General features: G+C 40.8%; 1 protein-coding gene across 2 annotated transcripts; it reads left to right on the top strand.

Moving 5' to 3' along the window:
* The first annotated feature begins 178,262 nt into the window (after window positions 1–178,262).
* EYA1 (EYA transcriptional coactivator and phosphatase 1) lies at window positions 178,263–479,851 on the top strand. Of its 2 annotated transcripts, none has more exons than XM_036264086.1 (18): window positions 178,263–178,361; window positions 323,755–323,804; window positions 325,298–325,425; window positions 347,142–347,219; window positions 358,129–358,198; window positions 358,510–358,655; window positions 363,005–363,142; window positions 376,051–376,133; window positions 376,525–376,711; window positions 403,286–403,425; window positions 404,717–404,800; window positions 425,125–425,214; window positions 452,981–453,039; window positions 453,150–453,310; window positions 454,269–454,383; window positions 454,664–454,785; window positions 463,594–463,694; window positions 479,392–479,549. In XM_036264086.1, exons 1-18 carry the CDS (start codon window positions 178,329–178,331, stop codon window positions 479,470–479,472), a joined length of 1,866 nt encoding a protein of 621 aa, XP_036119979.1. In that variant the 5' UTR covers window positions 178,263–178,328; the 3' UTR covers window positions 479,473–479,549. The 2 variants fall into 2 exon arrangements, with proteins under 2 accessions (XP_036119979.1, XP_036119980.1); XM_036264087.1 differs by lacking the exon at window positions 178,263–178,361 and adding an exon at window positions 318,127–318,620 and having other exon boundaries at window positions 358,513–358,655; window positions 363,020–363,142; window positions 479,392–479,851.
* Window positions 479,852–576,716: the final 96,865 nt, after the last annotated feature.

Genomic DNA, 576,716 nt, shown 5'->3' with positions numbered 1-576,716 from the left:
AACCTGATCAAAATAGGAAATTCAATGTTCTGCAAAACGATAGCACAGCGAGTACTCCAAATACAACTCAACCCTGCTCTCTATGGACGATCTTAATTTTGGAAATTTTTCCAAAGAATTGGTAAGATATTTGTCATGCATTACATCACATATCTGTGCTGCCATCTGAAAAGCACATAATAAAGGGGAAAGTGACAATCTGAGAAACAAATCTGTGTTAATGGCTTCTAATATTCTGTTATGCCTCCCGCTCTTTTCATTACAAATGAACAGATGCTTCGCTTTAACTCCAAGTAGACTCACAGGTGCTATGGGAGACTTTTCAGTGGGGGGCTTGCTACGCCGCTCACGGCATGGCCTGCCGACTCCACTGTCCCTCTGTCCAATGCATCACCCTAATACAGAGTCCCTTCCTAGGTTTTTGCTTCTGTACTTTTCAGCCTCACCTGACAGCAACGAGCCAGCTACTCTTTGTGATTCTTCTCATAGTGTTTCTGCTGGTTCTCATCTCTTTTCTCTGCCTCATTCACCGCTGAATGTTTTCCTTGGGGTACCTACTGAGTTACAAACAGCGGTCTAGGCACTGGGATTTCAATAAGAGCAGTACAAAACACCTGCTCTTATAGGGCTTCTGTAGAGTGGTGGGTCGTAGGACAGGCACTAAACAAGGAAGAGGGTGCAGGTGGGTGTGTGAGGGTGTTGTGCTGTCTATCACTCGCACCTGCCAATCATCTATCCTTGACCTTCTGATTGTCCGTCTCTATGCTCCAATACTTGAGAAGTTCATTTGCTCCACAGTTCCTCCCTAAGGCTGATTTCTAAATTTATGTCTCTATCCATTCCTTTCTACTTTTTGTTTTAGCATTACTGTCAGGGGTGATTTTATTCTCCTGGTTGGTTTCATCTAAAGTAGACCTTACTATAGTTTCCCCATAGGGAATTCCAGTGCATCCTGAGAACACTATTTCAAGGAAGTTATTGTGCCTACACTTGTGTGTACTTGGATATTAGAACAGGCTGAATATCCGGGGAAATTTACTGCACGTGTTAGTTTCATTCCGTGTTTGCCATTGTGTAGACTCTGAGCAGTCACCGAATACCATTTCAGCTACCAGCCGCTTCACTTTAATTCTTCTTTACTACTAAACAGCCAGGGAAGAAATTTCCCAGAGCACTTCCCAGTAAATTTATTAATCCCCAACCAGGCAAATTTAAGAAATAAATACCATGTAGCTTTGAAGCTGTTATAAATTTCAGCTTTCAGTGCATCAGCCTCTTGCAATCAGCCTGAGGCTAGACGCTTGGGCGTGACCCGCTGCTCACAGTGGCTGTGTTGAATCATTTCCAGATCTGGAAGTGCTGGGCCTCTGGGAACGGCTCTGACGGAATGGACAAAACTGTCGTGAGTCAAAGGTGAAGCCATTTTGTTTCCTTTTAAGGATGGAGATCATAGGGTAATTTATTTCTTTATTTACTGGGTATGCGTGTGGAAATTCACACTTCTGCTTCAATCCAGCACTTTGCCATTTGGAGGATGGCCTAGAAGGAAGAGCTACAGTGACCTGATTCTATGTCTCTGTCACCCTCTCGTGACCCTGCTCTAGTTTGGCTCTAAAGGAGTGTGGAGGACTCCACGTGGCCTCTGATCGCAGTCCTACAGGTCAAGGCCGGACCATGGAACTGTGCAGAGTCCTAAAGCGTGTTTCTTCCTATGTGATCATTTCAAAAGATCAAATTGAGAAAAAGACAAGTGTCAGCTGTGAAATGAACGCCCCTTTGGGGGGCCAGGGATTCCGCTGTGTGACTGCAATTAGAGGTAATGGGGATCGTGAGGGCTCTTGCTGCGCTTCTCCGCAGCGTAGGTGTTATTTTTGCAATTAAAGCCCGATGTGTGCCTCTATAGGGTTGTATTTAATTGGCAAACATGGTATGACATATGTCAAATTTCATCAATTCTCAGACCTTTTTATAAAAAAACTGCTTTGAATTTGCTGATGTTTAACATTTATACCCCAGCGCTCCATTCCGAACACCTTGGCAAATGGCTTCCCTGTCAGTGGTCCGTGGCCTTACAATTAGATTTATGAATGATGCCTGTTAAGTAACAGCTTAGGAATAGTCAGGCAATTTCGGAATTTTTTTTACTCCCCCCACCCGCTTTTTTTTTTTTTACTGATGCCAAAAGTTACATGCATACAAGTCTCGCCAGAATGAAAGCTATAACTGTACTGGAACACATCTGGAAGTGGGATTCATTCAAACATTATTTTTACTCATTATTAACATTTCTACTTGCACATTATCCCTGACTACTTATTCAAAGTGACACTTGACTAAACCTTGGTTACCTTAGGGAGAAGAAAAGGTTGGTGGGTATAATAGCACCTCCATACCCCTCTTGCAGAGCACCAACAGTCCAGGGGTTTGTGTTTGCAAATGTACAGTGGGCCCCACGCTTCCTTGAGCCCACGAGGGGGCGCTAGTTTGACACCTGTCTGGATGCAGGGCTGATTTGGGGCAAGCTTGCCAAAGAGAGTCTAGAGTCAAAGCTATGAAAAGAACTCCCACCATTTAGAAAGTACCACAGGAATAAACTATATAAAAATCTTTTGCAGTATCTAAATATTCATCACCACTAGAGAGAAGGAGTGGGTTTCACCAGCCGTGTGGGGTAGCTCTGCCGCTCAGGCCCACTGTTATATCTCTGGCCCTTCCCTTTGACTCAAGGGAAAGGAGGCCGTTCCCCTTTTAAAAGACTAGCCTCTCTCTCCAGAGGGGCCATGTTTTCATGCCCATCTCTCTTCCTCTACCAGCATCTTCAGTCTCTTTCTCTGTGAATCCTTTGCCCTTGTATCTTACACTCCTAAATCTATCCCCATCTCTAAAAAGGTCATCTTTCAAACCTAAACCCCGTCTACCAACTACCTTAGTCTTTTCTTATCACTACCAGACCTCTTACAGAGTCATTATTTAACTGTCACTATATTGTCAACCTAAGAAAGGTTAAAGTAGTTGCTAGATGGGGTCACACTTTTGCGAAAATGGCTCATTTCTTGAACAGCAACTGTGTTTGCCATCAGCTGCTCCCAGAAAGTTTCCTTTCCTTTCCCTTCCATCACTACCTATTTTTGGTCTTCTTTCTACTTCTGGGAGGTCTTCCCTAGTTTTCACTCTTGTAATCTTTTTCCTTTTAGCCCCACTAGCTCAAAAAAGCTTGATTTTATTTTCTGTTTACTGTTATTCTGCTCACTTTTGAAAAATGCACATGCAGTGGAAGTAACTCTTCTCGGCATACAGGTGTACAGGTGTAGACACACAGTTGTGTAACAACCACTACAGTCGACATACAGTAAGGTTCCATCACTTCCCCAGACTTCTGCAAGTTGTCCCTTTGTAATTAACTCCTTCGCCCACTCTACAGCCCTGGCGAACACTGAGCTGTTTTCTGTTCCTCCAAATTTGCCTTTTCCAGACTGTCATTAAATAGAGTCATACAGTAAGTAGGTCTTGAGTCTGACTTCTTTCACTTAGCACAGCATGTTCATCTACCGTGCTTCATCAACAATTTTTTTTCTACTGCTGAGTAGTACTCCATTTACCAGTTGAAGGGTATTTGGAGTCATTCCAGTTATTTGTGTGTGTGATTATAAAGACACCATAAACATTTGTTTAAAAGCTTTGTGTATAGTCCAGCTGGTGTGGCTCAGTGGTTGAGTTAGACCCATGCACCAAGAGGTCGCCAGTTTGATTCCCGGTCAGGACACATGCCCAGGTTGTGGGCCTGATCCCCAGTGAGGGGCATGCAGGAGGCAGCCAGTCAATGTTCTCTTGCATCAATGTTTCTCTCTCTCACTTCCTCTCTCTGTAAAATCAATAAAGAAAAAAAAATTTTTTAAAGCTTTTTGTGTATACATGTTTTCATTTCACTTCCTCATGGTATTGCTGAATCACATGGTAAGTAAATGTTTATAAGAAACTTCCAAAGTCTTTTCCAAAAGAGTTGTACTACTTTGCATTCCCATCAGCAATGTAGGGATGAACGTTCCAGTGTGCTTTGTCACTTGGTGTGGTCAGTCTTTTTTATTTTAGTCATTCTAATAGGTTTCTAACAGTATTCCATAGTGGTTTACTTAGTGTTTCTCTTTTCATGTGCTTTTGGGCCAACCTATTATCTTATTTGGTGAAATGTCAGTTCAAATCTTTGGCTCATTTTAAAAAATTAAATTGTTTATTTTCTTATTGTTGAGTTTTGAGATTTCTTTATATGTACTGGCTAAAAAGTCCTTTGTTGAACATGTGCTTTGCAAACATTTTCTTCCAGTCTGTGGCTTTTATTTTTATTCTTTTAAGAGAATCTTTTACAAAAGTTTTTAATTTTGAACAAGTTGGACATAAATTTTTTCTAGGTTGTGTTTTTGGTGGCATTTCTAAGAAATCTTTGCCAAGCCAAGGCAACACAGATATTCCTTTATGTTTTCACTTAGTGATAGAGGCAGCACCCTGCCCCCGCAGTCAGAGCAGCACCCCTTTCCCATGTGTTTGTGTTATTTTAGATTCTATGTGCCATTTGGTGTGATTTGGTAGGTTATTTGGGGGGTCTGGGAATGCTTTGAAATTTTTCCATATAAATTAATGGTAAGTGCTTCTTTTAAAATTAAATGTATTTAATCCTCACCTGAGGATTTTTTTTTAAATTGATTTGAGAAAGAGAGAAAGAGAGGAACATTGATGTGAGAGCGAAACATCGATTGGTTGTCTCCCATATGCACCCCGACCAGGGATCAAATCCACAACCTAGGTATGTGCCCTGACTGGGAATCGAACCCTCAACCTTTGGTGTACAGATGACACTCCAACCAACTGAGCCAACCAGGCAGGGCAGTAAGTGCTTCTTTGCTTGACACTTTCAGCTCGTAAAAGGTTTCATAGGAGCACTCTACTTTCAGAGAGTAGGGGAAACCTGTATTTTGTTAGATGTTTTTTCCCCTAAATATTTTGTTTCTTGGTGCTATTGTAAGTGGTAATGCTTTCTAGGTTTCTTTTTGAGGCTTATTCCTTCAAACTACGGAACATCTTCCCACACCTCCTGTGGTGACCGCCCTCTTCGCCTCTGCTGATACCTGGGTACTTGAAGTCTGTCAGCGGCTGCAGCGCCTCCAGTCCGCGTTCTTGGCGTGTTATCCTCAGCCAGCTTCCGACACCACAGTTTTCCTGCCGTCACTCAGATTCAAAACCCTCTGTATACACCCTCTGCAGAGTTGTATGCAAGACCGCATTACAAACACTTTCTCCTACTTTGTGACAGAAACTTCTGAGTGATCTGGATTCACCTGCTCATTAAATATCTTTTTTGCGTTCTGGAAGTGAGGATGTAAGGGAGGATAGGAAGCAACAGTGGTGTAATAGCTAAACAGTAACAGCAACAAGAATAAAAACGGAGAGTCTTGAAAAATGCTCTATACTGGGCCCAGTAGCTCCGAGGAAGACTTGAATATCATTTCCAAATAAAAATAGAATCTCCATGGCATGGAATATTGATTCTACTCCAAGCTATGTGCTCAGCATGTGACGTGCATCATCTCATTCACCTTCAGGAGCCTCTGAGAATGGGGTAGGTCCCCCACCACCCCCATTTCACTAATGACCAAACTGAGACTTAGAAAACTTAAGCTTAAGGTCACTCAACTAGGAAGTGGCAGAGTCGGACCTCAGCTCACCGCCTGACTCCAGGGCCCGGGTCCGACTCCGCCCTGGTGCTGTGTGGCCGCCATCAGGTGGCAGGTGTTCACCAGTGAGGGCAACGGTCGGCGAATGATTAGCCGTCCCAGAGACTGAGCCTTCGGCTCTTTTGGAACATTCCAGTGGTACCGATCCATATTCAAAGAATTATTCTTCGTACACCTTTCGCTCCCCCCCTTCCCTCCCTGCGCTGGAGCTCGGCAGAGGCTGGGCGGGCGGCAGGCAAGGGCTGGGCTAAGGGGAGCCGTGCTTCTCGGGCGTCAGTGGGGAGCCCTTCAGACTCTAAGGTCGAGCGTTTCTACAAACTGGGACACTGGTTTTCTGACGACTGTGGAGCACATTTGGGGAAATGACCGTGACATTTGTCAGGACCGCTGAGAAAGCCATTGCAAGCCTGGAATACCCTTCACAACACCGGTGCGGTGTGTGAAACGGAGGCGGGGCTCGGAAACGACTGTAGGAAGACGGACTGACATTGTGAGTGTCATAAATGTACACAGACGTGGGGTAGATCTGTTCCCGAGCGCACGGGGCAGCTATACATTACTCCTCAGTTCTACAGGAAGAGTTGGTGACATACAGTAAAATCATGAATCTATCTGCTCAGATGAGTGTAAAAACCAGCTAGGAACTTGACAAATGCAATTTAAATCAGGTTTGAGAAACAGAAATTTTAGTAACTGTCATCAGGGAGGAGGGAACATTAAACATGAAGAAAATTTTATTTTGTTCTGATAGGAAAACATTAATACCTTCCCCCAAGAGGAAATTCTTCTCCATCTTATTCACACATCATGAAAAAATAGTTTAATTTTTTTTGTACTATATATATGACTTTAGATGTCCTCTTATTCAGAATATTTGATCAAACAATTTACCATTTACCAAAAAAGGAGAAAACTTTATCTGCCCATAAAATACAAACTAAACTTGTTTTTCTTTATTGTTAGGAAAGGATCACTTTTTTTTTCTCTTTTTTTTTTTTTTTCTTTTTTTGCAGATGCTATGTACTCTTAAAAAAATGTATTAAGACATAGAAAGTAAGAGCACTGGAAATCAGTTTGTAATGCACATTTATCTCCACTTTTTAGTTCCATTAAGTCTATAGATTTGCTCAGAAAACTGTATCGAGTTATTCCTATTTGATAGACAGTCTACCTGAGAGACGGCCTTGTTCATGGGGCCATTTGTCTGATCGGATATCAAATGGCTTGTTGATTATTCTGACTTCAAAGGCTACCGGCCCTGAGACCTTCAAGGTGGTCTGTAATGCCCCGAGTGTTGAGGCCACCTGTCTGTGCTTCCAAATTAAAGAGAATCTGTTGGGAAATGAAGGGTAAACTTCCTCTCCTCCAGATTCGGCTGATTAACCTTGAGCAATTTTACTTTTTTAATACCAGTTATAGGGGGAAAACATCACCAAGACAACTCTAGTTCTCTTTATTGTTGGGATAGGTGCATCGCTTGTCCAAAAGACGTAAATATCCATTTGCAGGGTTGCAGAATTTTAGGAAAACTTATAGCAAAGTGTAAAAAAATCTTCTATGTTTTCAGTTTCTGGAAATATTTTTGTGCTATACTTATACTAATGGAAAGTAATCATCTGAGTGCTAAGATATATTTTGAAGAGAAAAAAAAGTATAAATACTTGTCAGTCACCCTTTTGCTTCACAAAACTCTAGTTAAAGTATACATCTATCTTTTTTTAACCCTTGTTTTTCAGATGATAGTGCTTCCCAAATATAAAATGTAGGTTACTATGGCAGCTGATAATATCTTATAAAACTTCTTTATTTGACCTGACTCATGTTATAAAATATAAGCCTAGGGGTAAACTCTTAAATTCTGTGCTTTTAAACCCTGTTAATAAAATTTAAAAATTAAATGCAATGGAAGCGATAGAAAGGTAACAAGCCCATAATGGGTTAAAGTCACTTATATGGTGAGTTTGAGCATTTCATATTAACTCTTATCTGGATATTTCTCGATTTATCAATCTCTCATACAAATTTGTGTGGAAACTTCATTTTCTTAAGTATATGTAGCTCCTAGATAAGCCTAATGACAAAAATCACCGAGGTTTGGGCACTTTATTTTCAGGCTTTGGGAAGAAAAGAAGAAAAACGTTCCTAGTTACTGGTCTCTGAACCAGTTGTCGGAGTCAGCGGAGAGACGTAAACATTCAGAACAACTCTCACTACCATTTCGAGATTCAGCCTCAGCAGCACAGAATCATATCTTCTTAACAAATCACAGCCAAGCTGGAGCTGAACAGAGATGGGCACTGCTGGACATCCGAAGCCGATGCCCTCACCCACTGCGATCTCGGACGGCTCTCTCCTTCTAACAAGCTTAGAAGAAACAGCCACGGAACGTTTCCGGAGGCCAACACTGAGGGTGGCTCTATGGCTTTATGCTTATCATTAGAGATTTTTTTTTAAACCTTTTTATTTTGAAATAATTTTAGACTTGGAGAAAGCTGTAAAAATAGTCCAGAATTTCCATACACTTGCAACAAGCTTTCTGTAGCTCTCCCTAACATTAATCTTTTGCAGAACCACGGTGCAGTTATCAAAACTGGGAATGAATGTTGGTACCGTGCTATTAACTAGCCCACAGACTTCATTCAGATCTCGCTGGATTCACCATCATGTTCTTTTTCTGTTCCCAGATCCTCTCCAGAATCCCACACTATGTTAGTTACACCTTTTCATCTCCTCTATGCAACTTTTAGTATAAAATCTTAGAGCAGTTCCCACAGGGACATCTTTCCCCTCATTGATGTGTTTTAACTTTGGTTCACTTTAATCATCATCGTTTAGAGAACTTTTCTGGGAAAAATCTTAAATCATTTTCTTTGTAGTATATCCTCAACCCTCGTCTCAGTTTTGAAGGAAGTGAACATCACAAACAATTACAGTGATTTAAATTAGTACATGTGGTTGGGTACCACATAGTTCTCAGGCAAGTACTTGTCACTGAGCCGGGAGGTACCACAGGGAAAGACGGCTACACAACATGTGAGCCCCGAGTTCTGAAGTGTCCAGTCCAGTAGTGACGTTAAGACACATCCAAAGGTCATTGTTGGTAAAAAAGTGAATCAGTAGTAAAGTTCAGAGTCTCAGCTTTCTAACTCCAGCTCAGTAGAGAACATGAGGCTTATTTTTTAGTTTGTTGTGTTAAGAATTTCAGAGAGAGAGTTTTAGAGGATTTCATTCTTTAAGATGCTACAATTACAAATTCATTAAATGTTCATTGTATTTTATAGCTATTAGTTTTCCATTACCTCATTACCAATTTTACTAATTAAAACATTTCATTTGGAATAAAAACAAACATTATTGAATTATTATTCTTTGAAGTTATTGAATAGATATTGTAGCTTTGTTTAAAAGGCTATAAATTGGATAAAACTTAAATGTTCAATAAGCTATGATTGGTTAAGTGTATTGTGGTATATAAATATGCACTGATAATATTACAGAAGAATATTAATGACTTGAGAAAGATTCATTGTATGTTGTTAGGAGAATATAGTTCCCCAAAGACTGTGTACAGTATGAGTCTAGTTTGTTAAGGGAAATGAAAAGAAAAGAAACAAGGTATGTATGAAAAAAATAACTGAAAGTGCATTTAAAATGTTAATCTCTTGATAATGGGATTTGAGGTAGAGTTTATTTTCCTTTTTGTGTTTTTCTCTGTTACAAATATTTCAGCAATAAGTTCATATTTCTTTTTGTTTGAGGAAAATATTATTAAAAATTATGAACTGAAAAAGCATATTACTCTTAGTATATGCTATACCTCTAGCTTATAACCTTAGAAGTAAGAGATTTTTTTTTCTTATTTTGGAAGCATGAAATAATTGGAATAATAGGTAGTATCTTTAGGTTTTCAGATGTTAAATTAATATATCTGGAAAGGGGACTAGGCAATAGATTTTTAATGTACAAGCATGCATTTTAAAAAATGTTTTTATTGATTTTAGACAGAGAGAAAGGGAGATGGAGAGAGAAACATTGATGGAGAGAGGCTGCCTCCTGCACACTTCCTACTGGGGTTCAAGCCTCCAACCCTGACATGTGCCTGCCTGGGAATCGAACCGGCAACCTTTATTACATTTCATGTGTGCTACAGAAAATGGAAAACAAATAGTGTAGCTGAAGTTTGTCTTGTACTTGCAGAGTGGAATAAGTCTTGTATTTTACAGGAGATATGCGAACCTGGTCTGCCCACGAGGGGTCTAACCACCCTGGCTGCAATCCCTGTCTCAGAAATTCATAACATTGGAAACAGCATCTGGATGCAAAACAAAAACATCCCCTGTGAGGGACAGAACCTGAACTCTGGGACTACAGTCACACAGGGGTTGTAGGATTGAAGGGAAGGAGGCATCCTCCCATCGCAGGTCCACTTTGCCCTGGATTCCGTCCCCTCTGGCTTCTTAAAGATGCAGCTCCCCCATTTCCCCCTCACTCCTACATCCCAATTCTCTTCTTCTCTACTGGAGAACTTCCCTCAGAATGCAAAATTCTCTAGTGTCTCGACTTTAAAATAGAACAAAACAAAATAAAACCACAATCCTTTGGTTCTCAGCCCCCCTTTTTTAGCGATTACCCTGTTACTCTGCTCCTCTCCAAAGTCAGACGTAAGGAGGAGCCCTTCACCTGCTCTCTGCACTCCTCAGCTTCCGTTGTCTGCGGTTCGCCGGTCACCTTCCACCCCAACAGCTGCTGAAACTGCTCTTTTCCAGGTCACTGGTGGCCTCCATTTGCCAAATTCAATGGACACATCTTTGTCCTCAACTTCCTCAGCCTCTCAAGCATCGGACAAGTGGACTCGCACGACCCCCAAGGGCTCTCCGCCGGGGCCACCCTACCATCTCCTCCCGGTTTCCTGCCGAAATCGGGGCCTCTGCTCCGCTCCCTCTCACCAGACTGAACCTCACACTCTGGGGCTTTTCAGGGTTCGCTCCTCAACCGGTTTCTGTTATTGCTGAATCACCTTCTCCCTGGGCAACCTCTTTCCACTCACAGTTTCAATTTCGAACTAGCTGATAACTCCCAAATTTGGACCTTCTGCCCATATCATTTCTCTGGATTGGATTTTGTTTTTATTCACACACTTGCTTAACACTGTTATTTAGCTATCTTACGGGCATTTCAAATGTAACATTTCCCAAGTGGACTTGTGATTTCCTGATCTGTCGCTCCATGGTCTCCGCGACCCGCTGTGGCCCCGTTCTGATTGCTCCTGTTCCATCAGTTATCCACTCCAGGGCAGTGGTCCTCAACCTTCCTGATGCCGAGACCCTTTAATGCAGTTCCTCATGTTGTGGTGACCCCCAGCCATAAAACTATTTTTGTTGCTACTTCATAACTGTAATTTCGCTACTGTTATATCTTAGGCATCCCCTGAAAAGGGTCGTTCAACCCCCAAAGGGGTCGCAACCCACAGGTTGAGAACCTCTGGTCTAGAGAGTTTATTTCCAAATATTTCTCAAACCCAGCAACACCCACCCAATATCAATTTTTCCCTTCTTCCTTACAACAACGTTCTGATTTTGTAGCGGGTGGCAATGTGCTCATCCGGAAAGCTACATTTTTCGGCCTTTCCGGCAGACTGGGGTCACCATTCCTGGTAAGTAGAATGTAAATAGAGCTGGGTGAGCCCTGGCTGGTTTGGCTCAGCGGTTAGAGCGTCGGCCTGCGGTCTGGAGAGACCCGGGTTCGGTTCCCGCTAAGGGCATGTACCTCGGTTGCGGTTTGTCCCCGGCCCTGGTTGGGTCGTGTGTGTGGCAGCCACTCGATGTGTTTCTTCACGTCGATGTTTCTCTCTCTCTCTCTCTCTCCTTCCCACTCTATCTGAACAAAATATCAAAAAAAAGTCCTCGGATGAGGAGCTGGGTGGGATTTCCAGTGAAGATCTTTACAAAGACTCTCATGTTTTGGGAGTCTGTTTGCTCTGCCTCTCTTCCTGCCTAGGGTGAAGGCATACGCCAGGGCTGCATCTGCATGTTGGAATTACGAGTTTATCTTAAAGGTGGAGGCACAGTCTAGGGAAGCTAGAAGTCAGAGCTGAAGGAAGGAGTTGTCATTCCAGCTCTGGAATATTCAGTATGAACGAGAGAATTAAATCCTGTATCAAATAACTATTATTCTACATCTCCGTTACTTAGAGTCGCTGGGACTAACAGGAGGGATCCTTCCACATCTCCACTGCATCATCTTCTTCCAAGCCTATCTCTCCTCTTGATTAATCTTTAAACACACACACAAAACTAAATGGAAGAATTTCAGGGACATCCCTGCTTAAAATCCTTTTTGATAGATTCTCAGTAAGCTTAAAATGAAATAAAGGTTCTTTTATATGGCATGATGGAGCTCCTGTTTAATTTCTCCACATCATCTCTTATCACTTGTTCTTATCTTTACTCCCTTCCAGGAAGAAGCCTTATTTGAATGTACCCCAGGGCCTTTGCATGTGCTGTTTTGATTACCTAGAAACATCTCTTCTCTAGTTATTCTCCTCCTCACCTCACTTCCCCTATTCCAAAGACTAGTTCTTTGTCTTTCTTTAATGTCCAGGTTAAATGTCACCTCTCTGATCATTCTGCCTAAATTTGATCATCCCCTCATACTCCATTTTTTCCACTTATTGCCGCCTTTTTGTTTCTATCATCTTACTTACCACAGTTTATCATAGTTTGTTTGTAACATGTTCTTTGCCTCTCTCTCTCAGGGAGGCTGTCAGATTTATTCACTACATTCGTTCTCTGTTTACAAGTAACTAACAGAAACACCTAGTATTGGTTGGTTTACAACCTTGGCTGGACATTAAAATCATCTGGAGAGATGTTTTAGAAATAATGTCCAGGCCCTATTTCCTAGTCAGATTGAAGTGGCAGGTGTTGGGATCCAGGATCAGTTGTTTCAGAAGCTGTCTAGGTGATTGGATGCACAGCCAGGTGTGACAGCCACTGCCTTAGGCCAGTGCTGCTGGAAGGGACAGCCCTTGCCTGCACCCTTAAGTCACTGTGCGAGCTCTTAAAGCAACGCTAGTAGATGTGCCCACCACCAAGATTCTGACTTATTTGGTCTGGGATGGGGGTTCTGAATATAAAACCTTCCCAAGTGATTCAAATGTCTTCCAGGATAGGAATCATTTATATTAGTGCTCAATATCTGTCTGTTGCCTAAATGAACACTTTACAATTAATTTAAGCATAACAGTATATAAAAATTATGCGATAGAGTGTTTTCATATTGATTTCTATTCCTCCCCAGTAGAAATTGGTTGAATCACTTTGCTGCAATCATCTCTGTTCTAGATGAAGCTCTCTATTCCAGAGTTTTCTTAATACCCTCCCCACTGCCATTGTCTCCTCTTATTTATGTCACTAACTATTCTTGGTCACTCTAAGACATTGGAGATTCTTGCTTCCTTAAATCAAGACCCTTGTAACTATTCCCTGATAATTCTGTTTTGTGTCTGCGACTATACCGAGTTCACACTTTAAATTCAAGTCAGTTATATCTCCACTTGCAATTTTTCCTCCCCCAGCCCACCCCTCAAACAGCACCTTGTACAAAGCGGGTCATAGGAAGGTACAGCTAGGGTTTGTTAAATGAAATGAGATTATCAGTTGTATTTTAAAAGGGTTTCCATTCTCCAAGCTTCTCAAAATGCCCTGTGCTCTCTTTGTTTACTTGGGTCCGTAGCCTTTTCTTCCAGAAGGCTTTGTTCTGAGCCGTGCTGGCCTGGGTTGGGAGGAGGGGTAAAAAGATCAACTCCCAAGTTGACGCTACACCGAAAAGTCTCGTGCTTTCTGCATTTCATGATGCTCTGCTGTATCCATTGGAATATTTTATTCAAGCATGACTTCTATTGCAAGAAACGCTAAAAATAAAAAAAAAAACTAAACAAAACAAAAAATGCATTTAAAGGAGTGTATGTACTGCCATGGAACATTCTGAGGACTTCTGAGAAATACAAGGTAGAGTAAGTCTTGTTACAAAATGCCAGCCCCCAGCTGGGACAGTGCCTTCTATTGGGAGGAACAAAACCAATCAGGACCCGAATGCTTTGCAAGTTATCAAGCATGGCACAAATGATCATTGGCATCAAAATTCAAACTATTACCAAAAAGAAGATGAAAAGGCATCCTGTTTACCCTCAACAAACTTCTCATCCGACTTGCAAAGTATTGCGGCAGCCAGACCACAGTGCCAGGAGGGCGCCGGCTCCGGAGGTCAAGGGCTTTGTCCACTGTCTAGGCACCCTGACGGCGAGAATGGTGAGCGCTCAATAAATGTGCTAAATATTGAATTTAGGAACTACAATTAATTTAATTGCAATGGAGCAAAAAAAAAAAATAAACAGGTGCAAGATTTTAAAAGTAAGTTATGATAGACAAACTGGGAGCAAGAGCTTATTGTCAGGTGAGGGTTCTGGGAGCTGAAGGTCTGGATGAGAGCAGACTCCCTCTTTTCCTGTGTGTGCCATTGTTCCAGAGACATGGCTCCGACGTGGGACAAGGACATAATTCATCCCCCTGCATAAGGGACCAAGAGGAAATATGACCCAGGCACATTATTAATTGCTTTGTTTGTGGGCTCCTAACCATGTAATTGTTTTAACGATTAGCAGGTGGGTAAGAGTTCCAGGTTTTCAGGACTTCAAACTATTGTGAGTGAGGAGATTAGTGAGTGTGAGCGACTCAGGAGAGGGTTCAGGTTGAGACCCCAAGAAAGTTCCTTTACAAACAAATGAGAGAGGGGGCTTACTGGTAAGTGAAAAGTGTGGAAAAGCGGCATTGGGTGCAACTCAAGCAAGTCGAAAGTGAGAATTCCTTGCTGGAAAGGCTTATCTTCTTGCGCTCCAAGGTCAGCCGGAGCGCAGACTGTCACAGGTGCTGCGGATCTAATCCCTGTGCACACCATGTCCAGCTGTGGAATGCACACCTGAGACGCACAACTCAGGCCTTGCTGAGACCTGGAGAGAACCAGCTTTGCCTGGGTCTGCTGCCCCAGGCCACGGTCTCTCGTTCCAATGAAGAATTGACTCCTGCTCCTACTGTGTGCATCTCTGTTGCTGTTTCTTTCCTCTAGAACCCGAGGCTAATTGCATATTTTCCCCTTCCTCTAAGGTGTCAGCAATGAGTTTTCCCAAACATGGGATTCGCCAGTTTCAGGGTGAAGGGAGTAGGGTGCCCTTTAGACTGTATTATCATGGTTTTCCTATCACAGTTCTGTCAATTGAGTATGGACACTGTTGGATGACCATGTAAAAGCTACACAACGGTAACGAGTGGCAATCGCTGTTTCCCATGCTCAGTGGTCAGCTTCTGATGGAAGTGTCCACTCGCTCTCTCTCTCTCTAGTAGCCTCAAGTGCTAACCTTCATGCTTCAAAATCCTTCTGGATTTCACACCTCCATGGGACCATGCCATAAAGATAGACATTGGCTCAGAACAACTCCTGGTTCATGAACATCTGCAATCTTACTGCACTCTCTGGCAGACGGAATCCACTGCAGTCTTCTCCCCGGCGGTTAGGCTATTCCTGGATCACAGGTATTTTACTCAGGAGACTCTGGTCTGAGCAGAGGAGGCGAAGGGGGCCCTGGTTGACGCAAGGAGTGATGTACCCGTCTCAGAACCCAACAACCAGTAAATCAGACACGAGAAAATTTGAAAGCTCATGCACTCCTCTCCCAACTCGGCATCTTTTCTTGCTAATACAATTCTCAGTAGATTCCGGAAGCCACGAGAGAAAGCTCTGATAGACATTCTGGGCAGCCGTGGCACTGAGGTGAGCGCGCCCAGCCTGACCCCTGGTCTCTGCATAGCGAACATCTAAGGAGCATTGACGCTGAGCCAGGCAGTGCTCCACGTAGGAACTCACTGACCCCTCACTCCAACGTCTGCTGCACCAGCTGGGGGAATGGAGCTGAGAGGTTAATTAACCTGCTCAAGGCCTCACAGGTAATAAGCAGCAGAGCTGGTATCTGAACCAAGACCACCGGGCTCTAAGATCTAGGCTCTAACTGCCATACCACCTGCCATCTTATTGACAGAACATGGAGCAAGATCCCCTAGTAGTGTGACTGAGTCCTCAACAGATTTCCCATGCCCCAGGCAGTGTCCCTAGGACAGAATGTTTGCCCCCCGCTGTGTATGGAAATCTCCTCAGACCAGATTAACTGAATCCCATGTTTGTTTGTTTATAGTAGGCAATGCTATGTATAGCAGTCCTGTTCTGTGTTCTTTTCCAAGGCTCCAGAAGCTAACCACTCTGCAATGTTCAACAGTGCAACTCCCCATCCCTACCTTTTTGAGTCGCAAAAGTCTTGTTATGTTGCAGGGCTATTGTGTCTCCATGAGTCCCAGCTTTCACTCAACAGGCTGTCTACTGGAGGGACAAATAGTCGATTTCCAAGACTCTCTCATTCTCCATCTGTCTGTCTGTCTGTCTGTCTATCTATCTATCTATCTATCTATCTATCTACCTACCTACCTACCTACCTACCTATCTATCTGCATATTGGAATTTAGAAAACACTAGACTAAGGTGTCACAGGTCATCTCATGTAATTCTCATGACAGCCCCACGAAGTAGGTACTCTCTTTGAACCCACATTAGAGAGAAACAGAGGTCAGGGGGTCCCATAACTAGCCCACAGCGATGCTAACATTGGCTTTGGGATTCCACTGCTGTCTAACTCTGCCACAGTGTTGCTGCTTCATTGTCAGCAGAGCGACCAGCTAGTGGCTGTGATCCGTGTGTGCAACACTGAGCAGAGGTCTGCAGGCCTCCCTTTGGAAACATAGTACAGTGTTTACAAAAGCTTTTTAGTAAAATTAATCCATTGCAATCAATCTCACCAAGGAAAGTGTCAATTCCAAAGGAATCAACCCTGGTTTCCATTTTTATTTGCTACTCACTGATTAATTGCTTATCATTTTCAAAAGAGGAACAATAATATCTGCCTCCTAGGCTTACTGTGAGGATGATTTGCAATCAGCATTGTTATGTACCCGTCACAGTGCCTGGTGCTCATGGGATGCCCTCAGTACATGTGAGCATGAAATACAGCATAGTCATTATCATGAATGACCATGCAAAATAGCTGCAAAATAAGTGATGACATCTTACGTGAAAATTCATACTTTCAAAATCTGAAGCACCTTTAGATATTATACTTTTTAGTTGATTTATGAATAAGAAAATAACCATGAAATATTTTCCGTGTCTAAATTCCACTCCAATGTTGGGCCCAAGCGGCTCCATCATCTCTACCCTTTCCCTATTTGTGTACAAATAGAGGATTCTTTCAGTGAATCATGTACGTTTTAAAGAGCCATTTAGATCCACAATCTCCTTTTTTTTATTCCTCACCCGAGGATATATTTTTATTTATCATCAGATAGAGTAGGAGAAAGAGAAACATCGATGTGAGAGGGACACACCAATCGGTTGCCTCCCGCACGACCCCATCAGGGCCAGAGACTGAACCACAACCGAGGTATGTGTCGTTGACCAGAATCGAACCCGCGACTCATTGGTCTGCGGGCCAAGGCTTTGACTGTTAAGCCAAACCGGCCAGGGCTAGGTCCACAATTTAAAACATTAAATTTGTGAGAGTCTGCTCCATAACTGTGCCTTCTGACTTCCGTACAATCTTTTCTCCCTGTCAGTAAGGGCCAGCGAGTGGGTCTCAGAATGCATGTTAGGACGAGCACGGCGCAGGACAGCTTGCGGGGAGAGGAGGCTTCCAGTACCAGGCGGGCCGAGGGCGGCAAAACAAACACGTCGTGGGGGAGGAGGACAGGGGAGCAGTGAGGAATGCCGATTAGATGTGACCCAAAGAGAATAAAACCCAACTGAAATAGGCTAAACACATAAATTGCTATTAAATCACGGCTTTTATTTTTCCTGCCTTTGCCCTTCTAACGTTTGGTTCGTCAGTAAATGAAAGGAATCATTTGAAGTAAGGGCCTGGAGAAGGCAGGCCTCTGACCTCTAGCTCGACCACAGAGATCAAAGGCAGGCCCCATATGTGTGAGATATTATCTTTTCCAGGCAAGTGGGCGTGATGTTTTGTGATGCAGTAGTGTGGAAACAGACTAATAGCCAGGTTAGTGGCCGCTGGGAGGGACATGATTGACGTGGGACTGAGCCCGGGAAGGGGAGAATCGGGAGGCGCAGCTCCCTTCTGATGCGTTTTGTTTTTGTTCTAGTTCTCACAAATCCTGTAGCTTTTTTTTTTTTTTTTTTTGGTTAATGATGCTACTTGTGACTTTAGTCCAAACTGCATTTTCATATTTGCAATAGGCACTTAGCCCTGCAAATGTGTTCCTTATTGTGTAACCTCCCTGATTTTTCAATGTAATTAGTTCACTTTATTTTGCAGGACAAGGCTCTTGAATACAGGCTTTTCATGTTGATAAATTATTCGACTAAACCTTTACTAGTGCAAATTACATTTAAATGGCTTTAGTTAAATCTCAACATGAAAACAGGTAGGACTATTTACCAGCTACAAAGGCTTTCATGACATGGGGAAACTATGTTCCTGTATTGTTTCCCTCCCCGGAACACACACACACACACACACACACACACACACAGAAGTAAGCCCGGGGCAGCTCCCCTGTCCTTCTGGGTCCAGCGCTGTGTTGACAGGAGGACCTGTTGTCAGTCCCAGGGAGTCGCCACTCAGCTCAGAAGCTTTCTGGCGTCTTGGCCTACACGCTGTCCTTCATCAGGCTGATCATTAACGTTCCTCAAAAAGAGAGCAAAACAGAATTGAGGTGAGATGGATTTCAGCCCATGTGGTTGAACTTGACCTTTAAGTCATTTTTTCTCATGCACTCTCGGTAATAGCTCCACGGGTAAGCCAGAGATTTCCACTGGCCCAGGTAGTGTTACTGCCTTCCCAGCCTCCTTTGATTTTTCCTCCTCCTTTCTCTCCTCTCTCCTCACTCTTGCTCTCTGTCTCTTTCCAACTCCTTTGCCCCAGCACTTTACTGAATAGGTGCAGCTAGCATTTCATGGAGGAAACCAGCCAACTAACAGAACCCAGCTTTCCTTGACTAGTATGCTCATCAAGCTTCCTATTCCTACTTGTTGGTTTATTCTTGTCCCGATTTTTGCAGCACATCTGTACACACCCTCACACACACACACACACAAAATGCACACTTACCAATACACACACTAACATGCACGGCAGTGCATACACTAACAAATGTACAGTGACACCCCCCCAACACTCATACTCTCAGTTATATGAACACAAACAACATACTAACACATGCACATATCAGCACCAATGCACTATCACACTAATACACACATGCTAATATATGCTAACACACTAACACATAGTAACACATGGAAACACACTAACATACACACACCAGCACTAATACATGAACACAAATATACATACTCTACATATACTAACACATAGTGACACACAGCAGCTCACTAACACACACACTAATACATATATCAACATACGCACACACGCAGAAAAGTCCCTCTGAACCTGGGAACGCGTTTCTTCACTATGCAGCTGGTCATCCGCGGGAGTAGATTCAGACGCCAGGCAGCTGATGAGGCCGTCCATGATCCACTGATAACTGAGCCAGAGTTCCTGTCCCTCTCTTTGTGAGTAAGTTACTATCAAAACCTTCTTGAAGCCAAACACCTTTTCCAGAAGCGTGAAAACAGAGCCCGTGTTTCAGCTAAAATACAGGACTGGAAAGGGTGGGCTTTCTCCTTCCAGGGCCCCAGGAGCAGGAGAGTGTGCCCGGGGGGCCGTGCTTTGCGGAAGAACCGATGTGAGCTCTGAGCCAGTCATTAGGAGCCAAGTAGGAGATTATTCCGCTAACATATAGTTATAATGTTGAGGTGCCACCAGCAAGTGGACAACTTGCATTAGAGTGTTGCCTACATCAGTGGATTTACATTAGCAATTTTTAAACGCTTTAGAGTGAACTGTACGGAGTAAGTTAATACAGCTTCTATTATCATAGTGAAAAAAAAAAAAAAAAGAAAGAAAAAGGCGATCGGGTGTTTACCCTGCCCCCTAGTGTCTGTCTAGACGATTTTAGACAAAAGAAACTCATTTGCTCTTGGAGGTGTTGAGTGAAGAGTCGCTTGGGGTTATTGAGAGATGGAAGTCAAAGAGCTTGAAGCAAAGGCTTGTGCTTCCCAGGGTCTCAGGACAGGGTTGTGCTGCGTGGAAACCACCTTCGGAAAAATTGTGCAGACTGGGAGTGGGGGGCTCAGTGGCTAAAATCAAAGAAAGTTAATTTTCCTCTAAGTTTTTCACATTATCTCTTTTCTTCAACAGAGTATAAAATAAAACTTTATTATTTTAATACACTTACAGTTTATCTTTCCTAAATAAGGAAATTACACAAATACACTTTTCATTACTAAGTCACTTAAACAATAATATTTGATTCAAAATTACTAACCCACAGCCTTATTTCAATAATATCCCTGGGAGCCATGCGGTGGGCTCCAGGGCGGATGTTTTACAAGGCCACCTTATAATAAGGGCCATTTTTCTACTTCTGAAACTAAATTCCTGCGGACTCCAAGGGTGACCTGTGCTCGTCAAAGCATTGTGCCAAAAAAATCAGCTGTGCGTTTCCAAGACAATTTTTTAATGGTTACTGCCATTCCATCTAGGGCACAGATAGTTCTTAGAACAGTTAATTCAAAACTTTTATTTGTAATAAAAGGCAATTTGAGAAGAAATTGATTATTAGTTAATAAAATATAAAGAATGTTTTACTTGGCAAAAATTAGCTAGTAAAAATGCAAACCCCGTTTTAATGACCTTGTCAGCTCACGTCTTTGACTTTTATGCAGCTTTTGCTGGGATCCCTCCTTCATGGTTCTATTGGATGGAGACAAGCTTCTGTCACAGAAACCGCAGAGCTTCATTTATTCACTTGCCTCCTTTCCCGACGAACAGTGACTTCCTGAGGAGAGGGGACGGTTGTCCTTTATGTCCTCAGCACCTAGCATAGTGTCTCGGGCAAAGCGGAAACTCAGTAAACACTTCCTCAGGTGTATTTTATTTCATTTCAGAAAAAATGGGGGTGAAATCAGTTGATTGGATTCCTAGTGATCTATAGGTTTATTTTTAACCACTGTGTACCAATTCCTACAGCTACAGAACTTGGAAACCTTAGAAAGAAATGATGTATACTGATTTACAATTGTGATTTGATATAGTGACGTAATTGATGAACTCATTGATTGCTAATTGGCATTAAAATAGTTCTATGATACTCTCATTTGGAATAGTGCTCCCCAAGTGGAGCGATGCAAAAAAGATGCCTCCAAAGGTGTGCTAACCTTGACCCATTGAGGAGTATCTGTGTGTGTGTGTGTGTGTGTGGGGGGGTGTTATCACAATGATTATTCTATTTATTTTTATCTTATTCTTTTAACTTCTGATTGGTATATTTTTGTAATAGGATATATATATTATATCCTATTATGGTTTAGAGAATTGGACTAAATGACACAATTTTTGGCATTTCTTGTGTTTAAGATGAATCAAAGAATACAAACACTCATTTATCTAACTAACACGTATGAGAACCTTCCATATGCTGGTTCAGAATACTAGGCATATACATACAAAGATGAATAAGACATATCTGTCTCTCTCAAAGGGCTTGCCCTAATAGAAGAGATGAGACTCCAAGTTATACAAATAAATGCCACTGCTCCCGCGCAGGCTCTGTCGGTTCCTCTTTTCTCTCCTTGGACTACTACGATGCTCACTGTCCTAACTGATTTAATGCAGTTAGGAATGGACTTGGTTGCATGTAACAATATTTAACTAACAGAAGCTTAAACAAATATGACGTGTTTTTCACACGTCTGGAGTTAGGCCCTTGCTAGTTTGAGTCAGCTGAGCCCTGGTATCGTCAGGCACCGAGGTTGTTCCCTCTTTATGTTGGCTTCTTGTGCTTGTACTTGTTGCCTCCATCTCCACATATCAACTTTCATCCCAGGTAGGAAGGTAAAAGAAGGACAACTAGAGACTCTGCCTAATTTTATCTGGAAAGCAAAAGCTTCTGCAGAACCTCGCTCAGCAGACATTGCCTTGCAAAGCTTGGTCACAACCACCTGTAACTGCAAGGGAGGGTACGCAGCACGCATCTGGCTTTCTGCTTTCTAAACTGGATTAGGAAAACAAATGGTGGTGCTGAGAGAGCCAGTCCATAGTATCAGCCACAGGCACTGAGAAAAGGTTGCTTAACATTTGAGATGCTGGTGGGAGCTGACTTTCTTTCCTACTAACCCAAAAGCTCCTTGAGACAGGATATGGCTTTCTTTCTCTCGCAATTAATATTTGTTGATTGAATGCATCAATAAATAAGTTTAATTACATTAGGACAGAATAAAAGTAGATACCTTCTAGCTTGCTAAATCCGGTTTCCAATATTCTGAAGGTTAGTTTACAGGCCTCATGAAGGAAGGTTTCCTGTGTTAAACTTGAGTTCCATAGAACCTGACTCCTACGTACAGTGATAGGTGCTCAGTTAAGACTCGCCGGATGCTGAGCAAATGAATAAAGTGAACTAGCTGACCACGGGGCAATCCTTTATTTCAGCATAAAGGAGGCCACTAATGACATCTGAAATTTTTAGGACAAAATGCTGCAGCTTGATCCTAGATAGATTAAATCAATAGATGCTAAACTTTTGAAAACCTTTTCATTTCATAAACTTAGCACCAACTTCAGTCTGTTTCTGGTTTAATAGTATGCATTTTCTGTCAAAGTCTCAATTTATAATCCCTGACCCCAGGTTTTAAAAGTCCCCATCGGATGCTGTATGAACTGCTAATCCTGCGTTATCACTCATACTCATGATAAAGATGCTATAATTGTTTCCTTTAATGAAGAAGCCCTGAAGGTGTTTCACTAACAAAGCAAGCAGGTCACGTGGTGGAGCGCAGAGCAGATTTACAATGAAGAAATAAAGGATCTCTATTGAAAACACTCTTGCGTTGTCGGACCCGTGCTCATTATTCAGTGTGGAGACTGAGGGCAGCGGGGAGGTCACAGGCCTTCGTGCTGGACCTCCCCTCGTGACTGCCCCTCAATCATTTCATTTCACTGAGAACAGATCTGTCCTCTGGACTTTGGAGAGGACACATTGTCCTTAATAAGTTAGTTCAAGGCTGGAAAAGCCCAATTTCAAACAATTACCCTTCCTTCCCACGCAGGCCCCACTTGCTGCACGTTGTTCATTTGATTGCTCCGGGCGCGGGAGAGTTGGGAAACAGCCCCCTGCGGACTCGGGGGGAAGGGTTTCGCCTGCAGGGTGCTGCTGCTTTCCTTGCTCTTAAAGCTGAAGCGCTCTAGTCCACTTAGCATGTTTATTAAGACTTAATTTTCAACCCCTCACTGGTCCTTCAGAGGGATATTCCCCAAGTCCGCTTCGAGTTTTCTCTGACTATTTGCAGTAGCAGAGCCAGAGCTGGGCACACTTCTTTCTGTCTGAGCAGGCATTTGACATCGTCCTTGTGTGACTCATCCAACAAAATTTTGGAATCTCAGGTTTGGCTTTAAATTGTTAATCTTCTCGGCACCCTGAATTTATTCAGATCTAGCAAAGATGTATCTAATGTGTGTTATTTTCGTCATTGTATTTTTCATTTCATGCTTTGGCCTTATTATGTTATTATAGTTTTTATGTTTTATTACCATATCAATTTAAAAAGGTCACTTTATATTTTTATTCCCTTTAGCAATATGTATAGAAGATAACCCCAGATTCAAGATATGCTTAATGAAAAACTTCAGATCTTTCTCCTCAGTCATTCATATAATTTGCTTGTTTCTTCATTCAACTATCTGAGCCAATTATATGCTAGTTAATTAAATTAATTAAGAGCCAGTTATATGCTGATCACTATGCTGGGTACTAGAAATAAAATTGTTACCCTCATAGAGCTTTCAGACTATTACAAGAAGAGACATTAATCAAATAACCGCATAAGTAAGTGTAAAATTGCAACTTTGACAAGAACAGTGACCCAACAGGGAGATTTGGCCTCCTCCAGGGGATCAAGGAAGGCTTTCCGGAGAAAGCCATGCTTAAGTCAGGATCTGAGGAGTGCCCAGCCCGAGTGGCTCAATTATTTGAGCATCGTCCTGTGCACTGAAAGGTTGCTGGTTGGATTCCTGGTCAGGGCACATACCCAGATTGTGTCCCGATTGGCAAGCTGACAGATGTTTCTCTCTCTCATTGATGACCCTGTCTCTCTGTCTTGGTCTCTGTCTGTCTCTCTCTCTCTCTCTCTCTAAGCATGTCCTTCAGTGAGGATTTAAAAAAAAAAGATCTGCCCAGCTGGTGTGGCTCAGTGGTTGAGTGTCAACCCATGCACCAAGAGGTCATCAGTTCGATTCCCAGTCAGGGCACTTGCCCAGGTTGTGGGCCAAATCCCTAGTGGGGGGCGTGCAGGAGGCGGCCAATCGATGTTCTCTCTCATCGATGTTTCTATCTCTCCCTTCCTCTCCCTTCCTCTCTCTCTAAAATCAATAAAGAAAAAAAAATATATATCTATAAAGATCTGAGGGGAGAGGAGGAGTTAACCAAGTGAAGAGTGGAGGTAAGAACATTCTTCCACCCCCCAGGTCATTCCTTCACTTGAGAAACATTTCTTGAGAGCCTGTTCATACGCCAGAGACAGTGTTGACACTGGAAATGCAGATACAGCCGCAGGAGCCCTACTTTCACGACGCGTCCAGTCCAGCGGGGAAGACAGACATTAAACACATCACACGCCCAGGAATGGTTTAAATTCCAATGAAGACGAGGGCTACGAAGGAGAAGCTACAGGGCAGCTGTGAAATCAGTTAGGATCTGTGTGTGGCTCTGCTGAGAAGGCAGCCTGCAAACATTATTTAAAAATGGCACCTGTGTGGCAGAGCAGCCTTTGCCTGCTCTCTCCTCTGACACTCTCCGATGGGGGCAGATTTGCTTCTGCCCATTTTCTCAGAGAGAAGAGCTTTGTAGGTGTGAAAATACTTCAAAATTAGTTGGTCTCAGGTACTTTTTTGAGTTTACTAATGAGTACGCTGAGCGAGGGAGTGGGGAATCTTCCCCTTAGCCATGGGCTGGCTTTTCTTTCTGTCCTAGGCAGATATTTGCACAGCCTGACAGATTTCATCTTGGCGATTGTAGACCCTACTGTCTGCGACTGCAAATGGGTTTTGTTTTGATCCCTTTTGCTACTTATCTAGTAATGAAAGGTAAAGGCTTTTCCTTTGCTTCTAAATCATGCACAGTGCTGGTTCTTTCCTGTCTCTATCCAATGTCTTTTCAAAGGCACTGGCCATTTTTAACCTAGATTTTATCAAATGATTTCCTACACAAAGCAGTTTCCTGTTCCTTTAAGAAAGCATCATTTGGCCTCAGTTCATGCTTTTAAGGAAGATACTTTATTTCTAAAAAAGTTTGTTTTTCTTTTTCTATATAACTAAGTAGAAGCGCTGGTATTTGTCCCACTTTTTTAATTTCCTACACAGGCATGCTTCCCGTTTTCTTTAACTTTGCTTTTATACATCTTGGCTATCTCTTCAGACTTATCCTTGAGCAATCAATGCCAACTTTCTCCTTTGGGGCATACATATTTACATTTAAGTTTCATTGTTTGTTTGGGTTTTTTGAGGGGGTCCTAAATAATTTTTATTTAAGTGATTATATTTTTCAGTTCTAAAATTGCCATTTGATTCTTCTTTACATCTTCTATTTCTTTGCTGAGACTTTCATTTGTTTCAAGCATATTCATGATTGCTCCTTTAGGCTTTTTTACAATGGCTGGTATAAAATCCTTGTCAGAAAATCCAACATTGTGTCAGCTCAGTGTTGGTGCTTGTTGATTGTCTCTCTTCATTTAATATCTCAAAAGGCTGAGATTTTCTAAATTATTGGTTTGATAAGTGATTTTGATTATATTCTGGATATTTGGGGTGTTATTTAACCTTAGGAGACTCTGGACCTTATTTATCCTGTTTCAGCCGGTCTCCACTAGACACCATGCTAGTGAAAACGGGGGCTCCACCTCATTGGCACTGGGTGGGGTGGGGGTTGGCTCCCCACAGGCCTTGCTTACAGGGTGGGGATCTGTAGACTGTCAGGTGCAGCAGGAATTGTAGAAGAGGTCTGCACTGATGAGCTGCCTTTCTTCCTTCCTGCTCTCTTTGAGGCTTCTTCAACTCTACCTGTTGGTGTTCCTGGGTTTAAGGCTTCTCCGGGACCAAGGATTATTAGCAGATATGTACCTGAAGGTCAAGTGCTACTGCATACATGACAGGCAGAGCCTAGTTTTCTTCTTTGTAGGCCTGGTGCACATGGAATGATGACAGTCTGGCATCTATATACCTCCATGAAGTCATGGTTCCCCGCTGCATGAGTGCACCTTGAGTGAGCTGCAATATTTCATCATAAGAGGGTTCCAAATCTGTTGACACCTCTCTCTGGAGAGGCCAACTGAAGCTGTGGGCTGGCAATGTGTGGGTGTTTGTTTTTGTTGTTGTATTTATCCTCATCCGAGGACATTTTTCCATTTTTTGTTCAGATAGAGTGGGAGGGAGGGAGAGAGAGAGAGAGAGAAAAACATCGACGTGAAAGGACACATCGAGTGGTCACCACCCACGTGACCCAACCAGGACCGGTGACAAACTGCAACCGAGGTATATGCCCTTAGCAGGAACTGAACCCGGGTCTCTCTGGACTGAAGGCCAACGCTCTAACCACTGAGCAAAACCGGCCAGGGCATTGTGTGGATGTTTGAAAGACACCAGCTCCACACAGGATACCCATCTCTGGTGTCAGTTGATTCATAGACATATTTGAGGTTTATTTTGCTGCTGTTGTCATAGAAATTGTTTTTTATTTTTATTTTTTGTATTTTTCATGTGTCCTCAGTGTTGAGTAATAATTATTGCTGTTTTTAATGTTAAGCACTTAAAAACATTTTTGTGGTGTTTTTGCCATATGTTATGTGTATATATTTTAACTTGATAAATGTAGGTAACCTGTATGGTTGAAATAAATTTTCTTACATTTATCTCTCTTTTATAGGTTTGTTTTTAAAATTAGATTTTTACATCCTCTTCGCACATTTTTACAAAACCAGAGTAAGGAATTTTTTAATTAATTCATTTATAATCTATTCTTGAAAATGATCTCCAGCAGGAAGCAAGGCTAATTTTTGGGGGGTACTTGCTCACTCCCACATTTGCTCCCGAACCCGTGCACACACACAGATATTCGAAGGTCCATTGGGCACAAACTATGTGCTAGACAGTTGGAACACCAAAAAGAATTGTGTAGCTAACTTTATGAGCTTGCAGCATCCTTGGTAGGTTGGAGGGTGGAGGAAGAATCGAGCCAGATTCTATACATTTTCTTTATATTAATTCATTTCCAGTATTGAAAACTTTATTATTAACAAGTTGATTACCTTAAAAACAAACATAAAGAACTCCTCTTGCTTGGAGACTTCTAGCAAGTAACACAAAATAGGATTTTTCTTATTGCTTTTGTTCATTTTTACTGTAGGTCTTACAGCACATTGTAATCCCCAAAACAAGTAAACAGTGTTGAGTGGAGAGAGAGAGAATGAATGAGAACGGGATCTTTATATTTTTGTGGAAATGGTTAGCTATTCACTAAAGGTTCCTGCTGGTCTTCATAGTGTGGAGTGGCTGGAAAGTAGCTGCCCAATCAGGGACTACATTTCCCAGCATTCTTTGCATCTAGGTCAGACTACATGACTAAGTTCTGACAAACAGCATGTAGGTGAATGGGACCTGTGCCCCAAACACCTCCATTCTCTTCCTTCCTTGGTGAATATCATACCTTAGGGCTACTTTGGGAATCACATGTTGAGGGTGGTGAAATTACAGGCCTGAAGAAACCTGGGTCCCTGAATGACCACTTGGGATACAACCACCTGGCCAGGAAAACCCACCTGGACTGTGATAAGAGAGAAAAAAAGCTTTAATTTAATAAGCCATTGAAAGATTAGGGTGTATCTCTACAACAGTTAGTGTTAGCTTTGTAAATAGACAGTCCTTATGACACTGCAAACAATGAGGCAACAAGAGAAAGTATGGCCTGGCACAACATTGGACATGAGCCACCTGACCCCTCTGGTAATGTGTGCATGAAACTTATATTCCTCTTCTGCTGCTCTGAACTATTTGGGCAGTGGGGAAAGAGCCTTCCACATGTAGAGGAGACTGAAGCTATAAATTCAGTGTAGAGCATTAGTATAATATTGTCTCACATTTGAAGTAAGTCAGTGAACTTGAAGCTCTTTAAAGTTTTGCAGTATAGATCATGACATGATGATCATTATTAAGAATGGTCCACAGGATGTCTGTGAATGAATTGTTCAACTCTGTCTCTCTAATTCAAATGAGTAGTAAAGAGCTTTTACTTAAAGGCATTCATCTTGTTTTTTTTTTTTTAAAGCAAGAGGCACCATTGCTTCAAGTAGACACTTTTTATAAGAAAGACCTGGCAAATGGATCTTTTTTTTCATGATATTAAACCCACCTGCTTCACAAAATACAAACTTCACACAACATATTTTATGGTACATTTCTCCCCAAATTTTATACACTGGCTACATCGTAACTGGAACAAATACGTTTGCATGAGGCCGCTCTCCACCACCCACTCTGTGTATAGCTGGAAAAGTCATAAACAGTCCTTGGACCCTGCAACGTGATCTTTCAATCTGCAATAGCTGATGACAATTTTCTGCCTGATTGGAAGAATAATGTCTTAAAGGAAATTTCAGAGCCAGCCTTGGATAAACTTTGCTGTTGGTGACATCTGCCTTATTACCAATAAAAATGATGTATTGTGTAACAGCAAATTACTCAGCAAACAATTCCCAGAGATCACCTTGCTATGGAGTGTGAAACAGAACTACTCCCTTTCCTGAACGTCAGGAGTTTTCAGAGGAGAAATGACCTACTGACAGTTACTCGACGGGAAATGCCCCTCTTCAAGCAGATATATGATGTTGAACTTGACACACTTGGTACCCATGGAAAAAGTAAAATAAAACCATCAGTTTAGTTCTTGCAAAACTTAGTAGAATACACACACACACACACATATTCATATATATTCTATAGTGAATATAGATATGCAGTGAACATATATAATATACACACTTCTGAAAAAATCCTGTGCAATCAACAAAGCCTGTTTCTAAAGGGCACCATCTCAGCAACTGTGTTTCTTGAATAAATATTATAACTGCAAACTGGCTAAAAATATCCTAATAAGGAAAAAGTTGAGATGAAGAAGTCCCCGAACTAACTGGGATCTCACTGCCCAAACATTGTCAGAATAAAATAAAAGCAAAACAAAAACGAATTACACATTTAAAAAATTTCTTGTCTTATTGATTTTGATAGGGTTGGGCATCATTGCTAAATAAATTAATCCTGGGCAGATATATTAATTGTTATAAGACCCACATTGAAGCGATTGAGAGTTGCCAGCTCAGTACCTTACCAAATGTATGAAAACTATTCACCAAAGGAAGGAATTTGAGTGGCTTAATTGTACCCTGACACTTGTTTCTTGTTCATAATGGGAGTACTTTACACTTGTCCACCTAAATTTTTTAGTTTAATGAATTTAGAGAGTAGCATGTTCTTTCACAAACCTTGGAATGCACTATTAGGAGTGTGTTAAAGAAAGTCTTCACATAGCCTAAAAGGACACTGGCCCTTTAACTTTTAACACACTTCCCCAATTAAGCATTTTAGGCTCCAGACTTTAACAGCTGTCTGCAGCTGTTGAAAAGTGATTTATCATTGTCAGAGTTCGTGACCAAAACATTAAAAGAATTTTTTTTTTTAATGTTTGGCACGGTAACTTTCATCTATAGCCATTTATCCTCTTTAATGCGTTCTTATTCACAGTAGCAATAAAAATGTAAGAAAAATATTTTACTGAATAATTTTTCATTTTATTTTTCTCACACAGAATACTCAAATGATTTGGGAAATCTTTTGTGTAAGAGAATATTGCTCTGAAAAATATTTGTTTTGTTTTATGGAGAAAAGTTTGGACTTTTGCTTAAAAGCCTTTTGATGAAAATCTGATTTTATTCATGTATGGAAAATTCTTTTAAATTCTAAAATGCTCAAGGAAATCCAAAACCATTTCCCTGTTTTTGAAATAATGAAAGAATATTTTTTTCTTTTTAAACTACTGTTAAAAAGCCTTCCACATCAAACATTTAGTGTTTTCATAGTGTTATACTTTGTTTTTAAAATAAGCCTTTTTTTTTTTTTTTTTAACCTTAAAAATTGCAAGTGGAAGGAACTTGGAAAGATTTATAACCTCAGGTTTATCTTCTACTAAGGACCATTTGCCCAGTCATCTTAGAGAAACTCAACTGAATGGATGGTTTTTAAATTTCACTTCTTACTTTCTTCTCTTTTCTATAACCATTTGCCTACACTTATTTGGGGTCCCATACTACTCCGTTTCTTATTCAGCTATTTAATCAACAAGCAATTCCTGAGTGCCCACTGTATGCCAGCCCATGTGCCCAAAGGCAGAAATGCATCCTAAGGCAGGAGCTCATGCGCCACAGAGCATTCATTAAACAGCTTCTTTATCCTCGAGGACTGAACCACATTTTCTCATATCAGAGGGCCAACATAGACACTGATCACAAAACCTTTTCATTGTTTACTTTTCCAAAGTTCTGTGAAACAAAAATTTTCCATTTTACTCTGGAAGAGATTTTAACCTTGAATCTAAAATCCATTTACATCCTTCCCAACTTTTAGTACAGAGACTTTAATATCTCCTTCAAAGGATCCTCCCCTGCACCCCATTTCTGTCATGGGCTATGAAATAATCGCCAAGCCCTTAAATCAAAGCAGTAAAAGAAGAACCAGCAGGAATTAATGAAAATGTCTAATTCCTCACCTGGCCCTCGGCTGCCTTCCCCGTGGTGCCACCAGCGTGGGCACACGTGTGCCTGGCACTGAGCGACTAGAGAAAGGAAACAAGAAGTAAAACTCGAATAAAAAGCCTCCATGAAGCTTGCACTGAACGATGGGCGAGGACTGGGACATAGAAGGAAAACGAAGACTGTGTTTATAACCACTTGTCGCTTTACTGAAAAACAGCAGCTAACTCAATTGGACATGACAACTCCTGCTTGACAACTTGCCTTAAGTGACCCGTCTTCTGAGCGCAGCAGTGGCTTCTCGGAGGAGTAAGAGACGGGGCAGAAAGCGCAGCCTTGGCGAAGTGTGCCCTGTCCGCTCCCCTCCCCGAAGAAAGGCAGTTGGCCTTTGCAGTGTTTTGGCCATAGATCTGTCCTCCTAAAGATCATTTGCTTGAGCAACTTCCTGTTTTAAAGACACTCCCTGGGACGTTAGTGGCCCTGAATTATAGAAGAGACAAAAACTCCTAAGACTGTTAAAGCTGTAGACTCCAGATTGACTGTGATCTGGAAACTCCTCGGGAAACAGAAGGAGCATTAAGAGAGGCTAAAAGAAACTCTGATATTAACTCTTAGTTTTCTTCTTCTGTTTCCCAACTTAGGGTCTGCACCACAGGCATTGGCTTTATTGAGGAGCCAGAATTAGGACTCAAGATTGATATATTACAATATATCCAATGTTTTTATAGGCTAACATGAAATCACTTGGTCATGCCCCCTTCTGCATAGAGACGGGGATACCTAGGACACCTTCTTCATTGTTTATTACCATTGTCTACACACCAGTGGCCAACAATTAATTGATGTGAGGTGCGGTGGGTTAGGCTGGGAGGAAAAGAAATCTTATTAATTTGCCTGGGGAGGTCTCATTATTTTAAAAAGTTCTCTGTAAGAACTACCACAGGAAATGTAGTAAATTTTCTCTGTAACCTTTTCTAAGGACCAGCTAACTATATGTCAAACAAACTGTTCTCCCTTTTTTTAAGGAAAGGAATTTGAACATCAATATCCTCAAAAAGAACCCTTCTTAAAAAACAGCATCTCAAGAGTGACTATATATTTTTGAAATTATAAGTAAATTGCTAACAAATGCATATGTGAACTTTGATTTACTAAGTTCGGTTTTTTAATATCATTTTGTAGGAAGAAAGTGTTTGTAGTTTAATTTCTAAATCAGGGGTTTGTTTTATACTTCTATTTTTCTAAAGGTTTACTGCCTTTGACCAACTCTGTAAAGCCAAAATTACCTATGTAGCTGAAGACAAGTACATGAGAAAAAAAAAGAAGCTCTGAAATTTATGAGTAGAAAGATTTCTTTTGAAAGAAGGTGACTAGCCCAGCCGGTGTGGCTCAGTGTTTGAGTGTCAATCCATGTATCAAGAAGTTGCTGATTTGATTCCCGGTCAGGGCACATGCCCAGGTTGTGGGCCAAATCCCCAGTGGGGAGCATGCTGGAGGTGGGCAATCTATGTTCTCTCTCATCAATGTTTCTCTTTCCTGTTCCCTTCCTCTCTCTCTAAAAATCGATAAAGGAAAAAAATATTTTTTTAAAGAAAAAAAGGGGGGGGGGACTAAAAGTCTTGGTAAGACAATAAGAATCTGAAGGGTAATTTAGTCCCAGAAACCAAAATTCTAAAATCCTTTAATTATATCACAAGAGGTAGCCTTTGTTCAGAAAGAATTCATAAATATATATGAGTATTCTGTGTATTGTAAAACATCCTGTAGATATGAGTTATTGCTGTTATTACAGGTCCTGGTGAGGGAGCAGCGTCTCCTAAGGAGAAGAATCAACGCACAATCAGAGATAGTGAGAAGTGGCAAACAAAGGATGAGATGCGGGATCCCCGCTAGACAGAGGAAAACAAACTTACAGTAAGTGTTGTTGCGAAAGCTCAACAAAGGCTTCTCATGAATGGTGACGCCGATGTCATTCCAGATGGTAAAAACAAACCAACGATAGGTGTCGTAAACATTTCACAGGGTTAATGGGAAGTGATCTGTTAAACACAACTTAGAAACATCTCTCTCAGGGTAACACACAGACCAGAAGTTTTGTACCCCAACTTTAATTGATTGCTAAAGCTCCAGGTTAAGAGAGATTCTGAGGCTGCATTTTCGCTCATCAGGAGAGAGAGCCAAGATCAAGCGATGATGCCTCGGCAGCGAAGAGGAACTGGCACAGGACTCCGGACCTGACTGGGGAAAAGGAGTCACAGCGAACTGAGAGCGGGTTTGAGCTCCACCAAATGAGCACGGGCATTCTCTGCCTCCTTTTCCAGAATATGGATGGGCAAGTGAGGGATTGAGGAGATGTGTGGAATTGGTGAGAAAATACATTTCTGCCTAGAACCATAAAATCAGGAAAAGTTCACCTGATTGATGATGGTGTCAAAGTCAGATATTCAATATAGTATCAAAAAATGGCGATAGGATCAGCTGCTGACAGACAGCTTTCCCTACAGAAGGAGGGGGTCTGTAGCACAGTCTCCATCTGACCTGCAGATGTGCGTTCGTTCTCTCCTTCCACCCTGCTGACTGCTGCCATCACCCAGGGCTGACCTTCTGCACCGCCTAAGTGCTTCTCTTGCCTTGTGACTTCCAGGGAGCTTCAGCCAGTCCAGCCAAGGGGAGCCGAGGAAAGGAGAAGAAAGACAGACATCAGTTCTCTCTCTGCTAGGCCACAGGTTGGCAGTGACTGGATGTCTTTACTGAAGGCTACGTCTCCTGTTTGGGAGTTTTCTTTTCCAGCTCCAGCTCCACCTGGATTCCAATGAGCCTCCCCCGCCCCTTCCTCCTTCAGCCCAGCAATTGAACAGCTTCCCACTCTTGCTGACTACCGGGAGCTCATTGTGCCTGTTAGTTTCCACATTTTATGCATCGTTTCTTTATTAAACTCTCCTCAGTTACCCATTGAAATGTAATTTCTTTTGTTCTCCCAAGGTTGATAAAGGAGCCCGAAGATACACTCTCCATGGTTAGGGCTGTAATAGCTGTAGGAATTGGGGAGCTTTAAGACTCCCTTCCACATTTCCCAGTGATATTGACAATTAATGTTATCACAACTAAGTGTAAAGATTCTAGAAATGATCCCTGGCCAGTGTGGCTCATTCGGTTGGGCAATGTCTCTTGCACTGAAAGGTTGCCAGTTTGATTCCCAGTCCAAGAACATGCACGGATTGTGGGCTCAACCCCTGGTAGGGGGTGAGCAGGCAGCAGCTGATCAATGTGAATTCACATCGATGTTTCTCTCCCTCTCCCTTCCTCTCTCTTTGAGAATCAATAAAGAAAAAAATCTTTTAAAAAAGATTCTAGAATCACACACATTTTATTCTAGAAATGAAGTTTCAATATCCTCTCCCTTTCAACAGGATGACACCCCTAGCCCCTAACCACACACACATGCACACAGACACACATGAACATGCACACACATACACACATGCACACATTCACCTGCACACACATGCATGTGCACACACACCCACACACACACACACACACGGCAGCTCATTCTATATAAAAATCTGGATTTGTGCTGCATAGCAATGTCTGCACACAGGCAACATCATCTGCCTTCCCTGCCAATGTTCTTGAGCCAGTGAACTCAGGTTAAAATTTTCATCAGAGGCAAACCTGAAGGAGAAGGGAAGTCATAGCATATGCAACTTAAATAAATTGTTAACACAACAACATAGTCAGTGGAATTTGTCTGTTGCTCCAAATTGGCATGTAGGACCCCAAATTAAGACCAAAAAGGTGTCCAAGTACCCACATTCTACAGGAGGATACAGGTATCACCAGAGACCTCTGCCAGCTTTATCACCCAGCAGCCTGGTGTTGACCATAGCCCCTCTGAACCCCAGGATATATAAGCACAAGACTAGAAATTGAAGAGAAAGAAAGGTCGAAGGGAAAACTTGTTGGAATCACCCATTGTTGCCTTGCAAGGGGAGTGCTGGCCTTTTCTTACCCATCTTTGGCCAAGACCAAGCCAAGTCTCTGCCATCAAATAGCTTATATTCTGAGAGGACAGAGTTTTACATAAACGAACAAAGAAGGGTATAGAAGTGAGGTTATCGAAGGGCATGAACAGGCCAACTGGCAAGCGGTGGTGAGCAGTAGAACATAAAATACAAGCAAGAGAGATGTATTGTGAGCCTGTTTTTCCAAAGCTATTTCTTTCCCCTTGTTAAAGAAAACCTTTAGCAAGGCATGAGCAGTATGCATGTTGAATGTTTTGTTCCCCTTCTTTCATTCAGTTCAATTCTGTATTGAACAAGATCTGGATTATTCATCTCGCCACCCTCTGGTTTAAGCAAACAAAAACGTGGACGCCCTGGTACAATAGGAAGCTCCGTCTCATAACACACTACTTGAGTATAATGACTCCTTTCCTCTGAGACCTGGTTTTGAAACCCACCCAAACTCACTCAGAGGAAACTCATTTTGACTGTAATGACTACATGTGTAATGAGATTAGGCTGACAGAATCCTGCTTTTTTTCCCCTTTTCCTTATGGACTAAAATAGATCAGATTTAAAAGCCTTTTCCAATCTGAGACTAAAACAGGAATAATAACTTTTGAACCAGTGGTGGTTTACAAGTGTACAGAGCTGGCAGTTTTATTTTCTCCACACAAAGACTGCTTTTATTACCGACAGTATGCCCTCGCTCGGGAGTATCAGTTCTAGTGTCTAAATCTCCAGGTAGAGGCATTTCCTCGTCCAGGAGTCTAACAAGCATGCCAGAAAACCACACGGAGCGAAATGCTGCGTGCCCACGCCAGCCTGGGATCATCATCTTGTTAATTTCCTGGTGTTCATGTGTATTTTGTTAACGCTTCGATTCAGTGGTTTCTGCATATTTTACGCTTTACCATATATATCAGAATAATGGTACACGGGTGGCATTTGCAGGCAGGAGGGGAAAGACTTGTCACAAACAGGTCTCTAGGTTTCCAAAAATGAGCCCTGAAAGAATTCTTCCTAAATAACAAACTTTGGTGGCACTCTGTCATTCTGGGCAGAAATGTGAAAGTTTCTGCTTTCTTAAAGTCCTGCAGGGTCCTATTTAATGTATTATACATACTCTCTCTCTAATTACTTGAACATATTCTCTGAACTCCTTTGAAATATATGTCTGCATAATTCATTTTACCTTTAATCATGTATTGTCTTGCATTGTTACTTAATAGTTTCATGTCTGTAAGTTCTGTTGTCTCAGAATAGAAAACTTGCATCATCGAGGACTGGAAAAAGTCCTATCTTTCCATCACTGCCCTCTCTCCCTGCCCCCTCCCAGTGACCAGTACATTCCCCTATACAAAACTATTACAAAAAAAAATACAGTAAAAATCATCTATAGCACCATTATTAGTAGCAATAATAATTAGCAATTATTAGTCCATGTGCTGAACTGGGTAGCTTGCATCCCCAAAATCTCCTTATATTCTTACAAACCTTGCATATGTTTTAACCACATATTAAATTTGTAATAAAATATTTCAAACATTCAAAAATAGCACAATAAAAGACCATGTACCACCATCATCGAGGTAGTTAAAACCTCTGTTATGGACATTTTAATAGATACTGATGCAGAGGCTCAGAGAGGGGAAAGGAACTTGCAAAGACTTCACAGTTAGTAAGGAGCCACTTCTAACTGAAGTGTAGGCTACATAGAAATGACAAAATGTAGCCAGGTAGATAATGGTAGCACGGTTCCTGAAAGGGTTAAAGCAATTTTCAGAATTACCTAATGTATGGACAGGAAATCACTTATGAGTTGTGAAACACTGGCACGATATTTAGGAGAACTTATTCCACAATCACCCCAGAGGGCCTCACTGATCACCCACTCCTTCCTCTTCCTTCTTATCTCATGGTTTGGTGATTTTTATAGCATGTTTTCCTTATTTTCCATGAAACATTTATGAGATCCTACCACTTTAAAATGTTGCCCTAACTCCAGAAGGCAAATGTAGACTTGCCACAAGTGAAAAGCTAGTTTGATTTTATCAATGCTTCAGATTCATAAACGTCAAAAGAGCTGCAGTTCTTTCTTGGACAAATGTTGGACTTTGGGGGGAAATTATCTTAAGAATTACGATATCTTCAACCTATAACATTCAATTGGAAAATACTATGAAAAGGATCTTTCTAGTGAGAGTTTTCATAGCCTTCCCTCTGACGGTGACTGGAAATACCACAGAATAATTAGGATAAAAATTATTTCAATATTTTTGGGCTTCACTGGAAAATGTAATGAAGAAAAACAACAACCCACAATAGTTCGAACACTTGGGACCTCACACGCATTTTAGATACTCATCAGAGAAGTATGTCTTGTTAAGGAAAATGTTTGCATTTTCACGGCAATTCTTTTAAACCTGTATCACTGTTATAAAGTTAAAAGATCAAAATTCTGGTTACTGTTATTCCAAAAGTGTCTTCTGAAATTCCTTCCTGATATTTTCACTGGTTGGAAGTCTGCTCCAGAAGTAGGAGTAACCAATATTCAGTCAAAAGGACTTATTGTCCCAATAGACTCTCTATCCTGTACTTAGCATATGCTGACTTTCTTTAACTCATTCTTAAAGCATTCTCTCATTAAAGCGATATCTGTTGAACACCCGCCATGCATCATGCATTGTATCAAAATTTAAGTGGAATACACAGAAGAGTAGCCACAAATTAAGGCACTGCCTAGGAAAGATAAGGCATGTACCTACAAGCTACAAGCCAAGAAACAGAGTTAAGTACCACAAGAGAGGTACAGATGAAGTTTTATAGAAGATCAGAGGAAAGAGAACTTTTTCCTAAAAGAAAAGAGAAATCTTTCTGGAAAAAGTAGGATTGAACCTGGGGCTGGAAACAATGATAGTGTTTGAATTTGTGGATCTGGGAGGGCATTGCAACCAAGAGGAAAATAGGAATACGTGTGCAGAGGAGAAAATGTGGAGCGTGTACCAGGACTCGAAGGAGAACACGTCAGGGCCAGTGAAGTGGATGGGGACGATGATCATAGGCCATCCCACCAATCCTAGACAAGGACACACTCCTTCTTACAAACTCAAATGTCACACCAAGGAGTCCACACCTTGCTCCTTTATATTTAGGGGTTGTACTTGCTTCAGAGAAATCACTGAGGGGTGTACAAGCTTAATAAGAACAGAGAAAGATGACACAGGCAATGTGTTAGGAGGCTGTTGTCTTTATTTCAGATAAATGGTAATGAACACAAACTCTTCCAATGTGTTAGAGAAAATAGCAAGGGGTGGGGTTAAGCTAGAAGTAGAACAGAAGGAGGCTACGTAACACCTTGGAAAAGAGTGGCTGTGACCGGGAGGGAGTTAGGTAAGAAAGGTTGGTTAAGCATTAAAGACACCTTGGGTGTTTTAAAACAGCATGGCTGAAGGATGATATTACCACCCATGGAAGTTTAAAATACTGGACATAAGCAGATTTGAAAGGAAATATAATGAGAATTATTCCAAACAATGAATTTCAAAACTTGGCATAATGCCTAGTCCTAGTAGGAGTGACAGACCACTAGAGGTTCCTCCCCCCACCACTACGGTCTCTCCTCCTTCTATGACCATAGAGTTCAGTAGGCAGAGGACAGGGACATCCAGCTAAGGACTAAGCCTTCCTTATAAGCTCGATGTGGTGACATGACTAATCCAGGCAATGACATGTGAGCTGGAGTGATGTAGAGCACTCTGAGGCTTGATCTTAAAACATTGGGCACAGAGTCTTCCATTTTCTTTTTCTTTTTTTCACAACCTGACAAGAAAATGACCTGGCTCTGGCCATACACATGTAGACAACACCTTGGCGGGGTAGAGCCGTAAGTTGGAAGGGCCCTGGATCTCTGAATAACTTTGTACAATAATTCTACAAATGGTGCTCTGCCATGTTGTGGAATAAGAGAAAAATAAACTCCATTATTAAAGTTACTGTATTTGGATAGCAACTTAACTCTCATCTGCATCATAGGCACTTAATAAATATGTATCAAATGAATGGTTGAATAAACGTATTAATGAATAAGCTTTAGACAAGTTAGAACACTAAAATAAATGCATGTCCAGACTGTGGAAAATGTTTAAAGTTAAAGCAAAAGATACCTGTATGCCTGTATGGATTAATGGTTGAGACCAAATGAGATTACCAAAAAATAATGATAATGTTAATGATGATGGAAGAAAGGAAGGAAGGAAGGAAGGAAGGAAGGAAGGAAGGAAGGAAGGAAGGAAGGAAGGAAGGAAGGAAGGAAGGAAGGAGAAAAGAAAGAAAGAAAAAGAGAGAGAAGTGATAGAAAATGACCCCAGAGACAGCAATGGAGAAGCGAAGACAGATCCTTGCAGACTATATTTATGTGGGGAATGGTCGGTGGGAGAAGAGAGGGAGAAGGCAGGTCAGAGAAGTAAGCGAACCAAGAGAACTAAGTGAGAGTCATGTACGCCAAAGTAAGTGAGTTTGGAGCGGGATGTTTCAAGAAATTAGGAGGATGGGGTCAGTGGTCTGAGTAGGCGCTGAGCAACTGTGGTGGACAATCATCTTTCCAGAAGTTTGGCCATGGCCAGAAAGAGAAACAAGGAAAACATGGGATAGTTCAAGGGAATAGCAGGATGGAGAGAAAGTTGGGTTTGGGTAAGAAAACAATAGCCTGTTGGCAGGCAGAGTGGAAGGGACTTTTGAAGAGGGTGATATTCACAAATGCTAGTGGGGATGGGCTGGTGGTCAGGTAATTGATTCAGCAGTGCTTCGGGATAGGAACAAGGGATTAGGTAGAAGGATTAGAATGGAATAAGAGGAAAGAGGTGATGTGGGGGAGAAGTTGGATGAAGATGCAGGGAAATTCTGAGAACAGGAAAGCCAGGAAGTAAGGAGGGAAGCTGAGGGAGTTTGGTCTCTGACATTCCTCTTTTTATCCACCCACAAGAACAAGGCTTACTACAGTATTCCCTGCAGTGCTCCATAATGCTCTTGGCAAGCTGACATCAAGCTTATGTCTATGGCCACAAAGCAGTTTGATTGCTATATCAAGACAGAAAAATAACACTGATTTTTGTGTGCTGCTACCCTATCAAAATAAAGATAAAATGTTTTACCAAACTTGTTTTTTTCTCTTTCCTCCAACATTAAGATTAGATGTTTACTTCTATATTTTCCCTTTGACTGTTATCTTAGCATTAGGTAGTAATGAGAGATCATGTCATTTTGGGTTCAGTTTCTTTTGATTGCTTGTAAAATATAATTTAGTTGACAGTTACAATGGTTTTCCTTTAACTTGACAAGTTATTAGACATTTATGTTATCATCATCATCATCATCATCATCATCATCTTCAGACCAGTCCTATCTTTCTTAGCAGCATTGTTAGTTGAGAGCACTAGTTGGACCCAGAGGAATGTATGCACATATTTTTACCTAAGAACCTTTATACTATTAAATAATAATGAATTATCAAGTGGGTGCTAAAGTAGAAACTGAAAGAGAAAATGTACTTTTGTGTATCATATTTTCAAATCTTTGAACAGCATGTAACCTAGCCATGATATTTATACATTATAAAACCTGGATGGGGAGATGGTCATTTCATTTTTAACAGTTTTACAATGAATGAATGAATTGAATTGAACATAGAAGATTGTTTTCGGTGTAGTTAATAATTCAAAGTGCAGTATATTGTCCTGGCCAGTTTGGCTCAGCAGTTAGAGTGCCTCCCACAGAGCAGAGAAACCCTGGTTGGGTTCTCGCTAAGGACATGCACCTCGGTTGCGGTTTGACCCTGACTCTGGTTGGGGTTGTGGGGGTGGCAACCAATCGATGTGTCCCTCTCACATTGATGTTTCTCTCTCTCTTCCTCCCTCTCTCCCTCCCACTCTATCTGAAGATAAATGCAAAAATGTCCTCGGGTGAGGATAAAAATACAAACAAAACAAAAACAAAGAGAGAGAGACAGAGAGAGAGAGAGAGAGAGAGACCTCCATGTGAGAGAGACACGTGGATTGCTTGCCTCCTTCATGGTCCTGCAACCCAGGTACATGCCCTTGACTGGGAATCAAACTGTGACCCTTCAGTCTGCAGACCAATGCTCTAACCACTGACCCAAACTGGCCAGGACCATATGTGACACCAGGGCTGAAGGTCAACAAGGCCTTTGCAGATATAATGAAGTTGAGGCCATACTAGTTTACTTTGGCTCCAACTCCAACATGAATTGTGTCCCTATAAGAACAGGGAAGTTTGGACAGAGACACAGAGGAAAAGGTCATGTGAGAATGGAAGCAAAGATTGAGGGGATGCAGCTGTAGGCCAAGGATTGCCTGCAACCAAAGAAGCTGGAAGAGACAGGAAGACTCCTCGCAAATCTGCAGAGAGCATGGCCCTGATGAGACCTTGATTTTAGACTTCTGATCTCCAGGATCACAAGAGAACACATTTCTGTTACTTGAAGCCACCAAGTTCATTGTAATTGTTACAACAGCCCCAGGCAACTAATATAGGAAGTAAAATAACTGTGACTTAATCTTCGTTTAGATATGAATGGAGAGGGAGGACTTTGAACATGGGGGAGTGAATGGATGGTAATGGAACCCACGAAGCAAGAGCATAAAGCAAGGATCAGCAAACTACAGCTGTCAGTCAAAATTTGCCTGCCTGTACATTGTTGTTAATAAAGACTTATTCAACACAGCCACACCCATTTGTTTGCATATTGTCTACATGCATTTTTCTGCTACAAAGGCAGAATTGAGTAGTTGTACCAGAGACTGCATGGCTCGCAAAGCCTAAAATATTTACTATCTGGGCCTTTGCAGAAGATGTTGCCAACTGCTTGGCATAGAGGAAGAAGAAAAGGTTTAGGGCTCTGACGAGTTCAAAGGCTCTACAGGAAAACTGGGTGAATATGGTATGGCTTCCGCTGGACATAAACCCAGAGAAATATTTTAGTAAGTCCTACATTGATTAGACCTATTGTTTAAAAAGGAAACTATAAAATTAGAACTGTGATGCTAACATTATTCAGTCACTGCCCCAGATGGGCGATGATATTAGCTTCATTCAAGGTAGAGGGCGGGGATGAACCACGACGCATCTCCTCCAAAAGCAAACTAAGCCCAGCAGGTCCTTCTGGGACGATTTAAGTTCTGCCACATTTTCTTCCATCAAAGGCAACCGTTGTGGAGCCTCATTACTGCCTACAGGAAAAAGGCATTCCATGACCTTGGATTCCGGTCTGAGGATAGTTTTCTAAACTGTGAAGTGGACATTCACTCCTAAGTCTGTGAACACACTGAGATTTCTCATCCCTGGTACTTCGGCATAAAGCAGTGCTTCTCGGCTCCCCCTGCTGTGTCCCCAAGATCACATAGACACTATGTCAGGAGCCTGGCCAGACGTGACGCACGACAAGGTCAGAATTGCTGCAAAATTTGGTTTTTCATCTTTAAAGTCCATTTACATTTTGGGTTCTATTCTGTAATGTTTTTAAAATATGGAATCATATTTTTAAAAATAAAAACTGATGTCCAAAGATGATCCCACATGTAAAAATTATGGCTACAGGTACATTTTAACATTACCAAGTCATCTTAAGAAGGTTTGAGTGCATTGGGAATATGTTTTGCTGCACAATGCTAGAAAAATGTGTATTACTCATTATTCAAGAAAAAATAGAAAGACTGGAATTACAGATCCAACTACAAGTTGACGAAAGTATTAAAAATCAGGAAGTTGTACAGTTACTTCCAAGGCCTTGTCTTTAAATTCATAGTGATCAAATATTGTATCTGGATTACCCCAGCCTCTCTGCTGAGTCTTTGGCAAAGGGCTTCTGACTACAAAACCAAATGCAAATATGCTCAGTCTGCACTGACTATCCAAATCATGCTGTGCCATTATTACTGGGCATTTTAATATTAAAATAAACTCTGGCTCATCTCTGATTTCAAACCAAATCACAAGACTATTCCAGGTTCTGAGATTCTGTATCTGACATTTCCTATGGAGACATAGTTAGTAAAGAAACTTCCTGAGAAGTTAAAGCTGTCCCCCGATGATAAGAATGGGTGACTGTCCATAAAACATTTCATTTGTGGGTAAAGAGCATTGGCTGCAGGTGACCACTGCATTATGTCGGTATCTGGGATTTCTTAGCTTAAAAGCAAAGATTGGAAGCACTCTTGCTTTGTCAAATGCATGTTCTTTGCCACGAGTGAATTAAGCAAGCTTGACCGAGACTCCACATGCTTTGCAGAATGAATTGTGCTCTGATAAATCAGCTATTGTGGTTCCCAGTGCTTCCCCTTCCATTTCAGACTTAAGGTACTAAAATGAAATTACAGCCAGGCATTCACAACACAGATTTTCAGGTGCCATTGTTTTTGACAAACGTCATTTGGATTTTAGGAATTTGTGGATAGAATCTTGTCCGGGTTATCACCATCATACCTCATTTTTCTGCAGCAAATAATTAGCCAGTTAAGAATATCACTGACCTAAACATACAGTAAGAACAGTTCTAAGAGATGGACTACAGCTCTCTCCACGCGCAGGGAAGGAAGAATCTGCTTTGCAGAGATGTGCCTCAGTAGGTACCTTGGCTAACTCAGTCCAGGTTGATGACCGTGTTCATGACAAGAACATTTTACGAGGTCGCTCTCTTCACTAACTTTGCCCATTTCTATTACAAACAAGAGCTTTTGCTAAGAACTCTGGGGCTAGAATAAAGGTTTCTACTACTGTGTTTGAAATAAAATCCTTTGCTGTAATTTTCCCTTGGGAAAATAACTTTCTACCTAAAGGAGCTTACAGAAGAAGTGAGGTTCACTCTGAGTAAGGGAAAGATAAAATAGCATAATTCTCACAACAACAAAAAGCTTTGGGAAACAAGAAAGACCCTCCCTGGAGAAGCCCACTGCAGTCATTGAAGCTGGACTCAAAAGAGGCAGCAGTCTGACCTCGGGAACATTCTAGACCTGGGAAAAGTGAAGTAGAATTCTAGGGCCCTGAGATTCCAGGATTCCTCACAGAGCACCAGAGTGGCCCCCGGACATGCTGGGTAAAATGCTTGTTAAGTGAATAAATGACTTAAGTCAAGAGACCATCTTATCCATCATGAAACATGATGGGGGTTTTGATGTTTGTGATGATGTGTGTTAGGGATATATAAGATTGAGAACTTCCCAGAAGCAAACCAGAACTAACCAGTGTGAGAAATGTGTAGAAAAGTACCTGTATTAGTAACGTAACTTACCTAATCTCGACAAACAAGATTTTACAGAAAGATAAATTGAGACACCACCTGCCCCAAGTTCATTTATTCACCAGTTACTTACTGAATGCTTATTATATAACCACGGCAAGGCCCTTCCCTCACAGAGCTTACATCTTAGCTGGTGGAAACTGTCAGAAAACAAGTATATAAATAACGTGTCCAATAGTGATAAGTCCTTGGAAGAAGAATGAAGGAGGAGAAGGGAGTGGAGAATTGAGAGAAGGGGAAGAGTGATCAAGGAAAAGCTTTACTGGTGACACTGGAGCAGACACGAGGAATGTAAGTATCCTCCCCAAAGCAGTGAAAGAGTGGCTGACCTAGGGTATTTGTGTGTTTGTCTGACTTGTCTATTTTTTCCAATTCCAGATTTGTAAACCTTGGGGTGAGCTGCTAATTGTTGAATTTCTATTTCCTGAACATCCTTGATTGTCTTGCAACAGTTCATTTGGGCCCTTGAGATCTAATCATCTCCAAAGGGAGCCAATTCCTGGGCTTCATGGAGTCTGTTTCAGAGCACAGAGGAGCATCCAAGTACCAGCACACTGGTCTATGATTCAGGCCAGCCTGTGGAATTCAGCATCATTCTAGCCATTCTGCTTTGGAACTTCCGTTGGAATGTTCCCATTGGAAACAGAAGATGACAATAGCAGTGACAGCCTTTTGTCACAGTAAATTTTTATTTAAATGGTATAAAATAAGGCTTTGGCCAGCCCCTCATTGGAAAGCTTTTGTACAACAATCTGCTGAAGCTTTTAGATGGACTGATATCATGCTTTCCTCCCGTAAGTAAGAGGGAAGAGTCGTCCGTTGATATGATGACAATGGAATCTTCATTCCAGGAGAGTTAGCACTGTCAGGGATAACTAGCAACTGGACTAATCATTTTTGGGGACAAGTAATAATTATCATTCAATCAAACCCACTAAATCTGACATATAGTTCAATAATAGACAACAATTCTATTCAACGTGTTAATGGAGTAGTTACTCTGGGATGGATTTGGAGGCCACTTCTAGTGGGTACATCAGGGTCCTGTGCAAAATGAGTAGTCACTAAACTTCTCACTTGAGAAGCAGAGGCTTGCTAATGCCTAGCTAAAAATCTCTCTAAATAAGGTTATTTCTTTCATGCTTTAAACCACAGAAACTTGGGGCTTCGATGAGGTAGTCATTTAAGCATTGGAAGAATGCAAAGCTTCTATTTGAAGAAGTCTTGTAACTCTACTTCTTGTAAGAAGTCTAGCAAGTCTTGACTGCCAGCAGTTATGAGGTAAAAGAATTAACCTTCATAAATATTTATATATATAAACAGGGCTGGAATGGAACTCAGAAATTGCAGATTTAAAATATCAGATTTTGTGGTAAGGAACAATTTAGGTAGGATTTTCCCCGTAATTTATGTATGTAGTTAATATCCAACTTACCAGCTGGTTGTGTTTCAAAATTATATTTGTAAGTTGATACAAAGTCAGAGTGCATTTCCAAAGACAACGGTGTTATAATGATGTTAATAAATGGAAATTAGTGTATTTAATATTTATTTAATCCCTATTGATATTGGTTAGTTTGTTTTTTCTATATCAAGACAAATCATTTTTATTAGAAATTTTGTAAAAGTTTATAATATATGTTATTTCAGGTTTTGTATCAAATAATGAGTTACTAAAAGGCTCTGGGTCAAATTGCCAGAAGAATAATCCTACCTGCTAGTTACCAACAACATGAGCTTGGGCAAATACTTACCTTGTGTACCTCAGTTTATTCAACTATATAATAGTAGGAAATAATAATAATCTGATTTAGAGATTTTAAGTTTTAAATGGCATAGGCCCAGGGCCTGGTATATGTAAACAGCTCATAAATGACTAAAATTGGCCGGAGTAGGATCTCATCATAAACTAAAGCATTTTCTCTTCATCCTATTGTGATAGCTCAGTGAGAAATTAGAATCAGGAGGGATTTCCTGTGTCTCTTTTGTGGGCCAGTGTAAAGGCCTAGTTATCAACTTGTTTTGTTTTTGGCAAAACAACCTTTTTGTGAGAAGAGAACAAGTAACTGAGAGGATCTGAGAATGTGGGTCCCTCTCCTCCCCTTTCCTCCTGTAGCAACCATGGCAACTATCAGGAGGAAAAGGTGGATAGCCTGAGCAATAGCTGGAGGGTCCTCCAGTCCCTTTAAATCACATGAGATTGGATGAAAGGCCACATTTCCCGTGTGCCTAGTAGAAAGCTTTCTTCTGAGGTGAATTTCTTTGCATCTGTCCCCAATTTTCTTATTATCTACTACTTCCTCAACTCATGAGCATCTTGATGGTTCCTAGTTTCTATAGATGAGCCCTCATTCTCCCCACCTGCCTCAGGTGAACATCTGTATCTACTGCAACCACTACAACCACCACCACCATCACCACCACTACCACCGTCACCATCATCACCACTATCACCACAGCATCCCCATCACCACCATCATCATCACCACCATCACTCCATCCCCATCACCACCACCACTACTATCATCACCACAATCACACATTATCCCCATCACCACCACCACCATCATCACCATCATCACCACTCCATCACCATCACCACCATCATCACACACTATCCCCATCATCACCATCACCACCATCACCATCACTAGCACCATCACCACCATCACCACCACCATCTCCCTACTGTCACCATCACCACCACCACCATCATCATCACCATCATCACCATCATTACCATCATCAATACCACCACCATCACCACCATCACCACCACCATCTCCCTACTGTCACCATCACCACCACCACCACCATCATTACCATCATCAATTCCACCATCATCACCACCACCACCACCATGACCACCCCCTTTTTTATTCAGCCCAGTTGTAGATCCAGGCATAGTGAGAGGACAGAGGGGATGAGAGGGTGGTAGAGGAGGAGAAGTGATGGTGAGGGCAATGGGTGGTGGAGCAGGTACGCATATGGAGGCGAGACTGATTTAGTGCTTGTTTCCCATTCCAGACTCTTGTCTATTCTTCTCACCTTATTCATAAGAACCTTTTCAGTCCTTTGGAGCATACATCTGTCCTCTGATCCTATCTCCCTCAGAAACCATAATGATAGCATCTGAGCAGAGAGAAAACACAATGGCTTGAGAAATCCATCTCAGCCTGGCCTGGGTGGATTTGTAAGAAGTTGGTGTTGGAGAGACTAATGATAAAATAAGTAAATAATACTATATATCATACACATGAAATATATTTTAAATAAAAATAAAATATATGTAATATAATGTATATTATATATAATAATATATGTAATATATATTATAGAATAAAAATGAAATATATATACGGTATAGAGTAGTTTTAGTTATAGCTGATTATAATTTTCTAGAACAAAACAGAAGTCCCATTGAGTGTATATTGCTTTACCTCCAAAAAAATGACAGAAATCCTTGATAAAGTATATTATATGTGTCACAAGTATTATTGAGAGAAAAAGGGAGAACCTGGTTTAAAGCAACAACACTGGATGGCTATTGGTTTTGGTGAGGTGTAAGGCTAAGGGGAATGTTTGTTCTTATACCCCCTCTGTGAATTATAAGAATAAGAAACCAGTAAGTTGGAGAGATGAAAACAATCACCTGGTGAGTCAGCTCCTGTCTTTGCGGTTATAAAGCAGAGTTTTTAAAGCTCTGTCTTTAGATAGAATTAGGGAGAGCGATTGGACAGGGACAGGGGAGGGGTTTATTTTAGGAAAGAGGAGCCCGAATGGTGTTGGCTACTTCTTTTCGGCCCTTCTTCACTGGGGGGCTGTAGACCCAATTTGTGTTTTAAGGATCTGATTCTCCTTATTCGTAGAACAGATCATCTGTAATGTCTGGATGTCCGGAAAGAACACATCACCAATGGCCAGGTTTGACTGGATGGGACAAAAATCTCTAAGCAGAGATGTCTATTTTTAATTTCTAAATTTAGTTTAGGACTTCAGCCCTCACTACCCCTAGCATCCCTGCCTGCACCACAGACAGACCGACCCCTTCGGAAACCTGCCGCTAAGTTAATCACTGGGTGGCACCCAAGAGCCAGAAAAAAGATGGATCGAATTGCAGACACTCTCTAATACACATATTTTAACAATTTCCTCCATCCTCAGTGAAATTATGCTAATATTTTAGTTGAGTTTCCTCAAGTCTGGAACTCAAATTAAGTCTGTCTGTTTCATTTTTATGATAGTGCTTGAAATCACTTGCAGACAAGGGTTGTTGGGCCATGAGATTTATAGTGGCAATGCCACAAAGGTCAAACACATCCTGAGGAAGGGGAAAGCAATCTGTAGAACCAGTGTTTTCACTGCAATAAACTTTATAGCAGCATTAAGGGAATAGTTACAAATCAGTCGGATGGTGTTGATTTCATTGAGAATAAGTATATTTACACTCGTAAGCTTTCTCTCAATAATATTCTGAATGTTTTACACAATGGGGTTAGTGAAGGTTGGGTCTGGGTATATTTCACAAGTGACAAAATTTGTTTTTCTTTTTTCCACCCATCCTTCTACTTGGTACTTTCTCAAAATGGATTTCTAATGACTCTGTTGGGGCTGAGGAAAATTTCAGCAATTTTCTGAGATTTCCAACAAAGTTGAAGATGCTGCAGAAAAAAGTAAAAGGATTGTTTGTGGCTATGTATGTGATTACAGATGAGATAAAGCTAAACAAACAAAATGTCCCTCATACTAAAAAGTGCTCCTTTAGGTAATTAGTGATTGGTTCTCACTGCCGCTAATTTTGTATCATTAGAACATCTCACTGAATGTTCAATCTCTACCTTTAAGGGGGAAATACCACTAGCCCAACCTATATAAAACCTATGCAAATTATGTTTATGCTCAGCACAAACTTTATCTTAAATATAGGTTCCTTCTGTAATTCTACATCACAGCACCTGATTTCCTTCATGAAAATAAGTACTATCACTTGTTATAGTTAACTGTAAAACGACTACATAATTATACTATTGTTTGTATTAATTGGGCAATGACTATGTAATTATCTTCCCTGTTGTTTATTTTCATATTTGTTGTCTCCCTTGCCCACTAGACTGTAACTCCCACCAGGGCGAGGTCTCTGTCTAGTCCCACAGCCTATTACTGTGCCTGGCACTTTGTCCTCAAAAACATTTATCGAATAAATGAATGAATATCGCTACACGCTCAGGATTCTTCCACACAGGGAAAATGCTTTCTCAGTCTCGATAGTCAACACAAAGTAACTATTTTCTAACTCTCTTAGATAGTGTCCTAGAACCTTTCATTTCTGTCTTGTGTTTTTATCCTCAAAGAGCTGGCCTGGCTCTAGCAGACGTGAGGGAAAGGGAAGAAGTAGATCTTTTTGCCCATGTTTTAGAAATGAGACAGCTGGGGCTCCGGCCTATAAATCTGGTAAGAATAATTTGTTGACAAGAAACCATAAAGCATGCCCCGCAGCAGGACTCTCTGGGCCCGCACAGCTGCCGGTGTACACACTGAAAACCTGCGGGGGTCTCGTGTTCCCCACAGTCGCCCTGTATATGTGTATTTGTGCTTAAATATCCTTCGATCTTGGTTATAATATAATTTAGTTCAACCATTTTAAGGTCATATAAACTTTTGCCACTTAAATAAGTGCCCATAAAATAACATACTAAGTGGTTTTTACTATGTCTACTATAAGACCATTTGTATGTTTTCTCTTTTAAAAACAATTTTCTTATTTTTTAATTATAAAATTAAAACATACCATTGCATTAAAAATATAGAAAAGCACTGAAGAAAAAAAATTAAAACTGCCCAAATTCTTACCATCCAAAATCAAGCATGCTTGGGTTTTGATGCGTTTCCAGGCAGGTGAGTGTCTGTTTCACCTGGAGGAGATGGTGTCACATTTGCATTTCTCTTCATGGGGAGATTTCATTGGTTTTTCAAAAACTCAAATGCCAAACAAAATGATTAGAAGATAAAACAAATTAGAATCTGGTGAGAGTGAGTGGCTGATTCCTAACTTTTGCAAAACATTTGCGTGTGTATGAATGGGTACACTGTGCGTATATGTGGGTGCATATTGTTTGTGTAGAGTGTACACTGTAGGAGATGGTCAGCTGTGTTTAAGATGAAAGAAACAAAGGTGTTTGGAATACTTTTATATATCTAATACTAGGAAATGTTCTAACACTAATTTGCTGTGTGTCTGGATACAATATTTAACATCTCATCACCTTCTGCACCTAAAAACTAGAATGCTGGAAAAGGGAGTGTTCACAGATGTGCTCTTATAGGTGGTACTGAAATAAAATGCTCTGGCCCAGCCAGTGTGGCTCAGTGGTTGAGTGTCAACCCATGCACCAAGAGGTCACCAGTTTGATTCCCAGTCAGGATACCTGCCCAGGGTGTGGGCCCGATCCCCAGTGTGGGGCATGCAGGAGGCGGCCAATCGATGTTCTCTCTCATCAATGTTTCTATCTCTCTCTCCCTCTCCTTTCCTCTCCCTCTAAAATCAATAAAGAAAAAAATAAAATAAAATAAAATAAAACGCTCTGGCCTGGCCCTTCAATTGTAAGCTCCCGAGAGCAGGCTCATCTTGTGTTCACACCCGTGAGACAGCAGCAGACAGCACACTCATTGTGAAAACGGAGTCTCAGAGCGTACGTGATTCTGCAATCTGATCTTCATACATTATCACTGAAACTCTTTCGGGTTTCTTGCTTTGATATGGGTGGAAAATGATGACTAATACAGATGCAAGTGGGGACATTTGTGACGTGTCCTAGGTGCTGTTTCAACAAGCACCAGAAGTTCTTGGTGCTGTTCATTGTATAAGGCACCAAGGATACGAAGAGGAACACACTGTGTCCCACATGCTGGTGGGGGAGATGGAAACGGGTCACAGCTAAGTGTGTCCAGTGTGGCACCTCCTTGGTGGTATGAACAAAGTTAAGTGATGGAGAAAAGGAGTAGTCTGGCCTATTGGAGATCTGAGAGGGAGGGAGGTTGGGAAAAGCTTTTCTGTGGCTGACGTGGAGCCAGTGTTGGAGAATGGGTGGGAGGGCTTGTCGAGTGGCCGAGTGGAGGAGGGCAGAGAGAACACCACCAGCCAAAGCCCTGAGAAAACTCCAAGTAGTCAGGGCTGCGAGAGCACAGCTCTGAAGGGTCGTGAGCAGCCACCCATGGATGGGAAATGGTTGACCAACTTGGCCAGCAGAGTGAATAAAAAGTATCCTGCCTCATGTTAGAAAGAAGTCAAGATATTTCAAAATTAATATAGCCATCGTTCTGCTTTTTCTTAAAGAAAAGCAGAGGGTCGCCCAGACAAGATGGTTCAGTGGTCGAGCATCAACCCACGCACCAAGAGGTCTCCGGTTCGATTCCCAGTCAGGACACATGCCCAGGTTGTGGGCCTGATCCCCAGTGAGGGGCATGCAGGAGGCAGCCAATCAATGTTCTCTCTCATCAATGCTTCTGGCTCTCTCCCTTCCTCTTTCTCTTTAATATCAATAAAGAAAAAAAAAATTTTTTTTTAAAGAAAAGCAGAGGATCGAGTAACATTGGGTCCTCCTTCCTGCAGGGCAGCAATAGATGGAGCTGACCAGCAGCCACGCCTTAGACAGGGCCTTCTCCCGTTCTCATCATTCAAAACAACATGCATGTATTCATCTCCCCGCAGCGCTTCATCCAGGTGTGTTCCCTGAGGAGCACGCTGGCATGCGAATCTGTGCCCCTGTGGGGGGGGGGGGCAGGCAGAGGCCGATGGGGAGAGAGTCAGATTTGAACTCTGTTCTGTGGTCAGTGTAGCTTCATCAAAGCTGTCCAAATGAGGATGACATGGACAAAAGTCATTCCCAACAAATGAATGGCACCCTCTCCATAAACTGGCCAAACTGGCTATTACTTGACCTCCTTAAATGTGAGCAGACGCTTGCTGAACACAACTGTGTGCACACAACAGACTGGGCGCTGGACATATTTTGGGTTGTGCTTGGGGTATTTGCAGGGCTAACGGGCAGGAAGGGCACCTACCACACATGGAAAAATCTCAGTATAGTTTATCCAAATCATCCAATGCTTGTTATCATTTCAGTATGGGAAGAAAAGTTCTGATGAATATCTCTGAGGGATAAATATTTTAATGGTTTCCAAAATGAAGTAAAACATAAAAATATGTCCTAAGATCATTTAAAATGTAATGGTACTCTGCAGATCATTTTTTAAAATTATTATTATTTTTTTTACCTTGATTCTTGTACTTTCGTTTAAGTCTTTGGGGAAAAATAATCTCTTTCTGTAAATTGCCATGTTATAGTTTGCTTTAAATTGCTTGGATTTGGATCAGGCTCTAGGCTTCAAAAATGGGAAGGAATAGAAACTAAGAGAGAGGATGGTGTGTATTTGGTTTTCTGCTGTTTGTTTTTTCAATTGCAGTTTACATTCAGTGTTAGTTTGCATTAGTTTCAGGTGTGCCGCGTAGTGGTTAGACAGTCATATACTTTACGAAGTGGTCCCTTCAATATTTCAAGTACCCCAGATCTTTTTCTAAGCTACAAAGAGCACAGTAATTTATTTTGTTCCCAGAATATTAGGGTAATTTCCTCAATTTTCTGACCTAATGTGACCTCAAATAGACATTGTTTACAATAACATGTAGAGAAACATAAGGATAAAGCCCACAGGTGAAAAAAAAAATGCAGAATTTAGAAAAACAAGAATCAATGGCCCCGTGTTCACCGTTGGTGTGTTATTAGCACTGTATGTAACTCCTGAGTCCCAGACCTAGCTCTGCTCTGGGAAAGTCAGCTAAACTTGGCTGCTTCTCCTTCAACGTGAAGACACTATGCTTAAAATATACCCTCCAGTGTCCCTCAAGCTGCAGCTCTTTTCCTGGAACCTCAGACCAGTGGGATGAAAGGACCCACAATGCGTGTGCTTCAAGCAAAGGAAAGATTTTCTCTGTCGTTAGGGCTCTGCAGAGTCAAGTGGAAGGTACGAACACTGCAAAACAAAGCTGGCGAGTTCTCGAGGTCATTTAGTAAAGTTTACCTATTTGCCCAGCAAACAGGTGCTGACCGAGCAATGTAACACTACCCGTATCCAAAGGCAATGTCAAAATATAAGGCATTTAAGCAATGGAATGTTTATGGCCAGGCTCATACCCTGTTTCTGTAAAATAAACCTATTAGAATTATTAAATGGCTAGACATTCCAATTAGAAGTCCCAATACTCAAATACTTGACTTTTAAAAGGTAATGGAAATGGATAACACCAAGTAACTTCGGGAGAAATATCTAGTGCCAGTTATATGTTGACTTCTACAAAAATGTGTAAGAAATATAGCTTTGGTTTTGTCCCAGAATGAAATACAGTACGTTGAAAACTTCTCCAGCCGACTTCAAGAGCTTCCATAAATTCTCCCATTGTGTCTCTCTTATTGGACTGTCAACAGTAATAACACTTCAGATTCCAGATGGATTCTCCCCTTGTAGAATGTCTCAGTTCAGTAGTTTCCCCAATTATAGATGAAGTGTCAATGAAATCAGGAAGGCAGTTTTCAGAAAATCAATAAAGAAGAAGTCTTCATTATTTTAGTAATACTGCTTTGTGAAAAGCAATGTAATTTTAAATCTGTAAAACAAACAAAACAAAACTTGTGGAGAGACAGCAGCCTGCATTTTTTGTGGGAAATATTTTCTGAAGATGTGAGAGAGAAAGGAAGTCATTTTATCAGTAACTACAAACCCTTTACTAAAAATTGTCATTTATTAATTTATTTTCAGATATAGGTGTTTAGTTCTTGTCCACATTGTGTCTTGCATGTACTTTATTCTGATACAGAGTTTTGCACAACTCAATTATATATGAATAAAGGTTATTTCAACTGGTTTACTGATTTTTTTCTAATACAAAGCATGCTTTTTTATTTTGTTTTTGAAGTACTAAAATCATAATAAATTTATTTTCTTCTGCCCTATGGTCTTTGCTTTCACCCAACCCAAAAAGAGCAATCTTACACTCCAGCGATTTAATGCATGAAATGCATAGCATAGATTATCAGAATTCCCAAATTCTAAACGTGTAGGTGATTTCTATTGGATAAGTGAATTCATTTCCTATTTACCTACGTGTGTCTTATGAACTATTAGTTTACTCATTCGTTAGTTTGCTTTTCCTCAAAACTCTGACTTATCTTTCACCCAATCTAGAATTCATTCCTAATTTCTCTTTTTTTTGTCTTTTCTGTATAATTTGTCACTAAGACTATTAATTCTTCCACTCAGATTTGACCCATATTCTCTATTTTTTCTTCTATTTCCCTAGTCCCCCATCACTATCATCAACATTTATTGCCCAATACTTCTCGAGCACTCTCTGTAGAATATCTCATGGACCACAGTGCCATCCTGACTTTAACTCCAATCTTGCTTTACTCTCTTCCAACCCATTGTTCATACCACAAGCTTTTATTTTTCCCAAAGCTTGTTCCGCTTCTTTTTTAAAAAAAATATGTTTTATTGATTTTTTTAGAGAGAGAAAATGGGAGAGGGAGAGAGAAATAGAAACATCAATGAGAGAGAAGCATCGATTGGCTGCCTACTGCACACCCCCTACTGGGGATTGAGTTCACAACCCAGGCACATACTCTAACCGGGAATTGAACCAGTAACCTCTTAGTCCATGGGTTGACGCTCAACCACTGAGCCACACCAGCTGGACAGGTCTCACTTCTTATGGATCCATCCCAAAATGCAAAATTGTTCTTGTATTCATTTATTCAGCACATGTTAATACCACTGTCTTGGCAGAGACTTCCATAGTTGAATTCAATATAATGTCATGTGTTCTTTCTTTCTTTCTTTCTTTCTTTCTTTCTTTCTTTTCTTTCTTTCTTTCTTTCTTTCTTTCTTTCTTTCTTTCTTTCTTTCTTTCATCTCTTCCTCCCAAAAGAATTTAAGATTGCTTATATAAAAATGAAATAAAAAGTAATTAAGTAAAATGGAATTTATCCCCAAAATATATTTTTGTAAGTCTCTACACATTTGATAAAGTTAGAGAACAGATTTGAGTCTGAGATTTTTAGTGTCCAAATAGAAAGCCAAGAAGAAAGATATGTTTATTTACAGAATTTACAATATGTGTCAGATTAAACTTAGATAATCAAAATCTGTTGCGCAGGAGAAGTACAACCCTTTTCCTCTGAGATCAGAAAGAAATACATTCTGTAGGTCCTTATCAAGGGAACATATGTATTACAATAAACAATGCCCTCGACACACCCTTATAAAGCAGCTGGTTTCATAGGGCTATTTCCAGGAAATTACTTCAGCATTAGAGAATTGTGCAACACCAAGTGGAGACTCAGTAAAAGCATTTCTAAGAGCACAGTAAACTATGTAAGTTTTCCAAACTTATTGCATGCACATTATAACACTGATAATAATAGCAATGACAATTACAGCTGTTTGAGCATTTATTATATATCAAGTGAAATGCACATCACTTTGTTATTTTATTGTTAATCCTTACAATGACCTCTTGAGGTAGACACAATCCATTTCACAAGTGAAATTTAAAATGTTTGAGGAGCTCAGTCATGAGGATTCAGTAAGTGTCAGTCCAGAAATGAAACACTACCACACTTTAGAACCCTCCTGCTGCTCAGTTAGCCCTCTCTCCCTTACGGGGCCCATTACCCTGACTTCTGGCCTTATGCCTTAGTCTGCCTATTGTAAAGTTAGTGTAAAAAAAATCATACAGAAGGTATTATTTGGCTTCTGGTGTCTTTCACTCAATATTGTTTGTGAAATCCATTCATATTGTGTGTAGTTGTAATTTTTTCGCTCTCAGTGTTGTGTAACTTTTTATTATTGTGAATATGCCACATTTATTTACGTATGTACTGTCAATGGACATTTTTGTCATTTCCAGTTGTTTATGCACAGTGTTGCTGTAAGTCTTCTCATGCCAAGCTCTCAGAGCTCAGGTGTACACATTGTCGTGGTATATTCACCACTTCGGAGCGCGGTCGTTGCATCAGAGACGTGTCTTCAGGCTCTAGCAGGTAAAGCTGTTTCCCTCTGGGGCCGCCCTCTCATCCTTCTTCGTCTGCAGCAGAAATACAGCTCAAATCAATCAAAGTCTTTTCTTAATGAAAAGATCACAACAAAGTAATGAACTTTCCATTTTTCAATCAAATAATAACACACGATAACTAAATTTTCTTTGAAAAAGTTTAGTACCCCAAAGAAGTCAGGGTGTGACATTTTCTACTTTAATCATAGGGTGTGCTGAGTGAGCTCCTGCTTGCCTATTGCTGGGGGCAGGAAGCCCTCTCAGGCTCCTTGACACCCCTATCAGACCAGAGCACTAACATGTCTTTGAACTTGAATTTTAGGTGCCTTGAAATAATGTAATCTTAGTTACCTATAACACATACATGACTTCATTTTACAACCCCAACTGTCAGCACTCACGATTCTGAGTGGAAGTCTCTGTGTTCTCAGATTCATGTGTGTGCCACCAGAGCTGTTGCTGCCTCAGTACACAGATACAGAACGGGAATTGATGCCTGTATCAGTCTACTTGGCAGAGCGCACGGAATTGACCAGGAACATCGCTGACCATTGTCCCACACTCTTCCCCAGCACTTTAAGAAGAGATTTTCCAGTTCAACAGAGATCTGTTCAAGTTTCTTCACCAAGGTCCATGTAGCTCTGCCAGTTTTCCATGGCAGGATTTCAATTCTAGGTTTTTATTCGCTTCGAAGATCCTGTAAGTAAGGTCATGAAGACTTTTCCGGCGCACGTGGACAAGCGCCTCTCATGGAGCGTTAGCACCTCGGCTCAGCCCAGCTGCTCCCACTCCCACGGCAGTGCTGGTCTGAGCTTGAGGCTCTCGGACGCAGAGAACTTTGCATGGTAGTGAGATGTTCAGACATTCGGTTTTAAAGTAATTCAGATGGATTTTAACTGATGGAAAAACAGAAGTATCACTTAGGACATGGTAACGAAGGCAGGCCCAACTCAAAATGTGCCCAAAGAATTTGTGCTTGCGCACCTCCTGCCGTTTTCAACAAAACAGCATGAAATGAATGTTAACCTGCATTTTATTGGGTTCATGGGTTTGAACTGAATTTATAAACACATCCTTGTTTGTAGATGTGTCATAGCTATTGAACACAGCATTTATGTCCACATATTTGGAAAGTATAACAATTATATGGCTAAAAACTTGGTGTGTTAGCAATGCTTTCCTTGAAACCAGATCTTCACATTTCTTACGTTGGAAAATGCGGCTCTAACAGATAAGTAATGAGAAGAGCTCATGTTTGTTGGGAACTCTACTTGCGTTATATGTGTAATCCTCACAAGCACCCTGGAGTATTCCTGGGAGTATTCCTCCCCATTAGGGCACTCTCTACAGTAGGCCCTGTCTCAGGCCCAGGCTGCAGGTTAGCAAAATGGAGTTAGACAAGGCAGGCCATAACGCACCGGCGGCTGCCCTGAGAGCCCCCCGCCCCATCATGACTGGACACCAGGGCTGGAGGCGTTAGCATGCATCACGGGGTGGCGGGGGAGGGCAAGTTTCTCCTAGGAGTGTAGACAAGGTGGTCATTACTCAGAGAGCCACCCGGTCTCAGTCTGGGCAGCAGTAGAGTGCTGGCACGTCACTTAGGCCTGGGCCCAGCTGTGTGGTTTTAGGGTCCATCCTGGGGGTCACCTGCTCTTGCTGCCTACCGTCCACCCTCTTGGCCTTGGAGGATGGTTACTCTCACTGTCCCAATCAGCTGCATTCTGAACCATTTTGAGGATTGCTATTGTTCTTGAGACACGAGCTGTGCACTTGGTAGTCACAGCAGGACAAGAAGAGATGTCCCGTCAAACCGCCATGTGAACCCCCAGCTACAGCACAGCCTTGAAACGTGCTTGTCTTGCACAAGGGTGAGATCAAGCAGGCAGTGGACAGCAAAAGAAAAAAAAAGAATTCAAAGTATGTTTAAGCAGCCTGGCCGGTGTGGCTCAGTGGTTGAGCGTCGGCCCATGCACCAAGAGGTCAGCAGTTTGATTCCCGGTCAGGACACATGCCCAGGTTGTGGGCCCGATCCCCAGTGGGGGGCATGCAGGAGGCAGCCAGTCAATGTTCTCTCTCATTGATGTTTCTATCTCTCTCTCCATTTCCCATCCTCTCTTTCGAAAAATCAATAAAGAAAAAAAAATTTAAATAAAAAAAGTATGTTTAAGCAGACACATCTGCCTCCCTGTGAGGGAAGAGCTGATGTTTCAAGGGAAACAAGAGGTGGAGGGTTTAGTTAAACCTCTTCTCTGCCCTGGCCGGTTTTGCTCAGTGGTTAGAGCGTCGGCCTGCGGTCCGGAGAGACCCGGGTTCGGTTCCCGCTAAGGGCATGTACCTCGGCTGCAGTTTGTCCCCGGCCCTGGTCGGTTGTGCGGGTGGCAGCCACTCGATGTGTCCCTTCACGTCGATGTTTCTCTCTCTCTCTCTGTTTCTCTCTCTCCCTCCCACTCTACCTGAACAAAAAATGGAAAAATATCCTCGGGTGAGGATAAAAAAACAACAACAAAACAAAACAAAACAACCTCTTCTCTGCTCAGCTGCGGCCTCCGTCTCTGGGTAGTGGAGGCCGGGCGAGCTCCCGCTCAGAGACTAGATCTAACCTGCTGCCTTAATGTGAAAGAAGAACGAACAGTAAGTACTGTGACTGCTTTTCTCACGAACAATGAAATGTTACAAGGTGCCTTAAGGTGATAATTCAATTAACTGTGTAGAATAAGTTCTCAACAGTGAGTAGAAATAAACACTGGAGGAGAAGCCAAGGAAGATCCAAAACAGCTACTCTAAAAGCAAACAAAACTTGTCGAGTTTAATGACTCGTCATTGAAAACTGAAACTAGTATTATTTTAACAATGATTCTGAATGCTTCTGTCATGAAATGAGATTTCCATGCTCTAGTAATTCTGCCATGATTATTTTCCTCTGAGTCTTCTCCAATTTGTACTATTTTCTCTGTTAAAATGTATTATGAAATATTTTAAAATAAAGGAAATAAATGTAATATGTATGTGTTCATGTATAATGAAAGAAGAGAGACAGAGACATGTGTGTATCCACAACCCAGCTTAAGAAAAACCACTTTGCCTGTAACACTTGAAACTCTTTGTTTAAACCACAGCAAATTTCTCCTACTTCCTTTTATCATATATATATATTAAATTCAACTCAACTATGTTTATATCAGTGTAGGAGACAGATGAAATGCTTACTGTATAATTATGAATAACTTTATAATAGGGATATAGTCAACAATTATCTATATACTTATCTACCCCTAAAATAAATGATCCATAAAAAGAAAAAGCTTGTGTAATATACATTAACTCATCCTTGGCAAGCAAGTACATACCAATGACTCAAAATTTTGTGTTCTTGATTTTTTTATATACTAAATATAATGCGGCAGTATAGTGTATGTGATACTTTGGTGATAAATATAAATGAAATCTATATTGTGTATCATTTCCTGCTTGAAACTGAAACACAGACTGTGAAGTTACTAATTAAATAGCCAGAAGATTAAAAATAGTATCCACTTTGGATCTACTTAAGCTTGTCATATTCAGTACACACAACAGAACAGAACAGCTTAGCAATGTAAACTCTTCTTTACTCAATTGATCTCGTCCAAATAGCTACTTTGGATGAGGTCTGTGCTATGCAATTTCTATTTAAAAGAGATGCCCAGACTTAACAGCACATATTATGAGCATCTTGGATCCTTCAAAAGGATAAAACACAGCCAATGGACATTTTAAATAAATAGTGGCCTGTTGGTTGATCTTCATAGCAGCATGCAGAATATTTATTATAAACTGGGGATCTTTCACATTTCTGTTGTTTAATCTTATTTGATCTTAATTCTTTTAAACAGCAAAGTAACATTGAAATATATAGCTTATGTCTGAAAGAACATCATTTTTTTCTGATGTTGAAATACATTGTTCATTTAGAATTCTTTTACAACAAGCAGGTGGTCAAGGAAAAGTACCCAATAAGATTAATGATGCTGATATTAAACTATGCATGAAAATCAGAATTATAAACATGCTATTCTTAACAGATCTTAACAGATAAAGATTTTACTGCACACTGTAACCTCTTTCTTTTTCCTAAGCCCAGCCACTAAGTATGCCCAGAATAGTAATTGCTTAGCTAGTAAAAGCAATATTGCTGAAATCAAACCTAAGAGCATGCTGTTAGGTCACGCATATCTTTTTTGTTGTTGTTAATCCTTACCCGAGGATATTTTTTCACTGATTTTTAGATAGAGTGGGAGGGAGGAAGAGAGGGAGGGAGATAGAGAGAGAGAGAGAGAGGGAAACATCGATGTGAGAGAAACATAGCAATTGGTTGCCTCCACCATGACCCCAACCAGGGCTGGAGATTGAACCTGCAACCGAGGTATATGTCCTTGACCAGGAATTGAACAAGCGACCCTTTGGTCTGCAGGCCATCGCTCTAACCACTGAGCCAAATGGGCCATGGCATATCATGCATATCTTGAACAAGTTAAAATATTTGTAGATTTATCTTTAGCCTCTTGTGATTCTTCCCACTTGTGGTTACATGGTACCTTCCTCTGTGCTCAGCACGGCCACCCTTCACTGCCCTGGACAACCAGATCTGGAGTGAAAACCACTTTTTGAAGGATGGCTGTGTGAGAAACTATCCAATCATTAATTGAAGATATTTGTAGTGTCCAAAGCAATACGATGCATGGCATCAGGAAATCAGAATGTAAACAAGAGAACTCCTGTCTAAAGGAGTCCAGGGGGGCAAAAGTTGCCAAACCTGTGCTAGTGCAGGAAAGAACACGGGACAAGGTTCCAGGGGTGGAGGCAAGTGCAGGGAGAGGACCGTGCTTCTGAGGAAGTGAAGTTGTCTCAAGTGAAGAAATGCGTGAGCTCTTTCTTGCGAGACTAGGTAGGAAGAGTGGTGCTTACAGCCAAGGGGAGGAAGGACAAGAGACTTGGAGATAGTGGGCACTGCACATGGAATGGCACAGAGGCATAATAGAGCTTGTCTGTGCAGCGTACTGCTAGTGCTTGGTGTGGCTGAATGCAAGGTGCCAGGAAGAAGCTGGTGGGAGCTGCGTCGTGGAGGTCGACAGGGAACTGTGTACACCACTGCAGCAAACTTACATATTTATTGTATTCCATCACTTCTAAGATGCATATGCTTTCACATTTTAACATCCCTGAGATAAGGATGTATCTTTCACGTGGTGGCTTCCGGAAGTCACTATTGCTTGGGATATTATTATTGCCAGCATATGTACAGCTTGGTCATAGCTGCTCCAGGTTCAGTGGAGTTACGTGCAACATGTTGGGATAATGCCATTAATGTCTTTAAAAAGATTACACATAACTCAGTGTTGAAACAGAAAAGGAATATTGTTTTATGTAGAAAGGCACCCAATCAGCAACTGGGCTTACATTTGATATTAGAGAAGCAAATACATCTAAGAAGATTCTTTTAATAAACAGAGTAAGAAATCTAAGTCATAAATGCAGTATGCCATAGTTGAGTTGTATTTTTTTCTTTCATAGTAGCACATAAAGTAATGATGCATCTTATTGTCAACAGTATGGGATGTTTAATGAAGCATCAATTATTAGTAATTAAATGTAGAAATACTCTGTGCCTATGTCTGTTTTATTCATTTGGGGGGGGGGGTGTTTGTTTGTTTTGCTAGAATAAACTCTCATAAAATATGAAAAGGTAGATTACTCCTCTCTCCTTAAAAAATAGGCAGTTGGGTCTTGTGTAGTTGATTTTGGGACTCTGAGCCCTGTGGAAAGATATTAGGAAGTAGGGTTGGCATTCTGATGAGGTGGATATCCCTGAGGATAACACACACACACTTCACCACACACACACACACACACACACACACACACACTCACATCTTGACTCTATGGCTTCACGGTAGATGGGATCAGTGGAATTTCTAGAGGAAAGGCAAATGGAAGGGTGGAAGGTCCTCATGAAAGCCAGAGTCTTATTTCCAGGTCACCTCCAGCTTTGTAAACAGGTCAGACTTCCTACAGGGGTAGAGGCACATGTCCATGTGGAGGCTGGGTCCAAGCCCCAAGGCCACATAGACTTCCCTGGAGGCCAAGTTTGATATAGAACAAATGGAGTTACCAGTCCTTGAATGGACTGTGCTGACCTAGACAATGAGCGTCTTCAGCATGACCAGGAAAACTGACCTTCAGAGGCATCTTTCTCTATGTGCCCTAAACTGTGTAAGTCCTGGAATCCTATTACAATGTAAGGTGGGAGGCATGAGCCATGAAGTATAGAAAGTTATGGACATTAGATTTCTCAACAACCTTGGTCCTGGGGACTCAGAGATTGGTATGAGTTGATTTAAAAAAGAAATAACTGTGACATCTTATTAAACTTAAATGTATTTTCTGTATCATCAGGCCAAAGAATTTGAAAGCAGAGAGGAACCATTGATTGGGCTTCAAATTAGGATAACGATTAATTGGATCTGTAACATCTCCAATACTGTTCTAATAACAATCAAGGCAATGGAAGTAGAGAAAGGCAGAGATGGGGTGTCACCATTCAAGTAGGATGTGTGTTTTGCAAATAGACATTGGAGAGTTAAGCATCTGGAACAGATCAGTATAAGGAGGGGATGTTTTAAGTTAGAAAGTCCTCAAGGAATCCCAGAATCACAATATGGAGGCAGCTGATTACTCTAATGATATGTAAATCTACACTTTATGCAAGGTCTTACTTTGTCTAATAAAGCTAAAAGTTATTGACTGAAGCATACTGTTTTTTCCTGGATTGTGTCACATTTGTATTTTTCTACTGTGCACATGGCCATTTATTATAGGATATTTGTAATAGCAAACACTAGAAACAAAATCAAATATTCATTAATAGCGGGTTGGTTGATCCGGCTGGTGTGGCTCAGTGGTTGAGCATCAAGAGGTCACTGGTTTGATTCCCGGTCAGGACACATGCCCAGGTTCTGGGCCCGATCCCCAGTGGGAGACATGCAGGAGGCGGCCAATCGATGTTCTCTCTCGTCAATGTTTCTCTCTCTCTCCCCTTCTTACTTTTTCTCTCTCTAAAATGAAAAAAATAGGGGGTTGGTTGGACATCAAAATATATCCTCAGAATAAAACACTACATAGCTGTAAAGAGTGAGGATGTGGGAGATATAAGCCTACAGTACTACGGAGTAGATGTTCTATTTAATAAAAAGAGCACAATGGGGGAATATATGTAGTGTACACCTACTCATCAAGAAAGTGAGGAATTGTGGCAGGCCAAAGAATGCCTCCCACCCCCAAAAACATTCAGGTCCGAATCCCTGGAACCTGAAATATGCTGCCTTACATGACAAAAGCAACTTTCTAGATATGATTAAAGACTTTGAGATTGGAGATTGCCCTGAATTATTCAGGGAAGTCCAATGTAATCTCAAGGGTCAAGATGGATACAGGAGAAGGAATTTGGAGGAGATGTGACTACAGAAGAATGGTCAGAGGGAGGCAAAACTGCTGACTTTGAAGATGGAGGAAGAAGGCCACTAGGCAAGGAACATGGTCCTCTAATAGCCATCCTTGCTGCAAGAAGTAAGAAAATGGATTTTGCTATGGACCCTCCAGAGAGGCATCCAGCTCTCTGGCATTGAGTTTTGCTCAGAGAGAGTTATATCAGACTTCTAACTGTAGATACTACACTTGTGTTGTTAAAGCCACTGAGTTTATAGTAATTGTTATGGTAGGCTAACAGAGAAAAGAAAACATAAAATTAAAAGAATGGTTATATATAGGGGGAGGGAGGAAATAGGATAGAGTTCTCAGGTATAGAAACTAGACTCGTTTTATAGATTTAGCATGGATCATGTACATATTATATATAATTATAAAAAAGAAAGTAGAAAATCAATCTATATAAATGAAATGAAGCAAATTTGTTGTTGCATAATCACACACAGGTCACTTAAAAACACAGTTATTTGGCTATACTTTCTTATATGATATATCCTAAGAACAAAAGTTTTTTAACTGCAAGAAAAAAATCTTACACTATTTTCACTAATCATATGATTGATAGTAAATCTTTTATTATGATTCTGAGAATATTATGGATATATCGAGGATAAAGCAAGTGAGAGATACTTGATATTCTAATTCTATCATTCTGAATTATTAGAACTCAGATTCTGAGCATGGGGAAGGAGATTCAGATTTAAGATCAAAGAGGTAAACAAAAATCGGGCACTATTCAATTTAAATTAGGAAGTATCAATTTAAACTGATGAATTCTATTTAAAACAAAAATTTTTCCTACCTTTATTTGCTAAAAGACCTAGAAATAATGCCCAATCCATTAGCCATTAGTAGTCTACAGATTATTAACCTTCAAATACAATTTCCCACTAACAGGAACCAGAGCTCCTTGGAGATTTCAAAAAATTTCAGTTCTTGGAAAGAAATGTACATGATGAATCTGGATCAATTTATCATGCTACATTGCAATGAAGCTATAAAAGAAGACTAAAGTCATGTCAAAGAACACAGGAATAATTCAAAGAGTCACCCACAGGTCAAAAATGGGTGAGGGTTAAAAGGGTAATAATTGTGATCAGATTGAAACATTTCAAGTACATTTAAATATGAGTTCATAAAGATAAACTAATTGGCCATTATTGAATGATTCTCAAGGATCAGCTCTTTATTTTGAATACCAGTCGTTCCTATGTGTGTGCACACATAATAACTTGTGTAAGCTCTCGTAGCGAGTCCAAAATGAAACTGAAATTCAAATCCCAATCTGATGCTCACTCCCTACTCTTGACATTGACTATACTATCCTGTCTCTAAACATGAATGAGAAAATGTCCTCTCAATGTCCGTCAATTCATTCCACCTCACCAACCTATCAGCTACACACTCCAAAAGAAACGATGCCTTCCCTGGTGGAATTTACACTCTTAACTTGCTGAGGACACAGGGTAGGATCTATGGCTCTGTGCCTGACCACCCACAACTGCTAAAAATCAGGTGATGTCTTCAGAGAGAAAATATGTTTTAGACCCCAGAGGATCCCCAACTTTGGATGTACTGATCTTTTAATAACCCTAGCTAGACAAGTGTGGGGATCAGGACATAACAGGGTCGGTGTCTGCAGCTAGTATCAGGATTCAAAACTCTACTAAGTTAATTCCACTAAATATATTGAAGTAGGAGATCAAGAGGGAGGCTGGGGAAGGTTTAGAGTCTGCAGCAATAAGTAGAAAACTGTAGGCTTTTGAATCAGAATGTTGTGGTCAAAGTGGGCCGAGAGCATAAGCTGGGGGCAGCTGAAGACAGGGCGCTGTTATCAGAGAGAAGCCAGAAGAGGAGGAGCCTGACTCCCAGAGGGAGGGGTATACCCTCTGATTTCCTCTTTCCACGTTTGCACATAGTTGGGCCCAGCAGGGTGTGGGCCACAGAGGCCTGATACAGCCAGTGGGACAGTCAGAGAGTAGGATCGACATATTTCTGATCTCGGCAGAGGCAAAAGCTCCAGACTTCCTCCGAAGCCTTTTTGAAATCCTGGATCATTGGTGAAGGAACAGTGGGGACGAGCTGCTAACTATAAACCTCCACCTGTGAGCAAGTAAAAGCGGCATCCGTAGGCCAGATAAACAGGGAAAACTTGTCTAAGTACCTCGCCTGTCCTATGTAAGAACAAAAATATCTGACTCACAGATTTAAGAATTAATAGGCAGTAATACAGATACTTGCTCTCCATGACATCCACATGTTTGGCATGGGGTAGACCAAACATCTGAACAATAAGAAAAAACTTGACCTCCCTCCTGGTTGTTCTGGTCTTTTGGAAAATACAAGCTCACTAAATCACATAGTCCAGAAGCGGGAAGCCAAGTAATATATGATGAACAATGAATCAAAAAACAGACCAGATTGCCTACAGGAAGAGAAAGAGGTCCTTGCTACCCAAAGTGTGTTCAGCAGTGCGGGTCTCACCTGGGAGGGTGTTGGACAAGCAGACTCTCAGGCCCATCGCCAGCCCTACGGACTCAGGACTCATTCTGACCAACTCTGGAGCGTTCAGCCTCGTTACCACCACCATCACAGCCATACCATGTACTTAGCACTTACATTTGCTAACACCGGTCTTCATGTGAATTATCTCATGCAACTATGTAAAGAAAACACTCTTATAATGCCCATTTTAGAAATAAAATAACTGACAACAAATGTTTAAACCTGAAAAGTCACATGGCTTGTAACTGGTAGAGTTGGGATTCAAACTCCGGTCCTTAGAACCCCAAAGTATGAGTCTGAATGAGTCAGAAATGGTCATACACATGAGCAGAAACCCCATTGGCAGCATTATGTTTGCTTATAAAATATGAATATATTACAGACAACGGAGGAAAGTAGGGAGAGAGATTCACTATCACCACCAAAGAATTTTCCAAGCGAGCTAGGAGCAGACATAAAACAGTGAAGGGAAGCAGAAAGGGCCAAGCACAAGAGCTGCTAGAAGTCTTTCTTCACTGATTATTCCAACATTAAAAGATTCCATGTTCCGCAGAAATATTTATTGGAGAGAAAAACAAAATTAACATTTTATGTTTCATCTGCTTTGTCAAATACATAATTACCCTTAGTCTGGCAAAGATTTTCCCTGTTGTCCTAAATGAAAACTGACTAAATGCGACATAAGTTTAGAATTAATCCCTACTGTAGTGAGGGTTTGTTACCAAGCAGCTGTTTCTTATTCTCATTTCTTGAGGATCATGAGCTGATTATGACAGACTTATTAAATGTCTTCGGGAGGCTATCTGTGAAGCTGTCTTTGGCTGTTTGTGAATAGTTCCTGAGTTTTATCACAAAATTTCTGCCCGATTCTCTTGATCTAGGGGTGGTTCATATTAAGTAACTGAGAGATAATAATCAGAAAGAAATGGCATGCCTCAAAATCTGAACCGGGGCTATTTTAATCAGTGTATTTTAATTTAAATTACTTTTAACTTATTTTTCAAAGGGAGGTTTCTAGCGTTTATAATTCTTTCCCTTTAAAATAGTACTTTGAAGTGTGCACAAGACACAGCCAGTGCCTACATCTGCATGATGCAATCGCAGGTTAAAACAAGAGGACCTTCTGTCAGCATGACTTCCTGTCAGCATCCACATCATCCAAGTGTCCCAAACTGTGCTACCCACCAGCACAGGCTCACCTGCAGAGGTCTCTTCAAGCATCCCTCCAGGCAATTTCTTCCTCTGGTTCCCAAACCTCTTCGTTTTTTTCCAACTCTCTGTTAGCAGCCTTTCACTTTAAATTCTTTCTTGTTCTCTACCCTCTGCTGAGGACGTACTTGAAACTCTTCCTACTTTACCCAAGGAGTTCCCCACACATGACTGGTGTTTACTCCTCATCTTCCTGCCACTGCACCATGACAGTCTTTTTCCTAAATGGGGTGAAGGAACGTATTTGGTTCCTAGAGACCACTATGGCATTTCAGTAGCTTCATTCTACTTGAGCTGACCACATACCAAGTTGGTCCGAGACCTTTGTCCCCAACTCAGTGCATTGCACATGGTTACCAACCTTTTCTAGTATGGTGGTCCCACAGAGGTGAACTAGCCCAACGGGAAATGGCAATCGTTTGCTCCAATGAGTACCTTATAGGTTTAAAGGCTTTCATAATGCAGGGGTGATTTCACCTAATCGTATGCTCTGACCACTGCGGCCTGTTGAGCTAGAACAGACCTGGAAACTCAATTGGTTTCAGGCAGGTGGTGAATCTCTAATTTGTTTACTTATTTGCAAGTTACTTTTTAAAAATGTTATGAGGTATAGTTTACATACAGTAGAATGCACAGCTCTTAAGTTTACATTTTGAATAATTTTAGTAACTAATACACCCCATGCAAATTATATACCATCATCCAAGTCAAGATGTAGAGCCCTAGCCAGGTGGTTCATTTGGTCGGAGCATTGTCCCATACACCAAAATGTTGTGGGTTTGATTCCCAGTCTGGCCACATACCTAGGTTACAGGTTTGATCCCTGGTCAGGGCACGTGCAGGAGGCAACTGTACTTGTTTCTCTCTCTCGTTCATTGATGTCTCTCTCTCGCTCTCTCCCTTCCTCTCTGACTAAAAATCAATAAAAATATATCCTCGAGTGAAGACCAAGAAAAGATATAGAATTGTTCCATCATCCTATAAAGTTCCCTTTTGTACTCTTGAGCCAAGCCCCCAGCTCAGAGATAAATGTTATTCCTATTTCTATATAAATGGAGGCATGCAAAATGTACTCATTTGGGTTCCTTTTATTCAATACAATATTTTTGAGATTCTTCCATGTTTGTGTTTACCATAAGTTTATTCTTTTTCACTGCTGATTAGTATTCCATGTGTGAATACACCATAATTTTTTTACCCATTCAACTATTGATGGATACCTGGGCTGTTTTCAATTTTTTATTATTATAAATAAAGCTGCTGTTCCCATTCATATAGAAGTCTCCTGTGGATATTCATTTTTATTTCTCCTGGCCCTACAAATAGAATTGTTGAATTATTTGGTTATCTTTGTTAAAATCTGCCAAAGTGCTTTCCAAAGTTATTTTACAATTTTTTACTTCAACGAGAAAGGTTTGAGAGTCCTGGTTGTTCCTTTGTCTTGCTGATATTTGGTAGCGTTGTTAGTCTTTTAAAATTTCAGCCATTCTAATGGATGTGTAGTGTTATATCATATGATTTTAATTTGAATTCTCGTCATAAACAATGATTTCTTGTGACATTTATATTCTTATGTTGTGAAGTGTTTGTTCAGATAATTATTTTAGAGCTAAGTTTAGTATCTCATATCACCAAGCGGGCAGATTTCCTTCCGGAAGCCAGAACACTAGAAGCTGACAGACATTGCGCTAAGAGCTCCTCTGCTTGAACATCGAGAGGCTATTCAACACTACCAGCAAACAGATATTTCTTTACGGGCAACAAACAAAAATCTCTTTTAGGTTCTGGGGATATGCAGGGGCTGTGAGGACCACATGATCGTTCTCTGCTTCGGGCAACTACGATCATCATTGTCAACCTTGTTCTCTGTAGTGCCTTTGCCTTCCTGGGGCTTGTAGTCGAGCAGAAAAGTCAGAAACGGAACAGATGGTTACAAGGATAAGAAATATTTTAAAAGCAACAGAAGTGGAGAATAATTGCAGTTCCCATGGCAAGGGAAACACACTCTGGATTGATGGCAACAAGGCGAAGGGGTCAGAAACTGCTTCTTTGAGGAAGGTACATTTCAAATGAGCCCTGAAGGATGAGCGGGAGGCAATAGGAAGAGGAAATGTGTTCTATTCCGATTGCCAAAAGGATTAGTGATGTGCACTCCAGGTGGAAATACCTGTGTCTACATTTTGTACTATGCAGTGGCCCCAGGCAGCTTGCTACTATGGCCCATTCAAAAAACTGAGTAGGGCCTTCAGGGATCTCTAGGGGTCCTGAAATGGTAACAATATCCTGCTTGTTATGCAACCATGTGAGACCACTTGCAGCTCCCTCAAAGACGATTGCATTTCCCTTCCATCTCTAATATCCTTGATATTCTTGATTTTCACCTCTTATCTATCTCTTCACATCAAGAAAATAGCAGGCTGGTGATGGTGATGGAAGATATCTTCTGGTCTGGGTCCCTCCTTTTACCAGTAACTGCCAGCAAATTTATTAATATGATCTTCAACTTGCACTGAGTACTGAGTACAGAGCCACAACTTTCAAATTTTCTCCAAGATCTAGAAGTCTCAATAGAAATATTTTCAACTGCACACTCACCATCACCATGGGGTGTCAGTGAAACAGAATAGCAGGCTCTTAAAATCAATTTATATTGCTAAACACTCTGCCAACAGCCCAGTAAGTCTCAGTGTAGAGTTGTGGTACATTCTCACACTGCCGTCCTCTGAATAGCACACCCTATACCACTGCCATTACTGTTTCTACTCTTAGAACTTACTTGATTCCTTCATCCACTGATATCCTGGATAGGAGTCAGGACTTAGTAGGTTATGGAACTCCAACCAGATTTCAAGGATGCCTTCCAGTGTATCAGGGACCATAACGATGAGTAACTAGTAATAAGGGGGGCGAGATTGAGCAGGAGACACATATGGCTCTTCCCCTGGAATATACATAGTACTTTCTGGAACTGGAAGCTAAAAGAGTAACACTTCGGGACTTTGAAGTTGGTAAAGTTGATCAAGCTAATAACTGTTTATGCGATTTTACCCCCTCTGCTATTTTACCTGTTCTGTATGACTTATGGGAACTTAACTTGCCCTCTTAACTATACTATAGCTACGTGACCAGGGGATCCACCACACAGAGCTGAGTACCTTGTATAGGAGATGTTGGAATCTCATATGTAATCCATGGTGACGGCCACGGTCCAAGGAGGAGCAATGCAATTTGTTGCTCGGTTATAGAATACCCATGAGCAGATTAAGGCTGTCTATCAGGGAAACATGGGAAACATCTAATGTAGACTTACATTCTCATTTCTCTTGCCTGCAGTTGAGGAACAACCTCATCAGCCCTCTATCTATTCTTGGCTCCCAGTCCAAGCCTATATCAGTTGGCTTGACAAGGTTCAAGAACATGTTTAAAGAGAGATTTAAAGAAATCATGAACCATTCAGAGAATAGAAAGAATAAGACAGCTAATCGTCAATAAACTAAATGACTAAGCATTTTCTAACATTGAAGAAAGGTAGAAGTCCTTAGATTGAAAGGATACATTGATTAAAAAGCATAATAAAGAATAAAATATCATGCCCAGCTGGTGTGGCTCAGTGGTTGGGTGTTGACTCATGCATCAAGAGGTTACCAGTTGGATTCCCAGCCAGGGCACATGCCCAGGTTGTGAGCTCAATTCCCAGTGGGGGGCATGCAAGAGGCAGCCAATCGATGGTCTCGCTCCTTGATGTTTCTATCTCTCTCTCCTTCTCCCTTCCTCTGTCTCTAAAATCAATAAAGAAAAAACAATAAAAAAAAGAAAAATGTAAAAGCTACTAGAGAGAAGAGGTGAATATTATACAGAAGAACAATAATAATACTAGTAGCATTTTGTCAACCTAAAATAGAATTATATACAACTGAAGTATATTTCAGGTAGGAGAGACTGTTATCCATAGACCCTCAATGAAATAACTCCTAAAAGATGCACTTTTGCCAGAATAAAAATGAAGTCAAATACAAGAACTAATAGTGAGAAAAAAAGGTGTAAGTCTAAGTACTGATTGTAGAAAAATAATGGTCATACCCATTAGGATAATAAAAATAGGATAACTTTGAAACCAGTAGAGAGGAATAAAAGGACATCACAAATATTCAAATAATCCAATAGAAGGCAGAAAAGTAATAAAAACAAAGAAAGAGAAAAATCAACCAAAGCCATGGTATGGAGAAAATACAAATAAGATAAGTGGAATAAATCTAAATATATTAGCAATCCCATTGACTATAGATGGATTCTTTTCATTTGACACAAGGCAATGGACTCACAGATGGAATTGTTAAAAAAATACTGCTGTATTCTGTTTGTTTGTTTTTAAAGAGACTAAAACATAAGGACCAAAAGAGAAAGAATGAAATAATTAAGACTTATATCTTGGTGTGAATTATTACTTTAACTTACCCAATAACACTCTGCCTTTAAATCAGGTAACATAGCTACATTGCTTTCTTTTGGTCAGGATCTTTCTGTGTTCTCACATTTTAGATATGTCTCTGTAAAGAGATATATGGTCGTCTTTAAACATGGAAAATAGAGAACCTACTTCAAAAGCATTAATGCTTATGAGCCAGAAGGAACTTCTAGTGAAAATTAAAAAACGTGTAAAGCATGAGAAAATTACTTCACTTCGTTACTTTGAGGGAAGGGGAAAGGAGGGTGGGAAGAGATTAATCAAAGAACATATATGCGTAACCAATGGACACAGACAATAGTAGGTGAAGGGCAGGATGGGAGGCGGGAGCATGTGAAGGGGGTCAATGCGGGGAGGCATCTGTAATACTCTCAACAACAAAGATAATTTAAAAAAATCAAGTGTCATTAAATATCTGAAGAAAGCATGAATTATTCAACAAATGACAATAGAAAAACTGAATTGCCATATGGGGGGAAAAAACCAAGTCACATCTCTTTCTGACACGGAATAGAGAGACACAGGCAGGAGCCCTCGGAACTGGCCACCGGCGAAGAGTTGGCAGCGCACAGGCTGCATTCCTTAACAGTTAGTGAGCAATCATCCTCGGGAGCCATTGACAACAACTCTAGGAATTCAAAGGCAAAGCTGAGGGGCTATCTAGAATATCTATCCCCAGCCACCCCTCATTTAAAACAGTTCTATTTTGATATCAGGAAGCTAAGATTTCCTCTTCGCTGGTTGTTATCATCTCTCTGAATTTGTTTTTCCTGAGTGTTTTATATCCCCTCACAAGCATGGCCTTAGGCCTCTTTGTTTACTTCTCCAGGAAGATCCAGATTCTGACAGAATCTCTCTCCTTGATTTCTTCAGAACTGTGGACAATGTACGCATTAAACAATCAATAAGCTTCTGGGGTAGGGGTAGGTAGTCTGGACAGGAACAGTGAGAGGGACATTTTTTATTTGCTTTTGTATCCTATTTTTTTCTTTCATCTTTTAATGCAAGTATGTCTGTGTATCATTTGTGTAAAAACATGTTTTTGAAAATACCAAAATAAATCAACAAAAAAAAATATGGTCTTGAGGTCAGGAAGAATGAAGTTCAAATTCTTGGTTTGTGACAAGGACTGGTTATTGAACCTGTCCAACTCTAGGTTTCTTTATCTGTAAAAATAGAAGTAATACTTCCACGGACAGATTTAGATTTTGCAGGGCCTATAGCTTTTAAATGTTTGGAGGTCTTTTTACCAAGAAAAAGAATATGAAATATGAATATAAAATTAGGAATTACAGCAAACATTGACTTAGAATGAGAAAACCAAACAAATTATACATTAAAAACAACAACAGTGTGGTCCAGTGGTTGAGCATCGACCCATGCACCAAGAGGTCAATGATTCGATTCCCAGTCAGGACATATGCCCAGCTTGTGGGCCCGATCCCCAGTGGGGGGCATGCAGGAGGCAGCCAATCGATGTTCTCTCTCATTGATGTTTCTATCTCTCTCTCCCTCTCCCTCCCTATCTCTCTAAAATCAATAAAAGGGAATTTAAAAAAAAACAAAAACAAAAAACAACAACACTTGCATTAAAAAAAAACACCAACAACAATAATTGACAAATAGGACAAACATCAGTAGACCTGTGACCTGCGCCCATTACTGGGACGCCTTTCGGGGCCTTGAAGCGGTCCAGGCAGAGGGCTTGAGACCTGAACTTCGTCAGCTTCAGGGTGGAAATGCCAGGCAAAGGAGGCTTATAAAGGTGCAATCGCCTAGTTGTTCATCCCACAGATTCCTCCTCTTCCCTGTGCCAGACCGAGGGCTTGAGGGTAAAATGGTGACAGGGAGTCGCAAGAGGATTGAATTGAAGGGTGTGGAAGTGCCTCACGCAGCCGAGTCTCTACTAAATGAACACGTGACCGCTGAATTGGAGTATGGCTTCCTGAAAGCCGACACCTCTGGGTAAGGTGAGCTTGAGCTAATCTGCGTGTGAAATCGGGCGCACGCACGAGAATAGAGATGGAAACTTAGGTCTGAGAAAGTGTTTGTCAGCCAAACAAGACCTTAACTGCTCTGGAAAAATCTTGCCACCCAGTGTAAAAGAACACAATGTAAGCCTCTTGTTGAATTGCTTACCAGGTGAATCCTGTTCCTGTGCTAAGACCCTGCCATATGCATTCTGTCCTCTGTGGATTCTTCCCCAAGTGACATTTCCCCATTAAGTCAACAGGACCAGATAAATACACATGGCATTCCAAGTATGATTCTTTTTTTTTTTAATCCTCACCCGAGGACATTTTTCCATTTTTTGTTCAGGTAGAGTGGGAGGGAGAGAGAGGAACAGAGAGAGAGAGAGAAACATCGATGTGAAAGGAACACATCGAGTGGCTGCCACCCGCACGACCAACCAGGGCCGGGGACAAACTGCAACCGAGGTACGCGCCCTTAGCACGAACCGAACCCGGGTCTCTCAGGACCGCAGGCCGATGCTCTAACCGCTGAGCCAAACTGGCCAGGGCCCAAGTATGATTCTTATACAGATATGTTTTTGTGTTCCTGCTTGACTGATATAGTTTTGATCTTATATATTTGTGAGAATAGATCAATTTAGAATGATCTTTATTTATATGTATTTTTTTCAGTCAGATTTTTTTTTTTTCATTCTTTTTCCTCTTCATCTTTATTGGGAAAGTAAATCATTTTCTTGCTAGTGAATAGCTTTTTTTTTTTTTTAAATATAAACTCAGAATACATAAAACATCAATGAGAATTAAAACAAAGAACACAGACTTTTGTTGGTAATCCATGCCCAGGAAGAGTAAGTGACTCCAGGAACACATAAATCTTTCCTGGAGAATTAGCAATCAAAGCAGTCAGATATAATTTTGACTCAAAGACCCGAATCCTGAGCAGCCCTATATTATAATCCCTCTGTTTTAGAGAGCTGAGCTCCCACGTAAGCAGAAAGTACGAATCCGCAGCATCTCTTGGCAAATGGTGAGCTCGTCCCTCAGGACAGATTTCCAGCCCAGTGACTGGGGTCCAGATAAAGATGGGTGAAAATGTCCGTTAAAATAAGACATTTTGATTCTACAGTAAGAAAAACATCAAAATGCTCAAAAACAAAATTTTTGAACAAAATTCAACGAAATATCAAAGAATATTTAAATGGTAAGAATTTTTTCTCATCGTGCAGACAAAATAATGAAATATTACCTGAGCCTTTCTGTATTGCTCTAATATCAGGCACATTGAATAAACATTAACATTTTAATCTAGGAAATGTCACTGATAAAGATCTAAGCAGGATCTAGTATTCTGGATCAAGAAGAACAGACTTTATACGTATGAAAACGAAGTCCCCTTTAAAGGCTACTTGAGAAAAACTAAACAAGTGATAGCATTTATCATTTTAGGTATAAAAATCACTGCAAAAGGATTTTACTTATGCACAGTATTATTAGCTAGCACTGTGATTCTGCTTGGTGCAGGCCAGCACATGTAGCAGGTGTAGGCTAAGAGCTCTTAAAATAATCATTTCACAAGTCAAACAACTCAAGTATTTATTGTTTTAACACAACTGAGCGAGTGGTTTGTTTGTTGAAATGACTAGTTAATTTTGCCATATTAAGATAATCAAACCCACTCTTGTCATTTAATAATAAAAATGACGACTAGTACATATTTACTATGTGTCAAATACTGTAGGTACTAGGCTAGCGATATCCACTATTTGTGTAATCAACACAACTATTGGGAGTATTGTTGCACAGCTATTGGGAGTATTGTTGCACAGCTATTGGGAGTATTGCTGCACAACTATTGGGAGTATCGTTGCACAGCTATTGGGAGTATTGTGCAAGGTCAGCGAGGTGGCCGGTGGCAGAGGCAGGGCTCTCTCCAGCTCAGCTGTGCTCCCCACAGGATGGCCCTTCAGAGTTACTGCCCGTGGAGGCAAGGGGACCAGGCTGTACCCTCCCATCAGCCAGTTATTGGCTGTGATCCACCCTCTGAGAATGAGAATAATCTTGGGTGGGCAGTTTCCTGTGGCTGGGAGCATTGCCTAGTCAGGGACACAGCTGTGAGACATCAGCCCCCAATATTCACATCAGCTGGGATGCGTCTTTGGCACCCCCCCCCCCAAGACAGGATCTTTGTGGAGAACCAGGGCCTCAACCATTGTTCACCTCTTGTACTGCTTGGATGCACTTTCTTCTTATAGTAAGTTGTGTGTGTTTTTTCCACTTGGGGACAGGCTCTCCAGAATTCTGGTTGGGCTCATTTCCTGGGAAACTTGGGGTTAAAAGGATGAACGATAGCCACCTCAGAAGTTCTCATTAAAGCTGTAACTAATCCTCACTGTTCCCCCATCACCTTGGCAAGCCCCTCAGCTAAACTAGGCAGTTGGCTAGGGGTGAGGGTGGGGAGGGCATGATCCAGGCTCACATCCCTGAGGGGTCTGAGCCCCTGGTTCCCAAGTGCTGTGGTGACTGCTCGTTGTTCAACATTAAAACTCAGCGCAGAAGTGTCAAGAACTTGAACACATAGCAACTGAAAAAATCCAAAATGAAATAGAAAGAAGAAATGAATTTTTAACATGAACAGAGCATCGGTGAGAAAGTGTGGGACACTTGAAACTGCCATGTAATTGGATTGGGGATCTTCACCTGTGAAAGGAAGCAGCTGGACATGGGCCTGAGCCGAGGAAGTCTAGCTGCGGTGCAGACCCGGCAAAGCCTTGGGCCATCGCTCAGGAAACACTGGGTTGAATATGCCTGACTATGCCCATCAGTGTTCTGAGTGACCTTCATAACCTCATACAGCTCAGTCACGGGATCCAGGCTGCCCCAGGAAGGGCATGAGCCTGGCTAAGGGATCTCCCTGCAGCAGAGAGAGCACCCTCCAAGAGCCACCTGGAGGCACATCTCTGGGTCAACCTCAAAGTGCATGGGCTTGGGAGCCAGGCTGCTCTGGTTCTGATCCTGGTTCCGCCACTTCAGGTAAGGCCCTAATTTCTCTGTTCTTTGGTCTCCCCAAGTATATGATGGAGTTGGTAACAATGGGACCTACCTCATGAGGTTTTGTGAAGATTTAATGAGTTGGTGTAAAGCATTTAGAACCTTGCCTGGCCCAGTGTAAGTATTTTCTTGATATTTGCTAATATTGCTCTAATTATCTCATTTAACATTCCCATTAACATTAAAATAGAGGTATTTTTGTCTCCATTTCACAAATCAGTAAACTGATACTTCAAAAGGTCAAGTAACTTACTGAAGATCACCACCCAGATAGGATCAATCCAAAAGTAGGTCTGTTTGTGCCCAAAGGCCCCTGTATGAGGAAGTGAACTTTTTGTTGTGACTGTTACTTGTTTGTTGGCTCTGAATGATCTCAGTAGACAGTGAATATTTTGAATTCTGTGTGAGTGTAAAACCCAGTGCTATGTCCAGCCCAGAGTGAGCACGTAGGAAACGCTTGCTGAGGGGAAGGATGAACAGCCGTAGCTTCCTTTGCTTCTAGAGACCAGTCTTCTGCTGCCTTGTTCTGTCCTTGGACTGAGTTCTCTCTTTGTTGTTTTAATTGTTGAAGGGCTGTACATTTGACACATAACCCACACACATAAAATCGTGAGGTCAAGTTAGAGGAGGGGCAGACATTTCTGGAGCCTAGTTCTCTGTCTCCCTGAAGAACTCCAAGCATGTAATATAATGAAATCAATGTGTGTGTTTTTTAGCCATAAGTGTGTCCCAATTCCTTTTTTAAAAATTTTAATTCAGCCCTGGCCGATTTGGCTCAGTGGTTAGTCCCGGGTTCGGTTCCCGCTAAGGGCACGTACCTCGGTTGCAGTTTGTCCCGCGCACCGGTTGGGGTCATGTGGGTAACAACCACTCAATGTGTCTCTCTCAAGTCGATGTTTTTTTTTCTGTCTCTTCTTCCCTCTCTCCCTCCTGCTCTATCTGAAGATAAATGCAAAAATGTCCTCGGGTGAGGAAAAAAAAAAATTTAATTCAATATGTGTCATGAGAAGGCGATTTATTATTTATTTTAATATACCATGTTTATTTGCAATAACTGAGTAAAAGATTGAAGGGATTCAACAGTAGGTACTAGTTCCCATCTTAGCCCACAGTCAATCATGACTAAAAAGAATAGGTAAAAACTTCAGGTGTGCTAAATGCAAACTGAATATTTCATAAACAACACACCTAACATAAAATATTTTAGCAAGATTGTAGCATAGTGTGCAGTGAAGTATTTGAATAAGCTAACGCATTGGCACAACTTTGGTGGTAGCAGTCAAGTTTGTTCTATGTCACTCATTAATGTTTTCATTAATAAATTCATCAGGGGTTAATGGGAGTCTCATGTGAGTAATCAAGACCAGGGTTTTCTTTCCTGGCTGCCTCACTGATCAATCTTAACTTTTAAGCAGCAATCAGATTTCTTGGAAAAACAAAGTCCAAAAATATGGTCTGGTTGAGTGAAACATTGTAGCAGACATCTGTGACTATTGCCTATCCCCTTCAGATACAGCACCAAGGTTTCCCCTTGAAATACCCATCCCCTAGTCTTAGTTTATGTGGTTTGAGTGGAACTGTTTCCATGGTTGGGATGTGATTGAGACAAGTTTCAAATAAAACATTGGGAACCAGCTGGAACCAAGTGGACTCCATAGCAGGGTTTTGTTGGCCTGTTAAAAAGAAAGACTCTCTCTTCCTGCTGGGGTTGATGCGTGGGTCAGTGATGGGTAGTTATTGCTGGAGCCGGGTGCCGTCCTAAGGAAGCTCCCTTCCAGGGGTTGTGGAGTCATCGTCTATATTACCTTATCACTGTGAGTTGAATTCTCTATCACATACAATTGAAAGAGTCTCAATATTAATAGCTATTACCTAATGAAAGCATCGGCTTCCATTATGTTTTTAAGTATTTGCATCTTCGCTAGTAGCACCTACATTTTCTAAGTACTTAGGGTTATTTTCCAAACAGTTCATAAGACCAATTGGGAAGTGATATATATTCTGTGGCTCTGCTAGGGAAATTTGGGGTTTGGGATTTACATCCCAATTTATGCTTTCTTATTTGTTTCTGTGTTTTTGTTGCAATAATTGAACTACACTCAGCTAACTTGATAAACTTAATCAAGTAACAAAGAAATAAAAGTGACTAATACTGAACTCAAACATGTAAACAATAGGGAATCACATAGAGAAAGGAGAAATCATTGTACTCGGAAATGGAGTACAGACTTCTGATACTGTGAGTAAACAATAAATTTCTGGCTACTAAGACCAAAAGAGAATTAGAATGGACTTCATAATTTCCACTATCTGTTGAAAGGAAGCTTGCCAGTTATTCAGAAGAGATAAACTTATTAATCTTTTTTTTTTTTTAAGTTTTACTTAGAACCAAAAGTCTGGGCTTTTGTTAGAGAAGTCTCCTTTTGTTTGCTTTGCTTCTCTTTTTTTCCCCATTCTTCATGAGACTTGGTAGCTACTTTAGTAAAATACTGTGATAACATTTTCATGGCTTGCCTAATGCCTAATGATTACAGAAGAAGAGATAGAAACCAGCTGGTTTAACATTCAACCAGGCTAAGACTGAAGCAATGTATCTTATCAGACAATTGAAACCACGTGCTCTAGCTCAGACCTCCTGCTCAAAGGTCAAGGAGGTAATGTGCAAATTCGGGATGCTTCACAGAGTCTTTTAAAAGGACTTCTGGGTGGTAAAGCTTGGCTGAAATGACTTCTTCATGTTCTCTGGAAACTCAAACCCAGTATTTTTGCACAGAGTCTGGGCAAAAGTGGTTGAATTTGACCTTGTTACTTCAAAGCCTCTATTTCACTCTTAAAGATAAAGGAAAACATCACTGCCTCAACACAAACGGACCACTGGCTCCAAGCAATCACTTGAAGGCACTTAAACAGTCAAAAGCCATTAATATTATCACAAAGTTGTACCCCTCTTCTTGGGATCCTGGAAGGTACGACTCAGTTTCCTGTGCTGGTATCTGTGTTTAGCTCCATTTCCTTCCCATCTTCAGTCTCAAGTCTCTTGTCCTTAAATTAAGTACTCCATCAAACAGTTTATGGGACTCAGTCCCTTTATCATTCTTCCGGAAACCTGTACCCTCTGTGTCAAAAATCCAGAAATAGATAAATTAAAGCCACCAGGTCAAGAAATAGTATGTAGTAAGAGTTTATTGTGTGTATAAGAACAGTTCTCCAACTGGGAGCTCTCAAATTTAAAATTGATGTAAAGCTCAGGGGCATGATGTCACAGGGTAGTTATACAGTGAAAATGAGGAACTCTTTTAATCTCTACAGTGATTGGCTATGAGAATCCCCAGATGGCAGGGCATTGGTTAAAAGGATTATACCAATTTTAGGAAGATCCGGTTTTATTTTTTATGATTATCAAAGGCATTTACAAGAAATAACCTAAATTAAGTTTTGCTTCTGTTCATGAGATAAGCTAGATTTACGCTTCTCTGGTCAGGAGAGCACTGTGTAGGGGCCAAGAACACAGACCGGATTCTTACATCTTGAATTCAGATCCCACTCCACCCCTTACGAGATGTGTGATCTTGACTTAACCATTCTGCCCCTCAGTTTCCCCATCAAATGGAGACAGTGGTAATGAGTGCTGCTCCTAGGGTTGTGATGTGGGTCAGCATGTTACTATGTAAGTGCTTAGAACGGGTGCTGGCCCATAAGTGCCGATGTTTATGCGGTTAGCATGGGGCCTGTTCTCTCCTCAGCTGTGCTGTGCGGCCTCTGACAGTCCCCTCCAGGGAGCACGGAAATGCGAACCCTCAGGGGCGGGCTAGCAGTGAAAGCAGGGAGAAGCATGGACGGCTCCTGGGGGAGCACCTCTACGGCAGGATTTGGCACAGAGCTAGCTTACCTTACAACGAAGTGGGGAGGCCTCCTTTAGCGCAACCCTGCCTCTCCTTGAGCAAACTGCACCCAGCAAATGCTGCCAGGTGAGCTCTGAGACTCCTGCGAGACTCCTGGAGAACCTGTGCTCCTCATTTCAAACCACATCAGTACCACACCTCTGAAGATTCGATACCAAAAACATGCAAATCAATCATGCCACAGACTCATCTCTGGTAGATATTTCACACAAACCACAATTTATTCCAAGGCTTTTAAGCCATCTGCTCATCCTCGCAACTTCTCCATCAGAAAACTGAGCTGAGTTAACTAAGGGCCCGTCTCTTCCCACTCACCCCTCAACTGCATGCTCTGTGCATGCAACATGGATAAACCTTATACTTATATCTCAGACTAATCTTCCTTCCTCTTTCCTTCCTTCTTTTCCTTATTCTTTCTTTCTTCCTTTTCTGAACAGTTCCAGAGAGGATGTCTATTCTGCCTCCTTTGATAAGACCATTGGCAGGAGGATGTGGGAGAGGGGGCACTTTCATTTGAATCAATGTAACATTTACAAAGGGCAGCCGAGGAAATCACAAATGCACATGTTCTTTGACCTAGCACTTTGACTTTCAGGAGTTTATCCTGCAGATTAACTCCCAGGACCTAAATGGAAGAAGTACAAAATTATTTAATGCAACATTATAATAGCCAATGATTGGAAACAATCAATCTACATGTTCATCGATAGTTGACAGAACATCAACCCAGTTGATAGCTGTACAACCTCATAAAGAATAAGAAAGTTCTTTATGTATTGATGTGAATTATTTCCCAAGATACACACACACACACACACACACAGGCATGCACATGCACACGCACACACATGCACACACTCATGGACACAGACATGCTACCAGCTAAAATGCTTTATAAGGGAGGGAACTGCATGGTTTGGGAACTTGGTAAAATGGAGGCTTTTCACTGTTCAAATTAAGTTCAGCTGCATTTTACAGAAAAATCAAAATAATAGCAAGGGCTTAACCAAATGAGAGCAGTGTGTTTTCCTCTCACATGAAAGAAGTCCAGAGGCGATCACTCCAGTGCTGAAGCTGGAGCTCCATAAAGCGAGAGGCACCCAGACTCTTCGGGCCCTCCCGCACCCTCTCCGAGTGCGGCCTGTGTCCTCAAGGCCTCACCAGTTAGGTCCCCTTCTAGGAAGCAGGATGGAGGAAGGGAGAAGACCCTCCCTTTCCAGGAGGCCTCCTGGAATTCCCTCCCAACACTCCTGTAACAGAAAACTGACCGGACCTGAAGTAGGTGGCGACACCTTTTTCGAGGGGATTCTGGGAAATATAGATTTTTTTTTTTGGTTGAAGTAAGGACTAAAGCAAGAATGTATCCCGGGAAGCTATCTTGCCCTTTTGTATCATGGAAAAAATTACCTATTTAAAAACTAAATGAAAAAATCACATTTAAAATGGTTTTTTAAAAAAGTTGACAAAGTGATACATAGGTCAGACCGCCTATTTTTGAGGGTTTATCCCCCTGAAGAGCTGCCCTTTCCCCCAGTCCCTGACTGTCCCAGGTGGACCCCAGGCTCCTCCAGAATTTCTTACCCTCTCTCTTTTTTTTAATTTATTTTTTTATTTTATTTTTATTTTGTGTGTTATGTGCCCCTAGCAGGAACCGAACCCGGGACTCTGGTCCTCAGGCCAATGCTCAACCCCTGGGCCAAACTGGCCAGGGTTCTCACCCTCTCTTGAAGCCACCGCCCCCTAGTGGCCACCTCAGTGTCCCAGGATCCAGGAAGCACCTATCAGATGTTTGCAAAGTTTCCATAAGGTCATTTATTCACATCCTTTCCCAAAGGTCATTTGCAGACTCAAACTTCAACACATAAGGTAAATTCAGAATCATTGTTTTTAGAGTATTTTAAAATGTTGTCTTGATTTTTTGATGAAAGCAAATTTGTTGCCACATAACTAAATATCCCTCATTACCTGTCTTAAACTAGTTTTTTGTTTTGCTATAATAAGAAATCAAGAGTTTTAATTTCAACTTCTATTGAATATGCTTAGTGCCAATAAATACTTAAGGAAAAATATAGTTAGCTTGATCTTGGTATCCCACATGCTACAAAAGATTAATTGATGCTATTTTAACATGTATTTATTAACATACACAGTCTACATTCAATGTAGAAGTGTATTTAATCTCCTTTACAGTAATATGCCATTTATTAAACACTTATTTAATACTTTATAAATAATTTTATAATTGAAACCAAGTACTTCTGCCATTCTTGAGGAGTTGCAGTCATTAAAACAGTGAATTAATTTTTAAAATCTCCTAGTCGCCATACATTTTTTTAATGTACAGCCAGTGTTAATGGTGAATAATAAACACTAAGAGCCACTCTATCCAGTAATGATGATGATGGTCAGAGGACCGTGGGCTTCGCAGATGGAATCATCATAGGTATTTAGGCCTGGTAGTCACTGTTCATATTTCCTAACTATTCACATAGCAGGCCTGTTTAGCAGCTTGCACGTAATACCTGGTCTCTTATATCCTAGAAGCAATCTAGAGCACTTTGGTGATTCATCAGCTCTAAACAGATGAGTCCTGTTGGAAGAAATCCCTTAAGATCTGCTCCTCAGCTCTCCACCTCAGAGAGGCTTCCACTGCACTCCCCAAGAGGGGGCAATTGTGAGATCCTGGTAAATCTCAGCGGGGTTCTTTGCCTCGAAAGCAGAAGGCAGACTCCCCCCGACACACACCTCACACTTACACACCCCTGAGTCAGGGCCTGCTCTGGTCCTGGGCTGTCTCCTGCGGCCATTGCTGCCCGGTGTCCGTGGCATCCCCATTGTCCAATAGTCCTGACGGCAGACTACACTTTGTGGCTGGAATCTACTGGGGGACTCCACAGGGAGTCCTGACACCTGTCCCCTTCATGTCGAGTTTTACCATTTTAGTAACTGACAACACCATTCAGAAACCTGGGGAGTCACTTTTCACTCTTTTTCTCGCTCCCACTACTTTCAAACCATGAGTAGTCCTATCCACTCTACCTTCCAAACACACCCACGTGTGCCCCCTTTCCTCCGCTCTGCACCTCTAGCTCCTCTCACCAGGTAACCACAACAGCCTCCTAACCGGTCATCCTGGAGGAACCGTGCTCCCCTCCAAGCCCGTCTTCCCGCAGCAGCAAGAGTGACCCTGCAGCATGTAGGTCGACCCATGTCGCTCCCCTGCTGAAATGTCTCCAGCGCCTTCCAGTTCAGTGAAGAAGACAATCCAAGCCCCTTTCCATGTCCTGCAAGTTTTCTGTGCTCCAGCTCCAGCCCCGTCACCTTCCTAACCTCATCTCATCAGCTCCCCTCTTGAGAAGCAAGCTCCCAGCTTTGGGGCCTTTGCTCGGCCCCGTCCAGATGCTCTGTGTCCCAGATGTTCCTCCCTCCCCCCTACATGGGGCTGCAGCCTTCTCCCGTGCATCCAGCTGAAGTACCTTCATGGCTTGAATGACTTAAGCAAGAAGGCTTAAAGAGGAGCCTTCTTGGACTATTTTATTTATCCTCCCTTCAATTGTTTCCCCATTTTACGTTATCAACAAACACTATATATTGTCTTCCTAGTGCATTACCAATCTGTTGTTATTATTATTTTATTATTGGCTGACCCCAAAGCAAAGCAGTCCTTTTGTTTTGTTCATCGCTCTATCCCCGAAGCAGTACTTTCCCTGGCACACAGTAGCAACCTTAGAAATAGTTGCTGTTTGAATAACTGAATTGACAAGCAAGGCTGCTGTCCATCTATCTATCTGTGCAGTAAAGCACTTCATTTGATATTATCCAACTCTGGCAATTTGGTAAAAAACGAAACAAAACAAAAAACAACTTTTTTTTTAACCACGGAAGATATAACGAAACACCAGAGATAGCTCAACAGAAGCAATAGCAAAAGCCGGAAGATATGAGAGTCACTGACAAGGACATCACCACCTTATGGATCGATATTTTAAAAACAAAAGCAGGTCCCACATCTTTCGCCATCATTTTTGTCGTTACGATACAGACCATCACATTAGCAAACACCGTGTCGGGCTCGCGATCGCCTGGGGTTTTTGAACTTGTTCACTCTGCCCAGGCTGCTCTCCTCACTCAGGAAATGCTCACGCGTGGCTTTCTCTGCCCACCCCGCTGACCCCGCTGTTCCTCACCTCCACCACGGAAACACACGTCTTATTTTTGCCCATGACCCTTGTTACAACCTGATATACTATGTGCATATTGATTTGTTCATTCTCTGTAATATCTCAGGAGTTTTTGCTTGTTTTGCTCACTATTGTATCCCCGGCCTCCTAAAACAGTGCCATGTATCATGTTGGGGGGCCATCGATACAGGTAAATAGGTAGTGCTGTATTGCCGGAAGGAGGAATTGGCTCATTTTCCAAAAGTCTTCAGTTCTGTCTACGTTGACATTGTCTGCATTGTGTCAATGTAAACAAAAGGGTGCAACCAGACCGGTGACAAGGGACTGTGTTCCAGCCCTCAGCTCAGGCTGCGCACCTGCTGAGCTCCGGGGGCCACTCCATGAGACTCACCTGGGGCCAGACAGTCACACACCTGTGCAGCCTGTGCAGGGCCCCTGAGACGAGTGAATTCCTGTTGTTCTTGAGGGGAGGAAAGGGGAAGGAGAAAAAGAGAAAGGAAAGAAAAAGGAAGACAGAATAAAGTGGTAAAAGAAGTGGAACAAGAGACAGAAAAGGAGATCAGGAGCAGAGTGAACAGGAGGAAGAAGGCGAGCTGGAGAAGGAAGGGGGGAAGAGGAGCTGGAGGAGTGAGGTCCTGGCCCACACCGCATTCCCGCGCTCCCAGCCTGTTCATCCAGGACCCCACAGTGATCCCCCCACTGCAAATTCTGTATAAATCTTGTAAGTCAGCCAGTTACGTAGGCCACTCACAGCTTCAGCTCCTTTGATACTAATATATGTACATATGCATAAATTGTCTGCATTAATTTTAAATAGACCGCTTCCCTCCCACTGAATTTTATTTCTTTATTCCTTTATGGAGTGCCCACTCTTGATGTTTTAGGATGAGCATGCCTGGAGCAGTCTAAACAATAAATTGAGAGAGTAGAAGCAGGAAGACCGACTAAGAGATCACCAGGGTGATAGTCGTGGCCGGTCTGACGGCGACTGAAGCCTGGGTGACAGCTATAGCTACGACAATGGGCATGCAATATATAACCAAGTGATGTGGGTGAAGAAATAGCAAGCTCTTATAATGACTCGATGCAAAGAGAAGGAATAACATAGGACCCCAAGGTTAGGGACTGGACACAGCGGGCTACTGTTATAAAACTGATGTTGGAACAGGAGATTCTGTGCAGAAGTAATTGGATGGAAGATGGAAAATTAGTTTTCACACGTTTGGAGAAAAGTCATCCTCTGGAATTTACACTGAGTCCCACTGAATGAAAAGATGTATTAATAAAACAGCATACTATAAAGGTATCTGCATAATAAATTCCTCTCATTTTTATCCTTAATTATGTGAGGATAACTCAATTATGTAAGAAGAAAAAAACTTTGATTTAGACTGTATCAGTTTTCAATTCCTCTTTCCTAATGAGGTTATACAGGCAAAATAGCAAAAATACAAAAATTTGAACATAATTAGGAAAGGAAATTTTTAAACTAAACTTCGCCAGTTTCCCGAGATGTTTGAAGAAGGAAAAGAATGAAGTTGCACATGTTTTCTTTGGCTCATCGCCCAAAACATTGTACTCCAGGCTTCATAAGAAATCAGAGTAGGGGAAAACCTGGCAAAAGCAAAAATAAGACAGGGATTGAGAAATTTTTCAGTAGATACAGCTTGGTTAGACATAAAAAAACTGAGGGAAAAAAAAGTAGCATTTTATAAGAACTATAATAGTAATAAAAACTTGAAACCTCATTTATAAGAAACAGGTAAAGAAATGTAAAGACTTGAGTCATGAGGAGATAGAAAACTATAACCCTTTATCACTTTTCTGTTAGTAAATCTTAAACCAGCTCTTCCACTTACGTGTAACCATGTGACATGGGACAATAAGAGTATCAACCTCAAAGGTGGTTGTGGAAATTTAGTGAGATAATTGAAGACCTTCACACAGTGTCTGCCACCTAGCTTACTTCCAAGAAACTCTACTTCCATCTTACCCTAGAATACTATTCCTTTGACATGAAAATCTGGCTACTTCCTAGGAAGAAAGGAGGAGGTGCATCTGGTAAAAGAAATACTTTCATTTTTTTGAGGTGAGTATAGAGCAAGAAAAGAAAAGGACCCAGTTCACCCTTCCTCCCCCACAGAATCAATCCCCCTGTCAGGTCAATATTTGCAGTCTTCTCTCCCTGGTCTGTAAAAGAGAATGCGTTCAGAGACATTCCCTTTTGATTGGCTGAAGGCTGAAACCGATGAGGATGCAAACAGGGTAGATCACTCGACAGACCGTTCTGAGCTTGCAAATACTTGGCAGGCGAGCCTATCTGAGAGGGATCGCGGGGAGGGGCTGGGTACAGAGGACAGATTAGAGAGATTGGCGGTGATGCAATGAGGCATAGAATTTAGGGGAAAGGGGAAAATTGCAAACTGGATTTTTAGAAATCGTTGCTGTGTCCCATGCTATGCAACCCTCTCGGTTTCCTTAAAGAACATTAAAAGGCACACATTACTTAGGCATTTGAAAATTAGATGTATTTCTTAAGAATGTGTCACTGTGCAGAGAGGAATCTTAAGGGAGGAGAAGAGGATGCCAAAAACATGTGTGTTATGTTAGTTTTTGGTGCTATATTAGCTTTTTCTGTATCTTTGTTGTTCAATCTTTCCTAAGTGTTGTTATTGAAAAATTTGTTTTCAGAGGTGTTAATAGGTGACAACAAAGGAAAGCTGTGGTTAGATAAGTGTAGGAAGTCTCATGCCCTAGACCTCATTATTTCTCTTAGCATATTAAAGGTACACAGATGTCCTAGGAAAAAAACTCCGTGACACTTGTTACTATCCTGTAGTGTCCCATGGGATACTGATTTGGAAAATGTGCTAAAAATATTAACGAGATTAAAAGTAGCTACATCAGAGGATACTGCCTGGCACCATCTAAAATTTGAAGCCTTTTTTTTAGTGGAAGGGGTAATATATTTTTTAAAAAACACCTTGGCAAAGATTATGGACTCAAAGATGTCACAGTAAACCAGGTAAAAATGACTTGGACAAATTTCAAAACAACTGTTGTGTTGAAGCCTAGGAAACAATAGAGGATTGCTTGGTTTCGATGGAAAAGTTGATATGATCTGTGACTCTCTCAGAGTAACCCTATAGGCAATGGTCAGGTTTGTTTCATTTCACTTGGTAACAATGTTTTCTCAAATGTACCTTTTAAAAATTGGTGGTAGTGCAGACAACTCCGTGGGTCAGCATTCTGTCACAGGTGGCAACGTTTAATAAATATCGCTTGTTGATATTGTTTCAAAGGAATTTTTTTATTTTGAATTTTCTGTGATGAGCAAGATCTTGTACGTTTCTGAGGAGTTACCCCAAATGAACCTATAAATCCAAATGTTTACATGTCACCTAAATGCATATATGTAGAAGACAAAGGAAGGGGGAAAGGAAGAATAATGACCTTAGGGTTGCAGACAACATTTAAGATCATTTAAATCAATGGCTCCTGTTTATTTTCCTTCGGGACTGTGGGCTCTATCAGATTTCATCACACCACACACCTGCATCTTCTTGGTGTGTTTACTTTCCGCCCCTTGACTGCAGTCAATAAACAGTACTCAGGAGGAATAACAACAGAGATGGGCTGGTGGAGAAACCCAGCAAGAAGAAATCCATACTTTATTCTTAAAACTTAATTTGAGTCAATACAAAATTTTATTATCTTAATTTTGGGTAGTTAGTTGGAATTTCATATTAACTTTACAACAAAAAATAATAATAAATACATTTGAGAGGGTGCTTCTTGATGATTCTTTTTGCAACTAATCACTGGTGGTTTGCTTTTTAAAAATAAAGGGACACCATATTTATCCATTTCAGGAAGTTTATATCTGTCACCATGTCATTTCTCGACAATCTCTTAACCAGGTGAATTCTTGTTTATTCTTTGAGGTGCCAGTATGCCTCTGAGTGGTTGTTTAGAGGAATTACCTCTTACGACCATGTTGTCATGCGGTTGAAGAGGCTTCAGTGGGTTTAAATTTGTACACTCCTCTCCGAATGCCTTCTTCAGGGGAAAACGCACATCAAGCTAACAAGTAATTTTTAGTGACGCCATTCGGCCCAAAGCAAGCGTCTGAATACTTCTGGGCATAGTCACTGTGCATTCTGGAATGTACTAGTTTCTGCTTTTCACAGACAGTATTAAAACCAGGTTGAGGCCACATCCATGAACGAGTTATATGCTTCTAAAACTGAGAGCCTGAAGCGACTGAGAAAAGCCATAGTCTCGGTACCTTGCAGGTGCCTGGTACACAGTTGTCAAGCAGTGGACTTTTGCTGAATTGATTTGATACTGAATTATATAAAATCATCACATATAGCAGATTATAGGATCAGGATTTCTTAGAACTGGAAACGTAATAGCCATGACCTCAACTGGTCCTCTTGTTTTAACAGTGGGACAGTGAGCAGTGAGCAAGATGGAACTATGAATTCAGGATTTAAAAGCCTTGGCATGCAGATACTCACTTGCTTTCTCAAGTGCATAGACTCTTGGAATCTCAGAGCAGGACAGGTCTGAAATTCGAGGCGGCCTGTGATGCGTGAATGCGCTTTGCCAACATGCTCTTCGAATCTTCTTCTACAAGCTCGTGAGCATGGGGAGCTGAAGGCTGTTTCGCCTCTGATGCAGGCCATTCGATTTCCTAATGGCTAAATGTTGCCCTTATAGTGAGTCAAATCTACCTTCTAACAACTTCCATTCATAGTCTTTGTTCTGTTACTGAAATAAAGCTAAAAAGTAAAATCTTTCTTGTATGTGTCAGCCTTTCAAATATGTGGGAACCTTGACGGTTTCAGTTCCACAGAACGAGCATTCGTTGAGTTCCTAACGTGTGCTGGACACGACTCGGAGCTGGAACCTTACAAACGAAAGGCTGAGTGTCCACATTTCCTTCCAAAGGATGGACCAAAAAGTCTTATCTGTTTTAAATGTCTATTAAATCCAGTGAAGCTGTTCCTGATGACAAAACCTGTGAAATGCAGTTGTGATTTGTGTTGGTAGAAAGAGCTCACTCAGTACCAAGTGGAATCAACCTTGGCCGAAAAGCTTCACCACTGACAAAAATTTCTGGTCTTGTCTGGCTGGTGTGGCTCAGTGGTTGAGCAGCGACCCATGCACCAAGAGGTCACCAGTTCGATTCCTGGTCAGGGCACATGCCCAGGTTGTGGGCCCGATCCCCATTAGGGGGCATGCAGGAAGTAGCCCATCAATGTTCTCTCTCATCAATGTTTCTATCTCTCTCTCCCTCTCACTTCCCCTCTCTAAAATTAATTTAAAAAAAAACAAACAAAGCAAAGTACTGGTCTTCCTGAATAGAAATCAAGAAAATTCACTTATGACACATTATCTGACTTATCCTACATTTTCACAATTCCAAAATTGAGGATTGACTTAATTTTTGGATAAAAAGGATATATGTTCATTACAAAAAAACCTACCCAGGCACTTCATAGTCAAACTTCTAGAAATTAATGATAAAGACAAATCTTTAAAGTAGTCAGAGGGGTAACCAATGGACATAGACAACAATGCTGGGGATGGAATGGGAAGAGGGGATCGGGAGGAGGGTGTCGATGGGGGAAAAAGGAGAAACATCTGTAACAAAAATAAATTAATAAAAACAAACAAACAAATAAATAAAGTAGTCAGAGGGAACAATTACTATTTGAATGACTATGGATTTCTCACCTGAGGACATGGAAGCCAGAAGCCGGTGGGAAAATGTTTTCACAGTGCTGAAAGAAATGTGCACCCAGAATTCTATGTCCAGCAGAAAAATATCCTTCAGGAATGAAAACAAGATCGATATTCTCAGATAAATGAAAACCGAGAGAATGTATCACCAGCAGATCTTCCCTGAATTAATGCCAAAGGGAATCCTTTAGGCTAAAGAAAGAAGCATGTAACATTAGGAAAAAAGAAAGAACAACGGAAATGTTAACATCTGTGTAAATATGACAGACTATCTTTCTCCCTAAAAGGTCTTTAAAATATGTGTGACTATTGATAGCAAAAATGATAACATCGCCTGGTGGAGTTCTCACTGCAAATACATGTAACACTTGTGGCAACAACGACATGGAGACTGAGTTTACCTATGGGTCTGTTTTAACAACTGTATCAGGCACTGTAGTGACTTTTCTCCTGCTACCACTGAGTGAAGTCGACCAGAGCGGGTACAGAGAAAACTAAGTGTCCTCGCACAAACCAGTTATAACACAAGGAAATGAGAGACACATAACAGACTGTCTATTCATGGGTGGTGTTTCCTGAGACAATCGTTGCACATTCTCTGTCTATGTACTAATTCATAAAGATGGCACCACATTACATATTTTAAGGTAATCTTGTCAGTGTTTAAAAATACTAAACAATCAGAATGTCCGCCATCAACAAATCATCAAACAAGTGTTGGCGAGGGTGTGGAGAAAAGGGGACCCTAGTACACTGCTGGTGGGAATGCAGACTGGTGCAGCCGCTATGGAAAACAATATGGTGTTACCTCAAAAACTTAAAAATTGAACTTCCATTTGACCCAGTGATCCCACTTCTAGGAATATACTCTAAGAAGCCTGAAACACCACTCAGAAAGAATATATGTACCCCCATGTTTGTAGCAGCACTATTTACAATAGCTAAGATCTGGAAACAACCCAGATGTCCATCAGTAGACAAATGGATAAAAAAGCTGTGGTACATATACATGATGGAGTACTATGCAGCTGTAAGAAAGAAAGATCTGTTATCCTTTGAGACGACATGGAGGGACCTGGAGAGTATTATCCTAAGCGAAACAAGCCAAACAGAGAAAGACAAGTATCATATGATCTCACTTATTCGTGGAATATAATGAACATAACAGTCTGAGGAATGGGGTAGTCCCAGAGACGTGGAAGTGGGGTAGAGACTGACAATCCCCAGAAGAGGGGGTGGTAGGTGAGAGATATACCACAGAACTTATATATATGTATGCATGAACAAAGGACATGGACAACAAAGCTGGGGACAGGGTGGGGAGGAAGGGGGAGGGTGGAATCAGTGGGGGAAAAAGAAGAAACATCTGTAACAAAAATAAATTAATTAATAAAAAAGAAAAGAAAAAATACTAAACAATTAAAAGGAGAAACAATAATGAATGCAATATTAAACATGTTCACATGATCATTAAATATAGAAAGATTGAAAATAGTCCATACATGTAACAGGAAAGAATTTGATAAATTGATGTACTATGGTTCATTGGAATATAATGCAGACAGTAACAAAGATTTAGATTACATGTATTTATCACAGAAAAATACTTAAGTAATATATAAAAAATATACATAATATACATAATTATATGTGTGCACACGTATACCAGCATATTATCTGTGACAGTCTCAATGTGGTACAATTCCAGTTGGTTTTTATTTTTATTTTTTTCCCCTTATCTGTATTTTGTCTTTTTTTTTTTTCTATAATAAACTCATATTACTCTTGCAATCAAATGAGGGGAAGTTTGTATGGAAACTCACATCTGAAAATATTTTAGCATTCACAGTGTTTTATAGCAGGGAACAGCACACAAAGTCAAAGCCATAGGGAGCTGGTTTTAAAGCATCTCTTCCACTTTGACCTACTAGGCTGGTGGAGCTTGGTGACGCGTGGACGTGGCATGAAATGTGGTTCTGGGGTCTGGAGAGGTTACACCAACACTCACTTAGAGGTCTGTTGGGTTCGGTCTGTTGCAACAGCCTATGCTTATCAACAGACTGTATTTTCAGAGACCATCCATCTCCTCCAGAAACAATTTCCTTGGAGGCACATGTAGATGCAACACAATCCAGTGTCTTTATTGGGGGAAGGAAAGTGGCTACAGCAACAGGAAAGCAGGTTAATGCTACATCATGAATCAAGCCACCAAAGGGGGAGGGGGGGCGCTTTCTTGCACTTGCAAATGTGACCACATCATACATAGTTTGGGCCACCAAGGAACAAGGAAGGATCTGTTGGCTCGTTCTTGTTTCTGAGACCCAGCAAACAGGGCTGGATCCCGGGGGCTCTGACACAGTGATGGTCCTTATGTGAATAACCTCTATAACCCAGAGCCGATGATTTACCTCCTCTGAGCCTCAGCTTTCCGAGTGGCAAAATGCTTGTGATGAATTCCAACGCTCTCCTCTGGCTCTGAAATGCTACGGTGTTCTAATTTAAGGAAATTCGAATAATACTAACTGAGCACCTCCTACATGCTTCAGAGGGTACAGCTGAGTAAGATGCAGTTTCTTCCCTCAGGAAGCTGATAGTCTGACAGGACATACAGACAATTAAGGCAAATTGACAGTGGGAGCAGAGCAGAACATATACAGTGCTCTGGAATCGGAAACAGCATCAGTAAGAGCGCTAAACCTCTTTTCCTGGGCCACCTTCTTTAGCCATTTTCAGTGGGTTGGCTATGTAGCTCTCTAAAATGTTTTTAATCCCCAAACTAAAACTTTAACAAGCCAATAAAAATATGAATCTCTTCTGTTGCAAACACTAAAGGAATTCACTCCAATAAAATAGAATAAAATCCCAATAATTCAGACCAAGGAAGGTAAAAATTGAGATTTAATGCAAAGTATATTATACGATATGGGCATTATGTGATTTTAATAAACTCTAGTGTCACTTTTAAGAGTACAGTCGTCCCTCGCCTCTTCGCTCTTTGACTTCCGCGGCTTCACTCTATCGCATTTTTTTCAAATATATTCATTAAAAAGTTGATCGAGACAGTGAAAATGATACAGTGTGCGCTCGGTTGTCTGAATCAATTATTCATCCCTGTATTACAATTAAATTAAAATTTCTGTACATATGGACTGTAGGCCAATGTATTCGAGCACCCCAGAAATCTTTCAACGTCAGGTGCAACGGCTAGAATCTGGAACAGATTAACTGCAATAAACAAGGGACAACTGTATACAGAAACATTGCCTGGAAATCTTTACAAAATGACTTCTATAATACATACAATTCGAAAGGCCCATCTATATGTCTAGTCCAAACTTCTCATGGTACAGATGGGTAAGCTCATATAAATTGCTTATTTGAGGCCCCAAAGAGATTTATTTAAAATGACATAGCAAATGTTTGTAAATGGTTTTTGTTGTTGTTGTTTTTTATCCTCACCCGAGGACATTTTTCCATTTTTTGTTCAGATAGAGTGGGAGGGAAAGAGAGGAAGAGAGAGAGAGAGAGAGAGAGAGAGAGAGAGAGAGAAACATCGATGTGAAAGGGACACATCAAGCAGCTGCCTCCCCCATGACCCAACCAGGGCCGGGGACAAACTGCAACGGAGGCACATGCCCTGAGGGGGAACCGAACCCAGGTCTCTCTGGACGGCAGGCTGATGCTCTAACCGCTGAGCGAAACCAGCCAGAGCTATAAATGGTTTTTTGATTAACTTGAAATTTCTGGAAAATTCTTTGTTCTTTGATGTTCTCCACATCTTTTTACAATCTTGTTTACTCTATTAATTTGAACTTTATGTATACGAGAAAGGTTTGGTAGCAAAAGTAAGCTTTTATCTATTCATTGCCCTTTCCATTCATTTTGCTTCAACCAGGTGAATTGTAGTTTATATTGTTTTTTTTTTATCCTCACCCGAGGACATTTTTTGATATTTTGTTCAGATAGAGTGGGAGGGAGAGAGAGAGAGAAGCATTGACGTGAAAGGGACACATTGAGGGTTGCCACCCACACGACCCAACCAGGGCTGGGGACAAACTGCAACCGAGGCACGTGCCCTTAGCGGGAACCGAACCCGGGTCTCTCTGTACCGCAGGCCGACGCTCCAACCGCTGAGCCAAACCGGCCAGGGCTATATTGTTAAGTGAAGTGCATTCAAAGGAGAAAGTCAGCAAATGCTCGCTGCACTGGTGGTGTGTTTCCAGGGCCCCATCTTCTGCCTTAGCACACTAGGTACCTGGTTAGCAAACATGATTGAAAAGTATTCTTAAGGCATTCTGATACCCAAAGTAGCTCCCCTCCTGAACTGCTAAGGCCAAATATCATCATTGTGAATTCAACCCTCTGGAATATAACACACCAGATGTTATGTGTGAGAAGTAACATACTAAGACTTCTTCTATTAGATTAAATCATGTAAAACTGCTTTGGTATGTCAAAAAATTGGCTATTTTATATGTTTGAACCTATGTTTCACAGAATTAACTAATTAGATATCAACCATCCTCTTCAATGGCAGATAATAGGACTCTGAAGGGAAGACACACAGAAGAGTTATATATTGACAGCAAAAGAAGTTATAAATAAGACAGTATATGACGGGGTGGGTGGGGGGGGGGTGTTGACAGCAGCGGTGGGTGGAGCATCAGAAGGGGAAAGAATGACAAGTAGACAGACTTGGTCTATAGTTTCCTCAATGCCAGCTGTGTTTAGAGGTGCAAAAGAAGTAAGAGACATGATCCCTACTCCAGTTAGCAAGAAAAGAGCATACAAAACAGCTAGTGAGTCATACCAGCCCATAAAAATCAAGAGCTAGACTGTTATCAGATCACACCTCTTATAATAATTACAAAGAGAGGATCACTCTGCGTGGTCAGGTAAGACTCTAAAGAGGTAATATCTTCAACTGAGTAAGTAGGAAGTGCACTAATCTCAGAGCAGATTTTGCCCAAAAAGAAAGTTGGCAGCTTCCAATGTAGATACAAAAAGAGGTCTTGTCTTCTAAAGATCTCTACTCCCCCTCCCTTCTCCTCCTTGCTTGGGGGAGCCTGACATTTCATCATTTGTGATTGAATTCCATGTGAATTAATTTACTAATTCTTTGCCCTTGGATGCAGCAGGGAAAACAGGGTGGCTAGAGAGAGGGAAAACTCCCCACAAAACACCGCTTAGAAAATCCACCCTCACGTTTTCTGCCACTGAACTAAAAAGCTCATGGAAACCAGAAGGTGGAAGAAAGATCCATCTCTTAGGTTTGTGAATTCAATTTCAGTTTTACTTGCTGGAAAATAGATAGAATGCAGCAGGGCCAAGTCCTCAGCATCAGTATGTTAAGGTTAAGTGTGCAAATGTTTTTAAGAATAGATAGAGTACCCAAGAAGCTTAAGAGAGAAGAAATTCATGCATTCGGCTTCAGTACAGGTGGTGAGATTGAGCACCCAGAAAAAGGCAGAGATATTCTTAGAAGAGTTCGCAGAGATATCCTTAGAAGAGTTCACAGATGCTTCTACAATAAAGACAACTTTGCCTATATTTCTGAGACCCGGTGACTTATTTAGAGCAGGTATTTTTAAAGTTAACTGCACTCGTTTTGAGCATTTGAGATCTTTGGATTTCTTAGGGTTATTTTTGGTTTTTGTTCTAATTATATAAACCGAACTCTCTTTGGGATGTGTTTTTACTAAGAATCAGGTGTGAATATTGTAAAATAATATTTTGGCAATAAAAAATTTCTTTTAAAATGACATCACAACAGAAATCCAATAAGCGGCGCCAAGGTTCTCTCTTGCTCTGGCTCCTAACCTTGCCACTCAGGACAACTTTTATTTTTCCTTCTGCCTACCCCAGCATTCATGTTTTGTAAGACAGCCATTGTTTTTCAATAATGTTCATTCCAATCATGTTCCCATTACTTTTCCATTTTAGTTGTATTCCAGATTTTTAACCGTCTATTTTAGGAAAGGTTTGCAATATTATAAAATTATATATTTAACCATGGAAATTCTGAAGCTAGAAAACAACACCTGCTAACGTTGGTGTAGATCTGACTGTCCCTCTGGACTCGTGTCCCGGACTCACGGTGTCTTCAACATTCATGTCATGTCCGGAAGAACCATCAGAGGTTTTGATCAGGGAGAACTAACATTTTTTTTTCCTCCTTCCTCTTTCTCTTTCTCTTAGTGTCTTCAGTGTTTCTGGTCAGTGCCTCCCTGACTCTAACCCATTTGTGTGTACTTTCATGGTCTAGTTTATCTCGTTTTCACAGAAATTAGTGAATCTTCCCTATGCCAGATGAGAAATGTAACTGAAAGTAACTACTTTTCCTTCCGCATCTTTGCACCAATTTTGGTATTTATATTTTGATGTTAGTTCTGCACCCATTTGTCAATATAATTTTAAGTACAGACCTAAACTTGCAGGTCTTGACACCCAGTCTGTAGCAGAAGGCCTTGAACTCCCATCACAGAAGCTGAAGAAACCATTTCTGCTGCGATTCCCGCCTTGCTTCCTCCAGCTCCACCTTCCAACCCTTGCCACTCCTAGCATTGCCTTTTCCAAAGCCCTTTAGCCTTTGTTTTTTTTAACAGATCTTTTTTTTTTTTTATCCTCACCCGAGGACATTTTTCCATTTTTTTGCACAGATAGAGTGGGAGGGAGAGAGAGGAAGAGAGAGAGAGAGAGAAACATCGATGTGAAAGAGACACATCGAGTGGCTGCCACCCGCACGACCAACCAGGGCCGGGGACAAACTGCAACCGAGGTACATGCCCTTAGCGGGAACCGAACCCGGGTCTCTCTGGACCGCAGGCCGATGCTCTAACCACTGAGCCAAACCGGCCAGGGCTTAACAGATCTTATAATTGTTCTCCCTAGATGAATTAATGGAACAGGAGTCTCAGATTCAGGGGAAGCGTCTGTCTAGCATTGAAAATAAATGTACCCTGTATCACAATTCTCGTCTGTTCGTGACTATAGGATAATAACTAAAGTTAAAATCCTGTCCTAACAAAGTTGCCTCGTTCACAACTCACCTCCTGATCCACGGGTATTTAGTCTCATGGAATGTAGCCACTGCTGGCCTGTTATTTTTCTGGATCACAGAAGTACATCTGAAACAGAGTTCCAGACACTTATAACCAGAATGATCTCAAAAGAAACTTAACTAGCAATCAGAAATGAAATACACCAAATATTAGGTGAGAAGTTTCCTAAGGAAAATGTAATTCTTTAGGTCAACATGTGCTGAAGGATAGCGTACCTTTATAGGTAGGGCCCTGGCAGAAATGTCCTTGATAATGATGCAGACTTCGCTGCAGACTCAACTGGACCAGTTGCAAATCCTCTCATCACACCTCCTGACCTTCCTCTGAAAAGAAAGAAGCTACCATTTTTTTCACCTTTGTGTTCTCTCCTTTTCTGTTCTATTTGTCTTGTATCTTGTCAGTTTTTTCTGTCTTCTCTCTCCTCTTCTCCTCCAGGGTCGATGGTGATTCCTTTGCCCAGCCAGTCTCTTGTGAACATCTTCCCATTCATGTCTTTTTTAAAAATCCAATTTATTTAAACTAAAAAAATGCACAATTCACCATTTCTCTTACTCACCTCCCCCCTAACCCCCTGCATCTGGTGACCACCAAACTGTTGTTTGTATCTATGAGCTTGCTATGTATATATGATAGATCATATGATATTGATCTTTCTCTGTCTGACTGATTTCACTTAGCGTAATGTCCTCAAGGTCTATCCATGCTGTTGCAAATTGCAAGATTTCATTCTTGGTATGACTAATATTCTATTGCATGTATGGATGTACCACATCTTCTTTATCTATTCATCCATTGATAGACACTTGGGTTGTTTCCATATCTTGACTATTGTAATTAATACTGCAATGAACATGGGGGTGTCGATATCTTTTTGAGTTAATGTTTTTGTTTTCTTTGGATAAATACCCAGAAGTGGAATTGCTGAATCATATGGCAGTTCTATTTTAAAAATATGAGGAACCTTCATGCTGATTTCCAGAGTGGCTGCACCAATTTACATTCCCACCAACAATTCCCAAGAGATTTCTTTTCTCCACATCCTTATCCTTGCTTGTTATCTCTAGTCTTTTTTGTGATAGCCCTTCTGAAAGGTGTGAGGTGATACCTCATTGTGGTATTGATTTGCATTTCTCTGATGATTAATGATGTTTAGCATCTTTTCATATACTGTTGGCCATCTTTATGTCTTTTTTTTGGAGCATCAGCCCATGGTCCAGAGAGACCCCGGTTCGGTTCCCGCTAAGGGCACATACCTCGGTTGCAGTTTGTCCCCGGCCCTGGTTGGTCGTGCGGGAGGCAGCCACTCGATGTGTCCCTTCACATCGATATTTCTCTCTCTCTCTCTCCCTCCTGCTCTATCTGAACAAAAAAAATGGAAAAATGTCCTCGGGTGAGGATAAAAAACAAACAAATAAACTGTTTATTAAGATCTTCTGCCTAGTTTTTTATCAGATTATTTGGTTTGTATAGTTGAGTTGTAAGAGTTCTTTATATATTTTGGATATTAGCCTCCTATCAGGTATATAATTTGCAAATCTTTTCTTCCATTCAGTAGGTTGCCTCTTCAGTCTATTAATAGTTTCTTTAGCTGTGCAGAGCTTTTTAGTTTAATGTAGTCATACTTGTTCATTTTTGTTTTGGTTTCTTTTGCTTTTGATGTCAGATTCAAAAAATCATCACCAAAACCTATGTCTAAGAGCTTATCTTTAACATTTTATTGTGAAAATTTTTAAATATGTACAAAGTAATAACAATAGTGTAATGAACTCCCACATGTTCATCTCCAGCTTCAACAACTACCAATGAGCCTCTCTTCTTATATTATCTCTTGCTTCACCCATTCTTCACTCTTTATTAGATTATTATTACTATTTTCCATTACTTTAAGTTGTTAAAGTTCATAAGATGTGGCTTTTCATACTAGTTTTTTTCTCCCTGAGAAGTAATATAATCTAGCAAAAAGTAAATAAAAAAAAAAAATGTTTGTTTATTTTTTGTTAGCCTTGGTAGACTACTTACAAATGGATATACAAATTCTTGGACATTATGTAATAGTCATAAATCTCCCCGTGACTACCATCCTTATCTCCTGAGTTCCTAGTTCCTGCTCATAGTCCCATGAAAAGCTCCTTTCCCCAAAGTGGATGTAAGATCCTTCCAGCTGAAAAGCATCAGGATGCAGATGACAGACGAAACATCTCAGCAAGATGAGACAGGAGAGGAGAGGTAATGCTAATTAACGGAAGGATTTGACTGCCAGGTTTAGGATCCTGAAAAGCGATGGAAAAGCCGTTCATTGAAAAAAAAAGGGGGGGGGGTTGGGGGCAGGATTCAGTGAGATCTAGTCATTTTTTTCTGGAATTTCTCCACCAGTTTTTTTTTTTTTTTTCCATTTTTTTTGTTGTTGTTCAGGTAGAGAGGGAGGAAGGGAGAGAGAGAGAGAGAGAGAGAGAGAGAGAGAGTGAGAGTGAGAGAGAGACACATCGATGTGAAAGGGACACATCGAGTGGCTGCCACCCGCACAACCAACCAGGGCCAGGGACAAACTGCAAGCGAGGTACGTGCCCTTAGCGGGAACCGAACCCGGGTGTCTCCGGACCGCAGGCCGACGCTCTAACCGCTGAACCAAACCAGCCAGGGCTCCACCAGTTTTTTTGCATGTTTGCTCTTTCATCCGCAGTCATAAATCCTTCTTAGATTCAGTGTCAACCTTGCATACCAAATGTGTCGCCTGCTCTTGTTTGCCTCATGTTTAACTTTAAGCAGATTCTCCTGGCTTCCTGTCATGTCACCACAAAGCCAGAATTATTTTATTATTGTAAATCTCCTTGTCAATATCAAGTGTCACTGTGACATGTGAATGTGGTGTGGGAGACAGAGATCTGTTGGAATCTAAATGAGATCCCAGCAGATCTCAACAAATCCACTCCAGGAAGCGGCTCTCCCAGGCCGGCTTAGCAAAGGGAGAGTAGGGGCCCACTGTGGCCAGTCTGACCGGGGACGTCTCACCGCCGCACCTTGGTCTCTCCCTGCCTGTCCTCTCTGTTGCCTCAGTCTTCTCGCTGCCTAGGATTTTCCTGCTGCCCTAGGCTTTTGAGAACTTAATACAACCACACACTCCATGTTTGCCATGGTCTTTGGATGGGTCACCTTGGCGAGGCTCCAGGCTCATTATTCACTCAGACACTACTTTAGCTGTTACTGTGTGGTGTTTTACAGATGTGGTTAAAGCCCATAATCAGTTGACTTTAAGTAAGAGAGATTGTCTGGCCGGTGTGGCTCAGTGGTTGAGCGTCGACCCATGCACTAAGAGGTTGCCGGTTCGATTTCCGGTCAGGATACATGCCCAGGTTGGAGGCCCCAGTGCAGGGCATGCTGGAAGCAGCTAATTGATGTTCTCTCCCATCGATGTTTCTATCTCTCTCTCCCTCTCACTTTCTCTCTCTCAAAAAAGTCAGTAGAAGAAAAAAAAATTAATAAATAAGGGAGATTATCTTAAACAATCCAGTGGGCCTGATTCAGTAGCTGAAAGGCTTTGAGAGCAGAGCTGATGCAGAAGTGTCACCGTTGGACAGCAGCTGCAGCCGGTGCAGAGCTCCAGCCCCCCCTTTCTCACAGCCTAGCCCATGGACTTCAGACTTACCAAGCCAGCCTTTGCAGTCCTCTGCCTTGCAATGAGCTCATATATTATCTCCCACTGGTTCTGCTTCTCTGGTGGAATGCTGACACACTGATCCAAATTTTGCCTCAAATCGTTTTAATTCCTGGAGCTGAGCTAAGACTTGTGTGTAAAAGTCATAGGGCAGCTTCATAATCCAGAGGCAGGATGGCAATCTGTCAGAGGAGCTGTAAGAGCCAATGACTCTACAATATGGACCCCAGGTGGATTTATGGTCTGGATGATAGCAAGCTCTGCTACCAACTACATAAGGAAAAATTGCAGAGACAGAAGAGAAAAGACTTCTCACTCACAGTCCATGTGCTCGGGAGAAGCGTTCTTGCAGAGACAGCTGATAGGGTGAGAAACCCAAGTCCCTTGAGCTGTCCCCTGCCTAATAACTCCCGCTAGTGAAAACAGAGCCAGAGGACCTCCGTTTCCACAGGGTGCTTTTCTGAACAGGGAGGCCATGCAGAGTTGGCTCTCAGGAGGTTTGGGATCCTCATATTTCCAGATCTAACCCTGGGATTTCGGAGAGAAATGAGAATTCGAGTCAGGGAGGACAGGAAAGCAATGTCGATTGGTTAGCATTAACACTTGCCTAGGAGAAATACTTTTAGGTCCTTGAAATAAAAGGTTTTAAATACAGACTCGAGAGCCACCTAGAGCAGGAGCTTTAGCAAGCTTCCCAAGCTCTTCCAGGTTCAGCTCTCCAGTTTGTAAATGGAGATAGTACCGATGTCAGGCTCTAAAGCAAACAAAGTGGGTTAAGTTCTGGGCACGTGGAAATGACGTTTCCTAAACCTTAGCCCCCTTCCATGTGAACAGACCCACAGGGAAAATAAAACCCTGCAGGAGCTCCACAACGAAGACTTCCAATGTCGTATCCTGTTCCCTTACTCCTCTAGATGTCTTAGCTAATGTTTTGATGACTGAATTCATATTATATTCTTCCCCTTTGTAGACAAAAATCATTTTACTTTCTGTGTTGCTGCAAAGTCCCTAGATTCTGGTTGCTCAGGAAGCATCATTTATACCAAATAAATGCTTGCCATGATGCTGCAATACATTTTTGAAAAAGAGAAACATAAGACTTTCCCTGTCTCCTGAGTCAGTGACAGAATCAGAAATAGATTCTAAAATGGCTGCTCCATTGTCCTATGTTTTTCTAGCTAAAAGGGGCCTTTCTTTTAGTACCTCTATGTGTAATTAAGTGTTCAGTGCTTCAATCATGCATTTTCTCTCTGCTTGTCTTTTTTTGTTGATGGCCAAGGGCATTAACTCCTTCCTTCCTTAGGCAGTGGAGCCTTGGGGAAAAACTCGAAGAGAAACTCTATAACCCTGGGAATATACCACAAAGATGTAACCAAGGAGACTTTTATTGGCTAATGATAGAAAGAGTTACCCAGCAGGTTTGAAACAGAAGATGGACCTCTAATCTTGGGGATACATCAAATACAAAAGTTACATTTCCAAATTCCTGGAAATATCACATTTCCTCGTGATTTTTTGCCGCTTTCTCTTCCATGGAGATTGTTTTCACCTATTTCTTAAAATGAGTTTGCTTTTCCCTGAGGACTCTCATGAAATTACAGTATTGTTTCTCAATACGTTCTTGGAGCAGGAGGCTGAGAAGAGCAATACACTATATTCCAACTCAAGTCACATGGAACCCTCAATATGTGATATGAAATTCTTATTTGCTGTGTTCTCCAGTGCAAAGGGGCTTAATCTCCATCTCGGAGCACATTCAGAAGTGTGTTGAGATCACGCCAGAGAGGAGCACGCACATTCAGCCGAAGTGAATTGGCCCATTGTTGAGAGGCGGCTGAACTAGGGGGTGAGTCAGCAGAGGAAGAGTTTTGACAGGTTATGTTGATTCCAACGGTCTCCATGCTGACGGTTTTGTCCAAAGCAAAAAGGGGAAAATTGAAAATCTGTTCAGAGTGGATTGCTGTAGGAAAGCTTTTCTCTCTTGTTGAGGTTTCTGGAATTAAGTCTTTGCTTCTGTTAAGCAGTGTAGCCTGTCGGTGCTGGAGGCAGAACAAAACCTTCTTTCCACAGTGAAACCAAAATCCCAGCTGTAGAAATGGATGTGGTCCCAGTTGCTAAGACTCTTTCTGACCAGCCAGAAGAGAATGTCTCTTCCCTGCTACAACTCTGTGGCTTTTCCTTACCTTCTTTCTCTTCTCTGGCTAGTCCATCCTCCTTGAAAAGAGGATCAGTGATTAAATCCCTTAAATTATGCACTGCTGTCCCAGCATAGACTCAACATGTAAGGTAACAGATGGGACCAGATGATAAAACTAAGTGGAGTTTTTGTTCTCTCATTTTCCCTTCGCCTAGAGCCTTCGAAGAGACTGTGGCTAGGAAACACATCCATTTAACGAGACATCTGGAAATGGGTGGTTAAGTTCAAGTAGCCACGGAAACAAACCAGTTGCCCTTGGCACGGAGGAGCAGCTCAAACACGTTAAATGCAACCCCAAAGACACTCCCGGACTGGACTGAACATGAATAGCCCTGCTGTCCCCCATGGCCTTGACTGCTCTACTAGGGGCTTCTTTGGATTTGCAAGCATTGTGTCTGTAAATCCATGATAAATATCAAAATATATATACATACAGTGTGTAATTTAGGTTTTCATCATTGCCCTTTTCTATATTTACTACATTTTCTACAATGTGTCTTCGACTATAATCAGAAAAGAGAAACCCACTATAAATATTTGTCCTTGATATTGACAAGTGTACTCATCTTCACTTGAGCTCTCAGGAACTTACCTGGTTCATGTGCTCATTGGCTGTCTGCTGTGTGCTGGGCATCAAGCACCGCCCTAGAGGATTGTTTGTTTGTCTGTTTTGTTTTAAGAGTCAATGCCTTAGGTAAAAGGGACAGTAGTTAGAAACATATTGATGGTGAGAAGGGTGAAAATAGATCCAGAAATCACTCAAATGTCCCTAAATTGGAAAATGAGTATGTCACCAAAGGTAAGTGGAATATTATGAAGGTAAATAAAGTAGAATTAAGGCAACAAAGATAAGCAAGTTGTTATGTAATTTTAAATTATATTTAGTGAAAAAAAAATAACAACAAAGTAAATTGAAGATGTAATCAAGAACTCCCAGCAAACAAAAGCCCAGGCCCAGATGGCTTCACGGGGGAGTTTTACGGAACATTCAAAGATATGATACCCATTCTCCTCAAACTATTCCAAAAACTCCAAGAAGATGGAACACTTCCCAACTTTCAAAATCAGATAAAGACACTACAAAGAAAGGAAACTACAGGCCAATATCCCTGATGAACACAGATGCCAAAATCCTTAACAAAATATTAGCAAATCGAATCCAGCAATACATCAAAAAAATTATTCATCATGACCAAGTGGGTTTCATCCCAGGCATGCAAGGATGGTACAATATATGCAAATCAATAAATGTGATACACCACATAAATAAAAGGAAAGATAAAAGCCATATAATCATATCAATAGATGCTGAAAAAGCATTCGACAAAATCCAGCACCCATTTTTGATAAAAACACTCAGCAATGTGGGAATAGAGGGATCATATCTCAACATAATAAAGGCCATATATCAAAAACCTACAGCCAACATCATACTCAATGGGCAAAAACTAAAAGCATTCCCCTTAAGAATGAGAATAAGACAGGGATGCCTACTTTCACCACTCTTATTTAACATAGTACTGGAAGTCTTAGCCACAGCAATTAGACATGAAGAAAAAATAAAGGGGATCCAAATTGGAAAGGAGGAGGTAAAACTGTCATTAGTTGCAGATGACATGATATTGTACATAGAAAACCCAAAAGACTCCATCAAAAATCTACTAGATTTAATAAATGAATTTGGCAAAGTAGCAGGATACAAAATTAACATCAAGAAAAAATGAGAAACTAAAATAAATAACACAAACTTACTTAAACTATAAAAAACTATTTCTGCACATTAGACAAGAAAGGAAATGTTTGAAAGGAAGGAAACAATGTTTGTTGCTCATAGGATTTTTATGTCTATAAATTAGATCATATTAATAACTTTTACAAAATAAATACCAGTTCATGGAGCTCTGTTTAGAATGGGCAGTCTAGGTGGGGACCATAAAAATATAGTAGCTCTGAAACCTACTAGGAGAGCCATTAGGTGTGCAGTTCCTTGGGCCTGGCCTCGAACAGCAAATAGCAAAATTTGGTACCATTCCTACGGTGTTTCTATTTCTATTTAGAGTGCAAAATGGTTTTCTCAACAGGATGTGAACAAGGATACTAGACTGAACACACTTGCTCTGTTGAAAAATAGGCCATGAAAATTAAAAGGGGACATGTGTTAGGAAATGAAAATGAAAAAGTATTTAGAGTATTTTTAGAAAAAGTAACAGAAAACCCAACTAAGAGTTACTTAAGAAATAAAGGCATTAAATTAGCTCCTTTGGGGCAGCAACTTGATAATGTCACCAAGGTACCGCTCTCTTTCTGTCCTATCTGCCTTACTGTCTTCAACATTTTAGCTTTTTGCTTTATGATCCTAAAGTGGCTGCTGCTGCTCCACTCATTATGGCCTTATTCCAGCATCCCAAGCAGAAAGAAAGGGTCAAGGGTAGAAAGCTATTCTCAGTGAAGTTGGACATTTTAGTCCCAACAGACTCTCCATTATATCTCATTGATGAAACTGAATGTCATGCCCATACCTAGGCGGGCTAGGGGGCATAGATGGCCACAATGCATTTATACCAGTGTTTGAACCTTAATCTCCTCATCAGTTAAATGGAAATAAAAAAATTTGTTAAAGAATAGTCGCTTTAAAAGGTAAAATCATGATTCTTGTACATATATAAAATAAAAGCATGTTAAAGATGTCTCTTAACTAATTAATGAGGAAAGCAGCTGTTATAATTGACACAAGGGAGAATGCAAATTCATACATACATATATGTCACTGCAAATGCTAAAAATGAATTTGCTAGTAGATGCAAAACTGATTGGTAGGAATTAATCAATTGCATCTCCACCAGGCAAAATTAATTTGCATTTCTATTGACAAGATCATTTGCATTGTATCAATTTCTTATGGCTCACAGAGTTGTAAAATAACTCAGACAATACAAGATGCAGATAACCCTGACAGATGTGCTAGGCAGATGTGCTGGAACTCTGAAATTTTCTACCTACAGCATCCATCACTTTGAGAAAGAATGGATGCAATCAAATGCATAAAGGCAATTTTGGACAGTAATTGGATACCTGAGTATGAAACCAAATATCTTCTGATTTATAAGAGCTTGGCTCTTCAGAGTAAAAGGTTTTCTCTGAACTCCAACCACTTTCTTTAAATATCAAGAAAGAGTCTTTACTCCTAACCAGAGAGAAGAGCATACTGGAAGTGATGCTGTTTGCTCACTCTTTCCAAGTCTAACAGGACGAAGCTGCAGGTAAAGGGAGAAGAAACCCAGATTTCGACTGAGTGTATTCCTTGTCACCCTCTGGGTTTTGACCTTGGGAATGGCAAGAGATGCTCCAAGATGGAGTCCAGATTAGGATGCTGAGAGCAGAAGAGACTTTGGTCCTGCTTCCCACTTAGAGTTCTGGAAGGAGGCAGCCTCACAGTATTTCCTGTTCCTGTATGGGTGGTTGTGGTAAAGAAAACATGGCAGCATGGACTGTTTAGGGTGAGAGAGAGCCCAATACAACAACCTCCACCCCCTGTACTCTAGCCCTGGCTTGAGGGAGCTCCCCGGCGTGTTTGTCCTTGCAGAGTTGGGATGTGCTCAGTGCTGGGTGAGAAGAGGTGCACAGTATTCAGGCCTCCCAGCCAGGGCTGAGGGCTCAGACAGCAGGAGATGCTGGCCCCATCTAAGGGCAGATGAACCAGATACAGCCATTGCAGATGCTGCAGGACAGAGGCCAGAGCCAGAGGCCACATGGGAGAAGACATTCAACAGAGACCAGGGGAACAGAGGCAGCACTCTTACATCCAGGCAACCTACCATGCACTCCGACAACCTCCCATGCACTCCAACAACCTCCCATGCACTCCGACAACCTCCCATGCACTCCGACAACCTCCCATGCACTCTGACAACCTCCCATGCACTCCGACAACCTCCCATGCACCCAGACAACCTCCCATGCACTCCGACAACCTCCCATGCACTCTGACAACCTCCCATGCACTCCGACAACCTCCCATGCACTCCGACAACCTCCCCTGCACCCAGACAACCTTCCCTGCACCCAGACAACCTCCCCTGAACCTGCACCCAGACAACCTCCCCTGCACCTGCACCCAGACAACCTCCCCTGCACCTGCACCCAGACAACCTTCCCTGCACCCAGACAACCTCCCCTCTACCAGACAACCTCATGAGGCTAGTAGTAAGGAGCAACTCCTTGAGAGAGGAGAAAAAGTTCAATACAAAGTTTGACCTGTTCAATGACTGAGTGTGAACCCTGAATTGATTATTTACCCTAAAGTGTCTATACTCCAAACTACAAGACTGAATTGACCTGACCTGGACAGCTTCGGTCATTCCTAGGATGGCATTAGGTACTAGGCACAGGATGGTACACATGAGAAGAGCCATTGTCGGTGTTTTACAGAAATGCTAGAGAACACGCCCGTCCTCCACAACACCTCCTTAGCATTTTGCAAGCACCTCTCCTAAAAGCATTCTCACTTTATTTCCTATGTTATAGTTACTTATTTATAAAAGTACTTCTCTCTCACTAGATTCTCACAAGGCCTATGTTTTATGCATCTTTATGTAGCCCTTACCCTACATATAGTAGGTGTCTGATAAATATTTACTGAACTGAGTCATTTTGTTTCTAAATTAAAGTTTCAATACTTTTTCTAAGGATAAATGTACTTCTCACTCTGTCACAATTTCAGAGCTAAAGTGTATTCATGATCTTTAATTTTATTTCTCTCATGTATTTTCTAATTGCAAAATCATTAAAGTGTGTGTGCATACACATCATACAGACACATACATATGCGTCTATGCACATATGTACATAGTGATGATAACAGTACATGGCTCAAAAATGTCTTGGTAGTTTCAGTACTGGCCAGTGCTGTCACCATACAGGACACGGTCATGGTCTTTGCTGGGCTCCTCGGGCAGCAGTGAGCGAGCATCCATGCCTCTCCTGGGTAGACGTGTGCCTGGCTGTCTTGTCCCCACCTGGCCGCGTCCAGGTTGCTGCCAGCCACACACACTGAACTTCCACTGAGCTGTCAAAGTAGTTTTATCATGCATGGCTAGATCATTTTTCCCCTTGACGCGTTAAAATTAACTCATCATTGCATAGTCGCTGAATTGTGCTTTTCAATAGACATTACCTTTTGCTAACAGTCTTGTTTTTGCCTGCCTGAAATTGCAGTGTCGGGCAGACAGGTGCATGGACACAGGACTGCAGGAGCGCACAGATCTCAGGGTTGCAGAGCGGCTGCTTGGCCCATGCTCCCATCTGACCCAAAAGACAAGTTCATGAGTACCTGCTAGGAAGAGGACCCGCTGGCCACGCCCACCCAGCACCTGAAGTTGCTGTGAGAAGGCAGAGCATGGCAGCAAGGGCTGTCCCTCTCCTCTGATATCTTCCCACTCCTGGTGACTTCGGCCTCCCTGCTGATTCTGTGTGCTGACTCGGCGTCCTCGCTCCATTTGCTGACACGGTCTCTCCTCTTTCAAACTGTTCTTCGGGATACCTGACTGCATCCTGAGTAGCATTATCCTGCTCCATGAGACTTGTCCTCCCCTTGCTGACGGTCTCGGTGCAGAGGTGAGTACCATGCTGGCTTCCCTTTGACTCTCTCCCTGGATGCTAATGAGATTCTAGAAGTGCTGGCTCTGTTATCTAGCATGCTAATTGTCTACATGCTTGAAGATGTCAGCCAGGAGAAGATTCTGTGACTCATTGTGTCACCTCTGCCCCACAACCAATTCTAATGACACCTTTAAGCATTCACTCAAGAATGTGGCCCTGGCCAGGGTTGCTCAGTGGTTGGAGCTTCAGCCTGCACACTGAAGGGTCGCAGGTTCGAGTCCTGGTCAAAGGCACATACCTGGGTTGCAGGTTCGATCCCCAGCCCAAGTTGGGGTATGTGCAGAAAGCAATCAATCAATGTGTCTCTCTTATATCAATGTATGTGTCTCTTTCTCTCCCTCTCCCCCTTCCTCCCTCCCTTCCAATCGCTCTAAAAATCAATGGAAAAAAAATCCTCAGGTGAGGCTTAACCAAAAAAGAAAAAGAAAAAAAGAATGTGTTCACTCACAAGTAGAATCTAATGAACAAAAAAAACTAACAAAATAGAAACAGACTCATAGATAGAGAATAGATGGCAGCCGTCAGAGGGAGGGAGGTTGTGGGGCTGGGTGAGAAAGATGAAGGGTAAGGGAAAAACCTTATAGACGGACAACAGTACAGTGATTACCAGAGGGGGAGGGGGGTGCGAGGAGGTAGAAGAGGGTTCAGGGGGATCAATGGTGATGGGAGGGAGACTTGACTTGGGGTGGTGAACATACAATACAATATACAGATGATGTATTACAGAATTGTACACCTGAAACCTATATAATTTTATTAACCAGTGTCACCCCAATAAATTCAATAAAAAATGTGCTTAAATATGCCTGTTCAAATAGCCAGAGGTATTGCCAAGTTTGGGTAGACTATTTATAACACCTGTTAGTGGATTTTTTTACTCTACATGGCTAAAATATGAACTTTTTTGACGACTGAAAATGTTTGAGTCTTTGTAATCCAATATACGGGGTCTTCATGAAATCTTCCTGACTTGTAAACTACGACTGCTTGAGTTTAAAATACACAATCGAGCTGATGTTTAAACAGCATTCAGAACAGAGTTATTAAAGTTTGGGGCCATGTTATACAACTTTGTACAACATATTCTTGGTTCAGGCTCTATTACGAAAGGTGGCTACCATACATGGGGAGGTGAGCTGGTCCCCTTGGCCCTCCGTGAGAAGAAATTCACTGCTCATGACCAGGATGACACAAATGATTTCTATCCTACCTGTAATCTAAATTATTCTAGTTCAAATGTCTTAAACAACACCTGGACTTTATAAAAACTATCTGCTATAGATGAATTCCAAATTGTTTAGCAATACAATCATAATGGCTTATGTCATTTTCTAAGAAATTTTCTTTTGAATTTAAATTACTGTTTGATGCTTCCCAAAGTTGATTTGTGGGTAGGGAGCTAGTCTGAGAGAAATCTGCTTTTATTTTTGAGTGATCACAACATGAAAGAAACATATTTTTACCTTCTTTGCCTTTTTTTTTTTTCTTTCAAAGCACTCAAAAACATCTAAACCTTAGAACATCAGGCAGTTCTTATAGGTATTACTCGATGAGAAAAGCAAATTGGAAAAAGTTCTCCAAAATCTGATGAAAATGCCAGACTACTTATATGAAATAGAAGGCTTCATTGGCTAAAACAATAAAGATTTTGGCCCAGTTTATTCCTGTAAATGAAAAAGTTCACCAACGGTTGCTCCCCAGATGCAAATACAAAAACAGTCTGTCAATTCAGATAACTGGTCAATTTGGACTTAAAAAAAAAATGAAGCAGAACATTGATTGAAATGGTTTTGGACAAATTCTTTTTAATGTTTCTCTGGCTTTGTCTGGGCTCAACAGGTCAAGAATCTACAGGCAACCAGTAACTTATCTAGGTAATACATATTACCTTGAACTACAGTTTTTCGGTTCCAGGCGTATGGACTCAGGAGAGGTTCTAGCAAAATAGTTAATACAGAGAATACAGAGAAGTGTGCCAGGTGATGTGTTTGATGCCAGTTATTTTCTTTTGGATACTTTACTCCAGTTTTAACAAATTCATATAAAATAGATTTTGAAATAAATAAGATAATAGGAAATAGTTCTGGCTAATTAATTTTCATAAAGGTCTTTTTTTTTTTTTTTTTTTTGGTGTTGCCTTTGTTCATACAACAGAGTCTCTATTTTTTGTTTAGGATCGTTCAGGGTATCGTGGTTATACTTAGTTTGAGTTCTTCCCCGCCCCCTCTTGTTATTCTCCCCAAGGACATTTTTGCATTTATCCTCAGATAGAGTGGGAGAGAAAGAGGGAGGAAAAAGAGAGAGAAACATCGATATGAGAAAGACATTTCAATTGGTTGCCACTCACATGACCTTAACCGGGGCTGGGCACAAACTGCAACCGAGGTACATGCCCTTAGTGGGAATCAAAACCGGGACTTTCTCGACCCTGGGCTGACGCTCTAACCAACCTCTGAGCCAAAACAGCCAGGGCTCTTTCCTTTTTTAAAAATTTTTATTTTTTTATTACAGTTTGCATTCAATACTTTTTTGTATTAGTTTCAGGTGCACAGCCCAGTACATAGACAATCTCATAGGTTACAAAGTGTTTCCTCCGATAATTCAAGTGCCCACCGGCACCACAGATGGTTACCACAAAGTTGTTAACTGTATTCCTGTGCTTTACCTTCTCTTTCAGACAGCATATGCGTGTTTGAAATGTGGGGGATTGGGCTGAATGGGGACGAGCCGAACGCTGGGAGTTGTGATTTGGTTTTGTTTTTCCATATTCTGTGGTATAAGTTTCTTTCCATCTTGTTCTCTTCTTTCTTTTAAAAACGAGTCATCTTGTACAAACAATTATATGTGCTTCTCAAAAAACGATTTGCTCTAATATTGTTAGTTCATCTTGGTACCTCAATTTAATGGGTAGCATAATCAGTTTTACCAATATTTTGATCAACTTGACATTATATTCAACCTATCAAAGCAGGCTATTAAGACTTTGAGCTGAAAGTACACACAATGCGGAGAAGCCTTGCACTAGACTTGTGCTGCTTAATGTTCACCCAGCTGCAATAGGACACAGAAAATGTGTTGTCATCATAAATAAGTTTTTATTAATTTGGCCTAAAATACTGATTCCAAAAGAGTTTAAGACAACATGGGCAGCATGATAATGATACAGTCTTCTGATTAGAGATCAAACTATCATTCCATCTGGGAAACTACCCATTGGGACAGAAGACAACCAACCTACCACCTAGCAGAGGGCGGCAGACCTGAGACTGACGTACCCAGTGTTTCTTTCAACACCATTCATCTGGGAAACACTGACAACCTGCTGAGTGGCAGACAGGTGCTGGGTACTGGGAATATAAGGTGAAATAAGACATCATTCCTACCTTCCAGAACTTACAGTGGTACTGCAGGAAGAAAGGGTAAATGGGTAAATAAATGCAGGTAAATGGGTAAATCATTACTGAATATGGTAGCTCCAGAGTTAGGCACATTGACTTGGTGAGGACACACATTCTCACACACATACACATACAATCTACCTGGCCTACCTCTAATTCTAAGCATTTTGCACACATTAGCTATAGTGTTCTTCAAAATGCAAATCCTATTGTAGCATCACTATCATTCACCTCTGATTAAAATTCTTCTATGGTTTTCTACTTCTTTGAGGATAAAGACAAAGCTCCTTAACGCAGTAGCTTATAAGACCCAGCTCTGGCGCCCCCTGCAGTCCTCTGCCCTCTGTGCGTTCCACCTTGCAGGCTTATGACCTTTCTGTGCTGCTTTATTGAGACATAATTTATATACCATAAAAATCACTCTTCACCTGTTTTAAGTAAACAGTTCAAAATTATCTAGTATGTTTACAGTTATACAACCATCACCACAATCTAAGTTTAAAACAATTCTATCATCCTATAAGGTCATTTATAGTCATTCTTCATTCCCAGTCCCCAGCCCCAGGCGACCACTAATTTACTTTCTGTATTTATAGATGTGCCTTTTTCTGAACCTTTCATATAAATATAACCATACAATATGTATCATTTGGTGACTGGCTTCTTTCACTGAGGTTCATCCATGTGGTACACATATATCTGTTTTTTTGTTTTTTGTTTTTTTTTTATGGTAGAATAGTATTTTAATGTATAGATAGACCTGGTTTTGTTCATCCATTCCTTAGTTGATAGACATTTAGGTTGTTTCTATTTTGGGAATATTGTGAATGATGCTACTGTGAATACTCATGTACAAGTCCTTGTGTGGATATATATTTTCACTGCTCCTGGGTAGGTACCTAGGAGTGGAATGGCTGAGTCATATGATATGTCTATGTTTAATTATTTTTTTTAATCCTCACCTGAGGATATTTTTCAATTTATCTTCAGATAGAGTAGGAGGGAGAGAGAGAGAAACATCGATGTGAGAGGAACACATCGACTAGTTGCTTCCTGTGTAACCCTGACCAGGGCTGGGGACCAACTGCAACTGAGGTATGTGCCCTTGGGCAGAATTGAACCCAAGACTCATTGGTCCACATGCCGGCGCTCTACTGCTGACCCAAGCTGGCCAGGGCTATGTTTAACTCTTTATAAAAAAAAATATTTCCAAAGTTGCTCCATAATTCCCAGCATTTCGTATATTCATGCCAGCAATGTTTCCCATCCTTGTCATCTCTGTTTCCGCCATCCTGTGGGTGTGAAGTGGTGTCTCATCGTGGTTTTGATCTGCCTTTCCTAATGAAGTGCAACATCCTTTCACATGTGTTCTGGGACATTTTATATTTTTTCTGGATAAATATCTATTTCAATCATCTGTGCGTTTTCACTTGGGCTATCTTTTCGTTATTGAGTTGTAAGAGTTGCTGACACAGTATTCTGGATAAAAGTCACTGATCAGATTTGTGATTTGAGAATATTTTCTTTCATTCTTGGGCTGTCTTTTCACTTCCTTGATGGTGTCTTTTGAAGTGCAAAATATTTTAATTTTTATGAAGACCAATATAGTTTTTTCTTTTATTCTGTGTGCTTTTGATGTTGTGAAGAAGTCACTGCTTAAGTCAACGCCAGCTTATTTTGATCCCCAACTCCTGCTCCCCCGCCGCAGCCGCCCCAGCCACAACCTTTTCCGTGCTAGTTCCTCGGCCGGGGACACTCCATTGATCCTTCCTCCTCAATGGTCAATTAAGCCATCCTCCAACCTCAGCACTAACACTACCTCTTCAGACAAGTCTTCCCTGCTCTTCGATAGGCCGGATCCCAGGGCAGGAAGCAAGGCGTGGGAACCGCTCCTCCATAGTGCCGACTGGGGGACAGGCTCCACTTTCTGGGCGACGAGGTCATCAAGAGCCGTCTCTCCCGCTACCCTCGAAGCTCCTCGAAAACTCACCTGCATCTACTTTTCTTTACCATCATAACCCCCACACCTGTGCCCCAGAAAGGGTTCACTGCGCAAGTGTCGTTTGCATTGGATCCTGAAGGACAGGCTAGGAGTTGACAGGCAAAGAGGCAGAACGGGGAACTGCAGGCAGAGAGGAGGGGGAGTTAGGAACTGGGGAAGGGCTTAGGCGTGCAGTTCACGTGTGCCCGCATGTGCGCGTGCGCACAGGTCTATGCACCTGCAGGGAAAGGCAGGAGGGGCGGGGTAGGAAGGGGCGGGGAGGGGAGGGGAGTTTGGATGCATGCAGGAGAGGATGTATGTAGCCTACAGACTATATAAAGAGGTACCTTCTGTCCCTTACCCCAGCATCTTAGGGTACACCGATGGAGTGTGTTGTACCTCCCAGGAGCTAGGCTTAGGAAAAGCAATGTCAGAGAGGAAATCCCAAAAGGAGACATTCCTAATGATGGAAGTCAAACGCCACAGCCCCTGTTTGGGTTGGAAAGGCTCTCTGCATCATCTAGATAACAACCTACAGGGAACACGGTGCATCCCCAGATAGGAACAAGAATACTCATGTGTTATTGACTCATCATTAGTTCAGTGTTCAAGTCCACAAACAATGCAATTTACAAATGGCAAACTCAGACACATTTCAACATGGGAACAAAATTCCTTCAGCCCATCTAATGAAGACCTACAGTGACAGGAAGAAAGTTGAGCTCTGATAGCAGAACTCTGCAGAAACTAAATTAATCGTCCAAAAGAGATTGTCAAATGACAGCCTGTGGAATAATTTTGGGAATCACATAGTTTCACTACTGTTTTGGATTTTTTTTTAATCATGTTAAAAAAAGTTGTGAAGTTGATAGTTTCACTAAAAAGAAAAAGACTGATTGTGTTTGCAAATTTTTTAATCCTTTCCGTTTACATTCTGGCAAAAATTTCTTAGGTTTACCTTTGTAAATTGGATCTTTTTGGCTCATTGCAATGATTTATTTATGTTTTTGTTGTTTCTATTGGCATTTTTAAGGATTGGATTTTTAAGGTATTTAACATAAAATAAACCCACACACTGATAAGTTTGGAGCCCAGCAAAAATTTGAAAACCACATGTTCACAATGAAAAAAGGAGAACCTTAAAATTCACAGATCCAAGCTAAGCTTAGGATGATGTCAGAAATGTTGCAGAAATGTCTGTGTTCACGAGTTTGTGTGTGTTGGTTTGCCTTCTTTCACTTATGTGATGGAAAATCCCAAAAGCTACAAAATGAGGTCATATGGAGAAATGAACACCTCAACAGTAAAGTTTTCCATCTAGTCTTTAAATATCTTTCTAGTTATTATTCTAGTTGCCTATCTTCTTCGGCACTTAATGATGATATTTTGTTTCCTAAAAAATAAGTACCAAACTCAACCTTTTCTCAGATTTTGACAGCTAATTCAGGTGGCGTGAAACAGAGACTCTGCTGGTAATATCTGTGTAACAAAGTTTATCTCCGTTTTCTTCTGATTTCTGTTGCTCTTGAGCTGAGTTATTTGTTCCATTTTTGTTTAAGATAAATATTTTTGTCTTTGCAGGTTTGCATTTTTAAAATAATAATGCTCTCTAGACATTTTTCCAGGCCTAGCAGTTCATAAATTGTAGGCCAGCATTTTTATCCTTAATGTATGGTAAAAATAAGTCTGTGTTGATATCTTGGTCATGATTTAAAGCTACTATCTTTTATTTTTAATATTGTTGAAAAATGATTTCCTTTCTTTGCTGTCATTCCAGTTTTTTCACTCACGTGGAATTTAAAGGCAGGGCATGCATTTTCCATTCTGACCACTGGAGGGAATCAGACTTTAGAAATGGCAGGCATTTTAGATCTTTATTTCAACAGATAGGAGAATAAATATTTATTTGTTGACAAAATGGTTCTCATGTCACCTAGGCATCAAGAAGATCACAGAGGCTCAGTTCTGAGATAAATTACTCTTTTATATACTTTATATCCAGGTGGAAAAGAGGAATTGCTGATGAATGGGAGTCCTGGGAGGGACTAATTGAGGGCCCCGCATACAATTTATGATCAGCACTCTTGGACTTCAGAATGATTAATACCGTCAATTCTCACTGGAATAAGAGCTGTTTTAGCCCAGGAGAGGACTGTATATTACTGTTTATAGAAGCAGATAACATCAAAGTAACCCATGGCTTGTGTTAAGCAAATACAAAATTCTGGGTCAACGCAAATTAATCCTAAAGGAGTAACGGAAAGTTCTTAATGACTGTGAGATCTATACATTATCACTTTTCATTCAAGTGGTGGAAAATGGTAATACTATTGATGAGATTTGCAACTGGCCTCCTTCACCGCATTGTGCTAACAGCTGCATCATAACATATTCTCCAATAAAGGGCCTTATTATCTATACATCTGTAGTTTGTTAATGAAGTGTAGAAGTCTATGCAATTTTAAAATTACATTCGGGAGCTTCTGAACCATTTTAATATTATGTTTCACAACAAAAATGCGGCACATCACATTATACTTTATATATTCTTACACTCTAAGTGGCTGTGTGGATGGATGAATTAAAGACTGTTCTCTTATCTACATTATACAAAACAGATGTTATTTCAGGGGCATATCATAAAGAATTTTTTTCCCAAGTGATGGTACTCAGTGAATAGTTTTATATTCCTTTGGTTTTAGGAAAGTGGGAACTTTATAAACACAAGAAAAGATTAACTTTAATATTTAAATGTCTTATGTACACATTTCAAGTAACATCTTGAGAATTTTGAGTACAATTCAAAGAACTAGGATAAAGTGAGTCTCTCAGCAAACATTTTTATATTATTGTACTTGAATTTATTTTTAATTTTTCAATTACAGTTGATCAACAAACATTTTTATATTTCTCTTTCTATACAGTGGTATTTGCTTTAACACATTTTAATGCCCCAATTTTTTATTATCTCTTTGCCCCATTTGGATTATGTCACTGTATCCATCCTATTAATTATTTTCAAATGAATTACAGAATGCCAACTCTCTTCAGATAAGCACAGTCATGAACTTAAATTTATTAAAATCAGCTTCAGATCCTTTCCCTGACATAAACTATATTAAGTAACATTTCCTTTTCCCCCCCTATTGCTTCCAGCCTTTTACCAATTTCAAAAAGGTAGGAATCTAATTGACTTGAATTTCACATCCTTTTCCTTCTTGTGCAGATTTTGCTAAAAGTTGAAATAGATAGTTGGCAGCCTGGATAATTTGCTAATTACTTAATCCAATCTCTAATAGATTAAGTTGATTTCCTTTGGAAAACACTCATAGGAAAAATAAATTAGTCATTGAAATTACTCTGCGGTGAAAATATATTATTTAAATATTTAAAAATCATTTCACATAAATCAGTGGCTTGAACTCAGATTCCTAAGATTAGCATTTAACCATAGGTTTTATTATACAATTTAGGGAAGAAAGATTCTCTTAGTCTACATGATACCAAGAGAAATTATATTATCTTGATAAAGGCTTCTTATGACATTTTTACTATTCAGTGTTTGCTGACTTGTGTGTGTTTCGACAAGTCATGTAAAATTAGGACTCACTTTGTACTGCTTAGTCATGAAATAGTCAAGACTTAACTGTTCCAGGTTTGAGCATCCCAACAGCAGTCCCTAACCTCCTGGCTGCTCACACTTAAAACGGCTGTATGCTATTACAGAACCATGAATATATGCCATTTCCGATGTGATTTTCATAGAGACTTAAGTCACAATATAAAAGATTTCATCGCATTATATTTTTACATCCTTTCTCCCATTGGCCATGTTCTGAATGTCACAATCCCAATCCTTGTAAATGGTTTTAATGATTGGCCAACAACTAATTGGCTTGGACCACCAATCCAACCCATTCAATGACATCTTTCTGACAAAGTGTTATTTTTTTACATGAATATACTCTTTGGTCATGTACCATTTTATATTTGTCAAAGCTATTTTACTTTCTTTGGACTTTTGAAATGGTACGAGCCAAATCGGGATGATAGAACCCCATTTACCAGATGAAACACCTGAGTCGCAAAGGTTCAAAGTCAAGCCCAAGTCACTGAGACTAAGATCAAACAGCAAGTTACTGTGCTTCATGAGCCGTGAAGGCACAATGATACCTACTCAGGGATTCTTTTTTATAAGCCAGTTGTTCAAATGACTTGCTCAGTTTGAGTGAAGCAATTTCAAAATTGCCCTGTTTGGGTAACAGATTATTTCAACATATCTGTAAACATCATTCATATTAGGTGAGTGAATCAACCATGGGAATTCTTACCTGGCTACGATCACAGAGCTAGGAACCCATGATGAGGATGCCCCCACGGAAGTAATCTGCATGCCTCGGGCCACCAGGATGACTTTCTGTGTTCTGTTTCATTGCTATTTTATATGCAGGGAAGAAAGGGATTCATTTCAATATCTGATTTAAAAAAAAAAAAAAAAAAAAAAAAACTTTATAAACCTCGTATTTCTTTACATTTTAACCTACTGTGTAAATTTCTAAATCAATATCTTCAACTAATAGCACTTTACCTTCAATTGTGACATGATAATTATTCAACTTTCTGCACGTGCTTTTCCCATTAGTACTTCCCCTCACAAATGAATACCTTATATTTTTCTATCACTTATAAGGGGCAATAAAAACACTCCCCTTGACTGAAATAGTGTAGGATGCTGGCATGCTGTTTATTAAAATGGAGGTTATTCGACCTCTCGTTAGAATATGCAACTATTACTTTTCTTGGGTCCATATCAGTCATTTTAAAAAGTACTAGCCACTTGGGCTACCCTAACCATTGAGAGTTTATAGCGACTGTAAATCTATTAAGTCACAATTTGCACATAATAAAATAAAACAGCAAGTAGTTAAATGAAAGGCTCGATTCTGAGCTGCCGAACATTTTCCAGGAAAAGTCACTGAAATTGCTTCTGCTGCTGCGCTCTGCCTTTGAGAAATTCAATCACGCTGATTGAGGAAACCTGGAGAGAGTTGGCTGTTCCTTCCTCCAGTTCATAATTGCCCTGTAGACCATTTAATCATCTGTAGATGAAACAAAGCTGGTGCTGTAGAGGGCCGGAAGCAGAGGCATGCGCTTATCAATTGCTTCCTACCCACCCTGCAGAGCCAGCACCCATCTCTGAGCCGTCCTGCCGGCAGGAGGGGGAGCTGCAGGCAGACTGAATCTTCCGGTTGTCAGTACGGTGGCCTTCCTGAATGCCTTTGTTTTATTACAGTAAAGCACAAAACAGCCAAGTTTTTAAGAGCTAAGTTCAGAGCAGAGAATGAAGTCTTTCTACTGGCTGGACAAGGCAAGATGGGCAGAGATATGCTAGCAAGACAAGAGCTAGCTGGGTACCGATTTGACAAGAAGAAGTTAAAGAGCTCCTGGTGCCGACTGTGGAGAATGATCGTCGGCCTCTGAGCGAGCATTTGCAAATACATTTCAATATAAGCGTGACGTATATCTATACTGCAAATATTACCGTACACAGCCAGGCGCTTGTGTGTGCACGTTTGGCACATCACCGTGAAAGCTGAGATTTCTGTTAGCAGTGGGTTTCACTGGCCCATGCTGGTGGGTGACCCTGGCCTAGCACACAAAAGATCTGGTCAGAAACCACATGCCCAGTTTTATTAAGTAAGAAAAGAAGACAGCCTGGCAAGTGGAGATACTGTGAACTAGACCACCTGAGACATCAGACTAATTGACTTAGAATAGTAGCCTTTTGTAGAGACATGAAATTCGTTTCCTCCTGAATATAGACGAGCTGCTCAACAGCTTAAGGCCCAGAGATAACTCTGCGGAGTGGTCATAAACTGCAATACCTAATTTTAGGAGTAAATTTGGGTGAACATTATGTTTACGAAGGAATGCCACAAAGAATAGTTCCATTGTTTGGAGCTGTCCATTTGTCATTCCAGTACGATCCGCTGTGTTTTTCTTTCCTACGCTTGTCTTGTCAGTGGGAAATTTTTAAGGAATTTTAATTCTAAAAAACACTCACTTCTGACTAATGTGTGCCAATTAAGTTCTATTCATGGAATCAACAGTTTTCTGTTACCTGTTCCTTCAGGTAGAACAGAGTCTGATAGCCCTGCCCTTTCCCAGGCTTCTGTGCAGGGACCTTTGCTGCCTGTGAACAGTAGGGACACCTGTTTTCTGAGCAGGGAAGGCCAGCATCTGAAATCTTAGGAATGGGGCTGCTATTGAAAAAGGGGTGCTTGATAAGGCAGCCACTGTGATAGGCAGCGGAAATTTGATAATGAAAGGAGATGCCTAATAGATTAATCTGGTGCGATTTGCCAAAACACAGGCTTTTCTGGAAGATTATCCACACTCGCAATAGGAAGCTCTTTGTTTTGTGAAAGTCCCCACTTATCATTGTATTCTTTATCTCAATAAGAAACATAATGGTTTACTTGTTTACATGCATGGTAGATATATTCAGAGCTGGGCTCCGGGGCTGTGAACTCCCTTTCATTTGAAATGTTTCCAGCACGCAGGTTATTAGCTAAGGGGGAACAAGCAGTTGGACGCATATAAAATGTAAATCTGCCTTGCTTAGATTGGCAGAAACGACTGTTATTTTATCCACTGGGAAAAGGTTTTATTTCCTGCTCAAATACTTTCGGAGGAAAATCACAAGCTCATTTGTAGCCATCATATATGAATGTGTATATATATTTAGCGCTAAGTGGTCTGTCTACAGAAATGGACTTCTTGCTGTCAACTGGTTATTTTCCACTAATTTTAATTCTTTCATTAGCTTATCTCTTTTTTCTGTTTTGTGCGACTTACCATAAAGTGTGATTTATGCCTCTGCATTATTTACATTGCACGCGTGGCTCAGACACGGCCCTGTCGCATCTCGAACAGTACCGCTTTGCTTTCTGGAACTGATTTTAAATATCTCACACATTCGGCAGGATGGGGCCAGCAGAGTCCGGTGCTCCCTCTCTAAAAATAAACAAAAACATCCCCATGATGGAATACAACTTGATTAAAGCTCTCTCGACTCTTTTTTTCTAAAAAAAGGAATCCTTTTTATCAACGTCACTCTTTATTTTTTGTTCTCATAAAAACTAAAGCTTGCCAGAGGAAATAAATATCTGTACAATTTAGTACGGATGCAGAATTTTATGTGCCACGCTCCCAGTGTCTCCCTTCTGGGAGCAGATGATTGCATCTCTGACCTTTGGTAAGAATAGCTAACATTTATTGGCTGGCTATAACACGCTGGGCATTGTGCAGGGCACTTTTTAGATTTTTTTTTTTTTTTTCGTGTAGTCCTCCCAATTAGGTGACCCTCACAACAGTTCCGCTCTCCCTTACAGGTGGGAAAATAAATTTGCAGGGGTTAGTAATTGCCTAGGTTTGCGCATTTAGCTGTGACAGAATTAGGGCCTGGATTTCGGCGCTTGACTGTCCGGATGGCGTGTTCCTGAACACTTTATCTCGTGGCTTTCTGGGCGACCTGGCCTTCCTTGGTCGTCAACATCTAAGGAAAGAAAGAATAAGGTAGGGATGATATTTGTATGGAGGTGAGTAAGGAGGGAGTGACTCCCAGCAGGGAAGTCTGGGAGGCTCGCAGCATACACTGGACTGGGCTCTTCTCTCCGCTCTCTGCGGCTGCTAGAGACATCAGGCCATTGAATAACCTGTGCCAGTAGATGTCATTACATCACGGGTGCAAGCAGGAGACACAGGAAGATATAGAAAATTATAAAGGCAAAATGGGGGTGGAAATCTGATAAACCTATCAAAAGAGAATGGATCTCAGAAGAATTGTCTGTCTAGACCACGGACGGCTACAGACGAGTTACTGGTTCGCGCGGCTGAAAGCGGATCCAGTGCTGGGAAAAATTACCAGCGGGTAACACATGGCACCACGTGAAACGTGGCATTGTGCCTCCTGCAAACAGGTTTCAGACGTTGAAAGCCCTGGAAAGCGAGTCTCTGCGTTTATAGCTTTTCTTTTATATTTTATAGTTGGTTGAGGTGCACATGGCTTTTCTGTCTGTCTTTTCCAGCCCTCTAGTTAATCCAAATTGGGGCGATTCTTGTCAAAACTAACTTTTCAGGGGGGGATAAATTGATGCTGCATATTTTGAAATTACAGGCCAGTGGTCTGACTTGAGCCTGTGATTTCCAGTTTTTCAAAGGTCTTCTAAGATGTTTCCCTGATTCAAATATTTGCTTCAGGGTAGGGTCAGTGTGTAGTCTCATTTATTCAGCATTTGCCATCTAGACATATTTATTTCTAATTTGAGTCATTTTGGTCAATCCAAGAAGAGCCCCTGTCAGTCATCCCGGTGTCTGCAGCAGCACGTACTTTCAGGCAGTTTATTTGTTTAAGGGGTACGCCTCCTCCCCGTTCTGTTTCTGAATGAAACGTATGGCTGCGTGACCAGACCTGAAAACCATGGTATTTCCTTTTCATAGATGTTAAAACACCGTGAATAAGCAGGATTCCTCCCCATCAAGCACCTTCATGGTTAATTAAGTCTCCACACAGGGACACACAGGAGACCCGTGTCTCCGTGGTGTGGTAACGGAGTCCCAGGGATAAACATGGGAACAGAATTGCTTGTTGGGCTTGGAATGTTTTCACTTGAAGCTGACGACTTTCAAATACCATAATTTTCCTGGACTGTAATTATTTACTTCGGTGAGAATGATTTTATTTTCAGGAAGAGAACTGGTCCTTTACCCTCAAAAATATCTTAGCAATGAGGAGTCCCTGGAGAGAAACAATCAGCATCGACGGTCACATCAAATTCTGGCCACACATCCATAGAAGGCTTTGAACCACAGTCAAGTCTCCATTTTCGAAACCTCTCCTGACTTGTTTCAGTATTATGTACAAGCCACGTGAGGTAGAGTTGTATTGGTGCCTTGAGGATTCAGATAATTCTGCCCGTGCAGTGTCTTACTTTTATTTATTTATATTTTAATTACTATTTCTATTTTTGTCTTTTCCCCCCTCTATATTAACATACTTTTAGTTCCCATCATAAGGGTCAGAAGCTGATCCTACCACACACATGTTCTCTACAGCTTTCTCCGGGAAGATATACATCTCTGTATGAGTGTTTCTTGAATCCCTCCCCTTGACTACCTCTCTCTCATTGTCACCCTTATCCAATCCACCATCACCTTTCACTGCAGGCCACAGTAGTCACCCATCTACTTGACCGCATCTATTCAGTCCTCCTCCAGGCCATTTTCCACCTTGCAGCCAGAGAAAGTATTCTAAAAGTGCAAATCTGATCCTGTTTAAAACCCTGGAAGGCTTCCCATCGCTCCCAGGACCAACCCAAACTCTGGTAACAAGGTCCGACCCCTCTGGCTCCTTCTCATGCTCATTCCCTGGACTCTAGGACACCAGCGTCCTTTCGGCACCTTGAGACGGTGGCCTGTGTCTACTGCACAGCTTCTGCACACGTTCTCCTCTCGGCCAGCAACTCTGTTCCTCCTTCTTTTTGCCTTCCTCTGAGAGGCTTCCCTTCACCTCCCCAACTCAGTCAAATCCATGCTCAAACCCCGGGGCCCTTTCTTCTGTAGGGCAGATTGCATAGCACCTTTATACTAAGCAGTGTCTCTCGTAAACATCAGGACTCTATCACCAGAACATGCCCTCCCTGTTGTGTTCATAGAGTGAGCACGCAATAAATAATTATTGGGTGTCAAATTTGTGCATTAAAAAAAATGGAATGCTAGCTAGATTTTGCTAATATATTTGAGGTAAGTCCCACGTTCAGTAAACAACCTAAGCTGACAACTCTTACCGGTACCAAGAACGAGAGATCGGTCTCTCCTCACGAGGAGTGCTCTCTGAGGCATAGTCAAGAGATGGTAAAGCAAACCAGAGTGAATATCCCTCCTGCAAGCCAACCAAGAACTTGGGATCCCCACCAATATTTGGGTCCAGCAGGCTGCTCAGCCCTTTTTGGGGAGGCACCCTATTGCTCCTAGCCCACAGTCTCCAGGGGCATATACACCACACTTGCCAAATATGTAAACACAGGCTTTGTGTTGACAGGTGAGCGAGCATAGGAAATTCTTTATGAAATCGTGCTCTGCTGTCCTTTATTTATTCAACAGGTTGGTTTTGTGCACACTGTGTGCCTTGTGATGAAATTGATGCTCAGGAATTAGAAACTTTTGCAGAAAAAAACTGATTTTGTTGACAGTGTCAGTGAAGGCAAGAGGAAAAGTTCTTGATCCAACGATTCACCCAAGCTGCAGCACCACTGGGAACGTGATCAGCTGGGGCGGTGAGGCCTGGAAACCACCAAGGACATGAGCTCTTTCACTCAGTGTTGCCAAGAGACACGATAAAGCAAAGCCCGATCAAGAAACCTTAACCCCAGCCATCCCAGCTGCTGACCTGCTGTAGGGACAAGCTGTCAAGACTTGTGGCAGACTTCTATTCATTCGTCCCATAATGTTTCAGGGCCTGTACTCAGGGCCCATGAGCGTTGCCCAAAGCAATAAAGTCAGAGTTCCTGCCCTCAAGATCCTTATTATCAACCAAGGAAATCTAAAGCACAGAGAGATGAAAGACGTTTATTGTATCCAGGGCTGGAGAACCAAAGGAAGTCTTCACAGAGGGAATTACAATTCAGCCAATCCTTGAAGAAAAAGTAGAGTTCACCAGACAAAGTCAGGGATGAAGAACACCTCAGGCAAATGAAAGCTTGACCTGGAGCAGGAAGGTGTGAGGTTGCAAAGCAAATCCAGAGAACGGAGACCAATTCATTATGGCTGAAGTTTAGTGACAGTAAAAGGAGTTAGAACAATGCTGCTAATGGTCCACTGTGGATTCATGGCTGGGAAAACTAGCTGTTGTCCTTCCTTACATGAAATCCGTGTGTTGTCTTTTCAAATCAAGTAACATTTTGCATAGTTTAATCTGCCCTCCTACCACTTTTATTACTTTTGCAGGGTTGCTACATCTGCCATTCTGTCACACAATGTTTGAGTATTGTGTGACAATGGAAATGAACAATTTTGAGCTATTAGTATATTAGTATATTTGTTTTGTATTGCTGTAAAACAAATCGCCAAAAACTTAGCTGTTTCAACCACAAAAGTTTATTGTCTCACAATTTCTCTAGTTCCAAAGTCCAGACATGGTGTGGCTGGACTCTGCTCAGGGTCTCACTGGGATGAAGCCAAGGTGTTGGCCAGTGTTGTTCTCATTTGGGCCTCAGGGTTCTCTTCCAAGTTTATGATTATCAGCAGAACTCATCTCCCTGAATCAGGAATGACATCTTCATTTCTTTGCTGGATCTCAGGCAGGGGACATTCTTAGTTCCTAGAGGCCACAAATAGGCCTTGCCTTTTGGCCCTCTCTGCCTTCAATTCAGCAATAGTCCTTCAGATCCTCATGCTTCGAATCTCTGATGACCTTTTCACCAACTGAAAAACATGCCCTGCTTTTAAAGGACTCATGTGATTAGGTTAGGACCATCCATATAATCTTCCTATTTTAGGTCAATTGTGCATAGAATGTAAGCTAAATATGGAAGTAGTCCATCCTACTCATAGGAATTATGCAGGGTATGCACAGCAGGGCGGGGTATCTTGGGAATCTTAGAATCTTGAATTTTGGAATTCTGCCTACCACAACAAGCCACTATGAGGTGATGACTGAGCTTAGTGAAGACAGAGAAGGCAATGATAATGAGCAAGCCCCTCTAAACTACCACATGCCCCTTAAACTCTAACCCACTGACCTACCATTCCTAACTCTGAAGTTCTTCCACTAGTGTTACTCTTCTAATTTAACCAACAAATGAAGGGACGCTGTCACTAGAGGCTACATGCTGACCAAGAGGAGAAAGAAGACAATAGTTGGAGTATCCTTCTCCAGTTCTCTCATCTGGGCATATTCAATGCATTGATCTAATGGAATCACGGGTTACCAACTAGGATACTCTAGTAGACAGCTCTTGTTTTTTACTATCATGCACCCATTACCTTTCTTCTGGCAAAAACGTTCTTATTTTCCTTTGGGAAACTACCCTTCCTCCACCCTACTCCATGGGATTTGGGTGGAAATAATCCCCTGCCATAATCAGAGGGTTATTGAACCCAGACCTCTCTATGAGGACACAACCACCCTCCAACCACAGTGATTTTCTCAGGGATGTCCATATAAGCCGGGCTTAGCCAACCAGGGCCAATAAGTCTGAACTTTGGTTATAACTCTCCAGAAAAAGCTCTCTGTCATTGGTGATAGAATGCCTCAAGCGGGGGTTTTGAACCTCAACACTATTGACATCTTGGGCCAGATCATTTTTGCTGAGGGAGGGGAGCAGAGCGGGATGCTGTGCAGCATCCCTGGCTTCTACCTGCCAGATGTTAGCAGCACTCCCACCCTGGTCCCAGTGTGACAACAAAAAATGTCTCCACACATTGTCTCCCCTTCCTCTCTCTCTAAAAATCAATTAAAATATATATTTTTAAAAAGCCCTGGCCAGTGTGGTTCAGTTGGTCGGGCATCATCCCACGCACTGAGAGGTGGCCAGGTCCATCCCCGGCAGGGGGCATGCAGGGGGCAGTGGATCAATGGTCCACTCTCACATGGATGTTGCTGTCCTCCCTCTCCCTCCCTCTCTCTCTAAAAATCAATAAAAATACTTTTCAAAAATGTGCCCAGACATTGTCAAATATACCCTTTGAGGGCAAGTGGACCAACCATCGAGAACCTCTGGCCTAGAGCTGGTTGTGTCCATCTTGTACCAAGAAAAGAGAGGCCGCTTGATAATTAAACCAACACAGAAAAGGGAGCTGGGAGATGGAGAGGAGCAAATTCGATGACAGCAGTTGAGCATTTCTGACACCTTGAAGTCTAGATATACCCTAGATTTTTAGTTCTATACAACAATATATTCATTTATTTTCTTAAGTCTATTTGATTTAAGTTTCTTTTACTAAACAGACACTTCAGATGATATAGAGCCTGAGGGAAAAAAAGATGCTGAAAAGTCCATTTCAGTCATTTTCTGGTCATATAAGCCTGGGTCAAATGCTTAGGAAAGTGAACTTCTTAAAGGAAACGAGTATGGAATTTAATGATAAACTTCAAGCTCATAGTGCTGTCTTTTCTCGTCTAGACAGCTTCACTCAAATCTGTCTTCATGGTCAGATTAGTAGCGATTGCCTGAGAGTTGGGGTGTAGCCTCTGAAAGGAGACGGCCCCCGCAGGGTACTGAGGAGTGTGTGCGGTAGGACTTTCCAGATTAGACTTACGGAAGCAAACTTCCAGCTAGCGGAGAAACCTCAAAAAACAAGAAACTGAACACAGGCCACCAGGGGAGGCAGAGATGGAGCTGGTCCCAAAACACCAGAACCTATTCTCCTCACCTTTCCCCAGTCTCTGCTGCGCCCTGCACATTGATTTTCTCTTGATGTAGAAGAGCTTCTTAAAATGATATAAAATACAGCCACCAATGGTTCCCAGTATTCTATTCATGGAGGAGGGACCTCTCTGCATCTCTGAGTATTTCAAGTTCAGTTGATGAGCCCAATCAACAGACTTAAATCTGGCCATTTTGTTCTGCCCTCAATCAACTGTGGCTCGTGTCTAGGCTACTGGGATGGGCACTATGCCTACATCTCTCACTAGTGGTGGGCATAACATTAGTATATGGCAAACCCCTGGATAACCATGTGGACTAGGGGGAGGGGCGTCAAGCAGTCATTTTGGAGGAAGGGCATTCAAAGGAAACTTACTTGAAACTTTTTCCTCAAAGTCCAAACCGTTAATACTAGGTCTTGCTATCCTTATATTGTTTCTTCGAGGTTACTTTAGTTCAATCCATTAGCAACTTGGATAGGGCATAAAGATCCTAAGATGCACAGCCCAGTAAAACTAAATTGGAAAAAAAAAAAAAAGGCTTCCTCGAGTGCTCAGCACACAGCAGAACCTCATTAATGGTGTCCTTGTTAACTGCAGCTTATAGATACAACTGATAGGAGCCAGCCCAGACGCTGAGTGGTGTCTGTAGCAGGTCCAGGTAGCAGAGCCTCCCTGCCGTTTGGACAGCTCCATTGTTTGTGGGCCTTTAGCTGGATCTGGAGCTCGGTGCCCTGTTGACGCCAGGATCTGTCTGCCAGGTTCCCGAAGGACTTGCTGGATTTCTGGATGCGGTACAAGTTCCCCATGTGTTAGGCCAGTTGAGAAATTTTTCCATGTTTCTTTCTTTTGTGTGTGTGTGAAGCCAATTACACAATGGCTGGGGCTGGAGCGAGGGAGCGGACAGAGGCAGAAGAAAGCGGCTGGCCTCCCCGAACGCTCTGCTTTTCCACGGAAAAGAACAAATCATCCTGGGAAACCCACAGCTGATCTACATCTTGACCTAACAGCGATAACCAGAGGGAACATTTTTATTTTGATGAGTTCTGAGCCATGATCATGAAAACTCATCAGTAATTTGGAAAAATAAAGAACCCCGGGCTATTCCACCTAATCTTACCACGAACACACACACAGGTCAACAAGGGTGGTTAGGAAACTGCAAACTACAGAGCAGCAATTACTACATATTTTTCTGCAAGAACAAATGAGCAAGGATTCTAGACTATGCCAGAGCCAAAAGAAATGTTAAAAATTCAGGCCAACACTCAGAGCCAAATGGAGAAAGATACCTTATCCTTCCTCTCCTACTGTTAACCTAAAAATAAAAGGCCAAAGTGAGCGGCAACCAGCGTTTATGAGAGATCCAAAGAACAGCCATTTGGGAAGCAGTGGTTCGGGCAGAAACCCACATCGTGTTCGGATTAGGAGACAAGACACAGGGTATTTAAGAGAAAGAGAAGGAGAACAATTACATGCATAGAAGGAAGGCATTTCTATAGGTGCAGATAAGCTAACATAGCGACGCTAATTCTAAACGGTGCTTTAAATGTTCAGTCCAGTAGCCATGATATCTGCTTTCTTGTTGACTTTGCAAACAGTAGTTGGGAATAGGGTGCTGCTAAAGCCCACGGCAAAGGTCATCTCGCCTGGTTTCAACCTTTCAAAGGTCGGAGGAGGAAGACCTACATGGGCAGTTCCTCTGGGATGGCAGCTCCAACTCCATTTTAAAGTGGCTCCATTGATATTATTTTTACACTGTTTATGGAGATAAATGGTACGTAGACAAAGAGAGCAAACAGTATTTCTTCAGCTTAGCTTTCAGGTCTGTTTTTACTTCTCTGCAAAATGTATCAGAAGGAAATTAAAATTAAGGGCAAAGCACAAATCGAATCACTTAGTGCAGTTTTTAAAGTCTTCGACCTATTCATCTAAACAGTACTTTTTAACCCTTTCTTTTCTCCAGCAGTTCTACGTCACCTCACTCAGAACCCCAAACTATAAAGCAGAAAGAGGCTGCGGAGCTGCTAAGGCTGAAAGGGAGGCAGGAGGCCCAGAGTTCTCAGGCTTGGCATCCCCTGTCCCTCTGGATTCCACAGAAAACCACTGACCTGAATCACTCTTCACTGCAGCACCTGGACAGTCACACCAGTCACCCCGAGACGCTTGAAAGGAAGATCTGGGGCAGATTCTCCAGGTGGTGCTGCAGACCAAGGCTGCCCTGATGGTGTTGGTGTCCAGGTGGTCACTGCACCTTCATGAAGCTGGGGTTCAAAGCTGGAAGCCACAAATGGGTGGCTTGGAAACCAGGAGTGGACCACCAGCAGCAGTGGGCTGGCCAATTTCCCGTGTTGTGAAATTAGGCTAAATGTGCAAAGAAGCAGTAATTGGCAGTTCTTTCCACCTCTAGAAAAGTACAAAAAGACCATGCTACCAAACCGATCACCAGCCCTGTACTCAGGGGAAATCTAATCTTTGTCTGAAGACTGAAGACCAAGGATGGAGGGATTGAGAGTCTCAGCAACCAGGCCTGTGTTTACTCCTCTGCAAAACATATCTGAAGTCAATGAGAGTCTAGTCTGTTGGCCATGACAACATGGCGGCCTGGGCAACTGGAGCCCCCAGGTTACCAGCTTTCAGACTAGGCCTTCCCTGAGGTCCCAGCTGTCAGGCAGCAGTGATGTCAGGCTGAGATGATGGGGCAATGAACCAATGGGATTTGTGAATCAACTTGCTACCTGTTGGCTTCCTACCTATGAGCGCTAAGAACTTCAATCTGATTAATATAACATTTTATAAGAATGATTTTCCTCATCTTTATAGTTTCAGTAAGGTTGGACATTTTATAAAAATTTAATTGACCCCCTACCCAAAGGTGGTCAGTTCATCTCAGCCAGACCAATAAAGCCATGCCCCAGGAATTTTGGACTTGCAACAAATGAAAGTCTCAGATCAATTTCTGTTCAGTAAAGGTATAAAATGCAAAATGTAGGAGCTATCAGTGGTTACATTCCCCAGTATGTTAAAACACGCACACACAACACAACACAAACATCTAGAGAGAGAATGCAATGAAAAATAAAAGATAAACAAGTCTCGAGGGTCTTCGGTTTCCTGACGCCTGTTGTTCTGGAAGCCTCAATTCTTCCTTATCATTTGCAGAGTTTGAATGCTCAACTCTTCCTTGGATGCCATGAGCTAGTTCCTATCAAGTTCAAGTTCAGTTTCTATAACTTACAGTCAAAATACTCTCCATTAAGAGACAGAGGAGCATGAGTGTATCTGTGTGTGTGTGTGTGTGTGTGCACGTGTGTTGAATGCCCAACATATTGAATGTTTCCTACATACTTAGTGTATCCTCTGTGCTAGGCACTGGAGATGGAGTGATGATTAAGACAGTCCCAGTTCAATAGGATTCCCTGCTCTGGTGGGAAAAATAGATACAAAAGAAAGAATGTCAACACCATTAATACTATGTAGAAGGTATTATAACAAAAGATATACTTAGGATTTTACAGGCATACGTAATAAAAATATCTAAAGGGGAGGTGTCAAGATTTCCCTGTCACCAATAATACAGGGGTGGGCAAAGTAGGTTTACACTTGTGAGTATCCAAAACAGAGTTTATCCTTATTTATTTATGTATTTATTTATTTATTTAACATTGTATTATTTATTATTATTAACCTACTTTTGCCCACCCCTGTATTCCTTATGCTTTTCAGACTATTATTTCTGTCTTTGGAGAGCTCCTCAAGGCTCCTCTAACAACATCCACTGTCCCTGGATTGCACAATCAATTCACAATTTCAGTGGGGGAACATTCTACTTACAACCAATACTTCTCCTCCTGTCTAGACACTTCTAACTAACTCATGCCCCTCAGATGCAATGTATCTCAAACTGAACTTGTCACCTTCTTCCAGAACCTATTTCTTCGAGCTTCTCCTGCCCAGATTAAGGCACCATCATTGACTTGGCATTCAGGACAGAAGGCAGAGACAACCGATTGTCCTGCCTTCTTGTCCTTGCCTGATCTCCACGGCAAGTCTTCATCATCTCTCACAGGACCACCGCCAAGACCTCACTGCCTCGCCTCCACACAGACACCAGAGAGCCCGCCGAACGGAAACTCAATCATGTCATGTTTTAAAGACCAGGGGTAGTTTCTTTCTGCCCTAGAAACTAAATGCAAGTTTCTTATATGGAGGTCTTCTGGTCCCGGCTCACTTTTTCAGCCTCGCCTCCTGTTATTTCCTACCTTAAACACTGTTTTCTCACAAGACTGAACTTCATGCCATTTTCTAAGTATGTCTGCAGTGTCCTAAGTGGACTTTGGCAAGTGTCTAACTAATTTCTGTGGGCTTCTCTTTTCTCCTATCCTCTTACTTTTTCTCTCCTCTTATATACATAGTTGACTAAAGCATATTCAATCATCGGCTCTTAACTCAGGCGTCACTTCCTCCAGGAAGTCTTCTCTGATACCCAGGGCTGTGGTAGGTGCCTCCACTCTGCAGTGCCGTAATACCCTTTGTTAGTTTCACTCCTTACCTGCCACTTACCACAGTCCATTAGAATCATTTCCCCTACTTGATTGCACGCTAAGGACCATGACAGCCTTTTATTCATCTTTGTAGCCCTTGTCCCTAGAACAGTTATTGGAACACATAGTAGATCTTCAAGAAATGTTTCATGGATTAGTGATTAGATAAATGAATGAGGGAAACAGTGACTGGATGGATCCATTAGGATACCTCTAAATCTCTGCTCCCTTTCTGTGATAGTCCTGCCCACACCCAAGTGAGCCCTGGACTGTTTATCTGCTGTCTTCTAAATTTGGGCTGGGTGGCCGTGTGGGGCTTAGGGTGAATCCAGGCGGGTTCTCCAGTATGCTCACATACCACATCAACACCCACCTCTGCCTCAGGCTTTCCCTCAAGGTGTGCACACACACCAGCCCAGCCTGCAATGCATTTACTGCAGTCTCCGGCCACACTTTATCTGTGACCCAGCATCCCCACGAGGTGCAAATTTGTCTTTTTGCCAGCCATTCATTATGCAATCACACATTGAGCAACCGCAATGTGCTGGGGTATATGGCAGCCCTGCAGACACACATACAAATATTTCAACATTCCTGCTTTTAAGGTTGCATTTAGAGCAGATAACCAAGTCTGGCCAACTTTCTAACAGAAACGGATAATGCCTTTTGTAGTTCCCCACAGTGAGGGATAGGCCTGACCGCTTACTGCCTTTGGGCAAAAGAGCAGTTCTCTCCTCTCTTCCTAATACATGGGGGCATTACCTTATAGCCACTGCCTTCTCTTGGGTTTCCCTCAGTCTCCTCGTTCACCCAGACAAGTCTGGAAGCCACACCCAAGTCTTCCCCCACACTCCCGCCCTATTCATACTTGCTCCAGCTGGCCAGCCAGGCTGCTCCTATGGAATAATACCCTCTAACTGGAGCACAGTGGTGGGTCTAGAATTGCCCAGAGGGTAAATAGATAGAGAAACTGAGGGGTCAGTGCTGATGGTATAAGGGACTCTGGGAAGCTGAAGAGAGAAAAATCCAACCATATTGTTCCTACAGAGAACAATTTTCTTTTCTGTCACCTTTTCCTGGGGGCAATCATGAAGAAGAAAAAGTTTAATGACACCACTTAGCTATTAGGAATAGAAGTCTATTTGCAAAAAGAGATTTGAACCTATTATATATCCATGGCCCAAAGTGACAAAAACCGTACTTCTCTATAAAGATGCTTGTATAAAAGTAAAATGTATAGTTGGAAGACTGAATGAATATATGAACAGATTGATGGATGGATAGATGGGTGATCAATAATAGATTTATATAGTTTTCCTTTCAAAAAATGTTTTGAGTCATCTTTTTAATATATATTACCATAATAATACATATATATATATATCTCTCTCAAATGTCTCCATATTGTAACAAATGTTATAAGCATGCAATTAATCTTTCAATTCAATATTCATTTGTTTCTAATCTTAGTTACAACAATCTCTTCTTTCAGATACATTTCAATACAATATAGTTTAAGAAATTTGACTATTAAAAGAGAAGTGCCTTTATTTTGGCATACTGGGGGATCAAACAGCATTTTCAAACCTTCTTGCTAGTCATATGCAGGCCCAGTGAAATGCCTGGCACAGTGCTGAGCACATGGCCGGTGTCCAGGAAGTTAGCATTATTCCTCTGCACCTTTTCAATAAGCAAGCCAGCATGACGTGTGGATGGCAATGAGACTTAAATAGTAATTAGCAACTAAGAACAAACATGTCCATACTCTTTCTCATGATGATTTAAGTATCCAGAGGTACATTGCTTCTCATTGTGATGGATGCTCTAGAAGCCAAATTCTGATTCTGCGTGTTGTAGTTGTGAGACCCAGTCAAGGTACCTAATGTCTCCGGGGTTCAGTTTCATTGTCTGCAAAATGGGAAACAATAAAAGAGTGTTATGGCAATTAAAGCAGACAGTCAGGCATGTAAAGGTGAAGGGCAGTGTCCCTCAAATGCGCATGCTCTGAATGCAGGGCTATGGTTCTTCAGGTTGTAAACTGCAGCAGCGTTGGCTTCTGCATCAGAAAAGCACATGGAATTTTGAAATGTACCAATCATAGCGCATAGACCAGAAACCACACACGGGTACCACAGCACCAAAAATTAGGCCATGTTTTGAGCTCCATATAACTCTTTTACAGACATCATGGGATTAATTAGCTTTATGTCTCTAAAATCAGCAATTAGCATTTTAGGACTACCTGAAAACATGCTTAATGCAGGTATAAAATAACATTTCCCACATTCTGTGTGGTGGTTTATGGCTGAGGATTGAATTTCAGCCAAATAATATCAATCAAAAAGTAATATAGGAGCAGACCAAAATATGCAATATAGAAATACTCCATGCAACTAGAAAGCAAATTATGTTTTTCACCGTGTGAGAGAGAACTGCCCAGTCTGGACTTTTTAAATTAAAAAGAGCTGTTATATGTTAGTTGAATAGTAAGAAGTAAAATAGATTACAGTTAATCTCTTCTTGGAATTAGCATGAAAATATACTAGAATATTTTGTGATAGAAATAAAGCAAAGAGAAAGCAAAGAAAATGAATATAGAGGGAGTGTAAGAAAAAAGAAATAAAATACTGTATCACTTGTACACTTTCAACATACACATCTCAAGGTTTGCGTTTGCGATTCTAGTTAGCAGAAGACCTCACTGGTTTTCTAGACATGAGGCTGCCACAGCACAGGGTTATGTCTCTTAAAGACTTGCTGCCCTGTGCTTAGCGTGTCCCACGGAATAATTTCAGCCTGGAGGCTGGTCTTTCAGATCACAGTTTGAGCCGCATAGAATATGCAACTCAGAGCTCCTTCTTATGAAAGGTAAATAGGACAAGGAACTATTTTCTTTTTATTTGAATTCCTAGTTTTTCATATTAGCAAGCTCTAAGAGCACAAGCATAAAGGAGACCCGGAGAGAACGGGTCCAAGTAGCACAAAGAAGGGAGAAAAAAACAACCTGGAGACGACAACAACAAAAGGCTCCTTTCTTTTGGCATTGTTACCTCGGATCCCCATTTCTGTATATTTTAACTTTTATTCTGTTTATCAGCTTCCATCTAAAAAATAATGTCTGAGCCAAATTTTCATCCTATGTAACTCTATGAGGATTCTCTTTGCTTTCTTGGAGTCCAATTCTCCCATGGCGTTGCTCGAGATGTCGATCTCACCCTAAGGGAATATTAGTTCAGTGAGAAGAGAAACTGCCTTCCATGGCTGTGTGGTATCATTGAAGTGTTTTTAAATGTAATCTTTAAGGGAGATATAACATTTATAAGTGGTAATGATATCATTTTAATTATTTGAAGATAATAGACCAACACAAAAATGAGGGTGTTTTCTTTTTAAATAGGCTTAATCAAATGCAGAGTTTAAGAGTCTCCAATTCAGAGATACTTCTTCAAATAAGCACTTTTTCCTGCTGAGTCACTGTGGTTTTCATGGCTTCTGAGTTGGAATTTAGATGGTTTAACATTTTTTTTTCTGTCTCAAAGAAACATGCTGTCTTTTCCACCCCTACTCCAACTCCTTCTCTGGTTCACTTGCTCTCCTTAGTCATGAGCCTGAGGATGTCCAGCGTGAACAACCTGCAGAATTATTGGCTGCGTCCCTTTCTGGTTGACCATGTTGAACTCTTCTTGAAGACAACAGTGCGAGCTCAGGCAGTCCAGTGTACAGAGATCCAACCTATTCTCAGCAACCAAGCTACCCATATACATTCTGTACTAATGATCTTTTCCCCTTACAATGATAAAGATCTAGCGTTGGTCAATTCTGCTACTCTCATCCTGGTACGCCTCTTTGGTAGCTTGACAATTAGTCAACTTTGGGTCTGTGTTTTTTGTTTCTATTTTTAAATTTTTTTTCTTTATTGATTTATTTTAGAGAGAGGGGAAGGGAGAAGGAGAGAGAGAGAGAGAGAAACATCGATGAGAGAGAACACTGATTGGCCGCCTCCTGCATGTCCCCACTGGAGATCAGGCCCACAACGTGGGCATGTGCCCTGGCCAGGAATCAAACTGGGGATCTCTTGGTACATGGTTTGACACACAACCACTGGGCCACATCGACCAGGCTGTGTTTTTTTTTTTTTTTTTTTTTTTTGAAGAACTGATTGGTTTTGGTCAGCAATGCTTGCTCTTAGCAGAAATATACTATTTTTTCAAAAATATATGAATTTTTTAGTTAAATAGAAGTTGAAGGAGAAAAAAAGGAGGAAAAGAAGAACCAACAGGCTCTGTTTGCTGTTTATGCACAGGATTTAGGTTCGTTTCCTTTTCATATATATATCAATGTAAGAAAGAGTCAAACCTATAGAGAATTTTTGTGAGTTTATTTGAGCCAAACTGTTGACAGTTGTTAGGAAGCAAAATCTCAACAGATTGAGATAATGCTCCAGAAAATGGCAGTTTTTTACCTTATTTTATACATTACAATCAAAAGAGGAGATGCAAGTGGGTTATATGAAATCCATTGGTGATAGATTAGGGAGGCGGGAGAATGAAAAGCAGGGAAACCTCTGGGATTGGATGAAAAGTAAAATGATAGACACACACATCTTTTACATAGTGGGTACAGGATAGTTAACAGTCAACAGTTAACTCAGTAATAATGAGGGGTTTGTGGTCTCCACAGAGCAATGCCTGTGCTTTGAGGAGTCCAGAAAAAGAAAAATTACTTTGACATTCCAGAGATATGTTATTAAAGATGCAAAAAGACAATGGACAGGCTCAGTTAAGGTAAAGATTGTCCTTTGTCAGGGAAGATGCCGGCCTAGGACATGACTATCTGTCATAAACTGCTTTTAGTTTAAAAATTTTAATATCAGACCTTCCTTTGTGGTTCCTTTAGGTCCCTGAGTTTGCAAGGCCACCATGCAGGCCTTCCCTGAGCTTGTCAGGGTAGCATGTGGCCCCTTTCTGTCCACATATACATACCTTTCCCCTCTTGTATTCTAGAGCAGGACAATCCAATAGAACTTTCTGTGGTAATAGAATTATTGTATATCTGTGCTGTCCAGTACAATAGCTACTTGCCATATTTGGTTATTGAACACTTGAAATGCAACTGAGTAAATGAATGTTAAACTTTGTTTGATTAATTAAAAATTAAATTAAGCAGCTACACCTAACAGTTTGGGGTAGTGCCATTTCAGAGTCTTGAGTTATGTAATTTTGATTTCATTTTTTATTATATCCTTTAGAGTAATCGATGTTTACATTTGCTCATATAATTTTCAAAATTTATTGCAAATCATAGAACACAAACATTTTGGATTACCTTCTTTTTACATATCCCATGGGGGAAATGTTCTGTATCCATCTCTCTAAAAACTTACCCTATTGCTTAAAGTTTATTCACCTTTTATTTACTTAGGAAACAAAATTTATTAAATGAAGATTGAAGAAAGCCTAGCTTTATCTTTACTTTGGGAAACCCAGGTACTCAGCATGGTTTTGGTCTCTAACATAAAATTACCTTGAAGTTACCTTTATTTATATTGGCTTTCCATCCCCTTCTTGACTTTCATTGTTCTTTATTGCTCTGAGTACCCTCGGGGTCCATGCTGTAGGACCAGATCACAGTACATTTCTCCATTCTTCCTAGTAACTAATCTCTCTTGGAAGGAACCCAAAACATATTAGTGTTATACAATATTCTATACAATGTTGGGTTACAATAAAACACCCATGCATGTTACAATGTCTTTTTGAATGCTTTATTATATACAATTTAACTTCATCTAGCAAAATTATAATACAGGTGTTTATGACCTAATTTGTAAAATTATATACAGACGAATTTGGAGGTAATTAAAAAATACTTGCTTTTAGTCATTCATATGTTTCAATTTGTGAAAAGTTTATAAAGCTTAATCTTTCATAAATCTATAATATGAGATTTTAAATGTTAATATTTTCTACAAATATCGTTTGACGGGTTACTAATATGTTGTTTGAAATATTGTGCGTCCTTTAAGATTTATATTAACCATTATTTTATTATACTTTCAAATAAAAAATTTTAGGTAAATATACTTTTAATTTTATTTTTCTCTTTATTTTCGTTTTCCATCACCACGTATCCCCACTGTACCCTCTGTGACCCCACCCACCCCTGCCCCTGCTGCTGTTACCACACTGTTGTTCAGTTCATGAGTTCGTTTTCTCTTTTTTTTGTTTTACTTAAAAATAAATTAAGGTGGATTTCATAAGACTACACCCATACCTACGGTAATATTAAAATTTATGTTTAGGTACAAACACATTCTAATCTAAAATTAAGTAATCCTTAAAAGTATCTTTAATTGCACTCAAAAGATATCTCAGTATTAACAATATATAATAACTCTATCCTTGCCATACTAAAATTTTGTTTGATGTAATAAGTAAAATAATAAAACTAGTAGTCATAAATATCTAATTGCTGAAATAAAAGTATATATTTAAAAGAAGAGAGCAAATATTTTCTTTTCGTAAGCTTCTTTCAACCATAAATGAAATACAATAAGAATTGTAACTAGGGAAACATAAGTGATATTAAACATAATAACCTGAACAAACCATAAATTGCAAAAGATGGCCAAAAGTGATGCCCATGTGTATAAATCCTTTTGACACATGACTAGGATTCAGATGTGAGAGAGCTAGCCTTGACATTAACCGTTGTCTCGATGCTCAGCTGTTTCTAAAGAGATCAAACATGAGACCAGCAGGGATTTTTAAACACAGAGCACAGAGCCACGAAGGTCTTCTATTGGGTTTTCAGAGCTTGATTTTGTGACTCACCTGCTCTCCTTTCTTAGCTAACAAAGCCTTTGCATGCACACAGTCACTGATGGCCAGGGGAAAAATAAAGGAATTCACAAAATCTCTATGCAGACATTACAACCACTTAAATATTTCTATGGACTGATATATGGACAAATTTAATGAAAGAATGAGGTATTCACATATACCCATGAACCCTCAGAAATGAGGTAGAATTTTAAAGGAACACAGCTCAAGTAAGAGATAGTAAATATTAGGGCCAATAAGTTAAATATGTACATTAAGAAGGCGATGATTCTCAAGAAAATGAAATGAGAAATGATATTTAAATGCTATGTTTTTGCTGTTATTTAATGTAAAATCTGTTAAATTGGGAAGAAATATGAAAGGCAGTTTAGAAATAATAGAGGCAGTCTCAAGAGAAGAAATATGATATGTAAACTGAGCATAATGGATGAGAAAAGTTCAAGAAGTCATGAGCAAATCCAGGGATGTGGAGAAACCAGTTCACCTTCTCAAGCTTTCTATTTATTAAGTATCCTGTCTCCAAAAGTAGAAGCTAAGTGACAGACTTTTCAGTACCATATGCGACATTATGGTGACTGACCTATAGTTTTATTAAAATAACTTCAGAGGCTATCAATAACAAGATAAACAAGATGGCCTTGTAGACAGTAAGTTTTATCAGTGATTTCCAACATAGTTCAGAAAGGATCTATGAGGCAATTAACACTTGGAACTACTCTTGTATGGCTTTTGTGTTCGCTGCCATAGCATCATGGTGTAAACTTGCAATGGCATTTTTGTAAAAAGCATTAAAATTCTAATTTATGATTATTGAATTATAGAATTTTTGAGTTAGAAGTCATCCAGATGTTGCTAATCCATCCTTTCTGCAATATCCCTGCTGAAGTCTCGTCCAGCTGATTAATAAACACGAACAGCATCAGAGAACTTAGCAGATAGTTTTTATTTTCAGAGTTTTATTTGTTAAAAAGCTCCTCCTTGTAGAGTTCCTAAGTGCATCTGTCTAAATAAATGGCATATAATGATGATTTAGTCAATGTCGAACTGCGTATACATTGGTGGTCCCATAAGGTTATAATGAAGCTAAAAATTCCTATCACCTAGTGACGTCGTAGCCATTGTAACATCTCAACACATTACTCACCTGCTTGTGGTGATGCTCGTGTAACAAACCTACTGCGTTGCCAGTTGTATAAAAGTATAGTGCATATAATTATGTACAGTATAAATACTTGATAATGATAAAAGACTGTGTTACTGGTTTACGTATTATAAATTTAACCCTAAATATGTTCATAATTACATTAAAAATTAAATATACTAAATTCTGCAATTAAATACCATATTACATTTTTCACAATTTCCAATTAGAGTGCATGCTTTCTTCTTACAACAAAAAAGGTTGCTGTAAATCAGCACACCATGTTATGCCAGTAGTAGCCTCAAATATGTGTTTACTGAGTCATTTGATTGCATCATTTTCTCTTGTGCTTGATTTAATGTCTCTCTCTTTCTCTCTTTTTGTACAATAACCTGCTGTACAGGCATGGTGGCCTAGGAACAAGAGGCCATACCATACAGCCCAGGTGTGTAGTGGGCTAACCCATTTAGGTTTGTGTAATTGCACTCTATAATGTTTAAATTGCCTTAACGAAGCATTTCTCAGAATATATCCCATCATTACATGTTGCATGACTGTACCCTTCTCTAATACTAGTCATACTTTCCTCTAGACGCTCAAAGTTTAGACCTCTTCCCCGAGAAGCACTGGCTTCTTGTTAAGTCTTCTGTTCCCCTTTTTCATCATGTTCACTTACCAAGTTATATATTCACCATCCTTTATGGGTCTCTCCAGTAAGTCAATGTCCTTGTTTGTGTAGGACCCCAAGAAACCAGCACAATTCCCCAGGTGCTGTCTATCCTACGTAGAAGAGAGCAGGACGTTGAGTTTCTGGAGTAGAGCACTGTTCTTCCTTTTAAGATTAAGTCAAGTTCTTTGGCAGGTACATCCCACTGCCAACTCATATTGATCATGTTGTCCTCCATGTGATATTAGCTGCAGGCCTTTTGTAGATAAGGAATTTCCCTTCCTTTCCTAGTTTGCTAAGAATATTTGTCATAATAAATGTGAATTTTATTAAATGGTTTCTCTGCATCTGTAGAAATAACCATACATATTTTTGCTTTATTCTATTAATAACCTCACTGATGCATTTTGCAAATGTTGAAGCAATATTGTATTTCTGGAATCAATCCAATTTGGTCATAATACATTGTCTAATTTATGTGTTGCTGGATTCTGCCTGCGCATATTTTGTTTAACATTTTGAACCTATCCTCATGAGTAACATCAGCCTAAATTATTCTTCTCTTATGAGATCTTTGTAAGCTTTTAATATTAAAGTTATGCTGAAAAATGAGATAGAAAGTTTTCCCTCTTTTTAAATTATCTAAAAATGTGTGTATGCTAATTCCTCCTTAAATGTTTGGTAGTGTTTGCCAATAATCCATCTAGTCCCAGACGGTTGTTTTGTTAGTTGGTTGTTATTGTTCGAGTTACAAAATTACAGAGTTAACTTCTTTAGTAGCAATGGTTTTTTTTTATAATTTTTTTTGTTATAGCTGTTTTATTAATGTCTTTTTTATTAGTAGTATTTTCTTCTTTCAGGATTAAATTGAAGTTCTTTTTCTAACTACTTGAGATAAATGTTAGCTCATTCTCAACTTTTGTTATTGTAATATATATGAAAGAAGATGATTGGTTTTTGTTTAATGCAGTATTTTCCCTTCAATTGCATAATTTAGTATATTTAATTTTTAATGTAATTACTAACATATTTAGGGTTAAATGTACAATTTCACTATGTCTTTCTGTTTTTGTTTGTTCCTTATTCTTTAACTCAATTCTTGCCTTATTTTATATTAATTGCATTTTCCCATTTATTTCTTTATTGGTTTGGAAATTATATCTATATATATATTGGATATTTTATTAGTTCTTATCCTGGAAATTAGAATATATACACTTAACACATCAAAATCTAATATTAGAGCTCTGCTTCCAGCCAAAAGTGGGTAATAGGGACTAGATTTATCCTCCCACCTAAAGAGAAAAAGGAAAAAAAAATATCTATATCCATATCCATATCCATATCCATATCCATATCCATATCCATACCTATATCTATATCAAGATACCTCTAAACATAAGTAAATGAAGGACTCTGATCTCTGAGAGGCAAGAAAGCAATGAGTTAGGCCTTGTAATTACTTCTGCTTCCCACCTGGAAAAGAGTAGTCAGCCTTAATGGGCTGAGCTGCAAAGAGAGGATCCCAAGAAAAGTGAGATGGTATTTCTCAGTTGTAGAAATGCATCTGGGAGTCAAGGGAAGCAAAGTTTGGTAGGGTCTATAAAGCAGAGTCCTGGAGAGAGGAGAGCTGCAAAGAGGAGAAATTCTGAAGATTGGCCAAAGTTTTGTCTTCAGTATTCCGTTGAGTGATGATCAACACATGCATATAAGGAAACTACCCAAGGCCTAGTAAAGAACCACCCAAAATATTAGAGAGGACAGTGCTCCCAAATCACCAGGGACAGGAATAGTGCCTGCTCCTATATTAATTCTATTTTCTTACTTTCTGTATTATTGTTACTGTGGCATCTGGAGTTTCACTGACTGAAGAGAGACTGCCCTCCCAAGGCTAGATGATTCTTAGGTATAGCAAATACTCCCATATAAGTGTACTTTTTATATGCAAACCAACCAAATCAGTACCTAACCCCTCAACTATATTCTCTATTGAATCCTCATACTTCAGGAGGCAATATTTCTGCCCTAAACACCCCAGGACCAGGTACCAGCCAACTAGAGAATATTCCTATATCCCAGAGCCCACCATAATTATTCAAACTATCCAGTCCTAAGCCTGTTCAGCTACAACCTTGCCTCACCTATTCTCTCCCATAAAAACCACAATAAAGCCTTTGCCATGCTTTTCCAATATTCCTTTTGCCTCCTGACTGACCCTGGTGCTTCCCCATGTGGCCCTGCATGACATGACATGCCTCTTGTTTCAAGGAAACTGTAAGTAAAAACAATTTCTATGTTTGTGTACCTTACATACCTGAATAAAATAAATTCTAATAGCCAGAGTGGATAACCTCAAATTCATGAACCATTGATTGCTAAAGAGAGTCTCAACTCAGTATAGGGGGAAAATTAACCACAGGCTAGATGCTGCTCTGGCATGTTGCAAAGGGTAAAACAAGACCCCCAAAATAAGTTTCCAAATAACTTACCACATCCCATAATAAAAGTTAAGAAATACAAATGATTTAGCACGTGAAAGGTAAAATACCCAGTGACTGGCATACAATAAAAACTCACCAAGCATGAAAAGAAACAGAAAACTTCTACTCATAATGAGAAGAAAGATCAACTGATTGAACCTGACCCTGAAATGACACAAATGATAGAATTATTAGAAAAGTACTTTAAAATAATTGTTAGAGAAAAGATTGAACATCCTAAGACAGGGAAGTTCTACAAAGGACATAAATAAAATTTCTTACAATGAAAATCAAGTGATTGAAAAGAAACATATACTGCATTAGGTTAATTATGAATTAGACATTGAAGAAGAAAACATAAGTAAACCTGAAGACATAACAATAGAAACTATCCAATATGAAACAGAGAGAAAAAAAGACTAAAAAAAGTACAAAGGATCAGTAACAATTACACTTTAGGACAACCTTGTGCAACCAAATATACATGATACTGGAATCTCTGAAGGAGAGAAAGGGAGAGGAAAATACTTGGAAAGTAATAACCAAAAAAATTTTCAATTAAAAAAAAATTTTTTTCTTTTTTAGTTTTTTTTCTTTATTGATTTTAGAGAGAGAGGAAGGGAGAGGGAGAGAGAGAGAGAAACATCAATGAGAGAGAACATCTATCGGCCTCCTCTTGCACGACCCCTTTTGGGGATTTGGCCCACAACCTGGACATGTGCCCTGACCTGGATTGACCAATGACCTCTTGGTGCATGGGTTGACACTCAACCACTAAGTCACACCGGCTGGGCAAATTTTTCAAATTTGATATAAATTGTTAATCCACAGATTCTTAAAGCTCGACAACACCAAATACACACACACACACACATACACACACACACACACACACACATACACACAAAGAAGAGTATAAGGCTGATCATAATCAAATTCTAATTTGAGTGGAGGAAAGGAATAGCATCTTAGGTCTCAAATTATGTTTTAAAATTATTTTTCAAATACTGTGTCCACCAAATCAATCAAATATAGCTAGGCACATTAGGAGTGAAGACAGTATGAACAATGTCCATTACAAACAGCCACAACAGCAGACACTCCACATAGTGGAAGAACCAGGCACAGGCTGTAAAACATTTTACTACAATTGTGATGTTTAGAGAAATACAAGCTAGACTTAAATTCAGCAAGAAGTTTTCAATTAAAGTGTGATATTATACACGTGAAATAAACTGAATAGAAGTTTCAGTACAAACACGATAACCAAAATTGAGAATGCAATGGCTAAGTTAAAGAGCAAAATAAATTCAGGAAAAAGGAGATACTGTAAAGTTGATAATAGCTAAGAATAAACTGCCCATAATGAAGCAGGGAGTAACAAAAGGTGAGGAAAATACTACAGGTAGTGAAAGACAGAGAGTTCAGTGACTTGACCTAACATACATTCAATCAGGGAACTAAAAATAGAGGCTGGGTCTAATGTACCCTTAACCCCAACTATTAAGTTCTTTATTTTTAGCCTTGGAATTTCTATATAATACTTCTTAATATCTGGTTATCTGATAAACTTCACAAGCTTGTCCTCTATTTTTTGAACACATTAATCACAGTAGTTGTTTTCTTTTTCCTTTTTTTTAAAGTTCTTGTCAAATATTCAAATAATTGGATCTCCAATGGATCCTTTTTTTAAAAAATTCTATTATTCTCTTGATTTTCAGCTATTTAATCATGTTTCCTGATATGCTTGTTTATTTTGGTTTAATGTCAGACATTTAGACTCTTATGTTCTTTTCTTCCAGAAAATTTACGTTTGCATTTAGTAGGAAGTAGGAGAAACTCTTAAAGAAATCAGGGTTTGTGCTGATTTTGGTTTGATTTTTACTCTTTAGGAACTCGAATCCATTCATAGTTCACATTTACTTATAGGTTATAGCGTTCAATGGTCCCAAACAGAAATTCTGAGATGTTTACCAGGACCCCGCTATCTTGATGATGCCCGAACCCCAATTTCTGCCTCCCCAGCCTATGAAAGCGCTGAGAGTTCAGCCCAGTCTCCCAGCCTCTGCACCACCACATGCTGCTCTGCAAAAATCTAGTTATTTCCAGGTGAAAGGCCACACCGACTGTTGAGCTCACTCTCTGCACTTACTACTCCTTTTGAAGGAGAAGAGTGTTTCTTGGAACTTTATATTTTGGCTATCTTAGTAGTTCTATGGTGCCTGAACATCCATGCTTTTATTATTATATCCAGCTTCTCTAGTTCTTAGTGGGTGTTCTGATAGATTATAATTCACCATATTCAGAGCAGAACCATAAAAGTCCATTTTGATTTTTTCTTTCTCTTATATCACACCCAGATTTGATCCACTAGAAAAAGCTGTGGATTCTATCTTCCAGATACATGCTGACTGTAACCACGTATCACCACTCTTTCCTAAGCTGACATCATATCATATGTAGACAACTACAGTAACCTCCTAAATGGCAGAGGAGTTTGCTTTAGGTGAAAAGTCAGGTTTTATTTTGAAATAGAGAAGGGATATAAAATGGATGTGGATAAAGGCACTTTTGTATATTTGGTGTTGATTCAAAAACATGAGAAGGTTTCTCTCTGATCCCTTCTATTTTCTCTGTAACTTAGGAGGTGAGGTAATCTGCTGAGCAAGGGGCAGAGGTACAAGGTCAGAGGCTTAAGGAGAGCAGGAGAGTGATTTGATCTGATTCAGTAATTCAATGATCGAGCTGATTCAGGGCAGCACTGTGGAGGTCCCATTTGAGGCTGGCCATGAACGCACTAGAACCAAGCGGCCATGTTCTCTGACGCAGAGGAAGCAAAGCTGGGCTCACCAAACAATGATTTGTATGTAAACAGAGTCCAGAGACAAGGGGTGGATTTAGATAGGAGTGAAATAAAAACAGCAAAGGCTAATGTATTTGTATTAAGTGAAATGGTTAGTGACCTGAGGTGAAAGAAGCATTATAGTCAGCTGGGAGAGGGTGGGGAGCGTAGGGGGGTAGTTGAACAGACAAAGTGGGAAGGTCATGGTCAGATATGGGCTTCAAAAATAGTGATATTGGAAGGGGGGGGAAATTGCAGATAATGACCATGTCTGAGGTGAGGCTCTGACCTGAGTTACTCAAGTGGAGTGGAATGGAGGCCAGGAGGTGGGGATGAACCAAGAGCCTTGGTGATGGCAGTTGAACCTGTGGGCATTGAAATAACTCAAGATGATGGCCGGGCTTGGAGTGGAGAGAAGGACTATGAGCCAAAAGCCAGTGTTTTTCATTGACTGGCAGTTAGAAGAAGGGCCTGAATAAATGGTGTGGGCTTCAAACAGGAGATGCCTAATAATCTGAACGCATTGGTGGAAGAAAGACCACTCCCAGGGCCCAAGTGGTGTGAGGCATTAGAAAATAGACACCTTCTTGCCATCAGTTCATGGAAGTGGTTTCTTTGTTCCCCATGTCTCAGAGCTGGATCAAGGACAAGAAGTTGCAGGGCACTAGGGGAATGACTACAGAGTGGTAGATGGGTGGTCAGATGTTTATAACAAACAACTTCCAAGTGGCCATCCAACCTTGAGACCCCAGGATAATAAGATGTCTTGAAGAATTTTTATTGTCTAAACATGATGTCTCTTAAATGAGACATGTCGCAAATCCTCATTTTCTGGAAAATACAATTAGTTTGTGATATATGAAATAGTGTCTAGGAGAAAAATGCTACTGCTAAGTAACTGTCTCATTGGTGAAAGGAAAGAGGACATTATTAGATAATCCTTATTTCTCAAGGATTTGAAGAAGCATGCTAATCATAAAAATGGCTCCCTTAAGTTAAAACAACAGAGCTGCTCATTTTGGTGAAGAAGTGGCATTTCTGTGTCTTTGGAATGATTTGTGTGATTTGTCTCAGCAATATGCCCATAGTGGCTTTATTTATTTTATTTTTTTTAGTATAATATGGTCATATTTATACATGTGTACCTTCCAAAACAATGTAGAATATGGTCTTCTTTATACATAGAAAAGCGTAATAATAATTTTTTTTTCATTTGTTGATTAAGACTACATTATCTAGAGAGCCTCAGATTAACCAGAAATATCTTGGTTTGCTTTTTCATTCATTCAACAGATATTTACTGAATACGTTGTAAGTGTAAAATACTGTTTTAAAAGCCAGAAACAAAATACAAAAAAAAAAAAGAAAAGAAAAAACTAAATTTATTTTTCTTAACATTATTTATTTTTATTGTGTATACCTGTCCTCAAAACTAAGACCATTTAATGAAAAGACAAAAATGGGTAAGTAATCTGATCCAAAGAACAGCAAATAGTTTAGAATATGAATGTCTTTTCTACCTTTATTTTTAATTTGTATTTTAATTATAGTTGACATACAATATTTTATTAGTTTCAGGTGTACAGCATAGAGATTAGACATTTATGTACATTACGAAGTGATCACCATGATAAGTCTAGTACCATCTGTCACCATGCATAGTTATTACAATATTATTGACTATATTCCCTACGCTGTATATTACATCTCCATGATTTATAGAATAATATGGATTTCTGACAACTCACTAGCTACTTTGAAAAATTATTAGGTTTTAAAGATCCTTGCACATTTGTTTTCAATATACTCTGGTATCAATATGGGTACTAATTGATAAAAATTATGGCTTTTTTCTTTTTCATGAAATCACCAACTTAGTCCACATCTACAGAATTAAATCCTTAGGTTGATTAAACCTATGCTTATAGATAGGGTGACTTTCGCTCCCTTTATTCCCAGGGCAATCCCTGTTGCTCTGGGCAGTACTCTCTCAAGTATCCTGGTTTGCAAACTAAAATATATTCAGGTTACTTATAGATAAACGAGCTACAGGAAAGCACTCAGGACCACATTTCAAAAGAAACTAAGAAAATATATAGGATCCAAATATTAATTTATAAAAGTATTTTATATTACTTTTCATCCATAAAATTTTTAATCCTTAACTAACCATGGCTTGTATTTGTGTGTGTGTTATTTTTTTGCATTAATTATTTGAAAACAAAGACAACATTGATTAATGGGAGCTTGGGTTTTAAAACAGATTCTTAATAAGTGGTGACATTCGATATTTATCTGCAGAATCAGTAAAAGCTATTAGCTTTGGTTCTACCACAGAGAGACAGCAGCATGTTATGCATGATATCCAGAAAAAACACTAAAATAGTTTAACGAGCAAATTTCATTGTACCCTCAGGGGTGATTCTGAGTCAAGATCACTCCAAGTCCGCTATAACAAAGGTCAGGATATAAAGAACACAGAGGCACTGTCCCAAGTGCCTTGATCTTTTTCTTGGTGACTTAGAGTGTAACTGTCACCCATGACATTCTCAACTGACGGTCTTTCCTTTAAGTCTGGAAATATTATTTTATTATTTTTTTCACTTATTTTTCCCACTGGCATTTGGAAGTTGCATGAAAATTATATAGATGTGCACATAATTGGCTTCAATATAAAGATATATCCTGAAATTACTATTTAGAATTAAGTTCATTTGGATAAATTATCATCCTATTCAAGCCACTGAAGCAAAATTACCCCCTGGGTTTCTGGGGTTAAGAATTTGGCCTAACAAAATGATAGCTCATGTCTCACTAGATGTCAGTTCATTAATAATTTTTATGTGCTGTACCACAGAGATGCAGTTCTGAGAAATTCCATTCTATGTAAAAATGTTCTAATGGTGTCTTTAAAATTTGCCACTGTGGAGTTCAGAGTGAAAATATACCCATTTTATAGGTGAAAAAACCTGAAGCTCAAATGTAAAAATTACAATAGGGCAAAAACAACAAATGTAGAATCCAGGCTCCTGTTATGTGGAAAATAGAAATTTATTGTTTTAATTTTTTTATTTTATTTCACTCTTTATCAAATAATGTCAGTAATTATACGGGCACCCATTGGGCACCTACTCTATGCCAAGAATTCTATCAGGTGCTTAACGTACATCATCTAAGTTAATTCTCAGTGCAATGTTGTAAGTGGTCTTCACAACCACTTAACAGAAGAGGGAATGCAGACTGAACAGATGCAGTTCTTTACCTTGATTTCACAACATCAGGATTCAGACTCAGATGTCCAATTCCAGAGCCTCTGCCTTAAACCAGGCTGCTAACCCCTGGTGTTTAAAAACCTACGAGTCTGTACTAATTCCATTTAGCAGACAGAGAAACTGAGGCCCCGGCTCTTTGTGACTTCAAAGCTCTCTCTGTACCAGGCTGCCTCCTAAATCCCATTCCCCTTGAAATTACTTCACTTTTAAAAGATATAAATAATGTTCTTCGAGTCTCCCTTTGTGTATTCTTGTTCTTTCCCTTCCACTGAAGAGCATTCTCTGACTTCTAGCTGTGTGACTTTGGACAAGTTACTTGTCCATGATTCAGTTTCCTCATAAAAGTGGAAATAATAAATACACCTTCTCATGAGGACTATTGCAATGATTGAGTTAATTCATGTAAAGATCTGAAATTAGTTTTGAGAATTCATACAGAGAATCTGGCAATCAGGTGATCAGATTTCAATTCTTGATACTAAGATTATGAAGATATTTAAACACACACACACACACACACACACACACACACACATCAAAGCCTTCCAGTGATTTGTTGCTTGTCCAGTTTTCCCTTTCCTTTGGCAATATTTTCATAGTAAATCTAAGTTTTATGAACACAAATTACATACTCTCCTTAGTTGCAATCATTTTGTTTTTGAAATTGGAGAGATGCTGAACTATAAGAGAAGTGACCCATGACAAAGAAGACATTTTCAAACTAATGAAATAAAGAAGCTTACTACTAAAAAATGGCAGTAAGCATTGGATGGAAAATTTTGGTGAGAGATCATCTTGTCTATACTTGTTATGAATTATATCTTCTGAAATGGATTGTGGCTGTGGTTATTGTCACCCTTCACATAAAAGAAATCTTAAATCAAATGACTACACTATGTAATGTCTTCCAAAAATTTTAGGTAGATGAAATATAGCATGTACACCGTAATAGTGTAGAATCATACTTTTAAAAAGGCAAACCAAATACAGATTTTAGATCCAAAAATATTAACAAGTTAACCTTATCTATAAAACAAATGTGACCGACAACCATAACATTGAGACTGTTGTCAAGCGAAGCATGTACGCTCCGCTGTAGACCCTCAAAGAAATACGATGGGCAGCCAGAGGGCCAAGGGAGGATAAAACTTCCAATCTATGCCATTTCGGGGTCATTTTTAAAAATATCTATGATGAAAATGCTGAAGTCAACTCTTCCTCAAAGATTTGTTGGCAAAGTTAGTTTTGTGTGTGATCATGAATACATACTGTCTATATGTTTTGTCTAATATCGTGAGTGAAAAAGTTCCCTATAGTAGTTCCCATTTCAAACTATGTTGTGTTGTGTTTTTTTTTTTCCCCTGTAACTTTGCTGTTACGGCAAGTACCACAAACTTTGTTGATTATTGCTGTAAATTGGCAGAGCTTGGATTTTCTCTGCTTAGGAGGTGGTGCCAGAACACACTCAGTAAAATCTGCCTATTCTGGGAAGATCTTAGATTAAAAGCAAACAGAGTGAAGGAAGGCAAACATGCTCCTGAATGATAATGAACACAGCACATCGCTGAGAAGGGCGCACGAGTCTTTCATGCCCAGATGTGTATTATGCCTGACTCAACAATGTGACTGTTATCTTTTTCTATGTACATGGCATGTTCTGATTTAAAATTTCAAAATGCTTTCCCATGTCAATGACAATCTTAATCGAGTCCAATTAGTTCCACAAGGCACTTTCTGATGCACAAGCCTCTGGCTTGATTGCGGTGAATGGTGGGTATTTCCTGTGTTTAAGCCCACATATGGATTGAGTAAGGCAGTGGCAGAGGACTACTGTTTTCCTTCACTACATCTTCATTTCTTTTTCACAGGCTAAGCCTTTTTTGTTTTTCCTGGCTCTGTTGTCAAAATACTGACCAAAGTTTTGGCTCATGGTTTGGAACACCAGGCCAAAACAATCCTCTGGAAACTAGTGTGGCAAAATGTATTTTAATCTATACATTCACCATTCAACCATGCGCAGAACCACACCCACTGACCCACTCTGTGGTTTAAAAACAACACGGGTTTGCCCCCAAAACAGTTTGATTTATATGACACGTTTTTTCAAGCCTGCTCTATCAACATTAAAAAATGTTCTGAGGCTTGGTTTCATCACATCTCTTGTGGAAAAAAATAATAATAATGTATGAACTATACTAGGATCATTTTTGTTTCTGTTTTTAAAAACAAGGTGAATTCTTTTTGTAGTTCTTTAAAAATGTATTCATATGATAGATTATTTTGCTAATGCATGAAAAATACGTCTGAATCAGAAAACAGTTAATGCAATTATTAAAAGTATTTCTTAGCAGGTTACAAATAAGAAAGGATTCAGAACTTTTCTTTGAATGAGTCATCTTACTTTTCAAAGTGCTGAATTCCTTCAAGTGTCAGAATCTACATTTTTTCCTTGTCTTTCTAGAAGTGCTGAATTAGTTCCTTTGTTAACCATTTTTCACAACACAAAAGCATCAACAATTGACCTCCCGGCCAACTTTGCTTGAGAGGTAAGATTGTCCCCAAGGTGTACGGGAGAACGTGACTAAGAGTGGATTCATGCATTTCATTTCCTCCTCAGAATATCCACTAAATCCACTTTTTAAAGTTCTGAACTAATGAATATTTTAATGAATGCTAATTGCCTGTTATGTCAACAAAAACAAATTTTGATTTGCATTTAGAAGTACCTACTTCTCTCAGGCTATGCTGGAAACTTTTACTGAATTACATTAAATTTGCCACCTGGATTTTGTCCCAGATGAACAGAAAGAGCTAAAGTGGTTTAAAAAAAAAAAGTCCTTTGACTTTAAATTAAGTATTAAAACTTTCAGCAAAACACAATTTATAGTGTGTGCTGCAAAGAATTTTATGGTTCCCCCTCCCTCCACGAAAGAGGCAAACTCAGTTAAAATGTATCTCTCCCTCCCCTACCATATCCTCTCCTCCCTCCCCCTCTCCCTCCCCGCCCTCCCTCTCCCTTTCCTTCCCTCCTCTCTCACCCTCCCCCCTTCCCTCCCCTCCCCTCTCTTCCCTCCCTCCCTGCCTCATATCGGACTACCCAAGTCTGTTAACTTTTATATCTCCACTAGGTATGGAAATATAATGTTTTCAAAGCTCCCAAAATCTAGATCCTCCTTTTTGAAAATAAAGAACAAGCTTAGTTTTGAAGCATGGAATAAGAGAGAATGTGGAAAAAAGAATAAGGTGGAAGGCATGGCTTTCTGATTGCTGGTGACATACCTTGGGCTAGCTGATAGTACCCTGTAGACATTTTAGTGAGTTCCAATCTTTAGACTTACTGGTTCTGTTTCCTGTTCTCAACCCAATTATCATGCCCTAAATCGTACATTTCCATAAACCAGAGACATTCTCAGTTCGAAAAATGTTTGTGCTTCTAGGTTCCCGGACTACTGATACCACCTGAAGGCTTCACAGGCATTTAGGACAAGGGTTTAAGATGTATCAGAGGCAGCTGTCACAGCTGCCCGTGTGTGCGGGTGCCCGAGGCCACTGTTACCAGGGTACGTGCATTCTCTGGCACCTATACATCCCTGACTGCTGTCTTCACCTGGACTCCATGAAGCTGTACAGCCTCTAGTAAAGTGGCCAAGGTGATCCCTGCCCAAGCACAGGCACCCCAGGGTAAGGAAGGGAGTGGTGGCAACTTCACATTGTTGCATAAATCTTAGAATTGAAATGGCAGTTTGTAGGTTTGTAACCCAGACTACAGCACCCACCAGTCTGTCAAGGAAAATGTACAAATCCCTTAGAAGGCCAACATGTACCAGATCTCCTACGCCCACACAAGCTTGACATTAATCAGCTCACATTCACTAAAATCGTATCTTGCAATGCCCCTTATATACAATTATAAACGTTTAGCCATTTCCTAGGAAACAGAAAAGCTGAAAATACCTCCAGCAAAGAAAACACAACTATTTGTGGACAACAGGGCTTCTATTTATGATCATTGGATGTTTAATTACCAAAGTTTTTATTAACTATAAAACTAATAAAATAATCCTTGACAGGCTGAAAAGAATCAAAATTATTATATTGCCCTGATTTTTATTAGGAATGAGCAGTTTATCACCTATAATAATACCTTCTTATTCTGTAAGGCAATAGGAATACATCTGTTTTTAATACTTGCGTATAGATCATTAGCCTACCAGTCTTTCTGATCTGTTTCTGCAGTGGCAGAATAGATATAATTAATGCTACTTTTGTGCCTATGTGTGCCTTTTTGTAGAAGATCAGAGATGTCATTGGGTCTGCTAATGTGACCCTGGTTTTCCACTCAGGTGATTAGTGTAGGGAATTAAGTGTGTCTACTCATTAGCCAATGGAGATTGCAAAGATTCACCGGACAATCAGAATCATAATTCCAAATGAAAGAAAGCATGATTCTTTCAAAGTGTTTAGAAGAGTGCACAGCAGGGCATATTTTCTTTCTTACTGGCAAGAGTTTGTAACTGGATACCTTAACATTACTGAGAACATGAAAACATGAAACAAAAGTATTGATTCAAGAATTCACTCAAGAATCTGAGTGCACACTGGCTGGTTTTATATTATTCTTTTAAAGCACGGGTTACATTGGTTGTTTATGGCAGACAGGTACAATTTGGCTGGTCCTTCACTTTCTGCATTTTTCAACATACAATAAAGAAAGTGTTATTTGTATTGTTAAATTTACATTATCTTCTCTTTAATTGCATCAGCTGCTAACTAGATCTAGAAATAATGACATTTAAAGGGAAAATGGCAACCATCTCCAGAAGACTGCAATATAATGGAAGAACCTAATTAATTTAACCTCATAATCTTCAGTAATGGCTGAGTTTCATGATTCCCACAGATGGAGCTGGGGGGAATTAACAGCCCTGTGCATCCCCGCAGACCCCACAGATTGGCTGGCCAACGGGATATTTTTCTTTATATTGCTTCAACTCATATTGGCAACGTCTGCTTGAGGTGTACTAGCAAGTATGCTAGGAAGACAAAGTATGTGGCATTAACAGGTGAAAGTGAAAACCCCATTTTGCAAAATGTCTTGCCTCTAGTTTTATGTGGTGGAGGCAAAACAAAATCTCTTTGTTGAGAGATGTGGGACCAAGAATTTAAGATTACCTATAAATATTTTTTCAGGTTTAAATTGCAACAGAGTGGGAAAGCAAGGCTTAACCTCAGGAAAACGAGAGATTTGCACGTGTCTACAGCTCGTCTTCGAAATGCCATTACTCATATTTGTTCTTTCCTGGATGATTTGTAATATTTTCTGGAACTGGATTCCTGCATGGAACAATAGAATAGGGCATATTTTAAAATATTTGCATCCTCAAGTAGTTTTACTGCTATGAATTCCCTGCTACAGTGGCTGTTTCCCTAGACATTATACACTGCCCAAATTCACTATTGAAGAGACCTGGGAGCATCTCTCCCAGTCATTTTTTCTTCCAAAGAAGCCAGCTTCTTTCCATTGTCAAAAATTTGTTACTTTTTAATTATGAATATAAACATGGATTCATGTTTCTCTGATCACAACGGACAGAGTTTATATCCGAAAATACTGACAATTGTGTCTAAGGGAAACCTTTCATCTATTAGTCTGATAATCATAAAATTGAAATTATTTGCTTGGGTCCCACATCAATCTTAGAAACTGGGAAGATGGTAGCTGCCAAGGGCTCAACAGAGGGAAGAACATCACAGGTATTATTGCAAATGGTCACATATTCATTCAAAGATCATTGCGTTTCCACGCATCAAGCCCTGGGTTAGGGGTGAAAATCGGCCATTCGTACAGAGGCCCTGGTTTACAAACCATTTCGGTCAGAGCCTGTGTTTTCTAAGCTGCTAATCTAAATTTCAAAAATACACCAAATCTCTCTCCACCTCCGGAAAACGGAATCCGCCGCCCTCTAGGGGAGGGCATCTTTACCTAGAAAAAGCCCTACTGGTCTTCAGGTGCACTGACCGCCCTTGAACAAGCTCCCACACGCATTAGCTAAGGTGTTTCCCCAGGAGGCTGGGGCGCGGGGCGGCTTGGATTGCGGGCGGCAGGGCCAGCTTAGAGCCTCGGTGGGAAAAACCCGATCCCGCGGCGCCCGGCTGCCCCGCCAGGCTCCTGCTCACTTTCCCGCGCCTGACTCTCCTCCGGACTCTGTCCCACGGTTCCCCCAGAGTCGTGGCGGCCAGAAATTCTAGCAGGCTTTATTCAGCTAAGGGCAATTGTCTTAGGTGTGTGTGGAGGAGGCGGGGGCAGGGGTCTTGTCTTCAAACGGTGATGCTCTGCACGCACGCGCTTCCTACTTAGACTGTGTTCTGGGCGGGAGCTGGGCAAAGATGCTCGCGCTTCCCCCTTTGAAAGCATCACCCCTGCCTCAAAACGGATCTTGGCCTTGGTTAAGACCGCCAAAAATCGGGGCTGTCCACCAAGGAGAGGAGAGGCTGAAGAGAATGGTAGCACTCATTCTGATTTTCTGCCTGCGACAGTTTTTCATACTAAGGAAATGATACCACAGGCCAGTCCCCAGAACTGCGGGTTGAAAACGAAAATGGGGTTGGGGGGCTGGAGACCGGCGATTCTTAAAAATCAGTACATAAGGGCGAAAGATTTATTTCGATGGAATCTGTCGGGGAAACGGCATCTGATTTGGGGAACGCTGTGGCCCGGCCTCCAGGCATGCGGGGTTGGGCGGAAATCGTCCGGGCACGTGGTTCCGCTTAGTCCAAGCGTTCGGATCCGAGTCTACAACCACCTGGTTGGATGTTCACTATTGAACACATATTGACTGCGGGCTCGCCCCGCGCTAGGCACCATTCTAGACGCTGGACACACAGCCCTGTCATCTTGGGCAGGTCACTTGACCCCTCGGAATGTCAGTTTCTTCGTTGGCAAAACTGCAGGGTTGGAGGACTACAGGCCGCTAAGATCTCTTCCAGCTGTCAAATCCGACAGGCGCGAATGGGTGTGCCTCGCTGACGGATGAGCCCCCAACTCCGGGCGGTGGGCGGGGAGAAGGACCCGATAGGCCCCTTGGCTTCGGACACCTCCAGGCACGCAAGATACTATTGTTCTTCGTGCTAAACCGGCAAAACAGAACTGTGCTAGGGTGTGGTAATCTAAGTCATCTCAGTCACCACAGGCCAGTTTTCCAAAATATTACTGAAACCTAGGTGAAACCTCTCTCTTCAGAAGCGTAGTCTTACGCGTCTCACCACCCTCAATGTCAGAACAGGCCCCTGCAGCCAGCCGGGCAGCATTAGGCCCCTTTACAGCCCTCGGCTAGGATCCCGGCCTGTCCTCACCAGGCGACTCTTCCTGCAGCCCGGGGTCCCACTTTCCGCCCGCGGCTTGGAGGACAAACTGATTCCAGCCCCACCTCGGTGGCCCGCGGCCTGCGCCGACTGGCCTTGTGTCCCGCGCCCACCGTGGCGCCCCCTGAGCAGCGACCGCTTTCCCGTCCCCGTTTCCTTCGGACCTTTGTGAGCGCCTGCTACCGCTCCCCGAGTGTCATTTTCTAGCCCCAGCTGCATGTAGGGGAGCGCGAGGACGAGGGAGGAGGCCGCCCGGGTGAGCTGTGCCTTGGGGGTCACCGCGCGCACCCCCAGCGCCGGCCGGAGCTTGCTTTTCCCCAACCCCAGGGGCCTAGCGCCAGGGCGCCGCGCCCCTGCATCCTCGCCGCGGGTTCGGTCTCCCAGGCGCTACAAGTGGCAGGCCAAGCACCCGGCCCCTCGCCCCTGCCCAGGCCCCCGTGCGCCGAGGCCGGTGGAGGGGCAGCTGTCTGCAGCCAGCCGAGCCTGGTGCCCTTCCTGCCTGCGGTCTCCTAATCCCACCGCCACAGCACTTTCCTCTAACCTCCTCCGGTGGCCTTAAAGCCTCGTGGTCCTCCTGGCTCATTTGCGCGATCCCTCCCCAAGGCGCCCCCCGCCCCCATCCTGGAGCCCGGAACCTGCGTGCCTGACAGCGCTACTGTAACGCCGTTCCGCCCGGCCGCTGCGGAGCTGGTGGGGAGGCGGGGAAGAGAAGGGAGGGGGCGGGAGATGATCAAGCCGAGGAGAGGCTGTAGGTTGGGGCAAACCGGTCGTCGCAGAGCTAAGCAGAAGCAGCTGCTGGTAATAGGCGCCGCCGGGGAGGGAGCGGGTTTCCCAACCCGGGATGCAGCTGAGGCGGGCGCTCGGGCGGCCAGAGCAACCGCCGGCGGGAGCGGTCCTCAGCGGGGCCCCGGGCCCGGCACTCCCGCCTCAGTGCAGACCCACCCAACCCTCGGTAGGACCCGACAGTCCCAGAGGGCTTTCCTGATCCGCCCTCCTCACCAGGACTTGGTAAAATGCCCTGGCACTCCACTTCTCCCAGCCGAAGGAGCTGTTTCCTTTGCACTATTTGCAGCCCGAGGATGCTGCTAGATGGGCGTTATTCAAAGCTTCGGAAGGAGGTAGGACGGTGGACGACAGTTGAAGTCCCCTGGCCTGCTCCCCTCACACCCAGCGTCCCTGCAGGGAGTGCCAAAGACCTCCCATTGTTTCCTGAGGTCAAGCAGCAAGGACGCGCTTCACTTAGAAGGATCTCTTTGGTTATCTTTTCCTATGTACTTCTGAGAAGTGAGATGAGGAAATGTCTGCTGCAGTTTTAGAAGCTTAAAATATTAGATGTGTTAGTAAATGCAAACATTTGAACGCTTAGGAAAAGTAATAAGCATATGAAAATCCACGACAAGCCCTAACAACCGATTTTTATCTATCACTTTATATCCGTCCATTATCCATCTAAACATAAAAATCCTGTGATTTGATGTAGTTTGCATAAACCACAGGCATTTGGCTTTTGCTTTTGTGTTTTATTCTGATATGTTCATGAGCTGGCAACTGGCCTTCAAAACCTACTAAATACATATTTTAATTCTGGAAAAATAAAATTCAGTTCAACTTATGCATTTACATTTTATGAAGTTTTTTTTTTTTTTTAGTTTGGGGGAAGGTTCTCTAAAGTGTCCCCACCCCCAGCCCACCTCGGTGAGAGTCCTACAGCTTCCATGGCCCCTTGGTTGGCTACTTCATTGATATCTAGTAATAAAATCTTTGTGGCCCCAGAATATAATCAATCTAGAATTTCTTTCTTTGGATGTTTACATCATGCGGCGTTTTCGTTACAGTCCTGTTAACATGTTTTGTTTAATTCAAGACATGTTAGAAAAGAAAAACAAAACTGAATATTCTTATGGAGGGAATAATTTTTCTTAACTCTTGATTTGATTGAGATATCAGCGGTAGCACTTGAGTTCCCATTTCTTTCCCTCAAAAAAATATGTGTTCGATTTTACTTAACAGATGGTGCATCTGCATAGATAAAGGTTTTTTAATTTTTTTTCCTCAATAATACACATTTTAGCAAGTAGAAGGTACATTCTGGAGCAAAACATCTTCCAGAACTGAACCACTCTCTTTTGTATATCTGCCTACCGCTCTGTAGCTCCCACAAACATGCCCCTAAAAGATGCCAGATTCCTGAGGGCTTCAGAGGTCTCTGAAAACTATCCTTAGGGGGTGGGGGGCTTATGTGTTTCTGTATGTTGGATTTGGACAAGGGAACTGCTCAGAATCTTTGGGGGGAAACAATCTCCTGTTTAGAAACAACCTCGGGAAAAGCATCTGTCCATGAGGTTCCCCGAAATAATCCCCATCACAGAGCTGCTTGCACGTTTATGTCCGTAGACACGTCACTGTTCAGGCCAATCTTTCCCCTCTTCCACTTTCATTGAAAGAGTGCAGCTGTGAAGAACCAAAAACAATAGATATTGAAAGAGAATAGGGGAGATTTTCTAATTCTAAAACTGTACCACAATTTCTAGTTTCACTTCTCTCTTCCCCACTTCCCCCACCCTCCTCTCCAATTTGCAGGACCACGTGTGCGGTTCTGCATCCCACATTCTCTTCTCGAATTTCTTATATAGTTTTGTTTTTTTCTTCTCAAGTAGTCAGAAAAATAATGCCGAGGGGGAAAGGCCTGAAATCGAATTTCAGAGCCACCAGGCAGAGCGAGCGGAGCGCCTGCACAGTAGCAGCTACCCGGGTCTTCGGGCTTTTCCGAGAAGGCACCCGCATGTGCCAGCATCCTAGGCTTCGGGAAAAAGACGAGTCTTAGGAAAGCAGTCAGACTCCCTCCAGTAGAGAGAAATCGACAAAGGGAACCCTCCTACCCGAGGTGAATTTCGCTTAACTATCTGAAAAGGGCTTAAGTCGTTTCATGGGCTGTGGTCCTGCGATTCCTCCCACGGCGCACAGAACCGCGCAGTCCCCAGACGCTCCCAGTCTCCCCCTCTGTCTGTCGCTCTTCTCTTCTTAGATCAATTTCACATGAAATGATTTATCCACGATTGATCCTTGCAGCCACATTTGCAGATTTCTTGAACAGTGTACACCACTTTCCGAGGCAAACGGTTTGATCAACATTTCTAGCTCAGGTTTAATTCGCAACCTCCATTCATACCCCCCTGTGCCTGGCCTCACTGGAAATCCACTTCTAACAGCACAGAGCACAGGTAAGATGTCACTGCATCTGATTGAATGTAAGACTTCCCGGGATTGCTGACACCCAAACCTATTGAATTAATGACTTGAGACTGCTATGAAATTTTACATAACTTCAAACATTAAAAACGTCTGTAAGCGGTCACACTGCAGTGACCACAAGGATCTTTTTTTCTTATGTATGGAAGAATAACTCCTTTTACACTCTAACAAACATTTTCCACAGCTGATCACCAGTGGTTTCCTTAGCTGATTGTAAAGTGATTTGAGTTTCCTTTTGCATATATAAATAAACTCTATGATTTGAAGGAAAATTTAGGCAAATTACTTAAGCAAATTATTGGCCCAGCCATTTATTTAAGGATCTACAACAAATTAAAAAATGAAATTCTGGAACAAAGATCTCACCATAAGATGGTCCTTAGCTGTCAGCATGCTATGTGTTCTGAAAATGAGTGATAAAATTTATCTGTTGGACTCCCTCCTTTCATACCCCCTATATGGTTTGGTGCTATGATTCAGTTCAAATGTATATTTAATATCATATTAAAAGCACTGGTTTAAAGGATGCATAAAGCAATTCTAAGTTTTGTTCCTTGAAGGATAGCATATGCTATAAAACATTTGTTGGGTAAAATAGAATACCCTACCAAAACAAAGCAAGCAAACAAAAGGTCTGATGTTAGGAGAGAAGACACAAGAAGGCAAAGAATGAAATAAGGGGGGAAAAAAACAGACAAAATAAAAACAAAAGAAGTCCACCCCAATCAACAACTCAGCTCTTTGAACATCTGACTAATATTCAAGGACACATTAGGTTTTTATTACCAAGAATAGCTCTTCAGTGCCTCTTGTTACATGTTAAGAAATAAAGACAATTACAATATTGAAAACATAGCTTTTCTCATTCTAAATATTTTATGCTTATCAGATAAACAATGGATTGTCTGCTTTCTCCTTTCCACTACTCTTTGGCATTAATTTTGGCACTTAGATGGTCCTTGATTTGGCATGCAAGGTAAGGCAGTTGGAGAATTATCTTTACAGTGACCTCTGGTACTATTCTTCAGGCTTATTGTTGGCCAATAGAGAGCTGATTGTTTTGTCTAAATGGCCCTCACTCCATAATCTATGCCTTTATAGAATAAACTCTTTAAAGAATCCAAGTTTTCTTATCCTTTCTGAAGCAATGGTAAACCTGTTTAGTTTTATTTTGCATGATGACAGAACCCAGGACATGGAATGGATTTTCTAAGAGTTTAGTAGTCATTTACAACTATAAACCAAAAGTCAACAAAAGAACTATCAGCTACCTGCCAAAACATGGTCAGGAAATAGTAAATGAGATTTAACCTCGATAAGAAGTAGTGTGTCTGGGGAAATATAATCTACAAGTTATAAACTTGAGGTCCAACTTCATACTATTCATGAGTCACATTCCCCAGAATTTCTGTTCTGCTGGCCACTGGGGGTTAGTTATGGAGCGTGCAGCCCTGTTTTAAACTATATGGGAAGAACAATTATGTTGGGCATTAAAAGAAAAAAATTCACCTGCAATTTTATTCTTGGAGGAAAAGGTGCTATTTTAAAAATTACTCTAGTTGTGAGGAAAAAAAAAAGAATAAATCTGATGCTTGTTTGTCATATGATATTATTGAAATGTAGAAGGAACAATCAAGCCATTGCTTTTGGGGGTGGGGGAAGGGACCAGCGACCACTACACTGAGGAATCATATTTCCCCAAAGCACTTGTTAGATATCATCTCTTTATAAAGGTAAAGGCAACTCACAAATGGATATGTTAATAAGTAGAATGATCTGGATAAAAGCACATTGGAGCTCAAAGCCCCACCTATAAAAGCAGTTGACAATAAAAAGCATATATGTGCCAAGAGACATGATAAGAGAAAAATTAGACAGATTAAATATGTAGAAAGATTGTATCTCAATAACTTTGGAAAATTAAACTGAAAAGAAAAGATCAATAGAACAGATTTTTAAAAAATTAAATGTACAATAAAATTTACCATGGTAATTATTTGGATACATAGGACATGGATAAAACATCACTAGAAAATTCACCTGAAGTCTTTGCTTCAGTGGAAGTCTGGCCAAGAACCCTAGTGTTGTATGCCTCCCCTGGTCTCTTAAGCTGTATATGCATAAAGACAGAAGTAATAGTCATTCTTGGAATGACTATTCTAGTGGCTTCAAGGAATGCTCCCCAGCCAGATGCACTCAGCACTGGAGGAGGTACTGCAGTTCCTAACAGGATGGAGTGCTTTTGCTAAGTGAAAGAAGAAAGGCCAGAGGTGGGGAAAAGTGACTGGTCCTTTAAAAGTTTCTTGAAGTGGTTTCTGCACATAAGAAAATTCCTAACTCACATCTGGGGAATTGGCTTTATTCTTGGCTGTTCCCAGATGGTAAGGTCCTCTCCCACTGATGTTCAGGAGTAAATCCCCACCTAAGCTGGTGGGCCAGACCTTCTTCCTCCTTCTTAAGGAAAACTCCCATTGGGTGCATTTGAAAGTGTTTCTATATGAAATTACATTGCCAAACTAAATAATAAAGAAATTTTTTTAAGAGAAAGACAGAGAGAGCAAGCAAACGTTTCTCTTGAGTCAGGATTGGTCATACATACCTAACCTGTCAGAGTAGGCAGAATACAAAGGCTCACAGAACTGCAGAACTGCTGGGTTTTTCCCTCTGCCTTCTGTGGGTCTGTATTTAAGAGTTTAAATAGGACGCAGATTTAAATGCACATTTCTGTCACGTGTCCTGTGTTTGTGCCATAAACCAGAGTACAGCTCTACACTGAAGCAATTTTTTGTTCCTTCATGTGCAAAAACATGGCCCTTTCCTTATTGCGCAGGATTCAGGTTAGCATAGCAGTTAAGATTAGCATTTTATGACATGTAAGTGGCTAAATGCTCTAAGTCCAGTTTAAACTAACAGATAGATAATTGAGTCCGTATGGCATTTATTAGTTGCTCACATGGAAATGCTACAAATCTATCTATCTATCTATCTATCTATCTATCTATCTATCTATCTATCTATCTATCATCTATCTATCCCAATGGATGGATACAAGCACCCATATATATTCTCAAATGGATCATTATCAACATATGTTTTATTGGGTTTTGACTTGGTACTGCAAGGGACATTTAAGTTTTTATTGAAAAATTTCTTCACACTTGCATTCATGTCCAATAAAAAAAATTAAGTATGTTTTATGTAAAAAATAAACCTGTCTTGGGTGGTACAATGTATTTGCAGATTATGACCCTATGCCCAGGCACGACTATAAATCCACTCTGTATGTCTGTGACTGATTTGGGACTTGGATTTCTGATTTGGATGAGAGATGTGTAAAAACCTCAAGTAGTCAACAGCTCCCTATTGGCTGAGCATCTGAGGGGCTCAAGAGCATTGTTTATTCCAGAAAGTGTCTGGGATACATTATACTCAATAACTTGACTCCTGCTACTCCTGTTTTGGAGAATATGAAGAATTTGTATACTATGCTAAAATAAATGTACTTTGCCTAAATAACAGTTTTCCTTCACAGAAAATTCTGAATATGACTATCTTCTAAATCTAGTACTGCCAATATTTTAAACACATGGCATTTCTGAAAGAGCAATACTGAAATAAATTTTCCATCCCTTCAAATTCAGAGACTGGTTCAAAATCTAGACTTTCATCCAAAGGCCGTCTGAATCTAGGCTTTGAAAAGTTAAAAAAAAATAAAGTGGTAAGATATTTTGGTTGAGAGTTCTACTTTTTTTTTGATCAATGAGCAAAAGACTCCTTGTATTAATGCATAAACATTTAGATGATAAATTATTTCTGAATTATAAAAATTGATTTAAAATATGATTTTCAAGTTAATATCATGACTGTAGTCTTTGACAAGAGAAACTTCCATTGTTTTTGGTGTTCTTAGCAGACATATTTGATAGTTTTTGGGTTATTGCTGCTCCCTCCTTAAATAAAATTTTTGATTACCTATGCTTTATGATACTCTGGATCTGTAAATTATTTTTTTTATATTTGTGAATGGGTAGAAAGGATAAGCAGTGGATTCAAGATTAAGTCATCCTTATCAACTGGCTACTTTGGTTAATATTTCTATTTGGACCTGGTAATGCAATGTTATTGGGTTAACATAATTTATCAATGCATTGACTTTTACAAGTCCTCTTCACAGGACATACATGGTCTATTTTGAAAAGTCTCTGGGTCTGCATGCATATAAACATCTAACAGTTTAGGATGAAAAATCAGTCTTTTTGTAGATTTCTGACTATTTCCTGTGTACTGGTCTTATCTCCAAATCTATAATCTGTGGTCTTTGAAGGTGAAGGATTAGGTCTCATTGTTCTGACTCTTAACTTCATGGTATCCAATACAAATCAACAGATACTTGATGACTGATAGAGACAACAGTGAAGCGTGTGAATCTGGTTGATTTTGAAAGAGTGTGTAGGATAATACCCATATTCATGCCACGCTTTCTACTTTCTGAGGCCCTTTTGCTTACATTATCTCATTTGATGGGAATAATTGAGTGGGGGTGGGGAAAGGATTTCATTCCAGAGGGAGAGACAAGTGCAAACATTTGAATGCTCAGGGAGAAGTGATGAGTCCTTATAAGAGCAAATCATCAAGGTATTTGCATATCTTTCACTGCTTGTGATTGGATTCCCTAAATCAGGTAAGAGGAAATACCCAAAGAAGGGGCAGCTCAGATTACTGGACTGTAGTGGGTGCTTCATCCAATGCTGAAATACTTTCCAGGCTAAATCAAGATTCTCTCTAGACCCCATTAAGTCAGATGCAGAGGGCTGTGGGGGTTACAAAACCTCCCCTCTACTCTTCCAAAGAGGTTCCCCGATGCAAAGAAAGGCAAAAAAAAAAAAAAAAATTAGTAGAGGATACAGATTTAGTCCAAGCTTCCCCGCAGGATTTTGGGTAATCTACTTACCGCTCTTTGCCTCCGTTTCCCTAAATATAAAAAGTTAGATTACATAGCTTTAAGACCACTCATACAGCTATTTGAATCCCGGTTGTTTTAATAACTTTCAATCTGATTGCTTATTCCTTTATATTCTCCACCCCACCAGAAAAAAAGAAAAAAATCACCGTCACTCCACCCACCCTTCTTGGGCCCACCTCCTGCACACCTAGCTCGCCCCAGTCAACACAGCAAACCCATCTCACTCCCTCCAGGTTAAACACTGCGAGGCCCCGGGTCCCAGTCACCCTGCAGGGCCTGGGCAGCCGGCCGAGCTCGGCTCCGCCAGAGGGGCCCAGGGAGCGGCTGGGGGCTGGGAAAGGGGTCCTGGGAAGAGGGCTCCCATCGCCAGTGCCCGCCCCGGTGTCGCTGTGCTCTCAGAGCCGCTCGAAGGGCGCCCCTCAACCCGGAGGCACAGACGCGTTTACGAAGGAAAGAAAGGAAAAGCCACCGCTAGCTCGCATTTCTGGAAGCCAGAGCAGTTTTTGCCCTAAACACCGAGACAGACCCTCTCTTAGCGCTGCCCCGGCCTTTACCCATTTTCCGTTTGTTTTGGGAAGAACCGGTTCCTCAGCCCCTCTTCACTGGAGTTGGGACAACAGTAAGTCCAGCTGCCGGCCCCTGTCGCAGGCCACCCTCCCCGGCGGCTCTTGCCCCGTCGTCCCGCGGCCGCTCCCGCCCTGCCCGGGCTGCCTGCCGGCTTTGGCCTTCAGCTGGGTTGCGGTGACGAGGAGACTTTGTTGTGAAACTAAATCTGACCCTTTGGCTCCGAGGCAGGGCCAAGAGCCCGGGCCGCTGACGCCGCAGCCCCACCCGGGGCAGGAGGGCGGCGATCGGAGCCCAGGCAGCAGCGGAGGGGGCACAGCTGCCGCGGGTTCGACCCCAGAGCAATAGCGCCTACCGGCACCCCAGCCCTCCTGCACCCCGGAGGACTCCTGCTCCCGCCGGCACCCACCGCCGCCAGGTACGCGAAGCCACCTGAATGGGTGCCGTGGGCGCGCAATGATGGGACCTTGTCGGGGCCAGCTGCGGTGACACGCTGCAGGCGCCCCAGGGCCTGGCAGCCTCGGGGCGCTGCACGTGGAGGGGTGCGTCTAGGGCCGGTTTGTTTTCCTTTGGGGAGGTAGTGACTGATTGGGACGTCGGGGCACCGAGAGGAGGTCATCTTGACCTTATTCAATGTTGTGATTGCTGTCTCGGACGGGTGCTTCCGCTCCAAGACCGGGCACTGGGAAGCATTTGGTGGGCAGTGGGGGCAAGCAGATATTTATATTTATCACTTTCTAGCCCCCGGAGTTTTGGGGCAAAGTGGGTCGAGTGGTCCAAATCAAAGAGGCCAGTTGAAGAAGTAGCCGGTGGTTTGGAAGGGTCAAGCAGGCGAGGCATTGCTATTTCTGTGAATAATTAGGGAAGCAATAAAAAATAAACAGGATCTTTGCTTTACCCTGGGTGATGTTGCGGGGAGATGGGAATACTGCATTCAGTCGAAACAATTTTTATTATTTTCCTTATGTTAAGACCCATCTGACTTTTTCCTTCTGGTAGCCAGACTGTCTAATGCTACCTAGGTAAGTCATCTCACAAAGCTCAAGGCTTCTTGAAAAAATTCCTGTGGGAGAAGGACTCAGACCTTTCAATAAATGTGAACTGATGTTTAAAAGAATCAGTATCAAGTGTCTACTGAGGATCCCAGCTATGAGTGGGATGTGCAGGGATAATGTAGGAACTGGGTGTCCAATAAGGAAGGTGTTCTGTCATCCTAAGACCCTAGAGCCCCAATTGCCCCGTTTCTAGCTCCGAGCTGTCCTTTCAGCCAACACTGGGAAACAGGCCATGTACCAAGCATCTTGTAACATGGATAAAATTGGTTTCGGCCCTGAAGGAGCAGTGTGGTGGACAATTGTGATCTAGCGTCCTGGCTCTGATGGGGAGAAACACAGGTGTTCCAGGCTTCCCGGAGGAGAGGACAGGAAGTTTCTGGCAGTCTATGCCGGAGTCTGGGCGGAAGATGTACCCTCCAGGCCCAGGGTCCTTGGCACCAGGGCCTGGGAAGTAGGCATTGTAGTTGCTGGTGAGCAGGTGAGCACTGAGAGGCAGGAGGGATGTGCTGAGATGGTAACTAGGGCCAGGTGGGAAAGGGCTTGGATTTCAGAACAAATGAGACCTAATCAGACTCGTTCCTTACTTGGGAGAGAGCAAAATCTGAGTTTCACAAGTTGGAACTTGTGAAGGCTATGGAGAAGAGACAGGGAAAAGTATTAATTAAGATAAATTACAAAATAGGAACTGTAAAAAAATCTATTAGTGGGGTTATTTAGCCTATAAAAAAGTCAAAAGGTAGAGGAGCACTAAAAGAACAATATTGTCTTACTAATTGTAATCATAGTAATCTGAAATGCAGCTTCTAACAGTGTTCTTAAGAAATTGATGTACATGATAATTTTTGGATGTAAAAACTGGAGACGATTATAAATTGCATTATAGTTTTATAACCTGTCATCCTGTACAGAATTCTTTTCATTTACTCAACACACATTTATAGAACATGTACTATATGTAGGACACAGTTTCAACTATCTCTATCCTAGTAGCTGGTATTGTCATTGTATAGATGAAGAAATAGGCTCAGAGAAGTCAACTAATTTTTCCAGGATTACAGAGTTGATAAGTGCCAGTTACCAACTCCAATTCCTATTCTCCTGCTATGTCTTCAGTAGCTTTTTTCTCTACCCCTTGATTCATCAAGGCTAGCTCTGTTTTTTACTTTCTCCTTTTTATCATTTATATCAGTGACTGAAGAGAAGAAAGCTAAAGTACTGATTTTTAGGTTGGTGGATTCCAGAAAGCTGGGTAGCTCAGTCGTTGGCTTACAAAATGAGTCAGAGAAAATCTGAGTGAGCTTGACTGACAGGCAGAAACTAACAAAATGAAAATTTCGCAGGGATGAACAGTTCCTCAAACATAGAAAAGAAGGGTTGTGACTTGAACACAGGTCATTTGCAGAAGAGTTTGAGTGTCCCTAAGCTCAATAATTGCCAGTGATGTTCAGATACAAAAGCCATTGACCAACAAACATGTCCCTTGGAAGCGCATCAGAAAGTTAAGAACTCAGTTTTAAAAAGATGTTTTAGGGCTTTAGGGAGGGCCCTTCAGGGGTAGCATCACAATATTAGATGATTCAAGGACAATTTTATATAGGAGGATATTGAAATATGTTTGTGTTGGTACAGAAGAGAAACTGAACCTAAAGATAGGTCTATTTCAGCTATGTATAAGGGCAAACCTCCTTAAGGTTAAACCTTCCAGCCGTGGGCCTGGTAGCTTGCCAACCTGGTGAATTACCATCCCCAGAGGTGTTCATGCAAACACAGGTTGTTTCGGGTGATTCCCGCTCTGGAAATTTGGATTCCATAATTTCCTACAGTGAGCCTTCACAACATCCCATGCTTTGTATGTTCCTGTCACATTACATCACCCATTAACAGTTTTCTCATTGAACTGAAGGGAGACAGATTTCTTAAACTTTTCTTGTTTTGCACTAGTGTAATCTGACCTTTGATTTTAAGGAAAGAGTGAAATTCAAAGAAACTCTGACTCAGTGCCTCTTTTCTGACAGCTCAATGCTTTCTCCATGACTGTCTTTATTTTCCGTGTTTTGACCTTGGAGACTGCAGACCTACAGTCTTATTTCATCAAGTAATCCTTACTGTTGTCAAGAAGGAACTAAAAGTAAGAGTCAGCATCCAGGAAATGAAATTGCTTTGCTAGACTTTAGTTGTGATTGTCAAAGGTGAGGACGTGAGAGGTGTTGGAATAGAGGAGGGAAGTGTTTATTCTCTAGGCCTTCCTAAGCTGGACATGAAATATGCATTCTCAGGTCTAATGAGGAACTTAGATCCCTGTAATAAATAAATACGTTACCACCAAGCTGGACCTTGAAGTCTGCGCCTACATCCATGGTTACAATTGCCTTTGAATTTTCACAGCAAAAGAAAAGAAAATGGCACAAGAGTCAGAAATACGTTTTCACCTTATTTTGATAAATGAAACAGCTTTTTAAAATTCTGGACAGCTGAACTTGTTGTGGCCTAGGCACAGCCAGAGCTTTGTGAATTTGACCAGGGCGTTCCTGCAAACCAAACCCCCATTCACCATTCTGACTTAAGTCCTTAAAAATGAAAACCTTTAGGATGATATCAATGATCACCATGCCATTGACCCTCCATATGAAAGAACATTATATACTGTCTAAGCCTCCCCTCTTAAACCAAGGGTATGTTTTTCAGCCTCTTCTTCACTTCTATGGCTAAACTGTGAACAGGATTGGTTGTTGAGCCCACAGCCATTACTCAAGCAGGAATGAGTGGCACCTGCAATACAGGGCGGGTTGGTGGATGAACATCTAGACGGAGGTCAGCACTGACATCATGTTTGATTTGGAGGGGCAAGGACTGTTATTGCCAATGAAGAAGGTAGTCACCAACAAAATGGTTTATTGTTTTCTTGACTGTACTGGAAAAAAGAGGTTGACAACCAATAAGAAATATGAGTTGTGGCATATTAAAAAAAACTTTATTAAGTGTATAACTACTCCCTAAATTCTGACAGTTATGTAGACTCATGTAACCAGTACCATCAAGATATAGACTGCTTCTAACACTCCAAAAAGTTCCCTTGTGCCCCTCTGCAGTCCATCACCCCCTCACCCTGACCCCAGCCTGGCTCTAGGCAATCACTGTTCTGCTTCATTGCTACAGATGAGTTTGTTGTGTATTTTTCACACCTTAAGAACTATTTGCCAATAGATCTTTCTTTGTAGAAGTAAAGGAGTAGCTATTTCCCATCCCATCTTTTTCTTTGAATAAAGTAAGAAAAGCCATCATTTAGTTATAGTTATTTACTTAATTTGCACAACAGCAAACATAACCATCAAATGGAACCTGTTTAGTTTGTTACCAGTTGTTCCAGAGTGTAATTGATTTTAAAATGGAAACTGTAGTTTAGTGGGCTGAGAAAGTATTTCTGTGACACATTGTATAATGAACCACATCTGTAGAGGACTAGCAATGCCCTAAATTCAGTAGATGCAGTAGAATTAATACACCAGCCTGGTGAAATTTGAGATAAGTTTACCATGTATGATTGTGCTTTAGATTATTTTCTCTTAGATGCTTGAATTTCCTCATTACAAATAGGTTTATAGGTCTGTGGTTCTCAAGCAGTGTGCTATAGCAGATAGCTGCTCTCAAACCCATCATGAGTGTGTCACCAGTCATAACCAATGGACAATGTTTGCTTTTTCTGTGCTTGACCATTGTATGACGATGGTGAGACTTAATCAGTCGAGTCATGTGACATGGTGATTGTGAGGTAAGAGGAGGAAGCAGTGATCAGGATAGAAGATCCTATGTTTACTGGGATGTGCTTTGGCTTTTCTTCTTGAGTCCATGAGAGCAGAATTCATTCAAAAAGCAGTGATGAGTGGAAGAAAGAGGAAGTAATGAGTGTGTGATAACCATCCATACTTTTTATTTTTAACTATTTTTTTTTCTTTATTGATTTTAGAAAGAGAGGAAGGGAGAAGGAAAGAGAGAGAAACATTGATGAGAGAGAACATTGATTGGCTGCTTCCTGCATGCCATTCACTGGGGACTGGGCCCACAACCTGGGCATGTGCCCTAACCAGGAATCAAACTGGTGACCTCTTGGTGCATGGGTCAATGTTTAACCACTAAGGCACACCGACTGGGCAGCCATGCATACTTTTATCAGCACCATGACCATCCCAACCTATGATTTAGTTAAGGCTTTCAAATATCCCACCATGGTTTTTAGTGTTCGGAAATTTACCAGGAATATAAAAATTTGATAACCTCTAACATAAGGAGATTCATGAATGCTTTCAAGATTACAGGTTTCTTTGTAGCAGTTTCATTTGAGTATTTAAAAAATGTGACTTCTGTGTTTCATCATTCTACCAGGGTCAGTGTTGTATGTAAGGGAAGTCTGAATACGTGAATTTGACCTCCCTTTACTATTACTATATTCAACTATCATATCTTTTAGTCTCTTTGAAATTTATCCTTAAAGAAATAATGAAAAAGAAAAAAAAAAAATCTGATGAATGAAAATGAAGTGTCATATGCTGTAGTGAAAAAGTGAGACAAACAAAACACATGCCCTACTCTATAGGAATATCTCCTCAATGGAATATTACAAGGGTATTAAAAATGATAAATGTACAGACTATAAAATGCTTATGGCACAATGTTAAGAGAAACCAGAAAAACACAAGCATGAAGATTTACAGTGATTATATCTATGTAGAATTATGCATGCATACAGATAAGTTGACTTGATTGGATTATGAGTGTGCTTAATGTTTTCTTAGTATTTCAGGGTGGGGAACCTTTTTTCTGCGTAGGGCCATTTGGACATTTATAACATCATTTGAGGGCCATACAAAACTATCAACTTAAAAATTAGCCTGCTGCATTTGGTTAGGCTAATTTGCTGAGGTGTGTGATGGTAACTGGTGTGATTTAGAAGCCTTATATGGCCCATGGACTGGATGTTCCCCACTCCCGGAAGTGCTGCATTGAAATAATGTGTGGATCTAATGCTCTTGAAAACATAGTCTGAAGTCAACTATAGCTACTGAATAAATACATGTCACCCTTTTCCTAATTAGTATCAGCTTAATTGTTTGCTCCCTTGCCTCCCATTCTTTATCTGGTTAGAAGGAAGTCACATATGGTGGAAGCAGAAGTCGGGTCATATTCATTTAGAAGTTTTATAAAGAATAGACAGGCTTCATACTTAAAATTATAAAACAGTAATACCAGTATGCCCATGGAAAGGCTATAAAAGCAAAGTGGTACAGACATTTATTTCTGTAGACACTACACCTCCAGCTGTAGAAGATTTTCACCAGTGGAGAGCTGCACTTGTTTGTCATTAATGATGTCATCGGTTGGGGTGTGTTCCTTAACAATGTGAAAGAGCAGTGAGGATTTGGTTGCTGAATCGGACTCACCTGAGTATGTCCAATCTTTGTTTTTCTTCATAGAACAAATTTTGTAGGCAGGCAAGGAACGCAGGGAAGAGAGACAGCGAGACGAGCATCTTGTGGCTTCTGGAGCCGTGAAATAATTGAGTTGAGTAGATCTCTGGAGGTGATTTATCCAGCGGTTCATTTCACTGTAGACTTGTGTTTGTAAATTTCCTTAAAGCCCCCTTGATTTGATATGTTTATTCAAACTGTAGTTGTAGTCTTCTGGGGACATAGTTAAGAATAGCCCTTTTCTTCTTGCAAAGCAGTGTTCCACCACTGGTTTCCTTCTGCTTCTCAGGAATGTTAGAAAACTCAACACTTGGTGAGAAGGCAAAGATTAAAGTGATGCTGTGTTGTAATGAAAATACTCTTTCATCCACGGAGCCACAAGTTATTAACAGTGTCTGATGGGTCTCTGGTTCATTAGAGATGATTTATGTGTCATTGAAAATATAACCCATTTTCCAGAATCAGCAGGAAAAATTAAAATGTACGTGGTGTATACAATGTTTTTAAATGTTATTTTCTTCCCGGTTATAGTAGTCCCCACTGCCACCCCCACCTGATTTTTCTTTAATCTGGAAAGTCTGTCCCAAGAGCCTGCCTGTCTAGCCCTGTTGTCTGTCCCCTTCATGCCTTGGTAACTGACACACTTATTCCAACTTCCCTTCTCCCAATCTTCTGTTCTGACATAGCCAGGATGTTTGTGATGAGCTGGAACTAAAGTCAAAGCAAGATAATGTTCACTGGTGAAATGAGATGACATTGCTTTTTTAAAAAAATCAACTGCCTGGCTTTGGCTAATGGGTGGAAGAGTAGGAAGGTTCTCTGTAGAATGATTACAGATCTTACGAAACATGGAAAACTTTAGGTTCAGAGCTCCTGAGTACTTTTTGTTGTTGTTCAACCGAGGACATTTTTCCATTTTTTGTACAGATGGAGTGGGAGGGAGAGAGAGGAAGGGAGAGAGAGCGAGAAACATCAACGTGAAGGGACACATCGAGTGGCTGCCACCCGCACGACCAACCAGGGCCGAGGACAAACTGCAACCGAAGTACGTGCCCTTAGCGGGAACCGAACCCGGGTCTCTCCGGACCGCAGGCTGACGCTCTAACCGCTGAGCCAAACTGGCCAGGGCTGTTGTTGTTCTTGTTAATCCTCATCCAAGGATATATTTTCATTGATTTTTAGATAGAGTGGAAAGGAGGGAAGAAGGAAGGGAGAGAGAGAGAGAGAGAAATGATGATCAATGTGAGAGAAACACACCAATTGGTGGCCTCCTGCACAACCCCGACTGGGAATTAAACCTGCAACCCAGGCATGTGCCCTTGACTGGGAATCGAGACCCTTCGGTCCAAGTGCCGACATTCTAACCACTGAGCAAAACCAGCCAGGGTGTGAGTACTTTTTTTTGTTAATAACAAGGAAACATAGAATATATGTTTTATCTCATGTACATTAAAGTTTCTGTATTTAGAACTATTTTGTATTTTAAATATTAGCAGGCTTATTGGTTACAATAGGGCATATAATATCACTTCTGATATGCATCACTAAATTCTATTGGTATAATTATAATGTCATCAGAAGGGGCCCAATTTCATAATTCTTCTGAGCCCCCAAAGGGGATTTTATATAATGTGTCAGACTGTGGTCTCAATTTGGTGCCTTCTGCCTTATCACTGTAGATATCTAATATTTATTTGCCATTCTTTATTTGCTAGTATGTATATACTAATTTCAGTCCCTTTTCACTCCACTCCTCCAAGATTGGCAAATATAAAGGAAATTCCTAAGGCTTCCATTAATCTTGTGTTGGATAACTTCACCTAATAAAGTTAGTTTTTCAATGGTGTTTCATCAGCAGGTCAGGAGATTAGAACTGACGAAGGCATAGTTCCCTCAACTGTTGAATAGACTAACTCAAAGGGGCCACTACTCCTGGTTCCTTCCTTGACCAATAGGCTTCCCATGGCCTCTCCTGCCCCCTGCCTGGTCTGCTCGGTACAAGATGCCTAGGCTAGCGTGTGGCCTGGGGTTGCTAATGCAAGCCACGGGCTCTACCACTTCAAGCTGAGGGTGTTCCTCCCCTGTTACTCAAGGGCTGCAGTGACCTTGGAGAGGGCTGCTTACCACTGTCTGCCCTTACAGAGTGTCTTCAGGAGTCCTCATTCAGCTGGCAGATCTGGAGAGTTGGGTTGTATTTCAATGTATGCCCAGCTGTGCAACTTTTCCTCATTTGTTCTGTTGATCTTTTCTTCCTACCAGTCAATAACAGGCTCCAGAATGTTAAACTTGGCCAGCGGAGCCCCAGGACATCTCTTAGTCCCTTGTCTCTCTATTAGAGAACCTTACACTTCAGTGGCTAATAAAAGGGGAGTCTTCCATTGTGTACAACTCCAAGAGTGTACCACAATAGTTGAATCAGGAGTTGGCAAACAAAGGATTTGGCTTCCTGGAGTCAATACACACATAGGTAATTGACCGAAGTTTGTACTTGGACAAGAGTGAGTGTTGAGAATGGACGTGTTAATACATAATCACTACCAGACTCATGGTGCCCTGCCTTGTAGGGATACTCCTGACAGCAAGACACCTGCCCTTACTGCTCCACAAATCTCCCCAAATAAATCTCATCCCACTGTCCTTCCATCAGTGTGCACCTGCCCTACATCTAGATTAACCTCCTTAGCCATTCATTCAATCCCCCTTTCTGGGAACTATCCTTGGCTGACGTCCCTGTGAAGATCACCTCCAAGGACTCTCTTTGTGTTTATGTGTAGGTCTATATAGTTTTATGAATAGCTACTCCCTATGTATGTAATAGGTAGGTAGGTAGGAATAAAATAACCCATTTTTTGCTTGAGTCTGTTTCTTAGGGTACTTGAAACAAATTTTCAGGACCCCAAATTTGATGCATCGTTTTTAAGTTGATTGAATGATAGCATCATTATTTAACTGCCCACCTAATTTTAGCTCAGTGTTACATGTATTCAAAAATTGCCATGTATCAATAACACTCATTCATTCATTCATTCAAAACATTTAATGAGTGCCATATGTGACCGGAACAAGAAAGCAAGGTATGGTCCTAGCCCTCATACAGCTCCAGTCTAGTGGGGTAGACAGGTAGAGAAATAATTACGGTCCATTAGATAAGTGCTATAATGGGGACCGGCTTATTTATAAACCATGAGAGATCAAGCCCAGCAAGGGAATTAAGGGTTTACCAGAACCCAGCTCCTAAATATCAGTAGACCCAGTCATGGCATAGATTTCATGGTTTGGATTGACATGTAAAAATCTGGAAACAACTATGCTGATTTAGCAAGCGGTGGAGGATTTGTAAATAAAGTGCATGGCTCTCCGTGATGTTTTGATTTCTGAGTGGTAGTCTTTCTTAGTGAAGACATCTACCTGAAGTAGATGAATGCTGACTCTTTCAACTTCTCAACAATCTCAATCTTTTCCTTTTAGCCCAGGAAACAATAACAAACACAGCATTTACTACAGAATAGTTTCATCTTCGGAAGAAATAAAATTACGAATGAAATACCTTTCATGCTCGTGTAACTTGACCATTCTTAATACCTTAAACTGTTCAGTAAGTTCAATATGGGAATATGGAAAAGAAACACATGGGAAATAATCCTGGAATATCAAATATACAGATTTTGATTGAAACATGTTCTCCAGACAGGTACAGAAAGGATGGGAATTTAGGGGAAATCAGAGGTGGCTTTGTCTGGGGCCTGCTCCCTTCTGTGAGGAAGGAGACCGGACTCTGTGTCACCACATATAAGTGCACTGTGGGCAGTTTATGTGAAAGCACTTTGGAAACTGTGAAGCATTTTACCAATGTAGAGCAGGGTTATTATCATTATTTTAAAATGCTACCTTATCGCCCAGAAAAGTTAATGTGCCTCCCGAGAGTCACACGAGCAATGAAAAAAGTCAAGTTTCTGTAATATCTCTGCCCTGATTATGCAAAGAATCCTCTCAAACTAATGCTGGTGAAATTTTGCATAACTCAAAAGAAAGTACTATATTGGTTTTTTTCCCTCTGTTTAGCAAATCATAAATGCATTTATATGCTTTTTATTTACTCCTACCCTGAATTTGTTAGAATTACAAAAACACTGTGCTTTCATAAGGTTCTCCAAATTTTAGGGGTCTAGTTATTTATGAGTCTTACTTTATTGAAAAAGCATCACCTTTTTGCAGACAATGGATAAGGCATAAGTTTCCCACATTGATCATTGTGAGCAAAACAATCATAAATGAGAATTGGCCCAGCATTTCAAAATTACACCCCAAATGATCCAAGCTTAGAATGTTTTACCTGAATGTATGTACATGCATTAAATTATAAATTTAAAATAAAGACCTGTAAGACATCATCCAGTAAAAGTCTTCCATGTTGCAGATAATAAAACTGAGGCTCAGAGAGTCTAGATCATTTGCCTGAGCTAGTCAGTAGCAGAGTCAGAACCTGAATTCAGATTGCTTGACTTTCATGCCAGTGGGCTTCCTACCATGCTAATGTGCAGAAGTTCAAGTACATTTACAAAAAGTGATACTGAAGTCAAACTAGCATATGAAGTCAAACTGGCATATGTTCTCTATTCTGTAATTTTATGTTGGGTGATATTAACATCATGTCTATTTCTTTTAATCCTCACCCAATGGTATGTGGTTTTTTTTTGTTTGTTTGTTTTTTTAATTCATTTTTAGAGAGGGAAGAAGGGAGAGAGAGAGAGAGAAACATCGATGTAAGAGAGAAATATTAATTAGTTGCCTCTAGTACATGCCCTGACTGGGGATCGAACCCACAACCTTTTGGTGTATGGGATGATGCTCCAATCAACTAAGCTATCCAGCCCAGGCAAGATCATGTCTCTTTTTTAATAAATTACAAGCATATTTAAATATCAGCATTGGAGTTGCTGCGAGGCCTGTAGAATAACTTCTTAGTTGCCAAGCCCAAGTAAGTAAACTTGAGAGTCTCTTTTGGGTTCCTCTCTTACACTTGAACATGAAAATTAATATTGAAAGGACACGAGAATGGGCAGCTAGATGGCTATATTCTGTTTGGGGAAGATAGCTAAATGCAGAATATATTTTAAAACACTCTATTTAGTGTCCATGTCTTGAAGTACCCCAAACCCCATTCTTCTTGAAGGTGTTGAGTCTCTGACAGTTTAGACTTGATCAGCCGTGAAACTGCGACCTAATGTAAACTTGCTAAGAAATAGCATAATAATATCCTTGCCCCGAGGGTAAAACACTCAACTCTGGGTTTTCCTCTTTTATCCTTGCTCAGACTACAGTCATATTTCTTTGTTAGCATTTCCTCTTTGCATTGTGGTACAATTGACGTTGATAGATAGCGCGGAGAAACTGAATTCAAAACGAAAAAAAAAAAAAGAGGAAAAAACAAAGCTGTGGAGAGCTCGCTAGCTGGCCTCTCCGTTCTGCTTTTCCTTGGGCTGCAGCTGCTGACAGCAGACACACTGAGCTATCATTTGGCCACATTTGGCTCATGTAAATTGTGATAAACAATGAGCCCATAATATTTATTTTAAAGACTTGCTCAGTGAAGGTAAGCATTCTTGACTTGTGTATACATGCTGATAAGTGGAAAGTTGCAGATGGAAAGACCAGCTCTTAATTTCACGCCGCACGATTAATATGCTGCTTGGTGCTCTCTTCCCCACAGGTGCAGGAGTGGGGGGACCCTTTGAAGAAGTGTGTAGCTAATAGCTCATCTATAATTCAGAAGAAGTCTTCAATGGAAGACCCCCGGGGGATAAATGGACCGTCTGTAAGTAAACAGAATGTCAGTCTTAAGGAAAGAGTTATTACTTTTAAAATCGTAATTACTATTTTTGTTGTAACCTGAGCGTCTAGAAATTCCTCAAAAGCTCTGCACCAATTTTTAATGATTTTAAAAGTTATGAATTAAGTAGTGCACTATTTTCGCAGCCAAACCGATATGATACCTTTCTTAGAGGTATCAGTTATCAAAAGTAGAGTTCTGGAGGGAAAAGCCAACTTTTAGTATTACTTAATGACACCAAAAAGCATAAGGCAATTTTAAGGCTTACATTTTTCTTTGCCTCGGGGAAAACATGTATTTGTTTTATAAGACTTGCAATGAATATCTAAGTTTGGGTCATTTTATATGTATTTGTTTTAGAAATACACGTGTGTGTATGTGTGTATATCTCTCAAACGTGTGTTTAGGGTGGCGGTTTCACAGTTTGATGAACTCTAGCACTGGCTTTAATCAAGGAGAACCTTGAGTCTCTCAGGTTTTCTTTTGTTTGTTTCTCTTGTGAGAAGAAGAGGAAGGATTCAGGAATTTCCCTCAGGTTCCTATCAGGAAGAAAGCAAGCTTCCTTTGCCTCACAGACAAATATTCCCAGTTAGAGGTCATCTTCGAAATAACCTTCGAGTTGTTTAGACCTTGAATAAGTCAAACGACACTAATTTTAGAAAAGCATCTTTCAGTAAGTGAGAGTCATTTCCTGGGAAACTTTCCATGGCGGTATTTGGGGTGGTATTTGGGGTGACTTTGCCCCAAGTTCTCTGATCAGCGGTGAGGCGCTCAGACCCAGGTCTCGTAGCCCCGCTGTGTTCAGGACGGAATTGTTACCGACCCAGAGTGTGATCTTTAGTAATGCTGTTGTGGTCCTGTAAGTGCCTGTCTTACCCGACCTACTGGTGTTGGGCAATAAGCAGGAACTGCTCACGGAGGAGCATTTTAATAACAGAGGGGCAAGGTACTGGGCAGTCACGCCTGTGTTTCCTGGATCTCCTCAGGCCTCCGAGGTAATTCACTCCACGCTCTCGCTCTGCACAGCACAGCTTTTACCCCCACAGGAAAAGCACCCCGAACTTGACCCAGTTAATTTGTTTGTTTGTTCTTGTAAGCTCCTGTGATGGGCCTGGGGTATTTGATTTATTTTACTCTCATGTTAAAAATACTTTTGTAGCGCATATAAAATAAGGGAAAAGTAAACTCACTGATAACTACTCCTTACCTGCCCCCTTTTATGTAACTCGGCTACTTGGATGGATGACAGTGTCTGCCAATAAGTGTTGCTGATAATATTTCTTTTGCTATTTTATATCATGCGGATCCGAATTTTAAAATTAAGACATTAACTAAGGCTTGAGACAGAAATGGACAAACAGGTAGAGAATGCAGTGAGTAATTTCTTTTTTGCCTATCATCACGAAAAGGTGTGTTCGGTGAGCAATCTCATGATGGATCATTTTGGAGGTTTGTTTTGGCACGTAAAGAGCGCGACAGTTTTATTTATTCATTTATTTGGTACATGCCCCTAGCGGGAACCGAACCTGGGAGTCTCTGGTCCCTAGGCCAACACTCCAACCGCTGAGCCAAACTGGCCAGGGTAACCGTTTTATTCTTGAACGCTATCTGGCTGTCTCAGGTACAAGACTAGGGAGGGACATTCCTCTGGAGCGAACACTGTGGCATCGGAGAAACGTCCTGGCAGTTGGCTGGCTCCTGCCTGTTTGACCTCGGGAGGCAGGGGCCCTGTGCAGAGCCTAGGCTGCCCCCACCACTGCCTCTGCCCAGGTTTCCTCTTTCCTGGGGACGGTGGGAAACAGGCTCGAGATGGGAAGAGGACCTAGAACTTAGCAGAAAATGTTAAGTCAGGAAAATAAAAGATCAAAAGGAGACCTGAAGTAGTACCAGCAGTGCCCTTACTTCCAAACATGAATTGAACTTTCCCTTGCTCCTCATGTTCATCTTTCACAAGTTTTCTTAGAAAACATCTCAACCATATTCAGAATAAACACAAGAATATACGGTACCTCCACTAGCTGCTTCAATATTATCAACGTTCTGCCGTCCTCGGTTCATCTCTCCACCCCCACCCCTCCTCAGCGCCACTGAAAGATTAGTTTTTGCACAGTATTTTTTCATACACCTGAAAGGCACCAACCTTACTGTATGGTTCTGACAAGTGGGTATACCTATCACAAGCAGAATTTCCACTCCCTAGCAAGTTCCCATGTCCCTCCCCACTCAGTGCCTCTCCCATACCCGTTCCCAATCTCAGAGACAAGCGCTCTCCCAGTGGTTTTCACCTTCGATCAGTTTTGCCTGTTCAATAAGATCACATAGTGTGCTCTCTTTCGTTTCTATCTTCTTTTGGCAGCATTAGGTCTGTGAGACTCATCCTTATTGTATATGTAGTAGTAGTTGGTTCATTTTTATTGTTGAATAGTATGGCGTGGCACGCATCCTTTTTAAAGAATAGCAAATACACTCTAAGCACTTGTCTGGGAACCTCAATTTCTGCGTATGTAAAATGAGGAGCTTGAAATCCAATGAACCTGGTGTTGCTTTCGGCTCTATTGCTTTAGAATTCTCACTTTCCTCTACCCTAGCTCTCAGCGAGACTGAGTATGTGCTTCCATAGACATATTCCTGATGGGAGTGGGGCCCTGAGTTTCCTCAACAGAGATTTTTCTTTTTTTTTAAATAAAACATCCCTCTGAATGGTTTTGCATACAAGGCCATACAATATTTGCATTGATCTACATGTGCAGTTATCAGTCAAGTATTGTGAATTCTGTTGCCTTTGTAAACAATGATTCTTTCTCAACTTTACATGGTCCTTTACTCCGTAGATAGAAATGTGTGTGACAAGACAGGAGAGGCGTCAGAGAAGCCACCTCATTTCTTGCTTTTTAGGCCAGATATTGCTTGGACAAGAGGCTAACAAGAGTGCCACCGGTCTTCTTTTAGCCCCATGACGGCTGGGGAGCCCTGAAGGTCTTGGAAAGGGAGAGGCCAAGAGGAACTCCCTTGGCATTTCAGTGGGCAGCAAGGGGGCATAGTGTGGGGGTCCCTTAAACAAGGGTGTGTTCACTCTTAATGTTGGTGCAGCCATGCTTTGTGAGATTTGAAGCCGAAAGTTTCGAGGTGCCTCATGACACTTGGGGGAGGCCAGACGATCGATTATTCGAACATCAGAAGATACTGTATTCCTGTAACGTAGCCTCTTGACCCTGGCGGGGCTTTGGAACATTGTCTCACGTGACAAAGGACCATGGGCCAAGGTGGAGCAGTTTCTCATTTTGATCCTGAGTAGACACAGCGCTGGGCAAAGGTGTTCGACTCCTAGTCCCGCCTCCTCTATCTGGGAATGTTCTGCCTGTATGTTTTCCCCGTCTAGGAAGAAGTAGCTCCTGTGATTCTGTAAGTTTTGTCCACTCTTCGATTCACCTGATGAGGACACAAAGCAGAGGAGGGTGTTTGTGGGCTTCACGTCATCTCTGTCACAGTTCTGGCCTCCCCTCTGGAGGCGTCCCCATGTGAATGAGCATAAACTACTCTCAGAGGGCCATGGCTGGCTCCTCCAAGGCAAGCCACCCCACACGCAAACGTCAGGGAGCCCCAGCCTGGCTGCATCTTTCCATGTCTTTAGTTTATGAGGATTTCTAGAAGGAAATCATGTCAAGATAAGGAAAGCATCTACCAACTCCTTGACAAAAAAAAAAGTAAATTAAAAAATAAGTCACTATACTTTTCCTTGAGGCTGCAAGGTTTGCAGTTAAAAAAAAAACCCACCATGGGCCCTGGCCTGTTTGGCTCAGCAGTTGGAACGTCAACCCGCGGACCTGAGAGTCCCAGTTTGGTTCCGCTAAGGGCACGTACCTCGGTTGCAGTTTGTCCCCTGCCCGGTTGGGGTCGTGTGGGTGGCAGCCACTCGATGTGTCTCTCTCATGTTGATGTTTCTCTCTCTCTCTCTCCCTTCCTCTCTCCCTCCCTCAAAAAAACAAACAACAACAAAAAATCCACCATGGAAAAATTAAACCATGTGTCTGAATTCGATAGGAAGTCTGGTATCTTGAAAAGGACATTTTAGATTCAGAGGCAGAAGACCTGAGGTAACTTTTACTAGTTAAATGACCCAGGGCAGATTCCCAAGGACCAGCCTCCTTAACTGAAACACAGAGATGATAACATTTACCTGTTCTTATTGAAAATTATAATCTTGTAGGTCAAGTGGGATCATGGGTTTTAAAATTAATTGAAAACTGAGAAGTACAATAAGCTCTAATGTACTTTTATTGGAAATAGCTCTAGAAAAATGTGGTCATGGTAAAAAATTACCTAGTCACCTGCAAGCTACAATAAAAGTTTTAAAAAGCAACCACAATACATGTGCCAGGTATTACATGCATCAGCTACTTATATTTGGTCGTGATATTGTTGCTGTGGAGAAATCAGGTCTCTTTAGACTCTAAAAGGAACATATTGTCTTAAATGGTAGGTACTTAATTTACTTTCATTACAAACATTTTAGGTGATGATATTTGAGAGCTGTTTAGAGTAATTACATTTAGGGCTCCACTGTGTTCTTATAACTATACCTCTTGTGTCTCCTTTAAATGATGGTAAATTTGAAATGCTAATAGCAGCATTAGTTGATATTTTGGGTTTTGCAAGAAAACCATTAAATACAATATGGATATACTCTATTTCTATACTTGGAGATTCTAAAAGTGAACAGTGACTTTTAACCAAAACAGAAGAATTAAATATCCATTTTATTTACAGAGAGAAGCACACTATTTAGCAGAAATTACTAAAAGTAGTTGTACAAGTCTGGTATGTATGTCAAATTAACTGGGAAATTATTAATTAAATCAGGATTTAATTTTTTTCAGCCTCACCATGAATGAGATGTTTTCTATAAATGATACTTCTAGGTAACTTAAACTTAAAAGTATAGAACCCAACAGTTTTTACTAAAAGCAGAACTATCTTATTGGCAGAATTCATTAATTTTTCCAGGCTGCTGGAACAACATGCCATAAACTGGGGGGCCTAAAACAACAGACCCTTATTGTCTTAGTTCTGGAGGCTAGAAGTCTGGAGGGCTCCCTCTGAACCTGTAGGGCAAGCCCTCCTTGCTTCTTAGCTTCCGGAGGTCTGCGAGCAGTCCTCGCCATCCCTGGAGTAACAGCCTCAGTACTTCCGTCTCCTCCTACCTTGTCGCATGGCCGTCTCCCTTCTATGCCTGTCTCGTCTTCTTTTTTTTTTTTTTTTTTTTATCCTCACCCGAGGACATTTTTTTATTTTTTGTTCAGATAGAGTAGAAGGAAGAGAGAGAGAGAGAAACATCGACATGAAAGGGACACATCGAGTGGCTGCCACCCACACGACCCAACCAGGGCCGGGGACAAACTGCAACCGAGGTACGTGCCCTTAGCGGGAACCGAACCCGGGTCTCTCTGAACCGCAGGCCGAAGCTCTAACCGCTGAGCCAAACTGGCCAGGGCCTGACTCGTCTTCTTATAAGGACACTAGTTATATTGGATTAGGGGGCAACCTCGTGTCTTCATCTTAACTTGATTATATCTGCAAACATCGTTTCCAAATAGGGTCATATTTATAGGTACTGGGGATTAGGACTTCCACATATGTCTTTTGTTGGGGATACAATTCAGCCCATATCAAAACGTAATAAGAAAGGGAAGCCCCAAACCTTATCTATTTGCCCACCCATCCCACTCCCCCCACTTTGGATAATTTGAGTTTATTTGATTGCGGGCAGTGGGATTCACCATGAGCTGACTTAAACAAACAAGAAGACAGTCTTAAGAAAAACGATATCCAGGGAATTCAGGCAGTTTTCTTTCTATATTTCGCTGTGATTTAGTTTCAGTCTTCTCTCTGTTTACAGACTGGCTTTCTCTGCTCCCCTTGCATGGTGCTGGCTGCAGACTATGGCTGACATGTTACTGGGCCATCTACATGCAAAAGGCAAGACTGTGACTCACCCTGCATGGCCATAACTCTGTGACTGGTAGAACAGGGTGCAGCAGCAGCAACGTGGGAGTTCTCAGGGAAGGGGCTGGGCAGACCGCCTACCAGGTGCCTACTATGACCCTGTAAGAAACCCCAGTTCGTGTGCACAGAGCACCAGCTTGAGGGTACAGCCCTAGTCCTACCTCTTCATCTTATCGACGAGAAGGCTTAACCCTTGGTGCGCCATCACCCACATACTAGTCATTTTGATGGAAAAATCTAACAGTGAATATATACACTTCTTTTCTGATGACTTAAGGTCCTTGTTACAGCGATCTGTTATAAGCTGTATCCCTAACGTGCTAGTTTTTCTTCTCTCCCTCGGTTTGTCTGAGAGCAGCGATGCTTTGCCGTTTCAGTATTAGGCAGGAAAGTCTAGAGCTGGGGCCAAACTTGCTGTGATAGGCACACGGAAAATTGATACTAACTTGAAAACAGGCAGGCAGGTGGGCGTAGTGAAGAGAGCCCTGGCATGGAATCAGAATACCAGGTTTTGAGTCACAGCTCATGAACCGTGGGACCTTGGGAAGTTATTCCAACTTCTGAGCCTCAATTTTGTTTTGAAAACTAGAGATAATAATATCTGCATTGCTGGGCCCCTGTGATGAAGGAATAAGGTGTCGTCTGCCAAAGCACTTTGTCGGCCGTACAGCTGCGTAGACAACTGCAGTGCCAAGCCCATGGCATCCTTCCAGACCGGGCAGGACTCTGCGGGTCAGACGGCAGTCTCTGCTCTGCACTTGGGCTGCCTTTCTCCGCCTCAGTTCATCCCACACTGCAGGGTGCTGGGCACGGCTGTGCGCCCCCCTCAGGCCATCTTCCTCTACTGCAAGCGGATGATACTGATCCCTTAACCTCCCGGTGCTGGTGTAAAGATGGAATGGTAACATGTGAGAGCCCTTCCCATGGTTCCTGACACACAGTAAAGGCTGTCTTCGCATTTGCTATTGTTCCTAATATCGAAGGTGCCAGGCACACAAATGGCAAGAGCTTAAAAGCCAATGTTATCTAAAATTGATGAGACCGGGTGATGAGGTCCTGTCTGTCACTTTCGCTGAAATGTAGGTACCGTCAGAGGGTTAAGCCGAGATCATGACTGGGGATGTCAGACCACGCTGGGAGGAATTGGGCAAAGGTTGGCCTTAGAACGGGCACGGCTGGCTGGGCACACGGAGAGACAGCATGGAACGTGACCTGCGCGTTGGGAGGAGACCGGCCGTCACAGTTCCAGTTTGGCACCAGGTTGTATTAGCAGTTGGGTGTTTCAGGTAAAGAGTAAAACCTCGGCAGGAAAATTGTCCCAGAGCCAGGACAGGAACTTGTTTCTATTTCCGGGGCCAACACAATGCCAAGCCTTTTAGGCGCACCCAGTAAGTGTGTGTTGACCTGAGCTGGCCAGAATCTTGGGCCCCAGTGCTGCTCACATGGCCCATAGGCACGGGACAATCGGGCTGTGACAAGGATAGAATCGCTTGTGGAAGGTGTTAGACAGAAAGGAAAGAGGCTCTACCATTCAGACTCTCCGCCTGTGGCCTGCTCCACTGTGGCACGCTTGCTGCCCTGAGGCTTGGGCCGCGGCGGTCGGCGTGTGACCAGTTAGCGGGGGGACATGGAGCTCTCTTTCTGGGAAACATGCGCAGACTTTGAGGCTTGGGGGTTTGTTTGTTTGTTTGTTTTGGAGGAAGGAAAGAAAAATAAAAACCTTTCTGGTTTATAACTCTGTTAGGAATGACAGCAATCACCAGAAGTATGAGCTAGAATAAGAAAGCCATTTCAATGTGGTGATAATGTAATAAACATTTTCTGTAAAGAACCAGATAGTGACTACTTCAGGCTTTGCGCACTGGAAGATGCTCTGGAAGTCTCACGTCCTCAGCTCTGGCGTGGAAGTTGCCATAGGACAGAATCATAGGAGGATCCAGGTACAAGTTCTCCTGTCCACGTGGGGGGCTCAACGCCGCACTCCCAGACCCCTCAAAGTCTCTGCTTCCTTCCTGTCAGCCCAGCGCTGTCATTTTGGATTGACTTACTTTCTCCCTCTGGGCCTTGTTTTCTTCTCCTACGAAAGGAAGAACTGGGGAGCTCTCTTCTGGTTCTAGCCAAGTGTGACTCAACTGGGGTCCATACTGTTCTGGATAGTCAAAGTGAATACAGTGTATGCATGACAAAGTAAGTGTGTGTGGTGGTCCCCAAGGATGGGCAGGAGGACTTCACACAGAATCCGAGCTCATTGGGAAGCCACCGAGCGCTCAGTGTGCCGATCCATCCCACAGTTTCAGGGGGCATTGAACCCCTATATGAGGCATTCCCACCTTTCTAAGCTCTCCTGGTCTTTTTCTTTTGAACCTCTTTATCCCTCAGTAAATGAATATTATTATTTGTAGAGCCCATAGTATACCTTTACATTGGCACTAATACTGTGATGAGGGTCTTTGATGCCCACATTTCTGTACATGTATAATTTTATTTACATAAATGTTCCTATGATTAATTTTAAAAGGTGCTTGGAATCAATAAAGCATGTCTACATTTTGTAAACCATTCCAGAATGTGTTGTGATTTTTAAAATATGTTACAAATTCTTTAATAGTCCTCCCTTTAAGAGATGGAGTCTCTTGATGCTGACCCTTCCCTTTGGGTGTGGTCTGGGCTTAGTAGCTCACTTGCTCCTTTTTTAAAAATCTTAATTTATTAAAATATGTTTTTATTGATATGAGAGAGAGAAGAGAGAGAAACATCGATCAATGGCATACCCTGACAGGGGATTGAATTTGCAACCTGGGCACGTGCCCTGACTGGAAATCAAACCTGCGACCCTTTGGTGTGTGGAATGATGCCCAACCAACTGGGCCACACCAGCCAGGGCCACTTGTTTCTGATAAGCAGAGAAAAGAGCAGGAACGATGCTATGCCACTGTGGATCTGAGGTCCTAAATGCCAATGTGAATCCGTCACTCTGGGGGAAGCTGGCTGCCATGTTGTGAGTATACTCCGGCAGTCTTACAGAGGGCCCATGTGACCAGCAATGGAACTTTTTTATTCCCAGGTGAGGGAGCCTTCTCGAAAGTGCATCCTCCAGCCCCAGTCCAACTGTCAGATGATGCCGCCCCAGTAGACAGCTGAGGTGCATCCTCATGGGAGCCCCTAATAGCTCATTTTCTCCTTTATTTCTGTTGCCTTAGGTGATGTATCAGTGAAAATTCTGCTCCGTATGATGTCCGAAATTTTGTTGCCTACATTTTCTTCTAGAATTTTTATGGAGTCACGGGTCACATTTAAGTCTTTTATCCATTTTGAGTTTATTTTTGTGTATGGTGTAAGTTGATGGTCTAGTTTCATTTTTTTGCATGTAGCTGTCCAATTTTCCCAACACCATTTATTAAAGAGGCTGTCTTTACTCCACTGTATGCTCTTGCCACCTTTGTCAAATATTAATTGAGCGTATTGCCCTGGGGCCATTTCTGGGTTTTCAGTTCTGTTCCACTGGTCTACATGCCTGTTCTTGTGCCAGTACCAGGCTGTTTTGGTTACAGTCGCTTTGTAGTATAACCTGATATCTGGTATTGTGATCCCACCTACTTTGTTCTTTTTTTTCAAGGTTGTTGTGGCTATTCGGGGTCTTTTTTGGTTCCATATGAACTTTTGAAGTATTTGTTCTAGTTCTATGAAATATGTCGTTGGTATTTTGATGGGGATTGCATTGAATTTATAGATTGCTTTGGGTAGTATGGACATTTTAATGATGTTAATTCTTCCAATCCATGAACAGGGTATGTGCTTCCACTTTTTTATATCTTCCTCTATTTCTTTTTTCAATGACCTGTAGTTTTCTGCAAATAGGTCCTATACTTCTTTGGTTAAGTTTATTCCTAGGAATCGTAATTTTTTTGCCACGATGGTAAATGGGATTGTTTTTTCAGTTTCTCTTTCTGTGAGTTCATCATTGGTGTACAAGAATGGCGTCGATTTCTTGACGTTAATTTTGTATCCTGCTACTTTGCCAGATTTGTTTATTAAGTCTAGTAAACTTTTGATGGAGTCTTTAGGGTTTTCTATGTATAATATCATGTCATCTGCAAATAATGACAGTTTCACTTCCTCCTTTCTAATTTGGATCCCTTTTATTTTTTCTTCATGTCTGATTGCTGTGGCTAAGACTTCCAGTACAATGTTAAATAAGAGTGGAGAAAGTGGACATCCCTGTCTTGTTCCTGTTCTTAATGGAAATGTTTTTAGTTTCTGTCCATTGAGTATGATGTTGGCTGTAGGTCTTTCATATATGGCCTTTATTATGTCGAGATATGATCCTTCTATTCCTACATTGCTGAGCGTTTTTATCAGAAATGGATGCTGGATTTTGTCGAATGCTTTTTCAGCATCTATTGATATGATCATGTGGTTTTTATTCTTCATTTTGTTTATGTGGTGTATCACGTTTATTGATTTGCGAATATTGTACCAGCCTTGCATCCCTGGAATGAATCCCACTTGATCATGGTGAATAATTTTTTTGATGTATTTCTGGATTCGATTTGCTAATATTTTGTTCAGGATTTTGGCGTCTATGTTCATCAGGGATATTGGCCTGTAGTTTTCTTTCTTCGTAGTGTCTTTTTCTGGTTTTGGAATTAGAATTATGCTGGCCTCATAGAATGTGTTTGGAAGTCTTCCTTCTTCTTGAATTTTTTGAAATAGTTTGAGGAGAATGGGTGTTAGTTCTTTTTTGAATGTTCAGTAAAACTCCCCCGTGAAGTCATCTGGGCCTGGGCTTTTGTTTGCTGGGAGAGTCTTGATTACCTCTTCAATTTCCTTAGTTGTTATTGGTCTGTTCAAGTTTTCTACCTCTTCCGGAAATAGTTTTGGGAGACTGTGTGTTTCTAGAAATTTGTCCATTTCGCTTAGATTGTCGAATTTGTTGCCATATAGTTGTTCGTAGTAGTTGTTAACGATCTTTTGTAGTTCCTTGGTGTTGGATGTTACTTCTCCTCTTTAATTTCTGATTTTGTGTATTTGGGTTCTCTCTCTTTGTTTCTTGGTGAGTCTAGCTAAGGGTCCATCAATCTTGTTTATCTTTTCGAAAAACCAGCTATTTGTTTCATTGATCCTTTGAATTGTTTTTTTGGTCTCTATGTCATTTATTTCTGCTCTGATCTTTACTATTTCCTTCCTTGGGAGCCCCTAATAGCTAATAGCACTGAACTAAACTGCTACCAGATTTATGACCCTGAAAAGGGTCATATGTGAGATAATACTTGTGTATTGTTTTAAGATGCTAAGTTTTGGGGTAATTTGTTATGCAGCAATACATAACTAATACAGTGATCCTATTGATCTTATTTGGCATTAAAATGATCCTTATTCAGTATTTTGAACAGATGATATAAAGCTTGATTATGAATATAACTAGATGTTATATATGTTGAGAATATAACTATAGAAATATGTGATTATATAAATTTAATTCATATAATTCATTTTTCCTACAACATTTCATGTAGTCAATTACTGGGTATTTTTCTCTCTTTTGTACACTGGTTACATTCAGATGTCAATTTATTTATCTTTATCTCCTCCAAGCAGAGCTCGTTCTTCTTTATACAATAAGTGCTTTGAACTGCTAATTAGCATATACGGTATTCTGTCCTACATTGTTCTCACTTACTTACAAATCTGGCTACCTTCTGGACTATGAGCTGTTTGAGGGAAGAGAGCACGAGAGAATACCCACCATCCCTTTCTACTTTGCACATTGGAGGTGTGAAAATGTTTTCGTCGAATGAATGAATGAATGAGTACAATTACCTGAAGTGTTCATTTTGTAAATAGGGAGACATGTTCACATGTGCTAGTTCAGCAGCTCTCCTCTTCATGGCTGCAGGGAAGCACCTACTCTTGGACAGATCCCAGATGCATGCTCAGAGCTGGTTTTGCTCTGCCAGGTTTCATGAGGGTAGAGGTACACTGAAAACGCACACCTCTGCTGTGAAACCTCAGTAAGTGGACCTCCAGGAATAGAATATATCTGATAATTCTAGGAGAGGGTGAGGTTTATTTTTGTGTCCTTTTATGAAAATAGGAAAATTAAAGAAAATAACAATATAGATTAATTTTATCTGTATATATGAATATGTGGAAATAGATGGACAAAATAAGCTGACGATCATATACCAAATTTTCATATTCTTTTTGTGAGTAAATCTTTTTTAAAAATTTATTTATTTATTTATTTTTGGTACATGCCCTAGTGGGAACTAAACCCGGACTCTCTGGTCCACAGGCCAATGCTTCAACCGTTGAGCCAAACCAACCAGGAGTAGTAAATCTTATTCATAGCAGAAAATTTCCAAACTGCTCTACAAGGTTGAACTAGAGCAATTAATGTTTATATTTCAAAGGAATTCTTGAATTTTTTAAAGAGGTCTCCCAAATTCAAACTTAGCATAGATCAGACTAACATTCTCATAATTTTAAAAAGATTGGTTCATGTGGTGCTGTGAACGTATTCTCTCCCATGTTGCATTAATAAAGCAGTACATGAGCTTGTGTTCTTATCAGCTGAAGTCAGTGGGTACCCATGAGGGTATACGAGGGAGCTTGGGCTTGGGGGCAGCAGAAGGCTTGTGTTGGAGGCCTGATTCACCTGCTGCCTGCGTGTGTGCACATCTCTGGGCATCTCTGAGTCAATGTCTTCATCTCTAAAATGGGGATAATATTTTAGTGCTGAGTATCTCAGAATCATTGTGAGAACCAAAAGGAGAACATGAGTGCTTTTATTAAGCTATATGTGTCTCATACATACACATTGTTTATCAAGAGCACATCTTTAAAACAATGAATGCCTGCCCAGCCAGTGTGGCTTAGTAGTTGAGCATCGACCCATGCAGCAAGAGGTCACCTGTTCGATTCCCACTCAGGGCACATGCCCAGGTTGTGGGTCTGATCCCCAGTGGGGTGCATGCAGGAGGCGGCCAATTGATGTTCTCTCTCTGCCTCTCCCTTCCTCTCTAAAATCAATAAAGGAAAAAAATTAAAAAACAAAACAAAACAGTGAATGCCTTTGTGTTCTTCCAGATGGTAGTGTCCTCTGTAACAATTTATCTTTTCTTTTGTAAGGGAAAAAAATCTTTTTTAAATTATTTATTTTAGTTTATTATTTTTTTTATTTTGAAGTACAGTGCCTATAACGTGAGAGGATGCAAGAGAGAATCGGTATTGGGTTGTACAAATAATAAAGTAGATAACTGTTGACTCACTTGTTATTATTTTTGCTTAAATCATAAATAAACTAAAATTACTTTCAGGGATCCCAGAATTTATGGTAATTTATTTTAATGTCTAGAAATTCTCAAAATTTTATTATATCAAAAATCATTTGGCAAAGGTATGTAGTGCTGATTTATTTCTTTAATGAGGGTACTCTATTTCTTTCAGAGTATAGCCATTTAGGATGTTCTTTAACAATAAAATATTATGCTTTGAGAGTAACCCAATATTAATCTTAACACTAGTTATATTTATAAAGATAAAAATAAATGCTATATTATCATCTTAAAATGTCATTAAAAAGCTAGTTCTTTAAAATTTTAAAATGATCTATTCTTTAAAATTTCATAGCTAATTTCCATTTACATGAAGAAACAGGTTTTCTTAGAATAAAGAAAAATGACCAAAAACAGATTTTACTGTTTTTACTCTTGCTCCTTACAGTAGTGATTTTTAGTGATTTGTCTATTTAAATTTCTGTGGAACATTGAAAAACCATACATTTACCTGATCCTATCTAGTAAACTGGGCAGGGTACCTTTAAAAATGAGTTCAAAACTATTTTTTGTTCAGGCATGTGAAATTACGTACCCTGCAAATGTTTATAATTGGTTAGCTATGCCTGCATTTAACCACTTGTGTTCTCAAAATAAGAAACTGTTGGTGTTGAGGTGAAACCCAATGACTTATAAATAATTTTATCCATAGAGCTGACTTTTATTAAAGTTCACTTGTTAAGAAGTTCACATTAGACCTTAAAATTAGTGGTTTGCTGAGATTCCAAATTATTTGGGGAAAAATGTACTCACTAATACTATGAACTAACAAAATTAGATCTATATTTTAACTTAATCAATTACATGTTATCTTATATTTTTTAAAAAAGGTTATCTTTCTATTTGCTCTAATATAATTATTAAATACAGTGATTGATTTCAATGAAAATACATCTACCTCATACTTCTACATTTTATTTTATTTATTTTTTTTAATCCTCACCTGAGGATATTTTTCCATTTATCTTCAGATAGAGTGGGAGGGAGAGAAAGGGAGAGAGAGAGACACACATCGACTGGTTGCCTCCCACAGGACCCTGACCAGGGACAAGGACGAACTGAACTGCAACCAAGGTACAAGCCCTTGACAAGAATCAAACCGGCGGCTCATTGGTCCACGGGTCGACACTCTAAACACTGAGCCAAACTGGCCAGGGCTCTTACTTCTACATTTTAAATTCAAACTGTGAGCCAGGCTGCCATCTTAAAACAATGTAACCAACAAAATGTTTCAAATGAACATGTAATCTATTTGCCATAGTAAATGAGGACTGTAATTCATAGAACATCAGCTAAGGCAGCAAGAAAAATAACTGGGCTAATTCACAGGTGTGTGCCATGAGAGTCTATGGTGAACTTCTCATATTTAGTGCATTGGAGTCCCTCTGAAGGTTGCATTAAATTCTTGGGACAAAGGTGATCTACTGCAATTTTAGTTGCAGTTAGTGGCTTCCACGTATATGGCTAATAAAAATTGAATAGATTTTTATATTACTTTGAATGATCAGGCCCAAAATTCTTATAATGCTCTTGCCTACCTTAAACATTGAGAAAAGAGCCCTGGCTGGTTTGGCTCAGCAGTTAGAGCATCAGCCTACAGCCCAGAGAGACCCGGGTTCGGTTCCCGCTAAAGGCGTGAACCTCGGTTGAAGTTCGTCCCCAGTCCTGGTTGGTCGTGCGGGTGGCAGCCACTTGATGTGACCCTTTCACATCGATGATTCTCTGTCTCTCTGTCTCTCTCTCCCCGCCCTCTCTCTCCCTCTCTCTCTTCCCCTCTCTCCCTTCTACTCTACCTGAACAAAAAAATGGAAAAACGTCCTCAGGTGAGGTTAAAAAAAAAAATTGAGAAAATATATTATAATACTAAAGGCATTTGTAAAAGTAAGAAAAGAGTTTATAATACTATAGCTTAATGAAAAGTTTCAAGATGATAAATGTATTTTTCTAAAAAATGTGAAAATATACTGCATATTAAATCGATTGAGATAATGTTCAAAGAGTCCTTTAAAGTTGTTGCTCAAAAAATTGTTTGTATTGATAGCTCAATTCTCCAAACATTGTATATTTGCTAAATTGATAAGAGTTCTCAAACATACAAGTTACAGGAAAAGATGAACTCGGCTAGATTTCTGGAAAGATATCAGCTTTATGTCCATGGAAATGTCTATTACAGTGCCTATTACAACTAAGAATAAAGAGCATTTATTAGGCATTTACCAGGTAGCCAGGGATGTTCTAAGCACTTGAGACGTAACAGCCTCAGCTCATAGTACCTGGTGATAATCTGTTGGAGACTGTGCATGGGAATGGGTGGCGTGGGTTACTTCCCGGATCCCTTCTACTGCTGAGATTCAGTGAATCCACGTGTATTACCTAGTGCCTAATGAAAAGAGAGGACACGGGGCTGCAAGGATCAAGGTCTTTGGTCCATATTTCAGAAGGCAAATGGATAATGTTCTCTGTGTTCCTTTGGGATAGGCATATAATTTTGAAGAAAACTTGTTATATTATTTTCCAGAAAGGTTCACATAAAGCACATTCTGATTAGAAATACTTCCGCTATTTCTTGCCATTTTTCAAGCCCTCTGTGAGCCCCAAAATACAGTATTAAAGACCCTTCATTCTTTTTAGTATCTTACTTAGCTTTAGCTTGTTGTAAATGAACTCAGGGTAATAATCTTGTTACTTTTCTTTTTCTTTTAACAGTTCAGATCAATAGTGACACATTTGATCTTAAAAAGGGAAATCTAATTTCTTATTGAATAGGTAATAAAAACCATTGAAAATATGTGTAGCCTTGAGAGAAAAGCATAAGAGTCTAGCTTGTGAAATATTTAGAAAATGCAAAGCAATTTACTTAATTTTTCTGTGAATTTAATGAAAAATAGGTAGGTTTAGACTTTGATGGTTTAAAAGACCACATTTCCCCCAATCTGGCTTTTAGAGAAGTAAAGGGATTCTACAGTAATTTCTCCAGTTGATAAACGCCTGCTTTTCCACACATCCTACCTTTACATATTTCTGTAGGAATTCTAGGCATACGTCTTCATCTTGCTTTGAACAGTCTTTTGTCTAACTTCTATTGTTTCTTTATGTAGCCACAAATCTCTTCCTATTTGCAGTTCCACGTTTTTCAAAATATTAATCTGTATTTTTAGTTAACTTACAATTAAACTCACAAATATGGTCATCGTATTAGCTTTAATGTCATGTTGCTGCAATGTGAGTACTATGAGGACAAATCTGAGATATGATTGAAAGCATCATATTCAGCCTTTTCCTCCAAATTATTTTAGAGAGAGTAATGGAGAGAGAGAGAGAGAGAGAGAAACCTCAATGTGAAAGAGAAACATTGATTGGTTGCCTCTGGAACACATCCCAACTGGGGATCAAACCCGCAACCTGGGTATTTGCCCTGAGCAGGAACTGAACCCACCACCTTTTGGTGCACAGGATGAGCTCCAACCAGCTGAGCCACACCGGCCAGGGCTCAGACAATCTCAAAATTTTTTCTCATGTTTTGTTGAAGGGGTTTTCGTCTATTAATTGTACTACACGTATTCTCTTTGATTCAATTCTAAGTCATAATGCTGGCTTAATTTGAGTTAGAAAAAGATAAAAGCTTATTTTTATGTTTTATTTTTTAGAGGGGACCCAAGTATAGCATCAGAGGAATAATCTACTATGTTCAGTCTTAGAGATAAATATTTAATTAAAAAAAATGTAGATAGGTGTTAAGATTCATGGAACTTTGGGAACTGGAGTATATTTGCAACTAACTGCAGAGTTAACGCCGATTCCTTAGGTAACTTTTAGAAGGGCTTACATTTTACATAAGTTTAAAAAAATTTCTTGAAGATACTATATGCTGGGTTCATTTATTTTATGTGTATATAAAGTTTTGGATCTAAAACCATGTTCCCAATTTCAGCCTTTATTTCTAATCTTCAGTCCCTCTGATAGAATTAGCCCACATTGACTGGGAATCGGCTCGCTCAGGCTCACTGAGCCGGGGTGGAGGGGTGAGGAAGTTCTTCATCTTTCTCAGAGGTGTGGTTCTGTTTACTTTGGAAAGAAAAGATACAAGTGTCTCCTAAAGTGGATTAGACACGGCAAGACGAGGTGATACCTTCACACTCTCCACTCCCTGGCCCTGTGAGAATGCCTCATGTGTGAAATTTCTTACCTTCTTAAAACTCTTGATAGAGTTGTAGCTGAGCTCTTAACAGTCAAAAACAAACTGCCAATGAAGTTTATTTTCTTTTTTGCTGAGTTTTCTGGACCATTGTTTCGCTTGAGAGGCCCTGTTTGTTAGTTTTGGCTCGGGGACCGCTTTTCCTTCAGGACAAGCTCTCCTTAGGCACTTGTACTCCTCGGACCCAGGGCAGCCGAACTACAGTTATGCTACAGCGCGCTGCAGCCAGGGACTCCTGTCTCGGGAGGGTGTCGGCGAGGGGTCTGATCTGGGAGGTCGCTGTTGGGAAAAACCGGGACATTTTTGTTTGTTCTCATAGAAGGGTCCTGCTACAAGTTTGATGTGAACGCTGGCTCTCAGCCCTTTTTGCTGTGACTTGGACACTGATCTGATTTTCTGCTTTCACGGCCCCTTTAAAAAAAAAATTAAAATATTTAATTCAACATTATCGGTGCTTACAAGCTATACAGCAGAATAAAATCACATTACAAACATTGTAGTATTAGATTTTATCACCATTTATTTCTTCTAGCCTGTCCAGGGATTTCTTCATGTTCCGTAGAACTAATTTGCAGTCAGACATTGAGGTCTTCTAGAAGGCCGGCAGGCTCCAGAAATTAATTTATCCAAATAACCGATCCCTCTTAGGCCAACCATAGAGGGATCCCAAAATGGCCCAAGCAGGCAGAGCCTCCTTTTGAAGTCTGGAATGTTTTGACTGACTTGAAACAGGCGGCTGGAATGAAAGGATAATTTTCAGTGACCCAGGGGAATTTTTTTTTTTGTTGTTGCCATTTTCAAATATTAGGTAAAACAAAGAGAAATTGCTTGCTCTAATTTAGAAAGACTTAGTAATCAGGAAGGCAACCAGACTAAGAATAAAGTTCCGAGGTAGAGAGCAGAAACATTTATTTACTAAATCTAGACGGCTGGCAAAACCAAAATTATTATACCCTTAGAAAAATCTCAGAGGGGGACGTATTTTAGTCAACATATCTGTGTTTTCACCCCCTACATCTGAATTATTTTCTGAGTATTTTTTTTTTTTAAAGAGAAAGTTAATTGCTTTGATTTATGGCCATCTAAAAACGTTGCTATATTTCCATCTTAATTTTATTAAACAAACAGGAGGTTGTAATTTAAAATAGTCTACTCTATTAAATTAGTTTACTAGAAACACTGAGTTGATATTTCATATTTGTCTAATTTTCAAAAAATATCAATAGATTTTTAAGGCCATTAGATCTTGAAAGCAGACTGTTTTGTGAGCTAACAGGACTTTCCAATGTGTTTGACTCCTAAGTCGGAGTACTCAGTCCAAGTCATTGTGAATTGATTCATTCCTTATACTGTAGATAAATATTCGTTATCACAGAAAAAAATACCTTTACCACCTGTTTAGTGGAGAAAATGAATTAAAAATAGAAATGGGTAAACAAACAACTGCTCATTAAGACAGAAATAGGAAATGCTTCTTTTTACACAATATATTTCATTTCCCTACAGTGTAATTAAACGCTTACATAGTGTACTTAGGAAAAAGGGATTAAGTAATATTTGCAATTTAAGAGTTCTGGATAGTAGTAGATGCCAACTGATTATGAACTTGGGCTTTGTTTTACAGTTTTGGAGAATTATAAAGTAATTTATGTACTGATGAGGCCACAAGCATGCCTATCCTGGCAACTGGCATTCTTTAGTTGTGAAGTATGTCCCGATTTAATTTAAATCAAGAAGAAATTGTAATTTTATTTACTTTCATTTGTTGTCAGGTTGGTTTGCTTGTTTTGAATTGGGTTGATTGGCATTCTCATGCTTGTTGCTGAAGTGGTCAAACCTTTGTCTCTAAGTTTCGTCTTTAATTCTTGCACCAGTTTTTCATTTGATTGGCTGCTCTTACAAAGCCAAAGTACCCGGTAAATATAAGGAACACCTCTGAAGACAATGTTCTTCTGTTGGGAGGCGACATTCATGTTATTCCTGGCTGTTACAGAGAGACAATAGCATTGTCCCTTCACCTTTTCATCATCTTCAAGTTCTTCTTTTACCTACTAAAATTCTGAGTAAAAAAATGTCAGCTCTTCAATAAGTGGTGGAAAATAGCCTTTGAAAGAGAAGGAAATAGAGAGGGTGAAGTGACAATTGACTAGGGCCAGCAGTGTTGATAAATTTAGAAGAGAAGGTGAGTCAAGCTATCTTTGGTTATAAGAACTAAGACTATGTAAGTACAGAATAGAGATTTGAGAAATGTGCGCAGCTGTATAGCAGAAAATAATCATTTATATGAACCGGCTGAGGGTCAACTGTAAAGACTCTCATTATTCTAAAAGCCATAGTTTCCTACTTGGTTTCGCATGTTTTGTGCCCACTTCTCTGCCCGACAAAAGTCTCCTCCTCCTTCTTTTTTGAAGTCTACTTTGGTAACTCCAATTAGTTGTGTTCTCTCTTCTTGATCCTTTAAGAGCTCTACTGTAGCCCTCAGTAAGCTAATTCTCAATTGGCTATTTACACATCTCTCTTTGAATGAATGGACTGTGAATTCCCAGAGGAGCACCCTATCCTGTCTCTTAATCACTAGCCCATCACCGTTGCTTGGGACTCACTAGCTGTTCAGTCAATATTGCTTCAATGAATGAATAAATAAATGAATAAAGGACATGAGAAAAAGACAAACTTTAAGCGCTAGGAAAGGTACCAAAAACTATCTTTGCAACTATAGGCTATTTATATTCATTATACTCATTTATGTATAACTAGTCAAAGGCCAACTTGATCTGTAGAGGGGATAATTATTATAGTTCATTGATATTATGTTAGCACATCAAGATCCTTGTTTATTCAAAGTTTATTAATCCCATTCTTTAAAAATATATGTCTGTGTAGGTTGTATATGGTATGTATATGTCAAAGTAGAGATATACTTAGTTTATTATGTTCATTACTTATCAAGTAAGAGAAAAATTAGAATTTCAAAAGGAAGTTTGAATTGCAAAGTGTCTTGTTGGGAGTGTTTAGAGTATACAATCATAGTTTTAAGAGAGGCTGTAATGTTCAATGGACTATTGTTGAAACATTTTGTTTGTTTTTAATTCTTTTCCTTACAACAGTCACTCCCATTGCATAAGAATCTTCAAAGTAAGTGGAATGCAAATTTGTGTAAAAAAAAGCTTGGGTTAACATAATTTTCAGAGTTTCCCATCATTTATTCTAACAGGACTAGACTTGGCACTTTTCTGTCATGGTGATGCCCTGGTATGAACTGTATCAGTAGTAAAAATGTGCAAACATAATTAATTAGCTGATTCTTTTGATGTTGTTCAGATTCAACTTGGTTTTGAGCCTTTGGTTAACTGCATAGTTTTACAAAGCCAGAAACAGACACTTTCTTTATTATAAAAGGATGAATGAAATTAATTTCTTGTAGAGTTAGGTTCAAGAAATTGGGAAGCAGATGATTGGAAATTAAGAGCATGGCTTTGAGGTCATGTGACTTGAGTTCTCATTAGGCATTGTCACTCACTGGCTGTGTGACCCACATCAAGTTACTTATCTGGCCTTCCTCATCTGAAAAATGAGCTAATAAGATGTCATGGAGTTAAAAGAAATAGATGATACCGTGCTTGGATGCTTGGCATATGGTAGCTACTCAACTAACATTAGTCTCTATCTTCCAAGACAATTTTTTTCTTTTTTTACTGGACCCTAAAATTATGTAGCTTGTCCTTTCTTCTTTACCTTGCCACCAGGAAGGAAGATCAGAGGTAAGTTTAGTGCTAATTATTGGGAGTTGTCTCATTCTAGATCTTGGTATCGTTCTCTACTTTTTTTTTTTTACTGATGTTTATGCTTTGCATTTTATAAAAGGCTGTGCTGTTTCTATACATATAGTACCTTGAAATAAAACTTTAAGCAATACAACAAATTATTTAAAAATAAAACAAAGGAAAACCACTTTCAATCTTACTATTGACAAATAGCCATTGGTAATATTAGATATATATCATTCCAGACTTTTCTTGATGCCTATGTGTATATGGAAAATAATTTGTATAAAAGTTGGATTATTCTATTTAATTCTATTTGATTTCAAAAGAAGAAAAAAAATGTAAGTGAACTAAATAATGGCTGGACTCCTGGAAGATGTTATTTTTACAAATATTAATTTATAAAAGAGAATCTCGAGAGAAAGAGATTAATATTAATCTACCAAGTAAGAGTTATATTTTAACTACACGTATTGATTTTAGACAGACCACTGACTTTTTGCTGTGAAACCTGAGGAAATTAGCCCATTTCTCAATTCTTTTTTCCCATTTGCCAGTTTTTGTTAGTTATTCTTTTGACATTGTTAAGGTTCATGACATTCTGTTAGAAAAATTCTAATAGTTGTCTAATCTTTTTTTTTTTTATCCTCACCCGAGGACATTTTTTCATTTTTTGTTCAGAGTGGGAGGAAGAGAGAGAGAGAAACATCGACGTGAAAGGGACATATCGAGTGGCTGCCCCCCGCATGACCTACCAGGGCTGGGGACAAAGTGCAACCGAGGTACATGCCCTTAGTGGGAACCAAACTCGGGTCTCTCTGGACCGCAGGCCAACGCTCTAACCGCTGAGCCAAACTGGCCAGGGCAGTTGTCTAATCTTAAGTACTAAATACCATGTCAATAAATCCAGTTTGTTTGCTTTCACATTTGTAGTTAGTTGTCTGAGAGGGGCTTGTGGAGAGCTCCGGCCCCTGACTTTGTGAAAGTCTGAACACCTGTATTGTCTTCATATTTAAAAGTCAACTTGGAAGTGTGTAAGATTATGGGGGTCTCGTTTTTTTCCCCTTACCTTTTTTTTTTCATCCTCACTCGAGGATATTTTTCTATTTATCTTCAGATAGAGTGGGAGAAAGGGAGAGAGAGAGAAACATTGATGTGAGAGAGACACATCAACTGGTTGCCCCACACACAACCAGGGCTGGGGACAAACCGCAACCGAGGTACATGCCCTTGACCGGAATTGAACCCATGACTCACTGGTCCATGGACCAATGCTTTAGCCACTGAGCCAGACTAGCCAGGGCTCCCCTTAACTTTTTAGACATCACACTAATGTCTTTTGTTATTGCATGTTACTGTGGAGAACAATGAGATCGGCTTGATCTTTCTACCTTGTGCATAGTTAGATTCTTTTCTCTTGAATATCTTTATGATCTTTCTCTGTCCTTGAGTTTTAATAACAACATATGTTTGGGAACTGACTTTTCTGAACTACTGTTTTTCCTTTTATGTGGCACATAATATGTCTTCTAAAAATGTATTTATTAGGAAAACTTTATTACTGTTATGTGAGTTTGGTGTGCCCTTTGGATTGAAAAATTCAAATACACATTTCAGGAAAGATTGTTTCATTATATTTAAAATTTGGGGTTTACTTTATTTATTGAATTAATTCCTTCTGGGTGCTGATTATGCATATGTTAGATATCTTTTTTTTTTTTTTTTTTTTTTTGGTGGTACATGCCCCTAGCGGGAAATGAACCCAGACCTCTCTGGTCCACAGGCCAACACTCAACCGCTGAGCCAAACAGGCCAGGGCTGTTAGATATCTTTTATCTGTCCTTCATATAATTTCTACAAAATTTGTTTAAAATTTTTTTCCATTTTGTTTTTAATGATTTGCCCCAGTTTCTTTTTGTGGTTCCTGACCGTTTAATTCATATTTATTCTATTTACTATAGAAGCTTCTACATTAAAAGCTTCTAATGTAGCTTTTATCTTTGTAACAATCCTGGTCTTCTTTTCTATTTCTTTCTGGAATTCTTCCCGATCAGTTTATATCGTCTTTGTTTTATAAATTTTCTTTTTTTTTTTTTTTATGAATTTATTTATTTATTTATTTTTTTTGTTACAGATATTTTACCTTTTTACCCCATTGGCACCCCCCACCCCACCCCCCCTCCACCCTGTCCCCAGCTTTGTTGTCCATGTCCATTGGTCATGCATACATGCATATAAGTTCTGTGGTTTATCTCTTCCCACCCCCCCACCCCCCATCCCCTCTTCTGAGGGATGTCAGTCTGTGCCCTACTTCCATGTGTCTGGGTCTACTGTATTCCTCAGACTGTTATGTTCATTATATTCCATATATAAGTGAGATCATGTGGTATTTGTCTTTTTCTGCTTGGCTTCTTTCACTTAGGATAATACTTTCCAGGTCCCTCCATGTCGTCTCAAAGGATAAGAGATCTTTCTTTCTTACCTTATTTGAGCTTTTTTCCCCTTTTGTTTCTTTTTTTTATAAAGAGGTTGTATGGTCTATCATTTAGGCAAAGCTTCTTACTGTAAACTCTATTTTTCACTTTCCCTGCATAATGTCTCTTGTGATGTAGGTAGTTCTGGGCTACTGGGCACCTTTCTGACATTCGGCTTTGAATGAGCTTAGAAGGCGTTCTCATCCATCCATGGGGCCACTCTGAAGGAGTGGTAGAGAGCTAGAGTTCCTCTGATAAACTGGGATGGCATTGTACAAAAGGTACAATCTCTTACCTTTTTGCAGAAATTCTTAGAATTTATGTGATGCTACCCAGACTGATGGTTCTTTCATATGTATCATTTGATCATGACAACAAAATACAAATAGGCAGGAATTATTACCTGCTTATTCTACTGTGGAGGAAACTGGATTTCAGAGTGTAAGTCTTGGTTAGGGTCACCAGGCTAGTGAACCAGGGCCAGGACAAGGTAACTGGTACTGAAACCCCACCTCTGGTTCCTAGTTTGGTGATGTTTTCTTCCTCTTACTTTCCTCCTTGTGTTGGTGGGGAAAAGATACTTAAGATTATTGTATTAATTGCATAAATACCCCCAATATTTTTATACAATCCTGTATCTTGATTTATTAAATAACAGCAAAAACATCAGTGACAGCATGTTTTAAATGACAGCATAGGGCATGGAGCTTATAGGATGTACAAGGGCTTCATGAACAGCCCCACTTACCTCTCTTCCCCATGTGCATCGTTGGTTCTAACCATGCACGTTCCTGTTGTAGCATAATTGATGCTTTCACCTATGCTGTTTACTCCGCCTAGAAAGACCTGTTTGTCTTACCTGACCTCCTCCAGATCTTCTCCTGGAGCTAATTTCTACTCTTCAAAACAAAACAAAAAGTCTCAACTTAAGCATCATCTCTTTGGAGAAGGTGTTTTGTCCTAACGTAAAGTTCTGCACATTTTGATCACAGTCTTGTCTCATAGTTGTGAAACATCTTCTTCCCTTGCTCATCTCTTCCATGAGCCTTTACGTTCCTTTGGATCAAGGACCACGTCTGATCCAAAGGAACCTAAAAAGCCTTGTTTGGCTTTTTATTGCCTACATCTTGTAATGGTGCTGGAATAACACAGGTATTCAAAATATATTTACTGAAATGAAGAACAGATGAACATATTAATTCAGTCTATATGGGGACATGTTAAAGGTTTGTGAATAGGATATTTATACTATCAGTTTCTTCAACATCATTAGTCTGGCTTTCATGTACAAGGCCATTGAAAGAGACTAAATGGGAAGACTCTAGGAGACTCTTACAGTCATAGGCAAGATATGAAGATGAATTTAACATCCTCTTCAAAGATGTCAAAGCAGTAAGAATTTTTTAAAAAAACAATAGATTAAAAAATATTACAAAGGACAATTGACAACTCTCAGTGAGTGAGTGACAGGATGTCTTTGCTCATATGTTTCTTCAGCCTGGGAAGCCCTTTCCTTTTCAATTTCAATTTAAGCATTTCAATTTTATCCATCCTTTATGTCCAATTCAAAAGCCACTATCAGTCAGCTTTTGCCATAATAACTTTGTATCACAAACAAACTCAACATCTCTATGGCTTCCAGGAACAGATGTATTCTCGTGCCGAGTGTCTGCAAGTGGACTGTGGTTCAGCTGATCTAGGCTGGGCTCAGCTGGCAGCTCTGTCTCAGGCCATGGGTTGGTGGTGTTGACTTTAGGGTTTGCTTAGGTTCAGATTTGCTCCGTAAATCTCTCCTTATGCTGGATCTGATGACAACCTGATAGCAGCACAAGAATAAAGGCATTTAAAGCCCCTGCTAGTGTCCCATTGGCCACAGTCAAGGTCAAGCCCAACTTTAATACAATAATACTACATTTTGTTATACATTAAAATAATAAAATTATCTGTTGTGGGAAGGTGGGATAGAATATAGTTACAGAACAACAGTCAAAAATATCATATCATCTTCCCTATGGGTCTCTCAGCTAGAAACACTACCCTTTGGTTCTAAACTCTCATGGTACTCTCTTTGCCCACAGCACGCTTTTCTTTGTACTCTTCAGGCATGAATTCTTTAAGGCAGAAAGTCATTTATTCTCTTTAAGAAATAGGACAAAGTCCTCTCCCGCAGAGCAGATTCCAGTGTATAGTAACGATGTTATGCACTTAAACCTTCTCTAAGTATATTTCTGAAGCATAAAGGACAATCTGTATGTCTACATATTTGTAGTCATAGCCTTAGTGAAGCATGTAGAGATACTTTCTTTTTATATTCTGTTGACTTACATTGGCTCAGATGCTTTGCTTTACATTTAAGGTACTGAAAGTCGAGATGCACTGATGTTTACTCAGAAGGGAGCTGCATAGTCTGGTGCCAAGTAATTACTTTTCTCTGTTAGATTCCAGAATTCCTTCCAGACAGGTAATTGAGATATTTTAGGGGTGGTTTTCTTCCTACTTAAGCCTGCTTTCTAAGGTAGCTTTATTAAGCACCAAGCTATCCACTTTTTTTTTTTTGATATGAGGTATGAGGGTAGTTTCTAAATTAAATAAATTATTGCATTAGTTACAAAAAGTTGACCCTATGTGAAGGAATAATGGCATTGGAGAAAGGTTTGTTTTTCTTTTCCTCTTTAAAAATAAAATATTTATGGAGTAGTATGATTTAGGCTACTTCCAGAAAAATGATATATTTGCTTGCCTTAAAAAGCCAAACAAAATAAACTGTTATGAGAAATATAGTAGTAATATATTTTGGCCACCTTGGTTATTGTAGTAGAATAGGGGACAAAATGTATTTTCTCTGGACAACCTAAAACAGTGCTCTTTTGAAAAGCCAGCTTGTTCTGGTGAGTTCTGTCCATTTATGGTGTTACTGAAGACCCAAGGAAGAGCTGGGTAAGTTTCTCTATGTAATGGAGAGAGATGTGAATCCAAACACAGGAGGACATGCAGAAGCAGAGCACAAAGTAGGTGGTCAGCAGAAAGAGTGAGCGGGGAAGTAGCACCACTCAGGAAGGTCCTGTAGGCAGAGCATCACGCTGATATCCCAGCAAGTCGTGATCACATCAACAAAGTCGGTTAGAAACTCACAAGAATATAATGAATTCATATTACATAATTTTATTTTAACTTAAAGATATAAGGTATACCTATGTCAATGTTTTGGTGTTAGGGCAGGGCTTCTCCTTTGAAGCTGGACCTGGGTTTGGAATTCAGAATTCTTTTTTCTTGCTTGCTAGCCCATGCAATAGAATGTACATTTGTATTCTCTCTCTCTGTACAAAAAAGATAGCTCACTAGGCACACTGGTCTGCACCTTGGATATCATTCTTGGATATCATTCCATATCAGTACATAGAGGGTTACTTTATTTTATTTTATAGTTTTTTTAGAGAGAGGAAGAGAGATAGAAACATCAATGAGAAAGACCATTGATTGGTTGACTCCTACATTCTCCCCACTGGGGTTTGGGCCCACAACCTGGGCCTGTGCCCTGACTGATAATTGAACTGGTGACCTCTTGGTGCATGGGTCGACACTCAACCACTGAGCCACTCTGGTCGGTTAAGGGTCGCTTTATTTTTTATAGTTGCATAGTATTCTATTGAATGACCATGTTATCATGATGGACACTTGGAAGTTTTCTAATCTTTTGCTATTTTAAATAATACTGTGTGAATAATCTTGGAAACATGGCATTTTGCACGAACACAAAAATATATGTAGGATAAGTTCCCAGGAGTGGGATGGCTGGGTCAAAGAGTGTATGAATCTGTAATTTTTTTATAGCCAGTAGGTACTGTAACTATTTATGCTTCCCCAGTAGTGTGTTCAAGTGCTTGGGTTCTCCACTCCTTTGCCAAGACAGTATGTTATCGAACCAAACGTTTTGGCAGTCTGAGAGGTGGAAAGCTGTAAAACTTTCAATGTGGTTTTCACGTGCATTTCTCTTGTTAGGAAAGGAAGTATGTGTGATGGTGAGGAGCACTGACTCTGGAGCCCACCTGCCTGGGGTTAAATTTGGGCTCCACCAGTTACCAGCTCTGTGACTTTGGGCAAATTTCTAAACCTCCAGTTAGCCTCCAATTCCTATGTGTATTTTGCAGAGAATGTCAACTATCTCAGAAGGTTGCTTTAATAATTAAATATGTTAACATATGCAAAGAGCTGGACTAGTGTCTGGCTCACTGTATATTTTGGCTATTATTATTCTTGTTATTATTAGTGGAGTTGAACTTCTCTATGTGTTTTAGGCAAGTTAGCATTTTTTTTTTTTTGTATTTCACTTTTATACTTTTATTAATTAATTTTTGTTACAGATGTTTCTCCTTTTTCCTCCACTGATTCCCCCCTCCCCCTCCCTCCCTGCCCTTTCCCCAGATTGTTGTCCATATCCACTGTTCATGCATACATGCATATAAGTTCTGTGGTTTATCTCTCCCCCACCATCCCCCTCTTTAGGGGATTGTCAGTCTGTACCCCACTTCCACGTCTCTGGGACTACCCCATTCCTCAGACTGTTATGTTCATTATATTCCACAAATAAGTGAGATCATATGAAACTTGTCTTTCTCTGTTTGGCTTGTTTCACTTAGGATGATACTTTCAAGGTCCCTCCATGTAGTCTCAAAAGGATAAGAGATCTTTCTTTCTTACCGCTGCGTAGTACTCCATTGTGTATATGTACCACTGCTTTTTGATCCATTCGTCTACTGATGGACACTTGGGCTGTTTCCAGATCTTAGCGATTGTAAATCGTGCTGCACAAACATGGGGGTACATATATTCTTTCTGATTGGTGTTTTATGCTTCTTAGGGTATATTCCTAGAAGTGGGATCACTGGATCAAATGGAAGATCAATTTTTAATTTTTTGAGGTAACACCATAATGTTTTCCATAGTGGCTGCACCAGTCTGCATTCCCACCAGCAGTGCACTAGAGTCCCCTTTTCTCCACACCCTCGCCAACACTTGTTGTTTGATGATTTGTTGATGGCGGCCATTCTGACAGGTGTGAGGTGATACCTCACTGTTGTTTTAATTTGCGTCTCTCTGATGATTGGTGATGATGAGCATTTCTTCATATGTTTCTTAGCCATTTGTATGTCCTGTTTGGAGAGGTGTCTATTCAGCTCCTCTGCCCATTTTTTAATTGGATTCTTTGTCTTCCTTTTGTGGAGTTGTATGAGCACTCTATATGTATTGGAAATTAACCCCTTATCTGATATATCATTGGCAATTATGCTCTCCCATACAGTGGGTAGCCTTTCCGTTTTGATGATTGTATCTTTCGCTGTGCAGAAGCTTTTGAGTTTGATGTAGTCCCATGTGTTCATTTTCTCCTTTGTTTGTATTGCCTTAGGTGATGTGTTAGTAAAAATTCTGCTGCGTATGATGTCTGAAATTTTGTTGCCTACAGTCTCTTCTAGGATTTTTATGGATTCATGAGTTACATTTAAGTCTTTTATCCATTTTGAGTTTATTCTCGTGTAGGGTGTAAGTTGGTGGTCTAGTTTCATTTTTCTGCAAGTAGCTGTCCAATTTTCCCAGCACCATTTATTAAAGAGGCTGTCCTTACTCCACTGTATGCTTTTGCCACCTTTGTCAAATATTAATTGAGCATATTGCCTTGGGTCCATTTCTGGGTTCTCTGTTCTGTTCCACTGGTCTATATACCTGTTCTTGTGCCAGTACCAGGCTGTTTTGATTATAGTGGCTTTGTAGTATAACCTGAAATCTGGTATTGTGATCCCTCCAACTTTGTTCTTCCTTTTCAAGGTTGCTGTGGCTATTTGAGGCCTTTTTTGGTTCCATATGAACTTTTGAAGTAATTGTTCTAATTCTGTGAAGTATGCCGTTGGTAATTTGATGGGGATTGCATTGAATCTATATATTGCTTTGGGTAATATGGACATTTTAATGATGTTAATTCTCCCAATCCATGAACAGGGTATGTGCTTCCACTTTTTTATATCTTGCTCTATTTCTTTTTTCAATGACCTGCAGTTTTCTGTGAATAGGTCCTTTATTTCTTTGGTTAAGTTTATTCCTAGGTATCTTAATTTTTTTGCCGCAATGGTAAATGGGATTGTTTTCTTAGTTTCTCTTTCTGTGAGTTCATCATTGATGTATAAGAATGCCATCGATTTTTTGACGTTAACTTTGTATCCTGCTACTTTGCCAAATTCATTTATTAAGTCTAGTAAACTTTTGATGGAGTCTTTGGGATTTTCTATGTATAGTATCATGTCATCTGCAAATAATGACAATTTCACTTCCTCCTTTCCAATTTGGATCTCTTTTATTTTTTCTTCCTGTCTGATTGCTGTGGCTAAGACTTCCAGTACTATGTTAAATAGGAGTGGCGAAAGTGGGCATCCTTGCCTTGTTCCTGTTCTTAAGGGAAATGCTTTTAGTTTTTGCCCATTGAGTATGATGTTGGCTGTAGGTCTTTCATATATGGCCTTTATTATGTCTAGATATAATCCCTCTATTCCCACACTGATGAGCGTTTTTTATCAGAAATGGATGCTGGATTTTGTCGAAGGCTTTTTCAGCATCTATTGATATTATCATGTGGTTTTTATTCTTCATTTTATTTATGTGGTGTATCACATTTATGGATTTGTGAATATTGTACCAGCCTTGCATCCCTGGGATGAATCCCACTTGGTCATGGTGGATAACTTTTTTGGTGTACTGCTGGATTCGATTTGCTAGTATTTTGTTCAGGATTTTGGCATCTATGTTCATCAGGGATATTGGCCTGTAGTTTTCTTTCTTTGTTGTGTCTTTTTCTGGTTTTGGAATTAAAATTATGCTGGCTTCATAAAACGAGTTTGGAAGTCTTCCTTCTTCTTGAATTTTTTGAAATAGTTTGAGGAGAATGGGTATTAGTTCTTCTTTGAATGTTCGGTGAAACTCCCCCGTGAAGCCATCCGGGCCTGGGCTTTTGTTTGCTGGGAGAGTCTTGATTACATTTTCAATTTCTTCTGTTGTTATTGGTCTGTTCAAGTTTTCTATCTCTTCTTGATCCAGTTTTGGGAGACTATGTGTTTCTAGAAATTTGTCCATTTCACTTAGATTGTCGAATTTGTTGCCATATTATTGTTCATAGTAGTTGTTAATGATCTTTTGTATTTCTGTGGTATCAGTTGTTATCTCTCCTCTTTCATTTCTGATTGTGTGTATTTGGGTTCTCTCTCTTTGTTTCTTGGTGAGTCTAGCTAAGGGTCCATCAATCTTGTTTATCTTTTTGAAAAACCAGCTCTTTGTTTTATTGATCCTCTGAATTGTTTTTTTGGTCTCTATGTCATTTATTTCTGCTCTGATCCTTACTATTTCCTTCCTTCTACTTGCTCTGGGGTTTTCTTTTTGCTTGCTCTCTAGTTCTTTAAGTTGTGAGGTTAGATAGTCTATTAGAGATTTTTCTTCTTTTTTGAGGTAGGCCTGTAGTGCTATGAACTTCCCTCTCAGAAATGCTTTCGCTGCATCCCATAGATTTTGTGTTGTTGTGTTTTCATTTTCATTGGTTTCCAGGAAGTTTTTGATTTCTTCCTTGATCTCCTCAGTGACCCATTCATTGTTTAATAACATGCTATATAGCTTCCATGTGTTTAAATGTCGTTGTATGTTCTTCTTGCAGTTGATTTCTAGTTTCATGCCATTGTGGTCAGAGAAGATGCTTGATATAATTTCAATCTTCTTGAACTTGTAGAGACTTAGTTTGTGCCCTAACATGTGGTCTATCTTTGAGAATGTTCCATGTGCACTTGAGAAGAATGTGAATTCTGTAGTTTTGGGGTGTAATTCTCTGTAGATATCTATTAAATCCATTTGGTCTAGTGCTTCATTTAGAGTCTCTGTTTCCTTGCTAATTTTTTGTCTAGAGGATCTATCCAGTGATGTGAGTGGGGTGTTGAAGTCCCCTGCTATGATTGTATTGCTATCGATTTCTCCTTTGAAGTCCCCCAGAAGTTTTTTAATATATTTTGGTGCTCCTATATTGGGTGCATATATGTTTATCAAGGTTATATCTTCCTGTTGGATAGATCCTTTCAAAGTTAGCATTTCTTTTCTATGAATTTTTATCCTTTTCCTCTCCCTTGTCTATTATTTTTTGGTCTTTCTCTTATGGATTTTTATGAGCTTTTAAAAGGTTAAGATTAGCCCTTTATATATAATCTGCAAATATTTTTGCTTCTCTTTTATTTTTTCCTGTGATATTTTGCCATGCCCACTTTTGACATTTATACAGTTAAGTTTATCAATCTTTCTTCCATGGTTTTAGGATTTTGCTTCATAGTTAGAAAAGCCTTTCCAAGTTGAAGGTTATAAAGCAATTCTCCACAGTGTTTTTCTATAGTACTGTTATGATTTCATTTTTTACATTTGATTTGAATCTTTGATCCATTTGGAATGTATGCCAGGATATGGTTACAAAAAAAATATTTTAATTTGCTTTCATCAAAGATCTTTTTCATAAGCAGTAAGATTAGTTTTCAAACAACAATGACAATGAACTCTTTCCACACACAGAGTGCATTTTATGTAATAGAGTTAAAATTGCAAAATTACAATAACCAGTGTAACAGACACATGTAGGTTTGAGAAGAAGCACCCACAATATCTGCCTTCCTATCATGTCTCACAGGCAGGGAAAATAATTCTTGGAGGCAAAGAATGCTGAGATAAACAAATAAAATCAGGGCCACCCTGTCTAGTGAATCCACAAATTAAAGGGAGCCTTGAACTGGTACTTCCAAAGGCTGGCATGCTTTTCAAACCTTTGCAAGCCAACCCTTTCCCTTTGCTAAATGCTTTCGCTGATCTTCCTTGACATACCTGATGTTCTCTGTGAGTGAGTGAAGAAGGAGTCTTCATTCTTTGTATTTTAGTGCAAAACTAATTGAAGTAGAAGAGGAGGGTGGGTAAGAAAGCTGACTGTTCAAATGAACTCTGCTTTTCTCTTTTTAAATGCATTTGAGGGACTGATATTTCAGGTAGGAGCTGGCTGGGTTCTCCAAAAGCTCCTACTATGGCTGTTGCAGCACCCACAAAAATCTGTGAGATCAGAAAATTATGGAATGCAGAGGGTGGCAAATTTGCCTGCTCCAAAAGCATTCCTAAACTTCACAGTCTTTGTGGACACCCAGGGGAGAGCATGGTTCCCCCTACGTGGGTGGTCACCCTAAGAGTCACCTATCCCTGTCACAAGTTGCTAAGGAAAATGAAGAAATTCAGTGAAAGCATATTTGCGGCTCTTGTTACTTCTACATAGCAGGTTTGCTTATTAGTTAAGAGCTCTTCCAGCAACATAAGGAAATGTGCTGCCATTCACTGACTCACTGAGTCGCCAGGAGTTGGAGCTGACTCAAGGGTGCACGAAACACACATGCTCTCTAGTCGTTCCTCATATTTATTGAGCCAGTGGTTCTCTACCTTGACTCTGGACCAAAATCGCCTAGGGCACTTGGCCTGGCTCCAGACCTAGTGACTCTGATAGGCTGCCAGGGTTGGGAACCGGTGCATTAATCTTCGTTTTATTTTATTCTTGTGTGAAGTCCCATAGTGGAGGACAAAAATCAGGGTTTTTTAGAAATGAGATTTCTGGTTCACCTTCTTTGTTAAAATGAAGATTTAGGGACTGCGTCCTAGATTTACCAAAGCAGAATCTTTGGAGAGGAAGACCAGAAGCCTGCATTAATTAATATTAATTACCATTAATTAGTGAGCATCCAGGTGATTTTGATGTACATTAAAGTTTGAGAATTGATATGAAATCATTCCTGATATATTTGAAACAAAAATCCGATGAACTTTAAGATTATGAAGCTATGTTACATCTGATTAAGTTGTAGAAGATCTACTTTGTGAGAGATTTAAAAATATGTGTAAACTTAACTATGTGTTTCAATAGTAAATATATACATCAAGGAGAGAATAAAGGAAAATTGGTTAGTTGGTTTATAAATAAATTTGATAGCCATCTTAAAATGGGACTTGAAAAAAATCTAAATAGTATACCTATATTATGCATATTTTAAAACTCACTAGATTTACAAATTTGAAAGTTTTTCTTAATGATGTGGGCAAAGCTCACTTAACATTAAATGTAGGCTGCACACACCCCAAAATCCTTCTATAATCAGTAATTTAGTTAGTGATTCTATTTCTACAGTGTTACACTTTTTATTTTACATTCAAATTATTAAAAATCATAGCAAATCAAAATGTGGTCTGTAGCATTTGGCTCCCAACCAAAAAGAGATGCAAGATGAAGCAAATACATCGACACTTTCACCTTCTAAAAGCTAATTTTATAAAAAGTAGATAGATAAGGCTCTGGCCAGAAAGCTCAGTTGGTTAGAGAGTCAACAGATTGGTTAGAGCATCATCCTGATGTGCCAAGGTTGTGGGTTCAATCCCCGGTCGGGGCAAATGCAAGAATCAACAAAAGAATACATCAGTTAGTGGAACAGCAAATTGATGTCTCTTTCTCAAATCAATTAAAAAAAATTTTAAGTAAATGGAAAAAAAAATTATTTAAACTAAGAAGTGATTGTGTAACCTATGAATACTATTGATATAATCTAGGTGCTTCTCATTCTGATATTGGAATATCCAATGACTGGAGGTACATGAGACCACCAGTAGGAGCCCTACAGAGTAGTAGTTAACACATAGACTTGGAATTGGAGACACCTGGATTCAAGTCCAGATTTTGGTTTATGGGGGCATTAAGTGTATTACTAACCTTCAGCATTGGTTATCATTTGCTACAGAAGTAGCATTCCTAGTATCAGATTAGACCGAGGCCCATGTAATACATATGAATATATTTATTACAACAAAGCATTGTATTAGGGTTCTTCAAAGAAGCAGAACCAGTAGGAGATAAGTATACATGAAAGGAGGTTTATTATGAGGAATTGACTCGTCTGATTATGGAGGCTGGGAAGTCCCACAATCTGCCTTGGGACTCCTGCAGACCCAGGAAAGCCATGGCTTGATTCAGTCCGAAGTCCTGAGTCTGAAGGCCAGAGAACCAGGGCAGCCAGTATTGTACATCCCAGTGCAAGGGCAGGAGAAGACATGAGATGTCCCAGCTCAGCAGTGAGCCTGGAAAAAGGAATGGAATCTTTCTTCCTTTATTTTCTTTCTATTCAAGTCCTCCATCGATTGAATTATGTCCAACCACGTTGGAGAGGGTAACCTACTTTACTGAGTTCACCGATTCAAGTACTAATCTCATCTGTAAACACCCTCACAGAAACACTCGGAAATAATGTTCAATCTGGGTACACCGTGGCCAGTCAAATTGACACGTTAAACCAACAATCACAGCATCAAGGATTACTTTGTGAAAGAGTGTGTTTCTGTATTTTAAATATACAGACCTCAAACATAGATCTATATTCTGGCCTTTCCATCATTTTCAGGGAGTACTGAAGCCTATCTCTTCCACTTTGAATACTGTCTGTTTATTTAAACTGTTAAACCATGTTTACAGATTAAATATTCTGTGAGAGGCTACTGTGTCCAGGGCGCTAGTCACTGGGTAAATAGAGATGAATAAAATTCTTGACCTCAAGAAATATATTCATGCATTGGAAAGAAATGTGTGTATAAAAACAATTATAACTCAATCTCAGAAGTATTACAATGAAGGTAATGTTAACTGATTACCAAAAAAAAACCACCTTGTTATATTTGGGGTGGCTGGGAATGGAACCCACCATTTGATATAATAAAATGCCCTATACCCTTGGAAGCTGGCAATGACAGCTACTCAACTAAATAAATGCAAGTGGATACGTTGAACCAGTTGCTTTTTCAAAGAGTCAAGATTATAGAAGAATTATTGACCAGGTGTTAGAAGCCCGAAGGCTCTCGAGGCTGTTACTGGGTGCTGGTTTGAGTTACAATGATCACTTTACCTCATTCATGAGGCTCCTCACCAGTAAAGTCCTAAATTCTAGGTCATACTCTATAATTTTATCAAATGACTATCGTTACCGGATAAAATACAGGACGTACAGTTAAATTTTAATTTCAAATAAACAATGAATGCATTTTTTTGGTATAGGCATGTCCCAAATGTTTCATGGGACATACTTTTACCAAAAATTATTCATCATTGATCTGAAACTAAAATCTAACTGGGCATCCTCCACTTTTATTTGCTCAGTCCAGCCCTGCGTGAATTCGAAGGGCTAAGTCTCACCTGCCAGTGTGGGTGATGAGAACTGGGAAGCCACTGAGCTTCTTTCCTTGCTAAAGGAATATGTGAAGCACAAGAAAAATATTGAGAAAGAAAACTCTGAAAAGCAGGTATAAGGTAAGAAGCAGAGCAGGAAGTAATCCTGCCCTTTGCATAGATGGGTTCCTGTGTCCATCACATCTTTCTTGCAGCATCTAGGCTCGTGGAGAGGGAAGTAACCTTGTGTATTATGTGAAGTTTCCAAAGATTGACGTTTTCTGAGAAATATACTTTAAAAATTCATTTGCTTTCCTGGGTTCAGATTTCACAAACACTTATCAAGCGCCTAAAGTATACCAGGTACCATCCCAGATACTTTGACATGTATGTCTCATAAAATGAAGGGTAGTGTTGGTCCTAGAGTTAAGAGAGTGTTATTGAGTCTGAAAAGTTCTGGTGTTAACGAGCCAAGATGCAGAGTTTGCTGGTCTAGTTACACACCTCCTCCTCTAAAAAGATAAGTTCATGGTTCACCATAATTTGAACCTGAGAATTATGAAAAATGCTTCCGTAGCTAACAGTGTTCAAGGCACAATAGTTACCGTTTCCAGAAAAACTGATGCACAGATTTGTGTTTTATTTTTTTTAACCCTTTGGAGCTCCACAGTGCTGTGAGCAGACCATTATCTTGACTTTGTGTAGTGCAGGAGAATCACCATTGTTTCTAGTGTCCATTTTCCCTGGGGAACATGCACCTTCCACTTTAAAATCCCAGAGCTGTTTTAGCACCCAGCCCGCGGGAATGAAGAGTTTCCCTGCTTTCCTTTACATGGACACAGTATCAGGATGGCCTGGTTTATGCTTTCAATCATCTGAATCTGTGCAGGCATGATGGAGGATGCCATACAATTTTCTTTTGGTAGTTAGAGCTTTACTGACATAATTGCAGCCCAATCACATTTCTAAGATAACTAGTACAATATGGACACATTTAATTCAAAGTTTCCTGGTGGATTTCAGGCAAATCATGACTATGTTTTAAGTCATCTCAAAAAACAGAGACTCAAAAGTGAAAGTGCTTTAAAATCATCCGGGCAAGGTTCCGCCAGGCAAATGTGTTTCCTCCTTCTGCTCTTGGTTTCCTTCCCCGCCGAGGACCCCTGCTTCCCTTCTCCCAGACCTTGCCTCACATTCTGGACCATTCTCTGGTCTTCTGTCCCACCACCCAAGTTTAATATATCCTACTATTGTCTTAAAGTCCTATCAAGTGACTTGTAGGTTCGTATGATAAGTTTATTCTAGTATGCTAATAAAACTTAATGGCTGGATGAGTTACTACTCCAGATGACATACTTACATTTTAATGGTGACCTTTTATGGCTTAACACCAAGTGGAGGCCAAGGTGGGAATGTAAGCTGAAATTGGAATGGGTCAAGATTAAGGGAAAGTTATTTCTGCACAGAATCTCTCAGCCCTCATCAAATCACACATGTAGGCCTTTCTTTCTGTTGCCTGTTTGCAGCTGACTTAACATGTAAAGATTATAAATGTTCGGCTGAGGTGAGGAACCCATGTGGCTTTTAAATGTCTTTACTTTTTATAGTAGCAGAAAATAGAGTTGTGATGAAACTACCTCTGTGTGTGGTGTGTGTGTGTGTATGTGTGTGTGAATAAAAATTCATATGAGGTACTGAAGCGGTAATAAAATGTGCAGTCTAGATAAGCCCGGTCATTTAGATCACAGACTTCATTGAAACAACATCTAGAAACATCAAGATTGAAGATGTATATAATTATAGTTAAAGTAGTCACTTGAGAGCTTACCCAGAGTGAGTACTGTTCATGGCAGGTGATTTTTCTCTTCTTTTTACTATGTACATACACCCAACTTCTAGAGCAGATAAGAAAGTTCCAGAAGGAGGAACACTGAGACACTACTGGAGGAAAAGGACAAAGCAGAGCCGGAAAGCAAGTGGAGAAGGGGAGGGAGCGTTTGGGGAAGAGGATGAAAAATCTAGAAAAATCATTCTAGAAATTCCACAAGAAGTCCTCTCTTAGCTGTTAGATGTAGTGATTTCTGAGCATAGTTGAGGTTGTAAACCAAGTCTGGTTTCTATTTGCCTCATACATGGTGGTCAGGCTTTCAAGTTAGGTTGCTCTTTTGCATATATTTGTTCCCTGGCAATATACCTGGTCTTTTTTTTTTTTTTTTTTTTTAATTTTAGTTGGTTGGAATGAATTAGAACAAATTTACTAATACACTAATATTCTCACACATTTCTCTGTAGTTCAGACCCCACCCTCCCTGACGGTTATACATTCAGATGCTTCTGGGGATTCTGTGTAAGACACTCAGCACGCCTGAAACTGACCTCATTGTCTGTTTGCACCATTTCCATTCACCTTGAGAGCCATCTGTCACTTTTACTGGCCCTCGTGTTTAAGCACAATCAGACTGTGCCAAATCAAAACAGTTCTCAGTCCCTGCCAAATAGTCCATCTCGGTTAGCCCCACCCATCCAGGGAACTTGCTCCTTAAATTTCCTGGACTGGGTTATTTTAGTAATTGCCAAATGATCCAGCTATCTCCCTTCTGGTCTCTTCTATATCTATCTGGTCTATGCAGCCAGAATGATCTATTTAAAAGACAATTCTACTAAAGCTATAGGAAAAAACTCTCAAGGTGCTACAGAAAGTTCTCCTGGCTTGACCATGTCAACTCCTCAGCAACATCTCTGCCCATTTCTCACCCTGTATTTTATAACCCCTATTGAGTTAGATGCCCCATTCACAAACCTGTTATAGTCACAGCAACTGTATTTATATAATTTGTTGAGCTTTCCCACTCCCATTTCTGTAAACAAGCCAATAGGCAAGTAAGCAAACCCTCTGCTCTCCCAGTGGGCAGGGACAGAGTCCCTCATTTTCACGTACTCAGCCCTGTGCGGCTCTCAGCAGCCCTGGAATCGGGCTGCACTCAATCCCACCTCTGTCATTTAGGGCTGAGCTAGTAAGTTACTAGGCCTCCATGTGTCAGTTTCCTCATCTGTACAATAGGAAGAATAAGGGCTACTTGCAGGGCTACTGTGAGGCATTTAGGACAGTCTGTCTCTGGCATGGAGTAGGCAACCCATTGTTACATGTTATTATAGAGAATGTGCTCAATCTTTTATAAAACTGAAGGTGTATAAAGAGAAATTGTTGTAGGGGAAGTTGGATTTCATGAGGGTCCGACTCCAGTGGTGAGAGCTGACTTGAGCCCACTTTTCATCTGAAAGAATAATTAGACAGTTTGTGCCAGTGGGTGTTACCCAGGGCGTGAGGGAAATCCCTAAGCAGAGGTCCCCAGCCCCACACCCAGAACTACCGCCCGGTGGAATTAGTGTCCCAGAACCCTGGAGGGAGGGCCCCTCCTGGACAGAGTCCGCTTCTCCTTCTGGAGCTGGCAGAAGACATCTTGTCCGCATCGAAGTTAACTTGTTGATCCACCACCTGATTTCTGTTCGGGAGGATGATGGATGCTTTCAACAGGAAGTCTCCCAGTTCATGGCTCAAGAGAGGTGTGTAGGCGATGGTCCCATGAATGATGTTTCTTTCTTTGTTTAAAAAATATATATTTTTCTTTATTGATTTTAGAGAGAGAGGAAGTGAGAGAAGGATAGAAACATCGATGAGAGAGAACATCGTTCGGCCACCTCCTGTGTGCCCCACACTGGGTCTAGCCGGCAACCCGGGCGTGTGCCCTGACCGGGAATTGAACCAGTGACCTCTTGGTGCCTGGGTTGATTCTCAAGCACTGAGCCACACCGGCCGGGCATGATCGTTCTTTTTTGACATATTTTCCTGGTCTTCTCACAACCCCAGTGTAGTCTCAGATGCCTCACAAAAGTGACCTGAGTCCTCACACTACCTTTTTACCATGAACTTAGAGCACATGGCCTGTAACAGTCATGGAGACGGACTGCCTGGTGGTAGAGGAGGTCTTCCCTGATTTCTCACATGGTCTGGGACACTTGTCTCCTCACGTACAAGGAGAGATCCCGAGAGCACCCCTGCTAAAGCCTCTCTAGCCATGTGGTCTGGAAGACAGAGTATGGTTCTGTGACTAACACTCAAAAACATGTCCACTGACCGTTAATGTTCTTGGCAGGAATGTAGTGGTGTTTTCCTATGCTCCTCCTCTTTTACTCACCACTCAGGTGGTGTGAAAATACCAGCATCCAGGAGGGTTCTTTGACCAGTTAATCCTAGTGGGCAATGGAAAAGTTTAAAGTAGTTCTACTGTGTCTACAAGAATATTTTGTTGTAATGGTTCCTTCATGGGCAAGAGACTGTAATGACTGGATTTTAATCGGTGGCCTTTCTACCCTTTTATTTTCCTTCTTTTCTAAACAGTTTACCACGCTAGAAAAAGTGAAAGAGGTAAACAGTGTGGTACAGATATCAGATTTTTCTGGCTTTTGAGAATTTAATCGACCAACAATAATTGGTGGTAATTGACCGATACAATTGCTTTCCCTGTGGTTCCCTGAAAAAATTGTGTGGTAAACGATTTAAAGAGAGAAAAATTGGGGGCCATTTTGAAGTCGCTGCAAGTCTTTGAATCCACAAAGGTACCATTTAGTAAATTAGTGTTTTGTTGATGAAGTTTAGTTCCAGAGGTTGTTCACAGAATAAGAGCAATTGGCTTAAAACATTGAAAAAAATGCTGATATATTTTCTCTGTGGGTGACTATAACTTCTAAATTACAGTGAGCTTAAGTATTTTAAATTAGAAACAGAATAATCTGTCTTCCTATGAATATTTAACACAGTTGGAGTTATAACATTTCAGTTAGATATAAATAGAAATTACAACTCATAGTTAATTAAACAATTCAGAGATCCCTTCCTGTTTTACAGTCTGTTTTTGGTATCAGGGTATAATCTGAGTGAATTAAGTGCAAAGACCCATAATACAATGATTTGCATACGGCTGCCAATGAAAATAAACCTGGCTGTGATTACGGCTATGACAATGGTGTGGCTTAGCTGTGCAGGCTCATGGAAGCATGCAGAACAAGAGCAATTAGATCCGCGCACTGATTTATTACACAGGCTGCAGGTGTTGAGTGTTATGGGAATTGGGGATTATCAGACTCGCCTCTACATATTTCAGTTTAGTTATATGGTCTCTTCCTAAAAAACATTCATTGGAACATGTAATAAAAATAGACATAGTGTGTAAATCATGAGTGTTTTTTTTTTTTTTTTAAGTTAATATGACTTAAAAATGTAAATATCTTGGTGTGAATTTTAATAATATCAGAATGAAACCAGTGTTTAGGAATAATATAATTCACTTCTCACCCACTGCAAAATGTTACTTTTAGAATTCATAACTCAGTGGACAAAGTACCCACAATGCTGTGGGGCCATTGTGGAGGGAGAGGGGGTTGGGGGAGTTGGGGGATCTCCTGGCAAGCGGTTCCCTCTTCAAGTGGATGTTGAGAAGGAAATGTAAGATATTGGTCCCTCACTGGGAGAGGCGGGCACTCATATTCACTAATTATTAAATCATGCATGTCATTTTGATGGATTTTTTTTTAAATGTTGGACTTCTGTCTAGTTAATTATGTTAGGGAAGAAAAAATAACCACCATAGAATGTTGACTTAAAACTGAATAGAAGATGATAGAAGTTTCACTGATTCCTAAAATTAAATGTTATTTACCTCTCAAAATAAAATTTACATCAAATCAGAGCTATCGCCACAGCGTGTTTGCTGTTATTTTTATTGTAGGAAAAAACAAAACCTGTCAGAGTCATCCTGTGGTGGTAATTTTGAAGATTTCAACTACTTTATTGCAAAAAAGAATTCTCTTTTATAGCAGTTAATTTTAGAGAACCACTAATGTTCCTCTCTCTAATGTGTGGATTTTGTTTTTCTCAATTTCCTTAAAAATAGTATAAATCTGCAAGGTCATCAGCCTCGAGTTGGTGGTTTTCCTAAGTATGTTCTGTATTGTGGTATCTTCCAAAAGTACAGGAAATATTCATAAACTCCTTAGGAATTTGCTATTGCTTTGTTTGTAAATACTGTACTGCTCTGGCCTCAAGAAATGGAATGAACCTTACACAAGTTTCAAAACTTATGGTTCAATTTTTCTCTGTCAACTGTTTAATGAATATATTATTGAATTTGGCTTAAAACTCTTCACATGTGTGTTTCTCATGGTTAATGATGTTATTTCCAGGGCATCTTCTTCTCCACATTTTAGATGAGAAATGTTTGACTTAAATAAGCTGCGTCTTCACCTCGACTCCAGCCCTTGGCATGTCAGGCTTGCTCCGAGCGTTGGCTCCACTTACCTTTCACCGGACTTTGAATGTGCAGCGTTCTCCTCGCCCTTCTTGCAACCGAGCAAATCACTCACAAACGTTATAGGGTGTCTGCAGTGAATGGTCTTCTCTTAAACTTCTTTTGTCCCCGTATTTTACTTGAAAGAAGACTGATTTTGGCTAGGGTCCACATTGCCAAGGCCCGAAGAGTAATTTGAATGTACAAGTAAAAAAAAAAAAAAAAAGGGTTTTCTTAATAATCTATTCTTGATTATGTCTTTATTTAAATGATACAGCATTATTGTTATATTGCTGAAAATAACACATTGATTAAATGGAGGAAAAGTTATATAATCTAAAGAAATAAGCAAACTGGAGATCTTAAGTGAATTAACATTATAGTGCAAAGAATTTCTATTTGCAAGGAACCAACAGCTTTGATATTTTTACTGTTGCCTTACAATGTTATTGTTTGGAGTCTATGAAATGAAGCACTATCTAATTTCAGATCTACAAAGCCTGGCTTGGAAATTATGTGCAAAGCTCTTCTGCCTCAATACTATGATTATAATTTATAACAAAACAAAAAAGTTAAATTGAATTCTATTTTGAAAATTTTCATAATTGACCCAATCCAAATCTATGTGGACAAATAACCTTTTGAAATTCACTACAGAAACTTTTATTTGGAAAAATATAATGTATAGTGTATTAAAAAAAAAAAAACCCTCAAAATACAGGGTGAGGCAAAAGTAGGTTTACAGTTGTGAGTACATGAAGCAGTTTATTTTGTATTATTATTTATTAACCATTGTATTATTTATTTTCCACAAGAACAGCTGTAAACCTATTTTGCCCCATCCTGTATTAAAAATATTCAAAAGAATGAAAATGCTTTCCTCCCTAGTGGGAATAAAGTGATTTTTAAATGGGTATTGGGTAAGAAAAATTTCAGAAAGCTCATACAACAGTTTTCTATTAGTAGTTCACTCCCTGTGTTCTTTTCATGTAGTAAGAAAGGTGAAAGTGTCTTATGGGCAGTTTTACTGTTTGTTTACCAATGACCATGAGATTACTGCCGACTCGATAACCCGTACTGGTCTAATTCCAGGCCTTGGAGTTTTCGAGTGCACATACCCCAGCCACGGAGGCGCAGGGTGAGGCTGGGGAGCTGGAGAAAGAACCAGATTGTGGGTAGCAGAAGAGGCATGCCTGTTTCTGCAGAACATATGTGCCCATGTTGGTTTATCGTCAAAGCTATTATTCTGCGGGCAGGGGTGCCAAAGACAGATCATTCCCATCTCTCCTCCCGATATTCTCATTCCATTGAAGAGACATTGTATTCACCTCCAGTCTAGTCAGCTAAGTGAACATAAAGGTGATCAGCACGTTGCCTCCGTGGTTCTTTAACATGTCTGTATGTGGATGGTCCACTCCCTGGGGTGTGTGTGCTGCCATCAGCCACCCCCCAGTGCTGCAGACAGTACAGCCAGATCCTATTCCAAAATCCAGATTCTGTCCTGGAATCAGTTTTAAACGTGACCCTGGAGTCATCCACTGCCATGGATTGGAGGTGGCACTTGACCCAAAACCCATCTACCATCCTGCTTAGGAATCATAGTTCTTACAAGACTGACAGTTGCCATCCAGAGTAAGATAGGTCCAAGTTCCTTCCCCATAGGATGCTGGCTGGTATAAACCTGATGCTGGGTACAACCAAATCAACTTAGCTTGGTAAGTAGAAATGGAAATTTTAATCAAAATAACTGTATAAATTGGTTAACTACATTCAGTAAGCTAAACAGTCCTAGAAGATGACATGTAGCCACACACCTTCATCTACTGTTAGCAGCCACAGATAACTGAATTTTGGGATTGCAGGTTTTATTCTGACCCCTAGGGGTGGAAATTGTCAATACTGTGTATTAGTTTGTTATGCCTGCCAAACAAATTACCATGGACTGGGTGAGTTAAACAACATAAATTTATTTTCCCACAATGCTGAAGGCGAGATTCCTGAGATCAAGGTGTCAGCACACTGGTTTCTTCTGAGACCTCTCTTCTTGCTTCTCTTTCCCTTGTATCTTCACATGGTCTTCCCTCTGCCAGTCTGTGTTCTAATCTCTTGGTCTTTTATTTATTTATTTATGTATTTATTTTAATCATCACCCAAGGATATGTTTTTATTAATTTTCAGAGAGGGGGGAAGGGGGGGAGAGAGAGAGAGAGAGAGGGAGTGAAACATTGATGTGAGAGGGAAACACTGATTGGTTGCCTCTTGCATGTGCCCCAACTGGAGATCAAACCTGAAACCTAGGTATGTGCCCTGATGGGAAATTGAACCTACAACCTTTCATTGTATGGGGTGATGCTCCAACCAAATGAGTCACCTAGCCAGGGCTAATCTCTTGGCTTCTAAGGACACAGATTATATTGAATCAGGGCCCACCCATATAACCTCATTTAAACTTAACTATCACTGAGACTTCTGTCTACAAATGCAGTCACACTCAGAGGTACTGGGGTTAGGATTCTGGCATATGATTTTTTTTGCGGGGGGGACACAACTCAGCCCATAACAGTCTGTTTTAGTCTGTGATTAAAAACCCTCTTCTCTCTGAACCTTATGTATTGGAATGAGAAGTATGTTTCTTCTGGTCCCACAAATAACTACAGAGCTCAGCTTCCTCAAGCAATGCTTTTTTCTTTCTCTTTCTGCTTTCTTTGAAAAATAGAAAGAGAACAGAGCGACACACAGGAGGTGAAAGACCTGGGAAGATGTGTTCCTGGGTTCTAGACCTTCTGCTGCCACAAATGAGCTGTCTGGTCTTGCAGATGCCACTTGGCCATGTGTGCTTTATACATGTTATCCACAAAACAAAGAGGTGCGACCAGATGACTGCTTAGGCTTCTCGTAGAGCCACTGTTTTGAGACTGTACCTACTAGCATTTCATTTATTCAATCATTGATTTATTCATTCACCAGCTATTTGAGTGTCAGTAATGTGACCCACTTGACATGATCTTCCTCCCTGGAAGGATCAATAGTATCCAACAGAAGTGGCTGGCGCTCCTCCTGGGTTTGAACTCCTTTCCCTTTCGCTGGTGCTGTCTTTTCCAGACAGTGCTTCTGTACCCTGTGCACATCACTTCCTCAGTGAAACACCTTTAAGTTTTGCCAGGTTACCACCTTCTCTGCCGAGCACTCTGCAAGCTGTGCGTCATTTTGCTTCCAAGAGCTCTTTCCCAAAGTCTTTTTTATTGTGATTTTTGAAACATGATTTAAAACATATTTATGCCATAGTTTTTTTAAAAAAAGTTTATCTTGTAAATCCCCCAAATCATACCCTCCGCTCATATATATGTTATATAATATATATATATACATATACATCATGTGTATAAATGTCACCCCTACAAATATTTTTCTAAGTATTTTTATTTGTTTTCTATAAACATTGGTATTGGTGTATCCAATATGCCCAACATTTATAATATATCTTTAAAGTATCTATTTATAAACAACTAATTTTCTAATTACTTCATTAAAAGCATAAGTTATAAAAGTGCTCATGGTTATGTTGACAGTTAGAATCACATTAACACAAAGAACCAGTAAGGTTAAATTTTGAAATAACCATTCCAGCATTAGCTACCCCATGGTTACTTAAGCAAATCAAGAAATCTTGTCAGTCAGTTTTAATGGTGGAGAATCATCTCCCTTCAGGAAGGCTTGTGGTCAGCGGGCAAAAATGGCAACCAGCTTCTCCAAGGTTGAAGGCATTATTATGTACTAAAGGTCACCCACAACTTTTATAATAGAAGACCAGCTGTGTAAACTGGAAGATGTTGTCCAAAGGTAGTGCCAAGCAAAACTTTGGTACTGTTTGCTGACTGTGCTGAAGGGCAGAGAAGCTAAATTCTTGCCCATAGTTTAGAAAATTCTTGGGACAGGCACAGCCTCTGGGAGGTGACTAAACCCCTGGGCCTGGGATCCGTCCTAGAGATCACACTTGGTCTATCATCTTGGTCCTCAACGTCTTCCTACTGGCGAGGTCTGGGTCCTGCAAGGTCAGGCTCAGGAAGCAGCTGGAAGGCTGTGCTCCTGACTGGTCTAGTTAAGCTGCCAGTTCTTAAAACCTGGAAGTAATTCTTTAGATGGTTTGGGATCAGCATCAACTATGATGTGGTTGCAGCATTGTCAACTGAAGTTGATTAAAATACATGTCGTTCTCTATGACATTATAATTAAAATAACCCAATTTCCAAATGGTGTGCAAGTTTCTGCAGGCCTAGAGCTACAGTTCTTTCATGAATTGAAATTGTGTTCCTGCTCCACACAAGATCTGAAACCATTGCCATTAGCTGTAATTGCGAGGGGCAGTCACATGGTGCTCATTATGTCCCTACTGTCTACCTGAACCTGCTTAAACACTCACACGGGCCAGACTGGCAGAGAGTACACCACAGTGAAAGAGGTAAGCGGGCTTATGGGAAAGGTTAGGGGGCAAGGGAACAGCAGTTAACAATGATGCCCTCCTTATGTAGGTATATACCTGTGCATCCATATGTTTGTTTTTATCTATTGAAACTCCAGTTATTTTAACACAAAGCATCTGTCATGGTTGTGACATAGTACAATAACAAATAGTACAATAGGATAAAAATAGAAAGAGACTAAGGTGTAGTGAAAATAAGGACAGAGGAAAAATGAAGCCAGGGAGGAAAATAACAAACAAAGATGTCAGTTCTAAAAGAGAGTGTCTTGAGATGTAAGTGGAAGGTCAGAAACCAGTGACTGTCAAATCAATGTGGCGTTTTCCCTTTATGTTCCGACCACCAGAAAGTTCAGTTACAGGATTAGCAGTGTCCATCAGAGAAAACCATCCCAGGAGCTCGAGAGAGCGCTTTCCTCATATGTGCTCTGGAGGAATTGTCTCCAGTGCCCTGTCTAGAAAAGGGAAATGGTAGTAATTTCTCTCACAGCATCCTTATAATAAAACGACATCACCTTCTTTCTTATGAAGCCCTGGACATAAGCAGGAGATAACTCTAAAGGATATAGTCGGTAAATTTCTAATCAGAAGCTAAAGGTGCCCAGTGCGGTTGAAGAAGTGTGTGTAGATCCGTTTCCATTCAAGAGTGAAACTTAGGCTCTCTCAGGAAATCGGTGGGTTGGACAGTCTTCAGATAATTCTCATGACTGCTGTTTTGTGAATCTGGGCTTTTATTATGTTTTATTGGTTTTTAAAAATTGAAATATGATATACACATAGTAAAGTGTGTGAAGATTAAATATCAAGTGTATAGTCTGATGAATATTCACATCTGTATACCGTTGTTTAAGACTGTCACCCAGATGACCACTTAGAACAGCTCCAGCAGCCCAGAAGGTCCCGTCCTCCTTCCCAGTCAGTACCCATCACTGTTTTGACTTCTTTGATAACTGAATCAGACAGCATCTACTCTTTTGAATCTTGCTCATAATAACGTTTGTGAGATTCATCTGTCTTTTGTATAGCAGTTCATTCTTTTCATTGTTATGCCATGTTCTATTATATCAATATATCACAATTTATTTCCCATTGATATATATTGGGGTAGTTTCCCCTTTTTTTGTCATTAGGAATAAAACTGCTATGAAAATTCTTGTGCATGTCTTTTGTTGGACATATGCACTCCTTTCTTCAAGGACTGGAGTTGCTGGTCATCGGCAGATAGTGCTTAGGTTCAGATGATTCTGCTAAACTGCTTTCCGAACCAATATACCCTCCCTCCAGCAGTGTTTGAGCTTTCCAGTGTTGTATATCTCCATCAACCCTCTGTTGTTCATCTTTAAAAATGGTAGCAATTCTGCTGGCTGTGTGGTATTGTCTCTTTGTGGTTTTAATTTACATTTCCTTGATGAGTTGAATGCCTGTTGGTCATTTGGTTGGTGTCTTTTGCCCACTTTTTTAAAAATGGGATTTTTGTCTTCCTAGTTTTCTGTGAGACATCTTCATATATTCTGAATATGCGTCCTCTGCTGGGCATGCGCATTGCAGAGCCCCTCTCCCAGTCTGCGTCTTGCCTCTATGTTGCCTCAATGCTCTCAGATGAACAAAAGACCCTAAGCGTTCGGCAGGAGTTGGACGGAAAAGAGAGCATTGCAAATAATGTTCTCTGGCAAGAAGTGATAGCACAGCATGCATTATGGTAAAGTGCTTAAATTATAGGTACAGGTAGAAAACAGGACAGTGGAGAATAAGGCAGCAATTGTGTGGTAGGTGAGTACAGGAAAAGTTAGAGATCTTTGTAGACTAGTTTGGGCTCAAAGACTTAGAGAATATTCACACGGGGAGGACTTCTGAAGATCAAGATCTGTTTGAACTCCTCATTTTACAGATGAAAATGAGGCCCAAGAATGTTAAATGACCCACAGTAATTAAATTAGATTTGATGTGGAAAGAGAAATTAGATCTGCTCCCTGAGAACATGTGAACCACACCTGGGAAGATTTTTCTGGATTAGTTCTCACTTCAAATAATTTGCCACATTATCTCAATAATATACCTGAATTTCTAAGATGGTTTCTTGGTACTAAATTTTTCAGAAGGGAGGGGATTGAGAAAATGTGGTTGCTGTTGACAAACCACCTATTAGGCGTGTGATCTTGATTAAATCAGCTCACTTCTATGAAATTCTTGCCCGGATTTTAAGGGACAATAGAGTCGTATCTCATTCCCTGCTCCTGAATTTGTAATAATCTGAGAAGTGACAGGGTGACACGCCAACATGTGAAATAGCACCTTCATTACCCGCTAGGCTGAGTTAGGAAATGTGAGGTGAGCACACAGTTAGAGTCTCTAACGTTCATGCTCTTTCCCCCTCTCCCAGCATGAACTTGAGACACCCCCTTTGAGGGAGAGTTTGGGTCTGCAGGGTTGATGTGCCTACCTAGACCCCCACACTCGCATCCTCTGGAGACAGAAAACGACAGAGACGCAGATGTCAACTCTGTGTCAGAGAGTCCGGCCTGGGTTCTGGGCTCCGGGCTCGCAGGGAGGAGTGTGGGACAGAGCTGGCTGTCTTCTCTGGAGCCTGAAGATGCTGAGGGAGAATGCGCCATCCACCAGGTGGGGTAGCACCCCTTCTCCGGAGAGGAGACCTGACCCAGCCGCAGGGAAACTCCCCACAGCTGCTTCCCGGTGCTGTTTTCCTTGGGCTGTGGAGCAGAAAGACCATTGGATGACATGAGGGGAAGAGAATGATTCCTCTTAATATCTCAGTTTCTCTCTTCCAAATAGGGTTGGTTATACCTTTTTGTGTACCCCCCAAGGATTGTTGAGGGGACCCAAGGTACCAACCCAAGTGAACAGAGGAAAAGCGCTGTTTGCATTGCGTGTTTTCCACATGAGATTTCTGACTGCTCCATCATTATCACGGGAATCGCCGTAAGTCCGGCAAGGTGCCTCCTGCCACCTCAGAACGTCCTCTGTGCTACAGGCCAGCACCTGCCGGTGACTCTGCCACACCCCTCCAGCCACAAACCCGAGACACCAGCACCCGCTCCCACCCAACGTTTGCACTTAATTAAACTGTATTTCTGAGATCTTAATCTTTGGAGGAGAGGCAGGGATTTCACAGGTCTCCTAAAAAGGTTGCAAAACCAATGGACTCTCCTTCCAATAAAAAGCACATCGAACTAAATTTTCTGTTTTGTTCCTGGAGACTCAAAACAGCCCCAACTCATCCCTGGAGCCCTTAGGAACGAACGCCTCAGGGCAAAACCCCTGTGATTGGATTAAGAGAATAACTATGTAGGTTGTCAATTAAAACCCAATACATTTTTAAAAAATACAATATAAAGAAAAACAAAAACCATAATCCATTTGTCTTGGGATAGCAGCTTCCAAAACCAGTAAATTACTTTTCAAAAATTAGCTTACTCTTCTGCTTTTTATACTTTTATTCTTGTAAAATCTGCTCTCTACTTAATTTGAGTTCTTTCATGACTTAGAGGAACTGGAAATTCGTGTGGACGTGGGCCTCAGAATCCGTAGCCTGTGACTTTTCTCCATTGCCAAGGCATTCGGTCAGTTTTATGTCACCCACAACTTCTGGAATGAACGCATTATTTGTATTCATGTAGATTTATTTTTCCTAATCTAAAGGGAAATGTTTCAAAATATGAAGCCAAAATTCTTGCTAGTTACATATATATGGAAAAACAAAAGTTTTTCTCAATGGCAAGTGTTTGATTGTTTAAAACATTTACATCAGTCTTTCATTGGAAGAAACATCTTAATGTAACAATACTAAGTTTGAATTTGAAAAGCATTTTCCCACCTACCTGTATTCACAGCAATAAAGGCACAACATTTAATATATACCAATAAGCAGCGTGAACTGAGATGTGTATCAATCAACCAGTCCTCCCCAAACTTTTAGTCTTGGAATCCAGTCCCACTGATGAATGACTGCGAGGCTGTTCAGGGAGGTTGGCAAATGCAGTTAAGGCGGCCGAAAGGGCCCAGAGCTTTGCATATTGCTTACATGTGGCCGATAAAGAATTTCACAGGCGTGGCTCCCAACCCAGCACCTGTTTCCTACCCTCTGGTTCCCCGGGGACAGACCAGTCTGGAACCAAGGCCTGTGCTCCCAGTCAGCATATGAAAGGAAGGCAGGGGTGTGTGTAAGATGGCACTCCTCAGGGTCGGCCTGGTGGTGGGAGCAGGAGGCTCCCTGATGGTAGGAGGTGTAATGGACCTCCGGGGGCTTTCCCAGGAATCTGCAGTCAGGTGCCCATGGAGAATCAGTATTTGCTACTGGGCAGCAAAGCTCATGGCTCTTGTAAGGGCCTTCCTTGCAGACAGGCAAACTAGAAGCTCTGGAGCACCAGTAAGCAAGGCACTGTGGCAGGGACTTTTCTCTGCCTAGTGCAGGAGGACGCTGGGGCGGCTCTTGAGTGGCATAATACTTCTCTACTATAGGTGGCATGGCCTTGCTCCAGGATCCAAAGGCTCTGTATGGGATTCTCCAGCTGAAGCTAGCCATGCACTCCACACAGCATCTTCCCCCGCTGCAGCTACCGCCAGCACCATAGGCCTGCCGGGTCATGTGGCCCCGTTGGCAGGGCTGCTGGTATCCTCCCATTTGCAAAACACCCTGGGAATATTTTAAGCTCTCTAAAAAGGAGTAGAAGTAATATCCCTTCGTGTGGACTATGTTGCCTCTTAAACCTGCAAAGGCCTAAGAAGGGTTGTGCTTCCTTCTTGGTAGTAGGAGGAATATAACTGGTCTTTTCCTCAGTTTACAGTGCAGGCTGGTTATAGAATTTGCAGGATAAGTGCAAAATGAAAGTGTGGGGTAGGGAAGTCATTGGAGCCTTCTCATGTGCCCCCCCCCCCCCCCAACCCACAGTGGATGGTTGACTCCCAAGGGATTTCAGCCTCCAGGCCTGGGCATGCTGGGCACCTAGACTGGGAGTTCCCACATCCTGGTATGGAGTTGAGAGTAAACTAAGGACCAGTAGTAAAACCAAGACATTTCAGCCAGGGCACTGGATCCTCACGATCACCCTTTGAGGTAGACAGTAAAAGAAATGTGTATTATTTGCCTGGCATCTTATAATTAGTATGTTTTTTCTTTCTGTTGACTGGTTTAATGCTTACTTTCCTGTCCTTCTTTCCTCCACAGTGCAAACCTCAGTAAAACTGATTCTTGTAATTTTCTGAACACAGCATTCTGTTTCTCTTTTTTCTACAGACGTGACTATTCTGAAATAAGAAGGTCCTTCCATGCTTTTATCTCTTAAAACTCTCATGAGACAAGTACCTTTTTCTTTTCCCCAGTTGGGATGGGTGACTGTGGGTAACGAGGGCACACAAAACAGGGGGAACCTGCCACACCCCTTTCCTGGATCAGTGGGTCAACCAGTTGACTGGTGTGTGAGGTCTAAGTATAATCCAGTAGCTAGTCCTGCATGTCTGTGAAGACCCTGTGGAAGACCCAGAAACATGGGGATTCTGTGACTGAGAAACCCTTTTTCTTTTGCTAAACTTTACCCCATGAAAGGAGGAACAATTTTCCCTCTCATTTTGTTGCTGTGTTCCCAACACCAGTCCAGTACTTTATCCCTGCTTAGCCAAACGCATTTCCTCAGCTGAAGGAGAAGTCATCCTCTGTTGTATTTGGGGTCAATGTAAGGACACGTGAAGGAAAAGCTCTTGTAAAATTTGCATTTGGGCTCATTTTTATGCATTATTATCACGGCTTTCAACTTTTACCTTCTATGTTTGCATACCCAGGAAAACACACACACATACACACACACCATTGACACTATTGGGAATATGGTTGTAGTCCTCCCACATCCTGCTGGTTTTCTCCAGCTTCCCCAGAGGCCACATGAAAAGTCTTCTTGTATATTCTAAATATTTGCTGAAGACTAAAGGGGAAAGAATGTGCGTGCGTTCTGCATACTTTAAAGAAACTGCTAACCATTAAACAAAGTCTAAATACTTTTGTTTCTTGATAATTCACAGAATCTCAGTTTCTTTTTATTTCTTCTCCAGTCTGATTTGATTAGTTCTCATCAACCCTCCCTCACCAAAACACACACCCATGCTCACACACACATCCGCTCACACACATGCTCTCTCACAACACACACACATGCCCCCACACACACTCACACACATGCACACCCAATCCACCCACACACACAACACACACACACGTCCACACACACAACACACACACATGCCCACACACACACTCACACACATACACACCCGCTCCACCTACCCATGTACACATGCACACATGCCCACACACATACACACACTCACACACATGCGCACATGCACACAAATGGGAACCTTGAAGTTTTAAACAAAATGCAACCAGGGTAGGGCTTGAGTGAGAAGATGGCATTTGGACAAAATCTTGAAGGAAGTGAGAGAGTGAGCTTTGTAGCTATCTGGAGGCAGAACATTCCAGCAGAGGGAACAGCCAGAGCAAAGGCCCTGAGACAGGAATAGTCCAAGCATGCTTTACCAGCAGCGAGGAACACGAGAAGAGTAGTAGGGGCCGACTTGTGTAGGTTACTGTGGGCCATTGTAAAGGAAGTTGACTTTTACCCTGAGTGAAATGGGAGCCACTGATGGGTTTTGAGGAAAAGAATGTCATGCTATGTGTTATGTCTTCAAAGAACCAGGTGACCAGTTAGTTATAATCATAGTTAAAGCATGAATATATATGTGTGTATGTGTGTATATATATGTATGTATATGTATATGTATACTTCTAACCACTAAGAAAGGATAACATATTTTAAGCACCTCCATTGTACCCTGTCTTCCAGTTGATATTCATTCACAAAGGTAACCAGTACTTTTGACTCCATATAAATGGGAATCAAATACTATATACTCTGTTGTGTCTGGTGTCTGTCTCTCAATATATTGTCTGTGAGATTTGTCCATGTTATTGCACATGTCAGTAGCTCATTTTTTTTATTGATGTCTAGTATTTTATATATGAATATGCCACAGTTTATTCATTCTATTCTTGATGGATATTTGATGCTTTCCAGTATTTGGCTTTTATGAAAGTTGTTGCTGTGAACATACTTGTAGATACTATTTGGTGAACATATGCATTCATTTTTCTTGACTATATACCTAGAAATGGAATTACTGGGTGGTAGGTTAAGCATATGTCTAATTTTAGAAGATACTGTCAAACAGTTTTCAATGTAATTGAACCTCTTTAACTTTCCACCTGCAACATATGTATGATCCAACTACTCCACATCCTTAGCACTTGACATTATTAGTTTTTTAATTTTAACTATCCTGGTCGATAAGCCATGGAATGCCATTGTGGTTTAATTTGCATTTTCCTGATTAATAATGATGTTGGGCAGCTTTTCATTTGGATGGTCTTTTATGAACTACCTTTTCTTTTGCCCATTTTTTATATAGGAGTCAATCTTTTATTTCTTAGAAAGAGACAGGGAGAGAGGGAGAGAGACCATCGATTGGTTGACCCTGGTATGTACCCCGACCAGGGATCAAACCCACAACCTAGGAATGTGCCCTCACTGGGAATCGAACCCACAATCCTTTGGTGTATGGGATGACACTCCAACCAAGTGAGCTACACCAGCCAGGGCTGTCAATCTATTTTTTTTTTTTTTTTTTTTTATGATTTATAGGAATTCTTTAAAAATTCAGGACACAAGTTCTTTATTAGATAGATATTTTGTGAATACAGTTTTCTAAACTGTCTCTTGCCTTTTCACTTTCTTCATGGTGGTTTTTGACAAATAGAAGGTCTAAATTTTGATGAAGACTAATTTATGACTATTTTCTTTCATGGATACTTTTTCTGTGTCCTGGTAATGAAAGTATGGCCTTCTCTTAACTTTCTTCTTAAACAGAAAAGTTATAGAAATGGATGCAACTTTATTAACCAGCTTTCAGGTAGGCCTGAGAAGAAACTGCTAAGAGATCTTATTCCTGCTCCCCCCCCCTTCCTCCTCTTTTCATCTTCCTCCTCCTTCTCTTCTTTTTCTCCATCAGAAGATCATGTCCATCCTCCTGTGGTTGTCCTGGCTTCAGTTTCCCACGTTGCGATTACTAATGCTATTGATGGCCATTTGCAGGCCTGTGCAGCAGAATTATGAAAAAAGTAGGGGAGAGAATGTAACAGGGGACTCTTGTTGAGGAACCTGCTGTACAGTTGTATATGACGTTCATCCTGGAAGGGGAACTGGTCCAGTCATGTGCAGGCCAAGTACAGACACCACAAGGCAAAGGCAGTATCGTGCTTATTCCATATTAGGTCCAGCACCTTGTACGGTCCTGGCACACAGTGGGCACTCAGCATATTATTGTTCAAGGGTTAGTGGATTGATTTTTAAAAAGTTGTTCTTATAGTCAATGTAACAGCTCAGAAGTTATCATTTCCAGCACAGTGTGGGAGATGGTGTGATAAATGCTTTTCTTGTTACTTGTTGAGTTTCACCTTAAAATTGATGATAGCTTTGGCTAACACATTTCCTCTTTTTTGTTTTTCAACAAAAAAATACTATTCATGCAAATGCAAATATGTATTTTGTAGATTTTGTTTATTCACTACCTCTTATGCTCATAGTTTTAAAGAAATTTTGACGTTCAACTTTATTTTTAATTATCTTATTTCCTTATAAATTCCAGTAAGTTTGTGTGAATTGTTTTCTTTTCTAAAGCAATGAAATAAAATCCATGCATTTTCTTTATTCTTTTTTTATGTTCTTGCAGTTAAAATATGTCTTAAAAAATTAAAGTAGATATCCAACTTTTGCCTAATATTTATTTTAAACTAGTTTTAATAATAGAGTTCCAAGAATTTTTCTGACTCCATTTTTGACATTTGCTTTTAAAAGTTCATTCATCAGAGAAAAAATTCTCATTTTCTTGCTCATTGAGAAAACTTGTTTTTACTCAAAGATATTTCATCTGACCGTTTATTGTTAATACATATATAAAGGGAAAATCTTTGAATTCACATTGGGTAGATATAGGTAACTTATTTGTGCAGAATATTCTAAACAGTTTCTATTTTGCTTAAAGTTCTATTTAAAAGCGCAGGTTAAACTGTCCCTTCTACTGATTATTTATGGTGAACCAGATACAACCTTTCGATTCCTTGGTGCGAAGTCCATGCGGTACGGCCCTTCTTTCGGACTCCACGGGGCTGGGAAATTAAACTCAGGTTTGAAAACAAGAAAGGCATTCATGGGGTTTTTACTTTTTGGCTGAAGGTGCTGCTTTTCTTTTCTTTTCTTTTTTCTTTAGAAAGTAAATAAATTGCTCAGAGGCTAATCTTAATCTCTCGATTTTACAGACAAATCAATGGGATTTAGTTGAAATGACTGAAGACGAGGCATGTGTACAAGTGACGCAGCTGGTGACGAGAGGGGCCAACAGCATTTGCTTTCAGCCCCGTTGCTGCTTTTGTGCAGTTGTATAAAGATGAAGGGCCCTGTTTCCGTCCTGACGATCTCATGTCATATACAGACAACCCCATTTACATGTTCACACATTTCTAAGCGAACATTTTAACGATGAGCTCTTCTATATACATTAGAGAGTCATGATTAAATGACCTCAGGTTTTCTTCGCCTGTGAACATACAAGATCAGACAGAAATTACAAACAAAATTCAGGAAACTTGAACGATACATTATGGATAAATTTCGCTTAGGAGGAAAGAACCAGGGATTCTTTTTCTTTTTCTTTTTTATTTGTTTGAGGGTGAAATGAATGAGAACAAGATGAGGAAATGAAAAACCGCACGCATTGCCTGAAATACCAGGGATTATAAAGAATCAGAGAAGACTTAGCAAAGCAGAGTGAAAAGAACTCTCTTCCAGTTCATTGTTTCCAGTCTCTTTTGGGCTGTTTGTGGAAAAGAGACTATTACCTAATAAATATTTTACATGAAATAATTTTTGTCCGCCCACATAGCTCACTGACAGGGATTAATGGGCCGAGCAGGGATGGGAAGCACAGTTGAGTGGCGTTCAGGTATCTCAGGAAATGCTATCCACTGTTGAGTGACGTGTCTCCACCTTCACATCCAGGCTGGGTGTTGTTGCTGGTGCCATAGGATCACAGCTGGGATTTCACATCCTCTAAAACACTGTCCCCAAAGGCCCAGTCCGAGGGGATTTTCTTGTAAGTTCAAAGGAGTTGGTATTGATTACTTCTGTTCATTTGACAAATATTTATGGATCACGCACTACTGTAGGTGCTGGAGAGACAGCAGTGAGCAGCACAGAAGAAATCATCCCTACCTTCATGGAGCTTCTAGTAGGGAGTGGGACGATAGCAATAAATATAATAAATGAAGAAATCACATAGCGTGCTCAAATGGAACACAGAAAGAGAGACACTTAGGACATGGTAAGTGGGGGAGGAAGGTGGGAGCAGTAATTGGAGGGGCGGTCAGAGGCTAAGGAGTCATAGCATGCAAAGCCTTGTAGGCCTTTGCAAGGACTCAGGCTTTTGTTCTCAGAAAAATGGGGAGTCATTGCAGGGTTGTAAGCAGAAGATCCTGTTGTTTTGCATTCTTCTTGATACCCACAAAAGAATGTTATGCAAAAATAACTACTTCCTGGTATCCCCACAGTACCTGGTGCCTGGTAGGTGCTCAGTAAATATTTGTTGAATGGATGAATGAAAATAGCGCCACGCCAGTGCCCAGGTTTTTGATCATTCTGATAATAAAGTGCCTCACTGTCGGATTGCTGTGTTTTCTCTGCCCGGGACCTTATGATTAATTAAACTGTGGGTTTTCCGTGGAAGGCCTCATGTGCCTCCTCTCACCCCACCCTGAGCACATTGGGGGCTTTGCAGCTGTTCCTCTCCATCGGTGCACAACAACTTGAGAAGGATCTCTGGGGGTACTTCTGCCTTCAGCGGGCTGGTATCCACAGCATGTAGGCAGTTTTTCTCTTGCTCGCTCCTTCTCTGGCTGAGTGGCTGTTCCTAGACAGAGAAGTCTTGGAAGTAAGACCGTTCTTACAAAGTCCTTTTCCAACATTTTCAGGGCAGCCATGGATTCACCAAGGACAGCATTTCTTGAAGTGATTGTTGTCAAAAGTATGAACGTATTGCTTGCCTGCTGCTTCTCGCCTCCCTGTTTACTTAGATGGCTCTATTGGACGATCACTGATTGGGTCGTCTCCCTGCAGTATCAGTGATAGATATGCAATGGTACATTTATTCCAAATAATGTCTGTGGAGACATTTATGAAGTTGGAGCTGATCTCTGTCTTCACCTTAACAGCCTTTCACAAATTCTTAAAAGATAACTGCTGCTCACCTTCACCTCCTCCCCACCATGTTAGGTTTATTGAGGTATTTACATAGAGTGAAATGCACAAATCTTTTTTCCCACCATTTTAACTATGTTAAAGTATGCACTTAAGTGTTGTTTAGTATATTCACAGTGCGTGTGTCCATCACCACTAATTCTAAAACATTACATCACCCTAAAAAGGAACTCAACCAATAACTCTCACACCCAATTCCTCCCTCCTCCTAGTCCCTGGCAACCAGTAATCTACTTTCAGTATCTATGGATTTGCCTTTTCTGGACATTTCACATAAGTGGAATCATACAGCTTATGGCCCTTTGGGCATGGCTTCCTTCATTTAGCGTGATGTCTTCAAGGTTCATCTGTCAGCTGTCAGCACTTCACTCCTTTCTAAGGTCTGCTAATACTCCAGTGTGTGGCTGTATTACCTTCTATTTATTCATTCATCAGTTGATGGACATTTTTTTCCCCCTACTTTTTGACTAATTTAAATAATGTTGTTATGAACATTCTCCTACAAGTTTTTGTGTGAACATATGTTTTCATTTGTCTTGGATATATAGCTAGGGTGAAAATGCGCCCAGGTATATGCTTATATATTTATGTTTAACCTTTTGAGGAAAAACCAAACTATTTTCCAAAGAGGCTGCACCATTCCATGTTCCCACCAGCAATATAGGAGGGTTCTGATTTCTCTTTTCCTCTTTAAAAAAAAAATAAAATTATAGCTATCCTAGTGCAAGTAAAGTGGTATCTCATAGTAGTTTTGATTTATATTTCTTTAATGACTAATGAGGTTCAGTATCTTTTCATGTACTTATTGACCATTTGTATATTTTCTTGGAGAAGTGTCTACTCAGATTCATGGTTTTAAAAAAATTTTAGTCTAGTTACAGGTCTCTTTCAGTTATATGATTTGCAGATTTTTGTTTGTTTGTTTGTTTTCTATTCTGTGTGTTTATTTACTTTTTTGATGATGTAATTGAAAGCACAAAAGTTTTAGCTTTGATGAAGTTCAATTCATTTTTTCTGTTATTGTTTGTGCTTTTGATATTGTATCCTAGAAATCTTTGGCTAACCCAAGGTCACAAAGATTTTTCTCCTTTGTTTTTTTTCCTATGAGTTTTATAGTTTTAGCTCTTAGATATATGTCTTTGAATCATTTTGAGTTAATTTTCAGTTATGATGTGTGATAGGGTTTTATTTATTTATTTTTTTTTGCATGTGGATATCCAGTTATCTCAGCACTACTTGTTGAAAACACTGTTCTTTCTTCATTGAATGGTCTTGTCACTCTTGTTGAAAATCAATTGACCATAGGTATATGGGTTTATGTCTGGGCTTTCAGTTCTATTGTATTGTTCTACATGTCTATCCTTTTGCCATTACCACATTGTTTCAATTACTGTAGCTTTGTAGAAAGTTTTGAAGTCAGGAAATGTGAGTCTTCTAACTTTGTTCAATCAGCTGTAATTTGTCTAAAAAGGCAGTTACATTTTTGTAAAGAATGCATTGACTCTGAAGATCAATTTGGGGAGCACTATCATCTTAATAATAGTATGTGTTCCAATCCATGAACATGGAATGTCTTTGTATATATTTATCTCTTCTTTAATTTTTGCAACTGTTCTATAGTTTTTAGTATACAATTGACCCTTAAACAATTGGGTCTGAATTGTGTGGGTCCACTTATATGTTTTCAGTAAATACTTGTACTGTTTTTGATCCACAATTGGAGGTAGATGAAAGCAGGGACTGATTGTATGCATTGATCAATATCATTTTATATAAAGGACTTGAGCATCCATGGATTTTGGTATCCACAGGGGTCCTGGAACCAATGCCCTGTGGTTACAGAAAGTAGTTAAGATTTTGAGAAACCAAAAATTACATTCAGGTGTTAACTACACAAGGTTTGGTGCCCCTAACTTCTGCATCATTCAAGGGTCAACTTTATAAATTTTGCCCTTCTTTGTTTAAATTTATTTCTAGGTATTTTATTCTTTCTCGGTGCTATTAAATGGAATTGCTTTCTAAATTTTATTTTTAGATAACGTGCAGATCTTCAGTGTCTAGTTCAAATGATTTTGAAAAAGAGTACATCTGTGTTGCTGATCTTTGATAAATTAATGTAGCTAGATATTTAGGTAAATCCTTAATTGGCATTTATCTTGGCCATGATAATTTAAAGAAAAAAGTACTTTTGGATATTTGTCCTGTCTTAGAGACTTGATTTTTATAAGTTATCTATATAAGCTTTACAGATAATTTACACTTGAGACCTACAGATAATACATATTAAATACATATTAAATAAATACATATTAAAATGCTGTTAATATGTAAGACTTGGAGAACATCACATGGTTAAAGTAGATATGAATGACTGAACATTGGGGTAGGAAAAGGGGACCAGAAACTCCATCTTTTTTCATTCAAAGGTGTTTGTAAGATCAGCTAAGCCCATACCAGTTCACTCACCATGAAGTTTCAGATAAATTCATAACTGAGAAAGACTAAGATAAATTCATTCTGCTGAATGGCTATTTTAAATTGAGAAACCAAATTTCAAAATATTCTGTGACTTTTAGGAACATTTCTAGTGAATACTAAAAAGGTCTTCAAAAATTTGTTTATTACTTTGAATTTTGCTTTTAGTTATATAAACAACAAAATGGGTAATAATTTGAGGTTTCTATTTCAGGATAGACTGAGTAACAAAATAAATAAATGAAGGTTATAGCCAGCAAGAATTTTTGCTTAAAAAAATCTTCCATCTCTAACCATGTGCCTAGCTATGCAAACTTGAGAGGAGGAATTTAAAGGCTATGAAAAGAAATTGGAGGAGGAACCAAAGCTTTTGTCTTTGCCTGCCAACTGTTATATTGTTGTGCTTATTTTGGGTCTATAGAGTTAGACTTTTAGACAGATGAGAAAAAAAAAAAGCAATAACATAATAAAGGAAAGTTCACTATGATTTACTGCCTAGTTCTTTCTCGTTTTACATTATTATTATTATTGTTGTTATTATTATTATCATTTTGCCTGTGTCTTTATAGCAACTACTTAACATTTGGAGCCAAGCTTAGTTTCTTTTTATTTTCATGAAAAAAAAGCATATGCACATGTTTTAAAAATTTTCAAAGAGAATCAGTAAAAAACAAATCTTTTGTTTTCTTTACTCTTGACCTCTAGTCCCACTCCCCAGACATAGCCTTTCGACTATTTCTTACTTACCTTTTCAGAACATTTTCATGCATATATGTATATCTAGCCTTGTTAGACCCAAACTACACACACTATTATGTGCCTTGATGTTTTTAGACTAAATGATCTGTTGTTGCTCATTCCTTGTCAACACATATATCTACTACATTTTTTCTAACCACTGCATAGTATTCCATTGTATGGGTGGACTATAACATATTTAACCAGTCTCCTATTGCTAAACATGTATATTTTTGTTTTGATTACATATCTTTGATGTAGGAGAGAGAAATAAAAAGTATTGTTTGTCTTTACATTGGCTACAAAAATTATTCTGTGCCTTCCAGGAATGGAGTATTTTATATACATTATCATTTTCACAATTTTATATATGTCATTATTTAATAGATAGTTTCTTAAGGTAGATTGTAAGTAGGATTGAAAACCATTTGTAGAGTTGAGCATGAGTGTGTATGACAGCTGTGACTTTGATAGTATAGTTCTCTAGGAAGAAGCTTTACTCTGTCATCCTATAAAACAAGATCGTGTTGTGATATGTGTTTATGCCTTCCAACAGAGTGAGACAACACGGCCACTCTGAATAAAGGCATTGGGCTGTCGGGATTCCATTCTGTAAATGACCTTGCTCCATTTTTGGCTCCTCTCTTTTCTCCCTTGTTCTGTCTACTAGAGACCTATTCTTTTAAGGACTTTAATAAAAGTCCAGCCTCTTCATAAAAAGGTCCCCTTCTACTGACATCCTTGGTGAACTCCCTCTGTATTCTGGTGAAGTCTGTGTACACCAACAGTTCTCAACTTGCATGTTGTGATAGGGTCAGTTATATGCTGGTTGCATGCAATTTGTTGTGACTTCTATTGCTAATCCTATGGATTAGAACAAATTGGTTGCTACTCCCATCTACCTCTTGCCTTACTGAATTCTGTGTTCTTCACCACTGTACCCCTTAGTGTCCCACACGAACATGACCCCCTGTCAGCTACATGGATATTTTGTGCCTCTCATTTGCTTTGCTCCCTTCTATCAGAGTCTTTGAACAGCCTGTCCTCTGTCTGGAGCACTATCCCACCTCCATTTTGCTTCCTCATCTCTCAGGTCTACAGTCAAGTATTGCTACATCAAAGGAAACTTGACTGACAATTGTGATAAACACCTCTAGTTTATGTTTTCTTACCACTATCTTCTTTTTTTTCTTTATTGATACTAGAGAGAGAGAGAGGAAAGGGGAGAGAGAGAGAGATAGAAACATCTATGAGAGAGAACATCAATTGGCTGCCTCCTGCATGCCCCCCACTGGGGGTTTGACCCACAACCTGGGCATGTGCCCTGACCAGGAATTTTAGTACATGGGTGGACGCTCAACCAGTGAGCCACACCGGCCAGGCATACAACTATCTTTATAGCACTGGCTTTGGCTGAAATTTACATATGGGATTCTTTGATTAATATTTGTCTCTTTTATTAGGCTATAAAATTCATGATGGCAGGGGTCTTGACTTTTAAAAAATCATTATTTCTCTTTCTTAATAAATATTTGTTGAAAAATAAATAACTTAAACAATCCGTATTATAATGCCATTATTTTGTACATGCCCTCTTTTATGTTTTCTCAAGTAGGAAACAAAGGGATGGAGTTAAAGCCACCAAGCTGGAATTGAATATAATTTGAGCTCATTTTTTCCAGCGAGAGCATTTCTGCTGAGAGTATGTTTTGCTTTTTTGTCTTATTAGTAAAATATTTGAAAATCATTACTCATTGGATTAATTTGACAATTATATACTGCCCCCATTACACAGAATTTTACTCTTTTGTTGTCTAGATAGTGAGCTGGCCAATTAAAAATATATATTTACAAATACATATAGGATGTCCCAAAAATGTTTACATAACTTTGAATAATGATGAAGCCAACGTTTATTAAATTACATTTTATTTTCCAAATGTAATTGAATTTACAGACACCTTTATACATTTTTTGGGGGGACACCCTGTAGAATGTACACATAGATACATACATACATATTTCCAAAGCTACATCTAAAATACATGTACTCCATACATCCGTAGTGTCCTGGAGAAGTTCATGACTTAGGCACCCTGAGTTGTATTGTTGATGAGCCACTTAATGGCTGGCAATTACTTTATGAAAGTAATTTAGTCTCTCTGAGCCTCAATTTCTTTATTGTAAAAAGAAGATAATAGTATTTTCCTGAGTGAATTGTTGTGAGGATTACATGGGATTACTCATTGAAAGGATTTAGATAGTGCCTGGCACAATAATAATGGTTGCTTTCTGAGTCTTTAATAACTCGTGCCTATAATAATTAATGAATCATGATCATGGGCTTGACCTACTTTTAATTCAAAACTGCATACAGGGTTAAATCAGCAACAAAAATATAGCAGGAAAATTAGGAATTCTCGGGCACCGTTCCAGGAAAGGACCCGCAGTGATGATCTCTTAAACATCACCGCCATCGCAATCGAATTGCTCTGCTGCTTGACTTATGTGAGGCTAGCAGTTCCTTTCTCAAGGTGTTAGAAACATCGGAGTTAGTCATGTGCTTCTCCTTTAACAAAAATGTTGACAGAGAGAAAAGAACAATTGGCTAGAGACAGGCAGTGTTTAAAATTGGCCGAATGCCTTGTTTTAAAGTGAAAAAGGCAGCCAAGCTGTAAACACTTGACTAGCACAGGCTTACAGAACGATTTCACAAAAGACAGAAATGCAGTTGCAAAATAGGGTGAATGTTTCCACGGTGGGACACAGAACATATATTAAGCTCCAAACGGTCTTTGTTGCTCTTCATTCACCTGATACAAACAGGATACGTGGTTCCCAGGGGAAGCAGTGGCCCCTTCTGCAGAACCACCTGTGTCTTTGCAGGAGGCTTGCAAGCCTTGTCATAAGCACACAAAGGGTGATCTTGTGTTTGCCCGTTTGAGTGGCCAGTTTATAGTGGAGAAATAGCTGGCTATAAAAGGAGTGTCTATGATTTGAAATCAAAAGTGAAGTTTGGATATTTGATAACCACAAGTATGCCACAACTCCGGAAACTTCATTTCCATTACATGATACCAGCCTCTTCTCCTGTCCTTCCCTGTCATCCAGTCAACCACAACATGGCAAGAAACAAAACAAAATCACTTTTATATTTCGGGAAGTTGGAAGGGCTATACTATGGGGGATGTGCCTATAATAAAAAAAATTTAAGACAATTTTAAAACGTATTAATATATTACTCTGGGGTGAAAATAGAATGAGGAAAAAGTAATCTAGCAACCTGAGTACTTGATCATAATTTTTGTGCCTTACTCATGAGAAAACAGTTCTTTTTCAGGTTTAATTTGCATATATACATACACACATATAAACACAAACACTTATACATATTCATTTCTTATATACACATATACTATGTTAAAATTATGTCCCATGCCATATATATGTCAATATATATCAAGCAGCATATGCTATAGTTTGCTTCATATAGAATTTATAATAACAAACTTCATGATTTCATAAAATAAGGATTATATGCGTCTGTCATTCATGAAATTAATTAAAATCCCCAATTGTACAATTGTTTTCTATCTGTGCTCACAGTATCTCAATGATCTGAATTCTGACTCTTGCCCTAGAGTGAGAGGCAATTCCAATACTATGCTAATTGAGTCCTGCGAGTCTTATGAAATAACAGTTTTGTTATAGGGATTGCTGCTCCCTGGGGCTTAATCAGGACCACCAAATATAAAACTCTGAACCACACATAGTTTGAAAACTACTAATGTCTCAAGATGAGTTAAGTAAGAGTAGTAAATTTTTAAAAGATGTGGGAATAAATGTCTGAAGAAGAAAGTTTTTCTCTTTTTAAAAAAAAAAAGTCCATTGGCACTGCTCTTTAATGTGTCACAACATTTGGAGCAACCACAGAAACAGCTTCAGTCAGAAATTAAAGGTAACTCAAACATTTTTCCATCATGTAGTGTTAAGTAGCTATGGTTTTGTTTTTTTTTTAAATGTTACATCGTCCTTTAGTTACACAGTGTTAAGTCTGTATCATTACACAGATGTTTTCCTCCTTTATCCTTGAATATTTAGGACATTAGACAACAAATAAAATGTCTTTGTAGTTCCTACTATCATCCTATTAATATTTCTTGTATCTGTCTTCTTTGGGTCAATGCAACAGAATCAGTTAACACATAGCCGCTGACGGCCCTAGAGACTGTTCTCCAGAGACCTGCCCTTCTATAAAAGGAAACAGAGGCCTTAGGTTTGACTAGTAAATTCAGAGCTGGTTTCCTTTTTCTTATGAAATCATATGCGGGTTATGTTCAAGTTAGAGGAATTTTATTGTTTCTACTGACTGATGGAGAAAAAAGGGGATAGAGAAGTAGCTTACCCTAAGTTTCAGATGTGAAAGTAAAAGTCATGGTAGAAAGCAAATTATTCACAGTCAAATATGTAATATTCCCTGTTTTCTTTAAAATCTCATTTGAGAGCAATCGCCTAGATCAGCCAATTAAGACATGTGCAGGCTCTCACAGGTTTTCACAGAAAGTGCAACCATCTACCCTGACTGGTGGCTCTGTTGGTTGGAGCATTGTCTTGTGCACCGAAGGGTAGCAGGTTCAATTCCCGCTCAGAGCATGTATCTGGGTTGTGTGTTCAATCCCTGGTTGGGGTGCATACAGGAGGCAACCGGTCAATGTTTCTCTCCCTTTCTCTCTCTCTAAAAATTAGTAAAAACATATCCTTGGGTGAGGATTAAGAAAAACAGAAAGAAAGAAAGAAAGAAAGAAAGAAAGAAAGAAAGAAAGAAAGAAAGAAAGAAAGAAAGAAAGAAAGAAAGAAAGGAAGAAAGACCACCTGGCTAACCCTAGCAAAAGGAGAACCCTTTCCCAGCGCTCGTAAGTTTTTGTTTGTTTGCCTGTTTGCAAGTAATAGTTACTGACTCTGGGAACCGAAGTGAGTACGGGACTGTAGAAGGATGCTGTCAGAGCTCACAGAATCAAAGGACTTGCTGAACAACCAAACCTCCAGAAGGGCTAGCACCTGGGGTGATTCAGGGACTGTCACTCCAAAGTTTTGCCATTAAGAAGTCTCAGCTCCCATGACTTTCCATTTCTCTGTGTCTTCATTTCAATGACCAAATGCTCCAGAGAAAAAATTCTGAAGAATCTGATCCAGCCTAGATCTTGAGTCTGTCCTCTCATTAGTTAGCTGCAGTCAAGAGGAAGGTCAAGGGCACTGATGGGATATATACTCAAAGTCCATAATTGCAAATCTGGCTATTCCCAGAGAAAGAGGAGCCCCTGTGAGCTGGAGACACATCCAGTTGGTGACATCTACTAAGTCCCCAATTTGATTGTGTCATATATATTCTGAGACCCAATTTCAGATCTCAGAAAACACAGTGGTTTTGCTTCAGGGTCATATACTAAGGCAAAAGGAGGGGCTGATATTTCCTGGGTGTTTACAACGTGCTGAGAACAGTGCTAAGCAAGACATGCACAGCATTTCCTTCGATCCTCATGACAACGCTGTGGGATGGCACTGTCTTCACGCCCATTTTACAGGGAAGAAAACCGAAGTGTTAGAAAGGTGTGTATCTCCACATCACAGTCAGCTAAGTGGTAGGAGTATTTGTGTCTAGCTTTAACTCCACACCCACAATTTTAAGGAGTCATTGAAATTTCTTCAACTAAAAACCCACAGTTAATACCTTGTTGGAATACAGCGATTTGTAGACAGCTTTTCTCTCCTAGATTTGAGCAACGTGAGCACAGATCGTCTTACTTATGCCTCTATTGAATACCTAGCAGAGCACTTAATACATACAAAGTATTACAATTGGTTTGAATTAATAAAGGAATAAATGAATGGACATTTGACCCAACCAGGTACAAATTCCAAGCCACTAATTCTCACAATGTAATTAGCTAACCCTATTGCTAGATAACATACTAACTTCAAGAATCAGATAAGGGGTTAATTTCCAAAATATATAGAGTACTCATACAACTCAACAAAAGGAAGACAAAGAAACCAATTAAAAAATGGGCAGAGGAGCTAAATAGACACCTCTCCAAACAGGACATACAAATGGCCAAGAGAAGACATATGAAGATATGCTCAACATCACTAATCATCAGAGAGATGCAAATAAAAACAACAATGAGGTATCACCTCACACATGTCAGAATGGCCACCATCAACAAATCATCAAACAACAAGTATTGGCAAGGGCGTGGAGAAAAGGGGACTCTAGTACACTGCTGGTGGGAATGCAGACTGGTGCAGCCACTATGGAAAACATTATGGTGTTACCTCAAAAAATTAAAAATTGAATTGCTATTTGACCCAGTGATCCCACTTCTAGGAATATACCCTAAGAAGCCTGACACACCAATCAGAAAGAATATATGTACCCCCATGTTCATAGCAGCACTATTTACAATAGCTAAGATCTGGAAACAGCCCAAGTGTCCATCAGTAGACGAATGGATAAAAAAGCAGTGGTACATATATACAATGGAGTACTATGCAGCTGTAAGAAAGAAAGATCTCTTATTCTTTGAGATGACATGGAGGGACCTGGAAGGTATTATCCTAAGCAAAACAAACCAAGCAGAAAAAGACAAGTACCACATGATCTCACTTATTTGTGGAATATAATGATCATAACAGTCTGAGGAATAGGGTAGACCTAGAGAAGACGTGGAAGTAGGGTACAGACTGAGAACCCTCAGAAGAGGGGGTAGAGAGGAAGGGAAGAGATAAACCACAGAACTTCTATGCATGTACGCATAACTGATGGACGCGGACAACAAAGCCGGGGATGGGGTTGGGGGGATGGGGAGGAGGGTGTCAATGGGGGAATAAAGGAGAAACATCTGTAAGAAAAATAAAATAATAAAATAAAAAAATAAAAGAATCATTTATATAGCCCTTTCTAACTTTAGGAAAGACAATTTGAGTGTATGGATATTCAAGGAACTATAACACATATTGCTCCCTTCAGAGAGTATATCATTATTCACAGTGATAGAATTCATCAAAATAAATGCAAATATTTGATAAGTATTACATTTGTAATACTATTATATGAACATAAGTACCATAGGATCTCAGAGGAGCATGTTTTACCAGAGGCTGGGGCAACTGGAAAAATTGTCACGGGGCTATAGACCTCAGCGGGACAGTGATCATACTGAACAGCTGGAGGAAAGACACTTTAGGTGGGAAACAGCACAGCATCAAGAAATTTTTGTGACATTAAAATAATTTTGGTCATAAAATACACATAACATAAAATACACATAACATAACATATATACTTTAAGCAATTTAAAGTATATAATTCAGTGGCTTTATGGACATTCATGGTGTATGTTTGTGATATTTTTAGAAAACAATGATCTGACAAGTTTTAATCAGTTACCAGTTGCCTTTAGACTCTCATACATTTTGATTATATTCCAATTTTCCCTGATCCCCGTACCCCCGGCTTATTTATGACAAATTGCAACATGATTTCTACAGACCTGGAGCCGCAAAGCTGGGACGCCTGGAAACATGAAGTCATAGATGGAAGATAAACTGGAGCAGATGAGAGAGTAGTGAAAATCCTGCAGGATAGAAAGACCGGAGACCAGGATTTGAACAATAGCTCTGCTATTAATGGGCATGTCCGATTGCCTATTGGGATAAACTTAGGCCAGTTATTTATACCTCTTAAAATCCCTTTGCAATAGTAACTCTCATGGATTCAAATACTTTAACATGGCTTCTCCGAAAATGGCGAGTCATTTGGTCGCAGCACTGGAGACGGAGGCCAGGGTAGCAGTCTAGCTCAGGGGTGCACTGCCCTTGGCTCAACTATGCCACAAGACTTTGCCTTTGAACAACCAATACTTCCAAGTCGGAGCTACAGGCACCTTTCCTGCCAATGTCCAGTACATCAGTCTAGTGAGGCTTAGTAAACCATCCAACCAATGAGGAGGAAATTCAAATGTGGAAGTGAAGTATTACAGAAAAGTGAGTGAAATTTGTGCTATAGCTGGCTGGTGTGGCTCAATGGTTGAGTGTCGACCCATGCACCAAGAGGTCACTGGTTCAATTCCCGGTCAGGGCACATGCCCAGTTTGTGGGCCTGATTCCTAGTGGGGGGCATGCAGGAGGCAGCCAGTCGATGTTCTCTCTCATTAATGTTTCTATTTCTCTTCTTCTCCCTTCCTCTCTCTCTAAAAATCAATAAAGAAAAAAAATTTTTTAAAGAAATTTATGCTATAGATATTCTAATGTATAAAAATCCTTATAATTACCAGGCTATTATTATTTCCAATAATTGTACATATATTCATGCATAATAATGGACCGCTTATGCCAGTATCCATTCCAGCCAATGACCACTTCAGATGTTTATTTTGATGTACTTTCTTCTCTAGTCAGTGACTCTAATGGTACAAGACCCGTAGGCACTTAGAGCCATTTGAGAAACTCTCAAAATTAATTACAAAACAGTGAGTTTTAAATAATACCCTAGGGACACAAAGATCGTTTATGATCCCAAAGGTGCCAAACTTCCTGGGAAACAGGAAATAGCTTACAACTTGTTTCACATGTTAAACAAAACATACAAACAACAAAAATATACAATTACAAAATTAACTTCATTTTCTTTTCCTAGGTGCTAGTAATTAAAAAAGAAACTTTTTCTTTAATGATTTTAGAGAGAGGAGAAGAGAGAGGGAGCGAGAAATAGAAACATCGATGAGAGAGAACATCGATTGGCCGCCTTCTGCATGCCCTCCACTGGGGATCAGGCCCACAACCTGGGCATGTGTCCTGACTGGGAATCGAACTGGTGACCTCTTGGTGCATGGGTCAACCCTCAACCAGTGAACCACACTGGCCAGAAAGTGCTAGTACTTTTTATTGTTCCTTCTCAGAAGGAAGTGTGTCACAGAGGAAGGATATTGACTTATAAAACATCTAATACTCTGCAGTAATACCCAAACTGGCAAATAGCAAAGATGACTCTAATGCCCAATTCATTAGACATTGTCCTAAACACAAGGGATATTAAAAATGTGGGACCCTGGAAAGCACGTTAATTTTGTGTATGTTTAAATAATAAATGTTTAAAATGTGTATTCTAAGTTATGTTTATTTTTTAAATCATGTAAATATATTTTTAATGCAAGTATAATTGTGTTCCCCACATTCACCTAATTATTCCATTCGAGAGAACTGGGTCCAATATACCAGAATGAGTTAAGTTTACAGCTTTATTAACCTAAAAAGCCTGAAATGGTTTAGAATATTGCTATAGGCCTACATTTTGTTGTTGTTGTTGTTAATCCTCACCTGAGGATATTTTTTCCATTGATTTTTAGAGAGAGTGTGAAGGAGGGAGGGGGGAATTGAACCTGTGACTCTGATGCATGGGCCGGCGCTCTAACCACTGAGCACACAGGCCAGGCCAAGAATATGCCTATGTACCTATTTATTTCCAACTGATGTTTCATCCAATGATGTAAATAAATGTTGTCAGCTATGTATTGGAATCACATTGTTAGTAAACATCAAAGTTTAAACAAAAAGTCATTTTAAACCCATGGGTCAGGATGGCTTTTATCCAAACCCCAGACGTAAGAAGGTAAAATGAGAGACTTTGAAGACTAGCAATGTGAGACTCTGCTTCCTATATCTTAATGTCCAGCGGTTCTCTTTTCCTCCAGAGACCTTACTTGTAAATATACATAAATGTCCTCTCTGCTCTATTACTTTTATTCCCATTTAATGGGAAAACAATAACATGTTTAATTCAGAAAACCACTTTTAAGGTGTTCCACTGGGAAACGTTTTGTCAAGAAGTGTAAGTCTGTGGTCATAAGTGTATTACGTGTACAAGCTGTCCAGAAAATGGATTAAGCATTCTATCTCTGTGCCTGCTTACATAAAATGGTATGTGTCCTCGCTCATAGTTTTCAGTCACTGCATGTTATTCTCATTCTCTTTCGAAGATGTAGGTTCAAATATAACTGAGTCAAGTCACTACATGTAGACACGGTGCTGCATATTAATTACATCACTCAATGTAAAATGCAGATTTTATCAAGTATCAGCCTTTTCTCCTATTGCCAGTGTTTCAACAGCATCCTTACTGAACAGGCATCACTTTTGGCATGTTATGTGCTGTGTACATACGTGCAACACTGCACTCTTCCACATGCTCTGACATAAAGACCATGCTGCCATGAACAGAGACCACCGCAGCTTTGCAATGCCAGTCTCCACGTCATTGTAGAAATGTTGCTAGTTCTGTTACAGATTTCAATGAGGCTTTTAATAAAATAACAAAATTATTTCACTGCAAAAAAAGCATATCCTTCAGAGCAAAAGACTTCAGTTACCCATCTAGAGCATGACATGGGGATAGTCCATTTTATCATCGGTAAATATATTTTTCTTCTATGAAGTACGTATGAAAGTAATCTTTGTTTTGTAGAATGTGTGTCCTTCCATTGCCTTGGAAATAATAGGTGATCAATAAATATATGGATAAATAAGATATAATACAATTATATTTAACATTATGAATAATTTTGCCTTGTCTTTTCTGGTTTCAAAATACTTTCCATAAATATTTTTTTTCACTTTATAAATAGTACCTGTAATCTCCAGGAGATTTTTTGAGAAATATCTTCTTAATCACATGAACATTACTTTTATAATATTGATGAAAGTTGCTGAACCTAATATATAGAGTTCCTACTTTATGGGAACTGAATAACGTGAATAAGACTTCTTTCCTCGCTGCATAAGAACTTCTGAGTCTCTTTAAACAATGCTACAAGTGACATCAGTGAACAGAATGTCATGCGGGGAACCAACGGTGCAATCCCCGTGGAAGGACATGCGCGATTAAAATTTTTACTGGAAAGTGGAGATGTGGTTGGCACGCTCTTCAGAATAAGAGTTCTGATTTATAAGAATGAGTTAGTATGAAACATTCACAAAAGAGAGTCTGGCCTCCGACGCATCAGCGGCAGGACTTTGGTGTGGACAGTGTGGTTCTTGGAATCGGAGGCCTGGCTGGCTGCACGGCCCTGCGGTGGAGCCTCGGGGTGGTACACACTCCCTCTGCAGCTGCCTCCACCTTCTCCTCTTCTTATTCTTTTTTTTTTTCTAATTTAAATCTCTTCCTGATGTAAAATTCTTTTTCTTTCACTTGTAATGAGTGAGGGAACAATATAACTTTTCCTTGATAAAGAATGACTTGCTGGCACTTAGAAAAGGAAGGAAAGTCCCGAGGTTGTGCTGCTGAGGGCTGGGAGTCAGGGACCACGGGTGTCCTCAGCCCAGGAGACCTTGTGAGGGAAGTTGTGGATGGATGTGCTGAGACCACCCGGCTGGGGCAAGGCTGCCTTGTGCTCCAGCAAGGGGAGGGGCGAGCTGCCCTCATGGGTTCTCATAATGAACCACCATCTCCATAATGCAAATTAGCAACGCAAACACGAGATAAGGATGAGGGGCTATTATCCATGCACCTCATTTTTAAAGTTATTTTTCTTGTGTGTGAAAAAAATCCTATGTGCAGAAGTGTGAGTGACGTATCACTACACTGTTTAAAGAATAATGGAAACAATTTGGGTGCTGATTGTCCCAGTGAAGACATGGAAATCTGCCAGGACTTGGATTACCCTCCCCGCTGACATCTCATCTTTACAACCTCCTTCCCAGAGAGAAACATTATCCTGATTTTCTTTTAAATATCCCTTTGCTTTTCCTGTGCATTACCCTCTATGTATATAACTATAAACATATATTAAATTAAATTATATTAACTATGTGGTTAAATATATTTTTAACTTTTTAAACTAACGAAGTACAAAAAGTATACCCCATGCCAGTGAAGACAGGAACAAATTGGAATTTCTTGTCCTGGCAGCTGTGTTAAACAGTACTACCTTTCTGACCACTATGCTGAAACTAATATAAAATAATATTGACTCTCAAAAAAAAAATGAAATAAAATAAGAAATAAAACAAAAATAAACAGTCCTACCATTAAATTCTATATGCCCTTACATTCTTCCATCTCTCTTGTTATAAAAAATGTACAATTGTATTTTATGCATTTATTTTTTCTTCTATACATTACTGAACATTATAAAATTTATCTACTTTCTTACAGAGTTTTATACATAAAACACCATATATGTGGTACTATATTTTAAAGATGTAAATCTACTGTAACAGAAGTATTTCGGTAATAAATATTGAAAACCATAAAACTTTTATATCCTTTGTACTGTTAATTGTACTTTTGGGAATGTATTCTGGAGATATTTATTGTTTTCCTAAAAAAGAGTCAAGTTATAGGATAAAGATGTTCATTGCAGCATTATTTATGATTTCTAAAAGTGGAAAATAACATACATGTTGACTAGAGAAGCAGTTAAATAACTGTGCTATTTCTTCTCATTGGACTCTTGCAGCAATTATACATAAGTCTAATAACTACATAAAAACATGAGAACGCTTGTGTTTAATGTTACATAAAAACACAAAGCAAGATATATAACTTGTGTGTTCTTACATAGAAAAACACATAAAAAGACTAGGAGGTAAAGTGAACAAATTATTTTTTCATATGATTGTGGAAAATCAGCTTCTTTTCTCTTATTCATGAATTTTTTATAATGTTGTAGAAATTTTATGATTAATAACTTTAAGAAAAATAAAATAGATGTAGGCAGTTTCCAAAAAAAAAACAACTTTGAAACAAATTCTTATACCTTGAAGAATAAAATTACTTTTGATTTTCTGAATGAAATAGGAACAGTATTTTGCATATAGTTGAGACTCAAATACCTTTTTATATAATCATTAAAATTAAGATAATTTACCTTTAAACTGGGAGTTTCATCATATTATTATTGGCTATATAAACACTTAAACAGTGTCTCTGTATTTTAAGAAACTTTTTAGGAAAAAACATTCTACAGAACAGGCAGTAGCAGTCATAATCCATCAAGGTATTCTGCGTATAGCATAAAATGTTGAAAGGTTAAGGAAAAGAGTAGTAAACTTCTTGTTCAAAAAGTGAACTGAAGAAGAAGCTCTCTGGACCGATGGTCATTTATCCGACTCCCAAAAGGGCTAAAGTGTTCTACTCCTTCTGTGAAACATTCTGACGTCATACTCCAGTACGTCAACACACGCTTGCCCCTGCTGTCGGGTTGCATGCTTACCGAGAGCATCTATTGTCATCACAGATTTCAATATTGTGCAAACCAATGAAACAAAGGAGTGTGTTGTTTCTAGAACTAGGTTAAAATTCTTTGGAAAAACTCGCTAAAAATGTTACCCCCTAATTAGGTGTGGCTATAACAAATGCAAAAGAAAGAAAACAAAACTGTAAGATCTAGAAAAAGACTGCATTAAGTTGCTTCATGAGTGTCAGCGTTCTAGTTCTGGATGTGTAGATGATGCATTATGGATGTGGTTTATGTAGAAATTGACTTTGAATACAGTTTCCGAAGATAGCAACTTAGGCTCACCTTACCAATGTACGTTTGTATTTTAAAAATTAAAACAAAATATTTTGAGTATACTAGTACTTTTTTAAATTCTTCCTTTTAACCAAGTCTTGATTATGTGTCCAGCTATGTGTTCGCACTTCATGTGCTTAAACGTTATCAAACTCTCTGCATGCTAAATACAGCTGTATAGAGGCAACAGCCCCAGAGTTTTAACAGTAACATAGTTTTTTTTTTTCCTTTATTGATTTTTAGAGAGAGAGAAAGTGAGAAGGAGAGAGAGATAGAAATATCGATGAGAGAGAACATTGATTGGCCGCCTCCTGCATGCCCTCACTAGGGATCAGGCCCACAACCTGGGCAGGTGCCCTGACCAAGAATCAAACCAGGGACCTCTTGGTGCATGGATCGACACTCAACCACTGAGCCACACGGGCCGGACCACAGTAACATAGTTTTACAGTTATCTTCAAGCCTTTCTGAACAAAGTGTGCACTAATAAACTATTATCATTTAGCAAAAAAAAAGTTAAATTTAGGCACAGGCTACTTTTTTTAAAGTAAAGTTATACTTTGTCATTCCAAGTTTCTTTAAAGTTATATATGAGTCTCGCATGCAAATTGTACAATAAAAAATATTATTAAACATTTTTAAAACTGAATAAGAAATGATCCTTTGGTGCTCAGAAAAACCCTGTTTTGGAAAGCAGACAGTAAAGGAAGTGAGAAATGCATATAAGGATTTGTTCACATAGTCTAAGTCTACACGATTTTTGAGATTTCTCCAACAAACGTCAGCTAAAGGGTTTTGAGGTATAAAGCCACAGGGCATGCTTCCCATGGGGCAATTTGGGGAGAAGTCCCAGCCTATCAGAGAGATGTGGAAAGTCTCTTACTAAGCCTCGAGTGGGAAACGGTTTTTGTGTTATGTTTCCTCCCTACCTCAAAAAAGTCTCTGTACATATAAGAGTATTAGACAACCTAATCAGATAAAATCATTGTTTTGGAATATTAAAGCTAGGGGATACTCCTGAGATATCAAGTTAGCAGTTTTACAGATGGTGAGATCACCACCAGCAGTTGGTGACAGAACCAGGATTAGAAACAAGTCTACTAATTCCAGACTAGTTCTCAAGTAAGCGATGGTCAATGAACATGTGGCCAACGTGACAATAGTTAGATGCTAAGAGAACACATCTGGAAAGCATATGTAGAAATAGAGAGAAAAGAGTGCCAACACTCTCTGTGACTGTGAGTACGCCACTCTCAAACCATGACAGACATAAGAAAAACTAGTGTAATGGTGGCAAAAGAAAATTCTTGTACATCAGAGTGAGTGAAAGCATAGGGTGACTGCAATGCTAATAATGTCTCCCTCTCTCTGCTTTTTGTTTTACTCTGATTGCATTTAGTAATTGGCCTCAAATACTTTTTGGCAGCTTGGGAGTCACCTTCCTATTCCTCCCCATAACACGCTTGCCAATACTGTGAAGTCCTCTTACCCCTCGTGTGTGTGTGTGTCTGTGTGTGTGTGTGTTGTGTTCTTCACCTTCTAGTAAACCCCCACCCTTAGATAAGCTCATCTACTTTCTTCTTGCCTTTATGCTCCATATACATTATCCATTCACGTCATTAACATCTTCCTTTTGGATGTCATAATAGCACTTCAAACTCAACATGTACAAAATTGGACTCAGGATTTTTCCTCCCAACCTGTATCTCCTTCAATCTACTCTGTCTTCAGGTGTGACTCCACTCCCTATCTATTGCTCAAACTCAACTTTAGAGTCCCCCCTTGATCCACTTTCCTCTTCTTCATCTATATCCTGTCAATCACCAGGAACTAGATGTGTTTTGAGTTGAATAAAGGAGCTCATAGGTAGCTATATTTGGAGCATGTAGTACCTAATTTGCCTTTTTTAGGAGTATATTTGAGAGGTAGTGGTTGTTGATGGAATATGGCTGATGATGAAGAAAGCATGTTCTGAGCATGTCAGGTAATGGACTGTAAGAAGTCACTAGGATTACAAAAGATTAGTGAATTCTTGTCAAATAATGAATGTTGAAAGTGCCAGGAAGTACCACTGTGATGCTGAACATCGGTATACTTAGAAACTTTAAAAGAAAAATTCCAAAGTCCATGGCTCACCTCAGACCAAGTAAGTCAAAATTTCAGGGTTTTGACCTGAACATAAGTAGTTTTTAAAAAGTTCCCAAATGACTTGAATATGTAACCAGGGTTGAATACCATTGATAAAAGTTCTTAAAGTTTCCTTGTATTTTTTATATTTAAAATAACTTTTTGTTTATATATTCTAGTCTCTCATATTTTTTAAAGTCAAATATCAACATGTCCGGCTGGAAGAAGACATTCACTCCCTACTCAGAAAACAGCAGTTTGCACACTTAAATGCTGAGAATTTACGGTGTTCAAAGACTGAAATTAGCTTTAACAGAATAGGAGCCTACATAATGAAGAGGTAAAGAGAGTCAAACTCAAGTCCCTGGCTTAACGTCAAGTACCCTTGGCACATATACTAATCATTGATAATCTCTTGTGACTTGATATAGGAGACCAAAAACTTCATAAATCAGAAAAGATAGTTACTTAAGATGTGTCCACTCCACTCGCTGATAGTTCTCCGGTTGAGGAACATGTAATTACTGTTGTCTCTGGTAAAAGATAAAGATGTGTACAAACCATTTTAAACAATAACTCTGATTATAAGAATAAAAAATAAAAAAGAAATTTTAAAAAATAAACAAAAACTCTTCTCTCTAAATCTATACCCAGTTTGATGTTTCATATATTTATTTCTGGTGCTTTCTGTGTGTATGTGTCTGTGTGTGTGTGTGTGTGTGTGTATAATTTACAGATATGTTATATATAGTTTTATATTCTGCTCCATTTTTTACATTTTAATATGTTCCCACATAATTAAATACTCTCTGAAGATACAATTTTAAATGACAGCATAATATTTAATCCATTCATACCAAACTTTTAAAAACATTTTTCTATTTTGGGAATATTTTGGTTGTTTTGCATTTGTGCTGCTATGCTTATAGCTGTGATAAACATGTGTGCATTAGGAATTATTACAGATGTGTGATTACTAGATCCAAAATCATATCCCTTTGAAAGCTATTAAAACATAGAGCCAAATCATTTTTTAGCACAACTTATCAATTTATATTCCCATAATCGGTTAATAAACATGTCTATAATTTCGCTGTACCCTCATCACATTAAAAGTATGGTATAAAGTCTTTCCAATTTAATGGGTGATAATGGTATTATAGTGTGCATTTCTCTTATGATTAATGCTAATGAACATTTTCCCCATTTATTGACTGTTTGCATTTCTTTTCTTTTTGCATATTTTTAGTTTGTGATATTTGCCTTCTTGTGAAATCATTTTAAGGAAGATAAGAAAGCATTAGGGAAATTTAATTCCATTTTAATTTATACATTTACCGTTATAACTTTATAGTGAATCCAATAGGAACAGGTTGCAATCTCTACTCTAGCAAGGTCCTCCGTGGGCATCTTTCTAGTTTCCTTTGTATATATTAGTATTCAATGGCTATGAATTACTACAATTTAATTCAAGGCAACTACAGCTTTTCCTATAAATGCTAACTACATAAAGCAGATTGAAACCAATAATCTTAGAAGTGCAGACAATTGTGAAAGTTGAGAACAAATGCGCTCTTACTGTTCCCTAGCATCAGTCACTGTGAAATAGCACTCATGAGAGGATGATGTCCCGCAATTCACAAAAGCCTTCAGGAGGGCTTTTCAGACTTTATAGATGCTTATATTTTAAAGAATGGATTGGGGACGATGACAGGTTGTGATTTATCAATAGTTTAAGGCAAGATACATTTAGATCAAGTGTAAGCCGGGGAATCTGAAGATCTGAATAAAGGTGGAGGGGCAAGTGCTGAAGAAGGAACAGAAGACAGAGAGGGCTGCTGGGAGGCATATGGATATTTTGTGGTGAAGGAAGCACAGAATTCGGGACCTTCACTGTGGAACTCTCTGTAATATACAAATCAGACAACGACCAATAAGGCTCCTGAGCTTCCAGTTGCACCAACTGCAGAGCAGGGCAGGTGCTCGTTGGCTTCCTTCGACTGTTGCAGGACTTCGAGTAGGTGCTCAGTGCTGCAGGTGGCATGGGCAGGACTGTGTTATGAAGATGCCCTCCCACAGTAAAATGTGAAATATTTTAGCATCGTATTCAACCTCTGAAACTCTGGGGCAAATAGTCCTGCTAATTGGCAGCCATGGTTGACTCTGAACAAGCCTCAGGCCGATGGAAGATGCCACAGGACAGTCAGGACAAACCATCAGTCCTGACAATAGCATCTGTCAGCATGGCTTAAAGGCTGGTTTTTAACATTTATGCTGAGTGTGGAGAGGTGCTGGTCACCTGCCTTCTTATCTGAGACAGAGCTACATTTCTTATGTGTCTCAATATGGGATTTAACTTGAGGATTTTTTTTTTTATCCTCACCCGAGGACATTTTTTGTTCAGATAGAGTGGGAGGGAGAGAGAGAGAGAGAGAGAAACATCGACATGAAAGGGACATATTGAGTGGTTGCCACCCGCACAACCCAACCAGGATCGGGGACTGCAACCGAGGTACATGCCCTTAGCGGGAACCGAACCCAGGTCTCTCTGGACTGCAGGCCGACGCTGTAACCACTGAGCCAAACCAGCCAGAGCAACTTAAGGATATTTTTTAAAAATTATTTGGACTTGAAGGTATATGTTTAATAAATAATATTGCAAAATAGTGATTTAAATTTCTCATAGAATTATAAAGGCTTTTCAGAAGTAAATCCAAATGCTTTCTAAAAATATGTATTTACCAAGTCCTTGTGTCTAAGACCAGTTACCTGTTTCAGTCAATCATATTCCCCCTATGTGTAGGTCTAGACAGGAAATGAGTGACAAGGCAGTAGAAAGGAGGTTATGATGCATAATTAAGACCTATGGCATTCACATGTTTGTTAGTTTCCGAAAAGTTTAGAAATATTTGTGATAGCAAGAAAAATCTTAAAGCACAATACACATCTAGAAAATAAGAGCCTAAGTTAATAATAATTAATGTCATAACTTAAAAAAAAAAAATCAGTTCCGCCCAGCCAGAGTGGCTCCATTGGTTGTGTGTTGGTCATCCTGTGCACCAAAAGGTTGTCCATTCGGTCCCCAGTCAGGGCACGTACGGAAGGCGACATGTCAATGTTTCTCTCTCCCATCCATCCTCTGAGCATGTCCTTAGGTGAGGATTAAAATTTTAAAAATCTTTTTAATTTATATTTTTAAAAAATCAGTTTCTACTGCGTCCATTCTGTCATTAGATATAAAGCTAGACAACAATATTATTTTGAATTCAGCATATAAGTGCAGGTCATATTTTGCATTTTACTTAACTGATAGTTTTTCTTAAAAAAATGTTTCATTGGCTAGTCAGTCTTTGATATTCTGTTAATACAAAGTCTCCATTTCAGCTACCAGTTTCAACTTCTCTTCTAGTAAATCTCTAAAAGAAGTTTAAAATCCAATCTTTCCCAACACAAATTGTTCAGCATAGTAGAATAGTAAAAGAGATGATATGGAATAGGAGTTTTAAAAATAAAATGGATGATGAAGGTGGGGTTTTTTTGTTTGTTTGTTTGTTTTTTATCCTCACCCGAGGACATTTTTCAATATTTTGTTCAGATAGAGTGGGAGGGAGAGAGAGAGAGAGAGAGAAACATTGACGTGAAAGGGACACATCGAGTGGTTGCCACCCTCATGACCAACCAGGGCCAGGGATAAACTGCAACCGAGGTACATCCCCTTAGCAGGAACCAAACCCAGGTCTCTTTGGACCGCAGGCTGACACTCTAACCGCTGAGCCAAACTGGCCAGGGCTGAAGGTGGCTTTTTAATTGCTGAACTTGGCTAGATTCTGGAAGCATATTCAAATCTCTCAAAACACGCACACACTAAAAACTCAACTAAACTAAAACCAAACAAAAGCTACCCTGCTAGTGGCAATGTTAAAACTTTGGGTTCATTATCTTGTGAAAACCTATAGACTTCTCTTGATAGGGTCTGATTTGAGTTCCATTTCTCTCTGATTTCACACATGGTTTGAATTAACGTCTCCAGCTCTTGGAAAAAAAATATTACATTTTAAAATTGCACTTAAAACTACATATTTTCCACAAATAGATTGGTAACGGCCATCTTGAGGAATATTTTTCTAAAGGTAGTTTTACTGTTACTACCTCCCACGATGTGAAGTCTAGTTGATGGGGCAGATAGTTCAAGTCCAACCTCAGTGGTGAAGGGGATAGTCCTGCCTAAGAGGATAAATTCAGATGCATAATTCTCTGTCTCCTACATTTCTAACTTCTTTGTGTAGATTTAGTGCTATGAGCAAGAAGCTCATAAGAATGTTCCTTTCCTCAGCACCAAGTTAACCCTCCTCTCACCTTGGTACCAACTGGTTCCCACCCACCGTCAGTCCTACCTGGCAGCACCTCCTGTCTTGACTCACATCATAATCTTAGTTGACTCAGTTCTCAATACTGTGTTCTATAGCCTTAGTACCAACATCTTTCTTGGTCCCTCTCTGCTCCTTTTTGGTCTGAGATCGTGTGTTCTATTTTGGCAAATGGTACTTAATTTCTGATTGCGCATTCTGCTCTTGAACTGATCTCTCTTGTTATTGCTCTTTTTTGAACCTGTGTCCCCAAGTGCCTTTCCTTAGAACAGGGGAAGCCTGACTATGAAGTCAAGTTTAGATCCAGTCCTGGAAGTCTACTTCTGCTCCCATTCTGACTCATCCTGCTTGCGGGCCACAGCTCCTCTGTTAGAAAGGGGTATTGGGCTTTCCTTCTATAATTTGAAGAGCACTCATGTTATGTACACTGGTCATCTAAGTTGTACACCCAAACATTAAGTGGGGGGAATAAACACAATTGCTTCTTATTTTTCTTGGAAATTAATGCCTGTAGCAAACCAACAACTCATTTAGTTAGTAGATAGTATGAAAAACATACTTTGTCAAATATGTAGGAATCCAGGTTGTAGAGGCTTTTGGAATCAAATTATGAGACTGTGTATTACATCCTCCTGAAGAAAAGTAAATAGTTAATCTCATTAACTTTTGTAGAAATACTCTACAAAGCTGTCCACTTGTTCTCTGAAACTTTAACATCCCTAATGTTTTAAAAATTCTGTTTTATGTAAGAGCACAATTTAGATATTAAAAGTAGATGTTACTAAAGGATCTCATAACTTGTAGGGTTTGAGAGTGGACCCGATGAGAATTAAAATAATATCATTCAGTGATATATCAGGAGAAACACTAAATGTTTACAGTCAATTTAGTTTGGAGGGTGGGCCTGGAGGGAAGTATACTTAGATATGTGTGTGCTAATGAATCAGGCCTATCTATGTAGGGTTGTATATAATCATTATAACATAGTCCTCTTGCAGCTGCATTTTATACATTAAAAATCATTATTTCATTTTCTTCAAATATTTAAAATCATTACCTGTCTCTGCCCATAGATTTTTCCCACTAAGAATCTCAGTCTACATGATGCCAGTGGGCTTACTCATTATTGTCACTCTATCCTGGACCATTTTCTTTAACTCATGTTTTAATACCTAGCATGATATTCTTTCTCCTGTTTCTTTGTGGCAGATCTTAGTATTAGGAACCCATCTAGAATGGTCTAGCAAGTAGCTGATTGGTTGACATTATTTGCTTTAAGGGGCATTAATTCTCACTGGTTGGGGGTACATAATTGAGCACCCTGCATTGGCTTTCGTTAGATTGTGAGTGTAAAGTGTGAGAGAATAAAAAGCAAATTGTGTAATACACATAAAGAAAAGTGTTTCAGAGATAAAGTATTATGACATAATTATTGGCCAGGACATGGTAAGTGGGGTATACATGTCCCTACTCTATGTGTTAGAACTATGACTTCTATCAAGTAATCTCAAGTATTCAGTTTGCATATTTGTAGACTCAAGATGGTAATAGTATCAACCATGTAGTGGTGTTGCAAAGATAAACAGTTCATGCATATGGAACTCGTACCACATCATGGCCATGATACCTAAATTGGTGCTCAATAAAGCATACATTGAGAATCTACCAGTTCAGAAGTCTTGATGAACACCAGAAGAAATATGACTTTCATAATCAATACAACCTGCTCTAGGAAATGGCCCATGTTGGATTATAGCCATTCTCAGGTAAAGAAGCAGAACCCGAGGCTGCATGCATCTTATGGTCTTCTGAGATACACACAGCTTGCTTTCTAGTTAAACTTGGAGAGGGCCACATGCATATGTATGGTTGCTCATACAAACATGAAAATAAGATTCTGTTACCTTGAAATCTTGTTATCTAGAAAGCAGTTCAGTTGCCTCAGGATTCAAATGTCTTCAAAAGAAAATGTCTTTTTCCCATGAGACCCATCAATTAATGGTTCAGTCCATTCCCTCAGAGAGCTGTTGTGAGAATTAAAAAGACAGTGCATGTAAAGGGCTTAGCACACTGCCTTGCTTGTACTGAAATTAAAGAAATTAGCAATAATAATTTATATAACCTTATCCTCATTCATAACAAGCTAAAAGTGAGCTATATTATTATAGTTAATTAAACATTAGAAAGAAGATACATGAGCAAGTTTATTAACTTGTCCATAATCACATAATAGAGAAGCTGGATTTTGAATTCAGAATTGCCTAACTTAGAAGTTAGTATTCTTTCTCATTCTGTATATGTCCACTGTACTGTGTTGGTTCAAGTCAGGAAATAGAAAACTCCAGTGGGGCTATTTGAGCACTATCATGCCCCATTGCTCTCCCAGTATTGATCCCATGCAGGACAGCTAGAAAGCAGCCTTCCTAACTGATTTGGATGGTTTTAGCTGTCTTCACCACTTAATGACTCCAAAGCACATTACAGGTGTATCTCTGTCTTCACTGCTCATTCTGTTGCATATAAACTCCTGTTTGTGGCCCTGGCCGATGTGTGTGGCTCAGTTGCTTGAGCAACATCCCATGAGGGCTCAATTCCCATTGTGGGGAGTGCAGGAGGTAGCTGATCGATTGTTCTTTCTTACATCAATGTTTCTCTTCTTCTTCTTCTTCTTCTTCTTCTTCTTCTTCTTCTTCTTCTTCTTCTTCTTCTTCTTCTTCTTCTTCTTTTTCTCTCTTCTTCCTCTCTCTAAACAATCAATAAAACATATTTTCTAAAAACTCCTGCTTATGACAGTGATATGAAAGTTCTTCAAGTCATCCAGGCCTCAAATCTTGGAAGTTTCTTCTCTCTCTTTTGTGCACATGTACTTGGGTCTGTTTTTGGACTTCTCTGTGGTTTTGATGAGTGTGAGAAAGAGTTTAACTTTCATAATCAATATAACCTGCTCTGCAAAATGGTTCACATATGGATTTAAGTGGGTTCCCCCCAAGCGCATGTGCGTGCATGTGTGTGCGTATGTCTACAGGAGGGGGCTCTTAATTTGTTCCCTCCAGCTTTAGGGACCTTAAGAGGAGCTTATACCACATAGACTTGGTTCTTCTTTTTTTCTCTCTCATCTATACATTTTTTATTCTCTGTATACTCCTCGCCTGTTGGGCAACTTTATCCATATTCATATTGTTAACTACAGTTTAAAAACCCATAACTCCCAAATGTGTATTTCTGGTGACATCCAGGTAGAGATGGCCAATAGGAACTTGATGTATGAGCTCCAGGTTCATATCCAGATGCCTACTACACATACTCACCTACATTTCCCACACTTTAGACTCAGCAGGTCTGAACTTGGACTCATCATTCCCACCCCTAAGCCTGCTGCATGTCTAGTCTTCCTCATCTCAGAAAATGGCCTGTCCTTGGCATAGTTGCCAAAGACTTGGAACTTTTATCATTCTGTACTTCTCTCACACCTATTTCCCATGTCAAGTCATATGAAGAATTCCTCCCAAACTCCTCTTGCTTACATCCCCTTGTCTCCATTGGCATAAGCCCTGTCTTAATTCAGGCCCTTGTCCCTTCCTGCCCTTGTTGCTCAAAGAGTTTCCAGAGCTGCTGGAATGATCTTTCTAAAGCACAAAACTGATCATGTCATACACCCAACATAAAATTTTCCAGTGGCTCCCAATCACTTTAAATATAAAACTCAAACCCCTTAGCTTAGCACACAGGGCCTTTTGCGATTTGGCTCCTACTTCCAAATCTTCAGGCTCCAGCCAGAAGGAGCAGTCCTATCTTGTTGGCTCACACCTCCATTGTTCTCGTAGTCTACTTCAATTTGCCTCTGAAGATCTCCTATTTCTTCTAATCAGAAAATGCCAACTAACACTTCAAAGTTCTATACAAGTGTCTCTACCTTAGGAACACATCTTTGCATTGGCATACCCACTCCCTAATAATAGCTAGTATTTACTGAGGAGATAATATATGCTAGGCCACAGTCTAGGCATTTTACATGTCTGAACCCATGTAGTTCTCATAATGATCCCATTAGATGGGTGTATTCATAATCAGAACTAAGGCACGCAGCTAGTAGAGTGGAGAAGCGGAGATCTGCCTGCTCATTAAGCATGAGAGTATTTGCTATATGTCTCTTAGTACCAGTAGGTACCTAGTGAATATTTGTGGAATAAATAAATTAACAAATGTTCTTGAAACTGAGTTAATGTTTGTAATGGGAAGGACTGACATGGCCCATTAATCTTTACAACTCTACTTTCATGCCACTGACACCAGAATGAGTGTCAAGCCAACTAATTCCTTGAAGGCAAAAAATGATGGAGGAGTCCAGTGAGTATTTATTGAATGAATTAATTGGAAAATACGAATCTAACCTGAAGTATAGGTCCCAGAATCATGGTCAAATAGAAAATATTTAACTGCACTCACGGTGTGTCCTGGGACACCAGCTGGATGACCAGCATCCCAACGAACACAGAACTATCTGTCAAACTTCAGCTTGGAACAGCCACTCCTGAGTTTATTACATACCCCACTCTGCAACTCTTAGAAGCTGGGATAACTACCTGGTCACAGTCCTTCCCATTCATTGGCGGCCAAACAAACTCAAAGAGTAAAGAAGCTAGTTGCAGAGGACCAAGGAACTTGAGAGGTGGTACTTTGGAAAGAGCTTCAAGGAGGTGGATAATCTTCATGAATTCTAGTCCAGCTTTGGTGCCGCCTTGGATAGTGAGCATGGGAAAAGGTGTTGACCTTTCTGAGACTCAGGCGCACAGGGTTATGTAGCCTCCACGGTCTCTGCTGATTCGGGGACAGCATGCGGCCCTGTATAAAAATCTTTGGGTCCCTGCGTGGCTGGCTTCTTGAAACCTGACAGAACCAGTGCAGCCTGGCAGTTTGAGTTCGACTTCCGTCCTGCTCTGGCCGAGCCTTCCTTCCTCGAGGTTTGCCTCCCAAACTTGAGGTTTACGAACTGCTCTGATCTGTAAGATTCATGAGGACATTTCCCAAACAGCAATACACAGATTTGGCCCTTTCTTGCAAGTTCTGCCACACTGTCGTACAGCTGCGGCCAGAGTCTCTCTCCTGACGTTCTCCTTCTGCTCAGGCCTCTCACCATGACGCAGCCAGTCGCAGGCACATTCAGTTACGTGCTGTTCTTACTCCAGCTTTTCCTGGGCCCTCCGCTCAGTAACCCCTCCTTCCTCTCCACCCCGGCACACACCCCACAACCCAGGCCTCGCTGTTACAACCTCACATACGCGATGAAGCCATCACCCATCATTCCCTCTGCATTGATCAGCCCTGATAGCACTTCCTGCCTATAGCACTCATTTTAATCTCATTAAATATTGTAAGTGTCTATAATTCTTCCGTGAGATCTTATGATCCTTGGGGACAAGACTTGTGACTTATGTCTATGGCATTCTTTAGTGCCCAGCACCATGTTCTGTATATGGTAGTAAATGTTTGAATGTATTTTGTCAATTTATGTAGGTTATTTTTATACAGAAATATATTATCTCAATTAATTTATTTAATTCACTAAAGACCATTTGATTGTGATCAAGTTGGTTGTGAGCTATGTGTAATCTTACGTATTTGAAAGAGCTATGCATTATCTTATATATTTTAGAGGTGGGGAAACTGAGGCATCAATGATAAGTTTCTGATTATAAAGCATTTTCTTTATCAGTTTGTTCCTGGTGTTTAATCTGGCACCAGGGAGAGCTAGAATTTGGACTCTGCCCTTTCTAACACTGTGCGTTGATATTTCAGTAGATGGAATAAATAACACAACAATCTTTACTGGAACTACAGTATAGGGTTTTTGAAAAATCATGCCCAGAATAAACTAACCACCCCCCAAAAGAAATACTGACTGAAACAACAGCTTTTCCTCAAACTAATGGACTGAAGAAAAAAAAGAAAAACATTGGCAGCTTAAAAGAATATGTATATACTTTAAAAAATTTATAGTGTGTGTTGCCCTGGCCAGTTTTGCTCAGCGGTTAGAGCATCAGCCTGCGGTTCAGAGAGACTCGGGTTCAGTTCCCACTAAGGTTACAGTTTGTCCCCGGTCCTGGTTGGGTCGTGCAGGTGACAACTACTCGATGTGTCCCTTTCCCGTCGATGTTTCTCTCTCTCTCTCTCCCTCCCACTCTATCTGAACAAAATATCGAAAAATGTCCTCGGTTGAGGATAAAATATATATACATAATATGTGTAAAGTGTATACCCACTAAATAAATATACATACATACACATATCCACACACTTTGAACTAAGCATAATGTACAATCGTCATGCCATAATTATAAAACTCAGGAATTCACTAAAGATAAAATATACATGTCTCTAACATCACCATACTATTTATCAAAGTAGTTTACAAAAAGGAAATAATGTAGTTAATTTAAAAGTCCCCCTGATGAGAGGTACTGTGTCTGAGGCAAGACAACCTCTCCTTTATTAGTGTACATTTACCTTCAAGGCAAACATTTTTCAATCAACACTAATTTGCATATAATTTATCAAGAGAGAAGTGCAAAATAATTTTGTTTAAAAATTTCCCTTTGTTTTAAGTGTCATTAGCAGTCTTGACTAATCCAATTTTACCAGTCTCATCAGGTGCTTTTAGGAAATCTCTCTGAACTCGTCTGGAGGATGCATTTGTTCGTAAGTGTCCATATTGCATTACAGCACCACGGAGAGGCAGCCGCTACAGATGTTTATGTGAAATGCAGTTAACACTCTGCCAATTTAGTTTTTATAGGGACACAATCAATTTTTATTCATTTAAAAACCAGAATGCTTTCTTTTATTGTGTGCAGTCTCTTCTGATTATATAGCTAAACAAATTATTTCTCTGTTTGTACTAAATGGAATTATTTCTCTGTTTGTACTAAATGGTGCTATTGGGGAAGGGCAATGGCATGGTCTGAGTGTACCATACATACTTCAGGCAAATGAACAGTGGTTCTCTCTTAGGTATGCTCCTTGCAATGGGTTATTTAAAACATACATTTTTTAATTTTACTTTTTCAAAACATATATATTTTTTAAATTTTTAGTATGTATAAATGGAATGTAAATCTTGCATTGGGTCATCTGTGGGCTCTGTCATCTGATCTTACATTTCCCTAGAGTTTTATGGTTTATAAGCTATCGTCATGGACATTAGCTCGCATCATGTAAAATGCTTAGGCTCTGTTGTCGAGATTTGGAATATTCAGGTGTTCCCATTGTTTTGCCAAGATTCTTATGGCTCTATGAGTTTATTGTACTGTAGTTTGGAAAAAAAAATACTTCATTAAGTGTCAATGCTCTCCACAATGTGTACAAAAGATTTAGAGGACTAGTGTTAAAATGACCTTGGTGTTATAGGAGAAATGCATTTACATATTTAGATACTTGAAAGTCCATCAAGTTGAAGTTCAGTGGAAACTCCTAAGAGTGGTGGAGAGGTGGTACTTAATGGCATTGCAGACTGCATCTGAAGACCCTGGTGTATTTGAATCCACACGTTGTTGAAGTGGGGTGAATATTGCTGAGAGACGGCCCTGCGTCAGGAGATTTCCTTAGGAGCTGATACTAAAGGCCATCACTGTAGAACCTCTCTATAGAATTGAGTAGATCCCCTTTCCAGGATAACACTAAATACATTTTTTAAATTATAGTTATATATATTTGAGATTTAAGCAACATGGAAATATCATAAGCACAGTTAGGAAAAACAGAAGAGTCTAACCAATCCTCTGGTTTAACTGAATAGCTTTTATTTTTCTTTCAGAATTCTTATGTAAGTGATTGGATCATTTCCATATGAGTTTTTATCTCAAAGATATATCTTTATTTTAAGGCTGACTTTTTATTAAGCTTATATTTCAATAAATAATTTTAATAATTAAAAGAAAAAAATGAATATATATTTACCAATTTTATTTCTGAATCAATTTATGTGTTCAATAAAGCATCATAATGCCCCTCTACCACTACCTATTGGCTGCTAAAGAATAAGCCACATGTACTCTGCACTCAAGATGCTCACAATTCATTCGGGTATCACTGAAATAGCAAACAATAAGAGCAGGTGAGAAGTCTGGTATCTCAATGACAAGCTATGTCATGGGCAGCTGTGATTTTGGATCATGTGAATGAAATAATATGAAGAGAGTGACTTTACAGAAGAACAACTGTGGGTCGGAAAAATCTAAGAAGGCTTGCCTTGCATGATGGATAGGAATTGGATAGATAGGAAGCAAAAATCTGGAGAAATTGACTTTGCTTACTTGATAGATGCATTTGCCACATTTTCAGAACTGTGAAGTTTTTTATGAATCTATTAAAAGAAAAGCTGCATGGGCATTTGTAGTGTGTGTGTGTGTGTGTACACATATCAATATCTATATAGATATCGATGTACATATAGATATGGATATACTATTGAGTAAATATGTACATGTGTATGTATATATACACAGTTTTTTGCTTAAATGGTGCTTGCTTTGGTAAAATTTCTTTAAGAAAACTTGAATCGCCTCTTTAAGTATATTTAGGTTTTTAATTACACATATACTTTTTCTAGAAATTACACTCCACTCTTTTGTTTTAGTATGCCAATTTAGTAAAACCTTTCTGATCACCAAACAGTCTTTTTCTCTGTCTTATGGCTGGTCTGCTCATTCATTCCTCACTCTAAATACTGTCCTACTTCGATCTGTATTGAGTTAGAAGCTGAACAAGTTCACAGCTGAGATGTATGACATTCATGTGTGAGGCATGGTGGCCATACTGCTGAAGGACCCGGTTTCCTTGGCAACCTTTTTCACCCTTCTAAGTAACCTCTTATTTTTTCTTTCTGTAAGAACTCTGTGTTATTCCACTTGTCTTTCACCACGAGAACCATATGTGAACAGCTTTTCAGGTTGAATTAATGCCATAACTTATCTAATTGTATAAAACTTTTCCTTCTGCAAAAATTCTCTTATCACTGAGGTAATGCGCAAAGAATGTCCTTTGAGAGACAGGTTTCCAGAAAGCTGAAATGCTTTATTACTTGCACACATGTCATTACTGTATTTATTAAGGGAACATTGGCGCACCTTTGTGCGTCACATTATGTGCTAGGTGCTAATGCCTGTCATTTCTCAAGGTTTCAACTTGCAATTAAAACAATATCGGGAAAATTATTAATATTATTGGGAGTGAGTAATAGGCATGTGAATATCTGAATACACATTTAATGACAACTCCATCTTTCAGTTGATTAGGCCCCTAAATCTTGGAGTTATCCTTGATTCTGCTTTTCCCTTCACACCCCATATCTCATCCATTAGCAAAACCATTCGGGTCTACCCAGAACTGACCACTTCTCAACATCCCCACTGCGATAGCTACACGCTACCACCATTCCGCAGCTGGGTTCCTGAAATAACCTCTGAACTCCGTGGTCCGTCTGCTTCAGTCTAGTCTCTGTAGCCAGAGGTATTCCCCTTGACATGCAAGTCCATTGTGCTTCGTCTGCTCAGAACCCTCCATGACTTCTCACCTCACACAGAGGAACAGCTAATGGCCTTCAAGGCACTGGGTGATCTGGCCCCATGTACCTAGCCAACATCACCTCCTACTCTCTCTCTTCACTAACTGCTTCAACCATGCCGGGCTCTCTGTGGTTCCCCAGACCCACCGAGCATGGTCACAGTTGGGGCCTTTGCATTTGCTATTGCCGCTTTCTAGAATGTTCTTTCTCTCTAACATCCCCATGGTGTGTTCCCTCTCCCGTTTCTGGTCTTTGTTAACATGGAACTTCCTTGATGAAACTTTACTGGCCTCTGTCCCCATTTCAATGGCAGCCATTAAGGCCCCGTGGGAACTATCGTTTCTGTTGCACTGATGGCATCTGATGTGCCAGGTATTTCCCTTGTTTCTTCTGTGCCTCTCTTCCCATCTGAAGGTCAGATCCGTGAGAGAAGAATCTGTGTCTGTTTTAAAACCGAGACTGGTGGAGTAGTCAGAGTGGTAGTCTGTGCAATATAAATAGCATCCAAATATGTGGAGACTGGGACAATCTAGAAAATGTGAGTAGATCAGAAAGTTCAATGATGGGGTCATGTCTTGACCGGTTGCCAGATTTAGTCTTCATAAAGTATCAGAGGAGCCTTGACAAGTTGCGATTAGGGGGATGATACCTATACAATGAAACCTTTGGGGAAACAGTCTGGTGGAAATGCGTGGAGACCTTCTGGAGAGGGGAGCGAGGAGGGTACTCTGTGGAACCTATTTCACAGATTCCTGAGTTTCCTCAAAAGAAGGGACTTGTGGTTAAAGAAGTTCTCTCATGTGTGTAAGAACACTGCAAATTAGCACATTTAAAAGGCCTTAAGCAGTTCCTCAATAAAGATACTTGTTTAATTATGTTTAACCCTGTGTTTCCTACACTTTTTTTAACCCTGGGACATTTTGGGGGTGGGTGGAAGTATTGGGGTTGGCAGAGTGATAGTCACCCACAGAAGAGCAACTTTGGGACTTGCTAGTCTAGGCTTGTGGACCCAGAGCGGAGTGATGAAAGAAGGAAGGTATTGGGTTCAAGAGACACTGCAAAGGAAGAGTGTTGACAGGATCCCTCTGGGGATCCCCGAGATCACTGAATGATTACTAAGTCTGGAGCAAGGGAGACAGTGAAATTATTCTCCCTTCCCTAACAAGAACCAGAGGAACACAGACTCTATCTCATTCCTTTTCTTTTTCCCTTTGCACTTAACAGAGGACTGAGAACATGACCCATATACAACAAATAGGTATGAATAGACCCCTTGCCTAGTATCTGAGTTAATGCTAGTGAGAGGACTATTTACATATCATGATGTAAGCTCTCCATAACTATCAAAGCTATACTAATAATTCCTCTTATGTCCTAGATGTTTTGAGATGTCTACCTTGACTCTGCAAAGGCCTTATTCACCTAGTGAAAGCCAAGTTCTCTTGTCCCGTGTTCTTAGGCTCAGCAGGATTTGCTTCTGCTTCCGCTTCTCTTCTAATTTATTTCTAATTGTCTATCTTTTGGTTGGTCCTTATGTTCTCCCACTTCACCTCTTGGGCTTGGTCTTAAAGTGACAGGTAGCTTTGGACTGCACTCTACAAGGTCTCTATTCATACCGTCTGGTTTCTCCATGTCTGGCTGCTTCAGGAAACGTTACAGTTGCAGCCCCAGTTGGTTTCAGGGATAACAACCCCTTGGCCAGCATCCTAGATGGGCTGGCTCTAGCCTCCCCTGAGGAAATGAATTATTTGCCCGGTTATTTCTAGGCATGACTCAACTGGATGTTCTTAATCCAAATCAGGGTTGATGATGCAGGGCACTGTGCCAAACAGTATTGATTCATGATTTCCATCTTATTCTTATCTCCTCTCTTTGTCAAGATTTTAAGACAGGTTTCTCAGTATTAATTTACCTAATTTATTTTATTGTCCTACTGGATTCTCAGGATAGTGTTTGTCCTCAAGTATAGTTAACAGGTTGCAAATTCAGACTTCAGCCCTACCACTGACTGGCTGTATATGACCCTGCATGTCACTCTCGTGCAGCTGTAGCATGAGGATACAAATGATCTTACCTTAATAATATCTCCCTGGTGCTACAGAAGGATCAAATGAGGTAATACACGTAAAGAATTCAGCGGAGTTGCTGGCACAGAAGTTGTTAGATAAAGGATAGTTATTATTCAACTCTCAGAGAAAATAAAACCTGTGAATTAAAGTTTTTACTATAGGATTAATCTATTTTAAGTAAAATATATTTCTTTCTTTCAAATTTATACAGTGGCTCAGGCTATACCAATCAAGCATTGTTGCTTCCTGGGTATTTGTAAGTTATTTTTATGAGCATCAAATGATAAAAAGCAAATGCCTTTGCCCAAATGATAAAAACCAAAAAAAAAAAAAAAATACACAACATAAATAACAACTTAATTTGGAAAATCTTAATAATTGTAATATTTCTAGGTCATCCTTTTTGTCCATAGGAGTGATACAGTAGTAGTGATACACATACGAGAAGCATTCTCTCTACACAAAATATGTCATTCGCAATATCCACATGTATCAAATCATCACATTGTCCACCTGAAACGTACACAATGTTGTATATCAGTTACATCTCAGAAAAGCTGGAAAAAAAAAAAAAAAAGCCAAAAGGTTGGAAATGATATGAGGAAATAAATGAATCATTTTCCATGAAATGGAATGATAGTTCTTGATCACCTTCACCTCTCTAGTCAATACATATTTTTTAAAAACCCACATTTATTGAGAGCTTACTATGAGTCAGGCTTTGTTTATGACAATTCGTCAAACTAGGTAAGTGATCTTTGATAAAAAATCTATTTCATTCTGGGATTCATAAGTTCTGTGTTGCTTTTTCAGTTACGAGATAACTCAACATTTCTCTTATTACCAGGTGCTTGCCAATGTAGAGTATTATTAGAATTTGACCTAAATTATCTAAAATACAAAATTTTTTAATTTCGAAGATAGGTTTATTAACAATTTTTTAAGTGTGCTTAAAAATATAATTTATTTTTTTTCAAATCAACTTAAATTTGTACATGGGTGCCTAAATATCTTTCATCATTTACTAGAATGAAAATGCTTTGGGTTGTATTTAGATGCAATTTCTTGGTGAAAATCTGTCAGATCTGTCTTATAAGTCTACAAAATATTTTCTGTTTCTTCAAGGAAATAAGTGTCCAAGTTTATTTGTTAATTTCGATGAGCTAACTAACACTTTCAAGAAAACAAAGGAAATGTTTGAAAAATGATTACTTTGACATTCAGGATAAATTATATATGCAAATGAATCTGGCAGAATGAAGCCATCTGAGGCATTCCATTGAAATTATTTTGAACTGATTTTCCCTCCTATAGAAGGTGACCAAATACTTCCATCAAAGGGGCTAATACCAATAACTCACTTTCAAGCTCCGTTTTCCTGGGCCTCCCTGCAGACAGGAGTGAGGTCCTCTGGGGCATTCAGGTTCAGTGAAGTCTAGTTGAATAATTGTAGAAAATAAACACCCCTAGGAAGTATGGAAAAGGTGAATGGTAGTAAAATGTTATTAAACTTAGGATTTCAGCTTTCTCCTGGTTTCTCCTGGCTTTTTTCAAAGGAAATGCCACAGTGACGCGGAGGCTTTTTAAGTCCCGCGCTGAACTTGCAATGGTACGAAAGGAAAGGCATTGTGAAATAGAAAAAGAAAAGAGCAGTTAGGGCACTTTGACGAACACTTGAATGTACCTCAAATGAAAAACAGATGTTCTTTGTTAAATTTAACAGCGTTTCTTATTCAGATGGAGGTAACTAGACCAGCCGGTGGGGTAGAATCGGCTACAGCAGGATCTTGTTCTAGGAAAGTTTGTATATTTTATGTTGTTCTGTGGAGAGTATTTCTACCAGCTTTTTTCTGCATTTAGATAAAAGTGAGTATTTGAAAGTTTAAGCCTTGAAGGTTGATTTTATCCATGTAATATTTTGCATTACTAATTTTTTTTCTATACAAAGGAAGTTCTATAGGTTTTAAGTTCATAAGCGTTTTAGTTTTGTAACTATTGCATGAATCTTGTTCCGGCATTTCATTAAGTTTCTTTTTAATGTATCATTGCCACACAATAAGGTAGGTTGGTATTCATGTTTTAGAGCAGCAACTGATGTATTAAATGCATTTTATTAACACCCTCTCCCTATAATAAATGTTTACCCACACATCTCTGCAATCCTCCCTCCCCCTCTACAAAAGTCCCCACTAAACAAAGGTTTTCCTGGACAATTCCTTTCAGTCCACTAATCAGTGGTACTTTCTCGTGTGCACCAAAAATTTGCTCTCAACTGATTCCTTCAATGGCAACATGGTCACAAGCCAGTGCAGACTCACCCACGTGCCTTTTCTGAAAGTATAAATTATATTCCTACTCCAGCTCTAACCAGCTTTGGGATACATCGGGTACCCTGGTTCCAGGGTCTTTTGGTTTGTTTGTTTGCTTTCAGCTTATGTATTGAACTTCACCTGGCATTGTATTTACCCACATGTGCCTCAGACAAAAATGATAGAGAGCAAGAAAAAATGAAAGAGAGGAAATAGTAATCAGGGGTGGGGCACTGGTATAATATAAGGTGTAAAGGAGACACATTCTTGGCCCACAACAAGGTGAGAGAAATATGTCGTGTACGCGGTAACTTTCCATGAGACAATGGGAGGAACACAGACAGCTCAGACTGGAATCAGTTGCTCTGAGTGGAAGCATCTTCTGAAATGTCCCAGGTCTGTTTATTGCTATCTATATTTTGATGCCTGGGAAATTTATGTTCTCTTGTTCTTAATCCTTATCATTAAAACAAAACAAAACCATAAAACTGCACCCAGGTCACGAAGCAGCAGGGGAGACCATCCAATAAGCTAAGCAAACACTGCAGGCGGGAGGGAGGGCCTTGGCAAGCTGCTGTCGCTCCGCTGGGCTGGCCTCTTGGAAACTCCCATCTGAGCAACATCAAGGCCAACTTCAACATCCAACAAGAGATGGGTAAAAAGCAAAGCAACAACAAAAACCCCAAATCACAATGTTTCCAAAGGCCAAAAACCATAGCCCCCAAACCATGTCTAAGTTTACATCAGCCACACTGCAGAAGGAAAAGGAAGGAGTAGTTCAAAGCCCACCAGCTTAACATTCTGTTGGAAATCACACGGATCTCGAAAAGTTATAATCCTGATTCATACTGTTATACGACATTCCACTTCATCCATTTTTTAGGTCATGGTTTTAAATTTCTCATTCTGAGACTTCTTCCTGTTTTGTTTCCTCTTTTCCCCTTTAGGAGTCTTCAGGGTTAATGTGTAAATTCTGTGTTTTAAGTAGGATAACATTGGTACCCCATAAGTCTTTTTCTCAAAAACAATGATTTATTCTAGAAAAACAACACACCAGCAACTAATAATTAAGAGTTCCACCACTATAATATTAAAAGAGGTTAGATTTGGGGAATCTATTTCTAACGTATAAAGCAAAATGCTAAGTTATTGATCTTTTCAATGTGGAGCTTTGTTTTCGAGTAAACGAGATCTCTAGTTTGCAGATCTGGTTGTTTAAATATTAAGAGGGGGGTTCTAGAAAGAACAAGGAACCCACTCGGCTGTGCCCTCTCCAAAGCAAGTAGAGGACCAGCGCTCGGTAAGAACAGCACTCCTCCCAGACCAGGCTGGGAAACCAGGAAGCAAGAGGCATATCTGTCTCATCTCCTGGTGGTTTCCTGCACACCGCATCACCCCTAGCCCCCACAGATCTTTCTGTCATCTGCCTTGCCACGGTCCTTGGCCAATGGTACATCAAATACATCTTGTACATCTACTATCCTGCCATCCACTGTGGTTCCTCTGCTTGTTTAGCTCTTAGTCTGAGGATGCATCCCATGTGAATGATGATTCTACTTTTCTTGATAATGTCTCCCTGTGCAAATAAACAGATCACAATCAAAAGTTTTCTGAGAAGTTACAAAAATACATTATTAAGAGCCAGTTTTTGCATCCTATGATTAAATAATAAAATTACCAACAGCATTTTAAGCCATACTGAAGTACTTGATTAACTTATAAATGCATGCTCCTGTTATTATTCAACTCTATAAAACAGCAACCAGAATGGATATTCTATTTCCTTCCTTAGTCTCACTCCCTTAATCCAAACATCCCAGCAAAAATAAATATAAAGTTGTATCATATCATATTCAGCTTCACAAGGACTGTATGACTTGAATCAAGGCCTTTTCACCTTTTCCGCCCTCCCAGGCCTTTGGACATCCAACCTGAAGCTGAAGTGATCTCAGAACTTCTCTTCTGGGTTCTTTGCCCATCATTTGCAGTGCGTCTCAGTGCTGGCTGGCCACTGGCTCCCTGGAATGTTGCCCTCACAGCCTGTTCCAACAAGCATGCTTGTTTAGGGTTAGAATATGGAGACATGACTCCAGTGACACCGAAGCAACAAGAATATTCACCTACAGCCACACATACAGGCACACTCACTCATGCACACACGCACGCACACATGCACATGTACGTGCACACACACAAACATGAACGCAAAGTGCCCAGATGAATACCTTAAGGATTCAATAGAGAACTCACTTTTAAAAGAAGATACCTTTCTGTGGTCCAAGAATATTCAAGTCTGGAAAGGAATCAGGTCCTCAGGGATATTGTCTCTCGGACCAGCTTTCCCACTAATAGGCCGTGGATAGAAGACTCTTCTCCCCACCGTGCGTGTGCTGCGGGAGAGATGTTCAATCACATTTCATAACTTGTAATAATTTAACTTACGGTGAAAATTTCATAGGCTTATTGAAAAATAGGGACTTTTAAAATAAATAAATAAATAAGATCTGGAGCATTCATTAGCATTTTATTTTTTTACAAATTAAATTTTACTGTTTCAAATTTTATTATTTGCTTTCTCAACCTCTCCCTCTTTATGAAATTATTGTAAATGTGCATTTTCCCAGAAACTATGTAGAACATGGCTCAGGAAGCTCTTTTTCCCTCGTTGGAACTCTACAGGGTTTTCTCTGAGAGTTTTGGTGATGGTTTCTGCTAGGAGCCTCACCTCACTGCTCCGAGTGGAGGGGCTAGGAAGGCATGAGGACCTGGCAGGCCATAGGAAACCATCCATCAGACCAGGGTCAGGACAGACACCCGGAATGTCACAAAAGACCTCTCACCTTATACAAATTAAAATGAAAACCCTGAGCTGGCAGAAAGTTTAAGGGGAACTAGCATCGATCACATACAGCAGAGGGGAAAAAATGTGCAGACTGCACACACTACACTTCCCCGGCCGCACAGAGAAGGTGACATTCTCTATTCCGCCATCTTATTGCGGCGAATGTTCCCAGTCAGAACAGTTATGTCTCCGATACATTATTATTTGAACAGGTTTCATGTTTTATTAAAATGAGTCTTGGATTTCAGGGAACTTACACCTTCATGTAAATATACCATATACATGTATATTCATGGTAAAAACCCAAGAGTCTTCTTAGGCAAAGCATTTGAGAATATTTGAAGTGCAATAGTAGAATTTTAGAACCAACACTCATGCTAACTTTTTCTGTACTTTATACGTCATCATTACTATCTGAATCACTGAATTTTGACCTGCGAGGACCTAAGTATGTTGTAGTAATGAATATATTAACTAGAGATCAAGGATCTGACTATAGCAGTTAAAAGAAATCTGATTTTTTTTTGTGATTTCTGAGAAGTATATTTCCTTGGCAACATTCAATTCTTTAAAAAAATCCTTGGGCCCAGACTAGGAGGTTCTCAGGAAGTACCTGCAGCAGGTGGTGGATGTCTTTTAGGTACTTTCATCAAACTTTTGATTTCATATTTGAAAGTAGCAGGAAGCTTGAAACTTTGATAGGTAGGAGGCAGTTTTTCTAATATATGAAGTGGTCCTTTAACATCAGGCTAAGGTTACAAAGGAGATTGAAGCATTAACAAAAGATAAGAGAGCAAAGTAGAAACAGTTCATCTAGCTAACCTGCTGTCCAGGACCCTCTCCATTCAGTTGTTTTCAGGTTTTGCTTATACATTTCCTGGAACGTGTCCCTTAGAATCAAGAGTCTTCTGTGGTTTTCTGTTAGCTGTTTTATGAAAAACAATGTGGATATACAGGGTACAAAAATCATTTCATTAGTCATTTTCAAATAGAGGTATTGTGTATTTGAATCACATTAAATGAAAACACCAAAGGAGACATTTGTCCCTTTCTTACCTTACCTGCCGTGGGTCACTAATCCTATATGCAGAGATACAATCTACAGTGTGAATAAAATGGAGGTAACTAGATAGAAAAGACAAAGAAATATTACACATTTGTTGAAAATTATTACTATTATTTGGATATCCTTAAGAAATAATATAAGCCCTGGCCAGTTTTGCTCAGTGGTTAGAGTGTTGGCCCGAAGATGGAAGGGTCATGGGTTCGATTCCCAGTCAAGGGCATGTACCTGTGTTGTAAAATTAGACTAATCACACCTGTCTGATAGTATTGTTTCTGGGAAAGGTAGGTGTCTGTATACAAGCTCCTTCCCCTGAGAATGCACTGACAACCACAGTCAAAGACACACCGAATTATGACTGGTTCGCAGTGAGTCTGCCTACGGCAATTACCTTCTATGCCTGAGAAAGAAACAACTGCAGCAAATAGTCTGCCCCCGGAAAATCATCCCCATTACCACAGAGCAGTAATCAAGATCATAGTTTTTGAAGAGACAGCAGTTCTAGAGAGTAAGACCCTCAGTATCTCAAATGGAGAATGGGTTAGAAAAGCTGTCCCAAACATCTCTGCCTTTCCCCAGAGAAGCCCACCAGATGATGGCTTTGTAAAACTGACCAAAATCAAACTTGAAAGCTTGCTTATCAAAGCAACCTTTTGTTTTTCAGAATCATTCAAAAGAAAGGATGTGTATTGCATAATAAATTTCCAGATACAGGATTTTCATCTTTAAGTGAAACCAGACATTCAGATTAAAAATATCTAAAAGGAGCCCTGGCCAGTTTGGCTCAGCGGTTAGAGCGTCGGCCTGCGGTCCGGAGAGACCCGGGTTCGGTTCCCGCTAAGGGCACGTACCTCGGTTGCAGTTTGTCCCCGGCCCTGGTTGGTCGTGCGGGTGGCAGCCGCTCGATGTGTCCCTTCACGTCGATGTTTCTCTCTCTCTCTCTCTTCCTCTCTCTCCCTCCCACTCTATCTGTACAAAAAATGGGAAAAAATAACCTCAGGTGAGGATTAAAAAAATAAATAAAAAATAAAAATAAAAATATCTAAAAGGAGATATGTGATCACTACAAAAAAATTGATCTCCTTTAAACCTGGATAGTTATAGGCAAACATTTTCCTCAATACCACCCAATGTCCCTAGAATATTGATGCCAGTGCTCTCCAAATCTTAGGGTACCCTTTGCCCATGTCCACCTCACCCTTTGCACACACGCATACACAGGAACAACCCAACCCATTGTTCACTTTGCAGGTGCAGCAGTAGCAGCTGCTGAGAGCACATTAGTTCAGTTTCAGGTACCTTTTTGACATCTCATATGTCTTCATCGAAGGTTAGTGAGAAAGGAGGAAGTTTGGAGGAGGCCAAGTGAAGAGCTGGATAAGACCAATTCACTGTATTTGTGTAACCTACGGTTGACCTCCGCCACCATCAGACAGCCCTTCAAAGAGCTGCATCATTTATTTCCTCAACCTTTTAGGACTTTTCCATCCACAGAGTGCCCCTCCCCATCACACACACACTTGAGCTTGCAGGGATAGATATCAATTTTGAGAAACACTGATTACATCACCATCGTTTTAAAAAATTGCTTTTGGCAGGTTGGTGTAGTAAACAAACCCAAGACTGGAACTCGGAAAACCTGGATTTTCAAGTTAGTTCTGCAGTTATGCAGTTGAATTTTATTCAGCACATCACTGTTCTTGGCCTTGAGTTTCCTCATTGTCAGGTGGAGTAGTGGGACTAGCTATCTATAAGTATATTCATCTCCACAATTCTGTGTTGCTAAGATAAATTCCTATCCAGGCGAGTCTTCAAACTTTCAGTGGAATTCATTGCAGCAACACCAACATTAAAGGAATTGATTGATCACCCTTGGGGAGTGAAGTAGGGACCACTGCTCATCCATCTCCTTGTCCCTGATTGAAAACAAGGAGTTTCCCTGTAAACAAGGTGCCTCTTTTCCAGTACCTGGAGAGCCCATGACTCAAGTTTCAGGGGATGGACCATTTGCCCCAGATATAGACCTAGCACTCTGAGGCCAACGGGTTCATTCGGTGGTGTTCTAAATGCAAATTTGAACGGAATCACCAGTTGAAGTGTGTTTACCTTTTTAAAAAATTAAGAGTGTGCCTGGTCTATACACTATTTGCCATGTTATTGGTAGGAAAAGAAATCTGTCTGGACCACCCTGGCTCAAATTTTGTGGTGTTTGCACCTTTGCCTCTGGCAAAATGATACTTTTAAAAATAATATCTGATAGAAGAATGATGCTTTTGCCATTCATATTAATTCATAACTGATCACCTGTAACAGATAACTACTTAGACTATGATTTTACTATTCTAGTCTGGCTAAGTGCTTCTGGAGACTGAAGCACAAACTCTGCTCGCTCAAAAAGCTTGTTAATGGGTCCCTCATGACTCAGCTATCAATTTTTTAGTATCAGATATACATGCTGTAGCCATTATTACTTTCACTTAGAGCCAGATCTGACCTAACTGTACATCAGCTTGTGAGATTTTATTTATTTTCATTTGAGTAATAGATAAAAATTAGAAATAATGGTGCATAGAAAATGTATATTTTAATAAAATCTTCCAATGTAACATTATGAATGTATTTACTTTGTCTTTTAAAAGAATTGTTCTTTTTTTATTTTTAATTTTTATTTTTTGCATATTTTCTACCTTTAATATATCCTGGGTTGTTTAAATGTGCTTTGTAAGCAATGATAAAGTGACAAGTTATCATTGATCTGTCCTTTCTTCCATCTCAGAGGGATTCATTAAATAATGCATGCACCCATGTGAATTACTTTCTTCACTATAGTGTCCCCAGACCATTAGCCAAATATAGCAACATTAGCATCTTCCAACCCTTAGAAACCCTTTTGGCTTTCATTTAATTAAATTATCCCATTATGAAAACTCTTATAATAAGATTAAATTTAATTATTTATTAGACACTTATTTGCACTAGGGAACCTATCAATTATGCATGGTTGAGCTAAACATGTTTCAATCCATCACCTTTTCTCTTCAAGGAAGGTACAATTTATTAAGTACATTTGGGATACTATATCTAGCTGGCCTTAATGGGAATACGTATTTAGAGGTAAAAAGCTACTGTAATACGGATTGAAATGACTATGTCTGAAAAATGGGCAAGAAAATTGCTGTCAGATTTTATTATTCTAGACTCCCAGTTTTTGTAAATCCTAATATAGTTTACAGCCCATCTTAGAGAATTCTTCTATGTTTATGTACCTACCAAGAAAATCAAATATAGCTTAAATTTTACATATACGATTAGTTATGGAACTGGGAAAGTATGCATCAAAACCATATAGTTTTTGAACAACCCTTTTTTAAATTTGAACAACAATTAGAATGTTAATATTAGTAGCATCTTAAATGCTGATCTTAAAAACGTGTATGGAAAATTTTAGGGTATACCAAAACAGAACAGTCTATGAGCCGCTGGCGAGCGGTCTTCCAGCTTCAACAGCCTCTAACTCCAGTGAGCGGCCGCCTCCCACCCCGGCTGAAGCCAGTCTGAGACACTGTATCATTGTGACAGTCTTCATAAAAAGAAAATGCAGTGTCTCAAAGGCAAAACAGTTTTTTATAATGGGGTGAGTTTTTAGCAAATGCTATGAATATAAATACGAATTCATGGACTAGTTTCTCCCATCAGGTGTCATCAATATGTACTTAATTATTTATCTGGTATGATTTGGGCTGTGTCTTAAGTCAAGATGGTAGGAAGCGTATGCTTAAAATATTATGATCTATAGCTATCGATAGCATGTGTATTTTAAAATAATATAATGGACTACTGTACTAGTGCCCTTGCCACTCTAGAGTTTATTTTCCACACAGCAGCTACAATGATCTTTCTAAAAGGAGTCATTATGCCATAATCCTGCTCAAAACCCTCCAGTGGTTCTTTATTCATTCTGGGTAAAATAAAAGTCCCCATCCTGGGTACAAAGCCCCACATAATCAGGGTCCCTAACTGGTCCTCTGGTCTCATTCTCTCCTCTCTGCCCGGCGCTCACTTCGCTCCACCAGCGATGACTTTGCAGATGCTCAGGCACCGGAAGCACATTCAGAGCTCAACGCCTGCTCTGCCCCAGACTCCTCTGTGGCCTGCTTTCCCCATTGCCTTAGCTCTCTGACAAATCCTATCAGAGAGGCCTTCCCTGAGCTCCCTGCGTGAAACAGTGCCCACCCCACCAGCTCCGCTCTTCATCTGCACCCCTGCTTCCTGGCGCTCGTCACCATCTGACACAGAGCTTGTGTGTTTCCGCCTCTCCTACCAACACGGAGTTTCCCGGGAGCGGGCACTTTTTCTCTGCATTGCTCTTGTCTGTGTCCCCTACGCCAGAACAGTGTCTAGCCCACAATAGGGGTCCCACAATAGGGTGTTCAAAGAATATTTGCCAAATAAATGAAAGAGAATAATTTGTCCAGTTTTCTGAGTTAATGTATATGTTTGAATATTCATAGAAGTGTAGCATTTTTTAAAGATAGCTGTTTTGTGTGGGAGCGGGACCACGTGAAGTGCAAAGGTCAATTAGAACCATTTATGCCATCAGCATTATAAGTCAAATTTGAGGCTTTTAGATATTATGCTGTAAGCCAAAGTGCTTAGGGGGGTGTCAAGGCAAAAAAATAGGTTTTAGTAGGATGGGAATGGGCAAGGTGCAAACTGAAGACCTCATGACCCATCAAAAGAGAGTAACAGAAGCAATTTATGAGACTTTGGGCTCAGGACAGATTCATCTGATTTTTGGGGAGAAGCTGAAACAGCAGAATTTTATGTGAAATCTCCCAATTTAGAAAACACTCTGTGAACCCAATGAATACTATGCAAGGAATGCCATTTTGTGACTTCAACATTAAGTGTTAGGGACCAGACTAACCTTTAGGTGGGAAAACGAGGAGCCCATTTCTCTTCGGGAGGTCACGTGGGTGTCCGTGGGCGGAGTGGAGCCTCCTGGGAGAGCTGAGAGGCAGAGAATTGAGTTAAAGGCCTCAGTAGAATGCGGCAGGGCTGGCAGAGCTGTGTGTAAAGTGGTCTCGGAAGAGGGAGACCTTATAAGCCACTGGGTGAGGTAAAGGGGGACATTCAGGATGACTTCCAGGGTATAGCTTAGAACAGTAGTGATAGAGGCCCAGAGGCTGACTGAGGTCTGGGAAAGATGACGTGATTGGAAAAACACTGTGATTTGAGTGATCTTTACATATCAAGATAGAGGCATCTTTCAGGCAGTCAAAAATATGGGCCAGGGCTGAAGCAGGGCTTCTGAACATTGGCACTATTGACATGGTAGGGGGCTGTCTGGTACCCTGTAGGATATTTAGCAGCATCCATGGTGTCTACCAATTAGCACATCCCAGTTGCGACAATCAGAAATGTTTCCAAACATTAACAAAAACCCCTTGATGGGCAAAAGTCACCCTCAGTTGAGAACCACTGGGATAAATATATAAAATCTGTACCCATCACGTTTGTCTGGTGTTTTTTTCAAAATTTTTATATGAATATAAATAACTGGGGACATTTTAAAATACCGAAACTGATTCAGTAGGCCTGGAGTGGGCCTGAATACTGTTTCTAACAAGATCTCAGATGATGGTGAATCTGCTAGTCCAAAGACCACACTTTGAGTACAAGATTATAGATGATGCTTGAAAGAATAAGAATGAATGAGGATTAGTCAGGAAAGTGGTATAGAGCAGGGGTTTTAACCTCACGAACATGGGCTGTAAGGGGGTTATAAATTAGGCTTCCCAAATGACGATTTTCTTTCTCTTATTTTAAAAAATTCATTCTTTTTCTCTTACATGTCAAACATTTGTATTAGAGTAGCACTGTCCCCTTTTCCTCTAAATCAGTGAAAATTTCAGTGAACAACAGATTCCACTCCGATGATACAACAGAAGAGCATTGAATAAAGGCACTGTTAGCGCAGGTGCAGGCGAGGTTAGGAAGCCAATCGGGAATGGCACCAGACCCTGGCCACTTCGGGAGTCCACAGAGTGCTGGTGCCCGGGGGGGACCTCTGAGGAGGAGCTGTTGCCCTGGAGGGAGCAGCTTCTGGCAGATCCACAGCACCAAGGAGGAAGAGGTAGGAAGAAATAGCCCTCCCTCTCTCTCCTCCAGCCCTCCCACCATCCCAACGGAAGCCTATCAGCATGGAGCCTGGGTGATGTATCTGTAGGGACCAGCCTCCTGGGGCAAGAGACAGTGGAGAAGAGCAGAAAATGGACCTAGGGGGAGGCGAGAACAAGCAAAGAATGTCTAACACTTTCAATAGGTATAAAGTGTACAAATTCAAGCAACGTATATTTGTCATCAGCCCCTCGTTATGACCCCCAGAGTAGTTTCCTATACAGAGACTAAATGAAAGACCCTGCTATTACGATCATAGAAATTTGGCGTTGTTTGTGTTGGCTCTGGCTTTAATTGAAAAACGTCAATGAAAGTAAGACAGGCTCAGCTACCTTGGTGCTACTTTCGCTGCGGACCACGCCACGAGGAGCCCAGGCTTCTTTGTGGCCACATCCCGTCCAGAGCCTGAGCCCGTGAAGACAAAGAAACGGCTTATGTGTGTTGCCCTGAAAGCATACCCAGCAGGGTAGAATTCTGTGATGAGGGGAAGGCTTAATTTTAAAACGTTGGGATGACTCCCAAACTAACATTTCCCTCCAAAAGATCCTTGCAACCCTGGAGACGGCAGATGCTGAAGTCGAGCAGCAGAGTGTGTTTGAATCCAGGCTTCCCCACTTGCTGGGAATGTGGGTTTAGGCTAGCTATTTAACATCATTTGGTATCAATTTTCTCAGCTGTGAAATTGGGAATTTGTAAAATGGAAATTGTTGTGCTTGCTTTATTGGGTTCTGGTGAGAATCAATGGAGATGATACAAATAAAACAGAATTGCATGTGGCAGGCGCGAGGTCCTCAATAATCCGTAGCTTTGCTGTTAGTATAATAAGGTTGGTTGCCTTTATCCAAACAAAAGGAGTTGAAATTAGTGAGAACTTCAAGTGCTCTGGAAATGGTCAAAGAAACAGAGGAAGGAACTGAAGCGGTTTCTTTGTCAAAGGGTGGCATCACCCACGGAAGCATCATTGGCATTCTTCAGAGTGCCACTGGATAAAGCTGCTGGTAGTTCTCTGGCTTTGTTCTGTCTTGTGCATGCTGATGCTATCAAAAAGAATTCCTTATTTATAAGTTTTGGGTGATAAAAAATATTGATCTTCTGTGAATACATGGAGTATTTACAATGCTCCAGAACATGGCAGGTTTTGTTGTTTTAGTGAAGAATTTTCCAAATAATCATCTGACATAAAAGTCAGGAACTCAGTTAGAGCTACAGATTCACATCACTATCTTTTCCAGAAGTTTAGTTCATAAATGGAAAAACAATGTAAGGATTTTCTCTTTCCTCCTGAATATTGGAAGTTCTTGTGAAGTTTGCAGGTATTCCGGAGACGAAGGCTTTCAAGCAAGTGACCATCAAATGGACATTCATTTTCTCTGAGTGAGAAGGGAAGCCGCTCTCAGAATATTTGACTCCACAGAGCTTCAACACAGCTTGGCTTACTCTGTGGAAAACTCTGACATACATGTCTGAGGTCAATATTTTGATTCCAGAACCTGAAGGAACTCTAAGAACACAGGCTGAGAAGCTGTTCTGGCTCGTTAGCCCCTCTGGGGAAGAGGTGTGCAGGTGGGTTGTCACGTGACATGTTTAGTGCTTGGGGCGTGTTTATAGGCTGGAGACAAGAGTAATAAAACCCTAGCTATTCCTCTGCAGTCAAAATTAGAAAGACTGAAAATGCGGTCAAAGATGGCCACCTACACTTGGGGGCCAGAAATGATGGGACACAAATTCAGTGCCAGAAGTCTTAGCAAATTCTGGTGTTTCATGATAGGAGCCTGCAGTGGTGGGCACCGTCATGTGCTGCAGAGATCTCCCCTGAGGGACAAAGGACTTACTCCCCAGTTTCTGGGACTGTCACTGTCAGTGTGGTTGGTAGAGGCTCCTTAGCTGTCAGCTCTTTTCAGGAACTGCCCTGGCTGAAGAACACGGCCTGGCCTGAGGGCACATGCTTCCTGGGGCAACCTGCATCCAAGGACTAATTGATATGCCAGTACAGTGGCCTTCTCTTGGCCCCAAGTTAGGATAACTCTGCAGGGCCTTCCCCTTGGAGTGGCAGAGGCCATCCTAGAGGTGGCCTTGTAGTCAACCTCTTTCTCTGCACATTCTACTTCCTCCCTACGCTTCCACAGTGTAGATCCCAACAGCACTCCCTAATAAACATACCACATACCAATGGTCTTTGGTCCCACATGCTAGGAAACCCAGCTTGTGATACCCTCAACTAGTGAAAAAAGCAAAAGGATTATTGTCTTCAGAAGAAAGATTTTTAGCACTTTTTACTAACTAAATGGAAATTCACAATCAACTGAGTATCCACACGTGATACACACACCCCGAATCAGGAGTTGCACCACAAATACAGCATTGCTGTCAAGCTGAACAACAGCATTGAGATTTACTTCTGAACATAATTAGGTGACTTTTTAGTTTGCATATACAATTTGTATTTTTCCTTTTCTGTAATAAAAAAGTGTCTGGTTTCTGTATTTGCAACATGAAGATGGTTTTATAGTCTGCATATTTGAAGTAAATTTCCAATGCAATAAAATAAATGGCATGCCGAATTTCGTGTCTAAGTGTTTATGGGCGTTTTATCCTGGGAAATGATCCGTGCCTTTCATTGGATTCCCAAAGGAGTTCCTGACCCAAAAAAGGTTAAGAACAATTGGTATAAAGTAAAATGAGAAGCAGAGCTAGGATAATATCCTGAGCATATGGAAGGCGATCAAATGCATGCTGAATATCCAGGGGCAAGGGGAGTTGCTAATGCAGGTGACTGAATGGCTCCTGTCGGAGAGGTAGGCTGCTGGCCCGGTGGCACCTGGGGCTGTCCTCACCACCACCATACAGATGCTGGGGACTACTAAGAAGAAGACACTTTTATTGACATTTGACAGGTCATCTCTGACTTTTTGCTCATCCTGGGTTCTCTTCTCCTGAATCTCTAAGCTACCACCTTCACCACATCTTCCCATTGGTCCTTCTCTCATCCTATAGAATGACACTATGGCTCTTTCACCTATGACATTGATTTGGACTATATTTCAGCATGTCTCACTAAAAGATAAGATCATTTAAAAACATATAGAATTATCCTACCCTCGTTGCACCTCAAATCAATGAATAATAATTTCTTTAAATTGTCAAATCGCCAATTAATTCTAATTTATATAATTAAAATGTTCCACAATTTTACAGAGATTGCGTTTTTAAAGTTTGGTTGAATTGAAAAGGGGTCCACAAATTGAGATTAATGTTTTTAAAATCTATTTTTAGTTGCCTTTCTCTCTCTCTCTTTCTCCATTTAGTGTGTTGGTTGCTACAGAAATCAAGTCATTGTTCTTCAGAGGCTGTCAGTCTGCATTGTGTGAATTGCACTCCTATGGTGACAGAGAGACAGTCTCTGTCATCAGTATTTTCTATAAACTGTAGTTGCAACTAAAGGTTTTTTTGTTTTTGTTTTTTTGATACGTGCCCCTAGCGGTAACCGAACCCAGGACTCTCTGATCCGCAGGCCTATGCTCCAACCGCTGAGCCAGACCCGCCAGGGCAGAACTAAAGGCTTGATCAGGGAGGCCATGTTTTAAGAGCTGAGGAGTGAATACAAGCAACATTTGACTGGTTTTCCAGAAAGTTGGGCTGTGATAAGAAGGAAGGAAATACCTTAAACATTTGAGAGAATTCTGCTGTTGTTGTTTTGGTAAAGGTATATGGACATTTGTAAATGCTTTTTGAATAATAAGGGGAAAGATCCAGGTGACAGAAGTTTACGATGCAGGAAAGATGGACATTTGTGTAGCAAAGGCTCCTGAAAGTTGCGGAAAGAGTTAGAACAGAGGGAATGGCTTCCCGTGTGCTCATCTGTTCACCCTTTCTGGTTAGCCTGCTGGGTCCTGGACCGGGTGCTAGGTGCTGGGGAAATACGGATAATTTCAGAACCAAAATGAACAGAACGTACCCTGTGTCCGAGGGCCGTGGGTGCTCTGTGCCGGGAGAGCCCAGCGTGTGTTCTCGGGAAGGATGGAATAGCGGTGGCTCCGTGAGGAAGGGCTCCAGGCTGCCCTTCCCAGTGGCCCGCGTCCTGGGCACTAAAGAGATGGCTACCCAGAGACGTGGAAGTGGGGTACAGACTGACAATCCCCAGAAGAGGGGGTGGTGAGGGATAGATAAACCACAGAACTTGTATGCATGTGTGCATGAACAATGGTCATGGACAACAAAGCCGGGGACGGGGGGGGGGGAGTGGGGAATCAGTGGGGGAAAAAGGAGAAACATCTGTAACAAAAATTAATTAATTAATTAATTAATAATAATAAAAAAATCCACCAAAAAAAAAAAAAAGAAAAAGAAACAAAGAAAAAAGAGCCGGCCTGGAATGGACAAGGATTCAGGAAAGGGAAAGTAAGACTGACCGGGATTGCAGCAGGTCCTGGAAGAGGGACCTGTGTTTGTCCACTTGCCCTCCTGGAAGGCCTGATTCAATACCATGTCTGCACCTATGTACTAGTCTGTCTGCAAGAGCCGCCTGGACCCTCATTTTGTGCAGGCATCTGGGAGCGGACTACCAAGAGAGATGGGGGCCCGGAGGCGGCTGTGGTCATGTGAAACGAGATGAAGTGTATTAGCCTTTCATTTTCTAAACTTTGAATCTTAACACTGTTTGAGTCTCGCTTCCTTTCCTTCACAGCCAGTTAGGTTTACCTCCAAAACAAGTGACTTTTAAACTTTTTAAACTGCCACCCACAATTGGAAATATATTTTTATCCCAATCTAGTCCAAACACATTTATATGTGTGAATATCTTATATGCCTGAGATAAAAGTTCATGGAATGATACTTACCCTTATCAGGGTCGATGCCCTGAAATACTTTATATTAGATTTCATTTTTTCAAAAATGTTAATAGCAAACCATCAAAGTAATTTCAAGACCTATTAATAGGTTGTGACCAGCGGTTTGAAAAACACTATTCCCATATTTCTCTTTCCTTTTTCGGTCTTTGAAATGATTCTGTGATAGGATGCCTTCGAACTCTCTTAGTCCTGTTCTGAAGTCTGAAGTGTTATTGCTTTTTAAATGTACATTTCTTATTAAGCTACTTTCTTTCTTTCTTATACACAAAGACTTCCTGAATAGAGAGAAGTGAAATATGTTAGTCCTCCCTAGGCTGGACCCCACCACCCCAGCCACTCTGCTATATTCAAATTGACTTACAGTCGGTTCTCCAAACCAGCAGTTATTTTTCATGGTTTTTCAAAGTCAAAGAAATCAAGTGTGCACTTTACAAAGTGAAACAACCCAAACATATCTACAGAAAGAGTTACTAGCCATCTCTCAATCGCCTCCCATTCCCACTCTGTTGACAAGTGCCAACAGCCTGGGGTGTATACTTTCATAACTTTCTCTTTTTCCCAACGTACATTCCTTATAAGGTTTTGTTTTCTTTTCAAAAATGGTATTATAGTATGTACATTACTCTGACATTGTTTTTTATTTGAAAATGGATATCTGCTCAGGTTTATAGATACGGTTCTGCCTTAATCTTTATAGAAGTAGCATGCAAGTCTTTAGTGGCCATAATGTAACCACTTATTTCTCTACCGGTAGATGATCGAGTAGGTTTCATTTTTGTCATTACCAAATTGATGTGGCGGAAGTCCTTACATGGTAGTCCTTTTTATTTCAATAGGATACAGTCTTGAAATTAGGATTGCTGGTCACAGCATACGCAAACTCTAAAGTTTGTTTTAATAAAGACTACCCACTTACATTTCCAGGATGTTGTGACATTTTTCACTCCCACCAGCTCACATGTGAATTTCCATTTCTTTACAACTCTGCCAGCACTGCCTGTTACTCCTCGAGCATTTTGGGGGGTCAGTTTCTTTGGTTTGCCAGCAATGAACCTTTTCTTTTCATTTGTCTAATGGCCATTGGGAGTCCCTCCTCTGCTATTTGTCTGTTCACACTCTTTGAACACTTTTTTATTGGATTGCTTATTTTTCCATTTTTTCCTTTTTTGTTGTTGTTAAATCCTCACCTGAGGATATTTTTCCCATTAATTTTTAGATAGAGTGGAAGGGAGAAAGGAGGAAAGAAAGAAAGAAACGTCAATGTGAGAGAGACACATCTATTGGTTGCCAGCTGAGTGACCCAGACCAGGGCTGGGGTCAAACCTGAACCTGCAGCCCAGATACGTGCCCTTGAACAGGAATTGAACCCATGGCCCTTTGGACCAAGGGCCCTTGCTCTAACCACTGAGCACCTGGTCAATACGCTATGCTTATCTTTTTCTAATCAATATGTGGAATTTGCTTGTTTCGGATTGTTACTCCAATTCCTGTCAAATGTTTTCCCAGTTTACCATGTTTGACTTTAGTTACACTCTCTCTTGCCATACAATAATTTAAAACCATTATGTAGTCAGTGCTGTTAATGTTTTCCTTTATTGTTTTGGGGTGTCCTGTTTCGCCTAGGAAAATCTTACCCACTCAGAGTTGTACAGATGGTATCCGAGTTTTCATTCTAATATTTTAATTATTTATGCTTCAATTCTTAATTCAGCTGGGGTTAATTTTTATATAGAGTACACAAACAAACTTTTATTTTTCTTTCCCAGCCAGTTATGCTTGCAGTGTTTATTAAATAAACTCTACTTTCTTCATTGAATTGAAATGCTATCTTTGTCATATAGTATCCATTTTTATGTAAATTTATTTTTGGTGTTCCTTTTCTGTTTCATTAATTTCTGTGTATATATGCCGTGTCAAAAGCTTTTTAAATTAGAGTAATCTTGTGGTAACTTTTATTATCTGGAAAATCAAGTCCTGACTTAGTCTTCAATTCAAAATTTTGAGGGATATTCTTGAAAGTTTTACATTGTCATATGAATGCTGAAATAATTTTGGTTCCGTTCATCAACCCTATTTATGACACTTCACTTTGAATTGCATTATTGAATATGTTATCATTTTAAAATTTTTATAATTTCAGAATATTAAGCTTTCCCATCTTTGAGCATGTTATATTTATTCATGTGTTTGGGATGATACAATTTAATAATCTTTTTTTAAATTTTCTCTAATGCCCCATATAGTTCATGTCAAATTTGTTTCTTGGTTATCTTGTCATTTTTATTGTTATTTTAAATACAATTTTTTATTTCGACAAGGGATTATTCCCACCCCCCATTTTCAGCGTGCTGTTGCCAATGCACCCAGACTTCACCTTTTGGATCTGAGAGAGCGTCAGGGCGCCAATAGCAGGGAAAGCGTACCCCTCACTCGGTCTGGGGCGGTAGGTCAACCTGTCAGACTCCAAGGCAGTCCCAGAGGGAGCACCGGCCCACTTGGTGCAGGTGGTTCTCAGATGGCTCAGTCTCACCAACTCTGCAGACCTTGGAGGGAACCTACTCTGGTGGGCAGAATACCCCACAGATCCCAAGGGCAGGAAAAGACCATTGATTCTACCAGTTCCACCTGGGAGCAAAGGCTATCTTCTAGTACTTGACGGGGATAGTGACTGGACAACCTGGAAGAACATAAATATCATTGACATCCATTGTGCATTCGTTGGCCTCTACTTGAGAGACCTTAATAGCTTGGCTTATAGGAATGCTGAGGGAAAACAGAAACCATAGCAGAATAAAAAACAACAATACTTTATTTAAGTGGGCTCAGTAAACTGAGGGAAGACTAGAAAATTGAAATCTATAACAGGTAGATTCCAACAAAGTAGAACTCTAATAATAATTTTTTAAAGGCAAAAAGAGCCCTGGCTGGTTTGGCTCAGTGGTTAGAGTGTCGGCCTGTGGACCAGAGAGACCCCGGTTTGGTTCGTGCTAAGGGCACGTACCTCTGTTGCAGTTTGTCCCTGGCCCTGGTTGGTCGTGCGGGTGGCAGCCACTCGATGTGTCTCTTTCACGTCGATGTTTCTCCTCTCTCTCTCTCTTCCTTTATCTCCCTCCCACTCTATCTGAACAAAAAATGGAAAAATGTCCTTGAGTGAGGATAAAATAAATAAATAATAATGGCAAAAAGAATGTTAGCACTGCATTTGGAGCTTAGAAAAAACTTTCTGAAACAAAAAGCCATTGTTATCATTTTTTAAAAATAAGTAAACTGAAAAAGAAAATGGCCCTGTCTAGGTACCTAATCAGTGGTTCAAAAGATCAAGTGGGAGAAGAATCTCATGACCTACGACAGAAATGGATGGAATGATAGGGTACATTTTTAGAAGGGTTGCCACACCTCAGAGATCTGATAAAGCAAAGGTGCTCATATGACATGGCATTCAAATATATAAGAAAGAAACTCTATACATAGAAGATGTTCATTAAACCCAATTACAATGGGAGACTTTAATAAGCTTCCTTAAGAATTTGACAAGTCTAATAAATAAAAATAAGAAACAAATAAGTAGATCATGTGAATTATATAGTCTACAAGCATGAATTAGTAGAACATATATATTTATATAAATCTTTTTACATTTCTTTTCTTCATGGGATACTTACAAAATGTTATATATTTGGCCACAAAAAAGTTAAACTCAGTAAAATAATTTGTATTTGCACTATTTGATCTGTTGTCATATATGATTCTTATCTAATAAAATTAGACATAAATAATTAAAAGATCAGAAAAATCTTAAGTATTAGAAATTAAGAAACCCATTTTTAAATAACCAGTAACTCAAAGAAGAAATAAACTTGAAATAAAATTATTCAGAAAGTAGTAGTAGTGACAACAACAAATGATTATTGAATATTTACTCAAAGCCAAGCACAGTTATGCCTTTTTACCTAGATCTCAATCTTCAGAATAATAATCTTAGAAGTCATGTAAATGAGTATTCCCATTTGATATATGAAGACAGTGAGGCCTAAAGAGGTTAAGTAACCTGCCCGAGGGGATACAATAAAGGCTATTAGTTGGAATCAAAGAACCTGCACCCTTAAGCACCTGGCTGTAAGACCCCCTTCATAGTAAAACCTGTGTAAATGCTAATATGCACACACTGCTATGTTTCAGAGGGAAATTTATGGCTTGAAGTAATTGTATTCTGGAAAAAGGTATGAAAACAAAGTATTTGGTTGCAGTAGTAAGAAACTAATACAACAAACAAAAGATGTTGGGATGAAGGCAACTAGTAAAGACAAACATAAATAGGACAACTTTTGCTATGCCTGATTTTTGAAAAGGTATCTAAAACAAAGAAATGCCGCATTCACGATGAGGAGCTATAACCACATACGTGGAAAAGATAGACTTAAGAAAATATTTTTCTTTGTAAATCTGTAGCAATACATTTGAAAATTCAAAAGAAATGAATAATTTTCTAGCAAAATAGGGACTAAAAATATTGACTCAAGAAGAAACTAAAATGCTGAAAAAGCCCAAAAACCATAAAGCAGGTTGTAAAAATAAATAACGGTCTGTATTTCAAAAGGCATCAGTGCTTCCAAAGACAACCAAGATGGTATAAGCCCACTATAGCCTCTCTCTCCCACTGATTACAAGGAAAACTGGACAATAGACAATGGGCAGCCATTTAGAATTCTTAAAAGTAAATAAAAGCAAAAAGGTTAGAAAGAAGGTCAAAAGTTAAGAAGCGAGTTTTATTCTTTTTCTCTTTCCCCTCATGGCTTTAACTTGAGGGTGATCCTTCTGTCATGATTTTGTAGCTGCAGAGATAAGGAGGCAAGAATGGAGAAAATCAGCCCTTTCTAGCCAGCCAAAGAGCATGGAGGTAAAATCTTTAAGATGTGTTTTCTCTTCCTGCATCCCTCCTCTCCTGATGACAGCCCCAGTTGGGCAGCTGTGGGAGCAGAAGGTACAGACCATGAAAACTCGGAGAGACCCTGTCTTTCTGTCCAGAGGAACTGAGGATACAGATTCATGTGGTGTGAAAAGTGTGTGTGAAGGGGGAGAGAATCCCTGTTATTATTTTTTTTTCTTTCTCACTTTAATTTTTCTGCTTTGGCTCATAGGCAGGCCCCAGCAAAGAAGGTGCAAATGCAGTTGTGAAACTATTTTTTCAGTCAAAGGATAGATAAAAGAGAGGTGTAGTGTGGTGGAGATCCAAGAAAGGAGACAGTTGGAAAGGAAAACTCCCTAATTCCATGTATTAACTGGCAAACCTCCTGGGCTCACACCTGAGCACTACAGGCCTGGAACAGACCAAAAAGACTTTGAAAATTACACGAGTATATTAGCCGCTGTCCAATTCCCAGACTAGCCTCTGCATGGCTCACAAATACATGGAAACTGAACAACACAAACAACTATTGAGTCAAAGAAGATATCAAGAAGAAATTTTAAAAGTATCTTGAGACAAACAAAACAAAAATACAACATGGCAAAGGTAGTGTGATACAGCAAAAGCAGTACTAAGAGGCAAGTTTATAGCAATAAATGCCTACATTTTAAAAAAGGTCTCAGATACCTAACTTTGCACCACACCTGTTTGTTGATGACATGATATTTATATGTAGAAAACCCTGAAGTCTACACACACACACACACACACACACACACAAATTAGAACTACTAAACAGTAAAGTTGAAGGATGCAAAAATCAGTCACATATGTATACACAAATAATGAACTATTCAAAAAGGAAATTAAGAAAACATTCCATTCACAATAGCAAGAAAAAGAATAAACTACATAGGAATAAACTTAAACAAAGAAGTGAAAGACTCATACACTGAAAATATAAAGCATTGATAAAGGAAATGCAGATATATGGAAAGGCATCCCATGTCATGGATTGGAAGAATTAATATTGTTAAAATATCTATACTACTCAAAATGATCTACAGATTCAATGCAACCCCTTTTAAAACCCCAATGTCATTTAGAAATAGAACAAACAATTCTAAAATGTATAGTTCAGTTATAAATTCAATGTTTCAGTTCTTTAAGATGAGTAATTTCTAGAGATCGAGTATACAGCAATGTGACTGTAGTTAACAATACTATATATATATGGTGTACTTAAAATTTGTTAAGAGGTTAGATCTTAAGTGTTTTCACCACACACAAAACAGAAAAAAATTGGGCCCAGCTGGTGTGGCTCCGTGGCTTGAGCCTCCTCCCACTGCCTGAGAGGTCTTTAGATTCCCAGGTTGCAGGCTCAGGCCCCGGTAGAGGGTGTGCAGGAGGCAGCCAATCAATGTTTCTATCCTTCTCTCTTCTTCTCTCTCTATAAACTCAATAAAAACATTTTAATAAAAAAAAAAAAAAAAGAAAGAAAGAGCAAGCCCCAGCCAGTTTTACTCAGCGGTTAGAGCATCAGCCTGCGGTCCAGAGAGACCGGGGTTCGGTTCCCGCTAAGGGCATGTACCTCGGTTGCAGTTTGTCCCCGGCCCTGGTTGGTCGTGCAGGTGGCAACCACTCCATGTGTCCCTTTCATGTTGATGTTTCTCTCTCTCTCTCTTCTTCTCACTCCCTCCCACTCTATCTGAACAAAAAATGGAGGAATGTCCTCAGGTGAGGATAAAAAAAAAAGAAAATGGTAACTGTGTGAGACGATGGTTTTAATTAGCTTGATTGTGGCAATTATTTCACAGTGCATATCAAAACATCAAGTCATATACCTTAAATTAAAAAAAAAATTGTCAATTATACTTTAATAAAGGGGAGGGCAAGCCCATTAAGAGAATGTGAAAGTTCTAGATCTACCGTCTTTTATAAGAGCTGCATAAGTAATATAGTATCTGCTTTGCCAGCTCATGTTCTGAAAGTCTCCCCAAATGCTTGTGGTTATATGCAGGGTGTTTAGAGGGATTTCCCATGCATTTTTGGTCTCATTTAACCTGCATAATATGGAGCTGTTTTATTTTTTTATTGTTGTCATTAATAATCAATAGAGAACACATATTCTGACATTTTTGCTCTAAAGCAGAGATTAAACAATATAATTACATATTATTTGCTATATTTATAATATGTTCAAAAGAAAAAAGATAAACAAGCAAGTTCTGTATACTGAATGATAAATCCTGTTAGAATAAAAGATCATGAGAGTTTCGTGGCAGTAATAACCCCCCCACACACACACACAAAAACACACATAAAAGGGCAGGGGAGGCAGGAGAGGACCTGCTGTTTTCCTCTCTCTCCCTTTTCTTGTTTTGTGTTTTGTTTGTTGGTGGTTATTGTTGTTGTTGTTTGATTGTCTTGGCAAAGGCCCGCGATGAAGCAGATTGGCAGGCATCCTGGTGCGGAGGGGTGAAAAGGGCCCAGAAGAGGAATGTGCTACATTTTCCAGTCTACAGAGGGACTTGTGTGTAGGGACTGGCTGGCTTCCCAACTCGCCTGGAACTGGCTGGATGCTGTGAAGTTGCCAGCATGATGTTTGAGAACCAGGACCAGTGTGCATAGACTTGACTTATATAATTCAACTCATTTCCAGCCTGATTTTGACCATCATTCTCATGCTTATGAAAATATACTTCCTCTGATCTCAGCTACTCTGCCAAGAAAGACCTGCTCACTTAGCCCTCCCAAGCATGTGTGATAGAGCTTCAGCATCATACAGTTCTGCATTTTTGTTTGTTTCGTTACAAGATTGGATAGCATTATCATTCTCTCTAGTTCCTATTCCCAAATGACTGAGATTGAAGCTAACTGGAGATGATCAGTAGAGTCATAGTTCCAGAGAGGTTCTTGGACATCTTTCTCTGTGTGTTTATGACCTTAGCTGTCATAATAATGAGCCCCGTATAAAATTCTTAACAGACAACAGAATAACTAAGGTCACCCTCACTACCTCACCCGTGCCCCTCTCTGCTTTCTTTTTCCTATTGTTATAGCCAAGCGTCTTTACAAGAGTTTTATTAACTCCATTCCTGACTCACCAGTCATTGCAGTCAAATGTTTCTAGCTACAATGACCAAGTGGCCTTGATACGGCAAGCCCATGGGAACTTTTCAGTCCTTAACATCCTCGACCACTTTGCTGTATGACCTTGGGGATCACTAGCATCATGATAAAGTAGAAATCGTTCAGTCTTGAAAATGTGGCAGAACTAGATTTGAGTTGCAGGTGTCTTAACACCAGAGTGACCTTGAACAAGATACTTAACCTTTTTGGGTAGTCGAGTTTTCTTGACTGGAAGGTGAGTACGCTACTATGAAAGTTAACTTTGGGGATTATAGACAGTGTATATGGGTTTAGCACAGTTACTGGCAAATACTGGCTGTTCCATCACTGCTTCCCTTCTTGTAGCCTCATCACATGTTCTGTCAGTTCATCCACTTTCCTGATGATTATCTGTGTTATGCTGCCATTAGCTCTTATGTTCAGCCCCTTTGCACTAAATGTTTTCTACTGTTCTTGTGCTTTAACCACCACCTGGTTTATGAGAATTCTCAAAAGTATGTTTCCGGTTCACATCCTACCCCCAAGACATAGACACCTGAAAACCTCCACCTGAATATCATCCCATAGGCCTAGAGCATCCAAACAGAATGTGTCGCCTTCCCTGAGAGTGTTCTTCTCGCTGCCACCACCTACACTGTGACCCAAAGGAAGAAAGGTATGAGTCATTGGCATCAACTGATGCCATGAGCTCTGTGATCTCATGATCTCACTGATCTGTCTTCTAGGCACTTGGCACAACTGGCCCACATGAGGGACCAAAGATGTTTTTATTGAGATGAATTGAACAAATCCTCAATCTGCTCAATAAATTCCATGTTAAGAATTATTTCACAAAACTATTAGTAAGATGATAATAAGTAATCTGATTCAGAATGAAACATTTTGTTTGTAGTTACTTTTTTAATCTTTAGATCAGATTATCATAAAATGGAAGAAGGTTACATCTTCTTACTATTTTATCTTTATTGAGAGTATTACAGGTGTTTGAGTATTACATATGTTCTTCCTTTTATCCCCCATTGACCCCCTCCTCCCTGCTCCCAACCCCCTTCTTCCTTCCCCACATTATTGTCTGTGTCTATCGGTTATGCATATGAGCATATAAGATCTTTGGTTTATCTCTTCCCATGCCTCCACCCCCCTCCCTCTGAGGTTTGTCAGTCTGTTCCCTACTTCCATGTCTCTGGATCTGTTTTGATCATCAGCTTATTTTGTTCATGATATTCCATAAATGAGATCATGTGGTACTTATCTTTTTCTGATGGGCTTATTTTGCTTAGCATAATACTCTCCAGGTCCCTCCATGTTGTCTCAAAGGGTAAGAGATCTTTCTTTCTTAAAGCTGCCTAGTATTCCACTGTGTAAATATACCACAATTTTTTTTATCCACTCATCACATCTTTTAACCTTTTTTATTTTTCTTATTCTTGGCTTTGCATCAACATACACTTTTATTGGTATGAGCAAGCAATTTTTCCTCCATATTTATTCTGTAGCTCTCTAACATGCTAATTATGTTTATATCATCTTATTTCTTCACATATTTACCCAGGAATTATATTGTAACCAATAGAGAAAAGCAATCTTCTCTATTGAAACCTGAACCAATGGTATGAAGCAGAGTGACTTTGGTATGAAGAAGTCATTATGACAATGGAGAAAAGCAATCTTCCCTACTGAAATCTGAACCAACGGTATGAAGTATAGTCAACCACCCTGCTTGTTGAAATACAAAATGCAATTCATGATTGTAAACTCATGGCCCACAAATGCTGTTTTCTTTAAGTAATGTCCGTCCATACACTGTTTCAAACATTATTATTATTTTTTTTGTAACATTAGAGATTAAAAACTTTCTTATGAAAAAATATGGATTCCTGGCTTCTCTCAAAACCTCAGAAGGTTCAACGGCAGTGAATCCATGATCCTGCATGACGAGAACCCACTTGGGTTGAACAAGTGGCCCATCATGAGAGCTCACTCCACTGCAGACCCACCCCAGTTTTCTGTCCTCATACCTGCTCCCGAACACACTGCAGTTTTCGAACCACATCATAGGTCTTGACCCTGGTCTTGGAGACACTGCTGATCTTAGATACATGGAACTTTCTAGACTTGTGAGGATCAAAGTTTCAGAAGATGATAAAATGAAAGAAACTAAAGAAGAATGACTGAATAATTTGACGTAGTGGAGGGAATTAGCATGATTGAAAAATAGAAACATATTTTTAAGTGTTATGAAAATTATACAGGTAAGCATTTTTTTTACTACACTACCAACATACTTTATAGCTACCTAAATGGTGAGATGTCGGGGACAGATTTTCAAAGCATTAAATGGGAATTTATCCACCTGATCTCTATTAGTGTTAATAAGAACCACACCATTCAGTGCTTTGAATATTTCTCTCAGGTGTTTCTCTATGAATATTTATGCAATCAGAAGTAAAATGCATGGCTAAGTATAACCCAGAGAGATATTATTCAATTATAGCAGAATTCCAAAATTTTCTGAATTCCAGTATAACTATATTCACTTAGAAACATTTTTCTAAGGGGAGGGGAATTAACTGAGGAAAAATTACAGTGCTACATTTGAAAAGAGACTGGATTGAAATTAAAACAAAAAACAAACAAAAAAAACTATTGGGTTTAAGTATCACTTCTGATGCTATCTCTTGACCTTCACCTCTCTGAGCCTCAGTTTCCTCATCTGTAAGACAGGTATATTACCTGATCTTTCTAATCCCCGGATTCTTGAGGGGCCACCTTCCATGAGATTACATGGGGGAAAGTGCTTGATAAATAAAATAAAACATGTGAACTCCAGATTTTGCTATTTGATCAGTAGCTCTTGTAACAGGTAAAATGTTGTTGTTTTTTCTGCTCATTTTCTTAACTCTTTTCTCCCTCTGTACCCACATTTCTCCCAGTTCCTGTTTCCACAATGGCTAGCATGGGGTCCACCCTTACCCTGCATGTTGGAGGTTGTTGTGTCATATTGAGGCCTGGGCTCATCCCCTGATCAGTTGTGTGCTCCCTGGCTGCTTTGAATGAGTTTCTAGTCACTCATTTTAATTAAATAATAATTCTTAATTTACTTATCTATGAGAAATTAAATGCTAACATTATACCTAGAAAGCTATTAGTTTCATTTCTCATTATTAAGAGTAAGTGAGAACAGTCTTTTGGATCATATTTTAATATTTTCCATCTATGAGGGTCTACTTGCATAGCCTGGTCTAGGAGCACATCATACCTACTTACACATCACTGCATCCGTGAACATGCCCGCCCGAGAACTAACTGTTCCTTTGCACCTCAAAGCCCTGTACTCTACCTGCCTTCAGGCTCAAACCTTGGAGGCCGGAGTAAGTTTGTATTTCTGCCTCCGGGAGGCAGTGCCATTTCCTAACGGACGGACTCAGTGCTGACTTTGCCCTTCGCCTTTCGGAGGTACCAAAGCGCTGTAGAAAGAATCGCACTAGTGGGACCGCGGGCGGTCTCAGCCTCCTTGTTCGTTGAGTCTTTCCGAAACACTCAGCGAGCGAAGGTGTGACTAAGACCTTGAGGCGGTAAAAGTAGAACACAGTCGCTGCTTTCAGGAAGCCGATATCCCAGGGGAGGAGAGGGAGGATTGTCGGGAACTGCACCGGGTGATATAGTCCCCAGTCCAGATTTCTGTGGGAACAAAGGAAGTCCCGGGGGGCCCCAACCTGGCCTCAGCTGGTAGGGGAACCAGGGATGAGCCTCCCCTGAGAAGTCCCAACATGAATGGGCAGAGGGATCTGGGGAAGGAAAAGTTAGCTCCTCTCTGGATCTTGCAATGCTTAGAGAAGAAATCTATACAGGAGGGGAAGTTTTTAAAATAAACTTGCCTAAAAACGTTTCGGTGAGAACAGACGTACCAGTTTAAAATATAAGCAGGCTGATAATGTCAGCAACTTGAAAACAACCAATTACGTTATCAGATCGCGTATCATCAGAGATCTAAGCTTGTCTCTTAGTGAGGCTGGGAAATTGGACACACTTAGAGATCTGGAGAAGATTATGAATGTGGAAAACACGTAAAATTGTAGTTGCTATCTCTGAGATGTAGAATTTTAAAAAGTTGTATAAGCATAGTAACAAACACTCTAGTAATACTTATTGGGGGCGAAGAGGTCATTGTTTTGCTCTTTAAAATCTGAAATATTTTATATATACTGAAAATTAGAAAAAAATATAATTTCTGTATACACATCCTCCCAGATGGTAAAAATGTACATTTTTGTCTTGTATTGTTCAAATATCTTTTTCAAGAAATAACACATTAAAGAAGCAGTTAAATCCGATGTGCATTTTCTTCAACTTCTCTCTCCTTCCTTTCTTCCCAGAGGTGGCTACTGTTCTGAATTTGGTGTTGATTATTCCCACTCCTGTCCTTATATTTTCACTGCAAATATGTATCTATACACAACTCATATTATTGCATGCTTTAAAGCTTAAGTAAAAAATAGCCTATAATCTGTTATTATTATTAAACCTGCTTTATTGCTTCAAGTATATCTGTATATGTATGTTTACTCTGTGTAGCTCTAGTTCATTTTTTTTCTGCCAGAGAGTAGAGAATATACCACAATTTTAAAATTTATTCTCCTGGTGAGGGAAATTTAAGTTGTTTCTTCTTTTTAAAAAAAAAATTTTAAATATCTATTTGAAACAACCTGGGGGTGGATGTTCTTTGTGCATTTTTCTTTTTGCTCATGCATGGAAGTTAGGATATATGCCTAGAAATGAAATTGCTCGATGCCAGAGCACCTTTACCCTGAACAAAATTGGTATACCTTTTCACACTGCTAGCAGGACGTGAATTTCTTTTGCTCCAATTTCACCGTTTGGAACTGGCAGAATTTATAATTTGGGTTGAGCTAGGAAAAAATTATATGCCATTTTAATTTGTATTTTCTTAAATAAAGTACTATTTTAAAACTTGCTTATACATTTAAAAAGGCGCTCTTAGATTATACATTTTAAAAGGTGTAACTAAGAATGTCATATATTAACATAACTGTTTCATGAAAGAAAAGTTACTTAAGCAAAAGTGCAACCTCCCCCCAAAATCATAGCATTAGAATTTTTTCCAATTAATGTAACATTGGTTAATAACATTATCTAAAACATTAGAATGTTTTAAAATTGTAATATCCCAGTCTTTTTTTAAATTTATTTTTTGGTACATGCCCCTAGCAGGAACCGAAACCAGGAATCTCTGGTCCGCAGGCCGATGCTCCGACCACTGAGCCGAATCAGCCAGGGCAATATATTCTAGTCTTATTGGTCTGATATACCATATCCATTTAGTGATGTCATTCTTCCAAAATGTGAACCAATGCAAATTTTCTACTCATAACATGAAGAATTAAAATTATGCCTTTTTTTTCATAGCATCTGCTTGAGAGCCTAGAAATTTATATGTTTTCTCTGAGATGTATGTTTCTTCCGTACTGTGACTTCACACACAGACGGAGGCAGGGAATTGCTGAATTTAGAAAGTACAGGCCACCAAATCATAGAATTCTACGGTGACCTTGGAGATACATAGTCTGACTTCAGGAGTAATCAGAGCAAAGTTTTATCTAGATTTATCTAGTTTGACTCCCCCTGCTATGTAGATTCCTTGTTTTATCACCGACTCTGCTTTATTTTATGCAGTGACTGAAGAAACAAGCATATACATCCTTTACTAGCAGAGGAGAAAATGCCATGCCCTTCAGAACATAAACATTGCTTATCTGTTTCCTATTAATGCATACCTTTTAAAGAGATAAATTTCAACTTTAAAGAATTAGAAATCCTTGTAGTATAAAATAATATTGTGGGCTGAAATACATGTGAAGTGAATATAAAATTAAATTTAATATACTTAAAACATGGATACTTTACCTCCGGTATATCTTTAACCACTGGGCACGGTTGGTATATTTGATCTTTTTAATTTAATTTATGTCTGTTAAGGTAGGGAACCTTGAAATATATTTTAGTCGCAAATCTGTGTATATTTTAGCGACTTGTAATGCAAAGTAATTCAATATTCTACATAATAATTTGTTACCACTGTTTAAGTACTATTTCAATTCAGTATAACATAATTTAAATTATGAAAATAAAGCCTTTGTCTACTTTCATCTGGTTTTGATTTCTTCATTTTTGTTATAAGAGCCCTTCATAAATATTATGTAATTCATCTGCTGCTCTGCTAAACTGTCTAGTTTTACTCTAACAAATGGAAGATCAGACGGTAGCCTTAATATCTGTGTTCTGTTTCTTCTCATCTTGTATGTCATTAGTAAAAATAAGGATGGTTGTGATGTATAATGAAAATGTAGATTCATAACATGATTAGCTTGATGTAAAACAAATTTTAAAGTGCCCCAGGCTTTAAAGACATTACGCTGGATCTGTGCCCATGTTGTGTATACAAAGTGCTTTTTATATTATAAGGGCCTCGAATCAACCTGTTAACTGAAATACCAATAAATCCCCAAATGACACATGGAGGGACACAATTACACACAGTGTATGCACACCAGAGCATGTGTGATGGGGGCAGCATGTGTGTGTGTGTGCACATGTGTGTGCACATGGGAGCAGGGGGTAGTATGTCGGAATATCTCTATGTTCCTCTCAGAGGACTGGGAAGGAAGGAAACCTTTAAAGCAAATTTAGCACCAAAGCGCTAACATGTCTGCACAACTGATAAACTGTAGAACCTTGGCTTCAGAGATAATGCCACAGGATACATTTAACAAAGAATTGTCATTCTGTGGCAGTAAAACAAAGTTAACTTAAGCCCTGATAAAATGAATTCTACTGGAATGGCCGCCATCAACAAATAATCAAACAACAAGTGCTGGCGAGGGTGTGGAGAAAAGGGGACTCTAGTACACTGCTGGTGGGAATGCAGACTGGTTCAGCCACTATGGAAAACAATATGGTGTTTCCTCAAAAAATTTAAAATGAAACTGCTATTTGACTCAGTGATCCTGCTACTAGGAATATATCCTAAGAAGCCTGAAACACCAATCAGAAAGAATAAATGTACCCCTATGTTCACAGCAGCACTATTTACAATCACTAAGATCTGGAAACAGCCCAAGTGCCCATCAGTAGATGAGTGGATAAAAAAGCTGCAGTACATATACATAATGGAGTACTGTACAGCTGTAAGAAAGAGAGATCTTGCTGATCTGGTGTGGCTCAGTGGTTGAGTATTGACCCATGCACCAAGAGGTCACTGGTTCGATTCCTGGTTAGGGCATATGCCCAGGTTGTGGGCCCAGTCCCCAATGGGGGGCATGCAGGAGGCAGCCAATTGATGTTCTCTCTCATCGATGTTTCTATCTCTCTCTCTCTCTTTCTTCCTCTCTGTCTGAAATCAATAAAGAAAAACTGATAAAAAAAAAAAAAGAAAGAAAGAAAGAGAGATGTATTATCCTTTGAGGCAACATGGAGGGACCTAGAGAGTATTACGCTAAGCAAAATAAGCCAATCAGAGAAAGACAAGTATCATATGATCTCACTTATTTTTGGAATATAACAAACACTATAAGCTGTTGAACAAAATAGATCCAGAGTTATGGGAGTAGGGAACAGACTGACGAACCTCAGAAGGAATAGGGAGTGGGGGGGGGCAGGAAGAGATAAACCAAAGAACTTATATGCAAATATGCAGACCCCGTGGACACGGGTAACAGTGCAGTGAAGGGGGGATGGGCGCGAGGGGGAGACACCTGTAATACTTTCAACAATAAAGATGTGTGTGTGTTGTTATTGTGTGTGTGTTGTTATTGTTTTTTTTTTTAAATAAATTCTAGTTTCTTGCTGTCTTTCAAAAACTCCAAACCTTGCCAGTTGAGTTGCCCCTAAACCATTGTTTGTGTGAGCCTGGTCTCAGGCATCCAGCTGCCCTCTGTTTATTCTCCTCCTTTCTCTTTCCCCCCGTTTCCCAGTGACCTCCTGTGCTCTATTTCCAGGTGAGTGTAGACTAGCACAAGAAGTTGGGGCAAGTTTCATCTCACCTTGGTGTGGAGAAGACCCCAGCCTGCTTGTGGACGTGGGTGAAGGGAGTTGGTGGTTAACACACAGACTCTTTTTCTCAAAGGCTCTTTCCTTCCGTGTTTGTTCCCATTGACACTTATCTCAAGATACACCATGGCCCTAATTTGCTTTCTTTTAATTTGGGATCTAATGTGAGTTTCAAGGCCATTTCAATTGTTGGGGACAACATGAATACAGGCATCTTGAGACAAAGCTTGTGTGTCCCTGGGAACCACACAGGCAGTTTGAAGACGGGGGCCACGTTAGCAAGGCGGACAGCATCCAGGGTACAGAGCACCTTGCAGGCTGTTTTATGGGTTCGGTCTTCAATCTTGCACAATGGAGAGGTAGCCGCTAAATGATCTGCAGCCCCGCGGTGTTATCATTAGCGTCACGGAGCGTGAAACCCACATTTGCTGCAGCGGGAACCGGAGAGAAGGCAGGAGGCGGCGTGGTCAGCTGGGATGCCCGAGCTGGGGATGAAAACAGGCTGAGACACTAGGAGACCGAGTGCAGGGATATGCAGAAGTGCCATCAGCTGGACTTGGCATTGGATTTGGATGTGGAGAAGAAAACCTTTGTATTTCCAGCTTGAGGTATGGGTTGTGCCCTCAGTGAAATAGAGAAATAGAGCAGCAGGGTTGGGGTTCAGAATCCGAGTTGACTTTGGTGAAGACTGCATTCGAACGGTTTCTGAGAAAGCTGGCTTGTGGCACTGAGGAGGCAGGGGTACAGTTACGTGAGAAGTGAGGCCCAGGTAGTGCCCAGCTGAGCCGGCAGACACTGGGCTGGGAATCCCAGGCACCGGGAACAGCACGAAGGCCTGAAGCAGGGGTCAGGTTTGGGAACTGGTTGGGTCTCCGAGCAGCTAGAAGGAAGGAGGACGAGGCAGCAGGTCAGGACTCCGGGCTGCAGAGGGAGGCTTGTGCTGGATCGTCTAGGGCCGCTGTGAAGAGCTGATGAGTTTGAACTTCACCCTAAAATTTATGAAGGATTTTAAAATGAGAGATATGATGGGATTTGATAAAGGAGGTCTGGAGTGTGAGTACCGTGTTGTGTTTAGACTGGGTTTGAAGCTCAGACGCTGTCTGTTAGGACAGTGCAATGATAGCTGATGCACAACGCAGATGTGAAATCAAAGTTACTTTTATTTTCCACATCCACTCGCGCCCTGCTTCCAAGCACACAGTAGCAAAACAACTAACAACAACAAAGTCTTTAAACATGACTATTTAAAGCAACTCAATCTCTCAGGTAAACAGGTGATCCTTTACAAAGTAAGCCTTGATAGAGGCTCCAGCCCTGCACCCTGGGGTGTGCTCAGTGCCCAGGCACATTCATGTACCATCATGCCCTGCGACACGTGCACCCCAGGTGCACGTGCTGTGCTGACCGCTGTCTCGGCCCACGTGGAGATGTCTTTGTTTAACTTGAGCACCGTGAGCGCTGGCTGCAGCAGCACACGTGTGACTGGTCAGTGTGGTCCTGTCCAGCATCATGCTGGTCCCTAATCTTCAAATCTTTGGTCCAGACCAGGGTCTCCTGGCTCAGTGACCCATTTGTGGCCTCCTCACTTTCAGGAATGGCCTCCATCTAGTTTATCAGGTTTCTTTGCACTTCTGTGTCTAACTTGCAACTATTTAGATTCTAATTATTCAGGCTCTTTGTGTGTATGTCATGTTATTGCATGAGCAAGAAAGCAGAAAGGAGAAATGAAAGGAGATGAAAGTCAAATCAGTGGTGTTTATTGTTTATGTGGAGAGACTGGAGTCATCCTTAATTTCTGTCTTTGCTTCAAACCCACATCCAAGCTACAAGTCCTGTTGGTTCTCATTCCAAAATTGGCCCTAAATCTGACTACGTAGCATCACGTTCCCATAGCACCTGAGTCTAAATTAGTCCCAGTTCTCACTGGCACCACTGCAGTGGCCCCTACTTGACCTCTGCCCTTGCCCTCCTGTTGTCTGCCCGTGTACAGCAGCCAGAGTTGTCTTGCTTGTGTGTTAATCAACTTGTGTGACTCTTCTGCTCAAAAACTAAATAAAAACAAGCAGGCGAAAAACACCTCTAGTAACTTCCTCTTATATCTAGAACAAAATCCCAGCTCTTCACCCAGCCTACAGCGCCCCACACTCCACACCCAGCCCTGGTCCTGTTCTTTCCCGTTTCTCTACCTACTTGTCAGACTTCATGCCCTTGAACTTACTGTTTCTTTGGTGTAGCCCCCTTTCTCCCTCCCCTCAGTTTTTACAAGTCTATCACCTTTTCATCATTTATGTCTCAACTGAAATGATACTTCCTCAAAGAGGCTTTCGTTCACAAGCTAGCATGGCCCACCGCCTCCCCATGTCCCTCTCTACCAAATCTTACCTGAAATTTTTGTATTACTTGTCAATAATTCACACACACACACACACGCACACGCACACGCGCACACACACACAGTAGAAAAGCGTCTATTTTTTGTTTTTGTTTTAATCAAAATTATATGTACATAATGTTAAAGGTCAAATGGCTATAAGAATTAGTCCGTCTATCTGTATGCTCTCTGCAGCAGCATGTAGTGTCCTATGACTCCTTTTAACAATTCCATGTTCTCCCCTGATTGTTTAAATCTCCTTTGCACATGTTCAGATGTATCAATGATTCTATCAATTTGTCCACCTGGAAAACTCTCCTGGTCCCTTCTGACTCCCAGTCTGGAATGCCATGCCTGGTGCGGAGCCATCACTTAGAAATTCCCTTCACCACCAGTTCCAGGGACTAGAGTCTTGTCTCGTGTTCGATTTCCTTACTTCATAAAGGAGGTTTGCTCCCAAACTTGGATGGGACACATTCTCTCTTAGCTTCCTGAGAAAGGATTCTTGGGAAACACATTTTTTTAAACACCTGACATGTGTGCAAATATCTTTCATTTTTCTTCTTGTTTTAAGTTTGTTAGGGTACAAAATACTAGGTTGAGAATTAGTTTTCCTTAAGAAATTTGAAGCTATTGCTCTGTTACTTTCTAGAAATACATGTTGCAATTAAATCTGAAATCCTGAGCCATGCTTTGTGTCAAACATGATTTTTTGGTATGTTTTTGTTTTTTCTCTCTTTTTTTTCTAGAAACTTGTAGGAGCTACCCTTTTCCTAAGTCTTTAGAAATTTCTCAACAATGTTTGTTAGTGTGTCTTTAATAAAATTCATTTAGTTGAATACTCACTGAGCTCTTTCTATCTCAAAACTCATGTCCTAGGAAATATTTTAGAACTATTTACTTAATTTTTACCCTTGATTTCTCTGCTCTCTTTCTGAAATTCTACTTATTTGATGTTGGCGCACCATATTTTCTTACAACTTTGTATTTTCTTATCGTATTTTCTCTTCTCTCCTATTTGACATCTCCTTTGCTAGTCTGTTCTCTGAGAAACTTCCTCATTTTACTTTTCAGACCTTACTAAAACATTTCTGTTATCCCACTTTTTATTTCTAAGGACTCCTTTTGATGTTGGATGCTCCTCTTTTTTTTAGTCATTATTGTTATTTTTCAAATTTGTGTCATGGCTGCAGTATCTTATTTCTCTAAGGGTATTAATGAGAGTTTGTTTTTACTTTTCTTACCTTTGCCTGATCTGTGTCCTGCCAGTTGTTTTTCTTTGTTCATTGGGTTTCTGCATCTCTTGGTAGAGGCTTTCCTCAGACACACACAACCTTGACTGTTGGCTCACATGTAAGAGTGGGCACCTTAAAACTGATGGACGTGTAAGGACTTCTAGACCATGGTTTTTACTGGGGGGCAATTAGGCCTTGAGAGACACCCAGGCACAAGTATCTTAAGCCTTTCTGATTGGGATGGTCACGGTTCTTAGTGAAGGCTCTGTGAGGCTCCTGCCTGGATCACCTGGATCTAGCAGCTAGTATTCCAGGAGTCCTGATGGGTTGGGGGGAGGGAGCAGAGGGAGTTGTCAGAATTCAGTGTGTCCCCAGCACTCAGCATTCAGCATTCAGCAAAACATACTCCATCTGTTTTGAGTGTGAGGCCCCTTCTGGAACACACTCTAGGGCTTCTCCTTCCATCTACTTGTTTGTCTGACCATGTGGAGTGGTACAGGGAAACTAACCTGTACCCAATCCTCCACTTATTTTTAGCCTTCCTTTTGCTCCCATTTCCAGAAGGACCTGGTACTGCCCGTTCCTGAGAGGCGGGAGACTGTGCCGGTGTCCGTGTGATTACTTTTCAGCTTTCTCAATCTGCTAAGTCCGTTACTAATAATCTCCCTGTTTTTTCATTTCCAAAATGTGTTACTGTTTTCTTATTACCTACCCTGATTGTTCTTTGAGATTTATGCTTTTGAAAAAAATCTATTTATAGTTTCTCTAATGGGATATGTAGAGAAAGCAAAAATAAAAGCATCTGTTCAGTGGGCCATTGTAAAACTCATTTACACTCTTGGATGCACACACGGTAAGTGGGAATTCTGTCCTGCTTCCTGCTGCACCTCCTGGTACCCTCAGTACCTGGAACATACTAGATGCATGACATGAGTGAGTGACTCACTGACAGACCAACCAACTAGCTTAGTAGTCGGATTTTTGCGTCGCCTGAAAGCACACAATTTGAAAACGACAGCATTGTGACTACGTCCTCAATGAGATATTTCAGAAAGGCAAGAAATGTGGGGTTTCTTTAAAGACACTTTCCTTCTATTGGGTATCCTTTTAAAATTTTTCATTAACTTTTCTGGATTTTTTATTAATAATTCAAGAGGGAAATATGAATTGCTATAACACAGCACCTTAGGATATAACTAAAACACAATGTATGATAGCTTTTTTTTTTTTTTTTTACTGAACTTTAACTTTTTATTCCATTGTCCTGTCTCACTAAAGCACATTCACCATGTCAATACAGTAACTCCAGATCTCCTATAATTTCTTAATTTCCTTAGGGTTTGGTTATTCCCTGTTGTCAAGGTGGCAAATTCCTAGCACAGTTTCAATGACTCCATTTGCTCCATAAAATTATTTCCCATGTTCTGAATATGAAAATGAAATGAACTCCCCTATGCTGATAGTCCAGCCAGCCCAACTTTAGAGTTCTCAACAAGGGCAACGACAACATCGTGTAAGGAAAATAACGGAAAACATAGACACAAAGGACATTCAGGGAAGTTATTTTTCTTTCTCAGACCAGAGCCATGTTCCATCAAGTAGTCAAGTGTGTGTATTAATTCATTTAAATGACATTTCTTGAGCACCTGGTATATGTACCAACCTGTGCTAAGATAGGAAGCTGCCGTGCCCTGTCTGAGCACTCGCTCTAGGCTCATTTAATTAGAATGATTTGAAATTCTGTTTTCTGCTGCAACTTGACTATCCAGGAGAGCTTTATCGGAGCAGTGGATCATTTTATGCCCATGCTGTTTGGTAAGGTGTGTAAGCTTCTTGCTTCCATTTTATACTCAGCCTGTTTACAGATTATAAACAGAGTAGTGTCTACATAGTGTGATAACAATGGGCACAGAGCAAACCCATGCTGAAGCCAGAATCAGAACTTAGGTCTCCAGTGCATTTGTCTCAAAGGTCTAATGAGTAGTACCTTTGACTATAGATAGATTTTAATTATTCTAAACATTTAAGGAAAAGGACAGCATTTCAGCCTTGAACAGTGACAGAAATAAAATCCAAAAGTATAGATAATGGTATAGAAAGATGGGAGAAAGAATTCAGGGTTATCATAATGCAAAGGTCTTAATGTAAAATATTTCATTTAAAACATCCTTTCTCTCTTTTTTCTTTTTTATTGAATTTATTGGGGTGACACTGGTTAAGAAAATTATACAGGTTTCAGGTGCACAATTCTACAATGCATCATCTGTACACTGTGTTGTGTGTTCACCTCTCCAAGTCAAGTCTCCGTCTATCACATTTATCCCCACTGTACCCTCCTCCCCCTCCCCCAACCCCTGCGATCACCACACTATTACCATGTTCATGACATTTTTCTCTTTTTTGTTCAATCTCTCCACTCTCCAATCCCCTCTTTTTTCAAATATGGGTCATTTAAATATAGGTCACTCATTGGTTGGTAATAGGCACGACTTTGGGAAATTGTCAATACAGAGCTTAGAGATGTCAGTTCTCCTTTTAAATACTCTTCAATAATTAATCATGATTAGCCCTGGCCAGTGTGATTCAATGATTAGAGTGTCATTGTTGTCCTGCTCACTGAAGGGTCACAGGTTCAATTCCCAGTCAAGGGCATGTACCTGGGTTGCAGGTTCAATCTCCCACCACCACCAGGGTGTGGTACGTGCAGGAGGCAACCAATCAATGTGTCTCTCTCATATCCATGTTTCTCTCTTTTCGTTCATCCCTTCCTCGTCCTCTCTCCTTTCCACTCTCTCTAAAAATCAATGGTAAAAATATCTTCGGGTGAGGATTAAATGATTAATCATGATTTATTTATGGTGAGTCAGGTCATTTTTCTTTTTCATTTTTAAATTTATCAAATGCAGTGTCTCTCGAAGGAGATGGGTATGCTTGTAATAGTACTATACTTTTAAAACATAAATCTGCACATCTAAAAACACGATCTTTTCCCTTTAGAATGGCTAAGTCAGAGACACGCGTTCTTTTAAAAATGCCTGGGACCCTGGAACCGGTTTTCTGATTATTGTCTTGAATAATTTCTTCCTTTTCTTTCACTTTTTTTTGTCCCATCGCTCCTTCACCTCCTCCTTACACTCTCCACCCGCCCTGCTGGTGAGGACGACCCCTGGCAGGCGAGGATGGGGAGGAGAGGGGAGGCTGCCCAGGGGGCCAGAGCTAATGGGGGCGGCGGATCTTTCAGCAGGGCTTGTCAGTGCTGACCGTGCCGCAGAGGTCCCTCGACAGGCTCGCTGACCTCTTGGTAAACTATTTGTTTTCCCTCATATTGATTAAAAAAAAAAAGCCACAGCCTGTAACTCCCTATCATCCAGGGTGTTGTGTTTAAAAATCATACACATTGAAAATCTTCTAATTCAGATAACCACAGATCCTTGACTTTGTTTTACTCTGCAGTTCAGGTAAACAATTATTGATGATGTTAAAACAATCCCTAAAAGAAGCAGAGGACGCTTCCAAACTTCCATTGTTTGAAAGAACATGAACCACAAACTTAAAAAAAACAACAAAAAAAAACAGCACGATACTCCAAGTAGTAAACCATGAAATAAGAATTCTTATTGAGACTCCGAAGACTAAAAACTTTAATCTTTATTTGCATTTTGACCATAAAAAGGGCCTCTCAGTATTTGAACAAACTGAAGCTATTGTTTTCCCTTGTATGAAATGCAGTCTATTTTTCCCTTATTCTACAGCTTTCTGAAGTAAAATACAAGGACCCGAGGCAACTTGATCTCCTGCAAGTAGGAATCTGTACAGTAGAGAGAAACCTCCAGGTTGTATACCTATTGACATTGCTGAATGAAAACATCTAGAATAATGGTGCTTCTGGTTGCGTTTCCAATAGCAGTGTGATTGCAGCGCACTGTGGATTGAGTTACCGAGCCTTTGAATTCTGACCTTCCGTCTAAAACAGCTTCAGAGGTTACCTTTTTTTCCCCCGAATGGGAGACTAGAGGGGGAAAAAGTTAATGCTGCTTGAAGGAAGAAAAAAATTCTATAGGTTATTAGGTTTTGGTTTTTTATTTTCCTCCCTTCTTGGCATTTCCTTTGTAACAATAATAGAGCTTCTTGATTCAGAATGCTTAAGCTAGATCCCCGAACGCATAGGGAGCCTTGGAGGGTATTTTGGATGTAATTATTTCCTCGGTGAACAAATCAAGTGTTTATGATGTAATCGCTATTAAGATCAAAGCCCATCATACCGGGGAGCTGAAACGAAGGAATACAAAAGGGAAGAAATGGACAGACCTGTGAAATGAGCTGTCTGTGTAATTGTTGTGAACTCAGACCTTTAGCTTCTCCTTTTTATTACAAAGAAAAAACTTTGGACTATTTATAACCCCTACTCTAGGAAGATAGTTCACCTTTTTAATAAGAGAAAAAAAATGAGGAAAAATATATTTCTCCGGATTTGATCATTTCAAGTTAAAGGATTCATTACAATTTTTCCCTGTTGATGATTTAATGTACTTTTATTTTTGAATCTGTGAACTAACCTCCAAATGTGTTTGTAAATAACCAGATATTGTATAGTGATTATATCTATTCTACATTAAAGATATCATTTCAATATATATAATTTCAATATATCACACACCTTTCTGAATTCTTTAACTTTATTAAGTGTTACCTTGCTCCAAAATGACAGTACAACCTGGACACATTCAGTGCCCATAGTAGGGGACTTTAACACCCATTGACATCACTTTGGTGGTAATTTTTTTAAATTTTAAAAATTTTTTATTGATTTCAGAATGAGAGGAAGGGAGAGGGAAAGAGATAGAAACATCGATGAGAGAGAACATCAATTGGCCGCCTCCTGCATGCCCCCCACTGGGACAACCTGGGCATGTGCCCTGACTGGGAATCAAACTGGTGACCTCTTGGTGCATGAGTTGATGCTCAACCACTGAGCCACACCTGCCTTGCACTGTGACGGTGCTCAAGAAATGACACTGTTTCTAGAACAAATAATGGGGGGGGGGCATCATTTTAAAAAACAGGATTAAAAGAGATAAATTGTGACATTATCAATTAGAATAAACGAAGAACAGATGTAAAATGCCTAGCACAGTGCCTGGCATGCAGTAGGCCCTCAGTACATGCTAATTCCCTTCCTTTATTCCATGAGATATTCACTGTTTCTGATGAATTTAAAAACTGTGAACTCAGCTGTCACGAAACCTGGAAAACACAAAGCAAATTTCCAGATCTTCTTACATGTACTGGGAGGTGCTGACAAGGTTTGTTTTGCCCATGGCTTAGAGGAAGAAAGGCTGAAGAAGAGACAACCTGGGTTTTCTAGGTTGCTTCATGTCAAGAGCAATCCATCTTCCAGTGTGAGAAAGCAAAAAAGCATATTGCTGAGATTATGCATATGCTTCCAAGACCAATTATTTACATATTTTTGGCAGAAGGTAAAAAAGGTAACTCTGTTTGCCATTTTAGAAAAATCAGTCGATTTTAAAATAGAAAACCTAACACGTCATATGTTTCTTAAAGTACCTCCATCATCCCATTCATCCCATTCTCTTTTCTTTTCCTTTAAAAAAATTTGATTTGAGAGAGAGAAAGTGGGGGAGGGAGAGAGAGAGGAAAGAAACATTGATGAAAGAAAGACACATTGGTTACCCCCCTGCCCCCCACGCACCCCTGGTTATCATTATTAGTTTCAAGAAGTACTGCTCCAAGTTTCTATTAAGAATAATAATTTTTTAAAAAAACATCCTATAGGCAGTCATTACTACATAGGATAACAAGTATTCCACCCTACATAAATAAATGGTCATTATTCATATGTAATAACCAATGTGCTTATTAAGGGGACAGGAAATAGGTCATATTTCCATATTGTGTTGCTATAAAGACTATAATATTTATTAAAATAATTTTCCATGCTACAGTGAATAGTTAGTAATTGCCTTCTTAAATTTACTGTTAAAAGCTATTCATGTCGGAGTTTGAATGGAAAACATTTAGCAAAATACTGGTAGACATTCAGTTTGGTGGATTTAATATCATTCCTAAAATAAATAGAGGATGTTTTGCTTGGTTGTATTTCAGCAGAAGGCTTCTGGGAGCAGGGCCCTCATTGTGGGTCTCGTGGCTGTAGGGAGAGAGTAGGTCATGGAGGTGACCGCTCCACATGCCAGCAAGGATGGTCAGGTCAGTTATCTGGATGCAGTTCCAGGGTTCCATGAATGAGCCCGAAGTGCCACGGCAGGAGCATGAGAGAAGAGAGCTGTCTGGACGCAGAGGACTAGAAGCACAGCATTTGGGATTACCGTATTCGCCATTCTACTTTGAAAAGTTGGAATAGAAAAATGTTGAATACTTGCAGATATTATTGATTTTAATAATGTAGAAGTAATAAGAACTAGGATTTTGCTTTTGAAGGAAAAGCACTGGTCCTAAAGTGCTAGTTATATTTTGCAACTTACTATCTCATTATTCTTGAGAAAAAGTCTCCTAAGAATGGTGGGAACAGAGCAGTATGAGATGGTTCACAGTGGACAGGTAACAACATGCACGCTTCATTCAAAACGTATTGAAAGGTAAACACGAATAGAAGAAAAACGACTTCTGAATCCATCTTTTATTGGAAACTTCACAACTACACAAGAACTCTATTATCGTTACTGGAATGGAAGGGACATTTTTGTTTCAGCCTCTGTTTTCTCAGTGTTAGACTTAATTTGACGAATCAGCTGCTCATTCATGTAGCTTTAGAAAAGTTCCAAGTTACTTTTTGATTGTCCCAATGAATCTCTTGTATCTGCTCATGCAGTTTTTAAAATTAGGGATGTTTATTTTTGTAATCATGCCTTTATTTAAAATTCTCTGTTGATTGAAAAGCACTAATAATTTCTATCAAAATTGCAGACTTCTATATAATCAGGCACATAGCTAGGCAACAGCTTGCTCTGTAAGATGAAACCCGTTTGGAGATACAGTACATGAAAGATATTGTCTCTTTGAGGGTATTCAAGCATTTCATTACAGTTGACTATTTCAAGTATTTTCCTTTTCCAGATAAAAATTGTATATTTAATATATATAGTTATATGTGTATACAATTTTTAGTAAGAAAAAAGCATTTTAGAAAATATTTTACTTCTAGTCATATGTTTGTGTGTTGAAATTTCTGCAGGAAATATCAAACAGTAATGTTTTCTATCACCTGTCTTTACTAATGGCAAAATTTCATCAAATTTTCCTAATTTCTCTCATGATGGATATGATTTTATTGAGGGAGCACCTTGATCCTTAAAGTTTATGGTTAACTATGTAATTATAGATGGTGAAATTTAGAAACAGGAAGTTAACAGTATACCACAAGTTGGGTCTTAATAGTAATGGCTTACATTTCGACTATTTATCAGAGAATATTTTGGGTGTAAATTAAATGGAATTGATTGCATATTTGATATCCAAAGCAGTAACCAGACAAATTTATGGATGAGCATGTGATTGTTTTTAATCCATCTAATTCTGATTTAAGAAAGGAAACCACTGAAAACTGCTATGGGTGCACATGGACATTTCTTTTAGCCAATGACTAAGCTCTTTATTACATAATTATGATGTCTAACCTATATCGTGTCATTTAGGGGTCATGTTATGTTTATGGTTTTCATAATTTTCTTCATAATTGTATGCATCATTTCTTTAATCGTATCTCGTGTTATATAAATAAAAATAATTAAATTTTAATATAAAAACTAATGTTAGAAATTTGATTACAATGCAGGCAATTATATACAATAGTCAGATACTTTACAAAATATCCCTGCAATTCTGACTTCATATAGTTAGTGTTTTTTGGATTTGCCAAGTACCATCTTTCATGGATCAAAAAGATAATCTTTACCCTTTTATATCGAAAATAAGTTTTAAATTATGGGAAACATGGGTATAATAGCTTAATGTAAAGTTTCAAACAGGGTTGAATTTTTCAACCAGAACCTCAAATTTTATATTTTATGGAGCTTAGAAATAAACATGATAGCAAAATCAGTTGTTGCCTGACATCCTAGATTGAATTAATGTAACATTACATTTCACTCATGGCACTAGAAACCTCCATTATGTGCTGTATTTTATTTTCTGTATATTGAATAACTGTTACTTCTGGCCTGAGAAAGTGAGGGAGTCGTAACGCCATTCTACTTCTGCTGCATACAGAAACAGATCCAATAGCAATCAACTGATTTTTGACCTAGCTTCCCAAATATGGTAGATGACTAGCCCATGATTCCTTGCCGCTACCATACAAAATGAAATCCTAGGTGAGTTTGCAGTTTAAGCTGTCTCTTAGGTTGGACAAAGCTTTCTTTTCTGAGGAATTCAGATTGGCATCCTTTCAGGGGGGAGGAGGGGAAAGTTCATATTGAATTTTGATCATTAGAAGGTTTTGTTTTGTTTGCATCCGAATGGTGCTTTCATTTACAAATTAGCAAAGGAAAGGTAAGACTGTGTCTATCTGCTTTATTAGTTTATGACCTGAAAATGTATTATAAAATCATTTAAGAAGTTACTGTACTTTTTAAAATGTGTTTTCATACCAAGACAAGAGCCTTACGAAAAGATGCTTTTTATTACGAATAAAAAGACCAAATGCATAGAACAGCATTATTGGTTATGACAAAACAGTTTTAAGAAAAATCCAGTGGGTATAAAGATTTTATTTTAGAGTACAAAATTGGTTTTGATGAGTGAGTAGTATCAAAAATAAACATTGGTATTTGAACTGGGGCAGAGGGCTGGCAAATAAAAATATAATAGTCACATAAGCGATGTCTTCTTTAAATATTTGTGATCAATATAATGGTTAAGTCATCAATCTAATAACTGAACTCAATTATTTGCCTAAAACATGATAGCAACTAAGTATCTTAAACTGGAGCTGTAATGCAGTCATCATCTGAATAGCTCCACATCATCTGAATAGCTGCTGCAGATTTTCATGCATAAATTGACTTTAGTTCAAATTTTTCTTTTAAAGAACAGACTGTAAAGAAAGAGTTCTAGATAACATAAATATTTTCCCCAAAATCATTTAAAAATATTAACCCTGCAATATTATCTGGCTCATAGTCACAAAAGTTGTTCAGGTAAAACTTGTCATTCTAGAAACCTTTGCAGAATCACGCCCAGGTTTCCATTGTTAAACTAGTAATAGCTTACACGTTTGCTTTTCCCCCTCCCTTCACGTACTTAATGTGGAAATGGCCATTCTGTTCTTTTTTTTTTTTTTTTCCCCAGACCTGTCAGATGTTACATTTGGAAAACAATATTTGAACAGCATCGCTTTCCCAAGTTTCAGGGCCTGAAAAAAAGTTTTGGAAAAGTATAAAAGATAACGCGTAACTACTCCCCAAAGCTCGTAATTGGTAGCTGCTGCAGCCAGAGATGTGTTGACAGTGTCTCTGAGTTCTTCTCACACAGCTGTTTATTCTGATAGCATGGGGCGCGTTCATTTATATAATAATTTTTTTTTTTTTTTTTAAGCAACAAGGTTGAGTCAGACCAGCAGTGCTCCTTTCAATTGTTGCATTTAAACCAATAAGGTTGGGACAAGAGAATAGCTGTGGTTTGCGTTGCAAAAACAACAACAAAAAGCCCCGAGGCTGCACGGGCAGACCTACAAGGCTGCGCAAACAGAGCGGGGATGAGATTCTGCTGTTTCTTTGTCTGGGGCGCTCAGATGCTATCAGCTGCTGCCGTTTGCTGGGAGCGCAGGGCTCAAGGCGGTCTCTAAACTGCGCCAGAGGAGCTGATGGCTCCGAGTTTGGGGCGAGGTAGAAACTCTCCAGTGCCACTTCCGACTTTAAGCCTTCCTGTTGCCGGCCACTGTGGCGGTTTTCTTTCTGGGGACAGCGTTTTCGCGCAGTCGCTCGGCAGCCCGAGCCTGCAGCAGCGGCCAGGCGGCTGTCCCCGCGGCCCGGCTCTGCCCTGCAGACGCGCTCCGCTTCCAGAAGCGCCCGGCTGCTCCGCGAGCTCCTAAGAGCCCTCCCGCGTCCTTGTCCAGGAGCAAAACTATGTCAGGAATGGAGGTTTGCTAAACCAGAAAATTCGAAGGAGAGCATTAAACTGGTGGATGCTGCAGATGTAAGCGCTGTAAGTACAAGCTGACTGTTTGAAAAATTGTAGTGACTGACAACAGCTGTCCTGTGGGCAAAGCTCAAGATAACAGGAGCGCTTTTAGTATTGTTTTGGTTTCTTTTAAAATGAAAACATTAGGGCATGGGGAAGATTATGACACTTTGTACCTAGTACTTTATGAGCCACAGAGTTCTATCACGAACGTAGCATTCTTAAACCCCAAATTATCAGAGCAATTAAAATCATTAACTGATAATTACAAATTAATTGTTAACAATTACTTTGGTTGTGATCTATATCGATAAATATAATGCACGGCTGTTTTCTTGTAGGGAGATTACTTCATATCTCTTTTCTGACTTGCACAAACCTCAACTATTATCGTGCGATATTGAATAGAGTGATGTATCAATATCTATATCGACAGAGAGATATCCATTGCAACACAGAGATAACTTTTCCTACACACTTTAGATTGATATGAGAAAACAAGGAAGGAATTAACATTTTGAAAGGACAACAAAAATAGATACCATGTTTTAAGGAAGGAAATCCTTTTGCTTCAATAAACAAATTTTCCAAACATTATATTAAACAGGCTCATCTTCAAAATGTGGAATAATAAACATTTGCCAAATTAATATATTTTTCACTGTTGACACTTTATATGACTTGACTGGACCTTGAAATTTAAAAACAAGCCTCTTAAGCTTTTGAATTGCCATTTAAAATATTTGTCGTTCAGAATCAGTATATGAATTGCTAATTACTCGTGGGTGTATATGTCTTGGGAGGAGTTTTTGAACACATTTAAGCACAGCATTTGCAAGAATTCAATAAAGTTAGAGCCCTCATTGAATTTAGACAAGTGTTTCTATGTTTCATTTTTTAAAATGACAAGGGGTACAAACAGTCAGTAGTTAAGCACATAGTGTAGTTTTATAACTTCGGAATTTTTTTTTTTTTAATGTGTCTTTCAAAGTAGGTTTTATTTTAGGCTTGTATTAGTGTTTTTGCCCACCCTTTGGATTTGAGGACATGCATACATGAATAGTCATGCTTTTTTTGCATTATCAAATATTTGACTTTCTCGCTGCATGAGTTCTCCTAAGGCCCAAAGTGTTCAGTGAGGGAACAAGCAGCCATGGATTTTCAATCCTGAAAATTCTACGCGGTGACAGACAGGGAAGCCTAATTGAGCCACTGTTCAGTTTGAGAGTGCCAAAGGCAAGTCGTCTGCTCTCTGAGTTTCGTAGATATGATCAATGATTTTCTCAAAAGAAAATTTCCATTGGAATGCAAGAATTTATTTTATAAGAATACTTTGGAATGAGGAACAGCACTTGCAGCGGGAATAAAACTACTTCTTCCATTTAATCAGATATCAAAACTATTTTATTTGACATTTTCAATAAATGCTAATTTTGAAAGCAGTCCTTTAAAACTATAGGTAGAACCAATGTCATTTAAACACTTGTGTTTGTGTTCAAGGGGACTCTATTTTGTCATTTTCTTTAAATGAAATACTTCAAAAAATAATACAGTATATTACATCAAAACCAGTAATAGTATTAAAGCAGTCATTTTATGGAGTCTTTGATAAATAAGAAAATAAGTGTTAACATTTCCAAGGCATCCTCTCCATCTCTTGGAAGAAGTTTATTTCAATTTTAGGTTTGAGTTTTTACCAGAACATTGACACCATAAGTAGAAATATTGACTGATGAGAATTTTAGTAAGAATATATTCTGATTAAAAATCAGGTTTATGCCTAAGGCACATTTTTTTTTTCTATAAAATGCATTCTGATTAGAAAATTGCCATTGTCTTTCAAATTTGGGAGTACTCAGGTTGATCTGTGGTTGGGAAAACTAGCTTGCCTGCCAACTCTATTTATTTAGATAAGTTCAGTACTTTCACTTTGAAATTTTCTTTTTGGTTTGAAAAAAGAAAGTTTAAAATTATGGTCGTTTTGTAAAAATTGCTTCTAGCAAGCAGAAAAGCCTGTGGAAAACCCATAATTTAGACAAGTACCTACATTTTATTTGCTCTGTGCTGCTGAGATTTAGAATCCCTTTCCATTTACAGTTTACTTTTCACAGAACATTATTAACTTTTTGGCTTCATACATGATCTTCTGTCAGATGCTTTTGATTTGTAATTTAGCAAAGTATAATAAACAGTGCAAAAGTCATGAATTTCGCTCTGCATCCTGAGCTCTGTGGTAGGGAAAATGTGATAAAATGTGTACCTTAAGTCTTGTTTGATGATCCCTCAAAGCAAGCTTGCCTTCTGGAAATAATTTCTGGGGTTGAAGAGCATGGTATTAACAGATTTAATGTGGCTATTCAATGGATTGGCGAAGTACTATGTGAGGTTTAACAAAATGAGAGAGACAAATTGAACATCAACAAAAGTTACATCTGTGAAGAATTATAAATTTAATTAGAAAAAAGGCAAACTTAAAAGACCTCATTAACTAATCAGAAGTCAGAGTTACTAGTTTAGGATTCTTGAATATAAATTCTAAGAAGTTCTGTTATCTTTTTTCTCTGCATTTTCAGTAGCAGTATGCTACTCTGAGTATTCTATACGAAGAGTTTTAAAAAGCATTAAAGTGACATGACTTCATTGTAATATAAGATGACCATTTATAATGTTAAGGGAAATATTTTTGTGCTCATAGGAGCATTTGAATTAAAAATACCAGATTAGGAGAAGACTAGACACATTAAATTTATGGATGTAAAGAAGAAAATGTGAGCTTACGATGTCTAAAGCATTTTTCTGAAAACCATGAAATAATTTGTTTTCTCTTTTGAATGGAAATATGCCTAATTATTTTTGAAACACATCATGGTTTTAGACCTTGGAAACAAACTCCCAGAGATACTGCCATACATAAGAGAAAATCAACGTCAATCAGAAATAGGTGTTCTTTTTAGATAAGTCATTAGGAGAGTATGTTTCCATGCTGCACTGTAATCTGGTACTACACATAAAAAAACTAAAAGCATGTGAAGTGTAGCATTTTGTAAACTGTAACTAATTTTGTTCACATCTGTGTCTAATTGTTGTCTGCATTCGCATTCTTGAGAGTAGATTTATTTTTCCTGGACCACGATGTGGATTCAGCTGACCAGCCTAAGTGAGGATTAGTTGTTTTAAAGTTATTTTGATTAAAGAGTCATTTTTAAATACAGTAACACACAACACATGGTTTAAATAATCCCTGAGACACAAAAGAATATATCTGAAGTATACTTAATGAAGATCATGGGCATGGACTTTCAAGAATTGTAGTGTATAAAAAGTACAGTAGAGACTGAGTCGAGTCAGCAGAAAAGAAATATGTTGTTGTGAAAATACATTTCTTCAGTGTGAAAACGTGTTAGAGTGATTCTTAATTTGAACTTCATTTCAATGAACAGTTTGAATCAAATATAAATATGATAGGTTAAACCTTAAATATAATCAAACTTTCAAATTATACAATGGAACCAAAATTACATTTCCAAGATTATTACTATCTAGCTAATGTTAAAATAGCAATGTATTTTAACACTTTTAACATTAAACAGAAAGTATGTTTTACATACTCTTTCACATAATTAAGCTAAGAGTTCTGAAAACTTAGTTCTCACCTATAATTTATTCCAGGTGTATTAAAGTGGGGGGAAAAAGAAAAAAAAAAAAGAAAGAAATTTATCCTTGAGGTATGTTACTGCAGTTTCTAAGGGAAAACATTTAAACTTGTGTGAGGACATTAATTTTAACAAAAATTGCAGAAGCCTGTTATCACAAAATGGCATGTCTACAGGCATTAACATTAAATTTTCACTTAATGCACAGGCATCCCTTAAAAATGTATTTTTCCTCCTACATATATTCCAGAAAAGCACACCCAGAAATTGCACATAACATTCACCAAGACATTTAGACTTGACCTATGCTTCGTTCTTGCCAGAAAGGTAGTATTTCTTAATTTCATAAATCATCATTAAAAAAGAACAGGACTCAATGCAGATGTTTGGCTGGATACCTTTATTGCCAGGTGAGACGCTCCAGTTCTCAACTTGGTTCTGTAACCCTAATTGATGTCAGTTCAGGTTGAATGAAAATGCACATCAAAGATTTGGAATTGAGTCATTTTGAACGTCATGCAGAATGCTCTTCACAGCTGAGGCACGGCCTGAGCGTGGGAGCCGGCAGCCCACCCTCACCTGAGCTGCTCACCTGCTGGCCCTTGGCACTGCCTCTGGAGGATGGGCAGAGACCAGCCAAGGCTGGTTAAATTAGTTGCTCAGTCAAGTCCCGAAATCCAGATTCTTCTGGAGACAGAAGACACCAAAATGCTGGCTACCTGGGACATTGAATTGATTCTTATATTATCCGTTCTCTTTCTCGGGTTCAAAGATGGAAAATTAAACCACAGCGAACCGCTTTTTCTGTTTTGCCAGGCAATGCGGAATAAGCGTGCGCTGCCTTTGCAGTTTGCAGGGTACATGAGCAGATTGCGCCATGATGGGACCCGGGGAAGGAAAACTTGCCTTTGCCATTTGTAGTTACTGCAGCATGGCCTGGAAGTTGCCCAGAAGGTCTTTCAGTGCATGTGAAATGACAACCAGTCAATATAGAAGAAAACTCTGGTGATAAGGATAAACTGTCGGGAGGCAGAGGGGTGGGCGGGAACTCCGTTTCAGCTGGTGATAGTGGCAGATGAAAGATCTTCTGAGGATGTTGGAGGATGTCGGCCTGAACCACTTCTGTGAAACACACTCATTTTGCTAATAGCAATTTTTTTTTTTTCCAAGCACCTTTTCCAAGCTGCCTGGGCAAGACTGCTTTGCATGTTGATTGGGGGAGGGGTAATCCCGTTTGCAGCTGTCATAGGCCAGTGATGAATCACTATCCAGTCATTTGGCCGCCGTCCCCCCTGACCAGGGGAGGAGGAGGGTAGACCTGCAGGAGGAAACAACAGTAGAGACCTCAACTTAAAGACAATATGCCTTTCACTGCTGCAGTATCCTCCTTTTTCTCTTTTAGTTAAAAGGGAGCATTGTGGTTCTCAGCCATGTGCTCTGTGTAATTAAGAGCTGACACCGAAGCAGAGTAACAACAGCTTCTAATTTTTTACCCCTGATCACAGGTGCAAACACCTCAAACCAGTTCAGATGTTGCTGTTTCCTCAAATTGCAGGTAAGGATATTGTTGATATTTGACATTTTGGGAGCTTACCTCTCTGTGACCCATATCTATTTTTGTCTAGTATTTCTTAATTATTGCTATTAATAGCAACAGCCTCAGTTGGAAATTACTTAGCAGTGTGTGTGTGTGTATGTGGGTGTGTGTGCGTGCGTGCTTGTAAAACATTTTGAGTATGTAGAAAGGGAATGGGAGCCTGGGTTTGAAAATGATTATGGGCTATAGTTTTAGAGTTAGGAAAACTGAATGTAAAGAGAATTAGGAGAGAGAAAGTGCATTTTAAACCATTTCTAGTTTTAATTCAGAAGATTTGATGAAGTAAACTCACTCTAGAAAAAAAGGGGGGGGTTCTGTTAAGCCATTTTAAATCAGTTTACATGCCACCTCCAAATTAAAATGACTATCTTTTATTGACCTGGTGAGGGTGAAGAGCAGACAGCCTCAGCTTCATAGATAGAATATGAACCCTCCCCCCTTAAAAAAACACATACATTTAACATAAAGTGAATGGGCCTTAGATTTTCAAAAACTTCATAAACTAGATGGTATCTAGTTATGTTTTTAGTCACTTTAAATGAATCTCCTCCTCTCTTTAATAGAATATTAAATATACATGGCCAGTTGTACAATTGTAGTGGCTTTTGTACCTTTTCTAGACTAAGTAACTGCTGAGTCTAAGGACCTTCAGGGGAGGTGGGACTGTTTTTACATGGTAAAAAGGCACAATTGGAGCACTGAAGTAGAATCGTTATTTCCCTGAGTGACAGTTGCGGCATTCCGAGGGCCAGTGCCTGGATGTCGGCCTTCTTCCTTCCCAATTGGGCACGCTGCATGTAATCCACAAAGCAAACAGGAGAGCCGACATCATCATGCTTTAATGCCGCATTTGTTTCAAGGGAAACAGAGGGACAATTAAGCAGTTTGCCAGAGTGAACACATGCATCAGAACTCGCTCATTCCCTGTCATACACTGGAGGCTTCAAGTGTTTTATTTGGTTTGGGGACCCATTAAATTACAACTGGTTGGTAAATTATAAAGGAGTACTTAGTGCTAATTTATTAGATGAAACAGATTTCAGAAAAGAGTGGTTTTTTTTCCCCTCCTTGTTTACACACTTTTCTTTTAGAAAAAGAATGCCTTCTTTTTTTAATGTAAAAGAAGCATGACTGCATTTAAAAAAAAATAAAATGGATGTAATTGCTCATAGATCTTGTGACTTGAGCTATCTAAGAGAAAAAGAGGGATTTTTAAGGCTCCATGTGAATGTTTGGCTGGAGAGGTAAGGCAAGTGGCTGACACCTTTCATTACCACATGTTATGAAAGGGTGACTGAAGGTAAAATGTAAGATGAACTATTTTGAGTCCGAGAAAATAGATACAATGGGACTTTTGTGCGAATGTGTTTTGAAGGTGTCAAGTCGTTAGCGCATTAAATAGAGGGTTATGAATTTGGTACATGTGTCAAACGGAGGCTTCTTGTCTCTAGGTCTATGGAAATGCAGGATCTAACCAGCCCGCATAGCCGTCTGAGTGGTAGTAGCGAATCCCCCAGTGGCCCCAAACTCGATAACTCTCATATAAATAGTAATTCCATGACTCCCAATGGCACCGAAGGTGAGTGTCTGCCTTCTCGCTGTTTACTTTGCACCTTGCTTCTTATCACTGTACACTTTGTTATTAGGTGGTTATGAGCTCAGTTGTCAAATCCATGAAACTACTGTTCTATTTCCCCTTGAGGTATTTGCCTTATGATTCAGTACTCATCGTTAGTTAGGAGCTGCACGTCACTAGGTTATTATAACACTACATAGACTGGTTTTATTTTGCAGACGCATATATATATTTATATATATATATGTGCATATTCTCCATATGGTGTGTGCATAACATTTTTAACCTTTCTGTTTTATCTCCTGCTGACCATTCTCCACAGCACAGTATCAGTTTGCATTGTTTTGCTTTGAGTAATGAAAATTTGAAATTATTCCATTTTACTTTCCCTTTTGGTACTAAATATAACCATTTGTTACATTTAAGCATGTGTTTAAATGGAAGATTGGACTGGATTGTTTCTAAATATCAATAAAAGAATTTGTGTGCCTAGTGTTCTTGGGCTTTGGCCATTAAGTTATAAATAGTAAAAAAAAAAAAAAAAAAAGTATTGTTTACAAATATGCAAACTCATTTGGATGATACACAAAATTTGTTTGCTTTCTTAAAGGTTAAACAGTATACTTTAAACATAGTACTATTACAATTATTTTTGCATAATTAATACATGAATATTTATATGTTATGTAAATAAATTACCTACTTTGATCCACATATACCTAAATCTAAACACACAAACAACACTATATGTATGTATTGTAAGCTGTTATTCACATTTAGGTACTGTGTATATTTTTAAAACTTTAGCATATGGAAGGATATGTTAATGTTGCAATGTATGTCTACCTTAGCCTAATGAAATATTACTTCTTCGTAGATCATATTCTTGCTTCTTTAGTCCCTACTAAACCTCTGGACCTTGATGAACTTAGAGCATAAATTTCACTAGAAGTTTAATAAATTATTCATGTTAGAATTTCATCCATAAACAAAACTCTTAACCATCATTTTCCAGTCACCATGGTGATCTTTTATCACATTTCTTAAAAATAAACAAAACTCAATGCCATAAAATTGTTTGTTTGATGCAGTATTCCAATGGGTATTAGTGAAGGCTTTTGAAACAAGTAATGTTTTGAAATTTATGATAATAGAAAAAATTATAAATCCCCTGTTTTTCATGTGAGACATCTTAATTTTTATTCCAACAGTGATTGTTTTTAATGTGTAAATACTGGGGTAGACAAACGTAGGTTTATAGTTGTTCATATGGAAAATAATTCATAATAATAATACAAGAATAATCTCTGTGTTTCATGTACTCACAACTGTTAGCCTACTTGTGCCCACCCTTGTAGTCTGCATTTTCTGTTTAAGTAAATACATTCATTACTGGTGTTTATGAAAGATGTACTTTTGTCACTGTCAAAAGTAGAAGCTTTGCTGACCTAGCAAAAAATGAATCTCTGAGTAAGGTGCCTTTTCGTCTGAAACTCTTTTCTTCCCATTTCAATAGGTGATCAAAAGGAACTTTAAATTATTTAAAGGAAAACAATCCTAGGGTTTAAGTAGATTTTTATAGAGCAAATAAAAAAGCAAGCAGCCCTTTTCCCCTCCCCTCTGGAATTCTGGTGCAGGTGGAAGGGTGGCCAGTGCACACGTAGACTGCCGTGTGCACAGTCACGCAGCGGCCCCCAGGCTGCTGGGCCCCACGCCAGTGTCCTTGAGCAGGTAGACCCTGACCTTGAGCAGGCAGCCACTGATGAGTGCCAGAGGGGGCCAAACGTTTAGCAGTCGTTCTTATTACTGAAAAGTTCAAAGAAGATAATCACTTCAAGTACCTTAAATATAAAGAAGACTAAGTATGTTAAATTATTCTGTCTGATAGACGAGACCAATACATATCGGTAGGATTAATTATGAAATAATAACGGTTAATTTTCTTATAGATGAAGAAATGAGGTGTAAGAGTAAGATGTTTCATTTTGTTATCATTTACTGGCAAATCGTCTCCAACAAAATAAGAACCACACAGTATTGAAACCGTGTGTGCTTTGGGGACTTCCTCCTTGGGTGGCTTTGTGTCAGTGGTGTGTGGTTTGTTTTTAAGGGTGTGTGGCGTGGTAATATGTTTCTGAGTGTTTACATCCAATAGCTCATATCATGTTCATATTCGGGAATGTTTTTTGCACAACTAAAATAAGTTCAAAATAATAAAATATGTTAGATAATTGTGTAATCCGCTGAGCCATTCAATTTGGGAAGTACTTAGAAATGACTCCTTATCCTTAACAAAATCTGAATTATATCTTGGACATAAAAGTTGTAGACCCATTTTAGATAAATACACAATTCCTCACTTCACTGTATTGTCAGGCATTCTTTAGTGGTGGACTTTGCAAAGGTCCTAGTAGTTAGAAAGTGAAGTATAAAATGTCAGTATAAATTGTCCAAAAAAAAAAAAAATTTTTTTTTTAATCAATCTACTGGGATATTATTTTATTTTTGTGTGTAGTTTGAAAATATAGACTCAAAACTTCCTTCACGATCCATGCTACATGCCTGTTTAGATGCAAACAGTATTAGAAAGTTCTGGGTTATTACTGAGTTTGTGAATCAATTTATCATGCTACTTACATGTTCCGTAATGCGCTGGCTCCATTCCTCATAGTCACCACTAGAGGAGTTAAGCTTAAAATCAGTAAAGTCATAATGTCTGGCAAGCTTCCCTGGGATATAATCATTAAAGATTTTCCTATTCCTTCTTTGAAAATCTTGTTTATTTTGAAACCAGCAGTGTTTACCAATGAATTAGGAGAATGAAAAACAAGAAATTCATTAAAATTTCAAAGAGCATTTAAATTATCAATCACCTCCCCTAACTCCCTAACAGATATTTCTTTCTAGCTATCTGGCCGTGATTTATATTGAAGCAACCTCACTGCAGCCCAGTTGAAGCTGATCTCCTTAATTAGATCAACACAAACGTCCCTTAGTTTACACAGTTGTTGGCTTTGCCCACGTTTATATTGATTGTCTTCTCTCACTCAGAGCCATTTTTTACTTCCTGCCACCACTTGTCCCCATAATGAGGCTAAGAAAACATGAAAATCTCTTGTATCAAACACCATAACTTCATCTGAAGAGCAAACAAGAAGGGAATGGAACGGAGAGGCCGAGAATATTAAGTTTCTTCTTAACTCGGCTGCCAAATTATCATAAGACTCAATGTTTGTAGGTTCTGTACTCATAGGCTAGCGCCTATTTTCATGGTTCATCTAAGGGATAAAGACAGAAAGACACTGAGCTACGACCTCAAATATTGTGCTTTCTCATTTCCTAGATGAAATGTTCCTTAGTTAGAATAGTTGTTTGAATGTTTCATATTTCAAAAGTTTCAACTATTTATACTTTTAGGTTCGATTCCAACCTCTCTGAATTGTTATTGTTGCAGTTAACTGTTGGTTTCACCCAGTTTATAAATCTTTGAATTATAAAACATGAGTAGGTAAAAATATAAAACAGCATATGTGAATGCTTGACCTGCATTCAGAAAAGCACTGTTAGAAGTGATATATTTCCAAGTGAATGAATAAATATTTTAGTTACTATTAAACAATTAAAGATGGACCTGGAGGAGAATAATGGATGGTTTTGAAAACACCAATTGTGGCTTTTCTTTTAACTGTTTTTTCTGGTCTTTTGAGCAGTTCGTCTTCCAGGACAGGATGGAATAGACATTTCTTATTAGAGAGATTGTTAAAGTATAGTTTTAAGACACGGGCCTTTCGGTGGGGATGCTTTCTGAGATAGCTGTGAAGACGTCAGACCGGAGAGGATCTCCAGTGTGTGGGTATATGTTCAAGCCTCAATTTGCTAGAGGCTGTGTGCTGATGTTTGTGTTGTGAGAAGTAGCTGGGAAATCTTCTTTCAGAAGGACTCAGGGCTGGAGCTGTAAAAGGATTTTTATTTACGGACCTAATTAAGGCCTTGTTTGCAAAGCAGTGATTCTTCCCATCTTTGTTTTTCCTGGTTGTCTTAAGTCCTTGGGAGCCCACAATTGGTCAGTTCATATATTACTGGTTTGAGTGTTTATTTTTGGTTGTCTGGGGTGAGGAGTGGGAAGAGCAGAAAAGAGGTGTGAGTAAGTGGAACTAAGAGCTCGAATTCCGAGTTTTCTGTATTGAAAATTTAGATCCAAATGTAAGAAGAAGCTTCAATTTGTCTTAACGTTGATGAATTTACCTTGAAGTGACATAAAACCAGATGCAATTGGAATCTTTCCTACAAATAGGGCTTCAGGAATTCTGTAATTCAAATAGTAATTTCGAATGGTATATCAGATTTCCAAGATGATAAGAGATATGATCTTGAATTAGGTAGCTAAATTTTCTGTATTTTAAGATGTATTTAATTGTGTAGTATGTATTTTAGGTCACAGGTTAATTCAATTATACAAATTTGTATTAGAAGTTATTTTAAAGTTGTTTTATTTCTACAAAGCTTAGAACACTAATAAAGGATATGAAATGGCTTTTCTCACTGTAATTTTAATTTAGTAAAATACAGCTATATTCAACTAGACTATTTTAAAGAAATCTTATGTATGAGACATGTAAACTGGTGTGGATGTGTACAAAATTATGGTTTGAGGCTGCATTTTAAGGCTATATTTATATATTTGTGGTCAAATATTCTGATGTCAATAGAAAAATGCTAATTTAATTTTATTGTTTACATTCTGCACATGATGTAGTTTCTTGAAGATTAAAGGACATTGTGAATAAAAGAGTTTTCTAAATAACACTTTTAGAGTTTATAGCCATTGAATTAGCCTCTTATAAATTATTGCCCTGGCCGGTTTGGCTCAGTGGTTAGAGAGTCGGCCTGCAGTCCAGAGAGACCCGGGTTCGGTTCCTGCTAAGGGCATGTACCTCGGTTGCAGTTTGTCCCCGGCCCTGGTTGGTCATGCGGGTGGCAGCCACTCGATGTGTCCCTTTCACGTCAATGTTTCTCTCTCTCTCTCTCCCTCTCTCTCCCTCCCACTCTATCTGAACAAAAAAATGGAAAAATGTCCTCGGGTGAGGATTAAAAATAGATAGATAGATAGATAGATAGATAGATAAATAAATAAATAAATAAATAAATAAATAAATAAATTATTGTTTAGCAAAAGCCAGGAAAGGATGAACAAAATAATTTGTTAGAATTTTATGTTTGCCTATACAGTGTATGAGAATAATTATCATGTGCCTGTTGCTAATTAATAATAACAATGGCTACTTTTATGGGTAACTTAGTCACTATGCTGACCATTCTCATGATTTATTCCATTAATCTTCAGAAAATTTCTTTGAGATTGCCAGCACCATGGTTGAGACTGGGTTTGAATCCCAGCTTCATTTAGTAGCTGTCTGAGCTCAGGCAAGTTAGCTTCTGTGTGGCTCAGTTTCCTTATCTGTAAAATGGGATCATAGCAGAGCTTAACCAGGCTTGCTGTGAGGATAAGTAAAACTCGCAGCACACCCGGGACTCGCTAAGTGCTCTGCACCTATTACCTTCTAGGCCACGTGTACATAATAGTCCCGTCTGCAGCACAAATCACCATTCACACACACGGAACTGAGTCCTAGAGGGTGAAATGCCAAGTTGAAAAGCACATGGTTTTAGAAGAACCACTGGCATCTGGCCTGATATTAGAATCAGATTCTGAGTCCAGAGCTTGCGTTTTAAGCTGCCCGTGTTATTCTGGAGACAGAAAGAGAGTCCCATCAGCTACCAGTGCCTTTTCTAACCTTCATACCAGACGTCGGTGCCCTCGCCGCCACAGCAGTGTCGTCAGGACTGCAGAACACCATTTTCTAGCACATGAGCTGTAGAGGCCCAGTGGCAGAGGCTTTGATGACCAAAGGACTTCAGTTAAGGACAACCCCCCAGGGGCGTTACACTCTGGTCTTGAAGTCCTGTGTGTGTGAGCTTTCTTCCTGCTGTTGTGCATGCGCAGCCTAATGCACCCGTAGGGCATCTCTTAGGGGACTGCCTCTTACTAATTTTCAAAGCTGTAGACTTAATTATAATTCCATCAGCCGTCCGTCTGTGTTAAGCTTCTCTGGGATTGAATGGAGATGGGACGTCATCTCTGCTTTTCATTATAAGCCATTCCTATGCGCACATTTGGATCGGAGCAGTATTACTGTGAAATCTAAAAAGAAGTTAAAGTTTTATTACTGCTGGGGTAAATACTTTCTACCTTACACAATATTTTTAAGTGGATGATAAATCTGGTCACATTTCTCTTGTCTTTGAGAACCAGATGAGAGGAACCAAGCACAACTCAAAGAAGCTTAAGTGGCGTTTGCTGGGGCTCCATAGGAACAGCAGTTCTCAAGGCCGAGTGCTGGGAACATGCCTGGTCTGTTCCGGGGACAGCAAGCTGCTCAGCGTGGCTGCGGGTGTGGGAGGGACCGTCCGAGGAATCAGAGGCGGGGTGTGTCGGCCCTGTAGGTGGGTGTATGTACTCCAGCCCATTGCACAGCTAATTGCCCTCCGTACTAAGAATGGGAGCTGCCCTGCTGATCACCTGAAACCAGGCTCCGAGTTTCCAGAAGGCAGGGCTCCTTGATAAAGAAGTGACTCTATAGAGACAGTTCTCACCCACTCCCCATACCTGACAGTTCACAGAATCACATTTCGGGGATATCTCTCTCCAGAGGTGCCAGAACTTTGGTACAAGCAGTGATTCATTTCCCAAAAAACAGCCTATCTTTTGGGAAAAACTTCTGGTTCCTTCCAGGGATATGTGTGAACCTTGAGTTCGTGCTGGTATTTAGTCTAATTCTTAACCCTTCAGTCATGGATTCCTTGCTTTAATAATTTGTAATTTCTTATGATGGTCAAGGATGCCTTGGCATGAGCAATATTCGAATTGGTGTGTATGTGTGTGTGTGTGTGTGTGTGTGTTTATTTACTTGGAGTAAGATCTAAGAGTAATTCATTCTCCTCTCTTTGGCTCCAAACGTACAATATAATAGAAAAAATATATATACTTAAATACAAAATTTCCATTTTTACTTTGGGTAGGAGAAAAAAGTATTTTGTCACATAGCTGTCCTCAGTGACTGCTAACCGTTGCCTTCTCAGAACATAAGTTTTGAGAAGCTAATCAAGGATTGATATTAAGCCCTGGCTGATTTGGCTCAGTGGTTGGAGTGTCCGCCTGAGGACCAAAGAGTCATGAGTTTAATTCTGATCAAGGGCACGTACCTCGATTGCAGTTTGTCCCTGGCCCTGGTTGGGGTTGTGTGGGAGGCAACCAATCAATGTGTCTCTCTTACATTGATGGTTCTCTCTCTCTCTTTCCCTCCCTCCCTCCTACTTTATCTGAAGATAAATGGATAGATGTCTTCTGGTAAGGATTTAAAAAAAAAAAAAGGATTGATATTAAGCTTTAGGACCCCAAATTATATATAAGTAAAAGCTTATTATGATTATGTTTCCGGTAATTTGCTGGCTTTGCAGAATTTTTAGTTTTTATTTCCTTCCTCCAGTATCCTATCACACCCATAAAACACATCCAAGCTCCACCAAAACACATCCAAGTAGGTATGTTTTATTACTACTCCCATAATACAAATTAGAAACATTCTTACATACAATGACTCAGAGTCTAAAATGCATACCTATTTTATCATTGCCCCTATTACTTAATAAGAGAAATTTTGCACAGAAAGAAGAATTTTTAGCAAAGGAACGAATGTGAACTGAATCAACTGAGTTCTTACTAATTAGCGAGCACAACATTTATGCACTCTACATATTTTATCCTCAAAAAAAAAAAAAGGGGGGTAACTTTTATGCACCTAATGTTAAAGCATTTAAATGACTAGTATATGTTTACACAGCATGTTACCTGTGCTGGTGATGAGACTCAGACACATGAGACTGATTTCAAAGTCCACATTCTTCACACTCTAAAACACGGACTCCCCAATAGCCAAACAGCTTGGCTCTTACGGCAGTACTTCACCTGCTTCAACAATTTTATTACCTTATCTAAGATTGTGACCCAATGAAGGAAATATCTATTTATATGTGTTCATATATACGTATACATAGAGTCTCTGGGTTCCTTAAAGGCAGGGACAGAACTGTTCACTGTTGTCTCCTCAGCATCTAGCAGAAGGCTTGGCTGTGATTAAGCAGTCAACAAATATTTGTTGAATGGATGTCTCTTATTACTAAGCAAATAATACAGTTGAATAATTACAAGAGCAGAGACCCTTGTAATTTTATTCACAAAGCATTACCACATTTAATAAGTTTCCAAAGATTTGAGAATGATCATTTCACAGACGAGTTCACATGGTACCGTAGGCTGCCATGCAGAGCACCTCAGCCATCGGCATCGTTGCTGATTTGAATTTGATCTGTAGTAACAGATTTTGTCCTGTACTGATAACTGTCGAAGTTAATAGCATTTAGCAGTGATGAAACAGCTTCCACATAGTCCAAGAAACAACTGAATGATATAAAGTCAGGCAGTTAGGACACTTAGGTTTAGTATCCATACATGATGGTAAGGAATTATGATGGGTACTAAATAATAAATTATGTATTATTTTTATATATAAAAATATATAAGAATATATCACACTGTATATCCATCATTGCATCATTAATTCATTCAAGAAACATTAAGTGATTGTGTCTAGAAATTTAGCAAATACCCTTCTTGCTCGCAGTTCATAGTCTCCCGTGGTTTGCAGACCTGTGGTCAGATGACTGTAATAAGGGCTGTCTTCTGCAGAGGAGGGGCACCTAATCAGGACTGAGGTGACTGAGGATGGAGGATGCTTTCAACACACTGATAAGCCTTAGAGTCTTGAAGGAGAAGTAGGAAAACACTGGGGTCCAAGCCTGGAAGGAAGAGAGAGCAAGAATTATTCAGCTGTTGCAGAGACATCCCTAATCTCAGGGATACTGCGTGTGCACTGTGTGTGTGTGTGTGTGTGTGTGTGTGTGTGTGTGTGATGAGGGACATGTTCAAAGTGCACAAAGATGGAGCTAAGAGTCACCCAAACAGATGATAGAAGACTTTCGGTCTGCAGTTCAGGAGCTGGGATTCAGTCCTGCAGGAGCTGGGTGACGTGAAGGTGTGTAAAGAGGAGAGTGATGTGACTGCATCTGTGTTCCAGAAATATACTCGGGTGGTATTTTGAAACTGTACTTAAGGGGTGGTGGGTGGTGAAAAGTAGTGAGGGCATTTTTATCTGTAACATGTCATCATTTCTTTCAGCATAAATTTATGTCTGAGACTTGCCTTCAGAAAAGTAGGGGATGAATAATAGTTAAAATATGAGAAAGCACGATGGCGAGAAGATGGATTTTGCACTCACACTAATCTGGGCTAGACAATTGCTCTTCAGCTGTTCACTGACCATGTAACTGACATGTACTGACATGTGGATTGTGTGAGGCAAACAGGGTGCTGGGAGAGGGCTCTGAAATGAGGCTGTTAGCTCCGCCACTTACCAGCTAGTGTGACGCTGTAGAATTACATAGCTGCTCTGTGCCTCTGCTTCCTAGTCTGCCAAAGGAAGATGAAAACAGTCTCTACCTACAGGGTTGTGAGGATGGGTACATGAGTTGGAAAAGCACTTAGAACAGTATGTGACTCCTAGGAAGTGCTTAATATCCACTGGCTATTACTATCATCATCTCTGATCTCTGAACATCTGCTTTCTCCATTATAAATGGGGATCGCGCCTTTATCACAGGGCATTATGACAATCTGTCTAAAATACTAAGCACAGGCATTAGCAGCTGCTACATGCTCAAAACATAACAGCTATTAAGTAATAAAAAATGTTATGCTTTATAAAAACATATCCACCAGGACTGACTATTGTAGTGTCCCCACAGGAGGAGAGGATATTTCCGCTTCTTTTGAGATGCCTTCCATCACTGGATGGCTTTGCAGGTACTCTGAGTGCTCCGGGGACTCAGGAAGTACTTGCCGAATCAGTGCACAGTGCTGGCAGGTTTATGTCTGGGTGCTCCTGTGAGTTGGCAAAGAATGGGAAGAGATGGGAAAAGGTATGATCTGAGATGCAAATTTGGTAGGTTGATTACATTTTAGGCAAGTAAACCATTTTCTCAGATTGATGTGAGTGAGGTTCTGAGCCAAGCCAGCTCATCGACTTCCAATCTTGGTACGCACGTTTATTTTACCGTCTCCTAATTTGCAACGTAGACTGATACACTTTTATTCAATGCTCCGGTGTTCTGGGACATTCCTGTTGCTGTGCTTTCCCTGATTGGTCAGATCCCCATCCCAGAGTGATGAAGGGTGATAAAACCCTATCAGGAAATGTTTGACTTACCAGTGGTTTCATGAAAGGTATGGCAATCAAAGCAATTTGAATCTAGGCATGTGACCTTCGGCTGGTTTTTAAACATCTTTAGTGCAGTTTCCTCATCTTTGAAATATGACATTTATCATAACTATCTCATAAAATAGCCATGAGGGGCACACCAGTTATCGCTTAGAAAGTGTTTGCACAATGCCTGCCATGTAGTAGGTACTCGATAAACATATAAAGTGCTTTAAAAATCATTACTCTTCCATGCTAAAATTCTACTTAAATATTGCCTGTGCCAAAAATTGAGAATGTTATATAGTGCTACCTTAGTTCTTAAAATTGGAGCAATCTTTTTATGCTGTTGTGTTCTATTTCCATTATTATAACAACCAAAAAATATTTAGATTCCACTTTGGAATTTAAATGTGGACATCTGTTAACAGTCATCCACTGGCACATTTAAGATTTATGCATTTAATTATAAATACATTTTACTTAAAGGGAAAAAGAACCACAAACAAATATAAACTCTAGTTAATGATATGAATGCTGAAGTGTTCAAGGGAAGTGGATTATGTCTAACTTATTTTGAAATGCAGGAAAAAGATGGTTTTAAGAGGAATAGACATGGACAAGTAAATGGCAGGTTCATAGATATTCACTGTATAGTTTTTTCAACTTTTCTGTATTTAGGAAAATTTGTATAATATTGGTGAAAAAAGTGAACCCAAAATACTCGATGTGTCCTAGAAAGGAAACGTTTAGTTTTTACTGTATGCAAAGGACCTACCAGATTCTAGCAGATACACAGAGGAGTATATGACACTACTCCTACCTTATGGAGCTCACCAGCTGGTTGGAAGAGAGAAAACTTTAAAAATTTGGCAAACACTGAAAGGTCATAATATGTCAATTTAATGATGAAGACGAGGATTTTCAATCCACAGCTTAGCGGTCCCCAGGAGGTTCAGAGCTAGTACCGAAGGTCAGCAGGTTCTTTTGTGCAAAACCTTTGTAGGATGAGGACATTAATAGGCCACCCATCAATTTAACTCTTTTCTCATATATGTTCTGTTATGTTTTTGAAGGTATGGATTTTGTTGTCTGGAAATTTGCAGTAGGCTTTTGTCATTATGCACTTTTCTCAATCAACAGATTAAAAATAGACTTTCATTTGTTCTGAAATATTTTGGTGTTAGAAGAGGGCTTCATTCTCAAGAAGGTTAGAAGCCACTGATCCAAACAAAAGTGCTCTCAGAGTTCAGGAAAAAAGAGCTCTTCAGCTCCCTGAGGTCTGGCCAGACTTCAAGAAGGAGATGGAATCTGAGCTGAGTGTTGGGAAATGGGTAGAATTTGAATAGGTTGAGAAGAGATGGAATGCATTCTAAATGAAGGAGCAGTAGGAACAAAGGTAGGATAGTTCTGGAGACTGTGAGGAGACCAGTTTTAGCTGAAGAAGGAATTGATAGTAGATAAGGTTGGAAGGATCAGCTGCAGCCAAACTGGGGAGGACCCTGAATAGGAGGCTAAGGAATTTGGACTTCATCCTGGAGCCAGTGGAAAAGCCACTGAATATTTTGAGCAAGAGATTGATATGGTGGAAGTGTTTTAGGTATTAATCTGGCAGCAATTTCAAGGGTAGATTGGATTGGGGGAGAGATGAGCAGCAGCATGGAGCCTCAAGTAATCCACCCAGATTTTACGTGTTAGGAACCTGAGCCAGGGTGGCAAGAATGAGTGCTGCAAAAAGGTGAGTGGACTGGCAAGAGGTCTTTCGAAGAGGCAGTCATCATTCACCACATAGCGTTTCGTTAACAACAACAAAATAAGTCAGCTAGTCTAGACCTCAACAGTCAGCCATTGCATGATGCTACTCCAACATGCTACACTTGCTGGGAATAACAAGTTTCGAAATTGACTAACATTTCTTGTTGGCCATGTGCATCCTTGAGTTCCAGTTGAGTCTATATACATGTCGATTTGGTTTTCATAAGGTTACACCAGGTGTACTGTTTTGAAGAGCGAATATTTTTTCCAGCCTCTTTAAAGAAAAAGAGGAAGACTTAAACTTGAAAATTTGGGAGAGATAATCTGAACGTACATGGATGCCTCGTTTTCCACATGGGAAATGACCAAGAAAAAAAACCATTTTGTTTATGCATATATAAACTTTTAGATAAAGAAGATATAGTTAAATGGCTACTTATATTTAATTTATCATTTTAGTCATGTGCTTTTAAAACATGATGTAATATAAAAAATACAAATTTAGAAATATTGCTACTTTCCACTTTCATATAATAATTTTATTCATTCTCTTTACCTATGCCTTTGGTATCCTTTGCCTCTTTTTGAGACATTTGACATCGTTTTGTAAAATAATACATTTCCCCTTCTGCCTCCTGGTTTCAGAGTACTCATTAAACCTGTGAGTGATAAGGAAATTGAGTAGAAACTGTAACAAAATGTTACAATGGCTGTGCTTCTTTTACATCCTACAAGTCTACATTTGTCACCTGCACAGTCTGGTCATGTGCAGTGTAGCATTTTCATGGGTTCTTAGGGGGCTTACTTACAGCAATCTTTAATATTTGCATTTGGGTGGTCATGCCCCATGAATTATATAAAGCTCTAATTTATTTACCTCTCTGTTTGCTGATTTAGGCAGGGTTTCTCTCTAAACATATAGAAATCTCAGTGATTGATTTTACTTTATGATAATGTGTCTTCTCCAAAGAATATTTTATTCAAAATGACATAACATACATGCCATGTTTTTTATGTGAGAGGCTTTACGAGAATCTGCGCATAGTTGACTGAGTGAATTTGGGAGGAATAAAACCTTGTCTTATGTTTGAACATATGCAGTTTTTTATTTTAAATTATATTTTTCAATTGCAGTTTACATTCAGTGTATTAGTTTCAGATGTACAACATAGTGGTCAATCATATACTTTACAAAGTGGTTTCCCCAATATTTCAAGTACTCACCTAGCACCATGGTTATTACAATATTATTGACTGTATTCCCTGTGCTGTACTTTACATCCCCACGACTATATTGTAACTAACAATTTGTAGTTCTCAATCCCTTCACCTTTTTCACCCTGCTCCCCCACCTCCCTCTCTTCTGGCTGCCATCAGTCTATTTTCTGTATCTGTGGGTCTGTTTCTGTTTTCTTTGTTTGCTTATTTTGTTCTTTAGATTCCACATGTAAGTGAGAACATATGGTATTTGTCTTTCTCGGTCTGACTTATTTCACTTAGCATAATACTCTCTAGGTTCGTCTATGCTGTCAGAAATGGCAAGATTTTATTCCTTTTCATGGCCCAACAGTACTCCATTGTGTAAATGTACCATAGCTTTTTTATCCATTTGTCTATTGATTGGCACCGGGGTTGTTCCATATCTTACCAATTGTAAATAATGCTGCAGTGAACATAAGGTTGCATATATTCTTTCAAATGACCGTTTTGAGTTTCTTCAGATATATACCCAGAAGTGGACTGGATCAGAAGGCAGTTCCATTTTTAATTGTTTGAGGACCCACTGTACTGTTTTCCCCAGTGGCTGCACCAATCTTCATTCCCACATCAGTGCACAAGGCTTCCCATTCTCCACATCCTTGTCAACACTTGTTGTTTGTTGATTTATTGATGCTAGCCATCCTGACAGGTGGGAGGTGCTATCTCATTGTTGTTGTAATTTGCGTTTCTCTGATGATTAGTGACATGGAGCATCTATAGTTTGTAATTGCCCTATGCAATAAACCCAAGGGTATGAAGTCAGTTGTCCACTGTTTTTAAGTCAGTTGAACATTTCACCTTCATCTGTTCCCTCAGTGGATATTGAGTTCCAACTATGCATTAAACCTTGTGGTACATTCTGCAGGCATGTAAAAAGGTGATGTTCCTCCCATGAATAAACATATAATATATTAAGATGGATAAGTCTATGCCTTGTAAAATGAGGTAGAACAGGATATATGTTCTAAAGGAGATACAAACTCAGATTAAGTAGCCCAAGGAAAAGAAAATTCACCCCTGAGTAGTAGATCAGGCAGGACTTAACTAAGCAGGTGGGACTTTGGTTGAACCTTGAAGGAACTGTGGGATTTAGTCAGATGGAAACTGTGTAGAACATTTAGTGCAAAAGGGAAAGGTACTAGGAATACTGTGAATGTGAGGAAGCATTAAAAATCTCGGTAGGCCAGTTTGGTTTAAATGCTGACTGTATAGAGACATGTGGTTCTTTATCTGTAGAATGGGGATAATAGTGTCACACAGAGAAGGTAGCACAATGAGATGTGACAGTGTGTTTTATAATGCCCTTGCCTTCTTATAAGTTACTGGTGGTTATACAAATATAGTGTGTGATGGAAGAATTGGAAAGTAAAACAAAAGAAGAAAAGGTTGGTGTTAGAGGGCCTGAAAAACATGATTAAAGAATGGTAACTTAATTTGGGAGCAAATACAGAGTCTCCTGAAGCCACTGAGCCAGGAGAGACTCCAACCTCAACTACAGAAAGATAAATATCTCTGCTTAAAGTAGAGTAGTGGCTAAAAGGCAAATTTGCCAACTTTTAAAGAGAGGTGCAGGATAATTAAGATAGTGGCTGTGAAGCTATAAAAGAGATTGTTGTGAAAGATTAGGGTGGTAGAAACTATAGACTTGGCAATAGGGTGTGAAGAAAGAAGAGCTGAGCAGTGCCTGGCCAGAGTGGCTCAGCTGGTTGAGTGTTGTTCTGTGCACCAAAAGGTTGCTGGTTCTATTCCCAGCCAGGGCACCTACCCAGGTTGTGGGTTTGATCCCTGGAAGGCAACTGATCAATGTTTCTCTTTCATTAATCTTTCTCTTTCTCTTTCTCTTTCTCTTTCTCTTTCTCTTTCTCTTTCTCTTTCTCTTTCTCTCTCTCTCTCTCTCTCTCTCTCTCTCTCTCTCTTTCTCTCTCTCTCTCTTTCTCTCTCTCTCCACCCCCTCCATCCCTTCCTCCCCTGCTTTCCTCCCTCCTTCTCTAAGCATGTCCTTGGGTGAGGATTAAAAAAGAAAAAAGTAAGGGGAGCCAAGATAAATCAGGGTGAAAAGAAAACTTTCAGTCTAGGTGACACGACCATTACAGAGGGATAAAATGATTGTTTATGTTGGAGGCAGGTTGAGTTTTCCTCTGGTCCAGGCAAGGGTATTGCATCATTGGGATATGGGGATTGGTCTCCATGACAAAGGTATGCATGTGGATTGAGATTTGGGAGTCAACTACTTGAAGGTGATTTGTGGCCAGGAAAGAAATGATTGTGAGGGAAAATTCAAACAGTTGAGAGGGAGGTGGAATTATAGAACCGCAGAGATAGGAAGAGCATCCAGAGAAATAGAGATATAAGGAAGAAGAGAAATATTGTTGTGTTGTATTGATCAGTGATGATCAATATGTCACAGGAAGGCCCATTACAGAAGAATAAAGGAAAATCAGGACTAAGAAAAGTTTCAACTGGGGAATGAGGAAAGTCCTTTTAGTAAACTAGTAGCTATAAAGGGATGATGTGAAGGATTAGAGAGGAAGTAGGTAAGAATTTGAAACCCATTTTCAGGGTACTTGGTGATGAAAGAAGGAAGAGAAGTATCATGGTGGAGAGATTTTTAAATATTAGGGGAGACCGGTCTGTTTTTGTAGGGGAAGTAGCCTCTGGAGATGGCATCATCAAGGATGTTGAAAGACCAAATAACAAGGTCATAAGCATTGTTGTGAAGAGGTATGGAAGCGGCAGAAAGAATGAAGGTGTAGCCTGGCTGGTGTGGCTCAGTGCTTGAGTGTCGACCCATGCACCAGGAGGTCGCCAGTTCGATTCCCGGTCAGGGCCCATGTCCAGGATGTGGGCCCGATCCCCAGTGGGGGGCATGCAGGAGGCGGCCAGTCGATGTTCTCTCTCATCGATGATTCTCTCTCTCTCTCTCTCTCTAAAAACCAATAAAGAAAAAAAATAAAGGTGTAAAGGTTAACCCTGCTAAAGGAAAAGTAACCTCCACTGGGAAACCAATGTTGTGAAGATAACTGAGAGTCGAATGCAGCTTCAGCCTTGTTTATGAAATAGATGGTGATGGCAAATGAGCTTTGCTTCAGGGCCTTGAGGAAAGTGGAAAAGACTGGAAAGTGTTTAGGCAGAAGAAATGGAGAAGAAGGATTGTCAAGCAACAGCATGGCTCCAAAGAACACAGAAGCATGAATTGTAGCCAAGGGGTCAGTGTGCAGAGTGCAGTCACTTCTCCCGTGCTCACCATCCAGAACAGCAGCGCCGCAGTGATCAGAAGGCCGCCAGCCCTGGGCTGGGCGCTTGGCCATGGGCTGGGACAGGCAGACAGCGCGGGATCCCGGGGCGGGGGCTCTGGGCTCCAGGGCAGGCTGGTGCAGCTGGAGTGGAGGAATGGACAGGGGTTTAGAAAAACAGGATGTTCTGATGAGAAAGTAACTGAAGTGAGCAGACAGAGAAAGTAAAAGGTGACATTTATTGGCAGCAATGAGTTCTAGACGGCGGTGTTACTGAACCATTTAATAACCGAAGTGGAATGAAGGGACATTTCATTGAGACAGAAGAGATGAAGGGATCATAAGGAAGAGTAGAGAGATGGGGGACTGAGTGTTTGAAGTCTTTAAGCATTATAGTGGGAAATAAAATATCCAGGAAGACCAAGCATGTGTCCCAGAGACAAGCTGTACTGTTCTGAGTTTGAAGAAAAGTTGTGAGAGGAGCTGACTACTGCTTGGGCCGACCTGCCGCTCACCGGGCTGGTGCGTCCTGGGTGGATTCTTCGTAACAACGAGGCTGGCTCTCGGTCCAGCAGGTAGAGCTGCCCTTGGGGGATGAATTTACTTTAACTGTTCTCCTAATCCATGGTGAGAAATAACCAATCACTCGGACTGAGTACTTGATCCTCTGACCAGCCTAGCCTCTTCCTGAAGGTTATGTATGTGACCACAACATTCAATGTATATAACCAGAAGTTGCTTCTTGAAACAATCATGGTGTGATAAGTAAGTTGGATGATCTTTGTCGCTATTGTCACCTGCTCTGACAGTCTGATAGGTCTGTCTGCCTTTAAGTTTATGGTGAAAGAACACAGGTGTCTCTTTTCCTGCACGAGGTACAGTGTACTCACCTTAAACCGAGCTGGAGAGCGATGCCCACATTTTTTCCTGGTATCCTCACTCACACTTACCTGCTAGCCTGTTACTTCAGAAATAATATGTGCCGATTGGAATGACCAAGGTATAAGTTTTCTCAATCATGATTTAGTCCTGCCTTCTTACGTGACATCCAAGTGACCTTGAATTCGGCTCTTCTGAGGCAAAGGCCTCGTGGTTGATCTTAGACAAGTCACTTAACTTGAGATTCTTCCAATTTGCTGTTTAAAAGCAAGCTTAATTTTAATGTGAATGTTATACTAGATTGTGGCCCATAAGAAACACTTTGATTTCTCATCATTAAAGAGACACTGTAATGGTAGCGTGACTATAAAAGCATGGCCTCTGGACCTAGTGCAGCGTTAAATGATTCATAAGCATTTACCATTTTTATCCCCTCATGAGTATAGTAGCCCCACGTATAGACGAGGAGGCTAAGGCATGCAGAAGTTGAAGAACTCTTCCAGGTTTACCCTGTTAATCGCAAAACCAGATTGAAATTTAGATGATAATTTCAAAGCTGATGCTTTTAACTCTCGTTGCTATTTTCCCCTGGGACTTACTCCCCAGGAGAAGCAGGCAGTGTCGCAGAAATATAACACCTCTGCTCCTAATGATGATGACGATGACGATAGTTTCAGCTTCTGCTTCAGACCAGGTACTTGACATACATTTTTATGGATTATGCATTCCTGTAATGTAGGTATCACTTAAAAATTTTTTATATATGAGCTAATGAAGGTTGAAGGGATCAGATAAGTTCCAGAAAGTCTGATAGCAAGTAACTGGATTCTCTGAGTCCAAAACAAAGCTCAGCGGCACTGACAGATGGAAGTCTTGCCGCCTCTGGACAGGCCAGTTGCTCAGTGTGACACAGGCCCAGGGACATGGCCGAGGGAAGGAGTGGAGGGGGGATCGGAGGCATTAAAGGGGCAAAGGAGAATTTTGAAGTATCAGATGGAAAGTTGGGGTGGTAGAAAAAAATAAACTCTTGGGGCAACAGAGAATAAAAACTCTTTTCTAATAGATGAAAGTCATGTAATGAAGGAAATAAAAGAGTCCTATAGCTATTTAGAGAACAGATGGTTCATAGATTTTTTTTTTTCTTTTCAGATAGGTGGCTTAGATGGGATAATTGTTTGCAGATGTGACAGTAGCTTAAATCTCTAAGGCAGAAAAATTTCAGTATGTGGTGTTTTTAAATTCAAAGCCTTAGGGCAGTGCTCTGTTATATTATCTGCAGCATGTTGGTAGCCATGGTGGTGCTGTGCTAGCCAGTGGGGATGAGTAAAGGTTTGGTGGCCGGGGACCATTCTTGTCTTTGCCTTTCCAGTGGGTGTCTGCTTGGCAACCACAAAGCCAGAAGTGGTCTCTTCGTTGGGCTTTCATTCAGAAACTGTTTTCCATCACAACAAATCACCAGTCTCTTGAGCACCAGGCCCCTGGTGATGCCGTGTTCTGTTACAGTACCTGATAACATCACAACTGTCCTGGTAGTTACCGTATGTACATCCTCTTCTCTTCAACAGTGAGCCTTTTACAAATTGGATTCATTCAGAAAAGGGAGTCTTTATTTCTTAGTGTATAGATGGGCATATTTGAACAATGGCGAAAAGGCAGTGTACTCGGGGCCCTACAAGAAAGTATCTTCTTCCTTTCCTTCCTATTCTTTCTGCCTAGTTTTAATGGAATTTCAAATATAATTGAATGTGTCTCTTGGGAGTGAAAGCTACACTTGACTAAGCCCGTCGTATGGAGCACAGGTAGGGTAAATTTAAGGGACAGGAGGAGTTGTTTTGGTATAATCTGGCTTTCCTCAAGTAATTTTATGGTCCAGCCTACAGATTCGTACACCTTAGATTTGGCAAAGACTTAGGAGTGATCTGGGCTACCATCCCGCGCATGGGAAAGGTATTGGTCACCATCTTCTCCAGAGAGCCCAGCTGCTACCTGACGTGTGCTAGCTAGCCAGTTCGTTGGCCTGGAAGCGTGAACCGGCTAGCACAGCAAGCCCGCCCCGTGTGCCCCGTGAGCCCCGTGACTGGCGGGGGGTGTGCGGTTAAAACCTAAATCTGTTTGGCGCTAACAGATGGAGCTGGTTATGATTATGCCTCTTAAAGACGGCAGTGTGGCACTCCTCTGGCCCAGCTCTGCTGCAGAGTAGCTCTAGTTATTGGGAAGTGCTACTTACTGCCGTTTCTTCCAGCCTTGGAACCAAAAACGGCCAAAATTCAATCCCATTTCTGCCTCTTCCTGTGTGACTTTGGGCAGATTCCTAGACCCTCTGGTTTTAATTTTTCGCATGTGAAACCAGAAGACGGTATCTAACTAGGGAGTTGGTGAGTTGTGCTCTGAGACCTACGTGTAGAATTATTTGAAATGATTAATCATAACGTCAGTAAAGAATCTGACATATAGTAGGCATTTTACACGACCAGTACCCTGTGGGCCTCTTTCTAATCTTTTGCGAGGCATGTGGTGTGGGATTCTGAGCTCAGAATTCCAGTGGCCGCCTGTCCAGGACAGAGTGAAACAGAGCTATTGCTTTATGTGTGCATTCAAGGAGTTGATAAAGGGCATTATGTGCGTTCTTTTTAAGGAAGGTAAGAGAGAATGTGGGCAACTGAGCAGGAAACTTAGCGCTGGGCACCAGCAGAGGCGGACCTGTTTTCCTAAATCTCTGGGCCGCATAATGTTTGCAAAGAGCAAGATCATTAGGTTGCCTGGAGGCGTGAAGAGAGAACAGAAATACAGGCTTATGTCAGAATTTATTAGCATCAACTAAGACTTCTAACCCCAAACAAGCGGTGGAAAAGTGAAAACTTCAGTTACACTGTTGTTTGGTCTGCATTAAAACAAGCAGTTGGAGTGATTCCTGTTCGTCTCACTGGTTTTATTTTTCAACTTTGTTTAGAAGCAGTCTAAATAATTAATTTTTTTGAAAGTGACTATCTGCTGCAACTATTTATAATGCCTATTTTAAAACTACTCAGTATGCATTAGTCAAAATTTCAAAGGCCCGGGGGTAAATGGGTCCTTCGCCTGCTGGTTATAAGAGATTGGGAATGCTGAGAGAAGGAAAAGCTACATTTTCTCCACTGTCCTTTCCCATTTCAGAGTGTGTTTACTTTGTGAGAAAAGCCTCCCCTAATCTTGTTAGGGCTTTCATTTCGGAAAGCACATTATTGATTTTTAGGTAGCCCCTAACATAGTATTGCACTCTTTCTGAAAACCTGTTAATGGGGACGTATAACTCCTATGAAGTAGGCTGGGCAAATTCTGATGTAGCACTTTACTGGGGAAGATACAAATGCTATGTCTTCCTTCTAACATGAGCTAAAACTAGGGAAAATGGCTAATTCTCTGCGGTGCTCTGGCCCATCTGTTTGATAGGGGTGCAGTAATACCACCGCTGTATCTGTAGAGTGGGTTGCTTAGAGAACCTCTAGCATAAATCTAAAGGTTTTTATTTGACAGCCCCAAGGAACTTTATCAAAGGTCATATATGTTTTCCACAGACTGACTGCTATCAGTATTATTTTGGAATGGAAAACATTTCTGCTTCATTTACATTTAGTGTGTTTTTAACACTAAATGTACCTTTGATACTGATGAACTGGCTACCAGATATGGCTGGGTGGTAATAATAATCCATTGAATTGAGCACTCTGTTTTTTAGCCATGCTGGATAACTGAGAACATGTGTGTGTGTGTACGTGTACTTGTGCACCCATGCACCTGTCCGTGAGCACCGTGAACACCTGCCGCCAGTCTTACCCGCTTCTTAGGTCTTTTTATTCTGTCATTTGACTGTTTGGCCAATTGGCTACAAACCCATGGTAATTTTACCTCCACTTTATGCACACTTTGAGATAAGTTATTTATTAATAAGCAGTTCAGTAAATATGTTAGAAAACAGTGAACTTAACTGCTTTTAGTTTAAAGCATTTCTTTTAAAGGATAACTTGTTACAATAGATTGTTTCCTTAGGGAGAAAATATTTAACATGCCAATATATATTTTTTTAAAGATTCTATTAGGAATATTAATCTGAATTACATCTAAATAGAAAAAGACTGACTTTGAAAATAATTTCCTATGTAACTATTCTGAATGTTATATCTCTTCTACAATATCTTTACAGATAACTTGGATATATGATATATGTTGTTTATTTTTGTAGTTAAAACAGAGCCAATGAGCAGCAGTGAAATAGTTTCAACAACAGCAGACGGGTCTTTAGACAATTTCTCAGGTTCAGGTAAGGAATCAGTATTAGATTTTTACATTAATACAAAACATTATTTTTCCCAGTTTATTTATATATACAAATACATATATGCATGTGTGTAAAAATGCATGGTATGGTATATATATGTGTGTGTGTGTGTGTGTGTGTGTGTGTATCATATAAATAATGCAGCTTTTCTCAGAGTGACATATTTGCAATTCTAATGTTTTTATTTAGTATGATAAAGTGTTTGCTGGAAATGTTGGTATTCTATGATGGAGATAAAAATCAAAAGGGATTTTGTTGTTTCTTTCTTCTATAAATTATCTTTATTATGTTACTGGCTCCTTCCCCTTTTGTCTCATTTGTATGATTTTCTCCCACCATGCAAATTTCAGTAGGTGAAAGCTGGCTTCGATGCCCCTCAGCAGACTTACAAGCCATCCTTCTAAGCAGCTGTCTTGTCAATTACAGATCTCAATTAAACAGCTTTGTAAAGCAGCGTTAAATCATCAAGTTGGTTTTTACTCTCTTTCACATTTAGAAAGTCTGCTTCCAACAAACCAAATACCCAAATTTCACATCTGTGATAATGAAGTTGCTGATAATAAAATGATTGTGATAGTAAAGTAAATGTGAGGAGATGATTATACATTTGTGAAATTACCCAGCTTGGACTATTTCAATTAAACATTATTTGTATCAGAAGTAATTCTTAAATGTTTACCATTTTCGCATTGTCTGCTGTATTTATAAAACCTCTCAATGGGAAGAGATATACTTTCCTAAATCTGTGATTGCTTTAATCTAGCTCTCAGGATCTTTTGTTTAATACACATCACAGTGAAAAGGAATTATATGTAGATATAAAATAAAATGCAAATGCATCACTTTTATACTAATTATGCCAGTAACCATTAGTTCTTCTTTAAAACACTGACTAGAACTTGACTTATACCAGAGGACGTGCTTTGTGCTATTATGGACTCAAAGATGTCTGAGAAGGGTCCTTGTTTGGGTTCAGGGGCTGAAGGAAAGACCAGACCGTCATAGTCCAGTTGGATAATGGCGCAGAGGGAAGCCAGGAAACCCCAAGAATACCCAGGGAGAACCCAACAGAGACCTGGTGGGGAGGGGGGGTCAAGGAAGGTTTCCTGGAAGAGATGCCTGTACTCAGCCTTTAAAAGTTAGTAGGAATATAGGGGTCAGCCCTCCACCCAGATTCTATGAAGGAAGGAAACAGCCCCCACTCCCATTTTATGTGAAGGAAGGGGACAGTGTCCACCCCAATTCTAGGAAGGAAGGGGTCAGGAAGGAGGCATGGAGACTTTATAAGCTGCTTTAAAAAAAAAAAAAAGTAGGACTACAGCACACGTGGACCTGCGGAGGGGCAGCTGGAGCCTCCCGCGGAGGAGACCCGGGAACAGGCACGGCCGTGGAGGGACTGCTAACAGCCCAGCGTCCTCGGGTGTCCGCGTGAGCAGCGGGGCTGCTGCAGAGGGCGCAGGGCATGGTGTGTGTTGTCCTGAGTGCAGTGGGAGTGTCAGGGGAAGGGGTTCCGTGGTCATAGGCACAGACAGGATTATGACTGCAGCCAGTGGTGGGAGATGGTGTACTGAAGTGGAGACACTGGTTAGAGATTTGTTTCCCATTAATTTAGGCAAAAAATACTAAAGACCTGAGATCAGATGCAGACAATGGGTTTGGGAAGGTGACAGATTACGATGTGTTATTGCCCAGTCAGTGTGGTTCAGTGGTTGAGCGTCGACCCGTGCACCAGGAGGTTGCCAGTTCGATTCCCGGTCAGGGCACATGCCCAGGTTGTGGGCCAGATCCCCAGTGGGGAGCATGCAGGAGGTGGCCAGTCGATGTTCACTCTCATTGATGTTTCTATCTCGCTTCCTCTCCTTTTCTCTCTCTAAAATCAACAAAGAAAAACAATTTTTTTAAAGATGTATTATGAAATAGAATTTATGGTCATAGTGACCAATGAGCACGGGGGAAGGCGAGACAGGAAGACGTTCAGAGTGAGGGGATGTCAGAGGAGATGACCGAGAAAGAAGGGTGGCGGGTTCCGTTTTTGACTTGTTCATTGCGAGGTAACATCCACTTGAAGAAGTGGGAGCTCAGGAAAGACACGGAATGGAAATTCTGCAAGTGTGCGGAGAGTATGCAGGGTTGAAGACATGCAGAGTATGCAGGGTTGAAGACAGAACCCAGGGGAAACCAACATATGAGAGATGGGCAGGGAATTGAGTGAAAATGGAGGTGATTAAGGAAGAGAAAGAATGTTGAACTTGAAGTGAAGGTGGGGAAATTACAGGAAAGTACTGTCTCTGATAGATTGATATACAATGATTAAAAATAGCTTTTAAAAAACTCAATGAGGACATAGTTAACTATATTAAGTGAAAAAGCAGATTACAGGTAGTGTATTCAGTATAATAACAATTTTATTTCTTTTTAAAAAGGGCATTTATGCGTATGTGTATGGGTCTGTACGTGTATATAAAAATGAATGATTGCTCTCTCTGGATGGAGGAGTATAATTTGAATTTGGTTCCTTCTGCATTTTTCAAAAAAAGTTTTCCAATGCATATGTATAACATTTATACTTTTAAAAAGTAATGATTTTAAAGTACAGTTGAAAATCAGATATTGTAAAGAAATGTGTTTTTTGAAAGTATGGATAATAGTACTGCATCATGCCCTGGCGGGTTTGGCTCAGCGGTTGGAGCGCTGGCCTGCAGTCCAGAGAGACCCAGGTTCGGTTCCCGCTAAGGGCACGTACCTTGGTTGCAGTTTGTCCCCAGCCCTGGTTGGGTCGTGCGGGTGGCAGCCACTCGATGTGTCCCTTTTACATCGATATTTATCTCTCTCTTCCTTTCTCTCCCTCCCACTCTATCTGAACAAAAAAATTGAAAAATGTCCTTGGGTGAGGATAAAAATATAAAATAGTACTGCATCATTTTTCCTGTTATTGATAACTACTGAGGTAAAGGAATTCCTTGTTTCTAAGAAATATACACTGAAGTTATTAAAAGGACATCATACTGCAATTCAAAAAAATATAAGCTATACATTGTACACCCACACCGAGAGAGAGAGAGAGAGAGAGAGAGAGAGAGAGAGAGAGAGAGAGAGAGAGAGAGAGAATGAGAATGGGAATGAATATAGGAGATAAAGCTAATGTAATAAAATGTTAGCACTCGGGGAGTTCAGTTGAAGGATGTTGGGGAAAGTTTTTCTACTTTTCTTTTAACTTTTCTGCAAGTGTCAAATTATGTCACAATAAAAAAATTGAAAAATGAGAAGCATCAGTGGGTCGAGCCTACAGCGGGTTGCATGGATGGAGCTCCGGGGCCCACATGCCCCGTTTCTGTGTCTCCAGCATAGTCCCGGCAGACAGTATGTGCTCATACGGTTTACTGAACGGATGGACGGTTTAATGACTAGGAGGAGAAGGTCCACGGGGAAGAGAAAAATGTCTTCCAAGTACATGTGGTAAAAGGAGAAGGAAAGAAGGTGGTCACTAGAAAGAGGGATGTGGGGTTGAGGATGGTATTGAGAAGGTAGGGGGGCCTTTGCTGCCCACACAAAATCTCCAGAGGTAGAGGCTCAAGATACAGGGAAAACGGGGAGATAACTGGTGGAGGGAAGTCCCCGATGGAACCACAGTGGCTAACATCCCAAGCAGGAGTGAGTCAGCCCAGAAGAGGAATGTTCCATGGCAACTTCGGGGAAGACGGTGTGGGGAGTGATGCGGATGAGTTTGTCGTGGAGGAAGCAGCACCTGAGGGGTCGCCCGCTTGCTTTCTCTGTCCAGCCCTCCAGTGGCTCCCTTCCGTCTCTTAGCCAAGTCGCGTTCTTACAGTAGCCGCAGGCCCCATCAGATCGGCCCGCCTGCCACCCCGGCCCGTGCTGTTCCTCCCACATGCCAGTGGGTGCGGGGAGGTGACAGACATGCTTCCGCTCATGGCCTTTGCCGCGGCGGCCCCTCTGCGTGGACTGGCCCCCTCGCCACCCTTGGGTCTGCTCAGATCTCACCTCAGTGAGGCCTTGTAGTCTGTGTCGGAAAACTCCCACTGCAGACTCCCAGTCTCCCTAACGGGCTGGGTCTCCCCCACCGCACCCCGTAACATTTAGACGCTTTGCCAACTATATCACTTACCTGTGTATTAGCTTTATGTTGGTCTCTCACTCCCACCAAAATGTAGGCTTGTGAGGGCAGTTTCATCGATTTGCAACCCTAAGCCTGAACTGGTACCTGGCCCTCAGGTATTTGTTAGGTGAAATAATGAGTGCATCAATGAAGCGAGGAGTGAGTGAAGGCTCTACCCTTTCCTCTGACTCAAAATGACAGTGGTAATAGGCGCGTGAGCTTGAAGAGATGGAGACGACAGAAACCAGTGCTGTGAAGATGGGGGAAGCACAAGGGACATTTGTCTTGATCCAGGGTTGAGGGTTTTTCAGGTAGGGCCTAGAAGAATAGAGAGAGAAGTAAAATTATCAGTAAAAGAATGGTTTAAAATAATTATTCACGAATTCAGGCGCAGTGAAAGCACGCAAAGGTAGAGATAACAAATTGCCACGAGAGAAGGACATCAGGGGACCTGCATCTCTTGATAAGACTGGAACACAGGCGAGGTGGGAACAAAGGAATGACAATTCTGGAAAGAAAGGATGTTCCTTTCTTAATCCTCAAAAACTCGGTGATGCCTCCCCTCCCTGCGTCTGCAGATCGTCCTCGGTGCTTCCCTTCCTCTGCCTTGGTCACTACTTTTGAAATTAGTTCATTGTTCTTCCTCCTGCTGAACTGTAGCCCTGTGAGAGCCGGTGTCTTTGTGTCTGGCTCACGCTTACAGTCCCACGGGCAGCATGGAGTCAAGCACGTGCGCAGGGTCAGTACATGTTTCTGAAGTAAACCAGTGATCCGGTCACTGCTGTTGTGGAATGAAAGCAAAGGCCCCGGATGTGCTGCTGGGCTTGATGGTTGACACAGAAGGCCAGAGAGGAGGGCTAGCCAGAGTGAGAAAGGGTTGGGTGCATGACCCAAGGTCATGTTGGGACTTGTCAGGGGACAGTCAAAATAACATTTTTTTTAATAAATGCAAGGCCGTGTTTAGGAGCTGGGCCGGTCGTCAGGGAAGCATTCGGTCGGGAACCTCAGAGAAGGGAGGGTTTTATGGGAAAGCAGAGAAGCGATGGTTTGGAGGCGGCAGCAATGGGAAGATGTTTTCAGGTCTCTGTGGCATCTGGAATCTAAGAGCGTCTACTTGGAAAGCTGTGCAGGCGAAGTACAGGCTTTAGAGAAGGGCTCAGCTGAAGGTGGAGGGAGAGCTGGGTGAAAAGCTGCAGAGGACCGTGTTTTCCACAGACTGGTTCTGTGTATGGGGCTGGACATTCTCCGTATCCTTTACCTTTCCTTTTTCCTCTCTCTCCTTTTCTTCTCTTTTCTTACTCCCTCCCTCCCTCCCTTCTTTCTTTAAGTCAAGAGGCGAAAACCATGGCATACTGGAGCAGCTGTGAGCAGGACTTAGGATTTAGAAGAGAAAGACAAGCCTATTGAAAGCAGTCTCCAAGCATTTGACTCCAAGATGACCTTGGCCTCTATGGTCACCATTCCTATTTCCTTCTCCATGATGGCTGCACATTTTACATCCTGACTATTCTGGGTGTCAGGATAAAGATGCTAGGATGGAAAAAGAAGAGCCATTCTGACATTGGTAGTTGCTATCACCACCTCTGACCTTCAGGGAACCCTAGCATCTTAACGCGTTAAAGAGGCAGGAGGCTCACTCTTCCAGAGAAACACCAGCTATCCTGGTATGGGAGACTGGAGGAAAGGGTTTGGTTTTCCAGAGCATGTGGCCGAATTAAAAATTGCAAGGTCGTTTATTAGGTTTTTAACGTATAGTGATGTTCTACTCATTTACTATTTGCCAATGAAAAGCAACATTTGAATGACTTAAATGTTAAGAACAATTGAGGCTGAAAATAATGTTTTTTAGGGGTTGCAAATTTCTTTGCCTGCTGCTTCTGCCATTTCCATAAAGCCTAAATGTGTTATTAATTTGTTAAAGAAAATGCCAGTAGACGATGTTACTCATACAAAGTTGATGTCTGGTGGTATTTGGAACCTGGAAATAGAAACAGAAATGCTTCTAGAGGGGGAAAAGACACCATGTGTGGCAAATATGGTTTCTTTTTCATTTTAGAAAAGTGTTCATTAAAAGATATAAAATTTTGGGTGCGATTCCCCGTTCAACAGTTATGTGTTGTGCACCTACTATATGCAGGCGGAGTTCCAGGCAGTGGAATGTAGCAGTGAGAAAGTAGACAAGGCCCCTGCCCTCCGGGGTCTTCCATTCTTTGGGGAGAGGCAGAGAGCGAATAGGTAAGTGGTAGTATAAGAAAACAGTGAAAAGTGCTGTGAAGGAAGGAAACAGAAGCAGATCACAGAATATAGTGAAGAGCAGGTGGAGGTCTCTTAGATGGAAGGCCCCTCTGGGGAGAGGCCATCTGAGCAGAGATCTTAGTGCAGTGATGGAATAAGTTTGCGTTAATCTCAGTTAATAGGAGGGTAACGGAGATTGGGGGGGGGGGGTGTCTCATGATCTAATTTATGTTTTTAAGAGACCACTGTTTGTTGTATGGAAAATGCTCTGTGGGATAAGAATGGACAGAGGGTGATAGAAGCAGGGATGTCAGCCTTTCCCTGGTTCAGACAAAGAGGACTGTGTTAGCCCACATCTTTCTCATAAGAGCCACCAAGTCAGGGTTAAATGTGCCAGAATTCTGTTAGGGGAAGGGAGAGGAGGAGGGAGGGGACGGAGGGGCAGTGTCCTGACTGCCGTTCTCTGGTGGCTGCCGTGTTGGTGATTGGGACAGTGGTAGACAACAGGAAGAGAGAAGTCGACAGATTTAAAATATATTTGAAGAGACAGCTGACTTGACTTATAATAAAAAAAAATATGAGATTAGGATTAGGCTTTGGACCTGACTGTCTGAATCATGAGATGGGACCTGTGAGCTGAGAGTTTGCTAATTTTGAGTTTTCTGTTGACCTTTTCAGTGGATTCCCAAGCTTGCGAATATTATTTATCTTGGGTTCTCCTCTCCCTTCCTACAAGATTTGGAGAGCTTCCTCAACTTACATGCTAGAAGCAGGAAAAAGAAGGAAACAGTGATAGAAAACAAATGTGCTAAATGAGAGAGGTCTTAGTTGTCCATAATTCCCAAGGCTCTAGCATGTGGAGCTTGGAGTTCCCGATGGTAAGGTAACCATTTCATTTACCTTGATGGGTGAGCTGGGGACATTCTTTTTGCTTTAGGTCATTCCGGTCTCCTACAATTAAAATGCACCTGAATCCCTAGATTACTGTTTTAAATGTTAAAGGTGTTTTAAGCACTTAAGGGGATAAAATACTTGAGGTACACGATGGAAGAGTCCTGACGTCAGGCCACACAGAGATGGCAGGGGATTGGATTTAGAGGAAGCCCAAAGATACAGCACTAAATACTCATAATTTTAGGTCCATGTAGTTCGGTAAGTAGCAACAAGACACTTGGACAGCATTGCAGGTTCTTATTCGCACGGATTTCACAAGAACACTATTTAGTCCAATTTGTGTTGGCCAAGAGCTGAGTCAAGTTTCTTATGTGTGTGTCTAAATAACTCAAGGTAATGGAACCATTCTTCAAGTCATTACGGTTTTCAACAATCTACTTTGCTTAGGACCTAAGTCTCCTATGCTCATTGAACAAACGTGGTTTACTGATCACTTGCCACATGCCAGGCCCTGTCAGGTGCTGAGCCCGAGAGCCAGCGGTCCTTGGTCAGCAGAGGAATCTCACATCTATAGGCTACGTGTGCTGGGGGTGCTGCAGTGTGGGGGGTGCTGCGTCGCCGATGTTCACAACATCTTCAGAAAGCACGGAGAAGGAAGCCACTCTCCTGAAGAGACAACGATGTTTCAGTCCCAATCGAGGAGTAAGTGTGGTCAGGCCGAGGAAAGAAGAGTGTTATGTTACCAGGCGACGAGAGCACGCGGGGCACGTCTGGAGCGCCTCCGGTCCAGGGCCGCGGCGGAACACCAAACCCAGCGGGGTGGACGCTGGCAGCGCTCGCGTGCTCTGCCAAGGACTGAGGACTCGTCCTGGGGACGATGTGGGCTCCTGGAGAGACTGCCAGTGGAGAACGATCGTGAAGTTTCCATTTAAGGAAGGTCACGGCGGTGGCAGTGTGGGAGTCCAAGGGCGCTGGGCGGACCGCGGACAGAGCTGGGGGGACTGAGGACCTGAACCGGGAGGGACAGAGGGGACGGAGGACGCAGGAAGCTCAGTGGGCAATTTTTGGGTTTCAGATCGGAGACTTGAGACTCAAAGAGAGAGGGAAGGGGAAATGAGATGATTTTGAGGTTTCTAGTTTCTATGTAGGCTGTCGAGAGCGTGTTTGGGTGAAAGAGTCAGGCGAGTGGAAATACCAGCTTTCTCGTTTGGTCACTTGGATGTGTTACTTCATTTCTACCCCATATACAAATGGGGGCGAAGAATCCGGCTTTTAAGCATTTTGCTGATCCAATGTTGGTGCTGTCCATCGAGTAGAATTAAAAATACGGAAGGAAGGGCAAATTTGGGACAAAAATAGTGGTTGTCTGGATATCTAAGATAATAAATATTTATTACACAAACACTGTATATGCACTTTCTTTTGATTTTTTTTCCCTGAGACCTCACAACACTCCTACGGGTAGTAGTATTGGCGTCGTCTTACGTGAGAACATTTCAAGGCTGAGAGGGATCAAGTCACTTTACTAAGACCACCTAGAGCTGGAACTTGAATCTGAGCTGAAATTAATTCTGATTCTGGAATATGTGTTTAATTACCACACTCCGCAGCCTCTCAAATCTTTTTTCATGAGCATATACATATAAGAGTTGACTAATTCAGAGCTTCAGAGAACTTCCCATACCCTGTGTAGCAGCCCTTTCTATTTGAAAAGAATTTCTGGGTGTAACCTATTAAGTTGAGTTTATGATCTTTTTATGGGTCCTGACCCACAATTTGAAAAACATAGGGATAGAGCTAGAAAAGACTAAAAGGGATTTCTGTGGTTTCTGTCATCAGGTGGCATTTGTTCTTTTGTTATTTTTGTAGTTTCATGTTTTAAAACTTATCTTTACTGTGATTGTGCAGGGAGGGTGTTACTCCTCCAGCGACTGTGGGGGATAAACCTGCTTGGCTCTTGGCCTCTGTTCAGGCTTAGAAAAGGGGAGTAAAAATGTTGTCACTGGTGACCTTGGCAAGTGGTAGCCCTTGTGGTCCAAGTATTCTCTCACTAATCCCTCCCTTCTGTAAACTGCAGTATTTAATCCTCCCAAGGCTTTGTGTGTCCCCTCCCAACATGTGACAGGCTGAACTTGTCTTTGCACCTGCAGCACCTAGTCAGTGCCTGGAACAGAGTGGAGACCCAGCGTGTGCCCGAGGACAGAGGCACACCGGTGAGCTGGCCTGCGCTTCCTCAGCGTGGACCCCGCCTCTGCCACTCCGAGGCCAGCTGCTTGAAGCCTGGCAGCTGGACAGCGGGGTGCCAGCCCGGACCTATTCTGTGGTCACGGGCTCAGGCCTGCTGGCTTTACAAGAAAAAGGGGATTCATAGATTTTGAGATTTTTAGTTCAATTCCACCACTGTTCTCCCAAATACCAGCTAGAAAATTAAATTTGAGAAGCATAAGCGTACTGTTCTGACATCATGAAAAATACATAAAACTTTGAGAGCATGGAACCTTTTGAAGGGTTTGATGAAGACTACCGTTAATAAATCTTAGACCTTCTGAAGAGAGATTAGTGAAGAAGAAAATAAACATACTATGTATTGTGATAATTGTCCCCAAAGAATATATATCTTAGCCAGGTAGAGGATAGGGAGAGTTTGAGGGGGGAAAATACATATATATGTAACACCCTCCCTGCACAATCATATGTGTATATATATACATATAAAATACATATACATATATGTGTGTGTGTGTGTGTGTGTGTATGTGTAGATACACACACGTAAATGTGTGTAGATATATAGGTACATACATCGATAAATAGCCCTTATTCACGGGGAAAGAAACTGAGAGCTATTCTAAGGCCTGATGTCACAAAATATGGATTTTTGCTGCTTTTGTTCAGAATGAATGTAAAAGAACATTTGATAGAGATTAGTGCATTTCTGAGACATAATGAATTAAATGTATGTGATTAAAAAAAAACCCACAAAATTATGCTTGAATACTTAACCCCTTTAAAAAACCGCTTGTTACTTGGACACTGCAGTTGAGCACCTATAACTGAGGGCAAAGGAACACCCACCTCAGCCAAGAGAAAACAGGCTTAGCTTGCAACTTGAGAAATTTAAGATCGTTATAGGAATGCATTTTTACTAAAAAACATTGCTAAATCAATGCAGGCAAATGAGGACCTGTCCTATTTCTGCTCACTGGAGAGGAGATTAGGCTGTTTCTTGGTAATCCAGTCCCAGGTGTGTGTTCCCATTGAGCAGAAACAATGGGCCAGGTGACCTTCCGGGTCCTGCCCAGCCCTGCGATCCGGCTTCACATCTCCCCTTTCAGCATCGGGCCACACGGTGGCCAGGACTCGTACTCTGCAGGCCGGCCACTGAAAGCCCATCACGGCATGCTGACAGGTAGCTGAGAAGATGGGGACCATGTTTTCTGAGAGTTCATTTAAAATGAGAACCATTTAATCAGTTCATATAGGTTTCTTGATATAGTTTAACTTTCTGTTAGCTGACTGTATGCAAGTGCCATTTCTGCAGGTTAGAGAGGGCTGTGTGGTCAAGCTGTGCAGTTCAGAGTATATCCCTGCTTGGTATGTATCTTGTATTTTGCTTTGATCGTTGTGCTTTTTTTTCTTTTTTTCCAGCAATTGGGAGCAGTAGCTTCAGCCCCAGACCAAGTCACCAGTTCTCCCCACCACAGATCTACCCCTCCAAGTAAGATGTATTTTCTCTCAATAAGTAGCTTTTCTGAGTAGTCTTTTATCTTATTTCCAGTCATGTCTTGTGCCCACGTTACATCTGACTTTAAACTCAAGTGCATTTCATAGAGACTTAAGTATTGACGCGCATTTATTTTGGGCCTCACTCGGTGGAGACTGAGTATTTCAGCACTTTGTATCTTACATGTGAGCAGTATACTTGAAGAGACAGTCTAACTGGAATTTGTGAAATGCTTGTGAATCAGTTTCCTTGCATGTTTCCATCTAATGCATGGGCTTTCATTTTCTGTCATTTCTGACAAATAGCAGAGCATACCCACATATTCTCCCTACCCCTTCCTCACAAACTATGGCTGCATATGGGCAAACACAGTTCACCACAGGAATGCAGCAAGCGACCGCCTACGCCACCTACCCACAGCCGGGACAGCCGTACGGGATTTCCTCCTATGGTGAGTGAGCTGGCTTTTCACTTTAGGGGTGCCATTATCTAGTGGGATACCTGAGTGGCACTGAAAGACTGTCACCTTGGGCCACTTTAGAAAATGCTGTCACTTCTTGTGTCTACGTTCTTAATCTGATTGTTTCAAATGAACATTGTAACTGGTGACTACTTATCTTGAGGTCAGAGGTGGCAGAGATGGCATGGTTCGTATGCCCTCTTGCTCTCATTTTATTCCATTTATATCTCCACTCTTAATTTGCCATTGGAGCACTTGGCTCTGGAATCCCAAGTATGTTGGTGCATATTTGCGATAAAACTGTGAATGAAGTCTTTTGGGGTAAAGATTCATTTCCTATTTATCAGATGCCTGGCTATGATTAGAGAAGTACAAGCGGAATTCAACAAACCCTTGCTCTAAGCTTGAGGGTGGTAGGCTTATCGAATTTCAGCATTATCAACCGTTAGGAAAAGTGAGCTACATATCTCGGCTTGGGCTGCACTTTAAAGAGACCAATCAGGAAGTATTTCAGGCTCACCTCCCCGTTTGTTCCTCCTCACCTGGAGATTATCTTTATCTTGGTGTAATTTAACTCAGTTGTTACAGGGTCAATACCTGTAAATTACAAATAAATCAGGTAAAACCTCAAAGTTGAGTTTGAAATTCAAAATACCTTTTCTTCTTTTCGATTGCAGCCACCCGCACAACCCATTTGAATAGAAAACTGTGAATTATTGCCATTTTGTTAAGAAAAAATAAAACCTTATCCAAAAAAAAGTACATAACTTTTAGAGGAAAGAACTGGTAAAATAAGTACTCCTGTGCTTTATTGCACAGAATTATATTTTGTGATCAATATTCTAATTATGTTTCTGCTGCTAATGTTTTGTACTTTTTTTGGCAATATATTGAAGAAATGTTTTTGTTTAAGCATTTCATTAATATTTAGAAAGTAAATTACTTCATTTATTTTATTTTCTGTCTTTACACCAAGCCAAATTAACTATCTATAAATTTCTTATAAAATACATAGAAATTGAAATCAAAATTATCTCTATATGACTTCACCCTTTATAGTTTATTTTAAAACTATCAGAACTGAATGTGATCTAGCTAAATGTTTTTAAACCAGACTTTAAAAACAACCATAAAATGGGCTTCCTGGAATTTTTTCATTTCCATAATTTTGATTCAAGGTTTCTCAAAATAATATTAGCTGTAGATCAAATTTATAATTTACTTTTTTTTTTTTTTAAGAAAAATTGGGTTTATTTAAAGAAAAGATGATGGGGGTGGGGATAACTTACTTTTTTTTTTTAATCCTCACCCGAGAACATTTTTCAATTTTTTGTTCAGAGTGGGAGGGGGGGAGAGAGAGAGAGAGAGAAACATCGATGTGAAAGGGACACATCGAGTGGTTGCCACCCACACGACCCAACCAGGGCCGGGGACAAACTGCTACCGAGATACATGCCCCTAGTGGGAACCGAACCCGGGTCTGTCTGTACTGCAGGCCAACGCTCTAACTGCTGAGCCAAACTGGCCAGGGCATAACTTACTTTTAAACCATTTTTTTTGCTGAAGGGGAAAAAGGATCTCTGATTTCAGTTGTGTAGCTTTAATTCTGTACTGTGAGTTAAGGATTCCCCAATTTATATTCTCCAATTTTACTGTAAACTGATGACGTGAAGTTTCAGCGCGCTTCCCGGTGCAGACGATGCTCCAGCACCGCGGACCTGCCAGGGCGGCCGTGGGAAGGCGCCGGTCCTTGGCTGCCTCACAGCCGCGCTCTGTTCCTCCAGTCACGGCGGGGCCCGCTGCCAACCTCTGGGCTGTGGGGTAGGGACTCCTCCAGTTTTAAACCATTAGCAAATGTCCCTGCTGTCTGCAAGAGTTGTTCCTGGTGGGTGCGATGAGCAGAGTTCCTGAGATTAGAATCAGAACTAGTAGAGTAAGGACAGGAAATTTAATAGGACAGGTGGGCATGGGGGTGGGGCAGCGGTCAGAGTAGGGCCCAGTGGAAAGGGCTTTGAGCCCCTGGGCAGTCCATACTCATAAATCTGTAGCATTTTCCTGATCATCATCTTCTCTTTTTGGACCTTGACTACCAGGAGATGCCCCCAGTGCTTCGGACCAGCCCTTCTGTTTTTTCCTTGGGTCACTGTATCGAACACTATGGCAGCCTGGTCCCCATTGCCTAAGCACACCGTTCAGGATTTTTAACTGCTGATCGTCAAGGTCCTGATGGTGTTAGAAGATTTTCTCCAAGGATTTGTGCCCCTTGCCTTTTCACTTAGACCTTGTAAGAGAAGATGGGCAAATGTTTTCATAGTAAGAACAGTAGGTGAGTGGGAAGAAGAGCTCATACTGTTCTTCACCAGATCTGCTTGGAGTGGATGAGATGGATTTGCTAGTTTGTGGGGAGGAGCTATGGAGATAGGCGTGGCCATGGGCGTTTTCTGCCTCTTTCTGCTTCTCCTTCCTGTTCCCATCCCTCCAGGCTAACAGAAGTGGCACAGGTAAAGAGGGAAGCAGATCATTACAGCCTTAGTGGAGAGAGAAGGGGGACAATCCCTATTGTGACAACATGGAAGGAGGGAGGTTCTAGAGCCATCAAACCACCTGCCCAGGACAGTCGTTTTTCCAGGGACCATTTACACATATGGGTTATTCATTGGTTTGGGATATACAGTGAAAAGAACATTTTTTTAAATGTTAAAGTTCAGACTTAAATGTCAAGACCAGTATGAGGTTACTTAGTGACCCTGCAGGAACGAGAGGAGGCTCGCTCAGCCAAGTCAGATCCTTCTACTGCCTTAGGAAAGTTACCTAACTCCATGCTAAGGATGAAACTCCCCTAAAATGGAAATAAACAGTGAGACTGCTCTGTATTCCAGATCCCAAAGATATCATTTATCTTAAGTGCAAAGTACAATAATTTAAAAATATGAATTCCCTTGCCAGAAATTTTCCTCCTCTCCCTCTTGGGGAATTAAGGACAGTTGTGAACGCACATGACTGTCTTTCATTATGACCCAGGGCTGAGCCGCACAGCAATCCTGCCAGACCCAAGTCCTGAAATTAGGATAGCAGCCCGATGCTTTAGGAAGTCCTTGGAGGCCACAAGTACATTATTTATATTACAATAGGATAAAAAGAATGTTTACTTTAGGCTACACTTGAAACAATTCTATTTGAATTGTAATAAGGATGTACGGTGCCAGGTGGGTACTAGATTCAGAGTGATCACCTCATACATTATGTAAATGTCTAATCATTGGTGTATACACCTAAAACTAATATAATATTTTACATCAACTGTAATTAAAAACTAAAAAAATATTTACTTTAAAAAATTTTTTAAAGTATACAACTGAATTTAAAAATGTCAACCTTAAAAATTATATTTGAGCCCTGGCCAGTTTGGCTCAGTGGTTAGAGCGTTGGCCTGCGGTCTGGAGAGACCCGGGTTCAGTTCCCTCTAAGGGCATGTACCACGGTTGCAGTTTGTCCCCGGCCCTGGTTGGTCGTGCGGGTGGCAACCACTCGATGTGTCCCTTTCACGTTGATGTTTCTCTCTCTCTCCCTCCCTCCCGCTCTATCTGAACAACAACAACAACAACAAAGTGGAAAAATGTCCTCGGGGGAGGATAAAAAAAAATTTTTTTAATTATATTTGAATAAATACTTGAAAATGCAAGGGACAAAACGGGAACTGCTGGGCAACTTCACTTGCTTCTAAGTCTCTGTTGTTCTGCAGGATTCAATTCTTAATACCCTGCCTTCTGTGTACGAACTTCCTGCTGGATCTGAACATTGGAAAAGGCCTTCCCTTGGGTGGCTTACTTCTGTGCCCAAAATTACTTCCTCAGACTTCAAAATAAGTGTGGACTGAAACAATCCTTGTGGTAGAAAGACTAAGGAAAAAAAATATGCAGTGAGGCATTTTTAGGAAAAAAAAGGATTATAATTCTGATATTAATCAACATAGCAACTTTTAGAATAATTTAAAGTTTAGTTATGACCATTTCTTGACTACAGAGGAGATGATCTTAAACTCTTGTAAAACAACAAAACCAGGCACAAAAGTGGTATCACTGGAGTTCAGTTTTATATGGAATTCAGAAGAACACTAAGAAAGAACAATGTGAGTAGGCATTCAAATCTGTAATAATCGGTTTTATTTTATTTTATTTTTTTAAAGTTACAGTTTAGGGTATTTTGCTCTAAGCATATATACACTTGACTGTTGAGATAATAGTGGGAAGCATTTGTGACAAACAGTTGTGGGAATGTTTTTGTATATTTACCAGCTTTTGAAAAGGAGCAGATAGATAAGCTATCACTAACTGATTTAGGTGCATTGTGGGCAGGCATCAAGACTGAAGGTGGATTGTCGCAGTCTCAGTCACCTGGACAGACAGGATTTCTCAGCTACGGCACGAGCTTTGGTACCCCTCAGCCTGGACAGGCACCGTACAGCTACCAGATGCAAGGTCTGTATGCCCACCCGCGTTGCTCTTGCCATTATCCCTGGAGGTCAGTAGGTACCTTCTACAGTAGAGCCTGATGTTCTATGGAAGCAGTACATGATGGTGGAAAGTGCACTGGGCTTAGAGGCAAGACACCTGATTTTACTTTTGCTCTTCACTTACCTACTCTCTGGACCTAAATGTGCACACTTATAACATCAAGGGGTTAGAGTGGATGATCTCTCAGATTCTGTTTAAAACGCTCTAAAAGTCTTTGTGAACTCAACGTTTTCTGCCCCGGCTTCTTGTGATATATGCTAAAAACTCTGGCTCTTGGTTCAGCCAACCAACCTTTCTAATAGTTAAGTTTTCTTCATTTTGATGATCATAGCTCTAGAAATAGAGTATGTGACGTGCGTTGACTAAATGATCTATCCAAGATCGGGAGGAATTGACAGCCACTCAGTGGATCTTCAAAGTGGTGCTTCCAAGGAGCTGTCCCCAGGTTCTGATTTTGAAACTGGAGACCAAACGTAGTGTAAGTGCCCGCCTGCGGCCGCTAGGTTGCCAATCCAACATGGACTAAGCACAGAAAATTTCAAGTTAAGCATTTAGACACCTTTCTGTTATGTCAATAGTAAATCTTATGTTGGTTCAATCCAATATTAATTTTATGAAATGGGGCTTGTACTCTCTGTCTTTTCATTTTTCATTTCATTCCGTTAGTAATATATGAGTATTGTATTTTTGCTAAATTGTCAGTTCAGGAAGGATTGGGGGGCAAACTGGTCCTATACCCCAGAGAGTCTGAGAAATCTTACATTTGAGAGTCACTTTTATCTTTCTGTCCTCAGATCATTAGCATATGCAGCAGGAACTGTTCTAGGAGGAGAACACTATCAGAGCGCAAGCATAGAGTTAGAATAGAGAGGATAGGAGTGGAGGAGGAGGAAAGAAAGTTAACTTGGAGGGGAAAAACACCTCCTTATTTACAAAAAGAAATGAGGACGTTTATAGCGTCAAGTGGAGGATTGCTTGTCTACACACAGGTTTCATTGCGTCTGAGCTTATTGGATATTGCATTAGAACTTGTTTGTGTTTTTTGTGTATCCCTTTGTTGAATGGCTTTTCAAGAGGTATTTTAGAACTCATTTTCTGTGACTGAGTGAATATTTCATATGGGTATTTCTATAAAGGCACGTCACTCAACTTTAGATTACTGGATATAATATGATTTCCACATAGCAAGCCAGATAATATGCTATTAACTTGAAACTTAACTGGCCGAAATGACGATGAATAATTATATATTATATGCTAGATTCCTTATGGCCAAATTTAGATGCATAATTACATTCTGTTTAATATGTATTTGTTAAATATTAAATGCATGGTGAAAAATGCCCCACCATTATCAAAAGATTTGGTGTGCCTTGTGGTGGGAGTCTATTGAGGTTTGAGTGTCTTTTCAACACACCTTCTTTTAAATATAAAAATTTCTATGATCTCGAAGATTAACTTTACGAAATTCTCCAAAATCTGTTATTTTAAATGAATGCCAGTGATGTTTTGCTTATATCAATCTCACCATGTGCTAATACTCTGCAGCACGAACAGTTCTAGGAGGACACACCTCCTGGAGTAAAACCTCAGGGCCTGGAAAGTGGCTTTCACCTCCGCTGCAAGAGCGCTGGAAGATTCTGTTTCTGCGTTATCTCTTTTGTACATTTACTAACAGGTTAGAAATTTAAGCTTAACTGAGAAAGACAAAATGTTTTTGTTCATAGACAACTATAGAGTCCACCCCAAGGAAGGGAAATCTTTATTAGTTTTTGACATCTTCCTGCTCCCAGGGTCAGGCTTTGTGTTTCTGGAAGAAGTTTTTGAATGGTGTGTGGAGGTCTTTCTTCACACACCATTGACAAACCTTATGCAAATAAGTGAGCAGCGGAACGGGTGAGTGTGGACAGACAGGGTGCCTGGAGACCCCAGGGTCAACTGTGCTGATGGTGTAGATAGTCTTTCCAATGCTGCTGGCCAATCAGAGGGCACTGACAGCGAGAATGAAGCAGAAGGTTGTGTGTGGGTGTGTGTCTGTGTGTGTCAGTGTGTTTCAGTGTGTCAAGGCGTATCAGTGTGTGTATGAGTGTGTCAGTGTGTGTGTGTCAGTGTATGTGTGTGCACTTGCGTGTGTGTACGTGTGCTTGTGCCCATATATACATGTACTAAGGGCAGAAAAATGAGTTGGGAGAAACTGCTTCAGCCTTTGACTTATTGCCCAGTTTCACAGAGTATTTGCCCAGTTTGCCATAAGCAAGTTTTATTCTTTTATGTAAAGAGGCATCTGAATTGAAATCAAGCGTTAGTTGTAATTTTCATAAAATGGAAATCTAGACCCATTGCTGGTGTTGCCATCCATTGACCCCCCCCCCCCCAAGATGACACGGCGTAGACTTAGGCTGAGTCATAGGCAGAAAATGAAATTTCTTTAACAGCCTGTTTGAGGCAAGGAAGTGCAAAAGATTTTCTCACACACACACACACACACACACACACACACACAACAATTGAAATTGAGTCGTCACTTAATTGGTTAAGCTTCAGCTTTGGGGGGAAAAACACCCAGCTTTTTATAATAACTTAGTTCTGTTGATTCCAGACATTTGCACACAGAGACCATCTTGACTCATATTTTCACCTCCACTATCTAGGAAAATGTCTAAACTTTACAGATGTTTGTTTGAAGTGGAGAGGCCTATGCTACAATGACAGCTAGAAATTAAGATTCCTAAGGACTCGAGTTCTCTTCATTTGGAAAAATGAATTTGGAAGCCAGCATGATAAACATCCCGATTAGTGTACGATCGTGGGATCGTTAAAGCCTTCTTCCCTGTGTTCCTGCTAGTAGGTGGCACGGAGCTGGTTGGAGCCATCCCAGCACCAGTGGCGGCTCAGAATGTCATTCGAGTGTTTTATTGCCTCAGAGGAGCAGTGACGTGCAGGACGTTCCTGTCCTTCTGCACCAAGGATGGGTCAGGAGTTGCCCTGATGGGTGGGTGGGGCTGCACAGATGCACGTGTGCAAGACCAGAGGCCCTGGAAACGCCACTTTGTTTATTTTCCTTTGGGCTCTGTTGCTCTCGGTGGAGAAGAAAATAACACAAAGTCTAACTCCCTCTTTGTATACAATGTTGGTTGTTCTGTTAAAGAGCTTGGGGTTCAAGCCAGTGAGGAGAGGCAGTAAGTTATGGGCAGAGGCTTGGAAGGGCGCGCAGCCCCACAGCAATCCACACCACACTTAGTGGGGCTCCTTAAGGAGTGGCCGTGAGCTAATAATAATAACCTGATGAGGGACACACCCTCGCTTCCTTTGGGCTGTCTGTCATACCCTTTCGAATAGATGAAGTGTGTCCACTTATCAGTCATTTAGAACATCGAAACTGCTTAGCAAAAGGCACCGCTCAAGTTTTCCATTAACTACAGAAATGGTATTTTTCAAAAGAAAAAATACGCAAGTCCAAAATATAGGGTTTTAAGAAAATATGTATTAAACTTTTTCTATAATCTGCTGTGATCAAGTGGTTGAGATTTGCACTTTCTGATGTAAAATGACACAGTAGGGAAGAGCTACTGTTGCAGCCAGCTCTGATATTCACATTTTTTCCACAGTTGCTTGGCAACTTTACTTGTACCTATACTTTAGATTGTGGGTTTGGTTTTGTTTGCATTCTGGAATTGTGTTTCTTAAGTTGATTTTTAAAATAATATCCCATTTTGGCTTTTTTAGCATGTGATATTTCAGTTGAAAGTTGTGTGGAAATCTTTTGCAGTCCATTCATACCAATAATTAAACAGTGATTCATACCAATATTATTGTTTATATGAGTTGGTTTGCAGTTAAAATATATAGAAATAGATCAAGAAAGGTCAATGCAAAGGCTTTACAATCTTTCTTACCTAAGTTAAAATTTCTCTTTAGAATATAGAAACTGTCACCGGGAGAAAAAGGAAAACTTGGACACCGAAAATGTGTCTTACAAGAAAGGAGGAAGCCCTGGTTTTCAATAGCCCATCTGGCCTTCAAAGGCTTTTCCCCAGGGAGCTGCGCGAACTTCGGCCACCTAGACCGCCCGATGACGGACACAGGCCACGGCGAAGAGGCCAGGGAGGGAGAGCAAATTGGGCTTCTGTAAAAATACACAAGGGATAAAGAGCATCCTGCTTGCCCAGTGAGTGCTAGAAAATGCTCAGAAACATGGGAAATACAGACAGGCCCCAGCAGGTTCCAGCACTCTCGTGTTGGCTGGGACTCTGGCATTTAATGTGAGCCCTTGTTCCCTGTGAAGTAGACCTTTGACCTACACAATACCTTTTCTCTCTTTTTTTTAAGTTTTTTGAAGTTATAGCTGGGCAACGTTCTCCAGGCTAAATCGCACACCACACTTTGACGTAGCATTTTAAATCATGCTATAAATCACCACAGACTGGGTTCTTTTTAACTGTAAAATGTAGTAGGGATTTTTTAATAAAAATTTTAATAAAAAATTTTGAAACTATAGTGGCTTAGCACCTAGCAAGACTGTTTCTTTTATTGTTGTTAGTCCTCACCTGAGGATATTTTTCTATTTATTTTTAGATAGAGATAGAGTGGAAGGGAGCGGGAGAGAAAGAGAGACACATCAATGTGAAAGAGACATATCAATTGGTTGCCTCCCACACGACCCTGACCAGGGCCAGGGATCAAACCTGCAACCCAGGTTTCGAACCTGGACCAGAAATCGAACCTGAAACACTGTGGTGCTTGGGCTGTCGCTCTAACCACTGTACAACACCAGCCAGGACAATAAGACTGTTCCTTGTTCGTTAGTTGACGAGACCACCACCTTTCTTTCTGACAAGGAAACAGAATCTTTATGATACACTATCCCTGGTGGCTTTCTAGCATTTATTTTACTTAAAATTATTTGCCTAAAAAGGGAGTTGCAATAATAGTGTGATTCTAAATTTATGTACTAAATTTCTCAGGTGACCTTGTCTCTAACCTTTCTGTGTCTGTGATGTTCAGGTAACCAAAAATTAATACCACTTTTCATAATATATAATTCACTTCAGATGTTACGGAATCTGAAATTCTAAAAGGTAGATTTGCCACAATAGGATGGAAAACATTGACCTGGGAGTAAAGATAATGGTCATTCCCTAACTGAGTGGCCTGGGACAAGGAAAGCATTGTTCTCTCTGCTTATTGTATTATAAATGTACTATAAAAACATAGGGTGTTATTGCAGTCTGAATTTGAAATCTTTCTCATGTAACACTCTTATTTTCACTAGTATAACTAAGATACATCAATATCTGAGCTAACAGAGTTATTAGTCCATACCTGTGCCTTAAGGTCAGTGTTCTGTGAGGCTGCCCTGGTATATGGATGTGAGCTCCTTGTACCATCTCTGGCGTCCAGTGGTATTTATATCGGACATCAGTGAGATTTTTATGAACTGTCCCAAACCCATGATGCTTAATCAGTTTAAATTTTTGTTTGATTTAAAACCCTGCGAGATTTTATTTCTGGAGATTTAGAAATATTTTAAATCCTTCCAATAAATACTTCTAGGTCCTGCATTTAATTTTCTTCATATAATTTAACTAAAGTATGGGTTATAATCCAGTTTTCTTCAGATAAGCCTTTATGCACCCTCTAGTTAAAAACAAAGCAAAACAAAAACAAAGTATGTGTCCTGTAGATAAAATCTGAGAAATAAACTCAATTATTTATTTTTCCTTTTTATTGAACAAATAAGGAAGTTGAGAGAATTTTAATTCTGTCGGCCTTCAAGTCACCCTTTCAAACTGTCTATTGCAACCTGAGAAAAGAAAGAAAAGTGATGGGAAGGCTTCCTTCCTCCCATTCCCACACCCAGTTCTTCATGAAAGTCATACTCTCATTGGACCCTTCTGTCACTTACCACACTGGGTTGAAATTTTCAAACACCACCAAAAGAAGACATAATTACGAGACAGAGAGACAGAGACCTGATAACATCATTTGAATTCCTAGATCGAGCTTTGTTATATGCAATGCCAGACTTCACAGATTTAGAAACCAATACATTCCTGTTTTAAACTTATAAAGAGAAGAAATTCTCAAACACCAGTTCTGTCTCCCACTTGAGCCTAGATGAAACCTTTCGCAGGCCTGAGTCAGACATGGTCTGTCCTTGTCTGCGTGAGGCAGTGGGATAAACGTAACGGACATTTAAGGAACTTATGATCAGGATGAAAGCAAGACTAATGAGCATTTGTTTAGTATTGTTCCAAAGAAGAGATAAGTTACATGGTATCAGCTATAACTGAGCTGAAAAATAGTCAGGGAAAGCTTATTAGAAGGACAGGGCTTAAGCCAGGCCTTGACAGAAGGGAGGTGGAGACTGATAGAGCGAGAGAAGCATTAAATTAGAGGAGCAACAATGAGTAAGATGAGTTTCCAGGACAGCAGTCTCCATCCTGAATTAACAGAACGAGCTATGGATTGGGGCGGGGGGAGCCTTAGGAAATAGCATGGTCGGCATTTTCCTCTCTCTGTATCATTATCCCACCTCCATCCCAAACCCCAGCTCCAGACCCAGTGATGTAAACATACAGCTCCTTGCATTTATAATAGCTTCCCTCCACCTCCTCCAATCCTTAAAAGGAGAATGAGAATCATCATTTCCTGTGTCCCAATATGCTCATATTGGTATATTCACCATTCAGATTATTGGGGTTTTCAGTCAAAGAATGTCATTTCTTATCCTGAACTGTTATTCTTACCTTAAACAGATGGTTGAGAGATTGGTCTTTTCTGTGCAGTTGTATTTTTCTTCCCAACCTAACCAGGGTTGTCCTTTCATTCACTGAGCAGCTCCACATCAATGGGGCCTATGTAGGTATGAAGCAGATGTTTCTTTATGATTCTGTGTGTGTGTTTTTAAACTTTCCTCAAGGCGTGGACTCATGACATCTGCTGCTTGTGGTCTGCAGCACCCCTTCCAGCAGTGGTTGTGGCTGTAGAGACAGCCAGTGGTACTGTCGACTAAACTAACGCAAAAAGGGTTTTTCATAATAAGGTCTATTTCATCTTCCCTCAGAATATAAAAGTTCTCTGCTTTAAAAGGAAGGCAGTGGAATGAAAAATAATTCTGTCTCTTAGAGATGTTCTAAAAGGAAAGATTTTTCCAGTGTTTTGTTCTGGAAATTAGTATCTCTTCTCCCTGCCAAAAAGGGAGTATAGCTATGATTTTTCACAGTAGTCAACTATTGAAATGAGTAAAATTTGTTTCCATTTAATGAATGGGTAGGAAGGTCCTCCCACAACCACCCAGCTCCGAACACGACTCAGTTCAGACTCTACCAAGAATAAGACAGGGTATTGTTGGAGCTTCACGTGAACCCTCTCTGCCAGACACCTTAATTGAGAAATAATGGATTCTAAGTGGGAGTTGTTTCTACTTTGGGGGAGTTTCATGATATAATGTTACTTAAAATGTAAAACGTTTTATCATAAAAAAAAAAAAATTCTGCTCTCTTTTGTTTACCTAGAGGTGATTTTTCATGTAAAGTCATTTGTCTCTAGGAAGGAAAATACGTTTCTGTGATTTTGTTGAAGGAATTCTGAATACTAAGCCTCATCTGTGACCTAAAGTTGAAAGTGAATACTGGTAAATCCAGCAGAAACTCTCAGTGCATTGATCCTAGTGGAAAGACGAGGTGTATTCTCCTTGGCCATGCCTCGCCCTTTGTCCCCTGTGTCAAGGTGGGCGTGGGTAGCCTTCTACACAAACGTGCCTGTCCTGCTGGGCCAGCACCGGCTAAGAAGTGTCCTTACAGCTCCACACTGCAGCTTTCTTGGGAGCATTGTCGTCGCTGTTCAGCTTTGCTTTGTGGTGGCCTAAACGTCAGCAAAATCCATCTGGGAGCTCAGCTGTCACAGTGGGACCCCCTACACCTTACCAGCTCTAGCCCAGCTTCAGGACCCCAAAACCCCCAAACAGCCTCTGAGAAGCTTCCATTCTGTAAATGCTTGATGAGTGTGATTACTTTTTCAGTGGAGAAAGAAAGCATATTCTGGTTGTGTTTTTGAAGCAGCTGCTAAAACACCTACCAAACTGGTACTAGACACTGGCACCCGAAGTCAGACGCTGCGGGCGGTCGGCAAACCTGTGATCTGCAGGTCACGGCCTCTCCTTTCCCCTCAACAAGAGCTCATTCCTGGGTCTGAGGAGGAGCCCAGCTGTGCCCTTTAACAAGTACCTCCTGATCATCCTGTGGCACGTGGTTAGCCATGTGCTTGGCATGTTAGTAAAAAGAAGATATGAAAATGAAAAACTCCTCAGTTCCTTTGAGAGGCAGTACACTGTGGAGATTAAGAGTTTCAACTGTGGAGCCAGATGTTCTGGGTTCGAATCCCAGGGCTGCCACAGCGGCTCCTAATCTTGGGTAGTTTGCTCCCCTGTAAACTGGGCTATCCTAGTGCCTCCCTCCTGGGGCGGTCGTGACGGCTCAGTGAGCTGACACACAAAATACTGGATTTGGGCCTGGCTCAGAGTTACCACTCAATACAGTTTAAGTTCTGTTATTTGTTCTCGTTGCTTCTATTTGGCTCCCAATATGTTGTTGGTGATCCTATAGAAAGAACACGTTGGTGAAATCCAGACCATCCCGTAAGGCAATATGGAATAGACGAGACAGTACGAAGAACATTGTGTAGACGCCAAAACCGGGCAGGGCTGCATGTGAACTTCACTCCCACCCCCTGGAAGCTGTATTATCTTAACCCTCTGTTTCCTTATCTACAAAACGGAGTATGAATACTTCCTATAGTACGGAGCTGTGGAGTAGAGATAACGCATGTAAAAGAGGAACATACTCCTAACATATACGCACTCAATGGATGTTACTGGTTATTAGTTTTATTATATTTTGTAATCTGGGCATGTTTGCATGGGTTGTCTACAAATATCCAATTGCTTATATAACCTCTAGAGTGTCTTTTTAGGCTTTTTGATAGGGAAAAGACTAAATGTAGTTAGTATTAATTAATTTGTTTTAACTGGTTAATTATTGATTAGTACAAATTAGCTTAAAACACAGATTAGTAAGTTATATATATATGATAAAGACATATCACAAAGATAATAGATAGATAGAGAGATGATAGATAGATAGATAGATAGAGAGATAGAGAGATAGATTGATTCAGTAATCCAGGCTTAGGAGGAAAGGGGAGAAGATGGGAATACAGGGGAGGTTTTTCTAGGAAAGGGGTTTCTCGTCCATGCCGAATTTTTAAGCTGATAAAAAATTAGCCAGGATACAACGGGGGGGGGGGGGGGGAGCAGAAGGGGCGGGAGAGGCCTTAAGAGAGCTGCGTGTTGCTTCACACTTGTTGGAATGTGTATCTGGGTGGGCTGGGGTTGGGGTTACTGGGAAGAGACCAATGAATCCCAAGTGATAAACTGAAGCCAGACCCGGGCCTGATAGAGCGTGGTAAGGACTTGGAATTTTATCCTGAGGGCAACAGGGAGCCACTGATGGTTACCTTTGAAAGCAGGGGAGAGAGAAGATGGGGTGCTCCTTGGAGAAAGTATGGCACTGCCTTTGTGGAGAAGGAGCTGGAGGGGCCAGAAGAGGGCAGGAGCCCAGGAAAGGGGCAGTCACAGACACCCTGTGCTGGGGGCCTACGTCCTACATGAAGGCAGGCGGGCGGCCCTGCAGGTCTGATTCTGGTGGTGGAAAATCAGTATTGCCTGAGCCTGATTCTCCAGTATCTACACCTCCCCCTGAAGTTAGATCCTTTTGGAAGTTGCATGAAGTCTCCTGGGGCTCTGAGTGCCATTAAACGCCTGCTCAGCATACGAAACGGAATGGAATCCAGCCTCCAGCCAGCCAGTAAATGAGTATAACTCATGCTGACTTCCAGCTAATGTGCAGTCTTGGAAGTAGCATTAAGTCTGGGAAGTCACTTGGGTGCCATTTGGAGTACTGAGCTGTGATTTACTTGGTCCTACTCAGTGGCCTGTATGTGCCAATATAGCTTCCATGGTCTTTTCTACTTTGTTCCAGGGAATAATAACTTATGGAATGAAAACATCCATTTTTAAAATATATTTTCTATATCTTATTCATTTTCTTGGTGGATAGGGATTATTGAGGTCAGTATTTATTGTTCAAAAATGTGTCATATTAATGAAAATAGCAAGTTGTAACCTGAAATTGTATAGTTTAAATGAAAGTACAAGTCATAACTCAAGGTAATTTTTTCTATCAAATATATAAAATAGTTAATTTTTTTAAAGCATTGATAATCACACTCTTATCCCCCCAAAAAAATGTTTTACAAGGAATTTAGAAAATGTTTATTATAATTTTCTTTTATTTATAAATAATATCAATATTAATTGTTCACTGATATGCAAATACATAAAGAGTGAGTCATTTGCCCATGAGGTCCCATGTTTATAAAAACAAAACTGAAGTTATCCTGATTAAGTCCTGTGAGGTCCAAGACTATGTCTTAGTCATCTTTTTATCCCCATGTAATTATCACCATGAGCCCAGTGTTTAATATGATTAAGAAGTATGAGATTGCCGCATGAAAATGAACATTCATAGGGGATCCTGCCTCTCAGGGCCCCGCTGCTCCTGGTGGAATGAGGACTGGCCCTGTGAGAGCTTGCTGCGTTTCTGTGATGGCTGTTCTGGGAATTTTGAACAGTTGGTATTCCTGAAAGATACAAATGAAAAACAAAACAAAACACCCTCAACTATGAGTCTCTGTGATAACTAAATTTAAAATAATCTTAGGAACTATTTTCCTTTCTTAATGAAAATAACTAATCCTTGGACTGAGTTTTCAAAGTTCAGAGATGCTTGATAAGTAAGTAGGAAAAGAATTTTAGATATGCAGAGAAATTAAGTCATGTTTATCTAGTTTGGGAAAGTAAAAGGAGAGAAAAGATACATAAATACAGTGGAGAATGTTAGAAATGTTTGCTGGAATAAACAATAACAGTCCCTAACATTTGTTGATACTGTAGATCGTTGACTGTGCTTTCCAAAACATTACCTCATATGATCTGGTTAAGAAACCCTACGAAGGGGAGTTTTTGCCAATAAGGAAATTATATCTTAGAGTGATTAGGTGATTTGTCCAAAGTCCAAATAGCTCATAAGTGCTCAACTGGAAACTTTGTTTTTTGACTCTTAAGTCAGAACTTAAATGTTCAGTAGCAAGTAAATAACTGCAATATATTAGCCACCACATGATACCTGGAGGCACCTGTGAGGAGCACGTTCACCTTGAAGACTTCCTTGTTGAGCAGCCAGTACATGTATTATCTATATCATCATTTCTCATAAAACTTTTATTTTAAAAAATGATTTTTATATTGACAGAAGCAACACAAGTTCTGAGTAGAAAATTGCAAAATGTACATTGGCTTTATGGGTGTTATGTGAACAATGATTGTACCTCTTCATAGATAACATTTCTGAGATTTTTGTGGTTTTTAAAAAATGTCTTATGCTTTTAGACACAGACAACAGTATGATGGTTACCAGAGGGAGGGGGAGTGAGGGGGTAGGTAGTAAAGGGTAAAGGGGGTCAAATATATAATGGAAGAAGATTTGACTTTGGGACATGGGGCACACTATGCAATGTATGGATCATATAACCAATATAGTCTTATTAACCAATAAATTTAATGAAAAGGAAAGAAAAAATGTGTTATGCTTTTAAAAATATTTTCAATGTAATCATCAAAAATATTTTTGTTGTTTTAGTGTTTACTTTAGCAAAAATAGTAAGAAAGTTCCCCCCACATCATTGAATGTCATTATAACATTGTTTAAACAGCTTCATAGTGTCCTGTTTTCTGATTAACACCTGGGACAAACTTGGGGATACTTTGTATGTTCTGTTATTAGGAGCAACACTGAAGAATGTCTTTGCTAACTCTCTCTGCATAAATCCATATTTGTTTCTTAGAGTAAATGTCTGGCAATAAAATTGCTGGGTTAAATGTTATATAAAATTCCTTAATCATTGACCAAATAGTCCAACAGAAAGGTTATGCCTATTTAAATTCCAATTTGCATTGTATAAATGTCCTCTTTTATAAATTGGCCAATTTGTCTTTTCAAAAATTGTTGCCAATATGACCAACAAAAGTAGTATGCTGTTGCTTTGATAGTTTAGGAAGAAGATAGTAAGTAAAGTGAGAGACAGAACTAAGATTTGCTCTCAGGTTTGTATCCTTACAGCCCCTGCTGTTTACTGTTGAACGCGTGTAGGCATTCAATACACGGAACATACATGGAACGTTACTTGGACAGCACATGTAATGATAAAGCACTGGTCTTGGTCCTCTCTGATCTTTGTTTTATCAAGTGTGTCAAGTGCTACCATTCATTCTTCTGTGAGGTGAAACAATCAACTTTTTCTATGGGCCATTGCGATAAGTACAAGCACTTTAAGTTCTTGGAAGTAGCAACATAGTTTTTGAGCTCATAAGAACTCTAAGATCATCTAATCTTGTCCCATCGTTACTAAGCATAGTTAATGTAAAGATGTGAAAAATCCTGTTGTGTTTTTTCTAATTGAAATGAAAAGCTCAGTGTCTAATACTTTTGCACAAATGTGTAATTTCATCTATAGTGTTTATATGCATTATTCATGTCATCACAAATTTAAACTTCTTTGTAATGTAGCAAAACTAAAATTGTCAACCATTTTAAGAAAATGGAAGTTCAGCCATGGCCATGGATTCTGGTTTTGAAGCAAAAGCAGATACATTTGCAATGAACTTCAACTCTGCTTTGTCTACGTAATAATTTCCTATGGGCACATTATTCCATGAAGCGTAGTCAACCGTATTTCTTTCCATTTTGTTTTAGGTAGCAGTTTTACGACGTCATCAGGATTATATACAGGAAATAATTCACTCACAAATTCCTCTGGATTTAACAGTTCACAGCAGGTAATTTTAAAAGCCAATTTAACTTCTGAAATTTAAAAAATGCGGCAGATTTTCTTATATGGAAAAAAAAGTCTGTTTATAATACACTATACGTGAGAGCTTTCCTAAGCCCTTTAATAGTTTTTATTTCTTTTAAAATCTCTGTAGTAGTCTTACATGGTGAGTATTTTGGTTTGGGGGTTGGTTTAATTTTACCTAGTAATGCACCACGGCATAAAGGAAATACAAAAAGTGTATCTGAACTTACATAAAACTTGTTTGCAAGTCTGAGTACTTCGTCAACTGGTGCTTGTAAATCCGAAAACACAAATCTAAGTGCAGCTCTACTTTGGAATGTAAGAAATAAACAGCCGTGTTCTGACGGATGATTTTGCATGGTTCTATTTGGTAGGACTATCCATCTTATCCCAATTTCGGCCAGGGTCAGTATGCACAGTATTATAACAGCTCACCGTACCCAGCACATTATATGACTAGCAGCAATACCAGCCCAACCACACCCTCTACAAATGCCACCTACCAGCTTCAAGAACCACCATCTGGCATCACCAGCCAAGCAGTTACAGATCCCGCAGCAGGTAATTATGCGCGTTTTATTGGCTCTGCAGGCTATATTTCTGGTGGTTTAAATGCATTTTTCTGTAGTCATATATTCATGCGGTGGTTGTATGGTTTGGCAAATTTTGGCAGGCTTGCGTATAAATCAAACAGCATAATTGTGGCATTGACTTTATGCTATATACTACCATTTTTAAACAAATAAAAATAAAGTAGGTAAACTTCAAAAACACATGCAATAGAGATTATTTAATCACAAACATACAATTTTCAAGATATATATAGATTTTTAGATGCATGTTTATAAACATTTAGCTATAATTCTTACCTATAATTATAATTTGCTGACACAGCGAATATGAAAATAAATGACATCGCCTTAAATTTAATGTTTATCATGATTAAATATTTAATGTTTCTCAAAAAATCAAACTGCATCAAAGGGTCGGTGATGGAAAACGCTGATTCCCAGGCCAAGCCTTTGCCACTCACGCCTGCTGTGAAATTCCTAGCAATGTCTAAGCGAGGGCATTTTCCATACTTCTGCACAGCCTTTGATGGGCCCTCTCCTTCCCTGACGTTTTCCTGCTATGATTTTGATACTTCTTCATCCTCATCTTAACATTTTTTAAACGTGATTTTTCTTTTCAAGAGTCAGTTTTCTTCCTTTGCCTTTTATTCCCGGAGCCAAAGTCCACCTCTTTGCTCTAAATCAGGTCAAAATGGTGTTAAATTGAAAGACTCACTTCTGGGACATTTAGATCAGAGGGTTAATTCTGGGTGGTTATTCTAATCATTAAAAAAAAAGTTTTAGGTAACAGATGCTAAGTTAAATTTTAACTATAGTATTCTGTAATTATTAGCTGGTGACCCCCCCCCAAAAAAAATCTTTAAGATTTGTGTTCTGCCTTTTCTCTTAAAGGCATGCAAACACTCTTTTATTCCGTAGTAGGAAGTTGACTGTTTTATTCCGTAGTAGGAAGTTGCATCATTCCCAAACTTGTGTCCCAAACACCTGCACATACTCATCTCTGCCTCACATCCCAACTGGAAACATTTTTATCTTTGATCATTACTTTCCATTTATCCTTTATTTGTGTAATCTAGCTTGATATTCATCACTCATGTCACATTTGTAAATAGGGTTTTCATAGAACCTAGTATATGTCTCTCCTGTCTTTTAATGAGATTCCATATCTATATAATATCACTCTAGATAAACTTTGTTATAGAAGGTATTGAATTGATTGGAGAAATCATGGTAGAATTCTCCTCCCTACGTTCATAAATGTCATGAGGAAAGATAATGGCTTGTCCCAACTTCAGGGAGCTCTTTGTTTTCACGTGAACTCTCTGGGTCAGGCAAGATCTTGAGGACTAAAAGGGGTTTCGGCATCTTGAGATGAAGATAGTGATGTGACTGAAAATTAGAAAAACTCTTGAGGGTCTGTGCAATAACAGAATGAGAAAAGGAGAGAGCAGAATAATACTCAATCCATGGCATTTCGGTCGTGAAGAGTATAGTATAAAACTAGCTGGTGGAGACTTGATTATGTTTTTAAAATTGAAGTAGATTCGTTTTTAGAAAAAACAATTTAGTCATCTCATAAAAGTTTGTCTCTGAAATTTGGCATTGTTTTAAGTGAATTTTATTTATAAAAGGGATGCCATGGAGGAAGAGTAGGGATGACTCGGCACAAAACCATGTCACTGGGGAAACAATGCAAAATTATAATTTTCTAAAGGTCTATATGATTTTAAGATGGAATGATTTATTTTAGATTGTTATTTGAACGAACGCTTTAGTGTTTTAGGTGCTTATTTCAGTTTCAGTATCTTTATGGCTGTAGAATAGGGAAGAATTGAACTGGGGAGAAAATAGTATTTTTCTGCTTTCTTGTGTTCGCCACTTCCCACTGAAATGAATGTGTAGGGCTGAGCCGTTCTTGTGTTGTGTGGTTAGAAGTGAAAAGTTAAGTGAGTTTCCACATTGAAAACTAAATGTGGATTACTTTTAAAAATTCAAGGAATATTTAGTCTGGGTTTTGTGTTTTTTTTTTAACATTTGCGATAAGACTGTGAATTCAGCCTCAGTTTATTGCCACAAACCTTCTTTCTTACTAATCGTATATAAAATTGTAGACTTGTCCTTCTTGATTTAAAGGAAGTTTTCTTGGTAAAGTACATTCATTTATTAAAGTAAAGAATTATAAGGAATTATTTATTAAATGTTACCTAATGTCTTTCTTTTAAGATGGAGATAAAAAAAAATAGTTGAAGTAATGTTTATTTTTGTTGAAATAACTTCATTTTTTTTTTCTTTTATTTTTAATCAGTCTAATGGCTTTAAAGTCAGTATTTTCAATGCTAGAAAGTTAGACCTAGTCATTATCTGATCTTACGGGTGACCAGGATGCTGCCTTTAGCTTCATGGAATTGTGCCCTACGGATGAATACATTTTATGGTATCTGTTATTGTATTGTTCATAGAATCGTTATGTCAGAGTGAACATATAAAGATAACCTTGTAAGCTTTCTTCAGGGCAAACAAGAAAGGATTCTTTCTTTTTATCGAGCAGTTTAAAAGTTATATGGAAAATAAGTATCTTTTAAGTCCATGACATTATGTAGTATTATTTATAAACATGTACCTATTCATGAATCCTAAGGTCAAAAATTATTCAATGTGTTTAGAACTAAATATTGAAAGCTATAATCTCGAATATTTAATTCATTTTAAAAACTAAAAACAGTACTTTTGTATTCATTCTTTATTGAGATGTAATGGACATATAACATTATGTTTTGGGTGTATGGAATAATGATTTGCTATTTGCATAGATTGTGAAATGATCACAATCAGTCTAGTTACTATCCAGGATTACATATAGTCACAGATATTTTTTTCTTGTAATGAGAACGTTTAAGATCTAGTTTCTTAGCAACTTTCAGATTCTTTGCATTTGTTTTTAAAAATGAGTTTGTTGGCTATGTTTTGACAATCTAAATAAAATAACATTTACACCATCTGGAGATATGTAAGAATCCATCTACCTTGAGAAATACAGTGAGGTTTATTTGGTCACTTAGCAACATTTTAATTTATTTATTATATTCGAGAAAGTCAAGCTTACTCTTCAACTAGAAATGCCTGTCTCCCCCCTTCCAATTGAAGAATATTTCGGTTGCTTTCCAATTTTGGCAGTTATACATAAAGCTAACTATAAACATTTGAGCACAGGTTTTGGTATGGACATAAGTTTTAGTTCATTTGTGTAAATACCTCAGTGTGATCGCTGGATTGTGTGACAGTAGTTTTATAAGAAACTGCCAGATTGTCTTCCGAAGTGGCTGTACCTTTCTGTGCTCCCACTGAAGAAAGAACGAGAGCTCCCGTTGCTCCGCATCCTTGCCAGCATTTAACGTCGTCACTTTCAGATTTGGCCGTGCTACCGTGTGTAGTAGCTTCTAGTTGTTTGAATTTGCATTTCCTTCATGAAATATGATGAGTATCTTTTCATATGCCTATTTGCCATCGTTTATCTTCTTTGGTGAGGTGTTTATTCATACCTTTTGCCCACTTTTTAATCAGGTTGTTTGTTTTCTTGTTGAGTTTTAAGAGTTCTTAATATATTTTGGATACAAATCCTTTATCAGATATGCATTTTGCAAGTGCTTTCTCCCAGTCTGTGGTTTGTCTTTTTATTCTCTTAACAGTATCTTTTGCAGAGCAGAAGGTTTTAATTTAAAATCCAACTTACAAATGTTTTCTTTCATAGAACATGCTTTTGGTTTTGTATCTAAAAACGTATAGTCATGCCATAGGTTTTCTTCTGTGTTATGATCTAGATGTTTCATAGTTTTGCATTTTACCTTTAGGTTTCTGATCCATTTTGAGTTAATTTTTATGAAAGGTAAGTGTCTAGATACACTTTTGGCACGTGGATATCCAGCTGTCATGGCATCATTTGTTGAAAAACCTGTTTTTGCTCCATTGAAGTGCCTTGATTCCTTTGTCAAAGATCAGTGGGTTACACTTGTGTGGATTTGTTTCTAGGCTCTCTCTTCTGTTACATTGATCTAGTTGTCTATTCTTTTGCACTCCTACACTGTCTTTAAGTTGGGTAGTGACAGTTCTCTGATTTTGTTCTTCTTCAATAGTGTGTTGGCTATTGTGAGTCTTTTGCTCTTTTGTATAAATTTTAGAATCAGGTTATCAATATTCACCAAACAGCCCTGGCTGGTTTTGCTCAGCGGTTAGAGCGTCGGCCTGTGGTCTCTAGAGTCCCAGGTTGATTCCTGCTAAGAACATGTACCTCGGTTGCAGTTTGCCCCCGGCCCTGGTTGGGGTCATGTGGGTGGCAGCCACTCGATGTGTCCCTTTCACGTTGATGTCTCTGTCTCTCTCTCTCTCTCTGTCTCTCTCTCTCTCTCTCTCTCTCCCCCTCCCTCCCTCCCTTCCTCCCTCCCTCCCTTCCTCCCTCCCACTCTATCTGAACAAAAAAAAAAAGGAAAATGTCCTCGGGTGAGGATAAAAAAAATATTCACCAAATAACTTACTAGGATTTTTATTTGAATCGCATCGAATCTATAGATCAACTTGGGAAGAACTGACAATATTGAATGTTGACAATATTGAATCTTCTTATCTATGTGCACAGAATATCTCTCCATTAATTTAGATTTTGATTTTTCTCATCAGTTTTGTAGTTTTCCTTATATAGATCTTGTGTATTTTTTAGATTTATATTTCTTTCTCTTTTTTGATGCTAAGGTAAATGGTGTTGTGTTTATTATTTGAAATTCTAATTGTTCTTTGCAAGTATATAGGAAAGTAATTGACTTTTGTACATTATCCTTGTACCCTGCAACCTTTTTATAATAACTTATTAGTTCCAGGAGTTTTTTGATGATTCTTTGGTATTTTATAGACAAGCATGCCATCTGTGAACAAAGACAGTTTTGTGTCTTTTTTCCCAGTCTGAATACCTTGTATTTCCTTTCTTACCTAATTGCATTAGCTAGGACTTCTTGTACAATACAGAACAGGAGTGGTGAGAAGAGGCATCCTTGCCTTATTCCCAATTTTAGGGAGAAAACATCTAGTTTTCACCATTAAGTATGATGTTAGCTGTAGGTTCTTTGTAGATTTATTTTTTCAATCGGCTCCAGGGAGTTCTCCTCCAGCCCTAGCTTGCTGAGAGTTTGTATCAAGAATGCCTTTTCTACATCTGTTGATATGATCATATGATTTTTCTTTTTTAGCTTGCTTATGTAATAGATTACATTACTTGATTTTCAAATGTTGAGCCAGCTTTCCATACCTGGAATAAATCCCACTTGGTCATGATGTATAATTCTTCTTATACATTGTTGGATTTTATTCTGCTAATATTGTATTAAAGATATTTGCATCTGCGTTCATGAGATATATTGGTCTGTAGTTTTCATTTCTTGTAATGTCTTTTTCTGGTTTTGGTATTAGGGTAATGCTGACTTCATAGACTAAGTTAGGAAATGTTTTCTCTGTGTCTGTTTCTGGAACAGATTGTAGAAAATTAGTATTATTTGTTCCCTAAATATTTAGTAGAAATATCCAATGAATCCATCTATGCCCAGTCCTTTATGTTTTAGCAGGTTAATTATTAATTCAATTTCTTTAATAGATTAGGCCTATCTAGATTATCTCTTTCTCCTTGTGTGAGTCTTAGTAGATTGTCTTTCAAGGAATGGTCCTTGTCATCTAGGTTATAAAATGTGTGGGCATAGAGTTTCATAATATTCCTTTATTAACCTTTTAATGGGATTGCTAGTGATGAGCCTTCTTTCAATTTCAATATTAATATTTGTCTCTTCCTTTTGTCTTATTTAGTTTAGCTACAGGTTTATCAATTTCATTGATGTTATGAAAGAGCCAATTTTGGGTTACATTGATTTTCTCTCTTGCTTTTCTCTTAATTTTATTGAATTTTGTTTTTATTATTTCTTCTGATTACTTTTCGTTTGCTTTGCTCTTTTTCTAAGGCTTGAAGCTTAGAGTACTGATTTAATTTTTTCTCTCTAATATGTGCATTCAGTGCATTCAGGCTTCCTCTAAGCACTGCTTTTGTTGCATCTGCAAAATATAATAGGTATTTTTTTGTATTTTCATTTATTTCAAAATATTTTTATTTTCAATACCATTGAAACCTTCCCTTTTAAAGAGGTATAAATTTATAAACATTTTATTGGGAAAAAAAGCTTAGAAATGTGATGATGTACAGTATGTATCACTTGTGACAACCGCCCAGTTACTCATGTCTTTCCAGTGGAGTGGCTTACTGTTGTTGGAGAACGTGTTTAGTTTCTTAGAGAAGAGTGTTCTGTTACATTCAAATTCCACTGTCTAAAACAGAACATTTCGGTCAGAATCTACTTTTTTTTTTTTTCTTTTTTAAATCTAAGACTGTAAGACAATATCAAAATTAAATTCATGATTATTTTAATTTTTAAATGGTGGACTTCATTTTAAACTTTTTTCAAATTTTCAAAACAAATTTATTTAAAATTTCTTTTTTAAAATAAATTTATTGGGGTGACATTGGTTGATAAAATGATATACTTTTCACGTGTACAATTCTATAATACATCATTTGTATATTGTAGTGTGTGTTTACGATTCTTTACAAAATCGGTGATTTTCTTCTATTTAAAAAAAAAAGAGGAAAAATACATTTTAGGATATTTTCCTTTTGTGCTAATATCTAAACACATATTATCATCTCTTACCAACTGATGTATAAAGAGTGTGATGTTTTCTTGTACTCAACCCTGAAATCTTAATATCATTACCAACATAACTGAATAAATTTATTTTCAAAAAAAGTTATGGAAAACAATTTTACCACTTGAAAGTAATTGTCATGAAAGATATTTTTAAATTCACTTTTAAAAGAGTACTTAAGCCATTTTTTTCCCCAATTTTAACCTGAGGACATGATTATTGATTTGAGAGAGAGAGAGAGAGAGAGAGAGAGAGAGAGACATCAATTGGTTGCCTCCCATACATGCTCCAACCAGGGATTGAACTTGCAAACCAGGTATGTGTCCTGACCTGGATCGAACCCACAACCTTTTGGTGTATGGGATGATGCTCCAATCAACTGAGCAACACCAGCCAGGACACTTAAGCTATTTTTAAAAAACTGGTTTGTATCATATGACTCATATATGTATAATCAAAATATGAACACTCATTTGTAATTCAATTACTGTGCTGTATTTAAATAATTTGCCTTGAAAACATATTTCTTGTCCAAAAGCTCTTAGAACATTGCATCATCATTAGGACAACTATCATAATAATACACAGTAAAATAAAATTATTGTGTTTAGAGGTTTACATAACATTACTTGCCATCTTATTATATAACCATGAGGTAGGTATTATTTCTACCCATTTTACAGATGAGGAAAGTTTGGCACATAGCTCTTAAATGCTCTATATATGCTAGATATTATTAAGTTAATCAAGAATTTTGAGGCCAAATCCTTATGAAAGAACTATTCACGTATAAAATTGTGTTTTTTTAACAATACAAAATAGAGAAAAGAGTAAATGATAAATAAAACATTTCAGGTTAATGTGAAATAAAAGTTAGCTTTATTTATGAGTAATGAGTTTCAGTATAGATACCATAAAAAGGTTAATTTTCCATCCAATTTGTTCATTTGAATTCTTTACAAAAAAGCTGCTGTTGAAATCTACCTTTTCATGCTCTGACTGCATGCAGACGATTTACTGGTTAAGGTGATGTACGGGAATCTGGCCAATATTGAATTTCAAGTGACAGAGGAAAAGTCAGTATAAGAGGGAATTCAATATGCATGGGAAACCATTTGTTCCCCCTGCTTCTTTGATCCTTGCCAAGGCCCCCGAAAGTAGAGCGAAGCGCCTGAAAACAGGGGAACATTCTTGTGCAACGTTGCAGGGGAATGCTGAGCCCTCACAGGGATTCAGTGTGACGGGCCGAAAAGCCAAACTGCCCGTCTTCCCTGTAAATGCGAGGAATTTGGGCCACGTCTGTTCTGCCTCGCGTCCTAGTCCTCACTGTGGAAATGATCCCGAAGTTTGCATCAGCAGGCACTCAGTCCCGCCTTTTGCCCAGTGAGTGGTTTTGAAAATCTTCAGGCCACGCTTGCTCATTTCCACAGATGCCTCAAGGACTTTGGAGAAGTTTGCATCTGTTCAGCTCAAAAATAAACTGTCTCAGCGAACCAATTTTCACTCACATTTTGGAAACATTTGTCAGCAAAACAAATATTTGTATCTAAAATAGCTGGGCTGTTAAGATGTGAGAAAACAAAACAGATGTTTGCTTGGGGTTGTTGAGTTGGTGTGTCTTGATGGTGTTTGTTTTCTTTCTTTGTTTCTCTCCCCAGAGGATTAATGAGATTATAAAGCTCTCGGGAAATAAAGTTCACTCTTTGTTTTATATTGTCAGAAATGTAGTAAAAATGAGTTCCTTACCTTTGAATTTTGGACTCTATCTCCAAGAAGGATCAAGTCAGTGTTCTGGCATTTACTTGTTTTGTGCCTCTTTACAGGGTTGAGTAGTTTTTTTCAGTTAGTTAGCCAGAAGTTAGGGTGCCTTATAGCAAATTAATACACTTGGATTTTAATATGCAATTCCTACATTTATATATAACATATGACTTATATATGTCATAATCAAAATAAAAAAGGCATATATTATTGAGCTAATTAAATTAGTTTACTAACCCTCCTAAACATTTATTATTTTATCTTTTTCTTGTAGCTAATTGATTTATTGTTTCTGTAAAGTATTAAGTGTCTTATGGGACCAACACAGATCAGTGTAATATGTTCATGTGTTTAAGTTGGAGGACATCAGCATTGACTGATTCAGTTTTTTAATTCTTGATGATTAGGAAGAGAACAAAGTTATCTGTGTTTACCATCTCTCTATCTCATTTCATTGGGATTGGATGGTTTAGTGGATGAGTTTTGGATTAACTTAAATAAAGGTAGGGCTGATGAACTAATGACTACCAATTTTATTCCCTGCTTGAGAACCACGAAAAAATTAAGTTTAATGAATAGTTTTAAAAGCTGATTGGATGATAGCACATGAGCATGGGACAAAAGTGTAAAAGTACATAGAGGTTTACAGAGAAGAAGGAAATTCTCTTCCTTTTCTGTACCCACCTTCTTTCAGCAGTTTCTCGTGTATCCTTTGCTTATATAAACATATGCATAGCACCTGCCCTGGCCACTTTTTTTTTCACATTCACATATGTATACTTTTTATTTATTTTTTTCCTTAAAGTAAAATACTACACATACTATTGTGTACCCTACTTTTTTGACTTAACAATAGACAGAGAAAAATTCAGTAAGTATCTTTGTTGTGGATTGTATATTCAAGTACAATAGTAGCTAATGTTTTTTTGACTGCTTACTACATGCCAGACATTGTTCTAAGCACCAGTCATTGACGAACTTAGCTCCTTCCCACCCAGCTCCACGAGACAAACTGTGTTGTCATTATCCCCATTTTACAGATGGGGAAGCTACGGAGAGGTCAGCAACAGCCCTGGGATTTAGCCTCCAGGAGCTTGGCGTCAAACCTGAGTCTTAATCAGGAAAGCATACCACCTCTTGAAACCACTGTGTCTGAGGTTTCAAACCAGCAGAGAAATGAAAGTGTAAACAAAGAATTGTGAAGTGTAGTGTCTACGTGGTATTCATTCTCTTTAATCATTCATAGCAGCCAGCAAAAGCATGTATTAGGAGAGCTTCAGTTAAATACCGTAGATCCTTGGTTCTCAAACTTAATGCATTCTGGAAGGTTGTTTGTGAAGCGATTTGTTCAAAAACCGAATCATTTTTTCCCATTAGAAATAATGCAAATTGAATTCATTCCTTCCAGACCCCCAAATGATTCCCTGTTTTAACCTTTCTTATATACAGTGCATATCTAATGTACTGTTTAGTGTATAAACAAACATTTCACTTCTTAAATTTATGGAAGCACCCCCTACTAGCCTTAAAGGGGTCACTGTCGGCTCTCATTCCAGGGGTGCTTTCAAGAGGTCAGTGTGCAGTTTCTTCACTTTTTCACATACCACTGCCTCCGAAATGCTGTCACTGGCTAACTGCTTTTCCTTTATCCAAGTCAACAACAGTGTTTCCACCCCTTCAGTCGCCTGTGATCACTGTTTCTTTCACACCCTTAGCAACACTAGCACTCTTGATGGCCTCTTCATGTTTTAAATTGTGCTAATCATCGATTTCACCTGCAACAAGAGCAAAGCTCACACATGCACAGTCAGCACAGTTTCCTGAGATTTTAACCGGGCAAGGTTTATCTGTAAGGTTTATCGGACTCACGCTGTCACATTCTCTCCTTGGTTTGTGGCCTGAGAGATGCTTTTTGTCATACTGATGTATCAAAAAAGAAATGGTTATTAGGTTGAGAACCGAAGTTAACAGATATTTTCTGATAACGACTTGGTCGAGAACCGAATTATTCAAGACTGGAGCTGTTTGGGAACCAAAGTTTGATTATATGTGTTAAATGTGTGAATGAGCTCTTTGTCTGAAATCATTGAGCAGTAGTGTGTGTTATATTGAAGGTTATCTTGTACTGTAAGAATTCCCAGAATTGTATCTTCCACTTTCTTGAAGCTGCTCTATCCTCACTCCCCCTTTATCCTATTTCGTAATTCTCTCTCATGGACCTGCTCTGGAAACAGTTTTCCACATCTCTTTACCATCCCCTCCCTTTCCCAACCTAGGAATCCATTCTCCACCTCGCCAGCACTTTGCCTTTATTTCTCCACTCGCAGCTCACAGCGGATGAGTTGATACTTGATGGCTGAGTGCAGGGGTGATAGTCTTATATCAAGGAAAAGGACAGCCATCCATTTCAGTGTGAAAGCAGGCCTCTAAATACAGTACAATCACCTTCTAACACTCCTGAAAGTATTTATAGGACCCCTTCAGAAATGTCACCAGTTTCATAAAATTAAAATTGCATTTTCTTCAGAACTACTATTTAAGATAAAGTTGACTTTTTTCACTTGTAGGTAACTGCTAATGTTTGAGTGCAATGCTCTAATATTTTACATCACTATATCCAGGGTGGGACAAAAGTAGGTTTACAGTTGCTCATATGGAAAGTACAATAATTAACAAACAATGCAAGACTAGACTCTGTTTAACATACTCACCACTGCAAACCTACTTTTGCCCCACCCTGTGTGTGCAGTATTTGCTGGATTATTGATTGCTTTAATAATCATGGATTGGTTTGGAAATCATGTCTACCATTGTTTCTGTGAAAAAATAGTTTCTGAATTTCAAACAGCTGGTTTAAAAATATTTAGAACATAGCCAATGTTTGTTTGTTTGTTTATTTTTTTACCCTTACCCGAGGACATTTTTGCATTTATCTTCAGATAGAGTGGGAGGGAGAGAGGGAGGAAGACAGAGAGAGAAACATCAACGTGAGAGAGATGCATCGAATGGTTGCCACCCACACAACCCCAACCAGGGCCGGGGACAAACTGCAACTGAGGTACATGCCCTTAGCGGAAACCGAACCTGGGACTCCGGTCGGCGGGCCGACGCTCTAACCGCTGAGCCAAACCGGCCAGGGCCACAGCTGATGTTTAAATCAACAACTCTCTCATGTCTACAAGTCCACTTGAGTAACTTTAGCCTAAGCAACCGGGCAGTAGGGAAGCTTTGACTTTTAAAGTTAGAAGTGACCGTATGAATTATTTTGCCTAAGAACCTCCCTTGAGTGATTATGAATAAGGAATCCAGAAAGACTATATTTCCTCAAAGCAGCACAGCCTGTCATTGTCATCAAGGGCATCTGTTGATGACACTGAAGAGTGGCAGCATTGGGACACGGCCTGACCTAGCGTGGCCTTTCCCACGCTGCCCTGGGCAGCACCTCTGTCTCCTGAAGATGGATGTCTTTCAATGAGTTCCAAAGTAGGATCAATCAGGGACAAGTTGTCGTGGTTAAAGTTATCAGGGTTCCTTTACTTCGTGTCTTTTCTGATGCTTTGATACAGTAAAATCCACTGGGAACTGAAGTAATGTACCGTGGGTACCCATCCCCACCCACCTAACCCCAGGAGGGAACCGCTTTGGCACCACGCTCCCCTGGAGTACACGTGAGAGAAGCTGGAGTAGTGACTGGGGACTTGGAGCTGGGCCAACCTGTGTTCTATGACTTACTCTGGGCAAGTCACTTAGCGTGTTGGTGTATTCATTTTCCATAAAATACACATAGAATGAATGTGAGAATGACGTTATGTGAGTGGCTAGCTGTCATGTACCTGGTCTTCACATGTTCACCTCTTTCATTGATGCATTCAACGCATATTTATAGATAATTGCTGTGTGCCCGGCACTGTGCTTGGTGCTGGGGACAGAGAGGTGACAGGAACGGCAGACCCCTGGCCTCAGGAGGCCAGTGTGGTCTCCCTCTTGAATATGACGATATAGCGCATTGTGCATCGTGGTTGTTTCAGAGCCTAAAGCTCCCGATGTGTGGTCGCCAGAATACTTCACAGAGTGACGGGGGGATTTAAACCAGAGGTTGAAGTGTGTAAGAAGGACGGTAGACATTGCTATGAGGTGGTCCATAGACTACTGGAGAGTGAATAATGGCTGTACTCCAGGGATGATAAAGCTTATTAATTTAGTTACTAGACATTAACTGAGGAATTAATTCACCTGGGAGATCGCAATTAGTGACTGTGTGGAAGGGAAGTTATGGTTATGGAAAGTCAAAGCAATCCTCTAAAATTAATTCAATTAATATTTATTAATCTCTTACTTCTGGTTCATTCTGTAAGACCAGTCAACAGGTTTTCTTGCCTTTGGTTTATTATGGCTGTTAACTTAGTTATCAAGATTTCCTTTCTTTAAGTCTTTTATCCTTTGACAAGGTAATACTGTGAATCTAATATAATGTCATGATTTATTCAAGGTCTTGCTGAAGTCGCTTTTTGGGGGGAGACAATATAGAAAGCTTCCATTTATTAAATCTTGTATAAAATGATTGTGGGCCCTGGCCAATTTGGCTCCGCGGTTGGCGCGTCGGCCTGCGGAACAGAGAGTCCCGGGTTCAGTTCCCACTAGGGGCACGTACCGAAAAATAAAAATAAAATGATCGTGGTCACGGTCTGTGGCACATAACTCGAAGGCTTGATGGTCCCTCACTTCTCAGGGTCTACATGAATCCCAAGTAGCTTTCTGAGGCATCTGGCTGGCCCTCTCTCAGAACTATGGCTTTCCACATGGGACTCCTTCTTGACTAGACCTCTCAATTTGTATAGGGCGAGGTCATTCCTGATTTTCGGCACAGCTAGCTTTGTAAGGCTGTGGGTCTCTACTCAGCCCGGCACCCAAGCGTAGCTCCTCGTCAGGTGACTCGCGAGTGTAACCTCTTCCCTCGCTGCTGCTCACAGCTCAAGGAGAAGCTTGCATCTGTCGGCTGCCAGAAACATAAGTATGGCTCCATACTTCTAGATCTTTATAGTTTTACCCTAAAGTAGGCAAGGTGTACCCTGGCCGGTTTGGCTCAGCGGTCAGAGCATCGGCCCGTGAACCAGAGAGACCCGGGTTCGGTTCCCGCTAAGGGCACGTACCTCGGTTGCAGTTTGTCCCTGGCCCTGATTGGGGTCATGTGGGTGGCAACCACTCGATGTGTCTCTCTTGCATCAATGTTTCTCTCTCTCTCTTCCTTCCTTTCTCCCTCCCACTCTATCTGAAGATAAATGCAAAATGTGCTCAGGTGTGGATAACAATCAATCAATCAATCAATAAATAAGTAAGTAAGGCAGGGTGCCTGCCCCCCACACACTGTGCTCTGGAGTCAGCTGGAGTGCGCCTTAGAAGTAAGCATCTTGTGAAACATTTGCCACGGGGCTGTGTTCCTGTCACCACACGACGCCCTGTCAGTCAGCAGTCCCGCGAGGCATGTGTTTCTGCAGAGAACTTGCTTTGTCTGGTTTCATGCACCCAGGAGAACTGTTGGTGCCTTTGCCTAGGTTAAGCGTAGACCCCTGGGGAAGCAGACCTGTGCTGGCCACTCTGTCCCCTGGCTTTGTCTTACCTTTTCCAGCCCAATGTTTCTTCTAATGTACTCATTCATTTTCTAAGAGATTGCCATATAGTCATTGTGTATCTATTTGGTGGGTTATTGATCTCAAATCCTTTTTGGAGAAAGGAAGGATATAACTTCTTCAGAAGAATAAAATAAGAATTGAGATGTTTATTCAACAGGAACGAGGGTCAGAGAAAAGATCCCACAAGCACTCCGTGCTCCGGGAGCACTCACACTGCAAATTACATTATGATTAATTACAACCGCAATTTTGTAAACATTGCCATTTTGGTCAACACATACACAGAAACCACCTCCGGATTCTAGCTGCCCGAGAGCACACACCTCTGCTCAAAACCCCCCAATCTGCCCTAATTAATAGTCTTGTTATTACTTTTGGTTCAGCTAATTTGTATAAAAAAGCGCACTGCCAATTATGAAATGTAAGAATTCATTTTCTCTACCACTAACACTGTGCTCAGTCTCTGCAGTTTATTTCCCATCCCTGACAACATTTTGAATGATCTCCCTTATAGCATTCTAGAACTTTTTTCCTGTGGAGTCTCTTTCTTTTCTTTCCCAGTTAGTGTTTTCCCTAAGGCGTCTGTTTCAGTACATTTGTTCAGCGAACCCTTGACTCAGCTTTGATATCTGGAGAGGTTACTGAGGAAGCACATTTCTCATGGGACTTATTTCTCAATTGTGCTATTAAGTTGCGTTACACTGTTTGCTAGTTGAAGGGAAGGCAGAACGGGCGGGGTCTTCTCCTGCTGTATGTAAACGGGTTTGATGATGCTCTCCCACAGTTTGTTAGCTATTTGTTAGCATCTCTTACTTAGGAAGTACTGTTGGGGTCTGTGGGGTTCAGAGAGTAGGAGGGTTACTCCCTGTTCTCAAGAAGCATTATACTATAGGAAAAGCCAAACTTACTAAAGGTTGAATTTTTAAAATGTTATGCTAGAAGAAGTAGCGAAGTGCCCAGGAAGAATGCAGGAACAGAGATTTCTGATGTAAAGTGTTTGGAGAAAAAACTAACAAAGGAGGTGAAATGTATCCTCAGCATTGAAAGATGTGAGTGTGGGGTGGAGGGTCAGGAAGGGGGATTTATTTAAGGCTTAATGACAGGCTGTTCTTCCATCAGAACAATCTTAAACTACTGATCATTTTCACTAAAAGATGAAAACATATTTGAGCAGATGACCACTTCATGATCATTGTTATGAATAAGATAACTGAGCCCAGAGAGCCGACTTTGAACAATTCATTTCACGTGACAATGCTAACATGTTTGTATGAATTACTTTATCATGCGCTTATATAATCTTTACAATGGTGCTGTTCTCATTTTACTGTTGTAAAACTAAGGTTCAGATAATTATATAAATTACAAGTTACCCGGCCCATTCTGAAATACATGCCGATCTTACTGTCTGAACGTGTAGGTTATACTGTCCACTACAAGGAAATCCGAACTCAACTTTCCACGTTCTGTCCTGTCAATTTGGGAGGATGTGGAGATGGGCCAAAAGGAGCGAGATCCACCCCCTCCACAGGTGGGTTATTTCCCAAACATTGACAGGAAAGAAGGTCACATTTCTGGAGTCAGTGCAGGTTCGGAAATCCAGGTGCTAAGCGTGGTCCTGGGCCGTTCCTTCCCTTTGGCGCCAAATCTCCAGGAGAAGGTGGTGGCCAAGCTGCCCAGGCAGGTGCCCAGGAGGCCAGCTTGCCTGTCTTTGTCCTCATCACCGCCAGAAGAGTGGTCTCCCAGGCTGGCATTTTAGGAATGACCCAGAAGAAATGAGGAGAGAGCCGCCTTGACGTCTGGGAGAAGAGTATTCTGGGAGAGGGACCTGCAGCCACAGGCCCGGAAGCGGGGCGGTGCTTGGGGGATTCACCAGGTGTCGGGAAGCCGAGTGGTTGGAGCACAGCAGAGGGGGTGGGGGTGCAGAGGCCAGGTCACAGCAGGCAAGTGGGCGTAGGGAGGACTTTGAATTTTATTTAAAGCAGTATTTAAGCACAAAACTGACAATATGTCACACATTGGGAAAGAATCTGTCTGGTTGTTGGGCAGAGAATAAGAAGGGAAACTGGGCCAACACGTAGGACATGCTTCCTGCGGTCCAGGTGACAGGTGGTGGGTCAGTGCTGGTTGTAGAGGTGGTGACAGTGGTCAGATGTGAGAGAGATTACACAGTAGAGCGACCGGGATTTGCCATTATGAGACTGAATGTGAGGTGTAAGAAGACAGGAACCTTGGAGGGCACATGGATTTTGGCCCGAACAGCTGGAGAGTGCATTTGCCATTTGCAGATATGGGAGAGCAGCAGGGAGAGAAGGTGAAGTTGAGGGAACCAGGATTCTGTTCGGCGCGTGTGAAGTTCGAGATGAGGAGGTGGCACGTTAGCTGCTGCTTGAGTCTGATGTTCACAGGATGGCTTAGGACCGAAATGTGTGTCATCACAAATGCCATTTAGAGTTTACATGCCCGGAGGAGATGGCCCGGCCAGCTAGTGTCAGTGCAGGAGTGAGAGCCAGCCGAGCCTGGGGCAGAGGAGGAGGCCTCCTGGAGGCGGGGGAAGTCGGAGCGGCAGAAGGAAGGAGCGATCGGCTATGCGCAGTGCTGGTGAAAGTCTGCGAAAAACGGAAACTGAGACTTGACCATTGGATTTGACAGTGTCAGGGTCATTGGTGACCTTGACAAAGTGGAGTGTTGGTGTTTGGGAGAAAATAGCATAACTGAAGTGGGTTTGAAAGAGAATGGGAGGAGAGGAAGTTTAGGCAGCAAATATTCACAGTTCTTTTCCTTATTTTCACTACACACTGCATACAAGGTCATTGAGAAGTGGAGCAGAAATGAGGGAAGTTGGGGGAATATTTTAGGCAAGAACCAGATCCAGCCTGAGCGCACAGGCAGGTGATCCAGAGGAAAGGGAGCGCTGGTGGTGCAGGTGGCAGGGCCTGGGCACTCGCACCCGGGCAAGGGGTTGGCCTTCGGGGCACAGAAAGCTCATCCACCGTAACAAGAGGGACGGCCGGTGTAGCGTGGGTCCTGGTAGGCTTATCTGGCACAGAGCGCATCGTTGGAGCTTCTGTTTCCGCGGGAATGAGAAGCCAGGTTGCTTGCGTGTGGCCAGGGGTAGGCTTGGTCTTAGAGGGTGGCAAGCTGTCTCCTGCTGCCGCGTGTGAGCCCCTGTGCAGACCAGGTACAGCAGGCACTGAGCTGCTGGAAGGGCAGAGCGCTCGTCCTGCTCAGCAGGACGGTCAGGGCTCGGCACGTTGCCTGGCACACAGTAGGGGCTCCATCTCACCACGTAACCCCAAGGTAGTTCGTGCTCAGACATTTATTTGTGGTGCCGCAGGCAGGACCGGCTACATCCCAGTGCAAAATGAAGATGCGGGCCCTTGTTCATAAAGGATTTCCAGACAGCACAGCAGAGGTTAAACCAGGTGCATGTCTGAGCACGTGGCTCGGGTGGCTGCATAGGTCACACGTCCACAGGGCTGGCCCTGCCGCAGACACTGGTTGAGTCTGATCAGCAGCGGTCAGCAGACCAGGCGCAGGGGCTGGAGGTCCAACTCCCTGAGAAGGAGGCATTGCATATTGACCTCTCTTTCAGAAGTTCGAGAGAGAAAGAGCGGCTCCAAACAGTAGCTGCCATCTTCACAGATTAAGAGATGAGTTCTAAAGAAGTGAGTGGAAAATGTTCAGTGCCATGTAGAAACATTTCTGGTTAAAACATTCACAAGTTCATCTCTTGAGTCAGAATTCTGCAAATCGCAGTGATGAGAGGGGAGGGTGGGAACAGGTGAAACTCAATGATATGTGAGGTTGCAGTTTCATCCTCAGTATAGTGTGGCACTAATGGCCATTAAAACACACACACACACACACACACACACACACACACACACACAGAAAAGCCTCCCCATTCATTCCCAGAGCTCCAGGGTTGACAGGTGCAGGAATGTGAAGTCAGGTCCCCAGCAAGGAGATGAGCTATTTGTAGCTGCTGTGAATTGATTTGTGTCAAAGATTGTTTATATACATATATACATATATATACATATACATATATACATATACATATATACATATGTATATATGTATATATATAAAGCAATATATCAAAACCTTGTTAAGGACATTTTCCAGCATTGTTTCCCTTTCTTAAGGAAGTAAAAGAAGTGCATCTGAATGAACGGTGCATTTACATACATTCTCTGTTGTGAGCATTGGTTGCTATGGTATTTCATTCTGTCACATGCGGATTCAAGCTGAGGTTTAAGCCACCACCAGAACTTCTTTAGAGTTGGGAGAAGAATAGGAATTTCAGTTTTCAGCTCTGAGGCTCTCTGGCTGCAGGGGTTGAACCCAGGCTGCCCGTCCCCCTCACTGCCTTACAGGAGAGAAGAAGCCATTAGAGCCTGTGGTCAGGGTCCTGGAGGGAACATTGGTCAGATTCAGATGTGAGAGGAAAATCGGAGTGTTCCGTGGGGAAGGCCCGCATGCTCCTTTCGTTTGCCCTTTCGCCCGAATTCCCTAATGTTCCTCGTAGTGAACAGCAGGCTTGGGCAACGGTGGGGCCTTCGAATTTGTCTTTGCTCAGAAACACAGCTTAGCCCGTTATCTGGTGTCACCGGTGCGCTTGCCTGCTCCTGCTTGTGGCCTGCAGGTTCAGTCAACTACAAAGAGCCCGGTGGCCTGTGTCCCCGAGGCCACACGCCTGGAACAGTGCCCGCCTTGCAGGTTGGTTAGGCTCGGTGCTAAGCTCTCTGCAGCTTTGTGTCAGTCTTCCTGAGGTTGACTGGGCATGCCACCTCTTAAGATGACTTTCGCAGGTACGCCTGTTGGTTTTGAGAGTCTCAAAGTTAGGGGGTGCCTGGGGGTTGATTGCGGTCTGGCATCTTCTTCCTGCTCACCTGTGTAAGAGTCTTGAATCTCGAACATGATAATTCTGCTTTTAGGGAAATAATACCCCTGTTCCTTTTATCTGAGTTCCCCATAGCAACAAATAAAATAGAATTACTGATGACCATGTTCACTAATTTCAGATCCTCTTTATGAGGACTTTCCCCAAAGCTCTGCACTTCCTATTGTCTTAGCATAGACTGGTGGTCCAACCAGAGATAGTAGCTGCCCTGGCCTCAACCCAAAGCCATACATGTGACAAGAGCTTCCTCTCTGAGAGAAGTCAGGTTATTTAATCCGTTTCAAGGGAGGAGTCTTTCAACTCAGACAGAGATGAGCCCTCCCCAGCACAGGGGAAGACGCCTGTACGTATCCTGCTTCCTTTACCTCTGCCACGGGCAGATGTAGTCCCAACTGTGTCAAGTTAGAGCAGAAATTCCCTGCTACCCTTAGAATAAACATGAAAGCTTACCCCTAAATCTCAACCAGATCTGCTGTGCAGCAGGGCTACATAAAAATCAAAAACTTCTGGGAGGAAAGCATAATTTAAGGAAATAGCAGCATAATTTGAGGAACTATCAGGTTTGGACAAGTATCAGCAAATATGCAAAAGAAATGAAAAAATATATATATATGTAAAAGAATATAAAGAATTGGCAAATAATTTAGATAGTTCATAGAAGGAAATATAATTTCAAGCACATATATAGAAGCATCTCTAATATCTCCAAATTTAAAGCATGCGATAGATAGTTTTTTACACCTAATAAAATAGCAGTGACTTCTTTAAAACAATGACAACCAATATGGGTAAGGCTGTGGTAAAACTGACACAATTTAAGTTAATATGACCCTTTTGGAAACTGTCTGGCAACATATATAAGAAAGTGGGTGAATGTTAATGGAGGAATGAGAAATAAAACCAGATAAGGAGTTTGGACTGGATAGAGTAGGTAGTGAACCCTGATGGTTTCTGGGGGTTGGAGTTGCCTGAGGTATAAATTAGCCTGCTGATGACTGTTTAAAAGCGAGAGACCAAAAACTAACAGCTAGGAAAATTGGTAACTCTTGTACGTAGGTAATAGAACTTTAAAGCTAAGTAACTAGGCCGTGTCTTCACTTTGACAAACCAGGAGACTGAGGCCTAAGAACTATGGAAGTAACTTCCCTAAGGCTCAAGTAAGACTGTAAGCTCAGGGGAACTAGAGAAGCCACGAGGAACTAGATGGAAGTTTCTGAGTTCCAGCTCTCTAGTTTTCTTTTTACTATCGAAGGCTTTATGGAACAATTGAGCAGTATTTACAAGTGTAGAGTTTTAATGATCTCGTGGAGAGTTTAAGGTTTTATGATTGAATATAGAAACATTAGCTTTTAAGTAAGATTTAAAAATAATTACAGCTGTTTTCCATTTGAAAATATTCTGACGACTTAGTAGAAATAATTTGATCATCTTCATAGATTTAACAGAGTAAGAGCTCAACTTGAGAAACACTCATTCCTTCAATCGTTGATTTTTTTAGTGTCTCCTTTATACTCCGCATGCTTACTGTGCTCTCAGAACACAAAAGGAATACCGCTAGGTCTTCCCCTCCAAGAGCAGGAGTGATTTGTTCAAAATAATCCAAATTATGCATTACTCACTGTGGACATAAATAATTGCAAAAATCATATAACCCTCTAATAGAGGTAAATGTACTGAGAAAGGAGGAACCAAGATATAAATAGAGAATTCACAAAGAAGGTACTTGAGCTTGACCTTCAGGGATTTCTAAAGGAATTTTACGGATCAGGAGGGAGCTGAGAAAAGACTTTATAAGAACAGGAAAGAGAATGTGCAAAGCTGGGAAATGACCTGGCCCTTGCAGCGGACTGAGAACCTTCTGTGTGTTCGCCCAAGACCATGAAGGGGGAGCAGTCAGAGACGAGGTTGTCAGGGGGTGACTCCGCGGCGCTTTCCTTTCGTTCAGGGTAGCTGACATCATAGCGTGTTCATGCCGTGCATGGTTCTAAGTACCTTTATTGTATAGTTTTATTTTATCTCATTTATTTCCATTTCATAAGTAATGCAACTGAATCATAGAGAAGACAAATTACATGCACAAATCATATTACTAATAAGTAGTGAGATCAAGATTTGAAAAGTGGCAGCTGAGTCCCTCGCTCAGTGTCTGAAATCTAGGCTGTCGTTCCTGTTCCATGTCGAAGGGTTTGTAAACTCGGCCACCGTGGTACAAGACGATTGTTGAAAGGCTGTGGGTGGCAAGCTTGGAAACAGCCCATTGCAAGAATCGAGGCGGAGGATGGTGCGAGCCTGAATTAGAACAAAAGTATTTAGGAAATAAAAGCCACAGAACTTAGTCTTGATTTGATTGGGCTTGGAAAATTGGATAGATGGTGGTGCCATTAATGAGGCTGTTACCAGAGCAGGAGGATGCGGTTTGGGACGACTTCAGCTGTGCTGTTCGCGGCATATTCACGTTGAGAGCTGTAGCAAACAGTACTGATAGTCAGATCAAGAGATCAGCAGATAAAGCTTTAAAACTTCAACCTGGAGGTTATCACTGAAATCCCTCTTACAAATACTATCAACTACTGAGAGCTTATAGTGAGATAAGAGGACCACAGAGAAAACTCTGCAATTCAAAATGAGTCCAGTCACTGACTACCTGTCCACTAATTGCTTCTTACTAGTCCATGATAGCACAAAGGATTTACCTCAGAATGTAATCAGCTACCTCACTAAACCCACTGTTTACTTTAGCTGACTTTTCCCTTTTAATCTGAGCAAGACTTGCAGTGAAGGAAGCATTGCATTAATTAACGTCCGGATGCAGACTCCTTATTTGTCCAGTGCAACGCTTTGAGTATCACTATTCTAGAGAACACTAATATTGAAGCTTTGGGCAGAGGAAGAAGTCTCCAAAGAGATGGACAAGGGATAGCATGAGAGGCAGGTTGAGAAGCAGAAGAAAGGGATGTGTACATGGTTTGAAGGCACGAGTGGTCAGCACAGCCACAGAGAGCTCAAATATGATTGAGGACTAAGAGATAATGATTGGAGCCCTGGTTGGTGTGGCTCAGTTGGTTGGAGCATCATCCTTTGCACCAAAAGGTGGTGGGTTTGATTCCCCATCAGGGCACTTGCCCAGATTGCATGTTTGATCCCCTGTCAGGATGTGTACCAGAGGCAACCAATCAATGTTTATATCTCATATCAATGTTTCTTTCTCTCCCTTCCTCTCTATAAAAATCAATTAAAATGATTGGATTTGGCCATTACAGTGTCATCAATAACATTTTAAGAGTTTTAACTCCTGCTTATTCTTCTGCTTTCTGCTGCCTCATTTTTATTCCACCAATCTACCTCCCAAATAATTCTCAAATCTATACTTTTGCCAAATATACCAAAGACCTCTTTGACTTTACATCTGAAATACTCATGGACTCTGTCTTCATGTCACCTTGGCTCTTGCTGAAGTTACTGATCACCCTCTTTTTGTACTCTCTCCTCTGGTACACCGAACCTGGTTTTTCTCCTAACACCCCCATCACTCTCTGCCCATCTCGTCTACACATGCTGCGTGTTTTTAATTACACCCATTTGTTAGGTTATATCTGGTGTCAGTTTCCAAACCACATTTCTTTCCTGAGCTTCAAAGTAGTCCAGCAGCCTACTGGACATGAATGCCACAGACTCTTCGAGTTCAGTGTCCAAAAGCTGGGCTGAATCTCACCTGCACTCTTCCTATAACCATGTTTTCTTCCTAAATCTCATACCTTGGATTATCATCTGCCCAGTTGCCAGTCCATGGGCCTGAGCTTCATACTTGACTTCCTCCTTTTTCTCATCCAATTGGTTTCGCCTCCCAGTGACACTTAAAAACGTTAACTCTTCCTGACCCCACTACCTGTATCTGGGCCACCAGTGTCCCTGACCTGAATGACAGAATTTTCCTCTGGGCTGGGCTCCCTTTTTCAGCCACCACTTATCACCCATGTCCCGCCCGCCTTAGAGCCAGAGCCAGAGCCCTCTATCGGAATGGAAATGTGATCACTTCACTCTCTTATTGAAATCTTTGCCCAACCCCCAGCCTCATCTCTGTACTCTTCCTCTATAGATTCAGGTCAGATTGATTTTATTTCAGTTCTTTAATCTCATTTTCAATCCCCCCCCCCCTTCCATCTCTCTCCCTCTCCCTCCCTGTCCCCCTGACCCCCACCTTCCCAGCTCCAGTGGCTGCCTGGAGCACATTTCCATTCTCTTTTTACTGGTGAATTTTTCTCCATCTTCAGGAAGCTTCCACAACCCTATAAATCTGAATTATGTGGATTTCTCTGTGGTCTCCTAGCTTTTTGCGTTTCCCATGTTATACCCCTTTCCACATTGCTTTGTAATCTCTCATTCATTTCGTGAATCTGTGCCGTCCTCTGAATTTAATCTCCAAGAAGGCAGGAGCCGAGTCTCTTCGGAATAGCACCTGCTGTTCAGACTCCTGCCTGGTACAGTGCCCGAGTGTGAGCATTCAGTGTTTGTGAAATGACACGAATGCCCTTCTGAGAGCTTTCACACCCATTATCTCAGTGGGGGTGAAGTTGAACAACTTGGAGAGGATTTTAACGAAACATGAGATGTCGGTGCATTAGAAGATTAAATTATTTGTTGAGTTGTTGTGCACTAGTAGGAGGAAGAAGTTAGAGTCAGGAAAGCTGATTAGGAGAGAAGATGCATTTCATTCCACCTCATCGAACAAAGAGGAAGAAATGTTTTAAAACTAGCTTGCATCATTTACATTTCATCTTCCTTCTAAGAAGGTGAGACCTGAAAACTGTGTGTGTGTTAATATTTAAAGGTATCAGATTGTCCATCTTGTAGGACGTTTTTTCCACCTGGAAAAACTTTAGATGTGATCATTTTATAGTGTATACTTTGGTCATTGAATTTATTTGGGGGTGGGGGTAACAGAAGTGAGTAATCAATTTAATTATAGCTTTTTTTATTTCTAAAAAAATTGAAATAGATATATTTTGACAGATTTAATTGAGTTTTTAAAACAGAGGTACAGAAGTAAACACAAATGGATAAAGGAATGGGAAACGCTAGGAGGAAATCTAGGCTAAGAAAACATAGGTAAGATAAACCTTGAGGACAGAGTTAAGCCCAAGCTATCTGGAAGTCAAGGCAAAAGACATAATGTGGTAAGATACACTGCTTAATATCCTTTAGCTTCTTCTCAAAATGAACTTACAAAAGCTGGAGAACTCACGATTCAAGGTGGACTTTGCAGACCCTGGCCTGTGTCACTCAATTGGTTGGGCATCATCCTATTTACCAATGGTCATTGGTTTGATTCCAGATCGATGTTTCTCTGTCTGTCCCTCTCCCTTCCTCTCTCTCTAAAATAACTAACTAACTAACTAAATAAATAAATAATTAAATAATTTTTTTTAAAGATAGACTTTGCAGTCAAATACTTAAAGTATGGGTCAAATTTGATGCCAGCTGTGCCAATTGCAAAGTAAATTCTCTGTTTTAAAACAAAGAGATCAGCATGTGTTGTGTATAAAATGGTGGCTATCCAGGTTCTCCATGGATATTGCAGAATATTTAAAGAAAAGGAAGGTCGCCCCGGCCGGTTTGGCTCAGTGGTTAGAGCGTTGGCCTGCGGTCCCGAGAGACCCGGGTTCGGTTCCTGCTAAGGGCACGTACCTCGGTTGCAGTTTGTCCCCGGCCCTGATTGGTCGTGCAGGTGGCAGCCACTCGATGTGTCCCTTCACATCGATGTTTCTCTCTCTCTGTTCCTCTCTCTCCCTCCCGCTCCATCTGAACAAAAAATGGAAAAATGTCCTCGGGTGAGGAAAAAAAAAGAAAAGGAAGGTCAAGACTTTTTCTTCAGAGCACAACTTTGAACCCACTGATCTCCTTAAAAAATATATTCACTTGGAGCTGCTAATTCTAACACATGGAAGAGAGATGCTTGGTTTGGAACAACCTGAGGAGAAGATGCCAGAGTTACCTGCTTTTGCAAGAAAAATGATTTTACGTAGATTTTGAGAGCGCTTAACTTTGACCAACCAGCACTGTATTCTCACAATTCTACAAGATGAGTTAGCTCAAAAATACATCCCAAACAACTACATAAACAGACCCATTGAGGGGTGTTGTTTGGAACTTAACACCCATCATTAACTAATAGGCTTGTAAGTCATCACAATGGTTTCTGGGTACGAGGATCACATGACCTGTTTACATGAGAGTTTGCTGTCTTATTTGCTATGGCAGAGGACATGCAAAAGCCTTATCTAAAAATGGCAGGAATCTGTTTAGCTTTTCAAATTAAGCAGGAAGGAGGTATAGGGCTGCTTCATGTGATTTAGAAATGGACTTGACTCTGTCAGTCCATTCTTATCTGCCCTGCCTCCTAAGGCTTAAACTTGGAGGTAATGCCGAGACCTCATGGTTGACACATGGGTGACTTGTTGGTAGAGTCAGAGTTGACAGTACAATGATAAAGGCCTTCACCTGTCTTTGTAGTTTTCAGTTGGGTGGAATGGGGCATCAACAATGTCTCAATGAGAAGAATCATTCCTCATGGCAGATCGCGAGATTCTAACCCATATCTAGTAGAGATTCTGGCCAAGATTTTGGGGAGAGCCAGCACACTGGCACATCCGGAATGTAGACATTGGGGAGGTAGAAACTGTCAGAATCATGAACTGGATGGACTAAGAAAAAAATGGGGGAGAGTAAATGGTTCGTTGTTCATTCTGGAAATAGGATAAGTGTCTTCCCAGCTCCACAACCACTGCCCAGCCGATCCTCTGAGCTAGTTGGGGGTTGTTCTTTATTTTGTGGTTTCTATATGATTATTTCTGCGATTTCTCTGGGTTACCCAGATAAAGAATTTCAGTGTGCTGCCTTGGGATTTGGGGTTCAAAGAGGCTAAGACACAGGAAGAGCCTGTAATGAATGCTGTACGGAGCACGGGTTCTGCCCATATAGCTCTGCTCTCCTCATCTTGCCTCGTTCTCACATAAAATGGGGGAGAACATGGAGATTTTTAAATTAAAAAAAAACAAAAAAACTCTGCCTGGTGATTGTTTCCCCAGCCCCAGAGCTCATTTTCTCTTCATTTCTTTCCATGGACCAGAAACCTTTTCATAGGTGTGAGAGCGGCTGGCACGGCTCGTGTGTGAACCTCTCGGTGTGGCCAGGCCCCCCCCTCCCCCTCCGTGGAATGAGAGAGTCAAGAGCAGGAGTGGGAGCTGGGCGGGGCGGCGGGGGGTCTCATCATAGAGAACCACAAAGAAAATTCCAGCAACTGAGTACAACCTGTTGTCTTCCATTAAACTTTAGTCTTTTCTGATCATATATTTTTTTCAAAAGAAGTCTAGGCATCAAATATCTCAGAAATCAGTTGCCAATGCAAGTAAAAAGTAATGGAACTGGAGCAGAAAGAAAGGTGTTCTCTTCGAACTCCCCGGAATGAGAACGAGGTTCACTGTGGCACTGTGGTGCCAGACCCAAGGCGAATGTTCTTCCTCTCTGTCTGCAGAGTACAGCACGATCCATAGCCCTTCCACGCCCATTAAAGACTCGGACTCCGATCGATTACGTCGAGGTTCAGATGGGAAGTCTCGTGGACGAGGCCGAAGAAATAATAATCCTTCACCTCCCCCGGACTCTGATCTTGAGGTACGTCGTTGCCCCCAGCGCCCTAGTAAGTGACAAGGCTAAGGGGTGGTTCTGAATACCTGCATTGTCGGTGGCAGTGACCAAGGTGTCCGAATGCCTTTGTTACTGCTGCTTTTCCATAGTAATTACAGGGAAAGCATTATTTTCTCTCTTTCGTAGTCATTATAGTAAAGCAGTTATTTCTATTTTCTCTTCCATTTGAACTATAGGGTAAAGTACCTGTTTACTTCTCTCTAAGGAAACACAGTAAATAATATAATTCTGCTTGAACAAAATTCTCTTTATTGTCATTTTAATTAAGTAATTAAAGACATATATATGTTAAAGGAGAACCTGGAGTGTTCTAAATTGAAGTGGTCATCCTCTTATGAGGCAAGTTTTGGTGGAGTTTAAAAGCAGGAGGGATGAAATTAAAACCTTAAATGGTGGTAGATTTCAAAGCTCTGAATCCCCTGCAATTATGTTTCTGGTCTTCTGCCAAAGTGAAATCTGATGGTGGAAAACATGATTATTTTGGCTGAAAAGATGGCAATTTTCAGCAGCACCTATAGGAGCATGTGCTGGTGTGAGTGGGAATGGAAAGAAGAAAAACAGACTTGAGGCCTTTTGTGGATCTCAAAGACCTGTTGGAAATGAGTTCTTCAGATCCAATCCCCAATACTGCAGGAGTGTGGCAAGAGCAGGTGTGATGTGCCTGCTCATGTTATTAACTATCTGTAATCACAGGAAAACCAAAGAGGAACAATCTATAACCCAGCCATTTGATAACAGCCCTCTAGGTAACATAAGGTGAATAGATGATGTCAAGTTTTAGTGTTTGTGTATGATTTTTTAAATACTTGGCTTGATAAAAATAAAACATAAGATTAGCTAATTTAACACTACTTAATTAAGAGAGCAGAAAAAAGGACAAGCTAAATTGAACGATTTTTGATTGCCCCTCTCTGTCTCAGATTCTATAAACAGACTAGTGTGAGCTCATTTTTTGTTTCTTCAGAACTGAGACTGACAACCTTTTCCAGTAGTAGAAAGGACATATATTATTATTTCTCTCCTATATTTATACTGATGTTGCTAATATAATTATCCTCTTATAGGTCCTCTGAGGTTACAGTTGAAGAAAAGTTGGGAGATATACTTTGAATAGTTGTTGTTGTTGTTGTTTTTAAATAGTAAATTCAGATGTTTCATTTGTCTCCTATTTCAACACTACCTATTCATGCTGAAGTTAACTGAATAACAAGGTTTCTCAAGCACGAGAAAGACTTGTTGATGTGGTCTTCCTTTGTAGAGGGTGTTCATCTGGGACTTGGATGAGACCATCATCGTTTTCCACTCCTTGCTTACTGGATCCTACGCCAACAGATACGGGAGGGTGAGTACCAAGACGCTTTTTTTTTCTTTGGAGTAACAAGGTCTAGAATTGAATTTTTGTCCAAATGGGAATGTGGTTAAACTTTAAACGATAAATTTAAAATCGAAAAAGGAAAACAACTCGATGGATTGACATAATCAGATATATGCAGGAGGCAAAAACATGTAAATGAACAAAAGGAGATATTTTTTAGGTCTTTAGAAATGAGATAAACTTTATGCAATTTAATTCATTCTTATTTCAGACCACAGTGAATAAAAGTGATTGAATGTTATTCTAGGATGAAATATTAAAATGTATAAATGACACAGAAAGACCTTTTGGGTTGGGTTGTATTTTTTTACTTGCTATATCTTTTGATTTATTTTGTTATTCATGACATATTCAATAGAGCAAATATTCACTTGCTATTATTTTCAGTGATTAGCAGTCTTAATATTTCATTTTCAAAGCACCTACTAGGAATGTCTTTATAAGTCCTTTTGCCATGGATCTAAATTTATTTGAATGGTGTGTAGAATTGAGCCTCTGAATGACAATAGGACCAATACTCTATGTTTGAGTTATTACAATACTTATCTTGGTGTTGTAGGTAAAAAGTAATGTTACAGTCCACCTTACATGAATAGACCTTCAGTTTCAATGTTTTGCATTTGGGTTTTCCCAAACCTTGGACATTTTTTTTTTATCTATTGCTTGATGGATTCATAAATGTTCCCAAACAAATATCATGCTATTTGAAGTTGCTATGGGGCCATGGCCAGTTTGGCTCAGTGGTTAGAGCGTTGGCCCTCAGACCAGAGAGATTCGGGTTTGATTCCAACCAAGTGCACATACCTTGGTTACAGTTTGGTCCCTGGTCCTGGTCGGAGTCATGTGGGAGGCAACCATTCGATGTGTCTCTCTCACGTTGATGTTTCTCTCTCTCTCCCCATGCCCCACCCCCAGCTCTATCTGAAGATAAATGGAAAAATATCCTTGAGTGAGAATTTCAAAAAAATAAAAAATAAAGTTGCTATAGGTAATTTCTGAAATTAATATGATATTTTTAATTTTTTTTTTTTTTTTTTTTTTGGTATATGCCCCTAGCAGAAACTGAACCCAGAACTTTCTGGTCCATAGGTCAATGCTCCAACTGCTGAGCCAAACCGGCCAGGGCTGTATTTTTAATTTTTTTTTAATCTTTAAAGAAATAATATTACAAGTCTTAGATTCTTGAAGCTATTGGTTTGGAGCCTTAGAAACTAAGGCAAGTAATGTGCAAAGTTGATGCCCATGAAATGTGCGTGCTGACATTGCAGAGTCTACCCAGGTGTTCGTCGTTTCAGTGGCTGTAATTGAGTGCCTGCTATGTAGGCGTGGCGGGGCGGGGGCGTGGCGGGGCGGGGGCGTGGCGGGGCGTGGAGGGGGCGGGGCGTGGAGGGGAACATGGAGGAATTGTTAGTTGAGCTTCACTATGCAGGGCTCCTTCTCCTAAACCTGATAAAAAAGATGAAAAATGCACATTTCACCATTTGAATTTCCGTCCAGAAATAAATTATTTGTGAAGCACAGCAGTTGGAGCATCTTATTGTTAAATATTAACTTCTGAGAGAAGACCACAAAAAAAGGTGGCACTTGGAACTCACACCACAGTGTTGGAAAGAACATGCATATAGAAAACCAGCATTTGAAAACCTTCCGTAAAGTCTCAAGTCTTTAAAACCTTTCTTGTTAAGTAAGGGCCAAATGGATGCAAAGAGAGTTGTCTTGATCAGTTCTTTGTAGCTGCTGAAGGGGCCAGCTTGGAGGGCGGCAGTGAACATCTCATGCCCTACTGACCTCCCATTAATCATTGACCATAAATTATTGATTTATACACAGAATTCACGCCTAACCTAGAAACTGCTGCCTCTCTAGAATTTTTCATTCAGATTCTCAACAATATCCAAATGAAACATTACAAATACCATGAGTTTTATTTTTAAAAGTGTCAACTATCCGTATTTAGAGGCATCATCAAATAGTATTGTTTGTTTACTTTTCACATACTAGGGCAGGTGATAAAAAGTTTCAACACATGTAATTCCCAGAAGGCAAAATTGCATTTCTTTAAAGTATGGGTGCTTTGAGATATTTAAATGTAAGCTTATTTATAAGTTGATGGGGGTTGGAGAGAAAGCAAATTCCTAAGCATACTTAGGGAAGACTTTGGGCCTGGGATAAGAAAGACCTGAAGAGGCCAGTAAATAGGCCATGTGACCATCCAGAGAAAGAATATTCTTAAAGAGAGAGAGAGAGAATGTTCTAAGCAAAGGAAACATCAAGTGCAGAGGCAGAAAGGGTCTTGATGCTTGAGGAACAAAGAGGCCAATGTGGCCCAGCTTCATGATGCAGAGTCAGGAGAGATGAGGGCAGGGACAAAGGGCCACCCGGCCGTGGTCAGGAGAGTTGATCTCATTGTACATGCCATAGGATGTCATTCAAGAACTTCAAGAGAGGACATGAGCCATCTGATTGGGATTTTTAGATGTCTTTGGTTGTGTGTGGAGAATCAAATGTAGGGGCAGAGGAATGGGAGAACAGAGTGGGTTTTAGCAGTGAGCTGATGAACTAGCAGTAGGAATGGAGAGAGCTGACTGGGTTCTAGATTCTGTTGCAGGTAGAGAAATGGATTTGCAAATGATTTGGATTGGGCTGGTGGGCAATAAGTAATAGAGAGGAATGAAAAGATAGTTGTCAGGTGTTTGTCCTGAGCAACTGGGAGAATAGTCATATGAAAGTGTTGAGATGGGGAAGAACTAATTTGGAAGGGAAATGGAAAGTTTGGTGTTAGACAAGTCTGAGATGTCTATTAGACACCCACTTGAACCAGGCAAGGAGGCAGAGGTGAGCCCGGGAATGAGACAAGGGTCAGGGCTGGAGATGTCAGAGTTAGAGTCTACAGTGCACAGTCCAGGATCACAAGCTCCTCAGATGTTCTTAGCTTGATGTTTTTCCTAAACATTTATTGAGCACCTCCTTTATGCTGGATGCTCAAGGTTAGCCTGTTGGATCATGGTGCAGCCAGGTTTTGAAGACACACGTGCTAATTGAATTGTTGCCTGAAGCATGCAAGAAAGCTTGCTTAATGTTCTTGTCATCAGAGAACTTTAGAGTCAGGCAGAATTTGCTCTCAAATCTGATAATCGTGCCTTGTAAAAATCTGTGGTTCAACAAGGCAATAATAATATCCAAGGTGATCAGAAATCCTGTATCCTTTTGGCTCCCCCGAAGCCGAGGAGAGAAGTCTTAAAGCAGTTCCAGAAGCAAGCCTTCTTTCTTGGAGCGCCAGTATCATGGTATTCCTGAGCATTGTCAAGGGAGCATGGAAGGCTGGGCCTTCCTCTCCAGGCTGAGAAAGAAATGAATGCCTGACAATGTGATAGCTGTTCTGTCTCCATGGGAACCAGATACTTGAGAAGTAGCTTAGTCACAGTAGCTTAGGCAACTCAATGAGTAGACCATTCAGTAAAGGGACACAGGATCTGGTTGATATAATGCAAAATTAGGGCATGTTCCAGCAATATGTACAAAAAAAGTTTGAGAATGTCCCACCTTCCGTGTAACCCTAGCTCTGGGAAGCAGGCCTGTTGGGTGTTATAAGGAAGTGTTGTTTTATAACAAAGGTGATGGGAACTAAAGGAGGGTACTGAGTCCAGTGCAGGCTTCGCTAGCGAAGAGAAGAGAAACAGCATATTAGCAGGAAAATAATGTCCATGGGTGTTACGGTAAAGTAGGTTGTTAATAATATCTGTCCCAGCTTTATTTGTTCGATGCATTTTTAGAAGTTGCTTTCAAACTAAGTCCAAATTCCCCAATTGTACTGAAGAAAACGCGTCTTGATGTTTTTAACTAAGTTCTGTCTTTAAGATAAGGCAGTGTATTTTGGAATTTCCATTGAATCCTCATTCCTATGTGAATCCCCCATGCGCATGTATTAAGCTTTGATTTTCCTCCTGTTAAAAAAATAGAGAAGGCTCTGCCTGCCAGGGGCGCTCCGGTGCCTTTCCTTCCCCCCCCTTCTGTCCCACAGGCGAGCATCTCCTGAACTCTAAGGGTCCCCATGAGACCTGCAACCAGGGAGCAGTGGGCAGTGGCAGCTCATCCTGGGCTGGCCCCCTGGACCTGTCCCTAAGGCCCCCTTTTCTCTGAGTTCTTAGTGAACCAAAGCAGCCCGGCCCAGGCTCATTTGCCTGCCTAGTCTCTCTTCTATGGCTTGTTCAGTCCTAGGTCCTTTCTTGCTTCACTGTTTCCAATTTTAATAAACATCCTCTCAAAGGAAAAAAAAAAAAAAGACAATATAATCCAGTTGTCACATCAAAGCAAACAACCCAGACTTCTATTCCCAGTGAGGTGGTGCTGATGCCCCAAGTGTGACTCTCTCTGTGGGGACTCCCCAAGGCATCTAGGCTTGATTGTTCCAGTGCTTATCTTTCATTGTTGCTCATATGGGGGGGGCGGGGGGGGCTAAATGTTACTCATGTAACACAAAAACCTAAACATGAGCACTTAAGCCAACACAAAGCTTAGTGTTTCTAATTCTAGGCCCTACTTATTAAGAATGTCCTATGGGCCCAGCACTCATTTAATTCAACATGAAGGCTCGAGCTGCTAAGCCCATTTTACAGATGAGGAAACTGAGGCTCGGAAGAGGGTAGAGACCAAATGTGAAAAACACTAGCACCATGACTGGCATGAAATAAAGTAGAATAAAATAAATATTAATTCTATTTTACAGTTGAACCTCAACTGCCAAATACTGGATCTGAGTGAAGAACGTGTTGGTGTCCTCAAACTTATGAAGTGCCAGTATGGGACATAGCATATGGTGACAGAAAGAACATGAGATTTGAATTCAAATAGATGTAGACTCAGATCTGAACTAGGACTAGTTGGAGTTTTTTTTGGGGGGGTTGTTTGTTTGTTTGTTTTACCTTTTCAAATGTATTTATTCCGACTGAGACTGTTTCCTCACCCATAAATCTGGCTACCAGACTTGCGAAATTGTTTAAAGAATTGAATTGTATCAATTATATCTCAGTAGAGCCAGAGGAAAAAGAAAGATTTAGGTCGTGGCAGGAATTTGAAGGGCCCAGCACCGTGTCTTATTACAGCAATAATTCACTAGTAAGAACAGCATGTATCGCCTATTGATGATCTCTGCTGCCTGGGCCTTTGTGTTATAATACATCAGGCTTCTACAAGGATCTCAATTGTCAAAGTGAGTTTAAATCAATCAAACCTCCCCACCGAGTAGAACACAGTGATTAGTACATTGATGAAAGAAAAATTCAAAACCAGTTTGTCTAGCCTATTTCTTCAGAACATTCCAGTTAGCCAGTAAAGGTTGCTGTTCTTACCCTGTTTTAGGAGCAACTCTAAGCTCCCAGATCTTTTGAGCGATGACCTCCTCCCCTGGTGGCTGACAAAGATGCTGAACTGTCACACGGCACCCAGCAGCCAGACACCCAGTCTCCTCCTGGGACTGTAGGGGGTCTGGTCACTTACCCGGAATGATCTCCCTGGTGGACCCTGCAGACCACAGGTTGGCAAACCTTTTCTGTAAAGGGTCAGATAGGAAATATTTCAGGCTTTGCGGGCCAGCTGCCTGTCAGAACTACTCAGCTAATGTGACCACAGACAATGTGTAAACAAACAAACGTGGCTGTATCCCAGTAAAACTTTATTTATGGTTCTCACTTTGAATTTCATGTAATTTTCAGGTGTCACGAAATATTATTTTTCCTTTGGTCTTTTAAAGTCTAGGCCAAAGGTCTAGGTCAGAGATCGACAGGCCACATCCTGTAGGCCCAGTCCGGTTCATGGCCTGCTTTCGGAGGGCCTTCAAGCGAAGAATGTCATTTACGTTTTTAAGGGTTGTTTAAAAAGTCGAAGACTGTGTCTCAGCTTGTATATGGCCTGCAAAGCCTAAAATATTTATTGACTGTTCCTTTAGAGACAAAGTTTGCCTACCCCTGCCTAGGTCAGCCTCTGAAGTTCACGGCGATTGGCACACCCCCGCCGCCAGGGCATCAGGACCGCGAGCTCAGCGGCAGCCACTCCGCTGCCGACTCAGCTGCAAACAGCGCAGGCGCCGCGCGTCGGCAGCTGGGGTCCCACTGACGCACAGAACGTGTCAGGGTGAGGGAAGCCGCTGGGGCAGTTGAGTCCAACATGCTATTGCTCAGACACCATAGAAATTTCTCTCTCTTATTTAATGACCTCAAGTGGCTCTTCCAGGTGGGCTGGTTTGGCAACATTTGGTGGTGCACATGAGGTTGTGCCATCTCGCCATGGAGCTTCCGAGGCTTCTGTGGTCGTTTCCATGCGTGCTGTAGCCCACGGGGAGGCGAAGCAGGGACGGCATGAATGGGAGGCCTTCCGGGCCAGGCTCAGAAGGGGCGTGCGTGTGCTCGCAGCCCGGCGCAGGGGAGCAGGGGAGCATTACGTGTGCCCAGGCGGGAACAAGACGGGTCTCCGTGGAAGGAGGCAATGCAGCCACAGTCCTCAGTGAAGAACTATTTGACAAATGAGTGAAAACCAAAGCACACCTTCCAACCCTCCTGGTGGCTCTGGCCATCCCAGTAGAACGGTGCCCAAAGGCTGGGTAGCAGGGGTGCTGAGAGTGGTTTTTGACCATCAGGGGGATCTCCAGCCCTCTTCATCCCCTTTCTTTGCTCTTATCCCAACAGTGCCCTGTCCCCTTTAGCTGTCAGCCCCTCCCTCCCACCTGCCAGTGAGACAGCAGGTCCTCAATGTCCTCAGTGGTTCTGGGAAACTGTGACTTTAAGAGAATCAACTAGTATGGAAACCAATTTGATCCTAAGCTAATTGACATAAACAAGAGTTAAATTCCTACAGCATATTTCTGATCATAAAAAGATCACCAAACTTCTGAAGACCCAAACATTTCTATTATTAAACACTGAACTGAATTTTAACTCTACAGACATTTAAGAAAGATGAATAAAAACAAGATAATGATTCTCCAACCTGATAAGTCCAGTTCAGGGTCTCAGTGGCCGAGCCACTCCTGGCAGCTCAGGACCCCGGGCAGGACCCACCCTGGCAGGAGACTGTCCGTCACGGACCCCTCTCAGCCCCCCACACTCGGACGGGGCAGTGTGGACACACAGTTCGCTCACGTGCACACCTTGGGATATGGGGGAACCAGAGTCCTTGGAGAAGACCGCAGGGACGTGGGGCGAATGTGCAAACTCCACACCCACAGGGGCCCTGGCCAGGAACCGTTTTTTTCCTCCTCATCAACGTTGTAATGAAATGTTCTTCAAGGACCTGCTGTTTATAATCGATAATGCATGTTCTGCTACCTTACTGAAGAAAGCCTGCCCTCTCTTAGTGATGCATGTATGTGGGAATACAGGGAACGAACCCAGGTCATCACGGCTTCCCAGCCACCCGCCCGGCACCCACCGCCTGCCCTCAGCTTTGGGAGTCCTGTGCTCTGTGACCTCAGGGGAAGTACCTGGCCAGTCTCCTTGCTCTGTATGAATCTTCCCATCTGCAGGTGGAAGTCATCTCAGGGCTGCTGGAAGAACAATGGAAAGTACCTAGAAAAATACTCGGAGGCGGTCCGTAGATAAGAGCTGTAGCGCCCTGGCCGGTTTGGCTCAGCGGTTGGAGCTTCGGCCTGCGGACCAGAGAGTCCCGGGTTTGGTTCCCACTAGGGGCACGTACCAAAAAACATAAGAGCTGTTGGTGTTTGTTTTGGGGTTCAGAGGAGAGAGCCGCAGTAGTGACTCTTGTGTGGTCCAGGTAGCAGAAGAGGGAGCCGCGGCAGGAAGGCTGCACATCCATAAAGGGTATGTAGTGGGTCAACCCTCTGAAGATGAGCAGCAGAAAATACATTGAAATGGAATAAAAAACACCATGTCTTTGTTCAGCTTTTACAGTTTACACTGCTCTCTCCCATTAATTATCCAATTAGTCTCTCTTTTCCCAATGAGGAAACTGTGGCTCAAAAAAATTGAATAGTTGGCCCAAGGAAGCACATCTGTTACCTGACCACACCAGGAATATGATCTGGACTTCGGATCGGCCCGCCGCCCTCAGGGAGCCCAGCACCAGGGCTCTGCTGTGGGCGAGGGGAGGCCATGCGCAGCCCAGACGGGAGTGGCACGCTGAAGTGTCCAATGGGAAGAGGAATCTGATAGCAAAGGGGATGATTGCTGTGCTCCTGGTAGGACATCATAAAGGCCTGAGAGCGGGCTGTAACCTGAGGGAGGAGCGTGGTCACCGTGGAATCTAGACAGCTCTGTGACTGGATTTAGCCTTTTCATGGGCACTGCGTGGGCCCCTCCGTGTGGAAGCCAATTTGGCCAGGTCTGCTCTGGCTTTCTTCTTCCTCCTCCCTCTTTGTGCCCCTTCCTGGCAGTTGTCCCGTGTGTGGGGTTCAGTGGGTTTTCACCACAATGAAAGCTAATCTTTGGAATGGTTGGGTTCTTTCTCTTATTCTCCACGTGGCTATTATTTTCCTGATGTTGAAAGAGGGAGTCTCTTAAGTAAGGAGAAAATGAAAGCAGTCGAGTGTCACATATCTAATCGGTAAAAAACGACCTGATTAGCTCCACCGCAAGTTTGGGTTGTTGTGTTTTGTTTTGTGTTTTAATCATTCAGCCAGTAGGTGAACTGTGACTTACATTTCATGTGTATACAGCCTCGTGGTGATCCAGATTATTCCTTAACTGTCATCCGAACTACGCCCAACTCCTAAAACTTGGCATTTCAGGCCAGCTGTCCTGTGATAGGTCCTTATAAAACTGAGAAAAGTTCATCTTTGCTGATGGCTTTGAGAACTTCAGACAGGTGGGAGTAAGCAGTGGAACCTTGCATCTCATAGGTTGTACACATCATTTACATAACACTTCTAGTAATATTTTTAAAAAGAGATAGTATTTTAGCATACTTTTTTTCCTTCTCTCACAATGAAGGAAGTACTTTTCTAATCTTATCATTAATCCTTTCCTTGTGAGCAGCAAGCATGGGGCTTTGGAAATTAGCCACTCCCATATGCCACCGCGTGCTTATTTTTCAGTTGCTTTTTCCCCAAAACAAAAGATCTTGAATGGGGAGAAATGATGGTAAGTGACATCCAGGCACCGTTTGTGGCTTTAATGTTGGCATTGTAAATAAGGAATTGTTTATGGGGTCCAAAATGGGTATTTTTTTCTTTTATTTGATTGATACCACCTAAAGATTTGTTGTTGCGTTGAGCATACTTTACAGGATTTTCACATAGACCAACAAATCCTCATAAACCTGCTCAGGTTGGCAGTGTCCCCTCACGGGCCACCACGCCTCTCAGTCACTGCTTGTCAGAGGAGGCTTAGCTGCCCACATAGGACCAGTGTGGACAGAATTTAGAAACCTTCTCTTTTATTCCTAAATTCAGAATATAAGTTCCGTACCCTGAGTTACTAGTTACACTTTCTGAAATAGTTGAACCATCATCTAGTTATCCATTTCTAGCCTAGATTAATCCTTTAAATTGATTAATTAATTATTTTTAAATCCTCACCCGAGGATACTTTTACACTTATCTTCAGACAGAGTGAGAAGAAGAGAGAGAGAGAGAGGGAGGGGGGGGAGAGAGAGAGAGAGAGAGAGAGAGAAACATCGATGTGAGAGAGACACATCTATTGGTTGCCACCCGCATGACCCCAACCGGGGCTGGGGACGAATTGCAACCGAAATATGTACCCTTGGCTGGAATCAAACCTGGGACTCTTTGGTCCGTGGGCCAATGCTCTAACAACTGAGCCAAATCCTAGCAATTTTTAAAAACATGATACCTTCAACTTTTTGATCCAAAGTAGAAGAGCAGCTGCTAGGAGTTTGTGTAGAGTTGATCTCAAATGTAATATGGTACATACTCACGCGGAATGCAGAAGACATTTATCATACATGTAACATGTAATTATAAATTGAAAATAGTAATAAAAATTTAAAAGCAAAATTAATTTTGGGGGGGTTTCAGGAAAATATACCCCCAACTCTGTAGGTGCTTTGTAGAACCCAATCTGTAATTCAGAATGCTGTCGCTGTCTAAAATTAGAACGGTGGCTTGGGTTCTAAACTGGTTGTTAAAGATCTCCACTGAAAGAATTTAAACTGGACAAATTCATATTGCCTTATGTGTTTGTTTGGTTTATTTGACCATTCGATTTTTTTTTTTTTTGCTTTTTAGTGTACAGAAATAAGATGCTGAAAGAAAGGAAAGGGGGTGAAATGTGCAAGGGTGTCTAAATAGAAACCAGCACTACATTAAAAATGGGAACAATTTTTTCTTTTAATGCTTTACCAGTTCATCTAAGCAATAAAGAGATATTGCTTCCTTATTAGCATGTGGTGCTGTTTTTAGTTGTTCTTATAGTAAAACTGAAATGACTTACAGGTTTTTTGGGGGAACTACACAAGATCTAATGTGATATTTGGCATTTGTGGCATTGTTAAATCCAAGCTAAAAATCTCAGATGTATCTTTTCAAACAGTTACCTAAAAGGGAATGATGTTTGTATGGTTAGATAAGTGGTTAGCTTTAAGGTTTCTAGAGAAAGGAGAAGCATTTTATTTTTGCATTCAGAAAAACACTCCAGATCCTATTCTGAAAACCCAAAAAGAACCAAGCAGGTTTTCCTAAAACTTTCTACTGTGAGGCTCACAGAACCACGGACACTCTGAGCCCAAAGTAGAATTTTTGAGAAATTAAACGAAAACAGGTTAAGAAACTCATTTTTGGATCAGCCTCCACTGGAGGAATGCCTTTAAAAACAGACTAAATTGCCATTTGAAGCTAGGAAGTGAGAATTGGGAATGAGTGACTACCGCCCTTCAAAACAGTTTTCTCAGTGCTTACTTAAAAGATAGCTAAGATCGAATAGCATGTGCAAATAAATACAGGAATCAGCAGTGCAGATGTAACTAGAATATTTCTCAATGTAAATGGGCAACAAAATAATCTGAGCAACATGTACCTCATCCTGGTCACTGGAAGAGAGCAAAACGCGTGGCAGAAAAGACGGTCCGCCCCTCCTCCCCAGGGACCTGCAGGAATTCACTGTGGTGTCCCTGTTGGGGGAGAGCCCATGCTAATTCAATGTGGTCACCATGTGAGGACTACCCCAAATTGAAGACTATCAAAAGAATTAGTCAAAATAGAGGTCATAGATTGTACTCAGTATGGTACTCAGTATCTTAGCCTTCTGGTATAGAGTAGTTTAGTTGAAGTAAAGATCACCAAAACCATCCATGAAGTAATTCAGAAAATTGTACTGCCAATATTGAAGTTGTACACACAAAACCTTTTGAGCTATGTGGGCCACAGTACCCAAGACACACACTTGGCTACGCTCCCCTCTCCTACTGAGTCACCCTTTGTGTCCTGGCCTGACACTAACAAGTTTTTCAGAAAAGTCAGTCTTTTATAGTTTGTTAACTGCATACATGGTAGTGTCATAGGTGCCTAGCCATAATTCCTGCCTTCAGGGAGTTTATAAATGAATAAAGGAGACTGTTGGTAGGGAATGAATGAATCTTCAACAGCAGTCCTTCACTGGGACAAAACTATTCTGAATAATGCCCCTCAAAATCCACAAGGAGTGAACCCACAGAATCTCTAAAGAAACAGCAATATTCCAAAGGTCTGCCTGTATTATTCATTACAAGCACTCTCCAGTAGCTGCAGCCATTGGACTAGTAAGAAGTAGTCCGTAACAGGATGTCAAATGATAACACTAGCATCGTGGGTCAGGAGCAGTCAGGATCCACAGGAGCTGTCAACCAGAACGGAAATGCCAGAGGTGCTAAGTGAGGTGCTTCTGGGGTTACTGCTCTTAGGTGACGCTAGGAATGCTCCCTTGCCACCGATCAGCGTTGCACTGTGACACCACTGTTCCCAAAGGTATGAGACATAGGTCCTGTTCTAGATGTGGGCATTCCTCTGGTTTTCTGGACAAGAACATCCCCTATGATAAAAATTAGTGGAGTTCGCACAGAAAAAGCAGTGTCTGATATGCTCTGTCGGGTGTATTCTAAGTCCCAGTTAGTCTGGGTAGAGATTGCCAAGTGAGTCCTGATGCCTTCTTTTTAATAAAGAGTGACATACCGGGGAGCTTTGCATGGCTTTTATGATTTTGACTTTAAAAATTTTTTTTTGCATTTTAATTTGTATAATTTGGGTGTGCTTTAAATTTTCAAAAGAAATAATTTTAATCCGTAGTTTTACCACCAAAAGACAACCAATCTTGTGTTGGTGAGTATTTTATATACTTTTTAAACTTGAAGTATAGAAACTACTTAAACATATACAAAAGTAGATGGAACAGTGTAAGGAAACCCAGGGTACCCTCTCCCAGCTTTCCCGGTTATCCGTCCAGGCTAATCCTGTCTGTATCCTTACCACAGCCACCCCCCCCCCCCGCCCTGCCCCCGCCCCGCCCCCGCCCCGCTCTGTCCTACAATTGTTTTTCAAAGCAAATCCCAGATAATACATTATTTTATTTGTATATATTTTGATATGTTTTTAAGACTCTGTTAAAAGCATTTTTTATAATAGAAATAGTAGACGATATTCAGTACTTTAGCAATCTAGAAAAAGTAATTATTTCCTAATATCATTAAATGTCTAATCAACAGTTACATTTCTCCAGTCGTTTCTAATTTTTATTTTGTGATAAAATACACATAATATAAACTCTACCTTCTTAGCAATTTTTAAGTGTGCAGTTCAGTGATATTAAATAAATTGACGCTGCGGTGCAGCCAATCCCCAAAGCCTTCATCTTGGAGAACTGAAAGTCTGCGGCCATTCAACACCTCCCCCTTCTCTCCTCCCGCGAACCTGGCAGCCACCGTCTACTCTCTGTCTCTCTGATTTTGACAACTTTAAGTACCTCCCATAAGTAAAAGCATACATCATTGTTCGTTTTGTTAGTGGCTTATTTCAATTAGCGTAATCTCTTCAAGTGCATTCATGTGGTAGCCTGTGTCAGAATTTCCTTCCTCTTCAGGGCTGAATACTATGCTCCACTGTATGGGCATCCCCGCGTTTCGTCTAGTCATCTGTCAGTGGATACTTGGGTTGCCTCTACCTCTTAGCTATTTTGAATAAGGCTGCTATGAGCATGGATGTACAGCTAGCTATCTCTTTGAGACCCTGCTTTCAGTTATTTTGGGTATATCCCCAAAAGTAGACTTGTGGGATCACATGGTAATTCTATGTCTAATTTTTTGAAGAACTGCCAGACTGTTTCCGTAGCACGTTTCACATCCGCCAGCAGTGCCCCAGGTCAGTTCTCCACAGCTTCAGCACATTATAATCCCTAATGATTAGTGATATTGAGTATCTTTTCATGGGCTTATTGAACATTTATATATCTTGTTTGGGAAATAGCTCTGCAAGTCCTTTGACCATTTTTAAATTAGGTTTTTATTGTTATTATTGAGTTGTAGGAGTTCTTGATACTTCCTGGATATTAACCTCTCATCAGATATCTGAGTTGTAAATATTTTCTCCCATTTCATAGGTTGCCTTTTCAGTCAGTTAATTCGGTCCTTTGCACAGAAGTTTCTAGATGTCGTGTAATTTATCTAAACAAAGCCTCTAGTATGACCATTATGAGAATGTACAGTTTGGGTGTTTTTTCTGCCCTGAGTACAAGAGTTCTTTGCCTGCCGGTTATAAGCACAATTATTTTAGAAGAAACTTTTTAAATGTCTGTGCCAGGTAGCAAAAGAACGCGCATGCTGCAATGCCTTGTGCTGGGACTAGTGTTAGACCGGGTTTGGTGTGCAGATGTACTGGCTGGCTTCACCGTACGCCCCGTGTACGAGGCAGTTTCATTACTTTTCATCTAAGATGATTACTAGGCTGAGATGTAGAAGCAAATGGGACCTCCTTGCAGGGGCAACGGTGTCTTCATCTTGTGGTTGAGTCTTGGTAACATCAAATTTCTGAACCACTATGGATGTTGCTTACTAACAGATACTTTTTAAATGACCCTTAAAGTTTACCAAATGCCCTAGCTCATCTAGGAAATGACAAAGGGCAACAAGAGGCCGTATTCTAGTTTTCCATTATTCCAATGCTCACACGTATTTATAGACACCCTTTTCTTATATTCACCTCCAATCAGATTATAGATCTCCAACATGTGACTGCAACACTGACAGACATAAATCTCACTGGAGGCTGACGTTCATGGCATGTCAGCATGTCTGTGCACTGACTTTGTCTCAAATTTCTTTTTTCTTTTTTAAACATTTTCTTAACATGAAGATCTAGTATAATAGCAGTGATCAGGCTAAGGAAAAAAAGAAACAGGAAAAGAATGACAATGGGCCAAGGATGATGCTGGTGATTTTGGTGTGGGATGATAATAACTTTAGTCCCTGTGGGCAGTTCTGTGTTCTAGAAACCAGAGAAAAAGATCTTGAGGCAAGGGATAATTAAAGGTCACTTGACAGAGGATGAAAGCAGAGCAATTGTTTTAGGCCTGCGTCTACCCTCAACAGATTTCATTGTTATTTAATTTTTCTGAATAATGCTTTCTGTTCAATAGAAATAATCCTTTTTGGCTTAACCCAAAACAGCCATGGTAGCCTAGCATTGCAGCAAGTTCCTTCACTTTATTTTCATGACTTTAAGAAGACATTTGCAATTCAATATCATATTAAAATAATTTAGGATCAGGGTTAAATTTCATTCCTGTGTAGTGTGTGTATGTGTGTGTGTGTGTGTGTGTGTGTGTGTGTTCACTGTTTCTTCATTAAATAAGAAGAATGACAAAGCATTTGATTGAATTTTCTCTTTTTGAGCCTCTCTTCTGTACTATTCAATTTTTACTAGGGAACTAAATTATAGAGTACAAAAGAATATATTTTATAAAATGCAATACATGCCACTATTGAATTTAAAAATAAATAACTGGCCCAGCTGGTGTGGCTCAGTGGTTGAGCATCAACCCATGCACCAAGAGGTTGCTGGTTTGATTCCCAGTCAGGGCACATGTCCAAGTTGTGAGCCAAATCCCCAGTGGGGGGCATGCAGGAGGCGGCCAATTGATGTTCTTTTTCATCAATGTTTCTATCTCTCTCCCTTCCTCTCTCTCTCTCAAATCAATAAAGAAAAAAAAAATTTTTAAGTAAAAATAAATAATTGGCTGCTGATCTTATGCTAATATTCTCCACTTCATTAACTAGATGCGGAGGTTTTGTAAGCAGCTATTCTAAGAGTGGGCTGCTCTTTAACCAGGTACAGATTAATCGGGCATTACTGATGAACATGTTTAATCCTGTACTATGTACATAGAATGATTTCAGTATTCAAATGTCTGTTTGTTTTTCCTAAGTTAGGAATCTAGGAATTTTTTTTTTCCCAACACTGAACCCTGGTAACTAAATAAAGATAAAATTATATATATATAATATATATATGTGTGTGTGTCTGTGTGTGTGTGTGTGTATAGATAGATAGATAGATTATCTATATATATACATATATATTTTTTTCTTCATTGGAATTATTTGGGTATTCTCTATTTACTGCTTTTCATTCATTTGTTCTTCTACCAGCCTGGGAAAGCCCTTGTACCTGGCATTGTGCTAGGATAGAAGGATGTAGGGATAAGACTCTGCCCTCCTTAGATGAGCACACAGCTGTGGTACCCAGCGGCCGATGAGTCAGTGGGAAGAGTCGGGGGGAGACTCTGAGCAGATGCAGGGGCAGTAGAGATGCCCTGTGCAAGGATGCGGGATGTGAGCATGCCGGCTGGGTCGGAGACCTCAGTGTATCAATGTGGGGAGCCAGTGAGATGTGTGCCCAGTTTTCTTTAAGGCCTTCGCTGGGAACTTCCACCAGAGCCGCTTGGCTTTTACACTAGGCCTCTGCCCAGTCATCTTTTGAAGAAAAGGTTTTATGATTAAAAAGAAAATAGTTTAGAAAACTATACATAGGTCATGCATTGGGGAGGTAAACAAGAGCCAGACATTTATGGGCCCTTTGTACTTGCCGAAGAGTTTGGAGGTTTCCTAAGAGATGGGAGAACAGAATGGGCCTGGTGAGACCCTGGGCCTAGAGCCCGGGAGGGAATCTGGTGACGATATCTACAAAAGAGACACTTGGCCAGGGAAACATTAAAGGGTGGTGAAGACAATCCAGTTCCAAGGGGCAGGATGTACAGACAGATTTGGTGTGGGGGTAAAGAGAGGCTGTTTAGAAGAATGTCAAGGTTTGGGGCTGGTCCCAGGGTACCATCCTCCTAAAGAAGGAAAACAGGAGGTTTCCAGGGAAAACAGTGACTCCCCCCGCAGCACGTTGAGTGTCAGGTGCTCTGCGGGACATCCAAGTGGAAATGACCAACAGGTCATTGGTACGTGGGCCTACACTTGAGATCTGATGTAACAGAGGGCAGGGCGCGGTGTTTGAAGTCATGAGTGTGGCGGGGTCTGCAGGGCGGTGTGCATAGGGTGAGGAATGGGTGAAAATGACCCTAGGGACCAAGATAATTTAAGGAAGAGATGATGGGCAGTCAGGTTCCAGGAAGCTGCCCACAACGGATCGATGACGTGAGAGACACCAGGGACGGGGACCTGTCCAGATTAGATAGCAGTGGCAGCTGCCACGGAGGGATCAAGTTCGGAAAAGAGCGGAGATTTGGCAGAAAAAGGTCCTTAAAAAGAGACGCCTGTTTGAAGTGGAGGCCAAGTTTCTATAATTTTTCAAAAGTGATCGAACAAAACATGGTGTTTCAAAAGCAACCATTTCAAAACTGCAGCTCTGGAATTCGTTACTGCAGCGATTTTACCGTCTCAGTTTGGGTCTCAAGAAAAAAATGTCAGTTTTTTCTTCTTCTTCTGAAGAGGCCAAAATAAGCCATCAAGCTATGACTAATTTATTAACTGTTCAGTGTTAGCTTTTGTCACATTTGGTTTGTATCTGCCATGTTTGAAAACTTGGAAGAGCATTAAAAGGTCGTTAGAACAGGAAAGCAACACCTAACCTCGATCTGAGAAGAACTCCACTGCCAGAATGTGTAGGCAGATCTGTGGACACGGTTATCTGTCTGCTCTTCTGCTAATCTGCTCTTAGGGAAAACGCGGGGTGAGAAGCCTTCGCACCCTGCCAGCTGTTAGCACGGGCGAGTCACCTCCCCGCCAACACTCAGCTCTCCCGCTCTCTCATCAGAAGTAGGTGTCCTCCCGAGCTCTGCTGTCCAAGCTGCGGATTGCGACACTTCAATGGACTATGAAATGGAAAATATCAGAGTACACCCCACACAGCAAAGAAATTCTTCTTTTGCCAAACTTACATTATTTCAGCTGTGTGCGTGTGTGTGAGAGAGAGAGAGACAGACAGAGAGAGGGAGGGAAGAAGGGAGGTATTACTAGATCTTGGGGTAAAATATCTTTTTTATTGTGGATCGTGGTTAAAAAGTGTTTGAAAAACACTGCTCCCCGAACTAGAGCCCCTTCCTATTCTAAAATTCCCTCATTCCGGTTAACTCTTAAAACTGTTCTTTGGGTATAGTAAATGGTTCATAACACGGTGGAGCGGCAGGTATAAAAGCTGTTAAGGCACGAAAGCTAATAACAAAAGAGAAAAACATGAAAAGGTAAATAAGGCCAACATCTGTGTCGTATTTGACCACGAGGCTGAACAAGCCTTTAAAATTTATTAGTATTCTGACTCGTAAGCCATTACTCTTAATTTATGAAGAAAAGTTAAAGTATGCTATATATTAACAAACAATGGAGTAGTTCTTTTGATGGCGGCATAAATAAGCAACCATATCAGGAAGAAGGAATACTTTTTCAAAAGTAACAATACCGTGGCACATAAATTCCAGAGTTGGCAATGAAGTCGGCGCGGTGAGCCTCCTGTGCCTTGCCACATAAAAAGATTCATTGACCTGGTTATGAGACAAGTCAGTGTATTTTTATTGGCCTGAACAAGAGGGAGTAAACACCTTAGTCAGGTGTTTTGTTTTAGAAACAGCTGTTTGAACTCCCCCCACTGGTTGATTCTGCTCCAGGGTATATTTGAGCATATATGCTTTTCCAGCAGCTTGCTGATACTTAGAATCGGAGTGAGTGAGCAAGTTCCCATAAAAGCAGCATGCAGTGAGAGTTTTTCTTTACTTGTTTGTAAACTGTTTTTAATTCTTCTCAGCCTTAAAGTTTCCTAGGAGTGAGTTGGTGTGAAGCAGGGACAGTCTGAAAAGGCTGAGGAGTAGGAATCACCACCCGGAAGGTTGAGGGAAGTGCTGTCTCCTGTCCCCCCCACACAGCTCTTGCAACACTCAGTTGGCCTCTGTATCTTTCTTTCCTTTCTGCCTCTTAAAAACCCTGGGGAATTTGTTAAACCCTTGGCCAGCCTAACTCCCCAACTTTTGAGGATACTGTGTTCTCTGCCCCGTTTCCACTGTCTGTCAGCTGGCAGAGAAGACCCAGGGCAGGAGAGGATGCCAAGCCCTCCTTTGCCCCTCCTCTGGGATTTCTGGAAGTTTACACCCTGGGCGGGACTGGCAGGGTGTGGGCGGGGTAATGCTGCTGGTGGGCAGGGCAGGCAGGGTGTGGGCGGGGTAATGCTGCTGGTGGGCGGGGTTGGCAGGGTGTGGGCGGGTAATGCTGCTGGTGGGCGCGGCAGGCAGGGTTGACGCCACCTCCCTGGCCACAGCTGATTGGCCCCTAGCTGGCACCCAATGAATCTCCGCTTCCATCGTTCCTCTGGGGTGTATAATCAGGTGTGATCTGAACCAAATTAAGAGACAAGAACCTTTTATTTATTCTAAGAAACAGTTTTTATTCCATTTATGCTATGAGAACAATGTGTTTGCCATTCTGTCATCTGACTTACTAGATGAGCAAACTGAGGCTCAAGAAGAAGGGGACATCAAAGTGAGCTTGGGGTCAGGGGCTCTTCTCTGTCACTTCCTGCCACTTCCCAGAGCCTGTGAGGAAGTGGCTCTTGGGGTAAATTCTCAAGAAATGATAAAGCGTGGATACATGGACAGTAGAGGGTCAAACGGGAATGTTTTGAGCTTTGGAATGAAGACAGTGAGAAAGCACACAAGGTTTAGGTTGGACGGTGTTAGAAAGCAAGAATCCTATTTCCCTGGGTTTGATGTCCTGGACGCTAGCCTAAGACTCAAAGACCCGGGCCCCAGCCAGGTGTGGTCTATGTGCAGGCTTAATTCCCCTAGTTATAATTTCCCTGATCCAACGATGATGCAGGTAGATGATGTGAGGGCATAATTCCTCTAGTTACAATTTCCCTGATCAAATGGTGATGCAGGTAGATTCCGTACTTCTTCCAGAAGTTTACTGTGATAATAAAACAGTATATCAGAAAATACCGTTCTTTGGAAAAACTTTATAGTGCCACACCTGTGAATGTTGATATTGTTATTAGAATGCCATTAAAACTTTCAAAAACTCATATTGCATCATCCTTAAATACTTTCTCTACGGAAATGTTTTTCTTCAGTAATTATGCAGGATAGTCACCATAAACCATTTTGCTTCCTCAGTTTGATACATTACAAATACCATAACACCACAAAACCTGCGAATATCTACATATCCCCCCAAGTTTGACTCGATGCAAGTAAATGTCATCAGGGTATGGGTTGGGTAGACGTCACTGGACGCCTCCGTGTACCGTATGGGCTGTTTGATGATTGGATAGTGTCATATGAATATTAAATATGCTCCCTGCACTGGCATGGTGCCAGGTGGTCAGAGTGGTCATTATCTCCTACTTTGGAGTGTACTCAAAATTGGCAGGCAGTGCGAATCAATAGAAAGTAATGGCAGTTATCACCTGCAGTAAAATTAGTATTTACTGCCCTTCAGAAATTAATCTATATTGTTTCTATTTTCTAATATTTGTGGCAATGCCTTTAGATACTTTTAATGGATTGTGGTATAACATCAGCAATGTCTTCTTGATTCATTGACTTTCTTGCTCCTGAAATATATTACATGAAGCTGAATTTCCTCTACTTCATATGTCTAAGTAACCCTAGATTTTATATTTTTTGTAACATTTTAAGCAGCATTATTTCTTAGGCAAAGCACCAACAACATTGGGGGCACTTTTTAAATAAAATAAATCATTGAAGTTTGCATATATACTAAATCATGCACACCAAAGGCAGCTGGAGCTCAAGCCACCTAGTGGGTCACTTTGGGTCTTTCCTGACACTGACTCCCTCTTAATGTGACACTGTATTTCACGTAACCTGAAGTATACGTGCTCTTGACCTGTAACATTCTTCTTTTAGGATCCACCCACTTCAGTTTCCCTTGGACTGCGAATGGAAGAAATGATTTTCAACTTGGCAGACACACATCTATTTTTTAATGACTTAGAAGTAAGTTCAGTTATTTTATATAAACTTCATATTGCATGTCTGAAAATAGGTGATTGGTCTAACAATAAGAGATGTTATTTTTGAATATGCAATTGGAATAATGAGGTAGAGTAATTATGCATTATACAGTCATGCATTTTGCTTTCATGGTATTTGTTTTGCTTTACTTGGGCTGTTGTGTTTCAAAGATAGATTCCACGTAACCATTGATAAGGATGAAAATTTGAGGTGAAGAATCTTAAATATTAAGTTATATAGATCAGAAGCTACAGATTTCTCAGTTACATCATCACCATTGAGATAAATTGCCTTTATAATCCAATAGAATTCATAATACTCACACATGCGGTTTGTGTCAGACTGTCCCTGTCTTGGGTGCTTTCCTTTCTGGCTGGCCCCATTGCTTGGATGACATTTCAGTTGGGCCTCTATTCTTTGGGTACCAGGACTTCTTATGTCAAACTGCTGGTGATTTTATTTGTCCATTATCATTTGGGGAGACACATGTCAGCTGGCTCATTAAATGTGTTATAGGCAGTGACAAATATGATGATCTCCATGAGTAGCATTCTGAAGAATAAGGAATATTGTTTTTTATCTCTCCATTCTGAGACAGTATGGCTATAATTCCATCTCACTCCTTTGTTAATAGAGACAGTTGTTTATTTAAATCATGCTGGTAAGCAAGCTTGTGGTGGGGCTGCTAACAGCCATTCGTCATCAAGTTGTTTTGCTAGATTTTATAAATGTATGTTATTTCAGACAGGAGAAGAATCTGAAAGATTCAAATAGAACTTTTACTGATCAAAGTTAATTGGCAGCAATTGGCCTTTAAATATTTCCTGATGTTTCCCTTTTCAAAATCAAGCAAAATGCACCTTATTTAATAGATGAGCCAAAATCATTTGAAAAATGCCAGTATGTGACAGACCTTCAATGTGGTTTGTTCAACATCTGTCCTGTATTTTGATTTCTTTTCATCTGCAATGAAACTACTCACAGACGAATTGGCAACTTCCAGCGCAATGAAATTATTTGAATGTGCTTCATTTCTTTCCATTCCTTACTGAAATATTTATTTTTACACTTAGGGTAAAATACAAAAGTTGTTTTTGCATTTTTAAGTGTTCGCTTTCCTTAAGGAAATTACATGTAAGGCATTAGTGCTTTTTAAGGGAGAAATATTTCAAGTAAGTGACAAGTTTAGAATTGCCTTTAGAAAAGCTTAATAAATAATCACACTTATTTTCAAAAGCTGTTTCTGATTTATGGTTGTGATTCACTTCATAAAAGAACAGCACCAAAAATTTCATATTTTACTGGTACATTCAAATCCTTTTTCTAAGTTTCCATTTGTTTCTAACGATGCTAGACTAGGCTAGTATTTTTTCTTGGGAACAACCTTGTTCCTCTTATTGATGTTAATAGGTGTTAATAGCACCCATCAAGGAGAAATTAGCAGTAATTTGCTATTGTTTGTGAACTCTGCCTTCTTAAAAATGCCATGGCTTGTCTATACTGTGCCAAAACGATGTGGTAAAAAAGTGAGAAGTTGGGCAAAACTGTTATAATATAAACTGAAAAAATTCCAAACTCACTTTGGATTTAATGTAACCCAATTGTTGTTCACTGACATTATGCATACTAAACTGTATACAGAGAGTGTCTAAAATAAAAGTACATATTAAAAGTTCTGCTTTAGGGATGAAGGGAATGTAGTGTTTCCATAAACCCAATTTTACTATTTTATTTATATATTTCTTTTGGTGGTCCGTGTCCCTAGCGGGAACCGAACCTGAGACTCTGGTCTGCAGGCCGACGCTCCAACTGCTGAGCCAAACTGGCCAGGGCAACCCCAAATTTTTTTAAAGAAAAAGAATAATGAGAGGTCTACACAGTTATTGAAATATCAAATTCTGTTCTTGGCATGAGGACTGTTTCTTATAAGTAACGGAGAAAAGAGAATGAAGATATGGTTCAACCAAATATAAAAACAATAGTGGAAAAATTGTTCAAGCTTGTAATCCCATAGAAGTTGATTTTAAGTCCTTTCACTTGAAAAAAATATAAAGCTATCAGCAAGAGTGTAAAAGAAAGGTTCATTTAGCCCTGGCCGGTTTGGCTCAGTGGTTGGAGCATTGGCCTGAGGACCGGAGAGTCCCGGGTTCGGTTCCCGCTAGGAGCACGTGCCAAAAGAAGAAAAAAGATTCATTTAGCTTTTGTCTTTAGAAATTCTTTGCTTGCTCTTAATTTGCATAATATTTTTAAAAATTGATCCTTATACATATTTCAATCTTTCATTTTATATTTTTGTACTTTAACAAAACTGGAACTGGTCACTGCAAATATTAGTATCTTGCAAAATAAAAAAGTAAAATTAATTTCTGGCAAAAATAAGTGTATTGGCATAATCCTCCTAAGAAAACCAAAATTATCTCATCGGGCAGAAACGATGTGGTAATGTTTGATTTCACACTCCAGTTAGCAAAGGGCTATGGTAGAGGAAAGGAATATTTAAATTACATGTGTTTAGCTTTTTAAGATCTAGGGTACAAGTAACTTCAAGGAGATTAACAATGTATTAGTTAGCTTGAAGTGTGATGTCTGAACTTATTGTTGACATTTGGCCTCGTTTTCTTTTAAAATCTTAAATTCTTGCCAGCTAGTCCCTCTGTACAATGTGGTTAGTTCACAGCCTTGGTTTATGAGAGGTTCTGAACAACAAAATTCACTATTTGAGCGACTTCCAGTTCCCAACCTCGTGTTATCAAAGAATGGCCCTGTGCTTAAAATGGTTATTAGGAGTGTCTTGAGGAAATTCAGGGTATGATTTCAAGGTAATTAAAAATACCTTAAGTGTACTTTACAAAATAAAGGTAATTGTTTCAGTTTTAGAATTCTTATTTGTCATCTTGCTCAGTGACAATTTTTAATCAGAGCAATCACAATTTAATTTTGTTGATACTCCAGGAAATATTAAAAAAGGGACATTTTGAACTTTGGGTACTAATAAAAATGTTCGACATGTTAAGAAACATGAGTGACAGGGAGACATAATTATCAAAGGAACTAATATTCCCCACCAGAGAAGGGCTCTGACTCTCGCTCCACGCGTATGCTGGCTTTCCTGCTCCCAGTCGGCCTAACGTCCTGCGTATCACTTTACCCAAAGGTCTGTGTGCAGCACGGTGATGCTTATATGGAAGTCATTTTTTATGAATGACAGTGTGGAACTGGAGGGTTTTTCAGCTTCTTTAGTAAAGTCCGACTCTTTCTGACTGAATGGAGAAAGAGTTCTTTCTGTTGGGTTTTTATTGAAAGGCAATCTGCAAGCAGAGTGAGGACAGGCCCTCAGTATACAATAAAGTTTCAGTTTAACTTCATTTGGTCAGTTCTCCCGCTAGATTTTTCCACAGTTAAAGGAAAATATTTCATCAAGATGGATATAAGTCTAAATACAAATAAGGTGTAAGCTTATGCTGAATTTTCTCTTTCTGCCTTGTGTTAAGTACTAGCATTTCAGTGGAGTAAGGTTGCCATCTTTACTCGTATTATGGGTGGGTCTGCTCTCAGGCCACAGTCCCCGCCTGCAGGGACCCTCCTGTCCTCCTTGAGGCCACACGCACCCAGTCCACGGGGAAGCGTGTGGGAGCTCCCCGCTCCGCCCTGCTCGCGTGCTGTGCGTTGGTAGCTGGCTCCTTCGGTGTCAGGATTTACAACGTGAAGACTCCCGCCCTTTCTCGGGCCCTAGATATGAACACTCCTGTCCCAGATCCTGTTTTTAAGCACTTCCTTTTGTAGCCCCTTGTTTCTATCTTTTCTATTAAGATAGAAAAGGACAGAGGTTCTGGTCTCTGTAGAACCTGGGTTTGATGAGTCAAAGGCCAAAAAAAGGCACTGTAGACCGTCTCTAAGTAATGCCATACCTTAAAAGGAGTAACTGGAATGATTTTTTTAAAAGAAAGCAAAGAAATTAGCTTGCTCTTTGGTTTAATTCAGTCTTTCAGTTTGCAATAATATCTGATGACTCTAGAACATAGGTTGTCATCTCTTCATTGTTGTAACATATCTTGTTATACACTTCCTTTCAGCTAGGAAAGCCATCTGCGGCTGTCACGCCAGTGCGTAGCAGCTTCCCTCTGAGCTGAGGCGTCTGGAGGGGCCTGGTGCTTCTGCTCCCCAAAGTGTAACTGTCTTAAACTAATCCCAAAGTTGATGCTTTGAGGAGGGAAATATAACTGACCTAGAAAGTGCTCTAGTCTCTAGAAATAAACAAGAAGAAAACTCCGGTGCCCCAGGTCCAGCTTTGGTGCGGATGCTGGAACTTCGGTTCCCCGCTGCCAGAGAGAGGGTCTCGTGGGTGCTGGCAAAGCCTGTTCGGGAAGAGCCAGAGCTGAGCTCTCCCTCTGTCCCCTCCACGAGCCCACCCCCGCTACGCAGAAGTGTGGGGCGGAGCAGTCATTGCATTCCCCCGGAGTGTGCTCACAGACATACACACAGACATACATATACCACTCATCATTTTCAGCTCTGTCCACAGGCTTGTCTATTTAATTATTTTCTCCTGGCAAGTTTAACAAACATAAACGATCACATATATTTTAAAATCCTAGTAACATCCTCCACAGCACCCAGAATACTGCCTTATATATGTTGACCATGAAATGAGTATTTGTTAGGTTGAATTCTTATTGGTTATCTTAGAATCTGATAGTGATTTCTGCTTCCTTCCCCAAGGAAAACAAGAGTTGTCTTTGCCTCCCTTTGTTTTAAAGTAGGTTGCTTGGTCTTGTTCATTTTTTTATTAACGTAAATAACATCAAAACCTGCAGTTTAGGGGGCAAAATAATTTTTTCAAGCAACAAGTGGTTATTAGACATAATAAATGTGTATTGAATTTAACTATATTGTAACTGATAGCCAAAAAGAAGCAATGACCATATTTTATCCATTATCATTACTACTGGATAATTTTAAGTGTTCTAATGCCTTCATTATTTTTCACAAGATTCTGTCATCTTTATATTATTGTAAGTAAAAAATAGAAATATAAAAATATTCTCCAAGAGCCCTTGCTGGTGTTGCTCAGTGGTTAGAGCATTACCCTTTGGACCAAAGGTTCTCAGGTTCGATTTGTGGTCAAGGGCATGTACCTGGGTTGCAGGTTCTATTCCCCAGTCTTGGTCAGGGTCATGTAAAGGCAACCAATTGATGTGTCTTTCTCACACAGATGTTTCTCTCTTCTCTCCTCCTCCACCTCCTCCTCCTCCTCCCCCCACAGCCCCTTCCGTTCTATCTAAAAAACAATGAAAAAATATCCTCAGGTGAGGATTAACTATATATGTATATGTGTGTGTGTACACACACACACACACACACTCTCTCTCTCTCTCTCAAAGACTTTCTTAATTCTGACATTCATCAAAAAGTTAAGTCAAAGTATATAGCTGCTTTAAATAGTAACAAATATTTAGCTAATACCAACAGTGAGCATTGTTCTTAACAGTAAAATAATAGAGGCAAATTACCATAAAAATGGAAACAAAATAAGAATGCCCTCTGTGGGCACTATTATTCAGTTTTGTTCTAGGAGTTTGGGGCAGTGCATTAAGGAATAAACTATAGTTAATAAAATGAAAGAGCCCTGGCCAGTTTGGCTCAGCAGTTAGAGCATCGGCCCATGGACCAGAAAGTCCCAGGTTCGTTTCCCGCTAAGGGCACGTACCACAGTTGCTGTTTGTCCCCAGCCCCGGTTGGGGTCGTGTGGGTGGCGGCTACTCAATGTGTCTCTCTCACATCGATGTTTCTCTCTCTCTTCCTCCCTCTCTCCCTCCTGCTCTATCTGAAGAGAAATGCAAAAATGTCCTCAGGTGAGGATAAAAAAAATAATATTAAAATGAAAGAGATTAAAAATATTGTTTTTTGCAGATTCACCATATACAAGAAACTGAAAAGAATCTATTACAATAGTTTTAGAATTTATAATAGGATTCAGAAAAGTGAAAGATTGTAGAGTTAAATTAAAAAATCAATAGTCTACTTATATCCATATGTGTAAATTTTTTAATTATAATTTTAAATAGCAGTAACTACAAAATAAAAACAAGCAAAATCAAAAAGTAAAGATGAGTAGCAATTAATATAAGTACTTGTAAGAATTATATGAATAAAACTGTAACGTCTTACTGAGAAATATAAAAGAAGATTTGAATAAATGAGATTTTTTTCCCCTTTTCCTCTTTATAATGTGACAAATAGTTCTGTGGTCCATTTGAAAGGATAAATAAGCAAAATACCTAGAAACTAGAAATTATTGACAAAATCTGGTAATACTGAGCATCCTGCTTAACCAAATGTTAAATGTCTTATTATTCTACAATATTATGAAGATTTCTTTTGGCCTAACATTGATATTGGACTAACTGTGGGACAAGAGAGGGTTCAGACACAGACCCACTTGTAGGAAAAATTGTTGTGTTTTAAATCAAATTAACAGTAAAGAAATGAATTATTCAATTTATATGCTGAAATAGGTAAATTTAATAGTTAAAATATGAACGAATGAAACTCAAGGAGCAAATGCAGGTAGATCAAAAAAGAAGCTCACATCACTTGTGGGAAGTAAAATGTTGGGGAGCCACTTGGCAGTAAGTATCGAGAGCCTGGGGAAAGGGTTGATACCACTTGTATTATTAGACATCTAAAAATATTGTAAATCAGTGATACAGGAAAGTATTGATAATAAATATTTCCAAATTGTAGAATTCTAGTAATTTTTTTCTTGACCTAGGTGCTAATTACATGAATATGTCCCATTTGTGAAAATTTATTGAACCATGATACATACTTTTTTCAAGAAAAAGTTAATTTTTAAAAAGTTATGTAATTTGAGGAATATATATACACACATAGCTCTCAGTTCTGTTAAAAAGTTATGTCCTAAGCGCCAGGCTAGCTCAGTCAGTAGAGCATGAGACTCTGAAAAAGTATGTCCTTTGTGTATTCACTGCTGTTTTAAGCACAGTGCCCTGGCCCATAGGAGTCATCCTGTAAATATATGTTGAATAATAAATAAATGGAGGAACAGCCCTGGCCAGTTTGGCTTAGTGGTTAGAGCATCGGTCCATGGACTGAAGGGTCATAGGTTCAATTCCTGGTCAAGAGCACATCCCCGGCTCTGGTCAGAGTTGTGCGGGAGGCAACCAATCAATGTCTTTCTCTCACATCAATGTTTCTCCTTCTCTCTCTGTCTCTCTCTCTCTGTCTTCCTTTCTCTCTCTGTCTTCCTCTCTCTCTCTCTGTCTCCCTCCCTCCCTTCCATGCTATCAAAAATCAATGAAAAAAATATCTTCTGGTGAAGGTTAACAAAAATAAAATAAATAAATAAATAAAAATGGAGAAACAAAAATTACCCTAGAAGTTTAATTTTTTCTGGGATTTGGGGTTTTATTATATTCTTATTCATACTTCTTTGTGTATCCCAAATCGTCTGTAACACATACTTATTTCTTTTTTAATCAGGGAAAAAATAAATACTATTTTTGAAAGCTGTAGATAATAGTAAGAGACAAAACTATTTCAACCAATAAAATAAAGAATCAATATTATTATAATTCATTAAGAAAATCATAAATACCTCAATGGAAGAAATGAGAAAAATCATGAATAGACAATTGTTCACAAGAGAAAAACATTTGAATTGTCAGCACAAAAAAATGAAAGGTGTTGGATTTCACTTCTAGTAATCAGAAATGTCAAAGGGTAAGTGTTCGGCCTCTTGGCCATCAAGATGGAAGGAAAAAAGTCAGTAGCATGGTCTACAGTGCAGTAAGATGAACACTTGTGTACTTTGCTGCTAAGGATATGAATTGATACAAGATTTCGGAAAAGCAGTTTGATAATATATATTCAGAACCTTAATGTGCTGGTTCTTCTACTAATTCCACTTTTAGCTTAGTTGTAGACAGAGAACTGATACAAGAGGAATAAGCATTCATTGAACATCTGTCCCAAGTGCTCTACATACATCATTCCACGTAACCCCTGGTATTTCTGGGGTAAAAGCATCATTATCACCTATCTCAATGTGAACCCTAGGCTGGTTAGAACAACACTCATCTGAGGTCAAATGGCCACTGAGCGACGGATTCTAACTCGGGTCCAGCACTTTTTTTTTTAATTCTTACCTGAGGACATTCTTTGCATTCATCTTCAGACAGAGCGGGAGGGAGAGAGGAAGGAAGAGAGAGAGAGAAACATTGACGTGAGAGAGACACATCAAGTGGTTGCCATCCACATGACCCCAACCAGGGCCAGGGACAAATTACAACCAAGGCATGTGCCCTTAGCGGGAACCGAACCCGGGTCTCTCTCTGGACCATGGGCCAATGCTCTAACCGCTGAGCCAAATCGGCCAGGGCAGGGTCCAGCACTTTCGAGGTGTCCACTCAAGCCTACACTGTTATCTTCCAAAAGGTGATTTTGCCATTAAAATGTAGAAATATTTTAAAGATCCAAATATAAATTAATAATGAAATACGTTAAAGGACATCTTCATTGAAAATTGTTTTAAGACAATTTATTACATATAAGAAAAACATTCATGGTTCACTGTACAATTCAGTGTAGCCTTAATGTTAAGATTTGTGGCCGATTATCTGAAAATACATACTGTAGGATTCCAACTGCTGGGAAAGGCAAAACTGTGTACACAGTGAAAAGATCACTGGTTGTCGGGTTGCGAGCAGGGAGGGGTGTAGAGGATGAGGCGCACAGAAAATTTGTAGGGCAGTGGAACTACTCTGTACGATGCTATGATGGTGGATACATGTCATTACATGTTTGTTAACCCACAGCATGTATGCCACCAAGAGTGAACCCTAGTGTAGTCTGTGGACTTCGGGTGATGACGAGCCAACCCAGGCTTGTTGACTATCACAGATGCACCCACTCTGGTGTGAGACGTTGCTAGTAGGGCAGGTTGTGCATGTGGGATGTTGGAGCACATGAGAAATCTCTGCACTGTCTGCCCAGTTTTGCTGTGAACCTAACACTCTTCTAATAAATAAGTTTATTAATATTAAAAATTATGCAATATTAAAACTACTGGAGGGAGCCATACTTTTAAAAAGCTTACCATGATATAACTTCAAGTTTAAAAATAAGCACTCTACAGAATAAATCATACTATATGATCCCGATTTTAGCATCTATGACATATTAAAAAATAGCTGGAGATAATTATATTAAAAAGTTGCCAGTCCAGATGATGGGTTATAAATGCTGTTTCTCTGTGAAGCTCCAAGACTTAGATGCTCATAGCATTTTTTAAATCTTTTTATACCTGTTAATTCTATCCTCCTTTCAACAGTCAATAAATCTTCATTGAGTAAATATTAAGTGCTAGGAATGGTCTGATTTCTAAGAATATGGCAATAACTGAATCAGGCTTACTCACTCTGGAGGTGAAGTAGGCAATAAACTCTGTGTGAATAAAATAATTTCAAGTATAGATAAGAACTAGGAACAAAATCAAACAGTGATGGGTAAGACATGGTTGGAGTGGAGCGTGTTTAGCTGATATGTTCAGGAAGGAGGTGTCTCTGAGGAGAGAACATTTGTGAAGAAACCAGAAAGTTGGGGGAAGCAGCTGCACCAGCAGAAAAGCATCTGGAAGGGGCATGGCAAGTGCAAAGGTCCTGAGGTGGGAATACATTTTTGCTCCTTCAGGAACTAAATAAGATGAGGGTGGTTGGGACAGAGTCAATGGAGGAAGAGTGACAGGGTCCAGATATGATGGAACTTATAGATTGTGATAAAGAAGGTGGATATTTTTCTAATTGCAATGGGAAACCACTGGAGAGTTTTAAGCAGGGACTGATAGTATTCACGCTTTTAAAAGTTCAGTCTGGTTATCATATGAGGAATGGAGCAAGGGTGGAACCAGAGACCAGTTAGGTGACTGTTGCCACCAGCCAGGGATCTTTAGGCTGAGGCTGTCGCGGTTCTGGACACAGGGTTTAAATATGATTTGGTGGCTGATCTGATGTGGGAGAAGAAGGAAAGCGGAGTCGGGCGGCCACCAGGTTTCAACCTGAGCCACCGGATGGGTGGTCACGTTATTGGAGATGAGGAAGTGTGAGGTGGTGAGGTGTGGGGTGTACTCAGGTACTCTGCATTGAGCACATTAAGTTTGAAATATGAATTTTCCATCCAAGTCAAGAGATTATGTACATATGGATTTGGATCTCAGAGAACAGAGGCAAATTTGAAGATAGCATTTGTTTTGGGAGTCAAGGCATGAGACCGATGAGCATCACATAAGAGGAAAAGGGTCTCTGACTGAGCGTTAGACAATGACTGTTGGAAATAGGACTAAGAGAGAAGAGCTTCTGATGACGCTGTAACAGACGACGATGTAGGTAGAAAGTGCGGAACCTAGAGAACACAGGGGTGGCACCACGGTGTCACATTCTTCTGGAGATGACTGAGATGAGGACAGAGAGGTGACTGTTGGCTTTGGAAAGATCATGGATTGTTAATGACTCTGAGAAGCACCATTTCAGTGACATGGAAAGACCTAGCATGATTCGAGTGGGTTGAAGAGAGCATGAGGGTCGATGGAGGACAGGAAGACGTGGGTGGTGCATGGAGGACATCATGGAATCAAGGGAGAGTCATTCCGTTTTAAAATATAATATGTTTAGGCCTGTTTGGATGTCAGTGGGAATGATTGGGTAGAAAAGAAAAGGGATATGATGCGACAGAGAGGGGACCACTGCAAGAGTGAAGTCCTTGGGTGGCAGCACAGGGTGGGAGGCAGAGCAGAAGCTGCAGGGCTGGTCTCGGGTGAGAAGGAAGCAGAGGCTCCAGGCAGGGTGCAGGCAGCAGCTGGCGTTCAGTGGTGTGAGAGGAGTCTGTTCTCACGGTAACAGCCCTTGCTGTGTGTACTCGGTTAGGACTTCTGTCTCCCTCTCTCTGTCCCCCACCAGGCAGTTCCTTACGGGCCGGAACCATGACTTGTCCACTTGAACCCTAAATACCACATTTGGTACAGAAAGGCTCTTCTGTGTTTCTGTGATATTTCCTAAATTTTTCAAATTAATAGTCTCCCATGAGGGCTACTGTTTTTATAATTTGCAAATGTTAACTTTTTAAAGTAAATGATTAATCACAATCTGAAGAACAATGGAAATTGTCCAGGTTGTTAAATTTGGATAATTATCCTCTTTTTAAGTCACACTTTTAAAATCCTTAATGCCAAAACACAATATACATGGAAGAGGTAAGATATAAAATAATATGCAGTGTGGTTCCGGTTTAAAGCTAAGAAGAAGAAAAAAGGTATGTAATCAAAAGAGAAGATAGAGTTTTCTTCATTGAAAATATTACAAAAAATAACTTTTTTCAATTAAAAAGATGATTTATCTCGGGGTAGTGCAATAGTGCTGCCAGTAACTAAACTGTAAGTTTTCTTTATATAATTTTATTTTCGACAGTTGATATTTATTGTAATTGGGAAATGACTGACTGGAATTGTGACTCAACTATTCCACCTCAACTCAAAACCCTACGTGCCTGTGGTCCATCTCCCAGTTCTTGGGGTTCCAGAGGGTGGACTCATGAATTCGTGCATTCAAGAGGGGCCCCTCTGTGCCTTGATTTCCTGTCTGTTAAATGGGATGGTGGCAGTGCGCCCCCCACAGGGCAGTGTGAGGTACTCTCTGTTCAGTGCGGAGAACTGGCTGGCGCCGGGGAAGCGGCGAGGGAGTCTGAGCTGCCCTCACTGTTGATGGGGAACACTGGGCAGGGCCATGGAGGAAGGAGAGGGGTGCCTTGGGGAAGGGTAGGGAATGAAAGGCAGGAGACAGTAAGGGTTTGCTGCCAGTGAATTCCAACTGAAATCCCAGCAGAAGCCACAGCAGAATGGGCCGAGTGGAGTTGCAGTGCAGATGGTCCCAGGCGCATCCAGAGCCATCGTTCCTGGGGCGGTGGACCGCTGACAGTCAAGAGCCCCCGAACCTGGCTCCCAGCACTTGATGCTGTCCCTTCATAAATACGAGATGTTGGCTTCGTGTCAAAAAGACACGTGTTTCTCTGGTTGTGCCAAGAGGTTTTCCTTCCCTTGTTCGATTCTGGCCTCATGTTTTGAAGGAGGGTCATGGACCTGGCTGGTCGAGTGCAGGGTGGAGCAGAGCCCCCCTCCCGCCCCGGGTGGCATGGGCAGCCAGCCCCTGGCTGACCGGCCTGGTCCTCCCCCGTGACGCAGGAGGCAGGAAGGCAGTGGGCTTTAGGGAAGTCGGTCTTATCGTCTTCACGTTGCACACGTGGGGCACTGAAGGGAAGAGGTTTCTGCCCAAGGCCACTTGGTTAGATAATAGTAAAGCTCAGGTGGGAAGAAGGGCTTCCTGTCCCGGATGTCACTGCATGGGCCTTCTCTGGCTGCTCAAACCAGCTGCTCCTCGGTAGCCCGTGCTGATGGGACGCAGCAGAGCCCAGTGGCCGTGTTTTCTCTGGTGGATTCTTTCAAAGCTTTGATTCTCATTATGTTTTACAAAAAGCAGTTATTCAAGTAGTAAGTAGATAGGCAGGCAGGCAGACAGTGGACAGACAGACGTGTGGTTATAAACTCCTGTTGGTGAATAGACAAATAGCATGCTAGCAGCCCGCTGTGACAGAGCCCGGAGCTCTCCCGTGGTGTAATGGACTGAGGCGCTCCACGCTGCACACGGCGCCAGGCACGGAGGAGATGAAATGTGTCCACTGCCCTCCGGGAGCAGATGGAGACAGAGAAGCAGGACAGTTACGTCGAGGTGTGCTCGCCTCAGTGATGGAGACGCCCGGGCAGCACTGGATCTACAGGCAGGTGACAGGAGGCCAGGCTGGGAATGTCGGAGAAATGACATCCCAAGGAAGTGGCTTGACAGCACGTGACCTTCGGAAACAGAGTTTGAGCAGCTGTGAGACAGAAGAGGGAGAGGAGCCGGACCAGGAGCAGCTTTGCCCACTCGGCCAAGGAAGCTGGATGTCATATTGAAGGCCCGGGGCAGCCCTTTGGGAACGGAGCAGAGCTGCGTCACGAAGCCAGAGGTGGTGTAATCTGGGTGAGGACTCTGCAGGGTTGGTTTGTCCGGGGACAGATGTGAAAGCTGATAAAGTCCTCTGGAAGAATTGGGAACTAGAGTCAGCGCAGTAGGTGGGGGAGCAAGTCTTCGTTTCTGGCTTGAGCCATAAGGTAACCATGAAAAATGAAAAAGAACACAGGAAAATTGGCTGGCTTCGGGAGGGAGACGCTACCCTGGGTTTTGAGACGTAGAATCTGAAGCCCACGTCGGACATACAGGTGGACTCCCGCGAGCATGTGCGTGCAGGTCTGAATCTTGGAAAAGAGACTTGAACTTGCTGTGAGTTCAGATTCCCAGGAAGGATGCAGTGACCTCAGCACAGGGGTCCCTTTGTGAAATTTTTGTTTGGAAACACCGAATCTAAGTGTGTATTGAAGTTTCAGACTCAGAAAATTCACTGTCTGTGTAAAGCAAAAGCAGCCCTTCTAGCAAACTGACCGTGAACCTGGGCATGAAACTGTCTTCCTGGTTTGGCCGGTCTCTGCATTCTGAGGGTGAACCTGCTCTGAGGTGTGTGGTCTGAGCCAAGAGGGAATGTTTCGGGGGTGGGCGACCGGAGTTCAGTCCTCACTCTGAATAGCATGTGACCTTCTTGTGGCCCATGGTAACCAGCTTTAGGGATGCACAGGGACACTGAGCGCTTGGGAGATGAGGGGTCTGGAGCCCCACTGAACAGGAGCGCCCCCCTCCCTCCTTGCGTAGAAACGCGGCTGCAGAGTTGGCTGGGTAGCTGTCAGTTTATTTTAAAATCCTGTGAAATTGACCTTTTGGTGTCACAGATGACAGACCTTTCGTTTAGATTCTTGATTTTGACAGGTGCTCGATAATCTTCAGTCTGGGAGAGAGTCGCTGCTTTGTCAGGCCAGATTTTACTCAGTTACCTTCATAGGAAGTTTGCTTAGTCGAGAAAGGAATTCTTTTTTTTTTTTTTTTTTAATTGACTAGTGGAAGAGAAAGCCTGTAACTTCAACTTCCCCCCAATGCGCTTCAGTTACAGCCCCTGGAGACGGCTCCTGTTTCAGTGCAGCGACAATGGGCCTCTATCTGGGCCCGTTCGGGTCAGCATGCGAACGGCGTTGCCGAGGAAACATGGGCCCTGGTCCTCTGGCTGCTAGCTGGGTGCTCCTGCTTTGCGAGGCAGGGGAGGACCGGGCAGGGGAAGAGGATGCTGGGTCGGGTCAACATGATTCTGTCAATTCGTTTGCCTCTTCAAAAATAACCGACTACAAATTATCGTCCAGCCTTGGCACTTTGCCAGAAAGTCAAGGGGAGCTCGTGTGTCCGAGATGTCCTCCAGTTCGATTGGTAGGAACTGTTTATTTTAATCACAGGTTAATCTAATCCTATTGGACTTGTAGCTAAGATGTTGCTACTAAGCAGAAAATGAGTAGCTTGGAAAATTAACAGTTGAAACGTAGTGTTGAGCATGAGCGTGATGAGATGACGCAGAGGTGTAGTGAAACAATGCTTTCTCTTTTCAAAGTGGTCATTATAACATTACTTTAAAGTAGAAGGGAAATCATTTTAATTCTAAATGGCAAAATGAATAATTTGTTCTACTTACAGTCACACACCTGTTCAAGCGGGGTCTCTCCTCATCACTGGCCAAGGCCCTATGGAAACTGACCGGGGCTTTTCCAGCATCCAAGAGAAAATTTAGAACTTTAAGTTGAGATAAGAAAAAGAGGAATTTTGCAAAACCATTTTTTAAGATGATAGTAAGCAAGACAACAGCCCTGTTCTCAAAGGGCTTACAATGGCGCGAGCTCAGCATGAGGAGGAGTCTCAGAAAGAGGAGGGCGCCCTGGCGGCGCCGTCGAAGCATCAGCAGCCGTGGGCAGAGCGATGGGGTGGGCTCTAGGGAAGAGAGTTCTAAGAAGAAGGTGTATAATGGACAAGGCTCAGAGGTCTGAGTGATCAAAAAAATCCATGAAGGAAAATGTAATGTAGCCGAAGGAGATAAATGAATGTCACGAACATCCAGTGACCAGTCGCTGACACATTACTGAGCAGTGACGGTGCTGTGCACCTGTGTTCTTTCACACGCTTCCAACAGTGGTAGGGAGGATGGATCATTGTTGCTCTACTGATGTTAACAGTCCAAGGGAACATTGGAAACTGGCAGCCACTGCTTGGTTAAAAGAAATTTGAAACATGCATAAAATGGAATAGTAAACAGCATTTGAAAAGATAATGTGATCTCTGGCCAGTGTGACTCAGTTGGTTGGAGCATTGTCCCATGTACTGAAGGGTCACAGGTTCAATTCCTGGTCAGGGCACGTACCCAGGTTGCAGGTTCTATTCCTGCTTGAGATGCATACAGGAAGCAACCGATCGATGTTTCTCTCTCTCCCTTCCTCTCTCTCTCTAAAATCCATAAAAGCATGTCCTTGGGTGAGGATTAAAAAAAATAATATAGAGGATTAATGAATACAAAAAGATCTTTATGACATATTGAGTGGAGGTATATGGTTTTTCCATGTCCTTGTGGTGTGTATGCCCTGCTAAAATGTAAGTTCTGTGAAGAACATGAGAAACTTTGGATAATTAACAGGAAGGCAGGAAGGGTGACAGAGTATGTTAGCTGGTTACTACTGAGGGGCGCAGTTGAAGTTGATCTCTTTCTGTAGTTTTCTGTTTTGCATGAATTTTCTACATGAGTATCATTTTATAATCAGACAAAATAAATTTATTTTTATAAAACTAGTATTTAACACTTCAGTGACATAATGCAGTGAGATTATCAGTTAACTTCTGATTGGGTCATCAATTCTTTCATAACAAAATCCTGGCTATCAGACTATCTGGAGGGTTTCGTTCAGTCTCATCCATGTACTTGGTCCACCCAGAAAATAAATAGGAGAACTAGAATCCTATTTAGAAAGTAAACAGGTAGAAAAAGACACATGGAAAGTTCTTTTTTCCTTCACAGAGTTTAGTATTGGATGGGACACCCAGAAGTTATCTATACGTCTTTATTCCCTTATCCATCAAATGTAGAGTTTCAGGGAGGATTGGAAATAACATGTAATACACCTGGCACTGCGCCTGACTCGCAGCAGACTCTCCACAATTGTCACTACTCTTATTCAGACAGTGGGTTACGGGTGTACACCAGGGGCTGAGAAAGGGAAGGAAGCGATCAAAGGGTACCACAGGACATTGCCTTGACGGGAGGGGGAGAGAAGACATCAAGCAAGCAACAAACTGTGGTCTCATGAAAGAGGGAGTAGAGGCCAGGCTGACTGAGACCAGCCTAGCAGGGACATGCCATTTGAATGGGGTGTGCGGGATAGACAGACATGGCACTGGATAGGCAAGGTCAAGGCTCACAGTAGAGGCCCTTGAATGCCCAATAACATTGGATATATTAAGTCTTTCCAATTTAATTTTCCTAAAGCATCTATTGAGTAACCTTCTGGTTCAAAGGCAGAGACAGAAACAAAAGTTATATGTTACCAGCCTCTGAGAAGAAGCTTATACTCCAGATGTTGGAAACTGTATTCCTGCTAGAGCAAAACTCACTTTGGGAAAAATGTATCTGAATCAGATGATGCACAGGACAGTGGAAAGGAGAACTAGATACATGATGGATTCTATTTTCTATTCTCACAGCTTTGCAAGAAATTCAGTTCCTTCCAGAGAGAAAATTATAGTAATACTGCCCTGTACCCTCTCTCTCCAGATCATCCCCTTGTTTATGAAGCCTTATTGGAAATACCGCATCTCATTTATTTTTGTGTGCTGGGTGCCTACTATGTAAGTAGGGGGCCAGTCATTAGTTGAAGGCATGACAAATGAATGAAATGATACAGAATGTGCGCCCTGTGTATTTTTTAGAGGTATTTCCATAGTTCATATATACCATATAATATTAATGCCATATTGATGGTATATAATATAGTAGTTTCCTGAATAATATTTATAACTAAAACATGATTGTTTGTTGATTTAAAAATTAAATCATGGGGAAAGTGGTATTTTTCTAGGGAGGGAGAACACCCCTTCTCCCTCGCCCCTGCAGACACCCAGTGTTTGGGGCACCCCAGAGCTCCCTGTACTGGAGGAAATGAATCAGATAGGACAGGTCGCACCAAAGTTATAGAGCTTAACTGATGTCGCATTACCTGAAGTCTTTGTCTTATAAAAGAAGATTCAAAAGGAATGATTTCAAGGGCTGGAATTTCAGACCCACTGGTACTTGGAAGAGAAGGGAACTTTTAAGTAAGGAAGTGCCCCCCCGGAGGTCCTCTCTCCCCCAGAGGGGCTGACAGTGAGGGGAGGTGATGATGGGACCTTCCTGCAGCTCAAGGGGAACCTTTTTTTTTTTTTAAGTGCCAATGTCCGGTTCTGCATACTTTTCTCTCTCAAGTCAATAATAATTATGTGGCAGAGGAAATCGGCTGGGAGAACTTTTATTAACGTACTAAGGATGTTATTCTGAGCTGCACATTCTTTTCTACAAAATTGAGTATTGCTTATTATAAAATCATCTGTATGATGTAAGTTAACTAAAATTGATAAATTGATCTCTTTCAAACTTTCAAATTTCACTCCCTACCCCTGCAAAAAAAAGTCACTTAAAAAGCCGATTACATTTAAATATTTCTTTAGAAACTATACTGCCGTATAGTTTGCAGTTAAATATGATGAATCTATTGACATGGAATGGTCATGAACTGGAACCTTTATTCGTTGCAAATATTTAATTTTAGAGTGAGAAATGGCTCCATTAAAAAAAAAAAACTCTTAAAAAAATATGACTCATTCACTGTTACAGCTTTAGTTCATATGTGATCAAAACAGAAATATTCTGTGTAAATTGAAACTTTGAAACACTTTGTGAATAAATTAGTACGTGATTCTTTTTTTTTTTTTTTCCCCAGATTAGTGCTTTATTTTGTTTTCTTCAAAGGAGGGTTAAAGGAAAGGGATTGCAGAAAAGGATCAAAGCTTTCCTGGTTTGGGTACTTTCCTGTGCTTCTGGCAGCAAGTTTGCAATAAAAAGAATGAGTTTTATGAGACTGATTATTCACAGCAAGACTAGAGTTGGCGTCACTATGAAAAATTCTCCTATAGTAGGTATGCTCAGCAGGGATAATAGATCTAAAAGAAAGGTGACAGGCATTACAAAGAACACTCCTGCCAGTGACAAATTATGTTTGCAAAACGATGAGCAAACCCAGCGAAGATTGAGAAATCACTGCAGCAGTAAATCAAAGGCTTATTCTGAAGAGTAGTTCTGACTCTACATTTATAGTAGATATGTGCTGAGTTTTTGTTTCGTTTTTAAGGTTCTGGATTATTTTATGTATAGTCAGCCTTTCATATTTCTTCTTAATACTTTATTTTAAATCGCATGATACATTTAAAATAGGTATGCTATGTTCATGATAAACGTGTGTAGTACAATCTGACATATTATCAAACACTAATGCATGGCTGAATTTTGTAGTTGAAGGTGTGTAACATTTTCACTGGTTCCTATACAGATTTGTAAAAAGCCAAATCTTCTATTAGCTGTGCATTTGGGCAGAAGCCTTGTGTGTACAACAGCATGTGGTCAGAGTCTAGACCACAGGAAACAGCTCGTGCACAAATACAACTTAGACAACCAGACGCGCATCGTCCAACCTTGGGGATCAGGTGTGCAGAGTCGATTTTGCTTTTTTTAAAGTAAAGTAAATTATAAGTGTTGATATCATTAGATCAACTTTAATATATGCCATAATTATCAATGAAATTAATCCATTACTTTTTAGAGACACCGCACTGAGTCCTTTTGAGTAAGTCCATTTTGTTTTGAAAGCTTATTTTCCATGCTTTCTGGCTTTCATTAGTAAGACTTTCTTTTCCTCGCCCTAAGGTTCAGAATGTGAATAAAGACAAATATATTTAATATAATCGTGTGGTAAAGAAGGTGTTCGTGGTGAGAAAGAAGGAACTCCAGGCAGAGTGGAACCGACATATTTATTAACACGGTACCGCTTGTGAAGAGGGAGCTGCCTCCACGTAATTCCTTTGGAATTCTTTGAGCAACACGCTTAAGTGATATTATCACGACATCTTATTTTCAATGAGCACATTTTAAAAGAAATTAGCATTATAAGAATATACTAAAATGTTTAAAAACCTGTTTTCATCTTTTCTTTCATTATTATTAATAATAAACTTGAGCATCCTGCCAAGTTTCATTTCGTGATCTTACATATTTACCATAATTCTATGCATAGGTGAACGCATTGCTTAAGCACTTTAGTTTATCTTTTGCCTTAATATGTCATCTTCAGGGACATTCAGTAAAGATTTTATTCTCTAAATATTTTGTGAACATTCGTCTACACAGAATCATATTGAAATAGCTAATACCTTACTTTTGGTGAAACTGCTGTCATTCAAATCTTGGGTTTTGAGTACAAGCACCCAAGTCTAGCTAATGTAAACATAATTCTAGTAAAATATCTTTCTCATTTAGATAATCCCTACAGGATAGTGTAACACTGACTGTATTAAAATACTGCTTTGTCAGGAAGAAACAATCATTAAAAGCAGTGTTTGTCTCCACAATTTGCATCTGATTACCAAATCACAAAAGCAGACATTAAAATTCCTCTTATCCGTTTTTTTGAGATTTGGAATCCCCCCCCCCCCCCCATTGGCTTCGATAGTTGCGTGATCCTGTTCCTATCAAAACAGGTTGGGACATTTAAATATTGGCTCACAGTAGGTGTTGGTGCCGATGCTGCTCTGATGCTATGCCCAGTAGGTAGTTCAGAGAATTTAGAGTTAACGTTGTCCAGGTATGTTCTAACTCCTCACCTCGCATCTCCCCAGACGTCAACAGTAATGACGCAGATTTTAAAACCTCCCTTTGTCATCTCCTGTGCCTTAGGCACCCTTTTCTTCTGCAAGGAAGCCTCGTGACAGGAAAGCGAGGGCAATCAGAAGGTCACCAGGTGTCCCCAGACAGGCATGAGGGCCCTGCCAGCCCATCCCAGAGCCACAGTTGAGGGCCTGCGAGCCCTGCCCCCTGCCTGGGCACCTGGGCACCGCGATGCAAATGCTCTTTCTTACGTCTGTAGAGAGAGAGGGCTGTGATACATTTTTGGAAAGCACATTGGAATGACGTTGTTGCACATCAGTAAGTATAAATACACAGCGCTGACTGAAGAGTCTCCACTGTGTAGAGAGAAACCCGCAAGGAAAAACCTGGTTTCTGCACATGTACTAACTCGTGGACAGAGTTTCTCAACCACAGGACTGACGTACGGAATCTGATCGTCAGTGAATTCGAAGCAGGATTCTTCATGTCTTTCCCAGCAGATGGCTTGTTTCTCGACCACCCCTTCCCTTACAGACAATCTCTAGGGATGACCCGTGTTACCTTATTTTTCCCAAAGAAGTTATAAAAATATCCAGGGAGTCAGCAGTTATTTCCAAAACCCACTGTGGAAAGCTGCTCCCTTTAAACTTCCACACGCCAGTCCCGGTCACCCTAGAATGCCATCTGTACAATTTCGACTTTCCGTGAGAAAGGGGAGTGCGCACGAATCCACAAGGGAAGGCTCCCCCCCTTCCCTTTTTGAAGGATTGCTGACCACTTGTCCAAGCTTTCCGACAATCCGTGTGAGTGTATCTCTAACACGCTGGAAATACTCCTGTATTATGTCTAATTAAACCTTGTTGTTTGTTTGTTTAGAAATAAAAGGAAACTGTATTTCCAGTAATGTGTAGACGTAGAAAGACGACTCTGTATTCAGTGGGGAGGTCAGAGCAGGGGTATAATTGCTCCATGACAGACAGGAGGGAACAGGGGACCCGGTCACTGTTCCCTCACCCCATCCAACCCCAGCTGGTTTCAGCAGACGAACTGATGTAGAGACAGCGACTCCTTTCTTCTTCCATTTTTACTTTGTAAAGGGAGGTATTGAAACAATTATTTGGGAGAATGGAGTTAACTTTCTCTTGGTGAATTTGGAAAAGGGAGCAAATAGAGGCCTGGTCAGCAGAATTTGGGCTTGTATAATTCAGCTTCTTCCAAGACGTGTTTGTGACATTTTCGTATTGTTCCCTTTCATAACATGCAGCCGACCTCAAAGTCTTCTTAGAGTCTCTGTTTATTCAAAGACTTCAAGTTTACTTGGAGTTTATGTTTCTAGTGTCGTGTTCGGGGGTGCATGCCGCTGCTACGTCACTGAACTTGGCACAGATAGTAAGACCCATTGTGACCATCCTAATTATTGTTATTAATTTTCCTAAACCAACTTGAATGGTAGGGTGTATTTTTACATAATTATGGCACAAGCGGGCGTCTTGGGGGAAAAGTACAACCAGTACGGTATCGAAGCAGAATAAATATTTGCAGAAAAATTCAGCCATAACTTAATATTTTGCATATGATCCCTGCACAAAATCGGAGTTATTACTGGGGCTTGGTCCAGAAGGACATGTCTGTGGCCCGGCCCTGGAAGGCCAGAGATGATGATGGATCAGAAAAAGGTCAGCTTGAGTTGTGGTGCCAAGAATAATGACAGACGCAACCAAAAAGGCAGAATAACAGTGCACCAGAGCTCTGAGAGCTAGCGGGCCTTTGCCGCCTGGCCGGGAGGTCTGCCCCCATGTGGCTTTCTGCCGGCTGCCAACGGCGGAGCTGGTGTTCAGCTGCTCCACGTGTCGGCTGTTTCCCCCGCCGTCCACGTGGGCATTTTCTAACCCATGAGTGCTTAGATGTCTGGGCTGAGGGCTTGCTAATTTTATTTATGTTTCTCCTCTGCTAAGCACAGGCCTTAGAACATAGAAGGCGGCCAACCAAGGGTAGGGCCTGGTTCCCTGGTCGTGGTTCGTGGTGCGTGGTGCTCATCCGGAAGATGAGTGGGAGTCTGTCATGTGGAGGGGGGTTTGCAGGAGCACCTGAGAGCTCAGCACTCTGCTGTTGCCCCTGCCGTGACTGTGCCCAATGCTTATTCCTGGGCCTCAGACCTCCTATTTGGGACGTGCTGTGTCCAATTCACACTAACACCGATGTTCCCACCACCTACAATTGCACTGTACCCTCCACCCCTGGCAAAGATGCAGTTACCACAACAGTGCTCTGTCCGAAGTGGCATCATTTAAAGGCCTGGTGGTGAGAAGGGTCGGGGCTTCTACAGGACGACAAGGGACAGAGGGCTCCCATTGGAGCTCCAGGCGGGGGGAGGGACTGTGCTCACAAACCCTGGGCACAGGCAGGGGTGCAGCCACGCAGGGAGGATGCATGGGGGAGCAGGAGTCCCCTAAGCCCAAAACAACTGAGAAGCCACAAAGGACCAAGGCTACAGCCACAACATGAGTGGGCAGCTGTCTCCTCGGTGTGACATCGAGGGAACCCGGGAAGAAACAGTGAGTTGGGGGCAAAGACCCAGCGTCTCAGCACTCAACTTGCATGACTTCACTTTTCTGAGTCTTCACTTTGCATGTCTGTAAAATGGGTTACACCATTAAATACTGTTGATTCATGACGAATAAGTAACATAAAAAATAGGAATCTGCGTGGGAAATGTAGGAATCTGCAGAAACGCCGCAGAAATGCAAAACACAAATATTAATGATCAGGAGAGAGTTCACACGGGACACTGGTGACCCAGGGTCAGGAGGAAGTGTGCCCCTGGAGCTTTAGGACTGTGGAAAGCGAGGCCCGACCCCAGCCTGGAGCAGTGGGCTGAGGCTTTGCCGCATCTAAACGCGGGGATGTGTAGACTTTCCTGGCCCTGGCCCTCCCTTCGGTCGTCTGTGCTGTATGGGGTATGTGAACAGCAGCATAACATATATATTCCTCCATTGTTGACTGACAAAGAGCCTTTATGCAAAAAATGTTGCCGATTTTGACATCCCTTTGGAAGGCCCTTAGCAAAAAATGACCTTTTTTCCCGGTCTTTGATCCCTAGCCCGCCCCCAGACCAGCTCTACCTCTGTCTTGGGGGCAAAGGAAACTACCTTCAGGAGCCTTTCCCCGCAGCTCCGGGGCTCCCCGCGTCTCTGGTCGGGGCATGTCCTGGTGAGAAGGACAGCTTCTCCACTGAGCGCGCCCCCCACCCTGCCCACAGCCAGCGAAAGCACAGGTCTGGCTTTGACAGTCTGGGGTCACAGAGCTGTGTTTTGTTCTGTTCACCATCTCGGCCTCAGTGGCTGTGGACCGTCCCCAGCAGTCGATCACTGCCATCCCCAAAGCAGCAAGGATACAGGCTGGGTCCTGCTGACCCTCCCTGATCTACCAAAATATCATCTCAGTTTTCCAGACCTGTGCCACCCTCTCGGACTAATAGACGTCGACCACGGAGCAGGAGGATGTCCCTTTGGGTTCCAGGGAGGTTCTGCAGCATTTATCACAACTGGAATGTATCACCTGTGTAATTAATGAACTTCTGTCTTTTCTGGGTACCAGTAAGTGCCTTGAGGGCAGGGACTCAACCTGATGAAACTTTCAAAGCCCACCCCTTGCTGTTACCCACCAGCCACCTAATGCTTTCCCTCCAATTCTCCTCTTTGCTCCTCCCTCCTGCCCCACCCTTTAGCACAAGAGGCTTCCCCGTCTCAGGGCCTTTGCACTTGCTCTTTCCTTGGCCTGCAAGGCTGTTTGCCCAGACATTCTGTTTCCCCAGAAATTGCATATTTCCCTTGCCCGCTGTATTTCTTCTCCTCAGCACTTTGCACTATCTGACATATTGTACATTTTGCACACTTTCTTGTTTTGGAGTATCTGCCCCATTCAAATGTTAATTCCAAAATGGGAAGGACGTTTGTGTGTTAAATGGTGTGTCCTTAGCGTCTAGAACAGCACCTAGAACATGGCAGCCCTTTAATAATTGGATACTTGAACAAGTCACAACCCTCCTAAGCTAAAGCACCCATTAGTGGCCTGGGATGGGTGTTGGGTGCAGAATCTACCAGGAGTCTAGCTGCTGCTGCCCAGAGAGGCCCCAGGCCAGACGCTGGAACCTGAGGTGGGGCTCCCTCGGGCATCCAAGCCTCAGCGGGCCAGCCGAATGCGTACAATACGCCAAACTGCTGACCTGGCCCTGCCGGCCCGGGCGTGTGACCACTGTCCTGAGCAGGGTTCAGTGATGACTTGAGCGCCTTAAAACCCTATCATTAAATTTTCGGAAGTTTATTTCAAAAGTCCATTTTCAGCACATTCTGTCTTTTTGAAGTAGAAATTTATTTTCCCATGGAATTCTATATGTTCCGCCCTCTGTGTATTAAGCACCGAAGTGGGGTTTTAGAAATATATTTGGGCGCCTAAAAATGTGGGATGCTTCCTTCCATTCTCGTCTTCTGTGTCTGGATTCTGCCAGTGGGGCTCCTACTTCGCTGTCGCTTCCGTGGGCCAAGCCCTCCTCTCCCCTCCCTCAGTTATCTGAGTTTTGGATTTAAAACAAATTTGGTAACTAAAAATCAACCATGCACCAGGAAGTCACTGGATCCTGGTCAGGGCGCATGCCCAGGTGGTGGGCTCGATCCCCGGGGGGGGGGGGGCATGCAGGAGGCGGCCAGTTGATGTTCTCTCTCATCGATGTTTCTGTCTCTCTCTCTTCCTTCCTTTCTCTCTAAAATCAATAAAGAAAAAAAAATTTTTTTTTAATTTAAAAAAAACAACCAAGTCCAGAAAGCAAAAATGAAAACCTAAAATTAGGCTCTTAAGAAGATAAACAAAACACAAGATGCCTTCTTCGGCAGAGTGGGAGATGGGAGTCGCATCCCCGCAGAGGAGGGTCAGAGTGCGGGGACCTGCAGTTTCCAGTCCGGTGGCGAATGTACCCAGCACCGTCCGCAGTTCTGCTGGGAGACCCGCAGTGGCTCAGTAGTCTCCAGTTTTTGAGGAATTAACCTTTTTAGTAGGGAAACATCAAGAGAGCAATGTTACAGTTTCGCATTAAAATTTTCTAAAATCCACACACATACACAGCTTATTTCCCAAAACATTTATACCACTCTTTGTAAACTCATACAAAGACTTATAGGTAATGAATCTTCAGTATGTACTTTATCAATTTGCAATTTGTGCAGTATGGTATTTTTCTGTTGTTCAGGGAAATGAGCAACAATCCCAAAACACATTTAACATAAACATTTTAATGGTAGTGGTTGTTTGTTTGTTGTTTTTTAATTCCTGAGGTGCTAAGTAGGCCTTTTAAAACCCGCTCTTGATTTTTGCATCGATTGTCATTAAAATCATTCTACAGAAATTATCCTGATGAAGGAGGATTTCCTTGTTGCCACCACACCAAACTTGGCTTTTATCAAGTCACGGGGAAGTGAGTTTGGTATCTGCAGGTAAAAGGGACACTTAATTAGGGCTCACCAAGGTATTGAACAGAACTTCAAATGAGTCCCCAGCCTGGGGACTGGGAGGCTCCAACCCAGCACGCAGGAGAAAACAAACACAGGATGCGGGGACAATAGCCACAATGGAGTCATTAACGGTCATTATTAGATAACTGACTTCTCTGTTAGTAATGGGGATTTACAGGGGCTTTAGTTTAAGAAAAGCTTCTTAACACTCTGCTTTCCCAAAGAATTCCCCCCACGCCCTGAGTCAGCCTAGTCACTGGAGGTCAACTTGGATTCCTGGAAATCGGGTCTTTTCCACGTGTTTTCTCCTCTTGTAACTCCTCAGCTGCCTCCTGTCTGCTCTTTCTCCCGAGAGAGAAACATCACCATGGCGTTTTGGTCTTGGTTGTGTGGGGGAGGCTTTTCGAGGTACGCTTTTTGCGCCCATGCACCAGGCGCCCAAAGAGAGTCATTTACCAACAACAGTAAACGACTGTATTTCTGACTAGATAATGGAGGAAACGGCTACTCATGACTTAGAAACACTTCAAAGCCAGAGCAAGTACGTTATCGGAAAAACAGCTAGCATTCCTCTTTGGAAAGACGATTATGAATAACTCTGAGAAGGGCCCAAACGTGTTTTCCAGAAATGACCTGGTCTTCAAATGTGAAAGCCGCCGTCCACATGTGAGGCTCCCGGACTGGCTTTTCCTTTCTTCTTATCTGAGGTTATAGACCTCAGGAGAGCAGGCGAGGGTTACAAGGTCAAAGTCTTTTCCTCCCTAGAACTTGCTGCTTGCTGGGAGCCGGTTGCCTGCAAAATAGATGCTTTGGAGAAGGGGTTGGGGTCAGGGTTTTAATTCTGTTAAGCAACAGCTGGTTTGCGTTTCCTTCCACGTCTATCTCCTGCTCCCTTCCTTGCAAATCCATGGAGAGCAAAGAATTTGTTCAGAAGGAGCCGGCCACATACAAATACACCTTCTGTTACTGTGGTGCTTTGCGGATGTCATCTTGGCTGCATGAATTGAATGTTAAGCACTCTGAGCATAGGCTAGGTTTTATTCAATGATCTATAAGGAAATAGGACCAGACCTTTCATCAGAAGACCCTTTTAAAATATAGGACGTGTGCCTGGGAATTTCTCTTCATAATATCTTTGAACTAAAACTTTTCAGGGAAATCAGTATACTGCAGGCTGCCAGGGTATCTGGAGCCCGCCTGCAGAGAGGAGACTCATGACTGAAGTATTAAAGCATGCCCAGTGTGTGCGATTTCTTTCTGGGTGAGGGGCCTCGTCTGTCTCCGAGTTAGTGTGCCTTCATTTGCTCAACAAATGTTTGTTGAATTCAGCTTTGCTGAGTTGTGTGAGATCGGTCCTCCCACAACTACACACGCTAGGGCTGGGGACCCAGGGAGAAGACATGGGGCGCTCATAGGCTAACAGGTGCATGCACATGAGCTTGGCCCAGCACAGCTTTAGCCCACAGCTATGGCTGCCTCTTCTCAAGAGTTTACACATGGTTTGGGACTTAAAAATCAGGTCTGTTCAAATAACATCATTCTATAATTAACTCATAAACCCAGTGCTTAAAATGAATATGTAATAATAGTGAAACAGTAAAAAATAGGAATAAAAAATAAATAAAACACATTGCATGGTTTGTTTGTTTTTAGATTGTGAAGTCTCCCGCGTGTTTTTCCTTCTACACTTGCGCGCGCGCGCACACACACACACACACACACACACACAGAGAGAGAGAGAGAGAGAGAGAGAGAGAGAGAGAGAGAGAGAGAAAATAAAACTCACATCTCTCAAATCAATAGCAAACCAGTAACAGATTTTTTGGTCTGGGCTCCTCAGCACACTGGCCTCAGGCTGTGTTGGTGTGTGGCTCGACAGCAATCAGAGGTCATAATTTCATTGGCAGTTAGCATCAGGTTTAATTTTTCTAGCATGTTACATTTACCGAAATGTCTGGTTTCAGTTATGCGAAGGCATTGACTGGATCAGCTCCGAGCAGCATGATGTCTTCAGGTACCTGAGGTTTATGGAACACATATGCTAATTGTTTTCAATCACTTTCCTTTCTAAACACAAAAATCTGTTTTCTGAAGCTGAATAACAGTAGTCCCTAATGACATTGCTCGCTTCCTACATTAAAAGAGGACCCAAAGTAGGTAAAAATGTCAATTTAACAAGACTGCCACCTACTGATTGACACAGTTGGAAAGCAGTCCCATTAAAGTTGTGGGGGTGTTTAAATAGCCATCTGTGGTTTTAAAAAAAATTAAATGCTTTTTGGAAAATGACATGTAGCATTTTAATTGCATTTTAGGAATGTGACCAAGTTCATATAGATGATGTCTCTTCAGATGATAATGGTCAAGACCTAAGGTGAGCACGTAGAAATGGGAAGTCATTAACCCCACTGTATACTTTAATTGCTCGGCTAATTGAGATGAAGTTTCTTTGGTTAACTTTGGGCTTTTCTTGCATCTAAATAGCACATATAACTTTGGAACAGATGGCTTTCCTGCTGCAGCCACCAGCGCTAATTTATGCCTGGCAACCGGCGTGCGCGGCGGTGTGGACTGGATGCGGAAGCTGGCTTTCCGCTACCGACGAGTAAAAGAGATCTACAACACCTACAAAAACAATGTTGGAGGCAAGTGACTGTCACCAGTCTCTCACTGGGTTAGTTAAGACAGTCTAGATAAAATTCTCAGAGTCCCACACACTTACTTTTGTGTCATGCTTTTTTGGGGGCTGTAATAACTTTCTTTTAGAGCAGTTTTGTCTGACTGGTGATTATTCTGCTGTGATTTAGTGGCAGGAATATGAGACTGGAGCCAGCTGCCCTGGCAAGTCTAGTCTAGTCCTGGCTCCATAACTTAATAGCAGGCGTGTGACCTGGAGTCAGTTCCTTGACCTCTGCGACACTCAGTTGTCCTTCCAGTGATATGGGATTAGCAATTCTTGCCCATGTGACTTGAGATAGCTTGTAAAATGCGCCTTATACCCACTAGATGCTTGTATTAGTTTGGATCTTTTCATGTGGGTTCAGAATGGTTTTAGCACAAAAGGAAACATATTGGCTTATTCATGAAACTTTGGGGGTGATGTTGGTTTCCAGCAAGGCTAGATGCAGGAGCTCAAATCTCTTGCCTAGTGTTTCCTTTAGGAGTCATTCTAGGTCAGTCCCTCCCAAAAGGTGGCACAGATGACCACTGGTACGTCCAGGTTTACATGCGACCAGTGCCTCCATTGGGTGGAGAAATATCTTTCCCAATGGATTCAGCAGAAGTATAAGACTGACTTTCACTGGCCAAGCAGGGTCATACTCCTACCCTGGGAGCCAGAGGGTAGGGCTCTGTCCACACTCCATGGTTAGAGGAATGGGTGGCAACAGGCTCCCTATAGGAAGAGATGACCTCTATAACCAGAAGAAGAGATACTAGGAATGCACACTCAATAGATGTTTCCTACAGTCCTAAATATTTGTCAAATGGCTTGGTGTACTGTGAAGCTGGAGGGTGGTGGCAGTAGCTGCATGAAATGTTTACTCCTTACAGAGTTGGAGACATGATGGCAAGGACGTAGTTCATGTGCTTCTACATCCACAGGTCTGCTGGGTCCAGCCAAGAGGGAAGCCTGGCTGCAGCTGAGGGCTGAGATCGAAGCCCTGACAGACTCCTGGTTGACACTGGCCCTGAAAGCACTCACGCTCATTCACTCCCGGTGAGCCCTGCCACCTGCCACCTCCCACCTCCCACCTGCCACCTCCCACCTCCCACCTGCCACTTCCCACCTGCCACCTGCCACCTCCCACCTCCCACCTGCCACTTCCCACCTGCCACCTGCCACCTCCTACCTCCCACTTCCCACCTCCTACCTCCCACCTGCCACTTCCCACCTGCCACCTCCCACCTCCCACCATCTTTGCACAGTCAGCTGGGCTCAGACTTGTTCATTTTGGAGATTTATTTTTCAAGTCTTTTTCCCCTCTCTGTTCTCATAGGACAAACTGTGTGAATATTTTAGTAACAACGACTCAGCTTATCCCAGCATTGGCGAAAGTCTTGCTCTATGGATTAGGAATTGTATTTCCAATAGAAAACATTTACAGTGCAACTAAAATAGGTGAGCTGCTTTTGTTTTGTTTTACAATTGCCTCTTCTCCCTCCAGCTAGTAAAAATGGAAGGCATCAAATGAGCACTTTTTTCAGATGCCAAAAAATAAGAATAATTGAACCAATTTATTGTCAAAATTGGTTTTTGTCATGAAGAGAAATATGTCATAACCCATGTAGGTAGTTTTATTCAGAAAATTTCACTTTACTGGCTAACTTTAAGACCTTTGCATTTTAGCTACAGCCAACTTAACATCAATTCTGGATTATCCTATTTTTTAAGGCAACATCAACACAAATATCTTATAAGCTAAAACAAATAGTAGTATAGAGATATACCAAGTAGAAATAAAACAATTCTAATAACAGCTTTATTTGAATTACTATTGCTGGAATTGGTTTTTTTCTTTCTTTTAATTCAACATGTGTAATCCATTGACGTCCCATTTTTTTATGGGGCTACAAAAAAAAAATAAGTTCTTGCAGAAAGGAAACATGGTTGGAAAGAAAGAAGACTGAAGTGAAGTTTAGTTAGGATACAAACCAAAACAGCATAAAACTGGGATAAAGAGAAGACACAGCTCTTGTTCTTAGAGAATTCACTATCTAGCAGGGGAAACAGACAGCTAAATAAAATATTATAAAGAAATGTGTAAACGAGCATTTATCAAGTATTTATTAGAAGCCCAGAATTGTACTAAACATTTTACATGTTAAAATCAATCTTCACTCCCTTTGCATTTTACAGCTGAGGAAAGTAAACCTTAGAGACTTAGGTAAAGTAATTGTTCAAGTTGATAACCAGTAAAGGTAAGAGACAAACTAGGTCTCTGATTCCAAGGTCCAGACACCTTTCCACACCCTGGGGGGTCTTCCCACTACGTGCCTGAATGTGCACATCATGAGGAAGCATTCACTTCCACCCAGGAGGAGGCAGAGGGCAAGTGTAGTGAAGCCTGAAGGGAAGAAGTGACATCTGAGCTGGGTATAGAAGGGTAATACTAGGCAGATGGGCTTGCGAAAGCAAAGGGACAGAGAAATTAAAACATGTTCCCTTCTGAGGGCCTTGTGAGTGGTCCTGGATGACTAGTGTGCAGCCTTCATGGGAAGCTGAAACTGGAAAAGTAGACTTGGGTCAGCTCATAAGTGGCCTTGTATGTCATTCTAATGGTGGGAAAAAAGGTGGTCTTTGGCTGCTCAGCTCTAAAGGAAAGGGGAAGAAATGGAATCCCTGTATGTCTAACTCTCCTTCTGACTACACTTTCATACTTCTCCTTCAAAGCACTTACTAAATTATGGCTAAAAAATTGCTTGTATAGTTATTCGTTTATAGTCTGACTTTCTCACCAGATAGTTGAGTCTGTCTGTCTCGCTCATCATTGTGGCTCTAGTGGCCAGCACATTCTGAAGAAGACTGACACAGAGGTTTCTTTTAGGCAACTGAGTCAGTAGTGACACTATTAACTGATGGGGAAATCAGGTTTGATTGGAAAGAGAAGGGTTTGATCTTATCCGTGTGAATTTGAAGAGCATATGTGGTATTCAGATAGCTCTGTGAAGCTGGAAATAGTTGGAAAATGACTGATGACTCCTGAAAAGGGCCAAGAACAGAATGCTGGAAAATTCTTATAGAAAAGAAAGGAATACACCAAATAGAATAGAATTCCTAGGAGCCCAGTAAAACCAAATTTTTATGTTCTCGTGTTCCATAAAAATGGCTATCAATTTACATTAAGTCGGGTATTTATCCTCTCTATAGCAATACAGAGGAGTCATGTTGTGTTTTGTGAATGAGGGTCCAAGGTAAATGTTTATCAGCACATGAAAGCCAAAACGAATTCCTAAGAAGCACATGGGACAGAAGGGGGGAGAGGGTATTGCCTTACTTCCCAGGAAGAAAGAACAAGTAGTGCATTGCATGTCATGCATGTTGAACTTGAATCCCAAATAATATGAAAGTGTTAGGATGATAGGAAATTATAATAGTGATCAAGTAAGTATTTTTTAATGGATTTTTATCCTCACCCGAGGACATTTTTCCATTCTTTATTCAGACAGAGGAGGGAAAAGAAGAGACAGAGAGAGAAACATCGACGTGAAAGGGACACATTGAGTGGCTGCCACCCACATGACCCAACCAGAGCCAGGGACAGACTGCAACTGAGATACACGCACTAGCGGGAACTGAACCCGGTTCTCTCTGGACCGCAGGCCGACACTCTAACCGCTGAGCCAACCGGCCAGGGCTTTTATGGACATTTTATTTGACATATTGGACTTTATTTTTGTCAGCACAGAATAAAAATTAGAATTAAAGAAATTTGTATAGTAGAAATTATCTCAAAAAGTGGTGGGGTCGCATTTCTACAATATTTTTAATAAGAAAAGTAGAGAAACTCCTATAGTTAGTGCTAATTTTGCCATGAAATGGGCTATCACACGGGGATCAGTGCAGAAAACCTAGGCATTTTCCTTGTAGGCCAGTGGCTAGGTCACAGGAGGAGGTGGCTCCACAGAGAGTGCTGATGCTCTTTCAGACAAAACACACTGATCAGAATGAAAACTTAGATGAGACCTCCAGTTCACTCTGCACAGATGAGAGTCCTCCAGTTCACTCTGCACAGATGAGAGTCCTCCAGTTCACTCTGCACAGATGAGAGTCCTCCAGTTCACTCTGCACAGATGAGACCTCCAGTTCACTCTGCACAGATGAGAGTCCTCCAGTTCACTCTGCACAGATGAGAGTCCTCCAGTTCACTCTGCACAGATTGAGAGTCCTCCAGTTCACTCTGCACAGATGAGAGTCCTCCAGTTCACTCTGCACAGATGAGAGCCTCCAGTTCACTCTGCACAGATGAGATCCTCCAGTTCACTCTGCACAGATGAGAGTCCTCCAGTTCACTCTGCACAGATGAGAGTCCTCCAGTTCACTCTGCACAGATGAGAGTCCTCCAGTTCACTCTGCACAGATGAGAGTCCTCCAGTTCACTCTGCACAGATGAGAGACCTCCAGTTCACTCTGCACAGATGAGAGTCCTCCAGTTCACTCTGCACAGATGAGAGTCCTCCAGTTCACTCTGCAAAGATGAGATCCTCCAGTTCACTCTGCACAGATGAGAGTCCTCCAGTTCACTCTGCACAGATGAGACCTCCAGTTCACTCTGCACAGATGAGACTCCTCCAGTTCACTCTGCACAGATGAGACCTCCAGTTCACTCTGCACAGATGAGACCTCCAGTTCACTCTGCACAGATGAGACCTCCAGTTCACTCTGCACAGATGAGACCTCCAGTTCACTCTGCACAGATGAGAGTCCTCCAGTTCACTCTGCACAGATGAGACCTCCAGTTCACTCTGCACAGATGAGACCCCTCCAGTTCACTCTGCACAGATGAGACCTCCAGTTCACTCTGCACAGATGAGACCCTCCAGTTCACTCTGCACAGATGAGACCCTCCAGTTCACTCTGCACAGATGAGATCCTCCAGTTCACTCTGCACAGATGAGAGTCCTCCAGTTCACTCTGCACAGATGAGACCTCCAGTTCACTCTGCACAGATGAGAGTCCTCCAGTTCACTCTGCACAGATGAGAGTCCTCCAGTTCACTCTGCACAGATGAGACCCCCAGTTCACTCTGCACAGATGAGACCCCCAGTTCACTCTGCACAGATGAGAGTCCTCCAGTTCACTCTGCACAGATGAGAGTCCTCCAGTTCACTCTGCACAGATGAGAGTCCTCCAGTTCACTCTGCACAGATGAGAGTCCTCCAGTTCACTCTGCACAGATGAGAGTCCTCCAGTTCACTCTGCACAGATGAGACCTCCAGTTCACTCTGCACAGATGAGACTCCTCCAGTTCACTCTGCACAGATGAGACTCCTCCAGTTCACTCTGCACAGATGAGAGTCCTCCAGTTCACTCTGCACAGATGAGACCCTCCAGTTCACATCTGCACAGATGAGAGTCCTCCAGTTCACTCTGCCCAGATGAGACCTCCAGTTCACTCTGCACAGATGAGACCTCCAGTTCACTCTGCACCAGATGAGAGCTCCTCCAGTTCACTCTGCACAGATGAGAGTCCTCCAGTTCACTCTGCACAGATGAGGAGTCCTCCAGTTCACTCTGCACAGATGAGACTCCTCCAGTTCACTCTGCACAGATGAGAGCTCCTCCAGTTCACTCTGCACAGATGAGAGTCCTCCAGTTCACCTCTGCACAGATGAGAGTCCTCCAGTTCACTCTGCACAGATGAGACCTCCAGTTCACTCTGCACAGATGAGACCTCCGTTCACTCTGCACAGATGAGAGTCCTCCAGTTCACTCTGCACAGATGAGAGTCCTCCAGTTCACTCTGCACAGATGAGAGTCCTCCAGTTCACTCTGCACAGATGAGACGTCATCTGCACAGATGAGACTCCTCCAGTTCATCGCAAGATGAGACCTCCAGTTCACTCTGCACAGATGAGAGCCCTACACACAACACTAGCCCTTCACTCTGCACAGATGAGAGTCCTCCAGTTCACTCTGCACAGATGAGAGCCTCCAGTTCACTCTGCACAGATGAGAGTCCTCCAGTTCACTCTGCACAGATGAGACCCCTCCAGTTCACTCTGCACAGATGAGAGTCCTCCAGTTCACTCTGCACAGATGAGAGTCCTCCAGTTCACTCTGCACAGATGAGAGTCCTCCAGTTCACTCTGCACAGATGAGTCCTCCAGTTCACTCTGCACAGATGAGAGTCCTCCAGTTCACTCTGCACAGATGAGAGTCCTCCAGTTCACTCTGCACAGATGAGAGTCCTCCAGTTCACTCTGCACAGATGAGAGTCCTCCAGTTCACTCTGCACAGATGAGACCTCCAGTTCACTCTGCACAGATGAGATCCTCCAGTTCACTCTGCACAGATGAGATCCTCCAGTTCACTCTGCACAGATGAGATCCTCCAGTTCACTCTGCACAGATGAGAGTCCTCCAGTTCACTCTGCACAGATGAGACCTCCAGTTCACTCTGCACAGATGAGACCTCCAGTTCACTCTGCACAGATGAGAGTCCTCCAGTTCACTCTGCACAGATGAGAGTCCTCCAGTTCACTCTGCACAGATGAGAGTCCTCCAGTTCACTCTGCACAGATGAGACTCCTCCAGTTCACTCTGCACAGATGAGAGTCCTCCAGTTCACTCTGCACAGATGAGAGTCCTCCAGTTCACTCTGCACAGATGAGACCTCCAGTCACTCTGCACAGATGAGAGTCCTCCAGTTCACTCTGCACAGATGAGAGTCCTCCAGTTCACTCTGCACAGATGAGACCCCCAGTTCACTCTGCACAGATGAGACTCCTCCAGTTCACTCTGCACAGATGAGAGTCCTCCAGTTCACTCTGCACAGATGAGAGTCCTCCAGTTCACTCTGCACAGATGAGAGCCTCCAGTTCACTCTGCACAGATGAGAGCCTCCAGTCACTCGCACAGATGAGACCTCCAGTTCACTCTGCACAGATGAGACCCTCCAGTTCACTCTGCACAGATGAGAGTCCTCCAGTTCACTCTGCACAGATGAGAGTCCTCCAGTTCACTCTGCACAGATGCGAGTCCTCCAGTTCACTCTGCACAGATGAGAGTCCCTCAGTTCACTCTGCACAGATGAGAGTCCTCCAGTTCACTCTGCACAGATGAGAGTCCTCCAGTTCACTCTGCACAGATGAGACCTCCAGTTCACTCTGCACAGATGAGACCTCCAGTTCACTCTGCACAGATGAGACTCCTCCAGTTCACTCTGCACAGATGAGAGTCCTCCAGTTCACTCTGCACAGATGAGAGTCCTCCAGTTCACTCTGCACAGATGAGAGTCCTCCAGTTCACTCTGCACAGATGAGAGTCCTCCAGTTCACTCTGCACAGATGAGAGTCCTCCAGTTCACTCTGCACAGATGAGAGTCCTCCAGTTCACTCTGCACAGATGAGACCCCTCCAGTTCACTCTGCACAGATGAGAGTCCTCCAGTTCACTCTGCACAGATGAGAGTCCTCCAGTTCACTCTGCACAGATGAGACCTCCAGTTCACTCTGCACAGATGAGAGCTCCTCCAGTTCACTCTGCACAGATGAGAGTCCTCCAGTCACTCTGCACAGATGAGAGTCCTCCAGTTCACTCTGCACAGATGAGACCTCCAGTTCACTCTGCACAGATGAGAGTCCTCCAGTTCACTCTGCACAGATGAGACTCCTCCAGTTCACTCTGCACAGATGAGAGTCCTCCAGTTCACTCTGCACAGATGAGAGTCCTCCAGTTCACTCTGCACAGATGAGAGTCCTCCAGTTCACTCTGCACAGATGAGACTCCTCCAGTTCACTCTGCACAGATGAGACTCCTCCAGTTCACTCTGCACAGATGAGAGTCCTCCAGTTCACTCTGCCACAGATGAGAGTCCTCCAGTTTCACTCTGCACAGATGAGAGTCCTCCAGTTCACTCTGCACAGATGAGAGTCCTCCAGTTCACTCGCACAGATGAGACCCTCCAGTTCACTCTGCACAGATGAGACCCTCCAGTTCACTCTGCACAGTGAGAGTCCTCCAGTTCACTCTGCACAGATGAGATCCTCCAGTTCACTCTGCCACAGATGAGACTCCTCCAGTTCACTCTGCACAGATGAGACCTCCAGTTCACTCTGCACAGATGAGAGTCCTCCAGTTCACTCTGCACAGATGAGAGTCCTCCAGTTCACTCTGCACAGATGAGAGTCCTCCAGTTCACTCTGCACAGATGAGTCCTCCAGTTCACTCTGCACAGATGAGACCCCCAGTTCACTCTGCACAGATGAGACCTCCAGTTCACTCTGCACAGATGAGACCTCCAGTTCACTCTGCACAGATGAGACCCCCAGTTCACTCTGCACATATGAGAGTCCTCCAGTTCACTCTGCACATATGAGAGTCCTCCAGTTCACTCTGCACAGATGAGACCCCCAGTTCACTCTGCACATATGAGAGTCCTCCAGTTCACTCTGCACATATGAGAGTCCTCCAGTTCACTCTGCACAGATGAGAGTCCTCCAGTTCACTCTGCACAGATGAGACCTCCAGTTCACTCTGCACAGATGAGACCTCCAGTTCACTCTGCACAGATGAGACCCCCAGTTCACTCTGCACATATGAGAGTCCTCCAGTTCACTCTGCACATATGAGAGTCCTCCAGTTCACTCTGCACAGATGAGACCCCCAGTTCACTCTGCACAGATGAGACCTCCAGTTCACTCTGCACATATGAGAGTCCTCCAGTTCACTCTGCACAGATGAGACCCCCAGTTCACTCTGCACAGATGAGACCTCCAGTTCACTCTGCACATATGAGAGTCCTCCAGTTCACTCTGCACAGATGAGACTTCCAGTTCACTCTTAGTAGATGAGACCTCCAATTCACTCTGAATAGAGAGCTTCAGTTTTTTAATCTTGATTATGCAAAATGTCTACAGGACCCAAGATTCAGAATGTAGCCTATAGGTGATAGCATATAGGGGAGAATTTTTTTTTTTGTCCACCATAGCTTCACCTTTAATGAAACATGGCGTTTACCTCTCTGTTTTCCATGAAAAGGACACATGACAAAAAAACCGTTAACATTTCCCTCTGAGGAGGAAAAGATAGTTTTGTGGCCTCCAAGTTTTGGGTTGTATGTTTTTTTCAATGAAAACTGTACTTGGTATTTGGTTCGGAAAGTGATTTAACATTTCACAGTTTCATGGGAGACTAAGGAAGCATTGCAATGACATCCTTTGACTAGGGCTGGCCCTATTTCGTCCTGTCAGATGCAAACTAGAGATTTTAGTGCAAAATGCAAATATAAAGCAGACATTTGTTTAAGCAAGCAAGCAATTTGTTCGCGTGTATATCTGATCCTCATTTGAAAGAGATGCAGGCCCCACTCAGCCATTCACATTTGAAAACTATAAACTGCCCCATTGTCCATTAGAATGACCCCCTTGGCAGTCCTGGACTCGGAGCGCCAGCGTCTTCTCTGAGAGGCAACAATGGCTGCATTAAGCGCAGGGTGTGCTGACAGCCTAGCCGCCTTAGGAGCCCAACCGAGAGGCATTGACATGGGAAAGATAATAGATAGATAAAGGTATTCTGTTGCCCCTGCTCTAGGAAAGGGCTTTATTGAACATTAGATGTCTGAGTACGGCAAGCATGATCTCCCTGAAGTGCCCCAAATTACCTGACATTTATTTCAGACCCAGGTTGACGAGACTATTTCAGGCGAACACATTCGGCTTTGGGGGTATTTAATTCAAATGGAATCCCAACCTGAAAATGAAGGGATGAACTCATTCCATTGTTCGATTTCTCCTTTTTTTTTTCTTTTCATCCTTCTCAATAGCCTTCGGATCAAATGTAATTTTCAGAGTTTTATATATCATGAAACACTTTAAAAACTGAGTGAAAATGTGTTGCCAGAATCACATGCCTTTGTTTAGTCTCAGCTTGTAGGGGAAAATTAAGCACTACTGCAAAGCAGTCTGTTTCCCTGAGGGTGCCGTGCCTTGCCGGACAAGAGCCTGCTTTGTGATAAACAAGTTCTTGGGAAAAGAGGAATGAAATGGCTGAGTCCAAGGGCTGGGACACCTGTGGGCAATGAGCTTATATTTTAATCTATTGTACTGTCCCACGTGCTACCCAAGTGGCACGTGAAAGCAATTGTCTAGTTTGCGCAGGTAGGTGCAATTGAATCCGAGGCACGAAGAACGCGTTTTAAGTAAGTTCGAGCACTATAGCGCTTCGTTACCCAAACGTGACATCGTTTATGGTTCCTTCCTGTGCGTTAGGGAAGGAAAGCTGTTTCGAGAGGATAATTCAGAGGTTTGGGAGGAAAGTGGTGTACGTCGTCATCGGCGACGGCGTGGAAGAGGAGCAAGGAGCGAAAAAGGTGAGTGTTCCCCGGAGGCTCGGCTTCTGCCCTGTGGTTTGTCTTAGTCCTCAAAATGCTCGGAGCTGGGTCACTTACACACGTGCTCCGAAACCGTTTTTGGATGCGCTCAGAACCGGGAGCGCTGACAAGGGGCAGTGTGGGAGTCACTGTGAAGTGGGCTTTTGAAGAGGGGTGCACACAAGCTCGGGTCGGGGTGGCTGGGCTGCACAGAACGTAGCCTCTGGTGTGGGAGCCGAGGAGGAGGCTCCGTGTCATTGCTGTCGCCCAGAACACAGCTGGCTCGTGCGGCCTTCATGCCCGCATGCCCCCTGCTGCTCCCGTGGCAGACATCGCCAGGTGATTCCACCCTCGTTACCTGAGCCTGGATGCAACTTAAGAACCTTCCAGACATCACTTCCGAACGGCTCTGCCGGGTGGCCAGAGCTGGCTTGCAAAACCATTTGCTGCCCTAGAGTACAGGCCTATCACGAAGTCGCCACCCTGCCTCTCTTGCGACACGGGGGAAGGGAGTTTAACTTCCAGTTGGTCCATCACGCTTCTTTTTATGCCTCTGCATCCCTTAGGGTGTAATTCCATCATTTCCCTTAGCCAAAGCTTTCTCGTTGATGTATTTCAGGAAGGAGGGGACCGCATTCCTTAGCCTGGCCCTCAGGGTCTTCACAGTCTAGTCACCACCTACCTTGCCATCTCTTTCTCAGCTGCCCCTTGCCCGGCGGTCAGTCTCAATGGTCTGCTCGCCTTCCTTCAGCCACGCCCAGGACTTCTGTCTCTGTTCTGTTTGGAGTGATCTTCCAATGCCCTACTTGCTCCTTACTTTTCTAAATCCAGTTCACGCAGCAGCTTTTGTATTTCCCTTGTTTGTAAGAGTGTCCTACCCCTCACTCACAACTGGGTCGGAGAAGTTGCAAATAGCTTGGACTCTTGAGCCAGGTGGCCTCGGATTGAATTATAGCTCCACCGCTTACCAGCTCCGTGAATTGAACAAGTTACTTAACTCTTCTCTCTTTCCTTAACAATAAGTGGGGCGAAGGGTAGCACCTAGCTCACTGGGCTCTTTGGGGGCTTAGATTTAGAGCAGGTATGTGAGAACATGGCCCTGAGCCTGGTACATGTGAAGTGAGTGGAAGGCATTATTACTTGTGTACGTGCCCGTGTCAGCAGTCAAGTGTGGGCTGCAGAGATGTAGGGACCTTGTTTTGCTTGCTTGCTTGGTTGGTTGGTTGAGACCATCTTCAACATATTTTACAACTCTCTACATTTTGGCACAGTCATATCCTATAAATATTTCTTAAATTGAAGAGCATTAAATGTTTTATGAGATTAACAAATAGAACAGCTTTCCTTTCCCTTCCCCACCTCCTGACTCCGAGAAATCACTGTATATTTCCATAAAGGATTCAGTTCTTCAATTCGGCTCTTCTGGAATATTCCTATATGGAATATACCAGAAATGGCACAAAGTCACTAGAATATAGATGCAGCATTAAGCATGGCATGTGGTCAGCCTTCTTACAGAGTCTAAAGATGACTTAGTTCACCTTCAGTGCCTCTGAATTTCGATGAAAGCAAAGAAGCTGACCCTATCTCTATAAATAATGGATCATTTCACTTATGCCCATAGATATTCAACGTGCCCAGGATTATATGCTCTCCAAGTGTGAGTGGTGCGGGTGGGAACCCACACACTTCAGATCCAGCCAAGCTTGATGCTAAGCAGTACTTGTCATTTAAACACTAGTTCTTATGTTCCAACTTCACCAATGGCCAACCACCACTGTTGTTAGGTACATCTGTTAGCCCTTTGGGCTGTCTTCGTAAAATGAAATCTGTCCCAGACTAAATTTAGAACACCCAAAACACAACCCTGGAGAGAAGAGAGAATGTTTGGTGGGAATCCAGACTCAGTCTTTTTCCTGGGACAGCCTCTGCAATCTCATACCATTCCTAGACAGGACCTCCTGGGGGCTAGAGGGACATGTAATAGATTTGCACCTCTGAGCGGCATAGAATTGAGCAGAATTTCATGCCAGTGGGGCCCAGAGCCAAAGGTGAGAACCTGCTTTCCAGGCTTGTCTTTTCTCTGTCTCTATAATTTACCAAGAAGTTTTCATTGCAGGAGAAGGTTGCCAAAATGTGGCTTTTTAGTTTGCAATAGACAGAAGGATGCTTATGCAAGTGATAATTTGAAATGCAAGGAACACAAGTGAAATACTTTGGGCCCTATGATGGCTTCCATGGGTGAGTCCCTTCCTAAACTTTTCTGAGTAGTATGTTTCTCAGATGCTGGGCGTGGGTAACACAGTGTGCCAAGGAAAGGGATTTTGGTTCGATGTTAGAATAAAAAATAGTAAGAAGACTAAGACTATTTGCTCTTCTTGAAAAACAGTTAAAATTGTTTCCACTGTTCATCTTTGTCATTACTTATATTTGGGACACATGCCTATACCAAAAAGATAGCTTTCCTTTCACTTCTCCACATACTGACTCATAGAAATCCCTGTGTATTTCCCAGCTTCAGCTTTCTGTCTCGATTCCTTGGGATTAGTGTATGTGATAAAAGTCCAGTAGCATCTATTACAAACAGACGCCTTGCACCCTGAAACCTACCAGTGTGGAAACTGACAAAGCTGTGACCAGCAGTGAAAAGATTGTGTATGTGTGAATGTAGAGTGTACAGGTTTTTCAGAAGATACAGATATCATCCAAAATGACAGGCTGACCATTTCTTTCTTATATTGAGTCTAGCCTTTTTAGGTAAATTTTAACTTTTTGCATAGAGAAAAAAAATTTAGTGATTCACAACAGATAATGAGTATCTTTAAAGTGGAGTTCTGCACAGAAATAGAGAATAGTTAGTGTTTAACTTGGAAAATGTTTAATTTGGAGGGAAAGACTAAAATCAATCAATGTCCTATTTAGCAATTATGTTTAAAAATTCAAACTAAAGAAATAAAGAGGTGGTTATCCATGCTATAGATGGATTAATAATCATAATGGTAACTAATAAGAATTACTATCAATTATAAAGCCCTTATGTCCCAGACCCTCTTTTAGGTGCTTTCTATTCATTTTCTCATTAAATTCTCAAAATAATTTGATGAGTAAGGAGTTCTTAGACCCAATTTATAGATGAGAAAAGTAAGGCACAGGAAGGTGAATAACTTGGCCAAGTTCACACAGCTAGAGAAGGACCAAACTAGTATTTGAAGCCCATTATATTCGTGAGATTTAGCACAAAGTTGTTTCAAAGTGTAAACTTTATTTACATATCTTAAATATTATCTGACTTACAGAAAGGAATTTTTGTGCTTATTTTTAAAATTATTACAGTGTGCAATGTTTGTTTCATTCCTTTTCAGAGGTACAGAGAACTATTTAGCACTCTCCCCTAATATTATATGTATGATTAAAATTTTTTAAAAATTATTCCAATACATAATTTAGTTCATGAGCATGTTAGATTATTAATTAAAATTAATAGTGTATCAGTGAAGTTCTACAAAATCAAAAGATTTTGCATTTCTTCTGAATTGATTGTAACCATTTAACTTGTCTCTCTTCCTTTCTTATGCCCTCTTAAAAATCTAATACAACACTCTTTTCCCTGTAAAGATGTCTTTCATCTCCTCAAATAATGTTCTTTTGCTTGAAGTATGTAGTTACTTTTTTTTTAAGTCCAGAAATGAAAACCAGTGAGTAGCAGCCAGTTGCCTATTCTGTCATTGACTATTGAAGTCCTCCTCTCGGTCACCTTTGTTCCATTTGCCTATACAGTGCCCAGGCTTCTGTCAGCAATTTCATCTCATTTTAATTTTATCATTTAAAAAAAAAAAAAAAAACCTTTAGAGAGAAAACGTCAGAAATACCTTTGGTTATTTAAAAGTACAATATTATTCTACAAAGATCTCTTGCAGGCGTTTCTGCGAGCACCTCTTAGTTCTTGCACAGAGCATGTGGGAAGCCATCTATCTGTGGGTCTTTCTTTGACATGTGTCTTATGTTGTCAAATCTGGCATCATTTCTTTTTTACCATAAATTTTTCTGTTTCCCTGAAAATAATTAGACATATGATTTTTTTTAAAGTAATCAAAATTTAAGTAGTACTCTCCTGCACAATGAAAGCAGTTTTTGGTTCTAGGGTAAAAGTGGCCTTGTTTTATAACTCCACACTAAATTCTCTTTACTATTCAGAGAATTACTTAAAAATAAATCTCTTGTGGACAAAACCAGGGGGGAAGTGGCAAGCAACCATTATTCGGCATACTGACAGAGGCTTCATCAAGAAGGTATTCGTTTTAAATGTGCACTATCAAACTTGCTAAAATCCAAGATGAAGCTGAGAACCTAATGTTGATCCTAAGTTTATTCAGGAGAAAGATAAGAGCTGCTTCAGTAAAAATGACACTTTTATTGCCATTTTTATTTTATTTAAATGAGACTCGGATTACTAACACTGAGTACATGAATTTTATTATTCTAAAGCCATTCATTCATTTAATACTTAATGAGCACATACTATATGCCAGGTCTGTTTTCTTTAATGCAGTGACTTTATTTTTTCTTTTATTAAAGTGGAATTGAAATACAATATTACATGAGTTTCAGGTTTATAACATAGTGATTCAACATTTCCATACCTTATGAAGTTGTGATAAATCTAGTATATGTTACTGTATAAAGTTATTATGACACTATTGACTATAGTGCTGTACATTAAAGACATCCACATGATTTATTTATTTTATAACTAGAAGTTTAGACCTCTTATTACCCTTCATTTTCTTCACAATCTCCTCATCCCCATACCTTCTAGAAACTATCAGTTTGTTCTCTGTATCTATGAATTGGTTTCTGTTTTTTTGCTTATTCATTTATTTTGGTTTTTTAAATTTCACATGTAAGTGAAATCATACAGTATTTGTCCTTTGATTTATTTCACTTAACATAATACACTGTAGGTCCATCCATGTGGATGCAACTGGAAAGATTTCTTTCTTTTTTATGGCTGAATAATATTCCTATGCTTGTACGTGTACCACATTTTCTTTAACCATCATCCACTGATGGCTATTATGAATAATGCAGCAGTGAAAACAAGGGTGCAAATATCATTCAAATTCATGTTTTCATCTTGTTTGGATAGCTAACCAGTGGTGGAATTGCTAGGTCATAGGGTAGTTCTTTTTTTTGTTTGTTTTTCAGAAACTTCCTACTGTTTTCCATAGTGGCTACACCAGTTAGCAATCCCGTACACATGGGTTCCCTTTTTTCTACATCCTACCTACACTTGTTATTTGGTTATTTGTTGTCTTTTTGATAACAGCTAATCTGACAGGTGTGAGGTGATACCTCATTTGGTTTTGGTTTGCATTTCCCTGATGCTGAGTGATGTCAACCATCTTGTCACGTGTCTGTTGGCCATTAAACTTGCTAAAGTTTGTCTTATAGGGAAAAGTGTCTGTTCAGGTGCTCTGTGCACTTTTTAATCAGATCGTCTTTTCATTTTGAGTTATATAAGTTCTTTATATTTTGAATATTAAGTCCTTATCAGAACTATCATTTGTAAAAATCTTCTCCCATTTAGTAGGTTGTCATTTTGTTTTGGTAATGGTCTTCACTGTGCTTAAACTTTTTAGTATATTTTCTTTGGGGAGTATAAGGTTTCCTAATACTTAACTCTAAAATCCATTTTGAGTTTATTTTCACATATGGGGTAAGAAAGTGGTCCAGCTGTTGTTGTTTTTTTGTTTGCTTTTGCATGTAGCTGTCCGTTTTTCCCAACATTTATTGAAGAGATGTCTTTTCTTCATTGTATATTCTTGCTTCTTCTTTACAAATTAATTGAGCATACAAGCATGGGTTTATTTCTGGGCTCTGTTCTGTTGATTTGTGTGTCTGTTTTTACACCAGTATCATATTGTTTGGATTATTATAGCTTTGTAGTGTAGTATGATGACTCCAACTTTGTTTTTCTTCAAGATTGTTTTGGCTGTTTGGGGTCTTCTGTGGATCCATATTATTATAGGATTAGTTGCTCTAGTTCTGTGTAAAATGCCATTGGTTTTTTGATAGGGATTGCATTGAATCTATAGATTGATTTGGATAGTATGGACATTTTAAAGATATTGACTCTTCCAATCCATGAACACAATATTTTCTTCCATTTATATGCATCATCTTTTATTTCTTTCATCAATGTCTTATAGTTTTCAGAGTACAACTCTTTCACTTCCTAGGTTAAATTTATTTCTAGGTACTTTTTTGAGGCATTATTAATGGAATTGTTTTCTCAATTTCTTTTTCTGATAACTCTTAATGTATAGAAATATAACATTTCTGTATTCTGTAACTTCACTAAACACATTCATTCTAACAGGTTTTTTTCTTTTTGGAGTTTTTAAGGATTTTCAATATATAGTGTGGTGTCATCAACAAATAATAAGTTTTACTTCTTCTTTCCAATTTGGATGTCTTTTTCTTCTCTGATTGCTAGGGCTAGGACTTCCAATACTCTATTGAATAAAGGTGGCAAAGGTGAGTGTCTTTGTCCTGTTCCTGATCTTAGAGGAAAATCCTTTAGCCTTTCACTGTTGAGTAAAATGTTAGCTGTGGACTTCTCTAAATGGCCTTTATTATGCTGAGGTATGTTCCCTCTGTACCCACCTAGTTGAGAGATTTTATCACAAATGGTTGCTGAATTTTGTCAAGTGCTTTTTTTTTGCATCTATTGAGATGATCATATGATTTTTATTATTCATTTTGTTGATGATTTGTGAATACTGACTCATCCTTATATCCCTGGAATAAAATCCCACTTGATTATTGTGTATGATTCTTTTAACATATTGTTAAATTTAGTTTGCTAATGTTGTGTAGAGAATTTTTGCATTTACGTTCATCAGGATAGTGGCCTGTCATTTTTTGGGTTTTTTTTGTTTTGTTTTGTTTTGGTACCAGGAAAATACTGGCTTCATAGAATGAGTTTGGAAGTCTTCCTTCCTCTTCAGTTTTTGGAGTAGTTTAAGGACAGCTATTACACTTCTTTAAATGTTTGGTAGAATGTTCCCGTGGGCTGTCTGGTCCTGAACTTTTGTTTCTTTGGGATATTCTGATTACTGCCTCATTCCTGTTACTGGTAATAGATTTGTTCAGATTTTCTGTTTCTACATGATTTATCTTTGTAGGTTGTATGTTTCCAGAGTTTATCCATTTCTTTATTGTCATATAACTGTTTTCAGTATTCTTTTATGATCTTTTGTATTTCTGTGGTGTCTGCTGTAACTTCTTTCACTTCTGATTTTATTTGGGCCCTCTCCTTCTTGACAAGTTGGCTAATGGTTTATCATTTCAAAGAACCAACTCTTAGTTTTGTTGATATTTTTTACATCTCTATCTCATTTATTTCCACTCTATCTACTAATTTGGCTTTTGTTTGTTCTATAAGGTTTGTTTGAGGTAGGCCTGTATTACTGTAAACTTCCCTCTTAGAACTGCTCCTGCTGCATCCCACACATGTTCAAATGTTGTTCTCATTTTCGTCTAGAGGTAATTTTCTTATTTTCTCTTTGATTTCTTCATTGAACATTATTTACTAGCATGCTTAGCATCCACATTTGTATTTTTCTGTAATCAATTTCTAGTTTCATACTGTTGTAGTTGAAAGATGCTTGATATGATTTCAATCTTTTAAATTTATTGAGATTTGTTTTGTGGCCTAATGTGATGTACCCTGGAGAATGTTCTATGTACACTCTACTGTTTGGATGCAGTGTTCTGTATACATCTCTTAAGTCCATTTTATCTAATATGTCAGTTAAGGCCATATTTTCTTGGTACCAAAACCAGACAGACATTACAAAAGAAAAAGAAAATTACAGGCCACTATCCCTGTTGATTTTCTGTCTCAATGATTTATCCATTGATGAAAGTGGGTTATTACAGTCCCCTATTATTATTATAATACTGTCAATCTCTCCTTTTATGTCATATCTTCTTGCTGGATTAATCCCTGTACCATTATGTAATGCTTTTTTGTGTCTTGTTACAATCTTTGTTTTAAATTTTGTCTCATCTACCTACCCCAGCTTTCTTTTCATTTCCATGATATATTTTTCCATCCCTTTACTTTTAGTCTGTGTGTGTCTTTCCATCTGAAATAAGTCTCTTGTAGGCAGTATATGTATTGATTTTGTTTTTAAAATACATTTAGCCATCCTATGTCATTTCATTAAAGCATATAGTCCATTTAAGTTTAAGGTAATTATTGATAGGTATGTACTTACTTCCATTTTGTTTTCTGGTTGTTTTTATAGTTCTCTGCTCCTCTTGCGATTTGATGAGTTTCTTTAATGTTATGTTTGAATTCCTTTTTTGTTTTTTGGATATTAAAGGGTTTTAGTTTGTGGTCACCATGAGATTTATATATAACAACCTATGTAAATAACAGTATATTTTAAGTTAATGATCACTTAAGTTGAACGCATTCTATTTTTTTTTTTATTTTTTTATCCTCACCCGAGGACATTTTTCCATTTTTTGTACAGATAGAGTGGGAGGGAGAGAGAGAGAAACTTCGACGTGAAGGGACACATCGAGTGGCTGCCACCCACACGACCAACCAGGGCCGGGGACAAACTGCAACCGAAGTACGTGCCCTTAGCGGGAACCGAACCCGGGTCTCTCCGGACCGCAGGCCGACGCTCTAACCGCTGAGCCAAACTGGCCAGGGCAAGTTGAACGCATTCTAAAAGCACTACATATGTATTCCCCTCCCTCATGTTTTTAATGTCATATTTCATATCTTTGTGTCTGAATATCCCTTATTGGTTGTTGCTATATATGGCTTTACCACTTTTGTCTTTTAACCTTCATACTAACTTTATAAGTGCTTGGTTCACTGCCTTTACCAGTGAATTTTTCTTTCTTTCTTTCTTTGGCCTTTTCCATTTAAAGAAGTCCCTTTAACACTGGTGATGCCAGCTCAGTGGTGATGCACTCCTTTGCTGGGAAGCTCTATCCCTCCTTCAACTCTGAATTATATAACCTTGCCAGGTCTTTTATGTAGGTTTTCTCCATCATCACTTTGAATATGTCATGCCACTCCCTCTGGCCTGCAGAGTTTCTGCTGAAAAATTGCCTCTTAGTCGTATGGCTCTTCCTTGTACAAGGGCCCAGCTGCTTTTAAGATTTTGCTTTAGTTTTATTTCTGTGAGACAGAGATTACGATCATTGGGTACAGTGAATTTTATTCTAAAGCCATTATATTTATCTAATAGTCAGTGAGTATATACTATATGTCAGGTCTTGAACTGGATTTCATTTTGTCCTTAAAAAAAAGTATTTCTGCCCCAGAGATGAAGCAGACATGACATACATTTTATATTGAGTTCTTAGAATAATACATCTCCCAAGATCTCTTTATTTACAATTTGGCAAGTATTTGTACCTCCATATCTCTAGAAAATTTACATAATACATGAAAGCACAGATAAGTTCATTTTTTTATACATGTGGTAACTATACACATTTTCCACATAACAATTCCCTGTCTGTACATGAAACTCTGATGTGGCCATTTAAAAGAGTTAGAGACGCAATGTTCCATTGTGGAGATGTGCTGTAATTGGCAGAACGCTGAAGTGGTTTCTACCATTTACTCTTACAAACAGTTCTTCAGTGAATGAGCTTCATGCAGTTTTCCCATGGGCAAGTGTCTCTATGAGATAAATTCCTAGAAATGCAATACCTGGGCCAAAGGTTGTCTGTGCTTATGTTTTTGAAGCAATGTCCATGCACCCAGGTTGTGTTACTGGTTTTATCTCAGCAGAGATAAATACAAAATACCAGGTGAAGAGGAAAGGTGGCATAAAGGGAATTTGAAAAGTTACATGTATGGGCAAGAGGAGCAGGAAGGATGTGTCATCATTTTCCCATTATTAAGGGAATATTTTTTTCTTTTGGTACGTGCCCCTAGCGGGAACCAAACTGTGGACTCTCTGGTCCGCAGGTCGACGCTCCAACCGCTAAGCCAAAGCGGCCAGGGCATTAAGGGAATATTTTTGTGCTACTTCCTACACACGTCAGTTTCAGGGCCCTAGTTACCTGATGGAATATATCCATTTAGGTAACCCATGTCATCCCAGCTGAATACTAGCCAATGCATTCAGCTTTCCCAAACCAGGTCACCCACTCAGATTTGCTTCAGTGTTCTCTACCTCCAGCCTGTGACATGGATTCTCTTCCCCATGTCTTCTAGTCATTGTCCCTACTCCATTTCCAGCCATGCCTCCAAGCCATCCTTCCCTAAGTGCCGCACTAAATCCTCTCAGCTAGATATTCCAAGTGTTTCTACCTGGAAAACGCTTTATTAGTCTCTATCATGAACACTGCATTCCACCTACCTACAATTTTGCCCACTCTTCAAATGTAATGTAGGTCCAACTTCCCTGCTTACAACTTAGCTCCCCTCTTTCTGAATGTTTCTTGTTGAGATATAGTACTGTATAACTTTAAGGTGCATAGCATAATGACTTGATTCACATCCAAATGATTACCATCCATTACCTCACATCTAAGTTGGTTTTTTTTTTGCTTTGTGATGGGAACCCTTAAATTCCAAATCTACCATAGAGCAGTGTTAACTGTAGTCACCATGTTGGGCATTACAGCCCCAGTACTTATAAAAGGAAATTGGTATCTTTTGATCACCGTCATCCAATTCCCCTTCCCTCTGGTAACCTATAAATGAGATCATACAATTTCGTCCTTCTCTGTCTGACTTATTTCCTTTTAACATAATGTCCTTAAGGTCCCTGTTGTCACAAATGTCACATTCTGGTGGCTGAATAATGTTCTATTATATATGCCTACCACAACTTCCCTATTCATCCATCGATGGACTCAGGTTGTTTCCATGTCACTGTAAATAATGCTGCTAAGAATGTGAGGGTACAGATATCTCTTTAACATATTGCTCTGAGTATATATCCAGAAGTAGACTTGCTAGACCATATGCTAGTTCTATTTTTAACTTTTGGAGGAACCCCCAGTCTGTTTTCCTTCCATAATGGCTGTACCAATTTATATTTCTACCAAAAGGGCACAGGGTTTTTATTCTCCACATCCTTATCAGCATTTGTGAGTTCTTTTCTTTTTGATGATAGTCATTCTAACAGGCGTAAGATGATAGTTAGTAGTGGTTTTGAATACCTTTTCATGTACCTGTTGGCTATATGTATGTCTTCTTTGGAAAAATGTCTATTCTGTTTTTAATTGGATCATTTGTTGTTTTGCTATTGAGTTGTATGAGTTCATTATATATTGATATATATTTGGATATCAACCTTTTAGTAGATATGTTTTTCCCATTCTATAGGTTGTCTTTTCATTTTGTTGATCATTTATTTTGTTGTGCAGAAGCTTTTTGGTAGCAGTAATTTTTTGGATATGACAAGAAGCTATTTCTTATGGTTTCTTATCTTACATTTAAGTCTTTGATCCATTTCAAGTTAATTTTTGTGAGTGGTGCAAGATAGGGGTCTAGTTCATTCTTTTACATGTAAAATGACAATTCCTCAGCACCATTTACTGAAGATACTATCTTTCGAGTATTCTTGACTCCATTGGTCTGTTTCTATGCCAGTATCATGCTGTTTTCATAATCAAGGAGTGTAATGCCTCCCGTTTTGTTCTTTCTCTCAGATTTACTTGGGCCATTTGGGTCTTTTGTAGTTCTGTATAAAGTTTAGGATTTTTTTCTACTTCTGTAAAATGCCATTGGACTCTTGATAGGGATTTAACCTATAGATGAATCCAGGTAGTATCAATAGTAATTCTTCTAATCCATGAACACCTTTCCCTTTATTTGTGTCATCTTTGATTTATCAATATCTTGTAGTTTCAGTATAAAGATCTTTCACTTTCTTAGTTTGACACTGTTGGATAATTTTCTTTATTTCTTCAGATAATTTGTTGTTAGTGCATAGACAGGCTACTGATTTTTATACATTAGTTTTGTATCCCACAACTTGACTGAATTTATTGATTAGATCTAATACCTTCTAATAGCTTTTTGGTAGAGTCTTTAGGATTATCTATATAGTATACAATTATGTCACTAAAAATAGACCATTTTACTTCTTTTCCAACTGCTCTGGCTAGGTCATTTTGATTCTTAATCCCACACTGCCTTACATTATAATAAAACAGTTTTAGCTGATACGTCTGGCCTTCTGGTTCATAGACTTTATTAAAACCTAAAAGCAACCCTGAGTCATTTTCCCTAAACCTTCATTTTTCAGATAAATAAACAAGCTCCAAGGAGACTATATCATAATAGAGTCACATAACTAATGTCAGATTTGAGGGTGCAGTCTCTTCATTCCAGCACCCACTCTCCCCCCTCGCCACCCTATCTTTCTGACTTCATATAAGAAATATTTGTTCCAGGCTAAACACTAGTAAAGAAAAATATTTACCTTATACCCACCCATCCTGAGAAGGTCTTGTAGGTCCATAAGGTCTTCACAGCAGCATGTGCCTAGTTAGGGAAAATATTATTTTGCAATAGTAATTCCAATTATTTGTTAACATGAGTTTGAACCCCCCAAGATTAGTTTTCTTTACCAGTCACTTAACAATAAATGCACATTTTTTTAGAGAGGAGAAACGCCAATTTTTGTGAGAAAGGAACTCCTGATATAGTAGAGATCATTACCCTTCAGGTTATGCAACAATGCTGGTGTTGCTGTCCCTGTGTTGGGAGTGTCCCCAGAGATGGCCTGTTATCTTTTACATACACTTAGGGTTTGCTAGTTACTACTGAGAACCTTTTACACTTTTGCTCAAATGAATGACCCCATCACTACTGCACTGTGATGAGTTGCCTGTAATATATCACAGGCATATTTCATCATTTGAACCCATTTCAGGGTGCTGCTTGACATGTGGTTTTTATTAATACTCTACATAGGAAAACTAGAGCCTTCGGGATTTCAGTGGCAGTAAACAAGGCAATTCAGGGATCTTTATGGATAATCTCACCTTTCATAACGTGTTTTGAGTGTGGTCTAAAAGGAGAACAGTTTAAATGAAATGTGGTCTAGGCTGACATCACCTCCTAACCTGTAAAGATAAGTAAGACACAGAGCCATTGTCCTGGTCCTTTGTTTACTCTGGAATTAAATGCTCAATTTATATGTTAACCACGTACCAAAGAATTAGCTGGATTTTTTTCTCTGCCAGTCATTGCATTCTACATTCTATGCTTCTGAGCACACCAATAGCTTTCAAATTTGTATTGTTGTCTGTGGGGAACAAATCTAACTTCAGATAATTGTCATGCCAAAGAATTTGACCGAACCTGCTCTGAAAAAAAGCATTTCCCTTCTCACAAGTACTTGTATGTATGTATTTATGAAATGTTACCCTAACATTTTCTGGATGGCTCTCTGAAGCACCTTTTGCATCCTGGTACATAAGAGCAATAGAACTACTCTCTAACTCCCTTTCTTCAGTTGTTCATGGGAACCAGCTCTGGGGAGAAGCAGCGAATCTCTGGCCAAGTATACAAAGCAAGTTAATTAGTAACTAAAAAGGAACATTGAAACAGACACCAAGCAGATGGTTAAATGTAAAAGAACACTGTGTATATTTGAATACCTGCAAACTTTTAAAATAATGAGTGAATGATTTTCCTTAAATGGGCTTAAGTGGTAAAATGAACAGGGTGCTGAATGGTACCACAGGCATACCTCGGAAATATTGCGCATTCAGTTCCAGACCACCCGCAATAAAACGAGGTATGCTTGTACTGCATATACACAATATAGAAAAATTTCTATGAAGATTATCTGGGTAGTAGGATTAGAAGTGACTTGATTTTTTTATACAGTTCTACATGTTACAAATGGTTTGCTATATGCATGGATTTCTAGTATAACAAGAGAAAAATAAGAAAAGCTTTCTGCAATTGGGCAAACATTTTAAACCCAATCTATGTGTCCTAGTCACTCAGATTTTTCCACATCCCTTACCAAACAGAACACCAAAGGGAATGTGTGTTTTAAGCTGTGCTGGTGATAATTTATACCGCTGAATAAAAACGCCACAGAGAACAATTAGGAGGCATTACAGCATATGGGCTTCAGATACAGACCTGGTACAAATCTCAGGTTTACTCCTTACTAGCTGTTATTCACATCTCTCTGCTCCTTCTCTAAGCCTCAGTTCTTCCATCAGTAAAACAAGGATCTCTGAGGTTATAGAGAGGCTCAAATGAGAGAGTCCATATGCTAGCACAGTGCCTGACACCATACTCAATAAATCATACCTGTCATTAAACAGGGCTCACGAGGCCCTGCATCATTTAGCCAATCATGTCACTAATCATATGTTTCACACACAGCCAGTGAATCCTGCTAGTGAATTTCTCCTCAATCCCCCCAATACAAACAGCCATTAAAGGGCCCTTCTTCATGGTTGTCCTTTCATACCTCGCTCAGCTGTTTCCTCCTCACATCAGGTGTTTTTCAGTTCCCAGGCAAAGGGACATGGCCCTTTCTATCATAACACATAGGTGAACACTCATCATTATTGTACATTTTTGCTACTCAACCACAGGGTGGACCAGGGACATCTTCTACACCATGCTTGCAAATGCAAAATAGTACAGTCTTTTTTTCCTAGTCTAAGGTTGTCAAGTAGATCATCCTAAAAATTTGGTTCTGCACTCTTCTGTTATCGAAGGGTAAAGATATAGAGTCCACAAAGGTCTGCATTTGATAATAGTCTATGGTATATGCTTTTAGCAGATTACTGGAACAAAGACATTGTTAACAAGTAATTATGTGGTTGACACCGAAACAGTTTCCACTGTTACGTACCAAGAGTCCTCCCCCAACGCCTCAGGTTCGCTGTGTGCTTCCATACCAAATTCTATTAGTCTGAATTTTTAAACAATTCTGCAGAACCATGATTGCAAATTATAACCAGGCCTTCACATGGTTTTTTGTGCAAAAAAAAAAAAAAAGTTGGGTTTTGTTTTTACTAAATAGAATTTTGTCTCTTATTTAAGAAAAAGATTTAGCTGATTTATAAGCTTACTATAGTGCCTTTGAGCAGTGAAAGTTTATTATAATCATGCATTCATCCTAAACAGATAAAGTAACCTGCTTTTCTTGTCTCTGGTTAATTCAGGTGTTTTATAAACATCCCCATCATTTCAACTTGATTTTTAGATTGATTAAACAATTATAAAAATACCTTAGATGTTCATTTTAAATGTCCCCATGTGGTAAAGCCATTTTAAGGTCAATGCAAAGAATGCCATGAATAAACTTAAGTTTTGAAAAATGTAAACTATTACCCACTAAGGAAAACTGCATAGACCTTCGGCCTTAAAAATCCACTGGATACATATTTCCAAAGACAACTGTTTTTGACAATGTTTTATTTAAGACTGGAATTGACGTTCAAGTCATAGTGTAGATTATTCAAGAAACCTCCCCACGTTTTCAAGTGCAGTCCGGTGCTCTTAGGGCAGGATCAAGTTTGGAGTTTTGTTTTAAACGAGTGTGATGTTAAGCTCTTAGCTGGCCGTGCTCAGAGTGCTGAGCACCGGGGTGGATGGCAAAGGCCAGGTGCAGGGCTGGTGCTGGGAGCCGCGTCTGTCCTCACGTGCATCTCCTTTCCCCAGCATGCCATGCCCTTCTGGAGGATCTCCAGTCACTCGGACCTCATGGCCCTGCACCACGCCTTGGAACTGGAGTACCTGTAACCACCGTCGAGCACTTTGAAACCGCACGACTGCCCTGCGACCAGGACCGAATCGAGCAGGCCTGAGTCCGTCCGCGCCAGACAAGCAAACTTACCGATTTCACCGTGGGGACGCCCCGCTGCTGTCAGTCGGTCTTCACCTCTGCCCTTGGGGTCCATGAAGGACCACGTCTCTTTCTTCAGAACAGCTGTTGACTCCAGTACTGTGAATCCCAAGAAAATAAGCCATGAGAATGTTCTAGCACAGTGTAATGTGTCTTTGCCACATTAACTACACGGTTCAAACCTGTGAAGAAAAGACCTGCAGACAGACGCCTGAGATTTTAGCATCTTCGATGTGACGTGAACAGCTTCTCCAGTAGAGCGAACTTGATTGCACAAGAGACAAATGTTTCCGGAATACCAGTGGGGGAATTTTCTTGTAAAGAAGGTTTACTTTTTGGTGTCTCATACCCAGGGTAATCTGCACATCTCTACTTATTTATGAACAGACTTTTTTAAAAACACTTTCACTGAGGTATAATCCAAGTACCATTCAGTTCACTCGAACAGACTTCTGGGGCATCAAATAACTGAAGAGACAATAGCGTAAGAAATAAGCGATTATAGGCCTCGGCCTCATGACACAGCAAGTACTTTGAATTTTAGCACATTGCAAAGTAGTTTAAAGTATGTCTAATTTAAACGTATAATATGTACATCACTGAGACAATCATGTACAGAAAGAATTTTTGGTGTAAATTTGTAATAATGGATGATTCTTTTACATAATGTTTAGAAAATGCTATTGAGAGGTAGCGATGCCTTGATAGAGTTATGAGGCAACATGTGCACAGACTCGTGTGCAGTGCCTTACCGAAGTATACTGGGTATAAATATGTAGATAAGGGTTTCTTTGTCTGTCTGTTTAGATAATGTTGTCAAGACCAAAAGCATGGATGTCAATAGGATTTTATCCCTTCCCCCCCCCCCCCCAGTCAGTTCTTTTCTGTGTGCTGTTAGGAAGGCCTTGGTAAAATAATACAGCCGTGTTTTAAATCATTTGAATAAGAAGCCCTCTTAGAATACATTAGTGTTGGAAAAAAATGATTATTCAAATGCTTCTTCTTCCCACAGAAATAATGTAGAAGATATATTTTATTAATAAAACGGTGCATGAATTGGAGACTCGCAAAGCGTTCATGCGCTCAGAGTAGCGTGGCTGTGTTTCGTCTAGATCAAGGAAGACATCGTCAGACATCAGCAAATGAGCAAAACTTAGCATCTCTCTCTACATTCAGATTTCCTCTGTTTTCTTCCACACTCTTCCTCCACCCTCCCAGGAAAGATGCTACTCTTTACCTATGTTATATAGTACACCACAAATTGGGACATAAAAACAGTTTCTCCAAAAGTGATTACTTTGGGCCCGAGTTTCTCTTATCGACAAAGCCTTCCATTGTCATGAAATTACTTTTTTGGATGAATTTTCTTTAGTATTATATTGGGGGGAAAAACACCAGCTTTGACCCAAAGTAGCTAAAAAGCTACCCTATCTCTTTCTGGGGTTTCATGTTGCTGCTAGAATTAGTCAGTTGAAAATTCTCCAAATTGTTTAACAATTGCTTTGTTTTTCCTGCTTGAAGCAAACCGAAGTTGGCAACGTTTTAGCCTGAAATGTTCATTTTACAATTTTGTACTCCACAGATCGAGAAAACAGAGTTTATCTTGGCCTTACTGTATAAAGGTGTGTTGTGTCCACAGTTGTGTACAGATTTTTTCTTCATAAATTTTGTGTTTAAATTAATAAAATTGATTTGTGAAGTACTGTAAGCTCTTTGATTGTCAGTATTTTCTTCTTCATCTCTTGGTTACAAAAAATAGCAGGACCTGGTTGCATTAGAATGCTCCGAGTCCAACAAAAGTTGTACGGAGCAATTCAAGTAATGGCCTCACCAGTCCTTGGGGGAACTCATCTCGGAGAGTAACACCTGGTTCTTTGATCGCTGTAAGAACAGATGAATGGAAAATCTCTTTCCTTCCTCCAAAGCGCTATAAACTAGACCTTCATTCAAATGTATCTACTCTAGAACAGAACTCAGCATTAAGTATCTTGAAAGAGACAGAGCTTAGAGTTAGCCACTTAAGTACCCAAGGGACAGCAACATACAGCAGTTTTATCTATAAAGAACACCCACAACATATACCTCTAAAAGTTGACCAGGTTAATCATAGAGCGCTATGAAACAGCACAACTTGCTTTCATCTGGGACACATAACATTCATACAGACACGTGACACTCCAACATGTGGTTGTCTGATTTATCGGGCTTGCAAGGTACATTTTTCACGTGCACGAAAGAGGCAGGAGTGATGAAGTGTCTGAGCATGCTCAGACCCCGAGTGTGAAAAAAATTTGGAGAAAGTCTTTAAAGAAAGGCAGGGGTGGTATTTTTAGGTCTTGGGTAAAGAAAGTATGAAAATGGGCAAAATGGAGGGCATGACTTTTCTAAAGCAGCACTTTTAACACAAGACCCCCTGGCCAAAATGTTAGGCTCCCCTTTGAGCCTAGATTAGAGCCCAGATTTCTCTACCTGGCATTGTAGAGTTGCCAAATACAGTCTCTACTTTCTTCCCAACAGTCTCTCTCATTACTGTTCTGAGCAAACTTTCAGTACACATTAACTAGGCCCTATAATGGACTAAACAACCCATAAGCATCCCTGCCTCATCTCTGCTACTGTCATGTGACCCTCCACTCTCAATGCACCCAAACCAGGTCCGGCTCCCAGGTCCTCTCCCTTACAGAGCCTTCTTTTCCATCATGGCACACAGTGTGAGTTCCTCCTCTTGAATTTCTCCCACCCAGTGTCTATCATCTTATAGGCAATTCCTGCTACTCCTTTCCATCCAGACTCAGTGGATCCCCACCATGAGGGCATTGTCCTAGGTGCTGAAAATAGCCAGTCTCTGCTCCTCAGAGTAGTGCTGACATTGGAGTAGGTGAGAACCGACAAGAAATGACCTACTGAATGAGTGAATAAGATACATTCGCTTGGAAATGTTTATGGGAAATTAGAACAGGGAAGAAGGGTAAGTGACAGGGCATGCACTTCCTTGGAAAGGATGAACAGAGCCAGGATGTTTGAACTAAGTCAAAATGCTAGGTAGACAGCACGTGAAGGACAGGGGCAGAGCGTATCGGCAAAGGTCCTCGGGGAGAATACTGTATTTATCGCATGGTAGGAGTAAAAACCATGCCCATGGGTCCAAGAAGACATGACTTGGGAAATGAATGGAGACTGGGGAAACCTTGAGGTCATGGTAAGGCTCTGGGTGCTACTGCAAACAGAATGGAAGGTCACCGAGGGGTTTTCTCAGGGCTGGGACCCAAGCTGATACACTCTTTGAAACCACCACTCTGGCTGCTGGGTAGAGTGGGCCATAGAAGGCCCGAGAGGTGGGAACACAAGCCATTAGCCCGTGCCAGCAATGCCAGGGCCAAATGAGAAGGGGAAGTGGAAATCTGGGCGTATTTTCAGTGGTATCTGTTCCGGGACTTGCTAATGGATTGGATGGGGGAGGTGAGACTAGAGGAACGTGGATACTTCCAAAGGGCTCTTACCGCTGTGCGATAGTGTGGCCTAATGGTTAAGAGCCTGCACTCTGCAGGCAGCTCCCCCGCCTTAGCGAGCCAAGTTATTTAATTTCTCTCTGCCCTCATGTCCTCACCAATGGAAAGGGCATAACAATATCGACTTCTTAGAATTATTATGAGGGCAAAGTAAATGTGTGTCAAGTTCTCGGGACATGCTTGGCATATTATTTACTATTGCATATAGTTATGCTGGCTAAGTCTTCACACACATGTTTTTTCTCCCCAACTAAAGACCGAGCTCCTTGACTGCACACACCGCTTGCAGGCACACTGCATTACTCTGTCCTCGGGTAGGAAACAAGATGCAGAAGACGGTTTAGTTCCCGACCTCCAGCATGGGGTGGTGGCCATTAAAAACAAGTCAATCACAACGATGACATAGGCCTCGGTGAGATTACTGATGGGGTGAGCGGGGTTGGGGGCGGGGGTTGCCAGCATGGCAGCCTGGCAGGCAGGAAATGCTTCCCTGAAGAGCTGATGTCTGGCTGAGACCTGAAGGCTGGCGGCAGCCGGAGCAGAGCGGGGAGGCGGGAGGACATGAGAGAGGTAGAGCGGGAAGGAGAGCAGAGAGGAAGACCAGAAAGACAGCCCTGGGACCCTGGGACTGGAGCGCACAGAGGGGGGAGGGGCTCGCCAGCTGAGGGGTAAGCACTGAACTGTCTGTCCCAACTGCAGGCTTAGTGCTGTCATTACACGTGAGCGTGACACCCTCGCCCCACATTCACGGGAGCGAGAGGAAGAGGAGGCGAGGGGCGAGCCCCTGCAGCCTTCACCGTGGGACGATTCTACCCTGAACTTGACTTCGAGTGTTAGATCTAAGTACTGTCCAGTTGGGCTCCTTTCATTTCACACACTACAAAACTCAGGTTCAATGCTTTGTCCAAGGGGTCACACCAAATACGTCTGAGACACGACCCCAACCAGCTCTTGGGTACAACCCAGAATCCAGAAGAGATCGCGAGCTCAGGTCACTGAAGCTGCTGTGGCCTCCTGCTCCGTCACCCCCACAGCGGTGAGCTCAGGAGCACTTTCCGTCTCCGAATCTATTTGGCATCGTGTCCACAGTTAGGACAGATGTCCACTGATGTCTGAAGGCTTTTTCTTTTAAACCCAAGACCTCAATTCTGTCATCCTTCCAGAGTGTGGTCTAAAATTTGTCTTCCAATCAGCAGTTACAAATGTCAACTACACCAACATTTGGCAACAAGTTTTTTTGGTGTTTTTTTTTTTATCCTCACCTGAGGACATTTTTTCATCTTTTGTTCAGATAGAGCAGGAGGGAAGGAGAGAGAGAGAGAAAGAGAGAGAGAGAAAGAGAAACATCGATGCGAAAGGGACACATTGAGTGGCTGCCACCCGCACGACCAACCAGGGCCGGGACAAACTGCAACCGAGGTACGCACCCTTAGCGGGAACTGAACCCGGGTCTCAGACCGCAGGCCGACGCTCTAACCGCTGAGCCAAACCGGCCAGGGCAGCAACAAGTTTTTAAATCTGCTTTTCAAAGCATCCGAATAGGACATGGGTGTTTCCCAATTTGAATGGATCTAAAGGAGGCCCCTGACTTAACAGAATGTAGAGATAAGGCCACAGATATCATATGTTCATTCAAGACCTGGAAGAAACTTCTTTTCAGTCTCCAAAATGTGCCCCCACTATCCGCCCATGCGCAGCCACGGAGCGTCGGCCGGCGCAGTCCCGTCCCCCCTCGCCCCACCCCCACTCAGGATAGCTTTTTGACAGCCCGATCGGAGAAAGTTGGTAAAAGTACTTCTTTCTTCCAGTGTCTCCCAGCATGTTTCCATTTCTGTCCATTCTGTGCAGTGATACAAACTGACAGGAGAACTTGTAGTAGAAGAAATGAAAGGGTTTGTAATTTAGGAAACCTTTGGCCCCACTGACTGAAAGCAGGTTGTTTGTAAAAAGGAAATCCTGACCTCAGCTAACTGGCAAACTCTGTCAGAAGCAATCGAAGGAAGCGAGGGAGAAAGAACAGCGCCGGGGATTTTTATTGGCAACAGAAGAAAAACGGATGCTTTGCCAGGGGAAAGCCCTTCAAAGAGAACTCTCTGGTGGAGGAGCAACGTGCCTGGAGTCACTGAGTGTGTGACTACACAGTTGCCTGGTGGTTCTGCTCTGGGTCTGCCGGGGCAGTTTGCTGCCTGGGACAACAGCTAGACGGACAACCCTGCAAATGGACTGCCTGCAGCTGGCTGAAGTTGAAGTCCCCCTTCTAGCTGCACTCCATGGGCTTCCCATCTCTACCATGGCTTGACTAAAGCTCCAGGCTCCTGGAGGACAGGTGTGACAGGAGGCGACCCCTAACGTTCCACATGTTGGTGTTATCCACCAACTCACCCTCACTTGCTCCCTCCGTCTGCTCTCTGGCAGGATGACTCCGCAGTGACCTCTGGGTAACTGCATACAAGAATGGAGGCCCCTGCAAGTTCTAATTTCCTTATGCCAGTGGTTCTCAGTTGGAAGCTTTGAAAAATACCCCTACTATGGGGACTTGAATTAAATTTGGGTTGGTCTTGAGCAGCAGCCCAAGTAGTGACCCGTTGCTTTGTGCCAACCAGGTGTAAAAATGAACCAGGAGCCCGGACGGTGTGGCTCAGTGGTTGGGCGTCGACCCAGGCACCAAGAGGTCACCGGTTCGATTCCCAGTCAGGGCACAGGCCCAGGTTGTGGGCCCGATCCCCAGTGGGGGGCATGCAGGAGGCGGCCAGTGGATGTTCTCTCTCATCGATGTTTCTATCTCTCCCTCTCCCTTCCACTCTAAAAATCAATAATGAAAAAAATTTTTTTTAAAGAAAGAAAATGAACCAGGAAACGTCATTTAAAATGGAGTCAAGAAGCCCTAAGAGAGAGCTCTCACTCACTACCATTCATTGCACCTTACGGATTCCAAAGGAAGAAAGTAACCTTTCTATCTCTTGGCAGGAAGAAACTTACTTTATTATTCCAGCAGAAGGAAGATTTTTCTCCTTGCCTAGCAACACACCCAGCCAATGAGAAACTGCCATGGCTCAGCCAATAGGAAGCCACTACACTTTGAACTTCAGGTTTCCTCCCCATGGACATGGTGTTCACCCTCTCCAACTCCTCCCTTTTCTCTGTGCAAGAATGTTCCTCTCCGTTCTCCAGATTTGCCTATGGCTCTGTCCTAGTTTGTTTGTCCTAAATTGCAATTCTCTTCTATTCCCAAATACATTAATTTTTCTGGTAAACAACTGGCTATTTCATTGGTTAAGGATAACACAGGCACGTGAGAAATGCCCCCAGGCAGTCACCTGCCCACAGGGCTGGGCAACTTGTGATGTGTGCTTTCCAATCCATTCTGATTCCCAGCAGCCATGTCTGTTCTCCTGAAGTGCTTATGAGCCAACGCAATTCCACTCACTCATCTAGGGAGTAACGACTGTGAGTAAAGACATCCACCTTGTGTCAGAGGTGTCCCCCGGGGCTGGCCACCTAGTGGGGAGACAGAGCTATTTGATAAAAGGCAGATTGGGATGAGGTCCTCACTAGATTGCAAGGACACCTTGCAATTACAAAGAAGTTTAACTAATGATGGAAGTCCAGAGGATATAGCAATCAGTGGTGGCTGGAGAAACAAGTTTCACCAAAGGGGTGACAGTTTCACTGGCCTAAATGAGATAAGAATAAATGCTTATAGGCTCCTAACCCTTGTCCTTCCTCGCTCAATGTGGGAGAAATGTAGGGTATCTGGAGGCTGAGAAACATGGGGGTGGTGGCTGCAATAATCCACGCAAGATGTAATAAGGGTCTGTCCTAGGGCATCACTGGGGAGAGAAACATGGAACCGACATAGCAGGTGTCCGAGAGGCAGAACTGGACACGCCTGAGGGAGCGGGCTTCCGAGACCCTCTCGCTTACTGGAAAGGACCCAGCTAGATCCAGCCATGTACCAAAAACAAGTATATAATTAAAGGATTACAGGTGAGGGTTGGTGCATTCTAAATCTCTCTAACCCAGAAGTAGAAGGCCTTGCTGTCTTTGAAACTAATTTTATGTATCATTGAATGTGTGTGTGTGTGTTGCAGAGAACTGTTGTGAGAGGCAAGAAAAGCCACCTGGTTTCCCTGAAGGGTCCAGAAAGCACAGCAATCAGACTGAAGCCCTTTGCATATAATTGAGAAAATATCACTTTTCCATTTCACATGGGGGAGCAGGGACTGGCCTATGAAGGCCCGTACTCTCTCCCTGGCCACAGACATACCCTGGAGAGTGAACACGGCCCCAGCCTAAGTTCCAGGATCCCTGAGCAGGACCTTGGTAGCATCTCCAGGGGTCCCCACAAGCACTCCCTCCTCGCCCCTCCCTTGAAGGGACCCTGCTCCCTTTGAAAGGGTGAAGTAAGCACCCAGGGGCTGCTCCAAGGTCCTTAATATAAAACCCCTCTCACTGTGCCTCTTGCACTTCCTTGTTTACAAGCACAGAGCCCACCTCAGACAAATGACAAAGTGTTGAAGAGGGGGAAAGGGGAAGGAAGGAAAGAAGGAAGTGGGGGAGGGGAGGGGAGGGGAGGGGGAAAGACAAAGAGTGTGGGTGAGGAGAGGGGGAAGGTTTGCTGTGTGAACCTGGATATGAAAAGGGCTAAACCATTGAATGAGATCCCCTGTACACACTCTACTCCTGATGTGCAGGAGGCCTGGGCAGCCTCCGCCCACAGTTGCAGGGATCAAGGTCCCTGTGAGCACAAGACAAGACAGCTCCCCAGGGAGAAGGAGAAGGGGGGAGGCCCTGCCCCCTCCACTGGCTCTGCAGAAAGGGCCTGATTCACAGCCTCCCCATGTTCCTGTCTGTTGGAACCTCTCACTGAGAAATCACCGCAGGCCCCATCACCTAGTCTACTTAGTGGTTCAAAGATAGCAAAGGTTTTGCACAATTTCCATTCTTACTCAAGTAGTTAAAATGCAGGCAGGCAGGGGAGAGAGTTGATGAAGGAAGCACACGCCCTTATTGGAACAGTCTTGTTTAGAAAAACTTCTGCCCTCTGGGGTTGAAAGCATTTCTTGGCCCAGTGGAATCAAGAGGTGCCGTGATAGCTCCAGAAATGCTTCCAGCCCCTGACCTTGATATTTATTTGCAAAGCCTTACAGGAAATCAGTGCTATGTGTTCCATGAAAAACAAAGGAAAATGAAGGAATCAGGAAAAACAGCAGACTGCTCCAAATAGCCTTGCATCAATAGACTTTAAAGAACAGTAGATGCTGAAAAAATAATTCTATTAGGCATGTAATCTTTCAACATGCACTGAAGGCCCACTACGTGCCCGGCCCTCTGTTAGGTGCTGGCAGAGTCTGTGCCCTGAGATGCTCACGTTTCTCAGGGTGGGGTAAGGGGTGCTGCCGAAATAAAGGCAGCGCATGGGTGCTTGGACCTCACCACTCCGGAGAAGGATGAGCTGGCCGCCTCCAGCACAAGGAACTGGGGAGATTACTCTGTTTGGGAAAACTCCCAGGAGAATGTAACATTTAATCTGAACTGTTGAAGAACAGGTGGGAGTTTCACAGATGAAAGAGAGAAAGAAGCATATAGCTGGAGGGAAAGTAGATAATGTCTAAAACAGTTGCAGACATTGAGCCTTAAAATTGCTATAAAAATTAAGCATGACATTGGAGGCCCATTTACAGAGTGCTTTCTACATAGTGTGAGAAATTCATAGACTAGCCAGAGAAATGTGCCATGTACATAAATGCCCGGGATTAAGTCCACCGAGGATTGCAAACTCAAATGACAACAGGGGGCCAGTAAGTAATACAAATGAATGAATGATACAAGGCCTAGTAAAGACATCCCAGGGCCCTCTCATTTTAAACAAAAATGTCCTTCCTTTGACAGTGACCGGATTTCAGAAAAGGGTTCCTACGCTGTAAGCAAACACGAGGACGAGTCCACAGGAATCGGCTCCCAGCGCTCGTCCTCAGAGGGAAGGAGGCAGCAGAGCTGTAAGGCCAGGGTCAGACAGGCAAGCATGACCCCACACAGTGGACAGCTGCTTCCCAGTGCTAACCAGTTGTTGCCGTGTGGGAATGCTGGCGCGGGTGTCAGGTTATCCAGTTTTCCAAAGAAGCCAGATATCCTGGTGCTGGGAAAAGTCAATGGTGGGAATATTAAGCTTTGTGAATTATAGATCAAAATTTTAAAATCTGTGACAGATTAAAATATAAGCCCTGGCCAGTTTGGCTCAGCAGTTAGAGCGTCAGCCTGTGGGCCAGAGAGGCCTGGGTTCGGTTCCCGCTAAGGGCACGTACCTCGGTTGCGGTTTGTCCCCGGCCACAGTTGGGGTCGTGTGGGTGGCAGCCACTTGTTGTGTCTCTCTCACATCAATGTTTCTCTCTCTCTCTTCCCTCCTCTCTCGCTCCCACTCTATCTGAAGCAAAAATGTCCTCGGGTGAGAATAAAAAAAAAATAGGATGGTGGGCACAGTTTAGTGGGAAATACGTCTATCTAGAATGTCTCAGAAGACTTCACGGAGGAACTGATGTCTAAGCTGGGCCTCTGAGGATGTTATTGGCAGAACTGAGGGCTTCACACAGGAACCTGAAGGGCAGAGGGGGTCAAATGACAGCCCTCATCCTATGTTTAAAAGTTATGTAGTTCAGGTCCCAAGCTTGTTGGTTCTATACCAAAATGAACTTGGGAATTTCTTCCCCTCATTTATCTTTTAAATGTTAATTTTAGCCTGAAACACCAATCAGGAAGAATATATGTACCCCCATGTTCATAGCAGCACTATTTACAATAGCTAAGATCTGGAAACAGCCCAAGTGTCCACCAGTAGACAGATGGATAAAAAAGCTGTGGTACATATACACAATGGAGTACTATGCAGCGGTAAGAAAGAAAGATCTCTTATCCTTTGAGACGACATGGAGGGACCTGGAAAGTATTATCCTAAGTGAAAGAAGCCAAGCAGAAAAAGACAAATACCACATGATCTCACTTATATACAGAATATAATGAACATAACAGTCTGAGGAATACAGTAGACCCAGACACATGGAAGTAGGGCACAGACTGACATCCCTCAGAAGAGGGGATGGGGGGTGGGGGGGTGGGAAGAGATAAACCACAGAAATTATATGCATGTATGCATGACCAATGGACATGGACAACTAAGCCGGGGACAGGGTGGAGGGCGGGTGGGGTTGGGGGTGCCAATGGGGTAAAAAGGTAAAATATCTGTAACAAAAAAATAAATAAAAATTCATAAAAAAATAAATAAATAAATAAAAATAAAATGTTTATATCCAGAGACGTCCGGTCAGATGGCAGAGTAGGCAGATGCTCTGCTCGCCTCCTCCCGTGACCACGCCAAAAGCACAACTAGGTCGTGAAAACACCGCCATTGAGAATTGCCTAAAGTATAGCTGAATAGAATTTCTATAAACAGGGACATAAAGAGGAAGGCACTAAGACTGACAGGAGGGGTAAAGAAGCAGAACAGGCCGCTCCCACACCCAGGGTACGGCTGTTAAGAACCAGGAGGGATATCTCGGCTGTGGCGGTGGCCCCTGAGGACCGAGGGTTCCCAGCCCCACACTGGCTCCCCAGCCCAGGCCACCAGTGCCGGGAAAAGAAGTTCCCATAAACCTGGCTGTACAAACAAGTGGGATCTGTGTTAAGAGAGACGACAGGCTTCTAGAGACTTAGGTGCTGCAGGGTTTGAAGGCCCACGCCTGCCCGAGAACCACTCTCTAGGAGCTCCAGCACAGGCCCCAGCTCAAACAGCTCCACACATGCCACACACCGGACGGAACAGAGCTGACCAGCTTCCAGGCAAGGGCCGGAGGGGCAGGAAGTGCTGGCAAGTGTTATTGTTTCTTCCTCGAGCCCTTCTCCCGCCCAGCCTGCAGTCACAGATGGGTGCCAAATCTGAGCTTTCCACTGACCTAACACCTTTGACCCTCCCCTGGTGATTCCCTGAGACCCTGCCCCAAACAACTCATGCACCTAGTCCAAACCTCTTTCAGTGGCCTTTCCACACAAGTGGCCTCCCTCAGCTCTCACTGCAAACTTTCCGGAAATCTCTCAAAGATCCATAAACAAGCAGCAGCTCCCCTCAGCATGCCCTACACCTCTTGCTAAGTGGCCCTAAGCCTGGCACTAAGGCAGCTGGCCTTGGTTTGCAACACAGCCTCTAGCAGACACTTCCAAGCCCAGTACAAGCAGCTACCCACCATACATCATTTTCTGGTACCTACCAGGTGGCCCTTGGCTAGGCACAGATGGTGGATAAACTTGGCCTGTAGCAGAACCCCTCCTGAGAGTCCCCAAAAGCAAAACAGTCAGTGGCCAGTGTCAGACCACACTACAGCACCACTCAACCACCTCCACAAATGACAAACCCAAAGGGAGATACTAGAGCCTTGCTAAAGTAATCTTGCTCTGTGGAACCACCAACCACATAATAGTTCATCTGCTATAGTCATGACTAGACCTCACAGCCAATAGGCCTGAGGGTCAGTCCCACCCACTGATGTGCCAACAGTAATTAAGGATCAACTACAATAGAAAGGCACACACAATCCACACAAGGGACACCCCTGGAGCTCCTGGCCCAGTTGACCAGGGAGACTTTGCCATTAGGCCCCACAGGACACCTGTTAAGTAAGGTTGCTCTGCCAAGACTGGGAGACATGTTAGCTCTACCTAATACATAGAAACAAACACAGGGAGGTAGCAAAAATGAGAAGACAAAGAAACTCGTCCCTAATTAAAAAACAGAACAGCCCTAGCCAGTTTGACTCAGGGGTTAGAGCATCGGCCTATGGACTGAAGGGTTGCAGGTTCAATCCCTAGCCCTGGTAGGGGTTGTGTGGGAGGCAGCCAATAGATGTGTCTCTCTCACATTGATGTTTCTCTCTCTCTCTCCCTCCCCTGCTTCCACTCTATCTAAAAAATAAATGGAAAAAACATCCTCAGGTGAGGATTAACAAAAAATAAATAAATAAATAGACAGGAAGGGAGGGAGGGAGGGAGGGAGGGAGGGAGGGAGGGAGGGAGGGAAGAAGGGAAAGAAAAGAAAAGAAAGGAAAGGAAAGGAAAGGAAAGGAAAGGAAAGGAAAGGAAAGGAAAGGAAAGGAAAGGAAAGGAAAGGAAAGGAAGGAAGGAAGGAAGGAAGGAAGGAAGAAGGAAGAAAGGAAGAAGAAAGGAAGAAAGAGAAGAAAGAAAGAAAGAAAGAAAGAAAGAAAGGGAAAGAAAGAAATGAAGGCAAAGCAATCTATGAGATAGAGTTCAAAACACTGGTTATAAGGCTGCTCAATGAACTTAAGGGAAGAATAAAAACTTTAACAAAATATAGAAGCCTTAAAAAAAAAAACAGGCAGAAATGAAGAATACAATAACTAAAATGAAGAATATATTAGAGGGAGTCAACAGTAGACTAGATGAAGTAGAGAATCAAATCACTGATCTGGAAGACAAGGTTGAGGAAAATATCAATCAGCACAACAATTCTCTCAGACAAAGGCAAAGAGCAAAAGCAGTGTACCAAAAAATCTATAAATAAAGAGAAAGGAATCCAACTACAACACTATAGAAAGTCATGAACATACAAGAGAAGAGAGCAAGAAAATAAAAAGGAACAAAGAAGTACTGCAAACACAATCAGAAAAAAAATTTAATAAGATGGCAATAACCATATACCTATGTCAAAAGACACAGGGTGGCTGAATAGATAAGAAAACAAGACCCATCTATAGTCTGCCTAGGAGAGATCCACTTTAGATAGACAGACACACAGAAACAGAAAGTAAAGGGATAGAAAAAGATATTTCATGCAAATGGAAATGACAAAAAGCTGGGGTAGCATTACTTATATCAGATAAAATAGACTTTAAAACAAGGGCTGGCCCTGGCCGGTTTGGCTCAGCAGTTAGAGCGTCGGCCTGCAGTACAGAGAGACCCAGGTTCGGTTCCCACTAAGGGCACATACCTCAGTTGCAGTTTGTCCCCGGCCCTGGTTGGTCGTGTGGGTGGCAACCACTCGATGTGTCCCTTCACATCGATGTTTCTCTCTCTCTCTCTCTTTCTCTCTCTCCCTCCCGCTCTGTCTGAACAAAAAATGCAAAAATGTCCTCGGGTGAGGATTAAAAAAATAAAATAAAACAAGGGCTGTAACAAGAAGCAAAGATGGGTATTTCATAAAGATAAAAGGATCAATCCAACAAAAGGATATAACTGTGTTAAATATCTATAAACCCAACATATGAGCACCTAAATACGTTTAGCAAATATTGACAGGGAGAGAGAAACAGTAACTCAGCGATAGTAGGGTATGTTAATATCCCAGTGATATCAATGGATAGATCATGAAGAAAATCAACAGGGAAACAGTGGCATTAAATGACACATTAGACCAGATGGATTTAATTGATATTTTGATGACATTTCACCCCAAAGCAGTATTTGATCTTAAAAACTCTCAGCAAAGTGGGGATAAAGAGAAAATACCTCAACATAATATAGGCCATATATCACAAACCCAAGCTACCATCAGTTAATAGTGAAAAGATTTAAAGCCAGGAACAAAAAGAGGATTTCCACTTTCACTGCTTTTATTCAATAGTACTAGAATTTCTAGCCACAGCAATCAGACAGGAAAAGAGATAAAAGGCATCCAAATTGAAAAGAAAGAAGTAAAACTGTCATTATTTGCAGATGGCATGATACTGTACATAGAGAACCCTGAAGTTTCCACCAGTAAATTAATTCAGTAAAGTAGGATACAAAATTAATATTAAGAAATTGATTTCATTTTTATACACCAATAATGAACTGTCAGGAAAAAAAAATTAAGAAAATAATCCCAAGGGATCCAAGATGGCAGCAAAGAAGGTAGAAGATACACTCACCTTCTCCCCAGACCAAACTGGAATTAAAAGTAAAATATAGAGCAACCAACCTGAATAACCAACTGAAGACTAACAGAAGTCATATAACCAAGGATTTACGAGAGAACCCACATCAACACTGATAGAAAGGGTGGAGATGCTAAAAGGACTGACCCCATTCCCATGGGCAGTGGCTGAGATTCCAGAGGGATATCTCAATTGAAAAAATCCCTCCTGAGCACCACGGGGTCTCAACCCCATGCCAGGCTCCTCGGCCCAGACACCAGAGACAAGGAGAGGCACCCACATAACATCTGTCTGTGAAAATCAGTGGAGATTTTGTCTGCCAAGGAGAGACAGGAGTCTGCTAGAGACACAGATGCCCTCTTAAAGGGCCAATACAAAAAAATCTCATTTGCAGCCACTCATACTGTGCTCTGGCAAACAGAGAGCCAGACTAGAGTCATATGAGGAGGGACTTGGATCTGTGGCTTTGAGGAGAGAGCTGAAGGGACAGCCGCCAGGATCCCTGTGCTGAGTCATTCTCCCACATTACAGACACCATCTTTCCTCAGTGAAGCATTCCCCTCCATACAGCAACAGCCTGGGGGAATGCAACAGCCCAAACTTCTGGTCTCCCTGTCAAGCACCCAGTAGCTGAGAGCTAGACTTGTATACCTCGAGACATTTGCTGAGTGGCCTCAGTCCCAGCACTGGCACCAAGTTTGAACTTGTATCAATCTGGTGAACACCATATGCCCCTAGCTAGTGACTCACTGAGAATCTATCTCATGCAACTTCAGTACCGCTAGAGATTCTTTCAATGACTGAGCCTAAGAGCTAAGAGGTGGAGGTGGATCTTAGGGTGCCTTGGGACCTTTGCTGACCTGCTCTAGGACCAAGTGCTGGTAAAACCCAGCCTTGGTTCACAGCTTGGTGCTTCCCTTGTACACAGGCCCAGCAGAGGCAGCCACAAATTGTGGATTGTGTATACCTCTAATCAGATTGCCCAGAGCCAGTCACAGGCAGCATGTAACATAGATCTGCACCAGAGTCCCTCCCAGGAGGCCCCAGAACCAACACATCTAGTGGCCAGCTTCAGATAACAGTGCAAGAATCAATTACCTTCACAAGCAGCATATACAAAGGCAGATTTCAGTAGGCATCAGAGCCTACTTAGGTGAATTGCACTTCATGTGGTCCACACCTACCTAGAAGCTTGTACACTATGGTTGAGGTTGATCCTCACAGTCAGCCAGCCTGAGGGTTGAACTCACTCACAAATGAGCCAATAGTGATCAAGACTCAATTACAATAGGAGGGCCCACATAACTCATACAAGGGACATTCTAGGAGTACCTACTACATAAGGCCACCCTCCCAAGACTGGGAGTCATACTAGATCTATATAATACATAGGGAAAAAAAAAAAAAACACACAGAAAGGCAGCCAAAATGAAGAGACAAAAAAAATATGTCCCAAATAAAAGAACAGGATAAGTCTCCAGAAAATAACTAAATAAAATAGAGGTAAATAATTTATCAGATATAAATTTTTTTAAAAGATGGTTATAAGGATGCTCAAGGAACCTAGTGAGAACTACAACATGAAAAAATGACATAGAAATCATAAAAAATAGTCAGAAATAAAAAAGACAATAACTGAAATGAAGAATGCACTAGAAGGAATAAACAGTAGGTTGGATGAAGCAGGGGACAGAATCAATAATTTGGAAGACTGGGTAGCAGAAAACACTCAATCAGAGCACAAACAACAACAATAAGGAATTTTAAAAATGAGGACAGCTTAAGGTACCTTTGGGACAACATGAAGCATAACAATATCTGCATCACAAGGGTACCAAGGAGAAAAGAGAAACAGCAAGGAATCAAGAACCTATTTGAAGAAATAATGACTAAAAACTGTCCTAACCTTATAAAAGACACACAAGTCCAGGAAGCTCAGAGAGTACCAAACAAAATGAACCCAAAGAGGCCCACACTACGACAAATCATAATTAAAATGGCAAAGGTTAAAGACAAAGATAGAATCTTAAAATCAGCAAGAGAAAGGTGGAATAGATCCCATGTGAGGCCACAAAATGTCTCAATAAATTTAAGAAAATTAAAATCATATCAAGCATCTTCTCTGACCATAATGGTATGAAATTAGAAATCAATTACAAGAAGTCCTGGCCAGTTTTGCTCAGTGGTTAGAGTGTTGGTCTGCACACTGAAGAGTCACGGGCTGAATTCCGGTCAAGGGCATGTACCTTGATTGTGGTTCAGTCCCTGGCCCTGGTCAGGGTCGTGTGGGAGGCAACCAATCGATGTGTTTCTCTCACCTCTCTCTCTGTTTTTTTTTTTTTTTCCTCTCTCTCTCTCCCACTCTGTCTGAAAATAAATGGAGATATATCCTCAGGTGAAGATTTTTTAAAAAGAAATCAAACACAAGAAAAAAACTGAAAAGCACACAAAGACATGGAGGCTAAATAACATGTTACTAAATAATGAATGGATTAACAATGAGATTAAGGAATAAATCAAAAGATACCTTGAAACAAATGAAAATGAGAACACAACAACCCAATATGTATGGGACACGTCCAAAGTAGTCCTAAGAAGGAAATTCATAACATTACATGCCTACCTCAAGAAACAAGAAAAGTCTCAAATGTCAATCTAAGTTTACCCTTAAAAGAACTAGAAAAAACAACTACAACAAAGCCCAAAGTGAGAAAGAAGGAAATAATAAAGAACAGAGGAGATCAATACAAAAGACCAATGGAAGCAAGAGATGTTTTTTTGAAAAAATAAATAAGATTGACAAACCTTTAACCACACTCATCAGTTTAAAAAGAAGAGAGGAACCAAATAAATAAAATTTAAAATGAAAAAGATAAATTAACAACTGACACCAAAGAAATACAAAGAATTGTGAGACAGTATTACAAACAACTATATGCCAACAAATTGAACAATCTAGATTAAATGAATACATTCCTAGAAACATACAATCTTCCAATTCTGAATCAGGAAGAATCAGAAAATCTGAATAGACAGATTACAATTGTGAAATTGAAGCAGTAATAAAAATTTAAAAAAACTTCCAACAAATAAAAACCCTGGGTCAGATAGGTTCACAGGGAAATGTTACCAAAGAGAAGAATTCAGAGAAGAATTTACACCTATCCTTCTCAACCTATTCCAAAAAAACTTAAGAGGAGGGAAGACTCCCAAGCTCATTTTATGAGAATAGCATTATTCTAATTCCAAAACCAGAACAAGACACTACAAAAAAAGAAAATTATAGGCCACTATTTCTGATGACTATAGATGCTAAAGTCCTCAATAAAATATTAGAGATTGGATCCAGCAATACATTAAAAAGATCATACACTGTGATCAAGTGGGATTTATTTCAGGAAATCAAGGCTGGTTCAATATCCACAAATCAATAAATGTATACACCGCATAAACAAAATGAAGGACAAATATCACATGATCATATCAATAAATGCAGAAAAATCATTTGAAAAAATCCAGCATCCACTTATGATAAACAAATTGAACAATCTAGATTAAATGAATAAATTCCTAGAAACATACAATCTTCCAATTCTGAATCAGGAAGAATTAGAAAATCTGAATAGACAGATTACAATGGTGAAATTGAAGCAGTAATACAAATGTTAAAAAACTCCCAACAAATAAAAGCCATATAAGGTAATAAAGGCCATATATGTATGACAGACTCACAGCCAACATCATACTGAATGGGCAAAAGCTCAAATCATTTCTCTTAAGATTGGAAAAAAGACAGGGATGTTTGCTTTCACCACTCTTATTCAACACAGTGGAAGTCCTAGCCCCAGCAATCAGACAAGAAGAAATAAAAGGCATCCAAATTGTAAAGGAAGAAATAAAACTGTCATTATTTGCAGATCACATGATATTGTACATAGAGAATCTTAAAGCTTCCACCAAAAATCTACTAGAACATATTACAGTGATACCTCGGTTCTCGAACGCCTCGGTTTTCGACCAAATCGGTATTCGACCAGGAGATTTGAGAAACTTTTGTCTCGGAATCCGAACAAATATTTGGAACTCGAACTTCCGAGATGAGCCGAGTTGAGCCGAATGGCGTTCATTCGGCCCAGCGCGCCTTGCTTGTCATCAGTGTGAGTGCGGAGAGAGAGTCACGCTTTGTGGAGAGAGTCACGCTTTACACTGAATTTAACCCTTAGACATACTGTACACTTTTATTTCTTGTTGAGACTTATGTTTTTCTACATATTATATACAAATTAGGCCAGTAAATAGGCATTTTCTGGGGCTTGGAACGAATTAATCCGGTTTCCATTATTTCCTATTGGGTTTCATTGCTTCGGTTCTCGAACAATTTGGTTCTCGACCGTCCTCCTGGAACGAATTATGTTCGAGAACCGAGGTATCACTGTAATTCAGTTGCAGGATATAAAATAAATATCAAAAAATCAGTTGCATTTTTGCACACAAATAATGAACTACCAGAAAAAGAAACTAAGAAAAACAATTCCATTTACAATTGCATACAAAAAGAATAATAAAATACCTAGAAATAACTTTAAGGATTTAAAAGACTTGATTTTGAAAATTATGAAACACTGAAGAAAGAAATTGAAGGAGATACAAATAAGTGTAAGTAAGTATATACTGTGTTCACAGATAGAAAGAATTAACATTATTAAAATGTCCATACTACCCCAGCAATCTATAGATTCAACAAAATTCCTATCAAGATAGCAATGACATATTTCACGGAACTAGAACAAATATTTCAAAATTTTATGTAACCATAAAACACCCCTAATAGCCTCAGCAATTGAGAAAGAAGAATTAAGTTGGAAGTTATCTTGCTATCTGACATCAAACTATACTACAAGGCCATAATAATCAAAACAGGATGTTACTGGCATAAAAACAGACATATAGATCAATGGAACAGAAGAATGGAGAGCCCAGAAATCAACCATGCCTTTATGGTCAATTAATATTTGACAAAGGAGGCAAGAACATACAAAACATATAATGGGGTAAAGATGGTCTATTCAGTAAATGTTGTTGGTAAAATTGGATGGATAATGAAACTAATCACCTTGCATCACACACAAGAATAAACTCAAAACTGATTAAAGACTTAAACATTAGACTCAAAACCATAAAGATCCTAGAAGAAAACTTATGCAGTGAAAATAGCATTTTTTCTGATATATCTTGTTGGGCAAGGAAAACAAAAGGAAGAATAAATAAATGGGACTATATCCAATTAAAATGTTTTGCACAGCAAGGTAAACCATCAACAAAATGAAAAGACAACCCACTGAATAGGAGAACATACTTGCCAATGATACATCTGATAAGGGGTTAATACCCAAAATTTACAAAGAACTTATAAAACTCAACACCAAAAAACAATAATCCAATTTGAAAAATGGGCAAAGGTCCTAAACAGACGCTTCTCCAAAAAGGACATACAGATGGCAAATAGACATATAAAAAGATGCTCAACATCACAAATCATCAGAGAAATGCATATTAAAACCACAGTGAGATATTACTTCTCACCTGTCGGAATGGCTATCACCAATAAATCAACAAATAACAAGTGCTGGGGAGGATGTGGACAAAAGGGAACCCTCGTGTATTTTTGGTGGGAAAGCAGATTGGTGCAGCTACCATGGAAAACAGTATACAGGTTCCTCAAAAAATTAAAAATAAAACTGCTCTTATAATTTTAAAAAGTATTTATAAATAAAAAAGAAAAAAACTGCCTTATGGCCATCAATTCCACATTCCACTTCTGGGTATATATTCAAAGAAACCCCAGACAGTAATTTGAAAGAATATATGCACACCGATATTCATTGTAGTAGTATTTACAATAGCCAAGATATGGAAACAACCCAAGTGCCTACTAATAGATGAGTGGATAAAAAACGAATGAATGAATGAATGAATGAATGAATGAATGAATAAATAAATAAATAAATAAATGGTGGTACATATATATCATGGAATATTAGTCATAAAAAAAAAATAAAAAGAAAAAGAATGAAATCTTACCATTTGCAAAAGCAGGGGAGGACCTAAAGGGTATTATGCTAAGTGAAGTTAAGTCAGTGAGACAAAGACAAATACCACATGATTTCACTTATATGTGGAATCTAATAGACAAAATAAATGAAACAACATGGTAGAAACAGACTCCTAGATACAGAGAGCACACTGATGTTTCACAGAGGAGAGGGGATTGAGGGAGCAGGTGAAAAAGGTGAAGGGATTAAGAAGTACAAATTGGTAGTTACAAGGTCCCAGAATGGAAAGTACAGTGCAGAAAGTATGGTCAATAACATTTTAATAACTGTGTATGTGCCCAGTGGTACTGGAAATATTGGGGGAAACACTTTGTAAAGTATATGATTATCTAACCACTATGCTGTACAGCTAAAATGAATATAAAATAATATTGAATATAAACTGTAATTAAAAATAAAATTTAAATTTAAAAAATGGTGCTGGGAAAACTGGACAGATACATGCAAAAATATAAAAATAAGCCACTTTCTTACACTATATACAAGAATAAACTCAAAATGGATTAAACACAAATGTATTCCTATGAGAAAACATAGGCAGTAAACTCTTTGACCTCCCTCTTAGTAATATTTTTTTTCAGATACGTCTCCTCAGGTGAAGGAAACAAGAAAAAATAAACAAATGAGACCACAGCAAACTAAAGTTTCTGCACTGCAAAGGAAACCAACAACAACAACAACAACAACAAAACAACAAAACAAAACTAGTGAATGGAAGAAGATATTTGCCAATGATACATCCAATAAGGGTTAATATCCAAAATATATATAAGAAACTCATACAACTTAACAACAAACAAACACTTCATTGAAAAGTGGGCAGAGGACCTAAAAAGACATTTCTCTATAGAGGACAGACATATCAGTTGCCAAAAGACATATGAAAAGAAGCTGAATATCACTAATCAACAGGGAAATGCAAATTAAAACCACAATGGAATATCACCTGTCAGAAGGCGATCATCAATAAACGAACAAACAAGTGTTGACAAGGATGTGGGAAAAAAGGAACCTTTGTGCATTGTTGATAGGATGGTGATAAATTGTTGAAGCTACTATGGAAAACAGTATGGAGTTACCTCAAAAACTTAAAAATGCAACTACCATATGACCCAGCAATTCCACTTCTGGATATTTCTCTGAAGAAAATCAAAACGTTAATTCAAAAAGACATATGCACTGCTATGTTCATTGCAGCATCATTTGTAATAGTCAAAATATGGAAGCAACCCAGTGTCCACTGATGGATGGATGACGAAGTGGTACTTGTATACAATGGAATATTACTCAGCCATAAAAAGCATTAAATCTTGTCATTTGCAACAACATGGATGGACAAAGAGGGTGTTATGGTAAGTGAAATAAGTCAGACAGAGAAAGACAAATTCCTTATGATTCATTAATATGTGGAATCTAAACAAATAGACAAAAACAAAAATCTGAACTCATAGAAGCAGAGAGCATACTGGTGGTTGCCAGAGGCGGGGGATGTGACGTAGGCAAAATGGGTGAAAAGGTCAAAAGGCACAAATTTCCAATTATAAAATACATAAATCATGGGGATGTAATAGTCAGCCTGGTAACTATAGTTAGCAATACTATAGTGCATTTTTAAAAGTTTATCAGAGAATAGTTCTTTAAAGTTCCTATCATAAAAAAAAAAGTAACTATATATGGTGTTAGATATTAACTAGGTATTATCGTGGTGATCATTTTACAATATGTACAAATATCAAATCATGATGATGTATACCTGAAACTAATATAATGTTACATGTCAGTTATATATCTCAATAAAAATAGAATGATTAATGACAAATGTAGAGGTGCTATGAGTTATACTTAAATGTGCCTACAAGCTGGGACCTTCGGCCTCTGTGCTCCCGGAGAACCCTCCACTACCTTCCCCACATCGCATTAGCATACTGTAGTTGTGTTGGTTTAATTGTCTCAAGTCCTGTGCAGCCTCTTCGCGCCGTGAGAACAAGTATGCCTGTTCTGTCTGCTGCATCACTTTACATTTGTATCCCCCTCAGAATCTAGCATTGAATCATGTTCTGAGTAGAACTCAATTAATGCCTGTGAATGAATCAGATTACAGAGCATCAAATACTTGTTTCCTCGTCTGAGAAATATCAAGCTGTTTTAAGAACTGAACAAAATGAACTGAAAATAAACAGATTTCCGTTTTATGATCAGACTTCAAATTTCTCAGTAAAGTAAAACAAAGTTGAGTCCTGGCTGGCACACACACGTCACAATTTCCGTGATTATGTAAAGAATTTGACAAATGCAAAATAAAGTGTGAGGGTTTTTTTCTATCGTTTAAAACAAGTAGAACCTTTTCCCTCCACCCCCTAGACAGTTGTAGCTTAATAAAACCCAAAAGTAAGATATATATAGAGACATCTATATCTATATCTATCTATCCCTCTATATATGTATATATATGGCTTGATCATCTGGGGTAAGTGGTTTCTTATTTCAGGGCTATATTACTGGCTTCACACTCACTGTAAATGCTCAGGATTGGACACAGTTTGTTCTATTTATGGCATTAGCACTGTTTTTTTAAGTTTAAATAAATTAAACAGATTGGAGAATTGAAGTTCGCATAGTAATGTTGTTATATAATATAAGAGGTATGAAACATAAACCTCTTCCTTCCTTCTGCGGAGTCTAATGAAACTGCCAGTTGTTTATTTTAGCACGAGAAACTCTTGGCTGCAGAGTACAGGAAAGACCGAAGAAACGCTTGCTTTGATGCTTCCAGAATTAACCCAAGAGGCCTTGTAAACCAAGATAGCACAACGGTCTTTATGCCGCCAGCCCAGGCACTGTCTCCTCTGCGTCCTTCTCTTAGCAAACAAAACTTCTAGAGCCCATGAAGCAATAGGCCAGCGTGGTGATGTGCAGAAAGAGAGTTTGCTTTCATCTAAGCCAGGAGGGCTCAACCTTTGATGGGACACAGACCTCTTTGAAATCTGATGAAATACATCAACTCTGATCTCCTACCAAAACCAAAACCCAAATGTACTAGCAAAAATTTTCATGTGATTTCAGGAGGTTCACAGACTAGAACTTCTGGTCTATTGAGTGCCAACGTTATACTACACACTATGCTCGATAAATGCATGTAATGTTATGTTACTACTTTAATATGCAAAGGGATGGTGTTTGGATCCAAAGATTAAAGAGAGGTTGTAGAGTGACAAGTTGGCTGGTTTATTTTAATGGCTTTGTCAGGAACAGAGCTCCAGGGGCGGAATGCCTGGGGACAGTGAAGAGACTCGCTAAGCCACTGTCCACTGAAGAACTGGGCCTTCCCCAGAGAGCGGTCTGGCTATTGCCCTCAGCTTCTGGGAGGTAACCTACGGAGGAGGCTGGCTATACCAGATTTAGGTGGACCCAGCCACACACTATAGTCTGAGGTGGGAGATGACCACCTATAAGACCAAGTGTGTGTTTAGAGTGAAGTCTTTGGATCATGCAGTTGACCTCAGATCAACCTTATAAGCAATCAATCAGTCTTACCTATGTAATGAAGGCCCAGTAAAAACCCAGGACAGCCCTGGCCGGTTTGGCTCAGCGGTTAGAGCGTTGGCCTGTGGTCCAGAGAGACCCAGGTTCGGTTCCCGCTAAGGGCATGTACCTCGGTTGCAGTTTGTCCCCGGGTGGCAGCCACTCGATGTGTCCCTTTTATGTCAATGTTTCTCTCTTTCTCTCTCTCCCTCTCTGTCCCTCCCACTCTGTCTGAACAAAAAATGGAAAAATGTCCTCGGGTGAGGATTAAAAAACAAAACAAAACAAAACACCCAGGACACTGAGGCTCAGGTGAGCCTTGCTGGTAAGCAATAACCCATATATGTTGCCATACATCAATACTTGGAGGGTAACATGTTTCTAAGGATGATGGGAGCTTCGTATTTGGACCTTCCCAGACTCTGCCATATGCATCTCTTTCTTTCTAATTTTTATCTGTATCTTCTGCCTGTAATAAACCATAGCTGGGAGCATAAAGCTTTCTGCGAGTTCTTCTAGCAAATTATCAAATCTGAGTGTGGTTTGGGAAACCACCCTCAAACGTTCAGTTGGTTTCAAAAGTGAGACTGTCCCGGGACTGCACCCGCCAACTTTGCTGTTGGAGCCTAACTCTTCGCAGAGTCTTGGGTGGACTGGACAGTGCAGAGACCTGAGCCCTAACCTCCCAGTTTGGTTGACTCTATGTAGCCACTTTCAAGCAGAGCACAGCAGCACCCAGGCCCTTGGTCATCAGTTCCCCAAGGGCTGGCTGGGAGTTTGTCAGAGGATTTTGAGACCCTCTGCCCTTGGGCAAGCCCAGCTAGGGGAGGCCACCTGACTCCCGAGGTGAAGCAGTGTGGGGACCCAAGTCAAGGTAAGTCAGGAACTTGACCTTTCCCACGGCAGAGACACTCGTTTAGCTCCTCACACCCAAGTTCAGCCCCAGCAAGAGTGCAACGAAACTTAGCCAAAATGGAAGTTCAAGTGCGGCAGAGGCCTGTCTTGCTCTCCAGAACATGCTGACAGCAGCCTCACAGTTTCTAGGACCAAGGAAATGAGTTCCTAGGCAGGCACCAGAAACTGATACATACTGAGATCTCAAAACATTTGGTTCTGAGTTTATACTGACTGATGAGATCGTAAAAGGAGCACATGCCATCTACTAACCGGAGTTGGTTTTTCTATCGGTACATTCATTTTTATTATGTACTGCAGAAGAAACCCAGGTGACAAGTGTCTAGTTGATAAGATATGCAAATGATAAGCTAATGAGATGCCTCCAAATGGTGAAAAGGTAGGTGATTTACCAACTTTTTTTTTTTATCCCTTCTTCCAAACTAGCATGAGAGTCAAAGCGAGAGATTAAGTGGAAATCATACCATTCTGCACCTAACGTGCTCTTGAGGGTTCACATTTTCATGAATAAATATGCACTGAACACGTTAGGCACTTAAAGAACTATACTAGGCCTAGCGGTGGGCGGGAGCTGTGGTTCTAGGCTCAGTTAGGACGCTGCTCTGAAGAACTCAGGGCCCAGCAAGGGAAGTAGGATAGATGCCCCTGGGCGTACAAGGCGAGCAGGATGCAGTGGAGACCACAGAACATAAACCAGAAACAAATAACTTAGGGAAATTGAAGGGAAATGTTGGCTGTCATCAATAAATCAACGAGCAAGTGCTGGCGAGGACGTAGAGAAAAGAAACCCGCAGCCACCTTCTCCGCGCTGAAAACCAGCATGGAGCCTCCTCAAAAATAAAAGTAGAACCTCCATAGGACCCAGCAATTCCACTCCTGGGTATTTGTGAGAAGAAACGCGAAACACCAATTCAGAAGGACATACGCATCCCTATGTTTATTGCAGCATTATTCTCAACAGCCAAGATACAGAAGCAACTTAGGTGTCCAGCTTCGGATAAAGAGGCTGTGGCACATATTTGCAATGGAATGTTATTTAGCTACTAAAAAAAATGAAATCTTACTATTTGGAACAAGATGGGTGGACCTAGAAGGTATTATGCTAAGTGAAATAAGACAGAGAAAGACAAATACCACATGATTTCACTCATATGTGGAATCTAAAAAAATAAAATGAACCAATTGAAGATCTCCAGATGGGAGCCAGGTAGATAACCAGGATGGCTGGGAAAGGTGAGAGGGATTAAGAAATACAAATTGCCGCCCTGGCCAGTTTTGCTCAGCGGTTAGAGCGTCGGCCTGCGGTCCGGAGAGACCCGGGTTTGGTTCCCGCTAAGGGCGCGTACCTCGGTTGCAGTTTGTCTCCGGCCCTGGTTGGTCGTGCGGGTGGCAGCCACTCAATGTGTCCCTTCACGTCGATGTTTCTCACTCTCTCTCCCTCCCACTCTATCTGTACCAAAAATGGAAAAATATCCTCGGGTGAGGATAAAAAAAAAAAAAAAGAAGTACAAATTGCCCGTTTTAAAAACAGCCACAGGGATGACCAGTACAGCATAGGGAATACAGTCAACAATACTGTAGGAACTATGCATGATGTTAGATGGCTACTCGATGCATTGGAGTGATCACTTCATAAGTGATATAAATGTCGAATCACTATGCTGCACAGCTGAAATTAATATATTACATTTCAATTGCAATAGAAAAATATATATATAAAAACAAAGAAGGGAGAGGGTTGTTACAAAATAAATAGCATTAACTAGATAAGAAGAGACTGAGGAATTTAGTACTTTGGAGAGATTAAAAGAAAAAAAATAAAGGTAGGAATTAACTTCACAGCAGAGTTTCCCCAAGACAATTAAGACTAAAGATCAGAAGGGCCGCTGCTCTAACCCGAGGGGCGAGATCGCACCCCCGGTTTCATCATCGGGGCAGGAACCAGAGCGGCGGAGGGGCTTGAGCGAGGAGCCCAGGGAGGGAACGGATGACTGGTGGCTGCAGGTCAGGCCTGTCTGATGCAAACGCCTGCAGCAGGTCCGAAGTGCACGGCCGAGCCCTGGACACATCTCAGGCAGGGCTCAGAATTCAGGAGGGTGCGGGTGGGTCCAAGAGAGCACAGGGGGGCCTCAGTGCAGAAGTCCCAGGGGCAGCAAAGCCCCCCATCTCACAGGCAGACATTGGCTTTGCAGCTTCAAACAAGCTGCCCATTCTCGGCAAGATATGGAGGCCCGGCCGAGGGTGGGATCCGGGCGTGACTGCCTCCGGGAGGGATGAGATGCTGGGCCGGTTGACCAGAGGTGCAGTGTGAGAGGTTCCCTGTGTTGTCCTGTGACCCACCACCCCGCCCAGGCCAGGGGAGCAGCAGGGGATCTCTGGGCTCTCACTCCGCACCAGAAAGGAAGTCCTAGTTTCTGGACTCGTACTAGTGGAAACACAATGTGAAAATGATGTCCCTGATGCCCTGGCCAGTTTGGCTCAGCAGTTGGAGCATTGGCCCGCGGCCCAGAGAGACCCGGGTTCGGTTCCCGCTAAGGGCACGTACCTCGGTTGCAGTTTGTCCCCGGCTCTGGTTGGTCGTGCGGGTGGCAGCCACTCGATGTGTCCCTTCACATCGATGTTTCTCTCTCTCTCTCTTCCTCCCGCTCTATCTGAACAAAAAATGGAAAAAATATCCTCGGGTGAGGATAAAAAAAAAAAATGATGTCCCTGAGATGTACCTGGACCAGCTACTGGCTTCGATACTGAAGTCTTATCTCTAACTATTTAAAAGAATAGAGAAACCAATGTGTTCGAATCAGCAGCCCTCCCATCTCTCACCAAAAGCCAAGGAACTGCCGAGAGCGCCGGGAGAATCCTGGACACTAAGCAAAGCAGCAGGATCGCACCCCAAGGCCCGGGGCCCACTGCAGTTTCTATGATTCTGTCCCTCCATATTCCGGAAAGATTTGGGGGGAAACTCCAAACACGTGTAACATGAACACAAGACAAGACAAACTCTGATATCCTAACATTCCACCAAGGCGCAGCTGGGATAAAGCAGTAAGGTGGCAAGGAGAGACCCAGAGGAAATAACCCCACAACGGAAGGAACGGATCTATCTCAGGGAAAAGAGCGAGGCAGGGTAGGAACAGATTGGACCCCACAAAGACCACTCTCTCATGCCCTCTGGTCCTCGCCAGCCTGTTTCCTCTCTGGAAGTGGAGGTGGAGGCACGTCCCTCGGGGAGACTGTCCTGGAGTAAGAGACTTCACAACCACATCACGTGACCTTGCTTGGCTCCTGATATGAACAAAGGATGAAATGAAAAAGATACTCCTGAGACGACATAAAAAAACATAAAGCTGAACTGGGTATCAGATGATACCAAAGAACTATTGTGTTTATGTTGTGAAGAACATGCCCACATTTTTTGAGACATGCATGCGTGTAGAGGTAACTTGATATGAGTTCTGGAATTTGCTCCGACATACTTACCAACAAGGCAGGGAGGGAGGGAGGGAGGGAGAAAACAGGAGTTATAATTTTCGAAGGCCTCTTTTCGGCTCCACCCAGCTGTATCAGCCAATGCGTCCAAACCCTTCCCCTCTAGATCACGGTGCCACCTTGGAAATCCAAGCCTTCCTAAAACATTCTCAAGCATGAACCACACAAGATGCTGGCTCTTGGTGCGAGGGGGGGGGGGGGGCTACCTATAGGTATTACATATTCTCAAATCAATCACTTGACATTTTTACAGCATCACAAAATCTACACCTTTGCGCCAGCCTAAAGCAACAACAAAAGCATCAGGCAAGGTTGCGTGTATTACAGGGTCCTTGTAAATCAGCAGTGGCCTGTAGGCTCCAGGGGCCTCCAAATTTGACCAGCTGTTCAAAACAGTAAAATCTCATTAGCTCAATGTCCAACCACTCAACAGTGAAGCTGACTTCAAAGTCACAATCACTCGGCAACCAATGAGAGAACAGCCAGGAAACTTCTGCATTTATAAGTTAATTAACAAGCTGAGAAGCCAATTTCTTGTCATTAAAAAAGGGGGGAGGGGTTGTGTGCTATTCAAGGGTTATTTTTTTCTTTTAATTATTCCTCACTTTCTCTTTTATGAGTTTGTTTTTTTTTTTTGTTTTTTCTGGCAGGAAAAATTTGCTAGGATTTCCCTGTGACTAAGGTGGGAAATTAGATGTTAAAACCCATTTATTTACACAAGCTTGATGTTGACTCTTTAATTCACTGAAAAATCCCAATTAGTGATCATGTTGACTTGGGCACCAGGACAAAAGATGACATTAACTTTCATCTAGGCTCAATAGTGTTATGGAAGGAGGGGTGTTATTTACTGGTCTTCAAGTCAAATCCATCATATGCCAGCGATCTTTCTTAAATACATCAGCACTGCAATTGATTGGCAAGTATGTCGGATGCCAAATCCATCCTGATATCTCTCAGACGGTGAAAAAGAAAAGAGGAAAAACTGGTGTGCGTGTGTGGGGTTATTCATTCGTTTTTATTTCACTTGCTGGGGCAGGGAGATGGGATGCCGAGGAGAGCAATTCACAAAACCCAATACTCTCTGATCCTTGGTTTCCGCGGGCAAAATATGCCCCTTGTGCTGCTGTTTAGCATCAGGTGCTTTTATGACTTTGTTAATGGTCCACATATACCCGAAGAGTTTGATAAATACATCTGCTTTTGCTTGTTTGATGCCGGGTTCATAGGAGCGTGATGGGATCAGGAGCACAGAGAAGGCAGGGGTGCAAGGTGGTGATTTGACTGTGTATTGCCCATTGTCTGCCGGTGGTGAGCTCTGCCATGGAGCCCACCTACCAGTACATAAGGCGAAGCTCACGATTGGAAACAAACCCCTAGGGCCATTCCTTAAGGAATGGCGGCCCACACCTGGCCGGACCAGTAAATCCTTCCCCCAAAGTGTGCTTGCTGACCTCTGGGCACCTCACAACCTGTTCTTACGTCTTGTCTCTTTAACACCTTGTTTTTATTATCGTAACACATTCCACCTCTTCCAGAAGCTATTCTGGAAGATCTTAGCTTTGAAATCAAAGAGAATAAAAGGGTTACTAGTAACCATGCCACCATCACTTTTTTTAAAGAACCATAGTACTTAGATTATTTTCATAGTGGCTTTTGGGGGGAAAAAAAGCTTAACGACAATAACATTTTCTATTCAAATGAAAGATCACTTCACTCTTCCGTGATTTCACTAGACAAAGCTTCACGACAGCGGTGGCTTATTTTGTTCATGTCTATTCGTTAGTGTAAGAACAGTGCTGGCACACAGTGGGTGCTTAATTGTTGTTTGTGAGATGAATGAATGAATAAATAAAATCAGTCTGTTTTACCTATTTGGTGGCAAAGAAAAAACGATTTCTCATTAGCTTCTCAAGAGTATGTCTGAAAATGAATTCCACTCAAGACTTTGGTTCGTTTCTTTTCATCATGTTTCTCTCATATCATAAAACTCTTGAGTTTTCTAAAGATACCACTAGTTTGTTTGTCACATGGATGCCAAGCAGACTTGCCCAACAAGGAGTAAGCAGGAAGCCTGCTGCATGTTTTGTATTTTTCAGAAGCAACACCAAACTAGCCACGGAAAGATACTGTCTAAGAATTAAACTGACAATTTCAGTTGAACAAGCGGCTCTTGCTAGCAAACCTTCCAAATTACCAGAATGGTTTTAGAAACTGGACCAGAGACAACATTAGCGTACAAAACTCTGCCAGACCCTCACACAAGCTTTTGCCATCACCCTCCATATTTGGGTACAGATGAAAGGGGAATTGGAGGCCTGTGGAAAATATGAGTAGCGGAGTCACCGATTTTTTTGTTTTGTTTTTTGGTTGTTTTTTTTTTTTTTTTTTTGCTTCTCATATATCCCTCCACATTCTAGAAGGGAAGGAACTGACTTATGTAATGTTATGATAGTATTAAATGACTATTGTTTTGATGTTAGTGCCAACCACCTAAGGCAGGTCGGGCTACGGATTCTGGGTTTCCAGTGGAGGGAACCACAGAAGTTACGAGTGTATTTCCGTTCTTTTCTCCTCTGGTGTCCAATATGAATTGTCCAATATGAATTGAGCAACAGCACAAAACAAAGATTTCCAAAACTCTGAGGTTCTTCTCTTCGAGCCCAACGATGTGCTTAACAGGAAAAAGGAAATGAAATTAAATGAAAACAGGTTTCCAAAAACAGTGTCGTTACCAGCCAAATCAAAGTCCAAAAAAATGTTCACAGCCCATGATTATAACCTTGGTGAAGGAAGATCCAAAACATAATCCATCAGGAAAAAGACAATTTAGTCCAAGATATTCCTTGAAAGGGGATCCCCGTAGCATATGAAGTAGCTCCGACCTTCCTCGCTGCAGGAACGAGCGCTGTCCCCCAATCTGGTACGTGAGTCCACCGTGCCAAAACCCATTACAAAGCCTGCCCCCAGCCCAGCAAGATGAGAAGGGCCCGCAGAACAGGAGGCAACGGCTCCATGTTCCAAATGCGTTCTGCTTCCATCTGAGGAAAATGAAACATTTGATTACCAAGATTTATGCAAGCATGCTTCCAGACTGGGGAGGCGTTCCAGAAAATGAATTGACACTTTCTCTAACATGCTTACTCTATTATGGATAATAGTATGTCATCACCCACACACTTGGGCCTGGCATTTATTTGTTCACCTGGATCCTGCCGGTTATATCGCAGCAATTAGCATCTTTGTTTCTGCCTATTTCCATACGCATGTCTCTGCTTCTCACTTCACACACGTGATTTTGCGATTTCTACTGTTCCTCATGTCTTTTCACCCGTCAGTTACTAGTTCTCCTCCAGATTCCGTAGATCCAGATTGAGTCACATAGCACCAAAAATCTACCACTAGAAAATCAAAGTCGTCCCAACCCCTCGCCCCCATCAGTTATTTGGAACAGGAGAGATTACAGGAAATACGCCTTTATTATTTAAGTTTGGCACGTTAACAAAAGAACAATACAAATCACAAACACAAAAAAACATGGGTTTATGTTTGAGTTTTAAATGATGCAGGCATCCTACCATTTGTTCACTTTATCTACTGAAATGAATTATACAAACAAAGATCCATTTTAACCACTGTACAGCCTCGTTTACACTTCATGAATTTAGGTGAGAACTCCCTCTAGATGTTCAGATCTTACATATTTAGACTGGACAGACTGACTGACTTCCTTCTTTTCTTCCTCCCTCCTCATACTTGGTCAGCTAGTGATATTTATTGAACAAAGATTTATAACTGCTCTGTTTTAAAGCATAACATCTCTTATATTATAGCCAAGTTGTTTGGTTTTGGTTTTGGGGGGGGGGTGCCCTGTGTCCTGACACCAACAACTCCCAGACATGAGCCCAAAATGCCGATTTCTGGTGTACAGTAAAGGAGAAGGACAGTTCTTCCACTTGGAAATCTGGGGCCTAAGGCCAGGAAACCTCTTTATGGATCAGTGGAGTGTAGGGGATGCTCCACACTTTTGGTGGCCTGCTTCAGGGACGGTGGGTGAAGTAGGTTTAATGGATAAGACGCTTTCACAACCGACACCACTCAAGACCTTGGAGACACCTGTGAGTGCGTTTTCCTGAGCCCACAGGCACTGACTATGTCCTCCTCTCCCATATTATGGCCAAGTTTTGACTTGTTCATTCTTTTTCATTTATTTAAAAATATTTATTTTCTTCACTTTTTTCTGTATTATTATTGTTATTTTTGTTAATTAATTTTTGTTACAGATGTTTCTTCTTTTTCCCGCTAGACACCCTCCTCCCTATCCCCCACCCCAAGCATTGTTGTCTATGTCCATTGGTTATTTTTCAATTACAGTTGACATACAATACCACACTAGTTTCAGGTGTATAACACAGTAACTAGACATCTACGTAAACTGTGAAGTGATCACCCCGTTAAGTCCAGCACCCACCTGACGACATACATAGCCACCACGATATTACTGACCATATTCCCTACGCTGTACTTTACATCCCTGTAACTATTTTCATAACTGGCAACTTGTTTAACTTAAGCAGACAATAAAAAGAAAGAAAAGACATCTAAATTGGAAAGAAAGAAGCAAAATTGTTATTATTTACAGATGACATGATACTATATATATAGAACCCTGAAGATGCCAATAAAAAACTATTAGGACATATAAATAAATTCGGTAAAATAGCAGGATAAAAAAATTAATATTTATAAGTTGATTTTTATATACCAATAATAAACTATCAGAAAAAGATGTTAAGAAAACAATTCCAGCCCTGCCACTGTGGCTCAGTGGTTGAGCATCGACCCATGCACCAAGATGTTGCTGGTTCGATTCCCTGTCAGGGCGCATGCCCAGGTTGTGGGCCCAGTCCCCAGTGAGGGGCATGCAGGAGGAGGCCAGTAGATGTTCTCTCTCTCATCGATGTTCCTATCTCTCTCTCCCTCCCCCTTCCTCTCTCTCTCTCTCTAATATCAATAAAGAAAAAAAATTTTACAAAAAAGAAAGAAAACAATCCCACATACAATTGGTCACAAAGTACCTAGGAATAAATTTAACCAAGAAAGTAAAAGACTTGTACTTGGTCTCTCACTATAAAAGACTGAAGAAATAATTGAAGAAGATACAAATAAATGTAATACTCTGTGCCCATGGATACAAATATTTAGCATCATTAAAATGTCCATACTATCAAAAGAAATCTACAGATTCAATACAATTCCTATCAAAATACCAACGTGTCATAGAATTGCACACTTGAAACCTTATGTAATTTTATTAACCAATATTAGTCTCAAAAAATTAATTAAAAAAATAAATATTAATGACATTTTTCACAGAACTAGGACAAAAAATCCTAAAATGTATGTGGAACCACAAAGACCCTGAATAGCCACAGCAATCTTGAGAAGAAAGTTGGAAGTATCACACTACCTGATATTTAACTATAATACTACAAGAGTAGAGTAATCAAATCAGCATGGTATTGGCATAAAAACAGACATATAAATCAGTGGCACAGAACAGAGATCCCAGGAATAAACCCATGCCTAGTAGCTGAATGGATAGGAAAACAAAACTCATATATTCTGTCTATAAGAGACCCTCTGTAGATTGAAAAACACATAGACTACATGTAAAAAAAAAAAAAAAAAAAAAGGAAAAAGATATTTCATGCAAATAGAAAGAAACAACAACAACAAAAACAACCCACTGGAGTAGCAATACATTTATCAGACAAAATATACTTTAAAACAAGGCTATAATAAGAGACAAAGAAGGGCATTACATAATGATAAAGGAATCAATCAAACAAGAGGATATAACCCTTATAAACATTTATGCATGGAGCACCTAAATATAGAAAGCAAATACTGATTAATGTAAAGGGAAGAATTGATAGTAATAGAGTCATAGTCAGAAACTTTAATTTTGTTTTAATTTATTGACTATTAAAGAGAGAGGAAGATAGAAACATTAATGAGAGAGAACATCGGCTGACTGCCTCCTGCATGTCCCCCACTGGGGATTTGGCCCACAACCTGGGCATACCTGACCTGAAATTGAACCAGTGACCTCTTGGTGCATGAGTTGACACTCAACCACTGAGCCATGCCAGCCAGGCTATAGTCAGAAACTTTAAAACCCCATTGACATCAATAGATAGGTCTTCAAGATAGAAAATCAACAAAGAAACAGCAACCTTAAACAATACGTCAAACCAGGTGAATTTAATTGATATTTTCAGAGCATTTCACCCCAAAACAGCAGAATATACATTCTTTTCTAGTGTATACAGAATATTTTCCATGATACATGACGTGTTAGGATACAAAATAACTCTCAATAAATTTAAGAACATTGAAATCTTCTTATCAAGCATCTTCTCCAACCACAATAATGTGAAACTAGAAATCAATTATAAAAAAAAATAAACACACACAAATACATGGTGGCTAAATATCATGCTACTAAACAATAAAATCAAGAAAGAAATAAAAAGATACCTTGAGACAAATGAAAATAAAATAACCCAAAATCTATGGGGCACAGCAGAAGCAGTTCTAAGAGGGAAATTCATAGCAATGCAGGCCTACCCCAAGAAACAAGAAAAATCTCAAATACTATAATCTTATACCTAAAAAAACTAAAAGAAAAACAACAAAGCCTAAAGTGAGTAGAAGGAAGAAATTAATAAATATTTGAATGGGAACAAATGAAATAGAGTCTTTAAAAAAAAAATACAAAAGATTGATAAAACCAAGAGCTGGTTCTTTGGAAAAAAACAAAACAAAAAAAAGATTGATAAACCTTTAACCAGATGTACCAACAAACAAAAAGAGAGAGAGAGGACCCAAATAAATAAAATCAGAAATAAGAGAAGTAACCACTGACACCACAGAAATAGAAAGGACAATAGGAAAATACTATGAACAATTATATACCCACATACTGGACAATCTGAAAGAAATGGATAAATTCGTAGAAACATATAATCTTCCAAGACTGAATCAAGAAGATACAGAAAATCTAAACTGATCAATTACAGCCAATGAAATTAAAGCAGTTATTAAAAAACTCCAAACAAACAAAAGTCTGGACCGAATTGCTTCACAGATGAATTTTACCAAACATTTACAGAACAAATACTAATCATTCTCAAAAAAATTCAGGAGGAGGGAAAATTACCAAGCTCATGTTATGAGGTCAGCATTATCCTAATTCCAAAATCAGATGAAGACTCTACAAAGAAAGGAAAGTGTAAACCAATATCCCTGACGAACATTGATACAAAAATCTTCAACAAAATGTTAACAAGCCAAATTCAGCAATATACTAAAAAGATCAAGTGGGATTTATTCCTGGGATGCAAGAATGGTACCATATCTGCAGATCAACTACAAAAATAAAAAACCTGATGATATCAATAGATGCAGAAAAAGCATTTGACAAACTCCAGCACTCACTTATGATAAAATGTCTCAATAAAGTGAAAATAAAGAGAGCATTCCTCAACATAATAAAGGCTATGTATGACAAACATACAACTAATATCATACTCAATGGAGAAACACTAGAAGCATTTCTCTTAAGATCAAGTATGTCCACTTTCACCATTCTTATTCATTATAGTACTGGAAGTCTTAGCCACGGCAATTAGACAAGAAGAAGAAATAAATGCATCCTAATTAGAAAGAGGTAAAATTGTCATTATTTGTAGATGACATGACACTCTAAACACAGAACTCTATTAAAAAAACTACTAGAAGTAATAAATGAATTCAGTAAAGTAGCAGGATACAAAATAAATATCCAGAAATCAGTTGCATTTGTAAACACCAATAATGAACTATCATAAAGAAGAACTAAGAAAACAATCTCATTTACAATAGCATTAAAAAAATACCTAAGCATAAATGTAACCAAGGAGGTAAAAGACTCATACTCAAAAAATAATACATTGAAAAAAAAAATTTAATAAAATACAAATAAATGGAAGCATATACCATGGTCATTGATAAGAAGACTCAACATTATTAAAATATCCATACTACCCAAAGCAATCTATAAAGTCAATGAAATTTCTATCAAAATAGCAATGGTGTTTTCCACAGAACTAGAATAAATAATCCTAAAATTTATATGAAACCACAGAAAACCCCAAATAACCAGAGCAATCTTGAGAAAGAACAAAGTTGAAGGTACCATGCTACCTGATATCAAACTATACTGCAAGTCTACAGTAGTCAAAACAGCATGGTACTGGCATAAAAACAGACACAGATTAATGAAACAGAATAGAGAGCCCAGAAATAAGCCCATGCCTATATGGTCAATTAATCTATGACAAAGGCAACAACACACAATGGGATAAAGACAGTCTATTCAATAAACATTGTTGGGGAAAATTGGACAGATACATACAAAAACTAAAACTAGACCACTTTTTTGCATCATATACAAGAATAAACTCAAGCCATGGTCAGTGTTTCCCAATGGTTAGAGCATTCAGCTTGTGCACCTAAGGGTCATGGGTTCGATTCCTGGTCAGGGTCACGTACCTGGGTTGTAGTCAATCTCTGGTCCCAGTCAGAGCATGTATAGGAGGCAACCAATCAATGTTTCTCTCTCTGTACCCGACCCTTCCTCCCTTCTATTATCTCTAAAAATAAAAATTTTAAAAAAATCAATGGAAAAATTATCCTGGGGTGAGGATTAACAGCAACAACAACAACAAATAAAATTTTAAAACAGAATAAACTCAAAATGGATTAAAGACTTAAATGTAAAACTCAAAACTATAGCCCGGTCAGTGTGGCTCAGTGGTTGAGCATCGACCCATGCACCAAGAGGTCGCAGGTTCAACTCCAGGTCAGGGAACATGCCCAGGTAGTGGGCCCGATCCCCAGTGTAGGGCATGCAGGAGGCAGCCAATCGATGTTCTCTTTCATCGATATTTCTATCTCTCTCTCCTTCTCCCTTCCTCTCTCTCAAAAATCAATAAAGAAAAAAAAATTAAAAAACAAATGAACTCAAAACTATAAAAATTCTAGAAGAGAACATACACAGTAAAATTTCTGACATCTCTTAGCAATGTTTTTGCTGATATATCTCCTCAGGCAAGGGAAACAAAAGAAAAATAAACAAATGAGACTACATCAAACCAAAATTTTTGGCACAGCAAAGAAAACCATTAAATAAATAAAAAGATAACCTAACAGATGGGAGAAGATATTGACCAATGATATATCTAATAAGAAGTTAATATCTAAAATTTATTAAAAACTCATACAACTCAACACCAAAAAACAAACAACTAAATTAAAAATTGGGCAGAGGCCCGGCCAGTGTGGCTCAGTAGATTAAGCATCGTCCCATGGACTGAGAGGTCCCGGTTCAATTCCTGGTCAGGCCACACACCCAGGTTGCCAAACCCATAAAACATAGGCAGTAAACTCTTTGACATTCCTTTTAGTAATATTTTTTTGGATATGTCTACTCAAGCAAGGGAAAGAAAAAATAAACAAATTGGACTACATCAAACTAAAAATTTTTTGCACAGCAAAGGAAACCAACAAAACAAAAAGACAACCCACTGAATGGAAGCAGATATTCACCAATGATACATCCAATAAGGGATTAACATCCAAAATATATAAGAAATTCATACCACACACACACACACACACAAAACAAGCCCAATTAAAAATAGGCAGGGGACCTGAATAGACACTTCTCCAAAAAGGACATACAGATGCCACTACATATATGTAAAAATGCTAAACATCACTAATCACCAGCTAAATGCAAATTAAAACCACAGTGAGATACCACTTCACACCTGTCAGAATGGCTACCATCAATATACCAACAAACAGCAAGTGTTAGAGAGGATGTGGAAAAAGGGAGCCCTCGTGCACTGTTGATGGGATTGCAAATTGGTGCAGCCAGTGTGGAAAACAGTATGGATTTGTTCATTCTTTATTCATTCTAATAAATGTTAGTTAAATAGTGCTAATCTGCTAGGTTCTCAGAATATAAACATAAATCTGAAATTTTACACTCAAGAGACTTCAAGATTACTAAGGAAAATAAAGCATGTTTATAACCATAATTCAGGATAAAAAAAGTACCACAAGGGAGGTACAGATATAATACTCGGGCAATTCGGAGGAATAATTTTAGGTAGAAGTTGTTCAGGGAAGGCTTTCTGAAAGAAGTTGTTTTTTAAGGATGAAGAGGAGCTCATATATATATATATATATGTTATATATTATTATTACTTCATGGTATTATAATAATTTGCCTATTTGTCTCTCTCAATTATTACACAAGTTCCTTGAGGGCAAGAGGCACTGGTGTGTGTGTGTGTGTGTTTCTCTCTCTAACACCTAAGACAGTACCTGGAATGTGCTCGTTAAATGTTTATTGAATGAATAACCTTATTAATAATGAATTTGGTCACGGGGAGCATTCCAGAGGCAGCTGATTAGAGACAGATTATTTTGATTCCATTGTTTGGCAAATATAAAATCTTTCAGCTATGAAAAATAAAGCAGTATGTTTCGTGTTCCATTTGAAAGTTTATTTTTACTTGAGACAAACTTCCCCGTCTTCTCTTCACGTCCTGCTCCACGAACCTGCTGGGCGTGCCTGTGTGTGCTGAGAGACAGCAGAGCCCACGGTAGACACATCCTTTTCTCACCCGGCTCCTGAGCAGAGTCCCTGCTGAGTGGGGGCTTCCATCACAGCCCCTCCAAAATGTGGGAATGTTTCACCATGGTAACACTGAGGATTAACCAGACCCGGGCAAGTGTTTGGAGAGATTTAGATGAAGGTCCCCATAGACCCACAAGGTATTAACGCGATGGAATGTTTAGAGAATCATGCAGCTTGGCTCAATTCTTCAAACTTGTGAGGCTCCAGGCTGGAGTTATTGCTAAGTTCCCATTTCCAAGAGATCATAGCCCATCACCATCCACAGCGTGGAAGACTTATGGGAAGGAGAAAGAGAAAACAAAGTCTGAAGCTTCTCTCTCTTGCTCGGGGGTGTGTGTGTGTGTGTGTGTGTGTGTGTGTGTGTGTGTGTGTGAGAGAGAGAGAGAGAGAGAGAGAGAGAGAGAGAGAGAGAGCGAGCGCGCGCATGCGCGCACGGGCCTGGTGGGGAGGGATTAGGAAAAAAACTCAGTAAATAACTGGATGAGGTGTGCCATTCAAAGACATTCCAAGAGGATGGGAGAAGGACAGTCTCTCTCCCATGTTATGGAAAACTTGACTCTTTCCTGTCTCCTTTACTCTCAGCATTGTTTATATGTTAAATGATGGAGAAAACTATTTAATTTTTAAAGGGTACTTAATAGCAAATTCATTTGATTACGTTTGAGAGGTGATTCAAGACAGAGCAAACCTTGTGATCTCGATGTCACTTTCTCAATGACAGTTACCAGCTTAGAATAAGGTGAAGAGCCTGGGAAGGCAAGTGCCTGAAACCTTAACAGAGGCGCACAGTAACAGCGCCTTATGCTCGAGGACATTTGCCCCTTAGCACGTTCACATCTATGACATACTGGACCCTCATAGAGTCATAATCCAGACTTGGTAAGCCCGTTCCACAAATAAAGAAACAGATTCCGGTTAAATACATTTTATTTGATAAAACTGCTAAGTAGTGATCCAGCCACCTCATACGTGTCTTTTTATTTTATGCTTACACCAGCCCTGCAAAAGATGTGCTGTCATCTCTCATTACAGACGATAAATTAGAGAAACTGGGTACTTTCCAAAAAATCACAAAATGTGTAGAATGCTGTCTACACTAGGTCAATAGGACCCCTGGACCATTAACACCGCCCTTGAGTCACTCTCCTTTATCTATTTGACAACCTGTGCATTGAACACCTACTATGTGCCAAGCACTGCTTTAGGCACGTTGGATGTATCAGCGCCCTGTGGTGTTTGCATGTTCAAGACGGAGATAAATTACTTCACTAGTGTGGGTGTGGGTGTGCATGTACACACACGCCTTCTGAGGCTCTATGGCAACCACCAGTCTGAAGTATTTGAAATGAATTTAGCACGACCTGACTTCACGAGTGGAAGCAGCTCCTATTTTCACTATATCAAGTGGTGGCAGGAGGGGCTCAGGAGGTTTTCCTGCACTGTTTAGCTGGGATCTAATGACTACATCTCGAAAGGGCCCTCCCCCACCCCAGGGCCTTGACGGCTAAATGTAAGTATTCAACCCACAATCCTAGCCTCAGAGTCCACTATCAGAGAGAGGATACATCAGTGGTGAACCTAAAGTACTCATAGTAAATGATGTCGATTTATGTTCTGTCGAAGATCCAAAGCATCTGATGACCCTGGTTTAAATGTTAAAATATAATATTTAAGACTAAGTTGTGTTGTATAGAAACAGTGACAAGGTTTTGTGCAATTCAGCCATCAACTGTCTCCTAGGGAATTAGGAAGTGCTATGCTACCATTCAGATATTTTCTTTCTCTCTCTCAGCCTCAACTTTTTCAACGTTAATTGATTTGCTCCATGAAATGTCCTGTAAAGTGGCCAGATGTTGTAAGAGAATCTTGATAGTATGGGAATTCAGCAGGAGACTCCAGCAGCATAAAATGATTCTCATATTTCCCCAGCTCTCAACGTCGCGAAAACAAAGACTCCCACTTTAAGTGGGCTCATGAAGAATCTCCTGGATTCACTAGAAATGTCAAAGAAAAGAAAAATTGCCTACTACCCATACCACTAAACACTCCAAACAGGATTTTGTAAATGCAGAGAAAATTGTCCCGGACTAGCAGCCAGGAGATCTTGGTTCACTTTGGAGTCTGCCATTGTCTCTCTGTATGACCCCAGACAAACCATATGTTCCCTGGGTCTCACATTCTTACTGATCCAAACGAATGTTTGAACAGAAGTGTGCTTCCTTTAGGCATGAACAAAGTGCGGTGGGGAATGAGAGAAACGATTGACTCTCCCAGACGTCAGAGAAGGCTTCACAGAAGAGGTGACGTTTGGTCTAGCTTTTGAAGGATGAGTAGTTTTGTCAGCTGAAGAAGACAGGGACAGAGAGGTGGAGATCAAAGAGGATAGCGTGATTGTGTCATTATAATCCACAGATATTTGCAGAGACAGTTCTGGAGAGGGGATGGTGTGATGCTGTATTCAGGGACAAGGAAAAAGCTGAAAAACTGCACGAAGGGTGCACAGGCACGGCTGTGAGATCCGTTCCCTTCCGTTTTCAGGGAGGTATGTGCCTCTGTCAGGTTAGGCTGTATCCAGAAGGTAACAAAGAAGCCAACAGGAATTTCTGTTTTGTTTTGTTTTGTTTTTGCAGTACAACTTGATTTTTAACATAGGAAGATAACTGTTGACTATACAAAGGTTGAATTGGATGGGAAAGCAAGTGATTGCTGAGAGACCAATTAGGAAGTTACATCAGGTAATACACAAGGGTCTGCATTTAACACCAGGCAGATTTTAATGGCAAAAGAACTCTCTGAAGGAGAATTAGCAAGACTTTGTGACTGGAGAAGAAGAGAGACTGGAAAACCCAGGGGGTCACAGCTCTTCTGATGTGAGAGGCTGTGATTCCACACAGATGGGCTCTCAGATGTGCACAGGCACCAGCATCACTTGGAGGGCTTGGCAAACACAGATTTCTGGGCCCCACCCTCCAAAGTTTCAATTCAGGAGATCTGAGTGGGGCCCAAGAGCCTGCCTTTCTAATGGGTTTTCAGGAGCCACTCTGGGAAACACACTTCGAGAACCACAGGTGTAGGACCGAAGGGGAAGGAGAGACGCGATATATTTCTTTATGATTCATCACCCCATTAGATGTGAACCCCAAGAGAGTCGGGGTGTTGCTTGGTTCATGTCTGCACCCCAGTGCCTAGCACGTTACCTGGAACCTGTCTGCTGCTTCATAACGATCTGCTAGGTGAACAGAAGAATGTTACATTCATCCAGGTGGAGACGACCAGGAGGCAATGGGAATACGGCTCCGTGCGTTTCAGAGAGAAGGCAGGTCGGTTCCCATGGATCGGGATGGATCGCTGGAAGAAGGGTGACTGTAAATAAGACAGTTATAATCCTCAGAGCTGACCTTTCTCAAATCTTTAAAATGTCTAGAAAAATTAGGTATAAGGAATTCCAGAATGTGTAAGCCCTGCGTGTAAGGGCCAACAGGGCGTGAAGAGGGACTCCACTGTCCCAAACCTCTACAATTTGAGCAATAAGCATGCAACCTGCAAAGCCGAAAACTACTTGTTCCTAAAATGAAGGCAACGAACACTGAAGATCCACCCATGTGGGCTGTCAAATGTGTGTTCCCAGAGGTCAGCAGGACCAGAGGCTCTCGGGTCCCTTCTAACTCTGATACAGATTACGATTCTGTGACAGAAAGGAGCAGCGATGAATTCACGGGGAACTGAACTGAGGAACACAGTTGGACCTAGCAATCCAGCCAAACCAAATTTTGCTACAGAAGGAGAAAGACAAGCATAATGAAAACAAAAGCAAGAACTGAGATACTCCAGAGCGGCGATTTTCAACCTTTTTTCAGCTCGTGGCACATAAGCCAATTACCAAAACTCTTCGGCACACCCAACAATATATCTTTTGCCCATCTGGCCAAAAACAGCTATAGTTTTCATTTTTTCGCACCGGATGGCTATTGTGTTTGGCTCTTGTCATTTTATTTTATTTGACAATCGAAAGGAAAAGAGGTCAGGGTGGCGGACTAGATGGTCAGATATCAGCGTGCTTTAACCATTCTGGCGGCACACCGTTGCAAATCACCGCTCTAGGGACAGAAACCCGTGTGAGCCAGAGCCGCACCCTAACCTGCTGGAAAGAACGACGGACCATTTCAGCTCCCAGCTACGGCCAGGCCACACACAGCATGCGGAGCCCATATGATAGGCCACCCCTCGTCCCTGCCTCATTATTCAGAAGTTCCTACACTGTTTGGAGACAATAAAGCTCTTGTTTATCAGAATATCAGAGGACATCCTTGTGCTGAAAAGTCATAATTCCCGTATCAGAAGCATCAAGAAAAGACCTACATTTTAACTCTGGCACTGACACCTCACAAAGGATTATTTTTAGAAAGCAAGCTTATAAATCAGGCAACATTTTGCTGAGAAGCGAATTCTTTTTATCAGTAAAGGAAATTTGTGGCCTGATAGTGATAGAACACGGCCCTCTCAAGTTCGAATATGCTTTTACCTCCGCTACTGGTTTAGAAATGCTTTAGAAATACACAAAGGATTTAAAAAAAAACAAAAAAAAAAAAACATAGGAGCGCTATGCCTTGGGGAGTACCGCTAGTTTAAATAAAACATGAAAAGTATTTATGAGCCCTTTTTTATGAGGTGGTCAAAGAAGAGACCATCCAGCATGTAACATAAGACTGGCTGGAGAAGAAAGCATTTCCAAACCACATTGGAGAGTTCAGCATGAATGGAATTTTATTTCAGCCTCTATTGCTTATTTAAATGAATGGCGTTTTCAGATGGGGTCTAAATGATAATGCAGATCAAGGTGAGGCTTGCCAGGAGGAAAATATACTAGTCTATTACTCCAAGAATGTTACTAGGTAATGCTGGAATAATCTGAAATATATGGGTTTAGCAAAGGGGGGTTTCTGGAAGGCATACGTGGTTGTAATGTGCCCAAGTCCATTTTGAATTCTGTGGGTTGAGCATTTTACTAGAGTCGGGGCTTTGGAACTAGTCCATGTTCAGCAAATGTGGCTAGGTCGCCCACAGCCGGCCGTGCCAGGGCGCTGGACGCACAGAACCACAACCTGTTGTTACAGCACTCGGGCCAGTCGGCGACAAAATGTGCTGTTCATTGACTGTTGTCCGGGACCTCTCAGAACACATGCCTTCAGCTTTAATCCCCACAAGTGGTGATAGGTCTGAGCTAATCTACTCGCAGTCTCTTTCTGGGCCTCTGCATGACAGAGAGCACGCCCTGGCATGTGACAGCTGGCGAAGGTTACGGGTTGTGGATGCAGCCACGGGACAGAACAAAGATAACTGGCCCCCAGAGGCATTAAACGGAGATCCCTGGCCTCATTAATTCTCCGTCTTGTAATGAGCATCTGCCCTGTGAGTTGTATCAGTAACAAATTATCATGGTAAAGTGTTCCCTCAGGCCACCAGTTGACTGAGTCCCTAGCTCTGTCAAGAGTATTGATGGGTTCAGTCCTTCAATGAATGCTAAATGCTTCTGGCCATTCACTCCTTTATTCCACCAACACTGACTGACCAGCAGCTATATTCCAGGCATTGTGTTGTAACCTAACTTACGTGATTTTTCTATCAAACTCCTTTTGGACATTACAAAGGTGACATGGCGCATTAAATCTGAAGTTAGTGTTTCTGGTTCAGAAAAGAAACCCCATCTTTTGTTTAATAATTTGAAATAGGATCCATCAGATCATCGATCCTTGAATAGCCTGCCTTTCAAGTGAGAAGCTTCAAGCAAGGTACGTGGTTTATAAATCTGCTCTTAACAGAGGCATTGCTCAACTTCACTTAGAAAAAGAAACACACCTTCAGTATGAAGGTGAGGAAAAGGGAAATTAAGGGACAGAAATTCAGTAGAATTGTTATATCATTCTAGTCCTTTTTACAGAACCAAACCACTTTTGTTATACATTTTCCTTTAAAATGTCACTTTTTTCATTCCTTGCTCATCCACCTTCCTTACCCCAAAACTTCTGGTTTGTGGTGGACTGGACAGTGATGGAAATGATTTATGCCAACCAGGGACCCTGATCCTGCCCATTTGAAAGGAACACCATCAGCCAGTGTGCTGTGCAACTTGGCACACACATCACCCCGCCTCCTCGGTACCCATGCTCCACTCCCCTTTCTTCCTTCTGACCTCCTTGCCAGATGGAAGAGTAGTTTACCAGCAGGAGGGATCTGCGTCCTGTGACCGCCTCTCTGCTCCACCACTGGCTGCAGCACCCATTAGTAGCTGTCAAGCCCAACCCAAGGTGAGTGACCACTTCTTCACCCTGGGGTGGGAGCAACACCCCGGGAAATAAAGGGAAAGGTTTAATTTGCTTCTAGTGAGAGTTAATCCATAATTCCTCACTTTTCACTCTAGCAGAGTGATTTTTAAATGACGTCCTGCCCTACCCAATACCAAGCAAATGAAAACAGAACGCTTGCCTCCATTGTTTCTCTTACCATCTTTGCCCTGCCTGGTGGAGCCGGAGTCTCGGTCTGTTTTCTTTGTTGACACAGTGCCCTGTGGCAGAAAAGGTTTTCAATCTGCTTACGGATTTTCAGCCATATTTGAAAGGCAAGAACTTTCCCCCCCACAAATGATCTATCCTACGGTTCCGCAAAGACCACTGCTTCAAGCCCCTATTTGTTTGATTTTTCCCCCCTCTGAAATAAACAGTGTGGTACCTCAAGTATATCTGATTAACTGGAGGTCACTCTCTTGTACTTTCTGCTCAGATTCTTCCTCTTTTCTTCCCCAGGGGCAAGCAAACTGGGAGTTTTAAAATGAAAAGATGTAACAGCTGAATCCAGACATAGCCCAAGTGTCTCCAAGAACGTTTTGGATTGTCCGGAGTATCTAATGGTAACTTTATTTAGATTGTTCCGGCAGCTTAAAAGTCATGAGCATCAAATCCTACCAATGTTTCCTCAACAAGGCACTTCAGTGCACCCTTAGAGTATGGTGGCAGAAAATCACTCATGAAACAAAGCTTCCAGCAATATCAATCTGGTGATCATTGTAACTATGAAGAACGCATTATTGGCTTGGCTCACTCAACAACTAGGTCTATAACAGTGTTTTTTAATACTTTTTCTATTTAAGAATATCCCACCATCAAGAGCAAAATTCTGATTCACACCATCAATAAGCCACAGTTCAGATATCACACTATGGCCTGCCTGTTAGATGCCGGAGGTACGCTCGGTGCAGGCATGTCTGGGTTGTGGGCGGCGTGCTTAGCAGCGTCCAGAGACCTCTGAAAACAGGACCCCCTCTGGCCGTTCCCGGCGAGGGATTAACCAAGATTCTGCCCTGCTTTGGGCGTCACATCTGCCTATTTATGAAATGCTATAACAGCCTATTGACTTTTCCGTAATAAATTTTAAAAGAGAGCCATTGAGCCCCGGCCGGTTTGGCTCAGCAGTTAGAGCGCCGGCCTGCGGTCCGGAGAGACCCGGGTTCGGTTCCCGCTAAGGGCATGTACCTCGGTTGCAGTTTGTCCCCGGTCCTGGTGGGTCGTGTGGGTGGCAGCCACTCAATGTGTCCCTTTCACATCGATGTTTCTCTCTCTCCTCTCTCTCCCTCCCATTCTGTCTGAACAAAAAAAAAAGGAAAAATGTCCTCAGGTGAGGATTAAAAAAAGAGAGAGAGAGGCATTGAGTCCTTAATTTATCCATTTACTAAACATTACTTACTGAGCACCAACTTTGGGTCAGGCACTGTGCTAGGTCTCAGAACCATTCTTCTTAAAGAAGCTGCACCCCACGTCCTCACATTTATCAGCATTTTGTTGAGATCATTTTCCACAGATTGGACAGACATGGTCGTATCCGAAAAAGTCTGGTTTTTCTGGAGCCAGAAACTTCTATTTGTGCTGATTCTCCCAGTGATCCCTGTTGGCATATGTGGGCTAGGGAGACAGTACGGGAAGCTGTCCCTGGGTTTCTGAGACACGCAAAGGTACAATTCCCTTGACTAGGACTTGGTCACCATTGGAAATGCCAGATTTGAAGATTTAAAGGTTGAGCCCGGTCCTGCACCGCCACTGGAGGGCCCCCACCATGGGCGAGGCGCGGACTGCACAGGGCACCCTCTCCACGCGGTCTGCAAACACTCCACCCATGGTGCCCCAAACACATACACCTGCCCAGCACTGAGACACAGTGTAGGGGGCTCGGACAAAGGCAGCAGGCATTCACCACTTGTAAATATTTGTTAACTAAATACTGGTAGCTTGGGGCAGATGGGAAATGATTTTAGTTAGATTTCATCTACTACCATTTGGGGGGGAAATAAAGGATAATATGAGAAATACTGATTGAGAAAGAGACTTCGTAGTCAGGCGGGCCTGAGTTCTAATTCTAACTGCACTGCTTGCCACATGACGGTCCCTTCCAAGCTCGGAGTCTCAATTCTCCCCTCTGTGACATGAAAGATGATGTTATCTCTGCCCCGTGTTCTTCTGAGGGCTAAGACCATGCGCCTGTCATGTAGCCCAATACAAAGTAGGAATCGAACAGTGTTAGAGATATGCCCCTTTCTCACTAACACAGCAAACATCTCCGCCTTCCTACAGGACTGGTGAGAAACAGCACCTTCAGATCAAAGCCCTCTAGTTTATGGCAACACGACAGTCTCCATACAACCACTCAACTACCATCCACCGGTCACATTGCACGAGAAACTCTCTCTCAAGCAGGACAACTGCCATCAAACTCTGTCTGATTACATCATCGCTTAGTCCCAGATCTGCACAATTGACTTGCAGCTTCAAGTCAATTGGTTACCAAGAATATTGGAAGAAAGAAAAGATTTTTTTTTTACACTTCCTAAGTATGTCCAATTTGTTTTTAAAAGGCAAGATTCCAATCTCACAGTCAGAAAATGTGGTGTTTAGGGTGGCAGTTACAATGCTGTGACTATATTTCTCAAACCATAAATTGACATGCGGTCTGACAAGCATAAAGTGTACTTCTGGAGACAGTGGGATAGAATATTTGAAATCAGAACTGGAAAATTTGGTACATATGAAGGCTATAAATAGTGGGCAGAGACTGGGCTGCTTCCAGAAGAGACTCAGTTCCTACTAAGAACCACATAATTAGCCAGCCCCCATTTGTTATACATATAAATACTGGTACATAAGAGGCAATTTAAACCAGAATGGTAAACAATCCATGCCTGAGCCAGAGGGCTGCCTGCCACACACAGCCCCTGTTCCCGGAGCCCTGCGGAACCCTGTGCAGGCTAAGGTTGCCCCAGAACTGCCGGGGGAGCTGGGAAATGAGCCACGAGACCCCCACACAGCCACGTATAGCAGTGTGTCTCTGACATGAAATGGCCATCTTCACTGAGCCCCTGACCTGCAGGAGGGAGGCAGAAGGATGTGACCCAGAAGGTTCATAGATGTCCACAACTCTTGCCCCTTTCTGTGCAGACCCATTAGAAGTTAGTCTCCCACCGTGGCTGACCGAACAAGGCTGGGGTTAGAGCAGGGCAGAGAGCTGGGCAAAGCCTAACACAGGCAGCAGGCACTCCACACGTGGAAGGCGCGTCGTGCTTCTGCATTCCTTTCACACGGCTTATTTGGAATAAAGAGGAGCACCACTCTGCAAAATATAATCAGGACCTCGATACAAGACTCTGACTACTCCAACAGAGAATGGCAATGGATGAGATGTGTACGGCACACATTTTCGCAATAATGATAGTAGTAGCCCATTTGATCAGCCTTACTCACAGCTGGTACATACCAGTCATGCCGCCCAGGGCCTTGACATAGCCTCTCTTACTCTTAACAGTCCCTACTGTCATCTCGCCTTTTTATTTTTTTTATTTTTTTAATTGATTATTTTTTTTAGAAGAGAGGAAGGGAGACAGGGAGATAGAAACATCGATGAGAGAGAACATCGACTGGCTGCCGCCTGCATGCCCCCCACTGGGGATCGGGCCCACAACCTGGGCATGTGCCCTGACTGGGAATCCAAATGGCGACCTCCCGATGCATTAGTCGATGCTCAACCACTGAGCCACACCGGCTGGGCTCATCTCACCTTTTACAGGTGAAGACATTGGGGATGAAGACATTAGGGGAAACTTGCCCAAGTTCACACAGATTCTAATCAATTGTAGTGTCACAAATTGGATCCAGTCTTTCATTCCATGATCCCCACATGACCCCGTGGCAAGAGAAAACACGTCAGGAAGAACCAAAAGAGAGACTATTTTCCCAGCTTTATGGTTCCTCACAGCAGAAGCACTGGAATCACTACAGAGCATTCTGACAATACAGATGCTTGGGCCCCCCCTGGGATTTCTGAGTCAGAGGACCTGGATCTCTGTGTTTTGAAGAAGCTGCCCCACAGACACTGGTGATTATATCCACACTTCCTATTAAAATCTTCTTGACAAACCCAACTGCATCTGGCTGAGTTTCCACTTATTTCCTTGTGAGAAGGGATTTGAAATTTAACATTTAATATTATTATCGAGCGTGTGTTGTCTTCTCAATATACATTCACCTCTAATGAATATGGTGGTGTTCAGGTGTTCTCCAGCCTCAAGACTTTATGCTCAGTTGCTGTCTACTCTAGAGGACACATTGTTGACTATGCAATGAGTCCATGTCAGATTAAGCAGAAACCGGGTTAAAGAACACTCCTTACAGAATGCTCTGAGGATGGCTAAATTATGAAAAACTGGAGGGAAGCCCTGGCCAGGTGGCTCAGTTGGTTGGAGCATCATTCCATGCACCAAAATGTTGTAGGTTTGATGCCTGGTTAGGGCACATATGGGAGGTAACTGATCGATGTTCCTCTCTCACACTGATGCCTCTCTCTCTTGCTCTCTCTCTCCCCCCCTCCCTCCCTCTGTTTCTAAAATCAATACAAATATATTGTCGGGTGTGGATTTAAAAAATATGTTTTTAACTGGGTGGTGTAGGTGTAGTGATGCAAACAAAATTTGAATGGCTTCTGGAAATGAAATATGCACATTTAAAAGTATGACACTCAAACTTGGACTAAAAGCAAAAACTTCAAGAATACTAACCTCTATTAAGTATTCAAAACAGGAAAGCAGAAAGAATGAAGAAAATGGATGGGTCCCTTTTTTAAATCTTCATTTGAAATGTTTTCGTATTGCTACCATAGACGAGTATGAAAAAGGAATTGGACCAAAATATCCAAGTCCATATTTCTGTATAATCCAAGTCTCAGAGGTCATCCACTGTTTACTGTCTCAAATGTACACTAGAAGAACAAACTTAGATATGTTTCACTGGCCCCCTGGCTTGGTGATAGAAAAGGATGTGATTCCGTGGGTAATTTATATTCCCAATCTGCCCCTGCTATTCAGTGATTTAGGTAAGTATTTGACTCCAATGCCTTGATTTCTCAATCTGAAAACTTGGGTGGAGAGGACGAATGGGAATATTGGTGGATGGGAGACACCGTATTTGTCCTATACTTACACTCTAATTGCAAACTACCCACAGTTATGTACATTCTATTTTATGTGCTTTATTAGAGTCAGATGTGGAATTCCCTGTGGTGGTGGTTGTTTTAACTCTCTAGAAACTTGAAGGGAAGTTAGAACTAAAAAGAAACTAAAGAAATTGGACTTACGAATTAATGTTTTGAATATTTTCCTTCCTAATTTGTTTTGTAGAGAAATGGAATACAGACTATCATCAATGGAGTACTTTCAAGTGAATCATAATCACATGCTTGTGCAAAACCATCAGTGAAGTCTAGATGTGCAATTAAATGCCTAATTATGCTTAAAGAGTCCCTGCATTCTCTACTCCCTGGCTACACCCTTAGGAAAATGCACAGTAGCCTTCTGACTTGAGTAGGTTTCTTTAAAGTCTTTAAAGGCCATGAAAGTGCAACTGTGTGCCCAATTAGGGGTGCAACTACAGGTCAAAGCATGACACTCGGCCTGCCCCTGCCACGCTGGGTTCAGCGTCCCAATCCTAGTCACCAGCCCAAAAAGCCAGACTCATCAGCTTCCTGTCATCCCAGGGCTCTGTGAGAAATACTAGGACTTCATGCTGTGCCAGTTTTGGAGATGCCAGGACAGAGAAAAAAATCAAACTTCATTGCTTCCTTTGAGGGCTTTTCTTTACTTCCTCAACTAAGTGATTGAAAAGTATCCTCTAAAAGACTGAAATGTGACCTGTGAATCCATAAAAGTCCTAGAAGAAAATGTAGGCAACAAAATTTCAGACATCATACGGAGCAGAATTTTTACTGATACATCACCTAAGGCAACAGAAACAAAGGAGAAAATGAACACATAGGACTACATCAAACTCAAAAGCTTCTGCACAGCAAAAGAAACAACCATCAAAATGGAAAGGCAACCCACTGTATGGGAGAGCATCATTGCAAATGATACATCAGATAAGGGTTAATTTCCAAAATATATAGAGTACTCATACAACTCAACAAAAGGAAGACAAAGAACCCAATTAAAAAAATGGGCAGAGGAGCTGAATAGACACCTCTCCAAACAGGACATACAAATGGCCAAGAGACATATGAAGAAATGCTCAACATCATTAATCATCAGAGAGATGCAAATTAAAACAACAATGAGGTATCACCTCACACCTGTCAGAATGGCCGCCATCAACAAATCATCAAACAACAAGTGTTGGCGAGGGTGTGGAGAAAAGGGGACTCTAGTACACTGCTGGTGGGATTGCAGACTGGTGCAGCCACTGTGGAAAACACTATGGTGTTACCTCAAAAAATTAAAAATTGAACTGCCATTTGACCCAGTGATCCCACTTCTAGGAATATACCCTACAAAGCCTGAAACATCAATCAGAAAGAATATATGTACCCCCATGTTCATAGCAGCACTATTTACAATAGCTAAGATCTGGAAACAGCCCAAGTGTCCATCAGTAGACGAATGGATAAAAAAGCTGTGGCACACATACACAATGGAGTACTATGCAGCTGTAAGAAAGATCTCTCATTCTTTGAGACAACATGGAGGGACCTGGAAAGTATTATCCTAAGTGAAACAAGCCAAGCAGAAAAAGATAAATACCACATGATCTCACTTATTTGTGGAATATAATGATCATAACAGTCTGAGGAATAGGGTAGAGACGTGGAAGTAGGGTACAGACTGACAACCCTCAGAAGAGTGGGTGGTGGGGGGAGGGAAGAGATAAGCCACAGAACTTATATGCATGTACGCATAACCGATGGACATGGACAACAAAGCCGGGGATGGGGTAGGGGGGATGGGCAGGAGGGTGTCAATGGGGTAAACAAGGAGAAACATCTGTAACAAAAATAAAATTAAAAATAAATAAAATAAAATAAATAAAATAAAATTACTGTTAAAATAATAATAATAATAATAATAATAATAATAATAAAGTATCCTCATATAGCGCCCTGCTGCATGGAGAGAGAGAGGTGGGGTGGGAAATGGGGAAAAGAAGAGTTTAATTCCATCTCTCAATACTAATCTTGGTCAGGCCCCTTTTTAACTTACTGAAGAGAGATTGTGGATTGCCAAGGTTTATTCACCACTAAGGACCCATAACACATGCTTTGAAAGGTCATGTTGTAAGGATTTATAATATTCTCTAATTTGGGAGTCACAGAGAGCCTTCTTTTATCAAAGGTCTTACATTGGTTGTCCACCCATCTCCCCAGGTCCAACTGCCGGCCACAGATTTTTAAGCCCCCACACATCCACCTGCTCATCTGGGACACTCCTCTTCTCCACCACTGGGACCTGCTCTCTTTAGCTTCCCTATGGAGTGAGGCTGTCTGAGCCCTGGCTCTGGCTTTTCCTATTCCCCCACTGACCATGACCTGATTTAGCAGTTACTTAAAAATCAGTGGGGTCTGGCCGGTGTGGCTCAGTGGTTGAGCATCGGCCCATTGTACCAAGAGGTCACCCGTTCAATTCCCAGTCAGGGCACAAGCCCAGGTTGTGGGCCAAATCCCCAGTGGGGGGCAGGCAGGAGGTGGCCAGTTGATGTTCTCTCTCATCGATGTTTCTATCGCTCCCTCTACCCTCCTCTCTCTCAAAAATCAATAAAGAAAAAACAATTTTTTTCAATCAGTGGGGAGCAGGTAGGGAGAGTAGACTGGTGTAAGTGACATGTAATGGCCACAGGAGAGGCACTGCAGAGACAGAACTTCAAGCCCTAGCGAGACCACTGGGATAGCCAGATTTGGGTCCCAGGAGAAGAGGTGGATACAAGGAATCAAAGAATGATCCAAAGCAAAGCAAGGAGAAGGAGCCAGAGCCCTCAGAGCTGGCTCAGAGGACGAAGACCAGGTTCGGTTATGAGAAAAAAGGTAAGAATCCAGGCATTGGGAGCTCTTACTTCAAAAGCTTTGACTGAACACCTACCACGTGTTAAGTGTTGATTACACCGGTCAGTGCTGATAATACAACAGTAAACCAGCTTGCTCCAACTGATGTGGCCCAGTTGGTTGAGTGTAGTCCCAATCACCTAAAGGTCACTGGTTCAGTTCCCGGTCAGGGCACAAGCCCAGCTTGCAGGCTCGATCCCCAGTAGGGGGCATGCAGGAGGCAGCCGATCGATGTTTCTCTTTTCACATCGATGTGTGTGTGTCTCTCTCTCCCTGTCCCTTTCTCTTTCTCTAAAATCAATAAAAATACATTTTAAAAAAATAAACAAAACAGTAAACCAGCTAATAAAACTAATGGTCAGGAGGAGACCTGACAAGAGGCCTGGGGTTCTGAATGTGTAGCTGCGGGCTCAGGGAATCTTTTAGTTCCCTTTGCAGATTCCAAAGTCTGGGATCACAGCTGAGTGGTTTCGGCCAGAGAAGCCGAGTGTCGCTGGAGCCGGGCTCCAGCAGGCAAGTCAGAACCCCGACTTACTGGCATGCACTCATTCTTCTGCCCTCTTCTTTGTCCAGGCTGCTGCTTTTCTACATTCCCAGTCTTATTTTTTGTAGAAGGGGGAAAGGGGGGGCTGTCCTAACATGCTTTGCCTCCTTCCCAGTTGGCTTAGAAGCAAAAATTCCAGCTGTTGATATTTCATGCCTCATCATAAAACAGGGCTTGACCTCTCCCTGGCAAAGTTGTCCCCCATTGTATGGTGGGCACACAGAGCTCTCTGGGCCGGTCCCACAAACCTCACCCTTGTTCACGCCAGAAGAGCTCTGTGTGACTGTGTGAATGAGTCATGAGCAGGACAGATGACATGGGGAGAGGCAGTGCCAATTTCAAAGAGAAAGGCAGTTGGCTATGCCACAGCATAAACAAGAAAGGTGGCATTTCACAAGTAAATCTAAACAATTGCTTGTAATTTATCCTTCTCGTCAAAAATATGCAACCTTGAGAAACAGCACTAATAACATGGCAGGGATTACACCAATCAGAAAGAATATATATGTACCCCTATGTTCATAGCAGCACTATTTACAATAGCTAAGACCTGGAAACAGCCCAAGTGTCCATCAGTAGATGAATGGAAAAAAAACTGTGGTACATGTCCACAATGGAATTCTATGCAGCTGTAAGAAAGAAAGATCTCTTATCCTTTGAGACGACATGAAGGGACCTGGAGAGTATTATGCTAAGCGAAACATGCCAACCAGAGAAAGACAAATATCACCTGATATCACTTATTTGTGGAATATAATACACTAAACAAACTGAAGAACATAATTGACCCAGAGACATAGAGGTAGGGTACAGACTAACAAACTTTGCGGGGGGGGGGGGGGGTTGGGGGGGGGATGGGGGGGGAATCACAGAACTTACATGAATGTATGCATAACCAATGGATACAGACAACAAAGCTGGGGATGGGGAGGAGGGTATCAATGGGGTAAAAAGGAGAAACATCTGTAACAAAAACAAATGAATAGAAATATTTTTTTTTTTAAAAGAAAAATAATATGGCAGGGAATGAAGGCCCTCTCTCCCTTTTGATACTTACAATTATGTGTGACCCAGAATATATATACACTTTACTGACACAGGGTAGGCAAGGTCAGTGTGGCTAGCAGCTCAGTTGTATGGGAATCAGCAAGTGCTGGGTAAACGCCCTCCTTTGAGGAGATCCAGTTGGTCATGCTGGTTATTAGTGCATCTAACACTTTCATATGGTTTTCTTCTACTTTAAAATATTGAGTCATGATACTTGTGTGGCTTCCACTGAAATGGAGAAAACAGACTGGGAGAACCCTATAGAGCTGAAGCTTTATTAGCATAATGGGAAGTCTGCCTCATGAGAGAAACTGGACAGAAGGTTAAAGTGGAGGGATTTGATGCCTGGGAATTGGGATCGCCCTCCGTCAGGCCCCTCTTTCTCCCCCTTGAATTACTAGAGGCTTTCCACTGATCTCCCCACGTGCAGTGTGTCCTCTCCCTCACAGACACACATGCTAGAGTATCTTCTACAAGCCAGACTCTGTTCATACCACCCACTTGTCCAACGTCAAGAACCCATCATTACCTAACATAACAACTGTAGCTGCCATTTACTGACTAGTCAGTTTCAATGTTTTGCCTCGATTATCATCATTCTTACAGAGATAATATAAGGTAGGGGGTACCCCTTCATTCATTCAATAAACAAGCATGAATAAATCCTTTGAAGGAATTAATAGGAACACTGAAGATCAGAGAGTTTGAGCAATCTTCCTAAAGTTATTAGGAAGTGGTTACCTCTGTAATCACATTCAGGTCTATCCAGTTTGAATGCTCAGGATCACTCTACTCTCCCAGACTTCCCTGTCAAATAAACGTGCAAACTCTGTGTGTGGCATTCAAAGCCTTCCAACATCTGGACTCCCAAATCTGGGTCAAAACAGATTACATGCAGGTCTCTGAACATGCTCAGCCCTGCCCTGTGTGGTATGGTCTTATTTCCTACTATACTTCTTCCTCACATATATGCCACCCTCCAGTCCCAGGTGTGAAGTGCTAAAAGCTAGCCTTGCCACCAAGCCTTCCTCGAAAGCATGCCTGCACCACAGAACACCAGCTAAAAGTCACTACTTCTTCCTCTCAACTACAAAACAGCCTTGTGACACACTCTTGCGGCTTGTGTCATGGAATGAGCATGGCCACAAGCTCAGACATCAGGTGGACCAAAGTTTAATTCTTCACTTTTTCACCAACTACTTAAACTCTTGGACCTCTGTCTCCCTGCACTATAGGATTGTTTTCAGAATTCAGTAATGTAACCAGGGAAAAGTGTTCAGCATAGCCTGACAAGGAGCAAATCTTGAAATACCTATTATTCTTCTTCCTAAAATGACTTGCATCCATGCATTACTCTGATCACAAGCTCCTTGAGGAGAGAGACTCAGTCTTCTGTCCCCTCTGTGCTTAGTGGCACACAGTAACATCTGATGGGCAGATACAATGGAGCTTCCAACTGCCATCATTAGGCTACAACTGATATCAAAGCTCCATCTAATGATACAATGAAATTGCAGCAAGAACTTAATGAGGCAAATACATAGATGTATTTTGGGAGTTATTTTTTTTACTTAGATGAGTAGGGTTCCAGGTCAATAATGCCACAGCCACAGTAAAAGGAGAGAGAGCTGCTCAAAACACACCTTCCTCTCCCGTGCATGATGAAAGAGCATGCGCAATGCTCAGGGAGAACAGCGCAGCAGCAAACTAACCACTGCAGGAGAAGTAGGAAGAGCAGCCAACATTTACCGAGCACTGAAGTAGGTACCAGACACTGGTTTAAATGGTTCACATGTATTAACTCCTCACAACCACCAATGATGGTGCAGCTACTATTCTTTCCCCATTTTCAGATGAGGAAACTGAGAGAAGCATTAAGGAACTTCGAAGGTCTCACAGAAAGTGGTACGTCAGGGATTCCAACCAGAGCCCATGCATTCTACCCATCATGGCAACCAGGGACAGTCCGGGTGTCGTGCTGCCCCTTCGCCCCCTCCCCCACCGTAAGGGAATTAGTCCAGCCAGACCTCAGAACAGGCGTCTGCTCCTGATCCACACGCATCCATCACACCAACAGGGCTGCTTCCTTTTAGGAGACTCGAATGCCATTAGAACCTGCACTGTACTAGAATCAGAGGGGTGGAGAGGAGAGTACTGACATTAGGAGTAACATCTATCTTTAGAAGCCTGTACTTTGTGTTTGCAGAGGTAGTTCCAGGCACGTTAGGGTACCTGTGGGTAGAAGGCCCACGTGGATGGAGCTGAGGAGAACAGATAAAGACCCTGTGACGAGCCTGGAGCCTGAGCTTTCGGCAGAGGCCGTGGTACGTGGCAGAGCAGGTACAAGCTGAGGCAGAAGAACAAAGGGAAGCAGTCCCACTCCTGGATGAGTTCCTTCAGGAAAACAAATGTGAGTAATTTGCTGAATGTGTTTTAAAAATCCCACGTGGCCTTAGGCATCTTCTATCCACAGCTTGGGCAATGGGGTCATTTTATGTTGAGTTAATATCGAAACTGCTGCCTAAGCTGCTTACACATAGTGAGCACCCCCCCCCGACTGAAGCCACGAGAAGGATGGGAGGCCCACTAAATGAAGCCCAGAACGGCTGAGCGCACCCACCAGCACTGCTGTCACATGAGCCACCCGGTCCTGAGGAGCCAGAGGCTGCCCCACTCTGGGGCGCGAAGCTAATCAATTTCAGAAGAAGGAATTTGGCATAACCTTCTTGAGGTGGTTACATCCTGGACCATGACAAGTCCCTGCTCTGTTTCACTAAACATGGGAAAGGTGGGCATTCAACCTACAGAATGATCCGCGCCCTGCGGTGGGGCCATGGCGTGGGTGCTTGGCCTGCCTCTCAAGCACGCAGAATAAAGACACTGTGCTCACAATTTCACTCACTCATTGAGATCAACTCCTGGAAAAGCCTTCTTTCATCCGACTGGCCCTAGAACATGCATTCTCAACAGGGGTGGGACAGGGGGCAAACATTGGTTCTTGGGAGATGAAAAAAATCTTATTCTTTTTATGTATAAATCACATGACATGCATCAGTAGATGTCATACTATATCTGTGGTATTAAAATGTCTTGGTGATAGTAATCATTAGGAAAAAAATAAACCTCTTTGTGGGAGAGGGACAAGAAGGAGCCCACTTTTAGAACATCAGAAGACAGAAAGACAAGAAAATTGAAACAGATTATTGATGGGAGAAGTTGGAAGACAGGAGAGACAATATTCCCCAACCTTCAGCTGCCAAACCCCACCTGTAGTGTGTAAGGACACAACTAGAACCTACATCCAAGTTATTCTTCAGTATAATTTGGTCCAGCTGGTCATCATCAAATCACATAATGAAGGGATCCCACTTTTACAACTGAGGACAAACCCAAACCCACAGGTCATGTGTGTCCTGCAACTCAGGGAAAAGACGATGATGCCTCAAAAAACAAAACCTCGTGGCACCCTGATCTTGGACTTCTAGTCCCATGTACTGTGGATGCAATAAAGTTCTGTAGTTTAAGATGCCCAAGCTATGGTTTTCATTACAACTCTATGACACCTGCTAGGACACATGGTGGATATTACTTCATTACTAGTATTCATGATACCTGGACCTCCTCTCCTGGCCACAGGAGGACAATGCCCCCGAATCTAATCAATTATTGGTAAGCAGAAGTAACATCACATTTCTGGGCGAAAGCACTTAATTGCTGGGCTGAGACATGGTGTAACTCTCTTCCATGCAATGGGAACCAAAGAACGTGCTGAGACAGAGGTGTCGGAGCCGGAGGCAGCCCAGAATTCTAAACCACTGCTTCCCAGGAGAAGTGACCTGGCTCTGCAGGGACAGTGTGAGAAAGAGAAATAAGTTTTGTTCTGTGAAGACATTGAGGTTTTTAATGTTATTTTTCACACAGTATGATTTAGCCTATCCTTGCTGACATGCCCACCACACACATGTTTTGGAGCAGGCCTCCTGGTGGTACCAGGGTGTCTCATTGTGGACTGTCTACAAAGTGAGAATTCTCCCCTCCAACAAACTTATGAGCAAATAAATGAAACAAACTGACAGTGCAATGAAGAGTCTAAACAAAGGGGCTGATCCATGCGGAGCTGAACAAACAGGGGGAGAAAAATGAGAACCTGTCAATGTTTCCCTAAGCTTGTCTGGTCAGGCTAGAAGAGAATCTCGAGGGCCCGAGGAGTCAGTGATTAAAAAATTAAAAAAGCGCATGTTTTGTATGAGCCAGGTCAGTGGGTTCTACTGTGGCATTACGGAAATGTCCTTCAGGACCTTCTCTGGTTTCCTGCCGGCCTGGAAGGCCCTTTTATCCTGGGAGTTTGACTTCCCGATAGTCAACAAGAATATCTGTTATAAATATCACATGATCTCACTTATTTGTGGAATATAATGAACATAACAGTCTGAGGAATGAGGTAGTCCCAGAGATGTGGAGGTGGGGTGCAGACTGACAATCCCCTGAAGAGGGGGTGGTGGGGGAGAGATAAACCACAGAACTTACATGCATGTGTGCATGAACAATGGACAGGGACAACAAAGCTGGGGACAGGGCGGGGAAGGTGGGGGAGGGGGTATCAGTGGGGGGAAAAGGAGAAACATTTGTAACAAAAATGAAGTGATTAATTAAAATAATTAATTAAATTTTAAAAAAAAAGAATATCTGTTCTCACAGAACTATACACTACCATAGAAAACTACAAGTAGATTTCCCCGTACACATCAATGGAGCAGAATTCTAACAAAGACCTCGACTTCATCACATCAAAGTACACTGGTTACCAAAGCTCCAACCCTCCACGGTGAAATATACCTCGAACAAGCCAGCAGCAGGGCCCATCTTTACCCCACAAAGTATAAGGGACAAGTTCCCTAAACTTGTTGCTAGAATTCATTAAATGTACCCTTTTTCACCTGCACTTATTATTCATTTCGTGTTCCCTTCTGTACTCGTAAGTCCTCTTATCAAACAGCAGTTAACTTTCCCACGATGATGTCAAGCTGCCTACCCCAGCCTGAGCCAATCACCCGTCCAGTCAGCGAGGACTTGATCTCTTGCTCTTAACACTTGATCTCTGCATCATGTGGGAAGCCAGCCAAGGCTTATGCAAGTTGAGGCCTGTGACAGGCACCTGGAGAGGCACCTACCACCTAGGCAGGGGACCACCTGCCAAGTCACGTGACTTCTGTGTGCTCCCATCAGCTGCAGACAGGACCCTTTCTCTAGCTGGTCCTCCCATAGGGGGCACCTTACTTCACACAAAGGTCCTTGCGAGCTGGCAGTGGCTGTGCCTGCCTCGCACATCCCTTCCCAAAGCCTCGTGTGGTTCTCCATGTCCCTCACCTACCTCCTCACTAGTGTGCACATACTTCAAGGCACACAGTCCTTGAACAGAGCTGCCCCATCTCCACTGGCTAAGGATCGCGTCTGTGAGTGGCTTTTCCCAGGCATCTGATGGACAGACTCTGAACCCACATCATTACTTAATTCTGTGCTTCTCAACAGCACCACCCAAAGGGACAATTTGGAAAACTGTGGTGGTGGCTTTTTGGGTTCTCACAGTAGCTGGAGGCACTAGTGATGTCAGTGAGCACAGTCAGCGATGCCAGTCACCCTGCGGTGTTCGGGGCAGCCCTGCAGGAGTTCCAAACACCCCGCCTCATTTCGTGGAGATGGTAAACTTTCATACATTCATGCAGATAGTCACTAAATGCCCACCACGTGCTCTTTCAGGGATTTGGGGTGAATGAAATTCTGCTTATAAAAACCTATTTTAATTGTCTCAGCCTGAAATCTAACTCAATGTTACACGTTTTAATATACCATGTTTCTTAAAATGTAACCACCATAAAAATCGAGGGAAAATTGTAATTAATTTTGTTCTGAAATTTACCAAGAATTGTTCACCGTAGCAAGACACCATATCACTAATCGATCACTTCTCAAGACATGTCTGTCTGTTCCATCCACGTCTGTGGCTATGCCACTGACACGGACTGTGATGATGCCAACAACTGACCCCTCGTTAAGTTTCCTCACGTAGCCACACCCAAATGTTTACATTCAGAAATAAGTGTTATTTTATTATAAATTGCTTTCCTTTAGTTTCAGCTACATTCTAGTTAGGATATAACTTTGTTGTTTTTTAATGTGTGTGTGGTTGGTTATATTAGCAATGGATCTCATTTCAAGATAGCAAACATGATATAAAAAAATGTGCCTCTCTCATAAAAGTGGGACACCGAGTCCGATGAGTTGAGAACCAATTCCTTAACTATGTAAGTATTCAGCCTCCCAGCCTTCATTGAACACCCTCTTCCCCAACAATTTCCTAGGGAAAGCTTTTGAGGGTAAGACACCCCCCCAAGTTCCCCACTTTTAAAACTTAGAGTCCCCATTAGTCTCAGGGAACCATATCCAATGACAGTCTCACCATATTGGGGGAGAGAAGCATGGATGGTTACTTATAATAAAATTAATGAAAATATATAGAATTCCTCACACATAGTGACTTGAACTTCAAGCTATGTAAGAGTCTGAGAATCACATATTCACTAGTTTGATGCAATAAATTCACAAAAATTGAAAAAAGTAATTATTGACTAGTCATTGGTTAAAGTGAAAGAGCACAAACTACTCCTCAAGAAATACATGACCAACAATAAGTTTCTCCTCTACGCTATGATGCAACAAAGAGTACATGTCAAGCAGGCCAGGAGCAGGATCCGGGAGAGCAGGTTAGAGATTAGAGAGAAACCAACGGCGGGGGGAAGATACTCAAGCCGTTCGATAGAAAGGAAGAGTCCAGGATGTGGAGCGCTACTCCCATCAATGCCACTTACTGGCTATCTGGTTGTGCATGAGTCTCTGTCCCCTGAATCAGTGAGAACCAGTATGAGAAGTGCATTAGGAGATTTATTGCAGGCAATCGTCTTACACAATCATGGGAGCTGACCAGGCGAATTTACCAAATCCACAGAGCCAGCCCACAGGAAGGGCAGCCTGGGCATCATGGGTAGCCTGGGCATGGGCGATCGCCTCTGTCCACAGGGCCAGCCCACAGGAAGGGCATCAGGAAGGGCAGCCTGGGCATCATGGGTAGCCTGGGCATGGGCGATCGCCTCTGTCCACAGGGCCAGCCCACAGGAAGGGCATCAGGAAGGGCAGCCCGGGCATGGGCGACAGCCTCTGTCCACAGGCAGGGCTCCTTCTTCAAAGAAGCCTCAGCTCTGCTCTTAAGGACTCTTAGCTGATTAGACTAGGCCCCCAGACACTAACTAAAATAATGTCCCTCATTAACGTCAACTGTTGAGAACTTTAATCACACCTACAAAACAGCTTCACGGCAGCACCCAGATCAGTGTGTGATGGAATCAAGGGGCCACAGGCTAGCCAAGCTAACCAATCCAAAGAGCATCACAGTCTTTCTCGTGTCCACTTGGCACCCACATACATCTCCTACACTTACAATCTCCAAATAAAGACAGTAACAAAGTCACACTTCAGCCTCTTGTGACGCCAACTATCCTTCCTGCAACTGAAAACACACTAACCTTTTCCCCGGAAGAGGACACCAAGCTGTGAGGTCGAGTTCATGCTTCTCCATTGATAGCTCGTTACCTAAACGCTGTGATATAAAGTTCACTATCAGTATTACATTTTATGTTAGATAACAAGGGGATAAGAGAAAGAACAATATTTAATATATATAAGAACATAACAAAATAAGAAAGAAATACTTATAACTATTACAAACAAAAACATACTTAACTCTGAAATGAGAATGACAGGCCCATCTCACAAGGTTGCTACAGGAATTAAGTGCTGTGATATGTTACAAACACTATATTCTAAATATAATCATCATCACCATTATTATTATTGCTGGACAGGAACTTGTAATGGTATTAAGGTGAGGATTGTGACTCAGAAGAGGGAAACAGTAAGCCTGTGGTTTAGGAGTAAAAAGGAAATTAAGAAATGGCTATTTCTGGGGGTGAAAAAAAAAAGACAGAAATAAAACCATGGTGTAACATACCAGAATCTTAGGTGGAAAGACGAAATACTAAAAATATCTAAATTAATTCCATAGTGTGTACAATAGAGAAGCAGACTTCCTGTCAGGTAGGCAAGTCTTTTGTAAGCAAAATCTCTAAACAATGTCTTTAGTTACAAAATGAAAACTCTTTCCTATTTCTCTCCACTCACGTTTCTCCAAGAGCCCTCGCGGAAAGAAATCTGGGTTAAAATAAAGGAGAGAAAGGTTGGAAATCATTTCCCAATACTGACACTTTATTAAAAATCTGGAGGACTGGCCGTGGTCAGTTTGGCTCAGCTGTCAGAGCGTCGGCCCGCAGACCAGAGAGTCCCAGGTTCAGTTCCTGCTAAGGGCATGTACCTTGGTTGCGGTTTGTCCCCGGCCCCAGTTGGGGTCATGTAGGTGGCAGCCAGTCAATATGTCTCTCGCATATAAATGTTTCTCTCTCTCTCTCTCTCTTCCCTCCTCTCTCTCTCCTGCTCTATCTGAAGATAAATGCAAAAATGGCCTCAGGTGAGGATAAAAAAAATCTAGAGGACTGGAGACAAAGAAGGTCGCCCAAAGAGACAGACAGTCAGAGTGATACAGACAGAGCCTGGGACGGAGGGAGACCACGAGAGAAATGAAGGGTCTCCAGCAGGCACGGCTGCGTGGGAACAGGCAAGGTGTCCTTGCAGACAGGAGAGCTGATGGTGTTGCCCCTGTACTTGCCACACCCTCAAAGTGCTCTCTGAGAAATGGATTCATCTTACTGTATGTAAATTATAACCCAACACAGCTGATTTTTTTAAACGATGTATGTATTATCATCTTAATTTTTATAAAACAGAATATGTTAGAAAAATCTAGAAGGAAACCTCAAAATAGCAGCAGCGGTTACTTCTCAGTAGTAAGATAATAAGTGATGCTTATTTTAAACAGTCTCGTATTTCCCAGTGCCTACAATCGGTATCCTGATTGTTTTTCATAATCAGCAAAAGTGAAATCTTCCTGAAAAAGAGGCACTTTCCACCGAGCCCAGGCTCAGTTCAGAACAGTGCTGACCACTTAAAACCTACTGACTTCAAATCGATAGCCGTTCACGTGGAATTATCCACCCACTGTATGATTGCTCTACGCAGTTCAGAACCTCTTTTTGCCATTGAGCTTAAAGGCAAGTGAAGTGCATGAATGCACACGTATCACTAATGCCATGTGCTTATCTTGAGGTAGAAAGGGCAACAGATGGAAAGACCCGAGACTCGGGTTTCCAGACGAGTCTGCTAAAGAATTCACCGAGTGGCCTTCGGGGAGACGCTTCCCCTCCAGGCCGCAGCTTCTTCAGCTATAAAACAAGGGCTGTGAATGGGATAGTCTCCAAGGGCCCATCTAGGGTTGACATCCCCCATTTTACGCGCCCCTTCGGGGAGGAAAAGCAAGCAAGGCGGAGGAGGCACATTGCTGAGTCATCCTATCATGGCATCGTGATAGAAATCACACCTCAGCTAGCCCCTTCTCTCTATTTCTCCGTTTCATCTCAGCCTGCTTTCTCTTGCCAATCATGTCGCAGTAAAACTTCTCTTTCACTCCCAACACTTCAGCGATTCTGGCTGTTACTCAGATAGTTCAGTTCTTATTGGTACCTGATGCTGCTCTGGCGCTTGATGGGGTCTAAAGATTTCCTCCTCTCACCCCAGCCCATCCCAGAAAACTCCACGCCCGCCCCTCTGTTGAAAGCTCAGCCTGCCCCTCCCGACGCGGTCCTGCCTGCGCTTGATAAGTGCATTTGTGCTTGGTCCCACTTCTGTCTCACAAGATGATACTGACGGTTAAGAAAACTCCGTGTGAGTGCAAGGGCTGGGGCCCTGAAATCTTCATGTAATCACACTCATTTTAAGACCTACAGTCATTTGTCCTTGGCTCCGTTTTCCCAGAAGTGGCTGGCACAGGAGGCTTCGCGCAGGGCAGTTGGCTCAAGGCTCGTTTGGCGGGTCTTGGGGGAGCATTTCAGTTACAGTTTCGTCGGCCAAGTCCATTCCCCACTGACCTGGTTTGGATTTTAAATTGCCATCGAGACCACCTGCCTGGTGTTAATTAGTTATGGCTTCTTATTTTATATGCAAACTTGTTTCATGTCCATGAACTGGCACAGAATCCGGGCTTCCCCCTGGTTCTACCGTACGAGCAGCTTTCTTAGCTGACCCAGCTAGTCGCACTTGAATAACACGATGTAGCCAGGATGGCAAAATATTCAGCAAAAATCTGAAAACGAGGACTGCAAAATCCAAGTAAATCCCCATTTGTAGTTTTCTTCTATACACTGTTCTTCAAAACCCTTGAACTTGCAATTTAGGACAATTCTTTCTTTTTCCCCCACACTTGTGCCCTGTACTCCCTAGTAATATACAAATATACATCATAGAAGAACCTTATAGAGAAACGCAAACCTATCGTTTTCAATGTTACTCTAGAGATCTGTAGTTTTCACCCATTTGTGATGGATTTACCAATTGCCAATTATTAATTAAATAAAATCAGCTGGTGTTCTCTTGCTTCACCAGGAGTTGGAGGAGTGGGGAGGAAGTGGAAATGACCTTTTCAGGCTTGCTAGCTCTCCTTCAGCATGAAGAGACTTATTTCCCTGCGCTGGTGTGAGCATGCTCTCAGAAGATACGTTCTGACCAGACAACTTTCAAAAATTTACCCTCAACTTTTCTTCAATCTATGGGACAAAAGCAAACATCAGCAAACTAGAATGGTGGCCAAAGGCAACACTAAAAGGATTTGGTACTGACACATAAAGTGTGCCAAGAACTCTGCAAGGCCCAAGACAGCTTTTGTCCTAAGGGAGAGTTAAGAGTCATTGGCTCTAAAAGAGGAGCTTGTGCCCTGGCCGGTTTGGCTCAGCGGTTGGAGCGTCGGCCTATGGGCCATTCAGTTCCTGCTAGGGGCACGTACATAAATAGATAGAGAGAGAGAGAGAGAGAGAGAGAGGGAGAGAGAGAGAGAGAGATAAAAGAGGAGCTTGTGTCTGTTGGCATTTTGATGTTCAATCCACTAATATTCACATATTTTTGGACCAACTTCAAATGGAGGTCAAAAAAATTCAGTAATATTGCTGTTGTCATTTCACATTTACTTGAGTTGCCTGCCGTGGAGACTTCCTTATCGTGTTCAGAAACGTCCACTTGGAGAAGTGACAAGGAGAGTCATCCTTCTCAGAGTGGAGCTGTTTCCCATGTGCCCCAGACTCTCTGATTTTATGTTCCACTTGCCAGTGACTCAGTCTGGGGCCAAAGTGGCTGGAAAAAGAGGGTATGGAATTACTTTTCTGTCATAACTTAATGGACAATTTTCTGGGTGCTAAGCATTAAATGGTTTTAGGAAATGATGAATAGCACCAGCCTCAGGAATTGGAAGGGTTCCATTTCTCCAATTACTCTCTTTTAGATCCACAAATAATCTGGGATTAGCTGGCATCAGGAAAAACCATCAGCCAGGGCCACCGCATCTTCCCCTCTGGGCTTCGCCAGGAGCACGAGCCGCGGGATGCCTCCGGAGGAGGAAGGAGACGGACGACAGGCTGGTGAGGTCACTCTCTTAGGGCCGAATCCGATCTTGGAAAGATCCAAGCTGATGCCAGATGATAAACATAAGCATGTAACATCTAAAAGCAAGTGTTCTTTTACTTTGAACATACATGCACTGATGAAATACTGTTTCCTGAGGAAACTTCTGGACCGTATATATACGGTCTATATATGTTTTTATATTATGTAGGTGAAGGCATATGTACATTACATATTTTATACATTATGCATATTACATGATTCCTTCTTTTAGCGATGATGATAGACTGTGGTAAACACTCACTTACACTGAGTAGGAACAAGTGGTAGGTACTGGTTGGGTGTAGATGGAACAATTCCCAACACAGTAGCCATTTCCTACCTGTCAAAATCTGCATTGATCCCTTTAATGGAATTTTTGTTTTTAGCAATGTTGATATGATTAGAGAAAAAAAGCTGGTATTCAGTTCACATTGTAGTCCTATGTACCTTCACTTCATCGATATTCTCTTCAAGAACAGATATGCAACTGACCCTTGAAAAACAGGTTTGAATGGTGAGGGTCCACTTATACGCACATTTTTAAAATAGATATTGTAAATGTATTTCAGATGGCTATTGACTGAAAAATTACAGCATCCGGATTTTTTATTTAGGGAGGGAAAGAGAGAGGAGAAGCCACTGCTCTGGAGAGCGGTCTCTTAGCCACAAAGAGACTAGTTAGGCGAGATCAGCAACAAGTAGCATAAAAAAGCCAACCCTGGCAGCCAAACTCCAAAGTAGTAATTAACATGAAAACCTCAAAAATTTGGCAAGAAACAGGGACCAGAACCCAAGCTTGAAACTGAAAGTGAGTACACAGCTACAGCAGAAAAAAATAAACTGATCGGCACCTTGATATTTGTGTTTAATTCTTAATCTGTATCTATATAGTATCTGAGTTTCCGATTATAGTAAATTGTTAAATATTTAAATTCTTAATAGAGAATTCTACCAAAGTGAAACTGATGAGGCATTTTAAACCCCTCACCTGGCCACACTGAAGGAAATCCTAGCACTTCTGTCTACGTGTTTAAAAACTCCAGGGCCCTATATGTATGGAGCGAACGACCTTAATTGCAGGTAAAATGTGTAGAGGGATTTAACCGACTTCCACTGAGCTGGCTTTATGTGAGAGCAAATTTTGCAGACAAGACATATAAAAGAAGGGATAAACCCTTAGTCCATTATGTAAACCACAGAAGATAATGTACCATTATCTTTTTATAGCTTGAGATTAAACTATCCACTATCAAAGGGGTCTTTGAATTATTTCTTTGAAAAATGGTAATGTTGAGTTTTTATCCATGATAGTTCCCCAACTAAGTCTCCCTGCTGATTAATACTGTGCGTTTTCAAAACAGCTTCTTAGCATGGCCTGAAAACAAAACAAACCGAGAACCTGACGTTAGGAGCGCCGGACTCTAAGGGCAGAGTCAAGCGAGATAACCTGGGTCTCAGAACACACTGAGGTTAAAAAGATATCTTTCCTTTAAAGATTATTTTAAATGAGCCCTGGCCAGCTTGGCTCAGCGGTTAGAGCATCGGCCTGCGGTCTGGAGAGACCCGGGTTCAGTTCCCGCTGAGGGCATGTACCTCGGTTGCAGTTTGTCCCCGGCCCTGGTTGGTCGTGCGGGTGGCAGCCACTCGATGTGTCCCTTTCACATCGATGTTTCTCTCTCTCTGTCTCTTCCTCTCTCTCTCCCTCCCACTCTATCTGTACAAAAAATGGAAAAATGTCCTCAGGTGAGGATAAAAAAAAAAAGATTATTTTAAATGAGACCAAGATTTGCAATTTTTTTTCATTTTTGTTTTATACAAACAAATTTTCTATAGAAAATATATATAGCTTTTTTAAATAAAAAAGATAAAAATCAGAAGAGTTACCTTTAATTAACCAAATGAAAGTCCAGAAACAATATATATCAATTACTCTCTCTCTTTTTTTTCAATCCTCACCGGAGGGTATTTTTTCCATTTATCTTTAGATAGAAAGTGGGGAGAGAGAGAGAGGAGGCGAGAGAGAGAAACATCGATGTGAGAGAGACACACGGACTGGCTGCCTCCCACATGACCTCAGCCAGGACCAGGGACAAATGGCAACTGAGGTATGTGCTCTTGGCTGGAATCGAACCTGTGACTCTTTGGTCCACAGGCCGATGCTCTAACCACTGAGCAAAACTGGCTAGGGCTCAATTACTTTCTTTTTAAAACAAGTCTTTATTGTTGAGAGTGTTACAGATGACTTCCTCCCCCCGCCCCCATCATCCCCCTACTCCTGGTTCCTGTCCCACTCCAGGCCTTCATCACCCTATTGTCTGTGTCCAGGGGTAATGCATCTGTGCATGTAAGCTCTTTGGTTAATCTCTTCACACCCCACCCTCCTCCCTCTGAGATTCCTCAGTCTATTCCATGTTTCCATGACTCTGTTTCTATTTTATTCAGCAGCTTAATTGGTTTACTAGATTCCACATATAAGGGAGATCATGTGATATTTGTCTTTCTCTGACTGGCTTATTTCGCTTAGCATAATAGTTTGCAGGTCCCACCATGTTATCTCAAAAGGTAAGAGGTCTTTCTTTCTTACAGCTGCATAGTATTCCATTGTGTATATGTACCTCGGCTTTTTTATCCTCTCATCTATTGATGGGCACGTAGGCTATTTCCAGATCTTAGCAATTTTAAATAGTGCTGCTATGAACATAGGGGTACATATACTCTTTCTGATTGGTATTTCAGGCTTCTTAGGGTATATTCCTAGGAGTGGGATCAATGGGTCAAACAGAAGATCAACTTTTAATTTTTTTGAGGAAACTCCATATTGTTTTCCATAGTGGCTGCACCAGTCTGCATACCCAGCAGTGTACTAGAGTCCCCTTTTCTCCACACCCTAGCCAGCACTTCTTGTTTGATTTATTGATGGCAGCCATTCTGGCAGGTGTGAGGTGGTACTATATCAATTATTTTTCAATGCTATGGAGTAAAGCAAAGTCATCTTGACTGGCTGCCTACCCTCTTCCTCCTCCTGCCCCTCCCTTTGCTCCCCTTTCCTTTCATTCACTTACAGAAATGTCTTGAAGAGTGTAATGCACTGTTCATAGGATGATTTGGGGTGAGAAACACTGGACACAGCAAGTAGCTAATATATCTAGAATGACTTATTTATCTGTGTATAAAAAAACAATAAAACAAAGACTCGATGTAATCTAACCTCTAGTTGTCAGAAACAAAGATTCATCTCAATTGTGTCATGCTAAATGCCCTGAACCAGCTGAGCAACCTAGGTTTGCACTCATCAGATGGTACCTGTATCACACAGACTCAGACTGAGGCAAACTTTAAAATTTGGCTTAAATTTTGCATAGTCTTTCATTAAGAAAAACTTACTATCCATACACTAACAGATAATTCAACCACATGTAGGACTTTCACGGTCTTTTTTTTATCCTCACCCAAGGACATTTTTCCTTTTTTTTTGTTCTGGTAGAGTGGGAGGGAGAGACAGGAACAGAGAGAGAGAGAGAGAGAGAGAAACATCGATGTGAAGGGACACATCGAGTGGCTGCCACCCGCACGACCAACCAGGGCCGGGGACAAACTGCAACCGAGGTACGCGCCCTTAGCGGGAACCGAACCGGGCCTCTCGGGACCGCAGGTCGACGCTCTAACCGCTGAGCCAAACTGGCCAGGGCTCACGGTCTTTTTTTTTTTAACGTAGTTTTTTTAGGACATGATTTTAGAATCTCATGTCTCCAGACTATGAAGAATAAAAAATAAAAAAAAATTCAGTTCTTAATTTTCTTGGTTAAAAACAAAACCTTAATTTTAATCAGCTTTAATAGTAATCAAGCAATTTTCCAAGAACCTGACTCAAATGCTCTGCCTGCTATATATAATCCAAATGATTGTATCAATAAAAACTCAGGTAACATGCTTTATGAATAACAGATTGATATGATTTCTATAAAATCTAAAGCAATTTCATACAAGTCACCATTGTTGGGATTTAGTGTGGTTTTATGCTTTTCCTCCATTAATCCTCCAGTGGGTGGGATGTATCTTCTTATGTGAAATGCATGACAAAATATTTGACTGGTTATCAATTCATTATGAAAGTAGTTACATGGTTTTTCCAATGAGGTTGGAGCAAAATGACTTTGGAATTTCCAGAATTTGCAGAAATGGAAAGAAGCCTGACCAAATTTGAATTCTGCTCAAGGAATTAAAAAAAAAAAAAATGGGTTTGGATGCCATTTTGAAATGTGTGTGTATGTGTTTGCCAGGTTCTCTTCTCGCCAGCGGCAAAATCTCCTGAAATGTCATCCAAATCTGATTAAAGACAGGTTACTCTAAACTCATTCTTTTACATCTTTACAATAAAAAAAAATGAGTACATACTTCAGCCTTGTTAACAGCAAAGTCAAATAACCAAACCAGGTAAAAGACTGGGACTAATTTCTCTCCTTAGGGAAGTAGTAGGCTTTCTACCTGGGCTCAAGGGCACATAATAGGCACTAAAAAAAAAAAAAAAAAAAAAAAATTAATTGCTATTTTACCCTTTTCTCTGAACTATTTCATTAAATAAAGGTGCCCCACAAGTTAGTGCTTCTGTACGTCAGATTCACGTAAACTACAGATGCGCTAACCTCACTGGCCTCACAGCCCACGTTAGAAGGACCAGAACTGACGTCGGGTTGCTCAGCAGAGGGGAACTGTTGTGAAAGCAGCTCAGTCTGACCTGTCTCAGTAGATGACACCAAACTTCTCTGGACACCTAACACCAGCGCTCCCTGTGAGGGCTGCCGGGCCAGACAGTGCACAGCCCCGCAGGCGCTCGTAGTTGGATGAGAAGGCAACCCAGTAAACAAACAATTATCATGCAAGAAGCTGGGAAATCTGGCAACCTATGGAACTTTTTAGGATCACGGAGAAGGAAAAGCTATCACACCTGTTGCTGGGTGGCATGTGAGGCAGCCAAGCCTTAAAGGATGAGTAGAACGTAGGACAGGAAGCCATAGACAGGGGAGACAGATGTCACAGTGAGAACAAGGCCTAGAGTGAAGTAGCAATGTCCTCACAGGAGCAGACTCCCCAGGGCAAAGGGCAGATGTCTTTGTTGTCCAGGAGAATGTTGTGACCCTCTGGAGCACAGGCTGTGCAGGTTTGCTTGCCGCTTGCTCTGAAAGGCTGCAGTCCCTAAGCTCAGTTTTCCTCAGCAGTGACTGAAACCTAATATGTGCATAGCAGCCACCTGAATAACCCCGTGTCATCTCTGTGGGACTTGGGGAGCAGGGAAACCTGCTCATAATAAAGCTCATGCTGCTTGCTGTGCCACAAGAATGTCCCTTGTCTCTGACCCAGGAGACTTGTGTCTTCTGCCAGCATCCACGAAACCGTGGCAGGCAGAGCAAGCTTGCCTAGCTTATAAGTAGAGTAAAATATCAGCCCACTCACAATTGTTAACAGATGGGTAGTGGTTCCATCAAGCGAGATAGAAAACAGGAGAATAAAATGGAAATTTGGGGAAAAGATGATGAGCTTGGTTTTGTTCTTATTGAATTTGAAGTAGCTGTGGAGACAGAGAGTTGGCAACACAGGTCTATATTTCAGGAAAGAGGTCTGGGCTAGAGATGCACATTTGAAAATTATTAGAATCTACATGGGCGTTAACACCTTGCGGATGAAGAACCACACCCTGGAGGACATTAATACTTAAGTGGTAGGTAAGGGGATGTGGAAGTCTTTAAAGAAGACAGACTGGCATGAGGATACTGTGTCTCTCAGAAGCCAAGAAACTGCAGAGTTCCAAGGAGACAGTAATCACCAGTATACTTAGCAAAGATCCAATAGTAGAATAACTAAAATCTCACTGATTTGGTGCCTACAAGTCACTGTTGTCCTGATATGATGTGAAACACACAATGGTCCTGAAGCTAGCGGGCCCCAGGCCCCTCCCCACTCTCCCTTGCACTGTTTCCCAGCTGCCCGACCCTGCGGGCTGCACTTCCCAGGCTCCAGTGCCGGCCGGTCTCTAGCTGGGCTGCATTTAGCCAACGGGAGGCATTGGTGAGAGATTAGTGGTGACAGGAACAGAGCGGCCAGGTAGTTCTGCTTCTCTGCCTCGGATGACATGACCGGCAGTTCTTGGGCTGAATCCCCCCAATGGCTTTAGCCCCCACTGCACAAGCCAACCAATCCAAGCTTCTTGTCTCCCTGGGTAACGTCAAGGCCCCAGTCTGACAGCACAATCTTTACGCCGTCCCTGCATTCTAAGCATGGTAGTGGCTTCAGCGGCTGCCACCTCTGCGATTCCTCACCATCCTCTGTTTGGTTTCTCGGTTACTCCACCACCCAACTAATATAATACATTTCCCTGCATTATATTTTCTTCGTACCAAATCACTGAAGTAGTTTATTTCTGCCAGGTTGGATCTTAATGAGTACAAGTAACAAAAGCCAAACGTTATGGAAGAAAGAATAAGAAAAGATGTCAGACAGACTAGTAGGATAGACTATGCTTCTAGTAGTTTCAGTGAAAAGAAAGAGAGACTATGGTAACGAGAGGGTTATGATTTTTAAACTTGATTCAGGGTTTAGATTGGGTAAGACATGTACGCTGAGGGGAAGATGTCTGGAGAGAGAATAAAGGTAGAGGAATTGAGGGAGTTGATTGATGGAACAAGGCCCCAGAGGAAACAGAAGGTGAGAAGTTTCAAAGAAGCCAGGTCACAGGTTTGACCTGGAGGAGGATGGAGAGTTGCTAGTCTGAAACTGGCAATAAGAAGGTAAGGGTGTGCATGGCTATAAATCACCTTGCAAGCAGAATGGATGTAATTTTCTGATGGCCTCGGTTTCTCCCAGAAGTCGGAGGCTGTGTTGAGATGGGAGACAGAAAGGGGGACGGAGGAGAGTCGTGGTGGTTTAGAATTGCTCTGTGAAGAGGGGAGCTGACCAGGATCTCTAAAAGGATTGATGGGTAAGGCAGAGGGTTCAGCGGAGGTAGAAAACAAGGGATGTTAGTGGTATTAATCTGCATAGTTTTATAGTGTCCCCCCCCCGCCCCAAATATCAGTTGCCCCTGTTTAGGAGCAGAAAGGCAAACCCGGGATTGGGGTCCTGCCAGATGAGCATTGTGGAAGGACAGGACTACGGAATCAAAGGTGAGAGAGTGGAGTGGGTGATCCACCAGGGAACACAGGCAGCAAACCCGTGGGAAGAATGCACAGGGTGTACAGATGGGCAGGACTGACGTCCTCGCCCAGCTGTGGAGCCCTGGCAAGTGACTTAAGCTTTCAAAGCCTTAGTTCCCTCCTCCAAACAACAGTGGCAGTCCCTTCCTCAAGAGGTTCCAGGACTGAATGAGAAAGCGCCCCGCGTGCCTGTTCAAGATCCCGATCAGAGGACTCAGGGAAGGGCCGCGGGGTTGAGCATTTCCACTATTTAGATCCCTCTTAAATCTTGGCATCTGTAGCTCTCTCTTGGAAGATGGGTCTCAATCAGAGAACTACCCTGAAACTTCCCTGAAACACAACGTTGGTTCCATGACAAACAAAGTCCCTTTGAGGCCCCTTGTGGCTCCAAACCACACAGGAAGCTCTGGTGAGTCTGGTCTACCCTCCTCTAGACAGAAAAGAACTGCTTGAATAGAGCTCTAGGCTAAGATTTGAATCTAACTGGAATAAAAGCCTCTTGAGAGCCATAGACTTACACAATTCAGTGGGGGCACAAAAAAAATGGACCAGGTGTAGGAAGAATCCTCCCAGGACCAAAGCCTGAGATTCAGAGCAGGTGGAGGCGTCTGGGGAACAGTCACAGACACTAACAGCCCAGCAGAACCAGGGCCCTGGCACCTCTCCCATATGCCCCAGCGTCACAGAGTGAGCGCCCAGGCTCCCGCTTCTTCCCCCTGCCTTCCTCCCCACTCCTTCTTATTCATTACCCAACAGAAAGCCAAAGGATTCTCCACAGAGCCGTCACGCCCAGAGGGATCAGAAAATAAGAAACGCATGTCAGCCAATTTTATTACCTCTAATAAGTTGTTAAAGGACAAATTACTACGCTACAACGAGTTGTTGAGAAATATGGTTGTGGATTTATTTCACTTATAAATAACCATCCTGATTTTTATTTCTATAACAGGAGTTAAATCAGCTAAACAATACTCTAAATTTGCCTATTTCCACTTGCTCTTGGTTAAAAAGAAATAATATCCTCAGATATTTGAAACCCTACAAAGTGCAGAATTGCTAACGACTGTATCCTTACTCCTCTAAGGAAGTTCAAGGATATGAAAATGACACATGTCATCACTAATTCCTAGGAATCCAAAAGAAAATATACAAAAGGCTTAATGAACAGATGAAGGGAGAAAAAAAAATGGTAACAGACATTTCTGGCTAGGGAATATGACAATCAACAGAAGGGCTACTGGCCAAATCTTTTTACAGAGAGAAAATACTAAAAGCTTCACCCAGAGTCAGCAAATGCCATGTTCTGCGGAGAGGCGTCTTCGGGGACAGATCTGTTAACCATCAGCAGGCGTGTTTCATCTCACCGCTCATTGAGGGGAGGTTAAAGAGGGCTTTGTGTACCTGCTTCCAACAGGAGCTGGAGCTCCGAGCACAGGAAGGCCTGTCCAGCCCCTGGGCCCCGGGACAGATCACACACACACACACACACACACACACACGCACGCACGCACAGGATGTGCACAAAGACACACACTGCACAGTCTTCAAACACTTCCCTTTGGGCTATTTTCCCGCATGTTGGACTCACTGAAGAAAAGGGTGAGTCAACCATGGGTCAAGAAGACTAGACGGAGAGACTTTTTTTCCCCCCCAGTTTTGTATTTAAAATAGATTTTCCCATTCAGAAGGACTGGATTTTCTTCCCGAAGCCATGGGCCTTTCTGAAAAGAGAACAGTGTGCAGAAAGGTAATTTAAAAGTCCGTCTAACAGCAGAGTCCCTTCACAGCATGGTCGCGTCACGCAATGCATTTTAGTGTCACCAGGAAAACAGAACATCTGCTGGGCGCGCTTATGCGTGCATGCTGTAAAAAACCACCAGGCTTCTCTGGCCGTAATGACAGGGATGGAGAGGGTAAGCCCTCGGGAACACTCTGGAGCCAGGGCAGGCACCACTGAGCCCACTTTGGGGTGAAGATATGCAGTTCTCATCATCACACGGCGGGGAAATGCCCTAGAGCTGCAGAGGTACCGCAAAGGGCAGACAGGATGACTTGGAGCCTCCAGAATGAAGCCCACATGTGGACCACACTCTCCTGTTGCAAATCAACGGCAGTAAAGACCCCAACAAGAGGAACCTCCTAGAGCCTTTGCTTACAAATCTCAGCATGCGGTAGAAATGGTCCTTCCTGAGCTCCTGACTGTAGGGGAAATTTTTTTAACACCTGGTCCTAAAACCCATTCAAATGAACCCATGTGTCAGTCAAAATCCAATCGGTCTATAGCATCAAAATAATGCTTTTTAATCCTTACATTCTCATTAACTCTTTATGCCAGAATATAAGAGGTAAGATTACCAAATGTGACCCCAAAACCAAGACAACAGCAGAATAACATGGATGTTTCTCTATTTCATTTTGGCTGTTTATTAACATTGCGTTTGAACCAGTTATTTTTTTCTTCTCCTGTCTCCAGGGTAACTAGTTCATGGGAGGTAGGGAGAAGCACAGGCAAGAAAAAGTTTTTTAAGTGATGCATACCGTGAAGGCAACCTGGGTGAATTTAATTTGCTGTGGCAGGGTGACAATACTGAAAGGGTGCACTCAATCAGGGTCCTTTTTGATTGTTTCTGCGAGTAATTTGAGGAGCGTTTCTTCATAATGGTGCCTTTTTCACACAGCAGGCACTTTTGAATCCCACCTGTAAATCTGGGGTGTCTACGGGGATTTGTCTGTCTTTTCCCTCCCCGTCTCTTTTATCTCTACCTCTTTTCCAGTTATTTGTGAAAATAAAATAGTCCTCCTAATTCTTTTCCGTGAGAGAAGATTGGGCTGTTACGCCCTGAAAGTGGCACATTAATTTTGATCAACAATTTGCCCTCTGAAACTCAATCTCTAACATATTTACCCTCCATTCTGCTCTAAAAAAGAAAAACGTCCATCTGAAATTCTTGGGTTGTAAAGATACAACATCGATGTTGTTTTAAATTCAGATTTTGCATTTACTTCATGTTCCTAGCCTAGATAGATGCATGCTATACATACAGATAAATTAGGCTACGTATGTTGTTTAATTCCCTTAACAACATAATTATTTCTCCGATTAAATATTAAAATGAAGTATTTAACTGTTATTAATGTAAATGTATCTTAGAAAATTACTCTGCTATATCAGTCTGCATTGGAATTAATTTCATATGTGTGCCTCAAATAAATTTTAAATTAAAGTTATTAAATGTTTTAACTTTGGACCACAGAATCAAACTGATTAAAAAGCATGTGTTTATCCACACACACACACACCATAACTTAATAGTATTTACAATGGAAACAACTTAAATGTCTAATTGCATTGGTTAATAAACTATGATATATTCACACAGCAGAATAGTATCCAGCCACCAAAAAAAAAATAATAATAATGCAGAACAATGTCCAGTGGCAGAAACACAATACCATCACAAACAAGGGAACACAAAAATTGCAAAACAATATGCACAACATTCCATTTTCATTACAAAAATATATATGTATCCTTACAAATGCATTGGATAAAAATGCTGGAAGAATTTATCAGAATAATAATAGTTATTACTGTTCAGTGATTTGATTATAAGTAATTTTTGTTTGTTCTTTGCTTGTCAGTTCCTAACCCCAACCCATCCTCAAATTTGTGAGGAATGTGCTGAATTTTAAAAATCACTGATTTTTTATAGTAATTACTTTCTTAACCAAGGCCAGGAGAACCCTGAAAGAAATGGGCAAGGGGCCCACTCACATATAGTGTAAGTAGGGGACAGCCAAACCAACTGAATTAACAAAACCTCAAAAGGTTAGAAATGAGTTAAAATGTGTGACAAACCATGGTATGTGCTGAGCTGACAGAAAATTGGCTGCATCACTTGTGAGACAATTTGATTACTGCAGACCTAATGCTCCTCTCACTTGCTCTCTTCTCGGATGACTCAAGGGCATCTCGGATTGTTTCCTAAGACAAGGGCCCAGAATCAGCAAGGAGAGACTGTCGTAAATGTATCATGCAGAAATCTGGCTTGTCGCTGTTTGTGATGACCATTCTAATAAAGTTTTGTGTGTTCAAGGCATGCTATAAATTTCTTTGTCAGAAAGCTCTAGTTGTAAGAAAATAAGTATTCAAATGCTTATACATTAAATAATTACTTTTCAAATGTCCTCTTAAAAAAATTTACAAAACATTTAGCATGACAAGTAAAAAGAAGAAAGGAAAGTCGGAAGGGAGGGAAGGAAGGAACAAGGGAAGAGATTAAAATCTTAAAGGAGAACAAGGAAAAGGGAAAATAAATTTAAAAAAAAAAAGAAGATAGCCATGGATGTAGTTATCACACCATAATGCCCCATTCCCCTGATAACAATGAGCCAGAAATTTATATTGAAGCTTGTCAGTAGCCCATGCTGCAAATAAAACACAATCAATTCTGTAATTCATAATATTTCTAAGACAAAAACAAGTTAAGCCCTGGCCGGTTTGGCTCAGCAGTTAGAGTGTCGGCCCACAGTCCAGAGAGACCTGGGTTCACTTCTCGCTAAGGGCATGTACCTCAGTTGCAGTTTGTCCCTGGCCCTGGCTGGGTCGTGCAGGTGGCAGCCACTCGATGTGTCCCTTTCATGTCGATGTTTCTCTCTCTTTCTCTCCCTCCCACTCTATCTAAACAAAACATGAGGAAAAAAAAAAAGTTAAAAGCACAGCAAAAACAAGAGAGCAGTTTCTCCCATAAGAACAGTTATGTGATGTGACAAGCAAAATTCTGAACATCCCCTGTAGTACATACACACCTCTTGCAATGGTCCATGACTGTGACACCCCGATTCACAGTTTATATAAGTAACGTAGTAGATTGAAAAGGGAGTACTGTGGTCCAGATTCACAGCTCAGTGATTTTGCCTAATCTTATGATATATTTTTCATATCCAGAAATGCACAGACTACATCTTTTTTAATGCTCCATTATTAATTCTGTCAACCAACCTTTGAAAAGCAGAGTGCTGCAGTGAACGTGATAGGACATCCCCCAATACCAGTATTTACACTCCAAAGCAAACCTCTATGCTTTAGCAGTTGGTGCTAAATGAAAGGCTGCTATCCTTTTGTTCAATCATTCATTCAATTAATGCAAAGTGACTCAATAAACGCTTAGTGAATACTTCTTATTTCCCAGCGGTCTGTTTCTGCCCCAGGAAAATGGATTTTGGAGGCAGCGTTGGCCATTGCACTGTCCTCAAGGAGCAGACACCACCATCCAGACCAGGGTGTCCCCAGAGCAGTGCCGTGACGGTGTGGGCTGGGGACCTCTTTGTTGTGGGCACTGCTCTGTGCATTGTAGGAGGTTTGGCCTCTATCTACCAAGTACCAGTAGCAACTCCACCAGTTGTGAGAAGAATTATCTCCAGATGTTGCCAAATGTCCCCAGTAGGACCACAGGTCTAGAGAGAATTTAACCATAATGGGTGCATGAATCACCTGGGGATCTTGCTGGATCTAATGCAGATTCGAATTCTTCAGGGCTAGGACAGGACTGAGAATTCCCATCTCTAACAAGCTCGCAGGTGGCGCTGGTGCTGCTGGTCCTGGACCCCAGACCACACTGTGAGTAGCAGAGCCGTAGAGTACTTTTACGCAGAGCGCGAGAGTCACTCATTGGTGTGTTCAAATGCATGTTTGGGCCCCATCCCCAGAGATGCTAATGCAGAAGGTAGAGTTGGGGATTCCTATAACACGTGCTTCAGGTCATTCTGGTCCAGCGGCCTAATGGACTGTGGCATCTAATCCACCTGGATTAAAATCCTGGTTCTATTACTTTCTGACTGTAGGAAAGCACCTTGAGTAAATTACTTCTCTGAGCTCAGTTACCCCCTTTTGCAAAAAAGACAGTAAAAAATACTTCATCATTTGTACTGATGATTAAACAAGATCATCTATGAAAAGTTAATGTGATAATGATGATACTTATTTAAAAATTAGAACCTTAGGTGCAGAGGGGTTAAACCACTTATCTGAGCCAGCTTACTAAGATTTGCATCTAGATCTAACTCCAATGTCACATACATCAGATCACATTTACTAAGTTTTACACATTTCATCTGCATTTATAAAAATGACCAAAGCATTTCTTCCTCTGTTTTTCCTGTTAGGTCTGCCAGGCCCTTCCCCACTGAACTTTGTTTTGTTTTGTTTTGTTTTGTTTTGCTTTTTAACCTTTATTGTTGAAAGTATTACAGATGTCCCACCTCTTTCCCCCACTGACACCCCCTCCCTGCTCCCACTCACCCTTGGTTGTGCATATAAGTCCTTTGGTTTATCTCTTCCCACCCCCTCCACCCCCATTCCCCTTGTGTTTTGTGAGTCTGTTCTCTACTTCCATGTCTCTGGATCTATCTTGTTTATCAGCTTACTTTGTTCATTATATTCCACAAATAAGTAAGATCATGTAATACTTGTCTGGATTGTTTCACTTAGCATAATACTCTCCAGTCCCTCCATGTCGTATCAAAGGATAAGAGATAGTTCTTTCTTACAGCTGCATAGTACTCCATTGTGTATATGTACCACAGTTTTTTTATTCACTCATCTACTGATGAGCACTTGGGCTGTTTCCAGATCTTAGCAATTGTAAATAGTGCTGCTATGAACATAGGGGTACATACATTCTTTCTCATTGGTGTTTCAGGATTCTTAGGATATATTCCTAGAAATGGGATCACTGGGTCAAATGGCAGTTCCATTTTTCATTTTCTGAGGTAACACCATAGTGTTTTCCATAGTGGCTGCACCAGTCTGCATTCCCACCAGCAGTGTATTAGAGTCCCCTTTTCTCCACATCCTCACCAGCCTTGTTGTTTGATGATTTGTTGATGGCAGCCATTCTGGCATGTGTGATGTGATGCTTCATAGTCATTTTAATTTACATCTTTCTGATGATTAGTGAAATTTGAGTATTTTTTTCATATGTCTGTTAGCCATTTGTATGTCCTCTTTGAAGAGGTGCCTATTCAGGTCCTCTGCCCATTTTTGAATTGGATTTTTTGTCTTCCTTTTGTTGAGTTGTATGAGTACTTTATATATTTTGGATATTACCCCTTATCCATTGTATCATTGGCAAATATGTTATCCCATAAAGTGAGTTCTCTTTCCATTCTAATATTGTTTCTTTTGCTGTGCAGAAGCTTTTTAGCTTGGTGTAGTTCCATTTATTAGTTTTTTCCTTGTTTCTCTTACCCTCCCACTGGACTTTGTTTTCAGGTTTTTTCCTGCAACCGTCCTTCCCCTACCCACCACCAACCCTTTGGACTTTGTTCCCAGGGCTTGACCCGCAGGTTCCCTTGCCCTTGGCCTCCTGGGACAAGGTCTCCTTCCCAGCCTGCTAACCCAGTTCAAGAAGGGACCTATACATAGAAAAAAGATAATAGGTGACAAACAAAATCTAATTTTGCAAAAGTGTACAGTATTTTTTGGATCTTAGTATAATGTGCAGACTCTGCCTTTCACCATTTTGGGGCCCCCCAAAATTGTTCTATTTTTTAATAAACAAAGAATGTCAATCACAGCTGCAAAATATCTAGAATAGTGAAAGTAAAATTATTTACTCTAATACCTGTGGGAGGAATACAAAATGTATTATGGAGGTAACACAATCCCATAACATCCATGACAAGAAAAGCCACAATTACTACTGCTCTGGCTGCAAAGATATTTTGTGAGGGATTAGACACTTCAAAATGTTGGGGAAAACTCGGCATCTGAAATAAGCGCATTGTTTTAGCATTTCTGTTCCAAGCAATAATAGTCAGTGTCTGCAAGGAGATTATTTTCAATACAGATTTTTATGGGAAAACTATAACTGGAAATAAAGGGAATATTCTAGGCATAAACATGACGTATCTCTTGTTGCACATGTTGGTGATGACATTAAATAAGATCTCCAAGCAAAGTAAGAGTTATGATGTGTGGTGTCAGCATAATAAAATAAGACTTTTCCCTCTCAAAGGTCAATTCTTGAGCTTCATAAAAATGTACAGAATTTCATAGCCTGAAAACTATGTTAAGGGGACACTGAGAACCAGATGGCAAAAGAGTTTTGGGAAAGAAAAACAGAGCCTCATGCCCCCGCCTTAATTCACTGCAGCACAAAGCAGTGTTTTAAACTAGCTGTTTTTGCCAACAGTCATTTTTAAAAAATGTTCCTAGATATGAATTCTCATGAAGAGTGTGTCTATACAGAAAAAAACTCAGAGAGAATTGAGCTGTCATCTTAAATATCCAGCATCGATCATTCTGGTTTTTCTTCAGTAGGTACAAATTTATAAGGCTTACTCACATTATTTAAACAGCGTTTAGCCTCCGTTTTTCTTTCTCTATGCTGATACCAAAAATACAATACAGGAAGGAAAAACTGGGGTAGACAGAGGCCAGCTGAGCTGAAAGAAGACGTCTCCTCGGCTGGCAGAGGCCCCTGGTTAACTTTGGGGTTTACAAGCACACTGCTTGCTTTGAATCCCAAATCTGTCATTTACAAGGTATGTGAATTTCATCAAAATTAAAAACTTTTGCACTTGAAAGGATACCACCAAGAAAGTGAAAAAACAACTCACAGAAGGAGAGAAAATATTTGCAAACCATTTATCTGATAAGGGATTTGTATGTAGTCTACACAAGGAACTCTTACAGTTCAATCATAAAAGACAAACAACCCAACTAAAAGTGGGTAAAGGATCAAAACAGACATTTCTTCAAAGATGTGCAAAGGGATAACAACAACATGAAAAGATGCTCAACCTCATAGCCATCAAGGAAAAGCAAATCAAAACCACAATGAAATAGCACTCACACCCACGGGGATGGCTAGAATCAAACAGTGTTGGTGAGAATCTGGGAAACTGGAGCCCGCCCACTGCTGGTGGAGATGTAACATAGCAAAGCCCCCGGGGTAACATTCTGTCTAAAGGTACAACGTAGGGTTACAGTGAGACTCAGCAATTCCACTGCCTCCGTTACGCTTTGGAAGAGTGTGCTCTTCCCATCTGCTGTGCTGCCTCATAACTAGTGACATTTTCTTAGTTCATTTTAACCTCTTTTGTGCCCTTGGCAAGACTAGAAATGATATCCCAGTGCATGTTTCATGAGCTATCTCTTCTTTAGAAGACAGAGGTATCTTGTTTGGGGACAACCATCTTCAACGGTCTCCAGCCCGTAGGGTTTTCTTATGTGTTCCCTGTCCTCATGCGCCACATGGCAGTTCCCAAAGATGACTCAGACTGGTCTCGAAACAAATGCAGGCTACTGCTGCTGGCACCCAGGCCGCCCCACCACTAAGCAGACCTCTTTGAGGGCCTTTGTTGATGATCATCCTATTGACCTTTTTCATTCTGGCCTTTCCAGATCTTTCCAGCGCGCCTCAAATTGCCAACCATTTCACCCCATTTTCAGTAAATAACTTTACCAATACAACGCCAGTCGTTACACGCACACAAGCTCTTCCAATGCTGCTCCACTCTCAGGTGATTGGCCCAGACCACTTGGCTTCCCCACCAGCTGCACAGCAGGTTTCGTTCCTGCTAACTTGATACTAGGTGCCTTAAGGTCAGAGGTCATGATCATTTTCATTGTGATTTATTCTCCAGTGCTTTGCACTTAGCAATGAACTATGTACCATACAAATAAATACATGAATAAATGGAATAAATATGCACCAACTGGAACAAATTCTTTATCATGGAAATCCTACCCCCTATCTATTCGTTGATAGGCTGATCCAGTAGGTTCATTCAATGGAGTGGGAAATGGCCCAAACTGGCTGCCACATTCTACACTTAGCCTCAGTTCAGCAACCACGCGAACCTGGACCTGAGTCGAGAACAGGGACTGTATTGCTGATGGTGCATGTCAGAGAACCGTCAGCAATACATCCCAAGTTTATGGGGTGCCGAGTAGTTCTTTGTGGTTTTCACAGAAGTTCCTTAGCTGAATTTGAAGTTTGCTTCCATTACTTCAATGCCGGTTACCCATTACTTTTCCTCAGACTTCCATCAAAATCCAGAGAATACCCTGGTTTCTCATGGGGACACTTTGAGAACCAAAATAGTTGACTTTGTTTGCTTTTCACGACAGATATGCTTCTGCTTCCCCCTGTCCTCCCCTCCTGGACACCCCCATAAAATATATTTTAATAATGTCATTTGCTTCATGGACACTCAAATTCAGCTACTTACAAAACAAGCTTCAAATCACCCCATGAATTTTATCTCTCTGCCACTGTGGGGACCCCTCGTACATTCTCTGAAATTCCCAAACGCCACCAAACCTGCCCAAGCAGTTCTTGAAAGAGTGGGGGGCGGGGGGTGATTTTCCCTCGGGAAGTGAAATTACAAGTGAGAACACTATTTGCTTTTCGGCATATTTAAATTCTCACTCAAGCGTGGGAACTGAGTCCCCAGGTCGGTGAGGCTCCCCAGCTTAGACCCCGACGACATAAAATGCAGCACTCACCTGTGAGTGCCCCCGCGAGGCGGCCAGGGCGTGTCACCGGGCTGGCGACAAGGCGAAGATTTACAGGCGCTGCACAGCCACCGGGTTGGCAGGCAGCCGGTTGACGGGCAGCCCGTGGGCCAGGCTCAGGCCTGGCGGGCTGTCCTGAAGGTGGTCCTCTGACAGCTTATGATGTGGCACATTTGCTGGCTGTTGGCAGCAATGCAAAGGGCATATTGATCTCCGAAAGCCACTCGGGGTGCTGAAGAAACAGATCGGGCTGCTGGTACCACGCAGTTCTTCACCCTGCACATTTGCGGAGCTCGGTTCTTGCCCAAGGAACTCATCCTACAATGAGCTTTTGATGAAATGAGCTCTTGCCTTCAAACTCAACTGACGCACAGGGGAAGACCCGAAGTGCCGGTAAACTGGTGCAAGGTAACTCCTTAGGAAGGTGGAAGGTGCTGGCCCCGAGGTGCGTGGGCGAGGGAGGTGGGCGCACGCATCGCTTCACAGGTGAAGGCCCTTGGCTTCAAAGGGTATTTCGTGCTTCCTGACTGCTCTCAGAGGTCAGCGATCCAGCCCCAAATGGCCACACCAGCACGGAACGAATAGGCCTCCAAGCAAAGGGGCACAGAGAAAATACCTCTAAAGTACTGATTATGAAGCTGGTGTCATTTTCAAGGCATCTTCCCCTACTAGACCGTGATTTCCATACAGCCCGGATCTGCCTTATTCATTTATGTGGGTTTGATGCCTCTCCTGGTGCCTGGCACATAATACAGGGCACTCAGTTGATTGGCCAAATAAATAAATTTGTAAACATTATTTAGAATTTAGCAATAAAGTCTTCAAAATTTATGGTGACCAGCAACTTCTTACTCCCAAGCAGAGCAACTAAAATAACCACAGGTGAACCACTGGGTGTTAGGCTGGAGCTCATTGGTCCGCTGGAGTTGAAACAGAAAGACCTGGGCCCGCAGGCTCTGGGAAGAAGCCATACCTCATTCCCACCGCGGAGGGTAAGCACCAAGGAGAAATTCTGAGTTCTCCCTCCCGGACCTCTTTTTTCTAAAAGACCATAAAGTCACCAACTAGTGTGTAAAGTAAATTATGTGTCCATTTTACACATTTTTAAAGGGCCCAGTGGATTTTAACTTTATCTTAGAAAATACCACCGTTGAATAAAAGAGAAAAAAATCTAACAAAATGTGCTGCTTCAATCTAATTCTGAAATCATTAGTTTAAATAAGCCCACCTGCATTTTTCAGTCCCTTAACAAGCTTCTGGATTCAAAGAAAGAGGTTGATGATTGCCAGCCCCCAACAAGCAGAAACGAGTAAATAAACACAGTGGGCAAGAAGCTCCGTTAACCTCGCTTTTATTAAAAATCATTTGTTAATAGATTATTTTCTTTGCAAGTTTGTGTTTGTTGCGTGTAAAAAGATAGTACGACTAGTCGCCAGGTGAAATAAGCTATTGCCTGTGCATGACATATGTTACAATTTGACACCATTTTTTCTTATTCATTGTCACCAGCTTAAACCTGTACTGCCAGAGAGCCAGCCATTCATTGAGAATAAGCCAGCTGACAGCTGTAAGGTGCGCATGCAAGAGTTTTAATGATTTACCTGCACCACGTGCTGAATGTGCACCACCTCCGTGTTTCCTGGAGTTAATGCAGGAGAAAGAAACTCCACTAAATGAAAATCAATCATTTTAGAGGCAAAAAGTAGCTTTTCTTTGAGAGCATAAATAAGTGCTGCTGAGCACTCAAATGTGATGAAAAATCATTGTTCAGAATCCACGGCCATCTTTGTCAGGAATTATAGAGGCTTCGTACCTTGTTAATGCACCTGGACGTCTACAGAAGCTTAAACTCTCCCTAACCACCATTTCCACACACCTGTAGAAATTACGAGCATACAATTACCTTTCTCGGGCTTTCCTGGACTGTTCTAAGATGCCCCATTCGGCTCCATTTCCGTGGTACAAGCCCGACATTGGTCCAGCATTGTCTGTGCTGGGATGTGGGATGAAGAGTTCAGGCTGAAAAGCAAGATCTAAACAGTCACAGATAAGGACCAATGACTTGTCTGGCTCTTAAGTGTTACCCTCAACTCATTTCAACCATGAAATGAGAATTGATTATTGATCTAACCTTCCCCATTCTCCAAGCGAGTTTTTGATGTTCTTTTCTCGTGAACCTTATTTCAATTACCCTTTCTTATGCTGCTGTAACCTCTTGTTCTTTTTTTTTTTTTTTCTCACCCGAGGACATTGTTCCATTTTTTGTTCAGGTAGAGTGGGAGGGAGAGAGAGGAACAGAGAGAGAGAGAGAGACATCGACATGAAAGGGACACATCGAGTGGCTGCCACCCGCACAACCGACCAGGGCTGGGGACAAACTGCAACCGAGGTACGTGCCCTTAGCAGGAACCGAACCCGGGTCTCTCAGGACCACAGGCCGACGCTCTAACCGCTGAGCCAAACCAGCCAAGGTGTTTTTTTTGTTTTGTTTTGTTTTGTTTTTTTAACCCCTTGTTCTTAACCATTCTTTCCCTTCAAAGCTCGCAGTTTCTTCTAGGAAAAAACCCAAAAACAAAAACTTCCATTCCACCTAATTTCCCATTAGCTCTACCTGCCTCTTGTTCTCTCAAATCTGCTTCTGAGTCCCCACCACCGTTCTTTAGAGAGCGGTATCTTCCTGCCTCCGCTCCTCACGCTCCGCGGACCCCTAGTCCCTGAACTCCGGCTGTACTAACCAATGTCCTGTGTCCGTTTCTGAAAATCTAAAAATTTCCAAAAAGATGGCATGTTCGGGCCTTTCTTTTGGAAATCCCAGTTCAGTACATCTTTGGCTAGGAGTTAGAAATTCCTTTGGTTTTTCAATCTCCGCAAGTGATGGCACGACACAGTCGTGAGGAGAGTGACCGTAGGCCTTTGCAGTCTGACCTCTACCCCAACACGATTTTCTCTCATGAACATCCCTCATAACCTCTGATCACCAGATCAAACTAACTGTCTTGGCTCAGTGCTCACCTCCCTGCAGCATCACCCAGATGAATGCCGCTCCCCTGAGATGAGTAAGATCGATCTCTACATGATTGCCTCTTCTTCATCTTCTTCCCCAACAAACTTTCTTCCCTGAGACCCTCCATTGAAGGCATTCTTCCATACTTTGTCCCAGGCTTTCCTTTTCTATTCACACTCTTGGCCTAAGCAACCTCAGCATTCTTACATATCCTGACTCTAAGTTCTAGATTTGCTTTAGAAGTCTCTGTCCCCAAGGCCACCACAAGAAAAGGCATGGAAACTCAAGGGTTCAACCCTTCTCGAATATCAGGAACACTTGTGAAACTTATTGAAAATGCACACATACAGGTCCCACTGGCAGACACTGATTTAGTGGGTCTGGTTTGAGGCCCTGGCTACAGTTTTTAAATTATTTTTGAGGTTCATAGATAATTGTGATGTTCACAGAAGGCTGAACATTGTGATCAGAAGTTAGGTAACATTTACCCTGGAGGATCCAAAAAATATAAGTGCCATTCCTTGAACTATTAATAGCAACTATGATTTATCATGTCAGGAGTGGAGTCAGGGAGTAAATCTACTCCCCGATGACATCATGGTGCAGATCTCCTGCAGACAGACTCTCTCTCCCTTAAAGGCCAATCTCAGTACGTTGCTCCATCCAAGCAAATGCAACTCCAAAGCCTCAAAGAATAATGAAGCTCCATAATTAAGTCTGATTGAAATTTCATCTTATACAGAAAAACTTGATTTAAAAAATTTGCTTTTCTCTAAGCACTTTTCTTTTTAAGGTTATACTTTAAAGTAACTGCCAAAGTAATCTCAATCTCTCTCTCCCTTTCACAGTATTTGTTGGGGTTAATTCACTAATCTTTTAAAACCATGACCTTTGAAAGTTCTCTCCATGTGGAAACATCAGCCTGTGGTGGTGGTTATGGTAACCATGGTCACCATCTTTACCTGGATCCACATCCATTTAGGCAATTTGCAGGCCCTATGTGGTATGCCTTCCAGTAAAAGGGAGGACAGGCCCATCAGAGGCAGGAAGTTTAGGAGAACGTTGACAACTAAGCAACAGGCAGCTGTAAGGTAAAAAGATTAAGAAATAGCAAAGAATAAAACTAAGAAGAGATTGACTACCTATCTCTGTGTCCAGAGAAACTCAATGAGAAGTGATGAATGCGGTGAAAGAATGCAAAGCATTAAAACAAAAAATTAGAACTACGGGGAACAGAAAGCTAAGTTGAATAAGAGAAGAACCAAACCACATAAAAGAATAAGCTAAGATTAGTGTCTAAAATAAGACTTATTGCTGAAAGGATTGAATAATCTTTCTGTCTTGATTGTGTACTTGTCAATAGCAGGGAACAAGCTTCATTTATCTCTGTCAGAGCCTGGTACGTATGTTGGTAGATAGGTGGAGGCATGAACAAATGAATGACTTCTTGATGACCTATTCTCAGTTGTACTGCTTTTTAAAAATATACTGATTTCTTGCTTGTTGATACAACTTTAGTGATTTGTTTTAAAGGACATGGTATCACTCAAAGGCATTTACCATCTTGCTTACTCCCCTGTCAACACTCTCTTTGTATCTTTGAAACAGTCAGAAAAAGTATGTGTATTTGTGTGTGTGTTATTGGAGAGCCTTAATCCTCCCTCTCACCTTCAAAAAATCACATCCCTGTTCAGTAATACAAACTCAAACTTCTGAGTACTCGTGAATGTTTCACAAAGCCTAGGAAAATAAGACATTAGCAATATCACAAATAAAATACTGGCTATTTAGATATAGTCAAATCTATACCATTTTCACAAATGGATTCAAATTACTAATGTATGTTTGCATGTGGTCTTTCGGGTACACAATAAAACGTTAGTGTAAATACCAGATTAATTTTAATAAATACTATTTGTTTAGATTCTGGATTATGTTATAAAGTCAATAAGATTTTGTTGAGCTAATTAAAATCACAAAATAGAGATACATGCACTAAAATAGTCATATAAATGTGCTAATATCTGCTTTCAGTACATAAGGTGAAATATAAATTCTTTATTCTGAAGATGTATGATCAAATATGACTTGAATAAAGGTGATTCGGAGCTTTGCACACTATGTTGGCTAACTATTTTCTTCCATGTAAAATATAGGGTATACATTTTAATCTTTAATATCCCTATGATTCAGAAACTACATACTTGAACAAATATCTAGATATGCTAAAATATTATTGCTGTAGTCTCCTATATATGAAATTAGGGTTATCTTTAACCTAATGTGTTTAAACGATCATCTCTTAACTCACAAATGCACAATAGTACCTTATTCTAAAATCATAATAGGCTTACTCCATTTGGAGATGGCACAACACCAGGTTCTGTTAGCCTGATAATACTGTTCAAATTAAATTTTTTTCTTTACTCACCAAGCACTCTTTGGATAAAATTTGGCTTCTCTTGTATATCAGTCTACAGTCTAACAAACTCTAACTTATAAATTACAATAACAAACATAGCTGTCACACAGACCAGAATGTCTGTATCGACACAACCCCCACTGGCATATTTTAGTCTATGTGACAGTTATAGTTCTCATCGTCCATTAGTAAATTGGCATTCTGATTTTTAAAAATAAATTACTTTCTCGTTCGCCTTTGTTCATCTTGCCTTGAAACCACCTGGAGTGAGGATCATCTTGCAGCAAGTGATACTGACATTGTTCCTTGTGGGCAGACACATATGGTGCCAAAGGCAGGAGCAGTTAAGGACATGGATAAAAATTAGATGGCTGGGGAAAGCTAAATAAGAGCAATTAAGTTGTTGGAAGACACTCCCATCAGGAAACAGCAAACAACAGTATGGTACCTCATTAATTCTCTCACCACTGTGAATAACCCAGGAGAGCTGACGCCAAAGCCAATTCCAAAATCTAGTAATTCGTTTAGAAAAAAAAGCAAAGAAAACAACAGATTTACCAAGATTTTTTTCAGTGACTCTTTTACACAGTCATTTCTTTGCTTTGGTTTATCCATAAGAAATCTTGCTTTCCAGGTTATGATAGTAGTAGGTTTATAACTACTCTCGTAGGTTCTCTGGTTGGGCCAAAGAAATAAACAGACACAAGGCAGATTAACAGGAGAAAAACATACAAGTTTTATTAAATATCTGCATGTACATGGGGCCCTTCACAAGAGAATGAAGACCCTAAGAAATGACCAGAGCAGGAAGCTCCTATGCCTTTTAGACAAAGAAGCAATACATTTATGAAGAAATAACAAGACAAAGGGATTTTGGCTAAGGGCTGTAAATTGTGGGGACATCATAGGAGATATGGGGGCTGGGGGAGGACTGGTGGAAGATAAGGGTTATTTTAGTAAACATGCAGGTCCATTGAATTGGTTCCCAGTCTCTGGTGATAAGAACATTCCCCTCTTCCTGATACAAGGAGGGCACCATTGTGGTGTGAAGATTTATGGCCTGTTTTTAGGTAGAAAAGGGTAGGTCAGAGAGCCCTTCCTGTATGTGCTGTTTCTCACTTGCCTTCAGCTCAAAATAATCAATATGCCAAAGTGGCATGTTTTGGGGTGGCATGTCCTTAACTCCTTCAGGAATTTTAGATATATTATTACAGATTTATTGACATCTCACCTATCTCTAGTTTACATACAGTCAAGTTCTTTCTAAATACAACCACCACCTCTATTTAGAGAAAGACTGAAAAATGTCTTTATATCAGTAAAAAAGGACAGTACCTTTCCAGTATTGGGTTAAAAGGATTGACTTTGTAGAAATACTGTCCAGCTTCTACATTCACCAGGATCAGCTCGTCACCATTTGAAATGAATTCCTGATACCTAAAACATTATCATCAAAGATAAATACATTATCAAAACAATTGCCTAGGTCAAACTAATTTAAATTGTTTTCCATGCTTCTTATGTTGTCTCTTAAGAAAACAAACACCACCATGGCCAGTTTGGATCAGTGGTTAGAGCACTGGCCCGAAGACCAAAGAGTCGAGGGTTCCGTTCCGGTCACGGGCACATACCTCAGTTGCAGTTTGGTTCCCAGTCCTGGCCAGGGTCATGCAGGAGGCAGCCAATCCTGTGTCTCTCTCACACTGATGCTTCTCTCTCTCTCTCCCTCTCTCTCCCCCTCCCACTCTGTCTGAAGATAAATGGAAAAGTATCCTCAGGTGAGGATTTAAAAATTTTTTTTAAAATAAAACAATCATCTATTTGTTCCAAACAATCTCCTACACAGATTGCTAGACTGAGGTACAGATGTAGCAGAAAGAATAGGATGATGGTCATAATTATAATTATAAAAGCTAACATTTATCAAATGCCTATTATGTACCAGGATTCATGTAAAGACCTTACATGAATTGCTTGTTCTTATCTTGCCTAACAAGATATGTTCCATTATCATTTTCTCTCTGTTACAAAAGAAGAAACTGAGAGGAAAGAAAGGCTATAAGACTTGTCCAAGGTCATAACCAAGCAAGGTAAATGGTGAAGGTGAAGATTTGAACTCAGGCTATTTATAAGTTTGTACTCTTAACCACTGTGCAATAGACAATAAAAAAAAATGGAAGGAATGTTGGAAGGAAAGAGGGGGCCAGAAACACTAACCCTGATTCTTTTAGTAGTTACTTATGACTTTGGAAAGATACTTCAGTCATTCTTTCTACAGGGGTATTTGCAACACCTGGGAGCTTTTTAGAAATGTAGAATTATACTCTGCATGCTCTCAAAACTTCAAGGTGATTTATATGCACACTTCATTTTAGAAACATGGCCTTATTAGAAAAATTTGAAAGTTAACCTGGATGATATTAGAGACATAGATTCAACCAGCATTTCAAAGTTGAATACAACTGTAATTTACTCATAAGCAAATATTAAATAATTGTCTACAAAAGAAGTGTTAGGAAAATGTTGATTCATTTCGGAATTATTTTTCCGTAATGACTACTTTAATTGGTATTCCTGTCTTTCAGTAAAATACAGAGTCAATGCCCCATTTTATCTTTCTTCAACCCATTAATCACATATATTTATTTCCATTTTGCACTAATGATAATTTACTTCTGGAAGTTATTGAATTTTACAAGTGACCATAAGGAAATAAACAACAACAAGGCTATAACATCACTACCCTGATATTTTAATAAGTAGATGTATTTTAATTATTTATGATACTTTGCAACATGCCAGTAAATGCTTTCTAATGCTTTTTGTAAAGGCAATGAAGTCTTGATAATTTTATATCTATCATTTCTTACTATTAAATTGTTCACTGGAAATGTAAAGCGATACTGCTGCTGGGATCATGAGAATTAGATTTGGGGATCACTGAAGTTTGAGCCATTGTATGACTACAATTTCTCTAATTATCTCAGAAAGAACTCCATTTGTTATATACTGGTCTCACCACTGGTATATTGCTCTTTGGAATGACTTTTGTGAACATGTTGGTCATTAGTAAAAACCAAATGCCTATGTCTATATTTTATCTTTCTTCAACCCATTAATCACATATATTTATTTCCATTTTGCACTAATGATAATTAACTTCTGGAAGTTAAAACCAAATTTTTATGTCTATCCTAATGAGTGGCTAGTTTTGGGGGAAACTCAATCTGCCAGTAACCACTCGTGTGACTTTGGACAAAGAATTTTCATTTTCTAGGCTCTTGCTATTCAAAGAAGAGTTCAGTTTTAGGTTCTTGCTGGTGTCTAGTACTGAATCCCCCAGTCACAGAATGTCCCACCTGAGAACAGTGAATCCTCCTCTCTTCACCCATAAAAAGGCCCTGTGGTTGGGGAATTTCTCTACGATCACCCCGGGGGTCTCTGGTTGCACCCCTGGATTCTTTACTGGACTCTATGACTCCCACTTGCCCCTTTGGGTTAATGTGTTTGCATGAACTGCCCAATGTTATTTTTTTTTCCCCTGGACGTGACCTCTCTTACCATTCTCTTTGACCCCATACACTCCTCTGTTGTGCATGGGGGAAGAAGATCATATAAAATATCAATCTATGAATTATAATTTATTTATTTGTTACTGTCTTAGTTCGTTCGGCTGCTATAACAGAATACCAGAGATAGTGAGGTTTGTAAACAATAGAGATTTATTCCTCACATTTCTGGAAGCTGGGAAGGCTAAGATTAAAGTAAAAGCAGGTTTGGTGTCTGCTGAGAGTCCACTTTCTGGGTCTTAGACAGTAGTCTTCTCTCTGTGTCCTCACATGATAGAAGGGGCAAAGGAGCTCTCTGTCTCTTTTATAAGGACACTAACCCCATTCATGAGGGTTCCACTCTAATGACCTAATCCCCTCCCAAAGGACCTACCTCCTAACACTATTACATTGGGAATTAGGCTTCAACATACAAATTTGAGAGGGACACATTCAGCCCAGAGCATTTACATTCAATTTAAGCCTTTTAGAACTTTATATTAAGTAAAAAATAAGATACATAAAGACCACAAAAGGGAGACTCACAAACACTTTTTGACAACCAGTACTTTAAATTTGAATTAATTAAAATTAAATACAAATTTAAAATTCAGTTGCACTAGCAACATTTCAAGTGCTTAATAACCATAGGTGGCTAGTGCCTGCCCTGTTGGCCATGCAGACAGAACATTTGCTTCATCAGGGAGAGTTTTACACTGAGCAGAGGAGCTCTAGATATTTCTGCTTGACCTTTATTTAAGATTCAAGAGAGAAGTTAGCTAAATCAGTTTAATTCTAATAAAATACCTGCCATGTATATCTGAAAGTAGGAAAAGATAAAGTGTGCTCATATGAACACACATGTGCACAGGCAAGCACCTGTAAGGAGTAGACTGTGGTAAACAGCTCACTGCCTGGCTCCTCCCCCAGGAGGAAGCCCCATCTTACACATGAAGTGAGGCTTCAACAGCTATGTCTATAGTATGCATTCATGCTTTCTGGTCAAGGCTGAGTGAGCTACATCTGACCCAAAATTAGCCCATTGGATTGTCTTACTTGGGAAATTTCAACATAGAACATAGAGAGTGGCTGAAGCTACATCTCATTAATGTAGTCTCTTGAAGAAAATATTCATGGAATCCTACTGCTGAGAACCCTAACATTGCCCTGCTATGTACCCTGCCCAAAATTTGGTAATACCTTTGATTCTGAGAGACAGAGAAAGAGAGAAACTACAATAAATTTATTTTTATCTAAAGCTAGCAAGAATCGGTTTGTTTTTCTTACAACCAAAAGAATGTTAATATTTAGGTTCTGTGCCAAATTCATTAGAAAGTTATTACACTAATTTTGACTTAACAACTGTCTGTGATGCATGAAATTATCCTAATTTCATAAATGAGGAAATAAATACAGTTCATTCATTTGCATAGCTAGAAAGTAGGTGGCCAACCTGAAATTTGACCTCAGGTCTAATTGACTTCAAAATTTATATTATTTCTACTACCTCACTCCTGAAAGGAGTGGAGCTAGGACCATCATGAATATAGACATTTAATTTTAAGATACCTGGTTTCCAGATGAAATCAGTAAACTCACAAGGTCAGTCAGAACACTGGAGCAGATTTGAAAGGACTTTTAAGATACAATGCCTATTCTTGGAGCTTAAAGTGTGATAGCGAAAATTTTTTTTAAGGAAAAGAAGAAAAGAGTCCCAAACAAGATTAACCCAAAGAGGTCTACATAAAGACACATCATAATTAAAATGACAAAGGTTAAAGACAAAGAGAGAACCTTTAAAGCAGCAAGAGAAAAAGTTAACTACAAGGGAGCTCCCATGAAGACTGTCAGCTGATTTCTCAATAGAAACACTTCAGGCCAGAAAGGATTGGCATGAAATATTTAAAGTGATGAAAAGCAAGGACCTACAATCAAGACTACTTTACCCAGAAAGGCAATCATTTAAAATTGAAGAAAAAATAGAGCTTCTCAGACAAGAAAAAGCTAAAGGAGTTTATTATCAACAAACTAGTATTACAAGAAATGTTAAAGGATCTTCTCTAAGAAGAAGAAGAAAAGAGGAACATGGTTATAAAGAATAAAATTGCAAAAATATGTACCTATCAATAATCACTTTAAATGTAAATAGCTTCAATGCTCCAATCACAAGACATAGGTTAGATGAATGGATAAGAAAACAAGACACATATATATGTTGTCTACAAGAGACCAACCTCAGAACAAAAGATACATACAGACTAAAAGTAAAGTGATGATCCTGGCTGGTGTGGCTCAGTGCTTAGAGAGTTGGCCTGCAGACCAAAGGGTCTTGGGCTTGATTCCGGGTCAAGGGTACATACTTGGGTTGCAGGTTTGATCCCCCACCCTGGTTGGGGCACGCGCAGAAGGCAACCAATCAATGTGTCTCTCACAATCGATGTTTCTCTCTCTTTCTCCCTGGGCCCTTCTTCCATCCGCTCTCTAAAAATCAATGAAAAAAATATCTTCAGGTAAAGATTTTTTTTAAATATTGTTTTTGTTTTTTTTTTAATTAAAGGGATGGAAGAAGCTATTTCATGCAAATGGAAATAAAAGGAAAGGAAGAAAAAACCCACCAACACCAAAATAGTATCTCACACTGTATGAGAAGTCAATGAATTTGCATAATTTCTAAACTATAAATGTTTAAATAAAATGTGATGTTATTTCTAAGTATGTAACAAAACTCAAATGAGGCTAAGAAACAATTGATAGAAAGGTAGTAGTTTACTAATGAATATATATGGATTATAATTACTCTATCAAGAGTATTCAAATATTCAAAAGGCAAGTCTCTGATTAAATGCAATTAATGTGTAAAAAGTAAAGCAGATGTTTCTTAAATTGGTAAAATAAATAAATAAAAAAGGTTGTTCTCTTATATAATAAGACATTTATCTTATAACTTTAGTTGCAGCATTTACTTTTTTTAAGTCCTTTCAAATACTTGACATACTGGTAACCGTCCACCCAGGCACTGACCGAATGATCACAAATTCCAAATTAATCTGATTTAAAGTATTTTATTATAAGCTCAGCTTTTCATTAGCTCCTCACAGACATCTCTGAATATAAACACTTGTAGTTCTTGAAATTGCTAACACGTTGTAACTTTTAGTAGGCTATCTTCTGATCTTCAGCCAAGTTAATCTTAAAATGAAGCTAACACAAAGAAACTAAGAAAACAAAATCATCTTCAAAACATGCAAGAAATTGTGTTGAAGGACACAGAGATGTTCCCCAGGTGCTATACAAATGCCATGTATTGTTGATGAATTAAAGAAATGAACAGAAAAAAAAAATGGAACTACAAGATCAGAATAAACAAAACATTATTGCTGCTGTTTGGTTAAATATATGCCAATGATTCAAATATTTCCCTCTTCTAATTACAATTCCTCTTTAATTTAATTTTGAAGCCTTATGTGGCTCTCTAATTGCTTCATCTGTTTTTGTTTTTTCTTAAGTAGATTCCCTGCTCTTTAAAGACTGTGTCTTCTAGAACAATGTCTAGCACAGTGCTGAGTAAATAACAGATTAGGAATGACAGATAAGCCTT

Source organism: Molossus molossus, unplaced genomic scaffold (assembly GCF_014108415.1).
Source record: "Molossus molossus isolate mMolMol1 unplaced genomic scaffold, mMolMol1.p scaffold_m16_p_16, whole genome shotgun sequence".
NCBI lineage: Eukaryota > Metazoa > Chordata > Mammalia > Chiroptera > Molossidae > Molossus > Molossus molossus.
Note: the sequence above shows the minus strand (reverse complement) of the source record. Positions and strands in the feature narration are given on the sequence as shown.

Coding starts and splice junctions, on each gene's coding strand:
- EYA1 (XM_036264086.1), top strand. CDS start 178,329: ATGGAAGACCCCCGGGGGATAAATGGACCGTCT. Junction 325,426..347,141: donor GACTCCCAATGGCACCGAAG/GTGAGTGTCTGC, acceptor TTATTTTTGTAG/TTAAAACAGAGCCAATGAGC. Junction 454,384..454,663: donor CTCACGCTCATTCACTCCCG/GTGAGCCCTGCC, acceptor CTGTTCTCATAG/GACAAACTGTGTGAATATTT.